A 576,716-nucleotide genomic window follows, 5' to 3' on the forward strand; every position below is an offset into this window, starting at 1 on the left:
CGGAATGGCAGAGTTATCCTCAAGTGCGAATACCCATTTACTGTCCAGTTACACCTACTAAGCCACAAGTGGATATGTGGCGTAGCTACTTGTGACTTTTAATAGCCCACAGATCAACAGAGATGTGTACGTCTGCCTCAGATGCATGAGTAGTATAAAAAATCACAGATGCAGCCATTTTGTGTGCACGTCTGAATCAGGACAATAGTCTACAGCTTAACAGCTAGAAATCAACTGTACAGCTGCTTGTAATTAAGGGGGTTATTCAGATTTGTTAGCTAACAAAAAAAATTAGCAATTGGGCAAAACCATATTGCATTGCAGGTGGGGCAGATGTAACACGTGCAGATAGATTTAGATTTGGGTGGGTTATATTGATTCTGTGCATGGTAAATGCTGGCTGCATATTTCTACACTGCAGTTTAGATTTCAGCTTGAACACACACCACCCAAATATAATTCTCTGCACATGTTACATCTGCCCCACCTGCAGTGCAGCATGCTTTTGTACAATTGCTAACTTTTTTGATTTGCTAACAAACTTGGGGGGTAATTCCAAGTTGATCGCAGCAGGATTTTTGATAGCAACTGGGCAAAACCATGTGCACTGCAGGGGAGGCAGATTTAACATGTGCAGAGAGAGTTAGATTTGGGTGTGGTGTGTTCAATCTGCAATCTAATTTACAGTGTAAAAATAAAGCAGCCAGTATTTACCCTGCACAGAAATAAAATAATCCACCCAAATCTAACTCTTTCTGCACATGTTATATCTGCCTCCCCTGCAGTGCACATGGTTTTGCCCAGTTGCTATCAAAAATCCTGCTGCGATCAACTTGGAATTACCCCCTTGAATAACACCCTAGGAACAGATATACTCAATCCAACTCCTTATATCCTCGATTAGGGGCGAATTGTCCACCAGGTCACTCACCGCTGGACCCTCTATCATCACTTTCCCGAGTGAAGAAGGGAGGGTAGGGCCAGCGGGGGTAGGGGGCCGCCACTGAGTGATCTACAAGGAGCAGAGCGCAGAGTATAAAATTAAGGGGGATTCAGTAAATCTGAAATCTTTGCAGCCCCCAAAGTAACCTATGGGGGCCATGACTGCTGTGGGAAATGGAGGCAGCATGGCAGATATGGGATATCTGTTACGGTCCCTTCTCCATACATTGGCGTGATACTTAATATTTGTGGATATTCCACAAAAATTTGTGTTTTCTGGGAATATGGCACAATTATTTAATGATAAATAGACCCCTTGATGTGTTGCTGAGCATTTGATGTACAAGGTGTGGCTAATAAATAACAAAACTGTACTTGTAAAAAATAAACCTTACTGCATGAGTTAAAAGGGAGTGGGGGAACATTGACCTTGGACTATCACAAAACAGTTTTGCTAGCTTCACCCCTCTGGCACAGACAGTTTGCTGTCACGCAACATTCAAAGAAGTTGTTTTTTCTGTGCATCGTAACAATGCTTAGTTCAAAAGTAGAGCAATGTGTTAACTTTCAATTTTTAGTTAACAAAACGCCCACTGAATTTTTTCGTATGCTAACTGAGGCTTACAGGGCAGATTGTATGTCACGTGCACATGTGTTTGAGTGACACAAAGGGGGAATTCGATTGTTTGAAAAGTCGGTTGGGTGTCTGTTTTTTACTGTCTATTAGATAGGAAAAAACAGACACCCAACTGACTTTTGAAACAATTGAATATGCCCCAAAGATTTAGGGCTACAGTAGATGCATCATCGCATGGAAAGTGATTAAATGGAGAGTGGAAAAGTGCAAGCCAATCAGGTCCTAACTGCCATTATCACAGACTGTATTTGAAAAATGGAACTTAGGAGCTGATTGGCTGGTACTTTCCAAGCGATGATGCATCTAGCCCTTATTGAGGGTCGTGAGGATGTCAAAGAATATAAACATCCCATAAGGCCTTGTATATCAAAAACAAACGGAAATGTGGTAAGAGAAATTGTTAAAATTGTTTGAACCGACCGTCACTCAACATCCGAATAATGGCACATATAGTAACTATCGACAAAAAAAACTGATAGGCAAGTTTTGCATCAGGATCTTAACATGACAGAAGTTTGTGCTTTGTTGGTTCCAAGGCTTCTCACTGTCGAGCAGAAAGAAAATCAAAAGTGACTTTGTACATTCATATTGTTTAGATAAAGTTATTACCTGTGATCAAACATGGATCTTCCAGTATAAACCTGAGGCAAAACGCCAGTCCATGCACTGCAAAACACCATCATCACCAAGAATGAAAGAAGCACATCGAAGCAAATCCAATCTGAAAGCCATGTTAAACAGGGGCGGTGCTAGGGTGTTCAGCACCCACCTGCAAAGCATAAATTTACGCCCTCCTACAAATATGTCCTCTTGACATGTTTCTTTACAATGTTTCATATTTAAAGTGGAACGTGCAGTATGTTGTAAAATAAGTGATAAGGGTATTATAATGTGTTCAAACTTAGGGGGGTAAGAGTATAGTAGTGTGTGCAGCATTAGAGGAATAATGGTACAGTAGAGTGTGCAGGGTTAGGGGGGTAAGGGTACAATAGTGTGTGCAGGGTTAGGGGGGGAGGTACAGTATTGTGTGCAAGGTTAGGTGGGTAAGGATACAGTAGTGTGTGCAGGGTTAGGGGGGTAAGGGTACAATAGTGTGTGCAAGGTTAGAGGGTAAGGGTACAGTAGTGTGTGCAAGGTTAGGGGGGTAAGGGTACAATAGTGTGTGGGGTGAGGGTACAGTAGTGTGTGCAAGGTTAGGGGTAAGTGTACAGTCGTGTGTGCAAGGTTAGGGGGTAAGGGTACAGTAGTGTGTGCTGGTTAGGGGGGTAAGTGTACAGTAGTGTGTTTAGGGTTAGGGGGGTAAGGGTACAGTAGTATGTGCAGGGTTAGGGGGTATGGATACAGTAGTGTGTGAAGGGTTAGGGGTGTAAGGATACAGTAGTGTGTGGAGGGTTAGGGGGGTAAGGGTACAGTAGTGTGTGCATGGTTAGGGGTGTAAGGGTGCAGTAGTGTGTGCAAGATTGGGGGTAAGGGTACAGTAGTGTGTGCAAGTTTAGGGGGTAAGGGTACAGTAGTGTGTGGGGTAAGGGTACAGTAGTGTGTGCAGGGTTAGAGGGGTAAGGGTACAGTAGTGTGTGCATGGTTAGGGGGTAAGTGTACAGTAGTGTGTGCAAGGTTAGGGGATAAGGGTACAGTAGTGTGTGCAGGGTTAGGGGGGTAAGGGGACAGTAGTGTGTGTAGGGTTAGGGGGGTAAGGGGACAGTAGTGTGTGCAGGGTTAGGGGCGTAAGGATACAGTAGTGAGTGCAAGGCTAGGGGGAAAGCGTACAGTAGTGTGTGCAGGGTTAGGGGGGTAAGGGTACAGTAGTGTGTGCAAGGTTAGGGGGGTAAGGGTACAGCAGTGTGTGCAGGGTTAGGGGGGTAAGGGTACAGTAGTGTGTGCAGGGTTAGGGGGGTAAGGGTACAGTAGTATGTGCAGGGTTAGGGGGTAAGGATACAGTAGTGTGTGAAGGGTTAGGGGTGTAAGGGTACAGTAGTGTGTGGAGGGTTAGGGGGGTAAGGGTACAGTAGTGTGTGCATGGTTAGGGGTGTAAGGGTACAGTAGTGTGTGCAAGATTGGGGGGTAAGGGTACAGTAGTGTGTGGGGTAAGGGTACAGTAGTGTGTGCAGGGTTAGAGGGGTAAGGGTACAGTAGTGTGTGCATGGTTGGGAGGTAAGTGTACAGTAGTGTGTGCAAGGTTAGGGGATAAGGGTACAGTAGTGTGTGTAGGGTTAGGGGGGTAAGGGGACAGTAGTGTGTGCAGGGTTAGGAGCGTAAGGATACAGTAGTGAGTGCAAGGCTAGAGGGAAAGTGTACAGTAGTGTGTGCAGGGTAAGGGGGGTAAGGGTACAGTAGTGTGTGCAAGGTTAGGGGGGTAAGGGTACAGCAGTGTGTGCAGGGTTAGGGGGGTAAGGGTACAGTAGTGTGTGCCGGGTTAGGTGGGTAAGGGTACAGTTGTGTGTGCATGGTTAGGGACGTAAGGGTACAGTAGTGTGTGCAAGGTTAGGGGGAAAGTGTTCAGTAGTGTGTGCAGGGTTAGGGGGTAAGGGTACAGTAGTGTGTGCAGGGTTAGGGGGGTAAGGGTACAGTAGTGTGTGCAAGGTTAGGGGGGGGTAAGGTTACAGTAGTGTGTGCAGGGTTAGGGGGGTAAGGGTACAGTAGTGTGTGTAAGGTTAGGTGGGTAAGGGTACAGTAGTATGTGCAAGGTTAGGAGGGTAAAGGTACAGTAGTGTGTGTAGGGTTTGGGGGGTGAGGGTACAGTAGTGTGTGCAGGGTAAGGGGGTAAGGGTACAGTAGTGTATGCAGGATTAGGGGAATAGTGGTACAGTAGTGTGTGCAAGGTTAGGGGGATAAGGGTATAGTAGTGTGTGCAAGGTTAGGGGGGTAAGGGTAAAGTAGTGTGTGCAAGGTTAGGGGGGTAAGGGTAAAGTAGTGTGTGTAGTGTTTGGGGGGTGAGGGTGCAGTAGTGTGTGCAGGGTTAGGGTGGTAAGGGTACAGTAGTATGGGTAGGGTTTGGGGGAGTGAGGGTACAGTAATGTGTGCAGGGTTAGGGGGATAAGGGTACAGTAGTGTGTTTAGGGTTTGAGGGGTGTGTGCAGGGTTAGGAGGGTAAGGGTACCGAAGCGTGTGCAAGGTTAGGGGGGTAATGGTACCGTAGTGTAGAGGAATAAAGGTGCAGTAGCATGTACGGTGGTTAGGGGGGTAAGGGTACAGTAATTTGTGCAGGTTAGGGGGTAAGGGTACAGTAGTGTGTGCAGGGTTAGGTGGCAAGGGAAAAGTATTGAGAGAATTGTTAGGAGAGGTAAGGGTACAGTATTATGTGCAGGGCTAGGGGAATAATAATACAGCAGTGTGTGCAGGGTTGGGGGGTAAGTGTTCAGTAGTATGTTCAAGGTTAGGGGGGTATGGGTACAGTAGTGTGTGCAGGGTTGGGGGAGTAAGGATACAGTAGTGTGTGCAGGGTTAGGGAGAGAAACAATATTGGGTGCAGGATTAGGGGATAAGGGTACAGTGTTGGTGTCAGGATTAGGGGATATGGGTACAGTATTGGATGCAGAGTTAGAAGGATAAGGACACAGTATTGGGTACAGAGTTAGTGGGGTAAGCATATAGAAGTGAGTTTAGGGGTAAAGGTGTAACACTCACTAAATGGTGTAAGAGAATGCAGTGAAATCCAGCCAATCCTTACCAGACCTAAATCATGCAGTCGTCTTTGTGATCCTTTTGAGATGACAGAGAGGTAAGGAGGTCTACTCTTTGTTGTAAGGAATAATTGCAAATGTCTTTAAAAAGGTTTATCTTCATTTAATAAGAAAGTACCACCGCTCAGTTTGGAGCAACTGCAATAACCACTTTACATCAATATGTATATGTGCTAACTAATCATATTTAAAAAGAATACACATTAACAAAAGAATTGCATTTGATAATTACAGATCTATTTATGCATAAATGGAAACAATACCACATAGCATTCTATGCATTTTGACACTTCATAAAACATCAAATAAATATAATAGAGGAAACAGCTCCTGTATGTCCCTGCATCCTTTTCCTCCTCTAACTAATAACAGGATTAATGTCATTAAAATATAGCAGTCCTATGTGCATGTGGTTTTAAAACTTTAAGTTACCCACTGAAAATATGCCTCAGCATCATAACTATATGCATGCATCTAAATACACTTATAAGTGAATAATCCCATGTACCCTAACTCCAGGCTATTCCTGGTAGTCCCTCCTGGCCAGGATATTGTTGGTGCACTTTCTAAAGAGTGAACGAATGAGCTGAATGTTATTTTGCCAAGTTTGTAAATCCACTAGAAAATTAGTCAGTTTTGAGGGTTCTGCAGTCTGGCTGTAAGGAAAGTTCACTGAGCCATGACCTGTTGTTTTGAGTCATGCTCTCTCCTGCTTGTTATATGAAATAGAGACAGGGCATTAACAGTAATCAGGGTTACTTTGCTGTCCCATATGTTGAGAGTCGATTTATAGCTATTCCCCTATCATTTTCCTTTTGTTTTGATGTTGCAACACAGTTTATAGGCTTTGGAGGCAGTATTATGCAGATGGAGTAAATAGGGAGAAGCCGCTCTAAGAGGCCTCTGCTAGTCCTTCCTTTTGAAGCTTTAGACAGTTTTGACTGATGCGTTAGGTTAATACTGTTCCCCTACCATATACAGTAGCCAGGTGTTATGTGAGTAAATCATTAATGGCCAGTCAGTCTCTTAACAAGCATGATGCTATTTAGCACTTGTTCAATTGAGGGCTAGCTGTCTAGCTAGGGCAGAGGGGGATATTGTTCTGCTCTACACCTGCTGCTAATAGTGTAATGCAGCATTTGCAGCCATATTGGTATCAGTACTGGGCCGCATAACTTAGGCTGTGCGAAAGTGAGGTACATCACCCACCTCACCGCTGCTCTCTCCTTCACTCAGGTCCCTGGACAGCTGCTGCTTTACTCCGTCCCTCCAGGCTGTCATTAACAGTATCCGATTGCAATGGTTGCTGGGGACTAGCCTCAAGTGTCTTTTACACCCATAATATGTGCGTCTCCCATAGCCTCCTGTACTCTGTCCCCCTGCCAGCACACCAGACCTCTTGTTAGAGGGCAGCAAGGATCCTGCTCCCTGGACCGTTACCTCAGCTCTCCCAACTGTCAGTCAGAACTTTTATTTATAACCTCTGGCCAAGTTGCCGGATCTATCTCGCCTGCAGCGTGTGCAGGTTCAAATCCTTCCTCTCACCAACTGTCCTCTGTAGTGTCCTTGCGCAGTCAGAGACACATGAGAGCTCATTTAGCCCTGTGACTGTGGCAATACTGTTACTGAAAGCTCTACCAGTAAATATGATGGCACAGCATAAATTAATATACGTTTTATATACAGCAGGACGCAACATGTAGGTACACCGAGGTCCTGAGGTACCACATACTAGCCCACTAGAAATATGCGTGTCCTCACGCATTTACCATGTTATGAATTAATACTAATTTTTGTAAGGATCAAGTACATTCATCCACTTTATATCATGACCTTCCATTAGTTGTAATCACTAGATCTGAATACCTAGTAATAATGTAACAGTGGCATTAACATTTCTGGCAGTTAAATTCCCTTATATACTATTTACAGACATTAATGCTGGCTTGATAAATATGTTACATATTCATTTAAGACAAGGTCTCTTACAAGTTAGGTACTTTTGAACACTCTAATATCAGAACCTATTGGGTCAAAATACCTTTATGTCTTTTTCCTGACTTTCTCGATGCCTGTTGTAAGATTCGGGCCACTTCACTTGAATCCATAACTATGTATTCATCTTCTGGGACTCCACAGGTCTCCAGAAGATTCATTATGGGCTTTTCAGCTCAGGAATAACATACTGTATGTCAACTCTTGCACAACAATTTCCTGGTGATTCTGTTCCGGAGATCCCAAACTCTCAGCTATGGGTGGGTTGGGGACTCTTTCAATGTCTTCCTGGCAATCATTGGTGTACTCCCCTTATTGGCTGTTATGGCTCATATTGAAATAGGTGTCATCGATTCTGGATCTACACTGAGATGGTGGCACTTGAGAAAGTTGTGACCTGACTACAACCTGCAGACTTTGCTATACTGTGTCGCTCTGTTCTTCCACAGGTCCATCTGTTAGACCTAATAATTCCCTTTGCTTTGAGACATTAGGATATTGTTGTCTGCATCTGTATGGCCTCCTTAGACAGTATGATGGGCTGCGACACCTTCGATGAGGCTGTTGTTGATTTATAATTTCTGTTACACTTTCCACTTCCTCAGACTCCTCTATGTTTTTGTGATATCGGTAATGTTGGTAATTACGTGAAGGACCTCTGCGATGTAGTGGATAGCGCCAATAACACTTGTAACCTGCTGCATATTTGCTGCCTTGCACAGGAACACCACCAGGACCAGTTACATTAGCTGCCTGCGGACCTTTTTCTCCATTCACAACATCAAACTCAACCGCTTCTCCTCTCTCCAGGCTTTGGAAATACTTCCGGGGGTTGTTCTTCTTTATGTCAGTATAATGTACAAACACATCTTTCTTGGTGTCATGACAATTTATAAAGCCATAGCCATACCACACATTAAACCAAATGACTTTCCCCATAACTTTTCTTGTGCTGACTTCAGGCTCTGGTTTTGTAGCTGGTGTAGTGACCACTTCAGTTTGATTCTGGTCTACAACATGAAGGTCCACATCTCTGGGCTGTCTTTCATCGAAGCTCCAGTTTGTCTCTACTCTGCACTTTTCATGTTGCTGCATGAAATACTGCAATTGCTGTGACATTTCAGTTATACCACGGGTCAGTTCAGTGACTTGCACTCCTATAGTACTTAATAGATCGGTCCTTAGCAGCTGATCACCCTGTACAACAACTTCTTTAGGTGTGTGTAGATCCACGAATTCCTGCTTTGTGACCTCTGAAGGGTATTTTTCTTCTTGGTTCCCCAACATCTCAGGACAGGACATTTCTTGCCTCTGTAATGTCCCTACCACTTTAATGGCAGCTTCTTTGAAGCACAAATATGAGCTATTTGTTAACTATAGCTGAAGGAGGCGTAAATATGGCTTCACAAACTCACTGTGGGACCCCTCTATAAACTGATTGATTACTATCTCATCGGTTGGTCGAACTTCTGTTGGATCAATGGCCTGTAGTTCTCGAAGAGCCTCATGTAGACTCAGTGCATAGTCACGCAGCAATTCGCCTGGCTGCTGTTTTCTTGTGTAAAAGGCCACTTTAAGCTCAGACAACGTTCTTGTATCAAAGGTGGTAGTTAGTCGGTTCAGGATAAGGCCTACTGTTCTCTTTTGATACGCTGGCCATGAAATTACCTCTCCAGGCCATGCCTTTCAACTGCCCGATCAGTATTTCCACTTCCTGTTGCTCTGATAGTGGGTAAAGGCAGAAGATAGACTCCATTTTGTTTTTAAATTCTGTCAATGTATTCCCTTCAGAATCTTCAGCGTCTCCACTATATGTTGGAAGCCATGGGGCCCCAAAGTAATAGGGCAGGGTAATCGCATTTATACTAGCCATAGCTGGATTTGTGCTTGATGAATCCCCAGCAGCTTGCTTGTCAGATGACATGTTGTGCTCGGATCCTGTTCGTGTGACGCCAAATGTAACACTCACTAAATGGTGTAAGAGAATGCAGTGAAATCCAGCCAATCCTTACCAGACCTAAATCATGCAGTCGTCTTTGTGATCCTTTTGAGATGACAGAGAGGTAAGGAGGTCTACTCTTTGTTGTAAGGAATAATTGCAAATGTCTTTAAAAAGGTTTATCTTCATTTAATAAGAAAGTACCACCGCTCAGTTTGGAGCAACCGCAATAACCACTTTACATCAATATGTATATGTGCTAACTAATCATATTTAAAAAGAATACACATTAACAAAAGAATTGCATTTGATAATTACAGATCTATTTATGCATAAATGGAAACAATACTACATAGCATTCTATGCATTTTGACACTTCATAAAACATCAAATAAATATAATAGAGGAAACAGCTCCTGTATGTCCCTGCATCCTTTTCCTCCTCTAACTAATAACAGGATTAATGTCATTAAAATATAGCAGTCCTATGTGCATGTGGTTTTAAAACTTTAAGTTACCCACTGAAAATATGCCTCAGCATCATAACTATATGCATGCATCTAAATACACTTATATGCGAATAATCCCATGTACCCTAACTCCAGGCTATTCCTGGTAGTCCCTCCTGGCCAGGATATTGTTGGTGCACTTTCTAAAGAGTGAACGAATGAGCTGAATGTTATTTTGCCAAGTTTGTAAATCCACTAGAAAATTAGTCAGTTTTGAGGGTTCTGCAGTCTGGCTGTAAGGAAAGTTCACTGAGCCATGACCTGTTGTTTTGAGTCATGCTCTCTCCTGCTTGTTATATGAAATAGAGACAGGGCATTAACAGTAATCAGGGTTACTTTGCTGTCCCATATGTTGAGAGTCGATTTATAGCTATTCCCCTATCATTTTCCTTTTGTTTTGATGTTGCAACACAGTTTATAGGCTTTGGAGGCAGTATTATGCAGATGGAGTAAATAGGGAGAAGCCGCTCTAAGAGGCCTCTGCTAGTCCTTCCTTTTGAAGCTTTAGACAGTTTTGACTGATGCGTTAGGTTAATACTGTTCCCCTACCATATACAGTAGCCAGGTGTTATGTGAGTAAATCATTAATGGCCAGTCAGTCTCTTAACAAGCATGATGCTATTTAGCACTTGTTCAATTGAGGGCTAGCTGTCTAGCTAGGGCAGAGGGGGATATTGTTCTGCTCTACACCTGCTGCTAATAGTGTAATGCAGCATTTGCAGCCATATTGGTATCAGTACTGGGCCGCATAACTTAGGCTGTGCGAAAGTGAGGTACATCACCCACCTCACCGCTGCTCTCTCCTTCACTCAGGTCCCTGGACAGCTGCTGCTTTACTCCGTCCCTCCAGGCTGTCATTAACAGTATCCGATTGCAATGGTTGCTGGGGACTAGCCTCAAGTGTCTTTTACACCCATAATATGTGCGTCTCCCATAGCCTCCTGTACTCTGTCCCCCTGCCAGCACACCAGACCTCTTGTTAGAGGGCAGCAAGGATCCTGCTCCCTGGACCGTTACCTCAGCTCTCCCAACTGTCAGTCAGAACTTTTATTTATAACCTCTGGCCAAGTTGCCGGATCTATCTCGCCTGCAGCGTGTGCAGGTTCAAATCCTTCCTCTCACCAACTGTCCTCTGTAGTGTCCTTGCGCAGTCAGAGACACATGAGAGCTCATTTAGCCCTGTGACTGTGGCAATACTGTTACTGAAAGCTCTACCAGTAAATATGATGGCACAGCATAAATTAATATACGTTTTATATACAGCAGGACGCAACATGTAGGTACACCGAGGTCCTGAGGTACCACAAAGGGTACAGTGCAGAGTGAAGGTTTAGGGGTAAGGACACAGTAGTGGGTGCAGGGTTAGTGGAATAAGGACACATAGGGTGGAATTCAATTGTTTGAAAGTCAGTTGGGTGTCTGTTTTTTCCTGTCTATTAGATAGGAAAAAACAGACACCCAACTGACTTTTCAAACAATTGAATACCCCCCATAATTGGGATATAAGGCTGCAGAGTAGCATAATGCTGTGACAATAGTATGTGGATGCAATTCTAAGGAGTTCACAGGACAGGGCAAAATATTGGGTGCCGGGGAGAGGGTCTCCATACCCCCCAATCTCCTAACCGATCTCCTGTCAATCACACCAATCACACACAAACAGCAACACACATACAGCCACACATTTATACATATGGTCACATAAAGTCATATATACACATACATACAGCCACAAACATAAATGATAGCACTCTGCAGACAAAAATCAGTGAGGTCACACTTAACTGGCATGGTCAGATTTCATGCAACTGCTTCGTCCCACCCTGTCCCCCCGTTTTTGACAAGGAAATTCGTTCAGAGGATGTGCATAATATATTGTATAAATATTTTAATAAATACTTTTTCAACTTTATAAAATAAAATTAATTTTAATAAACAATGTTGTTAACGCTTTTGAAGGGAAAAATCGTCCGTTAAGTGGTAAAGGTCAAAACAGTTCCACATATAATGGTAATTTCTCACCAACGTTTCGGTCCCCAATCTGGACCTTTCTCAAGGTCTCCAACAATCCAGCTGTGTCAAAGGGTCAGAAATGTACAGTTTACATAAAGTCAAGACTTGTCCAGTTCTACTTCATGTAAACTGCACATTTCTGACACTTTGACACAGCTGGATTGTTGGTCACCTTAAGAAAGGTCCTGATTGGGGACCGAAACGTTAGTGAGAAATTACCATTATATGTGGAACTGTTTTGACCTTTATAAGTAAAGATATTATTTTGACTTCACTGATTTTTGTCTGGAGAGTGCTATCATTTCCACGGGTAGTGGAAAACTCTGCACTGGTACTATGGGTTCTGCGGACTAGGAGAAGCCACTCTTCCTGCTGAGGATTATCCATGAAAACGAAATTGTGGCTTATACCGAACTCAGCATTATTGTATCACTGTTTGCCTTACTGAGTTGGCATATTCAACACATAACTAGCTGTGGAATCAGCGCACTCTTTATTACATCTGTTATTGCAAAGCCTGTTTTATTGATGTGGGATTAATACGATCATGAATTGGTCATCCATTCCTTTATGTTCTTCCAACTTGTTTTTGATATTGAGCCCCTGATGAAGTCCAGTTGGACGAAACGCGTTGGATTTCTGGTTCGGATATAAGAACATCGGATATGTACTAATTAAGAAAACCACATTGGACCAACTACTGTAATTATCCGCAATATACGGTGTCCATATCTGATGTCTGCTTTTTTTATTATGTCAGCCATTTGTTATTCACTTTGATTGTTGAATACTTTTATATAAATATATTAAAAAATTCTTTTTAAAGTGAATTGTGGTCAAATCCTGGAAGGTACTGTGGCACTCCGTAATCATTTAAGGCAGTTTTTAGTGAAATGACATAATAATATCACCATCCCAGGGCAACGTTTCGGTGCCACTAGAGCACCTTTTTCACAGCCGATAGTGAACATGCAATACAGAACAAGTGCATGAACTTGCCTAAATAGTAGAGGACCAGTGTCGGCAGCGGGAGCCGGGTCGAGAATGTGTCTCCCGGTACTTCCGGTGGCGGGCGTCATTTCCTGTGACGTCAAACCGCTCGTGCCGGCCTCTCCTCAGCAACGCATCATGCGTTACTAAGGTACCGCACTCAGGGGCAGATGTATTAAGCCCGGAGAACTGATAAAGCAGTTATAAGTGCAAGGTGATAACGCACCAGCCAATCAGATCCCATATGTAAATTAACAGTTAGGAGCTGATTGGCTGGTGCGTTATCACCTTGCACTGATCACTGCTTTATCACTTCTCCAGGCTTAATACATCTGCCCCTCAGACGCTGTAAAGCCTCCACGGCCCCCCTGCAGACAAGGAAACAATACAGACATATGTTAGCAATTGGCTGCACTGACATCTTACTATAAGTCACCAAACCGTTATCTTTATAAATATTTCCTGTATGCAGCCTAGACAACAATGTCACATATGGTTGGAGCCTGACATATCTGCCAGGTGGAAAATATATATATATATAGGAAAAGAAATGTAGGAAAAAAAGGAAGAAAAAAGAGAAGAAAAAAAGGAATGAAGAGAGCAAAATCACACACACATACACCACTTATTTACAAGTGCCAAATATACAATATTCTATTTACATACCTTGATCCAGGGGTGATTGCTGGACCAGAGTATGTCTAATGCCCGGTTACCAAAATACACGACAGTATAAGTATGCATTCCAGTTGTGTCGCTCATTCTTCCACGGTCACCTCCGCGTTGTGTTTTCAGTATATGATCTATTAGCATATGTCGCAGTGATGATAGGGGGCGGGAAGCCTGTAAAAAATGGCGTGCTACAGGCTGATCAGTTGTGCCTCTCGTGATGGCTTTACTGATGGAGGAGTGGTGTAGTGCCATACAGTATGTTCCCGGGCCATTCTAATGGTCTTACCTACATAATACATAGGTTACAGGGACAGATGATGATATATAGCACATGTGTGGAGAGACAAAACAGGGTGTGTTTGATGGAAAATACCTTTGATGAATGTGGATGTTTAAAGGTCGTTCCAGTGATCATGTGTGAACAGGTTGTACATCGAGGACATTAGTAGCACCCAGGGGGCTTTGCAAAGAATGAGCAGGTAGACTTGATTTAGTAAAGCCAGTTATGTCCGTATGGACAACCATGTCTTTGATGTTATTGCCCCTTGTGTAACAAGCCATCGGTCTTTTCTTTTTGAAACACTGGAGTTCCTTATCAGAGGTTACTATCGGCCAAATCGCTTTACTGGCTCACTGTAGATGTGGAAAATTCTATCTTCCACGGAATAATTGAATCTTGTTCCTTCATCTTGGTTTTAAGTAACTCCACCCTATCAATGGATAACGCCTCGGGGTATATTTACTAAAATTCGTATTTGTGTCGATTTGGAGGAAGATTAAACACGAATGACATTGAATGTGTGAATTTGCAACTTTTTGAATTTTTTACGCCAGATTTACTATGCTGTCGTATTCTGCATTTTTTCCGATGTCGATGTCATTCGTAATTTCGGCCAGTGTTTTACGGGAGTGAATAGTAAAACACTGCCGACATTAACACAATGAATCTCGGCCGAATCTGTGAGATCCATGCAGGGCTTCATTGTGCACCTTTCAAAAAAAAAAAAAAAAGTGTTAAAAATCCTCATAAAAAATGCGTGCGGTCCCCCCTCCAAAGCATAACCAGCCTCGGGCTCTTTGAGCCTGTCCTGGTTGTAAAAAATAAGAATTTACTCACCGGTAATTCTATTTCTCGTAGTCCGTAGTGGATGCTGGGGACTCCGTAAGGACCATGGGGAATAGACGGGCTCCGCAGGAGACTGGGCACTCTATAGAAAGATTTAGGACTATCTGGTGTGCACTGGCTCCTCCCCCTATGACCCTCCTCCAAGCCTCAGTTAGGAACTGTGCCCGGAAGAGCTGACACAATAAGGAAGGATTTTTGAATCCCGGGTAAGACTCATACCAGCCACACCAATCACACCATGTAACACGTGATAGGAACCCCGGTTAACAGTATGATAACAAATGGAGCCTCTGAAGAGATGGCTCACAACAAAACCCGATATTTGTAACAATAACTATGTACAGGTATTGCAGACAATCCGCACTTGGGATGGGCGCCCAGCATTCACTACGGACTACGAGAAATAGAATTACCGGTGAGTAAATTCTTATTTTCTCTGACGTCCTAGTGGATGCTGGGGACTCCGTAAGGACCATGGGGATTATACCAAAGCTCCCAAACGGGCGGGAGAGTGCGGATGACTCTGCAGCACCGAATGAGAGAATTCCAGGTCCTCCTCAGCCAGGGTATCAAATTTGTAGAATTTTGCAAACGTGTTTGCCCCCGACCAAGTAGCTGCTCGGCAAAGTTGTAAAGCCGAGACCCCTCGGGCAGAGGCCCAAGATGAGCCCACCTTCCGTGTGGAATGGGCTTTTACAGATTTAGGATGCGGTAAGCCTACCGCAGAATGCGCCAGCTGAATAGTGCTACAAATCCAGCGCGCAATAGACTGCTTAGAAGCAGGAGCACCCAGCTTGGTGGGTGCATACAGGATAAACAGCGAGTCAGTCTTTCTGACTCCAGCCGTCCTGGAAATATAAATTTTTAGGGCCCTGACTACGTCCAGCAACTTGGAATCCTCCAAGTCCCTAGTAGCCGCAGGCACCACAATAGGTTGGTTCAAGTGAAAAGCTGAGACCACCTTTGGGAGAAACTGAGGACGAGTCCTCAATTCTGCCCTATCCATATGGAAAATCAGATAAGGGCTTTTACAAGACAATGCCGCCAATTCTGAAACCCGCCTGGCCGACGCCAGGGCCAACAGCATGACCACTTTCCACGTGAGATATTTTAAATCCACAGTCTTAAGTGGTTCGAACCAATGTGATTTCAGGAATGCCAAAACCACATTGAGATCCCAAGGTGCCACTGGGGGCACAAAAGGAGGCTGAATATGCAGTACTCCTTTGACAAAAGTCTGAACTTCAGGCAGTGAAGCCAGTTCTTTTTGGAAGAAAATCGACAGAGCCGAAATCTGGACCTTTATGGACCCCAATTTGAGGCCCAACGTCACCCCTGCTTGCAGGAAGTGCAGGAATCGACCCAGTTGAAATTCCTCCGTCGGGGCCTTCATGGCCTCACACCAAGCAACATATTTTCGCCAAATGCGGTGATAATGTCTTGCGGTGACATCCTTCCTGGCTTTGATCAGGGTAGGGATGACTTCCTCCGGAATACCCTTTTCCTTCAGGATCCGGTGTTCAACCGCCATGTCGTCAAACGCAGCCGCGGTAAGTCTTGGAACAGACAGGGTCCCTGCTGCAGCAGGTCTTGTCTGAGCGGCAGAGGCCAAGGGTCCTCTGTAAGCATCTCTTGAAGTTCCGGGTACCAAGCTCTTCTTGGCCAATCCGGAACCACGAGTATGGTTTTCACTCCTCGCCTTCTTATTATTCTCAGTACCTTGGGTATGAGAGGTAGAGGAGGAAACACATAAACCGACTGGTACACCCATGGTGTCACTAGAGCGTCCAACGCTATCGCCTGAGGGTCTCTTGACCGGGCGCAATATCTTTTCAACTTCTTGTTGAGGCGGGACGCCATCATGTCTACCTGTGGTTTTTCCCACCGGTTGACCAGCATTTGGAAGACTTCTGGATGAAGTCCCCATTCTCCCGGGTGGAGGTCGTGCCTGCTGAGGAAGTCTGCTTCCCAGTTGTCCACTCCCGGAATGAACACTGCCGTCAGTGCTAACACATGATTCTCTGCCCATCTGAGAATCCTTGTGGCTTCTGCCATCGCCATCCTGCTTCTCGTGCCGCCCTGTCTGTTTACATGGGCGACCGCCGTGATGTTGTCTGACTGGATCAGTACCGGCTGGTTTTGAAGCAGGGGTCTTGCCTGGCTTAGGGCATTGTAAATGGCCCTTAGCTCCAGGATATTTATGTGAAGAGAAATCTCCTGATTTGACCACAGTCCTTGGAAATTTCTTCCCTTTGTGACTGCCCCCCAGCCCCGAAGGCTGGCATCCGTGGTCACCAGGACCCAGTCCTGTATTCCGAATCTGCGGCCCTCTAGTAGATGAGCCCTCTGCAGCCACCACAGCAGCGACACCCTGGTTCTGGCCGATAGGGTTATCCGCTGTTGCATCTGGAGATGGGACCCGGACCATTTGTCCAACAGGTCCCACTGGAACGTCCTTGCGTGGAACCTTCCGAATGGAATTGCTTCGTACGAAGCTACCATTTTTCCCAGGACTCGTGTGCATTGATGTACCGACACTTTTCCTGGTTTTAGGATGTCTCTGACCAGAGATGACAATTCCTCTGCTTTTTCCAGTGGAAGAAACACTCTTTTCTGGTCTGTGTCCAGAATCATTCCCAGGAACAGAAGACGTGTCGTCGGGACCAGCTGTGACTTTGGAATGTTTAGAATCCAGCCGTGCTGTTGTAGCACTTCCTGAGAAAGTGCCACCCCCACTATCAACTGTTCTTTGGACCTCGCCTTTATCAGGAGATCGTCCAAGTACGGGATAATTAAAACTCCCTTCTTGCGAAGGAGTATCATCATTTCGGCCATTACCTTGGTAAAGACCCTCGGTGCCGTGGATAACCCAAACGGCAGCGTCTGGAACTGATAGTGACAGTCCTGTACCACAAATCTGAGGTACTCCTGGTGCGGAGGGTAAATGGGGACATGCAGGTACGCATCCTTGATGTCCAGGGATACCATGTAATCCCCCTCCTCCAGGCTCGCAATAACCGCCCTGAGCGATTCCATCTTGAACTTGAACCTTTTGATATAAGTGTTCAAGGCTTTTAAATTTAAGATGGGTCTCACCGAACCGTCCGGTTTCGGTACCACAAACATTGTGGAGTAGTAACCCTTTCCTTGCTGAAGGAGGGGTACCTTGACAATCACTTTCTGTGAATACAGTTTTTGAATAGCCACCAACACTGCCTCCCTGGCAGAGGGAGTTGCCGGCAAGGCAGATTTATTTTAGGAAACGGCGGGGGGGGGAGACGTCTCGAATTCCAGCCTGTACCCCTGAGATACTACTTGAAGGACCCAGGGATCCACTTGTGAGAGAGCCCACTGTGTGCTGAAAAACCTGAGACGTGCCCCCACCGTTCCCGATTCCGCCTGAGCAGCCCCAGCGTCATGCTGTGGACTTACCGGACGCAGGGGAGGACTTCTGCTCCTGGGAACTAGCTGTGTGCTGCAGCTTTTTCCCCCTTCCTCTGCCCCTCGGCAGAAAGGATGAGCCTCTAGCCCGCTTATTTTTCTGGGGCCGAAAGGACTGTACCTGATAATACGGTGCTTTCTTTTGCTGTGGGGTAGCCTGTGGCAAAAAAGTCGAATTCCCAGCAGTAGCTGTGGAAACGAGGTCTGAAAGACCTTCCCCAAAAAGTTCCACCCCTTTATAGGGTAAAACTTCCATGTGCCGCTTGGAGTCGGCATCACCTGACCATTGCCTAGTCCATAACCCCCGTCTGGCGGCAATGGACATAGCGCTTATTTTTGATGCCAGCCGGCAAATATCCCTCTGTGCATCACGCATGTATAAGACCGCGTCTTTTATATGGTCAATCGTTAGCAAAATATTGTCCCTATCCATGGTATCAATGTTTTCCGACAGGGAGTCTGACCACGCAGCAGCAGCACTGCACATCCAAGCTGATGCAATAGCGGGTCTCAATATAATGCCAGTGTGTGTGTATATAGCTTTTAGGGTACTTTCCTGCTTTCTATCAGCAGGTTCTTTTAGGGCGACCGTATCCGGAGACGGTAGTGCCACCTTCTTTGATAAGCGTGTCAGCGCTTTATCTACCCTAGGGGGTGTTTCCCAGCGTGACCTATCCTCTGGCGGGAAAGGGTACGCAGCCATTAACCGTTTAGAAATGATCAATTTCTTATCTGGGGAAGTCCACGCTTCCTCACACACCTCATTTAATTCGTCAGATGCAGGAAAAACTACTGGTAGTTTTTTTCTCACCAAACATAATACCCTTTTTTGTGGTACCTGGGGTATCATCAGAAATGTGTAATACATTTTTCATAGCCTCAATCATATAACGGGTGGATCTATTGGAGGGTACACTCGTCTCATCATCGTCGACACTGGAGTCGGTATCCGTGTCGACATCTGTATCTGTCATCTGAGGTAGCGGGCGATTTATAGCCCCTGATGACATTTGAGACGCTTGGACAGGCACAAGCTGAGTAGCCGGCTGTCCTATGTCGTCAAACCTTTTATGTAAGGAGCTGACACTGTAACGTAATTCCTTCCATAAGTCCATCCACACTGGTGTCGACCCCGCAGGGGGTGACATCACATTCACAGGCATTTGCTCCGCCTCCACATCATTATCCTCATCATACATGTCGACACAGCAGTACCGACACACAGCAGACACACAGGGAATGCTCTTACAGAGGACAGGACCCCACAAAGCCCTTTGGGGAGACAGAGGGAGAGTATGCCAGCACACACCAGGGCGCTATATAACACAGGGATATCACTATACAGAGTGTTTTCCCCTATAGCTGCCTATAACATATATATACTGCGCCTAAATTGTGCCCCCCCTCTCTTTTTTTACCCTTTCTGTAGTGCAGGACTGCAGGGGAGAGCCAGGGAGCTTCCTTCCAGCGGAGCTGTGAGGGAAAAATGGCGCCAGTGTGCTGAGGGAGTTGGCTCCGCCCCTTTTTCGGCGGGCTTTCTCCCGCTATTTTATCGTTTCTGGCAGGGATTAATATACACCTATATAGCCTCTGGGGCTATATATGGTGTTAGTTTTGCCAGCCAAGGTGTTACTATTGCTGCTCAGGGCGCCCCCCCCAGCGCCCTGCACCCATCAGTGACCGCAGTGTGTGGTGTGCATGAGGAGCAATGGCGCACAGCTGCAGTGCTGTGCGCTACCTTGGAGAAGACAGAAGTCTTCAGCCGCCGATTTTCCGGACCACCTTCTTGTTTCTGGCTCTGTAAGGGGGACGACGGCGCGGCTCCGGGAACGGACGACGAGGTCGGGTCCTGTGTTCGATCCCTCTGAAGCTAATGGTGTCCAGTAGCCTAAGAAGTGCAAGCTACCACCACTTAGGTAGGTTCGCTTCTTCTCCCCTTAGTCCCTCGTTGCAGTGAGCCTGTTGCCAGCAGGTCTCACTGAAAATAAAAAACCTAAACTATACTTTCTTCTAGGAGCTCAGGAGAGCCCCTAGTGTGCATCCAGCTCAGCCGGGCACAGAAATCTAACTGAGGCTTTGAGGAGGGTCATAGGGGGAGGAGCCAGTGCACACCAGATAGTCCTAAATCTTTCTATAGAGTGCCCAGTCTCCTGCGGAGCCCGTCTATTCCCCATGGTCCTTACGGAGTCCCCAGCATCCACTAGGACGTCAGAGAAATATGGGCAAAAAATTGACAGGGGTTCCCCCATATTTGAACAACCAGCAACGGGCTCTGCGCCTGGTCCTGGTACAAAAAATAAGGGGGACAAAATGCGCAGGGGTCCCCCATATTTTTTGAACCAGCACCGGGCTCCACTAGTCAGAGAGATAATGCCACAGCCAGAGGACACTTTTATATAGGTCCCTGCGGCCCTGGCATTAAATCACTAACTAGTCACCCCTGGCCGGGGTACCCTGGAGGAGTGGGGACCCCTTAAATCAAGGGGTCCCCCCTCCAGTCACCCAAGGGCCAGGGGTGAAGCCCGAGGCTGCCCCCCCCCCCCCCCCCCCCATCCAAGGGCGGCGGATGGGGGGCTGATGGCCAAGTGAAAAAAGAAGAATATTGTTTTTTGTAGCAGTACTACAAGTCACTGCAAGTCTCCCCAGCAAGCTGGTACTTGGAGAACCACAAGTACCAGCATGCAGGGGGAAAACGGGCCCGCTGGTACCTGTAGTACTACTACAAAAAAAATACCCAACAAAATACAGAACACACACACCGTGACAGTAAAACCTTATTACATACATGCACACCTACATACATACATACTTACCCATGTTCACACGAGGGTCGGTCCACTTCTCCATGTAGAATCCACGGGTTACCTGTGAAAAAAATTATACTCACATAATCCAGTCTATTCTGAACACCTCACACCTCACAATATTATTTTTAGTCCTAAAATTTGCACCGAGGTCGCTGGATGACTAAGCTAAGCGACCCAAGTGGCCGACACAAACACCTGGCCCATCTAGGAGGGGCACTGCAGTGTCAGACAGGATGACCGATTTTAAAAATAGTCCCCAAACAGCACATGATGCAAAAAAAAAAAGAGGTGCACCAAGGTCGCTGGATGGCTAAGCTAAGCGACCCAAGTGGCCGACACAAACACCTGGCACATCTAGGAGTGGCACTGCAGTGTCAGACAGGATGGCCCTTCAAAACATTGTCCCCAAACAGCACATGATGCAAAGAAAAAAAGATGTGCACCAAGGTCGCTGCATGACTAAGCTAAGCGACCCAAGTGGCCGACACAAACACCTGGCCCATCTAGGAGTGGCACTGCAGTGTCAGACAGGATGGCCGATTTAAAAAATAGTCCCCAAACAGCACATGTTGCAAAGAAAAAAAGAGGTGCACCAAGGTAGCTGGATGGCTAAGCTAAGCGACCCAAGTGGCCGACACAAACACCTTGCCCACCTAGGACTGGCACTGCAGTTTTCTAGCAAGAGGATGAGTGCTTCCATCCTCATGTGAATCTGAACCACTAGCCATGAACATAGGCCAGGGCCTCAGCCGTTCCTTGCCACTCCGTGTCGTAAATGGCATATTGGCAAGTTTACGCTTCTCATCAGATGCTTTTAATTTTGATTTTTGGGTCATTTTACTGAACTTTTGTAGTATACTTGACGACACAGAGGTAGAGCAATGGACTACTGTACCGTACTGCTATATATATATACATAAGGTGGTCAGCAAAATTCTGCACTGTCCTCCTACTATATAATACTGAGCACAACTAAAATGCACCACAGGTATGGATGGATAGTATACTTGACGACACAGAGGTAGGTAGAGCAGTGGACTACTGTACTGTACTGCTATATATTATATACTGGTGGTCAGCAAAATTCTGCACTGTCCTCCTACTATATAATACTGCGCACAACTAAAATGCACCACAGGTATGGATGGATAGTATACTTGACGACACAGAGGTAGGTAGAGCAGTGGCCTACTGTACTGCACTGCTATATATTATATACCGGTGGTCAGCAAAATTCTGCACTGTCCTCCTACTATATAATACTGCGCACAACTAAAATGCATCACAGGTATGGGTGGATAGTATACTTGATGACACAGAGGTAGGTAGAGCAGTGGCCTACTGTACCGTACTGCTATATATTATATACTGGTGGCCAGCAAAATTCTGCACTGTCCTCCTACTATATATACTGTGCACAACTAAAATGCACCACAGGTATGGATGGATAGTATACTTGACGACACAGAGGTAGGTAGAGCAGTGGCCTTTCTGTACCGTACTGCTATATATTATATACTGGTGGTCAGCAAAATTCTGCACTGTCCTCCTACTATATATACTGCGCACAACTAAAATGCACCACAGGTATGGATGGATAGTATACTTGACGACACAGAGGTAGGTAGAGCAGTGGCCTACTGTACCGTACTGCCAGTGCCGTAACTAGACATTTTGGCGCTGTGTGCAAGAAATGGCATCGGCGCCCCCCCCGCCCCCCCTTTATGTAAAACGGGCAGTGCGTGCCACAGGCGCACATGAAAAATATAGAGACATGGCTTCATGGAGAAGGGGTGTGGCCACAAAATAATACCAATTCATATTACGGTGCATACTAGTCTCCATTATTCAAATTACGCCGCACAGTAGCACCACTACACCAAGTAGAGCCCCTTTTACACATTACGGCAGATAGCGTCCCCCTTTTTACACATTACGGCAGACAGCGTCCCCCTTTTTACACATTACGGCAAACAGCGTCCCCCTTTTTACACATTACGGCAGACAGCGTCCCCTTTTTACACATTATGGCAGCCAGTCCCGCTTTTTACACATAACGGCAGACAGCGTCCCCTTTTTACACATTACAGCAGTCAGCGTCCCCTTTTTTACACATTACAACAGACAGCGTCCCCTTTTTACACATTACGGCAGACAGCGTCCCCTTTTAACACATTATGGCAGACAGCGTCCCCTTTTTACACATTACAGCAGACAGCGTCCCCTTTTTTACACATTACAACAGACAGCGTCCCCTTTTTACACATTACGGCAGACAGCGTCCCCTTTTAACACATTATGGCAGACAGCGTCCCCTTTTTACACATTACAGCAGACAGCGTCCCCTTTTACACATTACAGCAGACAGCGTTCCCTTTTTACACATTACGGCAGACAGCGTCCCCTTTTTACACATTACGGCAGACAGCGTCCCCTTTTTACACATTACAGCAGACAGCATCCTCCTTTTTACACATTACGGCAGACAGCGTCCACTTTTTACACATTACGGCAGACAGCGTTCCCCTTTTTACACATTACGGCAGACAGCGTTCCCCTTTTTACACATTACGGCAGACAGCGTACCTCATTTTACACAGTACGGCAGACAATCCCCCTTTTTACACATTACGGCAGACAGTGTCCCCTTTTCTCATACGTCCTAGAGGATGCTGGGGACGACATCAAGACCATGGGGTATAGATGGGATCCGCAGGAGACATGGGCACTCTAAAGACTTTTCATTGGGTGTGAACTGGCTCCTCCCTCTATGCCCCTCCTCCAGACCTCAGTTTTAGAAATGTGCCCAGGTTGACTGGATGCACTCTGAGGAGCTCTACTGAGTTTCTCTGAAAAGACTTATGTTAGGTTTTTTATTTTCAGGGAGATCTGCTGGCATCAGACTCGTGGGACTGAGGGGGCAGACGCAGAACCAACTTCCTCAGAGTTTCATGGCTCTGCTTCTGGCTGACAGGACACCATTGTCTAGCCGTGTCTAGATGCTCACTCCCACAGCACGCCGTCACTCCCCTCACAGAGCCAGAAGTCAGAAGACAGGTGAGTATGAGAAGAATGATCTTCTATTAAGTAAGTGATGGCTGAGGTGCGGCGCGGCTGGCGGGAGCGCAGCGCGTCATTGCTGCCCACACACACAGGCACTGCAGGGTGCAGGGCGCGGGGGGGAAGGCGCCCTTGGCAGCAAGAAAAATACCTCAAACTGGCACAGCCCTACTCCCGCCAGTATAAATATTATGTAGTATACTGAGTGTAAGGATGCACCATTGCTGCCCACACACACAGGCACTACAGGGTGCAGGGCGCGAGGGGGGGGGGGTGCCCTGGGAAGCAAGAAAAGTACCTCAAAACTGGCTAAAAGGGGGCATAAGTTGCCGCTGGCAAAGCCCTACCCCCGCCAGTATAAATATTACAATGTTTATATGAGTGTAAGGACGCGCCATTGCGGGGGCGGAGCTTCTTCCTCAGGCAACCAGCACAATACTCAGCGCCATTTTCTCTCTCTCCTCAGGATGCAGAGAACACGCTGATCCTCTCCTCCACTTCTGACAAGTACAGGGTGCTATTAAGAGGGGGGCGCAAAGCGATTGTGGTGCATTTAATAGTGTGAATTAATGTTTAAAGGCGCTATTTGGCTGTGGACATTCTGTGTTCACAGGGAATACTGGCGCTGGGGTTGTGAACTGGCTGCTCCTATCCTGTGTCCCTCTGACAGATTTTACTGTGGGTCTGTCCCCAAAATAAGTCCCAGTGTGTCTGTTGGTGTGCTGTACACGTGTGAAGCATGTCTGAGGCAGGGAGTTCCTCCCCGGAGGAAGCCATTTTAGGGACACAGAGTTGTAATGTGGTGGCGCTACCGGCACACCAAGAGCCTGCATGGGTGAAAGAGATACGTGACAGTATGCATCTGATTAACCGTAGATTAGATAAATCTGAATCTAAGGCTGCATGCTGGAGAAAATCTGTGGAAGATGTAATTTTTCAGGATGCTGTTATTCCTTATGCGGGCGGCTCCTCTGGGTCACATAAGAGACCATTTGCAAATGTTGTAAACACTGATACCGACACGGATTGTGTCAACGATAGTGAATCCAGAGAGATAGATCATAAATTGGCAAAAAATATACAATATATGTGGCTATAAGGGACGTGTTGGAGGTTACAGAAACCACTCCTGCACCTCAGGAGAAGGCGTATTTATGTAAGGAAAAGAAGTCCAAAGTCACGTTCCCGCCTTCACACAAACTAAATGCTCTGAAGGGATGTGGGTGAATCCTGATAAAAGATTTTGTATTCCCAAAAGGATTCACATAGCTTACCCTTTCACGGCTGAGGACAGGAAAAAGTGGGAGTCACCCCCTGTGTTAGACAGTGCACTTTCCAGGTTGACAAAGAAGGTAATTCTCCCTGCTCCTGGCAAGGCTTCTCTTAAAGAGCCGGCAGATCGCAAAATGGAAACGACATTGAAATCCATTTATGTTACCAATGGTACACTGATTAGGCTCACTATTGCCTGCGCATGGGTGAGTCGCGCTATTGAAAAATGGTCAGAAAGCATGTCATCAGAAATTGACACGATTGATAAAGATGAGATACTCCTTAAGTTAGGGAATATCAAGGACGCTGCCGCCTACATGCTGGAAGCAATGAAGGATGTTGGACTCTTGAGTTCATAGCCCGCTACCATGGCAGTATCAGAAAGGCGGGCATTGTGGATTCGCCAGTGGAACGCGGATGCAGATTCCAAAAGAAACATGGAGGCTCTCCCATATAAAGGTGAGGCCTTATTTGGCGATGGCCTGGATGCATTAGTCTCGGCGGCTACCTCAGGTAAGTCGTAATTTTTGCCCTCTGCGCCTGCACCGGCAAAAAAGACCTATTACCCGCAAATGCAGTCCTTTCGGCCCAATAAATACAAAAAGACGAGAGGTTCCCCCTTCTTTGCAGGTAGGGGAAGGGGAAAGAAGCCCACAGCGGCTCCAGGTTCCCAAGAGCAGAAGTCTACCCCTACTTCTGCCAAATCCCCAGCATGACGCTGGAGCTCCCTTGCGGGAGGCCGCTCGGGTGGGGGCACGTCTCAGACTCTTCAGCCAGGATTGGATACTGTCTGGCCTGGATCCCTGGGTGTTGCAAATAATCTCCCAGGGGTACAAGCTGAAGATTCAGGACGTTCCCCCATGCCGATTTTTCAAATCGACCTTGCCAGTTTCTCCGTCAGAAAGAGAAGCAGTAACATCGGCAATCCAAAAATTATGTCAAGACCAGGTCATAGTCCTGGTACCGTTGTCACAACAAGGGAGGGGGTTTTATTCAAGCCTCTTTGTGTTTCCGAAGCCGGACGGCTCGGTCAGACCGATCCTAAATCTAAAGGATCTGAATTGTTACCTAAAAAGGTTCAAGTTCAAGATGGAATCACTTCGGGCAGTGATTGCCAGTCTGGAGGAGGGGGACTACTTGGTGTCGGTGGACATAAAGGATGCTTACCTGCATGTTCCCATTTATCCTCCTCACCGGGCTTATCTGAGATTCGCGGTTCAGGATTGCCATTACCAATTCCAGACGTTACCGTTCAGTCTCTCCACGGCGCCGAGGGTATTCACCAAGGTGATGGCGGAGATGATGGTTCTCCTGCGTCAGAAAAGAGTCAATATAATTCCTTATCTGGACGACCTCCTGATAAAGGCGAGATCCAGGGAGCAGTTGTTACAAAACATATCACTCTCTCTGTCAAAACTCCAACAACACGGGTGGATCATAAATTACCCAAAGTCACAGTTGGAACCGACGACAAGGTTGTCTTTCCTCGGGATGATTCTGGACACAGAAGTTCAGAGAGTATTTCTACCGCTGGAAAAGGCTCTGGAAATCCAGAAAATGGTAAAACAGATATTGAAACCATCAAGTGTGTCGATCCATCATTGCATTCGGTTGTTGGGGAAGATGGTGGCGGCCTACGAGGCCATACAGTTTGGCAGGTTCCATGCCAGAGTATTCCAGTGGGACCTGTTGGACAAGTGGTCGGGGTCACACCTACACATGCACAGAAAGATAATCCTGTCATCAAAAACCAGGATTTCGCTCCTGTGGTGGTTGCACAGCTCTCACCTGCTAGAGGGACGCAGGTTCGGGATTCAGGACTGGGTCCTGGTAACCACGGATGCAAGTCTCCGAGGCTGGGGAGCAGTCTCTCAGGTAGAAAACTTCCAGGGACGTTGGTGACAACAGGAAGCCTGCCTTCACATAAACGTTCTGGAGCTAAGAGCCATTTACAACGGCCTTCAACAAGCAGTACATCTTCTTCAAGACCATCCCGTGCAGATCCAGGTGGACAATGTAACAGCAGACGCATACATAAACAGGCAGGGTGGAATGAAAAGCAGAGCGGCAATGGCAGAGACGACAAAAATCCTCCGCTGGGCAGAAAAACATCTACAAGCTCTGTCGGCAATATTCATTCCGGGAGTAGACAACTGGGAAGCAGTTGCTCATAGAAGATCCTCGGCCTCTTCCTCCTCGAGAGGACCTGCTGCAGCAGGGGTTGTGCGTGTATCAAGACTTGCCGCGGCTACGTTTGACGGCATGGCTGTTGAGCGCCGTATCCTAGCCAGGAAGGGTATTCCCGAGGAGGTCATCCACACCCTTATTCAGGTCAGAAAGGGAGTAACGCCGAAACATTACCATTGTATTTGGAGAAAATATGTGTCTTGGTGTGAATCCAAGAAGGCTCCTACGGAAGAGTTTGAGTTGGGACGTTTTCTTCATTTTTTGCAGGATGGTGTGGAGGCGGGCCTCCGATTGGTATCAATCAAGGTCCAGATTTCGGCCTTGTCAGTGTTCTTCCAGAAACAGTTGGCCTCGCTTCCAGAGGTACAGACCTTTGTGAAAGGGGTTCTGCACATCCAGCCTCCATTCGTGCCTCCAGTGGCACCATGGGACCTTAACGTGGTATTGCAGTTCCTTCAATCGGATTGGTTTGAGTCTCTACAAAAGATAGAGTTGAAGTTTCTCACTTGGAAAGTGGAGATGCTTTTGGCTTTGGCATCCGCACGGCGGGTGTCTGAATTGGGGCCCTTGTCTCACAAGAGCCCTTACCTGATCTTCCATGAAGATAGGGCAGAGTTGAGGACTCGTCAACATTTTCTTCCGAAGGTAGTTTCATCTTTCCACATAAACCAACCTATTGTAGTGCCAGTAGTTACTGACACATTCACTGATTCAAAATCTCTAGATGTGGTTAGAGCTTTGAAAATCTATGTCGCTAGAACGGCTCTTATACGGAAAACAGAGGCTCTGTTTGTCCTGTATGCTCACAACAAGATTGGCTGTCCTGCTTCCAAGCAGACTATTGCACATTGGATTAGAAATACGATTCAGCAAGCTCATACTACGGCTGGTTTGCCGTTACCGACGTCGGTAAGGCCCACTCCACTAGGAAGGTGGGCTCATCCTGGGCAGCTGCCCGGGGGGTCTCGGCATTACAACTTTGCCGAGCAGCTACTTGGTCAGGGTCAAACACATTTGCTAAGTTCTACAAGTTTGACACCTTGGCCGATGAGGACCTCAAGTTTGGTCAATCGGTGCTGCAGGGTCATCCGCACTCTCCCGCCCCCGTACTGGATGTCGTCCCCAGCATCCTCTAGGACATATGAGAAAATAGGATTTTGATAACCTACCGGTAAATCCTTTTCTCCTAGTTCATAGAGGATGCTGGGCGCCCGTCCCAGTGCGTACTTTACCTGCAGTTTAGTTATTAGAGTTACACAAGTTGTGTTTTCTTGGTTTCAGCATGTTGCTGCAATTGGTTCATGCCTGTTGGCATGTGTTATGTTGAATGCCATGTGTGCGGCATGGTTGAGGGTGTGAGTTGGTAGATATCTCACCACTAGTTAAGTAATTCCTTCCCTCGAAATGTCAGTCTCCCTGGGCACAGTTCCTATAACTGAGGTCTGGAGGAGGGGCATAGAGGGAGGAGACAGTTCACACCCAATGAAAAGTCTTTAGAGTGCCCATGTCTCCTGCGGATCCTGTCTATACCCCATGGTCTTGATGTCGTCCCCAGCATCCTCTACGGACTAAGAGAAAAGGATTTACCGATAGGTTATCAAAATCCTATTTTTACACATTACGGCAGACAGCGTCCACTTTTTACACATTACGGCAGACAGCGTTCCCCATTTTACACTCCTACTCCTCAGGGATGAGCAGTGGGAGCGCAGGGGGAATATGCTCTCTAACTAGGTATGCGCTGTGGGCAATGCCCCTTCTGCACACACCTAGTTACGGCGATGCGTACTGCTATATTTTATATACTGGTGGTCAACAAAATTCTGCACTGTCCTCCTACTATATATACTGCGCACAACTAAAATGCACCACAGGTATGGATGGATAGTATACTTGACGACACAGAGGTAGGTAGAGCAGTGGACTACTGTACCGTACTGCTATATATTATATACTGGTGGTCAGCAAAATTCTGCACTGTCCTCCTACTATATATACTGCGCACAACTAAAATGCACCACAGGTATGGATGGATAGTATACTTGACGACACAGAGGTAGGTAGAGCAGTGGCCTACTGTACCGTACTGCTATATATTATATACTGGTGGTCAGCAAAATTCTGCACTGTCCTCCTACTAGATATACTGCGCAGAACTAAAATGCACCACAGGTATGGATGGATAGCATACTTGACGACACAGAGGTAGGTAGAGCAGTGGACTACTGTACCGTAATGCTATATAATACTGGTGGTCACTGGTCAGCAAAATTCTGCACTGTCCTCCTACTATAGGCAGCACAGATATGGAGCATTTTTCAGGCAGAGAACGTAGATATTTTCAGCACACTGAGCACAGATATTTGCAAGCACACTGAGCACAGATATTTGCAGCACACTGAGCACAGATATTTGCAGCACACTGAACACAGAAACTGAGAGAATGCTGCATGTTCTCTCCCTATCATCTCCAATGCACGAGTGAAAATGGCGGCGATGCGCGGCTCCTTATATAGAATATGAATCTCGCGAGAATCCGACAGCGGGATGATGACGTTCGGGCGCGCTCGGGTTAACCGAGCAAGGCGGGAGGATCCGAGTCTGCCTCGGAACCATGTAAAATGGGTGAAGTTCGGGGGGGGTTCGGATTCCGAGGAACCGAACCCGCTCATCACTAATATATATATATATTTTTTTTATAGATATATATATATATATATTTTTTTTTTTTATATATATATATATATATATATATATATAAAATAAAGCATCTCATGATATTCTTTAATTTTCTCAGCTGGTATTGCTTAGGGTTAGAATTAGTCACAGTCCTATTGAGACTAGGGTGAAGTATTAGGGATGGATTCTATATTGAATCAATCTCTATGGGTAATAAAACACAGGGTAAGGATTCCTAAATTGGGTACGTCTCAGTGGAATTTAAATAATAGTGATCTATTAATTGCTCTTAATTGAAATCAGCAGCCATTTAATTATGTCATCAAGTCCAAGTATACAAATATAATGCCAGAAACAATTCAGAGAAATATTAAACCTGTCAAGAATGTAAATAAGCCTATGCGCTCCATTGTCGCCAATGGTGGGAACTTTGCGGTCAGCGGTTGACCGAAAGTAACCTCACCGCTGACCGCAAAGTTCCCACCATTGGCTACAATGGAGCGCATAGGCGCTACATTGTATCTCTGCCGTGTGCTGCCTCACAGACACTACAGGAGCACACAGCCAATCAGGAGAGTGCCACGACGTGGCGCTCCCTGATTGGCTGAAGGGACCCTCTTTGACAGGAGTCAGGGGGGGTCCTGGCAGTCGGGGAAAGGGGTCCCATGTGTAAACATGGGACCCCTTTCAGTGCGTGGTCGGGTTTCCGTTTTTTGTTTTGCCAAGTACGTGGATTATACATTGGACACAATCTACACTGGATTATGTGAGTATAATTTTTTTCACAGGTCCCCCAAGGATTCTACATGGAGAAGAGGACCGAGCCTCGTGGGAACATAGGTAAGTATGTATGTATGGAGGTGTGCATGTATGTAATAAACTTGTACTTTCACGGTGTGTGTGTCCTGTTTTTTGGGGGGTATTTTTTTAGTAGTAGTACTACCGGTACCAGCGGGCCAGGTTTTCTACCGCATGCTGGTACTTGTGGTTCTCCAAGTACCAGCTTGCGGGGGAGGCTTGCTGGGACTTGTAGTACTGCTACTAAAAACAATATTCACATTTTTTACACATGCTATCAGCCCCCATCCGCCGCCCTTGGATGGGGGGGGGGGGACAGCCTTGGGCTTCACCCCTGGCCCTTGGGTGGCTGGAGGGGGGGACCCCTTGATTTAAAGGGTTCCCACTCCTCCAGGGTACCCCGGCCAGGGGTGACTAGTTGGGTATGTAATGCCAGGGCCGCAGGGACCAGTATAAAAGTGTCCCCCGGCTGTGGCATTATGCACCTGGCTAGTGGAGCCCGGTGCTGGTTTCAAAAATACGGGGGACCCCTACGCTTTTTGTCCCCCGTATTTTTGGAACCAGGACCAGGCGCAGAGCCTGGTGCTGGTTGATGAAATATGGGGGAACCCCTGTCATTTTTCCCCCATATTTTGTCAACCAGGACCGGCTCAAAGAGCCCGAGGCTGGTTGTGCTTAGGAGGGGGGACCCCACGCAATTTTTTTCTGCTTTTTTACGACTTTAAACACCTTTTTAAGGTACACAATGAAGCCCTGCACGGATCTCACAGATCCGGCCGGGATTCCTTGTGTTTTGTCAGGCAGTGTTTTACTCATCACTCCCGTAAAACACTGCCTAACATTACGAATCACATCGACATCGGAAAATACGAATTTGGAAAAGTCGGCAGCCTAGTGAATGATCGTATCAGGATTCAAAAAGTTGCAGTAAAATGCACCCGATACCATTCGAGCTCAAACACCCTTCAAAACGTCAAAAACACGAATCTTAGTAAATATACCCCCTGGTCTGTGCAGAGACTGCACAAACTTCTGTTTGCGCAGCTCTACTGCACATGCGATCGCACCCCTGCACAGTGATTTCCCCCTCATCCTGTAGGCGGTGACTACCTAATGGCAGGGATGAAAAAAACGCACCCTAGAGATCAGGTCTGAATTAGGCCCCTTGTACATGCACCGAAAAACACTATCGGCATCAAAAATGAAGAAAACACGTCAACACAAATCCCAATTCAAAGCAATGTTAATTGTTTTCCTTGGTATCAAGGGTGTTATTTTGACTGTTTACCATTAGGCGCAATAGTGCATCAACAATTCTACAAAGATGTTCTAGAAACTATGCAGAAAAGAATCAGAAGAAAGAGGCCAGATTTGTGGAAAAATGGTTTCATCCTGCATCAGGAAAGCACACCAGCCGACACAGCTCTCTGTGAAGCGGTTTTTGAATAAGAAACAGATTGCATTGCTAGAACACACTCCATACTCACCAGACCTAGCGCCGTGAGACATCTTTCTTTTCCCTAAAGTCAAATCTGTACTCAAGGGTAGATAAAGAAGAAATCAATGGAGCTGTTGAGACAGCTGAGAGATAATGAGCTACAGCACGGCTTTGACCAATGGAAAATAAGAATATAGTGGCGTGTGGGTGCAGAAGGGGAGTACATAGAAGGGGAACGGAGTTAAAATGAACTTAATTTAATTAAACATACATTATAACATCAGTCTCATTAAAAATGGCTCACCTCGTATATGCAGGCAGGGCAGGATGAAGGGCCACATGGGCCTGGGGCTGAAAGTGTTTTACGGGCCTATACTGAGAAGGGGAGGAGCTGTGACCAGTGCAGTGTGGGTGTGACCAGTGCTGTGTGGGTGTGGTCTGTGCCATGTGGGTGTGTACACCTTTCACTATCAATACTCCTACACTTACAAAGGACCTTATTCAGTAAGGATTGCCGTTTCTGCTAAAAAGCAGCTACTGCAATCAAATAGTTGCCGCCCAGAAATAGAGAAACAACACCCATTGCAGAAATTGCAAATGCATCGCAATATGCGGGCTGATTGCAAAACCATACGCAATTACCGGAACATCGAAGATTTTTCCTACCTGCGCCAGGCAAGGTCATCCACAATTCTTGCGACACAAGAGGCTGGAAGTGGTCATCGCTGACGTCAGTGGCCCTCCTTAAAAACACGCCTGGGCACGCCAGCGTTTTTTCAGACACTCCCAGAAAACTGCAGTTTTCCGTCCAGAAACGCCGGCTTTCTGTCAGTCAAACAGTGGCTGCATTGCAATCATGGTCTGTACGCAATTTCTGTCGCTATTATTACTCATGCATGTGCAATGCGAACGCTGCACATGCAGTTGTGCGATTCGCAAATGTTGCAATCCTTACTGAATAAGGTCCAAAATACATAAAAATACTAGAAATACAATTTTAATACTTATGATTTATGGCCGATCATGTGGCCAGCTAGGCAGCTTATCATCATACTGTCATGATGATGGGCCTATTTTTATGTGGAGACCTGGAGTTGTAGCTCCATCTGCCCCATTGTTAATCTGGACAAGGGTAGGCTTATGCTACTGTCCAAGAGGGAGTATAATAATTATAACCACAAGGAGACTTTATAAATTGTGAATTGGCAAGTCAATATATTAACTGATCCAAATTCTTTGTATTGGTGTACATGTGGCTTCACAGTATTTCACGGTGTAGGGGACAAAGGGGGACATGTACTAAGCAGTAATAAAAGTGGAGAAGTGAGCCAGTGGAGAAGTTGCTCATGGCAACCAATCAGCATAGACATAACATTTATAATTTGCATACTATAAACTTATACAGAGCAAGTTATTGGTTGCTATGAGCAGCTTCTCCACTGGCTCACTTCTACACTTTTATCACTGCTTAGTACATGTCCCCCAAACTTTTATAACTTACACTATTGTTGTGTGGGGGATATTAGAATAGCAGTGTAATTTCTACAGGATTTATTAAGCTGGGCTATGTGTAAATGGGTTCAGCATGAATGACCGGCGGCTGGGATGCTGGCTGTCAGTATACCGACAGCGGTATCCCAGCCACCAGTATGCCGACAGCGGGCAAGCGCTAGAAAGCCCCTTGTGAGCTTGCTGAGCTCGCCACACTGTGAGCACGGTGGCTCGCTGCGCTCACCACTGGTTATATTCTCCCTCTATAGTGTTATGAGCCATGGTAGTGGCTCATTCCTGTTTTGCATTTTGGTTATGTATTTTATGTTATACTTCTGTTTCTGTTCCCCGTGGGTGTCATGGGGTGTCCGGTGTCCACCCTTAAGGAGAGGGTACTGTTATGAACCACAAGCACTGGTTCATTCCTGTTCATGTATATTATGTTATAGTTCTCTTGCAGGCCAGGATTTCCCTTTGCTCTGGTTTAGAAGACTCTTGTTTGCCGTCGGTGGTGAGTCTGTGTAATTGCAGCCTGTTTCCATGTGTTTAGCCTCACCTGTCTGTTAATTGCACCTGTCAGTTTGGAGTCGTGCAGCAGGGCAGCTGCACAACATAATTAATTAGGGTCCCTGCTGTGATTGGAAGAAATCCTTGTTATATTCTGTCTCAGTGCATTACACAGACGCCGGTGATAGCTTCTGTCTAGCTGCTTCCTGCCTTGGAGCATTCCTGTCCAGGAGTCCAGTGTCTGATCCAGTGTCTGATCCAGTGTCTGATCCAGTGTCTGATCCAGTGTCCTGCCTTGAAGCATTCATGTCCAGAAGTCCTGTGGCTTTGTCTGTGCCTGATCCAGTATCCGGCTTCTTGGTGTCCACCAGTCTGTCGTTTGGGATTCTGCCTGTCCTCCAGTCCTGAGAGCCTGTGTCAGCTACTTTGGGGGTTCCTGTCCTTTTGCCAGTATTCGTACCGGTTTTGTGAGTAGCGGCTCTGCCGCATCCCTGGGCCTAGGCTGCAGCGTCTTGTTATATTTGTTTTGGAGTTTCTGCAGAGGTTCTGCGTTGGCTGTCCTCGCCAGTATATGACAGTGTCGTGTAGGCGTGTGGTCAGCAATGCCTTTGTTGTTCGTCTTGGCGGCTGAGCCGCGTATACTTTCATTTAGTTCTGTAGCGCCCCTAACTCTGTTTTTCTGTCTTTAGTTAGAGGTTCCCCTTGTCATCATCCCGTCTCAGTTTATGCCTTGTCTCCAACTAAAACCGGGGGGCATCAGAGTTGGTCACACATAATCCGCCCTTCAAACGCGGCTGCCGAGGGCCCAAGAAACCATAGTCTCGCAGGCATAAGCGGACAACGAGGGTGAGACAACGGAGTCAGGTTTCCGTAGGGGTTGCTGCTGAGCTCTCTATCTATTGAAGCATTACGTTCCTGTACTTGGGGCTCATCCGCCCAGTTCCAGGAGTACCAAGTACAGTGAACGTAACATTATCACCGGCCATACTACAAAAAAGAAACAAAGCTAAATAGTAGTTTTTTCTTTTTTGGCCCAGTCCAGTGTCCTGTCTAGAGCCCAGTCCAGTGTGCAGAGCCCAGTCCAGTGTGCAGAGCCCAGTCCAGTCCTGTCTAGTCTAGTCTTGTCTAGTTTGAAATCCTCCTATGCCAACTATGCAAGCCCTGCAGGCGTCTCTCTCAGCCCTGAACTCTGCTTTCAGTGCTTTGAAACCTGAGCGGCTGGAAGTTTTGCAGCAATCCTTAAAGCAACTGCAAAACCTTCTGACTAAAATTTTGCTTATCTTGCCAGAAGTTGTTGAGAGTACATCTATCTCTAAAGAGACTCTTGCTCACAAGATGGTGACAAGAGAATCCTCAGGTTCGGTTGGAGAGAAAAGGTTTAAAAGTTTTCTGCGGCCCAGGCTCTCAGAAGAGGAGTGTCTGCATCGCAGAAACTTAACTAAATGTATGCCTATATTGTGGGAGTTTAGGCCACTATCTGCAGACCTGTGAGTTGCGCAAGCCAAATTGTGGCGACAAGTCCTACCCTCTGGCCAAGTTGAGTCAGGATTTAAGACCTACTCCTGTCTCCACTGTGGCAGAGGTACTTGTCACAAAACCCACACTAAAAAGCACTCTGTCCTATAATTGGGGTCCTTGGGCTAGGGAGCCCCATTATAGATTCAGGAACTAAAGGAGAATGTTTCTCTCCTCTCTTGATTTTCCTGTTGAATCAGAATTGCAAACCCCGGTAGTGGAATCTCAGGGTCCTGGAGCGGTGCCCGCAGCTCGGGGTCCTGGAGCGGTGCCCGATGCTCGGGGTCCTGGAGCGGTGCCCGATGCTCGGGGTCCTGGAGCGGTGCCCGATGCTCGGGGTCCTGGAGCGGTGCCCGATGCTCAGGACCGAAGAGGGGCATCGAATATAATAGCTCAGGTGTCAATACCAGAAGGGGTCTCAGAAGCTGTTACCCCAGGTAGGGACTTGAAAAGCGCAACCCCAGAAAGGGTGTCTAAAACCATAGTTCTAGAAGGGAACTCGAGAAGCAAAACTCCAGAGAGGGAGGCCGACGGTCCGGTCCCAGAGAGGGAGGCCGACGGTCCGGTCCCAGTAAAAGAATCCGAGGTGCTGACCCCAGAGGGGGTTCCCAAAGGCCACTGCCCCAGAAGGGGTTCCCGAAGGCCACTGCCCCAGAGGGGGTTCCCGAAGGCCACTGCCCCAGAGGGGGTTCCCGAAGGCCACTGCCCCAGAGGGGTTTCCCAAAGGCCACTGCCCCAGAGGGGTTTCCCAAAGGCCACTGCCCCAGAGGGGGTTCCCGAAGGCCACAGCCTCGAGTAAGGTCAGTAGTGACCTGGTCCTAGCAATGCACTCCAGTCAGTCAGATGGGGAGGAAGCAGATCCTGACTCTTTTGATATCTCAACGTCTATAGTCTTTGATGGGGACTTAGTCCAATTTTTTGCACTAACCAAACACTACTACACCATTTTGTTGTCTAGACCATTTCTGGGCATCACTTCAGAGAACCTTGTGCTCTATCTGATATATTCCTTTAGAGGGGAGCCTTTTGAGTGGGCGTCCAACTTAATGAAAACTGGACACCCACAGAGGGAGAATAGTTTGTGTAACCGGTATTCCGGCAGCGGCATTTCACCACTAGTTGGGATTCCGTTGTCGGCATTGTGATTGACGGGATCCTGTCTAGCGGTATTTTAACCGCTTCCTGTGTAAATCCGTCTGTCTAATGTCTTGCGTGTTATTGCCATGTGTGTATGAAATTGTATGGTGTGCACAGGTAAATAAATGTTCATAATATTTTTTATATTGTGTCATAATTGTTGTTTTTACTGTTGATAACAGTGTCCCTGATATAAAATGATCAGTTATACTTTCATGTAAATCAGATATATCATGTTCAGTAACGTTACTTTAAATATAAAAGCAATAGAAATGTGTGAGGATGATGTGGGTGTTACTCAGATTTTGTTTGTATATGTTATTGTGAATTCAACTGTCTACTACCAATATTGCCAATTTGATACGCAGACTAGCGCAACCTTTCAACTTTTTAGAAGAGCAGCAGTGGGTTTTAGTGTCACACTCAGCCTCTGCATGTGGCACAGTATACAGTAATAATGTTACACTAACCTGGCAGATTCTTGTCATTAGCTTCAAAATCTAGGGAGCCTACTGTGTGGCATACTATGAATTTGGGGAGCCTGCATACTATAAAATTGTGACACTACTGTGTGTGGCATGCCATGAATTGGGGACATAGCTGCGTGGCATGCTTTGAAGTGGGGACACCGATGTGTGGCATGCTATGATGTGGGGACACCGATGTGTGGCATGCTGGGAACACCGCTGTGTGGCATGCTATGAATTGGGGACATAGCTGCGTGGCATGCTTTGAAGCGGGGGCACCGCTGTGTAGCATGCTATGAATTGGGGGCACCACTGTGTGGCATGCTATGAAGTGGGGACACCGATGTGTGGCGTGCTATGAATTGGGGACACTGCTGTGTAGCATGCTATGAAGTGGGGACACCGCTGTGTTGTAGATTGTAAACTGGCACCAGAGATGGGTAAGTGGCTGGTCCTAATATGCATTGAAAGGGCACGTGTGGTGGTCTGTTGGCGTATGTGGATGTCTGAGGGACATTGAAGAGGCATGTGTGGTGGGCTATAAAAAGTTTCATATTACTAATACCACTTTCATACCGTCTGAGGCGGGTTGCACCCGGAAGCCTGACACAGGAGCATACAGTGTGTGACCCGCCTCAATACCCCTTTTCACACCGCAGACTGCAACCCAGCAATATTCCGGGTTGGTGACGTCAGCGGTGACGCGGCGTGGGAGCGTGCTGGGAGATCACATGATCTCCAAGCGCCACCCATCCACACACTGTGAATGGGAAACGGGTCGGACTGACCCGGCTCCCGTTCACACCGCGCCTGGTTGAACATGCGTTCAACCCTGCTCGCTAGCAGGGTTGAAATACCGGGTCGCTCAACCCGGTATATTGCCCCTGGTACCTTTCACACCGCACAGGAACACGGGTTATGCGCGCTCATGTGCCAATAACCCATGTTCAAAGCTGCTGGTGTGAAAGAGGTATTAAGCAGGAATACAATGATCATGGGGTAACCCGTTCTGAACCAGTCCCACTGTGACATTTAAACCTTCAGTATTCCCCCAAGCCCCCCCCCCGACAAAAAATAAGAAGACCCACTAGTGGTGAAAATTCTATCTCCGTGTCCCCAGCTATTGTGAAATTATATGTCAAAGCAAGCCCTGCCATTGTTTTTTCTGCCTGTTCGAGCTACAAGCACCAGCATACCCAGCCCTGCCCACTCTCAGACCCAATCCCTTATTTAGGGTTGCTCACAGAAATATCCCGGGTTGGTTTTCCACCCCAAACTGCCCCTGTCCTCGATGTTTCCTTGGGTCAGTCCACTGCTTCCTCTTTATTACTCAAATCCTCATGCACTTGGCTTAGATCTAGAGAAATAAATTGGAGAGCCCAGAGTGCACTAAAAGAATATCTTAGTTGCTCCAGTAGTGCACCGATGCTTTCGGCAGCAGAATATATATTACAGATTTGTTTCTTTTTATTTAGAACACATTATAAAACATGCATAAGAGTAAGATAAAATTACTTTTATACAGCAATAAACAAAATCTATGGAATGTGGCATTACAAATAGGGAAACATTATATAAATATCCTATACATGTTGTGATCAGTTTGGTAATAAAACCTATATAATCCAAGTTCTCTACACATTTAGGGGCCTATTTATTAACATTATTTTTACTAAAATATTGTGAAAAAGGGTGTTTTCACAACCTTTTCATATTATTTTAGTATCACCTGAATGTATTAAAGAGCATTTGGAGCAGTTTTCATGAAAAACTGCTCCAACCCCTTTAATTTGCTTTTCTTTAGTAAGCCACATCGCATTCCCTATACTTATAATGGGAAATGCGATCTGACCAGATTTACTAAAAAAAAAAAAAAAGTGAAAAAATCTAGCAGTGTGCCCTGTGATATGTTCACAGGGTAGCACTGCAATAAGCACCCTTTTGCCCAGCTTTCTCTGCCCCTGGCAGAGAAAGCTGAGTGGGACATGGCTCCAGTGATCAGCTCTGTGTATCCGATGGACACACAAGCTGATCAGTGTAAAATAATTTTTAAAAAAAGCCACACTAACCTGTCCAGGGAGCCGGAAGCGCACTTTACAGCACCGGGGGTCACAGCGCAGCAGAATGACCCGGCGCCTGGCAGTCTCCAGAAGCAGCGCAGACTGGCTCTTTGCACAGGTGAGTATATTATCATGGTGGGGTGGAGTCCGCGGCGTGCGGGGGTAGTCGCGACAGGGGGGTCGACCGGGTGGCGGCGGTAGCGGCTATGTCGGCGGGGCCGGCACATGCGCAGCAGGACATTGGGGTATTTTTTACGAAAAATACCCCAATGATGCTGCGAAGAGGCATCGCAGGGACAGAGCTTGACCGCAAGCTCTGTTCCTGCATGCGATAATTGATACATCCCTGCGATGTAATCAATTATTGCAGTGCTGGTTTGGGCGATTTTATCACCTGTCATCCGCATCCTGGATGCGGATGGTGATAAATAGGCCCCTTAGAGCGGTATCCAATTGCAAGTGATAAGTTATCACCTAGCAAAAACAGGCATTTTAGCACGATAGTATTATTGGGCTTTCCAATTACAGCACATTTTCTCCGTGCGGTAAGTGACCCGTTTTCTGATGATAACACAGGGGATCTGGGACAAGCTCCGGGACCCATGCGTTATTGTGCAAAAACAGGTCTTGGAGGACTGCTTATCGGGGATTCTGCAGCACGTGAAGCCTAATCCCTGATAAATTCCGGCAATCAGGGGCTAATTGGATAGCCCCAGGGGAATCCATTGACTGCTGTAATTTACCCAGGCCTGATGGAGAGACCAAGTCCCCCCCTTCCTTACCTGGCAGTAGCAGCTGAAACTCTTCTCCTCAGCCCGGCACACACTACTGTGTGCTGGCCTGCAGTGTGGCCAGGCAGGCACTGATTTGACTGTATTTTTTTTCCAAAGCATGCAGGGCCACACGTCCCATGAGTAGGCCACGCCCCCTGAAAAGTACCTGGGCCCTGCCAGGCTCTCTACTGCCCTGAATTTACAGTGGTTAATTGGATATCACCCTTAGTATTACATTAACTATATGAAGACCTTGTATGATTTACAGACCATACTGTAGCTGTAATCAGAGGGGGTGATAGTTCCACATAAGGGCTGTTTATGGACAGAGGCTCCTGACAGAGCACATGTCTTGGAACCAACAATAGGTAATTAAACTGTAAAGTACAGTCAATGATATGGTCAGTGGTGTGCCCAGAGTTAATGATTAGTACAACTTATACTCTCTCTGTATATTATTTGCAAACCATCAATTATATTTTTAAAAGTGTTGCTTAGTGTCCTATGACCTTATGGCTTGGGACCAATTATTAATCAACTATAGTGGAAGGGTAATGCCCATTAGTGTAACTTTAGAGTCCTGTGATCCAGTGCCTAGCACTAGCTAAAGGTGGAATAGACAGAAAAGGTCATGTACACTGGGGCTGATTCAGGTTGGATCGCTATAAGCGTTCCAACAGCAAAAAGTACGATGAGAATGCGGGCGCATGCACAGGGCCCGTCCCATGCATGCGTCCACATTTGCTGCGGGCACCCGCAGAAAATGCAAACGCCTCTGCCTGTCAGAGGCGTTGATGGGGCAGAGGGGGGGAACAACACTCCGTTTCTTAGGCGGAGACTGAGCGTTGCGGGGGGCGGAGATGGAGAAACAGGAGGCATGGCGTGGGCTTGATCGCAGGGGACCGTGTGACATCACACACTGCTGCCGCGATCAGAAAGATGGCGGCGGGCCTTATGCGGGCGCAGCCAACCCTAATTTCTACAAACAAGAAGAAATTGCGATGCCATCGCAATTTCTGCTTGCTCGAGGAAGGGGGAGCAGCTGTCAGCATGCTGGATGTCCTTGCCCTGCGATGGGCGGCACACAGCATGCGTTCACAAGGATTGCAAATTCTGCTACTTAGCAGAATTTGCAATTCAACCTGAATCAGGCCCAGTATACGCGGCCTATAGAAGAAGTTTGCTGTCCTTGCATAGCCACTGCGTTATTCCTCTGTACACGTCCAAATGTTAGTTGCTCCATGCAGAGGGCAAATAGGATGAGGGTTCCGCTGACAGAAAATCGACTGTTTGTGAATATATTAGCTTGACTGTTAAATGTAATATGTATGAACCGATCCACTAAGAATGTATTAAAGTAAATAAAAATATGTCTCAGAATTAGGAAATTTTTTCTCAAAAGTAAATTGGGTTTATTCACCACCCTTAGGGTCTGTTACAGTATGTGGTGGTGCACATGGTTGTGCTTATGTCCACATATTTTATGATTGCCAGGCCACCAGCACTGATTTTGCCTATCAGATAGACCATAAATCATTTTATTTGGGCCTGGATCACCAACCTGCGGCACCCCTGCAACTGCCCTGCTGCACCCAGTTTGGGAATCCCTATGAGAAAAAGGCAATATAAAGAGTGTACATTTCAGACAGGTTAGTAATCTAACATACTGCCCTCTGCCTTCATGTCGGCTCTCTCCCCACCCTATGGGATTAGCTGGCGGCCGCACAGTGGTCATTCACTGAAGCCTGGGCAGTGCTATTGTGCTGCATCAGGCTCACACATGTAGACTATCTGGGGAGGTACCAACAGGCAGAGCCGCATTAAGTAGGAGAGCCCAGGGGATCAGTTTCCTCCCCTCCACGGCATCTTGCAAGTGGTAGACCTTGTTGGGGTGGAGGGGAGGCTAGCAGCGGGTACAGCCCGGGGGTGGTTGCTGGCGTGAAGGGGAGGGTCCCCTGTCTCCGATGTCCTGTCTCCCCCCAGCAGTGCTTAATCCGGCCCTGCCAACAGTCTGTCACAGAGGCAGCTCATAGGGGAAGGTGGTGGAGGAACGTGTGCTCTCCTGCCTTCTGTTTCTGCTCTTCCTCTGCAAAGGGTCCACCGTCCAGCAATAATAAGGTACAGTAAGTGGACGAGAGCTCAAATGGAAAAAATTCATCACACATCAGACATAATTACATTTCAATTGTACTGTATGTATATATATATATATATATATATATATAAATATTTTTTTTTATATAATTGTAACCCTGATTTAGGGTTTAAACAACACTTATACTGAGGTAGTTATGGTGATTAAAATAGAGAATAAGCATATATATTAGTCATATAAAAGTTAATGGATGTTGTAATACTGTATGCATGTTTTGAGGTAAATAATACAGTTCACATATATGTAATTGTATGTACATTGATGTAAATGTAGTGGTAAATACAATTAAGGCTTATTTTATGGTTTCACAGTGTATCTAAAGGGTTAATGTCCTTGTGCTCCTAACTGTCAATCACCTAGTGGGGTGATTGCCAGTGGGCGGGGCATCACCTCAGAGGTGGGTCATGTGACTACTAGAGAGGGGTTGAGAGGTGCTGTGAGTGTAGCTGAGGGAGAGACTGCATATCCCTTGGTGAGAGGACAGAGTTTTTTGGCTGCTCCGGCCGTCGCCCGCATTAGAGCTGAGCGGTATACATTGCGGCGGCCGGAGGGGGGCTTAGTGTGCGTAGCCAGAACAGGGCTTCCTTACTGTAAAGGTGGTGACAGCAGCATTGAGACTCAGCGCTGTTCATAGAACCCGGCATCAGCGCTAGTCAACTCACCCAGCAGTATTGGAAGGGCACATCTGTGACAGGGAGACAGAGAGGGTTCCTTCCTACCTATTACCGGCACAGACTCTGACAGCCACAACAAAGAAGCCAGCACCAGCAGCAGAGGCTCCATTCTGTGTGGCTGTAAGTGTAAGGGAGGAGTCGGGGGAGCAGCCTGCAGCAGCATCACTAGATGGTAGAAGTGTGAGTGTATAATCCAGCCATTTATATTACCCCTACACTAAGCACAGCAAGCTATAGGTGACTATTGTACATAGTCAATTTCATATTGGGACTAAGGACTCCAGGGCTAGGCCGCAATAATGGCTATTAAGCAGGAGGATAGTAATGGGTCACAGTAGTCAGAGTGACCTATAATGACAGTTCCATGTATGGCTTAATCAAAGTGATAAGGAGAAGGTAGAAAGCACTGGGTATATACCAGTGACGCCCCTGGTATATACATGTAACAGGAGGAGTGGAGTGAAACTTGAACTGTTTAACGCTTCATAAATACAGTTTTAAAGCTCCCCTCCCCCATATACCAGCATCACATCAATCAAAGGAGAGCCAGAGACATTGTTCCGCAGCGCTAAATAGAAAGTAACTCCCTAAAGCTGCCACCTAATGTGTGTATTTATGCCCCTGAATTAGCAGAATTAGAGTCAAGGACATTAAAGGTAGCCATACTACAGTGACATTGGATGAATGTTAAAGCCTCTTAGCCACAAAGGATTAGACTATCATCCCGATTCAAGGACTAGCCTGTGGCACTTTAATACAACTGTTATATGTATATTCGTGAACCCGTAAGAAGGACTGACACATTGGAGACTATTAGTTATAAAGTTAAAGGTTTTGAGCTCACTGTGACTATGAAAAGAGAAACCATCTCTTGCAGATATATTTAATATAGACTCATCCTAAGAGACAACAATAATTTGAGGCATACAGGAATCGAAAAGCTATATATGCTCTGAAATATAGAAAGCATCAGCTACTTCAAATGGACACAAGGACGCAGCATAACAAAGGTTTATCATACCAGCTTCTTAGGAGTTTAGTTTAATACTGGACAACTACGGTAACATTTTTACTGAGGAAAGGATACAGATCCCTTGGTAATCAACTGTTGATGTAACGATCTATGAGCTACAATAGATACTTTCTGTTATCTGCCAATGAGGAACTATAAGTAACTTTATAGGAGAAAGTAATCGCTACCATAAGTAGACTGAGCCAAACATCTTTCTCTTTAACTGAAGGGAGAACTGATAGTTGATACTAAAACATAGGGGGTCATTCCGAGTTGTTCGCTCGCAAGCTGCTTTTAGCAGCTTTGCACACGCTAAGCCGCCGCCTACTGGGAGTGAATCTTAGCTTATCAAAATTGCAAACGAAAGATTAGCAAAATTGCGAATAGACACTTCTTAGCAGTTTCTGAGTAGCTCCACACTTACTCGGCATCTGCGATCAGTTCAGTGCTTGTCGTTCCTGGTTTGACGTCACAAACACACCCAGCGTTCGCCCAGACACTCCTCCGTTTCTCCAGCCACTCCCGCGTTTTTCCCAGAAACGGTAGCGTTTTTTCGCACACACCCATAAAACGGCCAGTTTCCGCCCAGAAACACCCACTTCCTGTCAATCACATTACGAACACCAGAACGAAGAAAAAACCTCGTAATGCCGTGAGTAAAATACCTAACTGCATAGCAAATTTACTTGGCGCAGTCGCACTGCGGGCATTGCGCATGCGCATTAGTGACTAATCGCTCCGTTGCGAGAAAAAAATACAGAGCGAACAACTCGGAATGACCCCCATAGTGTCAGACATTCTGTAATAACTGCTGTTATTTTTAGGAAGTTTATGGGCCCTTATAGTACACTATCATATTAAGAGTACCCGAGTCACTCTAACACCTAAGGGTGTCTTGAAAAGAAAAAGGATTTCTTGTATTGCATTGCATGTAGGTACTGTGTATAGGCCTAATTGACAGGGGGTTAGCAGGGATTAATGACTTAAAGGGGAATGTGTAATTGATGAAATGTTAATGTATACTTAATCCATTTGGTACTGGTCATAAAAGTGTTATACTTGCCATGTGTGTCTGCTCCATCTGGAAGTTGATCTGAAGATCCTGGAAGAGACAGGTATATTAGTTAATATATCTATGATATAAAGGAATCATACCCTAAGGATAGAGATCAGGCTTACTCAAGCAAGCCTTAACGGTAGTTAAATAATACACATAGCTTGAGTGTAGGCACAACTATTAGGTAACCATCCCTTAATAGAATACATGAACGGCTGCCGCCAGCGATGAAGCAGGAGCGCGCATCAGCGCTCACTGCTCATCGTTTGGGCATACACACTGGGCGGATTTGAGCTGAAAGCAGCTCAAAACACCAAAAGTGAGCTGCTTTCAGCTCAAAATCGCCCAGTGTGTACAGGCCATTAGAGATATATATGTACAGGCCAGGCGGTACCCGCTCAGCAAAGGGATGCAGTGCAGGTAGGCGCCATGCAAGAGAGGCGCTCTACCTGCTGTGCATCCCCGCTGCTGTACGAGTACAACTGATGCTGCCAGCTGCCACGGCGCCTGTGTAGAAACTGCAGATTAAAGTGCGGCCCATCTTCGGCACTACAATGGAGTGATCCAGGAGGCAGCAACACCCCACCCCGGAGCGCATGGTATGCCAGTAAGCTCTGCCCCCTTATGCCCTGCAGCGCGTCATCAAACTGCTGCTGCGGCCCGCCTTGCCCCCACAGTCCCACTCCCTTGTCAGCAGCGCAGCCCCCAGCAGAAGTGTGCTCTCCTGGATCCCAGTCACAGCAGCGCCGGAGCCAGTAAGTCAGCATCCTGAGTGCGTGGACGCAGCTCTGAGCGGTGCAGCACTTCAGGTCACTGGGCAGGGGGTGGGCATGGGGGCGCAAGGATTAGCATAACCACTGAGACTCTCATCAGTGGTCATTATGTTCTGTCACTGTTACAAACACCCCCCCCCCCCCCGTATTCTGTCCTAGCCATTATGTAAAACCCACCCCATGTTCTGTACTACTCCATTCCCCCCCCCCTGTACAGTCCCAGACATTGTGTCACCCGCCCCATGTTCTGTATTATTTCATCCCCCGCTGTTCAGTCCCAGCCATTGTGTCACCCTCCCCCCCTTCCTCTCTGTGTTCTGTTTCAGCCTTGTGTCTCTCTTGCCCCCCAGTTTTCTGACAAAGTCACTGTGTCACCCCCCCTTCCGTGTCCCTTTACTGTGTCACCCCATCCCGTGTCCCGTCACTGTGTCACCCCATCCCGTGTCCCGTCACTGTGTCACCTGTGTCCCGTCACTGTGTCACCGCCCCATGTCCCGTCACTGTGTCACCGCCCCGTGTCCCGTCACTGTGTCACCGCCCCGTGTCCCTTCACTGTGTCACCGCCCCGTGTCCTGTCACTGTGTCACCGCCCCGTGTCCCGTCACTGTGTCACCCCCCTCCCGTGTTCTGTCTGTGTCACCCCCTGGGGGAATATTTACAAAGATTCGTGTTTTGTCCGTTTTGAAGGGTGTTTGAACTCGAATGGTATCAGGTGCATTTTACTGCAACTTTTTGAATCCTGATACGATCATTCACTAAGCTGCAGAGTTTTGCACAGTCGTATTTTCCGATGTCGATGTGATTCGTAATATCAGGCAGTGTTTTACGGGAGTGATGAGTAAAACACTGCCTGACAAAACACAAGGAATCCCGGCCGGATCTGTGAGATCCGTGCAGGGCTTCATTGTGTACCTTAAAAAGTTGATTAAAGTCTAAAAAAATCTGAAAAAAATTGCGTGGGGTCCCCCCTCCTAAGCACAACCAGCCTCGGGCTCTTTGAGCCGGTCCTGGTTGAAAAAATATGGGGGGGGAAATGACAGGGGTTCCCCCATATTTAATCAACCAGCACCGGGATCTGCGCCTGGTCCTGGTTCCAAAAATACGGGGGACAAAAAGCGTAGGGGTCCCCCGTATTTTTGAAACCAGCACCGGGCTCCACTAGCCAGGTACATAATGCCACAGCCGGGGGACACTTTTATACTGGTCCCTGCGGCCCTGGCATTACATACCCAACTAGTCACCCCTGGCCGGGGTACCCTGGAGGAGTGGGAACCCCTTAAATCAAGGGGTCCCCCCCTCCAGCCACCCAAGGGCCAGGGGTGAAGCCCGAGGCTGTCCCCCCCATCCAAGGGCGGCGGATGGGGGGCTGATAGCCTTGTGAAAAAATATGAATATTGTTTTTAGTAGCAGTACTACAAGTCCCAGCAAGCCTCCCCCACAAGCTGGTACTAGGAGAACCACAAGTACCAGCATGCGGTGGAAAACCGGGCCCGCTGGTACCAGTAGTACTACTACTAAAAAAATACCCCAAAAAAAACAGGACACACACACCGTGACAGTAAAAGTTTATTACATACATGCTCACCTCCATACACACATACTTACCTATGTTCCCACGAGGCACGGTCCTCTTCTCCATGTAGAATCCTTGGGGTACCTGTGAAAAAAATTATACTCACATAATCCAGTGTAGAATCCGACCTTTGAATAATCCACGTACTTGGCAAAAAAATAAAACGGAAACCCAACCACGCACTGAAAGGGGTCCCATGTTTACACATGGGACCCCTTTCCCCGACTGCCAGGACCCCCCCTGACTCCTGTCAAAGAGGGTCCCTTCAGCCAATCAGGGAGCGCCACGTCGTGGCACTCTCCTGATTGGCTGTGTGCTCCTGTAGTGTCTGTCAGGCAGCACACGGCACAGATACAATGTAGCGCCTATGCGCTCCATTGTAGCCAATGGTGGGAACTTTGCGGTCAGAGGTTGACTGAAAGTAGCCTCACCGCTGACCGCAGAGTTCCCACCATTGGCTACAATGGAGTGCATAGGCGCTACATTGTATCTGTGCCGTGTGCTGCCTGACAGACAGTACAGGAGCACACAGCCAATCAGGAGAGTGCCACGACGTGGCGCTCCCTGATTGGCTGAAGGGACCCTCTTTGACAGGAGTCAGGGGGGGTCCTGGCAGTCGGGGAAAGGGGTCCCATGTGTAAACATGGGACCCCTTTCAGTGCGTGGTCGGGTTTCCGTTTTATTTTTTTGCCAAGTACGTGGATTATTCAAAGGCCGGATTCTACACTGGATTATGTGAGTATAATTTTTTTCACAGGTACCCCAAGGATTCTACATGGAGAAGAGGACCGAGCCTCGTGGGAACATAGGTAAGTATGTGTGTATGGAGGTGTGCATGTATGTAATAAACTTTTACTGTCACGGTGTGTGTGTCCTGTTTTTTGGGGGGTATTTTTTTTAGTAGTTGTACTACTGGTACCAGCGGGCCCGGTTTTCTACCGCATGCTGGTACTTGTGGTTCTCCAAGTACCAGCTTGCGGGGGAGGCTTGCTGGGACTTGTAGTACTGCTACTAAAAACAATATTCACATTTTTTCACAAGGCTATCAGCTCCCCATCCCCGCCCTTGGATGGGGGGGACAGCCTCGGGCTTCACCCCTGGCCCTTGGGTGGCTGGAGGGGGGGGACCCCTTGATTTAAGGGGTTACCACTCCTCCAGGGTACCCCGGCCAGGGGTGACTAGTTGGGTATGTAATGCCAGGGCCGCAGGGACCAGTATAAAAGTGTCCCCCGGCTGTGGCATTATGTACCTGGCTAGTGGAGCCCGGTGCTGGTTTCAAAAATACGGGGGACCCCTATGCTTTTTGTCCCCCGTATTTTTGGAACCAGGATCAGGCGCAGAGCCCGGTGCTGGTTGATTAAATATGGGGGAACCCCTGTCATTTTTCCCCCATATTTTTTCAACCAGGACCGGCTCAAAGAGCCCGAGGCTGGTTATGCTTAGGAAGGGGGACCCCACGCAATTTTTTTTTCAGTTTTTACACTAAACAGACCCTTTCCCATAGATAACCATGCACAGATCTCACTGATCCGTGCATGGTTATCCAAACTCGACTGGAAAAAGCAGGTCTATTTTTTTTGCTGCTTTTTTTAACGAATCGAAAAAAAACAGACCCGCACTTGAGCACTCAGAAACTAACACCCAAATACGAATGAATAGTGATTGCCCGTATTGTATGAAATATCAGCCGCGTTTGACCGATGGTCTATTCATTCGTATTTCGGAACTTTGCAAATCAAACCATTACGAATAATCCAAACACTGCCGAGATTGCTGCTTAGTGAGTTCCCGGATTGGGACTTAGAAAAAAAAACACAAATTGGACAAACTCGAATTCTTCGTAAATATTGGCCCTGGTGTCCTGTCAGTCTGTCACCCCCCAAGTCTTGTCAGTCTGTCACCCCCCCAAGTCTTGTCACTGTGTCACAATCCCCCCCTCTGTGTTTTGTCCCAGCTATTGCCTCACCCCCCCATCTTCTGTCCCAGAATAATAACATGAATAAGGGGCAACATGAATAACATGAATAAGGGGCATTATTGTGTGGTGTAATGTGAATAAGGGGCACTATCATGTGGCATAACATGAATAATGGGCAACACCATGTGATGTAACGTGAATAAGGGCCACTACTGTGTGGTGTAATGTGACTAAGGGGCACTACTGTGTGGCATGATTTGAATTGGTGGTACTAATTTGTGGCCACACCCCTTTCTCGTGAGACCACACCCTTTTTTGTGTCGTGAAGTATGGGAGGGAAGGCGCAAATTTAACGTTTGCAGGGGGGCGCCAAACACCCTAGCACCAGCCCTGTATATGTATCCAGAACAGCCGGCACTCACTGCAATAGCAATAGGACCTCCATGCCTGATTCACAAATCCATTTCTAACTTCCAATAAAGAAACGGCAATGGATGATACAAAAAATCCTGTATTGTGGGCTACAGCTGTTTCAGGGCATCAACCCTTTCCTCAGGCCCCAGAACAAACAAGACTAAAAACTTTTTTTTGTCTTGTTTGTTCTGGGGCCTGAGGAAAGGGTTTATGCCCTGAAACAGCTGTAGCCCACAATACAGGATTTTTTGTATCATACAAATGCCTCCAGTGCCACTTCTTTATTGGAAGGTAGGTGTGTGTGTGTGTGTGTGTGTGTGTGTGTGTGTGTGTGTGTGTGTGTGTGTGTGTGTATAAGTATATATATATATATATATATATATATAATATTTATTAATAACAGTACAATTGATATATAATTTAGTTTTACTGTATTAGATATTATAGCCCCTAGAAGTGCATTATAGGCAGCGGTTTAGCATAGTATGGCCTATGCTCTGCTGATCACGTTCTGAACTGGTAGTCCCACAGTCATAGGCAAACGCAGGGGGGGGGGGGGGTTCTGGTTGCCCAGAAACCCCCCTCCTCTTGTCAAGTGGCTCAAATTATGACAACAATGGCATGGTGATTACTAGAACTGCAGCCACATCATGTAGTTTAAGAGACAGAGCAGAGCTGCTGCACATGTCCAGTGATAGCAGGTTCTTCTACCACATTTGCTGTATGTGTGGATATGAGGTCTCAATCAGTGCACTGGACTATAGAGTAGCTACAAGGAAGAGGAGACAGGAGCCTTACCATGAGGTGGGAGAATGTGTGCTTAGAAAGTTCAGTACTGGTTCTGTTATGTTTGTGTATTTATGTATTTATTATGGTATGTTTTAACCTTTTCCCGACCACTTATTTATATTATTTAAATATATTTGATACAGCCTATAATATAATGCCAGAGTCTACTGCACCGCCGGAGACGAGGGAGCCCAATCGGAGCCTACACATGGGCCCCTCCTCTCTAAAAGTGCCTTTGCATGGTAACTAGTCTCTACAGTACTTAGCATTTATCAGGTACATTCTACAATATTATAGGTAGGTGATGATTGGTAGCTATGGGCAACTTTTCCACTGGTCTACTTCTCCACTCTCTAGAAAGTATCATATATTTCTCCTACAATCCCCCCCCCCCCCCCCTCCACCCACCCCCGGTATTCGGTCTCTAGGTCGACAGTGTCTTGGTCGAGCACTATTGGTCAACAGTAACTAGGTCGACAGAGTCTCTAGGTCGACATGCTATAGATCGACAGGTCAAAAGGTAGACATGAGTTTCACTTTTTTTATTATTTTTATTTATTTATTTATTTTTGAACTTTTTCATACTTAACGTTCCACGTGGACTATGATTGGCGAGTGAAGCGAGCCATGCAAGGGGACATGGTGCACTAACTGTGGTTCCCAGTCACTGTACGGCAAAAATGACAACCACAAAAATAAAAAAAACTCATGTCGACTTATTGACCTGTCAACCTAGAGACCCTGTCGACCTAGAATCCCTGTCGACCTAGTTACTGTGGACCAATGCTGGTCGACCTGGACACTGTCAACCTAAGTGTGGCCGACCTTGCATACCACCCCCACCCCCCAACAAAAATAAAATTATTAAGAGGCCTGTCAGTTATTGTAGTGAATTAAAAGGCTGACTGTTGCATCAGCCCATAAAATGGCTGCCTGTACCATGTGTAGCTGAAGGGCCCAATGCAACTGCCAATCTTGGCCTTTATATTTGTGCATGCTCATGAATTTACATGAAAGTACATACTGATTTGACATATTGGGGCAGGTGCAATACTAAACATATGTTTCTCTGACGTCCTAAGTGGATGCTGGGGACTCCGTCAGGACCATGGGGAATAGCGGCTCCGCAGGAGACAGCGCACAAAAGTAAAAGCTTTAGGATCAGGTGGTGTGCACTGGCTCCTCCCCCTATGACCCTCCTCCAAGCCTCAGTTAGGTTTTTGTGCCCGGCCGAGAAGGGTGCAATCTAGGTGGCTCTCCTAAAGAGCTGCTTAGAGTAAAAGTTTTGTTAGGTTTTTTATTTTCAGTGAGTCCTGCTGGCAACAGGCTCACTGCAACGAGGGACTTAGGGGAGAAGAAGTGAACTCACCTGCGTGCAGGATGGATTGGCTTCTTAGGCTACTGGACACTAGCTCCAGAGGGACGATCACAGGTACAGCCTGGATGGGTCACCGGAGCCGCGCCGCCGACCCCCTTGCAGATGCTGAAGAGAGAAGAGGTCCAGAAATCGGCGGCTGAAGACTTCTCAGTCTTCATGAGGTAGCGCACAGCACTGCAGCTGTGCGCCATTGCTCTCAGCACACTTCACACCAACGGTCACTGAGGGTACAGGGCGCTTGGGGGGGCGCCCTGGGCAGCAATGAAAGTACCTATACTGGCTAAAAATACATCACATATAGCCCCTGGGGCTATATGGATGTATTTAACCCCTGCCAGGATGTCAGAAAAACGGGAGAAGAAGCCCGCCGAAAAGGGGGCGGGGCCTATTCTCCTCAGCACACAGCGCCATTTTCCTACACAGCTCCGCTGCTAGGAAGGCTCCCAGGCTCTCCCCTGCACTGCACTACAGAAACAGGGTTAAAACAGAGAGGGGGGGCACTTATTTGGCGATATTATTATATATTAAGATGCTATAAGGGAAAACACTTATATAAGGTTGTCCCTGTATAATATAGCGTTTTGGTGTGTGCTGGCAAACTCTCCCTCTGTCTCCCCAAAGGGCTAGTGGGGTCCTGTCCTCTATCAGAGCATTCCCTGTGTGTGTGCTGTGTGTCGGTACGTGTGTGTCGACATGTATGAGGACGATGTTGGTGAGGAGGCGGAGCAATTGCCTGTAATGGTGATGTCACTCTCTAGGGAGTCGACACCGGAATGGATGGCTTATTTAGGGAATTACGTGATAATGTCAACACGCTGCAAGGTCGGTTGACAACATGAGACGGCCGGCAAACCAATTAGTACCTGTCCAGGCGTCTCAAACACCGTCAGGGGCTTTAAAACGCCCATTTACCTCAGTCGGTCGACACAGACACAGACACGGACACTGACTCCAGTGTCGACGGTGAAGAAACAAACGTATTTTCCATTTGGGCCACACGTTACATGTTAAGGGCAATGAAGGAGGTGTTACATATTTCTGATACTACAAGTACCACAAAAGAGGGTATTATGTGGGGTGTGAAAAAACTACCTGTAGTTTTTCCTGAATCAGATAAATTAAATGAAGTGTGTGATGATGCGTGGGTTTCCCCCGATAGAAAATTATTGGCGTTATACCCTTTCCCGCCAGAAGTTAGGGCGCGTTGGGAAACACCCCTTAGGGTGGATAAGGCGCTCACATGCTTATCAAAACAAGTGGCGTTACCGTCTCCAGATACGGCCGCCCTCAAGGAGCCAGCTGATAGGAGGCTGGAAAATATCCTAAAAAGTATATACACACATACTGGTGTTATACTGCGACCAGCGATCGCCTCAGCCTGGATGGGCAGCGCTGGGGTGGCTTGGTCGGATTCCCTGACTGAAAATATTGATACCCTTGACAGGGACAGTATTTTATTGACTATAGAGCATTTAAAGGATGCATTTCTATATATGCGAGATGCACAGAGGGATATTTGCACTCTGGCATCAAGAGTAAGTGCGATGTCCATATCTGCCAGAAGATGTTTATGGACACGACAGTGGTCAGGTGATGCAGATTCCAAACGGCACATGGAAGTATTGCCGTATAAAGGGGAGGAGTTATTTGGGGTCGGTCCATCGGACCTGGTGGCCACGGCAACAGCTGGAAAATCCACCTTTTTTACCCCAAGTCACATCTCAGCAGAAAAAGACACCGTCTTTTCAGCCTCAGTCCTTTCGTCCCCATAAGGGCAAGCAGGCAAAAGGCCAGTCATATCTGCCCAGGGATAGAGGAAAGGGAAGAAGACTGCAGCAGGCAGCCCATTCCCAGGAACAGAAGCCCTCCACCGCTTTTGCCAAGTCCTCAGCATGACGCTGGGGCCGTACAAGCGGACTCAGGTGCGGTGGGGGGTCGTCTCAAGAGTTTCAGCGCGCAGTGGGCTCACGCGCAAGTGGACCCCTGGATCCTACAAGTAGTATCCCAGGGGTACAGATTGGAAATTCGAGACGTCTCCCCCTCGCAGGTTCCTGAAGTCTGCTTTACCAACGTCTCCCTCCGACAGGGAGGCAGTATTGGAAACAATTCACAAGCTGTATTCCCAGCAGGTGATAATCAAAGTACCCCTCCTACAACAAGGAAAGGGGTATTATTCCACACTATATTGTGGTACTAAAGCCAGACGGCTCGGTGAGCCCTATTCTAAATCTGAAATATTTGAACACTTACATACAAAGGTTCAAATCAAGATGGAGTCACTCAGAGCAGTGCTAGCGAACCAGGAAGAAGGGGACTATATGGTGTCTCTGGACATCAAGGATGCTTACCTCCATGTCCCAATTTGCCCTTCTCACCAAGGGTACCTCAGGTTCGTGGTACAAAACTGTCACTATCAGTTTCAGACGCTGCCGTTTGGCTTGTCCACGGCACCCCGGGTCTTAACCAAGGTAATGGCCGAAATGATGATTCTTCTTCAAAGAAAAGGCGTCTTAATTATCCCTTACTTGGACGATCTCCTGATAAGGGCAAGGTCCAGAGAACAGTTGGAGGTCGGAGTAGCACTATCTCAAGTAGTTCTACGACAGCACGGGTGGATTCTAAATACTCCAAAATCGCAGCTGTCTCCGACGACACGTCTGCTGTTCCTAGGGATGATTCTGGACACAGTCCAGAAAAAGGTGTTTCTCCCGGAGGAGAAAGCCAGGGAGTTATCCGAGCTAGTCAGGAACCTCCTAAAACCAGGAAAAGTGTCAGTGCATCATTGCACAAGGGTCCTGGGAAAAATGGTGGCTTCTTACGAAGCGATTCCATTCGGCAGATTTCACGCAAGAACTTTTCAGTGGGATCTGCTGGAAAAATGGTCCGGATCGCATCTTCAGATGCATCAGCGGATAACCCTGTCTCCAAGGACAAGGGTGTCTCTTCTGTGGTGGCTGCAGAGTGCTCATCTACTAAAGGGCCACAGATTCGGCATTCAGGACTGGGTCCTGGTGACCACGGATGCCAACCTGAAAGGCTGGGGAGCAGTCACACAAGGAAAAAATTTCCAGGGAGTGTGATCAAGTCTGGAGACTTCTCTCCACATAAATATACTGGAGCTAAGAGCAATTTACAATGCTCTAAGCTTAGCAAGACCTCTGCTTCAAGGTCAGCCGGTATTGATCCAGTGGGACAACATCACGGCAGTCGCCCACGTAAACAGACAGGGCGGCACAAGAAGCAGGAGGGCAATGGCAGAAACTGCAAGGATTCTTCGCTGGGCGGAAAATCATGTGATAGCACTGTCAGCAGTGTTCATTCCGGGAGTGGACAACTGGGAAGCAGACTTCCTCAGCACGATATCCACCCGGGAGAGTGGGGACTTCATCGGGAAGTCTTCCACATGATTGTGAACCGTTGGGAAAGACCAAAGGTGGACATGATGGCGTCCCGCCTGAACAAAAAACTGGACAGGTATTGCGCCAGGTCAAGAGACTCTCAGGCAATAGCTGTGGACATTCTGGTAACACCGTGGGTGTACCAGTCGGTGTATGTGTTCCCTCCTCTGCTTCTCATACCTAAGGTACTGAGAATTATAAGACGTAGAGGAGTAAGAACTATACTCGTGGCTCCGGATTGGCCAAGAAGGACTTGGTACCCGGAACTTCAAGAGATGCTCACAGAGGACTCATGGCCTCTGCCGCTAAGAAGGGACTTGCTTCAGCAAGTACCATGTCTGTTCCAAGACTTACCGCGGCTGCGTTTGACGGCATGGGGGTTGAACGCCGGATCCTAAGGGAAAAAGGCATTCCGGAAGAGGTCATTCCTACCCTGGTCAAAGCCAGGAAGGAGGTGACCGCACAACATTATCACCACATGTGGCGAAAATATGTTGCGTGGTGTGAGGCCAGGAAGGCCCCACGAAGAAATTTCAACTCGGTCGATTCCTGCATTTCCTGCAAACAGGAGTGTCTATGGGCCTCAAATTGGGGTCCATTAAGGTTCAAATTTCGTCCCTGTAGATTTTCTTCCAGAAAGAATTGGCTTCAGTTCCTGAAGTCCAGAAGTTTGTCAAGGGAGTACTGCATATACAACCCCCTTTTGTGCCTCCAGTGGCACTGTGGGATCTCAACGTGGTTCTGGGATTCCTCAAATCACATTGGTTTAAACCGCTCAAATCTGTGGATTTGAAATATCTCACATGGAAAGTGACCATGATGTTGGCCCTGGCCTCGGCCAGGCGAGTGTCAGAATTGGCGGCTTTGTCTCACAAAAGCCCATATCTGATTGTCCATTCGGACAGGGCAGAGCTGCGGACTCGTCCCCAGTTTCTCCCTAAGGTGGTGTCAGCGTTTCACCTGAACCAGCTTATTGTGGTACCTGCGGCTACTAGGGACTTGGAGGACTCCAAGTTGCTAGATGTTGTCAGGGCCCTGAAAATATAGGTTTCCAGGACGGCTGGAGTCAGGAAAACTGACTTGCTGTTATCCTGTATGCACCCAAAAAACTGGGTGCTCTTGCTTCTAAGCAGACGATTGCTAGTTGGATGTGTAGTACAATTCAGCTTGCACATTCTGTGGCAGGCCTGCCACAGCCAAAATATGTAAATGCCCATTCCACAAGGAAGGTGGGCTCATCTTGGGCGGCTGCCCGAGGGGTCTCGGCTTTACAGCTTTGCCGAGCTGCTACTTGGTCAGGGGCACACCCTGGCTGAGGAGGACCTGGAGTTCTCTCACTCGGTGCTGCAGAGTCATCCGCACTCTCCCGCCCGTTTGGGAGCTTTGGTATAATCCCCATGGTCCTGACGGAGTCCCCAGCATCCACTTAGGACGTCAGAGAAAATAAGAATTTACTTACCGATAATTCTATTTCTCGTAGTCCGTAGTGGATGCTGGGCGCCCATCCCAAGTGCGGATTGTCTGCAATACTTGTACATAGTTATTGTTACAAAAATCGGGTTATTATTAGAGATGAGCGCCTGAAATTTTTCGGGTTTTGTGTTTTGGTTTTGGGTTCGGTTCCGCGGCCGTGTTTTGGGTTCGAACGCGTTTTGGCAAAACCTCACCGAATTTTTTTTGTCGGATTCGGGTGTGTTTTGGATTCGGGTGTTTTTTTCAAAAAACACTAAAAAACAGCTTAAATCATAGAATTTGGGGGTCATTTTGATCCCAAAGTATTATTAACCTCAAAAACCATAATTTCCACTCATTTTCAGTCTATTCTGAATACCTCACACCTCACAATATTATTTTTAGTCCTAAAATTTGCACCGAGGTCGCTGTGTGAGTAAGATAAGCGACCCTAGTGGCCGACACAAACACCGGGCCCATCTAGGAGTGGCACTGCAGTGTCACGCAGGATGTCCCTTCCAAAAAACCCTCCCCAAACAGCACATGACGCAAAGAAAAAAAGAGGCGCAATGAGGTAGCTGTGTGAGTAAGATTAGCGACCCTAGTGGCCGACACAAACACCGGGCCCATCTAGGAGTGGCACTGCAGTGTCACGCAGGATGTCCCTTCCAAAAAACCCTCCCCAAACAGCACATGACGCAAAGAAAAAAAGAGGCGCAATGAGGTAGCTGACTGTGTGAGTAAGATTAGCGACCCTAGTGGCCGACACAAACACCGGGCCCATCTAGGAGTGGCACTGCAGTGTCACGCAGGATGTCCCTTCCAAAAAACCCTCCCCAATCAGCACATGATGCAAAGAAAAAGAAAAGAAAAAAGAGGTGCAAGATGGAATTGTCCTTGGGCCCTCCCACCCACCCTTATGTTGTATAAACAAAACAGGACATGCACACTTTAACCAACCCATCATTTCAGTGACAGGGTCTGCCACACGACTGTGACTGATATGACGGGTTGGTTTGGACCCCCCCCCCAAAAAAGAAGCAATTAATCTCTCCTTGCACAAACTGGCTCTACAGAGGCAAGATGTCCACCTCATCTTCACCCTCCGATATATCACCGTGTACATCCCCCTCCTCACAGATTATCAATTCGTCCCCACTGGAATCCACCATCTCAGCTCCCTGTGTACTTTGTGGAGGCAATTGCTGCTGGTCAATGTCTCCGCGGAGGAATTGATTATAATTCATTTTAATGAACATCATCTTCTCCACATTTTCTGGATGTAACCTCGTACGCCGATTGCTGACAAGGTGAGCGGCGGCACTAAACACTCTTTCGGAGTACACACTTGTGGGAGGGCAACTTAGGTAGAATAAAGCCAGTTTGTGCAAGGGCCTCCAAATTGCCTCTTTTTCCTGCCAGTATAAGTACGGACTGTGTGACGTGCCTACTTGGATGCGGTCACTCATATAATCCTCCACCATTCTATCAATGTTGAGAGAATCATATGCAGTGACAGTAGACGACATGTCCGTAATCGTTGTCAGGTCCTTCAGTCCGGACCAGATGTCAGCATCAGCAGTCGCTCCAGACTGCCCTGCATCACCGCCAGCGGGTGGGCTCGGAATTCTGAGCCTTTTCCTCGCACCCCCAGTTGCGGGAGAATGTGAAGGAGGAGATGTTGACAGGTCGCGTTCCGCTTGACTTGACAATTTTGTCACCAGCAGGTCTTTCAACCCCAGCAGACCTGTGTCTGCCGGAAAGAGAGATCCAAGGTAGGCTTTAAATCTAGGATCGAGCACGGTGGCCAAAATGTAGTGCTCTGATTTCAACAGATTGACCACCCGTGAATCCTTGTTAAGCGAATTAAGGGCTGCATCCACAAGTCCCACATGCCTAGCGGAATCGCTCCCTTTTAGCTCCTTCTTCAATGCCTCCAGCTTCTTCTGCAAAAGCCTGATGAGGGGAATGACCTGACTCAGGCTGGCAGTGTCTGAACTGACTTCACGTGTGGCAAGTTCAAAGGGCATCAGAACCTTGCACAACGTTGAAATCATTCTCCACTGCACTTGAGACAGGTGCATTCCACCTACTATATCGTGCTCAATTGTATAGGCTTGAATGGCCTTTTGCTGCTCCTCCAACCTCTGAAGCATATAGAGGGTTGAATTCCACCTCGTTACCACTTCTTGCTTCAGATGATGGCAGGGCAGGTTCAGTAGTTTTTGGTGGTGCTCCAGTCTTCTGTACGTGGTGCCTGTACGCCGAAAGTGTCCCGCAATTTTTCTGGCCACCGACAGCATCTCTTGCACGCCCCTGTCGTTTTTTAAAAAATTCTGCACCACCAAATTCAAGGTATGTGCAAAACATGGGACGTGCTGGAATTTGCCCATATTTAATGCACACACAATATTGCTGGCGTTGTCCGATGCCACAAATCCACAGGAGAGTCCAATTGGGGTAAGCCATTCCGCGATGATCTTCCTCAGTTGCCGTAAGAGGTTTTCAGCTGTGTGCGTATTCTGGAAAGCGGTGATACAAAGCGTAGCCTGCCTAGGAAAGAGTTGGCGTTTGCGAGATGCTGCTACTGGTGCCGCCGCTGCTGTTCTTGCGGCGGGAGTCCATACATCTACCCAGTGGGCTGTCACAGTCATATAGTCCTGACCCTGCCCTGCTCCACTTGTCCACATGTCCGTGGTTAAGTGGACATTGGGTACAACTGCATTTTTTAGGACACTGGTGAGTCTTTTTCTGACGTCCGTGTACATTCTCGGTATCGCCTGCCTAGAGAAGTGGAACCTAGATGGTATTTGGTAACGGGGGCACACTGCCTCAATAAATTGTCTAGTTCCCTGTGAACTAACGGCGGATACCGGACGCACGTCTAACACCAACATAGTTGTCAAGGACTCAGTTATCCGCTTTGCAGTAGGATGACTGCTGTGATATTTCATCTTCCTCGCAAAGGACTGTTGAACAGTCAATTGCTTACTGGAAGTAGTACAAGTGGGCTTACGACTTCCCCTCTGGGATGGCCATCGACTCCCAGCGGCAACAACAGCAGCGCCAGCAGCAGTAGGCGTTACACGCAAGGATGCATCGGAGGAATCCCAGGCAGGAGAGGACTCGTCAGAATTGCCAGTGACATGGCCTGCAGGACTATTGGCATTCCTGGGGAAGGAGGAAATTGACACTGAGGGAGTTGGTGGGGTGGTTTGCGTGAGCTTGGTTACAAGAGGAAGGGATTTACTGGTCAGTGGACTGCTTCCGCTGTCACCCAAAGTTTTTGAACTTGTCACTGACTTATTATGAATGCGCTGCAGGTGACGTATAAGGGAGGATGTTCCGAGGTTGTTAACGTCCTTACCCCTACTTATTACAGCTTGACAAAGGGAACACACGGCTTGACACCTGTTGTCCGCATTTCTGGTGAAATACCTCCACACCGAAGAGCTGATTTTTTTGGTATTTTCACCTGGCATGTCAACGGCCATATTCCTCCCACGGACAACAGGTGTCTCCCCGGGTGCCTGACTTAAACAAACCACCTCACCATCAGAATCCTCCTGGTCAATTTCCTCCCCAGCGCCAGCAACACCCATATCCTCCTCATCCTGGTGTACTTCAACACTGACATCTTCAATCTGACTATCAGGAACTGGACTGCGGGTGCTCCTTCCAGCACTTGCAGGGGGCGTGCAAATGGTGGAAGGCGCATGCTCTTCACGTCCAGTGTTGGGAAGGTCAGGCATCGCAACCGACACAATTGGACTCTCCTTGTGGATTTGGGATTTCGAAGAATGCACAGTTCTTTGCTGTGCTGCTTTTGCCAGCTTGAGTCTTTTCATTTTTCTAGCGAGAGGCTGAGTGCTTCCATCCTCATGTGAAGCTGAACCACTAGCCATGAACATAGGCCAGGGCCTCAGCCGTTCCTTGCCACTCCGTGTGGTAAATGGCATATTGGCAAGTTTACGCTTCTCCTCCGACAATTTTATTTTAGGTTTTGGAGTCCTTTTTTTACTGATATTTGGTGTTTTGGATTTGACATGCTCTGTACTATGACATTGGGCATCGGCCTTGGCAGACGACGTTGCTGGCATTTCATCGTCTCGGCCATGACTAGTGGCAGCAGCTTCAGCACGAGGTGGAAGTGGATCTTGATCTTTCCCTAATTTTGGAACCTCAACATTTTTGTTCTCCATATTTTAATAGGCACAACTAAAAGGCACCTCAGGTAAACAATGGAGATGGATGGATTGGATACTAGTATACAATTATGGACGGGCTGCCGAGTGCCGACACAGAGGTAGCCACAGCCGTGAACTACCGCACTGTACTGTGTCTGCTGCTAATATAGACTGGTTGATAAAGAGATAGTATACTCGTAACTAGTATGTATGTATAAAGAAAGAAAAAAAAACCACGGTTAGGTGGTATATACAATTATGGACGGGCTGCCGAGTGCCGACACAGAGGTAGCCACAGCCGTGAACTACCGCACTGTACTGTGTCTGCTGCTAATATATAGACTGGTTGATAAAGAGATAGTATACTCGTAACTAGTATGTATGTATAAAGAAAGAAAAAAAACCACGGTTAGGTGGTATATACAATTATGGACGGGCTGCCGAGTGCCGACACAGAGGTAGCCACAGCCGTGAACTACCGCACTGTACTGTGTCTGCTGCTAATATATAGACTGGTTGATAAAGAGATAGTATACTCGTAACTAGTATGTATGTATAAAGAAAGAAAAAAAAACCACGGTTAGGTGGTATATACAATTATGGACGGGCTGCCGAGTGCCGACACAGAGGTAGCCACAGCCGTGAACTACCGCACTGTACTGTGTCTGCTGCTAATATATAGACTGGTTGATAAAGAGATAGTATACTCGTAACTAGTATGTATGTATAAAGAAAGAAAAAAAAACCACGGTTAGGTGGTATATACAATTATGGACGGGCTGCCGAGTGCCGACACAGAGGTAGCCACAGCCGTGAACTACCGCACTGTACTGTGTCTGCTGCTAATATAGACTGGTTGATAAAGAGATAGTATACTCGTAACTAGTATGTATGTATAAAGAAAGAAAAAAAAACCACGGTTAGGTGGTATATACAATTATGGACGGGCTGCCGAGTGCCGACACAGAGGTAGCCACAGCCGTGAACTACCGCACTGTACTGTGTCTGCTGCTAATATATAGACTGGTTGATAAAGAGATAGTATACTCGTAACTAGTATGTATGTATAAAGAAAGAAAAAAAAACCACGGTTAGGTGGTATATACAATTATGGACGGGCTGCCGAGTGCCGACACAGAGGTAGCCACAGCCGTGAACTACCGCACTGTACTGTGTCTGCTGCTAATATATAGACTGGTTGATAAAGAGATAGTATACTCGTAACTAGTATGTATGTATAAAGAAAGAAAAAAAAACCACGGTTAGGTGGTATATACAATTATGGACGGGCTGCCGAGTGCCGACACAGAGGTAGCCACAGCCGTGAACTACCGCACTGTACTGTGTCTGCTGCTAATATAGACTGGTTGATAAAGAGATAGTATACTCGTAACTAGTATGTATGTATAAAGAAAGAAAAAAAAACCACGGTTAGGTGGTATATACAATTATGGACGGGCTGCCGAGTGCCGACACAGAGGTAGCCACAGCCGTGAACTACCGCACTGTACTGTGTCTGCTGCTAATATAGACTGGTTGATAAAGAGATAGTATACTCGTAACTAGTATGTATGTATAAAGAAAGAAAAAAAAACCACGGTTAGGTGGTATATACAATTATGGACGGGCTGCCGAGTGCCGACACAGAGGTAGCCACAGCCGTGAACTACCGCACTGTACTGTGTCTGCTGCTAATATAGACTGGTTGATAAAGAGATAGTATACTCGTAACTAGTATGTATGTATAAAGAAAGAAAAAAAAACCACGGTTAGGTGGTATATACAATTATGGACGGGTTGCCGAGTGCCGACACAAAGGTAGCCACAGCCGTGAACTACCGCACTGTACTGTGTCTGCTGCTAATATAGACTGGTTGATAAAGAGATAGTATACTACTAATATTATATATACTGGTGGTCAGGTCACTGGTCACTAGTCACACTGGCAGTGGCACTCCTGCAGCAAAAGTGTGCACTGTTTAATTTTAATATAATATTATGTACTCCTGGCTCCTGCTATAACCTATAACTGGCACTGCAGTAGTGCTCCCCAGTCTCCCCCACAATTATAAGCTGTGTGAGCTGAGCAGTCAGACAGATATATAATATATATAGATGATGCAGCACACTGGCCTGAGCCTGAGCAGTGCACACAGATATGGTATGTGACTGACTGAGTCACTGTGTGTATCGCTTTTTTCAGGCAGAGAACGGATATATTAAATAAACTGCACTGTGTGTCTGGTGGTCACTCACTATATAATATATTATGTACTCCTGGCTCCTGCTATAACCTATAACTGGCACTGCAGTAGTGCTCCCCAGTCTCCCCCACAATTATAAGCTGTGTGAGCTGAGCAGTCAGACAGATATATATAATATTATATATAGATAATAGATGATGCAGCACACTGGCCTGAGCCTGAGCAGTGCACACAGATATGGTATGTGACTGAGTCACTGTGTGCTGTGTATCGCTTTTTTCAGGCAGAGAACGGATTATAAATAAAACTGGTGGTCACTATCAGCAAAACTCTGCACTGTACTGAGTACTCCTAATGCTCCCCAAAATTAGTAAATCAAGTGTCTCTCTAATCTATTCTAAACGGAGAGGACGCCAGCCACGTCCTCTCCCTATCAATCTCAATGCACGTGTGAAAAATGGCGGCGACGCGCGGCTCCTTATATAGAATCCGAGTCTCGCGATAGAATCCGAGCCTCGCGAGAATCCGACAGCGTCATGATGACGTTCGGGCGCGCTCGGGTTAACCGAGCAAGGCGGGAGGATCCGAGTCGCTCGGACCCGTGAAAAAAAACATGAAGTTCTGGCGGGTTCGGATTCAGAGAAACCGAACCCGCTCATCTCTAGTTATTATTGTTGTGAGCCATCTTTTCAGAGGCTCCGCTGTTATCATGCTGTTAACTGGGTTCAGATCACAGGTTGTACAGTGTGATTGGTGTGGCTGGTATGAGTCTTACCCGGGATTCAAAATCCTTCCTTATTGTGTACGCTCGTCCGGGCACAGTATCCTAACTGAGGCTTGGAGGAGGGTCATAGGGGGAGGAGCCAGTGCACACCACCTGATCCTAAAGCTTTTACTTTTGTGCCCTGTCTCCTGCGGAGCCGCTATTCCCCATGGTCCTGACGGAGTCCCCAGCATCCACTACGGACTACGAGAAATAGAATTATCGGTAAGTAAATTCTTATTTTGTACCCCATGCAACCCAGCACACAAGTGTATATACGTCTCTGTTACGAGCATACTTACCAGCCTCGCAAAACCTCTCCTAGAGGGGGCAACCCAGTCTGATGTGTGTAGGTCATGCTAGTCACATCAATCATACTGGCCCAACCCCCGGTGTTTAAAGATGCAATTTGCAGTATTTTACAGCGGGGGATGGAGCTACACATCACTGTATCCCTACCTACTGTTCAAAGCCACAATTTGCGGCATTTCCCAGTGTAGGGGGCAGGCAGAGCCAGCCCTAGGCATAGGCAAACTAGGCAAATGCCTAGGGGCACAAGCAGCTTCTGCTGATTAATATGATATGTGGCATGACTATTTTCTGTGTGCGGCTGTATCTGCATATGAAATGCTGCATTCCAGTGTATTCCTGGAAATCCCTGTAATGTATCATTTCGTATGCAGATGCTGCTTATAATTTTAATCAGCTGAAGTTGCTTGTGCATCCTAGCCATATAGTAATGCAAATAAGATGCATTTTCATAAAAAAAAAACATTAGCAGAGCAGCCAGCTGACTCACGCCAGGCATCTCCTGCTGCATGGAGTATTGAGGCAAGCTTTATGAGGACACATCTGTATCCGAGCATAGGTCATAGAAACATAGAAACATAGAATTTGACGGGAGATAAGAACCACTTGGCCCACACAGTGTTAGCGACATATGTGTAAAGGAGATTATGTGTGTCATTATGTGTTTATGTGCACTAATAATGGGCCTAATTCCGAGTTGATCGCAGCACCAATTTTGTTAGCAGTTGGGCAAAACCATGAGCACTGCAGGGGGGACAGATATAACATGTGCAGAGAGAGTTAGATTTGGGTGGGGTTTATTCAAACTGAAATCTAAATTGCAGTGTTAAAATAAAGCAGCCAGTATTTACCCTGCACAGAAACAAAATAACCCACCCAAATTTAACTCTCTCTGCAAATGTTATATCTGCCCCCCCTGCAGTGCACATGGTTTTGCCCAATTGCTAACAAACTTGCTGCTGCTATCAACTCAGAATTACCCCCAATGTACAGCATATGTGAAAGGGACATTATGGGGTATATTTACTAACATTCGTAATTCTCCCGATTTGGTGGGAGAATAATCACGAATGACATCGAAAGTGTAAAACTGCAACTTTTTGAATTTGTTACGACGGATTTACTAAGCTGTCGTATTCGGGTTTTTCTTTTGTTCCGATGTCGATGTCATTCGTGTTTTTTTTTTTATTTTTACGGCAGTGATTAGCAAAACACTGCCGACTTTTTTACAATGAATCTCGGCCGGATCTGTGTGATCCGTGCTGGGGTTCATATTTTTTTTTTTTTAAATTAAACACTGTAAAATCCACAAAAAAAAATTGCGTGGGGTCCCCTCTCCTAAGCATAACCAGCCTCGGGCTCTTTGAGCCGATCCTGGTTGCAAAAATATGGGGAAAAAATTGACAGGGGTTCCCCCATATTTAAGCAACCAGCATCGGGCTCTGCGCCTGGTCCTGGTTCCAAAAATACGGGGGGAAAAAAGAGTAGGGGTCCCCCGTATTTTTAAAACCAGCACCGGGCTCCACTAGCTGGACAGATAATGCCACAGCCGGGGGTCACTTTGATATAGTGCCCTGCGGCCGTGGCATCAAAAATCCAACTAGTCACCCCTGGCCGGGGTACCCTGGGGGAGTGGGGACCCCTTCAATCAAGGGGTCCCCCCCCCAGCCACCCAAGGGCCAGGGGTAAAGCCCGAGGCTGTCCCCCCCCCATCCAATGGGCTGCGGATGGGGGGGCTGATAGCCTTTTGTGATAATGAAAAGATATTGTTTTTAGTAGCAGTACTACAAGGCCCAGCAAGCCTCCCCCGCATGCTGGTACTTGGAGAACCACAAGTACCAGCATGCGGCGGAAAAACGGGCCCGCTGGTACCTGTAGTACTATTACTAAAAAAATACCCCAAAAAAGACAAGACACACACACCGTGAAAGTAAAGATTTATTACATACATGCACACAAACATACATACATACTTACCTTATGTTCACACGAGGGTCTGTCCTCTTCTCCAGTAGAATCCAAGGGGTACCTGTTGAATAAATTCTACTCACCAGATCCCGGGTCCCAGGGTCCTCGGGGCAACCATTTGTAATCCAGGTACTTGCATAAAATAACAAAACGGAAAGCCGAGCCACGAACTGAAAGGGGCCCCATGTTTTCACATGGGACTCCTTTCCCCGAATGCCAGAAACCCACTCTGACTGATGTCTAAGTGGGTTTCTTCAGCCAATCAGGGAGCGCTACGTTGTAGCACCCTCCTGATCGGCTGTGTGCTCCTGTACTGAGTGACAGGCGGCACACGGCAGTGTTACAATGTAGCGCCTATGCGCTCCATTGTAACCAATGGTGGGAACTTTCTGCTCAGCGGTGACGTCACTTTAGGTCAACCGCAGGGCAGAAAGTTCCCACCATTGGTTACAATGGAGCGCATAGGCGCTACATTGTAACACTGCCGCGTGCTACCTGTCACTCAGTACAGGAGCACACAGCCGATCAGGAGGGTGCTACAACGTAGCGCTCCCTGATTGGCTGAAGAAACCCACTTAGACATCAGTCAGAGTGGGTTTCTGGCATTCGGAGAAAGGAGTCCCATGTGAAAACATGGGGCCCCTTTCAGTTTGTGGCTCGGCTTTCCGTTTTGTTATTTTATGCAAGTACCTGGATTACAAATGGTTGCCCCGAGGACCCTGGGACCCGGGATCTGGTAAGTAGAATTTATTCAACAGGTACCCCTTGGATTCTACTGGAGAAGAGGACAGACCCTCGTGTGAACATAAGGTAAGTATGTATGTATGTTTGTGTGCATGTATGTAATAAATCTTTACTTTCACGGTGTGTGTGTCTTGTCTTTTTTTGGGTATTTTTTTAGTAATAGTACTACAGGTACCAGCGGGCCCGTTTTTCCGCCGCATGCTGGTACTTGTGGTTCTCCAAGTACCAGCATGCGGGGAGGCTTGCTGGGCCTTGTAGTACTGCTACTAAAAACAATATCTTTTCATTATCACAAAAGGCTATCAGCCCCCCCATCCGCAGCCCATTGGATGGGGGGGGGACAGCCTCGGGCTTCACCCCTGGCCCTTGGGTGGCTGGGGGGAGGGGACCCCTTGATTGAAGGGGTCCCCACTCCCCCAGGGTACCCCGGCCAGGGGTGACTAGTTGGATTTTTGATGCCACGGCCGTAGGGCACTATATCAAAGTGACCCCCGGCTGTGGCATTATCTGTCCAGCTAGTGGAGCCCGGTGCTGGTTTTAAAAATACGGGGGACCCCTACTCTTTTTGTCCCCCGTATTTTTGGAACCAGGACCAGGCGCAGAGCCCGATGCTGGTTGCTTAAATATGGGGGAACCCCTGTCAATTTTTTCCCCATATTTCTGCAACCAGGATCGGCTCAAAGAGCCCGAGGCTGGTTATGCTTAGGAGGGGGGACCCCACGCAATTTTTTTTGCGAAAATAATCACTTTCCCACCCCTTCCCACTGATATACATGCACGGATCTCATGGATCCGTGCATGCCTATACAATCACGGATTAAAAAAGCAGGTCTGTTTTTTTTTAGCACTTTTTTACGAGTTGTAATTTTTCACAGCAGTGTTTGGTTTTTTTTTTGCTTTGCACTTCTTAGTAAATTACCGAGATTCATACTTAAACAGCCGCGTTTTGACCGATGGTGTATTCATTTGTATTTTTTTTGTTGGACTTCCAAAAAATTACGAATGCCCTCATCACTGCCGTGATTATTACTTAGTAAATTACCGAGATGACACTTTGATGAAAAAACGGCATCTCGGTCAAAATCGGGACCTTAGTAAATTTACCCCTATGTGTGTCATGTGTATAAGGGAATTAATAATGTGTGGAATATGTGTTAGGGACATTGTGTATAACGGCATTAATAAAGGTTGGCATAATGTGTAAGGGGCATTACTGTGTGGTATTATGTGTATAAGGTGCTCTACTGTGTGGAGTCTCGTATAGAAAGGGCACTACTGTATGGTCTAATGTGAATAAAGAGCAATATGGTGTGATGTAATGTGAATAAGGGGCACTACTGTGAGACATACCGTATATAAGGTTAAGTTTTACTACTGTGTGATGTACATAAATTAAGGACGCTATCGCATGATAAAATGTGAATACAATTGTCCTACTGTGTGGTGTAATTTGAATTGGGGGTACGATTGTGTGGCCATGCCCCTTCCTAGCAAGAACACACCCCTTTTTGGGCTGTGCTATGGCAGAGGGGTGATGGTGCTGGGAAAGGAGTGCAAGGTCAAAGGAGGAACTAGCAACGGTGATAGGGAGCACCAGCCAAAATCTTGCCTAGGGCATCATATTGGTTAGGGCCGGCTCTGGGGGCAGGGCTAGATGATGCAACAGTATGAATTACATCATACAACCCTCAGGCTGCCCATTTCAGTCAGGCAGTGGGCAGCGACAAGAGACTGGCCAACTCGGCCAGGAGGCTGTGAGAGGCCTGCTAAATTCAGGACTCTGACAGCCATTCCAGGAAGGTTAGGAGGCATACTGTATCTTTTGCACCTAGTATAGGGCAGGTGCCAGTTCACAATGATGAAGGCGATGTGAAGTACACCAGCATAGATATGAAAGCACGCTACTTTTCTAAACACTCTGCTTTTCAGCAATGTACACCCATTTTACTTCTGTCTGCATCTGCCCCATTATACAGTAGACTCACTTTATGAAACCTATTAATCAAGTAATATTTGCGACATATCCACACAGAAAACCCTGTAAATATTTGGGATCACCCAAATATATAAAGGAGGGACCCCAGCAGCCACAGCCCCCATGTTCCTGCATATGATTATTAATACATCTGGGTGAATGTCCATGCTTATCTACTTCTTTTATCTCCTCTCCGGGAGCAGCCCAGAGAGGAGACACAGCAGGCCACTTCGGTGGGCGGGGCACGTCTAACTTCATTAGTCCCAGCCCCCAAGATGGAAAAATGCCCAGGATTCGCAGGTCCATGGGTAGTGGGTGGGGCTAAATATTTAGCCCCAGCCCTTACACATAATTGCTGCGATTGCATTGATTTTATCCCCATTCTGCCCGAATCACTAGGAAGTGAGTGGAATGCATGAGAGCCACCTACCCTTCCAGGGCTCCTACATCCAAGAGTCTCCCTCATCTTCCGATAGGATAGGCAAGTATAGTGCATGTTAATTTCTTTTCTCTAACGTCCTAAGTGGATGCTGGGGACTCCGTCAGGACCATGGGGTTTAGCGGCTCCGCAGGAGACAGGGCACAATAATAAAAGCTTTAGGATCAGGTGGTGTGCACTGGCTCCTCCCCCTATGACCCTCCTCCAAGCCTCAGTTAGATTTTTGTGCCCGGCCGAGAAGGGTGCAATCTAGGTGGCTCTCCTGAGCTGCTTAGAATAAAAGTTTAAGTTAGGTTTTTTATTTTCAGTGAGTCCTGCTGGCAACAGGCTCACTGCTACGAGGGACTTAGGGGAGAGAAGTAAACTCACCTGCGTGCAGGATGGATTTGCTTCTTAGGCTACTGGACACCATTAGCTCCAGAGGGAGTCGGAACACAGGTCTCACCCTGGGGTTCGTCCCGGAGCCGTGCCGCCGACCCCCCTTGCAGATGCCGAAGTTGAAGAGGTCCAGAGGTCCAGAAACAGGCGGCAGAAGACTTTCAGTCTTCATAAGGTAGCGCACAGCACTGCAGCTGTGCGCCATTGTTGTCAGCACACTTCATACCAGCGGTCACTGAGGGTGCAGGGCGCTGGGGGGGGCGCCCTGGGCAGCAATGTATTATACCTTTTTTATGGCTAAAATACATCACATATAGCCCTTGAGGCTATATGGATGTATTTAACCCCTGCCAGATCTCACAAACTCCGGGAGAAGAGCCCGCCGTTTTAGGGGGCGGGGCCTATTCTCCTCAGCACACGGCGCCATTTTCCTGCTCAGCTCTGCTGTGAGGAAGGCTCCCAGGCTCTCCCCTGCACTGCACTACAGAAACAGGGTTAAAACAGAGAGGGGGGGCACTTATTTGGCGATATGATTACATATGTGAAAATGCTATAAGGGAAAACACTTGTATAAGGGGTTGTCCCTGTATAATTATAGCGTTTTTGGTGTGTGCTGGCAAACTCTCCCTCTGTCTCCCCAAAGGGCTAGTGGGGTCCTGTCCTCTATCAGAGCATTCCCTGTGTGTGTGCTGTGTGTCGGTACGTGTGTGTCGACATGTAGGAGGACGATGTTGGTGAGGAGGCGGAGCAAATTGCCTGTATTGGTGATGTCACTCTCTAGGGAGTCGACACCGGAATGGATGGCTTATTTAGGAATTACGTGATAATGTCAACACGATGCAAGGTCGGTTGACGACATGAGACGGCCGGCAAACAAATTAGTACCTGTCCAGGCGTCTCAGACACCGTCAGGGGCTTGTAAAAACGCCCATTTACCTCAGTTGGTCGACACAGACACAGACACGGACACTGACTTCAGTGTCGACGGTGAAGAAACAAACGTATTTTCCTTTAGAGCCACACGTTACATGTTAAGGGCAATGAAGGAGGTGTTACATATTTCTGATACTACAAGTACCACAAATAAGGGTATTATGTAGGGTGGGAATAATCTACTTGTAGTTTTTCCTGAATCAGATAAATTAAAGTGTGTGATGATACGTGGGTTTCCTCCGATAGAAAATTATTGGAGGTATACCCTTTCCCGCCAGAAGTGAGGGCGAGTTGGGAAACACACCTTAGGGTGGATAAGGCGCTCACACGCTTATAAAAACAAGTGGCGTTACCGTCTCCAGATACGGCCGCCCTCAAAGAGCCAGCTGATAGGAAGCTGAAAAATATCCTAAAAAGTATATACACACATACTGGTGTTATACTACGACCAGCAATCGCCTCAGCCTGGATGTGCAGCGCTGGGGGGGCTTGGTCGGATTTCCTGACTGAAAATATTGATACCCTTGACAGGAACAATATTTTATTGACTATAGAGCATTTTAAGGATGCATTTCTATATATGCGAGATGCGCAGAGGGATATTTGCATTCTGGCATCAAGAGTAGATGTGATGTCCATATCTGCCAGACGATGTTTATAGACACGACAGTGGTCAGGTGATGCAGATTCCAGACGGCACATGGAAGTATTGCCGTATAAAGGGGCGGTCCATCGGACCTGGTGGCCATGGCAACAGCTGGAAAATCCACTTTTGTTACCCCAAGTCACATCTCAGCAGAAAAGGACACAGTCTTTTCAGTCTCAGTCCTTTCGTACCCATAAAGGCAGGCGGGCAAAAGGCCAGTCATATCTGCCCAGGGTTAGAGGAAAGGGAAGAAGACTGCAGCAGGCAGCCCATTCCCAGGAACAGAAGTCCTCCACAGCTTCTGCCAAGTCCGCAGCATGACGCTGGGGCCATACAAGCGGACTCAGGTGCGGTGGGGGGTCATCTCAAGAGTTTCAGCATGCAGTGGGCTCACTCGCAAGTGGACTCCTGGATCCTACACGTAGTATCCCAGGTGTACATTGGAAATTCGAGACGTCTTCCCCTCACAAGTTCCTGAAGTCTGCTTTACCAACGTCTCCCTCCGACAGGGAGGCAGTATTGGGAAAAAATTCACAGGCTGTATTCCCAGCAGGTGATAATCAAAGTACCCCTCCTACAACAAGGGAAGGGGTATTATTCCACACTATATTGTGGTACTGAAGCCAAACGGCTCGGTGAGATCTAAAAGATTTGAACAATTACATACAAGGGTTCAAATCAAGATGGAGTCACTCAGAGCAGTGATAGCGAACCAGGACGATATGGTGTCACTGGATATCAGGGACGCTTACCTACATGTCCAAATTTTGCCCTTCTCACCAAGGGTATCTCAGGTTCGTGGTACAGAACTGTCACTATCAGTTCAGACGCTGCCGTTTGGATTGTCCACGGCACCCCGGGTCTTTACCATGGTAATGGCCGAAATGATGATTCTTCCTAAAAGAAATATGGACGCTTTCCTGATAAGGGCAAGGTCCAGAGAACAGTTGGCGGTCGGAGTAGCACTATCTCAAGTAGTTCTACGACAGCACGAGTGGATTCTAAATATTCCAAAATCGCAGCTTTTTCCGACGACACGTCTAATGTTCCTAGGAATGATTCTGGACACAGTCCAGAAAAGGATGTTTTCTCCCGGAGAAGAAGGCCAGGGAGTTATCCGAGCTAGTCAGGAACCTCCTAAAACCAGGAAAAGTATCAGTGCATCATTGCACAAGGGTCCTGTGAAAAATGGTGGTTTCTTACAAAGCGATCCCATTCGGTAGATTTCACGCAAGAACCTTTCAGTGGAATCTGCTGGGAAAATGGTCCGGATCGCATCTTCAGATGCATCAACGGATAACCCTGTCTCCAAGGACAAGGGTGTTTTCTTCTGCGGTGGCTGCAGAGTGCTCATCTATGAAAGGGCCGCAGATTCGACATTCAGGACTGGGTCCTGGTGACCACGGAGGCCAGCCTGAGTGGCTGGGGAGCAGTCACACAAGGAAAAAATTTCCAGAGAGTGTGATCAAGTCTGGAGACTTCTCTCCACATAAATATACTGGAGCTAAGGGCAATTTACAAGGCTCTAAGCTTAGCAAGACCTCTGCTTCAAGGTCAGCCGGTATTGATCCAGTGGGACAACATCACGGCAGTCGCCCACGTAAACAGACAGGGCGGCACATGAAGCAGGAGGGAAATGGCAGAAACTGCAAGGATTCTTCGCTGGGCGAAAAATCATGTGATAACACTCTCAGCAGTGTTAATTCCGGGAGTGGAAAACTGGGAAGCAGACTTCCTCAGCAGGCATAACCTCCACCCGGGAGAGTGGGGACTTCAGCGGGAAGTCTTCCACATGATTGTAAACCGTTGGGAAAAACCAAAGGTGGACATGATGGCGTCCCGCCTGAACAAAAAACTAGACAAATATTGCGCCAGGTCAAGGGACCCTCAGGCAGTAGCGGTGGACGCTCTGGTGACACTGTGGGTGTACCAGTCAGTGTATGTGTTCCCTCCTATGCATCTCATACCAAAAGTACTGAGAATCATAAGAAGGAGATGAGTAAGAACGATACTCGTGGTTCCGGATGGGTCAAGAAGGACTTGGTACCCGGAACTTCAAGAGATGCTCACGGAAGAACCGTGGCCTCTACCTTTAAGAAAGGACCTGCTCCAGCAGGGGCCTTGTCTGTTCCAAGACTTACCGCGGCTGCGTTTGACGGCATGGCAGTTGAACGCCGGATCTTGAAAGGGCATTCCAGATGAAGTCATCCCTACCCTGGTCGAAGCCAGGAAGGATGTAACCGCAAAACATTTTCACCGCATTTGGCGAAAATATGTTGCGTGGTGTGAGGCCAAGAAGGTCCCTACAGAGGAATTCCAACTGGGTCGTTTCCTACATTTCCTGAAAACAGGACTGTCTATGGGCCTAAAATTAGGGTCCATTAAGGTTCAAATTTCGACCCTGTCGAATTTCTTCCAGAAAGAACTGGCTTCAGTGCCTGAAGTTCAGACGTTTGTAAAAGGGGTACTGCATATACAGCCTCCTTTTGTGCCCCCAGTGGCACCTTGGGATCTCAATGTTGTTTTGAGTTTCCTAAAGTCACATTGGTTTGATCCACTCACCACTGTGGAATTAAAATATTTCACATGGAAGGTGAAGATTCTATTAGCCCTGGCTTCAGCCAGGCGTGTGTCAGAATGGGCGGCTTTATCATATAAAAGCCCTTACTTAATTTTTCATTCTGACAGGGCAGAATTGAGGACTCGTCCTCAATTTCTCCTTAAGGTGTTTTCTGTTTTTCACATGAACCAACCTATTGTGGTACCTGCGGCTACTAGGGACTTGGAGGACTCCAAGTTACTTGACGTTGTCAGGGCCCTGAAAATATATGTTTCCAGGACGACTGGAGTCAGAGAATCTGACTCGCTGTTTAGCCTGTATGCACCCAACAAGATGGGTGTTCCTGCTTCTAAGTAGACGATTGCTCGCTGGATTTGTAGTACAATTCAGCTTGCACATTCTGTGGCAGGCTTGCCACAGCCAAAATCAGTAAAAGCCCATTCCACAAGGAAGTGGGCTCATCTTGGGCGGCTGCCCGAGGGGTCTCGGCTTTACAGCTTTGCCGAGCTGCTACTTGGTCAGGGGCACACCCTGACTGAGGAGGACCTGGAGTTCTCTCATTCGGTGCTGCAGAGTCATCCGCACTCTCCCGCCCGTTTGGGAGCTTTGGTATAATCCCCATGGTCCTGACGGAGTCCCCAGCATCCACTTAGGACGTTAGAGAAAATAAGAATTTACTTACCGATAATTCTATTTCTCGTAGTCCGTAGTGGATGCTGGGCGCCCATCCCAAGTGCGGATTGTCTGCAATACTTGTACATAGTTATTGTTACAAAAATCGGGTTATTCTTGTTGTGAGCCATCTTTTCAGAGGCTCCTTCGTTGTTATCATACTGTTAACTGGGTTCAGATCACAGGTTGTACGGTGTGATTGGTGTGGCTGGTATGAGTCTTACCCGGGATTCAATATCCTTCCTTATTATGCACGCTCGTCCGGGCACAGTATCCTAACTGAGGCTTGGAGGAGGGTCATAGGGGGAGGAGCCAGTGCACACCACCTGATCCTAAAGCTTTTATTATTGTGCCCTGTCTCCTGCGGAGCCGCTAAACCCCATGGTCCTGACGGAGTCCCCAGCATCCACTACGGACTACGAGAAATAGAATTATCGGTAAGTAAATTCTTATTATTGCCGCAAATAGCACTGATAAGAAATTCTAAATATTGGGTCTAAAACCCAATAATTGGTAAGTATGCCACATGTATGATACATTTTTGTTCAGCTTTCTCATGTTTAAATAAAGAAACATTTTATATCTTACTGTGGTCTGAGCCTTCTATTCTCTGCACAACACAATGCACCATATAAATACTTCCACCAGCAAAAAGTAGTTACCAACCTGATATCTCTATCCCTGTTAATAACTTGATAATCAGTCCTACACCACAAGCTCACTGCCTAGGTGTCATCCTTGACTCTGAACTGTCCTCTGTTCCCCACATTAAATCTTTCTCAAAATCAAGTTACATGCATCTAACATCAAATATACCCAAAATAGGACCATATCTTACACAAGACTCTGCAAAAACTATAATCCATGCTCTCATTATCTCCCGTATTGATAGTACTGGTCGTACCAAAAACAGACTCTTACCACTATGTCACAAAGCAGACATTTACCGCTGTGAGTCCCGAGGTCCGTCCATTACTGGTGCGGCTGCTTGAGGTGCTGTGCTCCCGCATGGGGACGCGGCGCGATCGGCGGCGGGGATGGCGCGGCTTCTGGGAGCCAGGAGTGTGGAGACCTAGTGGCCTGCAGCGCTTCTGTGTGTCTGCAGCATAGGGAGCGGTCATGTTGGAGACCAAGTGTGCAACAATGAGCATCTAGGGTGAGTATTAGCCAATCCTGTTCCCTTGCTGCCTATAAATAGACTGAGACCGTTACATTCTCTGCCAGTGCTTTGTTGTAGATACCCTGTACTCTAGCTCTGTGCTCCTGCAGATCGTATCTGTGCGTTTCCAGTTGTTTGGGTCCTATCTCCGCTCTCAGTGGCTGCCTGCCGTCTCCCGCTGCAAGGATCTCGCCAGTCCTCCAGTGCGCGGTCACGATCAACCACTCTCCCACCGGTGCCTTCGGATTCTGTAGGATTCCCATGGTGGTTTGCCCGCTTCAACCTGTGCTCTTCATCCACGTCTTCGCATCACCCAGCAGTCAGTCTTCACAGTTCTTCATTCACGTCTTCACATCATCCAGCTACCAGTCTTCACAGTTCTTCATTCACGTCTTCACATCATCCAGCAACCAGTCTTCACAGTTCTTCATTCGCATCCCCGCATCATCCAGCAACCAGTCTTCACAGTTCTACATTCACGTATTTACATAATCCGGCACACAGTCTTCACAGTGCTTCAGCATCGCCTTCGCATCACTCAACAACTTAACTTCACAGTTCTTCAACCACGTCTTTGTACCAACTAAAGCATATTCTTCACTGTTCTACAGTCTCTGCCTCGTATCATTCAGTGACTTCCTTTCCTGCAGTTTTCCAATCCAGAACTGATTAGTCTCAGTCTCATTCCGATCTGTTATCCTTAATAAATTTATAAAAAGGAATTATGTTCGTCCTCCTTGTTTCCAGCACTCAGGGGCATCTGCTCCTTCGGTTGGTCAAAGTCCAACGGATCCACAAAAACATCCTGCCTTGACACACTACAATACATTTTGAATGCTGCTGGGAGGTTAATCTTTCTCACTAGACGTTCATCGTCTGCTGATCTGCTCTGTCAGTCCCTCCATTGGCTGCCTGTATTCTACCGTATTCAATATAAATACTTTTTCACACACACAAGGACATTAACCATACTGCACCAATGTACATCTCTTCGTTTATCTTAAAATATCTCCTAACTCGACCTCTCTGCTCTGCACAAGATCTATGTCTCTCATCCACACTCATTACTCGCTACCACTCTCTATTGCAGGACTTCCTATGGGCTACACCCACTCTGTGGAATGCCCTACCACATACAATAAGACTCTCTAGTCTCCAAACTTCAAGCGTTCCCTGAAAACTCATCTCTTCAGGCAAGCTTATCAAATTACAGAACCACCCAGAAAACCTTCATATACTTTCCTATCCAATTACATCCCCCCTGTACAATCCACACATCCTCACATATAGTATTTTCTTTCTTCAATATGACATCCTTTCAGCCTCTGGCCGCACAATGCTGTGTGACTATACTGTATGGGTGGTCTTCAGTTTGTCAGCTGTCGGGATCCCGGCACACAGTATACCGGCGCCGGAATCCCGACAGCCGGCATGCCGACACTTTTTCTCCCTCTTGGGGGTCCACGACCCCCCTGGAGGGAGAATAGATATCAGGCGCGCGTAGCAAGGGGCTCATTTGCGCTTGCCATGCTGTTGGTATGCCGGCGGTCAGGATTACGGCGCCGGTATGCTGGTCACCAGGAGCCCGGCCGCCGGCATACCCTACTGTATCATACACCCACCAAGAAACCATGCAATATGGTTGGACCATTATGCAATAGATATCTCCTATCCTTGTGTATCAATGCCTATTTCACTATAGATTGTAAGCTTGCGAGCAGGGCCTTCCTACCTCCTATGTCTGTCTATGTGTATTATTTTCCAGTTTTGTTCTATTACAGTTTTGCTCCAATTGTAAAGCGTAACGCAGTGTGCTGCGCTATATAAGAAACTGTTAATAAATACAAAAATAAATAAATAAATACAATGCGTCCCTTCAACCTTCTCAGAAGAGTGAGAAAGATGTTTATTGTTAGTTACTACCAAGATCATCATTGTCTATTTATAATACAGCATCAGACAGACCGCACAACAAATCATACACAGAAACAGAACAAGGATATAGGAGGTGGAAGACATGAGACAGAGGGGAGAGAGCGCTTACCACAAGAACGGTCACTCACTGGCGGTCAGAAAGCTCTCGTGACACTGCACATGAAGCGTGTATTTGGTTGGCATGCTGGGTGTATATACAATTAACACTTATTATACCTGCGGCCAGGGCAGGGTCAATGAAGGACAGTAGCAGTGATAACAGTGAACAGAGCAGTCAGCATCGGCTCACTACCAAGGGCACAGTCAGAATGGAGTATGGGGTCATTGGAATTTATTATTTATTACCAGTTATTTATATAGCGTACACACACATTCCGCAGCGCTGTACAGAGAATATTTGGCCATTCACATCAGTCCCTGCCCCAGTGGAGCTTACAATCCATATTCCCTACCACATGTACACGCACACACATTCAGGCTAGAGTTAATTTTGTTGGGAGCCAATTAACCTACCAGTATATTTTTGGATTGTGTGGAGGAAACCAGAGTACCTGGAGGAAGACCATGCAAGCACGGGGAGAATATATAAACTCCACACAGACAATGCCATGGTGGGAATCTGTGAGGCAGTAATGATAACCATTACTCTGCCCGTGCTGCACAGTTTTCTCTTCATTTTTTTTCAGCGGTGTTTTGATTTCACTTAAAACAAATGATGTGCGTACATTTCCTAGTGATGAGCATCCTGTATTGCTTATATTGTTTCGGCCCTTTCATGTAAGAGTCACATACAAAGAATAGAAGAAGGACGTTGATAAGTCTATTGTTTGTAAACAGAAGGAAATTAGATTATTGCCGTATATTAGAGCCCCAATGAGGTTCTGCCATTGGTAGATCTACTTACAAAATCAACATTCAATAGTCACCTTGATATCTGTATGAGCAGCTCACAATTGGCTGCACATTTACAGCTTTGTGTGACCGTCTATAACAATAAGACCTTTTGTTTTATAGAATTGTATGCTCAGTGGATGTGTAAGAGAAACTCAGTTCCCCATTGTATACTGCGGAAATCACGGTGCAGTGCCAAGTATTGGGGAACTATATGACGATGGTATCCAGTGGCCTGGGGGCCCAAGCAGCTCTTGAATAAGTCATAGACTTGGATTTAATGTTTATTCAGGCTTCCTGGGTACCATGAAATAAAATACACAGGAACAGCATAGGTGTGGGTGTGCCATAGTGTGCAGCGAGGCAGGGGCTGGCGGGTTGCAGTTAAAATACCGGCTGGCGGGATCCCGGCATTCAGGATATAAACGCCGAAATCCTTACATCTGACAATACTGACAGCCGGCGCAACAGGGCTGTTCCCACTCGTTGGTGTCCATGACATAGATTCTGTAACGAGCACAGCGAACCACCAAGCCTGCGGCATGGTGAGTACAGCGACTCCACAAGGGGACTCTTAGCGATCACCCAGCTGCAGGCATTCTGACAGACGGGATGCCACTGGTGGGATATTGACAGCCGGCATCCCGTCCGCCGGTAAATAGTATGTATTCCAGGCTGACAACTGGCTTTTGCCCTTATGGCAGCAGGGGCCGTGAGGGGAAGAGTTTTTTTTTTTTTATAGTTTCCATCCTGTAGAGCAAAGAGATTTTCAACTTGTGGATTGCAATTCAGTGCATCACTAAGGTGGTCATTCCGAGTTGATCACACGTAGCAACTTTTTGCTGCTCGTGCGATCAACTAGACGCCGCCTATGGGGGAGTGTGTTTTAGCATAGCAAGGCTGCGATCGCTTGTGCAACCCTGCTATGCTAAAAAAGTTTTGTGCAGAACAAGACCAGCCCTGCACCTACTTACCCTGTGCAATGGATACAGCGATGAAGGTCCCGGCTGTGACGTCAGACATCCACCCTCCAAACGCCTGGATATGCCTGAGTTCGCCTTACCACACCCGGGAAACGGTGAGTAGATGCCCCGATCCTCCTTCCCGCTGTCAATCTTCATGCGATCGGGCCTGTGATCGCTTTCTTCGGTCCTGGCGTCGTTGCCGGAGCAACTTCCGTCGTTGGGCAATGACGCGAGTGTGCAATGCGGGCGCCGCGCAGCCGCAGTTCTGACCCGTTCGCACTGCAGCGAATAACCGCTGCAAGCAAACGTGTCAGAATGACCCCCCTAACTGAGCTGGTAACTCTGAACTGCTGAATTATTTTTGGACAGCTCTGATAAAATCTGTGTCATTTGTCACATATTAGGGCTTGGAGGCTGTGGACTCCCATTCCCAATATAAGTTAGTACTGACAGAATAGAGGCAGAGGGGAATATTTACTAAAGGTCAATTTCAATCAATTTTATTTTTATTTCAAATGTATTTAATGTAAAACTGACCTAAATCAATTAGGGAATTCTAATCCTGGGATTTTGCATTAAAAACACTGGGTTAGAATCCCGGGATTGGTACCTCCAATCAGGGGAAGGGGGAGAGGAGGGTGGAGGTGCACTGCAGACAAAAACTTTTGCCCATATTTTCCCATATGTACCAAGCAAGCTCCATAATGCGATACTTACCGGAGCTTGGACCCAGTGGGCAACTATATTTATTGGGCAATAGAAGCCTATGGGTTCTTACCGCATTCCTACTGTATCTGAGAGGGAGGCAATCGGATCCTTCCTAGTGTCCCCTGTGGCGCATACGTCATTCTGTACATGTGCAGGACAACCGGGTCATAAACTCAGAAAGGACAGCTCTTACCGGGAGAGCTATCCCTTGCTATTTTCTAGGTACATACCAGCGTTATTAACGCCAGTATGTACCTGATAAGTGGCGGGATGTATCGCATCTACTCTGTGATGCGTGGTACATCCTGACCTCACTGTGGAATGACTTCATAAATCCCTCCGCAGTGATTGTATGCTACTGTAAGTGTGTCACAGCGGCTGTCTGACAGCAGCCTGTGTGAATATGTTCAGTGGAGTACAACAAGGGACAACACTTTCAACATGTAAAGAAATGTCGTAGTGTTGACATAACAAATTCTCTTTTGTATCAAGAAAATAAAGTGTTTAAAAAATGATTATGTTGTCATATTACGTAGCACACATCCACTGCAGAGAGACTTACTCAGCACATCCACTGCAGATAGACTTACTCAGCACATCCACTGCAGAGAGACTTACTCAGCACAGTCACTGCAGAGAGACTTACTCAGCACAGTCACTGCAGATAGACTTACTCAGCACATCCACTGCAGAGAGACTTACTCAGCACATCCACTGCAGAGAGACTTACTCAGCACAGTCACTGCAGGGAGACTTACTCAGCACAGTCACTGCAGATGGACTTTTTGGACTCGCTGTACATACATGCAGGCCCAGGCACCGTGACAAGAGCAAACAGGTACTAGATGAAACATAACAGATAAGAAAGTGGGAAATCCGGATCGGGTAGGCTATAATGACGGCAGGTTAGGTGCAGGTGGCTGGAATCTTATCTGTCCTGTTTGCCGGGTCATGTGCATTACAATGGTCAACTTTAGACACTTTAATCAGTATCAGCCCTTTATCAATGTATACAGCAATCATTCAAATCAATCTGAGCAGCAAGAAAAAAACATGCTATTTATAAAATGAAATTCTCTTACTAAGTTTGCACTTTCCCTTTCAGTTCGCCTTTGTCTCAGTTCAAGAACATTCTTTGCCTAGCACTGGGGAATGTGAATGTGAGTTTTATGCATCTTGCATGCAGGTTATGAGTAAAGAGAGTTGTGTTGTTATCTCTCTACCTGCTCTGTGATGTCTATAATCTTCTCTGGACTTGGTCACACCCCATAATGTTATACGTACCAATGGGCTATATCCCCTAATTATTTTATTGTGGGAGGATTTTCACACATTAATAAGATTAACAAAATAGCCCAAGGAATAGGGATGGGCATAACTAGATGGCTATTAAATAGTGGTGAAGATTCCACCATCGATGGTTAAACCATGAGCAGTAGGAGCCGGGATTTTGCACACCACCGCCAGGTGTTCGCAGCTGAAAGGACAGAATGAACAATCGGATAAGCTATCAAAAGCCAGCATGCAATGGTGGTAATTATTACAAACCTGATATTACATAGAAAAGCCTTGGAATCTGTTGCCTAACATTGGTTTACGATATTCATCCTTACCAAGGAAGAGGTACTGGGATTATGAGGAAAAGAAGGGAAACAATGGTACCACTAATCGCCAGTGGTCCTGATTCAGGTCCAGTCGCTATCTGTGAAAAGACTCAAGGGGCCTAATTCAGAGTTGATCGTAGCAGCAAATTTGTTAGCAGTTGGGCGAAACCATGGTGGTCATTCCGAGTTGATCGCTAACTGCATACGTTCGCTGTGCAGCGATGAAGCAAAAAACCTTCATTTCTGCGCATGCGGCTCAATGCGCACGCACATCATACTATTACAAAGAACGATGTAGTTCACACAAGGTCTAGCGAAGCTTTTCAGTCCCACTGCTGGCCGCAGAGTGATTGACAGGAAGTGGGCGTTTCTGGGTGTCAACTGACCGTTTTCAGGCAGTGTTTGGAAAAACGCAGGCGTGCCAAGAAAAACGCAGGCATGGCTGGCCGAACGCAGGGCGTGTTCGTGATGTCAAAACAGTAGCTGAACAGTCTGAAGTGATCGCAAGCGCTGAGTAGGTATTGAGCTACTCTAAAACTGCACAAAAAAAAATATGTCGCCGCTCTACGGTCCTTTCGTTCGCACTTCTGCTAAGATAAAATACACTCCCAGTGGGCGGCGGCATAGCGTTTGCACAGCTGCTAAAAACTGCTAGTGAGCGATCAACTTGGAATGACCACCCATGTGCACCTGGAGCTGCGGTGGCCAGTCTGCATAACCTCTGGGTTGCTCAGCCGGCCGATGGCGTCGCAGAGTGAGCCGGCCAGTGGATCACACATGTATGAGGGAGGGGTTGTCTACTTAAACCAGACGCAAGCATCGCTTATGCTTACTACAACCGCACCTGCCTCAGGCCCAGTGAACGCTGCAAGAAGACGTAACAGAACCATCATGGAAGCTAATGTCCCATAAGACTATTGTTATAAAGACATTTGTCGTTTCATGTTTCTGTTACACCAGTACAGAGTGATCACAATACTGACGCTACGTACTAATAACACAGTAACAAGGAGGTTTGTTTAGTAAACAAAAGACAACAGTGTAAAGAAATGTTGCAGAATACAACATTACTCTATTCTTTTGCTGCTGTAGAAGAGCAATCATGAGTAATATTCCAGAAAAACATTGTGGACAGTTCCATAAATAAACCAGAAATTATTTACACTGTACTGTACGACTTACGTCAGCTACACCCAGCAAAATGCAGTAAGCTAGATACGATGTAATCTTAGCAACCTCAACATATTCAATCCTGATAGGTTCCTGTGTCCTCTTCATACAGTGGTGCTCGAAAGTTTGTGAACCCTTCAGAATTTTCTATATTTCTGCTGAAGTTTGGCCTAAAACCATCTCAGATTTTCACACAAGTCCTAAAATCAAACAAATGAGAGAAAAATTAGACTTGCTCATTTTTTTAGTGAAGAAATTGATCCTCAAATGTATGTGAACCTTTTCTTTCAGTATCTGGTATGACCCCCTTGTGCAGCAATAACTGCATGTAAACGTTTCCGGTGATTCCTGATTAGTCCAGAACGTCGGCTTGGAGGAATGTTACCCCATTTCTCCTTACAAAACAGGATCAAGTTTATTTTGGTGGGTTTCCTCCCATGAACTGCTTACTTCAGGTCTTTGACTTGACATTCAAAAACTTTACATTTATTCTTCTTTAATCATTCCTCTTGTCGAATGACTTGTGTGATTTAGGTCGTTGTCTTGCTGCATGACCCACGTTCTCTGAAATGCAGCTCATGTACAGATGTCCTGACATTTTCATTTAGAATCTTCTGGTATAATTCAGAATTCATTGTCCCATTAATGATGGCAAGTCGTCCTGGGCAACCTGCAGCAAAACAGGCCCAAACCATGATAACACCACCACTGTGTTTCACAGATGGTATGAATTTTTATGCTGGAATGCAGTTTTGTAGTATTTTCTTCAAACAGAATACTTCTCATTTAATCTGAAAGCTCTATTGTGGACTCATCTGTCCACAAAACATTGTTCCATTAGCCTTCTAGCTTGTCTAGATTACATTCCTTCCAATTTTATAAAGTTAAGAGGAGGAACACAGGTGCTCGGCAAGTGGATTACATTAGGGGGTGTGGCCTCATGGAAAGAGGGCATGGCCTCACAGGAACTGCTGTGATCAATGGCCATTCCGCCATTGTGGGGGGATGCTCCCTTTCCCTCTCTCCAGGTGAATAGAGAGAACTCCCAACTGCCCCCCCCCCCAACCCGCAGGTGGGACGGTGGAACAGTCCCAGAAAAATGGTACCGTCCCGCCAAAATTGGGTAAGTTTGGAAGTATAAAATTATTTTTAGACAAATTGTAGATGGGCAACAATGTTGTTTTTGGAGAGCAGCGTCTTTCTTCTTGCAATCCTGCCATGCACACCATTATTGTGCAGTGTCCTCCTGATAGTGGACTCATGACATAATGTTAGAAAGGCCTTCAGTTATTAGAGGTTTCCTTGGGTTCCTTGGTGCAAATTAATAGACCCCTTGCTTTTGGCATGATCTTTGTTGCTCCTCTCCTGGGTACCACTCCTGGGGAGGGTAATAATAGTCCTCCATTTGTACACAATCTTCCTGACTGTTAATTGGCGGAATCCAAACTCTTTAGAGATGGTTTTGCAACCTTTTCTAGCTTGAAAAGCATTAACAACTCTTCAAGGGGCAAACGCAGGATTTTTTGTGGGGGGTTTCCGTATGTATATTTTTTGACAGACACAGGACTCCACACTATTCATAAACACTACAGTTGACAATAACCATCACACAACGCACACATAGGCTGCTGTACATACACACTGTACATACAGACAATACATGCATTACACAACACATCACACACATAGGCTGCTGCACATAAAAACAATGCATCATTACACAACACACATATAGGCTGCTGTACATACATACATACATACATACATACATACAATACAGTACATGCATTATACAACACACACATAGGATGCTATACATAGTTATATACATACATTACACAACACAACACAACACACAAAGGCTGCTACACATAAAAACAATAAACAGTATGCGTTATACAACACACACATACTGTAGGCTGCTGCACATACATACATACAAACATACATAACACAAATACAGTACCAGGTGCAGACTAGCGGCAGCGACGGCACTGCAGAAAAGACGTAGAGAGAGCTGCTTTGGCTGATGCTGAGTGAGCATGCGCACTTGCTCAGTAGCTCCCAGGCTCCTCCGTATGAAGAGACTCAGCTGCAGCGGCAATTGCGGTCGCGATAGCGGTTGCGATCGCGGCCCATGTTGAGGCAGAGACAAAGCTGTCTCCGTCTCTTAAAAATTAATTCTGCCCACCAGGGGGGGTTCTGGGTACTCAGACCCCCCCCCCCCCCCCCCCCCTGCGTGCGCCACTGTCTTCTTCTGAAGTCCTCATAAATCTCCTTTGTTCATGGCATGATACACTTCCATAAACATGTGTTGTGAACATCAGACTTTGATAGATCCTTGTTCTTTTAAAAAGACAAGTTGTCCACTCACACCTGATTGTGTCGAAGTCAAAAATATTTCAGTACACACATCACGTACAAACTACACACAGATGGCCTCCATGCGCGTACTTGTTCTGCCGTGCGTGCACATATTCGCAAGTTGCGCATGACCGCTCACGCGGTCCTGCGTATTAGCTCGTGGTATGGGTAATTACGGTAGTATTTGTGATCGCATGGAAAAGCCATAAAAACACATTACATATTTAATACACATAGTGCACGATTTACACATAGTCAGCATGCACCACACCAGCGAGTTACACTTGCTTAAAGGGTATAATAACAAAGGGATTCACCTTTACAGGATATGGGGGGACAGAATTAGGTTAGGAGGTGGTGTTTGGTATCCAGCTGTAGGGTATTTTTAGAGCAATATTCCGGTGTTGGTTTGCGGTAGATAGCACGCTCCTGCGAATAGATATGCGCAGGAGCAGAATATTAATATCAACTGTATTTACTGTACTCCTGATATTCGGCGGGAACCCAGTGGAGACCAACTGCAAGTGCACCTGGACCAGACATCGCCCACCTATTCAAACCGACCTATGACCTCTCCTGTACTGTAAATGACCATCCCAGTGACCAATAGACAAAGAGATTACAGTTTCCATTGTGTTAGGTTTTGGACAAATGTATAAAAAGCCAGCTACAGGCCCGGTCACACACAATCTCTGAAGGTCATCTACCTTGATGACTGAGGACCGGACCGGGAAGCGCAGGCGAACAAACGTATGTGCCATTGACTGTAGCCTTTTTCTCTTATTGTATTGTATTATTCTTGTAACCCCCTGCTAGTAAATAACTGTTGGTGGGTTGGACCCCAACATAGTTTTGAAATACAATTTGGTGTCGTGTCCCATTTCCTGCTAAGGTTTAAGGTGTATTTCTATCACACGTGTAGCTGCATTGTGCTCTCATCATGTCCGTGTGTGTGTGTGTGTGTGTGTGTGTGTGTGTGTGTGTGTGTGTGTGTATGCACTGCGTATACTTTGTACATCCGTCGTGGCGTGAGTATGCAAAGTACGTACAGGGTACGGGCCTTTGTACGCTAACTGTGTAAAAAGTACGTAGGGTAAGGATTACATACAGCGGCCACAGCGGCTCAAATTAAAGTGTATTAAGGTATTGCTTTTTGTCCTGTAAAATAATTAGCATTCACAATTGGGGGCTCGATCCGGTTTTTCACACACTCAAGGGCTTAGCAGATCATAGCAGACTTTAATCTATCAGCAAAGGGTGGAAATACATCTTTACGTTAAACCTTTTTCTGGTTTCTTGGATGTTTTAAAACCCTATTTGTGTGCTGTTAGATTGCATCTGCTCTGTCTGGTCTGCAGAGGTGCTGAAAGAACTCGGAGGTAAACAGGAAAAAAGCTATTTAAAAATCTGTAATTTTTTTGGCGCAAAAAAGCGCACACAAGGCTTACCGATACTTTGCATACCCTCTCACATATTGTTGCCACCAGGTATAGATTTTTAAATCAGTTTAGATCTGTGTGAAATCGGATACATTTGTTTGCTATATAGATAAATTTGAATTAGTGTGTTAAGGGAGTAATTATAAAAACACAAAACGCAGTTCTGGCCTGGTTGTAAAGGGTTACACAGAACAAGTGTGGGTTGTGTTTGTGAGTGATTATAGTTTGTATTGCTCACATTTATAGAGATTGTGTGATTTGTTTTATTGCGGACGTACATTTTGTACACGTGGCCTGGACAAAGTACATGACCGTGCACGCGGCATAAAAGGCACGCACGGTCGCGTATTTACGCAAGGTTATGTAAGAGTGCGGACGCTAAGTACAAATCACACGATAGTTTGTCCAATTAAAAGGTGAGATAGTAAACCTTAAATACAAATATCAAAGTACTATCCGATTTCAAAAGCAGATTAGTATAAGACTTTTGTCTAAACTGTACTGCCTCTGGGGTAAAGCTGCCAATCAGAAAGAGTGGAAATTTTTCTGTACAGAAAAACACTGTGTATTTGTGTGAGCTCGAAGTAAGAGTGAGTGTATTGAACCCCGTGAATTCGGGATACCGTCGTTGCTACACCAAGTAAGTGGAGGCTTGGCGGCGTGAGGCGGCTGACTTATGCTGAATATGGTACAGTGAAGTACGCAAATCGTGAGGAGATTTGCAGAGGAGCGTAATAGGGAATTGTGCATTGTGTAGTATTGAAGTAAAGTTTTTTGTTACGCTCCGGCTGAGGATCGCAGCTTGTGAATTCGACTCCAGTGGTCGTAGAGCGGATAGGTAACAAGTACCTATACGCTGTGCGATTGGACCACACGTTTGTGGGTGCGATACGTGATGCAACTTGATACCCTTGTGCAAACTTTTTGCGCAAAACTACGGTATCATTAGCGCCGTGTAAAGCATATGGAAAGCGTGATTTGTGTATAAGTGCATAGGGAGTTTTCACTGGTATCTCTCAGGGAAATCTCCAATGGTAGATATTCACTGGAAAAGGTAAGTCACTCCTAAAAACTTCAAGTGAATAGAAGCCAGTTAGGGGCCCTAAGTTGGGTACATTGCCTTACACTATCAACAGTGTATCGTAGTACTGGCCAACGTGGGCGAAAGCGGGTGAAGAGCGCTCGGAGAGCTTTCACCGTCTGCTTGCATTGTGTATTTTGGTGGTGTTTGTGGGAAAGGACCCACAATGGGAGCCAGTTGCTCAAGTAAGAGACGTATGGTAGCCAGGGTTCAGGCTGAAGTTATTATGCTGAAGTTATTATGTGTGGGAAATATGGTCCACACGCAGAGACTTTTTGGTTCTGAATGGGTACGTATGACTGCTGAAGATAGGGCATCATTCCCTAGGATGGGCAGCTTTGAGCCAGAGGTACTGCAGAACATAAGGATTAGGATATGTCTGATAAAATCCAGAAAACAAAGGATTAGACATACAGATTGTTTAATCTTGTGGCAGCAAGAGGGGAATGTGTAGAGGAAATTGTCTCTCACAGCAAATTCCAAACATAGCAGGAGTGTGGACACGAACACACCATTACCGACACAGGTCGAAGGGAAGAAAATGGCTACAATCAATGGTATATCTGTAAATGATAGAAAAATGCAGAATCAATGTGGCATCCATCCCACTCTCAGCCCTCATCCAGGCAGTCGCCTTACAGGAAATTCAGGTGGGCCCTGTCCAACCAGTAAGAGCAGTAACAGTATACCCCAATGAAAGGACTGGTGAGATCACAGACATTGGTAAGTGTGAGACTATTCATTACACAGAGACATTAACATCTCACAGTGAGCAGATTAGGAATGGAATGGTAGGATTACATCCCGTATTGGAAATAGTAACTCCCAATAGGAGGACCGATAGTCAGGGAATAATCCTCACCAGGAACAATGCAATGTATTGCCCGTGGTCTAGATCAGAGCTGCGGTCAATCATTTCAGAATTCCCGATCCCCGGAAGCATTTAGCCAGATGTCAGAAGTATGTAAAGGATCTGGGTAATGCCTATGAACCTGCAAACAAAGATTGGCGGATACTTTTGAAAGCGTGCCTTCCCCCTAATATTGACACCCAAAAATTTATAACAGAGTGTAAAATAGAGTCAGACGATCTTTTGACTGATGAATCCAATGTGGAACGAATTAACATGCAACTAGGATTGTATTTCCCCACTGCTGATAAGTGGAGCAAAATTTTCTACATAAAACAGAGAGAAAATGAAATGACATCTGAATATTTCCATAGGGCTTTGCAAATAATGGCTAGATACACTGGGTTATCGGATATAGGGAACAGTGCGAATTACAGGGAGGTGGCTGTCTCTGTGCTAATGGACGGGCTCAATAAGGCATTAAGGGACAGGGTGCAAACATCTTTGCCTAATTGGAGAGGGGTCACAGTAGCTTATCTTAGAGAGTGCGTTATTGAACAACACAAGAATATTGCTAGGCGCAGAGAACAACAGGTGGAGAGGTTGAGGACGGTAAGTATACAGGCGCATACAGGAAAGACTTATCAGCCCAAACCCCAGACCCCTAATGGTAAGTCAAGGTCAATAATATGTTACACTTGTAGGAAGGAACGGCATTTTGCCAGAGATTGTAGGAGTAGTAGGACACATAGTCAATATAGACCCCCTAGACAGAAAACACAAGCCACATTATTAAACACATAGATGGGACCAAGGGACATATAGTAAGGAATCACGAGCCATATAGAAAACACAGATTCGGTTAATGGGAAGAACGGAATATATGCAACATTACCCTTTGACAAAACTTGCTGGGGTTAAGATGGGGCCTCTAAACTTTTGCATCTTTCTCTAGCAGAAATGGCCCCTGATTAACTTAACAGGAGCTTTGTTAAGATATGATATACATATAATGTGCTCCCGCTCAGGAAGTACAAAGTATGTTAGACACCCACGAAGACTAATGTTACATTTTACTGTTCTGGATTCATGTCCATCACAGGTAGAGGAAATTATCTCACAGATACCGGGTTCCCTATGAACTTAGGATGGACAGGACACTGGATTGATGGCTGGGATAGTCCCAGTAGAGATACAACACACATTTTTTTTAAGGGGAGTAGACCAAGTAGAGAAGTCATTCCCCATAGCGCCCAATCCAGTTGTCAAATTCTCTTTGCCTCTACAAACTTATCTGTTACTAACCTCTTTGTGATTTTTCTTCACAGTTTCCTCTTCATCTCTTACGTTCACCGACAGGAGGGTACAATACATGGACCCGATTACAGTTCAAACGCCACATGCCTACTCGGTCCTTCAGAGTTCTGCCCAAATCCAGTATATCTCCCCAGCACAATGACACCAGTATTACTGTAGTGTGCCTGGTCATGCACAAAGGGTGGAGAATGGGAATACTGGTGAAGGGAGACTGTGTACAGACACCAATATGCATGATGGTGTGACAGCCTGTTGGTGAATGCCAAACCCGACATTTTTTTTTTTTTTATTATTATTCCCCTCTCTTCTATCATCCAGAGATGTTTTACTTCACACAACTGATAACACACGACAGTAAATTGGAATGGAAAAATTTGTGTTCCCTACAGGAAAAGGCAGTCTGGAAGGCGAAGGGGTATGGTCAAGAGTCCTCAGGACTTTGGACAAATGGACACGGTAAGCCAGTGGCCCCCAGAGCATATCTTCCAAGTCTAGCTGAGGCGGCACACGGTCTGACTCATCTGGGCAAAGAGGGTATGTGCAAGCTGGTAAGAGCCTACTGGAGTGCGATGCAGGTAAGAGAGCAATGACATGTCTTACTTGCTTGAGGAAGAATATTGGTAAGGCAATACCAATGGAGCCATCCCATATCCCTCCTACAGACGGACCTTTTCAGGTAATACAAATCAGCTTCATAAAGTTACCACCCTGTAGGAATTTGAAATATGTGTTAATAATATGTACTGATGTGTTTTCCAACTGGGTAGAAGCGTTCCCTGCTGCCACAAATACTGCCACGTTCACTGAAAAGAAAATTGTGCAGGAATTTGTGTGCAGATATGGTATCCCTAGAATGATTGAAAGTGATAGGGGTACCCATTTTACAGGTGAAGTCTTTCAGGTCATGTGCAAACTGATGGGAATTAATAGCAAGCTACATACTCCGTACCGGCCACAGGCGAGTGCAAAGGTGGAGAGAATGAACAGCACTATTAAGAACAAGCTGAGCAAAGTGATGGCTGAAACTGGATTGTTGTGGCCAGAAGCTTTGCCACTAGTGTTGTACAGCATCAGAACCACTCCCAGGTCACCGCTTAACTTATCACCCTTTGAAATTCTTTTTGGTCGACAACCCCATGTAATAATAGACCCCCAGGATGATTTGAAGTGCAATAATGAAATAACTGTGAAATATTTGGTTAGGATGAGCCAGCAGCTGAGAAATCAACAAAGAAATCTAAAGCTGGTGATTCCTGACCTACCGAACAGTAATTGTCATGACATTGAGCCTGGGGATTATGTGATGATACAAAATTTTCTACGCTCAGGTTGCCTCATAGACAGGTGGGAAGGACCGTACCAAGTCTTGTTAACCAGCACAACAGCATTAAAGGTCGCCGAAAAAGAGAGACTTGGGTCCACTCGTCCCACTGCAAGAAGGTCGCTGACCCGGAGAAAACTCGTGACAAAGAGCAAGGTGAAGAGAACCTCATATCACTAGGGAGTCTTTTCCGGGAAAGCTGAGAGACAGGACTGTTGAGCGGCACCTGAGCGCTGAGAGCAACTAGATCAAGGATGGTTGTCGCACCATTTTCTTTTTTCACCCCCCCCCCCCTGCATTTTCATTTCTTTTCTCCTCCTTATTTTCCTTCTTTCCCCTAACGAAATGGATCTATCACAAGAGAATGCGTTTTGGGTTCTGCTAGTAATACTGTTTTTGCACAGGACAATTTGTTTTGGTGAGGGTCCGAGAGAGGTCGAGCAAGGATCTGGAATGGGTTCTGATGGCAAGTACGAATTTGTAGGATCTCAGGAGCAGCACATCACTCGAGTAAAGGCTGGTATCAGTAAGTGCTCTGGTAGTCATGGAGCTTGGAGGCAATGTGAGGGGTTATTGTCTGATGAATATTGTATTTGTAGATATTGCGAGAACATAGTCGAAGATGGGTGCATCCAGAGATGTCAGTCCAACATTAATATCGACCTGGACCGACATCCGTTGAGTGATTACCACTCATTGGTGGGTAAGGTCTTAATACAGACAGAATGTTGGGTGTGCTCCCAAGTACCTCAAGGACAGAGTAAGTCGGGATTAGTGCCATATCCTTTAACGTTAGATGAGGTACTCGAATTACGGGGTGGGAGACTTGTGGACAAGAAATTCAATATATCTAGGTCCCCTAGTTTGAAGCTCCACCAGTATCATATAGAAAGATCACTTATATGCTTTAATGTCTCCAATTTCCGCAAATTGGGAAGTAACCAGGAATAACGAGACAATGACCTTCCCACACAGAACTGATAGGATACCTATTGACTCTGAACTTGTACGCAAGATAGCCAACAGTGGGAGGTATTTTCGGTATAGGTATACACGTGGGAGCAAGACCATGTGGGTTGGAAAAGTATCGCCGGGGTATTGTGCCCACATCATCCAACCTGATACTTGTACTGAGCAGATGAGAGAACTAGGGATTGGTTTCTTTACCTGGAAAATTTGCAATATGGTGTTACATTCTGTCCCCTATGTTCTCCCAGATGATGCCTATTTCATATGTGGAAGGAAAGCGTATAAGTGGCTCACTCCGAGCTCTGAGGGATTGTGTTACATTGGAAGGGTACTACCAGAGGTCATGACCTTAGAGCACGATAAAATGAAAGACATTCACCGCAACGCTCAGACTCCTTATACTCATACCCACTATGAACACATCATCAAGAGACACATCATAGATAGGGCAGGGCACGCAGCCTCTGATTTGATCCATGAATCCACCGGGATTCAAATTCTTCTTGCATTAGACATCACCCGTACTGCCAGAGGAATTATAAATTTTAGGTACATCCATGCGCTTACAAACTTGATAGATAATATCACTGAGATGTATGATGACACCTTTAGGTATACGGTCAGGGAGTTACAAGCCTACAAGACGGAGTTGGTCCAGCACAGGATGGTCCTGAATTATGTCACAGCTGTGACGGGTGGGTACTGTGTCACTCTGGCAACTCAATATGGTGTGAAGTGCTGTACGTACATTACGAACAGCACTAACGACCCCAAGGAGATCATCGATCAAAGGATGGACGAGATCTTGCAGTTGAAGTGGGAGTTTCGGAGGAGACACAATCTTACCTTGACGGCTATGGGTAATGAATTGACCGGCTGGGTCTCATGGTTAAACCCAATCAAAGGGTTTTCTGGATTAGGAGAATGGATGCAGAATGTAATTGCAAGTGTAGGGAAGTTTCTCTTGTGTATCCTGGGTGTCATCATAATTATTGGTTTGATATTTAGGTGTGTTCGAATTCTGACGCGGCGCAAGCACAGCACAAATTTGATGAGCCTAAGGAGCGAGGGTGTTGTTACAGCAGCAGATTTGATTTATGATCCATCCAATTAGACAGTGTTATTATAAGGATTGCAAATGAATTTCATGGCCTGTTTCTTTCACCATTTTTCTCTGTTTCCCCCTTTACCCAGAAACATCCAACCGGAAAAGACGTCAGCCCTACCAAATATATATGTGAATGCATTTTTATATATGTGTCTTATCTTCATCTCTGCAACCTCCAGTTAATGGCACACATAGTCGACAGGTGTTATCCACATATACTAGCACTCACATATGTTCCCCCTCCATGTATCATCAACTAAATGTGCTCCCCATTTGTTGGTATAAGAAGCCAAACAGAGCTCGGTAGTGTTTGTTTGCCCATTTACAGACCCTTAATACGGGATGAGAAGGATTTAATGTATACTTCGCAATACCTCGAAGCTTATTTAGAACATATACGGCACGATGATACATGCCCCTTAGACATTGATTCATACATTACAATAAAAAGGAAAGGGGGTATGATCAAAGGCGCCCAAAGTTAACAAAAAACGGAGGTTATGAGGAAATCAACATCAAGAAATACCAACATAAGAGGATAAGTGGTGATAAAATTTCAATGATACTTAGGAATTCTTCAAACGGATCTCATTCAGTCGTCCGTCTATGGTGAAAATCCTCAATGAATATGTAAAACAAAACAATAAAAAAATACCAATGTGTGGTAAATTAAAGGAAAGAGTCTATTTGAAATGGTGTCCAGAAAGTGAAGCCCTGGTGAATGGGGGACTTGATAGCAGAAAAGACAGATTCTCGCCACCAATTCTTTCAGGGTTAGGGACGTACCAAAACTCACATTGAGGGAAATGGGAGAAAGCACATAAAGGTATCTTTTTCTGGTCGTTAAAAGGTACAGCGTACCTCACTCACATGTCTAGCAGGTGTATTCCACATATAACGGTATCTTTAAAAATGGTCCAGCGAATTCAATTTCAATAAAAGAAATTTTTTTATTTGACAAAAAGCCAATTGAGAATAAAATAAAGCAAGCCAACACAGTGTACAAAACCTTGCTTATGTGGTAACAACGGGGGTGTGGGGAGAAGCTGTTAATAAACTCTAATACAAGAGGGTGGTCCGGAATCCCCTCTGTAAATAACCCCCCCGTGTACCTCACAAATGGTTTAAGGTGGTCAGGCTTGTTTGGATAAAAAAGAAGAAAGTCCTCTCTCAGCATGCACCAACGCCGTTTCAACCATAAGGTCTTTTTCAAGGTGTATGTGCTGAGAGAGGAAGGAGCTATTTAACCTGTGGGACAGGAAATGAGAGATTTGCAATGCATGATGGATCGAAAGTGAATATGGTGTATAAAGAATACAATTTCCACATAAGTAAAAAGATATTCAGTAAGTTTAAACAGCAAAAAATATTAGAGAATAACTTTACAGACAGAAAAGGTGGTTTGTGGTGGAATAGAATATAAATACGCTGGACCGGAAGTGACCGCGGTCTGCGATGCGTTCCACCTAAGCCAGAAGTCCGGCAATGCGTTCCACCTGACCCGGAAATGCGGCTATGTGTTCCACACATCCGGAAGAGCGTTCCATTATAAGAATAGAGTGTACCATACGTATATTCATTCTTTGAGCCACTAAATGTGTATCCAAACAAAATATACAGACAATAACAGTATTCTGATTAAGATGATGTACCTTATTAAATAATAATAATAAATATCAGAAATTTAATATTCTATATATATCAAAGGAGTGCATGTGAAGCATAATTATCGTAAAATGGAGAGCAGATATTAAACAGCAAAAACTATTATAAACCAATAGACTTTAGGGAAACAGTAATAGATAATTTAAGGAACAATGCATATAATACCATAAATCAGATGGAGTTTAACGTCACTAACAAAAATTTAAAAGAAACATTACTGCAAAACAAGGGATCAGTACTGTGGGGAGCAGAGTCAGATCACAAGAACCATTTTAATTCGAAATCAGAATTGAGACCTGCAGGGATAAGTGTATTTAATTTAAAAATCCACCGCATCTCTGCCCTGGCAAGACTCCCCTCTATATCTCTATCTTTCCAGGTGGCTTTGACATGTTGTATACCAATAAATGAAGTGATATGAGTACTTGAAGAACTGTGTTTTTTGAAAAAATGTTCAGACAGTGTGTGTGTGGTTACACCTTTTTTTAATATTTCGTAAATGTTCAGCAAGACGTGTCATGAGGGATCTTCCCGTTCTTCCTATGTAAACTAGACCACAACTACACTTAATGTAGTATACCACATTGGTAGTGTGACAAGTAATGAAATCGGTTATTTGATATTTTTTGTTGTTATGGGTAAAATCAGTATATTTTGAAGTTGTCGCTGGTATGGACCTGCAAACTAGACAGGTCCCGCATCGATGGAATCCTTTCGTCCGAATGGGGTTAATGGATTCAAATGGGAGGGAACTCTTAACCAAGAAATTTTTAAGATTATTGCTTCTTCTATATATGAACTTGGGTTCATCAGGTATTATATTCTTTAAGACGGGGTCTCTTTGTAATAAATGCCAGTGCCTTTTGATGACCTGCTCTTGCTTTCTATAATCAGAGCTGAATCCAGATATAAAGGCCAGTTCACTGTTATTATCCTTGACTTTACGATGTTGTTCCAGGATGTCATTCCTTTCTATGTTTTCTACCTCACATTCAGCTTTTTCTAATAATACTTTATTATAGCCTTTATCTAAAAACTTGTTTTTCATGATGTTTTTTTGAATTTGGTAATCACGTTTGTCACTGCAATTCCTTTTTAGTTGTAGGAACTGTCCTTTTGGAATGCCCTTTAACCAGTTGGGGTGATGTTGACTGTTATATGGGATTAAACTGTTGCAATCTTTTGGTTTTGAATACCCTTTGGTAAGTACATTGTTATCTTTAATGAAAATAGTTAGATCAAGGAAGTTGATACTTTCCTGACTAATGGTGAAGGTTAATTGAATATTCAGAGAATTGGAATTCAAAGAGGAACAGAAACTATCTAGCTCCAAACGATCTCCCCGCCAAATAAAAAGAATATCATCAATGTATCGGCACCAGGACACCAAGTTCGCACCGGCCAGAGGACTGTTCCAAATTGCGTCCTCCTCCCATCTTGCTATGAATAAATTAGCATAGCTCGGTGCGAACTTGGTGCCCATTGCGGTGCCGACCTTCTGGAGAAAATAGTCTCCTTGAAAAAAGAAGAAGTTATTCTCTAAAATAAATGAAATACTTTCTATAATGAATTCAATTCTATCGGTGGTCATGGTAGTTCTTTCCAAATGCCATTTCGTGGATTCAATGCCAGCCTTGTGCTCAATGATGGTGTATAACGAAGTCACATCGGCTGTTACTAAATAGTAATTCTCATCCCACTGTATGTCCCTAAGCTTATTGATTACATCAGTGGTATCTTTCAAATAGGATCTCCCCTTAGATACCACTGTTTGAAGAAAAAAATCGACCATCTCTGAAAGATTGGTAGTTAGGCTGCCAGTGCCAGAAATGATGGGACGTCCTGGAGGTTTTTCTGAATTCTTGTGTATTTTGGGCAAAGTGTAAATCATAGGGGTTTTGGGATGTTGGATGTTTAAAAAATCGAACTCCCTTTTACTTAAAACCCCTTTTTCGAAATACTTACTAATGAGTTTACCATAATTGTTTTTGATTTTCAAAGTCGGATCAGTTCGTAGTTTTTGATATGTGCCATTGGAGTTTAATTGTGATATTTATCTAAAGTTGCGACTTCCCACCATAATGCATTTTCTTTTATCCGTCACATATAAGAGGGTGTATGATAGACAGTTTTACCAAGTCTGTATTAGAAGATGTCCATCTTATGAAACAACACAAGACCCCTGCAAAAAATGGAAAATGTTCCAGAACCAATTTTTCAAGAAAGGAGAAATTAGCCTTAAAATCCCTTAGAGAAGACAAAGAAATCGTGATCAAACCTTGCGACAAGGGAGGAGGCATCACCATCCAAAATAAAAAAGATTATAAGGATGAAATATTATCACAATTAAACTCCAATGGCACATATCAAAAACTACGAACTGATCCGACTTTGAAAATCAAAAACAATTATGGTAAACTCATTAGTAAGTATTTCGAAAAAGGGGTTTTAAGTAAAAGGGAGTTCGATTTTTTAAACATCCAACATCCCAAAACCCCTACGATTTACACTTTGCCCAAAATACACAAGAATTCAGAAAAACCTCCAGGACGTCCCATCATTTCTGGCACTGGCAGCCTAACTACCAATCTTTCAGAGATGGTCGATTTTTTTCTTCAAACAGTGGTATCTAAGGGGAGATCCTATTTGAAAGATACCACTGATGTAATCAATAAGCTTAGGGACATACAGTGGGATGAGAATTACTATTTAGTAACAGCCGATGTGACTTCGTTATACACCATCATTGAGCACAAGGCTGGCATTGAATCCACGAAATGGCATTTGGAAAGAACTACCATGACCACCGATAGAATTGAATTCATTATAGAAAGTATTTCATTTATTTTAGAGAATAACTTCTTCTTTTTTCAAGGAGACTATTTTCTCCAGAAGGTCAGCACCGCAATGGGCACCAAGTTCGCACCGAGCTATGCTAATTTATTCATGGCAAGATGGGAGGAGGACGCAATTTGGAACAGTCCTCTGGGCGGTGCGAACTTGGTGTCCTGGTGCCGATACATTGATGATATTCTTTTTATTTGGCGGGGAGATCGTTTGGAGCTAGATAGTTTCTGTTCCTCTTTGAATTCCAATTCTCTGAATATTCAATTAACCTTCACCATTAGTCAGGAAAGTATCAACTTCCTTGATCTAACTATTTTCATTAAAGATAACAATGTACTTACCAAAGGGTATTCAAAACCAACAGATTGCAACAGTTTAATCCCATATAACAGTCAACATCACCCCAACTGGTTAAAGGGCATTCCAAAAGGACAGTTCCTACGACTAAAAAGGAATTGCAGTGACAAACGTGATTACCAAATTCAAAAAAACATCATGAAAAACAAGTTTTTAGATAAAGGCTATTATAAAGTATTATTAGAAAAAGCTGAATGCGAGGTAGAAAACATAGAAAGGAATGACATCCTGGAACAACATCGTAAAGTCAAGGATAATAACAGTGAACTGGCCTTTATATCTGGATTCAGCTCTGATTATAGAAAGCAAGAGCAGATCATCAAAAGGCACTGGCATTTATTACAAAGAGACCCCGTCTTAAAGAATATAATACCTGATAAACCCAAGTTCATATATAGAAGAAGCAATAATCTTAAAAATTTCTTGGTTAAGAGTTCCCTCCCATTTGAATCCATTAACCCCATTCGGACGAAAGGATTCCATCGATGCGGGACCTGTCTAGTTTGCAGGTCCATACCAGCGACAACTTCAAAATATACTGATTTTACCCATAACAACAAAAAATATCAAATAACCGATTTCATTACTTGTCACACTACCAATGTGGTATACTACATTAAGTGTAGTTGTGGTCTAGTTTACATAGGAAGAACGGGAAGATCCCTCATGACACGTCTTGCTGAACATTTACGAAATATTAAAAAAGGTGTAACCACACACACACTGTCCGAACATTTTTTCAAAAAACACAGTTCTTCAAGTACTCATATCACTTCATTTATTGGTATACAACATGTCAAAGCCACCTGGAAAGATAGAGATATAGAGGGGAGTCTTGCCAGGGCAGAGATGCGGTGGATTTTTAAATTAAATACACTTATCCCTGCAGGTCTCAATTCTGATTTCGAATTAAAATGGTTCTTGTGATCTGACTCTGCTCCCCACAGTACTGATCCCTTGTTTTGCAGTAATGTTTCTTTTAAATTTTTGTTAGTGACGTTAAACTCCATCTGATTTATGGTATTATATGCATTGTTCCTTAAATTATCTATTACTGTTTCCCTAATGTCTATTGGTTTATAATAGTTTTTGCTGTTTAATATCTGCTCTCCATTTTACGATAATTATGCTTCACATGCACTCCTTTGATATATATAGAATATTAAATTTCTGATATTTATTATTATTATTTAATAAGGTACATCATCTTAATCAGAATACTGTTATTGTCTGTATATTTTGTTTGGATACACATTTAGTGGCTCAAAGAATGAATATACGTACGGTACACTCTATTCTTATAATGGAACTCTCTTCCGGATGTGTGGAACACATAGCCGCATTTCCGGGTCAGGTGGAACGCATTGCCGGACTTCCGGCCTAGGTGGAACGCATCGCGGACCGCGGTCACTTCCGGTCCAGCGTATTTATATTCTATTCCACCACAAACCACCTTTTCTGTCTGTAAAGTTATTCTCTAATATTTTTTGCTGTTTAAACTTACTGAATATCTTTTTACTTATGTGGAAATTGTATTCTTTATACACCATATTCACTTTCGATCCATCATGCATTGCAAATCTCTCATTTCCTGTCCCACAGGTTAAATAGCTCCTTCCTCTCTCAGCACATACACCTTGAAAAAGACCTTATGGTTGAAACGGCGTTGGTGCATGCTGAGAGAGGACTTTCTTCTTTTTTATCCAAACAAGCCTGACCACCTTAAACCATTTGTGAGGTACACGGGGGGGTTATTTACAGAGGGGATTCCGGACCACCCTCTTGTATTGGAGTTTATTAACAGCTTCTCCCCACACCCCCGTTGTTACCACATAAGCAAGGTTTTGTACACTGTGTTGGCTTGCTTTATTTTATTCTCAATTGGCTTTTTGTCAAATAAAAATTTTTCTTTTATTGAAATTGAATTCGCTGGACCATTTTTAAAGATACCGTTATATGTGGAATATACCTGCTAGACATGTGAGTGAGGTACGCTGTACCTTTTAACGACCAGAAAAAGATACCTCAATGTGAGTTTTGGTACGTCCCTAACCCTGAAAGAATTGGTGGCGAGAATCTGTCTTTTCTGCTATCAAGTCCCCCATTCACCAGGGCTTCACTTTCTGGACACCATTTCAAATAGACTCTTTCCTTTAATTTACCACACATTGGTTTTTTTTTATTGTTTTGTTTTACATATTCATTGAGGATTTTCACCATAGACGGACGACTGAATGAGATCCGTTTGAAAAATTCCTAAGTATCATTGAAATTTTATCACCACTTATCCTCTTATGTTGGTATTTCTTGATGTTGATTTCCTCATAACCTCCGTTTTTTGTTAACTTTGGGCGCCTTTGATCATACCCCCTTTCCTTTTTATTGTATTGCATTTTTACCTGTGTTTGGGCAGGTATAGGGGTTTGATTAGGCAGACCTTTGAGCGCCAGAGTTCACTTTCCCTTTTTTTCTGCAGTATTGATTCATTCATACATGCTTTTACTATCCCACTAGGCTATACACTTCCCACCTACAACTCTTCCCCGATCATCCAAACTTGTATATATTGTGTAGATAATATTTTCTGTTTAGTAGTAAAGTGTGGCAGTTATTGATGACTGCCAAAGGGTGGACTGTCGAAGTCGGAAATATTTCAGTACACACATCACGTACAAACTACACACAGGTGGCCGCCGTGCATGTATTTGTTCTGCCGTGCATGCACATATTCGCAAGTTGCGTATGACCGCTCACGCGGTCCTGCGTATTAGCGCGTGGTATGGGTAATTACGGTAGTATTTGTGATCGCATGGAAAAGCCATAGAAACACATTACATATTTAATACACATAGTGCACGATTTACACATAGTCAGCATGCACCACACCAGCGAGTTACACTTGCTTAAAGGGTATAATAACAAAGGAATTCACCTTTATAGGATATGGGGGGACAGAATTAGGTTAGGAGGTGGTGTTTGGTATCCAGCTGTAGGGTATTTTTAGAGCAATATTCCGGTGTTGGTTTGCGGTAGATAGCACGCTCCTGCGCATAGATATACGCAGGAGCAGAATATTAATATCAACTGTATTTACTGTACTCTTGATATTCGGCGGGAACCCAGTGGAGACCAACTGCAAGTGCACCTGGACCAGACATCGCCCACCTATTCAAACCGACCTATGACCTCTCCTGTACTGTAAATGACCATCTGTCACAACTGAGGGCCTGAGCTGACGGGAGGCAGCCTCAGTTGTAGGGGCTGAGATGTAACGGAACCTGGGAGGTTGTATCAGACCCCTAGACATGTAAGTAACATGTAGAATAACTGCCCGAAGGCGTGACCACGACAACCAGGATAAAAGTCAATGATGTTTATTGTGACAAACTCCGTAACACAGCAGCAGTAAAAGGAAACATAAAAGTCAACAGAGGATAAATACAATTCCTGGGTACTACAGGGTGGCAAGGGCCACAGGCACTGGTAGTGTGAGACAGTTCTTATAATCTTCTAGTTGGAAAGTCCTTACCAGGCCTGACTGTAGCAATGGAGAGAACCCAGGATCGTACCAGCTGATGTTCCAGGAAAGGCTGGGCTGCTGAAGGTAAAACGGCTGCTGTGGATACTGGCTGGAACCAGACTGTTGTTGGTATGGAGTGGATACTGGCTGGAACCAGTTAAATAATAAACGAACTTGAGAGCGATGAAATAATAATGAAGTTTGGAGTTTGAGAGCGGTGAAATAATAATACCGGTGGAGAGTGGTAAACTGCAGAAAAGGACACCGGCCCTTTAAGAGAAGCTGTACACTGCTGGAAGCTGGGCTGGAAGCAGGTGATTGTTTGAGAGCGGTGAAATAATAATACCGGTGGAGAGTGGTAAACTGCAGAAAGGACACCGGCCCTTTAAGAGAAGCTGTACACTGCTGGAAGCTGGGCTGGAAGCAGGTGATTGTTGTAGCTGGAAACAGGTGAGTCCAGAATGGATCGGAGAGTCAGGCTACACCGCAGATGGAATGCTGGTGCGGGTCTCTATAGCAGAAGTCTGGAGACAGGAGCTGGAACCTGGAAGACAACCACAGGAGAGAGACAAACTGGAACTAGGTTAGACAACCAAAGCACTGACGCCTTCCTTGCTCAGGCACAGCTTACTTATACCTGCAGCAAGGAAGGGGTTGGCTAGGCAATTATGCAAATCAACAATACAGACAGCAGATTGGTGGAAATGATCAGATGACAAAATCCAAGATGGCTGCGCCCATGCAGACACTTGGAGGGAAGTTTGGTTTGTAATCCATGTGAGAATTGAAGCAGCAATGGCGGCGCCAGCCACAGGAGACAGGAGACGCCAGACTGATGAATGCACATCCAAACCACGCGGGCACAGCGGAGGCCGCGGCTGACGTAATCGCCACTCTGACACTTTGCATGCAGAAACTCAGGGACGGCGGCGGAGGCCGCGGGAGACGCCATGCCAGATGTAATATGGCGTTTACTGTGACCGCGTCTCAGAGAGACAGGAGAGGATGCAGGAATGTAAACATCAGGATAACAGATGGGATCCGGTCCTGGAGCGCTGAGCCAGCCTTAGGAGGCATCTGAAGGGTAAGTAATGGCGTCCAGATACCCGGATCGTGACAGCCCCCCCCCCTTTAGGATTGGCCCCAGGACACTTCTTAGGCTTTAAAGGAAACTTTGCGTGGAAATTTCGGACCAAGGCAGGAGCATGGACGTCTGAGGCATTGGTCCAAGAGCGTTCTTCAGGACCATAGCCCTTCCAGTCAATGAGGTATTGTAACTGACCGTAACGGAAACGTGAGTCCAAATTCTTGGCCACCTCGTACTCGACTCCCCGTTGAGTCTGAACTTTGGGAGCTGGAGGAAGTGCGGAATGAAACCGATTCAGGATCAGCGGTTTCAACAAAGAAACATGAAATGTCCTGGGTATTTTCAAGAAGGATGGTAACTGTAACCTGTAGGCAACAGGATTGATGACTTGTTCAATCTTGAAGGGTCCGATGTAGCGAGGTGCAAATTTCATGCTGGGAACTCTCAACCTCAAATTCTTCGTGGACATCCACACACGATCACCCACCTTGAGAGCAGGAACCGCTCTACGGCAAACTTCTTATACCTGAATGAGGCTTTAAGCAGGGCTGCGCGGACGTTCCTCCAGTTATTTGAAAACTGACGCAAGGTGACATCCACTGCTGGAACAGAAGTTGCGGGAAGCGGTTGGAATTCTGGGACTTTAGGGTGGAATCCATAATTAATGAAGAATGGTGTAGAAGAAGATGAGGAATGGTATTGATTGTTGTGGCTGAACTCGGCCCAAGGAAGGAGTTGAACCCAGTCATCTTGAGAGGAAGACACATATATACGGAGAAAGGCCTCCAAGTCCTGATTCACCCTCTCGGTTTGACCATTGGTCTGAGGATGGTAAGCCGTGGAAAACTTTAACTTGACTTGGAGGGCTTGACACAAACTTCGCCAAAATTTGGCTACAAATTGTACTCCACGATCCGAGATGATCTCTTCAGGAAGACCGTGAAGTCGGAAGATCTCTTGTATAAACACTTGAGCCAACTTGGAAGCTGACGGAAAACCGGTGAGAGGGATGAAATGTGCCATCTTGGTGAACCGGTCAACTACCACCCAGATGGTATTAAACTTGTTGCAGATAGATAGATCGGAAACAAAGTCCATCGACAAATGGGTCCAAGGTCGACGGGGAACAGATAATGGAACCAGTTGCCCCGCAGGCGACTGGCGGGAGACTTTGTGTTGGGCACACTTTGGGCAGGAGGCAATAAATTCCATAACGTCCTTCTTCAGAGTTGGCCACCAGTAGGACCTAGAAATAAATTCAAGGGTTTTCTGAATGCCTGTATGTCCAGCAAAACGGGAAGCATGGGCCCAATGCATGAGCTTCTTCCTTAGAACTGGCTTAACAAAACTTTTCCCTGGTGGAGGCGTAGAGTCCATCCCTACCGTGGAGAATGCCAACGGATTAATAATAGGATGCTTGTCTGCAGACTCGGACTCATTTTCTTGCTCCCATGAGCGGGAAAGGGCATCGGCCTTACGATTCTGAGAACCCGGACAGAACTGGAGTTTAAAGTCAAACCTAGAGAAGAAAAGTGCCCATCTGGCCTGACGAGGATTCAGACATTGTGCGCCTTTGAGATATAAAAGATTTTTGTGGTCGGTAAGTATGGTGATTGAGTGGGAAGCTCCCTCCAACAGGTATCTCCACTCCTCCAGAGCGAGCTTGATGGCTAGCAACTCCTGATCGCCAATGGCATAGTTGCGCTCAGCTGGGGAGAACTTCCGGGAGAAGAAACTGCAAGGATGTAGATGTCCATCTTTGGCCCTCTGGGATAACACTGCTCCTACTCCAACGGAGGAGGCATCTACCTCTAAGATAAAAGGAGAGTCGGTGTCGGGCTGTTTCAGAACTGGTGCAGAGATGAACCGTTGCTTCAGAAGGTGAAAGGCCTGTGTAGCTTCCTCGGACCACTTGGACGGATTAGCACCTTTCTTGGTTAATGCAGTGATAGGCGCCACAATGGTGGAAAAGTCTCGTATAAATTTTCTATAATAATTGGCGAACCCTAAGAACCTCTGGACCCCTTTGAGGCTTAAGGGTATAGGCCAATTCTGGATTGCTTGGAGTTTCTCAGGATCCATCTCTAGTCCGGAACCGGACACAATGTAACCTAGAAACGGAATGGTTTTAACTTCAAACACACACTTCTCCAATTTACAATAGAGGTGATTGACACGGAGACGGGAAAGAACCTCTTTTACCCAGAAACGATGATCTTCGAGATTATTAGCAAAGATGAGGATGTCGTCTAGATAAACCACGACATGGCGGTACAAGATGTCCCTGAAAATCTCATTCACGAAGTGCTGGAAGACTGCTGGAGCATTGCTCAATCCGAAGGGCATGACGAGGTACTCATAATGTCCGTCACGGGTGTTAAAGGCGGTCTTCCACTCGTCACCCTCACGGATTCGGATGAGATTGTAGGCACCCCTCAAGTCCAGCTTTGTGAAAATAGTTGCACCACTAACTCTATCAAATAGCTCGGTAATCAGGGGTAAAGGGTATCGGTTCTTGACGGTAATATCGTTCAGACCTCTGTAGTCGATGCACGGACGCAGACCACCGTCTTTCTTCTTAACGAAGAAGAAGCCTGCGCCGGCTGGAGAAGAAGATGGTCGGATGAAACCCCTCGCCAGGTTCTCTTTGATGTACTCTTCCATGGAGTGTGTCTCAGGCAGAGACAACGGATAAGTTCGGCCTCGCGGTGGAACCTTCCCTGGAATGAGGTCGATTGGGCAGTCCCATTCTCTATGAGGAGGAAGGATATCAGCAGAGGCTTTACTGAACACGTCCGTGAAGTCTTGATATGGAGGAGGCGGAACATCAGATGACCTGGGGAAGGAAGAACAAACAGGAAGAACTTTGGCTAAACAAGTCTCAGCACAGGAGGGACCCCATGCCAGTATTTGCGTAGTCGTCCAGTCAATTGATGGGTTGTGGAGACGGAGCCATGGAAGGCCTAAAACCACTGGATGTGTGGCTCTTGGAATCACTAAAAAAGAAATATACTCAGAATGAAGAACTTCCACTCTCAGACGAACTAGAAGAGTCCTTAAGGAAATGACTGCGTCAAAAATCTTGCTGCCATCCACGGCAGTCAAAGAGATGGACGAGGACAGTCTCTCGGTGGGTAGGGACCACCGTTTAACATAAGCTTCGGTTATGAAATTCCCAGCTGCTCCGGAATCAAGGAGGGCAATGACGTTCCTGTAACGTTGAGCAATTTGGAGCGACACTGGGAGGTTACAGTCATGAGGAGATGGAGAGGAGATCATTACTCCTAGCCGGCCCTCTCCTTGGCGAGCTAGGATCTGGAGTTTCCCGGACGTTTGGGACAGGCATTGATAGTGTGCGACGGAGCTGCACAGTAGAGACAGAGAGACTCAGAGAGACGTCTTCGGCGCTCAGCGGGAGATAGACGGGAACGACTAATTTGCATAGGCTCATCCTTGGATGGAGATGGTTGACGAGGAGGAGGAGCAGAAGATTTAGGAGTAGATGATCTTCCTCGCTCAGTTGCTCTCTCTCTGAAACGTAGATCAACCTTCGTGCAAAGAGAAATTAGCTCATCCAACTTAGAGGGCAAGTCTCTGGTAGCTAACTCATCCTTGATGCGTTCTGATAAGCCATGCCAGAATGCAGCATACAGGGCCTCGTCGTTCCATGCCAGTTCGGATGCCAGGATTTTAAACTGTATAAGATACTGTCCCACAGTACGTGTTCCCTGGCGTAAACGGAGAATCTCAGATGAAGCAGATGTTATCCGGCCTGGCTCGTCGAAGATGCGCCTGAATGTAGCTACAAAGTCAGTATAGGAGGATAGCAGGGGATCAGACTTCTCCCATAAAGGTGATGCCCAGTCAAGGGCTGAGCCACTGAGAAGGGAGATGATATAGGCAATTTTGGTACGGTCACTGAAGAAATTGCCAGGTAGAAGCTCAAAGTGGATTTCACATTGATTGAGAAATCCCCTGCAGAACCTTGGAGATCCATCAAATTTTGCTGGCGTTGGAAGATGAAGATGTGGACTGGAAATGGGTAAGGTGGGTGGGGTTACAGCTGGTGTCACTGTAGTGGACGCACCGGACGTGCCAGGTCCACGGAGGGTCGTTTGAATCCCATCCAGCCGTGTAGAGAGATCCTGGAGACAGCGGATGATGTGGCCCTGTGCAGCCTCCTGATGTTCAAGTCGGGCTGCCAGTTCTTGCATTGGCCTGGCCGCTTGATCCTGGTCTCCGGCTGGATTCATTAGGTCAGTGCTTACTGTCACAACTGAGGGCCTGAGCTGACGGGAGGCAGCCTCAGTTGTAGGGGCTGAGATGTAACGGAACCTGGGAGGTTGTATCAGACCCCTAGACATGTAAGTAACATGTAGAATAACTGCCCGAAGGCGTGACCACGACAACCAGGATAAAAGTCAATGATGTTTATTGTGACAAACTCCATAACACAGCAGCAGTAAAAGGAAACATAAAAGTCAACAGAGGATAAATACAATTCCTGGGTACTACAGGGTGGCAAGGGCCACAGGCACTGGTAGTGTGAGACAGTTCTTATAATCTTCTAGTTGGAAAGTCCTTACCAGGCCTGACTGTAGCAATGGAGAGAACCCAGGATCGTACCAGCTGATGTTCCAGGAAAGGCTGGGCTGCTGAAGGTAAAACGGCTGCTGTGGATACTGGCTGGAACCAGACTGTTGTTGGTACGGAGTGGATACTGGCTGGAACCAGTTAAATAATAAACGAACTTGAGAGCGATGAAATAATAATGAAGTTTGGAGTTTGAGAGCGGTGAAATAATAATACCGGTGGAGAGTGGTAAACTGCAGAAAAGGACACCGGCCCTTTAAGAGAAGCTGTACACTGCTGGAAGCTGGGCTGGAAGCAGGTGATTGTTTGAGAGCGGTGAAATAATAATACCGGTGGAGAGTGGTAAACTGCAGAAAGGACACCGGCCCTTTAAGAGAAGCTGTACACTGCTGGAAGCTGGGCTGGAAGCAGGTGATTGTTGTAGCTGGAAACAGGTGAGTCCAGAATGGATCGGAGAGTCAGGCTACACCGCAGATGGAATGCTGGTGCGGGTCTCTATAGCAGAAGTCTGGAGACAGGAGCTGGAACCTGGAAGACAACCACAGGAGAGAGACAAACTGGAACTAGGTTAGACAACCAAAGCACTGACGCCTTCCTTGCTCAGGCACAGCTTACTTATACCTGCAGCAAGGAAGGGGTTGGCTAGGCAATTATGCAAATCAACAATACAGACAGCAGATTGGTGGAAATGATCAGATGACAAAATCCAAGATGGCTGCGCCCATGCAGACACTTGGAGGGAAGTTTGGTTTGTAATCCATGTGAGAATTGAAGCAGCAATGGCGGCGCCGGCCACAGGAGACAGGAGACGCCAGACTGATGAATGCACATCCAAACCACGCGGGCACAGCGGAGGCCGCGGCTGACGTAATCGCCACTCTGACACTTTGCATGCAGAAACTCAGGGACGGCGGCGGAGGCCGCGGGAGACGCCATGCCAGATGTAATATGGCGTTTACTGTGACCGCGTCTCAGAGAGACAGGAGAGGATGCAGGAATGTAAACATCAGGATAACAGATGGGATCCGGTCCTGGAGCGCTGAGCCAGCCTTAGGAGGCATCTGAAGGGTAAGTAATGGCGTCCAGATACCCGGATCGTGACACCATCCCAGTGACCAATAGACAAAGAGATTACAGTTTCCATTGTGTTAGGTTTTGGACAAATGTATAAAAAGCCAGCTGCAGGCCCGGTCACACACAATCTCTGAAGGTCATCTACCTTGATGACTGAGGACCGGACCGGGAAGCGCAGGCGAACAAACGTGTGTGCCATTGACTGTAGCCTTTTTCTCTTATTGTATTGTATTATTCTTGTAACTCCCTGCTAGTAAAATAACCGTTGGTGGGTTGGACCCCAACATAGTTTTGAAATACAATTTGGTGTCTTGTCCTATTTCCTGCCAAGGTTTAAGGTGTATTTCTATCACACGTGTAGCTGCATTGTGCTCTCAGCGTGTCCGTGTGTGTGTATGCACTGCGTATACTTTGTATGTCTGTCGCGGCGCGAGTACACAAAGTGCGTACAGGGTACGGGACTTTGTACGCTAACTGTATAAAAAGTACGTAGGGTAAGGATTACATACAGCGGCCGCAGCAGCTCGAATTTAAGTGTATTAAGGTATTGCTTTTTGTCCTGTAAAATAATCAGCATTCACAATTGTCATCCCATAGATTGAAAATACCTGACTCTAATTTAACCTACAAAGTATCTGCTAAACCTAAAGGTTCACATACTTTTGCCACTCACAGACATGTGATATAGGATCAATTTCCTCAATAAAAAAATAAGCATGTCTGATTTTTGGTCTCATTTGTTTGATTTTTTTCTCTTTATTTTTAGGATTTGTGTGAAAATCTGAGGTAGTTATAGGAGAAGTTTCAGCAGAAATATAGAAAATTCTGAAGGGTTCACAAACATTCAAGCACCACTGTATATAACAAAAAGCTTTCTTTCAGATAATATATATATATTTTAAATGCAATTATGTATTTTTTTTTAAATTAATATATGATTAGGGGGGTTGGGGCTGGGAGACCCGTGCTGGGGATCCCGGTGGTCAGCATACCAACCCTGGGATCCTGGCAGCATCCCACGAGTGGGAATAGTCCCTTTCAGTCGGCATGGTAAGCGGGCGGGATCCCAGCGTTGGCATGGTGACTGCCAGGATCCCGAGCGCCAGTCACATGACGGATCCTGATTAGGGAGTGTCTTGCACAACCCCATGTCCGTAGGCTCCCATTTTAAAATTACTTCTCACCTCCATTGGCAATAGACACCCGTAGTGGCAACTGTCTCCATTAGCATTACCCGCTAGTGTTAGTAGATCCCCATTTGTGTAACCCTCCACCCCTGTGTAATAGATTCCCCGTTTTGCACACTCACTCCCCAACACCCCTCAGTGACTGATGCAATTTTTAACTATTTTTAAAACCCGCCATACCCCAGTGTCATGCCCCAACCCCCCCCCCCCTTCCTCTGAGTATAATAGGGTGTGGGTGAGGGAGGGATGACCAGTCCTCCCTGCTATTGCTGATTTCTGCACAGAGATTAGCCAAATAGTGCTCGGGAGGGAATTTACGGGGAACTAAGGGGGACATTTACTAAGCAGTGATAAGAGCAGAGAAGTGAGTCAGTGGAGAAGTGCCCATGGCGACCAATCAGCACTGAAGTAACATCTAGCATTTGCATACTATAAAATTATACAGAGCTGCTGATTGGTTGATGGGGCAACATCTCCACTGGCTCACTTCTCCGCTCTTATCACTGCTTAGTAAATGTCCTCCTAAGTTCCCTTCCTTGCAATTTTGCACCCAGTGCATTCACGCCATTCTAGGGCGGCACGGCATTCTGGGGTGTGAACCAGACAGTGATGTCGGCAATCACAGACCACCACACCACTGCAGGGGAAACGGATGAGTAGGAGAAAATCTGTTCCTCACATATGAAGAACGAATTTCCTCTTTTAAAGCTAATGGACGCAGCAGAATGGCTTGGTTGCATGGGATGAGACTATGGGGTAGATGTTCTTAGCAATGATAAAAGTGGAGAAGTGAGCCAGTGGAGAAGTTGCCCATGGCAACCAATAAGCATTGACTTTACATTTATAATTTGCATACTATAAAAGTATACAGAGCAGCTGATTGGTTGCCATGGGTAACTTCTCCACTGGTTCACTTCTCCCCTTTTATCATTGCTTAGTACATCTCCCCCTTAGTCAGCTAAAGTCCAGTTGGCTGCGGTCACATCCCAAGCACCTGTGTCAGTAAAGTGCTTAAACCAGAGGTTCTCAAACACAGTCCTCAAGGCACACCAATGGTCCAGGTTTTAAGTTTATCCATGCTGGGCCACAGGTAACTTATTCAGTCAATTTGATTTAACCATCTGTGCTGAGCCATGGATATACCTAAAAACCTGGACTGTTGGGGTGCCTTGAGGACCCTGTTAGAAACCTCTGGGTTGAACAATAATCTGTGCAGCCCCCTTCTCACTATCAGTGTGGTGCAAGGTGCGTTTGGTTGTCCAGATTTTAAGGCTACACATGCATAAGCACAGGTAATGTACACCCACATTTATCAAAGATTGGGGACAGATAAACTACCAACCGATCAGCTCCTGTTATTTTTCAAGCACAGCATGGAAAATGAGTTAGAAGCTGATTGGTTGATACTTTATTTCTCTCCAAGCTTTGATAAATCTGAGCCTAAATTTGTGCCTCAGTCAGTTTGATTTGACCATCTGTGGTCAAGCATTTATATCCTTAATACCTGGACTGTTAGGGTGCCTTGAGGACAGTGGGGCAGATGTATTAAGCCTGTAGAAGTGATAAAGCAGTGATAAGTGGAAGGTGATAATACACCAGCCAATCAGGTCCTGTCATTTTTCAAAACCATAATGATTGGCTGGTGCATTATCATCTTCCACTTATCCTTTCTTTACCACTTCTCCAGGCGTAATACATCTGCCCCAGAGTGTGTAAAACCCTGCAGTAGACGGGATCCGGTCTCTAGGTCGACAGTAACTAGGTGGACATCGTGTCAATGTCGACATGTTCTAGGTCTGCAGGTCAAAAGGTCGACATGAGTTTTTCACTTAAAAAAAAAAACTTTTTACATACTTTACGATCCACGTGGACTACAATTGAGAACAGTAACCTTGCCCGAAGCATGGCGAGCAAACACAGTGCACTAATTTGCGTTCCCGGTCACTGTACGGAGAAAACGACACCAAAAAAAACCCATTAAAAACTCATGTAGACCTTTTGATTTGTCGACCTTGCCCAAGTCGACCTAGAGATCCTGTCGACCTAGCATCCCTGTCAACCTTTAGTGGTCGACCCAAACATGGTCGACTTAGACACGGTCGACGCTATGAACCACAACCGTGTAGACTGAGGGCCTCATATTATCGACACTGGTTTAAGTATCTAGATAGAATCATTGTGTCACTAACAAACAGCAAAAAACTAAAGTGCTCTACTAAACTATTAGCACTTGAGATCTAGGTTGTAACCAGTTGCTTGCTAACGATTTTGTTGTGCTGAAATCCAATACACTGCACGATAAGTTCTTGATCTTATGTAACAGCAGTACATATAAGGTATCTAATTCTGCATGGGGCGTACTATTATTATTTGTTGTGCACAGGAAAAATACAATATTGCAAACACATCCATATGTCATGCACGGTGTTGGAAACTAATATCTACTTCAGAGCATATTTATAGTGTAGCAGAAGAAACAACACAACATTTCATGTATAGCTTTCAAATAGTGCAAAGCCCATTCGTCAGACCCATAGCTGAAAAATAACCACTTGCACATTCTGCAAGTGTGAATGTAGTAGAACAATGAATGTCGCCTTTTTGGTTGTAGGCTCCCAGGGCTGCGAGTGCTTTGGGGATCTAGTAACACCCCTAATTAATTGTAATCTACATTGTTTTTTACAGGAATGAGTCAGGCACGTGTTTCGATGTGAAAACAAATTACAGACACAATGAGTCATCTCAGGCTTCTGTAATATTATCTATTCTACCATGTAAAAATAACATAACACTACACCACAAATATAGTAATTATACAGCCAATATATAACAACACACACAGAGTTGTGTACATTGAATGTATTCGCCAGTTACTGAAAGTGATAGTGTGGGTGTATGAAAATAAATATTATTAAATCCCTTCACATAACAAATCCCTAGCATTCACATAACAGCATATTGAAGGGTGGAGTCTGGTGTTTGCGGATTGATTTTCAAAGCACAGTCATTGAAAATCACAGGTTGTGTGGAGAAATAGGATATACAGTATGTCATGTAGACTCATAAATGTAGGGATCCTGATATAGGTTGTTGAGAGATTGATTATACATCAGTGGGCTCTTTTTTTCTAGACTACTTAATTTGCTACAGATGACAACGCTAGTTCTAGTCCACGATGTGTTGATATAATGTGTTAGTATTAGGGATGTTAGAACCCATCTGATGAGGTTCACCTTGAAGTAGTAAATAGACAAGCATTTTTGGCCAAACATGTACTAAGAACCTTATTTCTCTAACGTCCTAAGTGGATGCTGGGGACTCCGTAAGGACCATGGGGAATAGCGGCTCCGCAGGAGACTGGGCACAAAAGTAAAGCTTTAGAACCACCTGGTGTGCACTGGCTCCTCCCCCTATGACCCTCCTCCAAGCCTCAGTTAAGATTTTGTGCCCGAACGAGAAGGGTGCACACTAGGTGGCTCTCCTGAGCTGCTTAGTGAAAAGTTTAGTTTTAGGTTTTTTATTTTCAGTGAGACCTGCTGGCAACAGGCTCACTGCATCGAGGGACTAAGGGGAGAAGAAGCGAACTCACCTGCGTGCTGAGTGGATTGGGCTTCTTAGGCTACTGGACATTAGCTCCAGAGGGACGATCACAGGCCCAGCCTGGATGGGTCCCAGAGCCGCGCCGCCGGCCCCCTTACAGAGCCAGAAGGCAGAAGAGGTCCGGAAAATCGACGGCAGAAGACGTCCTGTCTTCAACAAGGTAGCGCACAGCACTGCAGCTGTGCGCCATTGCTCTCAGCACACTTCACACTCCGGTCACTGAGGGTGCAGGGCGCTGGGGGGGGGGCGCCCTGAGACGCAATAAAAAACACCTTGGATGGCAAAAAATGCATCACATATAGCTCCTGGGCTATATGGATGCATTTAACCCCTGCCAGAATACATAGAAAAACGGGAGATAAGGCCGCCGATAAGGGGGCGGAGCCTATCTCCTCAGCACACTGGCGCCATTTTCCCTCACAGCTCCGTTGGAGGGAAGCTCCCTGTCTCTCCCCTGCAGTCACTACACTACAGAAAGGGTTAAAAAAGAGAGGGGGGGCACTAATTACGCGCAGTATTAAAGATACAGCAGCTATAAGGGGAAAAACACTAATATAAGGTTATCCCTGTGTATATATATATATATAGCGCTCTGGTGTGTGCTGGCAAACTCTCCCTCTGTCTCCCCAAAGGGCTAGTGGGGTCCTGTCCTCTATCAGAGCATTCCCTGTGTGTGTGCTGTATGTCGGTACGTTTGTGTCGACATGTATGAGGAGAAAAAGATGTGGAGACGGAGCAGATTGCCTGTAATAGTGATGTCACCCCCTAGGGGGTCGACACCTGAGTGGATGAACTGTTGGAAGGAATTACGTGACAGTGTCAGCTCTGTATAAAAGACAGTGGTTGACATGAGACAGCCGGCTACTCAGCTTGGGCCTGTCCAGACGTCTCATAGGCCGTCAGGGGCTCTAAAGCGCCCGTTACCTCAGATGGCAGATATAGACGCCGACACGGATACTGACTCCAGTGTCGACGGTGAAGAGACAAATGTGACTTCCAGTAGGGCCACACGTTACATGATTGAGGCAATGAAAAATGTTTTACACATTTCTGATAATACGAGTACCACCAAAAAGGGGTATTATGTTCGGTGAGGAAAAACTACCTGTAGTTTTCCTGAATCTGAGAAATTAAATGAGGTGTGTGATGATGCGTGGTTTTCCCCCGATAACAACTGATAATTTCTAAAATGTTATTGGCATTATATCCTTTCCCGCCAGAGGTTAGGGTGCGTTGGGAAACACCCCCTAGGGTGGATAAAGCGCTCACACGCTTGTAAGGGCTCTACCCTCTCCTGAGATGGCCGCCCTTAAGGATCCTGCTGATAGAAAGCAGGAGGGTATCCTAAAATGTATTTACACACATACTGGTGTTATACTGCGACCAGCAATCGCCTCAGCCTGGATGGGCAGTGCTGGGTTGGCGTGGTCGGATTCCCTGACTAAAAATATTGATACCCTAGATAGGGACAGTATATTTTTGCCTATAGAGCATTTAAAAGATGCATTTCTATATATGCGTGATGCACAGCGGAATATTTGCCGACTGGCATCAAGTCTAAGTGCGTTGTCCATTTCTACCAGTAGAAGGTTATGGACACGTCAGTGGTCAGGTGATGCGTATTCCAAACGGCATTTGGAAGTATTGCCTTATTAAAGGGAGGAGTTATTTGGGGTCGGTCTTTCAGACCTGGTGGCCACGGCAACAGCTGGGAAATCCACGTTTGTACCCCAGGTCGCCTCTCAACATGAGAAGACGCCGTATTATCAGGCGCAGTCTTTTCGTGGACAAGCGGGCAAAGGTTCCTCATTTCTGCCCCGTGACAGAGGGAGAGGAAAAAGGCTGCAGAAATCAGCCAGTTCCCAGGAACAGAAACCCTCTCCCGCCTCTGCCAAGCCCTCAGTATGACGCTGGGGCTTTACAAGCAGAATCAGGCACGGTGGGGGGCCCGTCTCAATGAATTTCAGCGCGCAGTGGGCTCACTCGCAAGTAGACCCCTGGATCCTTCAGGTGATATCTCAGGGGTACAAATTGGAATTCGAGACGTCTCCCCCTCGCCGTTTCCTAAAGTCGGCTTTACCGATGTCTCCTTCTGACAGGGAGACAGTTTTGGAAGCCATTCACAAGCTGTATTCCCAGCAGGTGATAATCAAGGTACCCCTCCTGCAACAGGGAACGGGGTATTACTCCACACTGTTGTGGTACCGAAGCCGGATGGCTCGGTGAGACAGATTCTAAATCTAAAATCTTTGAACACTTACATACAGAGGTTCAAATTCAAGATTGAGTCACTCAGAGCAGTGATTGCGAACCTGGAAGAAGGGGACTACATGATGTCTCGGGACATCGAGGATGCTTACCTTCATGTCCAAATTTACCCTTCTCACCAAGGGTACCTCAGGTTTATGGTACAGAACTGTCACTATCAGTTCAGACGCTGCCGTATGGATGGTCCACGGCACCCCGGGTCTTTACCAAGGTAATGGCCGAAATGATGATATTCCTTCGAAGGAAGGGAATTTTAGTTATCCCTTACTTGGACGATTCCCTGATAAGGGTAAGATCCAGGGAACAGTTGGAGGTCGGTGTAGCACTATCTCAGGTAGTGTTGCGGCAGCACGATTGGATTCTCAATATTCCAAAATCGCAGCTGGTTCCGACGACTCGTCTTCTGTTCCTAGGGATGATCCTGGACACAGTCCAGAAAAAGGTGTTTCTCCCGGAGAAGAAAGCCAGGGAGTTATCCGAGCTAGTCAGGAACCTCCTAAAACCGAGCCAAGTCTCAGTGCATCAATGCACAAGGGTTCTGGGTAAAATGGTGGCTTCCTACGAAGCAATCCCATTCGGCAGATTCCACGCAAGAACTTTCCAGTGGGACCTGCTGGACAAATGGTCCGGGTCGCATCTTCAGATGCATCAGCGGATAACCCTGTCACCAAGAACAAGGGTGTCCCTCCTGTGTTGGTTGCAGAGTGCTCATCTTCTAGAGGGCCGCAGATTCGGCATTCAGGACTGGGTTCTGGTGACCACTGATGCCAGCCTGCGAGGCTGGGGAGCAGTCACACAGGGAAGGAATTTCCAGGGCTTATGGTCAAGCCTGGAGACATCACTTCACATAAATATCCTGAAGCTAAGGGCCATTTACAATGCTCTAAGCTTAGCAAGACCTCTGCTTCAAGGTCAGCCGATGTTGATCCAGTCGGACAACATCACGGCAGTCACCCACGTAAACAGACAGGGTGGCACAAGAAGCAGGAGGGCAATGGCAGAAGCTGCAAGGATTCTTCGCTGGGCGGAAAATCATGTGATAGCACTGTCAGCAATTCCGGGAGTGGACAACGACCTCCACCCGGGAGAATGGGGACTTCACCCAGAAGTCTTCCACATGATTATAAACCGTTGGGAAAAACTCGACAGGTATTGCGCCAGGTCAAGGGACCCTCAGGCAATAGCTGTAGACGCTCTGGTAACACCGTGGGTGTACCAGTCAGTGTATGTGTTCCCTCATCTGCCTCTCATACCCAAGGTACTGAGATTGATAAGATGGAGAGGAGTAAGCACTATATTCGTGGCTCCGGATTGGCCAAGAAGGACTTGGTAACCGGAACTTCAAGAGATGCTCACGGAGGATCCGTGGCCTCTACCTCTAAGAAGGGACCTGCTCCAGCAAGGACCCTGTCTGTTCCAAGACTTACCGCGGCTGCGTTTGACGGCAGGGCGGTTGAACGCCGGATCCTGATGGAAAAAAGGCATTCCGGATGAAGTCATCCCTATCCTGATCAAAGCCAGGAAGGATGTAACCCCAAAACATTATCACAGCATTTGGCGAAAATATGTTGCGTGGTGCGAGGCCAGTAAGGCCCGACGGAGGAAATTCAACTGGGTCGATTCCTACATTTCCTGCAAACAGGAGTGTCTATGGGCCTGAAATTGAGGTCCATTAAGGTTCAAATTTCGGCCCTGTCAATTTTCTTCCAAAAAGAACTAGCTTCAGTCCCTGAAGTTCAGACGTTGTAAAAGGGGTACTGCATATACAGCCTCCTTTTGTGCCTCCAGTGGCACCTTGAGATCTCAATGTAGTTTTTGGGTTCCAAAAGTCACATTGGTTTGAACCACTTAAATCTGTGGAGTTAAAATATCTCACATGGAAAGTGGTCATGCTGTTGGCCCTGGCCTGGGCCAGGCGCGTGTCAGAATTGGCGGCTTTATCCTGTAAAAGCCCTTATCTGATTTTCCATTCGGACAGGGCGGAATTGAGGACTCGTCCTCAGTTTCTCCCTAAGGTGGTTTCAGCGTTTCACCTGAACCAACCTATTGTGGTGCCTGCGGCTACTAGGGACTTGGAGGACTCCAAGTTGCTAGACGTTATCAGGGCCCTGAAAATATATGTTTCCAGGACGGCTGGAGTCAGAAAATCTGACTCGCTGTTTATCCTGTATGCACCCAACAAGCTGGGTGCTCCTGCTTCTAAGCAGACTATTGCTCGTTGGATTTGTAGTACAATTCAGCTTGCACATTCTGTGGCAGGCCTGCCACAGCCAAAAATCTGTAAATGCCCACTCCACAAGGAAGATGGGCTCATCTTGGGCGGCTGCCCGAGGGGTCTCGGCTTTACAACTTTGCCGAGCAGCTACTTGGTCAGGAGCAAATACGTTTGTAAAATTCTACAAAATTGATACCCTGGCTGAGGAGGACCTGGAGTTCTCTCATTTGGTGCTGCAGAGTCATCCGCACTCTCCCGCCCGTTTGGGAGCTTTGGTATAATCCCCATGGTCCTTACGGAGTCCCCAGCATCCACTTAGGACGTTAGAGAAAATAAGAATTTACTTACCGATAATTCTATTTCTCGTAGTCCGTAGTGGATGCTGGGCGCCCATCCCAAGTGCGGATTGTCTGAAATACTGGTACATAGTTATTGTTACCAAAAAAATCGGGTTATTGCTGTAGTGAGCCATCTTTTCTAGAGGCTCCTCTGTTATCATGCTGTTAACTGGGTTTAGATCACAAGTTATATGGTGTGATTGGTGTGGCTGGTATGAGTCTTACCCGGGATTCAAAATCCTTCCTTATTGTGTACGCTCGTCCGGGCACAGTATCCTAACTGAGGCTTGGAGGAGGGTCATAGGGGGAGGAGCCAGTGCACACCAGGTGGTTCTAAAGCTTTACTTTTGTGCCCAGTCTCCTGCGGAGCCGCTATTCCCCATGGTCCTTACGGAGTCCCCAGCATCCACTACGGACTACGAGAAATAGAATTATCGGTAAGTAAATTCTTATTTTATACTCTATGAATTTTGTAGTTTATCATAATTATTTTATCAGTAGGGGTATATTTACTAAGGTACCGGCTTATAGAAGTGGAGATGTTGCCCAAAGCAACCAATCAGATTCTACTTCTCATTTATCTAGCATCTTCTAGAAAATAATAGCTGGAATCGGATTGTTTGCTAAGGGCAACATGTCCACTTCTATAAACCTGAACCTTAGTAAACATATCCCATAGTGCTTAGAGTGTGCACTTGCATGCAGGGGCATAGCATTTGTGAAGCACCTGTAGCAGGTGCTCCGCATGCTGACAGTAGTATAGGGCACTGTCCAAACTCTGTAACACTTTGGCCTATCAGCACTGCACCTGTCATACACTCACAGCGTCCAGCCCGCCTTCCCTGCAGGCTGCCGCTGTCACTCAGGCCACGTGGATGTCTTCTAAGGATGCCACACAATGTTGCCTGTCACAGAGAGCTGTGGGGGAGGTGGATTGAAGCAGTGTACTCTATGTTTGCCCAGGGGTGTATCTGCCCATGAGCCAGGATGGCACTTGCCAGGGGCGCCAGCCAAGGAGGGGGCGCCACCCCGTGGTGCTACCCCATGGCCAGGGCCGGACTGGGACTAAAAATAGGCCCTGGCATTTTTGAAGCACACAGGCCCACCTCTGTGACTCCTCCCCTTACTATTCCTGACTCCTCCCCACTTATTAGTCTATGTTCTTACAAATATAATTAATATTCTAACAACATACAGGCGTACATCATTCTCTATTAAAATATACACAACCAGTGGTTGAAGTGGAAATGTTTAAGTGGGGGTATGGAAATGTGGGGCGTGGCCACTCAAAAGGGGGCGTGGCCTTCAGTGTAGTTTACCACACCATACACCCCTTATACGCATTATGCACCACAATAGTAGGACCCCTTATACTATCTAGTACTGCTGCCCCTTTCACATTATACCACACAGTATGAGCCAAAATTCACATTACAGCACCCGGTATGAGCCGAAATTTACATTATATGCCCCCGATAGTGCAGTGCCAGGTATACAAATGCCCCCACAGTGCCAGGTATACAAATGCCCCCACAGTGCCAGGTATACAGATGCCCCCACAGTGCCAGGTATACAAATGCCCCCACAGTGCCAGGTATACAAATGCCCCCACAGTGCCAGGTAAACAATTGTCCCCACAGTGCCAGGTATACAAATGCCCCCACAGTGCCAGGTATACAAATGCCCCCACAGTGCCAGATCCACAAATGCCCCCCACAGTGCCAGGTATACAAATGCCCCCACAGTGCCAGGTATACAAATGCCCCCACAGTGCCAGGTATACAAATGCCCCCACAGTGCAAGGTATACAAATGCCCCCACAGTGCCAGGTATACAGATGCCCCCACAGTGCAAGGTATACAGATGCCCCCACAGTGCCATGTATACAGATGCCCCCACAGTGCCAGGTAAACAATTGCCCCCACAGTGCCAGGTATACAAATGCCCCACAGTGCCAGCCAATTGCCCCCACAGTGCCAGGTATACAATTGCCCCCACAGCAGCCAGTGCTGCAGCTGCTTACCGCTGCTGCACTGCTGCTGCTGCTCCTCCTCCTCCGGGCTGTGAGGGACGGGGGTGAAAGCGCCGGGCGCCCACCAGCGCGGCTGTGTCTGGCGCGGCAGCGTATAGCGTTCAAACCAGCCGCCGGTTCGTGAGCCAATCAGAGCTCGCGGACCGGCGGCTTCTGATTGGCTGCCGGTCCGCGAGCTCTGATTGGCTCACGAACCGGCGGCTGCTTTGAAGTCCGCTATACGCGCCGCGCCAGACACAGCCGTGCTGGCGGGCGCCCGGTGCTCTCACCCCCGTCCCTCACAGCTCTCCAATCTTGACAGCTGAGACGCGCTGCCGCCGGACTGAGCGGCAGCGCGTCTCAGTGACCGCTGGACCGGCCCACGTGGCCATCGGCCCTTCTGGCATTTGCAAGAAGTGCCAGATGGCCAGTCCGGCCCTGCCCATGGCTAGATGGTCAATATGACCCTGGGAGTCAGCCACTGTTACTGGTACCTGTGCCTGGCACCGCAATATACTACAGTGAAGAAACTCAAAATAAAACTACTTTTTTATGTCGTTTATTTTCTGTACTACATTTTAGTACACTGCCATGAGGGGATATTTGTTGCATAAATATTCTAACATTGCTTTTTACTTTATTTTATATTATCTGTAACTATAGGTCTTTATGCATTAGACACTTATCTAGCTTATTCACCATATAGGACGGGACTGCACCCTAAAGACAAACATTTTATATTTAGCTTCAATTATGGTGGCCACTCATATCCTATAAACAGAATCTTTGTAAGGATAAGTAAAAAAACAAAAAAGAAATAGCCACGGGGGCGACTCATTTGATGTGATTTGTATATTTGCACCTGCCGACTGTGCCGTGGGTTAAATGAGCATGGCTACATCTGTGCTATCACAGTATCACCTCTATAGTAACTGGCTTCCATTGAGGAACGCAAAACACAACATTGTACATTTTTGTCGACATGATGTGTAAGGGGCACTACTGTGGGCATAATGTGTAAGGGGCACTACTACTGTGGACATAATGTGTAGGGAGCACTACCACTGTGGGCATTATATGTAAAGGACACTACTGTGTAGCATAATGTGTATCAGGGGTATCATTGTGTAGCATAATGTTAATAAGGGGGCACTAATGTGTGGCATAATTTGAATTGGGGGTACCATTGTGTGCCATGCCCCTTCCACAGCACATGCACATCACCTATTTCAAATATGGTGGTGCCAGTCCCTTACTTTGCCAGGGGCGCTCGGACCCCTAGATACACCCCTGTGTCTGCCACACTAGTGATAGGCATAGCTTGCTTGCCAAGAACAGTCCCTAAGAGTGGACAGTGACATACTAGCCACGCTCTCTTTGGTGAAATTCATTCCGGAAGCATTGCATAGATGATGGCACTACATGTCTCGGAATGGTAGAACCTCCTATTGTGCTTAAAATGAGGGTGTGCAGTCCAGGCCCCCCAACCAGGGCCAATGCTATGGTGTTCGGTGTCCCCCTGCAAACTATAAATTTGCACCCTCCCTTACTTTACAAAGGGACAACGCTCGTCAAAAAGGGGTGTGGTATCACAAGGAGGTGGTGTGGCCACACAATAGTACCTCCATTTCAAATTACGTCAAACAGTAGCACAATCTTATTCACATTACACTGCAAGTAGTAGTGCTGATTATTCATAATGCTCCCAGTAGTGGTGCCGCCAATAGTTGCGCCACTTACACATAATACCCCCAGCAGTAGTGCTGCTTATTCATAATGTTCCCAGTAGTTGTGCCACCAATAGTAGCGCCACTTACACATAACACCCCCAGTAGTGGCGCCGCTTACACATAACGACCCCAGTAGTGGCGATGCTTACACATAATGCTCCCAGTAGTGGCGCCGCTTACACATAACACCCCCAGTAATAGCGCAGCTTACACATAATGCCCCAGTAGTAGCGCAGCTTACATATAATGCACCCAGTAGTAGTGCCACTTATACATAAAGCCCCAGTAGTAGCGCCGCTTACACATAATGGGGGTCATTCCGAGTTGATCGCTTGCTGCCGATTTTCACAGCACAGCAATCAGGTGAAAAAATTGCATTTCTATTACGTCCTTGAGGATGTTGGGGACACCAAAAGAACCATGGGATATAGACGGATCCGTAGGAGACATGGGCACTTTAAGACTTTCAAAGGGGGCGTGACCTGGCTCCTCCCTCTATATCCCTCCCCAGACTCAGTTTAGAAAATGTGCCCTGCGAGATGGAGGCACTCGGTGGAGCTCTTAGAGTTTCTCTGAAAAGACTTAATGTTAGGTTTTTTATTTTGGGGAGATCTGCTGGCTACAGACTCCCTGCTTCGTGGGAAAGAGGGGAGAGCAGTCTAGACCCACTTCAAATGAGTTTCAGGGCTCTGCTGCTGCTGACAGGATGCCTTCAGCTCCTGAGGGGAGATGAACACCGGGCTCTCCTGGATGCTCGCTCCCACAGCTTGCCGTCCCCCCTCTTCAAGCCAGAAGTCAGAAGACAGGTGAGTATGTGAGGAAAAGGGGTGTAGTATAACTGACCGGCGGTCTCCTGACCGCTGGTCAGCTTACCGACGCCAGGATCCCGGCAGCATACCGACGCCGGGATCCCGGCAGGGAGGGGCGAGTGCAGCAAGCCCCTTGCGGGCTCGCTGCGCTCGCCATGCTGCGGGCTCGGTGGCGACCTGCGGTCGTCACGGGTTCTATTCCCACTCTATGGGTGTCGTGGACACCCACAAGTGGAAATAGTCCCTGCTGGTCGGCATGCCGCCCATCGGGATACTGAGCCGGCGGGATGGTGGAGGAGGTCATGTGACTGTCGGTCAGCAGACCGCCGGTCACATGAATACTACCCGAGGAAAAGACATCTTCTCTTCAACAAAGACGGCATATACAGGTACCGCGCAGCATGATTTGCTCAGTGCGCGCCAGGCTCCCGGACTGTACACACCGCTGGGTGCAGGGCGCTGGGGGGGGCACCCTGGGGAGCTAAAAATACCTCATAAATAAGGCTGGCATATCTGTACAGTGCCCTGGCACTGCCCGCACACCCCCGCCAGGATAAACATGTAAAAATAAGCGGGGGAAAGCGCGCCATGTTGAGGGCGGGGCTTCTTCCTCCAGGCTCACTCGGCGACATTTCCCCCTCCAAGCAGCAGCGCTGGTCCTTCCTCACAGCATACAAGTACCAGGGGCTATAAAAACGAGGGGGGGCAGATTATTTCTATACAGATATATAGCGCTGCAGCTCTGTGACACTTGAGGGTTTTTTCTAGAGATGAGCGGGTTCGGTTTCTCTGAATCCGAACCCGCCCGAACTTCATGTTTTTTTACACGGGTCCGAGCGACTCGGATCTTCCCGCCTTGCTCGGTTAACCCGAGCGCGCCCGAACGTCATCATCACGCTGTCGGATTCTCGCGAGGCTCGGATTCTATCGCGAGACTCGGATTCTATATAAGGAGCCGCGCGTCGCGGCCATTTTCACACGTGCATTGAGATTGATAGGGAGAGGACGTGGCTGGCGTCCTCTCCGTTTAGAAATTAAAATAGATAGGAGAGTGAGAGTGAGACACTTCATTTACTTACTGGAGCTTAGGAGGAGTTATACTAGTGACTGATGACCAGTGACCTGACCACCAGTGCAGTTTTATAATTTATTATTATTTAATAATCCGTTCTGTTCTTGTTCTCTGCCTGAAAAAAACGATACACAGTGACTCAGTCACACTCACATACCATATCTGTGCTCAGCCCAGTGTGCTGCATCATCTATGTATAATATCTGACTGTGCTCACACAGCTTAATTGTGGGGGAGACTGGGGAGCAGTTATAGGTTATAGCAGGAGCCAGGAGTACATATTAAACAGTGCACACTTTTGCTGCCAGAGTGCCACTGCCAGTGTGACTGACCACTGACCACTGTGACCAGTGACCTGACCACACTGACCACCAGTATAGTATATTGTGATTGAATGTCTGCCTGAAAAAGTACACTCGTCGTGTGACTTGTGTGGTGTTTTTTTATTCTATAAAAATGAAAAAACTCATTCTGCTGACAGACAGTGTCCAGCAGGTCCGTCATTATATAATATATACCTGTCCGGCTGCAGTAGTGATATATATATATTTTTTATATCATTATTTATCATCCAGTCTATACTAGCAGCAGACACAGTACGGTAGTTCACGGCTGTAGCTACCTCTGTGTCGGCACTCGGCAGTCCATCCACAATTGTATACCACCTACCCGTGTTTTTTTTTTCTTTCTTCTTTATACATACTACATCTCGTTATCATCCAGTCTATATTAGCAGCAGACACAGTACAGTACGGTAGTCCACGGCTGTAGCTACCTCTGTGTCGGCACTCGGCAGTCCATCCATAATTGTATACCACCTACCCGTGTTTTTTTTTTTCTTTCTTCTTTATACATACTACATCTCATTATCAACCAGTCTATATTAGCAGCAGACACAGTACAGTACGGTAGTCCACGGCTGTAGCTACCTCTGTGTCGGCACTCGGCAGTCCATCCATAATTGTATACCACCTACCCGTGGTTTTTTTTTTCTTTCTTCTTTATACATACTACATCTCATTATCAACCAGTCTATATTAGCAGCAGACACAGTACGGTAGTTCACGGCTGTAGCTACCTCTGTGTCGGCACTCGGCAGTCCATCCATAATTGTATACCACCTACCCGTGGTTTTTTTTTTCTTTCTTCTTTATACATACTACATCTCATTATCATCCAGTCTATATTAGCAGCAGACACAGTACAGTACGGTAGTCCATGGCTGTAGCTACCTCTGTGTCGGCACTCGGCAGTCCATCCATAATTGTATACCACCTACCCGTGGTTTTTTTTCTCTTTCTTCTTTATACATACTACATCTCATTATCATCCAGTCTATATTAGCAGCAGACACAGTACAGTACGGTAGTCCACGGCTGTAGCTACCTCTGTGTCGGCACTCGGCAGTCCATCCATAATTGTATACCACCTACCCGTGGGTTTTTTTTTCTTTCTTCTTTATACATACTACATCTCATTATCATCCAGTCTATATTAGCAGCAGACACAGTACAGTACGGTAGTCCACGGCTGTAGCTACGTCTGTGTCGGCACTCGGCAGTCCATCCATAATTGTATACCACCTACCCGTGGTTTTTTTTTTCTTCTTTATACATACTACATCTCATTATCAACCAGTCTATATTAGCAGCAGACACAGTACAGTACGGTAGTCCACGGCTGTAGCTACCTCTGTGTCGGCACTCGGCAGTCCATCCATAATTGTATACTAGTATCCATCCATCTCCATTGTTTACCTGAGGTGCCTTTTAGTTGTGCCTATTAAAATATGGAGAACAAAAATGTTGAGGTTCCAATATTAGGGAAAGATCAAGATCCACTTCCACCTCGTGCTGAAGCTGCTGCCACTAGTCATGGCCGAGACGATGAAATGCCAGCAACGTCGTCTGCCAAGGCCGATGCCCAATGTCATAGTACAGAGCATGTCAAATCCAAAACACCAAATATCAGTAAAAAAAGGACTCCAAAACCTAAAATAAAATTGTCGGAGGAGAAGCGTAAACTTGCCAATATGCCATTTACCACACGGAGTGGCAAGGAACGGCTGAGGCCCTGGCCTATGTTCATGGCTAGTGGTTCAGCTTCACATGAGGATGGAAGCACTCAGCCTCTCGCTAGAAAACTGAAAAGACTCAAGCTGGCAAAAGCACCGCAAAGAACTGTGCGTTCTTCGAAATCCCAAATCCACAAGGAGAGTCCAATTGTGTCGGTTGCGATGCCTGACCTTCCCAACACTGGACGTGAAGAGCATGCGCCTTCCACCATTTGCACGCCCCCTGCAAGTGCTGGAAGGAGCACCCGCAGTCCAGTTCCTGATAGTCAGATTGAAGATGTCAGTGTTGAAGTACACCAGGATGAGGAGGATATGGGTGTTGCTGGCGCTGGGGAGGAAATTGACCAGGAGGATTCTGATGGTGAGGTGGTTTGTTTAAGTCAGGCACCCGGGGAGACACCTGTTGTCCGTGGGAGGAATATGGCCACTGACATGCCTGGTGAAAATACCAAAAAAATCAGCTCTTCGGTGTGGAAGTATTTCAACAGAAATGCGGACAACAGGTGTCAAGCCGTGTGTTGCCTTTGTCAAGCTGTAATAAGTAGGGGTAAGGACGTTAACCACCTCGGAACATCCTCCCTTATACGTCACCTGCAGCGCATTCATAATAAGTCAGTGACAAGTTCAAAAACTTTGGGCGACAGCGGAAGCAGTCCACTGACCAGTAAATCCCTTCCTCTTGTAACCAAGCTCACGCAAACCACCCCACCAACTCCCTCAGTGTCAATTTCCTCCTTCCCCAGGAATGCCAATAGTCCTGCAGGCCATGTCACTGGCAATTCTGACGAGTCCTCTCCTGCCTGGGATTCCTCCGATGCATCCTTGCGTGTAACGCCTACTGCTGCTGGCGCTGCTGTTGTTGCTGCTGGGAGTCGATGGTCATCCCAGAGGGGAAGTCGTAAGCCCACTTGTACTACTTCCAGTAAGCAATTGACTGTTCAACAGTCCTTTGCGAGGAAGATGAAATATCACAGCAGTCATCCTGCTGCAAAGCGGATAACTGAGGCCTTGACAACTATGTTGGTGTTAGACGTGCGTCCGGTATCCGCCGTTAGTTCACAGGGAACTAGACAATTTATTGAGGCAGTGTGCCCCCGTTACCAAATACCATCTAGGTTCCACTTCTCTAGGCAGGCGATACCGAGAATGTACACGGACGTCAGAAAAAGACTCACCAGTGTCCTAAAAAATGCAGTTGTACCCAATGTCCACTTAACCACGGACATGTGGACAAGTGGAGCAGGGCAGGGTCAGGACTATATGACTGTGACAGCCCACTGGGTAGATGTATGGACTCCCGCCGCAAGAACAGCAGCGGCGGCACCAGTAGCAGCATCTCGCAAACGCCAACTCTTTCCTAGGCAGGCTACGCTTTGTATCACCGGTTTCCAGAATACGCACACAGCTGAAAACCTCTTACGGCAACTGAGGAAGATCATCGCGGAATGGCTTACCCCAATTGGACTCTCCTGTGGATTTGTGGCATCGGACAACGCCAGCAATATTGTGTGTGCATTAAATATGGGCAAATTCCAGCACGTCCCATGTTTTGCACATACCTTGAATTTGGTGGTGCAGAATTTTTTAAAAAACGACAGGGGCGTGCAAGAGATGCTGTCGGTGGCCAGAAGAATTGCGGGACACTTTCGGCGTACAGGCACCACGTACAGAAGACTGGAGCACCACCAAAAACTACTGAACCTGCCCTGCCATCATCTGAAGCAAGAAGTGGTAACGAGGTGGAATTCAACCCTCTATATGCTTCAGAGGTTGGAGGAGCAGCAAAAGGCCATTCAAGCCTATACAATTGAGCACGATATAGGAGGTGGAATGCACCTGTCTCAAGCGCAGTGGAGAATGATTTCAACGTTGTGCAAGGTTCTGATGCCCTTTGAACTTGCCACACGTGAAGTCAGTTCAGACACTGCCAGCCTGAGTCAGGTCATTCCCCTCATCAGGCTTTTGCAGAAGAAGCTGGAGACATTGAAGGAGGAGCTAACACGGAGCGATTCCGCTAGGCATGTGGGACTTGTGGATGGAGCCCTTAATTCGCTTAACAAGGATTCACGGGTGGTCAATCTGTTGAAATCAGAGCACTACATTTTGGCCACCGTGCTCGATCCTAGATTTAAAGCCTACCTTGGATCTCTCTTTCCGGCAGACACAAGTCTGCTGGGGTTGAAAGACCTGCTGGTGAGAAAATTGTCAAGTCAAGCGGAACGCGACCTGTCAACATCTCCTCCTTCACATTCTCCCGCAACTGGGGGTGCGAGGAAAAGGCTCAGAATTCCGAGCCCACCCGCTGGCGGTGATGCAGGGCAGTCTGGAGCGACTGCTGATGCTGACATCTGGTCCGGACTGAAGGACCTGACAACGATTACGGACATGTCGTCTACTGTCACTGCATATGATTCTCTCAACATTGAAAGAATGGTGGAGGATTATATGAGTGACCGCATCCAAGTAGGCACGTCACACAGTCCGTACTTATACTGGCAGGAAAAAGAGGCAATTTGGAGGCCCTTGCACAAACTGGCTTTATTCTACCTAAGTTGCCCTCCCACAAGTGTGTACTCCGAAAGAGTGTTTAGTGCCGCCGCTCACCTTGTCAGCAATCGGCGTACGAGGTTACATCCAGAAAATGTGGAGAAGATGATGTTCATTAAAATGAATTATAATCAATTCCTCCGCGGAGACATTGACCAGCAGCAATTGCCTCCACAAAGTACACAGGGAGCTGAGATGGTGGATTCCAGTGGGGACGAATTGATAATCTGTGAGGAGGGGGATGTACACGGTGATATATCGGAGGATGATGATGAGGTGGACATCTTGCCTCTGTAGAGCCAGTTTGTGCAAGGAGAGATTAATTGCTTCTTTTTTGGTGGGGGTCCAAACCAACCCGTCATATCAGTCACAGTCGTATGGCAGACCCTGTCACTGAAATGATGGGTTGGTTAAAGTGTGCATGTCCTGTTTATACAACATAAGGGTGGGTGGGAGGGCCCAAGGACAATTCCATCTTGCACCTCTTTTTTCTTTAATTTTTCTTTGCGTCATGTGCTGTTTGGGGAGGGTTTTTTGGAAGGGACATCCTGCGTGACACTGCAGTGACACTCCTAGATGGGCCCGGTGTTTGTGTCGGCCACTAGGGTCGCTTATCTTACTCACACAGCTACCTCATTGCGCCTCTTTTTTTCTTTGCGTCATGTGCTGTTTGGGGAGGGTTTTTTTGGAAGGGACATCCTGCGTGACACTGCAGTGCCACTCCTAGATGGGCTCGGTGTTTGTGTCGGCCACTAGGGTCGCTTATCTTACTCACACAGCTACCTCATTGCGCCTCTTTTTTTCTTTGCGTCATGTGCTGTTTGGGGAGGGTTTTTTGGAAGGGACATCCTGCGTGACACTGCAGTGACACTCCTAGATGGGCCCGGTGTTTGTGTCGGCCACTAGGGTCGCTTATCTTACTCACACAGCTACCTCATTGCGCCTCTTTTTTTCTTTGCGTCATGTGCTGTTTGGGGAGGGTTTTTTGGAAGGGACATCCTGCGTGACACTGCAGTGACACTCCTAGATGGGCCCGGTGTTTGTGTCGGCCACTAGGGTCGCTTATCTTACTCACACAGCTACCTCATTGCGCCTCTTTTTTTCTTTGCGTCATGTGCTGTTTGGGGAGGGTTTTTTGGAAGGGACATCCTGCGTGACACTGCAGTGACACTCCTAGATGGGCCCGGTGTTTGTGTCGGCCACTAGGGTCGCTTATCTTACTCACACAGCTACCTCATTGCGCCTCTTTTTTTCTTTGCGTCATGTGCTGTTTGGGGAGGGTTTTTTGGAAGGGACATCCTGCGTGACACTGCAGTGCCACTCCTAGATGGGCCCGGTGTTTGTGTCGGCAACTAGGGTCGCTTATCTTACTCACACAGCTACCTCATTGCGCCTCTTTTTTTCTTTGCGTCATGTGCTGTTTGGGGAGGGTTTTTTGGAAGGGACATCCTGCGTGACACTGCAGTGACACTCCTAGATGGGCCCGGTGTTTGTGTCGGCCACTAGGGTCGCTTATCTTACTCACACAGCTACCTCATTGCGCCTCTTTTTTTCTTTGCATCATGTGCTGTTTGGGGAGGGTTTTTTGGAAGGGACATCCTGCGTGACACTGCAGTGCCACTCCTAGATGGGCCAGGTGTTTGTGTCGGCCACTAGGGTCGCTTAGCTTAGTCATCCAGCGACCTCGGTGCAAATTTTAGGACTAAAAATAATATTGTGAGGTGTGAGGTATTCAGAATAGACTGAAAATGAGTGGAAATGATGGTTTTTGAGGTTAATAATACTTTGGGATCAAAATGACCCCCAAATTCTATGATTTAAGCTGTTTTTTAGGTTTTTTGGAAAAAAACACCCGAATCCAAAACACACCCGAATCCGACAAAAAAAATTCGGTTAGGTTTTGCCAAAACGCGGTCGAACCCAAAACACGGCCGCGGAACCGAACCCAAAACCAAAACCCAAAACCCGAAAAATTTCCGGCGCTCATCTCTAGTTTTTTCAGACCTGCACTTTGGCGCTGGGGTGTGAGCTGGCTCCTTTCCTTTTGTTCCCTCACAGGTTTTTCTTTGGGTGCTGTTAGGGAGACAACATGTCTGAGGCAGAATTTTCCTCTCAGGGGGATAATTTATTGGGGACACCAAATGTTTTGGGGGTCCTGTCGGCACCGCCAACTGCTGATTAGTTATCTGCTTTAAATGCTAATGTTACACTGTTAAATCAAAAGTTTACTGAATCTGACTCTAAACTGCAGATTTGGAAGAAATCAGTAGATGACGCTTTATTACAAGGGTCACTGAAACGTGGTGTTGACCAATTGGATGACACAGATACCGACACGGACTTTGATACCGGTGCCGATTATGCTGATTCTAGGTTAGATCCTAAATTGGCTAAGAGTATTCAATATATGATTGTGGCTGTCAAAGACATATTACGTATTGACGAGGACCCCTTTACACCAGAAACGAGGGTCCTTATTTACAAGGAAAAGAGACGCTCGGTTTCTTTACCTCCTTGTTTTGAACTAAATGACCTTTTTGATGGCATTTGGAATACACCTGATAAGAAATTTCTCATCCCTAATAGGATCAAGGTGGCATACCCCTTTCCCGCAGCTGATAGGGATAAGTGGGAAACACCACCCACAGTAGACAAAGCCCTAGCACGCTTGTCAAAACAGGTAGCTCTCCCTGCAGCCCAGTCGATGACTCTTAAGGAGCCGGCTGATCGTAAGCAGGAGGCTACTTTAAAAGCTATATTTACTACCAAGGGGACGCAGCTTAGACCACTTATTGCGTCAGCGTGGGTTAGTAGCGCCATTGAAAAATGGGCTGAAAGTTTACCTGCTGATTTAGATACTCTGGATAGGGATAGCATCCTAGTGACGCTTGGTTATATCAGGGACGCGGCTGCGTACTTGAAAGAGGCTGCAAGAGATGCTGGCCTCCTGGGGGCTAAGGCTAATGCTATGTCTATTGCGGCTAGGTGTGCGCTATGGACTCATCAATGGAATGCTGATGCGGATTCCAAGAAAAACATGGAGTCCCTTCCCTTTAAGGGTGGGGAACTGTTTGGTGACGGCCTTACTGATTTAGTATCAGCGGCCACTGCGGGTAAGTCTACTTATTTACATAATGCTCCTGCGCAACAGACGAAACCGCACTCTCAAATGCAGTCCTTTCGGCCCAACAAATATAGAAAAGGCCGAGGTAACTTCTTCCTCGCTACCAGAGGTAGAGGAACGGGCAAGAGAACTCCTGCTTCCTCGAGTTCACAAGAGCAGAAGTCCTCTCCGGCTTCCGCCAAATCCACCGCATGACGCCGGGTCTCCCCTACAGGAGACCGCACCGGTGGGGGCACGTCTAAGGCTTTTCAATCAGGTTTGGGTTCGCTCGGACCGGGACCCTTGGGTGTTACAAATTGTGACCCAAGGGTACAAACTGGAATTTCAAAACGTCCCCCCCCCCGCCATTTTTTCAAATCACCCTTACCAGTTTTGCTTCCAGACAGACCTCTAGTCTGTGGAGCAATACAAAAATTATGTCAAAATCAGGTTGTGATCCCGGTCCCCCGGGCGCAACAAGGGGAAGGGTTTTATTCAAGCCTATTTGTAGTGCCGAAGCCGGATGGCTCGGTACGACCAATCCTCAACCTAAAATCTCTAAATTTTTTCCTGAAGAAATTCAAATTCAAAATGGAGTCTCTCCGAGCGGTGATCTCCAGCCTGGAGGAGGGGGAATTCATGGTGTCTTTGAACATAAAGGATGCCTACCTTCATGTTCCCATTTATCCCCCTCATCAGAGTTATCTCCGGTTTGCAATCCAGGATACTCATTATCAATTTCAGACGTTACCGTTTGGCCTGGCCACGGCTCCGAGGATTTTCACAAAAGTCATGGTAGAAATGATGGTTCTCCTCAGAAAAAGAGAAGCTACAATTATCCCGTACTTGGACGATCTCCTGATAAAGGCGAGGTCCAAGGAAAAACTGGTACAGGACATTGCACTGTCTCTGTCGCTTCTACAACAGCACGGCTGGCCTGCTGCCATGAACCTGCCGAAATCACACTTAATTCCAACAACCCAGTTGGCATTTTTGGGTATGATTCTGGACATGGTCCAGCTGAGTGTTCCTCCCTCCGGAGAAAGCACTGGAAATTCAGAGTTTGGTAAAACTCATTCTGAAACTACCAACTGTCTCCATTCATCAATGCATTCGATTGCTGGGGAAGATGGTGGCGGCATACGAGGCCCTGCAATTCGGGAGGTTTCATGCCAGAGTGTTTCAGTGGGACCTGTTGGACAAATGGTCCGGATCCCACCTTCATATGCACCGGAGGATAGTTCTATCCCCCAACACCAGAATCTCACTCCTGTGGTGGCTACACAGCTCTCACCTCTTAGAAAGACGCAGATTCGGGATCCAAGACTGGATCCTAGTGACCACGGATGCAAGTCTCCGGGGTTGGGGAGCAGTCACACAAAGGGTGACCTTCCAAGAAAGATGGTCAAGTCAGGAAACTCTTCTTCGCATAAACGTGCTGGAGTTGAGGGCCATTTACAACGACCTTCTACAAGCGGAGCATCTTCTTCGAAACCGGCCTGTCCTGATCCAATCGGACAATGTAACAGCAGTAGCATACATAAACCGCCAAGGCGGCACAAAGAGCAGAACAGCAATGGCAGAAGCCACATAGATTCTTCGCTGGGCAGAGACTCTGGTAAGCGCTCTGTCGGCAATTTTCCTGTCCGGGAGTGGACAACTGGGAAGCAGACACGATCTACATCCAGGAGAGTGGAGCCTCCATCAGGAGATCTTCTCCCTACTAACGAATCTATGGGGGGTTCCCCACATAGACATGATGGCGTCCCGCCACAACAAAAAACTACTAAAGTATTGTTCCCGGTCCAGGGACCCTCAGGCGGCGGCAGTGGATGCACTGACGTCACCTTGGGTTTATCCGTCGGTGTACGTTTTCCCTCCGCTTCCTCTCATTCCAAAGGTTCTGAGAATCCTAAGAAAATCACAGATTCCAGCGCTCCTTGTAGTTCCAGACTGACCAAGGAGAATTTGGTACCCGGATCTTCAGGAGTTGTTAGTCGAAGATCCATGGCCTCTTCCTCTTCGCGAGGATCTGCTGCGGCAGGGGCCGTTCGTCTATCAAGACTTACAGCGGCTACGTTTGACGGCATGGCGGTGGAACGCCAGATTTTAGCCCGTAAGGGTATTCCCGATGAAGTCATCCCCGAATCTTATCCTTGCTAGGAAGGGTGTGACGTCGAAACACTATCACCGTATTTGGAGGAAATGTTTCCTGGTGCGAGTCCAAGAAAGCTCCAGTGGAGAAGTTTGACCTTGGACGTTTTCTCCATTTTCTACAAAATTAAGTGCATGCAGGCCTTACATTAGGCTCCATAACAGTGCAGATTTTTTCTTTGTCAATTTTCTTTCAGAAACAATTGGCCTCACTTCCTGAGGTGCAGACCTTTATAAAAGGGGTCCTGCACATCCAACCTCCTTTTGTGCCACCTGTGGCACCTTGGGACCTTAATGTGGTTTTGTCATTCCTAAAATCACATTGGTTTGAACCTTTAAGTAAAGTGGAGTTGAAATTCCTCACTTGGAAGGTTGTCATTTTGTTAGCATTGGCATCCGCAAGGCGGGTGTCTGAATTGGCGGCCTTGTCTTACAAGAGCCCTTATTTGATCTTCCATGAAGATAGGGCAGAATTGAGAACTCAGCAACAATTTCTGCCAAAGGTGGTTTCCTCTTTTCATATTAACCAACCTATTGTGGTGCCAGTGGCTACTGGCACTTTGGCTGAGGAAAAGTCTCTGGATGTCGTCAGAGCTTTGAAAATTTACGTTGCCAGAACGGCTCCAGTTAGAAAAACAGAGTCTCTGTTTGTGCTATATGCTCCCAATAAACTTGGGTATCCTGCTTCCAAGCAGACCATTGCCCGCTGGATATGTCACACGATTCAGCAGGCTCATTCCACGGCAAGTTTTCCGTTACCTAAATCGGTAAAAGCACATTCCACTAGGAAGGTGGGCTCGTCCTGGGCGGCTGCCCGGGGTGTCTCGGCATTACAACTTTGCCGAGCTGCTACTTGGTCGGGGTCAAACGCGTTTGCTAAGTTTTACAAGTTTGATTCCTTGGCCGATGAAGGCCTAAAGTTTGGTCAATCAGTGCTGGAGAGTCATCCGCACTCTCCCGCCCGGTATACAGCTTTGGTATAATCCCATGGTTCTTTTGGTGTCCCCAACATCCTCAAGGACGTAATAGAAAACAGGATTTTAATACCTACCGGTAAATCCTATTCTATAAGTCCGTAGAGGATGTTGGGCGCCCGTCCCAGAGCATACTGTATCTGCAGTTTAGTTCTGGTTACACACAGGTTGTGTTTTGGTTTCTTCAGCTTGTTGCTGAATTTTGTTCATGTTTATTGGCATGTGTTCAAGTGAATGCCATGTTATTCGGCATGTTTATGGCGTGAGCTGGTATGATGCTCACCTTGTTGTTCATTCCTTTCCACAAAATGTTCATCTCTCCGGGCACAGTTCCAAAATGAGTCTGGGGAGGGATATAGAGGGAGGAGCCAGGTCACGCCCCCTTTGAAAGTCTTAAAGTGCCCATGTCTCCTGCGGATCCGTCTATATCCCATGGTTCTTTTGGTGTCCCCAACATCCTCTACGGACTTATAGAAAAGGATTTACCGGTAGGTATTAAAATCCTGTTTTCTACGCATGCGTATGCCATGCAATGCGCACTCGCGACATACGGGTACAAAGCTCTTTGTGGCTGTGCTCAGGTTTCAGCGATGTTTTCCATCGCACTGGCGGCCGCAAGAAGATTGACAGGAAGGGGGCATTACTGGGTGTCAACTGACTGTTTTTAGGGAGTGTTTGTAAAAACGCAGGCGTTTCTGAAAAAACGCAGGCATGGCTGGGCGTTCGCTGGGCGGGTGTGTGATGTCAAATCCGGACACGAATAGGCTGATGTGATCGTAAGCGCTGAGTAGGTTCGGAGCTACTCAGAAACTGCACAAACTGTTTTTGCAGAATTCGGCTGCACATACGTTCGCACTTCTGCTAAGCTAAAATACACTCCCCAGTGGGCGGCGGCATAGCGTTTGCACGGCTGCTAAAACTAGCTAGCGAGCGATCAACTCGGAATGACCCCCAATGCCCCAGTAGTAGCGCAGTTTATACATAACACCCACAGAAGTGCAGCTTACACATAACGCCCCAGTTGTAGCACTGCTTATAAATAATGCCCCAGTAGTAGCGCCGCTTACACGTAATGTCCCAGTATTAGTGCCGCTTACACATAACGCCCCAGTAGTTGCGCAGCTTACACATAAACCCCCAGTAGTAGTGCAGCTTACACATAACGCCCGAGTAGTTGTGCAGCTTACACATAAACCTCCAGTAGTAGCGCCACTTACACATAATGCCACAGTAGTAGCGCAGCTTACACATAACACCCACAGAAGTGCAATTCACACATAACGCCCCAGTAGTTGTGCAGCTTACACATAAACCCCCAGTAGTAGTGCAGCTTACACATAAACCCCCATTAGTAGCGCCGCTTACACATAATGCCCTCAGTAGTTGTGCAGCTTACATATATACCCCTAGTAGTTGCGCTGCTTACACATAACTCCCCAGTAGTAGTGCTGCTTACACATAATGCCCCAGTAGTAGTGCCGCTTACACATAATGCCCCAGTAGTAGCACAGTTTACACATAATTCCCCAGTAGTAGCACCGCTTACACATAATGCCCTAGTAGTAGCGCAGATTATACATAACACCCACAGAATTGCAGTTTACACATAACGCTCCCAGCAGTTGCGCAGCTTACACATAAACTCCTAGTAGTAGCGCTGCTTACACATAACACCCTAGTAGCGCAGCTTACGCATAATACCCCCAATAGTAGCGCCGCTTGCACATAACGCTCTAGTAGCAGCTGTAGAGCAGCTTACACATAACGCTCCCAGTAGTAGCACCGCTTATGCTTAACTCCCACAAAAGTGGAACTTATTCACATTTTGCCTCCTCCCATCCCACCCCCCACACACATATATATAAATATACAGTACACACACATACATACACACACTTACCTACTGTATTACCATCTGGCTATGCAGATCTGGAGCAGCACGTCCTCCTCTGTATCAGCCTGCTGGTCCTGTGTAGCTCTGCCCCCTTTCAATGCCAAACACTGTCGCTGTCCCCAGGGGGAGGAGAGGCTTCATGCTGCTGGCACCGCTGCCTGTCATACAGTGTGATAGGGGCAGCAGCCAGCAGCAGCAGGTACAGGGGGGTGCAGCAGTAGGTAGGGAGAGCGCCTCATCAGCCTGGCGCCTACCTGCTCTGCATCCCTTTGCTGAGCGGGTGGTGCTAGGCCTGCCCCCACACGTTCCTCTATATATTTGTGTATATAAAGTACACTTGAAGGTAGAGACACCTTCTGCTTGATATTAACAGCCCTATCTGCCCTTATGTGATTTTAATTAGTACAGCTCTTTGCAGTGCGGTCTACATATTAGAATGGGCACTACTATAGGTAAGTACTGGATACATTTATATAATAGGGACGTTAAAGACCTGTCTCACAAGTTTCACCTTGACGTGGTATATGGGTAAACATTTTTAGCCAAACGTACTAAGGGACTAAGTGGGCTATTCCAAGCTGGTCACACGCAGGCTATTTTTTTGCACTGCTGCGAACAGGCTTTCGCCGCCTACAGGGGAGGGGGTTAGGGCTGTGCAGGGCTGCAATCGCTTGTGCAGAGAACTGCACAAAAAAACTTTGTGCAGCTTCTGCACAGCTCAGGACTTACTCACCCGCTGCAATGATCCGGCTTGGAGCTGACGTCAGGAACCCTCCTCTTCAACGGCTGGGCATGCCTGCGTTTTTCCGGACATTCCTCGAAAACTGTGAGTTGCCGCCCAGGTCCGCCTTCTGCCTGTCAATCTTCTTGCGTTTGCCGCTGCTAACACCTTCTTCGTAAGGTCCGTTGCCCCGTGGCGACGCCCATCGCCAGCGACCGACGCTCCTGCGCATTGCCGCCTGCATATTCTGCGAAAAATTGCAGCGTGTGAATGGGTCAGAACGACCCCCTAATTTAGACCTGATCACTGGGCTGCTAATTTTGCCACCCTGCTTTCAGATAGTTGCTGCCGAAGGGCAGTGTAAATTAGCCCATGCAAGTGTGCAATCGCATGTGTACGTCGTGCTAAAAATGTACCTCAGTCAGTGGACAGCTGCAAATCCGTTTGCACCTCACTCACCATCGAATGTAGCACTGTCTGCAGCAGGTGTGCAGCCCAGGACTTAGTCCTACAGTGCGATGAGAATAGGCTGATTGGGTCCGGAGCGGACGTCACATACCCTCCCTGAAAATGCTTGGGAATGCCTGCGTTTTCCTGGACACTCCCAGAAAATGGTCAGTTACCACCCACAATTGGCCTCTTTCTGTCAACCAGCATGCGAAAGGCTGTGCGATTGAAATTTTCGCACCAGTCTGTTACTGTTCGGCAATGCCTGTTGCTTGGTAACGCGCGTACACATTGCAGTGCATAAGCATGCGCAGTCTATCGATTTTCACCCGCTGTGCAAAAACGCACAGCACGATCAGGTCTGAAACGGGCCCTAAGACCCTTATTTATACTCCATGCAAATTGTAGTTTATGATACTTGTTGTGATTACCAGCAGTCTTAGTGCTTTGAGGTTACTGAACACCTGCATTTTAATTTTTTGAGCATTGCACCACAAGTCTCAGTATGGTAAATTTAGAGTGTGTAGTCCAGCACCCCTCCCCTGATTTATAATTGTGCATGAAGCATATTTCCAAGATTCCTCACCCCCTTCTTGGTAAAAAGAGTAATCCTTTAAGATCCTGGGGTTCTTTGTGATGTCCGGAAATATTATGTGTCTTGGTGTGACTTCTTCGTGTAGGACGATGACACATGGAGAATAATTGAAGCTCTTAGCACACATTTTCGCAAATATGCTCTATATAGTGCCCTTTTCCTCTATATTTGTGTATACATTGTACACTGGAAGGCAAGGCTTCCTTCCTCTGGTATTGGCACTCCTCCCATTCACCCTCAGGTGTTTTCATTAGCTAGGTTCCTGCATTTCAGATCACACATTGATAAGGGCATTATTTAGAGGTAAGTCCTAGATAAATTTATACAATGTGATAGTATTAGGAATGTTAGGGACCCATGTGATGAAGTCACTTGGTCGAGGTACATGGGCCCGCATATTTGCGCAAAAGTGTGCTAAGAACTTCAATTATACTCCATGTTAATTGTGAGGGTTTATTTAAAATTACTTTTACTATCCGTGTTCTTAGTGCTAGAAGTGTGCATCTGCATCTCTCTTCCTCCAGCATAGTATTAGAAGCCTCAGCATGATAGCACCTCTTGATATCTTTAGTAATAGGGTGTGCAGTCCAGGAAGAGAGTGGTCAACAGTGTCAAAGGCAGCAGATAGATCTATAAGAATAAGAAGTGAGTAATGGCCTTAGACTTCGTAGGGATAAAATCATTAACCACTTTAGTCAGTGCTGTCTCTGTGGAGTGTTGGGAACGGAAGCCTGACTGAAGTGGATCCAATAAGTTGTGTGAGTTAAGAAAGTGTGTGAGTCGAGTGTAGGCAAGTCTCTCAAGTAGCTTAGAGAGACAAGGGAGCTGAGAGATAGGCCCTCATTCCGAGTTGTTAGCTCGCAAGCTGATTTTAGCAGCTTTGCACACGCTAAGCCGCCGCCTACTGGGAGTGAATCTTAGCATAGTAAAATTGCGAACGAAAGATTAGCAGAATTGCGAATAGACACTTCTTAGCAGTTTCTGAGTAGCTCCAGACTTACTCGGCAACTGCGATCAGTTCAGTCAGTTTCGTTCCTGGTTTGACGTCAAACACTCCCAGCGTTCGCCCAGACACTCCCCCGTTTCTTCAGACACTCCCGCGTTTTTCCCAGAAACGGCAGCGTTTTTTCATACACACCCATAAAACGGCCAGTTTCCGCCCAGAAACACCCACTTCCTGTCAATCACATTACGATCACCAGAACGAAGAAAAAACCTCGTATGCCGTGAGTAAAATTCCTAACTGCATAGCAAATTTACTTGGCGCAGTCGCAGTGCGAACATTGCGCATGCGCAATTAGCGGAAAATCGCTGCGATGCGAAGAAAATTACAGAGCGAACAACTCGGAATGACTACCATAGGGCGGTAGTTTGAGAGAGAGTTAGGGTCAGAATTTTGTTTTTTCAAAATGGGAGTAATCACTGCATGCTTGAACAGTGAAGGAAGAATACCAGTAGAGAGATAGAGGGGTAAATTTACTAAAACTTCTAAAACAGAGAATTAGTGATGTTGCCCATAGCAACCAATCAGACGCTGTCTATCATTTCTCTATTGCCTTTTAGAAAATTATAGACAGCATCTTATTGGTTGCTATGGGCAACATGACCAATTCTCTGTTCTAGAAGCTTTAGTAAATTTACCCCAGAGAGAGAGAGAGAGAGAGAGAGAGAGAGAGAGAGAGATTACAGATGTTAGTTAAGGTAGGGATGAGCACCGGAGACAGAGATTTACTTATTTGTGAGGGTAAAGGATCAAGAGGAGAGGTAGTAGAGAAGCAGGATGAGAAGAGCGATGATACTTCATCTTCATTTGTGGGATCAAATGAAGAGAGAGTGCCAGAGGGTTCAGGTAAAGAACTGAGCAGTTCACTGGCTGACGAACAGCATACCATTTCATCTCTGATCTTATCTTCTCCTTGATGTAGGAAGCAAGATCTTGTGACTTGATTAGTTGTATATGTTCACAAATGTATATGGCAGTGATTCTTAAACTCTGTACTCAAGGATTCCTAACAGTCCAGGTTTTAAAAATATCCATGCTTAAGCACAGGTTACTGAATTCTTACCTCAGTCAGTTTGAAAAGAAAGCAGGACTGTTAGGGTTCCTGGAGTTTGGGAAACCCACCTGTATGGTAAATATATACCTCTCATCTCTTTGTTATTCCCCAGTCTCTCCTTTTTTGTTCACAACTGTAAAATGCAATGGAATACATTGGCATCATATCAATAAACTAGCTGAAGTACCCGGGGTTGCCTGGGTTTAAAATTTCCAGTTATTAAGTTATGAATGAGTTGGATGTAACTGTCAACATATTAAAAATAATTAGTAGCTTAGTAGCTCTTCCAACACACTCATGAGGTGGCGGGCCAGTGTTGTTTTTGTGTTTGGGGTGTTGCCGGTAGCCCTAATCCCTAGCTTTCCTTTCTCTTCAGTTTTATAACCACTTTTCCATTGCGATATGGGTTTACAGTTTTCCTTCTGTTATCAATGTTGCTATTCCAAGGCTTTTGGGTGCACCCCATTTCTTGTCTTTGCATCTCCATTTCTGTCAGTTCTTTTAGTTCACTGATTTATGGTTATTTCTGTGAGTTATTACAGTTCATTTAAGTTTTCATCCAAATCTATCCAATGGCAGTCCCAGAACAGGCTACCTTGGTCAAAGTTCTAGCCAGCGCACATCAATGGAAGGTTCGACTGGGACCCCAACCGCCTAGTATGTCTTTTGGGATCCGATGTTACCACTCTGTGAAGTTCTCTTCCAAATCCATCCAGACCAGGCTCCCTCGGTCAAAGTTCCGGTTGGCGCATTCCGCTGTGAGGTCCACCCGGGACCCCAACCCTCCCTAAAACCTGGCCAGAATCCAACTGGACCACCTCTCATTGGTTTCATCCCAATCGGAGCAGGAGTGTTCAAATGGGTTCGGTATGGATTACCGGCGGATGGGATGCTGGCTCGGTGCGCTCACCACAGGATCTATTCCCACTCTATGGGTGTCGTGGACACCCACAAGTGGGAGTAGCTTTGTTGCACCGGGATTCCGGCTGGTAGCATTGCCAGCTGGCGGGATTCTGGCGTCTGTATCCTGACCGCCGGGATCCCAACAGCCAGTAAATTAAACATATCCCGTTCGAATGCGTTACTGGACAGACAAACAAACAGACCAATTAATTTTATATAAAAAAGATGTTATGATAGAAATGATATAGGGTGGCCAAAAAGTTACTGTGCACTGAATGTAGTGATGTAATAATGCTGCAATAATTTGAATGGAATTTGCAGGGACATGCCACGCGGAAGGTTTGATATCACTACGGGGGCCGCACTCTGTTGTCATCCGCCGAGGGGCGACACGAAAGTGCAGGCTGCTCCTCTGTGACAGAAAGCAGGTGCTGCACTGCAACATTATGTGCAGCACTCTGCTCCTCTCACAATGGGCCTATTTCAGACCTGATCATAGCCTTGCAAAATTTTGCACGGCTACGATCAGTCACCCTGACATGCGGGGTGATGTCCAGCACAGGGCTAGTCCGCCCGCATGTCTGGCTCTACCTCTACCGCACAGGTACAAAAGCATTACACGGCGGCGATGCTTTTGTACCTGAAGAGTAGCTCCCTACCAGCGCAGCTCCTGCGCGCTGGCAGGGAGCTACCCGGCGCTCTCCTGGTCGCAGCGACTGCGTGTGGAATCACGCAGCTGCCACGGCCCGCTCCCCGTATGGTCCGGGCACACCTGCGTTGCCCGGACTGCGCCCCCAAAACGGCCCACCCCCTCCCGCCCAGCGAACACAGATTGACAGACAGAGGCGATCGCTGGGCTGAGATGCTGATAGCATCTCTGGTATGCACAGTTAAGACCTGGTCGCCCACTGTGTGAAAACGCACAACAGCGACCAGGTCTGAATTAGCCCCAGTGTTGGAGCTGACACTGCAAACAGTCTCCAGAGGCATCCCAGCAATTCTGGCAGAGCCAAGTTTGATCCCATCGAAAGCCCATGCTATGATGCCTCTTCCCACGTTTTATTTTATATCACACACACACACACACACACACACATATATAGTTCTCCGGCTGGGTCCACAGGTTATCCACAGGAAAACATTGGGATATGCTGGAGCGACAGCAGAAATGGCACCAGATAGTCACAAGCTTTCTGGCCTCCCAGGATGCATCGGGCTTGTCCATATAATCCCGCCCGACTCAGTCAAATCAGTTTTTTGTTTGGTGCGGCAGGAGCCAGACCATGGTCACAGGGCTGCTGTTAAGGCAGCCCTAAGCTTTATTATTTTCTTTTTATAATCTTACTATGTTTTGAGTGATCTTTCTTAACAGCGTCTTAAATGCATGCTAGAAAGAGTCGCTCCAACAACTCTCCGCCGAGTCGCAACAACGCTTACCTTCGGGTACTAATGCTGTCTCGTCAGGCGCCTGTGTCGGATGTTCTAGCAGGTCCAGCAGACGTTACCAGGCTGTGGCCGGAGCATGGGGAGAAGGTAAGGCATTGGTTCCACTCACTAGGGGAATTCGGACACAGCCGCACTGTATTGGTGGAGACTACAAACAGTGGTTGATGCGCCGCCACCCTTAGGTGCTCCAGCGCTATGCTTTAGGGATCATAGGCGCCAGGACTAGGTTGAGGCCGCGATCCCTGGAGTTTATGTCAGCAGTGGGAGTCAGACGCTCTCCTGGTCGCCCCTCCCCCCAGTTCATGACCAGTTTCCGTGCTTCTCCCGACCATGAACTGATTGCCTCACTTTCGGATCAGACGTTACCACGAGGGAACTCAGTCGCAGCTTAGGCCGCTGCGACCATGTACACTACAGTTTACCGCCAAGACCGGGTCGCGGACAGGAGCGTCTGCATACACTAATCGTTCACTGAGCGTCTGTGTCCTTTATCAGTTACCGAAGCGGCAGTGTACACTAGTAGCGTTTGGATCCACTCAGCGTCTTTCGGGCGTATTGATCAATCCCGGAAGTGGGGTGAGTCTCCCTGTATCCCACTCTACTGAGTAAGGGTTATACAGTACTAAAATTCTATCTACTTTGTAGTACGAAGTTAATTTTGGTACACAATGCATATGAGACCTGTACAGTACTGTCATTTTCTGCATAATATGTCTGAAAAGTTTGTTGAAATAGCTGTTTAAAAACAGAATACAGTAATTGTACTCCTACATACTGGAGAACTATTTTTGTGGTTGATTATATACTCATATGACAATGGCTAATATTTAACATGTGACTGACTGCTAGTGTGATTGCTGACTTTTTGTCGGTATTGTTTCTGAACCTCAATTCGGGTGCTCGGGTTGTGGTCAGATTGATATCGCTTCTATATTTATATAAGTGATTTCAGTCACAGAGAGTGTAGTATATTGTATAAACGGATTAATTTACCATGTCTGTGAGCGGCAAAAGTGATGAGGATACTCTATCAGGGACTCCTACACCCTTAACATGCTTATTTTGTAAAGTAGGGGTGTTAGCCCAGTATCTAATTTATGATGGATTATGTGCAAACTGTTGGGGTGTGTTTGCACAGACTTTATCTACAATAGCTGACAGATTAGCACCTGCAGTTCTACTCCCAGGAGTAGGATACACTATTAACCCTTACATGCAGCTCCCTTCTTGTGGTTTAATTCCAGCAGCTTCAACAAGTAAGCAGGCTAGTAAAACCAGGGTAGATACATCTATGTTACAGACTACACAAGACGATACAACAGATGAGGATACAGTGTATTCAAATACCCCATATGACGACCAGTCGGAGGGTTTCAGCTCAGAGGATATAGCTGAGCTTATTGATGCCATGAAGGCTATTCTGTCTCTGTAACAATCAGCCAAGGCAATATCAGAATCTAAAGCACCTGTGTTTAAACGTCCAAAAACAGTTAGGATTGAGTTTCCAGCGTCAGAAGATCTGACGGAAATTATGGAAGAACCTTGGGCTACACCCAATAAGAAATATAGAATTCTGAAAAGTGGGATTCTTACTATCCTTTTCCGACTGAGGACTGTTCTAAAAGAGAAGTTCCTCCTAAAGTAGATGCACATGTTGTGCGACTTGTGCGAAAATCTATGTTACAGTACCGTTGCCCTCTACCTCACTGAATGATGTCACAGATAGAAGAGTAGATGGTTTCCTGAAAAGCATTTTTTCTCTGTCAGGGGCTGTTGTAAGGCCAGCTATGGCTTCAGCCTGGATGGCAAAAGCAATGGTAGAATGGGCTTTTGCCCATTCTAGCAATGGGTAGAGTGGCCTCTCCGCACCTACCAGGGAGCAGGAGTCTCATCTAAGCCATATAAAACAAGCTGCGCAATATTTGGAAGAAGCAGCAATTTGATATGGGTACGATTGCTTCTAAAGCATCAGCCTTAACGGTAGCCGCTCGTAGAGCAATTTGGGTACGTACTTGGAAAGCGGATGCAGAATCCAAGAAAGTTCTGGAAGCTTTGCCTTTCGCTGGTAATATTCTGTTTGGAAAACAATTGACAGATATTCTGGAATCGGAAGCTGAATCCAAAAAGGTCAGGTTTCCGGCTAGTTATAACCCTAAGCCAAGGTGTTCAAAATTTCGGCCATTTCGATGGCAAGGTAAAGCAAAAGGAAAGGATGATTCTAAGCAACCCCAGTAAAATAAATCAGCTAGCGGTAGGAAGCAATGGGCAAATAGATGGCCAGCTTCCAAGCCAGAACAGAAGCCATCAGTCTGAGGGTGCGGGCCTCCGCCTGGAGGATTCCAGGGTTGGGGCCGACTCCTTCACTTTGCACACATATGGCAGCAGTTGACGACAGATGCTTGGGTGCAAGAAGTGGTATCTCTGGGTTATGTTTTCCCTTTCAAGAAGCAGCCTCCTCAAAGGTTTTTTTGCACCAGCCCGTCTCGTATAGAGTCGAAGGCCAGAGCTCTGCAAGAAGCAGTTGAGAAATTGCTTTAGTCTGGGGTAATTATCCCAGTACCCCTGACACAACGGGGACAGGGGTTTTACTCCAACCTATTTTTGATTCAGAAGCCAAATGGATCATTCCGACCAATTCTCAATCTCAAGATATTAAACGAATACATTTGGGTTCCAAAGTTTCACATGGAGACATTATGCTTCATAGTTTTGGCCATGGAACCAGGAGATTACATGGTATCTCTGGATGTACAGGATGCTTACCTGCATGTGCCCATAGCAAGGTCCCATCAGGGTTATCTCAGGTTTGCCATCCTCCAGCAACATTTTCAGTTCCAGGCTTTGCCCTTTGGGCTAGCGACAGCCCCCAGGGTATTTACGAAAATTATGGTGGTTATGGCAGCTTATCTCCGCAAGAGGGGATAAGAATTTTTCCATACCTCGACGATCTTTTAATCCTGGTACAATCCCAGAATTACTCTTGGGCCATCTCCAACATAGCTTGTCTACAAAGACACGGATGGCTCATAAATTGGGAAAAGTCATCTCTGAGTCCATCACAACGGATGGTTCACTTGGGGGCCATATTGGATTCAAGTCTACAAAGAATAATCTTACCTGGGAAAAATATATCCAAAGTGCACAGTCAAACAGTATCAATCCATGCAGCAATGCGAGTGATGGGTCTGATGGTGTCAACATTGGACATGGTGGAATATGCACAATTCCACTCCAGACTGCTACAGCACCTCATTCTAACCAGATGGAATGGAAAACATCAGACAATAAAAAGACAGATGGTAAAGCTTCCAGTAAACGTAAAAAGGTCACTAGCCTGGTGGCTACAGACGGACCATCTAGACAAGGGGAGACCCTTTTGGATAGCAGATTGGCAAATACTGACAACGGATGCCAGTCTTCAGGACTGGGGAGCAGTGTTCGAAAATTTTTGGTTCCAGGGAAAATAGACCACAAGGGAAAGTTGCCTGCCAATAAATCTGTTGGAAATAAGGGCCATATATATGGCTCTGGTTCAGGCAAAGGACATACTGCAAGGAAGACCAGTCCAGATCCGCTCAGACAATGCAACAGCAGTAGCGTACCTCAACCATCAGGGAGGAACTCACAGCAAAAGATTGATGGAGGAAGTAACTCACATACTAAGATGGGCAGAACTCCAACTTCCGGCATTGTCCGCAGTGTTTGTTCCAGGAGTGCTGAACTGGGAAGCGGACTTTCTCAATCGACACACCATTCAGGAGACCGAATGGGCGTTACAGCTGGAAGTATTTCAGACTCTAGTAAACAGATGGGGTCTGCTAGAGATAGATCTCATGACGTCCCGTCTGAACAACAAATTTCCGGTATATGGGTCAAGAACAAAGGATCTCAGGCGATCCTTGTAGACGCACTGTCAGAGAGATGGGAATTTCATCTGGCATATCTGTTTCCTCCAATCTCCCTGTTACCCAGGGTGGTGAGGAAAATAAAGCAAGCAAAGGGAGCCATAATTCTAATAGCTCCAGCTTGGCCCAGAATGCATTGGTACATAAATCTACTAAGGATGTCTGTGGAAGCTCCAATTCTGCTTCCTCAATGTCCAGATCTACTAATGCAGGGTCCTTGTTTTCACAGCCATCTGGAACGTCTGTCTTTGACGGCGTGGCTGTTGAAACCTCTATTCTAAAATCAAGAGGATTTTCACAACAGGTAATTCAAACCATGCTTAGAGCAAGAAAGCCTTCTTCAGCTCGTATTTATCATCAAATATGGCAGGCCTATATTCATTGGTGTAGCGAAAGGTATGGATCCAAAATCTTTTCGAGTATCCAGGATTTTAGATTTCCTCCAAGCAGGAATGGATAAGGGTTTAAAGTTGGCTACCTTAAGAGTTCAAGTATCAGCATTAACTGTATGGTTTCAGAAAAAGATTGCTAACTTACAGGATGTGCATACTTTTTTTCAGGGAATGTTGCACATTCAACCACCGTTTGTTCCTCCTGCAGTACCCTGGGATTTAAATCTGGTTCTTAAAATCCTTCAAGGGCTCCATCTGAACCACTTAAGAAAGCAGATCTTAAATGGTTGACGGCTAAAGTTCTTTTTCTACTGACGATGGCGTCAGCTAGAAGAGTGTCAGATTTAGGAGCGCTGTCGTGTAAGTCTCCTTTTCTGAACTTTTATCCAGATAAAGCAGTTCTCAGAACTAGATCTGGTTATCTTCCGAAGGTGGTCTCAAAGTTTCACCTGATCGAAGAAATTGTAGTCCTGGCTTTTCAGGTATCGGGACTTTCTGCGGGAGAAGCGTCGCTGCACGTAGTCCGTGCGTTAAGAATTTACGTAGATCATACTAGTGCCATCAGAAAGACAGATTCTCTCTTCATTCTCTACGGATTTCACAAAAGAGGATGACCTGCTAGTAAACAGACGCTAGCAAGATGGCTCCGAATGATAATTTCAGAAGCATATTCTCGTGCTGATCTCCCTGCTCCGGCTAATGTCTCTGCGCACGCTACACGTAAGGTAGGTCCTTCATGGGCAGCACAACTTGGTGCTTCAGCAGAACAGATTTGTAAGGCAGCCACATGGTCTTCCATTAACACATTCATTAGACATTATGCCTTGGATACTTTTGCCTCTCATGATGCAGAATTCGGGCGAAAGGTTCTCCTGTCTAATCAGGAGCGTCCCCACCACTAAAAATGGCTTTGGGAATCCCAATGTTATCCTGTGGATAAACTGTGGACCCAGCCGGAGAAATATACGTTATGGTAAGAACTTACCGTTGATAACGGAATTTCTCCTATGTCCACAGGTATCCACAGGGATCCCACCCTGACGCACCTGATGTGAGGATCTTTACAATCACTAAACCTCTTCCCTCTTGTATGGAAGGGTGTGCTTGTGTGTTCTTATCGCCTGAATAGGGTTCTACATGATGCTCCTGCCTAAATGCTGTGAACACAACTGATTTGACTGAGTCGATGGGCGGGATTATATGGACGAGCCCGATGCATCCTGGGAGGCCAGAAAGCTTGTGACTATTTGGTGCCATTTCGGCTGTCGCTCCGGCATATCCCAATGTTATCCTGTGGATACCTGTGGACACAGGAGAAATTCCGTTATCAACGGTAAGTTCTTACCATAACGTGTATATATATATATATATATATATATATATATATATATATATATATATACATACATACAAAGAGCTGGAACACGGCACTCACAGGACATCATGAACATGCATTAAGCAGGCTTAAAGAAGCTGATTAGACAGCATCATTGTCAGTGTCAACGTTTCATTTAATGCTAAATTTCGTCAAGACAAGATCAACAGAAATAACAAAGTGCTTACTTTATATAATAATAATAATAATAATTTTATTTATATAGCGCTCTTTCTCCAATAGGACTCAAGGCGCTTAACAGATACACAGCATAATATAGTACAGAAAAATAATGAAGTACATTTTTCATAAAATACAGAAGCATGAAGATACTAAAAGAGACACTATGGAAATGCTTGAGTAAACAGGAAAGTCTTGAGTCTACTTTTGAAGGATTCTATAGTTGGGGCCTCTCGCACTGTGCTGGGAAGTGAGTTCCATAGAGTCGGAGCCGCATGACTAAAAGCTCGACCCCCAGATGAATTACGGTAGATTCTAGGTACTGCTAAAAGTCCTTCATCTACAGATCGCAGTAATCGAGTGGGGCAGTATGGGATCAGAAGCTGTTTCAGGTACCTTGGGCCTTGGTCATGTAATGCTTTGAAACTCAGTAAGCCAATCTTGAAGAGGATTCGCCATCTTACAGGCAGCCAGTGAAGGGAGTAGAGGATGGGTGTTATGTGGCTGGAACGGGGCTGTTTGGTTAACAGCCTGGCAGCTGTGTTTTGCACCAGCTGTAAGCGTTGCAATTCTTTTGCTGGTAGACCAAGGTAGAGGGCATTACAGTAGTCTAATCGAGATGATACAAATGCATGTATGACTTTTGGCATATCATCTGAGGGAATTAGGTGCTTGATTCTGGCTATGTTCCTCAGGTGAAAGAATGAGGATTTGATTGTGGCTGATATCTGATGTTTAAGTGTCAAGCCATCATCCAGGACAACGCCAAGATTCCGCACATGATCACTGGTCTGTAATTCTGAATCCCCGAGTGTAAGTCCAGTTGGTTGGCTATGCTGCAGTCTTGTCCTTTGATGTTGCGGTCGTATTATAAGGACCTCTGTTTTATCCGGGTTCAGTCGCAGCCAACTGGCGCTCATCCACTCCTGTAGTTCAGCTAGACAGCCATTCAGGGTTGCTACTGGGTTATCAGTGCCCGGAGCAAAGGACAAGTACAGTTGTGTATCATCTGCATAGCAGTGGTAGACCAGGCCATGGCGCCTGATTATTTCGCCCAATGGGAGCATGTATACTGCAAAAAGCATGGGGGATAGTATAGAACCTTGTGGGACACCACATGGCAATGGCACTGGTGGTGATGAGTATAATCCAGATGATACTCTCTGTGACCTGCCTGTGAGAAATGATTTGAACCAGTTTAGGACTGTGCCATCCAGACCACAGAAGTGTATCAGTCGCTCAATCAGAAGCCCGTGGTCCACGGTATCAAATGCTGCCGAGAGATCCAGAAGGATTAATACCCAGACAAACACAGACTGATCCCGCCGCTGCACGAGTGGGTCCCGGACGGGGGCCGATGACGTCACCCTCCAGCGACACGCGCTCCCCAGCGCCATTACCACGGCAACCCGCCGGACACAAACACTCAGTGCTGCTGATGAGAGCAAACATACCCCATTTAACTGTGAATAATCAACATAGAAATAAAGTGAATGTGTATACATGGTCAACAGGCAATTACTACTAGGTAACTGATACATACAGAGCTACAATTAGGAGACCAGGAAAGCAACAGATGGTAAATTAAAACAGAAACATTAAATAACCTTGTTCAAGGAGTACATAAGGCTGCGGATTGTAGCAAAAGGAGTTATATAATACTAAGAGGAATCTAATCACACAAGCCATAATTAATGAATATAATGCATCATAGTGAAAATAAATAATTGCATGAATAATTAAAGAAAACACCCCAAGTTATTGGATTCATTGAGCCCATACGGTGTGAGAGTGCGGAGCTCAAAAATCCAACGTGCTTCCTTACGAAAAAGAAGGGCACCCCGGTCTCCCCCCCGTATGTCAATGACCTTATGACGTAAATTGGCTAAGGAATGCTTAGCCTCCCGGAAGTGGCGAGCTACCGGCTGTTCTTGGGGGGGTTCCCTCTAAGGCAGAGCGGATGGCTTGGCGATGTAATGCCATCCTCTCTCTGAACTGACGGATGGTCTTGCCTATGTAAAGCAAGCCACAAGGGCATTTAATGTAGTAAATTACATAGGAACTTAAGAGAGAACATGTCTAATGCGAATTTTAACACCAGAGTGTGGGTGATTGAAAGTTGGACCACATTCCATGGAACGGCACGTAGTGCAGCCTAAACATTTATAGCAACCTGGCTACCGAGCCAGGAAAGTCTTGGGGGTTATAGTGTCCAAGTTGGAGATATCATTCCTAACAAGAATGTCACGAAGATTCTGATTCCGCTTATAACTGGGCATCAATTTTGAGTCCTTAAGAAATTTGAAGTCAGGGTCCGTAGTAATGATAGGTCACAGCTTTTTGCCAATCTGCATATTCCGCTGGCTAAAAGGGTGGAACTCTTGGACGAAAGGAACTTTTTTATCACCATTGGAATTAACCGGCTTAATGGCCAGAACCTCATCCCTTGATGTTCCCAGAACTTGTTTTTTAATGGTCTTGAGATAAGTGATTGCAAAGCCACGACTAACAAAGTCCTGCATCATAAGATCAATGCGTCGTTCTGCTTTCTCAAGGGTATCACAGGTACAGATTGCCCGCAGAAATTGAGATTTGGGTAGACTGTGGGAAACAAAACTGGGATGTTGACTACCTGCCCTCAAAATGGTGTTCCGGTCAGTCGGTTTCTTGAATAGGTCAGTGACCAACTTCCCATTGTGTAGGGATACTTCAACGTCCAGGTAATGAACTACTTTGTCACTGATCGTATAAGTGAACTGTATGTTGGCATCCAGAGTGTTTGTGACCTCCATCGCGGCACTGAATTCCTGGCTGGTACCAGACCAAATGATAAAAAGATCATCTATGTACCTAGTTAGGTACAAAATCTTGGTTTGCATCATGGGGTTCAACAAGAAGAGATCCTTATCTATATCGAACATGAAAATGTTGGCCAGGGAACGCCCCACACACGATCCCATGGCACAGCCTCTCAGTTGGATGTACCAATGACGATCAAATAAAAAGTAGTTCCTTGTTAAGGATAACTTGAGCAGGTCACAGAAGAAATTGATATCAGGGCCCCGATAGGCCAAATTACCTGAATGGAATCTGCGAATTGCCTGAACACCCATATCGTGGGAGATGTTAGTGTATAATGACACCACATCTATTGTGCAAAGGTGACAACCTTCTAGGAGTGTTGGTAGAGTGACCAGTTTCCTGAAGAAGGTAGAAGAATCCTTCAAATAAGTCAGTTGATCTTGAATCAATTCTTGGAGGAAACTGTCCAAATACTGTGATATGATGTAATAAATGGAGTCACGAGCACTGATGATAGGGCGCCCAGGGGGGTGAGTGACGTCGCTGGAGGGTGACGTCATCGGCCCCCGTCCGGGACCCGCTCGTGCAGCGGTGGGATCAGTCTGTGTTTGTCTGGGTACTTAAGGTAAGCACTTTGTTATTTCTGTTGATCTTGTCCTGATGAAATTTAGCATTAAATGAAACGTTGACACTGACAATGATGCTGTCTAATCAAAGTACAAATAATAAATATGCAGGTGCGCGACCAACAGCAGCAGGTAAGAGGAAGGTCAGTTCCTCAAAACTAAACAGTAGAAAGAAAATGTGTACCTGCGCTGGCTGGACCAATTAATTTTAAATTAAATAAATAAATAAGTAAATAAATAATAAGGATGGTTTGCTCTATGTAAAAAAGTAACAATTTATTGACATATCACATGTAAACAAATCTAAAAAGAAGGAATTCCTGTTGCCACAAGGTGGTAGTAAAACTTAATAATGTCTTATCTGGATGAAATTATATAACTTTCACATTCTCCTATATTGGAATTGTCCATTCCTAAAGGCTAGGATACCCTCTCCTTGTGCGTTCACTGTAATAGGTAAATAATTACCAGATCCCCACGTTGGTAAGCATCAGCATAGGAACAAGTCCATTTGTAGCTGTAGGGGTGGATTAGACCGGTTTGATGAATGGGTCCAGTGATGGGAGAGAGGTCCAAAATGTGCCGAAGGATGACAAGAGGCTTTGCAGGCCAGTTGGAGAGTGAAGTCCAGATGAATAAAACAAGCTCAACGCGTTTCACTGGTATAATCCAGCTTCCTCAGCTTCCATTCATCAAACCGGTCTAATCCACCCCTACAGCTACAAATGGACTTGTTCCTATGCTGATGCTTACCAACGTGGAGATCTGGTAATTATTTACCTATTACAGTGAACGCACAAGGAGAGGGTATCCTAGCCTTTAGGAATGGACAATTCCAATATAGGAGAATGTGAAAGTTATATAATTTCATACCACCTTGTGGCAACAGGAATTCCCTTCTTTTTAGATTTGTTTACATGTGATATGTCAATAAATTGTTACTTTTTTACATAGAGCAAACCATCCTTATTATTTATTTACTTATTTATTTATTTAATTTAAAATTAATTGGTCCAGCCAGCGCAGGTACACATTTTCTGTATGCTGTCTAATCAGCCTCTTTAAGCCTGCTTAATGCATGTTCATGACGTCCTGTGAGTGCCGTGTTCCAGCTCTTTGTATTCAACTTTCTTCACACGGGCACCTGGGCCTTAGTTCCGCTGTGGATTCTATTGGAGTGCCAGTCCTTTATTGCATTATTATATATATATATATATATATATATATATCACACACACACACACACACACACACACACACACACACACACACACACACACACACACACACACACACACACACACACACACACTGCTCAAAAAAATAAAGGGAACACTTAAACAACACAATGTAACTCAAAGTCAATCACACTTCTGTGAAATCAAACTGTCCACTTAGGAACCAACACTGATTGACAATCAATTTCACATGCTGTTGTGCAAATGGAATAGACAACAGGTGGGAATTATAGGCAATTAGCAAGACACCCCCAATAAAGGAGTTGTTCTGCAGGTGGTGACCACAGACCACTTCTCAGCTCCTATGCTTTCTGGCTGATGTTTTGGTCACTTTTGAAAGCTGGCGGTGCTTTCACTCTAGTGGTAGCATGAGATGGAGTCTACAACCCACACAAGTGGTTCAGGTAGTGCAGCTCATCCAGGATGGCACATCAATGCGAGCTGTGGCAAGAAGGTTTGCTGTGTCTGCCAGCGTAGTGTCCAGAGCATGGAGGCGCTACCAGGAGACAGGCCAGCACATCAGGAGACGTGGAGGAGGCCGTAGGAGGGAAACAACCCAGCAGCAGGACCGCTACCTCCGCCTTTGTGCAAGGAGGAACAGGAGGAGCACTGCCAGAGCCCTGCAAAATGACCTCCAGCAAGCCACAAATGTGCATGTGTCTACTCAAACGATCAGAAACAGACTCCATGAGGGTGGTATGAGGGCCCGACGTCCACAGGTGGGGGTTGTGCTTACAGCCCAACACCATGCAGGACGTTTGGCATTTGCCAGAGAACACCAAGATTGTCAAATTCACCACTGGCGCCCTGTGCTCTTCACAGATGAAAGCAGGTTCTCACTGAGCACAAGTGACCGACGTGACAGAGTCTGGAGATGCCAAGGAGAACGTTCTTCTGCCTGCAACATCCTCCAGCATGACCGGTTTGGCAGTGGGTCAGTAATGGTGTGGGGTGGCATTTCTTTTGGGGGCCGCACAGCCCTCCATGTGCTTGCCAGAGGTTGCCTGACTGCCATTAGGTACCGAGATGAGATCCTCAGACCCTTTATGAGACCATATGCTGGTGCGGTCTGCCCTGGGTTTCTCCTAATGCAAGACAATGCTAGACCTCATGTGGCTGGAGTGTGTCAGCAGTTCCTGCAAGACGAAGGCATTGATGCTATGGACTGGCCCGCCCGTTCCCCAGACCTGAATCCAATTGAGCACATCTGGGACATCATGTCTCGCTCCATCCACCAACGCCACGTTGCACCTCAGACTGTCCAGGAGTTGGCGAATGCTTTAGTCCAGGTCTGGGAGGAGATCCCTCAGGAGACCATCCGCCACCTCATCAGGAGCATACCCAGGCGTTATAGGGAGGTCATACAGGCATGTGGAGGCCACATACACTACTGAGCCTCATTTTGACTTGTTTTAAGGACATTACATCAAAGTTGGATCAGCCTGTAGTGTTTTTCCACTTTAATTTTGAGTTCGACTCCAAATCCAGACCTCCATGGGTTAATAAATTTGATTTACATTGATAACTTTTGTGTGATTTTGTTGTCAGCACATTCAACTATGTAAAGAACAAAGTATTTAATGGAATATTTCATTCATTCAGATCTAGGATTTTATTTTAGTGTTCCCTTTATTTTTTTGAGCAGTATATATATGTGTGTGTGTGTATATATATATATATATATATATATATATATATATATATATACATTCCTTGCTGCCCCGGCACTCCAGGTATCCGCTGAGGGATATGTCCTGCTCCGGTGCCCTCCTCGACAGAGGTCTTTGCTTTCACCCCCTGGAATATCCAACCAAAGAAAAGGCGGCACTCGGAGTCTGTGATGCAATCATATATTGGTGCAAAAAGCAATCATCAATGATGATTGCTTTTTGCACCAATATATGATTGCATCACAGACTCCGAGTGCCGCCTTTTCTTCGGTTGTATATATATATATATATATATAAATAAATACATATACACACACACACACACACATTTATAGACCACTGCAAGAGAGTGTATTTGGACACAACCCCTCCTTATACCACATTCATGCACTTTTGAGAGCTCGCAGTTATTCAGTTACAATACCCCTTTATTAAATAACACATTTCAATATACGGCCATACCCAGGTTTCAAACCTATAATCTGTTGAATTCTAATCAAACACCCTACTCAGAAGAAATCTCAAGTGGAGTTCATGAATGTTGTATGGGTATTAGTAACAGAAGGGGTCATGGAGACAAGGGCGGTCAGAATATTCGGGCCTTCAAAAAGGGGGTAAGCTGCAAGTGAAAGTAAATTAAAACAGATAATTGGCTAGTGCGTCAAACAGCACCCCCTACCCTGAAGTGCTGTGTTTGGTGCCCCCTCCACACACACCTAGTTACGCCCCTGAATCCCGGGACACACCCGGAGTGACGAAAATGGGGGTCGGCTTGTGATGCCACATTCCTTCCCGTGTGGCCATGCCCTTTTCCCAGACGGCATGAGCAGGAGATGTTAATCTGCACTGGATTTGACACTGCGTGACTTACTTGTGGGGAGCATTCAAGGGAAAGGTGTATGCAGGTTATCCGAATTCACAGGGCAGTGGGGCGGTATGCCATAACACCACTTTCCTCAAGACGTGCTCTGACCAATCAGCATCGCTGTCCCATCAATCATGCTCTAGTGCAGAGGAAGAGACCAATAAAAGTGTACTTTCCAGACTCCTGCCCTACAATCGTCCTTTGCTCCAGTACTTCGTAGAGGATATCAGACTTTATGCAGCCTGCTGTGTGGCTTTGAGCTGTCACAGTCGAGCAGGTTCCCGAGGCCAGCGATACACTGGGGGTAAGCTCGAAGAACTGATGGTCACTATCTGTCCAGCGGCTGGGTGCAGCGTCAGTCTTCAGCCCTCTCATCTTCCCCGTGGCCCACCTCCTCCCCTGTATTCAGGATGCGGGGTCCAGGAGGGGGCTGTCAGTGTCGGCATATGGAATGAAAGGAAAAAGGCAGTGCTGTATCAGAGTAACCAGATTGGGGGCGGGCATTTGGGGGGCAGGAAATTTAGGTAGGAAAATAATAGTACCAAATATAGGCTAAACAGCTGGAGAGAAGGCTCATAGTACAGATGTGTCCTCTTACATCCTTGCTGCAGTAACGCTAAACAGCCCTTGAAGTCACACCATGCCGTGGAGGGACTCTGTAGCGCAGAGCGTCCTTTATTGCCACTTGCCATCTATCAGACCAATCGGGTCCATGTAGAACTTAGGTAAGCAATATAGCCGGATAGAAGGGAAGCTGTCATTATGTAATCAGTCAACAGGTTGACGTCATAATACAGACACACTTGTAATGTTACAGCAGTTTAATTATGGTGGCATTGAATCATGATGCTTTACAACAGAGGTTCTCAAACTCGGTCCTCGGGACCCCACACAGTGCATGTTTTGCAGGTAACCCAGCAGGTGCACAGGTGTATTAATTACTCACTGACACATTTTAAAAGGTCCACAGGTGGAGTTAATTATTTCACTTGCGATTCTGTGAGGAGACCTGCAAAACATGCACTGTGTGGGCCCCCGAGGACCGAGTTTGAGAACCTCTGCTTTACAATAATGTTTAAGTCATAATTCCAAAAAAGTTAATGCTTTTACTATAATTTCACGTGTCCGCATTCTCCCGGTGACTTATGAATTTGGAACAGAATACTCTCTGCAAAACTCTGTACAGAAGCTACAAGGTCTGAGATTGTAACTACTGATGGTTCTTTCTACGCAGATCCAGTCGCTACCAAATCAGAGCCCTGGTCTTCCTCTGGAGCTGTGAGAAGAACTACAAAGCACTGGCTGGAGTTGCCCTTAGGAAGAGTTCATTAGCTCCAGGTGGTAATAAAGTTAAAAATTGAGGGAAGTAATTACATAAAATACCGAAACACTTGTTACAGGGTTTTACATCGAAACGTCCAACTAGTTTCTTCTCAAGTTGCCCAATTATTTATTATTTGAGGTCGATTATACCGCAACCTAAAAATAGCCACCTACACTCTCTACTCACACCAATTGCTATACTCGTAACCTTCTGTATAATGTGTTCCCCACACTTCTTACATGGGGGTCAGTCCAAGTTGATCGCTTGCTGCTGATTTTCGCAGTGCAGCAATCAGGTAAAAAAAATAGCAAAACTGCGCATGCGTATGCACCGCAATGCGCAGGCGCGTCATACAGGTACAAAGTGCATCGTTGCTGAGCGATGGATCTAGCGAAAAATCCATTCGCACAGTTGATCGCAAGGAGATTGACAGAAAGAAGACGTTTATGGGTGTCAACTTACCGTTTACTGGGAGTGTTTGGGAAAACGCAGGCGTATCCAGGCGTTTGCCTGACGTCAATAACGGGACCTTCGTTGCTGGATTCATCGCACACGATAAGTAACTGCAGGGCTAGTCTTGTTTTGCACAAACTGTTTTTGCAGCGCTCGGCTGCAAAGGCGTTCGAATACTTGCAAAGCGTAAATACACTCCCCCGTGGGCGGCAACAATGCATTTGCACGGCTGCTAAAAGTAGCTAGCGAGCGATCAACTCAGAATGACCCCCATTGTAAGCTCCTTTGGGGCCTATCTCCCCTTAATGCAAGCACTGCATTGTATATCACAGCCTTATTAACAAAGACATGACAATAATTAGAATTTTGGACCCTATTCAGTAAGGATTGCAAATTCTGCATTTTAGCGGAATTGGCAATCCTTTGTCACGCATGCTGGGGGCCGCCCATCACAGTGCAAGGCCGCCCAGCATGGTAAAAGCCCCCCCATGACCACTCACTAATTGTGTTAGTGCCACAATTAGTGCCCAGTCGCAGAAAGTGGAGAAGACTCCTGGAGCAGCAGGCGGGCTGCCATCTTTGACGTCACGCAGCTGCCCCGATTATGCCATGCCCCCTATTCGCGCCACCACACCCCTCAACACTCAGTCTCCGCCTTGGAAATGGAGCGTGGCCGCCCCCACCCGCCCCGCAAACGCCTCTGCCTTTCAATGAGGCAGAGGCTTTTGCAGTAAATGCAGGCACATGTGCAGGATGGGCCCTGTGCATGCGCCCGCCGGGGGCGAATGCAAAAAGTACGGTTGCATCGCGATTTACAATCCTACCTGAATTAGTCCCTTTGTGTGCAGAATCCAAATCTAGCATCAGAATTTTATATCACGTAAGGCTTTTGACACATTTTTGAAAAATGTAAAAAAAATTTAGGGGGTCTATGTATTAAGCCTTGTAGAGATAAAGTGGACGGAGATGAAGTACCAGCCAATCATCTCCTGTCATTTTTCAAACATACCCTGTAACATGGCAGTTAGAAGCTGATTGGCTGGTACTTTTTCTCAGTCCACTTTACCACTCTCAGATTCTTAGCACATAGACCCCTTAATCAAAGCTTGGGGCTGATATGCTGGTGGTCGGGATCCAGGTCAGTATACCGACCCTGGGATCCCGGCAACCAGAATACCGGCGCACGGGGGGGGCCTCACGAGTGGGAATAGCCCTTGTTAGCCGGCATTCCGGCTGGCGGCATTGTCAGCAGTCTGTATCCCGACCGCCGGCATATAAGCTGCATCCCACAGTAAGTGCTCGGCAAGACTTACTTCTGCGTGGGATACACACAACCTGCCCAGACTACTCATCATCTATGTCATCAGAATCTCCCTCCTGCTCTTCCTCTATGTCATCAGAATCTCCCTCCTACTCTTCCTCATTCTCCTCCATGTGCTGGTTCTGGGGCAGAACCCTAATCATAGCTCTGAATGCCCTGTTGTTTGCTGGCTCCTGTCCCACTATATCTCAAAAAAGTGGCCAGAGAAAGAAACGTCAAATAGACTCCATTGGTTGAGCCTCATAAAATGATTTTACCTCCGCTTCACATCAAGACTTTCTGACAGTGGAGCATCGCTTCCAAGGATGCTGGGACCCTGCAGTGATGGAGGACTACCTGCTGGTTCCATGTTAGAGAGAACAATGAGACACTGTACAAACGGAAAGCATCAACATCCTATTTCCCTAAAGCAAAGTGACATTACATTTTACCCGTTAACAATTCCATTACGGATAATTTGGACTGTAAAGAGTTTCTGAAGTTTAGAGTCTGCAGTTTTTTAGAGTTTCTGTAGTGTTATTAGCATTTTATAAAAGAATACGATGAGAATATTTTAATTCTCTAGAGACTAGTACAAATTTCCACTTCTTACTTTTTTCAGCTATAGCTACTACCGCTTTTGTTATCTGTGTGTCTCTAATAAACATGGCATTACTCCAATGTAACATTGCTATTTTGGAGACCTTAGCAAAATTGTTAACTTTTCAAAGAATTTATTTTTCTTTGGTACTCTTTAATTACATGGGTGGTGGAGTAATTTGAAACACAGCCACGACTCTTCTTGAACCACGTTATAAAGGGAAGGTCTAAATACCAAACACTTTAGTTTTGAGCTAATTTGACGGTCTGTTCCCATGAGCTGTGTTTTAACTCTGTTCTACGTTCCAAATCCATCAAAGCTTTTTGCTGGGAACTAGTTAAAGTGCAGTAATGACATTAAGCCATTTAAAAGTTGGAATTCTCACAAGTCAAGTTTCCATGTTCTTCACTTCTATAAATGTTCATCAATGTGTTTGATCATATCCAGGGCTGTTAAGAAGACCAAGGGACAAAGACGGTTTGGGTAAGTCTGCACAGGATCAATCTTGAGCCAAGTTGCTCTGTTGCGATTATTGATGCATATATGTATAAACAAACATGAGGCTACAATTGTCAATATATGTAAATGGCACTAGGTTGGTGGTGCTCCCAGAAAATAGTTCAGTAAACTAACTAGAAAAGGTGCTGGTTCTTGAATAGACACAAAAACCAAAAGAAAAATAAAGACTATGGGGTAAATTTACTAAGATGGGAGTTCTATTTAAGATGGAATGTTGCCCATAGCAACCAATCAGATTCCAGGTACAGGTTGAGTATCCCTTATCCAAAATGCTTGGGACCAGAGGTATTTTGGATATGGGATTTTTCTGTATTTTGGAATAATTGCATACCATAATGAGATATCATGGTGATGGGACCTAAATCTAAGCAAAGAATGTCTTTATGTTACATATACACCTTATACACACAACCTGAAGGCAATTTTAGCCAATATTTATTATAACTTTGTGCATCAAACAAAGTGTGTCTGCATTCACACAATTCATTTATGTTTCATATACACCTTATAAACACAGCCTGAAGGTCATTTAATACAATATTTTTAATAACTTTGTGTATTAAACAAAGATTGTATACAATGAGCCATCAAAAAACAAAGGTTTCACTATCTCACTCTCAGTCAAAAAAGTCCGTATTTCGGAATAGTCCGTATTTCGGAATATTTGGATATGGGATACTCAACCTGTATTATCATCTAGAAGGTAATAGGTAAATGAGAAGTAGATTCTGATTGGTTGCTATGGGCAACATCCCATCTTAAATAGAACTCCCATATTAGTAAATTTACCCCTATATGTCTATTCTAGGGCACACTTATTAATGGATATAAACAATATATCTGTTAAAATATCAAAATTGTTTAAATCACTATAACAAGAACGGTGGGAGACGACAAATAATTTTTCATTATACGTGCAGATTAGAGCACAATGGCTCAAGGAGCGAAAATATGTCTGTGGTCAGGTGTAAGATCTCTTCTTCCTGACACGTTCAGATATAACCCTCCAAAATGAAGGAGATAAATATCAGGGAAGAGAATGTACACCTGGCTCTACCTTGTATCACTTGTTGTGTGCTTTATATTACATGGAACATTTGATGTTTCAAGGAATTAGAGGTCTTATGTCACAGGTTTGGATAAAAATACCTGCAGTACCCAGTATTCTCTGGTGGTCTCCCACCAGGTACTGACCGGGCCCCACAGTGCTTGGCTTCCAAGATCAAACGAGATTGGGCATACTCAGTGTGGCTTGACTGCAGGTGGATATCTCATACCTGGTAACACTGAGAGCCCAAAGAATTCCACACTGAAATTCAAAATAGAAAATCCTATAACAATGTGTGTTGGTGAGTGAAACAGATATAAAAGTCTCTGACCATGGGCCACAGGTGGAGATGTCCTACCTGATAGAGCTACCCCTGTATAAATTCAAATTCAAACCCAGGGATCCCCAAGATGATAAATAAATGCAATCGTTCTGATGCAGCACTATTGTGTGTCTCTGAACAATTAGATGAATCAAATGACCTGTTATCAATAGAGAGTCGGGTCTGTGATTCCAATCACTTCTGCTTTTTTGTCATCTGCCAAAGGCATCAAATGAGAAAATGAGAGAGTGACTGGAAAAGGAACCGACTCTAAAGGAAGAGAGAGGAGCATTCTGCTGTCCCGCTGGATGGCAATATAGAGCCCTGTTTACATATAGCATTGCAGAGCCTGATAGTTGCTAAGCAGGATGAGAGCTCCCGAGACATAATATTGAAGAAAATCCGTGTTGTAAATGAAGCTGGATGCTTCTGAGGGGAAGCTGATGTACCTGTGTGGTGAATTCTATAGCCGGTACTGATATTGTTGTTATGTAGGTACAACTAGATTACCGTTGAGTAGACAAATGATATATAAACAGAGATTTTTTGTTAGTTTAATAAGCAGAAACATAAATTCAATGTTGCTGCTGAGTGGCTGTCAATAATCAATAAGCTGTGCTAATGCTGTAGACCTGTTATTCCCTGAAAGCAAAAAGTATGACACAAAGAATATGTTACTCTTTACAGCATGTTGGTATATTCAACCTGCTGGATTGTGAAGGTAACTGTGTAATATATATATGATACTCAAAACACCCACTCTATATCCTCCAGCAGCATAAATCGATAGCAAAAAATGAGGCACAAATATAGAAACACGGTCAACTGTGAAATCCTGCCATGTGACTCCGCACTGTTGCAGTGAAATGGCTAATCGTGTAGTGACAGAAGGGGGTACGTATTGAAAATGTTTCCAGCTGGGCTGGAGGTTATCGTACAGCCTCCTGGCTGATGTAAAGAGAAGGACCCCCTGGTGTCCGTGTGCCGCAGCTGGTGTGCGTGGTGGCGGGTTCTGAGGACCTAAGACTGAGCCTTGTGGTACCCCAACTGCAAGAGGTAGCAAAGAGGAGGTGGATTCAGAGAAGCGAACACTGAAGGAGTGATTAGATAGGTAGGATTGGAACCAAGAGAGGACTGTGTATAGAAGACCTAGGGATTGTAGTGTTTGTATGAGAGGAGAATGGTCAACAGTGTCAAAAGCAGCAGAGAGATCTAGAAGACTAAGAAGTGAGTAATGGCCTTTGGACTTTGCAGTGACCTGATCATTCACTACCTTAGTCAGTGCTGTCTCTGTGGAGTGTTGCGAATGAAAGCCTGACTGAAGTGGGTCAAATGAATTGTGTGATTTAAGAAAGTGTTTGAGGAGAGTGTAGGTAAGTCTCTCAAGTATCTTGGAGAGGCATGGGAGTCGAGACATGGGACGGTAGTTTGAGGGAGAGTTAGAGTCAGAATATTGTGTGTTCAGAATGGGAGTAATCACTGCATGCTTGAACAGTGAAGAAAAGATACCAGTAGAGAGAGAGAGATTACAGATGTTAGTTAAGGTTGGGATGAGCACTGTAGACAGAGATTTACTTACTTGTGAGGGCATAGGCTCAAGGGGAGAGGTAGTAGAGTAGCAGGATGAGAAGAGTGTTGACACTTCACCTTCATTTGTGGGATCAAATGAAGACAGTGTGCCAGAGGGTTCAGGTAGAGAAATGAGTAGGTCACTGGCTGAGGAACAGCATACCATTTCATCTCGGATCTTATTAATCTTGTCCTTGAAGTAGGAAGCAAGATCTTGCACCTTGATAGTGGCTGGTGGGTTGGGTAATGGAGGGTTCAGAAATGATTTAAATGTAATAAAAAGTAATTTGGGGTTAGAGGCTTGAGCAGAGATGACAGTTTGGAAATATGTTTGTCCGTCACCTCTAAGGTCCTGGAAGTTGTTTTAGATCCTTTTACTTGTAAGAGGTCATCCTCTGTACCTTCCAGACACAGCATTGTGTGGTAGCACATATTTAGGAATAGGTCACTAATTCATTAAAACCATATTTGCCTACTTTTTTGCAGCCAAGTCACATAGGAGGTGGGTGTGAAGGAGGTGGTACGGGGGCATGGTGACACAATCGCATCATCGTAGCCCCACGGACCACTTTACAATACCCACATTACCGGCACTGTAAAGCGGGGCGGGGCTAAGATTATGCAATTTAGCGCGAACCACGTCATAACTCCGCCCACTTCTTTTCTGCGACGGGATGCCACAGGGAGACAGCGGGAGGCTTGCCCACTTCCCCAGGGTGCCGGGAGTGCCACCTGATTTTCAGGAGCCTTCCTGCCTTTCCAAGAGAGTTGGCAAGTATGATTACAACACATGAAATACGGCAAAAGAACACACATAATAAAGACAGCTCCGAGAGCCCCTCAATCTCATGGTTCTCAGAGGTTCTGAAATTTTTGGGAATCATGGCACACTGGAGTAGTAGCAGTTTTCTTTCAAGGCACCACTAGGCCAAAAGTTCTTCATCGAGAAATTCAGAAAAAAATGATTAACTTAAAAAAAAAAAATTGTTCTTAACCATTACCCTTAGGTTCGTTTATGTGATTGTGAGCAGGGATGTGCTTCTGTTTGTTCACATTTTATGGTAAGCAAAACCAGTGCTTGTGGCTGCCAATCACATTGGCAATAAATAATTTGACATGGTCCTGGAACACCAACCCACGGCACACCGCTGGAACCACTGACTTACAATATAAAGAGACTGAACCAGTCAGTATTTTAAATGACAATAAACTGTTTCTGTAGCAGTTATGTGGCAACAGCTTCTGGGGCCACTGGAATGAACACAAGAAAGAGATAGATAAATAGATAGATAGAGTAGATATACTGCAGATCTTTTCCCGATGATGAGAAAATAAATCTTGAAACGTTGAAAGAAAGCACGTCTATGTGAAATTCGTTCGAGTGCCGCCTGACCAAAATTGCTACATTGGATCCCGGGCTAAGGGAGACCTAGGAGGGCATCAGCGTTTTACTTAAGAAGTATTGGAGTGCTGCCTGTATGCTACACACATATATATATATAGATAGATAGATAGATAGATAGATAGAGAGAGAGAGAGAGAGATATCATAAAGATGCGCAGGTTTGGATTCACTCGGATCTCAGAATGACATCTTATAGGCAATCCGTCTGTCACAAGTTTTGAATAACCAATAAGGATAATCCAGATAAAATTTAATTTGCGCTAAATTGGCGTTAACAACAGAGTAAATCCGAAACCACACATCTGTAAAATAAGATGCACTGTCAGCACACCACTTATTACAGTAATATCTGCCATGGTACCCTCCTCACTGTAACAGCATCACATAACCATCTAAACAGGCGGAACTCACAGGCATGGATGGATTAGCCTTACTTCAAAGCCTGGGAGTGCTGCTTGTTTGGATGGTTATGTATATGTATATATCTATCTTACTTGTTTAGACTGTAAAGGGTAAATCTGAAAACCACTTAGTCCATTTACCCCTTAGTATGGCTTTAAGTTTGCAATACGAGTCATTTGGATAACAGCACATCTATAGCTTAGCAAGTGGGGAACATGGCCTCATTTAATAAAAAAAAAAAAAAAAGGCAAATTCATTTTTTAAGTGCTTTATTTAAAAAAAAAAAAAAAAAAGACAGAAAAGAAAAAGCTTTTACTGAACAATTAGCTGATTTGCGTTAATGCAGCCAGGCTTTCCTCCACCTCCGACAATTTCTTCAACATTTCATTCATCTTTGCTTCATTGAATTCTATGCACACAAATTCAGATTCCTAGGAAAAGAATAGAAAAACCGGTTACATTAAAATTCATCATGGAATCAAAACAGATTTATTCTGAAATTCTTATCACTGATCAACACAGAATATTATGCAAGGTCTAATAAATAAACACACTACAGGTTGAGTATCCCATATCCAAATATTCAAAAATACGGAATATTCCGAAATACGGACTTTTTTGAGTGAGATAGTGAGATCTTTGTTTTCTGTGGCTCAATGTACACAAACTTTGTTTAATACACAAAGTTATTAAAAATATTGTATTAAATGACCTTCAGGCTGTGTGTATAAGGTGTATATGAAACATAAATGAATTGTGTGAATGTACACACGCTTTGTTAATACAGAAAGTTATTAAAAATATTGGCTAAAATGACCTTCAAGCTGTGTGTATAAGGTGTGTATGAAACATAAATGCATTCTGTGCTTAGACATGGGTCCCATCGCCATGATATCTCATTATGGTATGCAATTCCACCCGGCACCATAGCAGTGCATGCTAATGTGGACGGGATTGTCCATATTGGCCTGCATGAATAAGCGACCCGGCACCAACGATGAGCGAGCGCGGGGCCGTGCAACGTACATCGTCGGTGCCTACACACTGCATGATATGAACAATTTCTCATTCATTAACAAACGAGAACGTTCATATCGTTCAGTGTTATCGCCTAATGTGTAGGGCCCTTAACACTTAACTAACAATTTTATCCACACAAAACTACTCAATTTTTTTACATTTCTTAATAAAGTTTAAAAAGTATTTTCAAAAATATATTTAAATATTTAATAAATAAGAAATATCTAGGGAGTGTTTTGCATTCCACCATATCCGTAGGATCTCCCAATATAAAATAACTTCCCATGCCCCCATTGGCAGTGGTCTTAAATCCTAATAATAGTACTCCCACACCCAATTAGTAGAAAATAAATAAAAAAATCCATGTTTTATAAAGCAAAATCCCCCTATGTAAACAGCTAAGACGCTTTTTTGCAGCCCCACCCCCCGCCTCCTACCCTGTGACCAATGTATTTTTTATTTTTATTATTTTATCCCCCTCTTCCCTTCAGCATCATCCATCTTTATTATAACACCCCCCCGCGCTCCCGTGGATTACACCGTTTGCCCCCCACCCACCTCCAGTTACCTCCCCACACATCAATGAGCATATACTCCTCCAAGGGTGTTTTAAGAGAGGAGGGGGCCTGTGTGCAGACTCTGTGTGGGCTCCGTCCTCTCCACGGCGCCATAGGCTCCGGCATTGTGCCGGAGTCTACAGAGCACGCGCAGGTCTTTGGAAACATGGCGCCTGCCAAGGTCTGGAGACAAATTTCCTACTGCGCATGCGCAGCGGCCATTTTGAAAGTGATTTTTGCCGCGGCTGCAGCACCCGTCGTGGGACTCTGAAAAGGTAAGTATAATACAACAGGGGTGCAGTGTGGGCCCCCCTGGACCCAGGGGCCCGTGTGCACCGCACACATTGCACCCATGGTAGAAACGCCTATGTATCCCACAAAGCACCGTCAAAGACTATGGCACAACTGAAAAATGTGTCTAGAACAAGTGATCCATGTGAGAACACTTGTCAAAGAGGCCACAAGAGGCCTATAGTAATAGTCTCCTATGAAACTGGGAGAAACTGTCCCAGAGATAACAAAAGATGAGGGAATTTTACAAAGCTGGACTTTACAGGAGGGTGGCAAACAGAGAAATGTAAAAAAAAAAAAAAAATCATATTAAAGTTCTACAGTCAAGTAAAACACAGATTAAACTTCAATGAGGCACAATGTTCGGAGCAAGCCCAACATTGTGCATCATACAAACACTAACGGGAGAATCCAAATGTCGATGGGAAATGAAGAGAAAAAAAAACTGCGACAAGGGTATTTTTCCACAGCCGCTGAGTTTTGGTATTCAATTGCAGGACAGAACTGCACCAGAACTACATCTCCCAGCAGCCCTTGCAACTCCATGCATGCCCCGGGACTCCCAGAAGCCCCCTCACTCATCAGAAGATGGGAGGAAGACCACTCTGAGCCGTGGAGACCACCGGACAGGTGAGGCAAATGGATAAAGCAGGTGATAGGCAAATCTAGGAAAAAAACCTGCTACCAAACACCTACAGTAATTATAAGGCAGTCACATAAAATATGTATTATCCCCGCAATGAAAGTAGGTTGGTGGTTCTTTTTATAGATTTTCTTTATGATCTCTAATCCAAAATACAAATATGATAGACATGGTTTATCATACAGTTGCTATAAGACCATATTCATTCCACTCTATGTTTCACACTTTGTAAACCCAGATGGAATCCATTGTTTTCAGAGATCACAATTGAGAGACTGGAGGCAATGCTCATTTTACATGAAATAAAGATATGGGTGCTACTGTAAAGTTAAAACCGATATGAGACGTACAATAGCTTCCACACACTGGATGAGTCTTCAGGCACTTACAGTATTTTATTCATTTCTTAGATCATTATAGTAACATGAAATAAAAAATCTGGTATTATGTACTCCAAAGGCCACTATTTATGGCAGTGTGAACTTTCGCAGTCCGCACAAGCGCTGTCTATTGTCCATATATCCATCATGCATGTGGAGCCTCTGGGCTTTTCCAGAGATTTCTGAAGTAATGTTTGAGGTCTCAGACTCCTGAGAGAGCTGATACTGACAGAGAAATTATACTGATGTCGACATTTTCTGTTGACATTCTAACAAGTCGATATACTGAATGTCAACATTCGGTACATGTTGAAATTCTGGTATTGGCATTTTGACTGTCGACAGCTTCACTGAAACTCCCTCATAGAGCCTTGTCCAAAGAGAAACTGTAAAGGGGAGATGTACTAAGCCTTCAAAAGTTATAAACTTCACAGTGATAAAGTACCAATCAATCAGCTCCTACTTGCCATGCTACAGACTGTGTTTGAGAAATGACAGGAGCTGGTTGGCTGGTAGTTTATCACCGTGAAATGTATCACGTTTCAAGGCTTAGTACATCTGGCCCTAAGTGAGCTGAGGTGTAATCACGTCTTCACAGATGTCCATCTGACAGACACAACTTTTTGGGAACTTACCTGGGATAGCACACAGCTGTAGTGCAGTGGTTGAGGCAGTGGCCTCTATTCCCAGGATCTGCTACAGGGCAGTCCCAACATGATCGGCAAAAACGGCCTAGGGTGACAGAGAGTTGGCACTCTGCTCGCTAATGCTATTTTGTAAATTATTCAAATATCATTTTTTCATTATAGAGATTATACTATAGAGCTCAATGGGTATATATTGCAGTGTCGACCACTTTTGGTCGACATGGCAAATGTCAACATGTTGAAAAGGTCAACATGTGAAAGGTTGACGTATTGAAACGGTCGACAGGGATAAAGGTCGACACAGGAAAAGGTAGTCATGACAAATGGTTCACACAAAAAAAAGGTTGACACCATATTTGTACCCTTTTTTTGTGTTGTTTTCTTCGTAAGAATACAGGGAACCCTAGTTAGAGTACCGCTTTGCTCGCCATGCTTGGGGAAGGTGCTGAGCGCAGGTTACTATTCCCAATCATAGTCCACATGGAAACCCCAACAAAAATCTGTGTCGACCATTTCACTTGTCAACATTTTTTACCTGTCGACCTAATGCGTGTTGACCATTAGTGGTCGACCTAATTATAGTCTACCTGTCATCCGGCTAGCGAGCTCAATATAGGCCAACCACTAACAAATATTTGTTAATACAGTATACTATGTGTCCTCATATATCTAGCCTCAGTATGCCATGCAGGTCGAAATGCCTGGCGCGAGTGAGCTGCCAGGTCCTGAGCAACTCTGCTAAGGTCGGTCATCTTTTCTTGATGAAAATGCATCTTAGGCGCGACATAATGTGAATAGGACGCACGAGGAGACTGTGCTGATTGATTTGATATATGGCACTTGTATATTGTGTGTGTCTGTATGCGGAGCAGAACAGAACTTGCATTGGAAAGAAGCTGCAGCTGCTACTTTGCAGCAAATTTGTATGCAGGTCAGAGACTCAGTCGCACACACATATATCTGTCCTATATCAAACCAGCACAGTCTTGTTGTGTGCCCTAGTCACATTGCGTTACAATTTAGGGGGTAATTGAAATCTGATCGCAACAGCACATTTGTTAGCAAACGGACAAAACCATGTGCACTGCGGGGGGGGGGGGGGGGGGGGCGGATGTTTCGTGCAGAGAGAGTTAAGATTTGGGTGGGTTATATTGTTTCTGTGCAGAGAAAATACTGCCTGCTTTATTTTTACACTGCAATTAAGATTTCAGTTTGAACACACCCCACCCAAATCTAACTCTCTCTGCACATGTTATATCTCCTCCTCCTCCTCTCCCCCCCCCCCCCCCCCCCCTCCCCAAGTGGTCTAATTCAGATCTGATCGCTGCAGCAAATTTGTTAGCTAATGGGCGAAACCATGCGCAGTGCAGGTGGGGCAGATGTAACATGTGCAGAGAGAGTTAGATTTGGGTGGGGTGTGTTCAATCTGCAATCTAAAATGCAGTGTAAAAATAAAGCAGCCAGTATTTACCCTGCACAGAAACAATATAACCCACCCAAATCAGTAGGCCCTATACACTGGTCGTTTACACTGAAAGATATGAACGATCTCGTTCATTAACCACTTGCCTGGCATGGTTGCATCAGATGCGACCATGCCTGCAAGTGCTCTACCTGACCTGGTCGCACAGGATGCGACCAGTCAGATCAGAGAGTGTTCGCAACGGCAGGAAAGAGAAACATCCCTCCGCTACTGCTGTCAGAGGGACCGGAAGGTCCCTCTGCCTCCCTGCACTCTCCCCTACTGATTGCTGTGCTGCCGATCAGTCAGCACGGCAGGATCCCCCCCCCCCCCCCCCCCTTCCAGCGGCTGCAGACAATGGCAGCCGCTGGAGAGTGTAAATTAACCCTCCCAAGCCAACCCCAGACCCCCATCCCCCTCTATACCTGGAGGCTGTCCCAGCTTTCAAAATGAAAGTCGCGATGTTCCCGATGTTTCGATGGTCGCGATGTTCCGAATCGATGTTTCAATGTTTGAAAAAAATGTTTAACAAAAATTTTTTTATTTTTGTTTTTTTACACAAAATCATTTGGGATAGGGTTAAATTCATGTTCTTCACCTAATTCATTTATAAAAAACCCGACAATTTCGGAGCTGATTTTGGCTAAATAAATCGTCATTTAAGTGGTTAATGAACGAGATATCGTTCATATCTGTCAGTGTGTATGCACCAATGATTAACGATGCGCGGCCCTGCGCTCGTTCATCGTTAGTGCCAGCTCGTTTAAGCCAGCAAGCCAATACGGACAATATCGTCCATATTAGCATGCAGGGCTATGGGGCTGGGTGACGGGGGGAGTGAAGAAACTTCATTACCCCCGTCACCGGGTCGTCCATATCGGCCGTCGGGCACCTCGACTGCCAATCGGCCAGTGTGTAGGGCCCTTTACTCTCTCTGCAAATAAGTTATATCTGCCCCACCTGCAGTTCACATGGTTTTGCCCATTAGCTAACAAATTTGCTGCTGCGATCAGATCTGAATTAACCCCCTAGAACCAGTGTTAACTCCGGACCCCAAATATCCCCAACAAGTCATGTTTTCTGAATTTCTTAACTAATGCTCATGTGAGTTAATCTATTTTGATGGGTCAGTAATTATCCTTCCTGCTTCCACAAACAGAAATCCTGAAAACATAACCTGCTGGGGTACTTGATGACTGGAGTGGAGGGGTTGGGCCTGAGTGACCGGCGGTGGGGATCCTGGTGGTCAGCATACTGACCCCGGTATCCCGACCGCAGAATGCCGGTGTGCGCTCGCCATATTTTCCCTGTGGATAGCATGCAGACTGTAGGGCTTGTGATTGTTTGGGATCCCAGCGTCAGCATGGTGACCGTTGGGATCCCGAGCTCCGGTCACATGACCAGATCCCAAGTGAAGAACCACTGGCTGAGAATACAAAAAAATACAAACCTCATCGTCGCTCTTCCAATGTGCATCAGCTATGCAGATAGTTCTATCCGCTAGCCCCCACAGACCGCAAAACAGAATGTTCAATCATTCATTTATTTTTAAAAACAGCTGCTCTGTGCAAGTCTGTTTGTGGATGTATGATCTACACAGCTCATAGCAACATAGCTAAAGGGATTAAAAAAACAAGACATGCTGGGACTCATAGTTCCACAACATTATAAAAGCACAGGTTGCTGAACTGTGCTCTACTGTTTTGTTTGTGTGGTACTTACTTTATCTGTTCAATGAAAGCCCATCATCTGCTTTAAAACAAGAGAAATCCTGCTATAGCTGTACATAAACATGTAAAATGACCGCTGGCTTGTGTCTAACATAATGTAAAGCCCTGGCAGATAAAGAGATTAGCTAAAATAACAATGGGTCATGACATGAAAACTCAAGACATCATTCGTCCAACGTAAATCTTATTGGTGGCGGCAAGTGCCATTTATCATTGTCTGTTAGGAAATAATTTTATTAGTGTTTCTTGCTTCAGTGATCTCTATTCATGGAGCACAACTATATACGGGTTCACTATGGTATGCTGGCGGTCGGGCTCCCGGCGACCAGCATACCGGCGCCGGGAGCCCGACCGCCGGCTTACCGACAGTGTGGCGAGCGCAAATGAGCCCCTTGCAGGCTCGCTGCGCTCGCCACGCTACGGGCACGGTGACGCCCGGCATACTGAAGACCACCCCTATTTAGCACAGTTCAGTACAAAGCTATAAGGCTGCCATGACTGTGTATTACAATAGGGCTGAATAACTTCAGCAGGTCTTGAAGACGAGTAATAAGCCTGGCTTTATTTAGGGAGATCCGCCTCAGCACAAGTGTGTCAATCGATAAACTATCTTGCAATGACGCCTGCATGGTTATTGTTTAAATAATTAACTTTATACAAAGAAGCTACAGTGAATGCATCCTCTCTGATTCCAATGAATGGTTTCTTGTTCTGGCCTTAGGTAACTGAAAGTGAACATTTGTCAGGGAACGCGTTAATTATACTGGCGTCAAGCCAGTGACGGCATGTAAGGGTGGCAGGGGCAATGACTGCATTTGTGGGGCACATCGGACCTAATTCATATGGTACTGGGAGAGGAGGTGTCTGATATAAGTAGGTGTCTCCTGCATGCCTCTGTGATCCAGTGTTACGTGACCCATGGGGCAACCCAGGCCGGCTGCCGCAGCTCCGACCAAGGGTTGTATTTACCAAAAGTGCGGGTATTTAGAAGTGATGTTGCCTATAGCAACCAATCAGTTCTACTTATTATTTATCTAGCATATTCTAGAAGATAATAGCTAGAATCTGACTTCAAAAAACCCGCACTTTAGTAAATATACCCCCAAAAGGCCATGAAATCTCCATCTTCCGATGGAGATCCTTGCCTTGGCACTTCCGAAAAAATGAAGACGACACACACATCCGTTCTGGGAAATAGCGGGCATTGCCACGCCCTCCTTTCCCGCAAATGCAACTTATCAGTGTCTGCTAGGAAATCATTTTATTAGTGTTTCTTGCTTCCGTGATCTCTATTCATAGAGCCCAACTGTACAGCACAGTTCTATACAAGGCTATAAGGCTGCCATGACTGTGTTTTACAAGAGGGCTGAATAACGTCAGCAGGTCTTGAAGACTAGTAATAGTCCTGGTTTTAGGGATGTCAGCAGCAGTAGTGCATCCAACAACTCGCCCACACTGCACATGTGGGTGCACATTGTTAGTGTATGTAATGTGGGGGGGCACAGCGGTGGCATGTAAGGATGGGAAAGGGAGTGACTCCATTAGGCTGCACATTGATAGTGCATGTGATGTCGGGGGGTGGGGGGCACAGTGATGGCATGTAAGGATGGGAAAGGTAGTGATTGCATTAGGGTGCACAATGTTAGTGTATGCGATGGGGGTGCACAGTGATGGCATGTAAGGATGGGTAAAGGAGTGATTGCATTAGGGTGCACATTGTTAGTGTGTGTGCAATATGGAAGTTCACAATGATGGCATGTAAGTATGGGAATGGGAGTGACTGCATTAGGGTGCACAATGTTAGTGTATGTGATGTGGGGGGGGCACAGTGATGGCATGTAAGGATGGGAAAGGTAGTGACTGCATTAGGGTGCACATTGTTAGTGTATGTGAGTTTGGGGACGACGACACTGATGGCAAGTAAGGATGGGTAAGGGAGTGATTGCATTAGGGTGCACATTGTTAGTGTATGCGATGTGGGGGAGGGCACAGTGATGGCATGTAAGGATGGGTAAGGGAGTGATTGCATTAGGGTGCACATTGTTAGTGTGTGTTATGTGGGAGGGAGGGCACAGTAATAACATGTAAGGATGGGAAAGGGAGAGATTACATTAGGGACACATTGTTAGTGTGTATGTAATATGGAAGTTCACAATGATGGCATGTAAGGATGGGAAGGGGAGTGATTGCATTAGGGGGGCAAATTGATAGTTTACTTTATGTGATGGCATGTGGAGACAGTAATAAATGAGAGAATGTTGGAGCACAAAGAGGCACAGGTGGCACATTATGGATGTAGTGTTCCACATACCATCATTATCAGCGTCAGTAATGGCATATACGGGCATTATTAGGCATATATGGGGTACAATGACTGAAGTGTGTAGAAAAAGAAAAGGTGAAGAATGTCAATCTGTAAAGCAGACAAGAGACATATGTTAGGAGTTATTCTGCCAACGGTGTTACATAGCACTGACTGACATTCTACCTAAGATTTTGCACATGCCACATCCATTTATTGAAACAAATACATTCAGGAATCACTAAATGTGCAATAAAATGTCCAGAAAGATTTCATGTTTAACTTTGTACCCCGTGGAATTGGTGCAAAAATTTGTATTCTACACTTTATGATAATTACGTAAGCACGAAATACACACTGTGATTATGACTGTTGTGGTTTAAAATGGTCCGCACGGCCACAAACTGCAGAGAGTAAGTATAGAGCCAAAGAGGCAGCTAATCCCTGTCAACATCTTGTGCAGAGCTATCAGATGTGAGCCACGCTGGAAGAGGTCACGGTCTTGCTACGATTATAGGGGGTAATTCCAAGTTGATCGCAGCAGGAAATTTTTTAGCAGTTGGGCAAAACCATGTGCACTGCAGGGGGGGCAGATATAACATTTGCAGAGAGAGTTAGATTTGGGTGGGTTATTTTGTTTCTATGCAGGGTAAATACTGGCTGTTTTATTTTTACACTGCAATTAAGATTGCAGATTGAACACACCACACCCAAATCTATCTCTCTCTGCACATGTTATATCTGTCCCCCCTGCAGTGCACATGGGTGGTCATTCCGAGTTGTTCGCTCGCAAGCTGCTTTTAGCAGCTTTGCACACGCTAAGCCGCCGCCTACTGGGAGTGAATCTTAGCTTCTCAAAATTGCGAACGAAAGATTCGCAATATTGCGAAAAGACTTCTCTGTGCAGTTTCTGAGTAGCTCGAGACTTACTCTGCCAGTGCGATCAGTTCAGTGCTCGTCGTTCCTGGTTTGACGTCACAAACACACCCAGCGTTCACCCAGACACTCCTCCGTTTCTCCAGCCACTCCCGCTTTTTCCCCAGAAACGGTAGCGTTTTTTCAAATACTCCCATAAAACGGCCAGTTTCCGCCCAGAAACACCCACTTCCTGTCAATCACATTACGATCACCAGAACGAAGAAAAAACCTCGTAATGCCGTGAGTAAAATACCTAACTGCATAGCAAATTTACTTGGCGCAGTCGCAGTGCGAACACTGCGATTGCGCAATTAGCGGAAAATCGCTGCGATGCGAAGAAAATTACCGAGCGAACAACTCGGAATGAGGGCCATGGTTTTGCCCAATTGCTAACAAACTTGAAGCTGCAATCAACTCAGAATTACCCCCTTAGTGCACTCTCTGATCACAGCATCTATACATTGTCTAATCTGACAGATAGGCCCAAACTGCTACACAAGGTTACTATAAATCAGCATTAAGGAAATCTGGATTATTAGAATAAATAAATAGTTACACAAGACTTCCCAGGTATTTGTGTTGCATCTCTGCCTACCTGACATGGAACTACTACTTTATTATTAAAGTCACAAAGCAGATTTATTCCAGAGAGAAGCAACAATTTACATAGTGATGACGTCTGCAGTAAAACCAGTTTGTCTCCAAGCATATGTACACAATGATGGACTCCAAACACGTAACGGAACAGGAGAATCGCACAATAGTGTGATAAATGGTACAACCATTTCCTTTCTATTCTTACACATTAGATTTGAAAATAAATTGTTGTTCCATTTATCACACTATTGTGCGATTCGACCTTTGCGTTACAAGTTTAGTGTGCATCATTGTGTACATATGCTTGGAGACAAACTGATCGCCATCAAACAAGTATTTTACTTCGTAGGCTGCACATCTTAGGGGGTTTCCCCCCAGCTTACCATTACTATGTTGTTAGTATAGGGGGGGGGGTCATTCCGACCTGATCGCACGCTAGCTATTTTTTGCAGCACTGCGATCAGGTCAGAACTCTGCAAAACTGCGCATGCATATGTACTGAAATGTGCAGGCACGTCGTACAGGTACAAAGTGGATCGTTGCTGGGCGATGGATTTAACGAAGAATCCATTCGCACAGCCGATCGCAAGAAGATTGACAGGAAGAAGGCGTCTGTGGGTGTCAACTGACCGTTTTTAGGGAGTTTTTGGAAAAATGCAGGCGCGTCCAAGCGTTTGCAGGGCAGATGTCTGACGACAATTCTGGGACCGGACAGGCTGAAGTGATCGCAGCGGCTAAGTTCAGACGTACTCAGAAACTGCACAAAACTTTTTTGTACCGCTCGGCTGCACAAGCGTTCGCACACTTGAAAAGCAAAAAAACACTCCCCCATACGCGGTGATTATCTGATCGCAGCGCTGCAAAAAATAGCTAGCGAGTGATCAACTCGGAATAACCCCCATAGTACGGTATATCTGGATGGTATATGCATCCTTCTTTTAATGTAATAAACTATTTTCTAGCAATTCTCTTTTTTTAATCCTCGGGTAGGACCAGGTACAGGTCAGAAACGCCCCAAGGTATACTTGTTGTTGTTTAGTGTTAGGAACGGTACTGACATCACTATGGTAACACATTTACAATACTCCCCGTAGTATTAGTTAACGCTATATAGAACAACAGAGGAACAAGCATATCATTCATTATTTCAGTGAAAGAAACATGTCAAACTGATAGGCCCTTTACCTCCTCCTCGGTCTAAAATTGTTGCTAAAATTCAATTTCGCTTTGAAATGGAAACTATGGTCATGCCTTATCTTGTAGCCCCCAAATATTATGGTTACAGTGGCATGAATATATCGGATGTGGATCATGAAATCGACAGTGTCTAGGTCGACAATGTTTAGGTCGACCGCTATAGGTCGACAGTCACTAGGTCAACATGTGCTAGGTCAAAAGGTCGACATGAGGTTTTTTTTTGGGTGTCGTTTTCTGCGTACAGTGATCGGGAAGCCGAATTAGCGCACCTTGTTCGCTCGCCATGCTTCGGGCAAGGTGCCTCGCTTCGCTCAGCACAGCTTACCATTCCAATCTTAGTCCACGTGGATCGTTAAGTATGAAAAAGTTCAAAGAAAAAAATTGTGAAAACCTCATGTCGACCTTTTGACCTAGCACATGTCGACATAGAAACTCTGTCGACCTTCCAACCCTGTTGACCTAGTGACTGTCGCCCTATAGTGGTTGACCTTAACATTGTCGACCTAGACAGTGTCGATCTTCAGATATAGACTATGGAGGCGGGGATAATGGACTGCGCAATGTGGGATCTGCCAGCAGTGTGGAGAGTGCTAGAGCTCCCTGAAAGTAGCTCAAGTGGAATACATATGCAAGAGAAATGGGGGTGCACTCTCCTACTGGGGCGCTGATCCCTCTCGGATGTCTCCTCAATTAGCAGATAGGCGATACCTTGTGGTGCTGCATACCGCCGGACTTCTTTGGACACTCTCCTGCATGCCTTTGGGGAAATCAGATCTGAGGAGCCAAAAACAGGGTATTTTCCCGGGGTACTCTGCTGTTTTAACACCTGCGGCTCCTCCACCGGTAGGACTTTATTCCCATTGACAGCCATGCTCAGTCCATTTTATTTTTGATGTTAGTATTGTATTTATTGTATTAAAATAATTCATTTGATTTTAACAATACGACATCAGTGTATTTTACCGTACATTCACTTATCTGCTAATTGAGGAGACATCCGAGAGGGATTAGCGCCCCAGTAGGAGAGTGCACCCCCGTTTTTCTTGCAAGTGTCGATCTTCAGACCGGATCCCGAATATATCACAGATGGCCCTGGAGCTCCCCGTCTTTCAATAGTGTCCCCCCGTAATTGTGCTTCACTGAATTACCTTCTTTGTCACCAACCCATCCCATAGGCTTCCTCAGATACTCTTAATGAGTACTTGCTGCTTTATTCTACTTGAGGACTCTGAATTTTAGTGTACTGTGACCCCCGCCTTCCTGTTTTTGTACCCTATCCCCCCTATTTTGTTTTGTACCTTATTCATACTTGCCTACCTGACCCTCTCCATGAGGGAGAAAATGCTCTGTTCCTGGACTTTCCTGGTAATGTATGATTGCCATCACCTGTGGTGAGCTAGTTAATTGATAGGAAAGGTGTTTCACCACAGGTGATGGCAATCATACATTACCAGTAAGGTCCAGGAATCATACATTACCAGGAAGGTCCAGGAACAGAGTATTTTCTCCCTCATGGAGGGGGTCAGGTAGGCAAGTACAGTATGACCTTATTTTCTATGCCCCCTATTTTTTTTATAAATATTATTGATGTTAACAACAAAATGGATGTGCAGCCGGGAACAGCGGAGGCCTTTCTACTAGGCTGCTTAAACACTCAGTGAAGTAGGGCGGGTTTTGTTCCGGTGGTCTCATTCCTCTGAATGATTAATCATTTCTCCAAATGGTTATTCCGCACTATGTGGGGGAAACAAAGCATGACAACAGTGTGTACTGTAATGATATTCAGAGTGAGTACCTTAAATATCATCACTAGAGTATAATATATTGGTTTCAAATTGATCTGCACCATGGTAGGGGTTGGATATGGTACACCGGCAGTCAGGATGCCAGCGGTCAGAATCCCTACCCCAATATCCCGAATGGATTGAAATCCTGACAGGGAGTTTAGGTAAGGGAAACATAATCCTCAGCAGCCTAAACCTAACCCGCCCTCCCTGCAGCCTAAAACTTGCCCTCCCTCCCCACAGCCTAACGCTAACATCCCCACAAACTAACCCCCCTCCCCACAGCCTAACCCTAACATCCCCACAAACTAACCCCCCTCCCCACAGCCTAAACTTAACCCGCCCTCCCTGCAGCCTATCTCTTGCCCTCCCTCCCCTCCACCTAACCTTCCCTCCGCCTAACACCCCCCCCCCTCCGCCTAACCTCCCCACAGCCTAAACCTAACCTTCGCTCCCACAGCCTAACCCCTCCTCCCCACAGCCTAAACTTTACCTTCCCTCCCCCTAACCTCCTCTCCTCACAGCCTAACCCCAACCCTGCTCCTGCAGCCTAACCCTTGCGTTTGGGATCCCAGCTGTCAGGATGCTGGCGTCGGCATTCTGACATGTGTCGGGATTCCAGTACCGGCATTCTGACCACCAGGATCCCAGCTACATCCCCATAGTAGCCCACATTGTGTCTCTTAGTATATTGTTATGAAGTTAGAAAATGACATGACTGCAGACAGTGCAATGCTGCAGGAGCAACCACTTGTTAGGTATACTGGATCTGATCACAGCATCTATACAAGTGAATAGTCTAATCTGACAGATATGGCCAAACTGTTGCACAAGGTTTCTATAAATCAGCATTAAAGAAAATAAGAATTTACTCACCGGTAATTCTATTTCTCGTAGTCCGTAGTGGATGCTGGGAACTCCGTAAGGACCATGGGGAATAGACTGGCTCCGCAGGAGACTGGGCACTCTAAAAGAAAGATTAGGTACTATCTGGTGTGCACTGGCTCCTCCCTCTATGCCCATCCTCCAGACCTCAGTTAGGGAAACTGTGCCCGGAAGAGCTTGCACAACAAGGAAAATATTTAGAATCCAGGGTAAGACTCATACCAGCCACACCAATCACACTGTACAACTTGTGATAACCATACCCAGTTAACAGTATAAACAACAACTGAGCCTCCTTTTACGGATGGCTCATAACAATAACCCTTTAGTGAAGCAATAACTATATACATGTATTGCAGAGAGTCCGCACTTGGGACGGGCGCCCAGCATCCACTACGGACTACGAGAAATAGAATTACCGGTGAGTAAATTCTTATTTTCTCTGACGTCCTAGTGGATGCTGGGAACTCCGTAAGGACCATGGGGATTATACCAAAGCTCCCAAACGGGCGGGAGAGTGCGGATGACTCTGCAGCACCGAATGAGCAAACTCAAGGTCCTCCTCAGCCAGGGTATCAAACTTGTAGAATTTAGCAAATGTGTTTGAACCCGACCAAGTAGCAGCTCGGCAAAGCTGTAAAGCCGAGACCCCTCGGGCAGCCGCCCAAGAAGAGCCCACCTTCCTTGTGGAATGGGCTTTCACTGATTTAGGATGCGGCAGTCCAGCCGCAGAATGTGCCAGCTGAATCGTGCAACAGATCCAGCGAGCAATAGTTTGCTTTGAAGCAGGAGCACCCAGCTTGTTGGGTGCATGCAGGATAAATAGCGAGTCAGTTTTCCTGACTCCAGCCGTCCTGGAAACATAAATTTTCAAAGCCCGGACTACGTCCAGCAACTTGGAATCCTCCAAGTCCCGAGTAGCCGCAGGCACCACAATAGGTTGGTTCAAATGAAACGCTGATACCACCTTTGGGAGAAATTGGGGACGAGTCCTCAATTCTGCCCTGTCCATATGGAAGATCAGATACGGGCTTTTACATGACAAAGCCGCCAATTCTGACACACGCCTAGCTGAAGCTAAGGCCAACAGCATGACCACCTTCCACGTGAGATACTTTAGCTCCACGGTCCTAAGTGGCTCAAACCAGTGTGATTTCAGGAAATCCAACACTTTCTTGTAGTTCTGGGTACCAAGTTCTTCTTGGCCAATCCGGAACGATGAGTATAGTTCTTACTCCTCTCTTTCTTACTATCCTCAGTACCTTGGGTATGAGAGGAAGAGGAGGGAACACATAAACCGACTGGTACACGCACGGTGTCACTAGTGCGTCCACAGCTATCGCCTGAGGGTCCCTTGACCTGGCGCAATATTTTTTTAGCTTTTTGTTGAGGCGGGACGCCATCATGTCCACCCGTGGCAGTTCCCAGCGATTTACAATCTGTGTGAAGTCTTCTTGATGAAGTCCCCACTCTCCCGGGTGGAGGTCGTGCCTGCTGAGGAAGTCTGCTTCCCAGTTGTCCACTCCCAGAATGAACACTGCTGACAGTGCTAGCACGTGATTCTCCGCCCATCGAAGAATCCTTGTGGCTTCTGCCATTGCCATCCTGCTTCTCGTGCCGCCCTGGCGGTTTACATGGGTGACCGCCGTGATGTTGTCTGACTGAATCAGTACTGGGTGGTTTTGAAGCAGGGGCTCTGCTTGACTCAGGGCGTTGTAAATGGCCCTTAGTTCCAGTATATTTATGTGTAGTGAAGTCTCCAGACTTGACCACTGTCCTTGGAAGTTTCTTCCCTGAGTGACTGCCCCCCATCCTCGGAGGCTTGCATCCGTGGTCACCAGGACCCAGTCCTGTATGCCGAACCTGCGGCCCTCGAGATGATGAGCACTCTGCAGCCACCACAGCAGAGACACCCTGGCCCTTGGGGACAGGGTGATCAACCGATGCATCTGAAGATGCGATCCGGACCATTTGTCCAACAGATCCCACTGAAAGATCCTTGCATGGAACCTGCCGAAGGTAATTGCTTCGTAAGAAGCCACCATCCTTTCCCAGGACTCGCGTGCAGTGATGCACCGACACCTGTTTTGGTTTCAGGAGGTCCCTGACCAGAGATGACAATTCCTGGGCCTTCTCCACCGGGAGAAACACCTTCTTCTGTTCTGTGTCCAGAATCATGCCCAGGAAAAGCAGACGCGTCGCAGGAATCAGCTGCGACTTTGGGATATTCAGAATCCAGCCGTGCTGTTGCAACACTTCCTGAGAGAGTGCTACGCTGACCAACAACTGCTCTCTGGACCTCGCCTTTATGAGGAGATCGTCCAAGTACGGGATAATTATAACTCCCTTCTTCCGAAGGAGTATCATCATTTCGGCCATTACCTTGGTAAATATTCTCGGTGCCGTGGAGAGACCAAACGGCAACGTCTGGAATTGGTAATGACAGTCCTGTACCACAAACCTGAGGTATTCCTGGTGAGGTGGGTAAATGGGGACATGCAAGTAAGCATCCTTGATGTCCAGCGACACCATAAAATCCCCCTCTTCCAGGCTTGCAATAACCGCCCTGAGCGATTCCATTTTGAACTTGAACTTCTTTATATAAGTGTTCAAAGATTTTAAATTCAGAATGGGTCTCACCGAACCGTCCGGTTTCGGTACCACAAACATTGTTGAATAGTAACCCCGTCCTTGTTGAAGGAGGGGGACCTTGATTATCACCTGCTGGAGGTACAGCTTGTGAATTGCCGCCAGTACTACCTCCCTTTCCCTGGGAGCAGCTGGCAAGGCTGATTTGAGGTAACGGCGAGGGGGAGTCGCCTCGAACTCCAGCTTGTATCCCTGAGATACAATTTGTACAGCCCAGAGATCCACTTGTGAGCGAACCCACTGGTTGCTGAAGTTTCGGAGACGCGCCCCCACCGAACCTGGCTCCGCCTGTGGAGCCCCAACGTCATGCGGTGGACTTAGTGGAAGCAGGGGAGGATTTTTGTTCCTGGGAACTGGCTGCCTGGTGCAGCTTCTTTCCTCTACCCTTGCCTCTGGCCAGAAAGGATGCTCCTCTGACCCGCTTGCCTTTCTGAGGCCGAAAGGACTGCACTTGATAATACGGTGCTTTCTTAGGCTGTGAGGGAACCTGAGGTAAAAAAGTCGACTTCCCAGCAGTTGCTGTGGATACGAGGTCCGTGAGACCGTCCCCAAACAATTCCTCACCCTTATAAGGCAAAACCTCCATGTGTTTTTTAGAATCAGCATCACCTGTCCACTGCCGAGTCCATAATACTCTCCTGGCAGAAATGGACATTGCATTAATTCTAGATGCCAGCAGGCAAATGTCCCTCTGGGCATCCCGCATATATAAGACGACGTCTTTTATATGTTCGATGGTTAGCAAAACAGTATCCCTGTCGAGGGAATCAATGTTGTCTGACAGGGTATCAGTCCATGCTGCTGCAGCACTACACATCCAGGCTGAAGCAATAGCAGGTCTCAGTAGAGTACCAGAGTGTGTATACACAGACTTCAGGATAGCTTCCTGCTTTCTATCCGCAGGCTCCTTTAGGGCGGCCGTATCCTGAGACGGCAGTGCCACCCTTTAAGATAAGCGTGTCAGCGCCTTGTCCACCCTAGGGGATGTTTCCCAACGTAACCTATCCGTTGGCGGGAAAGGGTATGCCATCAGTAACCTCTTAGAAATCACTAGTTTCTTATCAGGGGAACTCCACACTTCTTCACACAAATCATTTAATTCATCAGATGGTGGAAAAGTCACTGGCTGCTTTTTCTCCCCAAACATAATACAGGTTGAGTATCCCTTATCCAAAATGCTTGGGACCAGAGGTATTTTGGATATGGGATTTTTCCGTATTTTGGAATAATTGCATACCATAATGAGATGTCATGGTGATGGGACCCAAGTCTAAGCACAGAATACATTTATGTTACATATACACCTTATACACATAGCCTAAAGGTAATTTTAGCCAATATTTTTTATAACTTTTTGCATTAAACAAAATGTGTCTACATTCACACAATTCATTTATGTTTCATATATACCTTATATACACAGCCTGAAGGTCATTTAATACAGTATTATTAATAACTTTGTGTATTAAACAAAGTTTGTGTACATTGAGCCATCAAAAAACAAAGGTTTCACTATCTCACTCAAAAAAGTCCGTATTTCGGAATATTCCGTATTTCGGAATATTTGGATATGGGATACTCAACCTGTACCCCTCTTGGTGGTAACCGGGTTAATATCAGAAATGTGCAATACATCTTTCATTGCAGTAATCATGCATCGGATGGCTTTTGTAGACTGTACATTTGTCTCATCCTCATCTACACTGGAGTCAGACTTCGTGTCGACATCTGTGTCTACCATCTGAGCTAGCGGGCGTTTATGAGCCCCTGACGGCTTCTGAGTCGCCTGGGCAGGCGCGGGCTGAGACCCCGGCTGCCCCAAGGCTGCTGCGTCATCGAACCTTTTATGTAAGGAGTTGACACTGTCGGTTAAGACCTTCCACATATCCATCCAATCAGGTGTCGGCCCCGTCGGGGGCGACACCACACTTATCTGCCCCTGCTCCGCCTCCACGTAACCCTCCTCATCAAACATGTCGACACAGCCGTACTGACACACCGCACACACACAGGGAATGCTCTGACTGAGGACAGGACCCCACAAAGTCCTTTGGGGAGACAGAGAGAGAGTATGCCAGCACACACCACAGCGCTATATAACACAGGGATTTACACTATAAAAAGTGATTTACCCAATAGCTGCTTAAATATCTTATTTGCGCCTAAATTTATGTGCCCCCCCTCTCTTTTTTACCCTTCTTGTATCAGGATACTGCAGGGGAGAGCCTGGGGAGCTGTGAAGGGAAAATGGCGCTGGTGTGCTGAGGAAGAAGGCCCCGCCCCCTCAGCGGCGGGCTTCTGTCCCGCGTTTTATGTAACTTAATGGCGGGGTTTTTTACACATATACACAGTTTTCAGACTGTATTATGTGTATTTTAAGTGCCAAAAGGTAATATAATTGCTGCCCAGGGCGCCACCCCAGCGCCCTGCACCCTACAGTGACCGGAGTGTGTGGTGTGCTGTGGGAGCAATGGCGCACAGCTGCGGTGCTGTGCGCTACCTTAATGAAGACCGGAGTCTTCTGCCGCCGATTTCATCGCTTCTCTTCTGTCTTCTGGCTCTGCAAGGGGGACGGCGGCGCGGCTCCGGGAACGGACGATCGAGGTCAGGCCCTATGTTCGAACCCTCTGGAGCTAATGGTGTCCAGTAGCCTAAGAAGCACAAGCTAGCTGCAAGCAGGTAGGTTTGCTTCTCTCCCCTCAGTCCCACGTAGCAGTGAGTCTGTTGCCAGCAGATCTCACTGAAAATAAAAAACCCAACAAATACTTTCTTTTCTAGCAAGCTCAGGAGAGCCCACTAGGAGCACCCAGCTCTGGCCGGGCACAGATTCTAACTGAGGTCTGGAGGAGGGGCATAGAGGGAGGAGCCAGTGCACACCAGATAGTACCTAATCTTTCTTTTAGAGTGCCCAGTCTCCTGCAGAGCCCGTCTATTTCCCATGGTCCTTACGGAGTTCCCAGCATCCACTAGGACGTCAGAGAAATCTGGATTATTAGAATAAATAAATAGTTACACAAGACTTCCCAGGTACAGTATTTGTGTTTCATCTCTGTCTACCTGACATACAACTACTACTTTATTATTACAAGTCACAAAGTAGATTTATTCCAGAGAGTAGCAACAATTTACATAGTGATGGCGTTCGGTAATACCAGTTTGTCTCCAAGCATATGTACACAATGATGGACTCCAAACACATAACACAAAGAGAGTATCGCAAAATAGTGTGATAAATGGTACAACAATTTCCTTTCTAATCTTACCCATTGGATTTGAAAAAAATTGTTGTTCCATTTATCACACTACTGTATGACTCTCCCTTTGCATTACACGTTTAGAGTCCATCATTGTGTACATATGCTTGGAGACAAACTGATCGCCATCAGACAAGTATTTTACTTCGTAGGCTGCACATATTAGGGGGTTTCCCCCACTTATTGCCATGACATGGTTATTAGTATAGTATATCTGGGTGGTTTATGCAACAGTTTTTTACTGTACCTCACTATGGGGCATATGCAATTGCGGTCGAATTGCCGCAAATGTCGCAAAACGGGGCATTTTTGACACAAAAAAATGATTCGACAATGCAATACAGTACTTTGACAAAAAAACGGCCGTTTGAAATTCGACGTTTTGCAATTCGACAGTTGTCAAATTCGACATGCCTGCAATGGTAAAAATGCGGCTTTTCGACAAAAGTATATTCAATTGAAGAATGTCGATTCGACAACAGTGCATTTCGACAGTCATTTCGTCAATTTCAGTCTGCCTCATTTTGCTGGCGGGATCTAATAAATTTTTTTTAAAAACATGTTTTTTTTTTGTGTTTTTTTTTATTGCTAATAGCATATCTATTTATATTATAAGGGATTATGTACTTGGTTTGTCTATTAGGAGCCACAAGTATTATTTATAATTTTTTTTTTTTTACTGACTAAAATATGGAGAGATCAGAGCATGTTTTTCAGTGGGAAGGGGTGGGAATGGGTTAAAAATCCTGAAAAAAAATGCGTGGGGTCCTCCCTCCTAAGCATAACCAGCCTCGGGCTCTTTGAGCCGGTCCTGGTTGAAAAAATATGGGGGGAAAAATGGCAGGGGATACCCCGTATTTTCACAACCAGTACCGGGCTCTGCGTCCGGTCCTGGTGCCAAAAATACGGGGGACAAAAAACGTAGGGTTCCCCCGTATTTTTAACACCAGCACCGGGCTCCACTAGTCAGAGAGATAATGCCACAGCCGGGGGACACTTTTATATCAGTCCCTGCGGCCGTGGCATTAAATCACTAACTAGTCACCCCTGGCCGGGGTACCCTGGAGGAGTGGGGACCCCTTAAATCAAGGGGTTCCCCCCCCCCTCCAGCCACCCAAGGGTCAAGGGTGAAGCCCGAGGCTGTCCCCCCCATCCAAGGGCTACGGATGGGAGGTTTATAGACAAGTGACAAAAATAAAGATTATTGCTTTTTGTAGCAGAACTACAAGTCCCAGCAAGCCTCCCCGCAAGCTGGTACTTGGAGAACCACAAGTACCAGCATGCGGGGGGGAAATGGGCCCGCTGGTACCTGTAGTTCTACTGCAAAAAAAATACCCAAATAAAAACAGTACACACACACCGTGAAAGTAAAACTTTATTACATACGTGCACGCCGACACACACATACTTACCTATGTTGACATGCCGACTCGGTCCACTTCTCCATGTAGAAGCCACGGGGTACCTGAAAATAAAAAAATTATACTCACAAAAATCCAGTGTAGCATCTGTCCTCTTCTGCTTGTAATCCACATACTTGGCAAAAAAACAAACCGGAAAACACGATCCACGCTGACCGCGAGTAACTTCACCACTGACCGCAAAGTTCCCACCATTGAATATAATGGAGCGGCATAGTGCTATGCGCCGTCTGACAGCTCAGACGCGCACAGCCAATCAGGAGAGTGCCACAACGTAGTGCTCCCTGATTGGCTGAAGGGACCCTCTGTGACAGGAGTCACGTGGGGTCCCGGCATTCGGGGAAAGGGGTCCCATGTGTAAACATGGGACCCCTTTCAGTGCTTGGTCCGGGTAAATGCGTTTTATTATTTTGCCAAGTACGTGGATTATAAGGAGAAGAGGACAGATGCTACACAGGATTTTTGTGAGTATAATTTTATTTTCAGGTACCCCATGGATTCTACATGGAGAAGTGGACCGAGTCGGCGTGTCAACACAGGTAAGTATGTGTGTGTCGGCATGCATGTATGTAATAAAGTTTTATTTTCACGGTGTGCGTGTACTGTTTTTATTTGGATATTTTTTTGCAGTAGAACTACAGGTACCAGCGGGCCCGTTTCCCCCCCGCATGCTGGTACTTGTGGTTCTCCAAGTACCAGCTTGCGGGGGAGGCTTGCTGGGACTTGTAGTTCTGCTACAAAAAACAAATATTCTTTATTTTGACAAAAGGCTATCAGCATCCCATCCGCAGCCCTTGGATGGGGGGGGGGGGGACAGCCTCGGGCTTCACCCCTGGCCCTTGGGTGGCTGGAGGGGGGGACCCCTTGATTTAAGTGGTCCCCACTCCTCCAGGGTACTTCGGCCAGGGGTGACTAGTTGGGGATTTAATGCTACGGCCGCAGGGACCGGTATAAAAGTGTCACCCGGCTGTGGCATCAACTCTCCACCTAGTGGAGCCCGATGCTGGTGTTAAAAATACAGGGACCCCTACGTCTTTTGTCCCCCATATTTTTTGCACCAGGCCCGGACGCAGAGCCCGGTGCTGGTTGTTAAAATACGGGGGATCCCCTGTCAATTTTTTTACCGTATTTTTACAACCAGGACCAGCTCAAAGAGCCCGAGGCTGGTTATGCTTAGGAGGGGGGACCCCACGCATTTTTTCCCCCCAGGGTTTTCTAAACAATTTTGTGCCGTCCATGAAGTCGAATCCAGGACGCACACTATCCGTCAATTGGTCCGTTTTTCGACAGCGGGACTGTCGAATCCGTTTTTTATTGAATATGTCGAATTCGGGTCCCGGCGGGAGGGTGTCTGACTGTCGAATTGTATCGAATTAAAAAACGGTCGAATTCCAGCCGGAGTTCGACTGCAATTGCATATCTCTCTCTCTCAGCAAGATAAATTTTGAAAGTTTTGAATTATCCATGGATGTTATGTTTCAGACTATTTTTTGTTTAGTGTTAGGAACGGTGTTAGCAGGTGCTCTTACATCACTATGGTAGCACCTTTACAATACACCCTATAATTTTAGTAAACGCCATACAGAACAATGGAAGAACAAGTATAACATCCATTATTCCAGTGAAAGAAACATGTCAATCTGCATAATCCCTGATGTGCCCATTATTTGATCATGCTCACAACACAAAGATGGGAATGTGAGTCACTGGTGATAGATACTTCTTAGTGAACAAGTGGACCTTCACTCCAGAATTTTGTTCTCCTACACCTATATCCTTCTCAGGTCACTAAGAGTGAAACATCTCCTGGGTCATATATTGATTGCTAGAAGTACGGTCTTGCTGAAGTTTAGAAAAGCCCTTTACCTCATCCTATCTTGTTGCTAAAATTAAATTTAGCTTTGAAATGTAAACTACGGGCATGCTACTGTATACTCGACCTTGTCACCATCACCCCTAATATTATGGTTCCAGTGGCATGAATAGGTCACCAACGGCCCTGGATCTCCAGCCCAACATCCCATCCCCCCCACCGTCCCTTTGAACTGGGCTGCTTAAACACTCAGTGAAGTAGGGGGGAATGTATTCTAGCAATCTCTTTTTCCTCTGAATGATTTAAGAATTTCTCCAAATGGGTATCCTGGACTATGTGGGAAAAAAACAGGTGTGACAATAGTGTGTTCTGTAAAAATATTCAGGGTGAGTACATTATACAGTATATCATTTGTAGAGTATAATAGGATTTTAATACCTATCGGTAAATCCTTTTCTCTTAGTCTGTAGAGGATGCTGGGGATGCTTCAAGAACCATGGGGTATAGACGGGATCCGCAGGAGACATGGGCACTTTAAGACTTTAAATGGGTGTGAACTGGCTCCTCCCTCTATGACCCTCCTCCAGACTCCAGTTATAGGAACTGTGCCCAGGGAAACGGACATTTCGAGGAAAAGGATTTATTGTTAAACTAAGGGTGAGATACACACCAGCTCACACCACAAACATGCCGTACAACATGGCATTAGCAAAAAGTCCAGTCAACGGCATGAACAAAATCAGCAACAGGCTGACCATAACCGAAACACAACCTTTGTGTAACACAAGCAATAACTATTAAACAAGTACTGCAGATAGTGCCCGCACAGGGACGGGCGCCCAGCATCCTCTACGGACTAAGAGAAAAGGATTTACCGGTAGGTATTAAAATCCTATTTTCTCATACGTCCTAGAGGATGCTTCAAGAACCATGGGGTTTATACCAAAGCTCCAGAACAGGCGGGAGAGTGCGGATGACTCTGCAGCACCGATTGACCAAACAAGAGGTCCTCCTCAGCCAGTGTATCAAACTTGTAAAACTTCGCAAAGTTGTTTGATCCCGACCAAGTAGCAGCTCGGCAAAGCTGTAATGCAGAGACCCCTCGGGCAGCCGCCCAGGATGAGCCCACCTTCTGGTAGAATGGGCCTTCACCGATTTCGGTAACGGCAATCCCGTCGTAGAATGAGCCTGCTGAATCGTATTACAGATCCAGCGTGCAATAGTCTGCTTGGAAGCAGGAGCCCCAACTCGTTGGGAGCCCACAGGACAAACAGAGCCTCTGTTTACCTAATCTGAGCCATTCTGGCGACATAGATTTTCAAAGCTCTGACCACATCAAAAGACTTTGATTCCGCCAAGGCCTCAGTAGCCACTGGCACCACAATAGGCTGGTTTACGTGAAACGATGAAACCACTTTTGGCAGAGATTGCTGACGAGTTCTCAACTCCGCTCTATCTGCATGGAAGATTAAATAGGGGCTTTTGTGAGACAAAGCCGCCAATTCAGACACCCGCCTTGCGGATGCCAAGGCCAACAGCATGACTACTTTCCAAGTAAGGAATTTCAACTCAACCTTACGTAAAGGTTCAAACCAATGAGATTGCTTAATGGAGCCTAACTTTAGGCCCGCATCCACACCTGTTTGCAAAAAATGGAGCAAACGCCCCAGCTGAAATTCTTCCGTAGGAGCCTTCTTGGATTCACACCAAGACACATTTCTTCCAAATACGGTGGTAATGCTTCGCCGTTAGTGCCTTTCTAGCCTGAAGTAGTGTGGGAATGACATCACTGGGAATACCCTTTCGGGATAGGATTTGGCGTTCAACCGCCATTCCGTCAAACGCAGCCGCGGTAACTCTTGATACACGCACGGTCCGTGCTGTAACAGGTCATCTCGTAGAGGAAGAGGCCAGGGATGTTCTATGAGTAATTCTTGAAGATCCGGATACCAGACCCTCCTTGGCCAGTCCGGAACAATGAGTATCGCCTGAACCCTTGTTCGTCTTATGATCTTTATCACTTTTGGGATGAATGGAAGCGGAGGGAACACATAGACCGACTGAAACACCCACGGTGTCACCAGGGCGTCCACCGCTATTGCTTGAGGATCCCTCGACCTGGAACAATATCTCTGAAGTTTCTTGTTGAGGCGAGACGCCATCATGTCTAGTTGAGGAATTCCCCAACGACTTGTCACTTCTGCAAAGACCTCTTGATGAAGACCCCACTCTCCTGGATGGAGATCGTGTCTGCTGAGGAAGTCTGCTTCCCAGTTGTCCACTCCTGGAATGAAGACTGCTGACAGAGCACTTGCATGTTTCTCTGCCAGCGAAGAACTTTTGTGGCCTCCGCCATCGACGCTCTGCTCTTTGTTCCTCCCTGGCGGTTTATGTACGCCACTGCTGTTATGTTGTCTGACTGAATCAAGACGGGCAGACCACGAAGATGTTCCGCTTGCAGTAGGCCGTTGTAAATGGCCCTTAATTCCAGAATGTTTATGTGCAGACAAGCTTCTTGGCTTGACCATTTTCCCTGGAAATTTTCCCCCTGTGTGACTGCTCCCCAGCCTCGGAGACTTGCATCTGTGGTCACCAGGATCCAATCCTGAATCCCGAACCTGTGTCCCTCTAGGAGGTGAGAACTGTGCAGCCACCACAGGAGAGAGATTCTGGTCCTGGAAGATAGGATTATTTTCCGGTACATGTGCAGGTGAGACCCGGACCACTTGTCCAACAGGTCCCACTGAAATACTCTGGCATGGAACCTGCCAAACTGAATAGCCTCGTAGGCCGCTACCATCTTCCCCAGCAACCGAGTGCATTGAAGAATCGACACTTGCCGGTTTCAGAATCTGTTTGACCATGTTCTGTATTTCCAGAGCCTTTTCCACTGGAATCATACCCAAGAATGACAGCCGTATTGTCGGAACCAACTGTGATTTTGGCAAGTTTAGGAGCCAACCGTGTTGTTGCAGAATTGTCAGGGAGAGCGTAACGTTTTTCAGTAATTGCTCCTTGGATCTCGCCTTTATCAGGAGATCGTCCAAGTACGGGATAATTGTGATTCCCTGCTTGCGCAGGAGAACCATCATTTCCGCTATAACCTTGGTGAAAATCCTCGGAGCCGTGGACACACCAAACGGCAACGTCTGAAATTGGTAATGACAATCCTGAACAGCAAACCTCAGATAAGCCTGATGTGGAGGATATATGGGGACGTGTAAGTAGGCATCCTTTATGTCGACCGACACCATAAAATCCCCCTCCTCCAGACTGGAGATCACTGCTCGGAGAGATTCCATCTTGAACTTGAATTTTTTTAGATAGAAATTGAGGGATATTAGGTTCAGAATCGGTCTGACTGAGCAATCCGGCTTCGGGACCACGAATAAGCTCGAATAAAAGCCTTCCCCTGTTGTGACGGGGGTACCGTGACAATGACTTGATTTTGACACAGCTTTAGTATTGCAGCGCATACTACCTCCCTTTCTGGAAGAGAAGCTGGCAAGGCCAATTTGAAAAATCGGTGAGGGGGCACGTCTTGCAACTCCAATTTGTACCCTTGGGTTACTATTTCCAATACCCAAGGATCCAGGGCCGAGCGAACCAAGACCTGACTGAAGAGTCGGAGTTGTGCCCCCACCGGTGCGGACTCCCGCAGAGAAGCCCCAGCGTCATGCGGTGGATTTGGTAGAAGCCGGGGAGGACTTCTGCTCTTGGGAACTTGCCACAGCCTGTGACCTTTTTCCCCTTCCTCTTCCTCTTGCAGCAAGAAAGGAAGAACCTCGTCCTTTTTTGCATTTATTGGGCCGAAAGGACTGCATCTGATAGTGTGGCGTTTTCTTTTGTTGTGCAGGGACATAAGGTAGAAACGATGACTTACCTGCGGTAGCCGTAGATACCAGGTCAGCGAGGCCGTCACCAAACAAGACATCACCTTTATACGGCAGAGATTCCATAGCCTTCTTAGAGTCAGCATCAGCATTCCATTGATGAATCCACAATGCTCTCCTAGCTGAGACTGCCATGGCATTGGCCCTTGATCCCAAAAGGCCAATATCCCTCGCAGCTTCCTTTAGATAGGCTGCAGCGTCCTTGATATGATCCAGTGTCAAAAGAACGCTCTCCCTGTCCAGGGAACCTATATCATATGACAAGTTATCTGCCCACTTTTCAATAGCGCTACTCACCCATGCCGATGCAACGGCAGGCCCGAGCAGCGCACCTGTAGCAACATAAATGGATTTTAGTGTATTTTCCTGCTTACGATCCGCAGGATCCTTTAGGGCTGCTGTGTCAGGAGACGGAAGCACCACCTTTTTGGACAGACGCGATAGAGCTTTGTCCACCGTGGGGGTTGACTCCCACTTTTCCCTGTCCCCAGAGGGGAACGGATATGCCACCGTAATTCTCCTGGGAACCTTTAACTTCTTGTCAGGATTTTCCCAAGATTTTTCAAAAAGAGCGTTCAGTTCATGAGAGGGAGGAAACGTCACCTCAGGTTTCTTTCCCTTAAACATACAGACCCTAGTATCAGGAACAGCAGGGTCTTCCGTGATATGTAATACGTCTTTTATCGCCACAATCATGTACTGATTGCTCTTAGCCAGTTTAGGATTCAATCTGGCATCACTATAGTCGACACTGGAATCAGAGTCCGTGTCGGTATCTGTATCCGATATCTAGGTAAATGAACGCTTCTGTGACCCCGAGGGGGTCTGAACTTGTGATAATGCATCCTCCATGGATTTTCTCCATGTCTGGTTCTGAGACTCAGATTTATCTAATCTCTTATTTAATCGAGCCACATTTGCATTCAAAACACTCAAAACATTTACCCAATCAGCCGTCGGCAGTGCCGACACGGTCACTCCCACAGTCTTTTCTGTCCCCACTCCAGCCTCCTCCTGGGAAGAGCACTCAGCCTCAGACATGTCGACACACACGCGTACCGACACCCGCGACCACACTGGGCTATAGGGGACAGACCCACAGTAAAGCCTGTCAGAGAAACACAGAGGAAGTTTGCCAGCTCACAACCCAGCGCCTATCCCGGTACTGACAGTTACACACAATGCCTCAGACCTGTTAGCGCTTTTATAATTATTAAAACAGCACCAAATTTACTGTGCCCCCCCCCCTCCCCCCGTTTTGCACCCTGTTACTTAGACAGTAGTGTAGGAGGCCAGGACCAGCATTTCTGCAGCTCTGTGAAGAGAAAATGGCGCTGATTAGAGCTGTGAGGGCTAAGCCACGCCCCCTTAATGGCGCGCTTCAGTCCCGCTAATTTTCATATTCTTTATACTGGCGGGGGTCTGGATATAGTTGCAAAGCACTGTATTCCTCTTTTGCCAGGTATTTCAAGTATTTATGAGGTATTATGCTGCCCAGGGCGCCCCCTTCCCCTGCAGTACCGCTGTATGTGTGGGAGCATGGCGCGCTGCGCGGTACCTCAAAGACACTGAAGTCTTCTGCCGTCACTGAATTCTTCTGATCTTCTTTTACTCACCCGTCTTCTGACTCTGCAAGGGGGGTGATGGCGCGGCTCCGGGAACGAGCATCTAGGCGTACCTAGCGATCAGATCCTCTGGAGCTAATGGTGTCCAGTAGCCTAAGAAGCAGGGCCTTGAAACTCACAGAAGTAGGTCTGCTTCTCTCCCCTCAGTCCCACGATGCAGGGAGCCTGTTGCCAACAGGTCTCCCTGAAAATAACAAACCTAACATAAAGTCTTTTTCTCTAACGTCCTAGTGGATGCTGGGGACTCCGTAAGGACCATGGGGAATAGACGGGCTCCGCAGGAGACTGGGCACTCTAAAGAAAGATTTAGCACTACCTGGTGTGCACTGGCTCCTCCCTCTATGCCCCTCCTCCAGACCCCAGTTAGAATCTGTGCCCGGCCAGAGCTGGGTGCTTTTAGTGAGCTCTCCTGAGCTTGCTAATAAGAAAGTATTTTAGTTAGGTTTTTTTTATTTTCAGAGAGCTTCTGCTGGCAACAGACTCTCTGCTACGTGGGACTGAGGGGAGAGAAGCAAACCTACTAACTGCGGCTAGGTTGCGCTTCTTAGGCTACTGGACACCATTAGCTCCAGAGGGATCGAACACAGGACCTGACCTTGTCGTCCGTTCCCGGAGCCGCGCCGCCGTCCCCCTCGCAGAGCCAGAAGCCGGCAGAAGCAAGAAGACATCGAAATCGGCGGCAAAACACTCCTGTCTTCACATGAGGTAGCGCACAGCACTGCAGCTGTGCGCCACTGCGCCCACACTACCCACACACTCCGGTCACTGTAGGGTGCAGGGCGCAGGGGGGGGCGCCCTGGGCAGCAATTAGGAAACCTCTTGGCAAAAAGACACATATATACAGCAGGGCACTGTATATATGTACGAGCCCCCGCCATTTTATTTCACAGACCCGGGACTGAAGCCCGCCGCTGAGGGGGCGGGGCCTTCTTCCTCAGCACTAACCAGCGCCATTTTCTCTTCACAGCTCCGCTGAGAGGAAGCTCTCCAGGCTCTCCCCTGCAGTATCAAGGTAGAAAAAGGGTAAAAAGAGAGGGGGGGGGGCACATAAATTTAGGCGCAAAATTATCATAAACAGCAGCTACTGGGTAAACACTAAATTACTGTGTAATCCCTGGGTTATATAGCGCTGGGGTGTGTGCTGGCATACTCTCTCTCTGTCTCCCCAAAAGGCCTTGTGGGGTCCTGTCCTCAATTAGAGCATTCCCTGTGTGTGTGTGCACGGTGTGTCGGTACGTTTGTGTCGACATGTTTGACGAGGACGGTTACGTGGAGGCAGAACAAGTGCAAGTGACTGTGATGACGGCGCCGACACCTGATTGGATGGATATGTGGAAGGTGTTAAATGATAATGTAAGCTCCTTGCATAAAAGGTTGGATAATCAGTCAGGGTCTCAACCCGTGTCTGATTCTGCAGCTCAGAGGCCGTCAGGGTCTCAAAAGCGCCCACTATCCCGGTTGGTTGACACAGATGTCGACACGGATTCTGACTCCAGTGTCGATGACGATGAGGCAAAGTTGCAGCCTAAAATGACTAAAGCCATCCGATACATGATTATAGCAATGAAGGATGTATTGCACATACCGGAGGAAAACCCTGTCCCTGACAAAAGGGTATATATGTATGGGGAGAAAAAGCAAGAGGTGACTTTTCCCCCTTCACATGAGTTAAACGAATTATGTGAAAAAGCATGGGATTCCCCCGATAAGAAAGTGCTGATTTCCAAAAGGTTACTTATGGCGTACCCTTTCCCGCCAACGGACAGGATGCGCTGGGAATCCTCCCCTAGGGTAGATAAAGCTCTGACACGCTTATCTAAAAAGGTGGCCCTGCCGTCACAGGATACGGCCGCCCTAAAGGATCCTGCAGATAGGAAGCAGGAAAGTATCCTGAAGTCTGTTTATGCACACTCAGGTACTATACTGAGGCCGGCTATTGCGTCGGCCTGGATGTGTAGTGCTGTAGCAGCATGGACAGATAATCTGTCTGAGGAAATGGATATCTTAGACAAGGATACCATTTTACTGACCCTGGGGCATATAAAAGACGCTGTCCTATATATGAGGGATGCCCAGAGGGACATTTGCCCACTGGGCTCTAGAATAAATGCAATGTCAATTTCTGCCAGAAGGGTCCTGTGGACTCGGCAATGGACAGGTGATGCCGGCTCCAAAAAGCACATGGAGGTGTTACCTTACAAGGGTGAGGAATTGTTTGGGGACGGTCTCTCGGACCTAGTTTCCACAGCTACGGCTGGGAAGTCAAACTTTTTGCCATATATTCCCTCACAGCCTAAGAAAGCACCGTATTACCAAATGCAGTCCTTTCGATCACAGAGAAGCAAGAAGGTCAGAGGTGCGTCCTTTCTGGCCAGAGGCAGGGGTAGAGGAAAGAAGCTGCACAACACAGCTAGTTCCCAGGAACAGAAGTCCTCCCCGGCTTCCACTAAATCCACCGCATGACTCTGGGGCTCCACAGGAGCCCAGGAGCGGTGGGGGTCGCGTCTCCGAAATTTCAGCCACCAGTGGGTTCGCTCACAGGTGGATCCCTGGGCTATACAGATTGTGTCTCAGGGATACAAGCTGGAATTCGAAGTGATGCCCCCTCACCGTTACCTCAAATCGGCCCTGCCAGCTTCCCCCATAGAAAGGGAAGTAGTGTTAGCGGCAATTCACAAGTTATATCTCCAGCAGGTGGTGGTAAAGGTTCCCCTCCTTCAACAAGGAAGAGGATACTATTCCACAATGTTTGTGGTACCGAAACCAGACGGTTCGGTCAGACCCATATTGAATTTGAAATCCCTGAACATTTATCTGAAAAGATTCAAGTTCAAAATGGAATCGCTCAGAGCGGTCATAGCAAGCCTGGAAGAGGGGGATTTTATGGTGTCTCTGGACATCAAGGATGCGTACTTGCATGTCCCCATTTATCCACCTCATCAGGAGTACCTCAGGTTTGTGGTACAATTCCAGACGTTGCCGTTTGGCCTGTCCACGGCACAGAGAATATTTAGCAAGGTGATGGCGGAAATGATGGTGCTCCTTCGGAAGCAAGGGGTTACGATTATCCCATACTTGGACGATCTCCTCATAAAGGCGAGGTCCAAGGAGCGGTTACTGATCAGCGTAGCACTCTCTCAGGAAGTGTTGCAACAGCACGGCTGGATTCTGAATATTCCAAAGTTGCAGCTGATTCCTACGACGCGTCTGCCCTTCCTGGGCATGATTCTGGACACAAACCAGAAAAGGGTGTTTCTCCCGGAGGAGAAGGCTCAGGAGCTCGTGACTCTGGTCAGAGGCCTCCTAAAACCAAAACAGGTATCGGTGCATCACTGCACGCGTGTCCTGGGAAAGATGGTGGCGTCATACGAAGCCATTCCCTTCGGCAGGTTCCATGCGAGGATCTTTCAGTGGGATCTGTTGGACAAGTGGTCCGGATCGCATCTTCAGATGCATCGGCTGATCACCCTGTCCCCCAGGGCCAGGGTGTCTCTTCTGTGGTGGCTGCAAAGTGCTTACCTCCTTGAGGGCCGCAGGTTCGGCATACAGGACTGGGTCCTGGTGACCACGGATGCAAGCTTCCGAGGATGGGGGGCAGTCACTCAAGGCAGAAACTTCCAGGGGCTGTGGTCAAGTCAGGAGACTTGTCTGCACATCAATATCCTGGAACTAAGGGCCGTATACAACGCCCTGAGTCAAGCGGAGCCTCTGCGTCGAAACCAACCAGTGCTGATTCCGTCAGACAACATCACGGCAGTGGCCCATGTAAACCGCCAGGGCGGCACAAGAAGCAGGGTGGTAATGGCAGAAGCCACCAGGATTCTTCGTTGGGCGGAGAATCACGTACTAGCACTGTCAGCAGTGTTCATTCCGGGAGTGGACAACTGGGAAGCAGACTTCCTCAGCAGGCACGACCTCCACCCGGGAGAGTGGGGACTTCATCAAGAAGTCTTCCCGCAGATTGCAAATCGATGGGAACTGCCACAGGTGGACATGATGGCGTCCCGTCTCAACAAAAAGCTAAAATGATATTGCGCCAGGTCAAGGGACCCTCAGGCGATAGCTGTGGACGCACTAGTAACACCGTGGGTGTTCCAGTTGGTCTATGTGTTTCCTCCTCTTCCTCTCATACCAAAGGTGCTGAGAATTGTAAGAAAAAGAGGAGTGAGAACAATACTCATTGTTCCGGATTGGCCAAGAAGGACTTGGTACCCGGAATTGCAAGAAATGCTCACAGAGGACCCGTGGCCTCTGCCTCTCAGACAGGACCTGTTACAACAAGGGCCCTGTCTGTTCCAAGACTTACCGTGGCTGCGTTTGACGGCATGGCGGTTGAACGCCGGATCCTAGCGGAAAAAGGCATTCCGGATGAAGTTATTCCTACGCTGATAAAGGCTAGGAAGGATGTGACAGCAAAGCATTATCACCGTATATGGCGAAAATATGTTGCTTGGTGTGAGGCCAGGAAGGCCCCTACAGAGGAATTCCAGCTGGGTCGATTCCTGCACTTCCTACAGTCAGGAGTGACTATGGGCCTGAAATTAGGGTCCATAAAGGTCCAGATTTCGGCCCTATCCATTTTCTTCCAAAAAAGAACTGGCTTCACTGCCTGAGGTTCAGACGTTTGTTAAGGGAGTGCTGCATATTAAGCCCCCTTTTGTGCCACCAGTGGCACCTTGGGATCTTAACGTGGTGTTGAGTTTCCTGAAATCCCACTGGTGTGAGCCACTTAAGACCGTGGAGCTAAAGTATCTCACGTGGAAAGTGGTCATGCTGTTGGCCTTAGCTTCAGCTAGGCGTGTGTCAGAATTGGCGGCTTTGTCATGTAAAAGCCCCTATCTGGTTTTCCATATGGATAGGGCAGAATTGCGGACTCGTCCGCAATTTCTGCCAAAGGTGGTGTCATCCTTTCATTTGAACCAACCTATTGTGGTGCCTGCGGCTACTGGTGACTTGGAGGATTCCAAGTTGCTTGACGTAGTCCGGGCTTTGAAGATTTATGTGACCAGAACGGCTGGAGTCAGGAAGACTGACTCGCTGTTTGTCCTGTATGCATCCAACAAGCTGGGTGCTCCTGCTTCAAAGCAAACTATTGCTCGCTGGATCTGTGGCACAATTCGGCAGGCTCATTCTGCGGCTGGGTTGCCGCATCCAAAATCAGTGAAAGCCCATTCCACGAGAAAGGTGGGCTCTTCTTGGGCGGCTGCCCGAGGGGTCTCGGCATTACAGCTTTGCCGAGCTGCTTCTTGGTCGGGTTCAAACACATTTGCAAAGTTCTACAAGTTTGATACCCTGGCTGAGGAGGACCTTGAGTTTGCCCATTCGGTGCTGCAGAGTCATCCGCACTCTCCCGCCCGTTTGGGAGCTTTGGTATAATCCCCATGGTCCTTACGGAGTCCCCAGCATCCACTAGGACGTTAGAGAAAATAAGATTTTACTCACCGGTAAATCTATTTCTCGTAGTCCGTAGTGGATGCTGGGCGCCCGTCCCAAGTGCGGACTTTCTGCAATACGTGTATATAGTTATTGCTTACTAAAGGGTTATGTTATGTGGCATCAGTTGAGTGATGCTTGTTTGTTGCTCATACTGTTAACTGGGTAAGTTTATCACGAGTTATACGGTGTGATTGGTGTGGCTGGTATGAGTCTTACCCTGGATTCCAAAATCCTTTCCTTGTAATGTCAAGCTCTTCCGGGCACAGTTTCCTTAACTGAGGTCTGGAGGAGGGGCATAGAGGGAGGAGCCAGTGCACACCAGGTAGTACTAAATATTTCTTTAGAGTGCCCAGTCTCCTGCGGAGCCCGTCTATTCCCCATGGTCCTTATGGAGTCCCCAGCATCCACTACGGACTACGAGAAATAGATTTACCGGTGAGTAAAACCTTATTTTTAGAGAAACTCAGTAGAGCTCCCCTGTGTGTGCCCAGTCTCCCTGGGCACAGAATCTAACTGGAGTCTGGAGGAGGGGCATAGAGGGAGGAGCCAGTTCACACCCATTTAAAGTCTTAAAGTGCCCATGTCTCCTGCGGATCCAGTCTATACCCCATGGTTCTTGAAGCATCCCCAGCATCCTTTAGGATGTATGAGATAATATATTGTTTCCAAGTTGATCTGCACCATGGTAGCACCTCATTAAGTCTCCTACTATATTTTTATGGCGTAAGAAAATGACAGGACTGCGGAGAGTGCAATGTTGCCTGAGCAACCACTGTCGGACAACGCTGTGATTCAATGCTTGTTTACCCCCAATTAAGGCAGAGTTGATATATTTATATTTACAGGTTATTTGAATATCATTATGGCACATACTACTGTCACACTTAATTTTCCTGCATGGTTCGGGATACCCAGTTGGAGAATTTTTTAATTATTCAGAGGAATGCCGGAACAAGACACCCCCCTACTTCATAACACAGGGAGAAACGTCACCCCTGCTACCAAAAATATGGGCACTTGTTAAACAGGGATTATTGGGTGTGTGCAACACGCTGGTCCTGAGTCAGATGCAAACTGAAATAAGGACGCCTCTCTTGGATACTGCAAACTGACTGAGATTGCTCGTGCCTAAGGATTGATGTGGTCACTGATGTACCACAATCTCTGTGAAATTAACATTACTGGTCGGTGACCATGCAAACGCATGGAACCATTAAGTCTCATGGGAGCATAAGCGTCTTTCATGTTCAACTGTAGTGTGCGGACGGAAAATGGGACGTTTGTTTCAGACGGATCTTTTGCAGTCAGCAAAGGGTGAGTGGAAGTACAGCTACTAATGACGACAGTGGCAGCTACGGATGTAAGTACAATGTGTAGGATTGGCATCCACATGCTGTTGCGTGGATCTTTGTAATACATGGATGGATTCTCGTATTAGCAAGTAAGAAGCCTGTTGCGGTTACACAGAAAATCAGATGCGTCCACTGTGTTCCTGGTCTATCTGGCATTTACTAAAACTACTGGGAGTACTTTAATCCATTAAGGGGCCTATTCATCAGCAATAATGGGTGATTTACACTTTTTGTTGTTGTTATAGTAAAAGGACAAATTCATTATTAAAGGGCCTAATGGGGTTTCTTAGTATTCAGCAAACTCCAAAAATAAGATTTTATTTACCGATAAATCTATTTCTCGGAGTCCGTAGTGGATGCTGGGGTTCCTGAAAGGACCATGGGGAATAGCGGCTCCGCAGGAGACAGGGCACAAAAAGTAAAGCTTTTTCAGATCAGGTGGTGTGCACTGGCTCCTCCCCCTATGACCCTCCTCCAGACTCCAGTTAGGTACTGTGCCCGGACGAGCGTACACAATAAGGGAGGATTTTGAATCCCGGGTAAGACTCATACCAGCCACACCAATCACACCGTACAACCTGTGATCTAAACCCAGTTAACAGTATGATAACAGCGGAGCCTCTGAAAGATGGCTTCCTTCAACAATAACCCGAATTAGTTAACAATAACTATGTACAATTTATGCAGATAATCCGCACTTGGGATGGGCGCCCAGCATCCACTACGGACTCCGAGAAATAGATTTATCGGTAAGTAAAATCTTATTTTATCTATCGTCCTAGTGGATGCTGGGGTTCCTGAAAGGACCATGGGGATTATACCAAAGCTCCCAAACGGGCGGGAGAGTGCGGATGACTCTGCAGCACCGAATGAGAGAACTCCAGGTCCTCCTTAGCCAGAGTATCAAATTTGTAAAATTTTACAAACGTGTTCTCCCCTGACCACGTAGCTGCTCGGCAAAGTTGTAATGCCGAGACCCCTCGGGCAGCCGCCCAAGATGAGCCCACCTTCCTTGTGGAGTGGGCCTTTACAGATTTAGGCTGTGGCAGGCCTGCCACAGAATGTGCAAGTTGGATTGTGCTACAGATCCAACGAGCAATCGTCTGCTTAGACGCAGGAGCACCCATCTTGTTGGGTGCATACAATATAAACAACGAGTCAGATTTTCTGACTCCAGCTGTCCTTGCAATATATATTTTTAATGCTCTGACAACGTCCAGTAACTTGGAGTCCTCCAAGTCACTTGTAGCCGCAGGCACTACAATAGGCTGGTTCAGATGAAATGCTGACACCACCTTAGGGAGAAAATGCGGACGAGTCCGCAGTTCTGCCCTGTCCGAATGGAAAATCAGATATGGGCTTTTGTAAGATAAAGCTGCCAATTCTGATACTCTCCTGGCAGAAGCCAGGGCTAGAAGCATGGTCACTTTCCAAGTGAGATATTTCAAATCCACCTTATTTAGTGGTTCAAACCAATGAGATTTTAGAAAGTCCAAAACCACATTGAGATCCCACGGTGCCACTGGAGGCACCACAGGAGGCTGTATATGCAGCACTCCCTTAACAAAGGTCTGGACTTCAGGGACTGAAGCCAATTCTTTTTGAAAGAAAATCGACAGGGCCGAAATTTGAACCTTAATAGATCCCAATTTGAGACCCATAGACAATCCTGATTGCAGGAAATGTAGGAATCGACCCAGTTGAAATTCCTCCGTCGGAGCACTCCGATCTTCGCACCACGCAACATATTTTCGCCAAATTCGGTGATAATGTTGCACGGTTACTTCCTTCCTTGCTTTAATCAAAGTAGGAATGACTTCTTCCGGCATGCCTTTTTCCTTTAGGATCCGGCGTTCAACCGCCATGCCGTCAAACGCAGCCGCGGTAAGTCTTGAAACAGACAGGGACCCTGCTGAAGCAAGTCCCTCCTTAGAGGTAGAGGCCACGGATCTTCCGTGATCATCTCTTGAAGTTCCGGGTACCAAGTCCTTCTTGGCCAATCCGGAACCACTAGTATCGTTCTTACGCCTCTTTGCCGTATAATTCTCAATACTTTTGGTATGAGAGGCAGAGGAGGAAACACATACACCGACTGGTACACCCAAGGCGTTACCAGCGCGTCCACAGCTATTGCCTGCGGATCTCTTGACCTGGCGCAATACCTGTCCAGTTTTTTGTTGAGGCGAGACGCCATCATGTCCACCATTGGTCTTTCCCAACAGGTTACCAGCATGTGGAAGACTTCTGGATGAAGTCCCCACTCTCCCGGGTGAAGATCGTGTCTGCTGAGGAAGTCTGCTTCCCAGTTGTCCACTCCCGGGATGAACACTGCTGACAGTGCTATCACATGATTCTCTGCCCAGCGAAGAATCCTTGCAGCTTCTGCCATTGCACTCCTGCTTCTTGTGCCGCCCTGTCTGTTCACATGGGCGACTGCCGTGATGTTGTCCGACTGGATCAACACCGGTTTTCCCTGAAGCAGAGGTTCTGCCTGGCTTAGAGCATTGTATATTGCTCTTAGTTCCAGAATGTTTATGTGAAGAGACGTTTCCAGGCTCGTCCATACTCCCTGGAAGTTTCTTCCTTGTGTGACTGCTCCCCAGCCTCTCAGGCTGGCGTCCGTGGTCACCAGGATCCAATCCTGTATGCCGAATCTGCGGCCCTCCAATAGATGAGGACTCTGCAACCACCACAGAAGAGACACCCTTGTCCTTGGAGACAGGGTTATCCGTAGGTGCATCTGAAGATGCGACCCTGACCATTTGTCCAACAGATCCCTTTGGAAAATTCTTGCGTGGAATCTGCCGAAAGGAATTGCTTCGTAAGAAGCCACCATTTTTCCAAGGACTCTTGTGCATTGATGTACAGACACCTTTCCTGGTTTTAGGAGGTTCCTGACAAGCTCGGATAACTCCTTGGCTTTTTCCTCCGGGAGAAAAACCTTTTTCTGAACCGTGTCCAGAATCATCCCTAGGAACAGCAGACGAGTTGTCGGCATTAACTGGGATTTTGGAATATTCAGAATCCACCCGTGCTGTTTTAGCACTTCTTGAGACAGTGCTAATCCCATCTCTAGCTGTTCTCTGGACCTCGCCCTTATTAGGAGATCGTCCAAGTATGGGATAATTAATATGCCTTTTCTTCGAAGAAGAATCATCATCTCGGCCATTACCTTTGTAAAGATCCGAGGTGCCGTGGACAATCCGAACGGCAGCGTCTGAAACTGATAGTGACAGTTTTGTACAACGAACCTGAGGTACCCCTGGTGTGAGGGGTAAATTGGAACGTGGAGATACGCATCCTTGATGTCCAAGGATACCATAAAGTCCCCCTCTTCCAGGTTCGCTATCACTGCTCTGAGTGACTCCATCTTGAACTTGAACTTCTTTATGTACAGGTTCAAGGACTTCAGATTTAGAATAGGCCTTACCGAGCCATCCGGCTTCGGTACCACAAAAAGAGTGGAATAATACCCCTTCCCTTGTTGTAGAAGAGGTACCTTGACTATCACCTGCTGAGAGTACAGCTTGTGAATGGCTTCCAAAACCGTCTCCCTTTCGGAGGGGGACGTTGGTAAAGCAGACTTCAGGAAACGGCGAGGTGGATCTGTCTCTAATTCCAACCTGTACCCTTGAGATATTATCTGCAGGATCCAGGGATCTACCTGCGAGTGAGCCCACTGCGCGCTGTAATTTTTGAGACGACCGCCCACCGTCCCCGAGTCCGCTTGAGAAGCCCCAGCGTCATGCTGAGGCTTTTGTAGAAGCCGGGGAGGGCTTCTGTTCCTGGGAAGGAGCTGCGTGTTGCTGTCTCTTCCCTCGACCTCTGCCTCGTGGCAGATATGAATAGCCCTTTGCTCTCTTATTTTTAAAGGAACGAAAGGGCTGCGGTTGAAAAGTCGGTGCCTTTTTCTGTTGGGGAGTGACTTGAGGTAGAAAGGTGGATTTCCCGGCTGTAGCCGTGGCCACCAAATCTGATAGACCGACTCCAAATAACTCCTCCCCTTTATACGGCAAAACTTCCATATGCCGTTTTGAATCCGCATCGCCTGTCCACTGTCGCGTCCACAAAGCTCTTCTGGCCGAAATGGACATAGCACTTACCCGTGATGCCAGTGTGCAGATATCCCTCTGTGCATCACGCATATAAAGAAATGCATCCTTTATTTGTTCTAACGACAGTAAAATATTGTCCCTGTCCAGGGTATCAATATTTTCAATCAGGGACTCTGACCAAACTACCCCAGCACTGCCCATCCAGGCAGTCGCTACAGCTGGTCGTAGTATAACACCTGCATGTGTGTATATACTTTTTTGGATATTTTCCATCCTCCTATCTGATGGATCTTTAAGTGCGGCCGTCTCAGGAGAGGGTAACGCCACTTGTTTAGATAAGCGTGTTAGCGCCTTGTCCACCCTAGGAGGTGTTTCCCAGCGCTCCCTAACCTCTGGCGGGAAAGGGTATAATGCCAATAATTTCTTTGAAATTATCAGCTTTTTATCAGGTGCAACCCACGCTTCATTACACACGTCATTTAATTCTTCTGATTCAGGAAAAACTATAGGTAGTTTTTTCATACCCCACATAATACCCTGTTTAGTGGTACCTGTAGTATCAGCTAAATGTAACGCCTCCTTCATTGCCAAAATCATATAACGTGTGGCCCTACTGGAAAATACGGTTGAATCGTCACCGTCACCACTGGAGTCAGTGCCTGCGTCTGGGTCTGTGTCGACCGACTGAGGCAAAGGGCGTTTCACAGCCCCTGACGGTGTTTGAGTCGCCTGGACAGGCACTAATTGATTGTCCGGCCGCCTCATGTCGTCAAACGACTGCTTTAGCGTGTTGACACTATCCCGTAGTTCCATAAATAAAGGCATCCATTCTGGTGTCGACTCCCTAGGGGGTGACATCCTCATATTTGGCAATTGCTCCGCCTCCACACCAATATCGTCCTCATACATGTCGACACACACGTACCGACACACAGCAGACACACAGGGAATGCTCCTAACGAAGACAGGACCCACTAGCCCTTTGGGGAGACAGAGGGAGAGTTTGCCAGCACACACCAAAAGCGCTATATATATATCAGGGATAGCCTTATAATAAGTGCTCCCTTATAGCTGCTTTGTTATATCAAAATATCGCCATAAATTTGCCCCCCCCTCTCTGTTTTACCCTGTTTCTGTAGTGCAGTGCAGGGGAGAGACTTGGGAGCCGTCCTGACCAGCGGAGCTGTGAGAGGAAATGGCGCCGTGTGCTGAGGAGATAGGCCCCGCCCCTTTTCTGGCGGGCTCGTCTCCCGCTATTTAGAAAAATCAGGCAGGGGTTAAATATCTCCATATAGCCTCTAGGGGCTATATGTGAGATATTTTTAGCCTTTATAGGTATTCATTTGCCTCCCAGGGCGCCCCCCTCCCAGCGCCCTGCACCCTCAGTGACTGCCGTGTGAAGTGTGCTGAGAGGAAAATGGCGCACAGCTGCAGTGCTGTGCGCTACCTTTAGAAGACTGCAGGAGTCTTCAGCCGCCGATTCTGGACCTCTTCTGACTTCAGCATCTGCAAGGGGGCCGGCGGCGCGGCTCCGGTGACCATCCAGGCTGTACCTGTGATCGTCCCTCTGGAGCTTGATGTCCAGTAGCCAAGAAGCCAATCCATCCTGCACGCAGGTGAGTTGACTCCTTCTCCCCTCAGTCCCTCGCTGCAGTGATCCTGTTGCCAGCAGGAATCACTGTAAAATAAAAAACCTAGCTAAACTTTTTCTAAGCAGCTCTTTAGGAGAGCCACCTAGATTGCACCCTTCTCGGCCGGGCACAAAAATCTAACTGGAGTCTGGAGGAGGGTCATAGGGGGAGGAGCCAGTGCACACCACCTGATCTGAAAAAGCTTTACTTTTTGTGCCCTGTCTCCTGCGGAGCCGCTATTCCCCACGGTCCTTTCAGGAACCCCAGCATCCACTAGGACGATAGAGAAAATGGAGTTTGCTTGCAGGAACCAACACAGACTTAAGATGCTGTTGATTCCCGGAGCCCTATGGGAAGGAGACAAAATATGGAACGATGACCTTTCTGCTGGTGCTTAGTCCCAAACCAGTATGACATTCAGCAGGATCAAACAGGGATACTCCTATCACAGGGTCCTGTAGCTGTTCTTTCCTCAGTAGAAGTTCTGATTAGATGTAAATCATATATCACTCCTTCCTCCTCTTATAACTACAGTGGAGCAGCTTGCAGAAAGAACTGGCAGAAGACGTGGTGTCCTGAGGGAATCCACTAGTGACAGACATGGGCGATTCGGCTTTGAGGCGCTGCCAGGAGATTGCCCGGGACCATGGTTATTATACCTATGTGCAGAAAAAAGGTCTTCGGACAGTTCTTTCTTCACCCCGCTCCACTGTGGTTATAACAGGAGGAGGAAGGCGTGATATATGTTTTACATCTAATCGGAACCTCTACTGAGGACAGAACAGCTTACAGAACCCTGTGATAGGAGTATCCCTGCTTGAGCCTACTGAATGTCATATTGGTTTGGGACTAAGCGCCAGTGGGAAGGTCATCGTTCAATATTTTGTCTGGTTCATGTAAGGTGTCAGGGTCACCATTTGATTTATTTTCCAGGCTGCTGGTCCATGTGCAAAGAATCGCCCCGCATTATATCCTATGGGAAGAAGGTATGGAATTGCAAAGAAGTATCCAAGGGAATCGCTCCGCAATTTGCAACGCATGACAAGTCAGTCAGGGGCATGTCCGGTAAGGAACACACCACTATTGTAGCCATATTATGGATCGCGGGACAGGTGCTTTTCGGAACAGCTGTCCTCGCACCGGAGCAATACTGAATTGCTCTGGTAACTAAGTATCCACCGCCAAAACTCGCAGTGAGTTGGATATTTAATTATCAGGTGCTGGAAGGCCCCCGATGATGAATAGGAGCCTTTATATTTTTCCGCTCATTCAAGCTTCACTCACCTGCAGATGAAAGTAACTGGCAATGTACCAGGTCAGGGTAAAACTCCTAGGAATATGCTAAATGTACATTTGTTAATGTTAAAATGCAAGTTATAGTTTAGATGCGGATGAATAAGTTCCTGCATGAGATCTGACCGGTCACCAATAAGAATGTTTGTGCTCAGATTTAAAACCAGATCATTAACATAAACCTCTAATGAAGCACAGAAAGTCTTCTAGCTGTTATGAGAGCAGCACAGCACTAACTCTGCAGCATGGTGTATGGAACACAACAGTCCAACATTGCCAAGAAAAAAAGAAGGTACTTTGTGGCCCAGTGTTACACAGGGAGCGTCCTGTTTCTTAGAACATTCAGTTACAAGTTTAAAGCAACCATCAAAACCATCGTTTCTGTTTAAACACTGCATGAAAGGGGTACATTATAGTTTGTACTTTTATCCATTTTTTGCGGATTTTCCAGATTTTGTTTTCTAAAGTTACAAATAAATGAGTTCTGTTTGTAAAGTCAAAGCGCCATCTTAATGAGAATAAATAAGTTTTATCACATTACATGCTCATGAATGGTGTCTCTTCCACATTCCCTCTTTACTCGGTTTATTCTGACTGATAACTCCTGTCCCAACCCAGATATGTAGTTATACAAAGCAGCTACATGGGTGTGCTTAGAAGGGTGGTCTTCTGTTTGCCGGCGGTCGGGCTCCCGGCGCTCAGTATACCGGCGCCGGGAGCCCGACCGCCGGCATACCGACACTTATTTTCCCTCGTGGGGACCCCGCTTAGAATAGTATCTGAATGCCTCTATCTATCCGGATTGTTCATCTTCAAGTGATATTTTACAGTACGTGGCCTACTCTACTTATCACTATGCAGCAACAATAGCTAGATGCATTATCCCTAATTGGCTAAAAAAGTCGTTAAATAGTCAGGGCAGAGTAATGCTGGCCAGCCTGTTTGGTCACTGCTGAACAAAAGAGGCCATTACTGCTATGTGTAGGGGCTGGCCTGACACTTTTAACCTGTGTATGTCTCCAGATGAGACAAGACCACGGCACAGAGCTGACACGTTAGTACAAGACCACACTCCAACCCTTTTCACCTGAATTCTCCATTCTGGGTCCCACTGGGCACACACGCATGGGGTATAGGAGTGCATAGGGTCACAAGCAGACACAGGGTATGAGGGAGGGGGCCCCAAAGTATGTAATATAAGGCACAGGGTATGAGGGATGGGGCCCCAAAGTATGTAATATAAGTTTTTTTTATCTGTGGCTATTACGGATTAGAATGCCCCAGAACTTTGATTTACTTTAAGTGTTTTGATTGTTTTCTATTTAAATATGGAAAATATAGGAATGTTATCGCTAGCCGGCTCAACTAATGAAAGAATGAGAAACACAATACTCCATTGGCCTTTCCTGCGGCTTGTCTACAATGTTGTCCCAAGTGCATTATTTTCCACTAGTAATCTGGACCAATTTATACTTGGTACAATAGCAGCGAGTCCACAGCGAGATCAGGACGCGAAGGGGACAACTTCAGCTACCACTGCTGGTGTTTTTATGCTGTTGAAACGGCAACTTGCCCCCTTGCATGTAACTGAACTGACCCCTATCAATTACAATGAACAAAATAAATATAATCTAAAAAACTAGATACTGTTTATAAGGGATACGGTCATTAGGTCGACAGCACTTAGGTCAACAGTCATTAGGTCAACCACTATTGGGCGACATGCATTTGGTCGACATGGTCAATAGGTTGACGTGGAAAAGGTCGACAAGAGTTTTTAATTTTTTTTTCTTTTTTTGAACTTTTTCATACTTTACGATCCACGTGGACTACAATTGGGAATGGTGAACTGTGCCGAGCGCAGTGGTAGTGGAGAGAGGCACCGTGCCCGAAGCATGACGAGCGAAGCGAGCTATGCGAGGGGACACGGTGCACTAACTGTGGTTCCCCGTCACTTTACGAAGAAAACGACACCAAAAACAGTCAAAAAAACTCATGTCGACCTATTGACCGTGTCGACCAATAGTGACTAATGACTGTCGACCTAAGTGTGGTTGACCTAATGACCCATACCAGTTTATAAAATTGGTTATTTTGGTAACAGTATGTTTTTTTTCCTTTCACATAGTAATAACCAATTGTTAATCTCTATATGATCAGAGAAGGGAGGGCATTCTGGTAGGTTATAAGCTCTGTTTTGAGATGGGCCCACTTACTGCTTTGGCAGTCTGGTAAAATCCATTCTTGTTTTATTACTGTATGTCCCCTCAGTTGTAAAGTGTTGTGGGGGTTATATAAATAAATCGTAATGATAAACCATAGTAAAAGTTTGGTTCAGCAATCATATAACCAAAAGCCAAGTCAATTGGTTTCTGGTCGTTGCACCAAGAATGGAGGCAGTCAAAGCCCAGTCGTACCCACCTTATGTCTACAGCTGACGGGCACAAAGATTAATTATATATATATATATATATATATATTTATATTTGTAAGGCACACACGTGGCGCTTGGTATAGTCAATATTTAGCATGTCAGCAAAAGTTCATGGAAGCAAGTTATTAGCAAAAGTTATTGGAGCAAACTACAATGCATGGGGGCCAAAAACTACAAAACAAAACAACAACAAAAAACACCTAAAAACAAACCAAAATACACTAAATAAAATAAACATTGACATAATGTTGAAATGGGCTCTGAAATATTTTTACATTCTCAAAGAAGGGTGTACTTAGAGATTACAATACAAGTATTAATGTGAACATTAAGTGCAATTTATTGGTGCTCTACACACGGGTAGGACCCACGGATAAAGACAGCATTACATACTTTCAAAGTACTAGCGTTAATACCATGAAATTGGAAATTACAGACTTTTCCCTCGAGTAATAAAAGAACTTCTCAACATAATGTACTTGAAAAATATCATTAATTTGAGTAGACATGTTTTGAAGAATATTTATGTAAATGGATGCAGAAAACATTATGCTACTAGAATTAATACTACTCAATGGTTAGTGCATTAGTCTCCAGGAGAAAATAACACCACAAAATATGCAATCAAGCTCTATAATCTTCCTTCCAGGCTTGTATTTTAAAGTGGAATTTCATCAAACTTCAGTATGAATTAAATTCCTTAAAAAACATTGTTTTGATGATTATATTATTTTGTATTATACAGGGTGTCTATAATTAAAGTTCACCTATTCAAAGCAGTCTACAGCAACACTAATTTATCGGAATGTCGCCAAATTTACACAATATACACAAAACATTTCCTCTAGAGAAGTTTCCTTCAGTGTCCCAGAATCTCCCTTGCTACACACTCAATGAATAAGAGCTAACGGAATAAGTTGCTTTATCCCTCAGCTCAAGTTCAATAACGTTCTAACACTGTATATAAACAATGCATAAGTGTCTTTGTCCCGCACCTCTACACATAATCGTGCACTCGACTTAATGGACATGCACACAGTAATTTCCCACAAATGGCATACAGCGTCAGACCGAATTTAACACCAGACCAATTTAACGTCAGACCAATTTCACTCATGCAGCAAAGTATGATCAATACTAAATAGTTACCTTTTAGAATTGAATGTATATGCAATTATATTTTCTAGAGGACACACATGTACACTGGTTAAACAGCAATTCCTCACTTTTATCATTTCCTACATGATTCCCTTTATGGAAACAAAATGGAATTATTCACAATTTCTCCACACCGATCAACATAAAACAATCTGCGATTAAAAAACAAACAAAAAACAATTGAAAAATTTCAGTGAAAAAAAATTATTAACTACTACAATATAAAAATCAATTGTTAATTGATTCCATAAGTAATCCTGCCTCTTATATTGATACTTGGTATCAGCATAGTTAGTTGCAATTACAACTGTGAGTCTACTGTGGTTATATCTGTGCAGGACAGTAACACGGTTACTCATTTCTCCATTGAAATACTGGGGCAGATGTATTAACCTTGAGAAGGCATAAGGAAGTAATAAACCAGTGATAAGTGCAAGGTGATAAACGCACCAGCCAATCGGCTCCAATATGCAAATTGACAGTTAGGAACGGACTGGCTGGTGCGCTTATCACCTTGCACTTATCACTTCTCCAGGTATTAATACATCTGCCCAACTGCTTGAGTTCCAAGGATGGAAGGGGACAGTTGGTGAACAGCACATTACAAATGATTCCACAGACTGCCAATGTGATATGTATAGAGCCAATAAATGTTAAATACAAAACTAGGTGTTTGTTGTATTTTTGCCTACTACAGTAGGCTTGACATTACTAATTATTCTGCACACAACTATGGGGTGTGAGGGAAAACTAGTGATGTTACTGGTTGTGATGTGATAAAGCTAAATATTTATCGTATATAAAACCTTTATGAGGTCTAAGAACACTGTACGCTATTTATGTATGGAGTACCGTAAGGGTACGCACTTTGCGTAACAATCGCTTAGCCGTAGTCGAGACGCTCAAGCGTCACGTTCGCTCACGGCCAAGAGATTACAGGCAGGCACGCTATTGGCTGCCGACTAACGTAATGATTCGCTATAGCGTAGCGGACGCTCGGGACCACGAGGAGATCACCAGCGGCGCTGACGCTCACAATGTTAAACCTTTATATCTAAACCATAAACGGTGTATTATGCAGTAAAACCTTAGTGTAATGATAGAGTGTAAATGCAACACAGTGTAACCTTATTAACTTCAAAGCTGTTTGAGCGTCACCGACGCTCTGAGAGTACTTAACACTATAAGAAATACACAGATACCGTGCTTAGGGTCCAACGCCTTATATATATATATTATGGATGGTATGCTTGCAAAAGAATAATACAATACAATTATACACTACCAATATAACATAGACTAACTAACCAGATAACTGCACAGGAAATACAATACAATACAATACAATTACGTTTAAGGGAAAATAAGAGAGAAAGAGGAGAAGAGAGAGAGAGAGAGAGAAATGGCTCACCATAACAATACAGACAATATGATTGCAGCGAAGCTTACACATGTGAGGAACAATCGCTGCGCAGTTATTCAATGCTGAGAATCTTTGTGGAGAAAATACTTGACCTTACCCATACTGGCAGTCCCTATATACACAACCCTACAATACCGCATGGGACAGAAGCTAGACTACATTTTATTAAAGCTCCCATGATTCCAAAGACTGCACCACATGGTTGAAAGGGGGAGGGGAAAATACCCGGCAGCAGCCATTTTAGATTTGCAGGTCCAAACACATGGCACTCTCTGCTACACCACAATCACATAGCAGAAGACACAAGACTCCATTTTATTCCAAAATGTCCAAGCCTCAGAACAATGCATATGTTCTGATTTTACAATTCCAAACCATCTAAATCACCTTTCACAATTTCAATCCAACTTCCTAGAACCATCTTATTCACTTTCACATTCCAAACAACTTCCTAGAACCATCTTATTCACTTTCACATTCCAAACAACTTCAGTATCTCAATAACCAGAGCATATTCATCACAAGACCAGATCACAATGTAACCACACATCTCAGCCTGCCATTGCTACCAGCACATGTTCAAACGTAACTGCATGGTGGTATTTATGATTAACAAGATATATTATAACTAACCAGCACAATCTATTTTAAATCACCATAGGCAAACAAATACCACAAGTACTATGCTACAGATTGTCTACTGTTCCAATTCATCACAGACTTCACAGAGTGTCAACACAAACACCCAACAATCACACAACCAAGTTACAATATCCTATTTAATCCAGCACCATTGACCTTAAAGCAATCTGTCTATATTTCCTTATCTAGCCATGTGAATTCAATACTTAGCCTTTAGTTTGTAGGTCAGTCCTGGGGATGTAGCCGCCATGCTGCTGGGTGCCAGGTAGCTGTGTGAGTGAGTGAGTGAGCCCTGTGATCTCCAGTGGGTATATCATACCCTCAATCCAGCTGTGGGGGTGTGTCAACAACAAGATGTGTGTGTGTCCCTCACAGCATGTGAGCCAGCTGCATCAGTGGCCTTGGTTATGCAAAACAATGGGTGATGACCAACACATTCCTGTCTTGTGGGAAGCTATTGTTTGGCGAATACTATCTCACTGTCCACTCTCAGTTGAGACAATGACATCTCAGCAATCATTCTTCTGGAGACAAATCCGGCCCCATTGGTAAACACAGGTGTTGGCCCTCCTCATTGAGTCTCAAAGCTCAGTGTAATTAAAGGCTATTGTACTCCGTCTGCAGGAAAGATACTGATTTGGAATACAATTAATCTTCAATTACTATTCCTGTGCTTACCTATGCATAACACCATGTGAAGCCCTCCCAACATGCAAACTATTGTTTGGGGGATCTCTAAGGTCAAAGAGCCATTTGAGACCCACTGATACCTGCTGGACTCAGGGGAATATTAACTTATAAAATACATTATTTTGATTAAATTATGTAACGATTGAGTCGCACGCTACGAACACATAGACTCTACCGTAAATGCGCACACCGTGCGCCTGCGGGTGCACGCGACTGTGAGTATGCGCACGTACGGGAGAGCGTACGCATGCGCAGCACGGACCTGTGTGAGGTGCAAATATGGTAGTGTGCATAGAGATATTTTTCTGACTTTGACAGTCCACCCTTTGGCAGTCAACAATAACTGCCACCTTCTAAAACATTTCAAAAAGAGAAAAATATATGTCAGGGGTTAATACATTTCCATGGTTGGGTAAGGGAGGAGAGAGGAGAAGGTGTGAAGAGGGTATGACCTAGTGAGATAGCAGAAGCATGTGTGTATGAGTCCATGTTTGGGGGGTCATGTATCATCGTGCCGTACGTGTGGTACATCAAGCTTCGAGGTATTGCGAAGTATACATTTGAATTCCTTCTTATCCCGTATTAAGGGTCTGTGGATGGGCTGTCAAACTCTACCGAGCTCTTTTCGGCTGTGGTTGTAACAAAATGGGGGAGCACATTTTAGTTGATGATACATGAATGGGGGAGGTATGTGGTTGCTGATATCTGTGCCTGGATTCCCTATCGACTATGTGTGTCATTACCTGAGGGTTGTAGAAATGAAGATAAAGAACACTTATGGTAAATGCTGTGGTATTCTATGTCAGGTTAATGTACATTTGTCGGTTGAAGTCTTGTTCGGTGTCTGTTGGTTGCAGTCTTCTTTGTGCTTTTGCCCATAAGGTGCGAGCAAAAGCTGTCAATGTCCATAGATTTACAAAAGTGTTGGGCTAGCGTAATTTTAAAATTTCTAGGGAAACTGGGGATCTATGGCATAGTTCATCAAAAATCTGTGTATAAGGTTGTCAAAACTTCTTCTTTAATCCATCTGTTGTCTGTATATCGGCTCATCAAAATTCCTCGTCCAAGTGGGTCTTTTTACCTTGGAGGAAAACGGAAAAAACAGGTGAAAGAAACGGACCGTATAATCGCATTTTCATTACATCATTGTTTCTACCGTTGGGTCATAAATCAAGTCCATTGGAATTACAGTTTCCTCACTCCTCAAACTCATTACCTCAGGTAGTACTTTTCCAATATAACACAATCCTTCAGAGTTTGGGGCAAGCCGCTCATACGCCTTTCTCCCGCATATGAAATATGCATCATCGGGGAGAACATATGGGACGGAATATGTCATTACCATGTTACACATTTTCCATGTGAACTCTCCTAACCCTAATTCTCCCATCTGTTTAGTACACCTATCAGTTTGTACGATCTGTGCACTGTATCCTAGTGATACCTCTCCAACTCTCGTAATCCTACTTCCTAGGGTATACCTATATCGGAAATATTTTCCACTATCGGCTATGTGGCGTATGAGCTCTGTATCTGTAGGCATTCTATCGGTTCTATATGAAAAGGTCATGGTTTGGTTACTCCATGACACTTCCCAATTTCCCGGCTTTCGGGGATTGGAGATGTTAAAACATAATAGGGACCTATCCACATGATATTGGTGGAGCTTCAAACTAGGAGGGCTGGAGATATTAAACCTCCTGTCCACCGGTCTCCCACCACTTAACTCAAGTACCTCCCCTAACGTTAAAGGAAATGGTACTAGCACTGATTTGCTATGACCTTGAGGTACTTGAGAGCATACCCAACAATCTGTCTTATTTAACACACTACCCACTAAGGAGTGATAGTCACTCAATGGATGCCGGTCCATGTGGATATTAAAACTGGATTGGCATTTCTTAATGCACCCATCCTCAACTACATTGTCACAGAGCCTACAGATACAGTTTTCTTCAGCTAACAATCCTTCACAATGTTTACAAATAACATGGCTGTTAGATTGTTTCCGGTACTCGCCTTTGTTCGGTGCTTGTGTTGCTATTGGAAATTTACACCTCCGTCTTAGTCATTGGAACCTTTCTGGTGTCAAAACTTCTTGTCACGATCCGGGTATCTGGACGCCATTTCTTACCCATCAGATGCCTCCTAAGGCTGGCTCAGCGCTCCAGGACCGGATCCCATCTGTTATCCTGATGTGTACATTCCTGTATCCTCTCCTGTCACTCTGGGACGCTGTCACAGTAAACGCCATATTACACCTGGCATGGCGTCTCTCGCGGCCTCCGCCGCCGTCCCTGAACTTCTGCATGCAGAGTGTCTGAGTGGCGATTACGTCAGCCGCGGCCTCCGCTGTGTCCGCGTGGTTGGATGTGCATCTGTCAGCCTGGCGCCTCCTGTCTCCGGTGGCCGGCGCCGCCATTACTGTTTTCATTACCACATGGATTACAAACCAAACTTCCCTCCAAGTGTCTGCATGGGCGCAGCCATCTTGGATTCTGTCAGCTGATCATTTCCAGCAATCTGTTCTCAGTATTCATAATCTGCATAATTGCCTAGCCAATCCCTTCCTTGCTGCAGGTATAAATACACTGTGCCTGAGCAAGGAAGGCGTCAGTGCTTTGGTTGTCAAACCTAGTTCCTGTTTGTCTCTCTCCTGTGATTGTCTTCCAGGTTCCAGCTCCTGTCTCAAGACTTCCACCATAGAGACCCGCACCAGCATTCCACCTGCGGTGTAGCCTGACTCTCCAATCCATTGTGGATTCATCTGTTTCCAGCTACAACATTACCTGCTTCCAGCTCAGCTTCCAGCAGAGTACAGCTTCCCTTAAAGGGCCGGTGTCCTTTCTACACTTTACCACTCTCCACCGGTATTATTATTTCTCCGCTCTCAAGTTCTACATTTCAGTTCATATTTCATCGCTCCCAAGTTCATTTATTATTTAACTGGTTCCAGCCAGTATCCACTCCGTGCTAACAACAGTCTGGTTCCAGCCAGTATTCACATCAGCTGTTTTATCTTCAGCAACCCAGCTTTTCCTGGAACACCAGCTGGTACAATCCTGGGTTATCTCCATTGCTACAGTCGGGCCTGGTAAGGACTTTCCATCTAGAAGATCATAAGAACTATCTCACACTACCAGTGCCCTGTGGCTCCTGCCATCCTGTAGTACCCAGGAACTGTATTTATTCTTTGCTGACTTTTACGTTTTCTTTTACTGCTGCTGTGTTGCGGAGTTGTCATAATAAACATCATTGACTTTTATCCAAGTTGTCGTGGTCACGCCTTCGGGCAGTTATTATTTATGTTACTTACATGTCCAGGGGTCTGATACAACCTCCCAGGTTCCGGTACATCTCAGCCCCTACAACTGAGGCTGCCTCCCGTCAGCTCAGGCCCTCAGTTGTGACAGTAAGCACTGACCTAATGAATCCAGCCGGAGACCAGGATCAAGCGGCCAGGCCGATGCAAGAACTGGCAGCCCGACTAGAACATCAGGAGGCTGCACAGGGCCACATCATCCGCTGTCTCCAGGATCTCTCTACTCGGCTGGATGGGATTCAGACAACTCTCCGTGGATCAGGCGCGTCTGGTGCGTCAACCACAGTGACTCCAGCTATAATCCCACCCACCTTACCCATTTCTGCTCCACGTCTTCATCTTCCAACGCCAGCAAAATTTGACGGATCTCCAAGATTCTGCAGGGGATTTCTCAACCAGTGTGAGATTCAGTTTGAGCTACAACCTGGCAATTTTCCCAGTGACCGTACAAAAATTGCCTACATTATTTCTCTTCTCAGTGGCTCAGCCCTTGATTGGGCATCACCGTTATGGGAGAGGTCCGACACCCTGCTATCTTCCTACACTGCCTTCGTGTCAACAGTCAGGCGCATCTTCGACGAGCCAGGCCGGGTAACCTCAGCTTCATCCGAGATTCTCCGTTTACGCCAGGGGTCACGTACTGTAGGACAATATCTGATACAGTTCCAGATCCTGGCGTCCGAACTGGCATGGAACGACGAGGCCCTGTATGCTGCATTCTGGCATGGCTTATCTGAGCGTATTAAAGATGAGTTAGCTACCAGAGACTTACCTTCTAAGTTAGATGAGCTAATCTCGCTCTGCACGAAAGTTGATTTACGTTTCAGAGAGAGAGCAACTGAGCGTGGAAGATCATCTGCTCCAAAATCTTCTGCTCCTCCTCCTCGTCAACTGTCACCATCTAAAGATGAGCCCATGCAACTTGGCCGTTCCCGTTTAACTCCTGCTGAGCGCCGAAGACGTCTCTCCGAGTTTCTCTGTCTCTATTGTGCAGCTCCGTCTCACACCATTAATGCCTGTCCCAAACGTCCGGGAAACTCCAAATCCTAGCTCGCCAAGGAGAGGGCCGGCTAGGAGTAATGATCTCCTCTCCATCTCCTCAAGATTGTAATCTCCCAGTCTCGCTTCAAGTTGCTCAACGTTATCGGAACGTCATTGCCCTCCTTGATTCCGGAGCAGCTGGGAACTTTATTACCGAAGCCTATGTTAAATGGTGGTCCCTACCCACCGAGAGACTTCCTTCGTCCATTTCTTTAACTGCCGTGGATGGCAGCAAAATTTTTGATGCAGTTATTTCTTTAAGGACTCTACCAGTTCGTCTGAGAGTGGGAGTTCTTCATTCCGAACTTATTTCTTTTTTAGTGATTCCAAGAGCCACACATCCTGTGGTCCTGGGCCTTCCATGGCTCCGTCTTCACAATCCTACAATTGATTGGACGACTACGCAAATCCTGGCATGGGGTTCCTCCTGTGCTGAGACATGTTTGTTTAAAGTATTGCCTGTCTGTTCTTCCTCCCCCAGGTCGTCTGATGTTCCACCTCCTCCATATCAAGATTTCACGGATGTGTTCAGTAAAGCTTCTGCTGATATCCTTCCTCCTCATAGAGAATGGGACTGTCCGATTGATCTCGTTCCAGGGAAGGTTCCACCTCGAGGCCGAACTTATCCGTTGTCTCTGCCTGAGACGCATTCTATGGAGGAATATATTAAAGAGAACCTAGCAAAGGGGTTCATTCGACCTTCTTCTTCTCCAGCCGGCGCAGGCTTCTTTTTTGTAAAAAAGAAAGATGGTGGTCTGCGGCCGTGCATCGACTACAGAGGTTTGAACGACATTACCATCAAGAACCGTTATCCTTTACCCCTGATTACTGAGCTCTTTGACAGAGTTAGCGGAGCTACCATCTTTACAAAGCTGGACTTGCGAGGTGCATACAATCTCATCCGGATCCGTGAGGGTGACGAGTGGAAGACCGCATTTAACACCCGTGACGGACATTATGAGTACCTCGTCATGCCCTTCGGATTGAGCAATGCTCCAGCTGTCTTCCAGCATTTCGTCAATGAGATCTTCAGAGACATTCTATACCGTCATGTCGTGGTCTATCTAGATGATATCCTCATTTTTGCCAACAATTTAGAGGAACATCGTTTTTGGGTAAAGGAGGTTCTGTCCCGTCTCCGTGTCAATCATCTCTATTGCAAATTAGAGAAATGCGTCTTTGAAGTCAAGTCCATTCCGTTTCTAGGGTACACTGTGTCCGGTTCCGGACTAGAGATGGATCCTGAGAAACTACAAGCAATTCAGAATTGGCCGGTACCCTTAACCCTCAAAGGGGTCCAGAGGTTCTTAGGGTTCGCCAATTATTACCGAAAGTTTATACGAGACTTTTCCACCATTGTGGCGCCTATTACTGCTTTCACCAAGAAGGGTGCTAACCCATCCAAGTGGTCTGAAGAAGCCATGCAAGCTTTTCATCTTTTAAAACAGAGGTTCATCTCTGCGCCTGTCCTGAAACAGCCTGACATCGACTCTCCTTTCATCCTAGAGGTGGATGCCTCCTCCGTTGGAGTAGGAGCGGTGTTATCTCAGAGGGCTAAAGATGGCCATTTACATCCTTGCAGTTTCTTCTCACGGAAGTTCTCCCCAGCGGAGCGCAACTATGCCATTGGCGACCAGGAGTTGCTAGCCATCAAGCTCGCTCTAGAGGAGTGGAGATATCTGTTGGAGGGAGCTTCTCATTCAATCACCATCCTTACAGACCACAAGAACCTTCTATATTTGAAAGGCGCACAATGTCTCAACCCTCGTCAGGCCAGATGGGCACTTTTCTTTTCCAGGTTCGACTTTAAACTCCAGTTCTGTCCGGGCTCTCAGAATCGCAAGGCCGATGCCCTTTCCCGCTCATGGGAGCAAGAAAATGAGTCAGAGTCTTCAGACAAGCATCCTATTATAAGTCCGTTGGCATTCTCCACGGTAGGGATGGACTCTACGCCCCCATCAGGGAAAAGTTTTGTGAAGCCGATGCTAAGGAAGAAGCTCATGCATTGGGCCCATGCTTCCCGTTTTGCCGGACATACAGGTATCCAAAAAACCCTGGAGTTTATCTCTAGGTCCTATTGGTGGCCAACTCTGAAAAAGGACGTCTTGGAGTTTATTGCATCTTGCCCAAAGTGTGCCCAACATAAAGTATCCCGCCAGTCGCCTGCGGGGCAACTGGTTCCACTATCCGTTCCCCGTCGACCATGGACCCACTTGTCGATGGATTTCATTACAGACTTACCCATGTGCAACAAGTTCAATACCATCTGGGTGGTAGTTGACCGGTTCACCAAGATGGCACACTTCATTCCTCTCACCGGTCTTCCGTCAGCTTCCAAGTTGGCTCAAGTATTCATACAAGAGATCTTCCGACTCCACGGTCTTCCTGAAGAAATTATCTCTGATCGAGGAGTTCAATTCACAGCCAAATTCTGGCGAAGTTTATGTCAAGTCCTCCAAGTCAAGCTAAAGTTTTCCACGGCTTACCATCCTCAGACCAATGGTCAAACCGAGAGGGTGAATCAGGACTTGGAGGCCTTCCTCCGCATCTATGTGTCCTCCTCTCAAGATGACTGGGTTCAATTACTTCCCTGGGCCGAGTTCTGTCATAACAACCAGTATCATTCTTCATCTGCTTCAACACCATTCTTCACTAACTTTGGATTCCACCCTAAAGTCCCTGAGTTCCAACCGCTTCCAGCAACTTCTGTTCCCGCAGTGGATATCACCTTGCATCAGTTTGCCAATATCTGGAAGAGCGTACGATCAGCTCTGCTCAAGGCATCGTTCAGGTACAAGAAGTTTGCGGATAAGAAGCGTCGAGCAGTTCCTGCTCTCAAGGTGGGTGATCGGGTATGGTTATCCACGAAGAATTTAAGGTTAAGAGTTCCCAGTATGAAGTTTGCACCTCGCTATATCGGTCCTTTCAAGATTGAACAAGTCATCAATCCTGTTGCTTACAGACTCCAGTTGCCTCCCTTCTTAAAAATACCCAGGACATTCCATGTTTCCCTGTTGAAACCGCTGATCTTGAATCGGTTTCATTCCTCACTTCCTCCAACTCCGAAAGTCCAAACTCAACGAGGCGTTGAGTATGAAGTGGCCAAGATCCTGGACTCACGTCACCGTTACGGTCAACTACAATATCTTATTGACTGGAAGGGTTATGGTCCTGAGGAACGTTCATGGACCAATGCTTCTGATGTCCATGCTCCTGCCTTGGTCCGGAGATTCCATTCCAAGTTTCCTCAAAAGCCAAAGAAGTGTCCTGGGGCCACTCCTAAAGGGGGGGGTGCTGTCACGATCCGGGTATCTGGACGCCATTTCTTACCCATCAGATGCCTCCTAAGGCTGGCTTAGCGCTCCAGGACCGGATCCCATCTGTTATCCTGATGTGTACATTCCTGTATCCTCTCCTGTCACTCTGGGACGCTGTCACAGTAAACGCCATATTACACCTGGCATGGCGTCTCCCGCGGCCTCCGCCGCCGTCCCTGAACTTCTGCATGCAGTGTGTCTGAGTGGCGATTACGTCAGCCGCGGCCTCCGCTGTGTCCGCGTGGTTGGATGTGCATCTGTCAGCCTGGCGCCTCCTGTCTCCGGTGGCCGGCGCCGCCATTACTGTTTTCATTACCACATGGATTACAAACCAAACTTCCCTCCAAGTGTCTGCATGGGCGCAGCCATCTTGGATTCTGTCAGCTGATCATTTCCACCAATCTGTTCTCAGTATTGATAATCTGCATAATTGCCTAGCCAATCCCTTCCTTGCTGCAGGTATAAATACACTGTGCCTGAGCAAGGAAGGCGTCAGTGCTTTGGTTGTCAAACCTAGTTCCTGTTTGTCTCTCTCCTGTGATTGTCTTCCAGGTTCCAGCTCCTGTCTCAAGACTTCCACCATAGAGACCCGCACCAGCATTCCACCTGCGGTGTAGCCTGACTCTCCAATCCATTGTGGATTCATCTGTTTCCAGCTACAACATTACCTGCTTCCAGCTCAGCTTCCAGCAGAGTACAGCTTCCCTTAAAGGGCCGGTGTCCTTTCTACACTTTACCACTCTCCACCGGTATTATTATTTCTCAGCTCTCAAGTTCTACATTTCAGTTCATATTTCATCGCTCCCAAGTTCATTTATTATTTAACTGGTTCCAGCCAGTATCCACTCCGTGCTAACAACAGTCTGGTTCCAGCCAGTATTCACAGCAGCTGTTTTATCTTCAGCAACCCAGCTTTTCCTGGAACACCAGCTGGTACAATCCTGGGTTATCTCCATTGCTACAGTCGGGCCTGGTAAGGACTTTCCATCTAGAAGATCATAAGAACTATCTCACACTACCAGTGCCCTGTGGCTCCTGCCATCCTGTAGTACCCAGGAACTGTATTTATTCTTTGCTGACTTTTACGTTTTCTTTTACTGCTGCTGTGTTGCGGAGTTGTCATAATAAACATCATTGACTTTTATCCAAGTTGTCGTGGTCACGCCTTCGGGCAGTTATTATTTATGTTACTTACATGTCCAGGGGTCTGATACAACCTCCCAGGTTCCGGTACATCTCAGCCCCTACAACTGAGGCTGCCTCCCGTCAGCTCAGGCCCTCAGTTGTGACACTTCTTTCTCGACCTCACTGGTACTCTCACCGAAACAGACTGCTCTGGTCAACATCATGGTCAACAGGAAAAATCCATATCACAGTCTCTTGGGGCAAGTCCATCTTACAAGAGGAGAAAAGAAGAAATTTGTAATGGGGTACAGAAAATCAGTTTGAGGGGGAGAGAAACTTGTTACGATAATTAGTTCTCTCGTCTTGTTGTTCTTCTTGTTCTGCTGTCTTCTCAAAGGTGCTGTCTCTCAGTCTTCCAAACGAACATTCTGGTGATGCAATATTCCCTCCAAACCAGCGATCTTTCTGTAAGGAGCAAAAATCTTGCATTACCATTTGTCTAACTGATGGGTGACATACCATCTTTAAAACATGAAAGCATGAGTGAGAAGAGAGAGAAAACAACAACAGCAAAAAAAAACAAAAGAGAGAGAGAACAATTCATATATGTATATATATAACATAACACATCAATAAACAACAGGAAAAAAAAACATTTTTCAAACAAACAGTTTTCAAACATTTTAAAACATTGTCAGATCATCAGGCTGTCATATCTACATGTCTGATGGTTTCCTTGCGCAGTCCCTCCCACCAGCACCTCTATACTCCACCCTTTGTATCTGGCCACAATACATTGATGTGGGCAAGTCATGCTGGGGTTTGGTAGACTTTTGCAAAGACCAAGTAGATATGCAATGTTTGAGTCCTACCAATAATCGTCAGAGATGGGGAGATAGAGAGAGAGAGGAAAAAAAAAAAACATTTCACAGATACATTTACAATGTTTCACCTGGTCATTCCTGTGTCTTCAGGGAATGACCTCCCAATGTATTAACCATTACCTCAGGCTTACCATCAGTCCTAATGATCACCTTTCCTGACTATATATTATGGGTGTGGCCCAAAATTCTTCCTATATGATCCCTGATTATAATTTGGTGTGTCCTAACTTTTGCTCATTTTCATGTCTAGGGGGTCTGATTTTATGTGGGCTGTTACAGTTGCTGGCATAATGCCCTTCTCTTCTACAATGATAACAAATCCTTGGCTTTCTCCATGTGCTAGGAGCCTGGGGTTCCGGTCGACTTGAAGCCTCCTCTAGTGCTTGGATGTTCAGTGCCATCAACCGCTCTCCCTGTGCTTCCCTGGTTTTTTTTATATTTTGGTCATGCTCGATAGCGGACTCTCTTAATGCAGCCACCGAGATTCCTCTCCAATGAGGTATAGAGGTTTGTACCCTAATTTTTAGTGTGTCTTTTAAGCGGTTCATTAATACGGACACAGCTACCTCTCTGTGGTGTACATTAGTTTCAATGTCATCTATACCAGTGTACCTAGCCATATCCTGCAGAGCCCGGTGAAAATACTCTGATGCGGATTCACCTTCTTTTTGTTTTATTGTAAAGATTTTATTCCACTTTACTACTGCAGGAAAATATTCTTTCAACTGTAGATTGATTCTTTTTACATTATCTTGGTTATACTTGTCTGTTAGTGGCACTTCCTCATCTAGCTTACAATCGGCGATAAATTTCAATGAATCAACATCGGGGGGTAAACATGCCCTCAAAACTGTCCTCCAATCTTTGTTATTTGGCTCTGCAGTGTTTCCTAGCACTCTAATGTATTTTTGACAAGCAACTAAGTCTTTCCTGGGATCAGGAAATTCAGACAGAATTGTTCTTAATTCTGTTCGGGAAAAGGGGCAGTACATGGCGATGTTCCTGACAGGAATGACTCCTGAAGAGTCAGTTTTCCCATTTGGTACTGCAATTACCCTGACAGGATTAAGTCCAGTAACGTCATTCTGAATTGATTCTACGATATAAGGTACATTTGTTTGTGCGTGATGAATAATACCATACGTACCTGTGGACACGACCTCACCTGACCCTCCGTTAGGGGGTTTGATTACAGTCTTTACCGATTTGGTCGCGTCCACCTGGATGTCTTGTGTGATGGCTGCTGGAAAAGGCTCCGACATTGTGCTGGGCTCACTTTCTTGTTGGTGTTCCTGAGGAAAGTTTAACATGGGGTGCGACTTGCATGGGTTAATAGTTGTACATTTAACACTTTCATTTTTATAAACCTTATTACGTTTGTTACATTCATTCTTAATATAGTTACTAAGTGCACTTTTATCGCACCCCATTGTGCCTTTCTCCGCAACCATAATCCTCTCCATTGCCATGTCTCTCTTCTCAAGATGAAAATTAGGTATGTAAGTTACATTTCTTTGCATGTCACTTTCCTGTAGCCATATCTGCAAACAATCATCATGTTTAACTCGTTGTTTCCAGGATTTTATGAGACAGATCCTTTGCCTTAAATTATGCAATACCTCTAAGTCAAAACTACCTATCCCGGGAAATGGTGCCTTATCCCCCGCAGTCATTCGTGTCCATTCATCACAAAAGGTCTCAGTGTGGGGACCATACCTCCTCCACATTACTAACCGAGCAGACCCTCGGGGTCTGCAAGCCTCTGGAGTCTGAATCCTGACTGCTGAACGTCTCTGTGTTGTGCACTTGGCTGCCATTGTGGACCTCTTTAACACAGAAAAACTTCCTTAAATGCACCAAACACAGAAATCTACGTTGGAAATCCTTAAAGCTCTTCCACTGAACTTCTTCTGCTCCGAGTATCTCCGGTCCGCCTTCTAGCAGACACGTGTAGCCGTTGCAGGCCCTATCTCTAGAGATTTTCCTGAGAAAATTCCCTTCCTTTTTCTTTACACAAATCACGCTTGCATGTGCTCCCTACAACACGTATGAGGGCAATTTACCTCGTATCACGTTGCGTTATTGGTCACACCTACAACCGTGCGGTCCAATCGTACCCCTTATAGACACTTGTTGCCCATAAATGGTAGGATCATTGGAGTCTCCCTACTGTGCTCCAAAACAGCCAGAGCGTAACTTTATCACACTCTGTTGCACGTTTTCACTCAGACCGTGCTCATCACGTTCCACCAAAGATCACACAGATCACAAAGTCCACAAAGCGGGATTCAATACACTCATACCGTTTTTCAACCCACTATCATTCTTATAGTTTTCTGATCAGAAAAATCATTTCCCGTAGTCTGATAGCTGTCCCCAGAGGCATTACAGTAAAGTAAGGTATTTAAACTAAGTTTAAGAAAAACTGAAATCAATTTGTGCTGTTATCACGTGGCTATGCTATACCGCCCCCACTAAAACAATGCTATTGTGCGATTTGAGTTTCAGTGGGCGTACCCAGACGCTCCGTTGCGTAATATACGCTGCGTGCGTCGGCCTTTGGGTTGTGTTCGCGAGTCTCAGCCTTTTGTTAGAGACACGTGTACGCTGGCCACAAAAATACAATTAGCACGTTTATCAATGTAGATGATCTTTAACTGTAATCATCTACCAAGACTCTTTAACTACCAATAGCAACAAATCTTTCTCAGCACGTTATCAATTGTGAAATGGCAACCAGGAAAATGACATGAATATACACGAAAAAGGAATGCAGATATATGCGTGTGTATGCAAAACAGAAATAAACAGTTTTAAAAGACACTAGCGTGTTGTTTCTTACCTCTGGTTCCCGGATTCCTTCAGCACCCTTTACTAAGCGAAGCAGACGCTTATCCCGTCAGCACTGCAAAGAATATGATCTCCCGCCCTTTGCTGATGGATAATGTTTGCTGAAATTACCTAGCAGAGATATGTGAAGGACTGGACGAGCAGCCAATTGATAAAGCTAAATATTTATCGTATATAAAACCCTTTATGAGGTCTAAGAACACTGTACGCTATTTATGTATGGAGTACCGTAAGGGTACGCACTTTGCGTAACAATCGCTTAGCCGTAGTCGAGACGCTCAAGCGTCACGTTCGCTCACGGCCAAGAGATTACAGGCAGGCACGCTATTGGCTGCCGACTAACGTAATGATTCGCTATAGCGTAGCGGACGCTCGGGACCACGAGGAGATCACCAGCAGCGCTGACGCTCACAATGTTAAACCTTTATATCTAAACCATAAACGGTGTATTATGCAGTAAAACCTTAGTGTAATGATAGAGTGTAAATGCAACACAGTGTAACCTTATTAACTTCAAAGCTGTTTGAGCGTCACCGACGCTCTGAGAGTACTTAACACTATAAGAAATACACAGATACCGTGCTTAGGGACCAACGCCTTATATATATATTATGGATGGTATGCTTGCAAAAGAATAATACAATACAATTATACACTACCAATATAACATAGACTAACTAACCAGATAACTGCACAGGAAATACAATACAATACAATACAATTACGTTTAAGGGAAAATAAGAGAGAAAGAGGAGAAGAGAGAGAGAGAAATGGCTCACCATAACAATACAGACAATATGATTGCAGCGAAGCTTACACATGTGAGGAACAATCGCTGCGCAGTTATTCAATGCTGAGAATCTTTGTGGAGAAAATACTTGACCTTACCCATACTGGCAGTCCCTATATACACAACCCTACAATACCGCATGGGACAGAAGCTAGACTCCATTTTATTAAAGCTCCCATGATTCCAAAGACTGCACCACATGGTTGAAAGGGGGAGGGGAAAATACCCGGCAGCAGCCATTTTAGATTTGCAGGTCCAAACACATGGCACTCTCTGCTACACCACAATCACATAGCAGAAGACACAAGACTCCATTTTATTCCAAAATGTCCAAGCCTCAGAACAATGCATATGTTCTGATTTTACAATTCCAAACCATCTAAATCACCTTTCACAATTTCAATCCAACTTCCTAGAACCATCTTATTCACTTTCACATTCCAAACAACTTCCTAGAACCATCTTATTCACTTTCACATTCCAAACAACTTCAGTATCTCAATAACCAGAGCATATTCATCACAAGACCAGATCACAATGTAACCACACATCTCAGCCTGCCATTGCTACCAGCACATGTTCAAACGTAACTGCATGGTGGTATTTATGATTAACAAGATATATTATAACTAACCAGCACAATCTATTTTAAATCACCATAGGCAAACAAATACCACAAGTACTATGCTACAGATTGTCTACTGTTCCAATTCATCACAGACTTCACAGAGTGTCAACACAAACACCCAACAATCACACAATCAAGTTACAATATCCTATTTAATCCAGCACCATTGACCTTAAAGCAATCTGTCTATATTTCCTTATCTAGCCATGTGAATTCAATACTTAGCCTTTAGTTTGTAGGTCAGTCCTGGGGATGTAGCCGCCATGCTGCTGGGTGCCAGGTAGCTGTGTGAGTGAGTGAGTGAGCCCTGTGATCTCCAGTGGGTATATCATACCCTCATTCCAGCTGTGGGGGGGTGTCAACAACAAGATGTGTGTGTGTCCCTCACAGCATGTGAGCCAGCTGCATCAGTGGCCTTGGTTATGCAAAACAATGGGTGATGACCAACACATTCCTGTCTTGTGGGAAGCTATTGTTTGGCGAATACTATCTCACTGTCCACTCTCAGTTGAGACAATGACATCTCAGCAATCATTCTTCTGGAGACAAATCCGGCCCCATTGGTAAACACAGGTGTTGGCCCTCTTCATTGAGTCTCAAAGCTCAGTGTAATTAAAGGCTATTGTACTCCGTCTGCAGGAAAGATACTGATTTGGAATACAATTAATCTTCAATTACTATTCCTGTGCTTACCTATGCATAACACCATGTGAAGCCCTCCCAACATGCAAACTATTGTTTGGGGGATCTCTAAGGTCAAAGAGCCATTTGAGACCCACTGATACCTGCTGGACTCAGGGGAATATTAACTTATAAAATACATTATTTTGATTAAATTATGTAACGATTGAGTCGCACGCTACGAACACATAAACTCTACCGTAAATGCGCACACCGTGCGCCTGCGGGTGCACGCGACTGTGAGTATGTGCACGTACGGGAGAGCGTACGCATGCGCAGCACGGACCTGTGTGAGGTGCAAATATGGTAGTGTGCATAGAGATATTTTTCTGACTTTGACAGATGTGTCGTTCCGAAACGGCACACTGCGGCTCAGACGTCCACCGAACCTCCCCGCAGATATCTGAAACCTTCTCTTACCTTTAGGTGCGTACACACTGGAGCACTGAGTACCCTAATGACATAGCAGCCAACAATCGTATCCGCGGTACACATCAGAATGACGTAATGAAGGACGGAACAATCCCTTGTTCGGTCCATGATTAAACTGCACGGCGCCGCATGCTATATTGTCCAGTTGCCCGTGCAGCACGGCCAACCAGAAGATATCATTAATGACCGTGGGACCGCGCAGATTGACCATACGCACTGAACAACTCGGTAGATATGTAATTTCAGACCAAATTGGAATGACACATCAGACTGATATTGCTCCAGTGTGTACCCAGCTTGCATCTGCATGTTAATACCCGGTCTTGTTTTAGTATTGTACAGATTTGTTCCTAATTGTAGAGTTCAACTGAATATGTTGGTGCTATATAAGTAACTGTTAATTAATAATAAATTATATATATTACCTTGATTGGTGCTTTAATTGTAAACATAAGGAATACAAACAACTCATTATGTGATCTCTGAAGACTACTGATTGTACTAGGGGGGTAATCCTTTCATAATAAGTTGTATGCTTATTGCAGGTCTTATTTAACAGAAAGCATTATATCAAACTTAGCTACTCTCCTGAAACCTCTGTGAGACTTCTGGCAGCACAGGAGACTCCCACAATATTTGGAAGAGTAGGCGGTCCTCCTGCATCCCTCCCACTTCCTAGTGAACTGGGCAGGATGGGTGGAACAATGCCAGAAACCCCAGTAGCGGAGAGGGGGCGGGATTCCATGATAGTAGCATAGTTTTGTCCCCGCCCATCTTCGCTAATGACATGGATAGCCCGCCTCAGTCCTCATAAATGCCACCTGCATCTTAAAGCTGGTAAGTATGCTTTAGATTTTCATTTGCACATTGTAAATAAAAGTGGGTTGTGTTGATCAATGGTGAATAATTCACAAATAACTTAATTCGGACTCTCCGATGTAAGAAAACAAAAAATTACGAAAAATATGGTGACTTATTTTTCTGACCACTGTGAAAATTACATTGTGGATAGTGTACAGCGAGGACGGTTTTGCTGCCCTAGCTAAGTATGACTTGCAGAAATATGGCCATCAATCTGCTAATGTACAAGAGAGGAGCTTTTCAGAGATCATCTGAATATATGCAATCTACTGAAAGCTCACATGCTGCCAAATCAGCTACCCACAATTCTAACATTCCACGGATGAGACATAATCTGCTGATAGATTGTCAGATCCAGTCAAGCGGGAAAGCTGAAGGGTGATTTTGTCAAATCTGGAGTGTTCCAACATTTGTCACACAAACATTATTGTTATTGTTCGACAGCAAGTGACCCATTTTCATTGTCTTTGAAACAGAGACAGGAAAAAAATATATCTAAAGCCAAAACGCTCTAGTAAGACATTGCTGCGGTTGGCCTGGGGCAGTGACCTGTGTATCACAGTGCTGTGCTGGTTGTGTCACAAGAATTGAGGTATGACGGGTACAATGTAGTATGGGGAAACGGGATGATGTATGAAATGTATTTTTAGCAGACCAAAATAAATCACAGATAAACCCAGTCCCCCAACCTGCTTTACAGATGTGTCCTCATACATTGTTAAAACAGCGGCACCAAACAGGCCCTCTCGGTGCGCCAGGTGCCGCGAGACTCTGCTAGCATCAGGTATCTTTTTGCATAATTTTGCCTGAAAATGCAGTTTAGTTACAACATATGAATAGCACAAACCGGGAGACTGTGCCGATTAATTTGAGATGTGACTCTTGTATATCAGTGCACAATGCAGTCTATGACACTGCATACGAAGTGCTACGATGCAGCAGCCACGGCTTTTTTCAATGCTATTGTGCTTCATAAAAAGACTCAGTAGCTACGGATAAGCAATGGATAAGTGTTCAATATCACATTAATCAGCAGTCTCACGGTTCGTCCTAGCTGCATCACAATGTGACTAAGGTACATTATCAGGCGCCTTAGTTGCCACAGCTAGTGTTCATTCCAGCACCCTGCACCTTTCAAATCCTGTGCAGTTCCTCTTTCGTGCCTGGGGTGTCGCTCTCTGCTCTGGTGCATCTCAGCACACACAGGTCTGTATCACAGCACTGAGTAACAGATCAGAGTGTGCAGAGAGCGACACCCCAGACAGGAAAGAGGAACTGCAAGGATTTTGAAAGGTGCAGGGTGCTAGAATGAACACTACACAGCCATTAGCACAGTTGCATGGGACCTGGCGGCTCACTCCTGCCAGGCACCCACGCTGCATGACATGTTGAGGCTAGATGTATAAGGACACATCTTTAACACCTGGATGCTTGTCAAAAGTGCAACCCTCTATGTAACATTGTAATGCTAAAAGGGGGTTCAAGATATAATTTTTTTTTTTAAAAATCACATTTTTCTATCAAATAAAAAGTGTAACGCAATCTTATCTACTTTTTCCTGATCACCTCTGGGAAAAACAAGAACAGAGCTCCAGATAGCAGCTTGGTGATGTGATTTGTGTCATGGCAACCCTACCCACTACTGCACAATGCCATGACTTGTGGCATCACACAGCAGGGGGATGGGCTATAAGATGTGATTTGCGGTGCATAGTTATATCACAGCATGAACATAGAGCGTGGATCCCTCCTGTAGGTGCGGACACAGTGTTTCCTCCCATGCCCCAGGAAGTGGGGACAGAGATGAGACAGACTGACATTTAACAGAGATAAAAGGGGAGGCTGCGGGACAGGGACGAAGATGATAGACAAGGAAATGGGAAAAGAAGGGGGGGGGTCCCACTATGCACCTACAACACCAGGCATAATAACTAGCGAGCCAGCGTGACAGGTAAAAAAAACTACTTTCAAATAAAGCCTCAACTCTCAGGTATTGTGTTAATTGATTTAAGATAAAATACTAACATGAAAGTATTACCCTTTATTTTCATAGAAAAACCTTTATTTTCAGCAGTGGCTATTTGGGTAAGTCTCCGCAAGTTTTATATAGCTTTTGTTGTATGCTTTGAGTCATTGACCTGCTGGAATATGAATCATCTCTCATGTCCTAGATCTCTCCAGATCTCTACAGGCATTCATTCAATACATCCATTACACCTCTACTGACACAAACATGAAGCAGAGAAGCATCCTGATCATTGTGTAATGCCCCCGGCAGCATGCTTCACAGTGGAAGGCTTTACATAAATGTGAGGGGACAGCATCACCAACCCACATATCCTGATTTGGAGTTGGCTAAGAGATATGTCCCACTAAGCAATGCCCCTTCAATGCCACGGCAGGTGCTTTTTTTAAGGGAAGAAAAGAGAAAGGGGCCAGCCCAGCACTTCCGAAGCACTGGGCACAATCGGCACGAGATGCGCCTATGCCCCTTTCTCTTGCACTAGGTCTCAAATCCAGTTAAACAGTTAAGAAAAAACACTGAACAACATCAAAAAAAGGTAACTTACTTTAACAACTTACTCTAACTCCACTTAACCCATAAAACACAAACAAGCTCAGCATGTTCATCAAACTACTGTTTTTAATTTCAATTCATGGAATTCTCACCAAATTTAACACCTTTTACACTCACCCTGAAACTCACCCCTCTGGACACATTACAGCTTCTATTCTCCACTCCCCTCTTCTAAACACTCATGAGATTTATACTTTCCTCTCTGCAAGTACTTTGACAACCGCAATTGGCCACCAGTACAAACACTTGCAAACATCCACCAATATTTATCTCACTCTTCTGCTTTTATTAGCTGGTGACATATCACCAAATCCAGGCCCCAACCACCTTTCCCTCTCACACTCAGCTGTCTCAAAACAACATAGAAATCCATCTAACCTCATAAATATCACGTGTCTCCCATCCCCCTCCAAATCACTAAAATGTGCCTTATTGAATGCACGGTCTGTTTGTAACAAATTAACATCCATCCATGACCTCTTCATATCTCACAACTTTAATCTGCTGGCTATAACAGAAACATGGCTCACACAATCAGACACTGCCTCCCCTGCAGCACTGTCACATGGTGGTTTCCACTTCTCACACACATCTAGGCCTAATAATAGTAAAGGTGGTGGGGTCGGAATCTTACTGTCACAGTTTTTCACATACACTGTTCTACCTCAGGTTCCATCACTCGCATTAACCTCATTTGAAGTTCACTCTATCAGGATTTTCACCCCCTTCTCTCTGCGTGTTGCAGCTATCTATCGCCCTCCTGGGCAACCTAAACAACAATTTCTAGAAGATTTTTCTGCCTGGCTCCCACACTTCTTATCCTCTGACATCTCCACCATCATTATGGGCGATTTCAATATAGCTCTTGACAGTCCACAATCTGTTCATGCATCCAAACTCCTCTCTCTAACCTCCTCTCTTGGCCTAACCCAATGGTCCGACTCCTCTACTCACCAGGAGGGCCACTGCCTTGATCTTGTGTTCACCAGGCTCTGCTCAGTTTCCGAATTCACTAACACTCCTTTCCCTCTCTCTGATCACAACCTGATCACCTTCACAATCTCTTCTATTACTTTAAATTCTAGGACACTAAAACCAAGCAAGCCTCCTCTAACCCGCAGAAATACTAACAATATACATTTTCAACAACTTTCCACTTCTCTGCAACAACTGCTCTCACCAATCTCTACATTTACTACACCTGACACTGCTGTATTACACCTGCACCAGACCCTAGAGAGTGCCCTTGATGAAGTGGCTCCAGCTACCCATCACACTCCACGTAGGCTTAGATGCCAACCATGGCATTCTAAATCAACAAGACACCTACAAAAACTGTCACGTAAAGTAGAACATCAGTGGCGGAAATCTCAGAATCCAAGTGATTTTCTCACATATAAAACTACCTACCACTCCTATCGTCAGGCCCTGGACACTGCCAAACAAACATATTTCCAATCTCTCATCTCTTATCATGCCAACAACCCCAAGCGACTTTTTAATACATTTAAATCACTTCTTTACCCTCCCTCACCTCCCCCACTAGCTACTATCCGTGCACAAGAACTTGCTTCCTACTTCAAGGATAAGATTGATAAAATCCGAGATGAAATGGTATGCTCTAACTCAGCCAGTGACCTGCTCAATTCCCTACCTGAACCCTCTGGCACTTTCTCTTCATTTGATCCCACAAGTGTAGATGAAGTATCAACACTCTTTTCATCCTCCTACTCCACTACCTCTCCTCTTGATCCTATACCCTCACAGGTCAGTAAAACTTTGTCTCCTGTGCTTATCCCAACCTTAACTAAAATCTGTAATCTCTCTCTCTCTACTGGTATCTTTCCCTCTCTGTTTAAACATGCAGTCATTACTCCCATTCTAAAAAAACACAACTCTGACCCAAACACACTCTCTAACTACCGTCCCATTTCTCAGCTACCCAGTCCCTCCAAGCTACTTGAGAGGCTTGCCTACACTCGCCTTACACACTTTCTTAACTCGCACAACTTATTGGACCCACTTCAGTCAGGCTTTCGTGCCCAACACTCCACAGAGACGGCACTGACCAAAGTAGTGAATGATCTAGTCACTGCTAGATCAAAACGCCATTACACACTACTTATTCTTCTAGATCTCTCTGCTGCTTTTGACACTGTTGACCACTCTCTTCTCATACAAACACTACAATCCCTAGGTCTTCAGGACACAGCCCTTTCTTGGTTCTCATCCTACCTCTCTAATCGCTCTTTCAGTGTTCACTTCTCTGATTCTACCTCCTCTTCTCTACCTCTATCAGTTGGAGTACCGCAAGGCTCAGTCTTAGGTCCTCTGCTTTTCTCAATCTATACCTCCTCTCTTGGTAAACTAATCAGCTCCTTTGGATTTCAGTATCATTTGTACGCTGATGATACTCAAATCTACCTATCCTCCCCAGATTTGTCACCACTAGTATTGGCTCGTGTCACTGGATGCCTGTCTGCCATTTCATCTTGGATGTCATCTCGCCACCTAAAACTCAACATTTCCAAAACCGAATTAATTATTTTCCCACCAGTTAAGAGTAGTTACCAACCTGATATCTCTATAACTGTTGACAATGCAACTATCCACCCCACCCCACAAGCTCGTTGCCTAGGTGTCACCCTTGACTCTGAACTGTCCTTTGTTCCACACATTCATTCTGTCTCTAAATCATGTTACATGCACCTTAAAAACATATCCAAAATACGCCCTTATCTTACACAAGACACTGCAAAAACTCTAATCCATGCACTCATCATCTCCCGCATTGATTATTGTAATAGTCTCCTTACTGGTCTTCCCAAACATAGGCTATCACCACTTCAATCCATTTTAAATGCAGCTGCGAGGCTAATCTTCTTCGCCAGACGTTCTTCATCTGCTGATCCGCTCTGTCAGTCCCTCCATTGTTTACCGGTTTTCTACCGTGTCAAATATAAAATACTTTTACTTACATACAAGGCTATTAACCAAACTGCACCATCATACATCTCCTCACTCATCTCAAAATATATCCCTACCAGACCTCTCCGCTCTGCACAAGATCTGCGTCTCTCATCCACATGTATTACCTGTTCCCACTCAAAATTACAGGACTTTACCCGGGCTTCACCCACTCTGTGGAATGCACTCCCACGCACAATAAGACTCTCCTCTAGTCTCCAAACCTTTAAACGTTCTCTGAAAACTCATCTCTTCAGACAAGCCTACCAAATTTCAGACCCACACACATAACCTTAACAGCTTCTCTATCAAGTTACATCCCCTCTGTACAGTCCACATAAACTCACATTTTGTCTTCCAACATTGCTGGGTGATCATATCATATACAACGCATTAAGAACCTAGCAACCTGGGGAACCATTATGTAACAGGTAGCATCTATCCTTGTGTATCAATGCCTATTTCCCTATAGATTGTAAGCTTGCGAGCAGGGCCTTCCTACCTGTCTGTCTGTCTGTCGGTCTTTGCCCAGTTTTGTTCTATAATTGTTGTTCTAATTGTAAAGCGCAACGGAATATGCTGCGCTATATAAGAAACTGCTAATAAATAAATCCAAAATGATAAATGTTGGGACAGTATGGTTCACTTTAGGGACATTTACTAAGCAGTGACAAGAGCGGAGAAGTGAGCCAGTGGAGAAGTGGGCCCATCAACCAATCAGAAGCTCTGTATCATTTTATAGTATGCAAATTATAGATGTTACTTCAGTGCCGATTGGTTGCCATGGGCACTTCTCCACTGGCTCACTTTTCCGCTCTTATCACTGCTTAGTAAATGTCCCCCTATATTTCTTGGAGCCTTTCATTGAATATCCGGTAGCCCTTCTGCGCTTGCATCATATGATGTACGTGCTACAGGGGATGTTGGGAGGAATCCCGCTAAGTGCAAAACGCGAAGCCCAGAGGCTTCTATTGGGTAACACTATCTAAAGATGGCGTGACTTACCAGGTCCAAGCTCTGAAATGTATCTCATTCTGGAGCTTTGTGCATATCTGAAAAACAGGCAAACCTTCAAAAATGCACTGACTGCAAAAAGGAGCTTTGATGCATCTCATCCAAAGTCTGACAAGCACTGCTATAGGGGCTAATAAAAGTCTCTGAAAAACAGCCTTCCCTTGATTGTTATTTGTCAAATACTTTCTCTCTTCCTAAACGTTGAATGTTATAAAGTATTGCCAGGTTTTTGTGCCATTTAAAAAAAAAATTGTCAACTTTTTTTTTTTTTTACATTAATACAGTGCCCATTCACTTTCGTTGATTTCATGTTGTTAAAAAAAACAAAGTGGAAAAACACTACAAAGGAGGGAATATCTTTATAGCAGCTGTAAATGATCGTAACCAGGTCTTGAATGATTTTTATGTTGATACAGAGATCGGAGAAGAGAAGGAAATCTATAAAAAGACAGCCATTAACCTACTTTCTTTGTAGGGACAATACATATTTTATGTGACTTCCCTAACACTGTACATGTACAACATCCCAGAAGCCTCGGCCTTCCTATTCATGTACCTTCTGTTGAGATTTGTTTTTGGCTTTACCAACGTTGTACTCCTAATCACAGGCTGAATGCCATCATGTCTATTTGTAAATTAAATAGGTACTTAATTAGAACAAAAAGCTGATGTGTGTAATCTGCCAGTATTCAATCATTGTTCAGAAAGCTGGCCAATCCCTTCAGTAGAATATATTGCAATTAACTGCTGAACCCCCATAGAGTGCCAGGATGCCAGATAAATGCCGCACTCATTACTTAACCAGGAAGTATCGTGCTATAAATTCAAGACGCTCCTAATATTGGAGGCAGACACCAATGCGTTATACAGCAGGCAAGGTAAGAGGAACAAAATAAAGGAAATGTTAAGGTAGGTACACACTAGGCAATGCGCTTGACGAGCATACACACAGTGACATCATGCCACGGCCGGAGCATGCAGCTTTGGACGATGAGTCCAAAATGAGCTGCATGCACAGCAAAGACTGAGGGTCATTAGCGACCCACGGGGCCACGCATTACTCGTCATTTACAGTGTACATACTAGTCCATATAGTAAACCACGTTGCTCAGGAAGGGTCAAAATTAGCCACGTTTACTTTATCGAATAGTGTGTATGGGCCTTTAGTGATAAAGGGGGTCATTCAGAGTTGATCGTAGCTGTGCTAAGTTTAGCACAGCTACGATCATTCACACTGACATGAGGGGGGACGCCAAGCACAGGGCTAGTCCGCCCCGCATGTCAGTGCCGGCCCTGCCGCAGAAGTGCAAATTCATCGCACAGCGGCGATGCCTTTACACTTCAAGAGTAGCTCCTGACCAGCGTAGCTTTAGCGTGCTGGCCGGCAGCTACTCATCGCGCCCCGACTCGCAGCGGCTGCGTGTGACGTCACGCAGCCGCTGCGGCACGCCCCCCATTCGGTCCAGCCATGCCTGCGTTGGCCAGACCGCTCCCACACAACGGCGGCCAAACGCCGCCGTTCCGCCCAGCGAACGCCTCTGCCTGTTAATCAGGCAGAGGCAATCGCAGCCCTACTACGGCCTTCGGCCGTCTGGCATGTGCCGGCGCACTATGGCGCCGGCGCATGCGCAGTAGGGACACGTTCGCTCGGCTGCGACAAAAAGCAGCGAGCGACCGGGTCAGAATGACCCCCAAAGTGGCTAAAGCTGCATAAATACTGGCGTTATTTGTAAGCATTAATACTGTAAGTGTTGATGAGGCTAAAAATAAGATTTTACTCACCGGTAAATCTATTTCTCGTAGTCCGTAGTGGATGCTGGGGACTCCGTAAGGACCATGGGGGAATAGCGGCTCCGCAGGAGACTGGGCACATCTAAGAAAGATTTAGGACTACCTGGTGTGCACTGGCTCCTCCCACTATGACCCTCCTCCAGACCTCAGCTAGGATACTGTGCCCGGAAGAGCTGACACAATAGGGAAGGATTTTGAATCCCGGGTAAGACTCATACCAGCCACACCAATCACACCGTACAACTCGTGATACTATACCCAGTTAACAGTATGAAATATAACTGAACCTCTCAACAGATGGCTCAACAATAACCCTTTTAGTTAACAATAACTATATACAAGTATTGCAGACAATCCGCACTTGGGACGGGCGCCCAGCATCCACTACGGACTACGAGAAATAGATTTACCGGTGAGTAAATTCTTATTTTCTCTGACGTCCTAGTGGATGCTGGGGACTCCGTAAGGACCATGGGGATTATATCAAAGCTCCCAAACGGGCGGGAGAGTGCGGATGACTCTGCAGCACCGAATGAGAGAACTCAAGGTCCTCCTCAGCCAGGGTATCAAATTTATAGAATTTTGCAAACGTGTTTGCCCCTGACCAAGTAGCAGCTTGGCAAAGTTGTAAAGCCGAGACCCCTCGGGCAGCCGCCCAAGAAGAGCCCACCTTCCTTGTGGAATGGGCTTTTACCGATTTAGGCTGCTGCAACCCAGCCGCAGAATGCGCAAGCTGAATTGTGCTAGAAATCCAGCGAGTAATAGTCTGCTTTGAAGCAGGAGCTCCCAGCTTGTTGGGTGCATACAGGATAAACAGCGAGTCAGTCTTCCTGACTCCAGCCGTCCTGGAAACATAAATTTTCAAGGCCCTGACCACGTCCAGTAACTTGGAATCCTCCAAGTCCCTAGTAGCCGCAGGCACCACGATAGGTTGGTTCAAGTGAAAAGCTGATACCACCTTGGGAAGAAACTGGGGACGAGTCCTCAATTCTGCCCTATCCATATGGAAAATCAAATAGGGGCTTTTATATGATAAAGCCGCCAATTCTGACACACGCCTAGCCGAAGCCAAGGCCAAAAGCATGGCCACTTTCCACGTGAGATATTTTAAATCCACGGTTTTTAGTGGCTCAAACCAATGTGACTTCAGGAAACCCAACACCACGTTGAGGTCCCATGGTGCCACTGGAGGCACAAAAGGAGGCTGAATATGCAGCACTCCCTTAACAAATGTCTGAACTTCAGGCAGTGAAGCCAGTTCTTTTTGGAAGAAAATCGACAAAGCCGAAATCTGGACCTTAATGGAACCCAGTTTTAGGCCCATAGTCACCCCTGACTGCAGGAAGTGCAGAAATCGACCCAGGTGAAATTCCTCTGTTGGGGCCTTCTTGGCCTCACACCACGCAACATATTTACGCCATATGCGGTGATAATGCTTAGCGGTTACCTCTTTCCTAGCCTTAATGAGCGTAGGAATGACTTCCTCCGGAATACCCTTTTCCTTTAGGATCCGGTGTTCAACCGCCATGCCATCAAACGCAGCCGCGGTAAGTCTTGGAACAGACAGGGCCCCTGCAGCAGCAGGTCCTGTCTGAGCGGCAGAGGCCATGGGTCCTCTGAAATTAACTCTTGAAGTTCCGGGTACCAAGACCTTCTTGGCCAATCCGGAACAATGAGTATAGTTCTTACTCCTCTTATCCTTATTATCCTCAGTACCTTGGGTATGAGAGGAAGAGGAGGGAACACATAAACCGACCGGTACACCCACGGTGTCACTAGAGCGTCCACAGCTATCGTCTGAGGGTCCCTTGACCTGGCGCAATATTTTTCTAGTTTTTTGTTTAGGCGGGACGCCATCATGTCCACCTGTGGCTTTTCCCAATGGTTTACTATCAGTTGGAAGACTTCTGGATGAAGTCCCCACTCTCCCGGGTGGAGGTCGTGTCTGCTGAGGAAGTCCGCTTCCCAGTTGTCCACTCCCAGAATGAACACTGCTGACAGTGCTAACACGTGATTTTCCGCCCATCGGAGAATCCTTGTGGCTTCTGCCATCGCCGCCCTGCTTCTTGTGCCGCCCTGTCGGTTTACATGGGCGACTGCCGTGATGTTGTCTGACTGGATCAGAACCGGCTGGTTTTGAAGCAGGGCTTTTGCCTGACTCAGGGCATTGTAAATGGCCCTCAGTTCCAGAACATTTATGTGTAGGGAAGTCTCCTGACTTGTCCAAAGTCCTTGGAAGTTTCTTCCCAGCGTGACTGCCCCCCAGCCTCGAAGGCTGGCATCCGTGGTCACCAGGACCCAGTCCTGTATTCCGAATCTGCGGCCCTCCATGAGATGAGCACTCTGCAGCCACCACAAGAGAGACACCCTGGTCCTTGGAGACAGGGTTATCAGCCGATGCATTTGAAGATGCGATCCGGACCATTGGTCCAACAGGTCCCACTGAAATATTCTGGCATGGAACCTGCCGAATGGGATTGCTTCGTAGGAAGCTACCATCTTTCCCAGGACTCGTGTGCAGTGATGCACCGACACCTGTTTTGGTTTTAGGAGGCCTCTGACGAGAGACGACAGCTCCTTGGCTTTCTCCTCTGGGAGAAACACTTTTTTCTGGACTGTGTCCAGAATCATCCCCAGGAACAGTAGACGTGTCGCAGGAACCAGCTGTGACTTTGGAATATTCAGAATCCAACCATGCTGGTGTAGCACCTCCTGAGATAGTGCTACGCCCACTAACAACTGCTCTCTGGATCTCGCTTTTATCAGGAGATCGTCCAAGTATGGGATAATTAAAACTCCCTTTTTTCGGAGGAGTATCATCATTTCGGCCATTACCTTGGTAAACACCCTCGGTGCCGTGGACAGGCCGAACGGCAACGTCTGGAATTGGTAATGACAATCCTGTACCACAAATCTGAGGTACTCCTGGTGAGGATGGTAAATGGGGACATGCAGGTAAGCATCCTTGATGTCCAGAGATACCATGTAATCCCCCTCTTCCAGGCTTGCAATAACCGCCCTGAGCGATTCCATCTTGAACTTGAATTTTTTTATATATGTGTTCAAGGATTTTAAATTTAAAATGGGTCTCACCGAACCGTCCGGTTTCGGTACCACAAACATTGTGGAATAGTAACCCCGTCCTTGTTGAAGTAGGGGCACCTTGACTATCACCTGCTGGGAATACAGCTTGTGAATTGCCTCTAACACAGCCTCCCTGTCTGAGGGAGTCGTTGGTAAAGCAGATTTGAGGAAACGGCGGGGGGGCAATGTCTCGAATTCCAGCTTGTACCCCTGAGATACCACTTGAAGGATCCAGGGATCTACTTGTGAGCGAGCCCACTGATTGCTGAAGTTTTTGAGACGGGCCCCCACCGTACCTGGCACCGCCTGTTGAGCCCCAGCGTCATGCGGCGGACTTAGCAGATGAAGCGGGGGAGGACTTTTGTTCCTGGGAAATGGCTGAATGCTGCAGCTTTTTTCCCCTACCTCTGCCTCTGGGCAGAAAGGACGCGCCTCTACCCCGCCTGCTCTTTTGGGGACGAAAGGATTGCACCTGATAATATGGTGCTTTCTTTGGTTGTGAGGGGCATGTGGTAAAAATGCTGACTTCCCAGCCGTTGCTGTGGACACTAGGTCCGAAAGACCATCCCCGAACAACTCCTCACCCTTGTAAGGCAAAAACTTCCATGTGCCTTTTAGAATCTGCATCCCCTGTCCACTGCCGGGTCCATAGCCCTCTCCTGGCAGAAATGGACAGTGCACTGATTTTAGATGCCAGCCGGCAAATATCCCTCTGTGCATCTCTTATGTAAAAGACCGCGTCTTTAATATGCTCTATGTTAAGCAATATAGTGTCCCTGTCTAGGGTGTCAATGTTTTCTGACAGGGAGTCTGACCACGCAGCTGCAGCACTGCACATCAATGCTGAAGCAATAGCTGGTCTCAGTATAATACCAGTGTGTGTATATATAGCCTTCAGGAGAGCCTCCTGCTTTCTATCAGCAGGTTCCTTTAGGGCGGCCGTATCCGGAGACGGTAGTGCCACCTTTTTTGATAGGCGTGTAAGCGCTTTATCCACCCTAGGTGGTGTTTCCCAACGTGACCTATCCTCTGGCGGGAAAGGGTACGCCATTAGTAATTTTTTTGAAATCACCAATTTTCTATCGGGGGAAGCCCACGCTACTTCACACACTTCATTTAATTCTTCAGAAGGGGGAAAAACTACTGGTAGTTTTTTCTCCCCAAACATAATACCCTTTTTTGTGGTACCTGGGGTTACATCAGAAATGTGTAAAACATTTTTCATTGCCTCAATCATATAACGAGTGGCCCTAGTGGACATTACATTTGCGTCATCGTCGTCGACACTGGTATCAGTATCCGTGTCGACATCTGTGTCTGCCATCTGAGGTAGCGGGCGTTTTAGAGCCCCTGATGGCCTTTGAGACGTCTGGGCAGGCACGGGCTGAGAAGCCGGCTGTCCCGCATTTGGCATGTCGTCAAATTTTTTATGTAAGGAGTCGACTCTTTCGCGTAATTCCTTCCACAAGTCCATCCACTCAGGTGTCTGCCCCGCAGGGGGTGACAACACATTTATAGGCACCTGCTCCTCCTCCACATAAGCCTCCTCATCAAACATGTCGACACAGCCGTACCGACACACCCCACACACACACAGGGAATGCTCTGACAGAAGACAGGACCCCACAAAGCCCTTTGGGGAGACAGAGAGAGAGTATGCCAGCACACACCAGAGCGCTATATAATACAGGGATTAACTAAATTATATCCCCTTATAGCTGCTATATGTATATTGCGCCTAAATTTAGTGCCCCCCCTCTCTTTTTTACCCTTTCTGTAGTGTAGACTGCAGGGGAGAGCCAGGGAGCTTCCTTCCAGCGGAGCTGTGAGGGAGAAATGGCGCCAGTGTGCTGAGGGAGATAGCTCCGCCCCTTTTTCGGCTGACTTTTCTCCCGCTTTTTCCTGTATTCTGGCAGGGGTAATTATCACATATATAGCCTCTGGGGCTATATATTGTGATATATTTGCCAGCCAAGGTGTATTTATTGCTGCTCAGGGCGCCCCCCCCCCAGCGCCCTGCACCCTCAGTGACCGAAGTGTGAAGTGTGTATGAGGAGCAATGGCGCACAGCTGCAGTGCTGTGCGCTACCTTGGAGAAGACTGATGTCTTCAGCCGCCGATTTTCCGGACTCTTCTTGCTTCTGGCTCTGTAAGGGGGGCGGCGGCGCGGCTCCGGGACCGAACATCAATGGCCGGTTCCATGCGGTCGATCCCTCTGGAGCTAATGGTGTCCAGTAGCCTAAGAAGCCCAAGCTACCACCAGTTAGGTAGGTTCGCTTCTTCTCCCCTTAGTCCCTCGCTGCAGTGAGCCTGTTGCCAGCAGGTCTCACTGTAAAATAAAAAACCTAAAATATACTTTCTTTCTAGGAGCTCAGGAGAGCCCCTAGTGTGCATCCAGCTCAGCCGGGCACAGGATTCTAATCGAGGTCTGGAGGAGGGTCATAGTGGGAGGAGCCAGTGCACACCAGGTAGTCTTAAATCTTTCTTAGATGTGCCCAGTCTCCTGCGGAGCCGCTATTCCCCCATGGTCCTTACGGAGTCCCCAGCATCCACTAGGACGTCAGAGAAAATATATAATATTATAGAACAACCATAGATGGGTTAATAGAGGTGTTTTTTAAGCATTCGCTTTGCATCAATTTGGATGTTGCCTGCAGAAGTGTTAACTGTAGGTAAAATTCAGTGGTCTGTTGGAATACTCATTAAGTACATTATACACTACGCGGCGGAGTCATTTGAAACATGTTAATGAAGAGGCTTCTAACACTTTGTTAAATCCTGGGCTTTAAATGTTTATCAACATATACAAACTCTAAGCGAGTTCCTTCCCGCTTTAGCGGTCAAATTAAATAAGACCCAGCTTCAAGACCCCAGGAGAAGCCCACAACACTGGACCTGGTTCTGGTGACCTGGGAAGATCCCCAGCAGGAGACTGCAAAAGGACCTGGCCCCAGGAAACAGCGGGAACACAGGGCTGTGGACATAGGCGTGCGCACCACATTTTATTAGGGGGTGCACCGTCGGAGGGGTGTGTCTAGCACCATCTATTGATGGGCAACGTAATATAAAATATCCACCCTTGTACCAATCCTAATAATGCAGATGTATTGTCAGATGTTGTGGTGTGCACCAAACAAACACCCCTGATGGCACTCACTGCAATTACACTGCTGCTCCTCAGCCTGGTCTGGCTCCCCCTCTCTTTCCCCTGCAAGCTGCAGTCACTCACTGACACTGAGTCGCAGACTAGTGCTGCTGCTGCTGGAAAAACGCGTTATGTGTCAATGCTGCTGCCGGCCGTCTGCCAGTATTGAATTTGTCTTCCTAAGAGGAACGCTGGCTGCATGCTGATCCTCATCAGTGGCTGGCGTTGGCATAGAATAGGAGAGAGGTGGGCGTGTGACGGGTGGGCGTGCGAGCAGCATGATGTCATCACGTCACATCATGCTGTTTTTGTACATTTAGGTGGAGGCGGGAGTATGAAAGCCGGTGGCAGTGGCACCCTTGATTAACCCAGGCGTCCAGTCAGTAATGCAGTCCTGACAGGGTGCAGCGCAGAGGGGACAGTAATCAGCCTGCTCGGCGATCGCTGCATCAGGCATGTGAGATCGGATTGCTGGACATTAGGGGGTGCCTGTGCGCACCAGGCACCCCCCCTGCGCACGCCTATGGCTGTGGAAGACAATCCTCAACCAGTTCCAGGATCCCAGGAAGACATTATAACAGGACCCTGCAGACCAAGGATCCCTGGGTGCACGTGCGGCACATCATCCTACAGATTGTAAGCTTGCGAGAAGGGCCTTCCTACCACTATGGGGTATATGCAATTAGCGGCGAATCGCGGCAATTTTTCGCCCATTTTTTAATTCGACACAATTCGACCGTCGAATTCCGGCAAGTGGGTGCCGAAATTCACCATATTCAATGAAAAACGGATTCGACAGCCCCGCTGTCGAAAAACGGCCACTTTGACAGATTTTGATCCGATTTTTAAAAACGTGAAAAAACGGTAAAAAACCCGAAAAAAAATTGCTAAGCATAACCAGCCTCGGGCTCTTCTAGCCGGTCCTGGTTCTAAAACTCCGGGAAAAAACGGACAGGGAATCCCTTGTATTTTAATAACCAGCACCGGGCTCTGCACCTGGTGCTGGTGCAAAAAAATACGGGGGACAAAAAGACTAGGGGTCCCCCGTATTTTTTACACCAGCATCGGGCTCCACTAACTGGACAGATAATGCCACAGCCGGGGGTCACTTTTATACAGCGCCCTGCGGCCGTGGCATTAAATATCCAACTAGTCAACCCTAGCCGGGGTACCCTGGGGGAGTGGGGGACCCCTTCAATCAAGGGGTCCCCCCCCAGCCACCCAAGGGCCAGGGGTGAAGCCCGAGGCTGTCCCCCCCCCCCATCCAAGGGCTGCGGATGGGGGGCTGATAGCCTTGAGAAAATGTAAAGAGTATTGTTTTTTTCCAGTAGTACTACAAGTCCCAGCAAGCCTCCCCCGCAAGCTGGTACTTGGAGAACCACAAGTACCAGCATGCGGGAGAAAAACGGGCCCGCTGGTACCTGTAGTTCTACTGGAAAAAAAATACCCAAATAAAAACAGGAGACACACACCTTGAGAGTAAAACTTTATTCCACACCAGCCGACACATACATACTTACCTATGTTGACCCGCCGACTGCCACGTCTCCTGATCCGACGATCCGGGGTACCTGTGAATAAAATTATACTCACCTGATCCAGTGTCCTGTGTTTTGTAATCCTCGTACTTGGCAAAAAAAAAAAAAAAAAAACGAACACCCGAACCAAACGGACTGAAAGGGGTCCCATGTTTACACATGGGACCCCTTTCCACGAATGCCGGGACCCCACGTGACTCCTGTCACAGAGGTCCCTTCAGCCAATCAGGAAGCGCTACTTCGTGGCACTCACCTGATTGGCTGTATGCGCATCTGAGCTCAGACAGCGCATCGCACAGCTCCCTCCATTACTTTCAATGGTGGGAACTTTGCCATCAGCGGTGGGGTTACCCGCGGTTAGCCGCTGACCGCGGGTGACCTCACCGCTAACCGCAAAGTTCCCACCATTGAATATAATGGAGAGGCTTTGCGATGCGCTGTCTGACAGCTCAGACGCGCTAGCCAATCAGCAGGTGCCAGGATGTTGCGCTCGCTGATTGGCTTAAGAGACCTTTCTGTGACAGCAGTCACAGGGGGGTCTCTGCATTCGGGGAAAGGGGTCCCATGTGTAAACATGGGACCCCTTTCAGTCCGTTTGGTCCGGGGGTCCTTTTTTTTCTTTTCTTTTTGCCAAGTACGAGGATTATAATCTGGACACTGGATCAGGTAAGTATCATTTTATTCAAAGGTACACGTGGATTCTACTTGGACAAGTGGACCGAACGTCGTGTGAACATAGGTAAGTATGTGTGTGTCGACATGTATGTAATAAAGTTTTACTTTCACGGTGTGCATGTCCTGTTTTTATTTGGGTATTTTTTTTTTACCAGTAGAACTACAGGTACCAGCGGGCCCGTTTTTCTCCCGCATGCTGGTACTTGTGGTTCTCCAAGTACCATCTTGCGGGGGAGGCTTGCTAAGACTTATAGTACTACTGGAAAAAACAATATTCTTTACATTTTCTCAAGGCTATCAGCCCCCCATCCGCAGCCCTTGGATGGGGGGGGGGACAGCCCCGGGCTTCACCCCTGGCCCTTGGGTGGCTGGGGGGGATGACCCCTTGATTGAAGGGGTCCCCACTCCCCCAGGGTACCCCGGCCAGGGGTGACTAGTTGGATATTTAATGCCACGGCCGCAGGGCGCTGTATAAAAGTGACCCCCGGCTGTGGCATTATCTGTCCAGCTAGTGGAGCCCGATGCTGGTGTTAAAAATACGGGGGACCCCTACTCTTTTTGTCCCCCGTATTTTTTGCACCAGCACCAGGTGCAGAGCCCGGTGCTGGTTGTTAAAATACGGGGGATCCCCTGTCCGTTTTTCCCCCGGATTTTTAGAACCAGGATCGGCTTGAAGAGCCCGAGGCTGGTTATGCTTAGGAGGGGGGACCCCACGCAATTTTTTTTCGGGTTTTTACCATTCCATGTAAAAAAAAAAAAAAAATAATAATAATAATAATATTTTAAAAAATATATAAATAATACTTGTGCCTCCAAAAAAGACAAACCAATTACCTAATCCCTTCTAATATAAATAGATATGCTATTACCAATAAAAAAACACTAAAAAAAACATGTTTGAAATTTTTTTATTAGATTCCGCCACCAAAGTGTGGCGGATTGAAAATGACGAATTTACTGTCTAAAAGCACTGTTGTCGAATTTCCAAACTTCAATTGAATATACTTTTGGCGAATTGCCGCATTTGCACCATTGCAGAAATGTCGAATTTGACAAATGTCGAATTTCAAAAAGTCGAATTTGGAAAGTCAGTTTTTTTGACGAAAAGTACTGAATTGCATTGTCGAATTTTTTTTTTTTTGGCTAAAAAGTCCAGTTTTTCGACAATTTCGGGAATTCGACCGCAATTGCATATACCCCTATGTCTGTCTGTTATTACACAGTTTTGTTCTATCACTGTTGTTTCTAATAATAATAATGCGCTGTGCTATACAAGAAACTGATATTATATTATTATTATTATCATCATTATTATTAATTATCATCGTCTAGGACAGCTTTGGTGACTGAAGGATTTGGAGGGAGCGTCTGCTGTGCAAGGAGGTCAGAGGAGCGGTCTCGAAAGGTGAGAAGCATTGGTTTAATACTATTCTTTGCTGCTGGTGGCTCAGTCAGGTGCACAAAATGAGGGGGGTTAGCTTTCCCTTTACCCTTTAGGGGAAGGAACCTTTTGGCTCTGGGCATTACTGGAAAGGGTTAAAAGAAAGATCCCTGGGGAATGTTTTTTCTCTGGTACTGGTCACCCTGATGGAAAGGCTTTGGCTGGGAGGAACATCAGTGATTATTTGGAATGTCATCCCCGCCCCTGTTGGTGAAGGAGGGTAGGGCTTTTAACCTTGCTCCCCCAGGAAGCTGTACCCATAGGGTTTGGTTATTGCCTGAATGTGTTGAACGGTTTTCATCAAAGCTGTTTTTATTGCATAGTCTGCTTGTTTTAACCTAAGCCGGGGCACCACAAGTACCAGAGTATCCTGATTGTGTTGAACTGTCAACACAGGGCTGGTTTTTTTTTTGTTTTTTTTTACAGTATTAACTGCTTGTCACAGCCTGGTTAGTGAAGAGATGGCCTCTGGTGATACTGGCTCACTCCAACTAATTACCCCTACTGCCAACTATTGTTTCACCTGCTCATATAAGGTATATAACAGTGATTGTTCTGCATTGCTAATCTGCTTGATACATATTGATTTTTCACTTTTGTATATTAATCTTATATCTATACTGCTATAGGACTGTATTGATTTGTTTGCCCACATACTGATCTTGGATCTATCATATTATCAGATTAGAAATATTTTTTCCACAACTATGGTCAGTCCTTTGGCTGTCCTACTGTGCCACAGATTCCTGCGTCCAAAATAAAACAGCATTGGACCCTTCAACTGTGTGGTCACCGGGGATCAAACCCATTAATAGGCTTGTCTCTGTGTCACTGTGTGCTGTCCCTGTGGTTTTGGCTGAAGGAAAGACAAGGCCGCTTAAGGTGCCCAAACACTACTGCGATTTTGGCCGATTTCATCCGATTCAGACGTTTAGGCCCGATAAATCGGATGAAAATGTGCAAATCGTATGTGCTTTACTTCCGATCCGATGCGCGGTCTCGTGAGCATCGGATCAGAGCCCCTAGATCGGAAGAACTGCACGAAAGATATGTCGGATCCTGCAGGCATGGCTGGGATCGCATATGAAACATTGTATGCAAAAGGACAGCATACGATGTATCGTATGCGATCCTGCCACGCGTAAGGCTGCCAGGCGGTTCAAGGGAAATTTTATGCAACTTCTCCCTCGGAGAAGTCGCATAAGTGCATGGGAACCTTTACTGCTAGTGGACTCAAGAACACACCATGGACTTGGGCCTTGTAGGTACCATAGGGGAGTCATTATGAATAGAGTTAAAATGAGGGTACTACACTAGCTTCCAAACAAAATCATTAGTGGTTTCAAGCACACAATAAGCTGTCCACTTAGCCTTGGGGTACCGCCGGCAGTCACATGACCATGTCCCTACAATAGTTACGGTATAATAAAGGCCTATTCTGAGTCTACATAAAAGGACTACAGAGTACCCCCTCGTACACCTTACTTAAGGATACAAAATTGTGACATATTTATGTACTACAATTAGTCGCTCATACAGCATCCACTTGTCACGGATAAGGATTTTAAGCACAATTATGACCAACGACCCAAAATACCTGTGTAATGCCGCGTTTAGACATATGACCAGGGAATTTGCCAGGTCTAGCAGCTATCAAATTCCCGGGTCTTAGCTCCGTGTCCCTGGTTGGGAGCAGGGTCGTGGACCCGGGACTTAGTCCTGGGTTATTTCCTTTCGCACAGGTTGAGATTCGGGGGTTGATTTGCATTCACATGCAAAACTCAGGATTTAGCTGCATGTGTGAAAGGGGTATAACACTCAACTCAGCAGACAGACATCCAACAAAGGGGGAGATTGATCAAGGCTTGGAAAAAGATAAAGTAACAACCAGTCCGCTCCTGTCATTTAACAGGCAGAGTTTAAAATAATGGCAGTGACAAGCTGATCGGTTGGGACTTTATCTCTCTCCAAGCTTTGATAAATCTCCCCCAAAGGGATATACCTAGGACATGAGCAGAAAAAAAACTATGTTGTTCTGCACTGGATGGCAAATACATCTCTGAGTGTTAAAACAATAATCATTGATCGTTATGAGGACATCATTGACAATGCTCACTGACCTATTATTAGACACAAGTGTAGAATTACTGGGCGCTGTTCTCACGCTCACCATATTCAAATCTGCTCTCAATATGGTCAAGTGGATGCACAGCAGAGCCCTGAAAACTGATACGGATCTATTTTTGGCGCCCCCCCCGCCCACACACACACATCTGGTATGGCTGCACGACTGGAAAACAGGGGGCCACAAGCTGTGTATTGGGTCAGTAATCACATACACGTCACTGTGCTCACTAGATGATCCAGACAAACCAGACAGATTGAATAAGACTTACTAGGATATTCAACCCCCCATGTTTCTTCGGGTGCTGCGGTCGGGCTTTTTAATTAGCTCGGCCGGTAACAAGTCCTTTTACACCCGTAATCACACAGGCTCAGTGAAACCTGCGTGTTTTCGGGTGAAATAGCCCCGTTTTCGGATGAAAACGGGGCTGTTATCGGGCATTGTGCTTCGCCTGCCGGAGGCAGGTGAAGCAAAACCACCGATAAGTCGTGGCACGCAGCGGCTTATCGGGGCCAATTAAATAGCCCCCGGCGGCAATACTTATCACCCGCCAGCTATTCTGATTTTAATAGATTGTTTCTGCCATAGGTGTGCGCAGGGGGGGTGCCTGGTGCGCACAGGCACCCCCTAGTGTCTGGCACCCCGATCTCACATGCCTGATGCAGCGATCGCCGAGTAGGCTGATTACTGTCCCCTCTGCGCTGCACCTTGTCAGGACCTCATTACCGACTGGACGCCTGGGTTAATCAAGGGTGCCATTTACACCGGCTTTCAAATTCCCAGCTCCACCTCCATGTACAAAAACAGTGTGATGTAACATTATTACGTCATGCTGCTTGCATACCCACCACATACAAACCTCTCTCTTTCTATGCTGTGCCAACGCCAGCCACTGATGAGGAGCAGCATGCAGCCAGCATTCCTCGTTTTCCAGCAGCAGCAGTACTAGTCTGCGACTGTCAGTGAGTGACTGACTTGTAAGTAAGCTGCTGCAGCTTGCAGGGGAAAGAGAGGGGGAGCCAGACCAGGCTGAGGAGGAGCAGTGTAATTGCAGTGAGTGCCATCAGGGGTGTTTGTTTGGTGCACACCGCAACATCTGACAATGTATCTGCTTTATTAGGATTGGTACAAAGGTGGATATTTTATATGTGTTGACCATCAATAGATGGTGCTAGACACGCCCAAAAGGCGGTGCTAGACACACCCCTCCGACGGTGCACCCCCTAATAAAATGTGCTGCGCACGCCAGTGGTTTCTGCTAAATCAGAGTTATGGTTGTAAAAAAAACAAAAAAAAAACAAACACATTTATCATAAGAGTGTTTTTAATAGCAACCACTGACCTATAGTTTCATTCTGCACACTTGACAAGAATAAACAACAGCTTGGGTTTGAAAGGTCAACACCCTTTTCTTGTACCGTTTGCATAAGTATATGATTGGGGCATATATGGGGAGTGTGGACCACCACATCTTCTCCTCAGGTTCACAAGGCCAAAAATTCAGCTGGTGAGAACCTAAAATTGGAGGCATTGCATACAAATACTAAAAAGCTTTAACACTCGGCAGAAAGGCAAAATGTACAGAACGTCTGGTAATTTCATCTCATGCATTAACCGTGGTTATTAAACATTGCAGACCTAACTGCTTGGGAGAAAATAAATCGTCCAGCAGGTATTTACTCAACCTCCCTTTCAACCTTTCACTGTAAGACCGCCAACTAGATACACAGGAAGGCTTAGGCTGTATAAACCCCTGCTCAGTACCGTGACACAATGAAGCCACACAGAACATTTCATGCTTCAGGTTAAACATGTTCACAAAGTAATACCTGATTACCAAGAAGACAAAGAAAGCCAAAATAAATATTTAAATGAATTGAATAAAGACTAACTTATCTATTATTTTTAACCTTTATAATTCAGGCCACCAGGAATATTTAAAAAAAAAAAAAATGAAGACATCCCAAAAAATGAAAGGTTCAACATTTTTGATAATACTGTAAGTCATATAAATGTATTTTCCCTAGGAACCCAAGAATTGGGGTATACTTAACCCCAAGCACAAGTTCATGACACAGCTATTGCTGACAGAAAAATACTGAATTCTAATACTATGGACTCCAGGGCAGCCCATAGGTTAGCCGAGCAGCATTTAATCAACTGCAGTGGAAGGTGAATGGATCAATACCCATGCACCCTGTATATTAACCTGACAATCAGATGATGAAGAATACACCAATCTGTGCAAAATGGGTATGCAGGCATCAGGCACTTGTGAAGCACACAGGAAAGAACAGCACAGATCAGCTTATAGCTCTTTCAGACATAATTACCCAGCACAGACCTGGTACACAGAGCACGGGTGGACGCCAGGGCTACCCTTTCACACATGGGTGACTAACTTTTGCCAGGGATACTCTGACTCCTAGATACACCCCTGAACCCGGTAAATGAATAGGTTCGGCATAAAATCAGGATAATCACACATCGTGATGCTACTTTTATAAACTATCCTCTAATTCCATGTTGGCAACAAAGTTAAGGTGCCCATACACTAGTGCAATTTTGCCCGACTTCATCCCATTCCTACGTTTTGGGCCGATAAATCGGATGAAAACGGGCAAATCGCATGTGCTTTACCTCCGATCCGATGCGCGGTCCCGTGAGCATCGGATCGGAGCCCCTAGATTGGAAGTACTGCACTATAGATATGTCAGATCCCGCAGACATAGCTGGGATTGCATACGATACATCGTATTCAAAAGGACCGCATACAATGTATTGTATGCGATCCTACCACCCAGGAAGCTGCCGGGCGGTTCAAGGGAAATCTTATGCGACTTCTCCCTCGGAGTGTATGGCCACCTTAAGTATAACTGTAAAATGTTATGTTTCCAATTTCCTTACAAAAAAGAAAGGAAGGAACAACCTTTGTTATGTAACTTTCACCAATCATATTACAGTTTTTAGGAAACATTGCACAGCAATCCCATACAATGGTCACTGTAAAGGTGGGTACACACTGGAAAGATATATCTGCAGATCAATTGATCTGCAGATATATCTATGGATGAATCGGGCAGTGCGTTGAGCATTCACACAACCCGATCTGTCGGGGACTGACTTCATGAACTGGGCGGGCGTGTACACTAGAGATGAGCGGGTTCGGTTTCTCTGAATCCGAACCCGCCAGAACTTCATGTTTTTTTTCACGGCGACTCGGATCTTCCCGCCTTGCTCGGTTAACCCGAGCGCGCCCGAACGTCATCATGACGCTGTCGGATTCTCGCGAGGCTCGGATTCTATCGCGAGACTCGGATTCTATATAAGGAGCCGCGCGTCGCCGCCATTTTCACACGTGCATTGAGATTGATAGGGAGAGGACGTGGCTGGCGTCCTCTCCGTTTAGACACTTGATTTACTAATTTTGGGGAGCATTAGGAGTACTCAGTAGTGTACAGTGCAGAGTTTTGCTGATAGTGACCAGTGACCACCACTTTTATTTATAATCCGTTCTCTGCCTGAAAAAAGCGATACACAGCACACAGTGACTCAGTCACATACCATATCTGTGTGCACTGCTCAGGCTCAGGCCAGTGTGCTGCATCATCTATATATATTATATATCTGTCTGACTGCTCAGCTCACACAGCTTATAATTGTGGGGGAGACTGGGGAGCACTACTGCAGTGCCAGTTATAGGTTATAGCAGGAGCCAGGAGTACATAATATTATATTAAAATTAAACAGTGCACACTTTTGCTGCAGGAGTGCCACTGCCAGTGTGACTAGTGACCAGTGACCTGACCACCAGTATATAATATTAGTAGTATACTATCTCTTTATCAACCAGTCTATATTAGCAGCAGACACAGTACAGTGCGGTAGTTCACGGCTGTGGCTACCTCTGTGTCGGCACTCGGCAGCCCGTCCATAATTGTATATACCAGTGACCTAACCGTGGTTTTTTTTTCTTTCTTTATACATACATACATACTAGTTACGAGTATACTATCTCTTTATCAACCAGTCTATATATTAGCAGCAGACACAGTACAGTGCGGTAGTTCACGGCTGTGGCTACCTCTGTGTCGGCACTCGGCAGCCCGTCCATAATTGTATATACCACCTAACCGTGGTTTTTTTTTCTTTCTTTATACATACATACTAGTTACGAGTATACTATCTCTTTATCAACCAGTCTATATATTAGCAGCAGACACAGTACAGTGCGGTAGTTCACGGCTGTGGCTACCTCTGTGTCGGCACTCGGCAGCCCGTCCATAATTGTATATACCACCTAACCGTGGTTTTTTTTTCTTTCTTTATACATACATACTAGTTACGAGTATACTATCTCTTTATCAACCAGTCTATATATTAGCAGCAGACACAGTACAGTGCGGTAGTTCACGGCTGTGGCTACCTCTGTGTCGGCACTCGGCAGCCCGTCCATAATTGTATATACCACCTAACCGTGGTTTTTTTTTCTTTCTTTATACATACATACTAGTTACGAGTATACTATCTCTTTATCAACCAGTCTATATATTAGCAGCAGACACAGTACAGTGCGGTAGTTCACGGCTGTGGCTACCTCTGTGTCGGCACTCGGCAGCCCGTCCATAATTGTATACTAGTATCCAATCCATCCATCTCCATTGTTTACCTGAGGTGCCTTTTAGTTGTGCCTATTAAAATATGGAGAACAAAAATGTTGAGGTTCCAAAATTAGGGAAAGATCAAGATCCACTTCCACCTCGTGCTGAAGCTGCTGCCACTAGTCATGGCCGAGACGATGAAATGCCAGCAACGTCGTCTGCCAAGGCCGATGCCCAATGGCATAGTACAGAGCATGTCAAAACCAAAACACCAAATATCAGTAAAAAAAGGACTCCAAAACCTAAAATAAAATTGTCGGAGGAGAAGCGTAAACTTGCCAATATGCCATTTACCACACGGAGTGGCAAGGAACGGCTGAGGCCCTGGCCTATGTTCATGGCTAGTGGTTCAGCTTCACATGAGGATGGAAGCACTCAGCCTCTCGCTAGAAAACTGAAAAGACTCAAGCTGGCAAAAGCACCGCAAAGAACTGTGCGTTCTTTGAAATCCCAAATCCACAAGGAGAGTCCAATTGTGTCGGTTGCGATGCCTGACCTTCCCAACACTGGACGTGAAGAGCATGCGCCTTCCACCATTTGCACGCCCCCTGCAAGTGCTGGAAGGAGCACCCGCAGTCCAGTTCCTGATAGTCAGATTGAAGATGTCAGTGTTGAAGTACACCAGGATGAGGAGGATATGGGTGTTGCTGGCGCTGGGGAGGAAATTGACCAGGAGGATTCTGATGGTGAGGTGGTTTGTTTAAGTCAGGCACCCGGGGAGACACCTGTTGTCCGTGGGAGGAATATGGCCGTTGACATGCCAGGTGAAAATACCAAAAAAATCAGCTCTTCGGTGTGGAGGTATTTCACCAGAAATGCGGACAACAGGTGTCAAGCCGTGTGTTCCCTTTGTCAAGCTGTAATAAGTAGGGGTAAGGACGTTAACCACCTCGGAACATCCTCCCTTATACGTCACCTGCAGCGCATTCATAATAAGTCAGTGACAAGTTCAAAAACTTTGGGTGACAGCGGAAGCAGTCCACTGACCAGTAAATCCCTTCCTCTTGTAACCAAGCTCACGCAAACCACCCCACCAACTCCCTCAGTGTCAATTTCCTCCTTCCCCAGGAATGCCAATAGTCCTGCAGGCCATGTCACTGGCAAGTCTGACGAGTCCTCTCCTGCCTGGGATTCCTCCGATGCATCCTTGCGTGTAACGCCTACTGCTGCTGGCGCTGCTGTTGTTGCCGCTGGGAGTCGATGGTCATCCCAGAGGGGAAGTCGTAAGCCCACTTGTACTACTTCCAGTAAGCAATTGACTGTTCAACAGTCCTTTGCGAGGAAGATGAAATATCACAGCAGTCATCCTACTGCAAAGCGGATAACTGAGTCCTTGACAACTATGTTGGTGTTAGACGTGCGTCCGGTATCCGCCGTTAGTTCACAGGGAACTAGACAATTTATTGAGGCAGTGTGCCCCCGTTACCAAATACCATCTAGGTTCCACTTCTCTAGGCAGGCGATACCGAGAATGTACACGGACGTCAGAAAAAGACTCACCAGTCTCCTAAAAAATGCAGTTGTACCCAATGTCCACTTAACCACGGACATGTGGACAAGTGGAGCAGGGCAGGGTCAGGACTATATGACTGTGACAGCCCACTGGGTAGATGTATGGACTCCCGCCGCAAGAACAGCAGCGGCGGCACCAGTAGCAGCATCTCGCAAACGCCAACTCTTTCCTAGGCAGGCTACGCTTTGTATCACCGCTTTCCAGAATACGCACACAGCTGAAAACCTCTTACGGCAACTGAGGAAGATCATCGCGGAATGGCTTACCCCAATTGGACTCTCCTGTGGATTTGTGGCATCGGACAACGCCAGCAATATTGTGTGTGCATTAAATATGGGCAAATTCCAGCACGTCCCATGTTTTGCACATACCTTGAATTTGGTGGTGCAGAATTTTTAAAAAAACGACAGGGGCGTGCAAGAGATGCTGTCGGTGGCCAGAAAAATTGCGGGACACTTTCGGCGTACAGGCACCACGTACAGAAGACTGGAGCACCACCAAAAACTACTGAACCTGCCCTGCCATCATCTGAAGCAAGAAGTGGTAACGAGGTGGAATTCAACCCTCTATATGCTTCAGAGGTTGGAGGAGCAGCAAAAGGCCATTCAAGCCTATACAATTGAGCACGATATAGGAGATGGAATGCACCTGTCTCAAGTGCAGTGGAGAATGATTTCAACGTTGTGCAAGGTTCTGATGCCCTTTGAACTTGCCACACGTGAAGTTAGTTCAGACACTGCCAGCCTGAGTCAGGTCATTCCCCTCATCAGGCTTTTGCAGAAGAAGCTGGAGGCATTGAAGAAGGAGCTAAAAGGGAGCGATTCCGCTAGGCATGTGGGACTTGTGGATGCAGCCCTTAATTCGCTTAACAAGGATTCACGGGTGGTCAATCTGTTGAAATCAGAGCACTACATTTTGGCCACCGTGCTCGATCCTACATTTAAAGCCTACCTTGGATCTCTCTTTCCGGCAGACACAGGTCTGCTGGGGTTGAAAGACCTGCTGGTGACAAAATTGTCAAGTCAAGCGGAACGCGACCTGTCAACATCTCCTCCTTCACATTCTCCCGCAACTGGGGGTGCGAGGAAAAGGCTCAGAATTCCGAGCCCACCCGCTGGCGGTGATGCAGGGCAGTCTGGAGCGACTGCTGATGCTGACATCTGGTCCGGACTGAAGGACCTGACAACGATTACGGACATGTCGTCTACTGTCACTGCATATGATTCTCTCAACATTGATAGAATGGTGGAGGATTATATGAGTGACCGCATCCAAGTAGGCACGTCACACAGTCCGTACTTATACTGGCAGGAAAAAGAGGCAATTTGGAGGCCCTTGCACAAACTGGCTTTATTCTACCTAAGTTGCCCTCCCACAAGTGTGTACTCCGAAAGAGTGTTTAGTGCCGCCGCTCACCTTGTCAGCAATCGGCGTACGAGGTTACATCCAGAAAATGTGGAGAAGATGATGTTCATTAAAATGAATTATAATCAATTCCTCCGCGGAGACATTGACCAGCAGCAATTGCCTCCACAAAGTACACAGGGAGCTGAGATGGTGGATTCCAGTGGGGACGAATTGATAATCTGTGAGGAGGGGGATGTACACGGTGATATATCGGAGGGTGAAGATGAGGTGGACATCTTGCCTCTGTAGAGCCAGTTTGTGCAAGGAGAGATTAATTGCTTCTTTTTTGGGGGGGGTCCAAACCAACCCGTCATATCAGTCACAGTCGTGTGGCAGACCCTGTCACTGAAATGATGGGTTGGTTAAAGTGTGCATGTCCTGTTTTGTTTATACAACATAAGGGTGGGTGGGAGGGCCCAAGGACAATTCCATCTTGCACCTCTTTTTTCTTTTCTTTTTCTTTGCATCATGTGCTGATTGGGGAGGGTTTTTTTGGAAGGGACATCCTGCGTGACACTGCAGTGCCACTCCTAGATGGGCCCGGTGTTTGTGACGGCCACTAGGGTCGCTAATCTTACTCACACAGTCAGCTACCTCATTGCGCCTCTTTTTTTCTTTGCGTCATGTGCTGTTTGGGGAGGGTTTTTTGGAAGGGACATCCTGCGTGACACTGCAGTGCCACTCCTAGATGGGCCCGGTGTTTGTGTCGGCCACTAGGGTCGCTAATCTTACTCACACAGCTACCTCAATGCGCCTCTTTTTTTCTTTGCGTCATGTGCTGTTTGGGGAGGGTTTTTTGGAAGGGCCATCCTGCGTGACACTGCAGTGCCACTCCTAGATGGGCCCGGTGTTTGTGTCGGCCACTAGGGTCGCTAATCTTACTCACACAGCTACCTCATTGCGCCTCTTTTTTTCTTTGCGTCATGTGCTGTTTGGGGAGGGTTTTTTGGAAGGGACATCCTGCGTGACACTGCAGTGCCACTCCTAGATGGGCCCGGTGTTTGTGTCGGCCACTAGGGTCGCTTATCTTACTCACACAGCGACCTCGGTGCAAATTTTAGGACTAAAAATAATATTGTGAGGTGTGAGGTATTCAGAATAGACTGAAAATGAGTGTAAATTATGGTTTTTGAGGTTAATAATACTTTGGGATCAAAATGACCCCCAAATTCTATGATTTAAGCTGTTTTTTAGTGTTTTTGGAAAAAAACACCCGAATCCAAAACACACCCGAATCCGACAAAAAAAATTCGGTGAGGTTTTGCAAAAACGCGTTCGAACCCAAAACACGGCCGCGGAACCGAACCCAAAACCAAAACACAAAACCCGAAAAATTTCAGGCGCTCATCTCTAGTGTACACACGCCCGCCCAGTTCAACTGTCAATCACCGCCGGCCGCCGCAGCATGTATATCGGCCAGTGTGTACGGGCCTTAACAGTACATAGACACTGTAGGGACTGATATTCACCTATAATGGCAAGCAGGGTGTGTACCAGAAGGTAAAATGCTGCTGCAGCGATTGTGGAAATAGTGGCTAATAGATTACTGTGACAAATGCTCTCTCCTAGTTGATGTCCACCTGTCACAGGTTCAAAGCAACAGCTGATTAATAGCGTTTTTCCACAAAATAAATCATTGTGCCATGGGAAATACCAGAATAATAATAGAGCCTGTTACATATTATCTCATTTTTATTACGTATTATTTCCTCCAAATTACGGTCACTGCAACTCAGGACTACGCATCACAGGAACGCATGTAACTCCAGTTTATCTATACTCTCTCAGGAGACAGCATAAAATAAATAAGGCACCCTGGGGGAGATCCATCAAAACTACTAATGAGCGGAGAAGTGGACAAGGGAAGAAGTTACCTATAGCAACAATCTTCTAGCATTTATCAAGTACCTTCTATAAAATAATAAGTAAATTGGTTGCTATGGGCAACCTCTCCACTTCTCCCCTAGTTAGATGCATCTCTCCATCTACATGGAAGTGTGGTTATTATACTCACTTGTTGTCTTCTTATGCCACAGCTTTCATGACTCTAACATGGCCAACAGTCTATGGGTGTATTACCAGAGGAGGAGGCCTGTGTGCAGCCTCCTCCGTCCGGGCCCACTCCTCTCAACCCAGGACTCAGGAGTGCAGTTGAGTGTGAGCTCTAGAGAGCACAGACTCAGTTGTGATCTCCGGGGGAATTGGCACGGTGGCCATTGTCCAGTAGATTTCCTTACTGAACATGCACAAAACACCAGGAAAATGGCTTGTCATGCCATTTTCTCTGTGATTTGTAGAGCGGTGCTGCCAGGGATGGGGAACTCTGGAGAGGTGAGTATCGTCAAAAAAAAGGTCAGGATGTGGGGTGTCGACTCAGCGGCCCGTGCGCACCGCGCACACTACACCCATTATAGATACATCACTGCCAACAATGACCTTCTGACATCTGCATGGAAGGGTGCCTTTTCTCTTTTTCCGAGAAGAGCTTTTCATGGTTACAAAGCGCACTATGGGGGGATGTATCAAGCCTTAGAGAGAGATGAAGTGAAGACGCTAAATAAGTGGCTAGCGTTCATATATATGAACAAAAATGGATGAAACATATATACATTGGATTCGATATGATATACAGTACACAGTACTAATGGATGGGATGTTGGCGGTCAGAATACGGACAGTCATCCCGTCCATCAAAATCCCGACAATCCCCCAAAAACTACCCTAACTCTCCCCTGCCCCCTACCCCAACCCCCCCTTTCTGTCCCTGCACCCTAACACTAAACCCCCTTCTAATGCCTAACACCCCCCCCCGTCAGGATGAGGACGTATCTCGCTAACAGAACGTTCAGGATTCCGGGCATCTGTATTTTGATGCTGGGATCCGAGCTCCGTCAGGATTGTGATGCCGGCATTACGCAGCCGTTCAGCATTATGCAGCCGTCTGTATTTTGACCGCCGGGTTTCCGTCTGGTGTAATTTTAACTACATCCCTATACATTTATCCAAACCATTTATACTTTATGTGCTATGTGTCTTTGTTACTTGACTAAATGGAACACATTTCTGCCTTAATCATTTATTTTTTACAAATACATTTTTACGGAACATTGATTCTAGAAATAGCAATGATCTGTACAAATGTGTGCACTGGTGCAGTGTTATGCCATTGTTATGGTTACCATGCATTTTAAAAATTAACATTGTGCATTTGTTATGACAAAAAGAGCAGTACAATCACGTATCCTAGAGATAAAAGTAAGCTAAAGGTTCTAATTCATAAATAAACTATATTGTGTGTATTAAACTAGAACACAGTATTTGTAGATACCAAATTCTTCAGATTTAATTTCTCTAATAAGAAATTCTGGGGCCTAGCCAGTGGCGGATTACAGGATACGTTAGCTCAGGAAAGGTGTTGGATTTGAGAATTCCAGATCCCGGGACTAGTGCCAGGACATGGGTGGTATTATTCACTCGTACAGGACATCAAAAGCTTATTATGGTAGACTACAGATGTTTTGCTGAATTGGGGCACCTTCTAGGTCAGCGTACATTGGCCCTCATTCCGAGTTGTTCGCTCGTTATTTTTCTTCGCATAGGTGCGATTAGTCGCAAACTGCGCATGCGCAACGTTCGCAGTGCGCCTGCACCAAGTAAATTTGCTAAAAAGTTTGGTATTTTACTCACGGCTTCACGAAGAAATTTCTTCGTTCTGGTGATCGGAGTGTGATTGACAGGAAGTGGGTGTTTCTGGGCGGAAACTGGCCGTTTTATGGGTGTGTGCGAAAAAACGCAGCCGTTTCTGGGAAAAACGCGGGAGTGTCTGGAGAAACGGGGGAGTATCTGGGCGAACGCTGGGTGTGTTTGTGATGTCAAACCAGGAACGAAACTGACTGAACTGATCGCAGTGTAGGAGTAAGTCTGGAGCTACTCAGAAACTGCAAAGAAATTTCTATTCGCAATTATGCGAATTTTTCGTTCGCAATTCTGCTATGCTAAGATTCACTCCCAGTAGGCGGCGGCTTAGCGTGTGCAATGCTGCTAAAAGCAGCTAACGAGCGAACAACTCGGAATGATGGCCCTTGGTGGAAAACCTGTTCAACCTGTGTGTTACTATTATTAGTTTAAGTCAGAGTGTGCATCTGCATTTTCTTTTTTCTTTGTGGAACCACAAGTCTCAGCACAATAGCACCTCTTATTGTGTTTGAAATTAGGGTGTGCAGTCCAAGGTGTAATTTCCCCCCTCATACATTTTCTTAAATTATGCAATAATGTTTCTGAATATTGATATAAATGTATCTGGTCATCTTAATTTCCTAAAGTAGTGGTTCCCAAACGTGATCTTCAAGGCACCCCAACAGTCTAGGTTTTAAGGATACCATGCTTAGGCACAGTCGACTTAATTAGTACCTCAGTCAGTTTGATTATACCATCTGTGCACAAACAGGGACATCCCTAAAACCTGGACTGTTGGGTTGACTTAAGGATCGTGTTTGGGAACCACTGTGCTAGAGCCCAATAATTCCTAATATTATGACTATTAAGAGGGTTATCAAATCTTTTTGTACTTGTATTAAATGAGGGCCCTTAATGCGAATATATCTTTTTGGTTTAATTTTTGTGTATTTTTCCTTCTGTAACCTTCTGTAAATTCTATGTAACTGATATTATTGGAACACAGTTTATTGATTTTTCTTAACCAAGTAGAACATTTTGTCATGCTCTGTTTTTTGTTCAGCACACATGTCAGAAGCGTACACTTGATAGTGACCGTGTGTTTCCTGTATTGATCTAGTGAGCTCACCTGGACACTGCCACACAGGCACTGTAACATTGCCCTTTAGTTCAAGCCTTACTGTATAGTCGCAGTGTCGGTTCATATTTTACAGGAAATGGTTCTGTGCGGCAAATAAACAGTGGTTTAATCAGCATTGTAGAATAAATAATGGTTCAATCAGCATCGTAGAAGCTCTGCTGCTACAGTTCTATATACTACTTTTGTTAATGTAGTCTGTGACTGACAACAAGCTTGCTGTAACAGTGTAATGGACACTTATCTATTTCACAGTGAATTAACTCTAAGCTGCTAGTGTCCAGTTTCTCACAATCTGGCTGCTGAGACTGCAAACATGGAAAACAACACAGATGCTCTGCAGATAACTTACATTAGCGAGATGTCACCAGTAAAAATACTTTCTGCTTATTTTAATGCGGGAATTTAATCTGCTTTAGCACATCAAGAGGTTTTTTTTTGTTGTTTTTTTTTTTTTTACAGATCACTTACATATTATTATCCTCTATTTACATGACGCCACAAGCGTTCCGCAGCGCCTAACAAATAAAAAATAAGAATTTACTTACCGGTAATTCTATTTCTCGTAGTCCGTAGTGGATGCTGGGAACGCCGTAAGGACCATGGGGAATAGACAGTCTCCTGCGGAGCCCGTCTATTCCCCATGGTCCTTACGGAGTTCCCAGCATCCACTAGGACGTCAGAGAAAACAAATGAGTAAAACAAGGAAACAGCAACTTAGAGCACAAGACAATATAGGAGAAGTACATGGTATTTCTCTTACGTCCTAGAGGATGCTGGGGTTCACATTAGTACCATGGGGTATAGACGGGTCCACTAGGAGCCATTGGCACTTTAAGAGTTTGAGAGTGTGGGCTGGCTCCTCCCTCTATGCCCCTCCTACCAGACCCAGTTTAGAAAATATGCCCGGAGGAGCCGGTTACAACAGTAAAAGTTTATTTTAGAGTTTATTATTTTACAGGGAGGCTGCTGGCAACAGCCTCCCTGCTTCGAGGGACTAAGGGGAGGGGGGGAGTAGTGTTCGCCCTGTGGGATCTGAGCCACCATCTCCGCTGATAGGACACTGAGCTCCTGAGGGGATCGAACATTCCCCGCCACAGGGGATTGCTCACCCCGGCAGCATGCCGCCACCCCCTTAGAGAGCCAGAAGAGGCGAGATATGGCGGCACAAGGGTAGGAGCGCAGCTCTGAGCGGCTGGCTCAGCGGCACACAGTGTTGGCGCTTTGAGAGGCGTCCTGAGCCAGCGTCTTAATACCCTACACTGGTCACAGACGCTAACCGGAGACTGGATCCCCAGGCTAGTATCACAATCCTCCGTACACAGACGCTCAACAGGGGACGGAATCTCCCGCCGTGCGACGGAGTCCTCAGGCCAGTATAAAGAATTTGTGCGGGAAGTCGTGCCATCTTTAAGGGGAGCAACTTCTCCTCAGAGCAGACCCAGCAGCGTTCAGCGTCATTTTCCTGCCTGCAGTTCCTGTACACAGACGCTGACAGAGCTGTCCCTCCAAGCAACTCCAGCTATCCTGTACGGTACCAGGGAGTTGTAGAAGGGAGGGGGGGAGTGGGGGCGTGAATTAGATCTGTGCAACTATTACAGTACACAGTAGGTGCTGATAAGGGGTGTCCTTTATATATAACAGCGCTGTGAGTGGGTTGGCTCTGATCTCTATGTCTCTCTTGCCATTCTCAGTGGGGAAACTCTGTCTAACCTACCCTGTATGTGTGTGGAGTGTTTGGGGTCTCCAGTCAGCTATGTCCAGGGACTCTGTGTCATATGCAGCTGAGGACATGTCCTCTCAGGATGATCTCATTCCATGTAATCAGGATTGCACTGTTATAGTGCAGATACCAGCAAGGGAGCCGGAGTGGTTATCCTCTATCAAAACTATGATTTCTCAGATTTCTGCTAGGGTTGCTCAGAATGAATCTGCAACTCAGGTTTTACAGAATTCTATGGCGGTGTGGTCTGGTTCTGTTACCTCAGGCCCCCCCTCTGTGGGTTCCCACAAACGTGCTCTTGCCCAGATCATGCAAGACGACACGGATACAGACTCTGACACGGCAGACGGTGAAGGGGACGTGCTCAGGAGGGCCGCATCTCTTGCAAAAGGGGTGCAGTTGATGATAGAGGCTATTAGAGATGTGTTGAATATTACCGACACAACACCTGAACAGGTTGAGGCGGCTTACTTCACTGACAATAAGAAATCCTCGCTAACCTTCCCTGCGTCCAAAGAATTAAATGCTATATTTGAAAAAGCATGGGAAAATCCAGAGAAAAAATTCCAGATCCCTAGGAGAGTTCTGGCTGCTTTCCCCTTCCCTGAGGAGGATAGAAAAAAATGGGAAAACCCACCCTTAGTGGACGCGTCTGTATCCAGACTCTCAAAAATTGTGGTTTTACCTGTCCCAGGACCAACCGCCTTAAAGGAGCTGGCTGATCGCAAGATTGATACTACGCTCAAATCCATATACACGGCTTCAGGGGCAATACTCCGTCCTACTATTGCCTGTGCATGGATTTCCAAAGCTATAGTAAAGTGGTCAGGCACGTTACTTGAGGATTTGGATACGTAAGATAAGAGTGACTGTGGCCGGAGAGCCCCAGCCACGAGGCAAATGGCCGCCCTGGCACTGAAGGGGTTAATCCCTAGTGCCCGGCGCCATTTGCAAAGACAAAGGGGCTCTTGGCGCCAAATTTGAATTGTATTGTGGGCGCTAGGCGCCGTGTTTTATTAATGTAAAAAATTGTATTTTTTTTAAACTGTGCCGTGGTCCCGGACCCCTCCGGAGACCACGGCAGTGAGGGCAGCCCCCGGCGCGCTCAGCAGAGTGTGCGCGCCGGGGGAGAGGGCAGCCGCTGGCCGCCGGAGTCCGGGAGCTCCGCTCCCGGCGGCGGTCGGTGCACCCCCGGGCGCACTGGAGTGTGCGCGCCGGGGGAGACGGGGACTGCTGCATGCCGGAGATCAGCTCCCGCTGCAGCCTTCAGATGGGCACCGCCGGAGTCCGGGAGCTCCGCTCCCGGCAGCGGTGAGCACAGCCCCCCGGCGCACTGAGCTGTGTGTGCGCCGGGGGGGGAAGAAGGGTGAGCCGCTGCGGCTGGGAGCTCAGCTCCCGCTGCAGCGCACTCTGGGTCTGCCTGTGCTGGGGACGGGAGCTCCGCTCCCGGCGCCTCAGCACACTGGAGGCGGCCAGCCACGGCAGCCGGGACGGACGTCCCGGGCTGCCGGGCAGCAAGGGGGGTGCGCAGCACACGAGGACCGAGTTAGCCGGCTTCCTGTGCGGCGAGGCCACCAGTCAGCGCCGCGCATGGGGGACCGCGCTAGCCGGCTCCCTAGCGGTGTGGGGGACATTAGGCTGCCCAGCAGGATGGTGAGCGCTGGGGTCCGGGAGCTACGCTCCCGGCGCCTCAGCGCTGAAACAAAGCCAGAGTCACGGCGGCCGGGACAAGTGTCCCGGGCCGCCGGGCTTAGGTACAGGGGGGTGCGCCGCTGCGTGCGGCGAGGCCACAAAGGTAGTGCCACACTGGGGGGACAGGGGGAGCCAGCTCCCTGGACCCCAGTGGCAGGCAGACAGGCTGGAGGGTGGGGGAAGCCAGCCCCATACCTCCAGCACACAGAGAGCCCTAGCAGCCAGGCTGCAGGGCTAGGGAAGGCACTGCAGTGCCTGAGTATGTAGAGTCTGTGCAGGGCACAGGCTCAGTGTATAGTTACAGGGAAATGTACAGTGTGATTTAAAATGTAATGTATTTAAAGAGAAATTGCACTTACTTGATTGTGTGTCCCAGGAGGGGGGAATCCATGGCTGTGCAGGCTGATGGATTCTCCCAGACCTTTTCCCTAAAAACGGAATGCTTTCCCATCCAGCCTCACAGTTCCAATGGGCACAGGGAGAAAGAGAAGCAGCTTAGCTATAAAACAAGCTGAGTGGTTTCTTGGAGCTCCATGGAGATCAGCCGTAGTGGCCAGGAAACCTGGACCGGGGAGCCAGGCTGCCCAGCTCTGGAGCCCAAATCCAGGCTGCAGGCAGTGAGAGGGGTCCCGGGCAGGTTTCTGGAAGTCAGTTTAGGAGGGAAAACCTCCCCCCAGCCAGACTGAACGGCACCGTGGGAGTACCCTGCTCTCCCAGATGGGAGAGTCCAAGGAGACCGACCACTCCCCACTGTCCATAGGGACCAATGTTGGCGGTGCATGAGACCAGAGCATGCACAGCTCATGGGTAAACATTGATTGGTTGTACACCACAGGGCGGGCTTACCCCCTGTGGTAAGGGGTCTTGGAGAGGGATAAAAGAAGGGCAGTTGGCCCATAGGATTGTGTATTGTAACATCTTCTTCTGCTGAAACATCTTAATTGTATGCTGTTGCCCCTAGCAATAGGGAGGAGCCTTTTTAAAGGTTATTTGAGCAATAAACACCTTTGCCTCAAGAAGACTGCTTCATCTTGTGACCAACAGGGTTAGGCCAATCCTAGCCCCGTCCTCCGGCTGTCCAGGGAAGCACCTGACGTCTCCAAGCTCCGCCTTCCGCCAGCTACCGGTAGAGGCCTAGCAAGTGGCTAGTGGGGATTCGTCGACACCACACAGGTGTGGTAAAGCAGTGCGTCGGCACATACAGAGCAGAACCGTGGTTCCAAACGCCACGGCAGGTTAGGAGTTTGGTGGTGGCAGCGAGAACCCGCCCACAGCGCAGTGGGTGGAGTCAGTAACAGGCGGCTACTGACGGTAAGCGGGAATCCCCTATGTGGTCAGGCCTCGTGCGGCTTGACCTTCCATTCTGTGTGCAGTCAACGGGACGCGGAAGCTGCGAGTGCTTCCGTACGGTATCGTCCTGTCACAGAAATTGGTGGCATAGTGGTGGGATAATCCCAGGCGGCTTTTCATCACCTGATTGGAGAAGCCGAGTTACTCAGGAGAGGAGTAACTGCAGCGCAGGAGGACGCACAAGATGGCGGAATTCAGCGGAATGTCCAAGGATGATCTGGAGATCGTATGCCAGGAGAAGGGTGTGGATATCCCTTTCCACGCGTCCAAGAGCGTCATGCAGGCGGCGCTCAGGAGCTGGGAGGAGTCTCAGGTGGAGGTGGAAAACACTGACGGCGTCAGCATCGCAGAGGACGACCCAACAGTGGACCTTCGCACAGAACCGGTGAGAACCACAAGCCCCGCCCTTTCTCACAACAGCCATGTTTCCCAGCAATCCCTAGCAGGGCCAGGATCCCAACGTCCCAGGGGGGGCGGCCCGGATACCCTAGCAGATCGGCTAGCGGAATTGGGGGAAAGGGCAACAGAGCAAGAGCGCTTGATCATCATCCAGATGTGGCGTGATGAGCGGGCACCACAGGCCGTGGTACCCCGGGAGCCGTTGTCAGCTGTTGTACACAGATCAGGACGAGTTCAGTTTGCCAAGTTTGCAGACAGTGATGGGGACATTGATGGACATTTGCAAGTCTTTGAGAGGACTTGTAAACTACACGATCTACTCAAGTCAGAGTGGGTGAGACACCTTGTGCCCACTCTGCATGGAGAGGCCTTGGAGGCCTATCGAGGAGTGGCGACGGAGGACTGTGGGAACTACGACGAAGTCAAGAAGGCCCTCCTCCAGCGATTCTTCATCACTCCTGAGTCTTACAGGAAGAAATTCAGAGACTTGCCCAAGAATCCTAGCAGCACCCATGAGCAGTTCGCCACCCAGCTGAGGCAGTACGTGGTGAAGTGGGTGAAGGATTCGGAAGCCACTACGTGGGACGCACTGATCGACCTGATCTGCAGGGAGCAGTTCTACCGCAGGTGCGCCCCAGAAGTGAAGGAGTGGGTGCTAGATCGGGAGCCACCCAGCTTAAAGATGGCTGCCCAGTTAGCAGACAAATATGTGGCAATTCGGCCGCAGGGGCAGAAGCGCCCAACCAGCAGCCAACCCCAAAAGACTGTACCACCAGGGGGACACCCCTCTTCAGCTCATCGCCCCCCAAAGCAAGCATCTTCCAACCCGGGTGCTTTTGGCCAGCAACCGCCCCGCAGTGCCCCTGCCAGTAATCAGAGGCCATCGGAGCCACGCCTGGACAAAAAGTGCTATGGCTGTGGGAAGATCGGACATCTGAGGATGAACTGTCCTGCATCCCAAGCACCCCAGACTCGTGCCCCAAATCCGAGTGCTGGAGCCCGGATTGCTTGCTTAACCCGGGAAGATGAGCTTCCAGAGACTGTACCCCCTCCAGTCAGTCCGATGGAGTGTGGCAAGAAACAGGTGGACTCCACGGAAAGAGTCACCTGTATGGCTAAGAAGCCCCCACCAAATATGTGGCGGCACCTGCAGCCGGTTCAAGTGGGATCCCTGCAGGGCGAAGGCTTAAGAGACTCTGGGGCCTCCATAACCGTTGTAAGCCCCCACCTGGTCGACCCTGCTGCCGTACTGCAGGGTTGCACTGCAAAAGTTACAGTGGCCGATGGGCTAGAGCGAGAAGTGCCCATGGCCAGAGTCTACCTCGACTGGGGAGCTGGACAAGAGTTAAGAGATGTTGCCGTCATGGATGGCCTCCCAACTGATGTCGTCTTGGGGAATGATCTCGGTGGAGGGATCGTTACTGCCTTCGCGAACGCCATCACCCGGAGTCAAGCGGCCAGACTACAGTCTTCATCGTCTCTGCCAGCACCGCCCAGCCCAGAGGAAAAGACCCCAGCGGCTGAACAACCGCCAACCACAGCGTCAGCCATCCCAGAGGAAAAGACCACAGCGGCCAGATCAGCACATCTGCCCCTTGCCTCTGGTGGGCCTACGTCCCCTAGCAACGCAGAGGATGTCGGTTCCAGTTTGTTGAATCCTGTGCGGGTGCCCAGTGATGCTCCTGTCCCTAGTGGTTTGCCAACTCCGGCGGTGAGTATGAGTGACTACCCCGACCCTACCATGACTGACCCCAACTTGACTGACCCCAATATTCCCCCTGTAGAGTGTCCAAACTTAGGAGAAAGTGAGGGCCGCAGGCAGGAGTTTAGGGAAGCTCAGCTCTCTGACCCATCCCTGGAAGGTATGAGGCGCCAAGCTGGCCGCGGCCTTGCTGGGATGGGGGCAGGGAGTGTGACCTGGTGGAAACGGTTACTGTACCGGGTAGCCAAGGTAGAAGGGGATAGGCCAGTGCGGGAGCAAGTTCAACTGGTGGTTCCCAGGAGCTTTCGGGAGCAACTGATGTCAGTTGCCCATGAAATTCCTTTGGCGGGACACCAGGGGAGGGACCGAACACTGAGGCGCCTGACGCAGAACTTTTTTTGGCCCGGAGTGTCGGATGACGTCCGGACCTACTGTAAGTCCTGTGATGTGTGCCAACGGCTGGGACGCCCCAGTGCTCGGGCTCCCCTGAGGTCTTTGCCAATAGTCGGGGAACCTTTCCAACGAGTGGCTGTGGACATAGTCGGTCCCCTACCTGTGCCCAGTAGATCGGGGAAGAGATACATCCTCACCGTGGTGGATTATGCTACCCGGTATCCGGAGGCTGTGGCTCTGTCCGCCATCACTGCGGAAAAGGTAGCGGACGCTCTGCTAGGCATATTTAGTAGAGTAGGGTTCCCCAGTGAGATCCTAACCGATCAAGGGACGCAGTTCATGAGTGATCTGGTCCAGTGTCTCTGGGCGAAGTGCGGGGTGCGCCAACTCCGCACTGCCCCCTATCATCCCCAGACTAACGGACTTTGCGAGAGATTCAATGGCACTCTGAAGCAGATGCTACGGGCATTTGTGACTTCGGAGGGAGGAGACTGGGAGCGATACCTGCCGCACCTCCTGTTTGCATATCGGGAAGTGCCCCAGGAGTCAACCGGATTCTCGCCCTTCGAGTTACTATATGGCCGCAGAGTCCGTGGACCTCTTGACCTGTTCCGGGAGTCTTGGGAGGGGGAGCTGATCCACCAGGACGAGTCCGTGGTGAAGTATGTGTTGAAGCTCAGAGATCGGTTAGAAAATCTCATGGGACTAGCGCAAGCGAATCTTGCGGAAGCACAGACCAAGCAGAAGACTTGGTATGACCAGGGCGCGCGTGCTCGGGTCTTTGGAGTAGGGCAGAAGGTGCTGGTTCTGGTGCCCACACGTCAGAACAAGCTCCAGGCTGCCTGGGCGGGACCGTACACGGTTGCAAAACGCCTAAGCGACATCACCTACGTGGTGTCATTTGACAGCGATGGTAGGAGGCAGCGTACCTACCATATAAACATGTTGAAGGCATACCACGAGCGTGTGGAGTCGGTAGCCGCTGTGTGCTGCCTGCCGATGGAGGAACCAGGAAAAGATCCCATTCCTGACCTCCTCGCGGATGCCAAGGGTGAGGGTGGTGTAGAGGAAGTTAGCTGGAGCAGTGAGCTTGGTAACCACAAGAGGGAGCAGCTGGAGTCGGTGCTGCTGTCCTTTGAGGCCCAGTTCAGCAGGAAGCCCGGCCTGACTTCCCTACGTGCCCATCATGTAGACACTGGGGAGCATAGGCCGATTCGGCAACCCGCGTATCGGGTCTCACCAGAGGCGCAGGCGAGTATCTACCAAGAGGTGCAGGAGATGTTAGCGCTAGGCGTAATCACGCGCTCCAACAGTCCCTGGGCCGCCTCCATTGTACTGGTTCCCAAGAAGGACCGGACAACCAGGTTCTGCGTAGACTACCGCCGGTTGAACGAAGTAACCAAATCCGACGCCTATCCCCTACCCCGCATTGACGCACTGTTAGACGAGCTGGCTGGGGCGAAGTACATCTCTACGTTCGACCTGAGCAAGGGGTATTGGCAGATACCAATGACTCCCGAGGCTCAGGAACGGTCCGCCTTCATCACCTCCTTTGGCTTGTTTGAGTTCAAAACGATGCCATTTGGGATGAAGAATGCGCCAGCCACCTTCCAGAGTGTGGTCGATGACCTGCTGAAGGGGTTCCGAGAGTTCGCCCAGGCCTACTTGGATGACATTGCTGTCTTCAGCCGAACCTGGGAAGAGCACCTGGGCCATGTGGGGTTGGTGTTAGAGAGGATTCGGTGGGCAGGTCTGACCATCAGGGCAGACAAGTGCCAAATGGGGATGACAGAGGTACAGTACCTGGGGCACCGTGTGGGGGGAGGTAAGGTGAAGCCTGAACCAGCGAAGGTGGGGGCGATCCGGGACTGGCCCCGGCCCACAACCCAGAGACAGGTCCTGGCTTTCTTAGGGATCGCAGGATACTACAGACGTTTTGTCCCTGACTTTAGTTCCGTGGCCAAACCCCTGACTGATCTGACGAAGAAGAAACTCCCCAAGATAGTTGACTGGACGACCGCATGTGAGTTGGCATTCCAGTCGTTGAAAACTGCTCTAGTACAAGCCCCAGTACTGATGGCGCCGGACTATAGTAAAAACTTTGTTGTACAAACTGATGCGTCACAGTACGGACTAGGGGCAGTACTGAGCCAGGAGGGGCCGGATGGACAGGAGCACCCTGTGGCCTATTTGAGCAGAAAGCTGCTACCGCGGGAGGTGGGGTATGCCACAATTGAAAAAGAATGTTTGGCTATTGTTTGGGCTGTGAAGAAGCTTCAGCCCTATTTGTATGGCCGCCATTTTACGGTGGTAACGGACCACAATCCATTACGGTGGCTCCAACACACCACGGGGGAAAACGGCAGACTGTTGCGGTGGAGCCTTGCTCTTCAGGTTTATGACTTCCATATTATCCACAAGCAAGGCAAGGCTCATAGCAATGCAGATGGACTGTCACGTCAGGAGGAGCCTGAACCCCCAAAGAACTCCCGGTAACCTCATTAAGGACTGCGGGACCAGGACCCAAATCGTTGGGACATGGGTCCCTGGTTGACCCGCTTGTATGGGGGGGGAGGAGTGTGGCCGGAGAGCCCCAGCCACGAGGCAAATGGCCGCCCTGGCACTGAAGGGGTTAATCCCTAGTGCCCGGCGCCATTTGCAAAGACAAAGGGGCTCTTGGCGCCAAATTTGAATTGTATTGTGGGCGCTAGGTGCCGTGTTTTATTAATGTAAAAAATTGTATTTTTTTTAAACTGTGCCGTGGTCCCGGACCCCTCCGGAGACCACGGCAGTGAGGGCAGCCCCCGGCGCGCTCAGCAGAGTGTGCGCGCCGGGGGAGAGGGCAGCCGCTGGCCGCCGGAGTCCGGGAGCTCCGCTCCCGGCGGCGGTCGGTGCACCCCCGGGCGCACTGGAGTGTGCGCGCCGGGGGAGACGGGGACTGCTGCATGCCGGAGATCAGCTCCCGCTGCAGCCTTCAGATGGGCACCGCCGGAGTCCGGGAGCTCCGCTCCCGGCAGCGGTGAGCACAGCCCCCCGGCGCACTGAGCTGTGTGTGCGCCGGGGGGGGAAGAAGGGTGAGCCGCTGCGGCTGGGAGCTCAGCTCCCGCTGCAGCGCGCTCTGGGTCTGCCTGTGCTGGGGACGGGAGCTCCGCTCCCGGCGCCTCAGCACACTGGAGGCGGCCAGCCGCGGCAGCCGGGACGGACGTCCCGGGCTGCCGGGCAGCAAGGGGGGTGCGCCGCACACGAGGACCGAGTTAGCCGGCTTCCTGTGCGGCGAGGCCACCAGTCAGCGCCGCGCATGGGGGACCGGGCTAGCCGGCTCCCTAGCGGTGTGGGGGACATTAGGCTGCCCAGCAGGATGGTGAGCGCTGGGGTCCGGGAGCTACGCTCCCGGCGCCTCAGCGCTGAAACAAAGCCAGAGTCACGGCGGCCGGGACAAGTGTCCCGGGCCGCCGGGCTTAGGTACAGGGGGGTGCGCCGCTGCGTGCGGCGAGGCCACAAAGGTAGTGCCACACTGGGGGGACAGGGGGAGCCAGCTCCCTGGACCCCAGTGGCAGGCAGACAGGCTGGAGGGTGGGGGAAGCCAGCCCCATACCTCCAGCACACAGAGAGCCCTAGCAGCCAGGCTGCAGGGCTAGGGAAGGCACTGCAGTGCCTGAGTATGTAGAGTCTGTGCAGGGCACAGGCTCAGTGTATAGTTACAGGGAAATGTACAGTGTGATTTAAAATGTAATGTATTTAAAGAGAAATTGCACTTACTTGATTGTGTGTCCCAGGAGGGGGGAATCCATGGCTGTGCAGGCTGATGGATTCTCCCAGACCTTTTCCCTAAAAACGGAATGCTTTCCCATCCAGCCTCACAGTTCCAATGGGCACAGGGAGAAAGAGAAGCAGCTTAGCTATAAAACAAGCTGAGTGGTTTCTTGGAGCTCCATGGAGATCAGCCGTAGTGGCCAGGAAACCTGGACCGGGGAGCCAGGCTGCCCAGCTCTGGAGCCCAAATCCAGGCTGCAGGCAGTGAGAGGGGTCCCGGGCAGGTTTCTGGAAGTCAGTTTAGGAGGGAAAACCTCCCCCCAGCCAGACTGAACGGCACCGTGGGAGTACCCTGCTCTCCCAGATGGGAGAGTCCAAGGAGACCGACCACTCCCCACTGTCCATAGGGACCAATGTTGGGTGTGCATGAGACCAGAGCATGCACAGCTCATGGGTAAACATTGATTGGTTGTACACCACAGGGCGGGCTTACCCCCTGTGGTAAGGGGTCTTGGAGAGGGATAAAAGAAGGGCAGTTGGCCCATAGGATTGTGTATTGTAACATCTTCTTCTGCTGAAACATCTTAATTGTATGCTGTTGCCCCTAGCAATAGGGAGGAGCCTTTTTAAAGGTTATTTGAGCAATAAACACCTTTGCCTCAAGAAGACTGCTTCATCTTGTGACCAACAGGGTTAGGCCAAACCTAGCCCCGTCCTCCGGCTGTCCAGGGAAGCACCTGACGTCTCCAAGCTCCGCCTTCCGCCAGCTACCGGTAGAGGCCTAGCAAGTGGCTAGTGGGGATTCGTCGACACCACACAGGTGTGGTAAAGCAGTGCGTCGGCACATACAGAGCAGAACCGTGGTTCCAAACGCCACGGCAGGTTAGGAGTTTGGTGGTGGCAGCGAGAACCCGCCCACAGCGCAGTGGGTGGAGTCAGTAACAGGCGGCTACTGACGGTAAGCGGGAATCCCCTATGTGGTCAGGCCTCGTGCGGCTTGACCTTCCATTCTGTGTGCAGTCAACGGGACGCGGAAGCTGCGAGTGCTTCCGTACGGTATCGTCCTGTCACAGTGACATTGAATTGTTTCTCCGTAACATTCAGTTCAGGATTCTGCAGGTTTTATGGTGTAATCCATGAAAGACCTGGGTTCAATGGCTGCAGGAATTTCTTCCATGTCCGTCTCAGCTCGTCGAGGACTGTGGCTGTACCAGTGGTCTGCCGACGCGGAATGCAGGAGAGGTGTGGAGACCCTACCCTACACAGGTCAGGCTCTCTTTGGGGAAGCTTTGAATGTGTGGATCTCCACGGCTACAGTGTGTAAGTCCCCTTTTCTTCCCTCAGCAGCTCCTGCTACGAAGAAACCTTTTTCTTCACCTGCTGCTCAGTCCTTTCAGGTTTCTAAACCAAGAAAGACCAAACTGGCCAACACCTTCTTTAGAGGGGGCCGGCCAAAATCCAAGAAACCTGCTGCGGCAGGTTCCCAAGAACAGAAGCCTACTTCAGGTACGCCAAACTTCTCTACATGACGATGGACAGCGCAGCCTGGAAGTAGGGCCAGTGGGGGAGAGACTCAGACATTTCAGTCACGTCTGGGTGTCGTCCGGCCTGGACCCCTGGGTACTAGATATTGTGTCCCAGGGGTACCTGCTGGAATTTCAAGATCTCCCTCCTTATCGGTTCTTCACATCGGGCTTACCAGCTTTGCCGGCTGACAGGGCTACCCTACAGAGAGCCATCCAGAAGTTGGTGGAGGCACAGGTCATTGTACCAGTCCCTCCTCAAATGCAGAACACAGGTTATTATTCGAACCTTTTCGTGGTACCGAAACCGGATGGTTCGATCAGCCCCATTCTGAACTTAAAATCACTAAACCCCTGTCTGAGGGAGTTCAATTTCCAAATGTAGTCTCTAAGGGCAGGGATATCCGGTCTGGAAGAGGGGGAATTCCTGGTATCCCTGGATATCAAGTATGCGTACCTCCACATTCCGATTTAGCTGCCGCATCAGGCTTATATCCGATTTGCTCTGTTTGACTGTCATTTTCAGTTCCAGGCCCTACCATTCGGCCTCTCCACAGCACCAAGGGTTTTCACCAAGGTGATGGCGGAAATGATGGTTCTCCTCCGCAGACAGGGGGTGAACATAATTCCGTATCTAGACGAAGTGCTGATAAAGGCATCGTCCAAGGAGAAGCTGTTTCAGTCAATAGCTCTCATGATCCAGCTTCTCAAGGAACATGGTTGGATCCTGAATATCCCAAAATCACATTTGGAACCAACTAGGAGGTTGTCCTTTCTGGGAATGATCCTCAACACGGATGTGCAGAGGGTGTTTATTCCAGAGGAAAAAGCGTTGGTGATACAATCAATGGTCCGGGATGTCCTGAAGCCAGCCCGGGTGTCGGTTCATCAGTGCATTTGCCTTCTGGGGAAGATCGTGGCCTCTTACGAGGCTCTGCAGTATGGGAGGTTTCACACACTGTCCTTCCAACTGGATCTCCTGGACAAGTGGTCGGGATCCCATCTACACATGCACCAGAGAATACGTCTGTCGCCAAAGGCCAGGATTTCACTTCTCTGGTGGCTGCAATTACCTCACCTTCTGGAGGGCCGCAGGTTTCAGATTCAGGACTGGATCCTTCTAACCACGGATGCAAGTTTCCGGGGCAGGGGCGCAGTCACCCAAGGGGAAACCTTCCAAGGAAGGTGGTCAAGTCTGGAAGCCGGCCTGCCGTTAAACAATCTGGAACTAAGAGCAGTCTACAACGGTCTTCTCCAGGCGGCCCATTTTCTGAGAAATCAGGCCGTCCAAGTACAGTCGGACAACGTAACGACAGTGGCTTACATAAACCGATAAGGCGAAACGAAGAGCAGAGCTGCAATGTCAGAGGTCACAAGAATCATCCTCTGGGCAGAAAAACACGCGTTGGCGCTGTCAGCAATCTTCATTCCGGGAGTAGACAACTGGGAAGCGGACTTCCTCAGCAGGCACAATCTCCATCCAGGGGAGTGGGGTCTCCACCCGGAGGTGTTCAAGGAGGTAACTGATCTTTGGGGCGTACCCCAAATCGACATGATGGCGTCTCGTCTCAACAAGAAGCTTCGGTGGTATTGTTTCAGGTCGAGGGACCAGCAAGCAGTGGCGGTGGATGCGCTAGTGACTCCGTGGGTGTTCCAGTTGGTGTACGTGTTTCCTCCACTTCCACTCATTCCAAGCGTTCTCAAACTCAAAGAGAACAGGAGTTCAGGCAATCCTCACTGCTCCGGACTAGCCAAGAAGGGCTTGGAACGCGGATCTTCTGGTTCTACGGCTAGAAGAGCCGAGGCCTCTTCCTCTTCGGGAGGATCTGCTGCAGCAGGGGCCGTTCGCCTATCAAGACTTACCACGGCTACGTTTGACGGCATGGAGGTTGAACGCCAGATACTAGCTCGAAAGGGCATTCCGAACAAGGTCATTCCTACCCTGATACAGGCTAGGAAAGGAGTAACGTCTAAACATTACCATCGTATTTGGAAAAAATGTGTGTCTTGGTATGAGTCCAAGAAGCTTCCTATGGTGGAGTTTCAACTGGGACGTTTTCTCCTCTTCCTGCAAGCAGGTGTGGATATGGGCCTGAGGTTAGAATCCGTAAAGGTCCAGATTTCGGCTCTATCCATTTTCTTCCAGAAACAGTTGGCTGCCCTCCCTGAGGTTCAGACTTTTTTGAAGGCAGTTCTGCACATCCAACCTCCCTTTGTACCGCCTACAGCGCCCTGGGATCTTAACGTGGTGTTGCAGTTCCTCCAGTCGGACTGGTTTGAACCTTTACAGGAGGTTAAGGTCAAGTTTCTCACGTGGAAGGCTGTCACTTTGTTGGCCTTAGCTTCTGCTAGACGTGTGTCGGAGTTGGGGGCTTTGTCATGTAAAAGCCCATACTTGATCTTCCATGAAGATAGAGCTGAGCTTCGGACACGTCAGCAGTTTCTTCCAAAGGTTGTGTTGGCATTTCATATCAACCAACCTATTGTGGTGCCAGTTGCAACTGACTCCTCAATTTCAGCAAAGTCCTTAGATGTTGTAAGGGCTCTAAAAATCTATGGGAGGAGGACTGCTCGTCACAGAAAATGGGACTCTCTGTTTGTCCTGTATGATCCCAAGAAAACTGGGTGTCCTGCTTCTAAGCAGACGCTCTCTCGCTGGATCAGGTTCACTATCCAGCATGCTTATTCTACGGCAAGCTTGCTGTGTCCTACGTCTGTTAAGGCCCACTCTACTCGTAAGGTGGGTTCTTCCTGGGCGGCTGCCCAGGGTGTCTCGGCATTGCAACTCTGCCAAGCAGCTACTTGGTCGAGGTCGAACATGTCGCAAAGTTCTACAAGTTCGATACTTTGGCCTCTGAGAACCTTAAGTTTGGTCAATTGGTTCTGCAGGAGCCTCCGCGCTCTCCCTCCCATTCTGGGAGCTTTGGTACATCCCCATGGTACTAATGTGGACCCCAGCATCCTCTAGGTCATAAGAGAAAATAGGATTTCAATTACCTACAGGTAAATCATTTTCTCGTAGTCCATAGAGGATGCTGGGCGCCCGCCCAGTGCATCGTTATCCTGCAGTGGTTATTTAGTTCAGTACTGCTTAGTTCTGGGTAAGTACTATCTTGTTACTTGGTAAGTAATCTTGTTCAGCCGTTGCGGATGTTTCAAGCTAGTTAGCTTGGGTTGCCTTGTGTGTGAACTGGTGTGAATCTCGCCACTATCTGTGTAATCCTTCTCTCGAAGATGTCCGTTTCCTCGAGCACATTTTCTAGACTGGATCTGGTCGGAGGGTTATAGAGAGAGGAGCCAGCCCACACTCTCAAACTCTTAAAGTGCCAATGGCTCCTGGTGGACCAGTCTATACCCCATGGTACTAATGTGGACCCCAGCATCCTCTATGGACTATGAGAAAAGGATTTTACCGGTAGGTAATTAAAATCCTATTATAAACCTTTCTGCATCAGCGGATAGGACACTGAAAATAAGCATCAGGGTGGCAGTAAGTGAAGGTTATGGGCCGTTGTAGGCAGTATGGCGTAGATTAGAAAATAGTATAAGTAAGAGAAGGAAAAGCACATGAGGGGAGAGTGCCCTGCTCATGAAAGCTTACATTCTGAAGGGGATGGGCAGACAGACAGACAGGGGTGACACAGATGGAGAAGAAGCATAATTACCTACTTTTGAGTTCTCCTCTCCGGGAGAAGCATGCTGTAGGAACCTTCAGGGGCAGGGCCGGGCTCTGGCATCATTAAGCCTCACCCCACCTCGGGAAAAACACAGCAATTTGCGGGTCTGCCGGAAAGGGGCAGGGATAAAATGGAGAGATTCTGGTCATTTTAGCCCCTTTCCACGGACATCCGAATGTCGGAAATTCTCCTCATCCTGTCCGGTTCACTAGGGTGCGGGCATGATGCTGGGGGTGCGGGGGGCTACCCCAAAAATCGTGAGCCTCCCGCAACTTCCGGGAGTGTAGGCAAGTATGGGAAGAAGTAAGCATGGAATAGTGTTAGGATGAGAGATGGCTGGGTTTGATAATGAACCTTAAGAGCCCGTCTGAAGTTTTGTAGAGAGGTGTAGAGTTTGACTGGGAGAGGTAGAGAATTTCAGAGATAGGGAGCAGCACGTGCAAAACCTTGGAAGTGGGAGGAAGTAATCAGTAGGCCGGAGAGGCGGCGTGCATTTGTGAAGTAAAGAGGGTGGGTGGGTGTGTCATAGAAGATAATGTCAGATATTAAATAGGAGATGAATGGGTTAGGAGGTTTTGTAAGTGAGTGTGAGAAGCTTGAACTGGATTCTGAAGGGGATGGGGAGCCAGTGTAGGGCTTATTAGAGAAGGGAGCCAGACGTAGTACGTTTGGAGAGCAAGATGAGCCAGGCAGCAGCACTGAGGATAGATTGGAGTGTAGAAAGACAGCCAGATAGGAGGAGATTACAGTAGTCCAATATGGAGATTACCAGTAGTAGTAGTATCCACAGAGAGAAAGGGTTTGATCCTGGAAATATTTTTGGGATGGAAACAGCAGGACTGCGAGAGTCACTGAATGTATGAGTTAAAGGAGAAGTCGAAGTCAAAGATACCTCCAAGCGTACTTGGGACCTAGGGGAGATAATTGTACCATCAATAGATAATTCAATTGTGGGTTGAGAGGTTATGCGGGAGGATGGAAAGATTATCAGTTCAGTCTTAACATGTTAAGTTTAAGAAAGCACTGGGACATCCAAGAAAAGACCAATAGAGTGAAGGATTTGCAGGAGGAAAGTGTCAAAAGCAGCAGAGAGGTCAAGGAGAATAAGCAGAGAGTAGTAGCCCTTGGACATGGCAGCAAGGAGGTCATTGCAGAATTTTGTGGGTGCAGTTTCAGTGGAGTGAAGAATTAGGCTATAATGAAGTGGGTCAAGCAAAGAGTGTGAGAGGAAAGAAAGGCAGTAAGGCGGTTGTAGACAATATGCTCAAGGAGTTTGGATGCAAAAGGGAGAAGAGAGTTGGGTCAGTAGTTAGAGAGAGCGTTAGGATCAAGAGTGTGTTTTTTTAAGAATAGGGGAGACAAGGACATGCTTGAAGACAGAGGGGACAGTGCCTGATGAGAGATAGAGATGGAGGAGGTGGGCAAGATGGGAACAGGAAGAAGGAGAGAGTTAGCAGAGGAGGCAACAGGGGATAGGATCTAGTGGGGGAGGTGGATGGGGTGGTTGAGAGCCATGACTTCATCTCCAGATACCGGGGAAAAAAAGAAGGAGTTAGAGTTGGTAAAATGGATGGAGAGGGGTGGTCAGGGAAAGAGGAAGAGGTGGGTTGCCGAGGGTCTGGTGGGATGTGTTGTCCTGACTTATGGAGTTAATTCTGGATGTGAAGTAGGTGGCAAGGTCAAGGGCAGAGAGTGAAAAGTATAGTCGAGGCAGAGATGGGCAGAGGAGGAAGTTGACAGTGGCAAAGAGATGCAAGGGGTCGGAAGACTGAGAGGAGAGGAGGTTCTTGAAATACAAAAAACACAAGGACAGCGCTGGCACATTCACATAAAAATTAATTATTTTTTTAATAACCCATATAAAAGCATTCAAATATGCAATATTCCATTAAAATATACAATTCATATCATATTTATCTATTGTTGCCAACCAGAGAATATTTAGACAATCCTAACTAGAATAATATATTGACATGCAGCTGCAATATCTAAGCAGTCTCATCCAGCCATATTGTTACAATTGTAACCTTTTTTGTCAATCTGCTACAATAGTGACTAATGTCTCAGTTATAATTTAGTGCTTATATGGCTGTTTAGCAAGCCTCCATTTATGTTTCAGGTAGCAGTTCTTTCTGTGCACAATTGATTAAAGAACAGTCTCCACACGGAGTTTCCCCGTAAGCTTATGCTGGTATTAGGTGATACTTCCAGCTTTATAATGATTCACAGTCCCCGCTCGTCGGAACCATGGGAATGTTCATCTACGTATTAGTATGCAGCTTTACACGTGCTAAAATACCTCGCCCGGCTGTCGCCTCCAAAACTAGCCTTATCCGGAGTCCACCATATGATGGATAACAGGTAAGATGTCCAATCCTTCCCGTGTAAACAGCTGCCTCTGGCCGGCTGGCACTTCATTCAAGTATCCAACTCTCCCTTGCAGTACATGTGACAGACGCGTTTCTCCGCTTAAAGTTCCGTCAGCGGCTTCATCAGTGTCTATAATTATACTGCAATTACTCGGGGCTTTTTTATATCTTGCGCCACTCGGTTCGCGCGTGCGTATAGACTATTGCAGTTCACGACTCCTTTTGATTTTATTCTCGCGTTCTCATTAACGAGATTCTATGCGTTCAATGTCAGTATATAATTAGATATATATGTATATTCCTATACAAATTGGTTTTATGTATAATGTCGATGCATATGATATATAATGGTTGTACAACCTAGAGCAGGCTTTTTCAACCAGTGTGCCATGGCACACTAGTGTGCCGCGACCAGTTGCAAGGTGTGCCGCGGAGCCAAAGCATCTTCCTGCACCTTCAGAGTGAACTGTTGGCCTGGGCTCTTCTTAGAGGATCAGTCGTGCTCCGGCCATGACCTATGCCCTGAAATCGATGTGATATCACCCGCCTGTATACACATCTTCCAGTTCCCGCCTGCATACACAGCTTTCCTTGCCCACCCACATCCACACTTGCCCGACCGCCTGCTGCTCAGTATTAGCAGAACTACACTATGAAAAACCCCCGCCACTGAGGAGGACAGCTGATAATATTTGTTATTTTATTTCTCCTGTGGGGAACAATAGGATTTCAATAGAATTTATGTGGGGAGAATAAGGATTTATGGGGGGAACAATGTGAATAATTCATGTGGGGAGCAGTAGGATTTGTGTGGGGAGAAATGTGATTGTTTTTTCTGTGTAGGCCAATGTATGTGTGGAGGTTTTTTTTTTTTTTTTTTTATTGTGAGGACCAATGTGTGTGTTTTGTTTTTTTCTGTGGGGAACTAATGGTGTGCCTTGGCAATTTTAAAATATTGTTCGGTGTGCCACGAGTAAAAAAAGGTTGAAAATCACTGACCTAGAGAATATGTATGCTGTAGCATTAGGAGGCAGCATGAAGAGTCGTATAAACCAGATGAGATATACTGACATTGAACACATTGAATGCATAGAATCTCGTTAATGAGAACACGAGAATAAAATCAAAAGGAGTCGTGAACCGCAATAGTCTATACGCACACGCGAACCGAGTGGCGCAAGATATAAAAAAGCCCAGAGTAATTGCAGTATAATTATAGACACTGATGAAGCCGCTGACGGAACTTTAAGCGGAGAAACGCGTCTGTCACATGTACTGCAAGGGAGAGTTGGATACTTGAATTAAGTGCCGGCCGGCCAGAGGCAGCTGTTTACACGGGAAGGATTGGACATCTTACCTGTTATCCATCATATGGTGGACTCCGGATAAGGCTAGTTTTGGAGGCGACAGCCGGGAGAGCTATTTTAGCACGTGTAAAGCTGCATACTAATACGTAGATGAACATTCCCATGGTTCCGACGAGCGGGGACTGTGAATCATTATAAAGCTGGAAGTATCACCTAATACCAGCATAAGCTTACGGGGAAACGCTGTGTGGAGACTGTTCTTTAATCAATTGTGCACAGAAAGAACTGCTACCTGAAACATAAATGGAGGCTTGCTAAACAGCCATATAAGCACTAAATTATAACTGAGACATTAGTCACTATTGTAGCAGATTGACAAAAAAGGTTAAAATTGTAACAATATGGCTGGATGAGACTGCTTAGATATTGCAGCTGCATGTCAATATATTATTCTAGTTAGGATTGTCTAAATATTCTCTGGTTGGCAACAATAGATAAATATGGTATGAATTGTATATTTTAATGGAATATTGCATATTTGAATGCTTTTATATGGGTTATTAAAAAATAATTAATTTTTATGTGAATGTGCCAGCGCTGTCCTTGTGTTTTTTGTATGTTGTTGTTTAAGCTGTGAACCTAGCCTTTTGGACTTCGCAGCAGGCATATTCACAACAACAACAGCGCCGGATTTTGTGTGTGTATATATCTGTTTTAAAAGCATTCTTGAAATACAACTGTTTAGAGAAGGAAAGGGCAGCACTGTAGGATGAGAGCATAAATTTGAAGTCTGCCTTACAGCGTGATTTCCTTCACTTTCTCTCGGCATTACGTGAACATTTTTGCAGACATCTGGTGAATTTGGAATGCCAGGGTTGAGGTATTGATCTGCGAGGGTAAATAGCGGTCGCTGGAGTCAAGAGTAGAAGTAAGGGAAACATTGTATAGGGACGTGGCTTGTTCAGGGAAAAAGAGAGAGAGAGAGAGAGAGAGAGAGAGAGAGAGAGAGAGAGAATAAGAGAAAGAAGCGAGTCGCGCTGGGAGTATGGAGAAACAGTTTTGATAGCCTCAATGTTACACTTAGTGATGGTAGCCTTAGGAGGTAGAGATTGAGAAGCAGAGAGGGATAACTTAAAAGAAAGCAGGTGATGGTCAGAGAGGGGTAATGGGGAGGAGGACCACTGGGAAAGAACAAGGAAAGATGTGAGGTTAAGGCGTTTAGAGACAGAGGATTCTGTGGGGATGTCGAGTTACTGTAGGATAGAAGGATCCCAACACGACCACTATGGCAACCCTTGGGCTGGGGAGTATGCGACAATGTGAGTCTCCAAGTGGAGAAAACAGCACTCATATGCCACCAGAGTATCAGAAAAATGCAATATTGAAGTAAACATATCATCAAGTAATTGGTTGGGAGTAAACAAAGAAAAACTATACAAAGAAAAACAAAAACAAAACACACACAAATGGTCACTACAAATGTCTAATTAGGCACAACGTTTGACGTTTAGTACAATTAAAAAAAAAAAAAGGGTACAGCTAATTAAGGGATGGGGATGGTCAGGGCTGCATGAATAAAAATGGCCTAAGGAGACACATGGAAAAAAATAGGATTTTGGTACCTACCGGTAAAGTGAGCCTGGGCACACTATAAAGACTTAAACTGGGTGTGAACTGGCTCCTCCCTCTATGCCCCTCCCCCAGACCCCAGCTAGAAAACCGTGCCCAGGAGAGATGGACATTTCGAGGAAAGAATTTATTGTTATAAACACGGTGAGTGTCCTACCAGCTCACACCTCAAACACACCGTAGAACGTGGCATTCAGTAGAATACCAGCCAACAGCATGAACAAAACACAGCCATATGCCGAGAGAATATGCAACACAAACCGTGTGTCCACATAAGCAATAATAAGACCCTGCATGCCATGGCATGAAAAACGGTAGCAACCGCCTGACAGAAGACACACCACCAGGGTGTAACCAAAAACACTAACTGCAGACACCGTACGCACTGGGACGGGCGCCCAGCATCCTCTACGGACAAAGAGAAAAGGATTTACCGGTAGGTACCAAAATCCTATTTTCTCATACGTCCTAGAGGATGCTGGGGACTCCAAAAGGACCATGGGGTTTATACCAAAGCTCCGAAACGGGCGGGAGAGTGCGGACGACTCTGCAGCACCGAATGAGCAAACAAAAAGGTCCCCAACAATCATGGTATCAAACTCGTAGAGCATAGCAAAAGCGTTTGATCCCGACCAATAATCCGCTAGGCAAAGTTGAACCGCCTAGACTCCTCGGGCATCCGCCCAAGAAGAGCCCATCTTTCCAGTAGAATGGGCTTCCACCGACTTCGGTCACGACAATCCAAGCATCGAACAACATGCCAAATTGTATCACAGATTCACCGTGTAACAGACAGCATACTGCAGTCACCCCAAGCATGTTGGGAGCATACCGGAGAAACAGAGCCTCTATTTCTCCCAACTGAGCCAAATTGGCAACCTAAATATTCAAATCCCGGTAACACCGAAAGACTTTGAATCAGCTAATGCCGAAGGAACCACCGGCATCAAAAATAGACTGTTTTCTGCGAAACCCAGAAACCACTCTTTGGTAGAACTACAATCCGAGTTCACAAGTCCTCTCTGTCTACCTGGAAGATCAAACAAGGCTCTTGTGAGACAAACCCACCACGTCCGACACCCACCTTACGGACGCCAAAGCCAATAGCATGACCACTTTCCGAGAGAATTTTTTTTTTTCTTTTTTTAGAAAATAATAAGGCCATACTGCCCCGAAATGGAGCCTAACTGTAGGCCTGCATCCACAATGGCTTATAAGTATGGATAAGAACGACCTAGCAGAAAGTCTTCCGTAGGAACCATCCTGGATTCACACCAAGACACAGAAATACGCCAACCACGACGGAAAGGCTTTGCCATTACTTCTGTCCTAGCCTGAAACATTGAGGAAACTGCTTCACTGAGAACATCCTTCCGGCTCAGAATATGGCATTCAACCGCCACGCCGTCAGACGCAGTCGCGGTAAGTCTTGATACACGCCCTGATCTAGTTGTAACAGTTCCTCACGTAAAGGAAGAGGGCAGGAAACTCCCATGAGCAAATCATGAAAAACTGGATAGCAAAACCTCCTTGGCTAAATCAGATCCGAGAGGATCGCCTGAACCTATGTTCTTCTTACGTTTATCACCTTCCGAAAAAATGAAATAGGAGAGGCCACATAGACCGACTAAAAACACCCACGGTGTCATGAGGGTGTACCTTGCCTGAGGCCTCACGTTGAAGCGAGACACCAACATGACCAATTGCGACCCTCCACAAAAGTTATCACGTCTGTGAAAACTTCTCGACGATGACTGAATTTTACCCCGGATGGAGATCGCGTCAGCAGAGGAAATCTATTTCTCCTTCGCCAACCACCGGAACGAATACTACCAGACTTTTTTCCCCATGGCAAAACTGTGCATCTTCTGCCATTGCCGCTTTTCTCCTTGTTCCGTCATAGCGGCTTACTCACGCCATTGCTGATAAGTGGTCTGGCAGAATTAACATGGGCCGAACACGAAGAATACGTTCGTCGAAAATATCTTTTAAATCAAGAAAGCTTATTGCAGACAAGCTTTCCAACTTAACCTTAACATCTGGAAATACGTCCCTTGCAAGGCCTGCTCCCCAGCCTCGGAAATCGTTCTGCACGGATACCAGGATCTAACCTTGGATCCCGAACCTTCATCCCTCTAGAAGGAGAAAACCGAGCAGACACCACAGGAGTGATGTCCTGGCCTTTAGGATTATATTCCGGTGCATGTGCAGGTGAAACGCGGACCACAATTTCAACTGGCCCCTTGAAAGCCACTCTGGCAGTAGACGTGCTCACCAAAACAGGCCTCGTAGGCCGCACCCATCTGTTTTAGTAACAGAACATATTGATGAAGTGTCCCAGCAAAGCTGATCCAACTATGTATCCTCAGACCTCTTTCCACAGGAAAAAACCCCGAACATTAACCGGGCAGTATCTACTCTGAAACCCACCTCCGACAACTGTGTCGGTGGGAACAACAGCCAATTCCTGTGTCGAAGAACAGTCAGAGAGAAACAACGATTTGCACCTTTATACAGGGACAACCGGACAATGTCCTGAACCTGACGCACCTCTGTATGACGTAGCGTACTACCTACCCAACCAGAGGGGAACGGCAAGATCCATTAGAAAAAACAGTAAGGGGAACAACCGTAACTCTGAATGCTCCCCCAATTGATTCTATAAATAACTCACAAGTCTTAGTCCATTCCTGGACTAACTGAAATTATTAGACTAGCGCTCACCGGAGTGGGAACTAGCCAGATAGACTCAGCGACAAGTGGTGGATGTGTTGGAAACAGAAAACGACATCCACTTCTGCGAACCTACCAAGGCTGCAGAACTCTTACCTTCCAACCTTCCACTGTCTGCACAGAAAGGAAAAAAGCACGGTATCGAACCGGTTAAAACGACTGCATCCCACAAAAGAATGCGTCACCAACCGTTGTGAAGGAGGCTAACTCACGAAGGTAGACTTACCAGGTGTATCCGCCGAGACTGACTGAACAGAGGGCTCACCAAACAGCTGTATACCTCCCCCGAGTATCTCTCGGAGACAACCTCAGCATTTTCCCGGCTACACCTCCTGCTGTCACGCGGCAGCCTGCTGCAATGTTATAAGTAGAATCAACATAAGCAAGCTTACCCACTCTGGGTAGGGTAATTCTATCGGATGCCTACCCGAATACAACCCTCGCTCATGTGCATGCAATGCAAATAAGGCCAAAGTATAGAAATAAAATATCACTTAGCTTCCTGTGTATGATCCTTTGCGACCGGCTCTGCGTCGACCAGGAGTTGACTGTCGTAATGCTCTCTCCGCGTCGGGAAGAGAATAATATTCGGACTCCTTGAGAGGATCGAAAACCAACTCGTCACGGCCAATCTAGAGCTTAATCAACAGAGCGACCAGCACATGAGAAGAATACCATTATCTTAGCATTCATGGATAAACATAATGTAATACACAATAAAACACACATATCCTAACCATGCATATATAAATATATATCTACATATATATACATATAGATAAAACCTATACGCAAGTGGATTGTCCAGACCCGTCAGGTCCCAGCAATGTGTTGTGAATGTGTATGACCATGTACTGACGTGCCCCCGATGTGGATCTACCAGGAACGTTATGGTCGACAGAAAGAGTAAATGTCGACAGCAAGGAGTAGTAAGCGGTCAAAAAATAATAATAATCTTAGAACCCCGAGGGGTCTGAGGGAAGTATACATGTACAATTTCAATAACACTCCCCCCACATATACCTATATATATATATATATATATATATATATATATATATACCAATACAGGTACAAGGCAATAACAGCCTGTTAATTTTTCTACCCCGGAAATACCGTTGATGCAGACAGGGCATCCACCAACAACTGTGTCTCCCCTAGCGCGTTGACTTGTTTTCAAGCACACAAAACCAACCTGCTAATACTTAAAAAATTTTTTTATCAAGTACCGCCAAGCGTCGGCGAAGCCGACAGTTATCCCCACAGCAGCTTGTGACAAAGCCCTAACACCTGTCGACATATGTCGACTAACCGATAGTGGGTAAAACACAGGGAAACAGTGAGTTTATGTATCAAAACAAGGATTATGCGTCCATTATTAAACATAATGCTATATGACACCCATATAGCATTAAACACTCTGTACCCCCCCTCCTTCTTACTATACAGTAAATCCTGGTGGGGACCTGAGGAAAATGGCGCTGACTCCTCTGTAAAGGCTAAGCTCCGCCCCCTCCCGGCGCGCTTAAGCCCGCTCAATTAAGTATAAATATATAACCCCCTAAAACTAGCTGGGGACCCTATATACAGGGGGTAACCCCCTGTATAACTTACTTTTTGTCCCAACGCAGCCCAGGGCGCCCCTCCTGCGCCCTGCACCCACGGAAGCTGTTGGTGTGTGGGAGCTATGGACCGCAGCGTGCACGCTGCGGTCTCCCGGCGGGACGAAGACACCCGGTGTCCGGGTATGTTCCCCCGCCCGGGATCCATTTATCAATGCCGGACAGGGCGCTCCCCCCCCAGCGCCCTGCACCCTGGAGGACGACGGGGAGCGGGAACAGAGAGCGCAGCGCTACCGCTGCCTCCCCCTCCTGTTCGCGGCGCACTGGCGGGGTGGGCGCCGAAGCATGTCCCCCCCGCCCGTCAGTGATTAAATTTTTTAAATGTTACCCAGGGCGCTCCCCCCCCAGCGCCCTGCAGGCACGGTGGAGTGCGGGAGCCGGGAGCGCAGCGCTACCGCTGCTGCTCCCTCTCGTTCACGGCGCACTGGCGGGGTGGGCACCGAAGTATGTCCCCCCGCCAGTGATATTACTGATTTTATTATATGCTGCCCAGGGCGCTCCCCCCCCCAGCGACCTGCACCCTGCAGGTGATGGAAAGCGCGGGAGCCGGGAGCGCAGCACTACCGCTGTCTCTCCCCCTTGCGACACGCTGGCGGGGTGAACATACGCTGTGCCCAGGCACCGTAATATGTCCCCCGCCAGCCTTATAGACCGTCAGCAACATGCCCCCAGGGCGCTCCCCCCCAGCGCCCTGCACGAGACGTTGGTGTGTGGGAGCATGGAGCGCAGCCCAACCGCTGCTGTTACCTCCGTTACTGAAGTCTTCTGCCGTCACTGAAGTCTTCTTTTCTTCCAATACTCACCCGGCTTCTTTCTTCTGGCTTTTGTGAGGGGATTGACGGCGTGGCTCCGGGAACAAGCAGCTAGGCGCACCAAGTGATCGAACCCTCTGGAGCTAATGGTGTCCAGTAGCCGAGAAGCAGAGCCTTTAAACTAAGAAGTAGGTCCTGCTTCTCTACCCTCAGTCCCACGATGCAGGGAGCCTGTAGCCAGCAGGTCTGCCTGAAAATAAAAAACCTAACAATAAAGTCTTTAGAGAAACTCAGGAGAGCTCCCCTAGTGTGTGACCCATCACTCCTGGGCACAAAGTCTAACTGGAGTCTGGGGGAGGGGCATAGAGGGAGGAGCCAGTTCACACCCAGTTTAAGTCTTTATAGTGTGCCCAGGATCCTGCGGATCCGTCTGTACCCCATGGTCCTTTTGGAGTCCCCAGCATCCTCTAGGACGTATGAGAAAGAAAATTCTTATGAGAATAACATACATGTTTCCAAATATTGAATTAGGGACTCTGTCACACTGTACTGTCTGTCCCCATTATCCTACACAGAGCTAATGCTTCCTTGCATTCCATGTACCAGGGCATGGGCGCTGCCATCATAGTTTCAGTCAGCTGATCTCTTTTTACCCATCCTACACTTGTTTCTCTGCACATGACTGCAGCAGCCTATCAGTGGCTAGGCCGTCTTATTTAAATCTTTTCTGGACTGGTTCCTTGCCAGAACAACTTCACCAGTTGCCTGTTTCTCTGGCTCCCACAGAGGGGTGTAGTACGAGTGGCCGGCTGTCGGGATCTCGGCGTAGGGATCCTGACCGCCGGAATGCCGGCAGCGAGTGAGCGCCAAAGAGCCCCTTGCGGGCTCACTGCCTTCACCACACTGCGGGCACAGTAGCACGCTATTTATTCTCCCTCCAGGGGTGTCGTGGACACCCCAAGAAGGAGAATAGTTGTCGGTATCCCAGCTGTCGGGATCCCAGCTGTCGGGATCCCGGCACGGGTATGCTGAGCGCCGGGATCCCGACAGCCGGTATATCGAGTGCCACCACCCACAGAGCGCTAGTTGTTTCCTATGTTGCTCTCCGCAGACTCGTTACTCACTGCTGTGCACAATCCTAGCACCAGTTACCACAGCTGGGTGCTCACCGCAGACTCTTGTATTGTTACCCACTGCTGTGCTCATTCCTAGCACCAGTTACAACAGCTAGGCGCTCACTGCAAACTCCAGTATTGTTACTTGCCGCTGTGCATATTCCTAATGCCAGTTACCACAGCTGGGTGCTCACCGCAGACTTCTGTATTACTGTTACCTGCTACAGCATACATCCTCAGCGGCAGTCATTACAGAGTGTTCACCGTCTCCAGTGTCAGTGATACCCACTACTATGAATACCCTCAGTGTCAGTTACCATAGCTGGGCATTCCCCATCGTTCTAGTTCAGTTGATACCTGCTGTTCTATTATCCTCAACTTCAGTTACCATACAGCTAGACTCCCCATTGCCACCTGCACAAGGGCTACTAACTGTGGCATTCTCACTCAGCATCAATCATCCTCCGGCGGAACAACTTGCAGTATTCTTTTCTATAGACATCAATAACAGTGGAGCCTTCAGTACCTGCATCAGTATTGGGTACTCTCCACAGTTCCCTGGCAGCCTGTGCATTCCTGACAGTTCTTGCAACAGTACATCTCCCATATCACTAGTCTACATCAGTCTTCCAGTATGAGAAGAAACCCCATGAAGCCTCCTAGTTTCCAATACTTGGCCTCCAGTCCTAGCCAACCCATGGGCCCTGCTCAAAGTCCAGAAGATTCACAAGTTCTGACTGTGGCAAATGTGGTCTGAACAACATCAACTAAATCAAGGATTAGTTGTCTTCCTTCTAGTGCAAGTTAGACATAGTTTGTATGTTTTAGTGTAAATACTAATACAATATTTATTCTTAATTTAAATAGCACCACCATAGTATGCAGTGCTTTACAGAGATTACTAAATCGTTCACATAATTCCCTGGCCCATTAGAGTTTACTGCCTCCACCACAAAGACACCAAGGTGTGCATCAGCTTTCAGTTAAGCCATATCTCCTAACTATCCTAATTTCGTCAGGGCGGTCCTACATTGAAGGCTCTGCCCAGCAGCCATTTGGGACAACGTAATGCAGCCAGACAGCTGAGAGCTTGGGCATGTGGCAGTGACATGGGGCTGGAGGTCTAGAAGGGGCAGCCTAGGACTTTTCAGTACTAGGCAAGCTCCCTCTTCCCCTCTCCTCTGTATTTATACACATCCCCTATCATGATAAAAGCTACTGATTAATTTAGGACCAAAGATGGTTGAAAGAAATACCACGTAAATGTGGCGAGGACATACAAACTCTACATAGATACTTCCCTGGTCAGTATCAAACCATGGTGCCTGCACTGCGAGACAGCAAGGCTGACCACTCTGCCACTAATACTGCACTGCTGTTCAATATCAGTAAATGAGACTTTCTAGATCACAGCCTTGCTGACTTATCTGTACTTTACCTGCGTAACAATTCTTCTAAGCCGGGGTTCTCCATGACAACACTAAGCAACTGGCACAGACTGTACGAGGTGTCATCTCTTACTGCATCATATGCCACAAAGAGAGAGACCCACTACAGGGGTGATGAATAACCAAACCCTATCCACTGGATAAGAGAGTTTAAATATGACCTTTATAAGAACAAACTAATTACATTAAAAGGCCAAGATAATTAATTAGTTGTCAGATGTGAATCTAAATCAAACCGCAGCTATAAAGTAATAAGCTGCGCACTATATTTGTATAGTACTCTTCATAATGTCTTGACCCAGAAGTTGGTAATATGTACCAATCACGTTTATCCAATCTAAACCAATATATATGTAAATAAATCTATGGAATCTGATTGCACACATCATGGGGCAGTGACATTTCTTATATTTTTCAGCTTGGGCAGTAAAATGACAGGTGGCGCTGCGGTCTTGAGTTTGAATCCAATTAGTGTATAGTTTGTTGTGCATATTCTGGTTTATTCCCACTGTCGAAAATCCTACTGAGTGGTTAACTGAAGCGCGACGGAATTTGCTGCGCTATATAAGAAACTGTTAATAAATAATAAATAAAATTCTGGCTAAAAGACAGGACTGGTATGGATAAGGGCAGAGTTACAGACCATCTTTCCTCATAGGATTCCATATAGAGGGTATCGGAAAAACCGAGCGGTAAGTTGTACTATATCGTCCACCCTTTGCAGTATTTACACTGCGTGCTTCTACATCTGTAGTTATATTTTATACGTTATACTTACAGTTGCTTTTACCAGGGCTTTTCAAAGAACATTTCTGTCCTTTAAACCAACAAAACGCTCTGGGATCCACTCGATGTTAATCAACATTATTCATACTGTTAATGAGAATATGTAATGTAATAGCCTGTTCTGGTCGGTACAAAGTTTGTACAATTATTTTATAATGTGTAATTCAATCTCAACTAAAAATCATGCACATAAGATCCGCAGTCAGTGTGCAGGTAAGGGACGACGCCCCTGTAAGAGAATACATTTTTTGACCCAGTAGTAATTACAATGTACGCCACAATCAAGGATTAGTGACCTGATTAGGGCTAGTAGTGAACTGCAGTTGACACAAAAACAAAACAAATGCTAAAAAGACAAGTAAAGCACACTTGGCAACATTACACTTTGCTACTGTGCCTGGGCATTTATGTTCATAATGCATGACACTGCCTGAGCAAATGATTTCAGTGATTACGGATAAACAGTGACCTTTCCAGGGACAAATCATTAAGATCGGACACTGAGCTGTAAATTATAGACAGTTAGCTGCTATGTGCAGGAATTCAAATAGACTGAATTGCAATACAGGTTGAGTATCCCTTATCCAAAATGCTTGGGACCAGAGGTATTTTGGATATGGGATTTTTCCGTATTTTGGAATAATTGCATACCATAATGAGATATCATGGCAATGGGACCTAAATCTAAGCACAGAATGCATTTATGTTACATATACACCTTATACACACAGCCTGAAGGTCATTTTAGCCAATATTTTTTATAACTTTGTGCATTAAACAAAGTGTATCTACATTCACACAATTCATTTATGTTTCATATACACCTTATACACACAGTCTGGATGTCATTTAATACAATATTTTTAATAACATTGTGTATTAAACAAAGTTTGTGTACACTGAGCCATGAAAAAACAAATGTTTCACTATCTCACTCTCACTCAAAATAGTCCGTAATTCGGAATATTCCGTATTTAGGAATATTTGGATATGGGATACTCAACCTGTATAAACAGACTTCAGGGGTTATTCAGACCTTATCACTCCTCTGCGAATTTGCAGAGGTCTGCGATCAGATAGCCGCCGCCCAGACAAAGTGAAAGCCCACCCCGTGCATATCCGCGTACATCTTGCGAAAATCTCGGTGTTCACTGGTCAGCTGCAAATCCGTTCGCAACTCACTCACCATCGAATGACTTTTCCAGTCTGTGCGTAGCCCAGGCCTTACTCCTACAGGGCGATAGAATCAGGCTGATCTTGGCCGGAGCGGACGTCACACACAGTCCCTGAAAATGCGCCTGCGTTTTTCCTGACACTCCCAGAAAACTGCCTGTTACCACCCACAAACGCCAGCTTCATGTCAATCAAGTTGCGTACGCTTGACGATCAAAAAAGTTGCAGGATTTTTTGTTGTTTGGCCTCGCGCATACATACTATGATCCGTATGCATGCGCAGTTGATCGATAATCGCCCGGGTTGCAAATTCGCACAACAGCAATCAGGTCTGAATAACCCACTTAGTGCTGACCGTCCGTAATGGCGCTGAGGACATACAGCTTAGGTGGTTCTATAGGCTTTTTGCATTAGGAACAAATCTGAGACTTAAGGGTCTTTCTAACAGGTGTAGAGATAGATACAACGGAAGGCTGTGTATTCATGGGGTGTGGATTATTAGAGCTACACTAAAAAGGTCTACAGTCAATAGGTCCCCCACTAATGGTCTATATGCATTAGGTCGACGGGGTCAAAAAGCCAACATGGAATAGATAAGGTAGTAGAAAAGGTCGACAAGATCAATAGGTCGACATTGAAATGGTCGACATAAAAAAGGTAGGCAAATTCTTTTGGGGGGGAGTTTTGGTATTTTTCTGCCACAAACAAGCCGCATTACTGTACCGCTTCGCTCGCCATGCTTCAGGCAAGGGGCCTGGCTCCGCTACTGCTGCGCTCAGCACAGGTTACTATTCCCAATCGTAGTCCACGTGGATGGTAAAGTATGAAAAATCTGAAAAAAAAGTAAAAATAGTTTTTAAAAAAAACTTGCGTCAACAATTGTCATGTTGACCTTTTAAACCTGTAGACCTAATGCATGTCGACCATTAGTGGTCTGCCTATTGTCTGTAGATCTTTTTAGCGTAGATCTACAGACTGGATACCGTATTCATGGACTTGGAAATCTGTGTGTGGATAATCTACTAAATTCAATTCATTTTCATACAGACTTTAAATCACACACTAGTCACTATATTCTCGGTCATAAATGTAACCAGTTAAACAAATGCCATAAATAATCACTGAGTTGGTAACCTGCAGTTAAAACCAGTGGTCACTACTGAGTGACGAGCATACGTTCTGTGGTTTTCTAGAATCAACTCTCAGTCAATAGACAACAGCTATGGAGAAGCTATGGTAGGAGCTGTGAGAAAAAGTCTACCTCTATAGTTTAAAACAGGGGTAATCCCCAGTAATTGAATCTCCCAGAGCAGCTAATTGAATAAATATGCCCCTATGAATTTTTCTGGTGGAGAGAAAAAGCAGCCATAATTAACTACATTTCACAAAAGGGCTGATATAGAGCAATAGATTCCTCCAGCTATAATCACTTATACCACTTTTACACTCGCACTCCCGGGTCACTCCCGGGATGCTTCCCGGGATGCATCCGGGGATGCATTCCCGGGACTGACCCCTTTCACACTGCATTAAGACCTGGGATCGACCCGGGACAGCCCCATTTACACTGATCCCGGGATATCCCTGCAAATGCATTAGTATGTCATTAGAAATGGCCTTGGGCTCAGAAAAGATGACATCAGCTTTTCTGAGCCCAAGAAAGCTCCAATCCAAGTCCTTTTAACAGTCCCGGGATAGTGAATCCCGGGACGGACCCTTTCACACTACACAGCTTCCCGGGACGGTCCCGGGTTCAACCCTGCTTTTGACCTGGGATGAAATCCCGGGATGCTCGTCCCGGGAAATTGTCCATGTACCCATTTACACTGAGAAGAATCCCGGGATGATGCGCGTTCACGTGCAATATCCCGTGATTTTCCTGCGAGTGTAAAAGGGGTATAACTTCCCAGCACCACTGCAACAGAGACCAGGAGGCAGACTTTGCAAATGTTGAATTTTCAAACCCACCAATCGGCGGTTTAGACCAATGTTTTTAAAACCGCAATCCATAAGCAGATTTACACCATGAAGGCATAAAGCAACCCCTCGTAGTTTTTGTAGAAAATCAGCAGAATCCCTGATATAGGTAAAAGTATTCTTCACAAAGGGCTGTTCGTAAAAATCAACATATTGTGCTAAGGACTGCAAACAGCGGCCCTGGCAGACATAACTGGTCATCCCGGAGGTCTATGTAACTATTTGTGTACATTAGGCAGGGTACACACTATGCCGACAGAGCGGAAGACATTCGGCGGGACGTAATGGCGTCCGAGATCGACGGAGATATGGGATGCCGGCCGATATTGGACTTTTTTTTAAAGGGGCAATCACTTACAAGGCAAGTTTTGCCTTGTAAGTGATTGCCTCTTTAAAAAAAACATCAAGGAAGCCCCCCAGTGGATGACTGAATTTATTTGATGGGACTGTAGGTACTATGGACATACAATAGTAACATACTGTAGTTGGAATTATTAGAGTGAGGGTATAAAGGTTTCACTACACATGTATGCAGAGGCGGATTTACTGCTGGGCAACCTAGGCAGCTGCTTAGGGTCCAGCGAGTTTCAGAGGGCCCGACACCAGGAAAAGACTCTGGTCTGTTGCTGCTGAGGGGGACATTGCAGCAAAGCTGGGGATGCAGCGCGCGGCATGCTCCTTGTCTTTGCGCACATCGCACTTTCTAGTTCCTGTCTGTCTGTCGTGTGAGTTAGTGCTCCCGGGACACCGGAGGAGCACTACAGGCGGCAGTGGACTGGTCCTGTACAACGTGTGGGATCTGACTGGGAGCCGGCCAGCTCACACATCACCCCACCCTCTCTAATTACCCCCCTGCCGCCAAGCCCGCAGACAAGGAGGACCAGAGGAGCTACTCTGGAGCTGTTAATGGAGGACGAGGAGCCAGACAGCAGAAGCAGCGTGCACATCGGTCACTCCCAGCCTCACCATCCTCTGGCTATGTGGGACCTGGACAGCCGCCCTTGTCCAGGTCACCTCACTGTGTATGTGTATGTTTATGTGTATGTGTGTGTGTATATATATATATATATATATATATATATATATATAAGAGCAGTGGAGAACAGCGCCTAGGTATATCTAATAGAGACCAGGGTCAGGAGAAGATTTTTTTCTTTTTACACAACACTCCTCATCTATAAATGAGTGGCAGCTTATGTACAGTATGTGAATAAAATGTGAAAAAAACGAAGTAAAACAAGCGCCTAATCGTGTTGGTGAAATAAAACCTGTGCAGTCAGGTGCAGTTATTAAAACAAACAACAACTTACCGTATATACTCGAGTATAAGCCGACTTTTTCAGCACTTTTTTTTGTGCTGAAAAAGCCACCTCGGCTTATACTCGAGTCAGTGCAGGCAGAGGCAGAGCAGTGTGAAGGAGGGACATGGAGCGCACAGCGCGCGGCGCTCCTGTGTCCCTCCTGCATCTCCGGCGGCAGCAGCGGCGGTTCTATTACAGGAAATACCCGTTCGTGACCTCTGATCACGAACCGGCACTTCCTATAATAGACCCGCCGCGGCCGCCGAAGATGCAGGAGGGACACAGGAGAGCCGCGCACGCTGTGTGCTTCGTGTCCCTCCAGAAGACAGCGCGGGATCGACGGAGGGGTAAGTAACAGCACTGTGGGGCATACCTGGCACTTGGGGAGGGAACGTATCTGGCAGCACTGTGGGGGCATATCTGGCAGCACTGTGGGGGCATAACTGGCAGCACTGTGGGGGCATATCTGGCAGCACTGTGGGGGCATATCTGGCAGCACTGTGGGGGCATATCTGGCAGCACTGTGGGGGCATATCTGGCAGCACTGTGGGGGCATATCTGGCAGCACTGTGGGGGCATATCTGGCAGCACTGTGGGGGCATATCTGGCAGCACTGTGGGGGCATATCTGGCAGCACTGTGGGGGCATATCTGGCAGCACTGTGGGGGCATATCTGGCAGCACTGTGGGGGCATATCTGGCAGCACTGTGGGGGCATATCTGGCAGCACTGTGGGGGCATAACTGGCAGCACTGTGGGGGCATATCTGGCAGCACTGTGGGGGCATATCTGGCAGCACTGTGGGGGCATATCTGGCACTATGAGGGCATATCTGGCACTGAGGGCTGTGTACGGCTAGAGCTGCATTTCCCACCCTAGGCTTATACTCGAGTCAATAAGTTTTCCCAGGTTTTTGTGGTAGAATTAGGTGCCTCGGCTTATATTCGGGTCGACTTATACTCGAGTATATACGGTAGCTTTAAATACTTTCAGGCTGATGACATTTGGAAGACGAACATGTAAAGAGAAAATAAAGGCAACATAGTGTGTACTGTTTTTAAGACACAATATTTTCTGGTGATATCAGAAATTAGGAGTGTGGCTCATTCCAATTATATAAGTAAGCAGGATTGATGATAAAAACTGAAATGTATATAAGATGAAAGCTAAAAAAGACAAAAATTTCATTACAGCTTAAAAGCTAGGAATGTGGCTCATTCCAATTAATGTTAGGCAAATGTAATAAAAAATAACAATTTAATGGGCACAATCCCAGGGCGAACTGTAGCAGTGGGTTATATCCAGATGGCTTGTCAGGAATAAAACCCTTTTTTTTTCACCTACTAAACGTGAGTGCTGGTCTAATTCTTTTTTCAACTGTGGAAGAAGTGAGTGTTTTTATCAATTACCAGGACCCTGCACCAGAAATCAGTGTTATAGGACATAGAGTGCTGTCATTTTGCTATATTTTATATATATATATATATATATATATATATATATATATATATATATAGGTAAATGAATAAAGGTGTGGCACTCAGGGCTCAGGATGAAGAAAAAACAACCACTAGCACGTCTGCAACGTTTCAATGTTATTCAGATTTTCATCAGGCTTCCATAATGATACAAACAACTAGAGATGAGCGCCGGAAATTTTTCGGGTTTTGTGTTTTGGTTTTGGGTTCGGTTCCGCGGCCGTGTTTTGGGTTCGACCGCGTTTTGGCAAAACCTAACCGAATTTTTTTTGTCGGATTCGGGTGTGTTTTGGATTCGGGTGTTTTTTTCCAAAAAACCTAAAAAACAGCTTAAATCATAGAATTTGGGGGTCATTTTGATCCCAAAGTATTATTAACCTCAAAAACCATCATTTCCACTCATTTTCAGTCTATTCTGAATACCTCACACCTCACAATATTATTTTTAGTCCTAAAATTTGCACCGAGGTCGCTGGATGACTAAGCTAAGCGACCCTAGTGGCCGACACAAACACCTGGCCCATCTAGGAGTGGCACTGCAGTGTCACGCAGGATATCCCTTCCAAAAAACCCTCCCCAAACAGCACATGACGCAAAGAAAAAAAGAGGCGCAATGAGGTAGCTGTGTGAGTAAGATAAGCGACCCTAGTGGCCGACACAAACACCGGGCCCATCTAGGAGTGGCACTGCAGTGTCACGCAGGATGTCCCTTCCAAAAAACCCTCCCCAAACAGCACATGACGCAAAGAAAAAAAGAGGCGCAATGAGGTAGCTGTGTGAGTAAGATAAGCGACCCTAGTGGCCGACACAAACACCGGGCCCATCTAGGAGTGGCACTGCAGTGTCACGCAGGATGTCCCTTCCAAAAAACCCTCCCCAAACAGCACATGACGCAAAGAAAAAAAGAGGCGCAATGAGGTAGCTGTGTGAGTAAGATAAGCGACCCTAGTGGCCGACACAAACACCGGGCCCATCTAGGAGTGTCACTGCAGTGTCACGCAGGATGTCCCTTCCAAAAAACCCTCCCCAAACAGCATATGACGCAAAGAAAAAAAGAGGCGCAATGAGGTAGCTGTGTGAGTAAGATAAGCGACCCTAGTGGCCGACACAAACACCGGGCCCATCTAGGAGTGTCACTGCAGTGTCACGCAGGATGTCCCTTCCAAAAAACCCTCCCCAAACAGCACATGACGCAAAGAAAAAAAGAGGTGCAATGAGGTAGCTGTGTGAGTAAGATAAGCGACCCTAGTGGCCGACACAAACACCGGGCCCATCTAGGAGTGGCACTGCAGTGTCACGCAGGATGTCCCTTCCAAAAAACCCTCCCCAAACAGCACATGACGCAAAGAAAAAAAGAGGCGCAATGAGGTAGCTGTGTGAGTAAGATAAGCGACCCTAGTGGCCGACACAAACACCGGGCCCATCTAGGAGTGGCACTGCAGTGTCACGCAGGATGTCCCTTCCAAAAAACCCTCCCCAAACAGCACATGACGCAAAGAAAAAAAGAGGCGCAATGAGGTAGCTGTGTGAGTAAGATAAGCGGCCCTAGTGGCCGACACAAACACCGGGCCCATCTAGGAGTGTCACTGCAGTGTCACGCAGGATGTCCCTTCCAAAAAACCCTCCCCAAACAGCACATGACGCAAAGAAAAAGAAAAGAAAAAAGAGGTGCAAGATGGAATTGTCCTTGGGCCCTCCCACCCACCCTTATGTTGTATAAACAGGACATGCATACTTTAACCAACCCATCATTTCAGTGACAGGGTCTGCCACACGACTGTGACTGATGTGACGGGTTGGTTTGGACCCCCACCAAAAAAGAAGCAATTAATCTCTCCTTGCACAAACTGGTTCTACAGAGGCAAGATGTCCACCTCATCATCATCCTCCGATATATCACCGTGTACATCCCCCTCCTCACAGATTATCAATTCGTCCCCACTGGAATCCACCATCTCAGCTCCCTGTGTACTTTGTGGAGGCAATTGCTGCTGGTCAATGTCTCCGCGGAGGAATTGATTATAATTCATTTTAATGAACATCATCTTCTCCACATTTTCTGGATGTAACCTCGTACGCCGATTGCTGACAAGGTGAGCGGCGGCACTAAACACTCTTTCGGAGTACACACTTGTGGGAGGGCAACTTAGGTAGAATAAAGCCAGTTTGTGCAAGGGCCTCCAAATTGCCTCTTTTTCCTGCCAGTATAAGTACGGACTGTCTGACGTGCCTACTTGGATGCGGTCACTCATATAATCCTCCACCATTCTTTCAATGTTGAGAGAATCATATGCAGTGACAGTAGACGACATGTCCGTAATCGTTGTCAGGTCCTTCAGTCCGGACCAGATGTCAGCATCAGCAGTCGCTCCAGACTGCCCTGCATCACCGCCAGCGGGTGGGCTCGGAATTCTGAGCCTTTTCCTCGCACCCCCAGTTGCGGGAGAATGTGAAGGAGGAGATGTTGACAGGTCGCGTTCCGCTTGACTTGACAATTTTGTCACCAGCAGGTCTTTCAACCCCAGCAGACTTGTGTCTGCCGGAAAGAGAGATCCAAGGTAGGCTTTAAATCTAGGATCGAGCACGGTGGCCAAAATGTAGTGCTCTGATTTCAACAGATTGACCACCCGTGAATCCTTGTTAAGCGAATTAAAGGGCTCCATCCACAAGTCCCACATGCCTAGCGGAATCGCTCCGTGTTAGCTCCTCCTTCAATGTCTCCAGCTTCTTCTGCAAAAGCCTGATGAGGGGAATGACCTGACTCAGGCTGGCAGTGTCTGAACTGACTTCACGTGTGGCAAGTTCAAAGGGCATCAGAACCTTGCACAACGTTGAAATCATTCTCCACTGCACTTGAGACAGGTGCATTCCACCTCCTATATCGTGCTCAATTGTATAGGCTTGAATGGCCTTTTGCTGCTCCTCCAACCTCTGAAGCATATAGAGGGTTGAATTCCACCTCGTTACCACTTCTTGCTTCAGATGATGGCAGGGCAGGTTCAGTAGTTTTTGGTGGTGCTCCAGTCTTCTGTACGTGGTGCCTGTACGCCGAAAGTGTCCCGCAATTCTTCTGGCCACCGACAGCATCTCTTGCACGCCCCTGTCGTTTTTAAAAAAATTCTGCACCACCAAATTCAAGGTATGTGCAAAACATGGGACGTGCTGGAATTTGCCCATATTTAATGCACACACAATATTGCTGGCGTTGTCCGATGCCACAAATCCACAGGAGAGTCCAATTGGGGTAAGCCATTCCGCGATGATCTTCCTCAGTTGCCGTAAGAGGTTTTCAGCTGTGGGCGTATTCTGGAAAGCGGTGATACAAAGCGGAGCCTGCCTAGGAAAGAGTTGGCGTTTGCGAGATGCTGCTACTGGTGCCGCCGCTGCTGTTCTTGCGGCGGGAGTCCATACATCTACCCAGTGGGCTGTCACAGTCATATAGTCCTGACCCTGCCCTGCTCCACTTGTCCACATGTCCGTGGTTAAGTGGACATTGGGTACAACTGCATTTTTTAGGACACTGGTGAGTCTTTTTCTGACGTCCGTGTACATTCTCGGTATCGCCTGCCTAGAGAAGTGGAACCTAGATGGTATTTGGTAACGGGGGCACACTGCCTCAATAAATTGTCTAGTTCCCTGTGAACTAACGGCGGATACCGGACGCACGTCTAACACCAACATAGTTGTCAAGGCCTCAGTTATCCGCTTTGCAGCAGGATGACTGCTGTGATATTTCATCTTCCTCGCAAAGGACTGTTGGACAGTCAATTGCTTACTGGAAGTAGTACAAGTGGGCTTACGACTTCCCCTCTGGGATGACCATCGACTCCCAGCAGCAACAACAGCAGCGCCAGCAGCAGTAGGCGTTACACGCAAGGATGCATCGGAGGAATCCCAGGCAGGAGAGGACTCGTCAGAATTGCCAGTGACATGGCCTGCAGGACTATTGGCATTCCTGGGGAAGGAGGAAATTGACACTGAGGGAGTTGGTGGGGTGGTTTGCGTGAGCTTGGTTACAAGAGGAAGGGATTTACTGGTCAGTGGACTGCTTCCGCTGTCGCCCAAAGTTTTTGAACTTGTCACTGACTTATTATGAATGCGCTGCAGGTGACGTATAAGGGAGGATGTTCCGAGGTGGTTAACGTCCTTACCCCTACTTATTACAGCTTGACAAAGGCAACACACGGCTTGACACCTGTTGTCCGCTTTTCTGTTGAAATACCTCCACACTGAAGAGCTGATTTTTTTGGTATTTTCACCAGGCATGTCAACGGCCATATTCCTCCCACGGACAACAGGTGTCTCCCCGGGTGCCTGACTTAAACAAACCACCTCACCATCAGAATCCTCCTGGTCAATTTCCTCCCCAGCGCCAGCAACACCCATATCCTCCTCATCCTGGTGTACTTCAACACTGACATCTTCAATCTGACTATCAGGAACTGGACTGCGGGTGCACCTTCCAGCACTTGCAGGGGGCGTGCAAATGGTGGAAGGCGCATGCTCTTCACGTCCAGTGTTGGGAAGGTCAGGCATCGCAACCGACACAATTGGACTCTCCTTGTGGATTTGGGATTTCGAAGAACGCACAGTTCTTTGCGGTGCTTTTGCCAGCTTGAGTCTTTTCAGTTTTCTAGCGAGAGGCTGAGTGCTTCCATCCTCATGTGAAGCTGAACCACTAGCCATGAACATAGGCCAGGGCCTCAGCCGTTCCTTGCCACTCCGTGTGGTAAATGGCATATTGGCAAGTTTACGCTTCTCCTCCGACAATTTTATTTTAGGTTTTGGAGTCCTTTTTTTACTGATATTTGGTGTTTTGGATTTGACATGCTCTGTACTATGACATTGGGCATCGGCCTTGGCAGACGACGTTGCTGGCATTTCATCGTCTCGGCCATGACTAGTGGCAGCAGCTTCAGCACGAGGTGGAAGTGGATCTTGATCTTTCCCTAATTTTGGAACCTCAACATTTTTGTTCTCCATATTTTAATAGGCACAACTAAAAGGCACCTCAGGTAAACAATGGAGATGGATGGATACTAGTATACAATTATGGATGGACTGCCGAGTGCCGACACAGAGGTAGCTACAGCCGTGGACTACCGTACTGTACTGTGTCTGCTGCTAATATAGACTGGATGATAATGAGATGTAGTATGTATAAAGAAGAAAGAAAAAAAAAACCACGGGTAGGTGGTATACAATTATGGATGGACTGCCGAGTGCCGACACAGAGGTAGCTACAGCCGTGGACTACCGTACTGTGTCTGCTGCTAATATAGACTGGTTGATAATGAGATGTAGTATGTATAAAGAAGAAAGAAAAAAAAAACCACGGGTAGGTGGTATACAATTATGGATGGACTGCCGAGTGCCGACACAGAGGTAGCTACAGCCGTGAACTACCGTACTGTGTCTGCTGCTAATATAGACTGGTTGATAATGAGATGTAGTATGTATAAAGAAGAAAGAAAAAAAAAACACGGGTAGGTGGTATACAATTATGGATGGACTGCCGAGTGCCGACACAGAGGTAGCTACAGCCGTGGACTACCGTACTGTACTGTGTCTGCTGCTAATATAGACTGGATGATAATGAGATGTAGTATGTATAAAGAAGAAAGAAAACAAAAACCACGGGTAGGTGGTATACAATTATGGATGGACTGCCGAGTGCCGACACAGAGGTAGCTACAGCCGTGGACTACCGTACTGTACTGTGTCTGCTGCTAATATAGACTGGTTGATAATGAGATGTAGTATGTATAAAGAAGAAAGAAAAAAAAACCACGGGTAGGTGGTATACAATTATGGATGGACTGCCGAGTGCCGACACAGAGGTAGCTACAGCCGTGGACTACCGTACTGTACTGTGTCTGCTGCTAATATAGACTGGATGATAATGAGATGTAGTATGTATAAAGAAGAAAGAAAAAAAAACCACGGGTAGGTGGTATACAATTATGGATGGACTGCCGAGTGCCGACACAGAGGTAGCTACAGCCGTGGACTACTGTACTGTACTGTGTCTGCTGCTAATATAGACTGGATGATAATGAGATGTAGTATGTATGTATAAAGAAGAAAGAAAAAAAAAACCACGGGTAGGTGGTATACAATTATGGATGGACTGCCGAGTGCCGACACAGAGGTAGCTACAGCCGTGAACTACCGTACTGTGTCTGCTGCTAATATAGACTGGTTGATAATGAGATGTAGTATGTATAAAGAAGAAAGAAAAAAAAACCACGGGTAGGTGGTATACAATTATGGATGGACTGCCGAGTGCCGACACAGAGGTAGCTACAGCCGTGGACTACCGTACTGTACTGTGTCTGCTGCTAATATAGACTGGTTGATAATGAGATGTAGTATGTATAAAGAAGAAAGAAAAAAAAAACCACGGGTAGGTGGTATACAATTATGGATGGACTGCCGAGTGCCGACACAGAAATAGCTACAGCCGTGGACTACCGTACTGTACTGTGTCTGCTGCTAATATAGACTGGATGATAATGAGATGTAGTATGTATAAAGAAGAAAGAAAAAAAAAACCACGGGTAGGTGGTATACAATTATGGATGGACTGCCGAGTGCCGACACAGAGGTAGCTACAGCCGTGAACTACCGTACTGTGTCTGCTGCTAGTATAGACTGGATGATAAATAATGATATAAAAAATATATATATATCACTACTGCAGCCGGACAGGTATATATTATATAATGACGGACCTGCTGGACACTGTCTGTCAGCAGAATGAGTTTTTTCATTTTTATAGAATAAAAAAACACCACACAAGTCACACGACGAGTGTACTTTTTCAGGCAGACATTCAATCACAATATATATACTATACTGGTGGTCAGTGTGGTCAGGTCACTGGTCACAGTGGTCAGTGGTCAGTCACACTGGCAGTGGCACTCTGGCAGCAAAAGTGTGCACTGTTTAATATGTACTCCTGGCTCCTGCTATAACCTATAACTGCTCCCCAGTCTCCCCCACAATTAAGCTGTGTGAGCACAGTCAGATATTATACATAGATGATGCAGCACACTGGGCTGAGCACAGATATGGTATGTGAGTGTGACTGAGTCACTGTGTATCGTTTTTTTCAGGCAGAGAACAAGAACAGAACGGATTATTAAATAATAATAAATTATAAAACTGCACTGGTGGTCAGGTCACTGGTCATCAGTCACTAGTATTACTCCTCCTAAGCTCCAGTAAGTAAATGAAGTGTCTCACTCTCACTCTCCTATCTATTTTAATTTCTAAACGGAGAGGACGCCAGCCACGTCCTCTCCCTATCAATCTCAATGCACGTGTGAAAATGGCCGCGACGCGCGGCTCCTTATATAGAATCCGAGTCTCGCGATAGAATCCGAGCCTCGCGAGAATCCGACAGCGTGATGATGACGTTCGGGCGCGCTCGGGTTAACCGAGCAAGGCGGGAAGATCCGAGTCGCTCGGACCCGTGTAAAAAAACATGAAGTTCGGGCGGGTTCGGATTCAGAGAAACCAAACCCGCTCATCTCTACAAACAACTCTTACCTTTTAAACATCCCTGCACCAAGTGACCGCCTCCCGACATTGGGGTCCCCCCCCCGGCGGTGGCACACCCTTATCACGTCACAGCGTATCCCACAGGTGCCTTCCAGCATGGACTTAATCCCAGCCGTGGCGCTGTTAGGTAACGCTGCAGCGCATCATATGGGCTCCATCCAGCCCTGGTGTTCCCCCAGCGGCGGCGCTATGTAATGACGTCGTCCTGCAACTGCAGGATGCACGTCCACCCCACACATCTCCATGACAACCGGAGATAACAACGTACGTGATCTATATTAAAAATAAGTGTGATATTGGTAAAAAATGATATTTCTATTTTTCGTCAGGAATCATATATATATATCATGTATATATATATATGTATATATATATATATATATATATATACATACATATATACACACACACACACACACACACACTGTATATATACTTAATCAGATACATTGCTAATAACTGGAAGATGTTTTTTTACTTAATGGCAGGACAGTGTGTATATAAATAAATAACTTGCTCCATAACTTAGGGTTCACACCTTGACAAAGTGGCTACGAGCCCCGAAAAATAGGATTTTAATACCTACCGGTAAATCCTTTTCTCATAGTCCGTAGAGGATGCTGGGGACTCCAAAAGGACCATGGGGTACAGGCGGGATCCGCAGGAGACATGGGCACACTAAAAAGACTTTGACTGGGTGTGAACTGGCTCCTCCCTCTATGCCCCTCCTCCAGACCTCAGTTATAGGAACTGTGCCCAGGGGAGACGGACATTTCGAGGAAAGGATTTTTGTTAAACTAAGGGCGAGAGACATACCAGCTCACACCACAAACAACTGGATCAGCAGGAAACCAGATAACAGTATGAATTCACCACAGCAACAAGCTGAATATAACTGATACACAAACCTCGTGTAACCGAAATTAACCAGTATCAATACAACTGCAAGGAACAGTCCGCACTGGGATGGGCGCCCAGCATCCTCTACGGACTAGGAGAAAAGGATTTACCGGTAGGTATTAAAATCCTATTTTCTCTTACGTCCTAGAGGATGCTGGGGACTCCAAAAGGACCATGGTCTACACCAAAGCTCCAGACCGGGCGGGAGAGTGCGGACGACTCTGCAGCACCGATTGAGCAAACATGAGGTCCTCCTCAGCCAGGGTATCAAACTTATAGAACTTAACAAAAGTGTTTGAACCCGACCACGTAGCTGCTCGGCAAAGTTGAAGTGCCGAGACCCCTCGGGCAGCCGCCGAAGAAGAACCCACCTTCCTGGTAGAATGGGCCTTTACTGACTTCGGCAACGGCAGCCCAGCCGAAGAATGAGCGTGCTGAATCGTATTACAAATCCAGCGTGCAATATTCTGCATGGAAGCAGGATTCCCAATCTTGTTGGAAGCATACAGGACAAACAGAGCCTCTGTTTTCCTAATAAGAGCCGTTCTGGAAACATAAACTTTCAAAGCTCTTACGACATCAAGAGATTTTGGGACTGCTACAGCATCCGTAGCCACAGGTACCACAATAGGTTGATTTATGTGAAGCGAAGAAACCACCTTCGGCAGAAATTGTTGACGAGTCCTCAATTCCGCTCTATCCACATGAAAAATCAAATATGGGCTCTTGTGAGACAAAGCCGCCAATTCACTCGTCTGGCAGACGCCAAAGCATGACCACTTTCCAAGTGAGAAACTTTAACTTTACCTTACGCAATGGTTCAAACCAGTGAGACATAAGAAACTGCAACACCACTTCAAGATCCCACGGTGCAACGGGTGGCACAAATGGAGGATGGATATGCAGCACTCCCTTCACGAAAGTCTGAACCTCAGGAAGGACGGACAATTCTTTTTGAAAGAAAATAGATAGAGCCAAAATCTGCACTTTGATGGAACCCAATTTCAGGCCTGCATCCACGCCTGCCTGCAAAAAGTGGAGGAAACGACCCAAGTGAAACTCCTCCGCAGGAGCTGCTTTGGTGTCACACCACGACACATATTTTCTCCAAATACGGTGATAATGCTTTGACGTGACCTCCTTCCTAGCCTTAAGGAGAGTGGGGATGACCTCCCCGGGAATACCCTTCCGAGCTAGGATTTGGCGTTCAACTTCCACGCCACCAAACGCAGCGGCGGTAAGTCTGGAAACACGGAGGGCCCCTGCAGTAATAGGTCCTCTCTTAGAGGAAGCGGCCAAGGATCTTCTACTAGTTATTCCTGAAGTACGGGATAATTGTGACCCCTTGCTTGCGAAGGAAACCATCATTTCCGCCATTACCTTGGTGAAAACCCTCGGGCCGTGGAAAGCCCAAACGGAAACGTCTGAAATTGGTAATGACAATCCTGCACCGCAAATCTCAGGAAGGCCTGATGTGGTGGATATATCAGGACGTGTAAGTAGGCATCCTTTATGTCGACCGACGCCACAAAATCCCCCCACCCCTTCTAGGCTGGAGATCACAGCTCGAAGAGATTCCATCTTGTACTTGAAAGCTTTCAAGTATGGATTGAGGGATTTTAGGTTCAGAATCGGTCTGACCGAGCCGTCCGGCTTCGGCACGACAAAGAGCCTCGAATAGAACCCTTCCCCCCGGGAAGGGGGAACCGGCACAATGACCCTCTGTTGACACAGCTTTTGTATCGCAGCATTTACTACTACTCTTTCTGGAAGAGAAACTGGTAGGGCCGACTTGAAAAAGCGGTGGGGGGGGGGGGGATATCTCCTGAAACTCCAGATTGTACCCTTGGGACACTATGTCTAAGACCCAAGGATCCAGGGCCGATTGAAACCAGACCTGACTGAAGAATCGGAGACGGCCCCCCCACCGCCACGGACTCCCGCAGGGGAGCCCCAGCGTCATGCGGTGGACTTGGTAGAGGCAGGGGAGGACTTTTGGTCCTAAGTGCCTGACACAGCAGGCGACCTCTTTCCCCTTCCTCTACCCTTTGAAGCGAGGAAGGACGAGCCCTTTCCTTTTTTGTATTTATTAGGCCGAAAGGACTGCATCTGATAATGGGGCGCCTTTTTCTGTTGTGTGGGAACATAAGGAAGAAAAGATGACTTACCCGCAGTAGCGGTAGACACCAGGTCAGCAAGGCCGTCACCAAACAAGACACTACCTTTAAAAAGGAGAGCTTACATATTTTTCTTGGAGTCGGCATCAGCATTCCATTGATGAATCCACAGCGCCCTCCTGACCGAGACCGCCATGGCATTGGCTCTTGATGCCAAGAGGCCAACATCCCTCGTCACATCCTTTAGGTAATCTGCAGCGTCCTTGATATAACCAAGAGTCAAAAGAATGTTATCCTTATCAAGGGCATCCATATCAGAAGCCAAATTATCAGCCCACTTAGCAATAGCACCACTCACCCATACCGACGCCACAGCAGGTCTGAGCAATGCACCAGTATTAACGAAAATGGCCTTCAATGTCGTCTCCAGCTTGCGATCCGCCGGATCCTTGAGAGCAGCCGTGCCAGGAGACGGAAGCGCCACCTTCTTGGACAATCGGGATAGAGCCTTGTCCACATTGGGAGACGACTCCCATTTCTCCCTGTTGTCAGAGGGGAAAGGATATGCCATAAAAATTCTCGTGGGAATCTGCCACCTTTTGTCAGGCGACTCCCAAGCCTTTTCACAAAGAGCGTTCAGTTCATGAGAGGTGGAAACTTCACCTCAGGCTTTTTCCCTTTAAATAAGCAAACCCTTGTGTCTGGAACAGCAGGTTCCTCAGAGATATGTAAAACATCTTTAATAGCCACAATCATGTACTGAATACTCCTAACTACCCTTGGATGTAAAGTAGCCTCATTGAAATCGACATCGGATCAGAGTCTGTGTCGGTATCTGTCATCTGGGTAAATTAACGTTTTTGTGACCCTGAAGTGGTCTGCACCCGAGACAAAGCGTCCTCCATGGACTTACTCCATGCTTGAGTCTGAGAATCAGATTTATCCAACCTCTTAGACAATAAATGCCACATTAGCATTCAGTGTACTCAACATATTCACCCAATCAGCAGTCGGCTGTGCCGACAGAGTCATTCCCAAATCTTTTTCTGCGCCCCCAGTAACCTCCTCCGGGGAGGAACACTCAGCCTCAGACATGTCGACACGCAGTACAGACATACCCACACTTACACGGGCCAAAGAAAGGGGACAGACCCACAGGGAAGCCTGCAGAAAGAACACAGAGGGAGGATGCCAGCTCACACCCCATCGCCCATATACTACAATACAAATAATATATGTCGTTTGCGCTGTACAATATAACATAAAAAAGCACCAAATTGCCTGTGCACCCGCCCCCACCCCGTTTTGCTCCCCATATACTTGTAAGGAGCTTGGAGGTCCGGGCCAGCGTCTCTGCAGCAGCTGTGAAGAGAGAAAATGGCGCTGGTGAGCTGTGCGGCTAAGCCCCGCCCCTTCCCGGCGCACTGTAGTCCCGCTCTAATTTGAAAATATTTATACTGGCGGGGGTCTCGTATATGGTGCCCGGGCACCGAATATGTCTTTGGCCAGTGTAAAAAAGACCCTCAGTAACTGCTGCCCAGGGCGCTCCCCCCCAGCGCCCTGCACCCTGTGAGTGCCGTTGGTGTGTGGGAGCATGGAGCGCAGCGCGACCGCTGCGCTGTACCTCCGTTACTGAAGTCTTCTGCCGTCACTGAAGTCTTCTGTTCTTCTAATACTCACCCGGCTTCTTTCTTCTGGCTTCTGTGAGGGGGGCGACGGCGCGGCTCCGGGAACAAGCAGCTAGGCGCACCAAGTGATCGAACCCTCTGGAGCTAATGGTGTCCAATAGCCTAAGAAGCAGAGCCTTTAACTAAGAAGAAGTAGGTCTGACTTCTCTCCCCTCAGTCCCACGATGCAGGGAGCCTGTAGCCAGCAGGTCTCCCTGAAAATAAAAAACCTAACAAAAGTCTTTCCAGAGAAACTCTGTAGCGCTCCCCTAGTGTGTGTCCAGTCACTCCTGGGCATAGAATCTAACTGAGGTCTGGAGGAGGGGCATAGAGGGAGGAGCCAGTTCACACCCAGTCAAAGTCTTTTTAGTGTGCCCATGTCTCCTGCGGATCCCGTCTATACCCCATGGTCCTTCTGGAGTCACCAGCATCCTCTAGGACGCAAGAGAAAGTTAGCTGTTTTAATGTGTGACATCTTGAAATAGATTTTTTGCACAGTTGAAGTCCCTGAGTGCCGCTGTCTATTTCCTCTTATGTACTTTATTGCTCACGGAGGGCACCAGGGCAGAGCTTCTACCAGTAAGTGGAGTGCCGGACTAGTTTTCACACACACACACACACACACACACACACACATATATTCCCATCATGGCTGTGTGTGGAGTTTGTATATTCTCCCCGTGCTTGCATGGCTGTCCTCCGAGGACTTAGGTTTCCTCCCTCATTCCAAAAATGTACTGGTAGGTTAACTGGCTCCTGACAAAAATGAACCCTAGTGTGAATGGGCCAAGTGGTTCTTATCTGCCGTTACATTTTATGATTCTTTGTGACAATTCTCGCTGTAATGTAGCTGTCTGGTTCTCGCCTACAGCCAGGGAGAGAGTGCAGACTAGAGTCACAGGAGCTCCTGCCACCTCCTTCCTCTCCAGTGTGACCTGCCACCTCCACAATTCCATGTAATTGGTCCATGCACTTTGATCTGGACTAATGCTGGGAGAGGATATCTTTTGTGATGAGCACCTACTCATGTCTCCATGCTGGGGCATATCCACACACTACTGATGCAGGGTTACCCGCTCTATAAGCTGTTACACAGATACCGGGGATCCCCTCACCTCTACCCCCATCCCCCCTTCCACATTATACATATTAAACAGTGGTGAATTTCCCATTAGGCATGTGTCTTGGGGTGGCACTTGTTTAGGGCTGGCGCTTGGATGCTTGTATTGGTACTGTTAGCCTGAAATGTACCAGTAATTGCAGAATATTTCCACCGTACTGTACCACATGCCATCTTGTATGGAGCATAAATGGGTAGGATATGCACATACTACCTCTATAGGCTGTCCTACTTAGTAAATATGTGTACATACAGAAAATTAAAAAGTCATAATTGATTTTTATTCCATTAAATTAGCTATTTTCAGATGAGGGTTTATAATATACCCAATCAATGAAAATAATAAAATTAGGCGGGGGGTGGGGGGGGGGGGGGGGGGAGAGGGGGGGGGTTGGGTCTTTACTGCTGTGCCTTGGGGCACCCGCATCCCTAAATTCACCTCTGCTACCAGTTACTGAAACAGACTTGTGTACATCCGGGGCTGCAGGCGAGTGTAGTATACGCCTGCTTTGTGCACCGAAAATACAAGTTTGTGTAAAAATAACTGGAATCTCTCTCCCCTACCTCCTGGTTTGTCCTGCTATAGACTGCCCACCTCTCCTCTTCTCTGCCTCCCTATCTACTCTCTCTGCCCCCCCCTCTCTCTGCCTCTCTATCCGCCTCTTCTATAACATCTACCGCTAGCTCCCATCTTGCACCTGTCCACGGTCTCTCTCCCCCCATTGTTGTTGAAACCCTTTGGCTTCCTTCTCACTGAAACTGCAACACAAACCTCTTACAGCAGTGGTATGTCTACTGCCAGCTCCCCCTAAAGGAAAAGTATATAGATCCATTCCAGCTGGTGCTGTTTAGCGCTGATTATGCTCGTTTCAAGCCTCTGCCGCCAGCAGCAGCGCAGTTACTGGGAGAGCTGCTACTGCTGGTCAAGCATGGAGATGACTAGAATCGGTTCCCACGCTGCCTGAGAGGAGGCTCTGGCATCTGCCTCCACTGCAGGAGTGTAGGTAGGACCTGCGCTGCTGCTGCCACCTCATGGTCATGTGAGGGCACAAGCACAGCAGGCTTAGCCAGGTGTGGTGATGACAGGATATAGTGCTATGAATTGTTTGAGGAAGTGGGGCCCCAAATCGGTGTCTTGCTTAGGGCCCCATGAGTTCTAAATCCGCCTCTGCGTGAAAGGGTATATTGTTTCTGTGCAGGGTAAATACTGGCTGCTTTATTTTGACACTGCAATTTAGATTTTAGTTTGAACACCCCCCACCCAAATCTAACTCTCTCTGCACATGTTATATCTGCCCCCCCTGCAGTGCACATGGTTTTCCCCATTAGAGAAAAAGTTTGCTGTTGCGATCAGTTCTGAATTAGGCCCCATACCCACTAATAAGGTTAGCAAAGCAATGGGGCTCACATGGGCCTTATGGCATAATGACAAAAAAAGTGTTGAAGTAAAAAATATTACAGAGTGAACATACAAACTCCACACATTATGAGTCGCTATGCTTGCGAATACGCGAAGCGAACACAGCAATATATGGTAACATATGCACTCACACAGACATGTCCCAAAGATATATTCAGCACATATTTCATACCACACATAAATTTAAACATGTCAAGCACCAGACATTATAAGGGTTTACATTATATAATGGAGTATAACGTCATGTATGTGTATTGTTGGAGCGGAGCAAGATGGACATGCCGTGCTTGGTGTCAAAGTAATCAGATTAATGTGTGGATTCATTTGATGCCTGTGGTTAGATTGTAGCACATTGCAATGAGTAGTTATGATTACATGTATGAAAGCTAAAGTCACTCTTATTAGAACAATGAATTTCCTGGAAGACAGCATGCTTGCAGAAAGGAACCAGTGGCTATCCCCTGTAATTACACCATCAAGGCTGGACGTTGCTTGCATATGAACTGACCAATGACTCATCATGAATGAGAAAGTACCCTCCCCTGGACCAATAACAGAAGACCTATACTACCCCAACATACACAGTGTATAGCTGATCCCACACACAAGGATTCCTGTTGTTTTGCTGGGTGCTGATCGAGATGCTGCTTTTGCTGTTCTGTGTAGCTGCTGTTGAGGCTGATCCAGAGATGGAGCGTAGAGTGCATTGAGGGAGATGGTAATTGTATGCTGGCCGTGTCTGTAATAGATTAGTTTGTAACAACTGCTTCCTGTGTAAATTGTACTCTGTAACTAATATATATATATATATATATATATATATATATATATATATATATATATATAGTACACGTGTTATATTGTATGCATACCCTTTTAATAACAAATATATACATCAATGAGCTTTGGAACTCAGACAAATGTGTGCGTGTACTTGTTTTCTCTTAAGGGATGTAGTGTTTGCGATGTACAGCACACTTTCATAATATATGGTAATAAGATGCGCCTGGCGTCCGCTGCATATATTAACGCTGGCATTTTAGATAATTATTAGATATAGATCTGACTTTTTCAAAAGGTTCTACTTTTCTTATAATAAATTTGACGTATTCTACATGTTTAAGCGGGATGCTCTTAGCATCCCAGTAGTCTGGATGTCATGTGACAGACATCAGAATCCCGACATCACTAAGGAGACCAGCCCTGGAACACTGACAACAGACACCTCGAAGGAGAGTATCGGGGTACCTGTTAAGGTAAGGCACAGGGTGTAGGCCGTAGCGAACACCCCCAGAATGTTAGGGTTATGGTATGGGAAGGGGGGATTAGAATACTTACCCAGTCAGGATCTTCAGTGTCGGGATTACATACCGTAGCCGTTCAAGCAAGTTAGGTTTGATTGTTGCCACTTCAAAAGGAGCACTCTCTCCTAATGCGGCTTGCAGAACAAAACAAAAGGTTGCGCACCACTGACATTTAGCATTTACAGAGAACCTTAGCTCAGAAGTACCCAGCCTATGGATGACAGAGTTTAAGGTTTATATCACACAAACATTAATGCTTTCCAAAAACTTTGATATAAAAAATGAGCAGCACATGAAATAATCCACGGAGAACTCATTGATGGATTGTGTGTGCGCGCTGTTGTTAAAGCTTACAATTTAGCTAATGTGTTTGCTGGAAAAAAAAAAGTCTGCTGCCATGGAAATCTAGTTTTACGTAACGGAACTTAATAGATGGAAAAACTTATAATAGCTTTGCAGAGTGATATTTAGACTGAAGAAGTTAAAGCAATCACTCAAATTGGACATCTGTCAGCAATTGCAGCCTTGTAGCAATGGACTCATTGGTATGACGTAGACCAGAGTTTTCCAAACACGCTCCTCAACAGTTCTGATTTTAGGGACATCCATGCTTTTGCTCAGATGGTATAATCAAATTGACGGAAGTACTAATTAAGTCACCATTGCTTAAGCATGAATATATTTAAAACCTGAACTGTTAGGGTGCTTTAAGGACAGAGGGTCTAATTCTGACCTGATGCTGATGTGCGAAATCACACAGCGGACGATTATCGAATGACTGCACATGTGTATGATCACATACTGCCAAACTGCGGAAGAATCGTGCGAAAACTTTGATTGCTAGGCGTACACAAGTGGATTGACAGGAAGCGGGCGTTTGTGGGTGGTAACTGGCCATTTTCTGGGAGTGTCAGGAAAAACGCAGGTGTTCCCAAGCGTTTTCAGGGCGGGTGTTTGTGACGTCCGCTCCGGCCCGATCAGCCTGTTTCTATCGCACTGTAGGAGTAAGTCTTGGGCTACGCACAGACCACAAAAATCATTCGATGGTGAGTGAGTTGCGAATGGATTTGCAGATGTCCGCTGTCTGGCGAATTTTTCGCAGGGCGTACGCATGCATTCGCACACTTGCACGGGGCGGGTTTTCACTCTCTATGGGCGCCGGATATCTGATCGCAGACCTCTGCAAAATCGCAGAGGAGCGATCAGGTTTGAATTAGGCCCAGAGTTTGGGTACCAGTGATGTAGCCGATAGTGACCCTGATTCAGAGACGGAAGCAGCAGTAGATCACCATTGCGACCATCAATGGCAGCATTGGCCAACTAAGTAAGCCTAAGATTACTCATAATGGCTGCCTCCTTCCTGCTTGCGAGGCCAGTAAATCTGCGACAGCAGACACCGACACTGCCAGAAAATGGGGCAGACACATCTCAATCATGCTGCAGCTTGGGGACACTTTGGGGGTCATTTAGAGTTGCACTCGCTGACGTTTTTCGCAGCGCAGCGAACAGGTTACTACTGCGCATGCGTATGCACTGCAATGCGCAGGCGCGTTGTACGGGTACAAAGCAAATTCGCTGCTGGCCGATGGATTTAACGAAGTATACATTCACACAGCCGATCGCAAGGCCTTTGTTGGTGGCAACTGACCGTTTTCTGGGAGTGTTTGGAAAAACGCAGGCGTGTCCAAGCGTTTGCAGGGCGGGTGTCTGACGTCAATTCCGGCCACAAAAACACTGAAGTGGTCGCAAGGGCTGAGTAAGGGTGTGTACACACGGTGAGATCCTTGCTATGTTCGATTTTCACTTGCGATTTCTCTTGAACTCCCCGAAGGCCAGATAGCACAGATTTTGACTAACTTTTCTTGAGATATGGACTATGTGTGCATACGATTTTGGCTTATGTGAGATTTTGGCTTATGTGAGATGTCATTGACATGTGAGATGAACTAGATAGTACACCGATCTAGCAAGGATTGACTTGCCTGCACAGTCTATCTTTTCTTGCGATGCCGATCTGGCGGGACCGCGCATCGGGATCGCAAGGTGACTTTCACCTTGCGATCTGCACTAACTTTTCTTACGATTTTGACTATATAGTCAAAATCTTAAGAAAAAATCTCACCGTGTGTACACACCCTAAGTCCAGAGCTACTCAGAAACGGCAAAAAAAAGTTTTCGTCCTGCTCGGCTGCACACGCGTTTGCACACTTGTATATCGAAATACACTCCCCTGTGCGCGGCGACTATGCTTTTGCACAGCTGTCAAAAGTAACTAGCGAGCTATCAACTCAGAATGAGGGCCTTTGGGCGAGTCTCCTGCCATGCACAGTCCCACAAACATCGGAAATGTGCATAAACCATCGGTTTTACATACATCTCTAAATCAGGCCCAGTGTCATCAGTGAGGTGTCGGCATTTGTGGTTGCATTCATTTCCAAGTTTCCTCCCAAAAGTCCAAAAACAGTCAAGTTAATCATTACTTGTTTTTTTTAAAATAACCTTGCAGAGACCTGGGAAGGTCCAAGCGGGAGTTGTGGGGAGTACCACGTCATGATCTACCCTGTCCCAGTATTGGTCGCAGTGGGTGGAGCCATGATGACTTAATTCATATTAAAATGTGCCATCACTGTCCAGCGCTGCCTCCAAATTCAAGAAGTCTCCCGGAAATTCCGCGACAGTAGGCATGCAAGAAGTGACTGGCTTCTGACTGAACCTCTACATTGGTGTGTGCGCAATTGTGCGACTGAGGTAGGAAGAAAAAACACATTGCAGATTTCGACGAAACAGAATAAGCAGTCTCTGACTGTGAAGCGCTGTGCAATAGGTTTGCCCTATAAAATCGCTTATATTCATTCTAGAGAAAACATAAAAGGTGAAAACATTTTATGAAACATTTAAAAATAGAAAAATACATGTATTTCTGCATAAAGCATAACACGGTCCTTCTCCCAATCAGTATATGACCTTTAGCTGCCTGGACATTAACTTTCATCTTGTAAGGTCACTAACACCTTTATACTCAATAGGGGTCTTATACTGTGAAGAGTAATTCCCCAAATGGGGATGTTCTTCCACTAACACAGGGGGCGAGTCAACAAGTTTCTGAAACATTTTCAAATGAATTTCTTTGGTACGTTCCCCTGATCTGGCATAAACACAGACTAGAGAAATGAATAGCCTTGCTTGTATAGTGAATGCAGAAACTGTTTTCCAGGAAAACAACTTGGCCTGTGCAGGGAAGCTGGTTCCGCGGCCAAAGCCTGCAGATTTTTCCACCCAGCATACGTACTTAAATCATGTTCGAATCCATGTGCTTGTTTGTCTTTTACTAGTGCGCTTTCATCCCTCCTGCCGACCGCACAAGAGAATTGTGACAGCTAAATTGGACGCCAGAGACTTTATCTGTCACTCTACATGAAGCAAGATGCGAACAAACAAACAAAACACTCAAGAGGAACGAATATTTCTGTGGAATCACAAAGCATTTGCATATCAGAAAATAAATGGATCTTTATGCAAATCAAATCAGTTTTTATTTTAAGACAGCCCCATCAAGTTATCTAGTGTCCCCTTTCTAACAAGTTTCAGGTGAACCCTCCTCTGGACCACTACATTGTAATCATTGACTTACCCTGACTTTTCTAAAACTAACTGAATACTGGAAGGTGCCAACTGTGCCACCAAAATGATGGCCCTTTGGGAAGGTAAGTAATAAATGTGGCACCTTATCAGTCATGTCCTGGTCAGTAACAGTCATGTGTCAGCTGTGCCAAAACTGTGGATCTGTGCTAAGTAAGACATGGGGTCGGATATAATGAAGACAGAGTAGGCCGGAGGTGCGGGTTCCCTTTTTAAGGCGGCAATCATGTACAAAACAAAACCATGCCTTGTACATGATTGTCGCTTTAAAAAAAAAAAGTTGAGTTCGGTGGGGAACCCGCACGTCCGGCCAACTCAGACTATATTACATCCGGCCCATGGAGTGGCATATGTACAAGCAAAACTGTATGCACTGTGACAACGTATTCCGATGACCACCTGTCTTTATATGGCAGGGGTGGGGAACCTTAGGCCCTCCAGCTGTTGTTTAACTACACATACCAGCATGCCCTGCTACAGTTTTGCTATTTGGTCATGCTAAAACTGTTGCAGGGCATGCTGGGATGTGTAGTTCAACAACAGCTGGAGGGCCGCAGGTTCCCCACCCCAGTTATATGGTCACAAAAGTCTAATATAATATCCTTAAGTTCTATACAGAGAGAGAGAGAGAGAGAGAGAGAGAGAGAGAGAGAGAGAGAGAGAGTGTGTGTGTGTGTGTGTGTGTGTGTGTGTGTGTGTGTGTGTGTGTGTGTGTGTGTGTGTGTGTTTTATTCTTTTTAACAATTTTTGACATTTGTTTTATAAAAAAAATTATTTTAGAGCTCTGTGGTGTTGTTCTAGTATGTTTTATTATTCCCTCATTTCTGGTCGTGTGTTCCATATCAGGTGACAGACATATGACTAGAGGTTTAAATTCCCATTTTACAATCATCGCGTCTTCAGCAGCCTCTTCCTCACAAGCCCGATGAGTCTCTTTATCAACAGCAGTCATGTGTTGGCGCAATGAATGAGCCGTGGAGAAGCAGGCAGTCTGTAAAAGGATTACTAAGAGATCTGAAACGAATGAGTTTGACAGGTTCACAATGGCCTCTATGAAGCAGGGTATAAATAACTAAAGACTGCATTTTCAGAATGAACTTCTGTTCTATTTCCCAGTCTGTGAATTAAAGCTTTATTCAGAAAGATACGTGGTTTCTATTACATGCATCTGTGAAAAAGAGAATATTAAATAAATGGACCAATTGAGAACCCCTGCAGGAAGTTTGTAGCTTTGAATTCAGGGTCCCACCTATTTACCCTACCAATATTACTATTTTATATACTGTGTATATTTCAGCATATTAAAATAGTAAACAACTAAAGAGGAACAAAACCTACAAAATGATTGCGGTGTGCTGTAGGGGATCCTGTCGGGATCCCAGCAGTCAGAATCCCGATGCCGGAATCCTGTCATGATTCAGAATACCGACACAGGCATCCCAATTATACCACTTTTACACTCGCACTCCCGGGTCACTCCCGGGATGCTTCCCGGGATGCATCCCGGGATGCATTCCCGGGACTGACCCCTTTCACACTGCATTAAGACCTGGGATCGACCCGGGACAGCCCCATTTACACTGATCCCGGGATATCCCTGCAAATGCATTAGTATGTCATTAGAAATGGCCTTGGGCTCAGAAAAGATGACATCAGCTTTTCTGAGCCCAAGAAAGCTCCAATCCAAGTCCTTTTAACAGTCCCGGGATAGTGAATCCCGGGACGGACCCTTTCACACTACACAGCTTCCCGGGACGGTCCCGGGTTCAACCCTGCTTTTGACCTGGGATGAAATCCCGGGATGCTCGTCCCGGGAAATTGTCCATGTACCCATTTACACTGAGAAGAATCCCGGGATGATGCGCGTTCACGTGCAATATCCCGGGATTTTCCTGCGAGTGTAAAAGGGGTATTGGTTCCCCATCCCGATGCCGGAAGCCCTACAGCTGGGATGCTGAATGAAAACATACTGCTGTGCTGGAGAGGTAAGCCATGTGGGGGGGTGGAAGGTTAGGTTTAGGCTGCGGGGAGGGTAGGCAAGTATACTTAACATAGAAACATAGAATTTGACGGCAGATAAGAACCACTTGGCCCATCTAGTCTGCCCTTTTTTTTTATACTTTAGGTAATCTCAACCCTTTTTGAACCTTAATTATTTGTAAGGATATTCATATGGCTATCCCAAGCATGTTTAAATTGCTCTACAGTTTTAGCCTCTACCACCTCTGATGGGAGACTATTCCACTTATCCACTACCCTTTCCGTGAAGTAATTTTTCCTTAAATTTCCCCTGAACCTCCCCCCCTCCAGTCTCAGTGTATGTCCTCGAGTTCTAATATTTCTCTTCCTTTGAAGAATGTTTCCCTCCTGAACTTTGTTAAGACCCTTGATATATTTGAAAGTTTCTATCATGTCTCCCCTTTCTCTTCTCTCCTCCAAACTATACATGTTAAGATCTTTTAGCCTTTCCGGGTATGTTTTGTGATGTAGGCCATGCACCATTTTAGTTGCCCTTCTTTGTACACTCTCTAATGTATTTATATCCTTCTGGAGATATGGTCTCCAGAACTGGACACAGTATTCCACATGGGGCCGTACCAATGACCTATACAGTGGCATTATCACTTCTTTTTTCCTACTACTGATTCCTCTCCCTATGCAACCAAGCATCTGACTTGCCTTTCTCATTGCTTTGTTGCATTGCTTTCCTGCCTTCAAGTCACTTGAAATAGTGACTCCTAAATCCCTTTCCTCCTCAGTAGTTTCCATTATAGTACCCTTGGTACTATATTTAGCCTTTGAGTTTTTGAGACCTAAGTGCATGATTTTGCATTTTTTAGCATTAAACTGTAGTTGCCACATTCATGACCATTTCTCAAGCCTACCTAGGTCATCAATCATTTGTTTTACCCCTCCCGGTGTGTCTACCCTGTTGCATATCTTTGTATCATCTGCAAAAAGGCATACCTTCCCTTCAATACCATCTGCAATGTCACCAACAAAGATATTAAAGAGAACTGGACCAAGTACAGATCCCTTGGGTACTCCACTGGTAACATTTCCCTCCATAGATTGCACTCCATTAACTACAACTGTCTGTTTCCTATCCTGCAACCAGGTTCTTATCCATTTAACTGTTTTATAATCCACCCCCACGCTTTCAAGTTTATTTAGCAGTCTGCAATGTGGGACAGTGTCAAATGCCTTACTAAAGTCTAGATATGCTACATCTACAGCTCCCCCTTGGTCTATTATTTTCGTCACAGAGTCAAAAAAGTCAATAAGATTTGTTTGGCATGATCTACCACCAGTAAATCCATGCTGTTTTGGATCCTGTAAGTCAGGGGTGGGGAACCTCCGGCTCGCGGGCCGTATAAGGCCCGCGAAGCCGTTTGCTCCGGCCCACCCGCTTCTGTCAGTGAGACACGCCGCCGCTCAGTCCGGCGGCAGCGTGTCTCAGCTGTCAGGACAGGGAGAAGAGCGCGGCGATGTTGGATGACGGCTGCGGCGTGTAGGACTTCAAACTAGCCGCCGCTTCGTGAGCCAATCAGAGCTCGCGGACCGGCAGCCAATCAGGAGCCGCGGCTGCCAGCCCGCGAGCTCTGATTGGCTCTCGCACCGGCGGCTGGTTTGAAGTCCTACACGCCGCCGCCGCCACCCGACATAGCCGCGCTCTCCTCCCCGTCAGCAAGCAGCGGTAAGCAGCACGGGGAGGGGCATCTGTATACCTGGCACTGTGGGGGCATCTGTATACCTGGCACTGTGGGGACATCTGTATAGCTGGCACTGTGGGAGCATCTGTGTACCTGGCACTGTGGGGGCATCTGTGTACCTGGCACTGTGGGGGCATCTGTACAGCTGGCACTGTGGGGGCATCTGTACAGCTGGCACTGTGGGGGCATCTGTACAGCTGGCGCTGTGGCGGGCATATGTATACCTGGCGCTGTGGCGGGCATATGTATACCTGGCACTGTGGGGGCATATGTATACCTGGCACTGTGGGGGCATATGTATACCTGGCACGGTGAGGGGCATATGTATACCTGGCACTATGAGGGGCATTTGTATACCTGGCACGGTGGGGGGCATTTGTATACCTGGCACTGTGGGGGGCATTTGTATACCTGGCACTGTGGGGGGCATTTGTATACTTGGCACTGTGGGGGCATCTGTATACCTGGCACGGTGAGGGGCATATGTATACCTGGCACGGTGAGGGACATTTGTATACCTGGCACGGTGAGGGACATTTGTATACTTGGCACTATGAGGGGCATTTGTATACCTGGCACTGTGGGGGCAATTGTGGATCTGGCACTGCACTATTGGGGGCATATGTGTATCACGTCCCATTTTAACTGGCCATACCCATTTTTTTGGGCGCGCACACAAAGTACCTCTAAGTGGCAGACCTACTGGGGGGCAGGGTAATTTTTTTAAATTGAGAATTTTTGTATGGCCCCCGAAGGATTTTATAAATATCCAAATGGCCCTCGCTAGAAAAAAGGTTCCCCACCCCTGCTGTAAGTGGTTTGATTTAAGATATTCCACAACTCTTTCTTTTAATAGTATTTCCATTACTTTCCCCAATACTGATGTAAGGCTTACTGGTCTGTAGTTACTTGCTTCTTCCTTGCTTCCACTTTTGTGCAGTGGAACTACATTTGCTCTTTTCCAGTCCTCTGGAATAGCACCTGTATTTAGTGACTGGTTAAATAATTCTGTTAATGGTGTAACCAGCACATCTTTTAGCTCTTTGAGTATCCTTGGGTGTATCCCATCTGGTCCCATTGATTTATCCACTTTTAGTTGTGAAAGTTCTGTTAGGACCTTCTCCTCTGTAAATGTACTTTCAGCTACCTTATTTTTATGAATGTCCTTGCAACTTAACTGTGGCCCCATCCCTTCTTCTGTAGTAAATACTGAGCAAAAATAATTATTTAGGTGATCTGCTATTGCCTTGTCACCCTCCACCAAATGCTCACTCTCTGTCTTAAGTCTTAGTATTCCTCCATTTGATTTATTTATTTATTAGCAGTTTCTTATATAGCGCAGCATATTCCGTTGCGCTTTACAATTAGAACAACAGTTATAGAACAAAACAGGGCAAAGACAGACATAGTGGTAGGAAGGCCCTGCTCGCAAGCTTACAATCTATAGGGAAATAGGTATTGATACACAAGGATAGATGCAACCTGTTACATAATGTTTCCCCAGATTGCTAGGTTCTTAGTGGGTTGTATGATATGATCACCCAGCAATGTTGGAAGACAAAATGTGAGGTTATGGGGACTGTGCAGAGGGAATGTAACTGGATAGGGAAGCATTGAAGGTTATGTGTGTGGGTCAGGAATTTGGTAGGCTTGTCTGAAGAGATGAGTTTTCAGGGAACGTTTAAAGGTTTGGAGACTAGTGGAGAGTCTTATTGTGCGTGGGAGGGCATTCCACAGAGTGGGTGAAGCCCGGGTAAAGTCCTGTAATTTTGAGTGGGAACAGGTAATACATCTGGCTGAGAGACGCAGATCTTGTGCAGAGCGGAGGGGTCTGGTAGGGAGATATTTTGAGATGAGTGAAGAGATGTATGATGGTGCAGTTTGGGTAATAGCCTTGTATGTAAGTAAAAGTATTTTATATTTGACACGGTAGAAAACCGGTAACCAATGGAGGGACTGACAGAGCGGATCAGCAGACGAAGAACGTCTGGCGAGGAAGATTAGCCTCGCAGCTGCATTTAAAATGGATTGAAGTGGTGAGAGCCTATGTTTGGGAAGACCAGTAAGGAGACTATTACAATAATCAATGCGGGAGATGATGAGTGCATGGATCAGAGTTTTTGCAGTGTCTTGTGTAAGATAAGGGCGTATTTTGGATATGTTTTTAAGGTGCATGTAACATGATTTAGAGACAGATTGAATGTGTGGAACAAACGACAGTTCAGAGTCAAGGATGACACCTAGGCAGCGAGCTTGTGGGGTAGGGTGGATAGTTGCATTGTCAACAGTTATGGCAATATCAGGTTGGTAACTACCCTTAGCTGGTGGGAAAATAATTAATTCTGTTTTGGAAATGTTGAGTTTGAGATGGCGAGATGACATCCAAGATGAAATGGCAGACAGGCATCCAGTGACACGAGCAAATACAGATGGTGATAAATCTGGGGAGGATAGGTAGATTTGAGTATCATCAGCGTACAAATGATACTGAAATCCGAAGGAGCTGATTAGTTTACCAAGAGAGGAGGTATAGATTGAGAAAAGCAGAGGACCTAAGACTGAGCCTTGCGGTACTCCAACTGATAGAGGTAGAGAAGAGGAGGTAGAATCAGAGAAGTGAACACTGAAAGATCGATTAGATAGGTAGGATGAGAACCAAGTAAGGGCTGTGTCCTGAAGACCTAGGGACTCTAATGTTTGTATGAGAAGACAGTGGTCAACAGTGTCAAAAGCAGCAGAGAGATCTAGAAGAATAAGTAGTGTGTAATGGCCTTTTGATCTAGCAGTGACCAGATCATTCACTACTTTGGTCAGTGCCGTCTCCGTGGAGTGTTGGGCACGAAAGCCTGACTGAAGTGGGTCCAGTAAGTTGTGGGAGTTAAGAAAGTGTGTAAGGCGAGTGTAGGCAAGTCTCTCAAGTAGCTTGGAGGGACTGGGTAGCTGAGAAATGGGACGGTAGTTAGAGAGTGTGTTTGGGTCAGAGTTGTGTTTTTTTCAGAATGGGAGTAATCACTGCATGTTTAAACAGAGATGGAAAGATGCCAGTAGAGAGAGAGAGAGATTACAGATTTTCTCCTTTCACTTATATACTTTAAAAAAAAATTGCCCCCTTTATCTACTGACTGGGCCATTTTTTCCTCAGCTTCTGCCTTTGCACGTCTAATCACTTTCCTAGCATCCTTCTGTCTGTCAAGATACACCTCTTTGTCGTTATTATTTTGAGTGTTTGTATTTCCTAAAAGCCATCTTTTTTGCTTTCACACTAGTTGATACTTCTTTTGTGAACCACACTGGCTTCCTTTTCCTGGTGCTTTTCCTAACCCTTTTGATACAAAGATCAGTTGCACTTAGTATTGCACTTTTCAGTTTTTCCCACCTCTCCTGTACTCCTTCCAAGTTCCACCAGTCCGCCAATGAATCACTTAAACATCTCCTCATTTTTGCAAAATCAGCATTTCTAAAATCCAACACCTTTGTTTTTGTGTGACAGGAGTTGGATCCTGTCTTTATACTAGACCATACTGCTTGATGATCACTGGATCCCAGGTGCTCACCCACATATATGTCAGATATCCTATCACCATTTGTAAGAATTAAATCTAATATTGAATCTTTGCGAGTGGGCTCCGTCACCAATTGCTTGAGAGATGCTCCCTGTAAGGAATGTAGAAATTTGCCACTTGTAGCTGAACTTGCAAAAGACCCCTCCCAATTTACATCAGGTAAATTAAAGTCTCCCATGATTATGACTTCTCCCTTTAAAGCCATTTTAGTGATGTCCAACAATAGGTTCCTGTCCAAATCCTGCCCCTGGCCTGGTGGTCTATAGCTCACCCCAATGCGAATAACATCCTTCTCCCCGGTTTCTATGGTGACCCAGAGGGCCTCAGTTTTGTCTTCAATATTTTGTATTAAAGTAGCATTTATGCTTTTTTCACATACATTGCTACCCCTCCTCCTATTCTTCCTATTCTATCCTTCCTAAATAAATTGTATCCTGGTATAGCTATGTCCCAGTCATGATTTTCATTGCACCATGACTCTGTAATTGCCACAAAATCCAGGTTATCCCTTGTCATTATCGCAATTAGCTCTGGAATTTGGTCTCCTAAGCTCCTAGCATTTGCACACATAGCTTTAAGATTTTTGTCTGTGCATTTGTTATTAGTAGCCATGTCCAGACTGTACAAAATAAATGACAAGTTTAAAGTTGAAATTACCTGTTTGGGGATGTTGCTCAGTGTTTGATATATATATATATATATATATATATTTACTAATCAGGAATCACACTGTGTCCTTTACACCATGAATACACCTTCCTAAATGTAAAGATATAGTACACCTGACCACAATGAGCAAATGATCAAAGGAGGTAAACACCAGAGAGCATGCAATAATAAACTATGTTTCACTGTGTAACTTCCCCACACATGCAATGCCAATTACAAGCCAATCATAACATCAAAAAACATACATGAGTTTGCATAAGAGAGAGCTGTAGTGAGCAGTTTGGGGATGTCTTTTCATAGTGTAAAAAGACAGATAACATTGGTACAGGTGAGAATGCAGATGGTTTTGGTAAGCTATAGACATAAATTTGAGTAGTTGCAGATTAAGTGGAAAGGTCTAGCAGCGTTCCTAACACAGATTTAAGTTTTAAGTATGGGTTACTCAGGCTGGAGTAGTTTGATGTGTAGAGGAACTGGACTCACATTTGTTTGAAAGCTGTCCTTTAGTGGTCCAGATTGTGGATAGGTTGTTGTTCTTCTGTTTTCCTTGGGTTTAACGTTGGTGTAACGTCGAAATTATTTTTAAACTTGTAGTTATCCTTTGAATAATGTCCTTTGAAGTAATGGCCCACAAGCCTACGGCCTACGCCTTCCTGATGTTCTTTAAGTAATGGACCAAGCATGTGAATACACTGATTGCACCCAAACTCCAATGAACCCTCCCCCAGCAATGACTAGTAATAAAACAGTTTTAAGCAAACAACCAAACCAACAAACCAATTGAGATTTATCACAGTCATGCCCTCATGCCTATACTCAGGAGATAACATTCCAATTTATCAATAGCAACCCATCATGTGCATAAGCAATCTAATATAAAAGCAGATGCCTTATGCCTATAGCAATGCTTTAATTCTTAACACCCAATTTGCTATTTACTATTTCAGTGCAATCAGTAGTGATAATCTGCAGCTCTCATTTACAATAAACCTAGACAAGTATATATTCACCAGCAGTTATTTGAGTGCAATGTTCTGCAGGAGTGTAGAAGATGGAATTACCAGCAGTTATTTGAGTGCAATGTTCTGCAGGAGTGTACTTGCCTTCCCCTCTCGAGATTCCGACCATCGGGATGCCGCGGTTGGTATTCTGGCTGCCAGCATCCCAGACGCCGGCAAATTTAACCCAACCTGTGCTCTAGAAACATGCAAAGATTCTTGTGGATAGTACTGACTATGACATTAAAAATGCAACAATATTAAGGAAGAGGCCACGGATCTTCTGTGAGCATTTCCTGAAGATCTGAATACCGGGCCCTTCGAGGCCAATCTGGAACAATGAGTATTGTCCGCACGCTTTTTCGTCTTATGATTCTCAATATCTTTGATATGAGTGGAAGAGGAGGGAGCACATAGACCGACTGAAACACCCACGTTGTCACCAGGGCGTCTACTGCTACTGCCTGAGGGTCCCTTGACCTGGCACAATACCTCCGAAGCTTCTTGTTGAGGCGTGACGCCATCATGTCTATTTGTGGAAGTCCCCAATGACTTGTTATCTCTGCAAAGACTTCTTGATGAAGTCCCCACTCTCCTGGATGGAGATCGTGTCTGCTGAGGAAGTCTGCTTCCCAGTTGTCCACTCCCGGAATGAAGACTGCTGCCAACGCGCTTATGTGATTTTCCGCCCAGCGAAGAATCCTGGTGGCTTCCGCCATTGCCGCTCTGCTCCTTGTCCCGCCTTGGCGGTTTACATGAGCCACGGCTGTGACGTTGTCTGATTGAATCAGAACCGGTAGGTCGCGAAGAAGATTCTCCGCTTGACGTAGGCCGTTGTATATGGCCCTCAATTCCAGTACGTTGATGTGTAGAAAATCCTCGGGGCCGTGGAAAGCCCAAACGGCAACGTCTGAAACTGGTAATGACAGTCCTGTACAGCGAATCTCAGGTACGCCTGATGAGGGGGATATATGGGGACATGAAGGTATGCTTCCTTAATGTCCAGTGACACCATAAAATCCCCCCCTTCCAGGCTGGAGATAACTGCGCGGAGCGATTCCATCTTGAATTTGAACTTTTTCAAGTACAGGTTTAGGGATTTCAAATTTAGAATGGGTCTGACCGAGCCATCCGGTTTCGGGACCACAAATAGGGTTGAATAGTACCCCTTCACCTGTTGAACTAGGGGAACCTCGACAACCACTTGTTGTTGACACAGTTTTTGAATTGCAGCTAAAACTATCTCCCTTTCTGGGGAAGAAGCTGGTAAAGTCGATTTGAAAAACCGGCGAGGAGGCACGTCTTCGAATTCCAGCTTGTAACCCTGGTATACAATTTTCCATTGCCCAAGGATCCACATCTGACTGAACCCAGACGTGGCTGAAGAGTCGAAGACGTGCCCCCACCGGCGCAGACTCCCTCAGTGGAACCCCAGCTTCATGCGGTGGATTTAGTAGAAGCCAGGGAGGACTTCTGCTCCTGGGAACTAGCCGTAGCAGGCAGTCTTTTCCCTCTACCCTTACCTCTGGCGAGGAAGGAAGAGCCCCGACCTCTTCTGGACTTATGCGACCGAAAGGACTGCATCTGATATTGCGGCGTTTTCTTTTGCTGTGGGGAAACATAAGGTAAAAAAGTAGATGTACCCATGGTAGCTATGGAAACCAAGTCCGCGAGACCTTCCTCAAATAAATCCTCACCTTTGTAAGGTAAAACTTCCATATGCTTCTTTGAGTCGGCATCACCCGTCCATTGGCGGGTCCACAGGGCTCGCCTAGCAGAAATCGCCATGGCGTTGGCTCTCGAACCTAGCAGACTAACGTCTCTCTGAGCGTCTCTCATATATAAGACTGCGTCTTTAATGTGACCTAAGGTCAATAAAATGGTATCCCTATCCAGGGTATCAATGTCAGCTGACAAAGTATCCATCCAAGCCGCAACAGCGCTACAAACCCAAGCCGACGCTGTGGCCGGTCTGAGCAAGGCACCCGTATGTGTATAAATTGACTTTAAGGTAGTTTCCTGTCTGCGATCAGCAGGATCCTTGAAGGCTGCCGTGTCTGGAGACGGTAGCGCCACCTTTTTGGACAAGCGCGTTAACGCCTTGTCCACCCTGGGTGAGGATTCCCACCGTAACCTGTACTGCGCAGGGAAAGGATACGCCATAAGAATTCTTTTGGGAATCTGCAGTTTCTTGTCTGGAGTTTCCCAAGCCTTTTTAAATAACGCGTTCAGCTCATGAGATGGGGGAAAGGTCACATCAGGTTTATTTTCCTTAAACATGTGTACCCTCTTGTCAGGGACCGAAGGGTTATCTGTGATATGCAAAACATCTTTTATTGCAATAATCATATAATGAATACTTTTGGCCACCCTTGGGTGTAACCTCGCATCATCGTAGTCGACACTGGAGTCAGAATCCGTGTCGGTATCAGTGTCTGCTACTTGGGACAGGGGACGTTTCTGAGACCCTGGAGGGTCCTGTGATACAACCAAAGCCATGGATTGACTCCCTGTCTTTTCTCTGGACTCTGCTTTGTCCATTCTCTTATGTAATAAAGACACATTTGCATTTAAAACATTCCACATATCCAGCCAATCAGGTGTCGGCGTCGCCGACGGAGACACCACAATAATCTGCTCCACCTCCTCCTTAGATGAGCCTTCCGCTTCAGTGATGCCGACACACGCGTACCGACACCCTCACACACTCAGGGATATATCTATATGGAGATAGTTCCCCAATAAGGCCCTTTGGAGAGACAGAGAGAGAGTATGCCAGCACACACCCCAGCGCCAACTGACACTGGAAACAAAATTCCCAGATAAAACAGCGTATATATATATATATATATATATATATATATACACACACACACATATACACACACATATACACACACATATACACACACACACTCACTTAATTTCGTATTTCCTTTATACCTATTGTGTGTGTTGTTTCAATGTAACTTATTTCCCACCTTCATTTCTCACTACTTTACCGCTCACTATTTTATTTTACTACTGTTGTTTTTCAGCAGCTTCTCCCACTAACCTATCTACACTTATTTCACTATATATTTTTTCACTAGAGTGTTGCTTTGGGGTCGCTTGGCTTTGGGGTGTTCCGTGCTCTTAACTTGTACCCCCCAATATGTTAGGGACTTTCACAATTAATGAGGTCACCTGGACATTGGTGGGCAAGCCATTATTTATGGCCATAACTATGTTAAGAACCTCACTCAAAATGCTACATTTGATCGCAATGATTATGATTAATCAATTGGTAGTGTTTGAATTGCGCACCTGCAACCTTGTATTTGTATGCAAGAGACAAGACATAAAAGGGAACCACTTGGAATATTTTTCATCCTATTATCCCCCTTCCTTGAACAGAAGGAAATAAAGAAATAAATAATACATAAAAGTTTTAGTCCAAAAAGTAATATTGCCAAAATGGAGAACGAAACATGTAGATTTGCAAAAATAGAGATGAGGTTGATAAATCAGTTAAAATCTTTAGCACCAAATGGATTACATAGTGACTCTGAACTACAGTGGTTTTTAAAGTAATATGTATTATTTATTTCTTTATGAACAATAATGCATTTTAATATTGATTATTTATCTTTGTTTCTCCGGAAGTAATATCTGTAATGGATGTTGCTTATGAACACTAAGGACTCCTTTTTACAATGGATTTTATACCAGAGGTTCCCCTGGATAAGGGATATTGTATTTGGGAACGTTGGTGACATAATGGTGTAGAATACATCACGGAAATGGATGCAGTCAGGATGCCGACGGTCGATATCCAGGTGCCAGAATCCCGACAAGTGGCCAAAATGTTGGCACCAGAACTCCGACATCACTTGGAATGCCGACGCCAGAATCCAAATGTCATGAACATAAGTATGCTGGGGTCTTCTACATTTTGCCGGTGGGGGGAGCGGGTGAAGGGGGGGGGGGGGTAGGTTTAGGGTGCTAGGCTGAGGGAAAGGGAGGGTTAGGCTGCGGAGAACGGAGGTAGGTTTAGGCACCATTAAGGAGGGTTAGTGTTAGACTGCGGGAACAGAGGATTAGGGTTGGGGGGAAGGGTGCGCGTTCCATATATGGAAAGCATATATGGATTACATATCTTCCAAATAAAATTTCATTAATATTTGGGTATGCGCAGTAGTTGGAACGCCAAGATGGAGCGCAACCAGGCACAGTAGCAGTGGACATTTTAAAGAGGACCCGGGTGACAATTTGGTGGACTTCCAGTTATGCACAATATGTTGGAACGCATGGTGCTTCCGGGAAAGCACAATTCACTGGGTGAAGTTCTGGGTGGACTTCCATGTGTAATGTACCGGAAACCGCAGCGGAGCACACAACACTTCTAGGGGCGGCTATTGTAATGAATCTGCTACACTGTAACAGCTGTAATGTATTACCTGGAATTAGGAGGGTTTATAAATCGGATTTGTGTTCATTGTAGCCATACATGCTTCTGAAGGACAGCGTTATGTCTGAAACGTATTAATCTATTTGTGTGGCTTTCATATCTTGTGTACTCTGACCAGCGGCTGCCAGGAGAGGTAACCTAGGTGTTCGGTGTTGTTGGGACACATTTTCCGGGAATGTGGAATACTTCTTTTGGAATCTGATGGGGTGAGCCTGTATGCCCTCTAAGCTGAACTGGGACTAAAAAGAGTTCTAAATGCTTATTTATGTTTTTATATTGTGAGTGCAATTTGTTATTAAAATTATCATTTGTTAAAAGATTTTGGACCAGTACTTTTGTTTTGCGGTATTCCCCTATTACCTCACCGTGAGGTTTGGGAACAAGGGGGTACCTGCAACTCTATCAGACTGAAATAAAAGTGGATTTCCTACTCATCTGAAGATTGTGGATATTTAGGATTCTGGAGAACATATTTTAAAGGGTGATCATCAATTTCATTTATGTTATCTATTATACATGTTTGTGGGAATAGCACCAGGTATACTTTATCCTTTGTTCTTTATTGTGTTTAAGGATATATAATAAGTCGTTTTTAAAGTGTACACTGGACAGCTGTCATCATTTAACTGGTGCATAATTTTAGTGACATTTTCGTTTATATTAAAATTTTAATATTGGCAAATAGATTTATTTAGTTTTGTGCACGCAATGTGGTAAATTCACTAACAATCGTGATGGAGCCAATTTCAGCCGAGATCAATCTCGGCTGACAACGGCCATTTGAGATTGCAACTTTGAGATAAAAACAAAAAACATGGTAATTTACTAAAACTACCGTGTTTTTTTCAATTCTAGTTCACTGATGTTGATGTCATTCGTACTGACGGGTAGTGTTTTACGGGGGGAGTCTACGAAGCCCGGCTAAATCAAGAGCTTAGTAAATTTCTCTTAATGTGTAATAAATTGCGGCCAACTTGTGTTCAGCCTCCATATGGTTTAATCCACTTTGCCCCATAAATTGTGATCTCCTGCCAGCGGGGAGCTTGTTAATTTCCCTGCCCTGTGATTGTGACAACTTCTTTATAATTGCTGCAACACCATGTAAATTTATATATATTTTTTTATATTGTTGTGGGCGGGGGGGGGGGGGGGGGCTTTTCAAAGATCGATTATAGATAGTAAATAATATACTAATTTCTCAAAGCGAACTTGAAGTTATGGTATAGTTAGCAGGAAAATAAATAAATCAAAATGCTATTCTTCTCAATCAGAAATGAAGGTGGACCCAGCAGCTTTCAAAAAGCACAACCAGGCCTTTAGTTCAAATCCAATTCAATGTAGGACCTCTATTCTTAGCTTCATCCTGCAACATAACCAATGCAAGTGCCTGCTGGCAAAAATAATGAGAGACATGGAATCACCAGCGGGGCCTTAAACCCTGCAGGGTAGTTTACGATGGACAGTACATGACCGACTTCATATCAAGCAGAGAATGTTATGCTGCAGAAATAAGCAATCTTCATTTCATCATCATCAGACTGCACTTTGAGACACAGGAATTATACACTAACTGTAGAACAGATGATGTGTGGAACAGTGCCCATTCACGTTGCAGAATCAGAGGTGAGGTGTTAATATAAAACATGCCTCCTTTTACTAGCCTTCGTAATGCACTGCACATCTTTCCTTAAAGTAACAATAACCACTAAACTACGTGCCTTAAACAGGGGAGTGTATATTTTAGTTTATTTTTGGAAGCCCCTGGAAATCAGGGATCTGTGCTTATGGCAGCCACCAGAGACCCGGGGTCTGCGCTTATGGCAGCCACCAGAGATCCGGGGTCTACGCTTACGGAAGCCACCAGAGATCCGGGGTCTGCGCCTAGGGCAGCCACCAGAGATCCCAGGGGTCTGCATTTATGGCAATCACCAGAGATCAGGGATCCGTGCTTATGGCAGCCACAAGAGATAGAAGCATAGAATATGATGGCAGATAAGAACCACTTGGCCCATCTAGTCTGCCCCTCTTTTTTATCCTTTAGGTAACTTCAACCTCATTTCATCTTTAGTCCTTTGTAAGGGTGGTATACAGTAGACCGGTTGTTGGGATCCCGGCGCACAGTATACCGGCGCCGGAATCCCGACAACCGGCATACCGACATTTTTTCTCCCTCTTGGGGGTACACAACCCCCCTGGAGGGAGAATAGCTAGCGTGGCGCGTGCAGCGAGCCCACAAGGGGCTCATCTGCACTCACCCAACTGTCAGCAAGCCGACGGTCGGGATCCCAGCGCCGGTATGCTGGTCGCCGGGGACGCGACTGCCGGCAACTCATACCACACCCCTTTGTAAGGATACTCATAAGCCTATACCAAGAAAGTTTAACTTGCTCTACTGTCTTATCCTCTTCCACCTCTGACAAGAGGCTACTCTACTTATCCACCACCCAGATCAATGATCTGCGCTTAGGGCAGCCACCAGAGATGCGGGGTCTGCGCACATGGCAGCCACCAGAGATGCGGCTCTGCGCACAGGGCAGCCACCAGAGATGCGGGGTCTGCGCACAGGGCAGCCACCAGAGATGCGGGGTCTGCGCACAGGGCAGCCACCAGAGATGCGGCTCTGCGCACAGGGCAGCCACCAGAGATGCGAGGTCTGCGCACAGGGCAGCCACCAGAGATGCGAGGTCTGCGCACAGGGCAGCCACCAGAGATGCGGGGTCTGCGCACAGGGCAGCCACCAGAGATGCGGGGTCTGCGCACAGGGCAGCCACCAGAGATGCGGGGTCTGCGCACAGGGCAGCCACCAGAGATGCGGGGTCTGCGCACAGGGCAGCCACCAGAGATGCGAGGTCTGCGCACAGGGCAGCCACCAGAGATGCGGGGTCTGCGCACAGGGCAGCCACCAGAGATGCGGGGTCTGTGCACAGGGCAGCCACCAGAGATGCAGGGTCTGCGCACAGGGCAGCCACCAGAGATGCAGGGTCTGCGCTTAAGGGAATCACCAGACATGCGGAGTCTGCACTTAAGCACTCACCAAAGACTAGGGTTCTGCAATTAAGGCAGTAACCTGAGTTTGGGGTCTGCATTGTATAGTGGTCAGTACTAGATAATACTCTGTTCTGTATAGTAATCACCAGAGTGATAATGTGTTTTATATGATTTACAGCTCACTCGAAAAACATTTTATATACTTTTCATTGGCTAGATGGAACACATTTTCCACCAAAGAAATCACACCACAGTTCTTTGACCACTCTGTACTTACGATAGCACAGTTCAAATTCCACTCTTGTCCATGACTTCCACCCTCTCAGAGTGTGGTCTCCACAGGCCATCAATTCACTAGGACACACTGACATATCTATGGTGTTTCTCACTCATTATTCCTTAGTCGTGACTCCTGGATGCATTTTAATTAAAACTGGGTCAAAACATAGAATGGCTTGCTCCACTGTTTGCAGGCAATGAGTGCTCTTTAAACATTTATATATATTTTTTTATTTTATTTAAACACATCTTTTGCCTCACTCATTCAACATCACATCAGGCTGACCACTATTAAAGATCAGAGTTTGTCCTGCGCTAAGTTTAATACATCAAAAATGAAATTATATTACAAACAGCAGTACCCACATGGCACAAATGTTCCTTACATGGGACGGTAATGGTTTAATTGCAATGAAAATAATTACTTCTTGTGGATAAATGAATAACTCCTTCTACGACCCCTCTGAGAAAATAGCAGGAAACGGAAAATACTAATGACAGGTCTACTGGGAAAGTAACACAGACAGGAGTTTAATAAAGACATGGGCCACATTTACTGCAGGGTAGTGGATTTTAGCATGTTTGTAGCTCTCATCCACACTGCAATGTAACATGTTTCTTCCACTGTTTCCTTATTACTTAAGCCACATACACACTATATAGTCCATATCGGTAGAAAACATAGTACATATTGCACCGTGTGTATACACCTTGCGATGCTGAAGCTCCCTCCGCAGAGTAGGTGTCGCAAGAAAAAATAGACTGTACTGGCGTGTCAATTTTGACTAGAAAGTGTGCAATCTAGTTTCTAGTATAGTCAAAATTGTACATAGCCAAAATTGCACCGTGCGCAGGGCTGGTTCTAGACCTTGTGGCACCAAGGGCGAAAGTTTCCTTTGGTCTCTCTGCACCCTAGGCGAAGCTTCAGCCTAGCGCCCCCTAACCTGCAATCCCCACCACCTTTCGAAGGGGAAATGCAGGTAACCACTATGTGGGCTGGGGTGAATTGCCTCATTATACATATACACTCTAGGACATTTAAAGTGAAAAAGTATATTGTAAACAAAGGGGTCTATTTACTAAGCCTTGGATGGAGATAAAGTGTATGGAGATAAAGTACCAGCCAACCAACTCCTAACTGCCATGTTACAGGCTATGTTTGAAAAATGACAGTTAGGAGCTGGTTGGCTGGTACTTTATCTCCATCCAAGGTTTAGTAAATAGACCCCAAAGTCACAAAATTACCCAGCGACACTGCTGGGTGCAGTCATATAGTCAGGTGCTGCTTGCTGCTGGAGAGCCAGGATCCAGGGGCCTGGAAGAGGTGCATCAGGGCTATGAGGAGCAGACATACTTACATTAGCCTCCTATGTGCCTTTACATGACTTGACGTTACACATGTCGGTACGGAGGAAGCGCTGATACACTATGGGGTAAGTTTACTAAGATGGGAGTTCTATTTAAGATGGGATGTTGCCTATAGCAACCAATCAGATTCTACTTTTCATTTATCTAGCACCTTCTAGAACATAATACTTGGAATCTGATCCCATCTTAACTAGAACTCACATCTTAGTAAATTTACCCCTATGTTGGGATAGCCTGATAGCAGCGACTGCACCCGATTAGACTCGCAGCAGCCAGCACAGTGTTAGTTTTTTGCTAGATGAATTCAGTGGCGCTCTCCAGGGGCCGGAGCCCCTAGGCAGCTGCCTAATGGTAGAGCCGGCCCCGACAGTGCAGTGTTGGACTGGCCCACAGGGGAACAGGGGAAACCCCAAGTGGGCCCCACTGCCTGTAGGCCCTCCTCCTCCTCTAGGGATCAGGTTCCAGACTCTATCCTAGTGCACTTGAATTATGCATTATACATATGTTACATTATACTTTACAAGAATATGGTTTATCATATATTTACCAAGGGAGACAGAACATGTACTCTGTAATGGTTAACCAAACCTCCACTCTTAGGTATGGGCCCCTGCAACAGCATTCCCCCAGTGGGCCCTTCATGACCCAGTCCGACACTGGCACCATGTGTTTAGTCAATATCGGTGGTTCTGGGCTCTGGGGAATTCAAGGGAAATTGCAAAGTCAAAATCGGCCTTTAGGCAGAATCGCACCGTGTGTAGGCCCCATTAAACTCACATTGCAACTTCCCAGAAGCCAAAGGTGTAAGTAAAAGCTACAGCATAACTTCTCTTCTGTCTATACTAAAACAATCAGTAAGTACATAGTAGTCTAGTAAACTATGCATAATATATGGCAGCAAAAAACAAACAAAACATAATGTAGTAAAATACCAGAGCAAAAACATATCTTCCAACATTTATAAACGGTAAACACAATAAGCTCGTCCCTGAAATAACAAAACTCCGCCCAATGAACCTGTACGGCGAGTAGTATGACTACACTGTTCTATGAAGGACACACGGCACCGTGCCCCAGAGCACTGTGGTCCGCAGATACATTTTCTGTGTGAGCAACAAATAGAGCAATTTCCCAAAGCTGCCAAACGGTGCAGAAATGTTCTAAAAAATTCAAGACTGGACACAAGAAGATGGAAATTCTAACACATGCTTTCTTTTGAAAGAAACAAATAAATCTATAAATTATATTTAAGCCTCAGTGTACCAGCATTGTAGCAGTACAGAATAATGCTCTGCAATTCTAGTCAGCCTTTGTCTTAACAACGACTGCTGTCTATTTATATTAATGAAGCCAATTAGTTCTTATATAAAAATGTAAGATGTGGTGATGAGTTATACAGGAGGAGTCTCTGAAATCCAGTATTCTAAAATCCAAATAATATGATCACCGAAATGACATGTGACCCTGATATCACATGACAGATCAGACAACCTTCCCAAGCATAAATGACTTTTTCAAGGCAATAGCGATTCACAGTAAGCACTATGCCCGGTACCAGCTCTCAACATCTCTGCCCTCTATCAGCGATCCACACTACCATTGGCCACCGGGAAACTAAAGATGGAAGAACACGGAGACTTGCAGTAGCAGCCAAACCCCCTGTCAGAGCTCCACACCATCACTGGCCACCAGGGACCAGCAGGACATGGCATATAACAGCCTAATGGCTGAAGCTGGTATCGATCACATCACAGGATGGCGCAAGGAAAGTACCTTTTTCAAGTCACCGTCGTGAAGTTACTGACAATTCACCAGGAGAGCTTCATACATTTGTCGTCTATGTTTTCCAACTTTTGCATGCATGAGCATGCATTAAGAAACGGTTTCATGTACAAAATAAAAATATACGACCTATACGGCTGTGTGCATAAAGTGTATATGAAACATAAATGTATTTTGTGTGTACACTTGGGTCCTGTCCCCAAGATATCACAAATATTCCAAAATACAGAAAAATCTGAAATAAAAAATGCTTTGGTTCCTAAGCATTCAGAATATGGGAGACACAACCTGTAAATATAAGTAGTGACTGTGTAACTGGAGTACTTCAAGGCGTGTGGAGACAATTTGCAATTTGGACTGAGTTATTTGCATTGAAAAGGTTTGCTAATACATTTGCAAATGGTAACCAAAGAAACAGGATTAAGGATTTTTTTTGCAGCATACACAGGGTAAGATTTTATGTTGGCAACAAAAGTAAAGAAAGGGGGTCATTCCGAGTTGTTCGCTCGTTGCCAATTTTCGCTATACTGCGATTAGTCGCATACTGCGCATGCGCAAGGTTCGCAGAGCGCATGCGCTTAGTTATTTTACACAAAAGTTAAGTATTTTACTCACGGCATAACAAAGCTTTTTCATCGCTGTGCTGATCGTAGCGTGATTAACAGGAAGTGGGTGTTTCTGGGCGGAAACTGGCCGTTTTATGGGAGTGTGCGGAAAAACGCAGGCGTTCAAGTTGCAAAACGCAGAAGTGGCTGGAGAAACGGGGGAGTGGCTGGGCGAACGCTGGGTGTGTTTGTGACGTCAAACCAGGAACGAAAAGGACAGAGCTGGTCGCAATGGCTGAGAAAGTCTGGAGCTACTCAGAAACTACTAAGAAATTTCTATTCGCAATTCTGCTAATCTTTCGGTCGCACTTCTGCTCAGCTAATACACTCCCAGAGGGCGGCGGCTTAGCGTGTGCAATGCTGCTAAAAGCAGCTAGCGAGCGAACAACTCGGAATGAGGGCCAAAAAGCGAATAACGCGGCACCTTGGTAAGACCATGCTGCCCTGCCACTTGCGCAGATGTAGACTGTGCAGAGAGATTTAAATGTGAGAGAAGGGATTTTCCACTGGCGTATTTATAATGGGTGTAGTGTGTGTGGTGGGGTGTGGTATGGAAGGTAGATAGTAACTAGGTCGACAGTGTCTAGGTCGACCACTAATGGTCGCAGTAACTAGGTCGACAGGTCAAAAGGTTGACATGAGTTTTTTATGGGGCGTTTTTCGTGTCGTTTTCTTCGTAGAGTGACCGGGAACCACAATTAGTGCACCGTGTCCCCTCGCTACGCTCGGCACAAGTTACCGTTCCCAATTGTAGTCCACGTGGATCGTTAAGTATGAAAAGGTTCAAAAAAAGAAAAAAAATCATGAAAACACTCATGTTGACCTTTTGACCTAGAACATGTCGACCTAGTTACTGTCGACCTAGAGATCGGGTCCCGTATAGTGTGGGCTCCCATGCGCTGTAGAAAGCACTAGGAAAATGGTGCGGTGCAATTTTCTTGGTGTTTTGTGCATGCGCAGTAGGACTATCACTGGGAAAATGGCCGCTGTGCCATTTTCCTGGACATCTGCGCATGCACCCTAATACTCAGAGTCATAGCACTGCTGCAGGCTAGAGAGGAGGGGGCACAGACTGAGCCTGGATACGGGCCTCCTCCTCTCTAAATACGCCCCTGGGAGTTTCCAAACTCAAATCTAAATTACAGTGTAAAAATGAAGCTGTCCTGCAATTGTGGGCTACATGCAAAAGCAGCCAGTATTTATCCTGAATGGAAAATAATAAATGTATTTGCACTCCATGCATTACGCCATGGTTAGTTATCTGCAGAAAGAGCCCCGTAGGTTTTATCATCAAAATATTGCATACCAGAAGTCTCGCATTTACTTTTATTTTGTGTTGGGGATATTACAACATATATATGTTCTGTTTGTTTTCAGTGTTATGTGTACAGTAGCATTTATTACACATAAAAAGTAGTACACAAGAAAATATTCAAATGTGTTCCCAATAGCAAAGGCCTGATACACCCTGATTACACCATCCATGTCCGTATGTCTCTAATATGCCTTGACCATGCCACCAAACCCCCACACACCCACCAATTTGGTGGTGGAAATTCTGATAAAGTATTTAAAAAAAAAAAAAAAGTAAAAGATGAGTTTATAAGGCCTAGTCCTATGCCTTAACTCTCAAGGGCCATTTGAATTAGCTGCAAGTTGGCCCACGGTGTAAGTGCAACTATAGGTCGCAATTATGAGAGTGTGTTCAGGGGTAGCAACAGGCCACGAGTGGGGTGAGTTGCAGGGCTGCTGCTGGTGTTCCCACGTCTCTGCAACAGATGTTCACACCCCCCCCCCCCCTTCCATACACACACCTAATAGGATTGACCCCCTAGTACTTTGCATGTGGCTAGGAATATTATAAACTACAGTGACCTATCATGTTGTGCTCTAGGGCTGCCTAGAGTACAGAAGTAGTAAAGTACAGTTGGCATATTCAGAAAGGAGTTTTAGAGATCTTTTAGCAGCAAAGAAGTTAAGAATTTGGCTGTGCAATTTTGCACTTTTCACTGACGGACTATGCCTATAAATGCTCAACATAAAATTCCCCTACCATGTTGCTCTATCCCAAATTTTCAACTACAGAGAGTGAGAAGAGAGAAAATGTAATAAGGACGAAGAGTAAGAGGGAGAAACATCAGACAAAATATTAGTGAAGGTTAAGGACTTAAAGTCTGAGAAAGAGAAAGAATTAGAAAAAGGCTCAACAAGAGAGAGGGTAAACTGTGAGAAAGAGTATGGGCATGGGTGGAAAGGAGTGACAAGAGTGAGAAGAGTGCAGGGTTCAAAGGAACGAGGTCTAGTGTGAGGAGAAAAAAAAAGGAGTTTAAGGGAGAGATGAAAAGAGGTGAGAAAGAGAAGGGCACAAGGAAGAGAAAAAGAAGAAAAAGAGGGGTACCATCGGTACTAGTTTTTACTTTTTTTATTTTTCCCACTGGGTGATTTCTTTAACACATTAATTGATAACAGTGAGAAATGCCCTGTTCTGTTAGATTCAATGTTAGAACTAATGGCACTACATTGCACTGAGGCCGGTCGCAATAAAATGGACCACAGCCAGTAGTATTATAAGTCAGACTGACTCATATGCTGCAGGCCACCAGTCTGTCCCGGCCCCAGTAACATAGAATGAGATGCTGCTGTGGATGTGGTACAGCCGAAGGAGGAGGAAGAGGAGAAGGGGCCTGTATCCCCTCTCTTTCCCTTATTTCTTCACGACCAACCTGGTTCTTCCTTTTTGAGGAAGCCCTTGCCATTGAAGCCAGGGATCTGGTGGTATGATCTCGTGAACATTCCCGGCATTAACAGGAGAAGCCTCCTCCACACTCTACAGTTCTGGGCCCATGTAAGTAAACCATAAAATATGTAGTATATTTATCACCCACTCCCCGCCACCCTCCAGCCATGCTGTGTATTATGAACTTGGGGTGGGGAGGGGCCCAATGTATATTTGTGCATCTGGGCCCACACCCCACAAGTTCAGCTACTGATTAGAATTGTGTAACAGACTTTCACAAAGGACTAGAGGAGTGACTAGTCTACTGAATCAGCAATTTGCTTGTGCACATTGAGGATAGGATGCAAGTGAAAATAGCAAGTACTTCACTGTATTTCCAAACACAGTATGTACCTTTGGGCTTAATCTATGAAATGGAGGTCTACAATTAGTTTGCAGAAGAAGTGTAATCTGAAAGGATAATTCTGCTATCATCTTCAATCTTCATATAGAAGGAGAGCTGCTGACTATCCCCCTCATTGTGTTAAGATCCTAATGAATAGCAATAGTTCAAGAATGGTTGAAAGCTGCTATATTTTGCCTTTCAGTTGGTGAAATAACGAATAACTTGCATAGAAAATCTTTGTTGTATTTTACAATGTGTTCTTTTATATGAGAACACCACACTGCAGATATAATTTTCCTTGGAAAACCAGACTCAAGGGTCATATGTAAATTTATGTTCCCAAGAAAACATCAGGCTGATTTTTGCTCTATTGGGAATTATGAGAAGGATTTGTTCCCAAAAGAGCCTTACTTGGCAACAATTTTTTTTTTTTAAACGCTATGGCTTGAATGTTAAAAATACAAACTTCTTATGATTAGGGCAAAGTTCTAATTTATTTTGCTATAAAATAGTCAAACAAATGGCTATACGTTATTTGGTACAGATTCATTTATTAAGACCACCAAATCAATGTCTTTTATATTGAAACCCTCCCACCTCCAATATGAAGAAGAGCAATGCATTTCCTGTAATTTGGAAGATATGCACCAATTAAATTCAATGATTCCAAAACACTTGGGGGGGGTGGTACTGAATTCTCGGCAATGTCTGCAAATGTTATCGGAAAGCTGGCATTTCGCCACCCCCACATCACCGGTTTTTCCTTAAACTCCTGTCAAAGTCAAAAATATTACACACACACACACGCAAACTCCAAACAGAGTGGCATCTGTTCGTGCGTGTTGCCGCCATGCGTGCGCATACACGCATGCTACGTACCCAGGCCTTGCATATTAACGCATGGCAAGAGTATATAGAGTAGCAAAGGCATTCGCACAGAAAAGCCAGACATATTCAATACTTTATTCACATAGTGCATAATTTACACACAGTCTCCACACACTTTGTCAGCAACTTACATGCACTTAAAAGGTAAAACAACAGAGCTATTCAGGTTTACATGACGTGAGGGGATGGAGCAAGGTTAGGACTTAATGTTTTGTGATCTACATTCTGGTGGCTATTTTCAGTTTATCGCATGTTTCTGCATATAGATATACGCAGAATTGCAATAATCGCAAACTGCTGTAATACTGTATTCATGATATTCGGCGGGAACCCAGTGGCAAACACCTGGACCAAGCATCGCCCATTCATTCAAACCAACCTATGACCCCCTCATGTACTGTAAATGACCTGCCCTCTGACCTACGAAAGAAGAGCTTACGCTTCCCATTGTACTGTATTTGGACACATTGTATAAAAGAGAGGTCTCCTGACCAGGCTCAGTCCCCATTCTCTGAGGTCATCTTGCCAAGACTGACTGAGTCCTGGATCCAGGAGCGCTTGCGTTTAAACGTATTATTGGTTGTAGCGCTTCTCTGTATATTGTTGTACCTTTTTATCTGTATAATCTTTGGGGTAAGGTGTACTCAGCCACTCGTGTCGCTATATTGTGTGCATAACGTGTCGGCGTGTATACGCAACATATACAGACGCATTTTAGCGGTTATATTTATGTGCAGTGGCTCAAACCAAAGTGTAATAGTGTGTTGCTTTTCCTTGTAATTTAATCGAACTTAACACTCCCATATAGGGTGGAAATCAACACTGAGTGAAATTTGTATGTCCTGAAACTGCAAATCATGTCCATGTCCTGGTTTTGCCTTGCACCACATAGAGGTGCACAGGAAAACATTGATGTAATGGTCCTAGTACCTGGTGGCAGCACATCACCTGCAATTTATTTCCCTCCAGAGGACCAGGAACATTTGCAATGTTGGGCTACCGGAATGCTCAGGGATGTGTGGAAGGCTTCTGTACACACGACTGTAACCTTCCTGATGGAAATAGGTGGCAGAATACACATCATTTCATCCAAGCTATTCCCAGACTCACTTATGCCACACAAAGCTCGGCCCAAGCAACACCCAAATTTGGGGATACCAAACCACCTCTCAGACAGTCCAAGACTGTTAGCATGTAGCATGACCGCTGTTTTCAATGGCACGCATAGGCATCTGGCTATGATATAGCACGCATAGGCATCTAGCTATGATATAGCACGCATAGGCATGTAGCAATGATATAGCACGCATAGGCATGTAGCTAGGATATAGCACGCATAGGCATGTAGCAATGATATAGCACGCATAGGCATGTAGCTATGATATAGCACGCATAGGCATGTAGCAATGATATAGCACGCATAGGCATGTAGCTAGGATATAGCACGCATAGGCATGTAGCTAGGATATAGCACGCATAGGCATGTAGCTATGATATAGCACGCATAGGCATGTAGCAATGATATAGCACGCATAGGCATGTAGCAATGATATAGCACGCATAGGCATGTAGCTAGGATATAGCACGCATAGGCATGTAGCTAGGATATAGCACGCATAGGCATGTAGCTATGATATAGCACGCATAGGCATCTAGCAATGATATAGCACGCATAGGCATGTAGCTATGATATAGCACGCATAGGCACGTAGCTATGATATAGCACGCATAGGCACGTAGCAATGATATAGCACGCATAGGCACGTAGCTATGATATAGCACGCATAGGCATGTAGCAATGATATAGCACGCATAGGCACGTAGCTATGATATAGCACGCATAGGCACGTAGCTATGATATAGCACGCACAGGCACGTAGCAATGATATAGCACGCACAGGCACGTAGCAATGATATAGCACGCACAGGCACGTAGCAATGATATAGCACGCACAGGCACGTAGCAATGATATAGCACGCATAGGCACGTAGCTATGATATAGCACGCATAGGCACGTAGCTAGGATATAGCACGCATAGGCACGTAGCTAGGATATAGCACGCATAGGCACGTAGCTAGGATATAGCACGCATAGGCATGTAGCTATGATATAGCACGCATAGGCATGTAGCTAGGATATAGCACGCATAGGCATGTAGCTATGATATAGCACGCATAGGCATGTAGCTATGATATAGCACGCATAGGCATGTAGCTATGATATAGCACGCATAGGCATGTAGCTATGATATAGCACGCACAGGCATGTAGCTAATAAATATATGCAGTTCTCTAATGTGAATGTTTGGGTAGTTTGTTTATTCTGTGTTTTCCCTACAGTGTGATTTCGTGGGTTGACTCCTTCAAATTCCTAGGGTCAAACATTTCCCGAGACCTCAAATGGGGACCCAACATAAGCACTGTCGTAAAGAAGGCCTAGCAGTGGATGTCCTTTCTGAGGCAACTCAGGAAAATCAACATCCCTCAGAAGCTGCTTCTCATCTTCTACACAGCGATCGTAGAATCGGTCCTATGTTCCTCAATCACAGTCTGGAGATGCCAATGAGAGTGACAGACGGAGGCTACAAAGGGTGGTGAGGACAGCTGAAAAGATTATTGGGGCTGACATCCCTCCCGTCCAGGAATTATACCAGTCAAAGGTCAGGAAGCGAGCAGAGAAAATCGTGGCAGATATGCGGCACCCAGGTCACAAATTGTTTGAACCGTTTTCATCAGGCAGAGGCTACAGGTCCATTCCCGCGAAGTCGACCAGATCCATTAAAAGCTTCTTCCCACTAGCTGTCCACCAGCTGAACAATATATAAAAGTCTAACATGTCTAATATGTCGAGTCTATCGTACAGTTGCAATGTGCAGTATGAACTCATACATGTAATGTTTGTAATATATGCTACGTTTTCCCCCTTCATGTTGCTGCTTGGCGATGCACTGTACCGCAAAAAATTCCTAGTGTACGCGAGTACACCTGGCCAAGAAAGCCGATTCTGATGATTTGTTCAATTCTGTTCATTCTGTCTTTAGTTTAAAGAAAAACATTGAGAAACCAACAAAGCTCATCTAAAAGCAATCACATTTTCATATAAAGACAAGTCTGAGTAGAATTGTATTATTAATGGTTTATTAATTGACTCCTTTCTTCAACAAAATATATCACCAGTACTCATGTCAACATAAATCAAAAGAATTATGTTTAACTACTGGTTTAACCCCTTTGCTGTGGAAGGTTTGATCAGCCCCTCTAACAAATGAGGGTTCCCCCATCTTTCTAGGTGGTGAGGATGGGGAGATGGTGGGACTTAAAGCCCCTCCCCCATACTCTTAATTTTTCTTCCCTCTTTTCATTACCCAAAAAAGTGACATTGGTGAGCATTTACCTGCCTGGCATCTGGATTAATTTTTTTGTTGGAAGCCAATTAACTTACTAGTATATTTTTGGCTTGTAGGAGGAAACAGGAGTATCCAGAGGACACCTACACAAGCACAGGGAGAAAAATACAAACTCCACACAGCTGGGCCCTGGTGGTAATCAAATCCATGACCTCAGTGCGGTGAGGCATTGTGACTAAGATGCAAATTTGGGCTAACCACGAAGCTTCGCGTAAGCCAAGTCACATGGGACCTGGCGGCTCACTTGTGCCAGGTTTCCCGTGCCGCATGGCATATTGGAGGCTAGGCATACGAGAACACATCTGTATTATGCGTTTTTTCTGATCGGCTCACTTTACACTTTTGCTGGGAAATGGATGGCCTATTACTGGACTGGATTTTGAGGTTTATTTCTAGTTACTATGAAATACTGGTTTAGTGTCCTATATATCACTTATAACATGTTTCCAGAGACCATCATATATTATTTAATTTACATCTATGCCCAGTGGAGGTATACAGTTGTAATGTGTATTATGTCTGATTAAACCCTGGTTATATCCATGTTATCAAGTTATCAGAGATATATTTACTTTAATTGCTAGTTACATATTCTGTGTCATTCTGCGTGGCTCTACTGTTGTTATTTCTTATTATCCAATTGTGATGACTAGGGATTTGGCAACGTCCCTTAACAACTAAGGCAGGGTGACTTAATGTTCCTGTAATTAAGAAGGTGTATTACGTTCTCAGCACCTTGTACTTGCATTTTCAAATGCAAATGACATGCTTATAATATCTGTCTGGAAACTCCTAATTATATGTCTGGCATAATGTGTTTGCAGTGTCAGATCATTAAGGTGCCAATACAGAGATACATGCAAGTCAGTTTTACATATGCTGTATTTTTTGCACTGTGCATGATGGATAGCAGAGCTCACGCAACTCTCAGCATTTACGTCAGTTCACAGTTGCAATCATCACAACCAAGGGGTTGATTCTGAGTTCGAAGCAGATTTTAAAAAAAGCAAGTAACTGTGGACCTTATTCAGAGATAGACTAAGATCGCTGCATACGTAGCCAGATATGCGTCCATCTCCATGCCGCCATATTTTTAATCGGAGCGACTGCGTGTGACATCATGCAGCCCCCCACCCCACCCCCCCCTCCACCCCCCGAAATGCCGTTGCACTGCCTCTGTCAATCATACTGCTGCCACAACCTTCCAGGATGTGGTTGCAATGTACAAAGCTGCAATGTGTAAGGTCGGGCACGTGCACTGCGGCCAGTGCATGTGCGCAGACCACTTGAATGCAGCCGCTGAATACACCCAATTTGGAATCAGAATATTTTGCTCCTTTACTGCTGCTCTAACCGTTGTCCCCCACATACGAGGGGTGTGCAACAAGTTCATTGGAATCAGCCCTAAAGTCCACAGTGAGAGAGATGATGGCTACTCCCCCAGGCGGATTGGTAGGGACAGTGCGACTGCATAGATATGGGCAACTCTGAATAAATATGCATTTACTTCTGTGCTGGAGCTCTGAAACAGGCCCTAAATGTACAACATTATCTTATAGATCTGATCTTAAATTGGAAAACGATCAGAAAAACAAAACTGCCAGCAGAACTGCAACAATGTGTCGTGATATTTTTGTTTTAAAGGTTTAAGAAAAAAATAATAATGCGTGGACTATTCAGTGTGACGTCCCTGTTCTCTCACTCTTTGCCATGTGATTTTATGAATGAAGTCCTCGGATAATCCCTAGGCTGAAGGTAATTAAACTCTGTGTACAATCTTAATAACTTCATTTCCTGTGTTTTTCATTGTTTGCGAAAGACCCTTAATGATGCGGTTAGTGATTTATATTATTTTCCTAATTATTTTCCTTTGTTTTTGTCAAATTAATTTAGATTTCCGTCTTCTGGGTCAACATTTATTGTCATCACTTAATGACCATTTCTTAAGGCCACAGCCACACAGAAACAGAGACTTCATTCAAATGGGATAATAGAAAACATTCTGTTGATCTGGTTCATGACTGCTTGATGAAAGATGGGCTTAAGGGGAGATGGCCGCACTGCAGGGATCAATTGCACAACAAAAAGGAAGGACTTGTATAAAAATGCTATGCAAGGATATAACAGATTGTATGGGATGTGGTCAGTATCCCGGCAGTCAGATCCAGACAGTCAGAATACCGACAGTGGGATCCCGCATGTAAGCACTGGCCTTGGGGTAAGGCACTAAGTGGAGGAATAGAGCTAGACTGCAGGAGACAACAATTTGGGTTAGGCTGCTAGAGGGGGGAGGTTAGGAGTTGGATGCAAGAGGGGTGGGTTAGGGTAAAAATACCATGATCGGAAAATCTGACCATCAGTATCTCACTGTCGGTATTCTGACTGTCTGGGATCCCAACTGCTGGTATTTCGTACCCAACCCAGATTGTACATAGCTATGAACATAACACAGCCGTGTACAGTATATCTAGCATAATGATAATGCTAACTCATGCAACATGGGGCAAATGTTAGCTTACTGAGGTCTACTCTATGGGAGTTGCAGCCCCATATATGGTACGAGCCGCTGGCTCGTACGATATATCTGTCACATCAGTGTGTACGGGAGATATTATATATGATACGCGCTCCCGTGGGTTATATACGACGTCAGATCTTTTGTTCTGCACTTGAGAGCAGAAGATAGATAACAGGCCTGCATGCTCCGGGATGTGGGTGGATACGGTCACAGAAGACACATCGTAAAGGGTGTATGCACTAACGATATATCAGTGCATACCGATATATCAGTGCATATCAGACATCCGACAGTGTGTTAGGTTGAATTCTGTAAAATCTCCATCTAGGCGGAGTATGTGGATTTGCTTGGCTTTCCCCCAGGTACTTTGCTTTCTCCCCACAATGCAAACACATACTGGTAGGCTACCTGGCTTCTGGCAAAAAAAAAAAGAACTGCTAACACTAGTGTGTGTTCACGTGCGATAGAGAATTTTCATAGTGTGCCGGAACCCACTGCTCACTTACTACCGGGTCCGGTGGCACTGGTCTGCTGGAGCTTCTCAGTCGCTGGCAGGTGGCACCAGTTGTAGTAAAGTTATTCGGACAGCGGTTCTCGTACTTACTGCTGACGTCTGTCACACGGCTGCTGTGGCCTGCTCCCAGCGGCTAGAACTCCCATAGAGAGGTGTGCGCCACTCTGTTCTAGATTTAAAGGGCCAGGAGCGCCAAAGGTGATGTCATTTGTGGTGCCAGTTTCAAACACTCCAACCTATAAAAGGAAGTCTCTGGACAGAACCTGTGCCAGCGTATTAGGCTCCATTCCTAGCTCCAGTATTTGTAATTGTAAACTCCCTGTGCAAGTTATAATGGATTACCTGTTTCTGAGCTTGGCTATTCTGTGTGACCTGATTCTGCTCAATCCCTGGTACTGCTCGTAGTGTATATTGGTATTGACTGTAGGCACTTCCTGGCCCGATTTTGGCTTGTCCCTTGGTTCTATATTGTCCACCTGGTTTCTTCATATCACCAGGTCGCACAGTGGAACCCAGCGTGAGGCCCGCCACCTGCTAGTCGGGTGTGAAATACACCGAAACATTAAACTCTGCACCTCAGTTCTGGGTATTGTAAGCTCCACTGGGGCAGAGACTGATGTGATGTCTCTGTAAAGGGCTGCGGAATATGTGAGCGCTACATAAATAACAGTAATAAAATATATTATGTGGGTGTGTATTCTATTCACACATATATACAGACCACACATACGGTAATGAATAATAACATAGAAAACTGGGAAGCAGGGTGCGTGGGGGCTATAAATGTTGTATTTAGGCTAAACAATATTTGGCTCAAAAAAAATGAATCAGCGGTACAGAGGGAGTCTAAATGATAACGGAGAAAAGCTTATGATGAGAAAGGAAGGGACATGGGGCCTAATTCAGACCTGATTGCAGAAGCAACATTGTTCTCTAATGGGTAAAACCATGGGGGTGATTCAGACCTAGATCGCTAGGCAGCTAAAATTGTAGCCCTGTGATCAGATAGTCGCCACTCAAGGGGAGTGTATATTCAACCAAAAAATAAAATTTAGTCTAGGCGCTGACTTAGTTATGGAGAATCCCCCAAAATAAATGTCCCACTCTATTCTGGGTGTACTGCAGCTTCAAAGCAGAGGAGATCACCGATTCTCCCAAAAAAGTACCACCAAACAAGAAATGATTGTAGCGCTGTACAGCCAGAGTATAGATTTTAAAATCTATACTCTGGCTGTACAGCGCTTCAATCATTTCTTGTTTGGAGTGTATATACGCTGTGCAAGTGTGCAATCGCATGTGTACGCCGAGCAGCTAAAACCCACTCAGTCAACGGACAGCTGCAAATCCGTTCGCACCTCACTCAAAATTTAATGACTTTTCCACTGTGTGCAGCCCAGGACTTACTCCTACAGTGCGTTAAGAACGGGCTGATCGGGGCTGCAGCTGACATCACACACCCTCCCCGAAAACGCTTGGTCACGCCTGCGTTTTCCCTGACACTCCCAGAAAACAGTCAGTTACCATCCACAAACGGCTTCCTCCTGTCAATCAGCATGCGAATGGCTGTGCGATTAGAATTTTGGCAGCAGCCTGACGCTGATCCGCAAAGCCTGTTGTTGTTGGCCAACGCGCATGCGCATTGTGGTGCATATACATGCGCCGTTGATGCCTGATCGCCTGCTGTGCGAAAACGCACAGCAGCAATCAGGTCTGAATTAGGCCCCATGAGCACTGCAGGTGGGGCAGATGTAACATGTGCAGAGAGAGTTAGATTTGGGTGGGATGTGTTCAAACTGAAATCTAAATTGCAGTGTAAAATTAAAGCAGCCAATATTTACCCTGCACAGAAACAATATAAACCACCCAAATCTAACTCTTTCTGCACGTTATATCTGCCCCACCTGCAGTGCACATGGTTCTGCCATGGTCAGCAGGTCAGCAATATGCAGCCACTGACCACAAGAATAGGAGCACTTGAAATGTTACGCATCTGTTCTATTCAGAGCTACAGTACATGTATCAAAATCCGAGTATGTATGCTGTACAGTCAATTAATGCGCAAGTAGCTTGCCGGTTTTAACTTTGCTCATCATCAATATTTGGTGACACACTGGGGTTCTCCAGTTTATCGAGGAAGAACTTGGTAAAAAATAGTGACATACAAATAAGTAACAGCGTAAATAAATGGCGCTGAAACGCATTTGGCTAGCACTCCTGATTACAGGGTACGCTATGTAAGATGATACAGCTCTAGGACCTTATTTAGATTTAGAATAAACAAACCTAAAATGCAAGCAGATAAAAGAGCCTATTCTGCAGTTGACTGTGAATGCAAGATCGGACTAACTCAGCATAGGTAGCAAATGTCTCCATGCACATAACAGGTGATGTACCAGGCACAGGCAGGTGGTGTGGCTTCACAGAGACTACAAGTATGCTACTGTATGGGAAAGTTACATACTGTAGCTATTCTCCTGTTGCTGACACAACGGTTACACATCAAATGCTTTTTCACCTACCCCATGGTACTCATTACCCCTAGTAGATGATGACTCTCCTGTATCATTATTGGGGGATTCCTAGTCCGCGCAGCACTGTTATCATGCTTAATTTAGGTTTTCTATTCTTTTTAATTTTGTGAATTTTAATTCTGGACTAGATACAGGTTTGGTACATTTTATCTTATTCTTTGCTTTGGCACTTGTTAACTATACGATATATCATATATTCGGTTCGTATCTTTATAATTTCATCAATATGGCATTATACACTGTTTGATTTTTTTTTTTGTTCAAAATGCTTATGAGTCAATAAAACTATACAGTATATTATATATATATATATATATATATATATATATATATATATATATATATATAAAAACCTCCATAACAGTACATACAGTGGGGCAAATAAGTATTTGGACAGCCACCGATTGTGCAAGTTGACCCATTTAAAAAGATGAGAGGTCTGTAATTTCCATAATAGCTACACTTCAGCTGTGAGAAACAGAATCTGAAAAAAAAAAAAAAACCAGGAAGTCACATTGTATGATTTTTAAACAATTTATTTGTATAGTCTTGTGGAAAATAAATATTTGAACAATCAAAAAGTTTAACTCAATACTTTGTAATATAACCTCGGTTGGCAATTACAGAGGTCAAACGTTTCCTGTAGTTCTTGACCAGGTTTGCACACACTGTAGCAGGTATTTTGGCCCACTCTCCCATTCAGATCTTCTCTAGATCTGTCATGTTTTGGGGCTGTCGCCGGGCAACACGGACTTTCAACTCCCTCCACAGATTTTCTATTGGGTTGAGGTCTGGAGACTGGCTAGGCCACTCCAGGACCTTGAAATGCTTCTTACAGAGCCACTCCTTAGTTGCCCGGGCAGTGTGTTTGAGGTCACTGTCATGCTGGAAGACCCAGCCACGTTCCATCTTCCATGCTCTTACTGAGGGAAGGAGGTTTTTGCCCAAAATCTCACGATACATGGCCCCATTCATCCTCTCCTTAATACGGATCAGTCGTCCTGTCCCCTTGCAGAAAAGCAGCCCCAAAGCATGATGTTTCCACCCCCATGATTCACAGTGGGTATGGTGTTCTTGGGATACCATTCATCATTCTTCTCCCTCCAAAAATAGAAGTGCTTGTAATTTGTTTAAAAAATGCTCATACCTAAAAAAAGAAAACTGTTAGTTATAATGAATACAGCTCTTTTGGGCAATATGTGGAGGTATTTTGTAGGTTTTTTAATTGCTGGGGGTTCCGTATTAGTGATCCAGGTTTTACTGTCCAGTAATTGACTGACCCTGGCTCTCCCTACCTTTTGTGAGCCGCCAATCACGGCTCACTAGTGGCGTCCCGGCTCTGGTTCCCTCCTGCAATGAGTTGCGGTATCCGTTCGTTTTGAGATCGGCGCTTGGTGATGTCAGATCCCGCTTCCGCTACTCCTGCCTCAGTCTCTCTCTCCAAAGCGTTTCGGGCCTTCCGCCCTTTGGGTCAGTCAATTACTGGACAGTAAAACCTGGATCACTAATACGGAACCCCCAGCAATTAAAAACCTACAAAATACCTCCACATATTACCCAAAAGAGCTGTATTCATTATAACTAACCGTTTTCTTTTTTTTAGGTATGAGCATTTTTTAAACAAATTACAAGCGCTTCTATTTTTTAGAGTTAGTATTGTTTATCTTTACAGAAGCTGCTAAAAATCACACAAGCGCAGTGAAAAATATATTTTAATTCTTCTCCCTCCAAACACGGCGAGTGGAGTTTATACCAAAGTTCGATTTTGCTCTCATCTGACCACATTACATTCTCCCAAATCCTCCTCTGGATCATCCAGATAGTCACTGGCAAACTTTAGACGGGCCTGGACATGTGCTGGCTTAAGCAGGGGGACCTTTCAGGCACTGCAGGATTTCAATCCATGACGATGTAGTGTGTTACTAATGGTAACCTTTGTGACTGTGGTCCCAGCTCTCTTGAGGTCATTGACCAGGTCCCCCGATGTAGCTCTGGGCCGATTCCTCCCCGTTCTCAAGATCATTGATACCCCCACGAGGTGAGATCTTGCATGGAGCCCCAGGTCGAGGGAGATTGGCAGTGATCTTGTATTTCTTCCATTTTTTAATAATTGCGCAAACAGTTGATCTCTTCTCACCAAGCTGCTTGCCTATTGTCGAGTAGCTCATCCCAGCCTTCTGCAGCTCTACAATTTTGTCCCTGGTGTCCTTAGACAGCTCTCTGGTCTTGGCCATGGTGGAGAGGTATCAGTCTGACTGTTTGAGGGGGCGGACAGGTGTCTTTTATACAGATAACCAGTTCAAACAGGTGCCATTAATACAGGTAACGAGTGGAGGATAGAAGAGCTTCTTAAAGAAGTCACAGGTGTGTGAGAGCCAGAAATCTTGCTGCTTGGTAGGTGTCCAAATATTTATTTTCCTCAAGAATATACAAGTAAATTGTTTAAAAATCATACAATGTGATTTCCTGGGGGTTTTTTTTCTGATTCGGTCTCTCACAATTGAAGTGTACCTATGATGGAAATTACAGACCTCTCTCATCTTTTTAAGTGGGTCAACTTGCACAATCGGTGGCTGTCCAAATACTTTTTTGCCCCACTGTAACTCATACTGGAATTACGAACACAACAAACAAAAAAAGGAAAAAGTTGCTGGGAACTCTGAATTAGGTCATTAGGGCAGAGAATTTCATTTTTTCACTTTTTTTTTTTTTTTTAAACCGTTATTTTAATTGAATATTTAACCAGAGTGCCTGTCTGGGTCTCGCTTACTATTTCCAGCAGTGGTAGAACCAATGCAACTTGGATAACAGCAGCAGCAGACACTGCAATCACTGTTGAGATAGGATTACACTGTATCTATCAGTTTGCTGATTTAAGGTGGCTGCTGGCGGTCTGGATATTGTGCGTTCTGTAATGTAACCTCTTATTCTCTCTTGTGCTACACTTGATTTTCTCATTTATAGTTTTACATTAAAATACTTGAAAAATGCAATATATTTTAAGTTTAGGCATACATTAGGATTGGCCATCTGATGGCCGATATTCAAATAATTCTGCCAATGGGCACAAATGCAGTGGATGCCTATTATTTATGCCATTGGAGTGTGTGCTGCCCAGTACACTGCATGGGTTTAACAGCTCTATGCGCCTAATCCAGGTGCATTTGGGTGCAACACGCTTGACAAGTAATTAGCCCCCGTTGCACTCGTGTCAATCGGCAAAACAAAAGAATAATGCCAGTCGGGCGGGCCCATTACTTACGGGGGACACAAAACCGACTGCATTCCCCTCTGTCAGGGCAATGGCAACAGTGATATATATATATATATATATATATATATATATAAATAAATATATATATAAATATATATATATATATATATATATATATATAAAAATAACTGTCCTTCCTCCCCCCACACACACCACAGTCTGTCTCTCCACAATGACTCCATGCGGCATTCCCAGCTCCCCCACTCCATAGCCCTGTATCCCCTCACAATTCACTCATACCCTGGGGAGAGACTGAGCTGAGCTGCACTCCCCGGACCTGAACAGCGCACAGCAGCGCTCACACCCCACCAGAAGAGGCCGGCACAGGGCATGGGAATCCTGGCCAGCGAGCTGCTGCTATGTCCCGTAACTGTCTGCAACAGAACTGGACCCGGAAGAGCGGGTGCACAGTCGCACTGCACAGTCAGGGTGTGTGAGAGGCTCCTGTCACTCAGAGGTTACGCCCACACCGCCTACAGCTCACTGCCTGATTTGGAGAAGACAGCTCGCATCCCTGCCAGGCACTAAGTGGCATGTCCTTGGGGCCCCTCTGAACTTTGGGTCTGGGTACAGGTGTCCCCTTGGACCCACTCTACTGTCTCTGACCCTGACAGCGCATATGCCTAATTCGCTCCGTACAATGATTTTGAGAAAGTGATCATGATAAATCTATCAGAACACTAATGAATATTGGATGCATTAAATACAGGAAAAGCTCTCTTTGACGATTATATGGAATATATTGAGGATGATTATGTGCATTGTGATGTAGCTTTAAAGTGTAAATTTCCACTTCTGACAGTAGATTAGCTCATAGGTTGAGGGGTACTCGTGGGCATAACAAAGGTTAGATTAACATTCCTTTAACAGCAGTACAGATTGCCTGCTGAAGGGAAGGTCCCAAAACACAAATGAAGAATTGGTTTAGAAAGCACTACCACAGAACACAGTCACTTCAGTCTCAAATGGGGTGAGGCGGAAATTTACATCTATGACCCACTTCAAAAAGGCTGTATGGCTCTTTATGGTTTCCAGTTTAGTTTGTGCAACATAACAATGTATGCCTCTATATACTAGTAGGAAGAACCTTGCTATACCTTTGCACTTTCATTTCTACAAACAACTGAATTCATTTGTAGACCTCATCAGGACTGTTCCCGAGTCATAATATCATGTAGTAAATGGCACAAACACTTTTAATGTGATAGGCGTGGATGATTTCCTAGCATTGAGCACAGGAAGACAGAACACTTGGTATCAATTTCCTGTTGAGCAGATATTAATTCTGCAGTGTACATTATATTTATTTTCACAGTCTGTGATTATAGTTTTCTCCAGCTACTGTGCCAAATGCACTTGATAAATTGCATCCTGGCATGAGTTTTGCACAGAAAATCTCATTCTATCAATAGAAGTTGGCGTTGCTTTATTCTATTTTTCTTTTTAAACATAGTTTTAAAAATTGACTGCAGTTTTTTCCCCAGTCAATTATTGTAAATCAGAAATTGTGTAACTAAATGAAAAGCTTTAAAATAGAGATCTTGGGAAACCTAATTCAAATAGGTGCTGAATAAAACCATATTCAGATTCTTTTATTTTGCTGTGTTTATTCTTACTTATTGCAGGGATTTATTTGTTAAAAGAGGATTGATACTGAAACAATCCAATAAGAATTTTAGGGAACCAGCATACAAGAAAATATTACTAGGTTGTGAAATTTCTAGACCAGTGATGGGCAACAGGAAGACCCCTTCTCTGTGCACCTATTCTCGACTTAATGCAGAGTATAAGACAGAACAGAGTATATGACTGGATGTGATAAGAGCAGCCAGCTTCCACGCCACTTGACCATCCCGGTACAAGGCAAGGAAGTCACAGAGGAGGGAGGGAGAGAGTGTAGAGTCACATGGATGTCCCTCTTTCCTCTGTGGGCCATGGACTAAGTGATAAGGTAAGCAATCATTTTTAAAACTAAAATGTTTAAATCAACCATTTACTTAGATTAGTATTGGGAGGTCACTGGAACACACAGAGTAAGGTAATGTGGGGAGGTCCGATTGTCATGTGGGTGTTAGTTGGGGGGGTTTGAGTGACACTTTGGGAAGTCTGAAGGGTATTTCTGCAACACATAAAACTAAGCTTTATTTTTGAGGCCCAAAAGCTAAAACTGACAAAGCTAGCAGTACTAAATGAACTGGATGACTGGAAACTATTAAAATACGGATTTACAGACACAATGCAGGTTTGAGAAGAGTCATCAGATTGTTCACCTCTTTCTTTCTTTGAAAGGTCTGTGCATTACACTGCAGAGAGACCTCCAGCAAGTAAAGACTTGTAGTAGATATTACTGTAGAACAGTGGTTCTCAAACTCTGTCCTCAGGACCCCACACGGTTCATGTTTTACATGTCACCCAGCAGGTGTACTGCGTATCACCAACTGTCACATTTTAAAAATCTACAGGTGACCTGCAAAACATGAACCGTGTGGGGTCCTGAGGACCGAGTTTGAGAACCTGTGCTGTAGAACAACGATAAACCAAAGCTGTAAAGGCATCAGTGACGTGAGGTGAGGCAGGTGAAGCACGGCCTTTCCTGTCATAATATATACGCCATAGTTTTTATTATAAAATATATGAAAAATACAAATAATATATTAGAAATATCGTCTTTGTATTACTCTAATAATTTTTAAAGTCAAAACTCTGGAGCAGTGGTTCCCAAACTTTTTTGAATGACTGCGCCCTAGAGCATCAGAATTGTTTTCACGGCACCCCGCCCCAGGCCAAAAGTTTCTTACTGAGAAATTTAAAAACAAATAATAAGATTTTACTTACCGATAAATCTATTTCTCGTAGTCCGTAGTGGATGCTGGGGACTCCGTCAGGACCATGGATGCTGGGGACTCCGTCAGGACCATGGGGATTAGCGGCTCCGCAGGAGACAGGGCACAAAAATAAAGCTTTAGGATCAGGTGGTGTGCACTGGCTCCTCCCCCCATGACCCCCCTCCAAGCCTCAGCCAGGATACTGTGCCCGGACGAGCGTACACAATAAGGAAGGATTTTGAATCCCGGGTAAGACTCATACCAGCCACACCAATCACACCGTACAACTTGTGATCTGAACCCAGTTAACAGTATGACAACGTAGGAGCCTCTGAACAGACGGCTCACAACAAGAACAACCCGATTTTTTTGTAACAATAACTATGTACAAGTATTGCAGACAATCCGCACTTGGGATGGGCGCCCAGCATCCACTACGGACTACGAGAAATAGATTTATCGGTAAGTAAAATCTTATTTTCTCTAACGTCCTAGTGGATGCTGGGGACTCCGTCAGGACCATGGGGATTATACCAAAGCTCCCAAACGGGCGGGAGTGCGCAGATGACTCTGCAGCACCGAATGAGAGAACTCCAGGTCCTCTTTAGCCAGGGTATCAAATTTGTAGAATTTTACAAACGTGTTCTCCCCCGACCACGTAGCTGCTCGGCAGAGTTGTAATGCCGAGACCCCTCGGGCAGCCGCCCAGGATGAGCCCACCTTCCTTGTGGAATGGGCCTTGACAGATTTAGGCTGTGGCAGGCCTGCCACAGAATGTGCAAGTTGAATTGTGCTACAAATCCAACGAGCAATCGTCTGCTTAGAAGCAGGAGCACCCAGCTTGTTGGGTGCATACAGTATAAACAGCGAGTCAGATTTTCTGACTCCAGCCGTCCTTGAAATATATATTTTCAATGCCCTGACAACGTCCGGCAACTTGGAATCCTCCAAATCGCTAGTAGCCGCAGGCACCACAATAGGCTGGTTCAGGTGAAAACGCTGACACCACCTTAGGCAGAAAATGAGGACGCGTCCGCAGTTCTGCCCTGTCCGAATGAAAAATCAGATATGGGCTTTTATACGATAAAGCCGCCAATTCTGACACTCTCCTGGCTGCCAGTAGCATGGTTACTTTCCATGTAAGATATTTCAAATCCGCCGATTTGAGTGACTCAAACCAATGGGATTTGAGAAAATCCAAAACTACATTAAGGTCCCACGGAGCCACTGGGGGCACAACCGGGGGCTGTATATGTAGTACTCCTTTTACAAAAGTCTGGACTTCAGGAACTGAAGCCAATTCTTTCTGGAAGAAAATCGACAGGGCCGAAATTTGAACCTTAATGGACCCCAACTTGAGGCCCATAGACAATCCTGTTTGCAGGAAATGTAGGAATCGACCCAATTGAAATTCCTCCGTCGGGGCCTTCCTGGCCTCACACCACGCAACATATTTTCTCCAAATGCGGTGATAATGTTGTGCAGTCACCTCCTTCCTGGCTTTAACCAGTGTAGGAATGACCTCTTCTGGAATGCCTTTTTCCCTTAGAATTCGGCGTTCAACCGCCACGCCGTCAAACGCAGCCGCGGTAAGTCTTGGAATAGACACGGTCCCTGCTGAATCAGGTCCCGTCTTAGAGGTAGAGGCCACGGATTTTCCGTGAGCATCTCCTGAAGTTCCGGGTACCAAGTTCTTCTTGGCCAATCCGGAGCCACGAGTATCGTTCTTACTCCCCTTTGCCGTATAATTCTCAGTACTTTGGGTATGAGAGGCAGAGGAGGAAACACATACACTGACTGGAAACACCCACGGTGTTACCAGAGCGTCCACAGCTATTGCCTGAGGGTCTCTTGACCTGGCGCAATACCTGTCCAGTTTTTTGTTGAGGCGAGACGCCATCATATCCACCTTTGGTTTTTCCCAACGGTTCACAATCATGTGGAAGACTTCTGGATGAAGTCCCCACTCTCCCGGGTGTAGATCGTGTCTGCTGAAGAAGTCTGCTTCCCAGTTGTCCACTCCCGGAATGAACACTGCTGACAGTGCTATCACATGATCTTCCGCCCAGCGAAGAATCCTTGCAGCTTCTGCCATTGCTCTCCTGCTTCTTGTGCCGCCCTGTCTGTTTACGTGGGCGACTGCCGTGATGTTGTCCGACTGGATCAACACCGGCTGACCCTGAAGCAGGGGTTTTGCCAGGCTTAGAGCATTGTAAATCGCTCTTAGCTCCAGTATATTTATGTGAAGAGACATCTCCAGGCTTGACCATACTCCCTGGAAGTTTCTTCCCTGTGTGACCGCTCCCCAGCCTCTCAGACTGGCATCCGTGGTCACCAGGACCCAGTCCTGTATGCCGAATCTGCGGCCTTCTAACAGATGAGCACTCTGCAACCACCACAGAAGAGACACCCTTGTCCGTGGCGATAAGGTTAACCGCTGATGCATCTGCAGATGCGATCCGGACCATTTGTCCAGCAGATCCCACTGAAAAGTTTGTGCGTGGAATCTGCCGAATGGGATTGCTTCGTAAGAAGCCACCATCTTTCCCAGGACTCTTGTGCATTGATGCACAGACACTTTACCTGGTTTTAGGAGGTTCCTGACAAGTTCGGATAACTCCTTGGCTTTCTCCTCCGGAAGAAACACCTTTTTCTGAACCGTGTCCAGAATCATTCCCAGGAACAGCAGACGTGTTGTCGGGGTCAACTGAGATTTTGGAAAATTCAGAATCCACCCGTGTTGTTGCAGCACTACTTGGGTTAGTGCTACTCCGTCCTCCAGCTGTTCTCTGGACCTTGCCCTTATCAGGAGATCGTCCAAGTAAGGGATAATTAATACGCCTCTTCTTCGCAGAAGAATCATCATTTCGTGCCAGCAGGACTCACTGAAAATAAAAAACCTAAAAACTTTTTCTAAGCAGCTCTTTAGGAGAGCCACCTAGATTGCACCCTGCTCGGACGGGCACAAAAACCTAACTGAGGCTTGGAGGGGGGTCATGGGGGGAGGAGCCAGTGCACACCACCTGATCCTAAAGCTTTATTTTTGTGCCCTGTCTCCTGCGGAGCCGCTAATCCCCATGGTCCTGACGGAGTCCCCAGCATCCATGGTCCTGACGGAGTCCCCAGCATCTACTAGGACGTTAGAGAAATTAAATTAAGTAAACTGTGTTGTCATTCTTAGGGTCAGTTGTGTGGTGAGGGACAGGATTTGCTTCTGTTTGTCCACATATTTTATGATTGACAGCCACCAGCACTGGTTTTGCCTATTACAATGACCATAAATAATCTGAATTTGTCCTGGACCACCAACTCAAGGCACCCCTGCAAGTGTCCCAAGGCAGCCCAGGGTGCCACGGCACACAGTTTGAGAACTACTGCTCTAGAGCAGTGTTTATCAACCTCGGTCCTCAAGGCACACTAACAGTCCTGGTTTTAGTGATATCCAGGCTTGAACACAGGTGACTTAATTAGTACCTCAGTTATTTTGATTTAACTATCTGTGCTGAAGCCTCTATATCAATCACTAAAACCTGCACTGTTGGTGTGCCTTCTGGACCGCAGTTGGGAATGCCTGCTCTAGAGTATAAAGTCTATGCCACACCTGCCTATCTTTTCCGCATATCTCTGGTCAAATTTCAACAAATTTCCAGCCGTATACTGTATACTGCTGCACCTGTGTATAATGCCCACATGAACCCTTTGGCTCATATAGTATGTGTAAATCTGGCTCTGGAGCTAGCCGGTGCCTCCTGAGCCATTTTCCTCACCGCACATCCCCGATAGGCATATATACTTACTTGAAAATCAAAATATACAGAACACTGTGTTTAAATCCCAATTTTGGGCACCTCATTGTTGATTGCGGTCAGAGCTAAACCTGAAGTCCCAGCAATAATAAATAGAAAACATTGCTGTGTATAACCTTTCCCTATCTGCAAGAGGAGCGTATTTTCCTAATTCGGTCCTCATGACTAACTAGGGAAGAAACTGTCAAGTAAGTGCCAGGTAAAATTAGTAGGCGTGGCCAGCAATGGAAAGTTAGTTCCCATATATAAGTTTATGGAAGTACAATGATCACTGACCGAGGGCATGTTGGCATTGGTATAACTACAAGTACCAGCATACTCAATGCCACTGGAGCTTGCACATCTAAAAACACCAGATTTCTCAGTACTCAGGTCCCCAGAGGTACAAAGCCAGTATTCTCCCCAGTGTGTTATTCTGTGCAAGAGCAGCCTCTTACATGGTGTCACCGGGTGTGGTATGCAAGGTCGATCACACTTGGGTTGATAGTGTCTAGATCGACCACTATTGGTCGACAGTAAGTAGGTAGACAGGGATTCTAGGTCAACAGGGTCTCTAGGTCGACATGAGTTTTAAAAAAAAAAATTGATGTCCTTTTCGTTGTACAGTGACCGGGAACCCAAATTAATGCAGTGTTCGCTCGCCATGCTTTGGGCAAGGTGCCTCACTGCACTCGGCACGGGTTACCGTTCCCAATCATAGTCCACGTGGATCGTAAAGTATGAAAAAGTTCCAAAAAAGAAAAATAAATTATAAACTCATGTCGACCGTTTGACCTGTCGACCAAGAAACCCTGTCGACCTAAGTCTTGTCAACCTAGAGCCCGGATACCTGTGTCACCACACAATCAAAAACAAAAAATGAGAGGTTTCCCGACTCCTAAGTTCCACGATGACTCAGGTGATGGCGGTAAAGGCCCTATATTAACATGGCATTCATACATCATGCAGAATAGGTTCATAAATGCAAAGCACTTTCCTTGGACACTGAATCGTTTGATAATACCATACAATCTTCTATTTATTTTAGCTATGTCACAAATTGCTTTCAGAGTAACCAGATCATGCAGTAAAGAAGTAATTACTGCTCACAGTGGGTTATTGCTGAACATTAAACTAACACCTTGTAAATCAAGCACAACAAAGCCACTGTAAGAAGGCATATTTAGTTATGTCATATAAATACAGTTTGTCATTATCGACGTATCGTCACAGGCAGAACACTGGGCAGCTGCTTAAGGTGAACCGACACAATTTATACTTTGCAGAGGATATTTCCATCCTCAAATAACATATGTCACAAAGCTGACACTTGCCCCGAAATGTAATTTTACTACTGTGAGCCATATACCTTCTGCAGCAGCTTGTGTTAATACTATTAGCAGTTTTCTAGCTCTGTATTTTTAAAAATGCATTATATTGTGGGTCGGCCTGCTTGCACTACGATTTTATTGTGACAGCAAACTACAACTACATAACCCACTGCAAATGTGCACACGGGAGCAATATATAGTATCCATCACCTGTGTCATCTTCACCATGCTGTCTTGTTACATAAGCCGGTGGTGGGATCTTACACAGCCTGTACTGAGCTAGGAGATGCATGCAAGGGAACACAACATAGACGCTACACTGGTGAATGTAAGACCAGACATTTATCAGAATCAGCTTTATTGGCCAGGTATACTTGCGTATACTAGGAAATTGTCTTCGGTTTGCTATACAACAGCCAAGTAGGTAACAGATAAGCAGGTGTGTGTGTGTGTGTGTGTGTGTGTGTGTGTGTGTGTGTGTGTGTGTGTGTGTGTGTGGTGGGGGGGGAATAAAGTCAGACAGATAGGAATAACATAGGGACACAAGTGAGTTACATGTACGTCTAGTCAGGCAATGTTCTGGAGTTCAGCAGGCGGACCGCTTGGGGAAAGAAACTTTTGAGGCTTCTGGTGGACCTGGCAGGGACAGCCCTGTAATGACTGCCTGAAGGAAGCAAGTTAAACATGCTGTCCTTTACTATCTTCGTTTCCCGCTTCTTAGCTCTGGACAGTAGAGGTCCTGGACTGAGGGAAGGTCGCCGCCGATGATCTTTTCTGTGGTTTTGACCACCTTTTGGAGCCTGCATCTGTCCCTCACGCTGGCGGAGCTGTACCATACCAGTATCGAGGAGCACAGTACTGACTCAACAATCGCGGAGTAGAAGAGGAGCAGAAGCTTCTGTGGGATGTTGAACTTCCTTAGTTGCCTGAGGAAGAACAACCTCTGCTGCGCTTTCCTGACAGTGGCGTCAGCGTTGGACCCCCATTTAAGGTCCCAGGAGTTTGTGGTCCCTAGAAACTTGAAGGAGTCCACTAGCGATAACACTGTCAGCAATCGTTAGCGGAGGTGCACTAGCTGACTTCTTCCTGAAGTCCACTATCATCTCGAGAGGTTTGAGGGGGTTGAGCTCAAGGTTGTTGTGGCTGCACCACTGGCCAACCGGTCTACTTCCAGTCCATAGGCCGATTCGTCCCCGTCCTTGATGAGGCCGATGACGGTGGTGTAGTCAGCGAATTTGATGATCTTTACTGATTGCGCCTCTGAGGTGCAGTCATTTGTGTACAGGGAGAAGAGCAGGGGTGAGAGGCCACAGCCCTGAGGGGCCCCTGGACTAATGGACCGCGCTTGAGAGGTGAAGTCACCCGCTTTCACCACCTGTGTCCTATCTGTCAGGAAGTCTACTATCCAAGAACAGGTAGCTTCTGGGACCCCTAGGCGAAGTAATTTGGGGTGGAGGATTGTGCGGACGATTGTATTGAAGGCTGAGCTGAAATCGACAAACAAGACCCTCGCGTAGGTACCGGGAATGTCTAGGTGCTGTAGAATGTAGTGCAGGCCCAGGTTGACTGCATCCTCGACACACCGATTCAATCAATAGGCAAACTGTGGGGGGTCCAGTTGGGGGCCAGTCACAGTTTTCAGGCTATTCAAAACCAGATGCTCAAACACTTTCATGACCACAGACGTCCGTGCTATTGGCCTGTAGTCGTTCAGGTTCATGATAAAAAGTTTCTTGGGAACCGGGACGATAGTAGACCTTTTGAGGGAGTAAGGGACTTTCTGTAGCTCCAGCGATTTGTTGAAGATCTTGGTGAATATGGAGGCGAGCTGACCCGCACATGCTCTTAGGGCAGATGGTGACACGCCGTCAGGATCTGGAGCTTTCCTGGGTTTGGCCCTTTTGAACAATGCCTCCACCTCTTCTTGGGAGACTTGCAGTGCCTGGAGTTGGCCGTCGGTGTTCGGGGCATCGTAGAGGTGATTGTTTGGGTCGCAGGGGACTTCTTTTATGAACCTGCAAAGTGGTTCAGCTCATCTGCTAGGTCTTGGTGCATGGTGGTGGACTTCGATGTTTCCTTGTAGTTGGTTATGGATTGCATTACTTTCCATACAGATACGGGGTCATTGGTGGAGAGATCGTTTGTCAGCTTGTCCGAGAACGGCTTTTTTGCTAGCCTGATTTCTTTAGTCAGAGAGTTCCTGGTTCAGTTGTATAGTGGTCTGTCACCACTGCTATAGGCCTCCTCTTTGGCGCGACGAAGTTGCCTGAGCTGGGCGTTGAACCAGGGCTTGTTGTTGTTGTAAATGCGGTAAGTCTTGGTAGGTACACACATGTCCTCACAGTAGCTGATGTAGGATGTGACAGTGTCTGTCAGGTCGGTTGCCGAGACTTCGAAGACCCCCCAATTCATGCAGTCAAAGAAGGCCTGGAGTTTCATCTTAGCCTCGATGGTCCATTTCTTAATAGTCTTGACGACAGGCTTAACCGCTCTCAGCTTCTGTGTATAGGTAGGGAGTAGGTGGACGAGGCATTGGTCAGATAGTATTAAAGAAAAAGGAAAAACAATGGTGCGCTTAAATTTAAACCATTTGTAATTATTTATATATATATATCAGTAGGTGTCCGCTTTCACTCACCACCGAAATAAACAACAGAGAGTCTGCCTTGATTTATATATAATTATTTTACTCAAATAAAATGACACACATACATGAATAACTAAAATTCTGTATATTCCACACACTATAATAGAAGGCAGATAGAATCCACTAATACTGAAAGAGCTTGGCAGCAACAGTATAGTTGTATTATTGGCAACAGTGTATATGAGTGACACTAAACAGACTTATCCAATCTGTTACATCCAATTGTGTCACAATGAATATAAGTACTGTAACAACTGCCAATATGTATCACATGCAAGTCTCTCACATCCTCCTGCTACTGGCGTCCCAGTGCAGAGGATTGATTGCTGAATTATTACCCGACCTGCGGGAATGTCCAGTATAAGAATGCACGCACCCGGAGGAATACAGATTCTGTATAGCTTCAAACTGTAATGCTTACCGCCGGTGAGTAGTTTGTTAATTTCAGTCCTGGCGGGCAGGTGGATCGGTATGATACCAGTACACTGTTTGCAGTGTGACCGCTGAAATATTGCACTCTCAGGTCCTGGCAAGCGGACAACGGGAGCTCCAGTCAGCGTCTCAGATGTAACCACCGCTTGTAGTATGACCGCTGGAGAGAACACACTCTCAGGTCCTGGCAGGCGGACAGCGGGTTTTTCTGATCAGCGTCTGAGATAGAGCCGCCGCTTGTACTAAGACCGCTGGAGGTAGTACACTCTCAGGTGCTGGCAGGCTGACAATCGGGAACTCCGGTCAGCGGCTCAGTGCGTGTGGATCCTTCCGTCAGTGTGTGGTCAGACAGACAGGGAGATGATGTCATATTTCAGCGGTCACACTGCAAACAGTGTACTGGTATCATACCGATCCACCTGCCCGCCAGGACTGAAATTAACAAACTACTCACCGGCGGTAAGCATTACAGTTTGAAGCTATACAGAATCTGTATTCCTCCGGGTGCGTGCATTCTTATACTGGACATTCCCGCAGGTCGGGTAATAATTCAGCAATCAATCCTCTGCACTGGGACGCCAGTAGCAGGAGGATGTGAGAGACTTGCATGTGATACATATTGGCAGTTGTTACAGTACTTATATTCATTGTGACACAATTGGATGTAACAGATTGGATAAGTCAGTTTAGTGTCACTCATATACACTGTTGCCAATAATACAACTATACTGTTGCTGCCAAGCTCTTTCAGTATTAGTGGATTCTATCTGCCTTCTATTATAGTGTGTGGAATATACAGAATTTTAGTTATTCATGTATGTGTGTCATTTTATTTGAGTAAAATAATTATATATAAATCAGGGCAGACTCTCTGTTGTTTATTTCGGTGGTGAGTGAAAGCGGACACCTACTGATATATATATATATAAATAATTACAAATGGTTTAAATTTAAGCGCACCATTGTTTTTCCTTTTTCTTTAATACAACTGTTTGAGGATTTAGCTAATCCTTTAATGTGTGCAGCTGAAGTTAAACAATTAAATTAATTAATTGCGCCGGGAGTTGGGGTGTGAATAACACCTCTCTTGTGTTTATTGGTCAGATAGGCAGAGTGCAGCATGCGGGACAGATCGGAAGGCAGACTGTAGGGTAGTATAGCAGTAATCAAGGGTGCTCCCTTCCCTAGTGGGACACGTGACTTGTTGTTTGTACTTTGGTAGCTCATTGCTCTGGTTAGTTCTGTTGAAGCTGCCCAGCACTATAAGCAGAGTCTGGGTGTCTATTTTTGTTTATGTCGGATATGCATAAGGCCAAGTGATGTAGGGCTTCATTCGCGCAGACGAGTGGGGGGGGGGGGGGGGGTGTACACTCCCACAAGGACAATTAAGGCAAATTCCCGGGGGTAATAGAAAGTGTTACAGTTGATACTTAGCACTTATAAAAGGTACACAACAGTGTTTGGTCTCCAGAGCAAACAACCCCTATAATACTACACTAGGCAATGTAATTTATTGTTGGGTCTTCCAAATGAAAGCTTACAGGTATCATGTACTAGTGTTCTAATATTACTATCTAGATTGATTAAGTTTGCAAAATAGCACATAAATAGTGGCAGAACTACCTGAGGCAGCAATCTTCTCTGGGTGCCAGCCATGCAGGGGTACTTCCTCATTATACGCGCTGTTCCTAGCACACAAACAGTGGCAGAACTACCTGAGGCAGCGACCGTTTACAGGTGCCAGCCATTAAGGGGTACTTCCTCCATTGTCTCAGCTTCCTCATTATATGCTCCGTTCCTAGCATACAAATAGTGGCAGAACTACCTGAGGCAGCAACCTTCTCTGGGTGCCAGCCATGCAGGGGTACTTCCTCATTTTATGCTCTGTTCCTAGCACACAAACAATGGCAGAACTACCTGAGGCAGCGAGCTTTTACAGGTGCCAGCCATTAAGGGGTACTTCCTCCATTGCTCAAGCTTCCTCATTATACGCCCCGTTCCTAGCACACAAACAGTGGTGTATCACGGTGCAGATGCTATGGGCACCAATGGCTGGTGGGGGGGGGGGCTGCCGCCTAAAAATTTTTCCGTGCTCATAGCAACAGATCACACAGTCAGTGGTCTATTAGTTAGGTGGTGCATAGTGACATCAGGCATGATGTTTCTTACAGTATTTGGAAAAATTTGTCAAAAACTCTTCATGAAAATGCAAATTGACACAGACAGCAGAGCGGACACAAAGAGAGAACAGACGGACACTGAGAGAAGAAACTATCTTGCCTTTGATTAGATTAAGTCCAATCTAACTTAGGCCGGGTTTCATTCATTTTAGCGCTATAAAATGTGATCTTTATTTTTATGTAAGAACATAAGATTTATTGCATATACAACATGGGACAAAAGAATTAATACAGGTTGAGTATCCCTTATCCAAAATGCTTGGGACCAGAGGTATTTTGGATATCGGATTTTTCCGTATTTTGGAATAATTGCATACCATAATGAGAAATCATCATGATGGGACCTAAGTCTAAGCACAGAATGCATTTATGTTACATATACACCTTATATACACAGCCTGAAGGTCATTTTAGCCAATATTTTTTATAACTTTGTGCATTAAACAAAGTGTGTCTACATTCACACAATTCTTTTGTTTCATTTACACCTTATACACACAGCCTGAAGGTCATTTAATACAATATTTTTAATAACTTTGCGTATTAAACAAAGTTTGTGTACACCGAGTCATCAAAAAACAAAGGTTTCACTATCTCACTCTCACTCCAAAAACTCCGTATTTTGGAATATTCCGTATTTCGGAATATTTGGATATGGGATACTCAACCTGTATATCCCAAGACAAAAAATAAATTAATGTAATTTTGTATGTTATCACCCTTCTAATGCCAAATACATTAAATTAGAACCGCATGACTAGATTTTCAATCTGCGACTGCCGACGTCACTTCTAGAATCGACTGGCATTCTTGAGCGTATGCGCCGGGAAGCACAGTTTGGCTAATCAACTGCAGCTCTGCAGGTGGAGGAAGGGTATATGCCCATGGGGTTGGGGGGTAACTCACTGGAGGGATCTATCATTAGTAGGGGAGGGGTAAAATAATGTTAAAATGATGCTGATGGGGGGGTAAAATAATGAAAATGTAAAAAAAAATTGGTCACAGGGTAGGAGAGGGATTTTTTTTTTTTACTACTAAAAGGGGGGTGGGGGGTACTATTATTAGTATTTAAGACCACTAAGGGGTCTATTGCCAATGGTGTGTGGAAAGTTATTTTATAATTGTATTATTTTATAATAAGGGCCTATGAATACAGGGGGGGCTGCAAAACATCCCCTAGCTATATTTTTCTTTAAATAAAATATAGTTTAATATATTTTTAAAAATACTTTTTACATTTTATTAAGTTCTAAGAAAAAAACATGCAAAACCGTGTTCTCAGTCTATATTCAGACAGCCTAGTGATCCCCAAACCAACACTGCTACATCACTGGGTCACATAGCCCACTAAGTACTCTCTCCCAGTGTATTTTGACTTGGCCACTAGACTATCTGTGGTATTTACCCTTATTCACTAAACTCCTATTTTCCTACAGATGTACACTTGTGAGCAGGATTATTACAGTGTATGTACCAAAAAATAGGATTTTAATTACCTACCGGTAAATCCTTTTCTCGTAGTCCGTAGAGGATACTGGGGTTCCATTTAGTACCATGGGGTATAGACAGGTCCACTAGGAGCCACGGGCACTTTAAGAATTTGATAGTGTGGGCTGGCTCCTCCCTCCATGCCCATCCTACCAGACTCAGTCTAAGAAACTGTGCCCGAGGAGACGGACATACTTTGAGAGGATAAAGATAGTGGTGAGATTCCGAACAAGCACACACAAGCAGAGGAAAGCTATACTAACCCAACTTTAAACAGGAACAGCAAACGCTGAACCAACAATAATTAACCAAGTAACCGTGCAGAAAGAACGAAGCACTGGGTGGGCTCCCAGTATCCTCTACCTGCCTGCAGAAAAAAGCAGGAAACGACCCAGGTAAAATTCCACCGCAGAATAAGTTCTGCTCTCACACCAAGAGACGTATTTCTTCCAAATACGGTGGTAATGTTTAGACGTTACCCTCTTCCTGGCTTGGATCATAGTCGGGATAACTTTATCAGGGATCCCTCTTCTGGCTAAAATCAGCCGTTCAACTTCCATGCCGTTAAACGTAGCCGCGGTAAGTCCTGATAGACGAACGGGCCCTGTTGCAGAAGATCCTCGAAGAGGCAAAGGCCATGGATCCTCGAGAAGCATCTCTAGAAGGTCCGCGTACCAGACCCTTCTTGGCCAGGAACAATGAGGATTGCTTGAACCTTTTCCCTTCTTATTCTTTTGAGAATACTTGGGATCAGAGGAAGTAGAGGAAACACGTACACCATCTGATAGACTCATGAAGTCGTCAGAGCGTCTACCGCCACTGCCTGTAGGTCTCTCAACCTGGAATAATGCCGCTTGAGCTTCTTGTTGAGACGAGAGGCCATCATGTTGATTTGTGGATATCCCCACCGACGTGTCAAGCACCTGAACACTTCCAGGTGAAGACCCCACTCTCCCGGGTGCAGGTCGTGTCTGCTGAGGAAGTCTGCTTCCCAGTTGTCTACTCCCTGAGCGAAGACCGCCGACTACGTCATAGCATTTTTTTCTGCCCAGAGGAGATTGCTGCTCTGCTTTTCGTTCAGCCCTGTCGGTTTATGTACGTCACTGCCGTCACATTGTCCGACTGGATCTGAATGGCCTGATCGTGAAGATAAGAGGCCTGCAGAAGGGCGTTGTATATGGCCCTGAGTTCCAGAATGTTGACTGGAAGGACAACTTCCTGACTTGATCATCTTCCTTGAAACTGCACCCCTGGGTGACTGCTCCCCAACCTCGGAGGCTTGCGTCCGTGGTTAACAGATCCAGTCCTGAATTCCTAACCTCCGACCCTCGACAAGGCGAGAGGTCTGTAGCCACCACAGGAGATCCTGGCTTTTAGCGACAGACGAATCCTCTGGTGCATGTGAAGATGTGATCCGGACCATTTGTCCAACAGATCGAGCTGGAAGAGTCTTGCGTGAAACCTTCCGTATTGAAGCGCCTCGTAAGAGGCCACCATTTTCCCCAGAAGGCGAATACATAGATGCACCGATATCCGGGTTGGCTTCAGGACATCCCGAACCATCGACTGGATTACCAGTGCATTTCCAATGGAAGGAACACTTTCTGCGACTCGGTGTCCAGTATCATTCCCAGGAATGGGAGCCTCCGTTTTGGCTCTAGGTGAGATTTTGGAAGGTTCAGAATCCACCTGTGATCCTGGAGAAGTTTGGTTGAAAGGCCAATGCTGTCCAGCAACCTCTCCCTGGACGGCGCCTTTATCAGAAGATCGTCCAGGTACAGAATTATGTTCACTCCTTGTATGCGGGGTAGAAACATCATCTCTGACATCACCTTAGTGAACACTCTAGGTGCCGTGGAGAGACCAAATGGCAGGGCCAGTTCCAGTCCTTCAGTGCAAACCGTAGATAAGCCTGGTGAGACGGCCAGATCGGAATGTGAAGGTACACATCATTGATATCCAGAGACACACGGAATTCCCCTTCCTCCAGACCTAAGATCACCGCTCTCAGAGACTCCATCTTGACCTTGAACACTCTTATATCATGTTCACACTGACAAGAGCGGGTTGCACCCGGGACTCGTGCACGAGACCTTCCCAGGTGCAACCCGCGTGAGACCCCGTTCAGACTGGCGTCCCCGACACGGCATATTGCCGTGTCGATGACGTCACCGGGTCACATGCTGGGGGGACGCTTGGAGATCAGATGATCTACAAGCACCGCCTGCTCCAATAGTGTTAAAGGGTCCCGGATCGCATCGACCCGGGAACTATTAACACCGTTCACACTTGCGCCTGACCCGGTATTCTTTATTCCCGGGTTGAAATACCGGGTCAGACGACCTGGGAATTTGTCCTGGATCCCGTTCACACTGCACATAAACCCGGATTACTGCGCGTTCACGTGCAATAACCCGGATTTTTCAAGGCAGTGTGAACGTGGTATGAAGAACAGGTTCAAGGACTTGAGGTTCAGAATTGGTCGTACCGAACCGTCCGGTTTCGGTACTACAAACAAGTTGGAATAGTACCCTTTGTTATGTAGATGAGGTGGAACTGGAACAATGACTCGAGTCTGTACCAGTTTTTGGATGGCCTGCTGTAAAGTTATACTTGCCTCTTGTGAAGCTGGTAAGCCTGATTTGAAGAATCTGTGAGGTGGAAGATCTTGGCACTCCAGTCTGTAGCCCTGGGAAATTAGATCTATTACCCAGCGATGCCGGCATGAACTTGACCAGATGTGACTGAAGAATTGTAGTCTGGCTCCCACCTGACAGACCTCCAGGCCTCGCGGCCCACAGTCATGCTGAAGGCTTTGCGGAAGCAGAGCCTGAGCTCTGTTCCTGAACACCTGCAGTTGCTGGTTTGCGTGGTTTACCTCTTGCGTCTCTGGAGGCTGTAGAAGCACCTCTGGATTTTCCCTTAAATTTGGCTATCCGAAACGACTGTAAATTTGAAGCTTAATAAGCTTTCCTGGCTGGGGGAGCTGCGGAAGGAAGATACGTGGACTTACCCGCAGTAGCTTTGGAGATCCATTTGTCTAGTTAGTCTCCAAATAATGCCTCTCCTGTAGGCCTTCCACGCCTTTCCTGGAGTCCGCATCAGTAGTCCACTGTTGTAGCCACAAGCCCCTGCATGCTGACACTGCCATAGCGGTGGTGCGTGCATTAAGCAAACCAATCTCTTTTATGGCTTCCACCATAAAGTTTGCAGAGTTTGCAGTAGACAAGGAATCTAACCCCTCAATTAGGTTACCTGACCATTTAGCAATGGCTTTTGTGATCCACGCACATGCAATAATGGGTCTCTGGGCCACCCCAGCAGCTGTGTACAATGATTTGAGTGTAGTCTCAATTTTACGATCAGCCGTATCTTTTAGGGAGGCTGCAGCAGGGACAGGCAATACAATTTTTCGTGACAACCTAAAGACTGATGCGTCCACTATCGGTGGATTTTCCCATTTTTCCTATCCTCCAGAGGAAAAGATGAGAGCAACCTTTTAGGGATTTGATATTTCTTATCAGGAATTACCCACGGTTCTTCAGAGTATTCAATTCCTTTGACGCAGGAAAAGTGACTGAGGACTTCTTTTTTACATTAAAATAAGATTCCTCACACTCCTCTGACACCTTATCAGGAATTTGCAGAACCTCTCTGATAGCCTCTATAAGAGCCTCAATTCCCTGTGACAGAGATCGTTTTTGCGGACAAATGGGAGGGGATAGAGATGCTGGTTTGGGGACTGTGTTGGACATTTACTAAGCAGTGATAAGACCAGAGAAGTGAGCCAGTGGAGAAGTTGCCCCATCAACCAATCAGCAGCTCTGTATAATTGTATAGTATGCAAATTATAGATGTTACTTCAGTGCTGATTGGTTGCCATGGGCAACTTCTCCACTGGCTCACTTCTCCGCTCTTATCACTGCTTAGTAAATGTCCCACGGAGTCTCTATTCATAAATTCATCCACAGTCTGTCTTAAGTATTGCGTCTCTTTCTCATTGCGGGATAGCTTTGCAGAAATATTTGAGATCATTCCCTTAATGGAATTAACCCATTCCGGTTCAGCCCCGCTATTCTGGGAAGGTGCACTGCCCTGAGTGCCCAGTAGTGAGCCCCCTGGTGAAGAGGAACACTCCGCTGTACAAGAAACACACTCTTTGCCTGACAATGTAAATGTGACAGTACACACACACACACACAGGGAAAGGTTAAGCACAATTAACCCACAAAGAGACCTTCAGGGAGATGCAGAGTAATTTGGAGCCAGCCCCCACCGCGCCCTTATCGCTAATGCCAAGCTTAGCCGGGTCGCAGACTAAGTACCCCGATAGGGAACTTAGTACAATTATAATCGCTCCCCCCCTGCTATGACCCCCTGGTACCGCCGAGGTAATCTGGAGTCACACTGGAGGAGCTGTGCGTCCCAGTCAGTCAGTGTCTGTGTCCACTGTAGAGGGAAAATGGCGCTGGTGAGCTGATGGATCCTCTCATAGTGAAGCACCGCCCCATCAATGGCGTGCGGTCTTCACACTTTCTTTTATACTGGTTGAGGTAAATCTGTTGCCTAAAATGGAGAGAAAACCTTTTTAAGGCTGTTTTTGCCAGTGTGGGTACTGTGTACAGTGTACTGAGATGCAGCCGTGTACCGTGTCTGGAGACGCATTCCGCCCCGGTTAGAAGCAGTGCGTCTCCGTACCCTCATGCCGCCATAATGGTCGGTGACCCGCTAGTCAGGACGCCGGCTTAGTACTCGCCACGCTTCTTTCTTCTGGCTCTGTTAGGGGTGGCGGCGTGCTGCGGGAATGTACGCTCGCCGTGGTGAGGCTTGCAAATAGTTCCCTCAGGAGTTCAGTGTCCTGACAGCGGGGAATAAGACCATTAACCCTTTGGGGGGTTGGGCCGTTCCCCTCCCCCCAAGTCCCACGAAGCAGGTAGGCTGGTGGCATCCAGTCCTGCCTGAAAATAATAAACATATAAAATAAATGCAGAAAACTCTTCAGAAGCTTCCATAAGTGTGACCGGCTCCTCCGGACACATTTTCTAAACTGAGTCTGGTAGGAGGGGCATAGAGGGAGGAGCCAGCCCACACTATTAAATTCTTAAAGTGCCCATGGCTCTTAGTGGACCTGTCTATATCCCATGGTACTAAATGGAACCCCAGTATCCTCTAGAGTCTAGGACATACGAGAAAGTAAAGAAACAAAATCTGCTGCTAAAAAATAAATGGTTGTACTGGTGTAGACACAGATTCCGATGGAGACCGTCCAGCTGGAGAGTATCAATACCCCTAACTCCACCTGTACAACAAAAAGACGGAACACATCCACCAATGCTGTGTCTACATATGAACGTAGAAGCACAAAACAAACCCTTGAGTACAAGCTGTATGAGATCAATACAAAGTATTTTAATCTTAAATTTAACAATAGCCAATGACCCCTGGACGTCTAGGAGGAGTTCACGTGTATTCCAGGACTGGGGTACATGTTATTAGTAAAACAGGGTCACTGTGTTTTGTCTATCAGAGCTCTAAACTACTGTAAACCAAACCAGCCTTCCAATGGTCAGTCCATGTTCCTGTTACTATAAGCAACCAACACTGTAGATCTCCCCAAGATCATGCTACCAAGTACCAATTGTACAAATAAAACCACAACCTGAAAATTATATATGTTAAAGTCTATGGGGTATATGCAATTGCGGTCGAATTCCCGAAAATGTCGAATAACGGGACATTTTCGCCCAAAAAAAAAAATTCGACAATGCAATTCAGTACTTTTCGTAAAAAAAAAACGTACTTTCCAAATTAGACTTTTTGAAATTCGACATTTGTCAAATTCGACATTTCTGCAATGGTACAAATGCGGCAATTCGACAAAAGTATATTCAATTGAAGTTTGGAAATTCGACAACAGTGCTTTTAGACAGTAAATTCGTCATTTTCAATCCGCCACACTTTGGTGGCGGAATCTAATAAAAAAAAATTTAAAAATGTTTTTTTTGGTGTTTTTTTTTATTGGTAATAGCATATCTATTTATATTAGAAGGGATTAGGTACTTGGTTTGTCTATTTTGGAGGCACAAGTATTATTTATATATTTTTTTAAATATTATTTTTTATTTTATTTTATTATTTTAAATGGAATGGTAAAAATCAGAAAAAAAATTGCGTGGGGTCCCCCCTCCTAAGCATAACCAGCCTCGGGCTCTACGAGCCGGTCCTGGTTCTAAAAATCCGGGGGAAAAACTGACAGGGGATCCCCCATATTTTTAAAACTAGCACCGGGCTCTGCGCCTGGTGCTGGTGCAAAAAATACGGGGGATAAAAAGCGTAGGGGTCCTCCGTATTTTTTACACCAGCATCGAGCTCCACTAGCTGGACAGATAATGCCACAGCCGGGGGTCACTTTTATACAGCGCCCTGCGGCCGTGGCATTAAATATCCAACTAGTCACCCCTGGCCGGGGTACCCTGGGGGAGTGGGGACCCCTTCAATCAAGGGGTCCCCCCACCCAGCCACCCAAGGGCCAGGGGTGAAGCCTGAGGCTGTCCCCCCCATCAAAGGGCTGCGGATGGGGGGCTGATAGCCTTGAGAAAATTGAAAGAATATTGTTTTTTCCAGTAATACTACAAGTCCCAGCAAGCCTCCCCCCGCAAGCTGGTACTTGGAGAACCACAAGTACCAGCATGCGGGAGAAAAACGGGCGCGCTGGTACCTGTAGTTCTACTGGAAAAAAAATACCCAAATAAAAACAGGACACGCACACCGTGAGAGTAAAACTTGATTTCACACATGTCGACACACACACATACTTACCTATGTTCACACGCCGACCTCTGTCCACTTGTCCAAGTAGAATCCACGTGTACCTGTGAATAAAATTATACTCACCTGATCCAGTGTCCAGATTATAATCCACGTACTTGGCAAAAAAAACAACAACCAACACCCGGACCAGGCGGACTGAAAGGGGTCCCATGTTTACACATGGGACCCCTTTCTCCGAATACAGAGACCCCCCCGTGACTCCTGTCACAGAAAGGTCTCTTCAGCCAATCAGGAAGCGCCACTTCGTGGCACTCTCCTGATTGGCTGTATGCGCGTCTGAGCTCAGACAGCGCATCGCACAGCTCCCTCCATTAGTTTCAATGGTGGGAACTTTGCGGTCAGCGGTGGGGTTACCCGCGGTCAGCGGCTGACCGCGGGTGACCTCACCGCTGACCGCAAAGTTCCCACCATTGAAAGTAATGGAGGGAGCTGTGCAATGCGCGTCTGAGTTTAGACGCAAAGAGCCAATCAGGTGAGTGCCACGAAGTCACGGGGGGGGTCTCTGTATTTGGGGAAAGGGGTCCCATGTGTAAACATGGGACCCCTTTCAGTCCGCCTGGTCCGGGTGTTCGTTTTTTTTTTTGGCCAAGTACGTGGATTATAATCTGGACACTGGATCAGGTGAGTATAATTTTATTCACAGGTACCCCGGATTCTTCAGTGACGAGGGGGGCGTGGCAGTCGGCGGGTCAACATAGGTAAGTATGTGTGTCGGCAGGTGTGAAATAAAGTTTTACTTTCACGGTGTGTGTATCCTGTTTTTATTTGGGTATTTTTTTCCCAGTAGAACTACAGGTACCAGCGGGCCCGTTTTTCTCCCGCATGCTGGTACTTGTGGTTCTCCAAGTACCAGCTTGCGGGGGGGGGAGGCTTGCTGGGACTTGTAGTACTACTGGAAAAACCAATATTCTTTCAATTTTCTCAAGGCTATCAGCCCCCCATCCACAGCCCTTGGATGGGGGAGGGGGGGGGGGGGGACAGCCTCGGGCTTCACCCCTGGCCCTTGGGTGGTCCCCACTCCCCCAGGGTACCCCGGCCAGGGGTGACTAGTTGGATATTTAATGCCACGGCCGCAGGGCGCTGTATAAAAGTGACCCCCAGCTGTGGCATTATCTGTCCAGCTAGTGGAGCCCGATGCTGGTGTAAAAAATACGGGGGACCCCTACTCTTTTTGTCCCCCGTATTTTTTGCACCAGCACCAGGCGCAGAGCCCGGTGCTGGTTTTAAAAATACGGGGGATCCCCTGTCAGTTTTTTCCCCGGATTTTTAGAACCAGGACCGGCTCGAAGTGCCCGAGGCTGGTTATGCTTTGGAGGGGGGACCCCACGCAAAAATTTTTCGGATTTTTTACCTTTTTTCCCGTTTTTTAAAAATCGGATCAAAATCCGTCAAATCGGCCGTTTTTCGACAGCGGGACTGTCGAATCCGTTTTTTATTGAATATGTTGAATTTCGGCACCCACTTGCCGGAATTCGACGGTCGAATTGGGTCGAATTAAAAAACGGGCGAAAAATTGCCGCGATTCGCCGGCAATTGCATATACCCCTATATTACTGAATTGAATAATACATCAAAAATAACTGAAGTGCTGACATGCAACTAAATATATTCGTTATCAGGCTACCACGATAAGAGGGAGGTGGATATCGATTGTTTTTTTTGCAGAGGGAGCCAGTGTACACTCAAACAAAAAACCTCCTTATGAATTGGTGCAATTTTTTTATTTTATTTTAACAAAGGGATGGAGAAAGTGATGTCGCAGCAGCTTAACTGCTGAAATCTCAGATCCCAATAGGACAGTGTTCTAAACAGGCAGAATATTAGTATAGTTTTCTGCAAAGGAGCAGTTAAATACTCGAATGCAGAGTTTCCAAAACTCTGCCATTACAGTCCAGGTTTTAAGGATATCCATGGTTAAATTAAATCAACTGTGGCAATTTCGGATTCACGTTCAAGAAACCCATCTAAGGATTAACTTGGTCTATAAAAATGATCATCAAAATTACAAAAGCATGGACTAGCAAACCTGAAAAATCCTAATAAAACAAAAAGGATGGCTTGCACACAAAACCAAACAGTGTGTGTATGCCTTTCAGTAAGTAACAGATCTGTCTGAGAACAGATTACATGAAAACATCACGATGTACAACATATTAATGACTCACACCATCTGCTTCCGAAGCTTTTTGTGTGTGAAAACACTGATAAGTGCAGATGTACAATACCTTGTCATTTGTTCCAATCTCCATCTCTACAATGGCAGCAGAACTGTTTACTTGATCTGTGTTCCTGGACTGGGATTTTAAATCTATCCTCCACTTCAGGCTCTTCACAGTATTTTCCCATCTGCTGTGACTAATCACACTTTCACGAATTTTCTTCTTGTGGTTCTTCCAAAACTTAGCAATGACCAGAGACTGCTCCACCGTGATTCCTCCTTGTTTTTTAGTCTGGGCTGTCAGAAAGGCATCGATCTGATTTAAATCCATATCTGCAGATGCGATTGACTGAAAAGAGAAAGCAAGGATTAACTGCATTAAATGTTCAAAGCCTTGTCAATATGTTGCGTGCATCAATATCAAATGCAGTTCAAAGATTGGTGGACCCAGAGCAAAGCTCAGCTTGTGGACATTTTTTTGTTGAAAAACAAAAGGTTTTCTAGAAACATGGAACTGTATTCCAGAAGCAGAATGTATGAAATCTGTTTGAGAATAAAAAACAAACAAAAAAAAAAACGTTTCCCCTGATACAAGACGGACAGCTACAATTATAGAATTTGCAAGCATAAGATCAGATAAAGGTGGTCATTCCGAGTTGATCGCTCGCTAGCTGTTTTTAGCAGCCGTGCAAACACTATGCCGCCTCCCACTGGGAGTGTATTTTAGCTTAGCAGAAGTGCAAATGAAAGGATCGCAGAGCGGCTACAAAAAATTTTTGTGCAGTTTCAGAGTAGTTTCAGACCTACTCAGCGCTTGCGATGACTTCAGACTATTCAGTTCCTGTTTTGACGTCACGAACACGCCCTGCGTTCGCCCAGCCACGCATGCGTTTTTCATGGCACGCCTGCGTTTTTTCGAACACTCCCTGAAAACGGTCAGTTGACACCCAGAAACGCCCTCTTCCTGTCAATCAACTCTGCGGCCAGCAGTGCGACTGAAATGCTTCACTAGACCTTGTGTGAAACTACATCGTTTGTTGTAATAGTACGACGCGCATGCGCATTGCGCCGCATACGCATGCGCAGAAGTGACTTTTTTGGCCTGGTCGTAGCGCAGCGACCGAAAACGGCTAGCGATCAACTCGGAATGACCCCCAAAAGGAATTAGGAAAGTTATTTTGGGGGCGATTCAATTGTTTTTTTTAGGTGGAGCTAATTAATGGGCAACCGATGCAGTTCAATTGTTGCCCTAATTGGGCATGAGTGCTGCACAGATGGAGGTGGTTGCCACCAGGTCAAAGCCCTGAAGGGGTCACCTCTCATCCATTGTCCCAGCTTACACCTTCCCCTAACAATAAGCACCTGAAGCAGCAGCTACCACTATGGTGCTACTTTCTAGTCTGGTCCAGGGCAAGGTGGTGGCTGGCCACAGTACTGACAGTCATATGACTGACATGTCAGGTGCTGTGTGATGCAGCCAGTGCGCCCACACCCTGTTCTCTCTCCTCCCCTTCTTTGCTTGGTGCACGGAGTCATTGGCTGCTGCAATCAGCGCAGGACTGTCTTGAGCCCTCCACTGTCTGCTCCTCACCTCTCGCTTAGACTGTCAACTGCCCCGCGGGTGCTAGGGGTACTATAATGGAAGAGGCAAGGGGTGCCAGCAGCTTGCACCTACAATACATTAAGCAAGTTGCATTCCTCTTTCTCACAAGACTGAATCCTGTTGCAGGAGCACACACAGAGCCACAGTGAATATCAGCAACTAGTAAGTGTAATTGGAGCTGGGGAAGTTGGATGGGGGTGGGGGGTGGTCTTAAATATAGTTCAGCAAACTTATAATATTGGTGTTAAGAAGTGGACCTTTTGATATTGAGCTACTTATTGAATATAAATTTAATTAATGATGTAGAAATTAATTATTGGTGGGTATGAGGGAGCTAATGATTTTTCTCTACCATCCACTAGGGGACACTGGAGAACTAGACAGCTGGGGTGTGAAGGATGCAGACCGGAGGTAGCACAATGTAATAAATAAATAAATAAATAAAATAAATATGCACAGCTAGCTCCTCCCCCATCCCATCCCATCCAGTTTGAAAAATTGTGCTGGAGGTAGCAGCACAGGAAAGGAGCTCCTGTTCCATAAGATCATTTATTCTTTTCTTCTAATACAGGTTGAGTATCCCTTATCCAAAATGCTTGGGACCAGCAGTATTTTGGATATGGGATTTTTACGTATTTTGGAATAATTGCATACCATAATGAGATATGATGGTGGATGGGACCTAAATCTAAGCACAGAATGTATTTATGTTTCATATACACCTTATACACACAGCCTGAAGGTAATTATAGCCAATACTTTTAATAACTTTGTGCATTAAACAATGTGTGTACATTCACACAATTCATTTATGTTTCATATACACCTTATACACACAGCCTGAAGGTCATTTTAGCCAATATTTCTCTGACGTCCTAGTGGATGCTGGGAACTCCGTAAGGACCATGGGGAATAGACGGGCTCCGCAGGAGACTGGGCACTCTAAAAGAAAGATTAGGTACTATCTGGTGTGCACTGGCTCCTCCCACTATGACCCGCCTCCAGACCTCAGTTAGATTTCTGTGCCCGGCCGAGCTGGATGCACACTAGGGGCTCTCCTGAGCTCCTAGAGAGAAAGTATATTTTAGGTTTTTTATTTTACAGTGAGACCTGCTGGCAACAGGCTCACTGCAACGAGGGACTAAGGGGAGAAGAAGCGAACCTACCTGCTTGCAGCTAGCTTGGGCTTCTTAGGCTACTGGACACCATTAGCTCCAGAGGGATCGATGGCAGGACCCGTCCTTGGTGTTCGTTCCCGGAGCCGCGCCGCCGTCCCCCTTACAGAGCCAGAAGCATGAAGATGGTCCGGAAAATCGGCGGCAGAAGATTTCAGTCTTCACCAAGGTAGCGCACAGCACTGCAGCTGTGCGCCATTGCTCCTCATGCACACCTCACAGTCCGGTCACTGATGGGTGCAGGGCGCTGGGGGGGGGGGGGGCGCCCTGAGGGCAATATAAACACCTAGGCTGGCAAAATAATCACAATATATAGCCCGAGAGGCTATATATGTGATAAATACCCCTGCCAGAATCCATAAAAAAGCGGAAGAAAAGTCAGCAAAAAAGGGCGGAGCTATCTCCCTCAGCACACTGGCGCCATTTTCTCTTCACAGTGCAGCTGGAAGACAGCTCCCCAGGCTCTCCCCTGTAGTTTTCAGGCTCAAAGTGTTAAAAAGAGAGGGGGGCACTAAATTTAGGCGCAATATTGTATATACAAGCAGCTATTGGGGAAAATTCACTCAATTATAGTGTTAATCCCCACATTATATAGCGCTCTGGTGTGTGCTGGCATACTCTCTCTCTGTCTCCCCAAAGGGCTTTGTGGGGTCCTGTCCTCAGTCAGAGCATTCCCTGTGTGTGTGCGGTGTCGGTACGGCTGTGTCGACATGTTTTGATGAGGAGGCTTATGTGGTGACGGAGCAGATGCCGATAAATGTGATGTCGCCCCCTGTGGGGCCGACACCAGAGTGGATGGATAGGTGGAAGGTATTAACCGACAGTGTCAACTCCTTACATAAAAGGCTGGATGACGTAACAGCTATGGGACAGCCGGCTTTTCAGCCCGCGCCTGCCCAGGCGTCTCAAAGGCCATCAGGGGCTCAAAAACGCCCGCTCCCTCAAATGGCAGACACAGATGTCGACACGGAGTCCGACTCCAGTGTCGACGAGGTTGAGACATATACACAATCCACTAGGAACATCCGTGACTTGATCCCGGCAATAAAAAATGTGTTACACATTTCTGACATTAACCCAAGTACCACTAAAAAAGGGTTTTATGTTTGGGGAGAAAAAGCAGGTAGTGTTTTGTTCCCCCATCAGATGAGTGAATGAAGTGTGTGAAAATGGGTTCCCCCGATAAGAAACTGGTAATTTCTAAAAAGTTACTGATGGCGTACCCTTTCCCGCCAGAGGATAAGTTACGCTGGGAGATATCCCCTAGGGTCGATAAGGCGCTCACACGTTTGTCAAAAAAGGTGGCACTGCCGTCTTAGGATACGGCCACTTTGAAGGTACCTGTTGATAAAAAGCAGGAGGCTATCCTGAAGTCTGTATTTACACACTCAGGTACTAGACTGAGACCTGCAGATAGGGCTGCTGCAGCGTGGTCTGTGACCCTGTCAAACAGGGATACTAGTTTGCTAACATAAGAGCATATTAAAGACGTCGTCCATTCTGTCAGGAGGGTATTAGAGACCCGACACTGGACAGGTGATTCTGATTTTAAAAGGCGCATAGAGATTCTGCCTTATAAGGGTGAGGAATTGTTTGGGGATGGTCTCTGGGACCTCGTATCCACAGCAACAGCTGGGAAGAAAAATTTTTACCTCAGGTTTCCTCACAGCCTAAGAAAGCACTGTATTATCAGGTACAGTCCTTTCGGCTTCAGAAAAGCAAGCGGGTCAAAGGCGCTTCCTTTCTGCACAGAGACAAGGGAAGAGGGAAAAAGCTGCACCAGTCAGCCAGTTCCCAGAATCAAAATTCTTCCCCCGCTTCCTCTGAGTCCATCGCATGATGGTGGGGCTCCGCAGGCGGAGCCAGGTACGGTGGGGGGCCGCCTCAAAAAAATTTCAGCGATCAGTGGGCTCGCTCACAGGTGGATCCCTGGATCCTTCAAGTAGTATCTCAGGAGTACAAGCTGGAATTCGAGGCGTCTCCCCCCCCCACCGTTTCCTCAAATCTGCCTTGCCGACAACTCCCTCGGGCAGGGAGGCTGTGCTAGAGGCAATTCACAAGCTGTATTCCCAGCAGGTGATAGTCAAGGTGCCCCTACTTCAACAAGGACGGGGTTACTATTCCACACTGTTTGGGGTACCGAGACCGGACGGTTCGGTGAGACCCATTTTAAATTTGAAATCCTTGAACACATACATAAAAAAATTCAAGTTCAAGATGGAATCGCTCAGGGCGGTTATTGCAAGCCTGGACGAGGGGGATTACATGGTATCCCTGGACATCAACGATGCTTACCTGCATGTCCCGTTACCATCCTCACCAGGTGTACCTCAGATTTGTGGTACAGGATTGCCATTACCAATTCCAGACACTGCCGTTTGGACTGTCCACGGCACCGAGGGTGTTACCAAGGTAATGGCAGAAATGATGATACTCCTTCGAAAAAAGGGAGTTTTAATTATCCCGTACTTGGACGATCTCCTTATAAAGGCGAGGTCCAAGGAGCAGTTGTTGGTCGGAGTAGCACTATCTCGGGAAGTGCTACAACAGCACGGATGGATTCTAAACATTCCAAAGTCACAGCTGGTTCCTTCCACACGCCTACTGTTTCCTGGGGATGGTTCTGGACACAGACCAGAAAAAAGTGTTTCTCCAGCAGGAGAAAGCCAAGGAGCTATCATCTCTAGTCAGAGACCTCCTGAAACCAAAACAGGTATCGGTGCATCACTGCACACGAGTCCTGGGAAAAATGGTAGCTTCATACGAAGCAATTCCATTCGGCAGGTTCCATGCAAGAACCTTCAGTGGGACCTCTTGGACAAGTGGTCGGGATCGCATCTTCAGATGCATCGGCTGATAACCCTGTCTCCAAGGACCAGGGTGTCTCTGCTGTGGTGGCTGCAGAGTGCTCATCTTCTAGAGGGCCGCAGATTCGGCATGCAGGACTGGGTCCTGGTGACCACGGATGCCAGCCTTCGAGGCTGGGGGGCAGTCACACAGGGAAGAAATTTCCAAGGACTTTGGTCAAGTCAGGAGTCGTCCCTACACATAAATATTCTGGAACTGAGGGCCATTTACAATGCCCTAAGTCAGGCAAGGCCCCTGCTTCAAAACCAGCCGATACTGATCCAATCAGACAACATCACGGCAGTCGCCCATGTAAACCAACAGGGCGGCACGAGAAGCAGGATGGCGATGGCAGAAGCCACAAGGATTCTCCGATGGGCGGAAAATCAAGTCTTAGCACTGTCAGCAGTGTTCATTCCGGGAGTGGACAACTGGGAAGCAGACTTCCTCAGCAGACACGACCTACACCCGGGAGAGTGGGGACTTCATCCAGAAGTCTTCCAACTGTTGGTAAACCGTTGGGAAAGGCCACAGGTGGACATGATGGCGTCCCGCCTCAACAAAAAGCTAAAGAGATATTGCGCCAGGTCAAGGGACCCTCAGGCAATAGCTGTGGACGCTCTAGTGACACCGTGGGTGTACCAGTCGGTTTATGTGTTCCCTCCTCTGCCTCTCATACCAAAGGTACTGAGAATAATAAGAAGGCGAGGAGTAAGAACGATACTCGTGGTTCCGGATTGACAAGAAGAGCTTGGTACCCAGAACTTCAAGAAATGATATCAGAGGACCCATGGCCTCTACCGCTCAGACAGGATCTGCTACAGCAAGGACCCTGTCTGTTCCAAGACTTACCGCGGCTGCGTTTGACGGCATGGCGGTTGAATTCCGGATCCTAAAGGAAAAGGGCATTCCGGAAGAAGTCATTCCTACGCTGATAAAAGCCAGGAAAGATGTAACCGCAAACCATTATCACCATATTTGGCGAAAATATGTTGCGTGGTGTGAGGCCAGGAAGGCCCCAACAGAGGAATTTCAGCTGGGTCGTTTTCTGCACTTCCTACATTCGGGAGTGACTATGGGCCTAAAATTGGGTTCCATTAAGGTCCAGATTTTGGCTCTGACGATTTTCTTCCAGAAAGAACTGGCTTCACTGCCTGAAGTTCAGACATTGTAAAGGGAGTGCTACATATTCAGCCCCCTTTTTGTGCCTCCTGTGGCACCTTGGGATCTCAATGTGGTGTTGAGTTTCCTAAAATCACATTGGTTTGAGCCACTTAAGACTGTGGATCTGAAATATCTCACGTGGAAAGTGGTCATGTTATTGGCCTTGGCTTCGGCCAGGCGTGTGTCAGAATTGGCGGCTTTGTCATGTAAAAGCCCTTATCTGATTTTCCATATGGATAGGGCAGAATTGAGGACTCGTCCCCAGTTTCTCCCTAAGGTGGTATCAGCTTTTCACTTGAACCAACCTATTGTAGTGCCTGCGGCTACTAGGGACTTGGAGGATTCCAAGTTACTGGACGTAGTCAGGGCCTTGAAAATTTATGTTTCCAGGACGGCTGGAGTCAGGAAAACTGACTCGCTTTTTATCCTGTATCCACCCAACAAAATAGGTGCTCCTGCTTCTAAGCAGACTATTGCTCGCTGGATTTGTAGCACAATTCAGCTGGCGCATTCTGCGGCTGTATTGCCGCATCCTAAATCAGTAAAAGCCCATTCCACGAGGAAGGTGGGCTCATCTTGCTGCCCGAGGGGTCTCGGCTTTACAACTTTGCCGAGCTGCAACTTGGTCAGGGGCAAACACGTTTGCTAAATTCTACAAATTTGATACCCTGGCTGAGGAGGACCTTGAGTTCTCTCATTCGGTGCTGCAGAGTCATCCGCACTCTCCCGCCCGTTTGGGAGCTTTGGTATAATCCCCATGGTCCTTACGGAGTTCCCAGCATCCACTAGGACGTCAGAGAAAATAAGATTTTACTCACCGGTAAATCTATTTCTCGTAGTCCGTAGTGGATGCTGGGCGCCCATCCCAAGTGCGGATTGTCTGCAATACTTGTATATAGTTATTGCCTAACTAAAGGGTTATTGTTGAGCCATCTGTTGAGAGGCTCAGTTATATTTCATACTGTTAACTGGGTATAGTATCACGAGTTATACGGTGTGATTGGTGTGGCTGGTATGAGTCTTACCCGGGATTCAAAATCCTTCCTTATTGTGTCAGCTCTTCCGGGCACAGTATCCTAACTGAGGTCTGGAGGAGGGTCATAGTGGGAGGAGCCAGTGCACACCAGTTAGTACCTAATCTTTCTTTTAGAGTGCCCAGTCTCCTGCGGAGCCCGTCTATTCCCCATGGTCCTTACGGAGTTCCCAGCATCCACTACGGACTACGAGAAATAGATTTACCGGTGAGTAAAATCTTATTTTTTAATAACTTTGTGTATTAAACAAAGTTTGTGTACATTGAGCCATTAAAAAAAACAAAGATTTCACTATCTCACTCAAAAAAGTCCGTATTTCGGAATATTCCGTATTTCGGAATATTTGGATATGGGATACTCAACCTGTATATAAGTGGGCCGATCCAGCCTGTCTGAAAGGAGGGTAAAGGCTTCCACAACTATACTTCACAGTATAAGAGCGACAAAGATCCCTAGGGAACAGATCAGCATCTCTTTCAGAAGATCAGCAGAGCAGTGAGTAACTTGCAAGCGGCGGTTAGGGGGCAGGCATAGCGGGCAGCAAGGCGGCCATATCCCTCCAGCAACTGCAGGTGTTCATCTACCCAGCGTGAGTTTAAAATAGCAGAAAGCCACTGACATCACCGCTGAAGCAGCCGGAGACCCAGCGGCAGAGCGGCGCAGGCAGCCAGGACAAGCCACAGCGGGACCGGAAGGCTCTGGAGAGGCTGTTACAGTGCACAGCGGGGGGAGAGTAGAGGCAAAAGTGTATGGCGCACGGGTACAGAGAGCCGCTGAGGAGGGCGGACATGGGGGCTCCTTGTGGGCGCGTGGGATGACAGTAGGCAGAGGAGTATAGTCTCCAAGCTGACAGACAGGCTGCGAGGTGACTATAAAAAATCAGTTGTGGCCATTTTGATTTTCTTGTCAGGCACGCAGATTGAGCGGGCTATTCCACTCTGAGGGGGGCGGACATGTTCAGAGTCCGGTCACAGAAGGGGAACTAGAGACTAGAGATTTACATTGTATGGTATTATTTTACTTTAGGTGCACTGGATAGGAGCTGATGCTTACTTCTAACATGTTAGTCATTACTGGCGCTGCTTGGAGAAAGGAGTTTTATAAAGGGCTCTGCTGCTATCTTTCTGAATCTAATTTATCTAAAACAACAGGTTTCATCTTTCAAGGGACACCTGTTGACCGTTGGTCCTGCGGAGGAGGAAAATCAGAATTCTCAACCTGGTCGTAACCATCAGGCTGGTTTAAAAATTTTTTATTTTATTTTTTACTTTTTTATATAATTACAGCTGTGTGACTCCAATTTCTTCATTGCTCCCTATATCCCTACGGTCTTTCTCCTCCTATTCTAATCGGGTAAAAGTACTGCTGATTGGTGTGTGTATGTTTTAACATGTCTAAAGCACCAACCAAGACCACAAAGACTTTCCTCAGACTCTCCAGGAGCAAATGGGAGAAGCATGGAAGCAGCCAGATAGACGCTTCCAGATTCCCAAGAAGTTCACGGTTAATTACCCACTGCTCAAGGGAGTCATGACTAAGTGGGAGGTTCCTCCGATTGTGGACGCCTCCCTGGCTAGACTGTCAAAGAAAACAATCATACCGATACCACACGTAACTACACTAAAGTATGTGTCAGATCGTAAGTTGGATACGGCATTAAAATATATCTTTGTGGCTGCAGGAGCATCACAAAGACTTACGATTATCAGTGCTTGAGTAAATAAGGCTATTGTAGCATGGGCTGGTCAAATTGTTCAGGCAGTGGCGGAAGATAACAGCCAGTAAGAAATAGTTAGACTAGTGGAGCATATCCGGGAGTCGCCCACATACATTTGCCAAGCTAGAAAAGATGCTAGCAGAATAGCGTCACACATCTCTGCTTCAGCTATATCGGCCAGAAGGATTCTGTGGCTCAGAGAATGGCAAGTGGACTCAGATTCCAAAAAGGCGGTGGAGGCGATCCCCTTTGTAGGGGAGGCTTTATTTGGTCCGGAACTAGACAAGTGGATTTCACAGGCAACAGCGGGAAAATCTACTTTTCTACCTACCACGTATCCTAGAACTACGCCACCGGTCAGAAGAAATTACTCTGGTCCAGTCTTCAACTCATTTAGGTCTCAATCCTTTCGAGCTAGAGGAAGATGTTTAAGTGGTCAAGCTCGTGGAAACAGAGGCCAAGGCCGTTCCCAATCCACAGCCCGAAAACAGGACTCTAAACCTGCTGACAAGACCGTGGCAGGACGGTCTCCCAGCTCACCTTGGGTCTCCTATGGTGTGCGCACGGTTGGAAAGGTTTCAGGACACCTGGGCCGAAACCTCACCAGACATCTGGATCAACAAAATTATTTCCCAGAGATACAAAACAGATTTTCTGAACTGACTTCATAGTCCATTCTTTACAACAGGCCTTTCTCGGTGCCCTCAAAGAGTGAGGGCATTAGACACAACTATTCAAAAGTTACTTCAGATGGAAGTAATTATGCCTGTCCCGACTTCTCAAAGAGGTACAGGATTTTATTAAAATCTTTTTGTAGAACCGAAACCGGATGGATCTGGTCAGGCCAATCCTCAATTTAAATCAATTCCCGACGGTTTACAGATTCAAGATGTAATCAATACAGTCAGTTATTTCGGGGCTGGAGCAACGGGAGTACACGGTGTCCATGGACATAAAGGACGCATACCTCCATGTCCCAATTTGGATCCCGCATCTAGCCTATTTACGGTTTGCAGTGGGCAAGACTAACTATTCAGAGCTCTACCGTTCGGCCTATCATCAACCCCGAGAGTCTTCACAAAGATCATGGCTGTCATGGTAGCGAAATTGAGATAGTTAGGGGTAACGATAATACCGTATCTCGACGACCTTCTTATCAAGGCTCCCTCTCAGGACCTGTTGATCCGGGATGCTCAGACCACTCACCAGTTTCTGATTTGTCAAGGCTGTATCGTGAATTTAAAAAAATACAATCTGCAACTGACGCAGAGGATCCAATTCCTAGGTCTCATTTTAGATACAATACAAATGAAGATCTTTCTCCCAGAAGACAAGATTCGAGACATCAAGGAAATGGTACGTCAGCTTCTACAGTACCAGACGGTCTCTCTGCTTCTTTGTGTATGGCTTCTAGGAAAGATGGTAGCATCTTTCGAAGCGATCCAATACGGCAGACTGCATTCCAGACCGTTTCAGCTGAATCTAATTGCTCAGGGGGTAGGCATGCATTTACTTCTTCACTGAAGGATTCGCTTGTCGCCCCAGGCCAGGACCTCATTAATTTGGTGGTCAGTCCACAAGAATCTAGTGGCAGGAAAGAGGTTTAGAATCTGGGATTGGAAGATTTTGACAACAGATGCCAGTCTCAGGATGGGGGCAGTACTGGACAACCATCAGTTTCAGGGAAGATGGTCACCGCAGGAGAGCAGTCTTCCAATAAATGTACTGGAGCTAAGAGCCATTTACAATGCACATCTTCTGGCAAAAGGACCTAGTATGGGCTCAGCATCTGAGAGTGCAGTCAGACAATGTGACGGCAACAGCATACATAAACCATTAGGGAGAAACAAGAAGCCACATGGCTTTAAAAGAGGCTACAAGGATTCTGTCTTGGACAGAAAAGCTAAACTTAATCCTGTCGGCAGTCTTCATTCCAGGAGTGGACAATTGGGAAGCAGACTACCTCAGTCGTCAAGATATGCATTCAGAAGAGTGGTGTCTACACCCACAAGTATTCAATGCAGTGGTAAGAAGGTGGGGGTCTACCGCAGATAGACCTAATGGCCTCTCGAAACAACCATCAGCTGCCAAGATCCAGCAGCAGAGGTGGTGGACGCGCTGACAATACCCTGGACATACGAACAGGTGTATATCTTCCCGACGTTACCCCTGTTACCAACAGTGTTGAAAAAGGTGATACAGGAAAGAGCGTGGGTGATTTTAATAGCACCAGACTGGCCTCGCAGAAGTTGGTACGCGGAGCGGAGGGGACTCCTCACGGTAGATCCTTGGAAACTACAGCAGAGGGCAGATCTTGTCACAAGGCCCATTCCGTCACCCAGACCTGAACCGTTTACATTTGACGGTGTGGTTCTTGAGCCCAGGATACTAAGAGACAGGGGTACCCTGAAATTAGCTATTCCTACCATGTTAGCAGCAAGGAAGCCAGTCACGGCAGCACATTACTATAGAATCTGGAAGAAGTACATGTACTGGTGCCAGCCTAGGGGTTGGAACCCCAGAGAGTTCCGCCTTTCTAGACAGTTGAGGTTTCTACAAAATGATTTGGATGGTGGTTTGAGATTGGGATCTTTGAAGGTACAGGTCTCGTCTCTCTCGATCCTGTTCCAGCAATGTCTGGCGTCCTTGCAGGAGGTCCAGACAGTTTTACAGGGTGTGTTGAGAATACAACCACCTTTTTGTCCTTCCACGGCCCCGTGGGATCTTAATTTGGTGCTAGAATTTTTGAGATCGTCCGTTTTCGAGCCTTTGGAAAGGGCGGATCTAAAATAAATGAGTTGGAAAGCAGGCCTGCTCCTTGATTTAGCATCAGCAAGACGGGTCTTAGAGTTAGGTGCCCTGTCATGTAAAAGTCCGTTCCTAGTTTTTCCATGAGGACAGAGCGGAGCTCAGTACAAAAGCGGAGTTTTTACCTAAGGTGGTTTCAGGTTTCCACATAAACCAGCCGATTGTGGTCCCTTCCTTCCAGGGATTATCAGAGGGGGACCTGTCCTTTGATGTAGTCAGAGCCTTACGGGTCTATGTGGTTCCGGTATGAATGGTCTACCATGTTATGGTCGACAGTCATTAGGTCGACAACGTGGTTGGCGGAAGTCGACGGACGGGACTTCCGGTTCCGGCTGGCGCAGCGGGGCAGAAACGAGTGTCATAGGAAAATACGGCACTTCCGGCTCTGGTTGGCAAGACGCGAGTAGCGTGGTTGGCGGAAGTCGACGGACGGGACTTCCGGTTCCGGTTGGCGCAGCGGGACAGAGAGGATTCAAACGGTTACAGGATACGTAGTTCCGGCCACGGCTGGCAGATGTGCCTGGGGCTGGTTGGCGGAAGTCGAGGGCGGGTGCCCCTGGATGTCACCATAGAAACCGATTGGCTCAGAATCCCGGAAGTGACACGACGCAATTACTATTGGTACTCCATATCCATGATAATTGGATTAATACATACAGCTGTGTTTATTGAATGCATCAGAACCAGGATTGGTTGAATGGGAATTTAAATTCTGGACTAACAGACTGCCCCTCATCTCACCTTGAAAAAGACCTGCAGCAAAGCAGGTGGAAACGTGTTGGTTATTGAGGGGTCTGCAGTACAGTCTCTACTATTACATCTGGATTGCTGAACGATTACCAGGAACGAGCTCCAGTCTGCTTTTTCCGGAGAGGCGATTGGGAACTTATTAAGAACTTGTTTGAGTACTTTTATTGGTACTCAGACCTGCTGGTAATTATTCTGACTCTCCTTCACAAAGGACTGTGCCAGTTTTCACATGTTTTCGGTTTTATGTCACCATTGTATGTCTGTATTAAAGATGTTGTAATTGTATTACACATGATACTTCTTTTTTATTCACATGGGAATTTATGAACGGAATAGTCCTATCTACTTAGAACTAGTGATGAGCGGATTCGGTTTTACTCGGTTCTCAAAACCGAATCTTATTGGCTCACTGATGTCACGTGTTTTGGATAGCCAATAAGATTCGGTTTTGAGAACCGAGTAAAACCGAATCCGCTCATCACTACTGAGAACGAATCGTCTGGATATCTATATAAGATAAGGAATACCCTTTATCCTATTTGTGTTTTTTCTGTGCACAATTAAGTTGTGGCTGTGATTTCACTGGCAGAAGTGTGTTTACTAGCGCCAGAAGGAACGCATTCCCAATCCTTTTTTTCTCACATACTATTGTTTGGGGTTTCTTGGAGAGAGACTCCTAGGGTTTGCGTTTTTCCTATAGGCTGCTTTTTGGGATTGCGCAAATATCAAATTGTCCAAAAGAATACCCTAGTTACACAGGTCGACAACTATTGGTCGACATGGACACATGGTCGACACATGAAAAGGTCGACATGATTTTTTTAAAACTTTTTTGGTATCGTTTTCATGTGTCGACCATGTGTCCATGTCAATGTCGACCAATAGTGGTCGACCTAATGACTGTCGACCATAACATGGTCGACCATCTGAACAGGTACCGGTCTATGTACAGGCTACAGATTCTATTTGGAAGTCTGACACTTTCTTTGTACTGTATGATGGACCCAGGAGGGGTTGGCCGGCTTCAAAACAAAGCTTGGCCAGATGGATACGATTTACCATTAAACAGGCATATATTTCTTGTGTTAAGAGTTCCATTTCAGGTAGGTGCTCATGCCACCAGATCAGTAGGGGTTTTGCGAGTTGCAGGTAGTGGAGCTTCCACTACCCAACTTTGCAGAGCTGCGACATGGTGGTCAGCACACACGTTCACTCGTTTCTACAAGTTTGATATGTTTGCATCTAGAAATGCTAATTTTGGACGTTTGGTTCTTCAGGTTTCAGACAGCACTCCCGCCCATGGGAGTATCTTTGGGACGTCCCCAGAAGTCTAGTTCTCCAGTGTCCCCTAGTGGATGATAGAGAAAAGAGGATTTTGGTACTTACTGATAAATCCATTTCTCTGAATCCACTCGGAGACACTGGACACCCACCTCGGTGCTGTCAGCCTGCATGTTCTTGTAAAATTGAGGGCAATTGTCCTATATATACCATTTTATTGAGTTTACTTGATAAATGCTATCTGGAAGCTGACATCTCTCCCAATGTTTGCAGTTATGCTTTCTAGAACAGACAGTAAGCACAACTGAAATGAGGAGATGCTTGATGTTCCAGAACCCCCTACTGTACACCCAGGTCACTTAGAAATTGGTCTGCATCTTAATCTACTATGGGATTGATGAAATTTAGGGAGGCACATTTATTAATTTCTGGTTTACAAAAAAAATGTAGGTGTTGCACATAGGAACCAATCAGATTCTGGCTACCATGTATCTGGTACAGTCTAGAAAATAACTAAACTTGTAAACCTGCACTTCAGTAAATTTATACATGGGTGTCATTAAGAGAGATGTATGTAAAAATATAGGATATTGATATTAAGAGAATTAGTAAAATATAGATAGGTTGTTGCAGAAGGAGACCAGCAAAACGATATATTGCTGATCTCGTCACATTGCTATAATGAAGAAGCCCCCTGTCTCTTGAATGCTGTTTCTTAACTAAGTGTATGAGAGATAAAGACTTGGGTTTTGAAAATACACAGCAAATGTGATTTTTATAAATAATGTTTTTGGTTTATTTAATAAATAAGTTTCTCATATCTGATATGCATCGTAATAAACTTCATTTATGACCGCTCTTTCATTGAGAGTTCAATACAGCCTTATTAACTGATGACTGGCGCACGGCTAGGACTTTTTTCCTCTGCCAGTGGAGAGACTGGCACTAGTGGCACTAGAGGTAGAGCACTGATAGAGTAAAATGAAGTTGGCAGCAGCATTAGGGATAGACTGAATAGGGGTAAGGTGGGAGTTTGGATGGCTAGAAAAGATATGAATACATTAATTATTTAACCTATATTTAACTCTGCATTTCAACATTGTAGTATATACTTTCAAAAGTTGACCAAGAAAAAAAAACACACAACAGATTCATTGTATAATTATTCACACCTATTGCTGAACTGTTAAGATACACCCAGTGGCGGAACTAGCGAGCGGTGGGCCCAGGTGCGACAAAATGCTTTGCCCCCCCCCGCATCCCATCCAAGTCCACCCCCTCACCCCTGGAGAGGATCTGGTGAGGGGGACCTGCTCAAGGCCAGAGAAATGGACACCTAGCAACAGTGCCGTAACTAGACATTTTAGCACTGTGTGCAAGAAACGGCATCGGAGCCCCACCCCTGCATGCAAAACAGGGGCAGTGCGCGCCGTAGGCGTGCGCAAAAATACATAGTGGCGTGGCTTCGTGGGGAAGGGGTGTGGCCACAAAATAATACCAATTCATAAAACGGTGCACAGTAGTCTCCATTATTCAAATTACGCCGCACAGTATCACCACTACACCAGGTAGAGACCCTTTTACACCTTACAGCGGACAGATTCCTCTTTTTACACATTACGGCAGACAGCGTCCCCTTTTTACACATTACGGCAGACAGTGTCCCCCTTTTTACACATTACGGCAGACAGTGTCCCCCTTTTTACACATTACGGCAGACAGCGTGCCCTTGTTACACATTACGGCAGACAGCGTCCCCCTTTTTATACATTGCAGAAGGCAGATTCCCCATTTTTACACATTGCGGCAGACAGTCGAAAGAAAGAAAGAAAGAAAGAAAGAAAGAAAGAAAGAAAGAAAGAATTAATTATACTTACCCTCTCCGCTGGCTCAGGCTCCTCGGTGCAGCTTCTGACGATTCCCGGGCAGTAGAGAAGGAGGAGGAGGGAGGTGGAGGAGGGAGCCGCAGCAGCGCTGTGTTATTGGTGGAGGCACTGCTGCCGCTGCCCCTCTGCTTCACTATAGGCTGTTCTCGGAAGACAGCCTATAGTGAAGCAGAGAGGCAGCAGCAGCAGCACCTCCACCAGTAACAAAGCGCTGCTGCGGCTCCCTTCTCCACCTCCCTCCTCCTCCTCCTTCCCCCGTACCACTGCTCCTCTCCTCTCCGGGCGGCTGTGCGCTGCGGGCAGCGGTTGCCCGCAGCGCACAGAGGCATGTAATGAGTCAGTTTGACTCATTACATGCTTTGGGCCCCTGGACAGAGGCGGGCCCCAGTGCAACGCACTGGCGGTAGTTCCGCCTCTGGATACACCTACATGTAACCTAGAGCAATCAGATGTGTGCAGATCACAACTGAGGAGTAGGAGATTTGTGAACCATTCAAATATTCTGCGGTCTGCATAAACGGCCTAATTCAGAGTTGATCGCAGCAGCAAATTTGTTAGTAGTTGGACAAAACTATGTGCACTGCAGGTGGGGCAGATATAACATGTGCAGAGAGAGTTAGATTTGGGTGGGGTGTGTTCAATCTGAAATCTAAATTGCAGCGTAAAAATAAAGCAGCCAGTATTTACCCTGCACAGAAACAAAATAACCCACCCAAATCTAACTCTCTCTGCACGTTATATCTGCCTCCCCTGCACTGCACATGGTTTTGCCCAACTGCTAACAAATTTTCTGCTGCGATCAACTCTGAATTACCCCCAAAGTACTGCAATTTGTTAGTGCAATTCCAAACCACATCTTGAAGACAAATAACAAGAGTGCAGCGTCCAGATGTGCAAAGCTATATAGAGTTACCCAAATACTACAGCTCAGCTGCAACACTGCAGAATACTGTACTCACAGGGCCTAATTCAGACCTGATCGCTAGCAAGCGATTTTTGCACTGCTGCGATCAGATAGTCTCCACCTACAGGGGGAGGGTATTTTAGCTGTGCGTGTGTGTGCGAATGCATGTGTAGCAGAACTGAAGAAACAGATTTTGTGCAGTCTCTGCACAGCCCAGGACTTACTCAGCCGCTGGGATCGCTTCAGCCTGTTCTGGACCGGAACGGACGTCAGACACCCGCCCTGCAAACGCTTGAACACGCCTGCGTTTTTCCAAACACTCCCAGAAAGTGGTCAGTTGCCACCCACAAATGACTTCTCCCTGTCATTCTCCTTGCAAACACCCATGTGAATGTATCCTTCGCACAAACCCATCGCTGAGTTGCGATCCACTTTGTACCCATGCGATGCGCCTGCGCATTGAGATGCATGCACAGTTTAGACTTGATCGCCCGCTGTACGAAAACACAGCCTAGCGATCAGCTCTAAATTACCCCCACTATCAAACACAACCTGTGGTCTGCATTACTGTCAGCCTGTCACTAGCAATGGTCTACTCCAGACCAATGGCTCTCAAATTCAGTCCTCGGGACTTCACACAGTTCATGTTTTCCAGGTCACCTAGCAGGTGCACAGGTGTATTCATTACTCACTGATACATTTTAAAAGGTCCGCAGGTGGAGCTAATTATTTCACTTGCAATTTTGGGAGGAGATCTGGAAAACATGAACTATTTGGGGTCCTGAGGACCAAGTTTGAGAACCTGTGGCCTAGACAGAACGGTTTATGAGGAACATAGCAAGACAGGTATGTATGTACGGGTGTGGTATTGAAAGTCGACAGTAACTAGGTCGACAATGTCTAGGTCGACCACTATTGGTCGACAGTAACTAGGTCGACAGGGTCTTTAGGTCGACAGGGTCTTTAGGTCGACAGGGTCTTTAGGTCGACAGGTCAAAAGGTCGACATGAGTTTTTAAAGTTATTTTGGTGTCGTCTTCTTCGTAGAGTGACCGGGAACCCCAATTAGTGCACCGCGTCCCCTCGCATGGCTCGCTTCGCTCGCCATGCTTCGGGCATGGTGCCTTCGCTCCGCTACCGCTTCGCTCGGAACAGATTACCGTTCCAATCGTAGTCCACGTGGATCGTTAAGTATGAAAAGGTTCAAAAAAAGAAAAAACATTGTGAAAAACTCATGTCGACCTTTTGACCTGTCGACCTAGAACATGTCGACCTAAAGACCCTGTCGACCTAGACACCCTGTCAACCTAGTTACTGTCGACCAATAGTGGTCGACCTAGACATTGTCGACCTAGTTACTGTCGACTTTCAGTCCGGATCCCGTATGTACAGAGACAATAAGCAATAGACCAGCAAGTATAAAGGTGACTGGATGCTGAATGTACTGTATATATTTTTATTCTTGACAACTTCCTTTTATTAATCAAAGTGTTTTCTCTGACGTCCTAAGTGGATGCTGGGGACTCCGTCAGGACCATGGGGATCAGCGGCTCCGCAGGAGACAGGGCACAAAACTAAAGCTTTAGGATCAGGTGGTGTGTACTGGCTCCTCCCCCTATGACCCTCCTCCAAGCCTCAGTTAGGTTTTTGTGCCCGTCCGAGCAGGGTGCAATCTAGGTGGCTCTCTTAAGGAGCTGCTTAGAAAAAGTTTTTAGGTTTCTTATTTTCAGTGAGTCCTGCTGGCAACAGGCTCACTGCATCGAGGGACTTAGGGGAGAGAAGTTCAACTCACCTGCGTGCAGGATGGATTGGCTTCTTAGGCTACTGGACACCATTAGCTCCAGAGAGAGTCGGAACACAGGTCTCACCCTGGGGTTCGTCCCGGAGCCGCGCCGCCGACCCCCCTTACAGATGCTGAAGATTGAAGGTCCGGAAACAGGCGGCAGAAGGCTCTTCAGTCTTCATGAAGGTAGCGCACAGCACTGCAGCTGTGCGCCATTGTTGTCACACACTTCACACCAACGGTCACGGAGGGTGCAGGGCGTTGCTGGGGGCGCCCTGGGCAACAATGTATAATACCTTATTCTGGCTAAAAATACATCACATATAGCCCCTGGAGGCTATATGGATGTATTTAACCCCTGCCAGGTCTCAGAAAAACGGGAGAAGAAGCCCGCCGAAAAGGGGGCGGGGCCTATTCTCCTCAGCACACAGCGCCATTTTCCCTCACAGAAATGCTGGTGGGAAGGCTCCCAGGCTCTCCCCTGCACTGCACTACAGAAACAGGGTTAAAACAGAGAGGGGGGGCACTTATTTGGCGATATGTATATATATATATTAAAATGCTATAAGGGAAAAACACTTATATAAAGGTTGTCCCTGTATAATATAGCGTTTTTGGTGTGTGCTGGCAAACTCTCCCTCTGTCTCCCCAAAGGGCTAGTGGGGTCCTGTCCTCTATCAGAGCATTCCCTGTGTGTGTGCTGTGTGTCGGTACTTGTGTGTCGACATGTATGAGGACGATGTTGGTGAGGAGGCGGAGCAATTGCCGGTAATGGTGATGTCACTCTCTAGGGAGTCGACACCGGAATGGATGGCTTATTTAAGGAATTACGTGATAATGTCAACGCTGCAAGGTCGGTTGACGACATGAGACGGCCGGCAAACCAATTAGTACCTGTCCAGGCGTCTAAAACACCGTCAGGGGCGTTAAAACGTCCTTTTACCTCAGTCGGTCGACACAGACACGGACACTGACTCCAGTGTCGACGGTGAAGAAACAAACGTATTTTCCTTTAGGGCCACACGTTACTTGTTAAGGGCAATGAAGGAGATGTTACATATTTCTGATACTACAAGTACCACAAAAAAGGGTATTATGTGGAGTGTGAAAAAACTACATGTGGTTTTTCCTGAATCAGATAAATTAAATGAAGTGTGTGATGATGCGTGGGTTTCCCCCGATAGAAAATTATTGGCGGTATACCCTTTCCCGCCAGAAATTATGGCGCGTTGGGAAACACACCTTAGGGTGGATAAGGCGCTCACACGCTTATAAAAACAAGTGGCGTTACCGTCTCCAGATACGGACGCCCTCAAGGAGCCAACTGATAGGAGGTTGGAAAATATCCTAAAAAGTATATACACACATACTGGTGTTATACTGCGACCAGCGATCGCCTCAGCCTGGATGGGCAGCGCTGGGGTGGCTTGGTCGGATTCCCTGACTGGAAATATTGATACCCTTGACAGGGACAGTATTTTATTGACTATAGAGCATTTAAAAGATGCATTTCTATATATGCGAAACTCTGGCATCAAGAGTAAGTGCGATGTCCATATCTGCCAGACGATGTTTATGGACACGACAGTGGTCAGGTGATGCAGATTCCAAACGGCACATGGAAGTATTGCCGTATAAAGGGGAGGAGTTATTTGGGGTCGGTCCATCGGACCTGGTGGCCACGGCAACAGCTAGAAAATCCACCTTTTTTACCCCAAGTCACATCTCAGCAGAAAAAGACATAGTCTTTTCAGCCTCAGTCCTTTCGTCCCCATAATATCTGCCCAGGGATAGAGGTAAGTGAAGAAGACTGCAGCAGGCAGCCCATTCCCAGGAACAGAAGCCTTCCACCGCTTCTGCCAAGTCCTCAGCATGACGCTGGGGCCGTACAAACAGGTGCGGTGGGGGGTCGTCTCAAGAGTTTCAGCACGCAGTGGGCTCACTCGCAAGTGGACCCCTGGATCCTACAAGTAGTATCCCAGGGGTACAGATTGGAAATTCGAGACGTCTCCCCCTCGCAGGTTCCTGAAGTTTGCTTTACCAACGTCTACCTCCGACAGGGAGGCAGTATTGGAAACAATTCACAAGCTGTATTCCCAGCAGGTGATAATCAAAGTACCCCTCCTACAACAAGTAAAGGGGTATTATTCCACACTATATTGTGGTACTGAAGCCAGACGGCTAGGTGAGACCTATTCTAAATGGAGTCACTCAGAGCAGTGATAGCGAACCAGGAAGAAGGGGACTATATGGTGTCCCTGGACATCAAGGATGCTTACCTCCATGTCCAAATTTGCCCTTCTCACAAAGGGTACCTCAGGTTCGTGGTACAAGACTGTCACTATCAGTTTCAGACGCTGCCGTTTGGATTGTCCACGGCACCCCGGGTCTTTACCAAGGTAATGGCCGAAATGATGATTCTTCTTCAAAGAAAAGGCGTCTTAATTATCCCTTACTTGGACGATCTCCTGATAAGGGCAAGGTCCAGAGAACAGTTGGAGGTCTGAGTAGCACTATCTCAAGTAGTTCTACGACAGCACGGGTGGATTCTAAATATTCCAAAATCGCAGCTGTCTCCGACGACACGTCTGCTGTCCCTAGGGATGATTCTGGACACAGTCCAGAAAAAGGTGTTTCTCCCGGAGGAGAAAGCCAGGGAGTTATCCGAGCTAGTCAGGAACCTCCAAAAACCAGGAAAAGCGATTCCATTCGGCAGATTTCACGCAAGAACTTTTCAGTGGGATCTGCTGGACAAATGGTCCGGATCGCATCTTCAGATGCATCAGCGGATAACCCTGTCTCCAAGGACAAGGGTGTCTCTTCTGTGGTGGCTGCAGAGTGCTCATCTACTAAAGGGCCACAGTTATGCATTCAGGACTGGGTCCTGGTGACCACGGATTCCAGCTTGAAAGGCTGGGGAGCTGTCACACAGGGAAAAAATTTCCAGGGAGTGTGATCAAGTCTGGGGACTTCTCTCCGCATAAATATACTGGAGCTAAGAGCAATTTACAATGCTCTAAGCTTAGCAAGACCTCTGCTTCAAGGTCAGCCGGTATTGATCCAGTGGGACAACATCACGGCAGTCGCCCACGTAAACAGACAGGGCGGCACAAGAAGACTCATACCAGCCACACCAATCACACTGTACAACCTGTGATCTGAACCCAGTTAACAGTATGATAACAGCGGAGCCTCTGAAAGATGGCTCACAACAATAATAACCCGATTTTTGTAACTATGTACAAGTATTGCAGATAATCCGCACTTGGGATGGGCGCCCAGCATCCACTACGGACTCCGAGAAATAGAATTATCGGTAAGTAAATTCTTATTTTCTCTATCGTCCTAGTGGATGCTGGGGTTCCTGAAAGGACCATGGGGATTATACCAAAGCTCCCAAACGGGCGGGAGAGTGCGGATGACTCTGCAGCACCGAATGAGAGAACTCCAGGTCCTCCTTAGCCAGGTTATCAAATTTGTAGGAGTTTACAAACGTGTTTGCCCCTGACTAAATAGCCGCTCGGCAAAGTTGTAAAGCCGAGACCCCTCGGGCAGCCGCCCAAGATGAGCCCACCTTCCTTGTGGAATGGGCATTTACATATTTTGGCTGTGGCAGGCCTGCCACAGAATGTGCAAGCTGAATTGTATTACACATCCAACTAGCAAAAGTCTGCTTAGAAGCAAGAGCACCCAGTTTGTTGGGTGCATACAGGATAACAGCAAGTCAGTTTTCCTGACTCCAGCCGTCCTGGAACCTATATTTTCAGGGCCCTGACCACATCTAGCAACTTGGAGTCCTCCAAGTCCCTAGTAGGCGCAAGACACCACAATAAGCTGGTTCAGGTGAAACACTGACACCACCTTAGGGAGAGAACTGGGGACGAGTCCGCAGCTCTGCCCTGTCCGAATGGACAAACAGATATGGGCTTTTTTGAGAAAAAAAAACACCAATTTTACACTCGCCTGGTCCAGGCCAGGTCCAAGAGCATGTTCACTTTTCATGTGAGATGCTTCAAATCCACAGATTTGACTGGTTTTAAACCAATGTGTTTTGAGGAATCCCAGAACTACGTTGAGATCCCACAGTGCCACTGGAGGCACAAAAGGGGGTTGTATATGCAATACTCCCTTGACAAACTTCTGGACTTCAGGAACTGAAGCCAATTCTTTCTGGAAGAAAAATCGACAGGGCCGAAATTTGAACCTTAATGGACCCCAATTTGAGGCCCATAGACACCCCTGTTTGCAGGAAATGCAGGAATCGACCGAGTTGAAATTTCTTCGTGGGGCCTTCCTGGCCTCACACCACGCAACATATTTTCGCCACATGTGGTGATAATGTTGTGCGGTCACCTCCTTTCTGGCTTTGACCAGGGTAGGAATGACCTCTTCCTGAATGCCTTTTCCCTTAGGATCCGGCGTTCCACCGCCATGCCATCAAACGCAGCTGCGGTAAGTCTTGGAACAGACATGGTACTTGCTGAAACAAGTCCCTTCTTAGCGGCAGAGGCCATAAGTCCTCTGTGAGCATCTCTTGAAGTTCCGGGTACCAAGTCCTTCTTGGTCAATCCGGAGCCATGAGTATAGTTCTTACTCCTCTACGTCTTATAATTCTCAGTACCTTAGGTATGAAAAGCAGAGGATGGAACACATACACCAACTGGTACACCCACGGTGTTACCAGAACGTCCACAGCTATTGCCTGAGGGTCTCTTAACCTGGCGCAATACCTGTCCCGTTTTTTGTTCAGACGGGACGCCATCATGTCCACCTTTGGTAATTCCCAACGGTTTACAATCATGTGGAAAACTTCCCCATGAAGTTCCCACTCTGCCGGGTGGAGGTCGTGCCTACTGAGGAAGTCTGCTTCCCAGTTTCCATTCCCGGAATGAAACACTGCTGACAGTGCTATCACATGATTTTCCGCCCAGCGAAAAGTCCTTGCAGTTTTTGCCACTGCCCTCCTGCTTCTTGTGCCGCCCTGTCTATTTACGTGGGCGACTGCCGTGATGTTTTATCCCACTGGATCAATACCGGCTGACCTTGAAGCAGAGGTCTTGCTAAGCGTAGAGCATTATAAATTTACCCTTAGCTATATTTATGTGGAGAAAAGTCTCCAGACTTGATCACACTCCCTGGAAATTTTTTCCTTGTGTGACTGCTCCCTAGCCTCTCGGGCTGGCCTCCGTGGTCACCAACATCCAAAACTGAATGCCGAATCTGCGGCCCTCTAGAAGATGAGCACTCTGTAACCACCACAGGAGAGACACCCTTGTCCTTGGATATAGGGTTATCCGCTGATGCATCTGAAGATGCGATCCGGACCATTTGTCCAGCAGATCCCACTGAAAAGTTCTTGCATGAAATCTGCCGACTGGAATTGCTTCGAAGGAAGTCACCATTTTTTTACCATGGCCCTTGTGCAATGATGCACTGATTTTAGGAGGTTCCTGACTAGCTCGGATAACTCCCTGGCTTTCTCTTCCGGGAGAAACACCTTTTTCTGGACTGTGTCCAGAATCATCCCTAAGCACAGGAGACTTGTTGTCGGGATCAGCTGCGAATTTGGAATATTTAGAATCCACCCCTGCTGTTGTAACAGTATCCGAGATAGTGCTACTCCGACCTCCAACTGTTCCCTGGACTTTGCCCTTATCAGGAGATCGTCCAAGTAAGGGATAATTAAGACGCCTTTTCTTCGAAGAAGAACCATCATTTCGGCCATTACCTTGGTAAAGACCCGGGGTGCCGTGGACAATCCAAACGGCAGCGTCTGAAACTGATAGTGACAGTTCTGTACCACGAACCTGAGGTACCCTTAGTGATAAGGGCAAATTTGGGACATGGAGGTAAGCATCCCTGATGTCTCGGGACACCATATAGTCCCCTTCTTCCCGGTTCGTTATCACTGCTCTGAGTGACTCCATCTTGATTTGAACCTTTGTAAGTGTTCAAATTTTTTTAGATTTAGAATAGGTCTCACCTAGCCTTCTGGCTTCAGTACCACAATATAGTGTGGAATAATACCCCTTTTCTTGTTGTAGGAGGGGTAATTTAATTATCACCTGCTGGGAATACAGCTCGTGAATTGTTTCCCATACTGCCTCCTTGTCGGAGGGAGACCTTGGTAAAGCAGACTTCAGGAGCCTGCGCAGGGGAAACGTCTCGACATTCCAATCTGTACCCCTGGGATACTACTTGTAGGATCCAGGGGTCCTGTACGGTCTCAGCGTCCTGCTGAGAGCTTGTCAGAAGCGGTGGAACGCTTCTGTTCCTGGGAATGGGCTGCCTGCTGCAGTCTTCTTCCCTTTCCTCTATCCCTGGGCAGATATGACTCTTATAGGGACGAAAGGACTGAAGCTGAAAAGACGGTGTCTTTTTCTGCAGAGATGTGACTTAGGGTAAAAACGGTGGATTTTCCAGCAGTTGCCGTGGCCACCAGGTCCGATGGACCGACCCCAAATAACTCCTCTTCCTTTATACGGCAATACACCTTTGTGCCGTTTGGAATCTGCATCACCTGACCACTGTCGTGTCCATAAACATCTTCTGGCAGATATGGACATCGCACTTACTCTTGATGCCAGAGTGCAAATATCCCTCTGTGCATCTCGCATATATAGAAATGCATCCTTTAAATGCTCTATAGTCAATAAAATACTGTCCCTGTCAAGGGTATCAATATTTTTAGTCAGGGAATCCGACCAAGCCACCCCAGCTCTGCACATCCAGGCTGAGGCGATCGCTGGTCGCAGTATAACACCAGTATGTGTGTATATACTTTTTATGATATTTTCCAGCCTCCTGTCAGCTGGCTCCTTGAGGACGGCCCTATCTATAGACGGTACCGCCACTTGTTCTGATAAGCGTGTGAGCGCCTTATCCACCCTAAGGGGTGTTTCCCAACGCGCCCTAACTTCTGGCGGGAAAGGGTATACCGCCCATATTTTCTATCGGGGGGAACCCACGCATCATCACACACTTCATTTAATTTATCTGATTCAGGAAAAACTACGGTAGTTTTTTCACATCCCACATAATACCCTCTTTTGTGGTACTTGTAGTATCAGAAATATGTAACACCTCCTTCATTGCCCTTAACGTGTGGCCCTAATAAGGAATACGTTTGTTTATTCACCGTCGACACTGGATTCAGTGTCCCTGTCTGTGTCTGTGTCGACCGACTAAAGTAAACGGGCGTTTTAAAACCCCTGACGGTGTTTTTGAGACGTCTGGACCGGTACTAATTGTTTGTCGGCCGTCTCATGTCGTCAACCGACCTTGCCGCGTGTTGACATTATCACGTAATTCCCTAAATAAGCCATCCATTCCGGTGTCGACTCCCTAGAGAGTGACATCACCATTACAGGCAATTTCTCCGCCTCCTCACCAACATCGTCCTCATACATGTCGACACACACGTACCGACACACAGCACACACACAGGGAATGCTCTGATAGAGGACAGGACCTACTAGCCCTTTGGAGAGACAGAGGGAGAGTTTGCCAGCACACACCAAAAACGCTATAATTATATAGGGACAACCTTATATAAGTGTTTTCCCTTATAGCATCTTTTTTATATATTTCTAACGCCAAATTAGTGCCCCCCCTCTCTGTTTTAACCCTGTTTCTGTAGTGCAGTGCAGGGGAGAGCCTGGGAGCCTTCCCTCCAGCCTTTCTGTGAGGGAAAATGGCGCTGTGTGCTGAGGAGATAGGCCCCGCCCCTTTTTCGGTGGCCTCGTCTCCCGCTCTTAACGGATTCTGGCAGGGGTTAAATATCTCCATATAGCCCCCGGAGGCTATATGTGAGGTATTTTTAGCCAAAAATAGGTTTTCATTGCCTCCCAGGGCGCCCCCCTCCCAGCGCCCTGCACCCTCAGTGACTGCCGTGTGAAGTGTGCTGAGAGGAAATGGCGCACAGCTGCAGTGCTGTGCGCTACCTTAAGAAGACTGAGGAGTCTTCATGCCGCCGATTCTGGACCTTCTTCTTGTTTCAGCATCTGCAAGGGGGCCGGCGGCGAGGCTCCGGTGACCATCCAGGCTGTACCTGTGATCGTCCCTCTGGAGCTAATGTCCAGTAGCCAAAGAAGCCAATCCATCCTGCACGCAGGTGAGTTCACTTCTTCTCCCCTAAGTCCCTCGTTGCAGTGATCCTGTTGCCAGCAGGACTCACTGTAAAATAAAAAACCTAAGCTAAACTTTTCTAAGCAGCTCTTTAGGAGAGCCACCTAGATTGCACCCTTCTCGGCCGGGCACAAAAATCTAACTGGGGCTTGGAGGAGGGTCATAGGGGGAGGAGCCAGTGCACACCACCTGATCCTAAAGCTTTACTTTTTGTGCCCTGTCTCCTGCGGAGCCGCTATTCCCCATGGTCCTTTCAGGAACCCCAGCATCCACTAGGACGATAGAGAAAAAGAGAGTTGCATGAATAAGGGAGAGTTGGTGGGGAATGAGCAAGAATACTATACTTCCTATACTTGGAAGAATAAATGGGGGGGGGGGTATTGAAAAACACATTGCACTTGAAAATCTGCATAACATAAAAAGTCACAGAAATAGCTGGGAGTAGTACTGCAGGTGTAAAGTATAAAGATGACCAGCTTCAAGAAGTGGGGGCGTATTACTTGTGCAGCTCGGAGATCAGAGTTTTTATGGGGAGCGGGGTTACACACAGATTAAGCTATTAGGATAACTTACAGTAAGTATGATGACTGCTATGCTGTGTTGATAAGGTCACGTGATGGCCCACACACTGCTTCCAGATCTAATTTCTGTCTAAGAAGCGTTTGCCTCAATTCACCTCTTCACTCTGGCTGACCGCAGGGAGCAAGGATGGAAGTTCTAGCACAAAATGTGATTGTTGTTTGGAAGGATTTTTACAATAGAGCAACTCGCCTATTAGATCTTGGTCCGACAACCTCGGAATGAAATCTTTTGTTATGCACAGTAGTGGAAATGTACTGAACCCGGCCCCATTCTTTGCCAAAGTGGACAGGATTTTCTTTAGTTACATATTTTCAGCACGTCTGCCAAATATTTTCCATCAAGGAAATTCAATTACAGCCCCACTGAAAGGAATGACAATACTAAAAGGTTTCCCAATGAACAAATCCTTTCATTTTCTAGTTCAGTTTATGTTTCAGGGTGGTGTGAAGGACATTTATTTGTCCAGCGCTTTAACTTTCACATTTTTTTATTATTATTTTTTTACTAGCTCCTCCCCCTTCCAAAAAAAGTGGCATTTTTGAAAAAAATATTTCTTGCCCGGAAAAGAAAATGAGCTTTATCTTCAGCTGAGAGCTGCACATTCCAAAATCGCTGGCTGAAAATGCCAAACATTGCGTTTCGTGATAATAGGGCTACTTTGCAAGACGTGTCTGTTGTAACACAACCCCGCTGAATGGTTCACAATTTGCCTTAAACAAAAGGCAAGAATAATTGCGTAATATGATAGCCATGCAAAAATATTTTTTTCTTACTATTCGCTCTCCATCTTGCAGCGAGACACTTCAAGTAAGATACTCTAACCACCAAATTATATACTGTACCAATTGCTTTCTATTTGCATGAATAGGAAGTATACAGGTGAGGATCATCAACACCCACTAAGCCTATTTGCAATAGACCAAGTAGGAACTGTAGAGGTGAGAGTGGCATAGAAGCACTACAGCCATGGTTGTGTCTATGTTGCCTTCGTGCAAAGGACCTGGACGTGACAAAACGAGTGGGCAGGAGACAACTTCCGCCCTTACAGCTCCTAAATGTTTCCTTCGTTCTCCGTTCGTTTAGGGTATTTTTTTTTTCTATGCAGCATTGGACCCCTCGCGGGCTCGCTTCGCTCGCCACGCATCGGGCTCGGTGTCTCGCTCCGCTCGCCACACTTTTCTATTCCAAATAGATTGTGACATGGACCCAGGGGGTTATGGGAAAGGTCCTTAGCGCGAAGAGAATCTAGACGCAACCCTACAGCCATCAGTAATGGACAGGTGTTTTCCCCTGGATGCGTTAGTCATCCCGGTGGTCATGTGACTGACGCCGGAATCCCGACACCACTCAGGAGACAGGGTACCAGAACACAGACAGTGGACATCCCTAAGGTAAGTATTGGGGTACAGGTTAGGATTAGGCACTAGGGGGGGGGGGGGGGTTAGGATCAGGCACTAAGCCATAGCCCCCCCCCCCTCCCCCCGAGGGTTACGGGAGGGTTAAAATACACTGTGACCGGTGTCGGGATCTTCAGTATAAGGATGCCGCTGTCGAGCATCCCAACCACCAGTATTACATACCGAACCCGTTTTCTCCAGACATCCCCTGTCTGCCCCCCTCACCCTCTCTCGATCTCTATCTCTCGCATTTCTGCTGGTGAGAGTCAGGGGGGGGCTCATATAGAGAGACACCTTCTGCTTGGGCTAGCATCCCACCCACCTGCCCATAGGTGCTTTTAATTAATAAGGGTTTTTGCATTTGCTGTCTACATTAGAAGGGCCACAATCATTGGAAAGACATGGATACAATAAATAAGAATTTACTTACCGATAATTCTATTTCTCGTAGTCTGTAGTGGATGCTGGGGACTCCGTCAGGACCATGGGGTTTAGCGGCTCCGCAGGAGACAGGGCACAATAATAAAAGCTTTAGGATCAGGTGGTGTGCACTGGCTCCTCCCCCTATGACCCTCCTCCAAGCCTCAGTTAGGATACTGTGCCCGGACGAGCGTGCATAATAAGAAAGGATATTGAATCCCGGGTAAGACTCATACCAGCCACACCAATCACACCGTACAACCTGTGATCTGAACCCAGTTAACAGTATGATAACAACGAAGGAGCCTCTGAAAAGATGGCTCACAACAAGAATAACCCGATTTTTGTAACAATAACTATGTACAAGTATTGCAGACAATCCGCACTTGGGATGGGCGCCCAGCATCCACTACGGACTACGAGAAAATAAGAATTTACTTACCGATAATTCTATTTCTCGGAGTCCGTAGTGGATGCTGGGGTTCCTGAAAGGACCATGGGGAATAGCGGCTCCGCAGGAGACAGGGCACAAAAGTAAAGCTTTCCGATCAGGTGGTGTGCACTGGCTCCTCCCCCTATGACCCTCCTCCAAGCCAGTTAGGTACTGTGCCCGGACGAGCGTACACAATAAGGGAGGAATTTTGAATCCCGGGTAAGACTCATACCAGCCACACCAATCACACCGTACAACTTGTGATCTAAACCCAGTTAACAGTATGATAACAGCGGAGCCTCTGAAAAGATGGCTCACAACAATAATAACCCGATTTTTGTAACTATGTACAAGTATTGCAGATAATCCGCACTTGGGATGGGCGCCCAGCATCCACTACGGACTCCGAGAAATAGAATTATCGGTAAGTAAATTCTTATTTTCTCTATCGTCCTAGTGGATGCTGGGGTTCCTGAAAGGACCATGGGGATTATACCAAAGCTCCCAAACGGGCGGGAGAGTGCGGATGACTCTGCAGCACCGAATGAGAGAACTCCAGGTCCTCCTTAGCCAGGGTATCAAATTTGTAGAATTTAGCAAACGTGTTTGCCCCTGACCAAGTAGCTGCTCGGCAAATTTGTAAAGCCGAGACCCCTCGGGCAGCCGCCCAAGATGAGCCCACCTTCCTTGTGGAATGGGCATTTACATATTTTGGCTGTGGCAGGCCTGCCACAGAATGTGCAAGCTGAATTGTATTACACATCCAACTAGCAATAGTCTGCTTAGAAGCAAGAGCACCCAGTTTTTTGGGTGCATACAGGATAACAGCAAGTCAGTTTTCCTGACTCCAGCCGTCCTGGAACATATTTTCAGGGCCCTGACAACATCTAGCAACTTGGAGTCCTCCAAGTCCCTAGTAGGTGCAAGGCACCACAATAAGCTGGTTCAGGTGAAACACTGACACCACCTTAGGGAGAGAACTGGGGACGAGTCCGCAGCTCTGCCCTGTCCGAATGGACAAACAGATATGGGCTTTTTTGAGAAAAAACCACCAATTTGACACTCGCCTGGTCCAGGCCAGGGCCAAGAGCATGGTCACTTTTCATGTGAGATGCTTCAAATCCACAGATTTGACTAGTTTTAAACCAATGTGATTTGAGGAATCCCAGAACTACGTTGAGATCCCACAGTGCCACTGGAGGCACAAAAGGGGGTTGTATATGCAATACTCCCTTGACAAACTTCTGGACTTCAGGAACTGAAGCCAATTTTTTCTGGAAGAAAATCGACAGGGCCGAAATTTGAACCTTAATGGACCCCAATTTGAGGCCCATAGACACTCCTGTTTGCAGGAAATGCAGGAAACGACCGAGTTGAAATTTCTTTGTGGGGCCTTCCTGGCCTCACACCACGCAACATATTTTCGCCACATGTGGTGATAATGTTGTGCGGTCACCTCCTTTCTGGCTTTGACCAGGGTAGGAATGACCTCTTCCGGAATGCCTTTTTCCCTTAGGATCCGGCTTTCCACCGCCATGCCGACAAACGCAGCTGCGGTAAGTCTTGGAACAGACATGGTACTTGCTGAAGCAAGTCCCTTCTTAGCGGCAGAGGCCATAAGACCTCTGTAAGCATCTCTTGAAGTTCCGGGTACCAAGTCCTTCTTGGCCAATCCGGAGCCATGAGTATAGTTCTTACTCCTCTACGTCTTATAATTCTCAGCACCTTAGGTATGAGAAGCAGAGGAGGGAACACATACACCGACTGGTACACCCACGGTGTTACCAGAACGTCCACAGCTATTGCCTGAGGGTCTCTTGACCTGGCGCAATACCTGTCCCGTTTTTTGTTCAGACGGGACGCCATCATGTCCACCTTTGGTATTTCCCAACGGTTTACAATCATGTGGAAAAAACTTCCCGATGAAGTTTCCACTCTCCCGGGTGGAGGTCGTGCCTGCTGAGGAAGTCTGCTTCCCAGTTTCCATTCCCGGGATGAAACACTGCTGACAGTGCTATCACATGATTTTCCGCCCAGCGAAAAGTCCTTGCAGTTTTTGCCATTGCCCTCCTGCTTCTTGTGTCGCCCTGTCTGTTTACGTGGGCGACTGCCGTGATGTTTTTCCCACTGGATCAATACCGGCTGACCTTGAAGCAGAGGTCTTGCTAAGCTTAGAGCATTATAAATTTACCCTTAGCTCCAGTATATTTATGTGGAGAAAAGTCTCCAGACTTGATCACACTCCCTGGAAATTTTTTCCTTGTGTGACTGCTCCCCAGCCTCTCGGGCTGGGCTCCGTGGTCACCAGCATCCAATCCTGAATGCCGAATCTGCGGCCCTCTAGAAGATGAGCACTCTATAACCACCACAGGAGAGACACCCTTGTCCTTGGATATAGGGTTATCCGCTGATGCATCTGAAGATGCGATCCGGACCATTTGTCCAGCAGATCCCACTGAAAAGTTCTTGCGTGAAATCTGCCGAATGGAATTGCTTCGTAGGAAGCCACCATTTTTACCAGGACCCTTGTGCAATGATGCACTGTTTTTAGGAGGTTCCTGACTAGCTCGGATAACTCCCTGGCTTTCTCTTCCGGGAGAAACACCTTTTTCTGGACTGTGTCCAGAATCATCCCTAGGCACAGCAGACGTTTCGTCGGGATCAGCTGCGATTTTGGAATATTTAGAATCCACCCGTGCTGTTGTAGCAGTATCCTAGATATTGCTACTCCGACCTCCAACTGTTCCCTGGACTATGCCCTTATCAGGAGATCGTCCAAGTAAGGGATAATTAAGACGCCTTTTCTTCGAAGAAGAATCATCATTTCGGCCATTACCTTGGTAAAGACCCGGGGTGCCGCGGACAATCCAAACGGCAGCGTCTGAAACTGATAGTGACAGTTCTGCACCACGAACCTGAGGTACCCTTAGTAAGAAGGGCAATTTTGGGACATAGAGGTAAGCATCCCTGATGTCCCGGGACACTATATAGTCCCCTTCTTCCTGGTTCGTTATCACTGCTCTGAGTGACTCCATCTTGATTTGAACCTTTGTAAGTGTTCAAAAAATTTTTTAGAATAAGTCTCACCTAGCCTTCTGGCTTCAGTACCACAATATAGTGTGGAATAATACCCCTTTTCTTATAGTAGGAGGGGTAATTTAATTATCACCTGCTGGGAATACAGCTTGTGAATTTTTTCCCATACTGCCTCCTTGTCGGAGGGAGACCTTGGTAAAGCAGACTTCAGGAGCCTGCGAAGGGGAAACGTCTCGACATTCCAATCTGTACCCCTGGGATACTACTTGTAGGATCCAGGGGTCCTGTATGGTCTCAGCGCCATGCTGAGAACTTGTCAGAAGCGGTGGAACGCTTCTGTTCCTGGGAATGGGCTGCCTGCTGCAGTCTTCTTCCCTTTCCTCTATCCCTGGGCAGATATGATCTTATAGGGACGAGAGGACTGAGGCTGAAAAGACGGTGTCTTTTTCTGCAGAGATGTGACTTAGGGTAAAAACGGTGGATTTTCCAGCAGTTGCCGTGGCCACCAGGTCCGATGGACCGACCCCAAATAACTCCTCTTCCTTTATACGGCAATACACCTTTGTGCCGTTTGGAATCTGCATCACCTGACCACTGTCGTGTCCATAACATCTTCTGGCAGTTATGGACATCGCATTTACTCTTGATGCCAGAGTGCAAATATCCCTCTGTGCATCTCGCATATATAGAAATGCATCCTTTAAATGCTCTATAGTCAATAAAATACTGTCCCTGTCAAGGGTATCAATATTTTTAGTCAGGGAATCCGACCAAGCCACCCCAGCTCTGCACATCCAGGCTGAGGCGATCGCTGGTCGCAGTATAACACCAGTATGTGTGTATATACTTTTTATGATATTTTCCAGCCTCCTGTCAGCTGGTCCTTGAGGACGGCCCTATCTATAGACGGTACCGCCACTTGTTTTGATAAGCGTGTGAGCGCCTTATCCACCCTAAGGGGTGTTTCCCAACGCGCCCTAACTTCTGGCGGGAAAGGGTATACCGCCCATAATTTTCTATCGGGGGGAACCCACGCAACATCACACACTTTATTTAATTTATCTGATTCAGGAAAAACTATGGTAGTTTTTTCACATCCCACATAATACCCTCTTTTGTGGTACTTGTAGTATCAGAAATATGTAACACCTCCTTCATTGCCTTTAACGTGTGGCCCTAATAAGGAATACGTTTGTTTATTCACCGTCGACACTGGATTCAGTGTCCCTGTCTGTGTCTGTGTCGACCGACTAAAGTAAACGGGCGTTTTAAAACCCTGACGGTGTTTTTGAGACGTCTGGACCGGTACTAATTGTTTGTCGGCCGTCTCATGTCGTCAACCGACCTTGCAGCGTGTTGACATTATCACGTAATTCCCTAAATAAGCCATCCATTCCGGTGTCGACTCCCTAGAGAGTGACATCACCATTACAGGCAATTGCTCCGCCTCCTCACCAACATCGTCCTCCTACATGTCGACACACACGTACCGACATACAGCACACACACAGGGAATGCTCTGATAGAGGACAGGACCCACTAGCCCTTTGGAGAGACAGAGGGAGAGTTTGCCAGCACACACCAAAAACGCTATAATTATATAGGGACAACCTTATATAAGTGTTTTCCCTTATAGCATCTTTTTTATATATTTCTAACGCCAAATTAGTGCCCCCCCTCTCTGTTTTAACCCTGTTTCTGTAGTGCAGTGCAGGGGAGAGCCTGGGAGCCTTCCCTCCAGCCTTTCTGTGAGGGAAAATGGCGCTGTGTGCTGAGGAGATAGGCCCCGCCCCTTTTTCGGCGGCCTCGTCTCCCGCTCTTAACCGATTTTGGCAGGGGTTAAATATCTCCATATAGCCTCCGGAGGCTATATGTGAGGTATTTTTAGCCAAAATAGGTATTCATTTTGCCTCCCAGGGCGCCCCCCTCCCAGCGCCCTGCACCCTCAGTGACTGCCGTGTGAAGTGTGCTGAGAGGAAAATGGCGCACAGCTGCAGTGCTGTGCGCTACCTTTAGAAGACTGAGGAGTCTTCTGCCGCCGATTCTGGACCTCTTCTTACTTCAGCATCTGCAAGGGGGCCGGCGGCAAGGCTCCGGTGACCATCCAGGCTGTACCTGTGATCGTCCCTCTGGAGCGGATGTCCAGTAGCCAAGAAGCCAATCCATCCTGCACGCAGGTGAGTTCACTTCTTCTCCCCTAAGTCCCTCGTTGCAGTGATCCTGTTGCCAGCAGGACTCACTGTAAAATAAAAAACCTAAGCTAAACTTTTCTAAGCAGCTCTTTAGGAGAGCCACCTAGATTGCACCCTTCTCGGCCGGGCACAAAAATCTAACTGGCTTGGAGGAGGGTCATAGGGGGAGGAGCCAGTGCACACCACCTGATCGGAAAGCTTTACTTTTGTGCCCTGTCTCCTGCGGAGCCGCTATTCCCCATGGTCCTTTCAGGAACCCCAGCATCCACTAGGACGATAGAGAAATAGAATTATCGGTAAGTAAATTCTTATTTTCTCTAACGTCCTAAGTGGATGCTGGGGACTCCGTCAGGACCATGGGGATTATACCAAAGCTCCCAAACGGGCGGGAGAGTGCGGATGACTCTGCAGCACCGAATGAGAGAACTCCAGGTCCTCCTCAGTCAGGGTGTGCCCCTGACCAAGTAGCAGCTCGGCAAAGTTGTAAAGCCGAGACCCCTCGGGCAGCCGCCCAAGATGAGCCCACTTCCTTGTGGAATGGGCTTTTACTGATTTTGGCTGTGGCAAGCCTGCCACAGAATGTGCAAGCTGAATTGTACTACAAATCCAGCGAGCAATCGTCTGCTTAGAAGCAGGAACACCCATCTTGTTGGGTGCATACAGGCTAAACAGCGAGTCAGATTTTCTGACTCCAGTCGTCCTGGAAACATATATTTTCAGGGCCCTGACAACGTCAAGTAACTTGGAGTCCTCCAAGTCCCTAGTAGCCGCAGGTACCACAATAGGTTGGTTCATGTGAAAAACAGAAAACACCTTAAGGAGAAAATGAGGACGAGTCCTCAATTCTGCCCTGTCAGAATGAAAAATTAAGTAAGGGCTTTTATATGATAAAGCCGCCCATTCTGACACACGCCTGGCTGAAGCCAGGGCTAATAGAATCTTCACCTTCCATGTGAAATATTTTAATTCCACAGTGGTGAGTGGATCAAACCAATGTGACTTTAGGAAACTCAAAACAACATTGAGATCCCAAGGTGCCACTGGGGGCACAAAAGGAGGCTGTATATGCAGTACCCCTTTTACAAACGTCTGAACTTCAGGCACTGAAGCCAGTTCTTTCTGGAAGAAATTCGACAGGGTCGAAATTTGAACCTTAATGGACCCTAATTTTAGGCCCATAGACAGTCCTGTTTTCAGGAAATGTAGGAACGACCCAGTTGGAATTCCTCTGTAGGGACCTTCTTGGCCTCACACCACGCAACATATTTTCGCCAAATGCGGTGAAAATGTTTTGCGGTTACATCCTTCCTGGCTTCGACCAGGGTAGGGATGACTTCATCTGGAATGCCCTTTCAGGATCCGGCGTTCAACTGCCATGCCGTCAAACGCAGCCGCGGTAAGTCTTGGAACAGACAAGGCCCCTGCTGGAGCAGGTCCTTTCTTAAAGGTAGAGGCCACGGTTCTTCCGTGAGCATCTCTTGAAGTTCCGGGTACCAAGTCCTTCTTGACCCATCCGGAACCACGAGTATCGTTCTTACTCATCTCCTTCTTATGATTCTCAGTACTTTTGGTATGAGATGCATAGGAGGGAACACATACCCTGACTGGTACACCCACAGTGTTACCAGAGCGTCCACCACTATTGCCTGAGGGTCCCTTGACCTGGCGCAATATTTGTCTAGTTTTTTGTTCAGGCGGGACGCCAACATGTCCACCTTTGGTTTTTCCCAACGGTTTACAATCATGTGGAAGACTTCCCGCTGAAGTCCCCACTCTCCCGGGTGGAAGTTATGCCTGCTGAGGAAATCTGCTTCCCAGTTTTCCACTCCCGGAATTAACACTGCTGAGAGTGTTATCACATGATTTTTCGCCCAGCGAAGAATCCTTGCAGTTTCTGCCATTTCCCTCCTGCTTCATGTGCCGCCCTGTCTGTTTACGTGGGCGACTGCCGTGATGTTGTCCCACTGGATCAATACCGGCTGACCTTGAAGCAGAGGTCTTGCTAAGCTTAGAGCCTTGTAAATTGCCCTTAGCTCCAGTATATTTATGTGGAGAGAAGTCTCCAGACTTGATCACACTCCCTGGAAATTTTTTCCTTGTGTGACTGCTCCCCAGCCACTCAGGCTGGCATCCGTGGTCACCAGGACCCAGTCCTGAATGTCGAATCTGCGGCCCTTTCATAGATGAGCACTCTGCAGCCACCGCAGAAGAAAACACCCTTGTCCTTGGAGACAGGGTTATCCGCTGATGCATCTGAAGATGTGATCCGGACCATTTTCCCAGCAGATTCCACTGAAAAGTTCTTGCGTGAAATCTACCGAATGGGATCGCTTTGTACGAAACCACCATTTTTCACAGGACCCTTGTGCAATGATGCACTGATACTTTTCCTGGTTCTAGGAGGTTCCTGACTAGCTCGGATAACTCCCTGGCCTTCTTCTCCGGGAGAAAACATCCTTTTCTGGACTGTGTCCAGAATCATTCCTAGGAACATTAGACGTGTCGTCGGAAAAAGCTGCGATTTTGGAATACAGGTTGAGTATCCCATATCCAAATATTCCGAAATACGGAATATTCCGAAATACGGACTTTTTTGAGTGAGAGTGAGATAGTGAAACCTTTGTTTTTTGATGGCTCAATGTACACAAACTTTGTTTAATACACAAAGTTATTAAAAATATTGTATTAAATGACCTTCAGGCTGCGTGTATAAGGTGTATATGAAACAAATGAATTGTGTGAATGTAGACACACTTTGTTTAATGCACAAATTTATAAAAAATATTGGCTAAAATTACCTTCAGGCTGTGTGTATAAGGTGTATATGAAACATAAATGCATTCTGTGGATATCTCATTATGGTATGCAATTATTCCAAAATACGGAAAAATCCCATATCCAAAATACCTCTGATCCCGAGCATTTTGGATAAGGGAGACTCAACCTGTATTTAGAATCCACTCGTGCTGTCGTAGAACTACTTGAGATAGTGCTACTCCGACCGCCAACTGTTCTCTGGACCTTGCCCTTATCAGGAAAGCGTCCATATTTCTTTTAGGAAGAATCATCATTTCGGCCATTACCATGGTAAAGACCCGGGGTGCCGTGGACAATCCAAACGGCAGGGTCTGAACTGATAGTGACAGTTCTGTACCACGAACCTGAGATACCCTTGGTGAGAAGGGCAAAATTTGGACATGTAGGTAAGCGTCCCTGATATCCAGGGACACCATATCGTCCTGGTTCGCTATCACTGCTCTGAGTGACTCCATCTTGATTTGAACCCTTGTATGGAATTGTTCAAATCTTTTAGATCTCACCGAGCCGTTTGGCTTCAGTACCACAATATAGTGTGGAATAATACCCCTTCCCTTGTTGTAGGAGGGGTACTTTGATTATCACCTGCTGGGAATAGAGCCTGTGAATTTTTTTCCAATACTGCCTCCCTGTCGGAGGGAGACGTTGGTAAAGCAGACTTCAGGAACTTGTGAGGGGAAGACGTCTCGAATTTCCAATGTACACCTGGGATACTACGTGTAGGATCCAGGAGTCCACTTGCGAGTGAGCCCACTGCGTGCTGAAACTCTTGAGATGACCCCCCACCGCACCTGAGTCCGCTTGTATGGCCCCAGCGTCATGCTGCGGACTTGGCAGAAGCTGTGGAGGACTTCTGTTCCTGGGAATGGGCTGCCTGCTGCAGTCTTCTTCCCTTTCCTCTAACCCTGGGCAGATATGACTGGCCTTTTGCCCGCCTGCCTTTATGGGTACGAAAGGACTGAGACTGAAAAGACTGTGTCCTTTTTTGCTGAGATGTGACTTGGGGTAACAAAAGTGGATTTTCCAGCTGTTGCCATGGCCACCAGGTCCGATGGACCGCCCCTTTATACGGCAATACTTCCATGTGCCGTCTGGAATCTGCATCACCTGACCACTGTCATGTCTATAAACATCGTCTGGCAGATATGGACATCACATCTACTCTTGATGCCAGAATGCGCATCTCGCATATATAGAAATGCATCCTTAAAATGCTCTATAGTCAATAAAATATTGTTCCTGTCAAGGGTATCAATATTTTCAGTCAGGAAATCCGACCAAGCCCCCCCAGCGCTGCACATCCAGGCTGAGGCGATTGCTGGTCGTAGTATAACACCAGTATGTGTGTATATACTTTTTAGGATATTTTTCAGCTTCCTATCAGCTGGCTCTTTGAGGGCGGCCGTATCTGGAGACGGTAACGCCACTTGTTTTTATAAGCGTGTGAGCGCCTTATCCACTCTAAGGTGTGTTTCCCAACTCGCCCTCACTTCTGGCGGGAAAGGGTATACCTCCAATAATTTTCTATCGGAGGAAACCCACGTATCATCACACACTTTAATTTATCTGATTCAGGAAAAACTACAAGTAGATTATTCCCACCCTACATAATACCCTTATTTGTGGTACTTGTAGTATCAGAAATATGTAACACCTCCTTCATTGCCCTTAACATGTAACGTGTGGCCCTAAAGGAAAATACGTTTGTTTCTTCACCGTCGACACTGAAGTCAGTGTCCGTGTCTGTGTCTGTGTCGACCAACTGAGGTAAATGGGCGTTTTTACAAGCCCCTGACGGTGTCTGAGACGCCTGGACAGGTACTAATTTGTTTGCCGGCCGTCTCATGTCGTCAACCGACCTTGCATCGTGTTGACATTATCACGTAATTCCTAAATAAGCCATCCATTCCGGTGTCGACTCCCTAGAGAGTGACATCACCAATACAGGCAATTTGCTCCGCCTCCTCACCAACATCGTCCTCCTACATGTCGACACACACGTACCGACACACAGCACACACACAGGGAATGCTCTAATAGAGGACAGGACCCCACTAGCCCTTTGGGGAGACAGAGGGAGAGTTTGCCAGCACACACCAAAAACGCTATAATTTATACAGGGACAACCCCTTATACAAGTGTTTTCCCTTATAGCATTTTCACATATGTAATCATATCGCCAAATAAGTGCCCCCCCTCTCTGTTTTAACCCTGTTTCTGTAGTGCAGTGCAGGGGAGAGCCTGGGAGCCTTCCTCACAGCAGAGCTGAGCAGGAAAATGGCGCCGTGTGCTGAGGAGAATAGGCCCCGCCCCCTAAAACGTCGGGCTCTTCTCCCGGAGTTTGTGAGATCTGGCAGGGGTTAAATACATCCATATAGCCTCAAGGGCTATATGTGATGTATTTTAGCCATAAAAAAGGTATAATACATTGCTGCCCAGGGCGCCCCCCCCCAGCGCCCTGCACCCTCAGTGACCGCTAGTATGAAGTGTGCTGACAACAATGGCGCACAGCTGCAGTTCTGTGCGCTACCTTATGAAGACTGAAAGTCTTCTGCCGCCTGTTTCTGGACCTCTGGACCTCTTCAACTTCGGCATCTGCAAGGGGGGTCGGCGGCACGGCTCCGGGACGAACCCCAGGGTGAGACCTGTGTTCAGACTCCCTCTGGAGCTAATGGTGTCCAGTAGCCTAAGAAGCAAATCCATCCTGCACGCAGGTGAGTTTACTTCTCTCCCCTAAGTCCCACGTAGCAGTGAGCCTGTTGCCAGCAGGACTCACTGAAAATAAAAAACCTAACTTAAACTTTTATTCTAAGCAGCTCAGGAGAGCCACCTAGATTGCACCCTTCTCGGCCGGGCACAAAGATCTAACTGAGGCTTGGAGGAGGGTCATAGGGGGAGGAGCCAGTGCACACCACCTGATCCTAAAGCTTTTATTATTGTGCCCCGTCTCCTGCGGAGCCGCTAAACCCCATGGTCCTGACGGAGTCCCCAGCATCCACTTAGGACGTTAGAGAAATGTTATTATTAGGGATGTTAGAGACCTACCTGATGAGGTCACCTAGTAGGTGTACCCACATATTTGGCCAACAATTGTGCCAAGTTAAATTGTAGAGTTAATTATAATTGTTCTGATTACCAGTGTACTTAGTGCATAGAGTGTGCACCTGCATTTTCTTTTTTTCAGTGTTGCATTACAAGTTTCAGCAAGATAGCACCTCTTATGTTTAAAATTAGGGTGTGTACAGACACCCTGCCCCTTCCCTATGGACTGTCAAAGTCAGAAAAATATCATGATGCACACTGCCATATTTGCACCTCATACATGTCCGCGCTGCGCATGCGTACGCTCTCCCGTGCGTGCGCATACTCGCTGTTATGTGCACCCGCAGGCGCACGGTATGCGCATTTACGGTAGAGTTTATGTGAGCCTAGCGTGCGACTCGATCGTTACATATTTTCACCATATAATGTATTTTGTAGATTATGGTCCCTTTGATAGAATCTGAAAGTTTAGTTAATGTAGCATGTTCATAGACAGAGAGATCCCTCTTTGTTTGATACGAAGGGTCAGACAAGGGTTATACAGTGGTGTTTAGTATCCATCGGAAGATTATTTAATTAGCAATATTCCGGTGTTGGTTTGAAGCGGATTAATCGCTCGTGCGAATAGTTATGGACATAAGAAGTTTATGGACTTTTACTATATTTGCACTTTATTATCCATGCGGCGGGAAACCTAGTTTCCCACCCACCTGAGCAGTTGGAAATAGTCACAGCCCACCTGTATGAATCAACCTATGACCTTTTGTTATAATGCGAAGACGAATTCCTGTGTCCAATGAACAATAAGAATATAGGGACCATTGTACAGTATTATGTGTAGGGTATAAAAGGACAAGCCGATCTGGGCCAGCTCTCTATTCTCTTCAACGGTTCTCATTGCTGATAATCGGGAGCTGGATATCCAGAGGCGCATGCGATTGTTTCCCTTTGTGCGTAAGTTTTCTCCGCAATCATATTGTCTTTCTTGTTATTGTGAGCCATATGTCTCTCTCTCTCTCTTCTCTTTCTCTCTCGTTTCTCTTATATTGTTATTGTACGGTTAATGTATTTCATGTGTAGTTATCTGGTTAGGTAGTGTCACAACTGAGGGCCTGAGCTGACGGGAGGCAGCCTCAGTTGTAGGGGCTGAGATGTACCGGAACCTGGGAGGTTGTATCAGACCCCTGGACATGTAAGTAACATGAATAATAACTGCCCGAAGGCGTGACCACGACAACTTGGATAAAAGTCAATGATGTTTATTATGACAACTCCGCAACACAGCAGCAGTAAAAGAAAACGTAAAAGTCAGCAAAGAATAAATACAGTTCCTGGGTACTACAGGATGGCAGGAGCCACAGGGCACTGGTAGTGTGAGATAGTTCTTATAATCTTCTAGATGGAAAGTCCTTACCAGGCCCGACTGTAGCAATGGAGATAACCCAGGATTGTACCAGCTGGTGTTCCAGGAAAAGCTGGGTTGCTGAAGATAAAACGGCTGCTGTGGATACTGGCTGGAACCAGACTGTTAGCACGGAGTGGATACTGGCTGGAACCAGTTAAATAATAAATGAACTTGGGAGCGATGAAATATGAGCTGAAATGTAGAACTTGAGAGCGGAGAAATAATAATACCGGTGGAGAGTGGTAAAGTGTAGAAAGGACACCGGCCCTTTAAGAGAAGCTGTACTCTGCTGGAAGCTGGGCTGGAAGCAGGTAATGTTGTAGCTGGAAACAGATGAATCCACAATGGATTGGAGAGTCAGGCTACACCGCAGGTGGAATGCTGGTGCGGGTCTCTATGGTGGAAGTCTTGAGACAGGAGCTGGAACCTGGAAGACAATCACAGGAGAGAGACAAACAGGAACTAGGTTTGACAACCAAAGCACTGACGCCTTCCTTGCTCAGGCACAGTGTATTTATACCTACAGCAAGGAAGGGATTGGCTAGGCAATTATGCAGATTAACAATACTGACAACAGATTGGAGGAAATGATCAGCTGACAGAATCCAAGATGGCTGCGCCCATGCAGACACTTGGAGGGAAGTTTGGTTTGTAATCCATGTGGTAATGAAAACAGTAATGGCGGCGCCGGCCACTGGAGACAGGAGACGCCAGGCTGACAAGTGCACATCCAACCACGCGGACACAGCGGAGGCCGCGGCTGACGTAATCGCCACTCTGACACTCTGCATGCAGAAGCTCAGGGACGGCGGCGGAGGCCGCGGGAGACGCCATGCCAGATGTAATAAGGCGTTACTGTGACAGCGTCTCAGAGAGACAGGAGAGGATGCAGGAATGTGAACATTAGAATAACAGATGGGATCCGGTCCTGGAGCGCTGAGCCAGCCTTAGGAGGCATCTGATGGGTAAGAAATGGCGTCCAGATACCCGGATCGTGACAGGTAGTCTATGTTATATTGGTAGTGTATGACTTGTATTGTATTATTCTTTTTGAACGTTCATTCATCTCCTTAAAAGGCGTTAGACCCTTAGACCGGTAGTGTGTGTGTTCATTATATTGCAGTGGGTAATAGGAGCGTCTCTATCGCTCAAACAGCTTTAGTGTAAACCAGCTTACACTGTGTTGCATTTTCACCTTATCACTACGCAAGGGTTTACAGTATAAGTACATTGTTTATGGTATAGTTATAAAGGTTTAACATTGTGAGCGTCTGCGCTGCTGGTGATCTCCTCGTGGTCCCGAGCGTCCGCTACGCTAATAGCGTATCATTACGTTAGTCGGCAGCCAATAGCGTGCCTGCCTGTGATCTCTTGGCCGTGAGCGAACGTGACGCTTGAGCGTCTCGACCACGGCTAAGCGATTGTTACGCAACGTGCGTACCCTTACGGTATTCCATACGCCAATAGCGTACTGTGTTCTTTGACCTCTTAAAGGGTTTTAAGTAAGATAAATATTAGGCTTTATCAATTGGCGGCTCGTCCGTCCTTCACATATCTGCACTAGGTAATTTCAGCAGACATTATCCATCAGCAAAGGGCGGGAGGTCATATTCCTCGTAGTGCTGTCTGGATAAGCGTCTGCTTCGCTTAGTAAAGGGTGCTGAAGGAATCCGGAACCGGAGGTAAGAACAACACGCTAGTGTCTTTTAAAACTGTTTATTTCTGTCTTGCGTACGCACGCACGCATATATCTGCATTTCTTTTCATTCGTGTATTTTCATATCACTCTCCTGTTTGCCATTTCACAGTTGTTAACGGGCTAAGAAAGATTTGTTGCTATCAGTAGTTAAAGAGTAAAGGTAATACATTTAAGGGGTAATTTGTAAAGCACGCACACAGCTTTGCCTAAGATACAAGGAGAGACTTGTGTGGTGCTCGGTAGATGATCGAGGATCACCTACATTGATAAACGTGTTAATTGTGTTACGGTGGATATCTGCCTTGCGTACACGTGTCTCTAACAAAAGGCTGAGACTCGCGTACGCAACCCAAAGGCCGACGCACGCAGCGTATATTACGCAACGGAGTGTCCGGGTACGCCCACGTAACAAATCACACGATAAGTGTTATTTTAAACAGGCGAAAAGGTGGCAACGCGATAAGTAGCGCAAGTCAATTTTAGTGTCCGAAATTTAAACTAATAGATCCTTCTCTAAATTTACGACTCATCTGGTCTAAAGGAAAGAAATTTCTGCGCAGAAATAGAAACAAAAGTAAAGTGTACATGTGGTGAGTGAGTGTTTGTATATATATGTTTTTACAATTTTTGGGATTGAACCACAGAAATCATCGAGTTCTCGTGAATTACATACGTGTAAGTGACATGCACGGTGGCTAGGGAGGCATCCCTTGTTAAATATACAAAGAGCATTAGAGTATAGCAGACCAGGAGGTCATACTGTAGCACAGACCAGGAGGTCCAGAACAGACCAGGAGGTCCAGGTACAGCAGACAAGGAAGTCCGCTATAAATAGAGACAAGTAGCCCAACACCAGGAAGGGTTGGTGTGGAACCCATATAGGCCATAAAGCTCAGGCTGAAGGAATTCGCAGCTGCTAAATTTCGATTCCACTGGTCGCTCCGCACATAAGATTAGTTGCTTATGTGCTGAACGATTGTACCGCACGTAATTGTGTGCATTAGTTAGTAATTTGACCCAGTACCATTTGCGTACGAAAGGGGTCATAAACGCTATTTGTACATTCTAACGTGATTTGTGTAATTTTTTATGTTTTTTAAGGGAAGTTCGCTGGTCACTCAGGAATTATCCAACAACCAACAGTTACTGGAAAGGGTTAATGCTCTGCGGATCACACTCGCATGTTCCAGTAAACAAAGGTTCATAGGGGCCCTAGGTCGAGTACGCCAGCGCTAAAGCAGTGTGTGGGCGTATTGGTCGGCGTGGGCGAGTGAGTGGGGTACTCGGTAAACTTCACCATCGACCTACCTTGAACATTTTGGTTTTTGTAAGGGTTCGCTGAAGACCCTGATTGAAGGTCAGAGGTAGTGAAAGCAACACCTGCAAGTTATGGGGGCCAGTTGTTCGGGTAGGGGGTGATCAACCTCGGTTCGGGTTGATTCAGTAAACCGACCAATCGGGTCGGCAAGGTATGTAATGTGTGAAAAATACGGTTCACACACAGAGGTTTTATGTGATGAATGGGAAAGAATGACTGTACATGACGGGGAGAAGTTCCCAAGAGTAGGCAGCTTTAGCCCAGATGTGTTACTAAATCTAAGGAGAAGGATATGTCTCATAAAATCAACAAAGAGACGGATCAAACATTATGATTATTTACAGTTATGGCAACAGGAGGGTGAAATACAGAGAGGACTGGCTCAGGCGGCGGGATCTAACCCTATCAGGAAACTGATAGCTACGGCACCACCGCCACCATACATAACGGGAGAGAAGTTGGTTGCGGAGAATGACGCACTAGGGTGTAATAAACAAGCACTTAGTAACTGTATAAATGTTAAGGATAATGTTAATAAGTTAACTAATGCAAATATTAACCCGTGCAAGTTGTACCCTGTTCTAAACTTTCCCCAGGAGTGTGATCAAGAGGACGAATCGACAACAATATCGGCGCTCTCTCTAGCAGCCACCATATCAGAAACAGCAGTGGGCACGGCCCAACCCGTAAGATTAGTATCAAAGGCCCCTAGCGGAGGGACAGGTGAGGTCGTATCAACGGGTAAGTACGGCACCATACACTATGCTGAAACCATTTCACCACAAGCTGTAAAATCTATTCAGAAGGATGTTAGTAGACTTAATCCCGTTAGGGTAATAGCAGTGCCAAATGGGAAAACTGACACTACAGGAATCACTCCTGTCAGGAACATTGCCATGTACAGCCCGTTTTCCCGAATGGAATTAAGAACCATAGTGTCTGAATTCCCTGATCCTAGAAAAGATCTAGTTGCTAGTCAGAAATACATCAGAGACCTAGGGAACACTGTAGAGCCCAATAACAAAGACTGGCAGATATTGCTGAGGGCATGTTTACCCTCCAATGTCGACTCAGCTCAATTTTTAGCTGACTGTGGATTGGATCAGGATGTACCCCTTACGGATGTGTACAACCAAGACAATGTAAAAAGAATAAATTTACAATTAAGAGTATTTTCCAGCTGTAGTTAAATGGAACAAAATTTTCTCCATTAAACAAAAAGAGTCAGAGACAGCTTCAGAATATTTTCACAGGGCATTACTAGAAATGGCTAAATACACAGGCATAGAAGACATTAAAACAAACATAAATCATAGAGAAGTAGCAGTATCTGTGCCAATGGATGGTTTAAAAGAAGCATTAAAGACAAGGGTACAGACCACGCAACCATGTTGGCGAGGTCTGTCGGTGGCTACTTTGAGAGAGGCAGCTGTTGATCATGATCGGAATATCACCAGACACAGGGAATTACAAGGTGATAAGTTAATGTCCGTAAGTATACAGGCCCTGACCACAAGGCAACCTTTGTATAAATCACCAAACCCTGTGGGTAGGTCAAATGTGGTAACTTGTTATTTTTGTCATAGACAGGGACACATGGCACGAGACTGTAGAGCGAAAAATTCACAAAAATCATATCAACCCCCTAGACAACGACATGACACATGAAATTGGGATCAGGGTCCGCAGAAACGGAGTTATGAGCCACATGCAGGGGAAACAAAAAGATATCCCCCAAACAGAGACTGGCAAGCCTCTGGTAGTGCCCAGTTAACCCCCTCTCAAGTAGTTGCTGCCAGCGGGATTCAGGGAGGTCACCATACCCAATAGGGGTGTGGCCACACCTGTAATCTGCAGCCAGTAAAATTGATTGCAAGTCTTGGAAGTGAACCCGAAATTGCAATTGATGTAGCTGGTAAATCATTAAACTTTCTTGTAGATACGGGGGCGGCCAAATCAGTGATAAATTCGACAGTGGGCATGAGAACCACTGGTAAGACAATTCCAGCCATGCGAGTAACGGGAGTAGTCCAGCACTACCCTGTTAGCAAACCAGCAGAGGTTACAGTAGGGCCTTTGCATACCAAGCATTCCTTCTTGCTGGCGGCATCGGCACGACTAATCTCCTGGGAAGAGATTTATTGTGTAAAATGGGGTGTGTTATTTATTGTACTCCTGAAGGTGTATTCTTAGACATACCTGAGAATCACGCTCAGGAAGTGCGAGACATGTTAGACTCCCCATCAAAATTAATGTCCCACACTGTTATGTTAAATAGGAATCCATCCCAGGTAGAAGAAATGACATCCCAAATACCAGAGTCACTGTGGACTAAAGATGGACAAGACACTGGATTAATGGCAAACGTAGCTCCAGTAGTTGTGCAAGTAAAAGATGGTAGGATAGCTCCAAAAATCCCACAATACCCTCTGAAGCCAGAGGTGGAGTTAGGAGTATATCCCATAATAGAGCGCTTGCTACAACAGGGCATTCTGGTAAGAACATCCAGCACTGCCAATAGTCCCATCTTCCCTGTGAAAAAGAGTGGGGGGAGGGGTTACAGGCTAGTGCAGGATCTAAGGGGGATTAACAAAATAGTTGAGAGTCAATTCCCCGTAGTGCCAAATCCAGCTGTCATCCTTATGCAGATCCCTCCCACTGTTATTTTTTTCACTGTTATTGACCTCTGCTCCGCTTTCTTCTCGGTACCTCTGCATCCTGACAGCCAATATTTGTTTGCATTTACATACAGAGGAGTCCAATACACATGGACTCGATTACCGCAAGGTTTCATAGACAGTCCAAGTATATTTTCCCAGGCTTTGCATGATTGTTTACAGTCTTTCCAACCAGAGAGTGGATCAATATTGATACAGTACGTAGACTATTTACTACTGTGTTCAGATTCACTGGAAGCGTCCCTGAAGGATACGAAACAGCTCCTGTTTCATCTTTCAGACACAGGACACAAGGTTTCCAAAGACAAACTACAATTATGCCAGCCTAAAGTAAAATATCTGGGACACTGTCTAACACAAGGACTGAGACACCTGACCGCTGATAGAATTCAAGCAATTAGAGACATGACTCTGCCACAAACCCAGCAACAGATACAGAACTTATACGCCACATAGCCGGTAGTGGAAAATATTTCCGATATAGGTATACCCTAGGAAGTAGGACCATGAGAGTTGGAGAGGTATCACCAGGATACTGTGCACATATCATACAAACAGATACGTGTACTAGACAGATGGGAGACTTAGGGTTAGGAAATTTCACATGGAAAATGTGTAATATGGTTATGTCCTACTCCGTCCCATATGTTCTCCCCGATGATGCATATTTCATATGCGGGAGGAAGGCGTATAAGTGGCTTGCCCCAAACTCAGAAGGGTTGTGTTATATTGGAAAAGTACTGCCTGAGGTAATGACTGTATCACATACTAAAATGAAAGATATTCACCGCAGTGCCCAAGCTCCTTATACTCACACTCATTACGAGCACATAGTTAAAAGGCACCTGATAGAGAGAACAGAGCATCCGGCCTCTGACCTGATCAGTGAATCCACCGGGATTCAATTCCTAATCGCGTTAGATATCACTCGTACCGCCAGAGGAGTGATAAATTATAAATATATATCTGCGCTTGCAAATTTATTAGACAATATCACTGAAATGTATGATGACACATTCAGGTATACTGGAAGGGAGCTCCAAGCTTATAAAACAGAACTGGTTCAGCATAGGATGATTCTCAATTATCTCACAGCTGTGACGGGTGGGTATTGTGTCACACTGGCAACGCAGTACGGCGTGAAATGCTGCACTTATATTACGAATAGTACCGAGGATCCGGTCGAGGTCATAGAACAAAAGATGGACGACATTCTCCAATTAAAGTGGGAATTTCGCAGGAGACATAATCTCACCCTTGCCGCTGTGGGTAATGAGCTGACCAGCTGGGTGTCATGGTTGAACCCGCGAAATTGGTTCTCTGGTTTAGGAGAATGGGCTCAAGGAGTCATAATGGATGTAGGGAAGTTTCTTCTAGGTATCCTGGGTGTTGTCATATCGATTGGTTTGATATTTAGATGCGTTCAGGCTTTAACGAAGTGTAAACGAAGTACTAAGGTGATGAGTTTAAGGAGTGAGGACATTATAATTCCAATGGATTTGATTTATGACCCAACGTTAGAGACACTGATGTGATGAAAATGTGATTCTACGGTCCGTTTCTTTCACCCGTTTCTCCTTTGTTTTTCTCCAAGGTAAAAAGACCCACTTGGACGAGGAATTTGACGATCCTGTATACAGACAACAGATGGATTAAAGAAGAAGTTTTGACAACCTTGTACACAGATAATTGATGAACTATGCCACAGACCCCCAGTTTCCCTAGAAATTTTAAATTTACGCTAGCCCAACACTTTTGTAAGTCTATGGACATTGACAAAGCTTTTTGCCCGCACTTTTTGGCAAAAGCCCAAAGAAGACTGCATTCAACAGACACCAGACAAGACTTCAACCGACAAATGTTCATTAACCTGACATAGAATACCACTGCATTTACCATAATTGTTTCTTATCTTCATCTCTACAACCTTCAGGTAATGACACACATAGTCGATAGGCAGTACCGGCACAGATATCAGCATTCACATATTCCCCCATTCATGTATCATCAACTAAAATGTGCTCCCCCATTTTGTTGCAATCAAAAGCCGAAGAGAGCTCTGTAAAGTTTGACAGCCCATCCACAGACCCGTACCACGGGATAAGAAGGAATTCAAATGTATACTTCGCAATACCTCGAAGCTTGATTTAAAACACGTACGGCACGATGATACATGACCCCTCCAAACATGGATTCATACACACATGCTTCTGCTATCTCACTAGGTCATACCCTTTTCCTACCTTCTCCTCTCCTCCCCTACCCAATCATAGAAATGTATTTACACATGACATATATTTTTCTCTTTTTGAAATGTTTTAGGAAGTGGCAGTTATTTGTGACTGCCAAAGGGTGGACTGTCAAAGTCAGAAAAATATCATGATGCACACTGCCATATTTGCACCTCATACATGTCCGCGCTGCGCATGCGTACGCTCTCCCGTGCGTGCGCATACTCGCTGTTATGTGCACCCGCAGGCGCACGGTATGCGCATTTACGGTAGAGTTTATGTGAGCCTAGCGTGCGACTCGATCGTTACATATTTTCACCATATAATGTATTTTGTAGATTATGGTCCCTTTGATAGAATCTGAAAGTTTAGTTAATGTAGCATGTTCATAGACAGAGAGATCCCTCTTTGTTTGATACGAAGGGTCAGACAAGGGTTATACAGTGGTGTTTAGTATCCATCGGAAGAGTATTTAATTAGCAATATTCCGGTGTTGGTTTGAAGCGGATTAATCGCTCGTGCGAATAGTTATGGACATAAGAAGTTTATGGACTTTTACTATATTTGCACTTTATTATCCATGCGGCGGGAAACCTAGTTTCCCACCCACCTGAGCAGTTGGAAATAGTCACAGCCCACCTGTATGAATCAACCTATGACCTTTTGTTATAATGCGAAGACGAATTCCTGTGTCCAATGAACAATAAGAATATAGGGACCATTGTACAGTATTATGTGTAGGGTATAAAAGGACAAGCCGATCTGGGCCAGCTCTCTATTCTCTTCAACGGTTCTCATTGCTGATAATCGGGAGCTGGATATCCAGAGGCGCATGCGATTGTTTCCCTTTGTGCGTAAGTTTTCTCCGCAATCATATTGTCTTTCTTGTTATTGTGAGCCATATGTCTCTCTCTCTCTCTTCTCTTTCTCTCTCGTTTCTCTTATATTGTTATTGTACGGTTATTGTATTTCATGTGTAGTTATCTGGTTAGGTAGTCTATGTTATATTGTAGTGTATGACTTGTATTGTATTATTCTTTTTGAACGTTCATTCATCTCCTTAAAAGGCGTTAGACCCTTAGACCGGTAGTGTGTGTGTTCATTATATTGCAGTGGGTAATAGGAACGTCTCTATCGCTCAAACAGCTTTAGTGTAAACCAGCTTACACTGTGTTGCATTTTTACCTTATCACTACGCAAGGGTTTACAGTATAAGTACATTGTTTATGGTATAGTTATAAAGGTTTAACATTGTGAGCGTCTGCGCCGCTGGTGATCTCCTCGTGGTCCCGAGCGCCCGCTACGCTAATAGCGTATCATTACGTTAGTCGGCAGCCAATAGCGTGCCTGCCTGTGATCTCTTGGCCGTGAGCGAACGTGACGCTTGAGCGTCTCGACCACGGCTAAGCGATTGTTACGCAACGTGCGTACCCTTATGGTATTCCATACGCCAATAGCGTACTGTGTTCTTTGACCTCTTAAAGGGTTTTAAGTAAGATAAATATTAGGCTTTATCAGGGCTCAAATAGTACTGAGGCTGAGCTCAGTAATGTACAATATCTATACTGTGTATACATATAAATGCGAAAGCGTTCACTCACCCACTGACCCATCACTAATCCTCTTACTTCCTGATATGTTAGGAAGATAAAATGTAACATAGGTATTCTGCAGGTGGGAAATAGGAAAACAACATAATTAGAATTTTAATAAACCTCCCCTAAGGGGATGAAAAGGGTGTTGACACTATTATGTCAATACCGATGCGTGGCTTGCGTTGCGGGAACGATATCGGCCAAACGGACAATCGGATCAAAATTTGGACTGCACCTCCAGTGTGTAGAATTTAACAAATTACAAAAATGATCCTGTCACTTTTTACGGTGTCTGCTACGGATGCTCCTCGGGTAACACGAAGAACCATGGATTAATATTTACTTACATTAAGACGTCTAAAATTTACAGCTCTGTAGATTTACCAAATTTTTTAACTCATTTATATTTACAACCGCGAAAATCAGAAACTCCCGTGCAAAGAACGGGTAGAACAGCTAGTATATATGTATTTTAAAGGTTACATAATGGAATTACTTGCTCTTTATCTTCCATTAACAGAAATCATATTGCCATTTTAGGGTTTTATAATGAACCAAGAGCTGTAGTGCCCTTACTGCATGTGACAGCATATTGCAGTTTCACTCATTCTCACTACTCGTCTTCCTATGTGCAAACTTTTGTTTCATTTCCTCATGTGTTTGCAAACCACAACTTAAACAGCCAAAGCAGACGGTTTGGGCTGAGGAAACCATTGCCAGTCCTGTTACACTGGTGTGTACCCTATACACCAGGGATGGGGAACCTTCGGCCCCCCAGCTGTTGTTGAACTACACATCCCAGCATGCCTTGCAACAGTTTTTGTATGGCTAAATAGCAAAACTGTAGCAAGGCATGCTGGCATGTGTAGTTCAACAACAGCTGGAGAGCCGAAGGTTCCCCATCCCTGCTATACACCTTCAAATCAAATGGTATAGCATCATTCACTTTTCAGTGAGCAGAAAGCTATAAGAAAACATACATATATGTAGGCTGTATGCTGGGAAACTACAGCTAGTGACCACAGAATTACGCTTTCAGTAGAGATGATAGGTTCAATCTGCAATGTTGCTCCGTTACATTTTGTAATGCTAATGTGGAGACCACCATTGCTAGAACCTTTCTAGAGCAGTTCTGTCCATCTGGTGGACACATATTGATCAGCGCTGTACTACTAGCTAAATACAGAATGCACTTGATAAATGCTTTCTCAAAGGTAATTGGCTCAAGTTAATTGGGCAACTTCTCCACTCTTTACACTGCTACAAATATGAGCCTTGTGGTCTCATAAGCTTAAACTACCTGTGACTCCACGAAAAGAAGCCCCCCCCCCCCCCACCCCCCAATGCACGGCATGACATTTTAGGTTCTCCACACTAAAAAGGAAGTCCTCACTCTAGCAAACATTACTCAGCCATTTCCCCTATATACACACCGAATGCTATTTGCATTTCAGTCACATTGTGCCCTCTGTTCAATCCGATCTGCCACAACACAGGCTCTAGAAAATAGGGACCACGGTACTCAAGAAAGCAATTAAACAAGCACCAAGCTGTCCTATAAGAACACTTCGGTGCACTGGCATTGCAATAGGATCCTGGTGCAAAATCTGACCCAGGGACCTCCATACCTGGCCACACTCAACAAATCACTCACCAGCACATTACACATCCTAAAAGACAAGCACACAACATGGCTGCTATTCTTCTGCCCAGTACAATAATGCAGCTCCCATTGCCCAGCAAAGAGTCAGATGCCTTGGATGCAACACAGTTTAGTGAAACCTTATAGTGTGAGTAAATTATAATCTAGTGTAGTACATTATAAACAGCCAGGTATATCAGTGGATTCCAGCCGTGGAATGTCCTCAATCACTGTAATGGCAAAAAGTTAAACCCAAGGTCTTACACATGCAGATCCTGCACTGCGTAATGCTCAATCTGGATCCGGTCGGGATCCCAGCATTTGAAATACTGAAATGTTAAATTATCCTTGTTATACATATTTGAGGCTAAACGTACTGCCAAATATTCACCATGAAAAAAATAATAATAAAAAGGTATAAACGGCACAAGCTGAACAGAGCAATATTGAAATATACCATGCGGGACACCGAATATAAAATAATATTTCTATTCATTGTTATTATATACAAAAAAATGGCAAAATATGTCAATTATCTCAAGATTTATACCGCATAATGCAGGAATATTTGGCCAAAGATGATTTCTGCAGTCTAATCGAGCGTGCCCAGTTCTGACAGACAAAGAGCTGGGAGAAAAGCTCTATACAGATATATACAATATATTATCAAGACGCTGCCTCATCTTATAAAGTGCTTCAGCCAGCAAGGAAGCCAAGCTCATTCCTAAAATGGCTGGCAATAATATGTGCAAGGGCGAGGGGACAAATGGCCTAGTAGCAGAAGTTACCATCGTGGCATAGGCTCAAACCTACATGTGGCTAGGGGGTTGCACAAAAAGTCTGTGTATTGGTGGAATAAAGGTGTCCACAATTCTAAGCTGTAGCAACTACTCATGTCTATCAATAAGGGGTCTATTTACTAAGCCTTGAATCATACTTACCTACTTTTCTTCTCTCCTCTCCGGGAGATACTCGGAGTCGGAGAGGAGAAGCAGGTGGGTGGCGACGGAGGCGGGCCCGGGACAATTACGTCATCAGGCCCCGCCCACTCCACAAGCAAATACCGCGATTGGGCGGTATTTGCATATGGGCGGAGCTTCAATGACACGATTAGCATATAATCGCGTCATTAAGCCCCACCCCCTTCCGCCTGGTCCCCGATTCAGCACTGTTTAGCTCCCCATTCAGCCCACTTTCCCAGTAAGTGGGCAGAATGCGGGAGGGGTGCCCACTCTTCCAGGGCTGCGGGGGACTACCCGAGAAACCGGGTGTCTCCCGCGGAATCCGGGAGAGTAGGCAAGTCTGCCTTGAATGGAGATAAAGTACCAGCCAATCAGTGTGTAACTGCAAATATCATAGGCTGGGTTTGAAAAATGACAGTTAGGAGCTGATTGGCTGCGTACTTTATCTCCATACAGGGCTTAGAAAATAGACCCCTTAGTTACTGATTTGCAGCAGAACAATATGTTGATATTGGTCCAAGCCAGGCTAAGGTATTGATACATATGCAGTAAATACAACAGCCAGTTAGACCCAGCACATCTCAGTACAGACACATCACAATGTATGTGGCTGAAAAATCACCACCAATCTCATTTAACATCTACTCATACTCCATCATAGGGGTAGGCAACCCCAGCCGCTGTGGAACTACACATCCGACCATGGGGCAGATGTATTAACCTGGAGAAGGCATAAGGAAGTGATAAACCAGTGATAAATGCAAGGTGATGAACGCACCAGTTAGTCAGCTCCAACCTGTAAATTTGCATATTGAAGCGGATTGGCTGGTGCGTTTATCACCTTGCACATATCACTGGTTTATCACTTCCTTATGCCTTCTCCAGGTTAATACATCTGCCCCCATGACTTGCTGTTAGTTCAAACTAGAATTGTAGCAGTGCATGCTGGAATGTGTAGTTCCACAGAAGCTGGAGTGCCACAGGTTTCTATCAGATGTCTATCGATAACAGACAGTGCAGAGGAATGATGACTAAGATCTCACAGTGTGTGGGGTCATCATTCGAATGCACTCTCCATATGGTCTGGTCATTAATCCAGTGCACCAAATGGCATGAAGTATCCATCTAACCACATGGTGGCTGATCTGCCTAAAGGGGGGTACACACGGAGAGATCCGTGCTTAAAATCTAAGCAATCTTGCTAGATTGCTTAGATTTTAAGCACGGATCTGCCGTGTGTATGCCCTCCAGCGATAGCGATGCGCGGCCCCGCACATCGCTATCGCCGGTGCTAGATTGAGCCTGCATGCAGGCTCAATCTAGCGGGTCGCTCACTTCACCGTTGTGTGAAGTGAGCGGCCCCCCGTCGGCATTCCTCCTCGCTCAGCACATCGCGCTGTGCTGAGCGGGGTGAGAGATGTGTGCTGAGCGGTCTGTGTTAAGATCGCTCAGCACACATCTCTCCCGTGAGTACCCCCCTTTACTGATGTCCTTGATAATTACGTTATCAAGGGAAAATAGATTATCACCAAGTTAGACCTGGCTGCCCCTACAGGGTATACTGTGGGAACCTCTACACACAGAAAGGTAGACACACAGAGGTAAGTTCTAGGTTTACTTTCTCTTCTTTCTAGAGACAGGCCTGCAAAATTTGGTGCCCTAGGCAAAGATGCTTTGTTTGGTGCCCCCTCTATGTGGGGCCTTTTGTGTGCGCCGAAGGTAAGCGCACACATAAAAAAAAGGGGCATGGCCTTGCAGAAGGGGTATGGTCTCAGAGGGCATGGCCTTGTGGTGTTATGCTCCCCATCCCAAACCACCTCATCCCCCTTTGTATCTCTCCAGCCCAGCTCTAGAACGTTGTTAAAATCAAGGCTGGATTACCCACTATGCACCCTACCTTGCTAGCTCCCGACGGCAGCGCAGTTAGTGAAGGATGAATTTTATCTTTTGAGACGGATACCGCTTTGTCTTCATCTCTACAGCGAGTTTGTGTGACTGACCGTCTAAGCCTCGACCCCTCAGACATACTGCCGCAATTTTCGGGTGTACTTGGAGGAGGTTGGACCTAATGCTGTGAAGTGCTTGCCACCATCAGAGACCTGGGGCTTAATTCAGATCTGATCGCAGCAGCAAATTTGTTAGCCAATAGGCAAAACCATGTGCACTGCAGGGGGATGCAGAGGTAACATGTGCAGAGAGAGTTAGATTTGGGTGGGTTATTTTGTTTCTGTGCAGGGTAAATACGGTCTGCTTTATTTTTACACTGCAATTTAGATTTCAGTTTAAACACACCCCACCCAAATATAACTCTCTCTGCACATGTTATATCTGCCCCCCCCCCCCTCCCCTGCAGTGCACATGGTTTTACCCATTAGCTAACAAATTTTCTGCTGCGATCAGATCAGAATTAGGCCCCTGGTGCTGTAACAGGCAGTGTCTCTCTCACTTGCAACCCCCCCCCCCCCCCCCCCATACTTTCTCTCCCTGACACACTTCCCCTGTCTCCTACTCGCTCTCCCTCCCATACTCCCCTCTCTCCAACTTGCTCCCTTTCCCACTGACACCCACATTCTCTCTCTGACACTCTCTCCCCTCTCCATCTCTCTCTCATTTCCCTAATAGGCATAGTAGTGACAGCGGTGGGGGCCCCCACAACTTAGTTGTGCCAGGGCCTTCACTAGCCTTAATCTGCCCTGGTTAAAATAGTGCACACTATATATTATCTCAAACATGAATAAATCCCTGCAGACTCCGGCCCAGCTCACACAAGTGCCTCTCCAGCCAATACACTTGCTTTCTTTGATGTCTTCTGGCTGCCCGCCGCTATCTTCTGGCTGCCCACCACTGAGTGTTCTTTGCTCTGCCTCTCTCAGCGGTGCTGTGTGATGTCATAATGTCCCTCACGCTGTGCCACAGTGAACAAAAAAAAAAAAAACTTTATTGCACCAGCCACCGCAATAAAGCAACAGTGGCTGCAATAAAGCTACAGCCAACAATTGCTAATTGGAATTTAGATGTCCAGCCTTCCCAGATGTCCCTAGGTCAGTGGTTCCCAAACGCAGTCCTCAAGGCAACCCAAAAGTCCAGGTTTTAGGGATATCCCTGCTTGTGCACAGATGGTATAATCAACCTGACTCAGGCACTAATTAAGTCCCCTATGCATGGTTATCCTTATAAACTGGATTGTTGGGATGCCTTGAGGACGGGAACCACTGCCCTAGGCTATTCAGATGCCCCTAGCAGTTGCCTAGAACCAACTCTGCTTCTTGAAATATATTTGGATGTCTTTTTGGCGACAAAAAAAAAAAAAAAAATTGTGACCACTTTGGGAACCCTTCATCTATCAGTCATTTATTACCGAATGAATGACAACATAATACATAGTGAGGCAGATTCAATTAGTCGGGAGGTTCCATTGGAACCTTGCATACAAAGGCTACGTGGGCAGGAACAATTTGCTTGTTCTATACTCATCTCCCAGAGATGTGTGAGCAAAAACACAGGGAAGATTTCCCTACCATAGTACCCAGATATGTGCTCAGACGCACGTGGTCTTGGAACCTCACACTTACCTGAATCTGCCCCTAGGCGGCATCTCATCAGATTTCCCCTGAAGAGGTCAAATTACCTACACTTCAGCGCATGTTGTTTTTCCACTCCAGTGTATACAAGTTCAACTGTTTGAAAGTGATGTTTATGAGAAGTTGCTAAGTGTTATTTCAACTAGACTTCTGTTTATTTTATTGTTAGCTAAATTAAATGCTTAACACTCTTCAATATACAACTTGGACAGCATTTTGTGGTCATTATGCAAGATATTACAGAACAGCAGATGCATAAATATTTCCATGAGTGGGTTTGTAATCGTTCTCTTTCCAAAATTCATACTAAATTAAATCAAGAACAATTAAGGGAACTGCGGCTGTATGGAAATTGTGAGGTCAACAAACAGCACATCTGCTAATTATTGTAGATGTACAACAGAGGATTAAATTGGTAGGACATCTTAGTGGCCGGGATGCCAGGTGATGTCTGATGAGCACCCCTAGTGGAGGATTAATAAACTACTTTTCACCATCATCTTCGAAGCTTCCTAACTAAATGAATACTTCCCAATGACCATTTTATATTATTTTGCCTAGCCATGTACCGAACCTAAAAGTCACACTTACATAAAAGACGCGTCTAACATAGAAGAGTACACATGAACAGTACACCAAGGGTGCTTGGCACTCAACATGGACTGTGTGACCTTTGAGGTTCAATTACAGTACAAAGGTTATGGATACTTTTTAAGGTTTCGATACAAGCTGCAATGAATAAATCAATTAACATGGCAATCACAGTTGCATAATGTAGTGTTCAAGAACCTGGAAAAGCTCAGTGGACTATATACTCCCATATATAAATATTAGAGAAAAAAAAAAAGTATTGCTCTAACACATGTATTACTTGAGCAAGAATCGGTGGCCTGTTTCAGTTATTAAAAAATATATATTTTCAATTTTAAGGAGTAAGTAAAGGCAATGCTGAACATTAATTGACGGTTGATTCTATATCGGAGTGGGAGAAGGGACCTTCTGACGTACCTAGGGGTGGAGACCCGTCACCAGGGGGAGGAGCTACGGCCGAACAAGGTACCCGAAAAGTACGCTCGCCACGCTTCGGGCACGGTGGCTCGCTTCGCTCGGCACCTAATTACTAAAGGTAATAGTTGGTGGCGTGGATACAAGAGCAACTGTCCCGCTGGCGTAGCTCCTCCCCCCTTGTGCCGTGGCTCCTCCCCCTGACGGAAAAGGTCCCTTAGGCCACTTGGATCTAGCCTCAACCATTAATTGAGGAAGCTTGTATATCCTCAGGCCGATGGTTAGGGGCTCCTCCGGATTGTAGCCAGGTTTAAACATTATTTAGGTGAGCAGGAATTCCTGTGAAGTTGAGCTTGCGATCACAGAGTCCACATATTGAAAGCTAGCAGCTGCCTCTCCTTCCAACGCACCTTACTCCAGCTACTCCTCTGACTCCTGGGCAACAACCTCAACCTTCCCCCCTTGCCTCTTCTCCCTCTCCAACCTATCCCCCCAAAAACTCTATTTTTTTTTTTCTCTACCTTTCAATACCATTTTAGATAATGTTCATAGCATACACAGATTCACTGTTGTATCTACCTCTGTGCATTTCTATATCCGATCTGAATGTTTCTGAAAATGAAAAGAAAAAAAAAGTAGTTCTTATAAAATCTTAAAAATAAACTTCATTAATACAAGTAAAAAGCAAACAAACACAACAGCAACATTATCCTATATATTATATAAAATTATGTTAATTTGTGATAAATATTTTAACTTTTGATGTAGTTTTAGTTTTGCAAGATAAACGGAAAGCCCTGGACTTTTGGTTCCATTCCAACAGGACAAAAGATTCTCTGTCTGTATGTCCTACTATTCCCAATATATAACTTTGTACATAGGGGGTCATTACGAGTAGATCGCTAGCTGAATTTGTTCGCAGCGCAGCGATCAGGCTAAAAATCGGCAGTTATGCGCATGCGGCGCAATGCGCACGTGCGACGTACGGGCACAACGAACGATGTAGTTTTGCACAGGGTCTAGCGATGCATTTCAGTCGCACTGGTGGCCGCAGTGTGATCGACATGAAGTGGGCGTTTCTGGGTGGCAACTGACTGTTTTCAGGGAGTGTGCGGAAAAACGCAGGCGTGCCTGGAAAAACACAGGCATGGCTGGGCGAACGCTGGGCGGGTTTGTGACGTCAAATCCGGAACTGAATAGTCTGAAGTGATCGCAAGCGCTGAGTAGGTTTTGAGCTACTCTGAAACTACACCAAAAAAAAATTTGTAGCCGCTCTGCGATACAACCGTTCGCACTTCTGCTAAGCTAAAATACACTCCCAGTGGGCGGCGGTATAGCGTTTGCACGGCTGCTAAAACTAGCTAGCGAGCTATCAACTCGGAATGACCCCCATAGACCGAAGGATGAGTTTGCTTTGTTAAGCGTAACCCCCCAAGACTAACAGATCTCTCTTATAGATGTGAGCAATATAAATGGACTGATCGTATATGTTCGCTGATGACCTCTATCCCCGCTACGCAACTCGAGACTCCTGTTCCAGCCAAATATCTTTATTCAGGAAACATTGGTTACTGCCTCAAGGAAATGAGTCAGACTGAGGACACAACTATATCTGTGAGCTCAACTATAAAAACACACACATGGGATATGCAATAAAAAAAATAAAAAAATAATAGTAATATTCCTGGGATGGGTAACTGTGGCTAATTAATGGCCAACAATCCTGTTTTTTTGTTTTTTTAGCGGAACAGTAACCATTTTTAACAACCAAAACAGTAGTGGGTGAAGCATCATTGTTTGGGGAGTGTGGCCTTGCATATCATTAAACTGACCAATCAGGAATGGTGGGAGGTTTGAATTTACATGCTTGAGCCATGGTGCTGGTTTCACGTCGGCTTATTTTTTCTTTGTAATAGTAAAGTATATTAGTGTTTCACATAATCGCTAAGGCTGGATACACACTTGGCGTATGCACCAGATATATTGTCCAAACCGGCAGATCAGACGATATCGTTCACATCGTCCAGGGTGTATTCAAGATATTAATGATGCGAGCTCCCACAGGTCATTAACGAGGTACAATATCTTTAGTTTTCAACTTCTAAAGACATGGTACAAGACAGCATGCACCTGGATGTGGGTGCATGCAGTCACTGATGAGAAGCAAATTATATCATTCAGTGTGTATGAATGATATTGTTTATGGGGGGAGAATCTTGCACAGTATCACATCTGATGTGACATCAGCAAGTGAGTACCCAGCCTAACAAGCGCATAGCATGTCCAGAGTGTGCTTATTATTGTGTACTGGGAGATTCATCGCGCCCTAACGGGCGCTCTTCACACCGTTGCAAGGGGCTACGCCCCTTTAACCCTTGCACACTCTTGGGGTGTGCAATATTTTTATTACATGGAGTATTACTTTCAATCATAATTTTGTGAGTGGTTAAATAATGCACAGACAAAGGGCGTGCGATGGTTAAGGAGCCGTTGCCCCTTGCGACGGCGTGAACATCGCACGCAGGGCAGGATGAATCACCTAGTAGGTGCTGTGGTTGGGAGAGTGGCGTGTGCGGCGGAGACGCGGATGGGGAAGGGGGTGGCGGACAGGTGCCGCGAGTGGGGGAGGGAGTCCTGAGCCACCGTGGGTGGGGGAGGGGCGGGTGCACAGGGGGAGCAGACGGGGGAGGGAGTCCAGAGGTGCTGCGGGGGGGGGGGGGGGGGATGTAGATGCTGCAATTGGGGGAGGGGAGGGGTTCTGGAGGTCCTGTCCGTGGGGGAGGTTCAGGTGGTTTAGGTTCAGGGGTGGAGGTTGTATGTGCTGTGTTTTGAGGGTGTTGTTGTTGTTGGATTGTGGAGGGTGGTGAAGGTACTGTGGTTGGTGGAGTGGTGGTTGCAAGGGGTACCTGGAATGGGGTCCCCAAGATGCTGTGGGTGGTGGATGACCGGGAGCTGGCAAGACCGTGGATGGGGGCCGCTAACTGTATATGCTGCGGCCTAGGGGTGAGGGATGGGGGAGGGGACTGGAGGTGTTGTGCTTGAGTGAGTTGTGGGTGCGGGGCCAGGGGGATGGGGGAGGATGTGCAAATGTGCCACGGGTAGGGGAGGTCCACATGGGGGAGGGTATTGGGGGGTGTGGTGTATGTAGGGGAGGAGGGGGGGGGGAGGCGGATGGGGAAGGTTGTCTGGAGGTGCAGGAGGAGGTGTATTTGTGGAAGGTGGGCGCCAGGTATGGGGCTACCTTGGTTGGGGGAAGGTCTTGTGATGTGCGGCGGGTGTTGCATAGGTGGATGGGTTGTCGTGGCGGGTGGGGTTCGTTGTCCGGTGGAGTTGTGGGAGTGCGAGACTTGTGTTAGTTGGTTCGATGTGAGGGTTAGGGGGTCATGATGTTTTGGGGTAGGGTGGGGGGTTTGCACAGATGGGTAAGGGGTTGTGTGTGTGCAGGGTGTGGGGGAGGGAGAAGCATGTTGGGGTTGGGGGGGAAGGGTGGGTGGAGTGTTCCTGCGTATGAAGGAGAAGAGGGTGCGGTGGTGGGGTGGTTAGTGGAGGCTCAGGTGTGCTGGTGTTGCAGATGTGGGATGTGCGGTTCACGTGTTTGTGACTGCGCGGGTACTGGTGTGCGCTAACTCCCGGGCTGCCTCTGTGAGCTAGAGTCGGCTGCAGAGGGAGGGAGCTCCGGCTCTGCAGCTATGTGCCGTGAGCATTGTCCCACCCTGTCCCCATTCCGCTGCACAGGGTCCGTCCCTTGTGAAGGGCGGCATGCCTCCACACTGTGCGCCCGTGTCAGGTGATGTTAGAGCGGTCAGACTCTCGTGTCCCCAGCACTGTGGTCTGGCTGTCATCCGCCAGCCAGAGTGATTTCCCAGGAAAGGAGCATGGTGTGACCTAAGGTTGCAGTCAGGGTATCAATGGGGCTAAGTGAGTGTGGGGTCTAGGCGCCGTCCCGCTGCACATGTTTTGCTCCGGCAGCTGGCCAGCACGACCACCCCCGCCCCCCGTCTGTAATCTGCAGGTGGTGATATAAGGTGCATGAGGGAGGGTTTGCCGGCGTAAGTCGCCCAGCATGGTGTGTACCCGTGAGAGGTGTGGCGGGCGGCCATCTGCTGCTTCCCGGCACCCTCTGCATCGCGTGTGTTCCCCTCTCTGCTGATGCTGTCAGGATGTGTGTCTGCTGCTACCGCTGGCCATGGTCTCCTCCCTACTGTAGGTAGTGTCACAGGGCATCTTGTACCTGACTCTGCTGCTGGCACAGGGCATGTTGAGTCTCCCTGCAGATGCAGTTGACTCCGCCCAGCGTTAGACACACAGGCACAGAGTCACAGATCTGGGCTAATATATAGGAGATGTGGCAAAAAATATAGACATTTTGCTGGTCTATATTGGCCTAAGAAATAAATGAACTGCTGTATAAAGTTTACTCTTAAATGCATTCCTCCCCAACAATTAGACATATAAAATCAGGGACAACAGAAGCCACTCCCCTAACCCTTCAAACCTATATCTGGACAGGAACACCCACTTTTGGTCAAGACCCACAGCTTCCAAAGTCTGGTCATCAGGACAGTTGGGAGGTGACTTAAATGCGGATTAAAGCAAAAAAACCTGAACACACTGGAGTCGCACTGGGGATGAATCAATCTTCTTGTGGCAGACTTCTAAGTAGTTAAGAGATTTCTTTTCAAATTTATGGAGAAAATCTTGGGACAGAGGCACAATTCACTGAGAATTACAGCAGCCAACCCAACCTTGCTCATTTTCCTGCGCTGGTATTAATGTCCGCACGGTACCGGCGTTTTGATAGTCCCCAGGACAACACCACCTTTCAGAGGATTTCATGTCCCTCTATCAGTAAACTTGCAGCTAGTGATATCACTGATTTATTTCATGCATTTATTTATATAGCGCACACATACACCGCAGCGCTTTATGCATCATGGGCAATTCAGTACTACAGCAAAGAAGGATCTGTTTTGTCCAATACATCAAAGCACAACACTAGGTTCTACTGCTGTGAATACAAACCAGCACTGTACTTAATTAGTACTTGAGACTCCTGGGATTAGAGCATGTTTCTCATGTACCAAGGTAACTATGCAGAAAGACAGTCTGTCCAGTCAAACTTGTACGTTCTGTTTTCTTTGTTATTCCTGTTAATTTGAATCAATAGCAAAACAAATGCAAAGCAGAAAATCAGCACGGAAAAAAAAACACCTTGCTCGTTATGGACTCAAATTAGAGAAAATAAATTATGTACTCTGTAATTGGGCGCTGCGGAACCCTTGTGGCACCATATAAATAAAGGATATTATTTACATGGCGCTGCGGAACCCTTGTGGCGCCATATAAAAGAAAAATAATAATAATTAAAAAAAAAACTTAAGCAAAAAATGTCAAGAAGAGAATAAACATTCAAAGTGAGGTATGCGTTTCAATTGCCAGCTGTCAGGATCCTGGAGTTCAGGATGCCGACGTCTGAATCCCGACAGCTGGCAATGCCGGCAGCCGGAAAACCGGCCAAACAGGACTATTCCCACTCGTGGGTGTCCACTACACCTATACAGTAGGAATAGAACCTGTGGCGAACGCAGCGACTCTTTGCGCTCGTCACGCTGCCGGTATACAGACAGCAGATATCCTAGCCGCCAGTAAATCATACCGAAGTGAACATGATTCTGGGTGCAATAATCTGATAGGTGCACAACAATCCTCCGATGAATAAACACTAATGGTGCATACACACGGATAGACTTGGCAGAAGATGTGGGTGTTCCCGATCGAGTGGAACGACCAATCTTCAAATCGTTCCATATGTATGAAAGATATATCTGCCGAAGTGCATACCCGCTGCTCGTTTTTATGGGCCCTACACACTGGGCGAGAATACTGAAAGATATGAACAATCTCGTTCATTAATGAACGAGATACCATTCATATCTTTCAGTGTGGAGGCACCAGCGATGAACAATGCGCGACCCCACGCTCGTTCATCGCTGGTGCCCCGTTGCTTGTGCATGCAGGCCAATATGGATGATCTCGTCCATATTTGCCTGCACTGCTATGGAGCCGGGAGGAATGAAGTTTCTTTCGTCTCTGCCCCCCCCCGCCGCTGGGTTGCCCGTCGGCCGTGGGTGTGGTTCATCAAATTGACAGTGTCTAGGTCGACCACTATAGGTCGACAGTCACTAGGTCGACATGGATGGAAGGTTGACAGGGTTTCTAGGTCGACATGTGCTAGGTCGACAGGTCTAATGGTCGACATGAGGATTTTTTATTTTTTTTGGTGTCGTTTTCTTCGTAGAGTGACTGGGATCCCAAATTAGTGCACCGCTTCGCTCGCCATGCTTTGGGCATGGTGCCTTCGCTCCGCTACCGCTTCGCTCGGCACACTTTACCGTTCCAATCGTAGTCCACGTGGATCGTTAAGTACGAAAAAATTCAAAAAAAGAAAAAAATTTGAAAAACTCATGTCGACCTTTAGACCTGTCGACCTTCCATCCATGTCGACCTAGTGACCGTCTACCTATAGTGGTCGATCTAAACATTGTCGACCTAGACACTGTCGATCTTCAGACCGGATTCCGTCGGCCGTATCCGCCATCGGGTAGCTCAGCGGCGGGTTGCAAAGTGTGTAGGGCCCATTAGAGGTCTATGATCTTTCATGCATGCAGAAAGATCATAGACCAATCTTTCGCATTGTATTCAAATCATTTCGTGTGTATGCACGATGAACGATTTGGGGAAAGCTGAATGACTGGTTAACCACTCCCCACCACTATTCTCTCTTTCTGTGCCAGGCTGGATGGAGAAGAGACACAGACAGCAGTTCATCACAGTTTCTACAAGCAGCATGTACGTACATGTGCTGGCCCCCAATGCATTTATAAACCTTACAGCAATGTATTTTCCACTGTCCACCAATGTGTCCCATACCTGTGTAAAGTCCCCCAGACACTGGCCAGCATTGTTTATGCAGTGACCCCTGACTCTGCACACTGTGTCCCTCATGCTGCTCCCTATATGCTTCTGCACAGTGATGAATATCCCCCAGACACTGGCCAGCATTGTGCTAAAATGGTAGGTGCTTTTTATATCCTCTACTTCAGCCACACCCTTTATTTAAATTTTACCCAAGACAAGACCAATCTTGTGTATTTTTGTGTAAACGATAATCGTTAAAGATCGATAGTTTGTCCAATCGTTCACTATTTGACACCAAATAGTTTGTCCTGGAAATCGTTAACAATATTGGATTGTTTGCCAAATCTATTTGTGTATATGCACCTTAACATTTCAGGCCCGATTTAGAGATGGACCAAAGTTCATTCACACCATGTAAACCAGCGGCCTGCACAATATTTATCACACTGGGTATATCTTACACATTTTAGGAGGGAGATGTCTTATACGTAACATGCATTTTACAAGGAGTGTTAAAGTTCACTACAGTATAGACATGGTGATACAAGACAGACATGTTCCTTACCAATTCAAAGGATTCAGCTTTAAAATACGCCTTTTAGGGAATAGATTAATCCAGTGGTTCCCAAACTGTGTGCCGTGGCTCCCTGGGGTGCCTCGGGAAACTTGCAGGGATGCCTTGGATTGGTGGTCCAGGACCAATTCAAAATATTTATGGTCAGTATAATAAGCAAAACTAGTGCTAGTAGCTGTCAGTCGTAAAATATGGGGACAAACAGAAGCAAATCTTGTCCCTCACCACACAATTGAGCCTAAAGGCCCGTACACACTGGTCGATATATCGGCCGTTCTCCTGAACGGCCGATATATCGCGGGAGCGTCGGCCAGTGTGTACGGCTGATACGTCTGTGAACTCCGTCGTTCACAGATGTATCGCGTCGACCGCGCAGCACAGCCGACGGCCAATATACCTACCGATATATTGGCGCGGCGCTGTGCGTGTACGGGGCAGTCGGCCGACCGCCCGTACACATGCTGCGGCGGCCGGCGGTGATTGACAGGTGAACTGGGCGGGCGTGTGTACACGCCCGCCCAGTACATGATGTCAGTCCCCGACGGATCGAACAGTGTGTATGCTGAACACACTGCTCGATCCGTCCATAGATATATCTGCAGATCAATTGATCTGCAGATATATCTGTTAGTTTGTACCCACCTTAAGGATGACATATAAACACAATCTACTTAATTTAATACTTCTTTCAAAATTTCTCAATAAGAAATTTTTGATCATGGGGTGCAGTGATAAAAATTCTGATACTCTAGGGCGCAGCGATTCAAAAAAGTTTGGAAACCACTGGATTAATCTCTCCTCCTTCTCTATGTCACCACGTACTAATCATACTGAAATGCATGTAACACTCCTTCAAAGACTTTATCTGACTCCTACCAAAGAACGAATTTTGCTCTTCATGCTCTAAACTCTACTGGCATTTACAGATGTGTCTTTATCTGTTGTTGTTGCTGCTCTGTATGTAACGCTATGTTGCGGTATGCAGCACTCTGTCGCACCCGTGGGTCTCCCATGTAAAGCGAATGGTACAAACGCTCCCGCTAACACATGCCGCAACAACAGAAGAGGACACATCTGTATGTTAACAGGAAAGCACAATTTTTCATATTTTCTAGGATTGCCCGGTTATACACCCTTTTTGGTTGGCAGTGTTTATCCTCATGAACGATGTGCTGAATATATTACTAATGCCTGATTCCACTTTAGCGCTGCTCCATTGGGATCCCCTTGTAGTGCCTAAAGCCGACCGTTATGCCGCTGTCAATATACTGATAGTCGGTAGCCCGTCTGTCGATATATCATACCGGATCCGTTCTCTTGCCATATATTTATAATGGGAGGAAAGGGCGCCCCTACCAATAATATGATGCCCTTCTCCAACATTTAACCTCAATGGGGGGAATTCAATTTATTTTCCCCACGGCTACCACTGGGGGGCGCAAAACGGAGCAATTTAATAGGTGCTTCGTTTAGACGCCTGGCAGCCGCAGGGATGACATTTCTTCTTGCAGCCTCCTGAGGTGCAAGCAGAAATGAGTGCTAAGTTGGCACTTTGGGCATCCGAACCCTGCCAATTCTTCTACTGGTTCCCTACCTCCTTCAAACATCACACTCTCACACTTCATCTCCCTTCTGCCCACTTCTGTCAGCTGGTGACCGCAGCCTCTCCTCCCCTCTGATCATCTTTAATACCTGTCCCCACGACTTTTGCTGTGCTGCCCTACATGTATGGAATGCTCTCCCCAGCACCCCATTCCTTCAAATGCTTTCTAGTCCCTCAAGTAATCCTAAGCACCAAGTGATCCCTACCGACCCTTTACCTACTTTGTCTCCCTAGTACCACCACTCCTCCCTCTCTTCCTTAGAATGTAAGCAGGGCCCTCCCCCTTTTATATCATCCCTCACCCTATAAGTCACGGAACTCCTGTTATTTTGTACATCTCTACCCTGTTCATATCACCACTCTGTGCGACGCTGCAGAACTTTGTGCCGGATAAACAGATAATATTAAGAACAAGAATAATTGAATGCCTGCTTACAGTGCCGTAACTAGGCATTTTGGCACTGTGTGCAAGAAACGGCAATGGTGCCCCCCCCCCCCCCCCCCCGCCCTAATGAAAGACGGGGCAGTGCGTGCCGCAGGAGCGTGAAGAAAATATATAGGGGCGTGGCTTCACGGGGAAGGGGCGTGGCCACAAAATACCACCAATTTATACTACGGTGCACAGTAGTCTCCATTATTCAAATTACGCTGCACAGTAGCGCCACTACACCAGGTAGAGCCCCTTTTTACACATTACGGCAGACAGCGTCCCTCTTTATACACATTACGGCAGACAGCGTCCCTCTTTTTACACACTGTGGCAGACAGAAGAGAGAGAGAGAGAGAGAGAGAGAGAGAGAGAGAGAGAGAGAGAGAGAGAGAGAGAGAGAGAGAGAGAGAGAGAGAGAGAGAGAGAGAGTCAGACACTTACCATCTCCCCGCTGGCAGTCAGGCTCCTCGTGCTGGCAGATCCCTCGATGCAGGCAGGTGAGAAGGAGGAGGAGGCAGGGGGACTGGAGCCGCAGCAGCGCTATGTAATTGGTAGAGGCGCCGCTGCAGCAGCCCCCTCTCCTTCCGCATTGGCTGCCCGCCGCTGTGAATGTTGGGATGAGGGAAGCGCATCCCAGCATTCACAGCAGCGCCGGGCAGCCAATGCAGAAGGAGAGGGGACTGCTGCAGCGGCGCTACCACCAATTACATAGCGCTGCTGCGGCTCCAGTCTCCCTTCCTCCGGCGCTGCTGCTCTCCTCCAGCACAGCGCACGGCACAGAACAGGCGGCTTGTAATGAGTCAATTTGACTCATAACAAGCCGCTGGCCGTGCGCCCTCAGGGCAACTGCGCTGTGTGCCAGGCACACCTGGCACACAGGTGGTTACGGCGCTGCCTGCTTATTCCGTTGCCCCTTTTCTTTACATGCATTAGAGTGGGGATATGAGGGCAAGCTATAAATCTCCATATACCGCTGAATTCGAGAACTTGTTAATAGCAGATGTCAGAATGACTTTCCTACCATGCAGTGTAAAATGTTAAAATAAAGCAAAAAGAACCAGCGATACCTTGCCTCAGAATGTTCCACATTTTTCCAAGTGTGCCTGTCTTACAATCTTACACAAGAAGAGTCGCTTACAAATACGATTTATAGCAAACCCACAGCTAACAAACCACAAGAACAGATACTTGAAGGAACTGTAAGCACTTATGCCAGATCACGGAATATTTTAGCCTTATAAGGAAACAAGGAATTATTCAAATTTGCTCTTAGCACGATGCTGTGGTACAAACATTAACAAATCTTTAGTTAAAGTTCTGACCGCACGTTCACCTACACACTGGAAAAAGGAAATCACAGCAGGCAGGAAAAAAGTTATAAGTAAATATATATGTGTATAAAATGATTAAAATATTTTGATTAGCAGAATTCAGCTATAGGTCCCTGACAGGGAACCATGTGAAAGCAAATATTTAAAAAGAAACGAAACGCCCGGTTCATACACATTGTGATTGCGGTGTGGGAATGGAAACTGTACTGCCGTGCCTTTCCTTCAATGACGGAGGAGTTCTGGTTAAGCAGAAAAGTCAACATAAGTTGCTAATACCACTTTTAAACAGAAAAGTCTGAAAGTCCCGGCAATTACCCAGGTCGTTTTGCCTGGACATGCCTGACCCCCCTCCCCTTTCACACAGACATCCAAATTACCGGGTCGAGAATTTCGACCCGGTAATTTGCAGATCAACATGGGTATTTTGTCTGTGTGAAAGGGTCAACCCCTGTCGAAATACCCGTGTCTTCGACCCTGGTAGATTCCAATTACAACACTGGTCGACCCTTTCACACAGAAAAAGGACCAGTGTGTTTCATGAAATTACCGCGTGGAACTGCTTCTACCGGTAATTTCTGTTTCTGTCTGAAAGGGGTATAAGTGGAAGCTAATGAATAGTATTTGTATGTAAGGGCTTCCTGCAATTCAAGTCACTGACTTGAACGAGCACATGTGTTCATTAGCATTTGGAGATAAATTTACATACAAAGGGGGACATTTACTAAGCAGTGATAAGAGCAGAGAAGTGAGCCAGTGGAGAAGTTGCCCATGGCAAACAATCAGCACTGAAGTAACATCTATAATTTGCATACTATAAAATTATACAGAGCTGCTGATTGGTTGATGGAGCAACTTCTCCACAGGCTCACTAATCCGCTCTTATCACTGCTTAGTAAATGTCCCCCTAAGGGGTCTATTCATGAAGCAGTGACAAAAGTGTGGAGAAGTGAGCCAGAGGAGGAGAAGTTGCCCATGGCAACCAATCAGCACTGAAGTAACATTTATAATTTGCATACTATACAATTGTACGGAGCAGCTGATTGGTTGCCATGGGCAACTTCTCCAGAGGCTCACTTCCCCACTCTTCATGAATAGACCCCTTAGAGCTGTATGCAATCTTTCAATATTTAGCACTGTCCAAGCTCTGTATCTGAGCAGGCGATTTACAGCTGTGAGCAACTCAGTTGCACCTCAACCTGCGGCTAAACGTGCGGAACTGGGAGCATCAACGGAACTGTGGCGTTATGCAGATACAGGTCTGAAACAGTATTTACACCTCATAAGGGATGTCCCTCAATGTCAATGTATACATGTGCATTTGGCTCATGGTTAATCACTAATATAAGTGAACTTGACTCAATCAACTATTCGTGTGGACTATTTAATTGTGAGATCAGTTTGACTGCCAACTGACCTAGATAAAACAATCCGCACATCGCCACTTCAAGTTTTCTTTTTACAGGGTACATTTGGGAAAGCTTCACTGCATAGTGCAATGTTCTATCTCTTGTTCTGTGACACACTGCTGCCACCTAGTGGAAATTAGACACAGCTACTAGCTAAAGGATAAAAGAAAGCAACAAGGCTCCTCATTTTTTCATGCACACAATAAACGGGCAACCATTTCTAAATTATTTTGCCCTCATAAGTATACAAAGTATTTGACTGATACATTTCCACCCAACAAATCAATTTTACTTGCTCCTAATGCGCACACTGGTAGCGTTTATTTGCACAGACCTGGTCAGAACAAACAAGTTAAGCTAAACACATGGATCCGAGCACGTAATAGCCAAAGCACTTACGACAGCACTAAGATTAAATGTTGAATAGCCGCTGTGTCCTGACTGTGGGGGTGATTCAGACCTGATCGCTGGGCTGCTAAATTTGTTGTCCTGTGTTCTGATAGTCGCCACCCAAGGGGAGTGAATATTCGCCGTGCAAGTGTGCGATTGCATGTGTATGCCGAGCTGCAAAAATCTCTAAGTCAGCAGACAGCTGCAAATCCGTTCGCACCACACTCACCATCTAATGATGTTTCCACTGTGTGCAATCTCTGCGCCCCCCAGGACTTACTCCTACAGGGTGATGAGAACAGGCTGATCGGGTCCGCAGCTGACGTCACACACCCTCTCTGAATACACTTGGTAAAATGCCTGCGTTTTTTTGACACTCCCAGAAAATGGCCAGTTAAAACCCACAAATGGCCTCTTTCTGTCAATCAACATGCGAATGGCTGAGCGATTTAAATTTTCGCACCAGCCTGTCGCTGTCTGCCGATGCCTTTTGTTATTGGGTGATGTGCATGCGCAGTCAATCGATGATCGCCAGCTGTGCGAAAACGTCCAGCAGCGATCGGGTCTGATTCGGACCCTGTATTCACCAATATGTTTGTGCAATAATGAAACTTTAGCTTTTGATTGTCTATTATTGGGAATTGAAGGTATTTTTGGTGACATCAAGCCAACTGGCCAGTATTGTCTGCATTACTGCAGCGTGCGTGGGCAGTCTAGCACGCTGATTGTCAGTGCCAGTTTCTGCACAAGTTAATAATAATAGAGCAGTTTGCAGTAGATAACCACTGTGATTGCATGTCATATTTTATGATTGCCAGCCACCAGAACTGTTTTAGCCTATCACATGGACCATAAATAATTTGCTTTGGTTCTGGATCACCTGCAAGTGTGTGTGTCAGCACCTAGTTTGGGAACCACTGGATTACCCAACTCATGGCACGATTCAGACCACAATAGCGGCAGCATATAACCAGCGTCTTGACTTGTATTGGTCCGGTGAGTTTTATATACAGTAGATCAGTTTGATAACCTGCACTGAGCACCTCACAGCATGGATTGCTTTGACTGAACTTTAGGTTTGAAGAAAGAAAAGATGTACAAGTGATAATAATGCAGCTTGTAACACGCTGTATAGAAATATTCTGGTTATCTTTTCTAATGTCTGGGTTTAAACAAACAATAGAATGTACTGCATTAAGCCATTGAATTAAGAACATCACTGACAGTAGTGGAAGGTACTGAGTATTACTTAAAGGTTGGACCCAATGCCAAATAATTCTACCTTTGGCATAAAACAAACAACTTGTGCAGCAGGTACAATCATTTCTGCAGGAACATCGCTGTGTTACGGAGATTTGACTAGCAAAAGTGTCAGAGCTGACTGGCGTATGGTTACTGATTTTGTTTTTCTAAATATACAAATGTGAACATCCTCCTTTCAAGTGGTTCTATTATTCATTAAAGAGACAGAAGGCTTTATTTACTAAGCTGCATTTCTCAAAGCCGGAACGTCTTTGGTGGTTTTCAGATGCTGGATTTAAAGGGGTATTAATATTAAATACAAAACCAGGCATCTTTTTAATATTATTGCCCCTTAATGTCCAGCAGCCAAAAACAAACTTTATGGTGATTCCAGTTCCTCTGTGCCTGCGCCCTGCTGATTATTATTATTATCAGTTATTTATATAGCGCACACAATATTCCGCAGAGCTTTACAGAGAGAATATTTGGCCATTCACATCAGTCCCTGCCCCAGTGGAGCTTACAATCTATATTCCCTATCTCATATACGGGTGTGGTATTGAAAGTTGACAGTAACTGGGTCGACCACTATTGGTCGACAATAACTGGGTCGACAGGGTGTCTAGGTCGACAGGGTCTTTAGGTCGACAGGTCAAAAGGTCGACATGAGTTTTTAATGTTATTTTGGTGTCGTTTTCTTCGTAGAGTGACCGGGAACCCCAATTAGTGCACCGCGTCCCCTCGCATGGCTCGCTTCGCTCGCCATGCTTCGGGCATGGTGCCTTCGCTTCGCTCGGAACAGATTACCGTTCCAATCGTAGTCCACGTGGATCGTTAAGTATGAAAAGGTTCAAAAAAAGAAAAAAAAATGTGAAAAACTCATGTCGACCTTTTGACCTGTCGACCTAGAACATGTTGACCTAAAGACCCTGTCGACCTAGACACCCCGTCGACCTAGTTACTGTCGACCAATAGTGGTCGACCTAGACATTGTCGACCTAGTTACTGTCGACTTTCAATCCGGATCCCCTCATATACACGGTCACCCTAGGGTTAATTTTCTTGGGAGCCAATTAACCTACCAGTATATATATTTTTGGATTGCAGGAGGAAACCGGAGTACCCGGAGGAAATCCATGCAAGTACGGGGAGAATATACAAACTCCACACAGTTAGGGCCATGGTGGGAATCGAACCCAAGACCTCAGCGCTGTGAGGCAGTAATGCTAACCATTACACCATCCGTACTGCCCAAAATAATGCTGATAAGTCCAGAGGTGCGTGCACGGAGCCCAGTCAATCACTGGATATCAGCTAAAGAGGTGTTGAAGAAGCGCCGGCTGTGGAACCCCCTGAGAGAGAGGGGGGGGGGGGGGGGGCAGGGGTACTCGCCCCTCGTACCTTTAATCTGGCACGCCAACCTCCACCATGGCATGCTTCCAATTCATCACGGGTTTCCTGTTTCAGTGCCTGGGGTAGGAGTCCCTCACCCCCCAGTTGCAGCCCTGCGCTGTTACTATTATAATTAACATTTATTTACATAGCTTCTTCTTACTTTGCAGCACTTAACAATAAAGAAGAAACACCATAATATTAAAAAAAATACCTCAGGTATCAACAAACACAGATGTAAGAAGACCCTGCATTCCATCTCACAATTTATAGTATTTACAGTAAGTACCCGTCCCAACAGAGGCAGAACTCTGGGAGGCAACGAAGTCATCTGCCGCCGGGCTCCGGCTCTGAAGGGGGCACCTCTCCTCCCATTCTGTGACACCATTGAATTAAGTTAATTGATAGCTGCCGCTGTCATTTCAGTGGCCGACTTCCTCACTGGTCCCTGCACCTTACAAAATTACACCCTCTTTATTATACTGAATATACACATTTTACAAGTGTCACACCCAGGATTAGAAAGCATACCCTATTACACTGGAAGCAGACACCTTACTGATGAAGCGGTTTGCTCCTGTAAAGGAAATATGAGAATTTTAACTATATGAAGTTACTTCTCTGACAATTACACGTAACTTCATATAGTTAGAATTCTCATGCTTCCTCTACAGGAGTAAACAGCTCCATCAGTAAAGTGTCTGCTGTTAGTGTAACAGGTCATGGGTTCTAATCCTGGGTATGACTGCTAAGAAATGTGTGATTTAAAATAAAAGACAATCAAATGTATAAATACAGTATATAATTTTTTTTCAGAACACTCCATACACACGCACACATACATACATATATTTATCTTAATATAGGAAATAGGGGGGCACCAATATTTATCTTGCCTTCGGGCAACTGTGACGAACTTACGCCACTGCGTCCCAATATCCATAATTGCTGTGTTCTGCACTAAATGTTTATTAAGGATTCACAGCCTTGGTCAACTTCTCCAAAGCTTACAAGTCGGTGACAAAGGTTAGAGATAAAAGACAGTGGGGGTTGATGTATCAAACGGTGAAAAGAGTGGACTAATGTAGAAGTTGCCCATAGCAACCAATTAGATTAGAGGTAGCATTTATCAAGTACAGTCTATAAAATGATAGGTAGGTGCTGATAAATAAATATGCAAATAACAGGTGGTTAAAAGGCTATTCAGTGAGTTTCTGAACTTGCCACTTATGTCCCTACTACATTTGCCCAGGATGAACTAATTAACAGAAGAGAAGGGTGACTTTAATCATCATTTAATTAATACCGTACAAGTTTCTACAACATGAAGAGAAGTGAGACATTGGGAGCAGAGTATTTTGTACCGGATGTTACTTTGGAGGGTCAAGCAATGTACTATCCTAAATAAGGTTAGCATCTCGTGGTCATGTGACTGGCGCCGGAATCCCGATGCCACTCGTAATCGTGCCACCAGAACACCGACATCCTGAGAGTAAGTATTGGGGTTAGTGGTGGGTGGGTAGGGTTAGGCACTAGAGGGGGAGGGGGCGTTTAACCGTAGCTGCCACCCTAGGTGGGTTAGGGTAGCAGACAGGAGAGGGATAATAGGATTTTAATACCTACCGGTAAATCCTTTTCTCTTAGTCCGTAGAGGATGCTGGGGACTCTGTAAGGACCATGGGGTATAGACGGGATCCGCAGGAGACATGGGCACACTATAAGACTTTGAATGGGTGTGAACTGGCTCCTCCCTCTGCCCCTCCTCCAGACCTCAGTTAGAAAACTGTGCCCAGGGAGACGGACATTTCGAGGAAAGAATTTATTGTTTAAACACGATGAGCGTCATATCCGCTCACACCACGAACATACCGCAGAACATGGCATTCAAAAGAATACCAGCCCACGGCATGAACAATACACAGCCACATGCTGAGAGAATATGTAACACAACCAGTTTGCCAACACAACCAATAATAAGACACTGCATGCCATGTCATGCACAACGTCAGCAACAGCCTGACAGAAAAAAAACACCACAAGAGTGTAACCACAACCAATAACTGCAGACACAGTACGCACTGGGACGGGCGCCCAGCATCCTCTACGGACTAAGAGAAAAGGATTTACCGGTAGGTATTAAAATCCTATTTTCTCATACGTCCTAGAGGATGCTGGGGACTCCATAAGGACCATGGGGTTTATACCAAAGCTCCAGACCAGGCGGGAGAGTGTGCGGACGACTCTGGAGCACCGATTGAGCAAACATGAGGTCCCCATCAGCCAGGGTATCAAACTTGTATAGCTTGGTCAAAGTGTTTGAACCCGACCAAGTACCGCTTGGCAAAGTTGAACCGGCGAGACTCCTCGGGCATCCGCCCAAGAAGAGCCCATCTACCTAGTAGAATGGGTCACCACCGATTTCGGTAACGGCAATCCAGCCGTAGAACAAGCACGCCGAATCGTATCACCGATCTAGCGTGTAACAGACTGCAGATACGCAGGCGCCCCAACCATGCTGGGGCATACCAGACAAACAGAGCCTCTGTTTCCCCAATCTAAGCCAAATTGGCGACATAAATATTCAAAGACCTGACTACATCGAGAGACCTTGAATCAGCCAATGCTTAAGCAACCCCAGGCATCAAATAGGCAGGTTTCTGAGAAACACCGAAACCACTTTCTGCAGAACTATTATCAGAGTTCTCAATTCCGCTCTATCCACCTGGAAGATCAAACAGGGGCTCTTGTGAGACCCAGCTGCTACTTCAGACATCCGCCCTGCGGGCGCCAAAGCCAAAAGCATGACCACTCTCCAAGAGAGAAACTTTAACACAACCTTTCATAAAGGTTCCAACAGCTTGACACAAGAAAACGCAACACCACGTCAAGGTCCCACGGTGCCAATGGGGGCACAAATGGAGGTTGGATGTGCAGTACTCCTTCCACGAAGGTCCGAACTTCCGGAAAGGTTGCCACTTCTTTCTCGAAAGAAATGTTACAAGGCCAAAACCGCACTGAAATGGAGCCTAACTTTAGGCCTGCACCCACACCTGTCTGCAAAGAACGGAGTAGAACGACCCAGCTGAAAACTACCATAGTAGCCTTCTTGGATGCACACCAAGACACACATTTCCTGCAAACACGGTGGTAAGGCTCTGCAGTTACTTCTTTTCTAGCCCGAAGAGGTGTGGAAACGACTTCACTGGGAATATCCTTTCTGGTGAGGATATGTCGTTCAACCGCCACGACGTCAAACGCAGCCGCGGTAAGTTTTGATACACGCCCAGACCTTGTTGTGACAGTTCCCCACGTAGAGGAAGAGGTCAGGGATCTTCTATGAGTAAATCCTGAAGAACCGGATACTAAGCCCTCCTCGGTTAGACCGGAACAATAAGGATCACCTGAAACTTTGTTCTTCTTACGTTTATCACCTTCAGAAGAGCGAAAACGGAGGGGACACATAGACCAATTGAAAACACCCAAGGTGTCCGGAGGACGTCCACTGCTATAGCTTGAGTGTCCTCTGACCTGGAACAATATCTCTGAGATCTCTCGTTGAGGCGAGACGCCAACATGTCCAATGGAGGCACTCCTCAACGACTTGTCGCTTCAGCGAAAACTTCTCGATGACGATCGTATTTCTCCCGGATGGAGATCGCGCCTGCAGAGGAATCTATTTTTCCGACGCTCCGGAACGAAGGCCGCTAATATAGGGTTTACCAGTCATTCCACCCAGCGGGAAACCTTTTTCGGCATCTGCCATTGCCGCTTTGCTCCTTGTTCTGCCCTAGCGGCTTACTTACACCACTGCTGTCAAGTCGTCCAACAGAATTAACACGGGCAGACCACGAAGCATATGTTCATTGAAAATAGCTCTTAATTCACGAAAGCTTATTGCAGACAAGCTTCCCAGCTCGACCTTTTCCTCTGGAAATACTTCCCTTGGACGGACTGCTCCCTAGTCTCGGAGATATGCATGCATGGACACCAGGATCTCATCCTTGATTCCGAACCTTCGTCCCTCTATGAGGTGAGAACCGAGCCGACACCACAGGAGCGAAAACCTGGTCATTAGGATTATATTCCGGCGCATGCGCAGGTGAGACGCGGACCACATTTCCAACTGGCCCTGTGAAAACCACTCTGGCCTTTGACCTGCTCACCGAAAACGCCTCTTAGGCCACACCGATCTTCTTCATCAACGGAACATATTGATAGATTGTCACTGCAAATCTGATCCGACTCCGGATCCTCAGACCTCTTTCCACAGGAACACACAGAAGTTCAACCGTTCCATATCTACTCTGATACCCACTTCCGACGCCTGCGTCGTTGGGAATAACAGCCTTCCCCTGTGTTGAAGAACAGTCAGAGAGAAAACAACGATTTTCACCACTTGTGTCTTGACCTCGCCTTAAACAGGACAGCATCCCAGTATAGAACAACAATGGCTCTTACTATTGAAAGAATACCATCCCACTGCCATCACTCTGGTGAAATAGCAAAGACAATCCTGGATATCCACCCAAGTAATCTGAATGCGAAGAACAACGCATTTAAACCTCTAGTTTTTTTTTTTTTTTTTTTTTTTTTTTAAAAACAGGGATAGCAGGACAATGCCCTGAACCTGACGCACCTCTGGTATGGCGTCGCGTACTACCTCCCCTTCCAGAGGGGAAACGGCAAGATCTATTAGAAAAATCAGTGAGGAGAAACATCTGTAACGCCACAACGTTCCCCTTAGGATTCTATAATTTACTCACAGGTCCTAGTCTATTCCCGGACCGACTGAAAGTAGTAGACAAGTTTCCACCGGAGTGGGCTCCAGCCAGATAGACTCAGCGACATGTGGTGGATGTGGTAGAAACAGAAAACGACATCCGCTTCTGCGAACCTTAAAAGGCTACAGAACTCTTACCTTTTCACCTTCCACCGTCTGCACAGAAAAGGAAAAAAGAACGGTATCGAACCGGTTAAAACAACTCCATCCCACAAAAGAATGCGTCATCAACCGTTGTGAGGGAACCTATCTCACGAAGGTAGACTTACCAGTGGTATTAGCCGAGAGCAACTTAACTAAGGCATCCCCAAACAGCGGTTACACCTACACAGGGAAAATACGCCATCATCTCTCGGAGTCAACCTCAGCATTCCCTTGGCCATACCTCCTGTGGTCGCACGGCAGCCTGCCGCAATGTTATAGAGAAGAACCAACATAAGGAACATCCCCTCTCTCTTAAGGGTAAATCTATCGGATGTCTTTCCGAATATAAACACTCCCTCATGTGCATGTAATGCAAATAAGCCCAAAGCATAGAAATAATATATCACTTAGCTTCCTGTATACGATCCTTTGTGACAGGGCCCCGTGTCGACCAGGAGTTGACTTTCGCAGTATTCTAATCTTGACGAGAAAAGAATAAACATTCGGACTCCTTGAGAGGATCTGAGACCAACTCGTCACGGCCGACCTAGAGCTTCATCAACAGAGCGACCAGCACATGAGAAGGAATACTATTACTTCAGCATTCATTATAAATCATAATATGAATATACATAATGTAATACACCATTACACACATATCCTAACTATATATATCTATAACATACATATAAGCGGATTGTCCGGAACCCTCGGGTCCCTAGTGACATTAATGTGTTCGGAATGTGTATGACCATGTACTGAATGCCCCAAATGTGGATCCAACAGGAAACCTAATGGTCGACAGAAAACCCAGTAGTCGTCGATAGCAGGGAGTAGTAACCGGGCAAAATAACATTCTTGCGACCCTGAGGGGACCGAGGGGAGTATACGTAAATAATTTTAATAACACTCCCCTACATATACTACCGAGCCTGTGCACGAGCTACAGGCCCATGGAACCGTAGCATACATATACAAATAAATATATATACGGTCATAAGGCAGTTGGAGCATGTTAATTTACACCCAGTAATAGCAGTTGGTGCCGACAGGGTCACCCACACACTACTGTGTTTCCCATACAGTGTTTACTTTTGATAAGCATACAACTACTGACCTGTTGACTCTGCATCTACAGCATCAAGTACCAACAGGCGTGGGCGATGCAGACAGTGATTCCCATAGCTGATGGTGTAGACTATAGGGGGTATTCTGACAGGGAACACACAGAGAAACATGCACAGCAATGATTATATGCCCTTTTCTAAAAAACAGTGCTAAATTCGTTATAACACTAAAAATCTGTTTCCCCCCTTGTTTGTACACCTTTTTGGCGGGGACAGAGAAAAAATGGCGCTGAACATTGCTGTGAGGGCTAAGCCCCGCCCCCTCTTCGGCACGCTTCAGCCCCGGTATAATATAGTTTTATATGCAGGACAGGGGACCGTATATAGTGTCTATACACTATATACCTCCTCAAATAACAAATATAATGCTGTCCAGGCACCCCCCCCCCCATGCGCCCTGCACCCATGTAACCGTTGGTGTGTGTGGGAGTAATGGCGCGCAGCGCGATCGCTGCTGTATACTGCCGGGGGTAACGTAGCCGGTGTCGGGGCCCGAATATGACTTCTTGCCAGTGAAAAAGAGAGACTCAGTAACTGCTGCCCAGGGCGCTCCCCCCCAGCGCCCTGCCCCCTGTGAGTGCCGTTGGTGTGTGGGAGCATGGAGCGCAGCGCTACCACTGCGCTTACCTCCGTTACTGAAGTCTTCTGCCGTCTGAAGTCTTCTGTTCTTCTCATACTCACCCGGCTTCTTTCTTCTGGCTTCTGTGAGGGGGGTGACGGCGCGGCTCCGGGAACAAGCAGCTAGGCGAACCAAGTGATCGAACCCTCTGGAGCTAATGGTGTCCAGTAGCCTAAGAAGCAGAGCCTTTAACTAAGAAGAAGTAGGTCTGACTTCTCTCCCCTCAGTCCCACGATGCAGGGAGCCTGTAGCCAGCAGGTCTCCCTGAAAATAAAAAACCTAACAATAAAGTCTTTAGAGAAACTCAGTAGAGCTCCCCTAGTGTGTGTCCAGTCAGTCCTGGGCACAGAGTCTAACTAAGGTCTGGAGGAGGGGCATAGAGGGAGGAGCCAGTTTACACCCAGTCAAAGTCTTTTAGTGTGCCCATGTCTCCTGCGGATCCCGTCTATACCCCATGGTCCTTACGGAGTCCCCAGCATCCTCTAGGACGTATGAGAAAAAATAATTACCCTGTCGGCACTCTCGTTGTCGGTCATGTGTCCGCCGGCATCCCAACCACCGGTAAACTGTGTCACACCCATATTATCCATTTGCTACATTAATACATGCGCAGAAGCCGCACTGCGCATGGAGTGAGATGCAACGGCATGTCACTTGTGTGAACGCCTCTGCCTGATTGACAGGCAGAGGCATTCGCAGGGCGGGAGGGGGGCTTCGAGGGGGGGGGGGGGTGCGGTCTGGACAACGCAGGCATGTCCGGACCGATTGCGGGGTGGGCCGCGGCAGCTGCGCGATGTCACACGCAGCCGCTGCAACCCAAAAGATGGCAGGTTGCAGTCTGCCTTAGCAGCTAGGCTGCGTAGGCAGAGGGCAACCCTACACAACGATTTTTCGCACTTCTACGATCCATGCGGAATTAGGCCCTTAGGGGATTATTCAGGTTTGTTAGCAAACCAAAAATGTTAGCAGTTGGGCAAAACCATGTGCACTGCAGGGAGGCCAGATATAACATGTGCAGAGAGTTAGATTTAGGAGATAGGAGTGGCTGGCCGAACGCAGGGCGTGTTTGTGACGTCAAACCAGGAACTAAACGGACTGAGGTGATCGCAATCTAGGATTAGGTCTGGAGCTACTCAGAAACTGCAGGGAAATATTTACTAGCAAAACTGCTAATCTTTCGTTCGCAATTCTGCTAAGATACACTCCCAGAGGGCGGCGGCCTAGCGTGTGCAATGCAGCTAAAAGCAGCTAGCGAGTGATCAACTCGGAATGAGGGCCCATGTGCACTGTGGGGGGGGGGGGGGGGGGGGAGGCAGATATAACGTGTGCCGAGAGAATTAGATTTGGGTGGGGTGTGTTGAAACTGAAATCTAAATTGCAGCGTAAAAATAAAGCAGCCAGTATTTACCCTGCACAGAAACAATATAACCCACCCAAATCTAACTCTCTCTGCACATGTTATATCTACCCCCCCTGCAGTGCACATGGTTTTGCCCAACTGCTAACAAATTTGCTGCTGCGATCAACTCTGAATTAGCCCCTTAGTGCGGATGTTTAACTGAATAGCAAACAATTGCACCTGCAGTAAACAGCTGAGACACATAGGGGGTCATTCAGAGTTGATCGCTCGCTAGCAGTTTTTAGCAGCCGTGCAAACGCATAGTCGCCGACCACGGGGGAGTGTATTTTCGCTTTGCAGGAGTGCAAATGCCTGTGCAGCAGTGCGCCTGCAAACACATTTTGTGCAAAACGAGACCAGCCCTGTAGTTACTTATCCTGTGTGATGATTGCTGTGACGAGTGACACGGTAATGGCGTCAGATACCTGCCCAACAAACGTCCGGCCACGCCTGCGTTTTTCCAAACACTCCCAGAAAACGGTCAGTTGACACCCAGAAACGCCCTCTTCCTGTCAATCTCCTTGCGATCGGCTGTGCGTCTGAAAGCATTGCTAGAACCTGTGGAAAACCACAATGCTCTTTGTACCCGTACGTCGCGCGTGCGCATTGTGGTGCATACACATGCGCAGATTAGCCATTTTTTTTCACTGATCGCTACGCAGCAAACAACAGCAGCCAGCGATCAACTCGGAATGACCCCCATAGTTTCTAGGTAATTTAATCTACTCCTATAAATCCATTGGCCCACTTTATTCTGACAAAGATTGCATGCACAGCTTTCTATGATGCACTTATTCCAGCAAACATGTAAGATCATCTTTGTCTGCAATAATAATACAGTGTCAGAAAGTATTATTCATACAGGGGCTGATTCAAGAGCATGCTGCACTGCAGGTGGGGCAGACAAAATGTGCAGAGAGATTTAAGGGTCAATTCAATTAGCCGCAGGACTTAAGGGCCCCATACACTAGAACGATAATGCCCGATTTCATCCAATTTCGGGCCAATATATCGGGTGAAATCGGGCATTTTGGAGGTGTATCCGATCCGATGTGCGTTCCCGTGAGGGTCGGATCGGCTCCCCTAGATCATTAGTGCTGCACTCGTGATATGTCGGTTCCCGCAGGCATGGCTGGGATCGCATACGATATAACCGCATGCAAGATGTACCAAATCGTATGGAATCGTATGGAACCACTCCCGGGAAGCTCCCGGGAGAGTTCAAGGGAAATCGCCTCCGACTTCAGCCCCAGACATATCGTTCTAGTGTATGGGGCCCTTTACCTTGGGCAGTTAGCTACTCAGTTAAGTGCCCAGAGCTATTAAATTACTGCTCGTGGTACGCCCCAGGGTGCACTTAACACCGGGAGCGAGCAGAAATCAGCATCAAGTGCACCCTCAGGGCTAGTCGCGGGCTTACTGAACAGCTCCGGGCACTTAAACTAAAATCTATGCCTTACCATGCGTTAGCTGCTGGGCTTATTGCAGGACATGGGCTTTACAGCAGGATATCATTAAATAACTCCGGGCAATTTAGCCAAGAGCTAAAAGCCTGTGGTAAATCCAGCAGCTACAGTAATTGAAGTCCCCCCTTAGACTTGGGAGAGGTATGAACAAACTCAAATTGCAGTATAAAAATAAAAGTGGAAAAAGAAACAGCTCTTGGGACAATTATATTAAAAATCGAATAAAATTTATTAGATACATATAATAAACCAATATGTATAAGAAATTATTATATCTATGACCTAAAACTTTAAGTACACATTGGATCCAGAAATTGGCAAAAGATAACAAAAGTTGCCATCAGGAATCTGTATAACATGTGTAACTAGTATAATATAACATCCCCCAACCACTGTAGATGCATAGATCGATTATTCAAAGGAAAACCTGATTCTAGGTAGTGTGAGACTATGCAATCTCCCCAATTAACAGCCTCTGTGTGGGAGAACAAACATGAATGAATGTCCCAGATATCAAGGTTCATCTACTATCCGTCAGCTCCGTGTTATTCAATTAACATCTTCAGACAATTACTTTCCACCTCAGACCACCAGACTGGAGATGTACTAATTGGAAAATTAATACTCATACGGCAACTGCTGAAGAGGCACTACACACTGGCCGATTTTCTGAAAGATATGAACGATCTCGTTCATAAATGAACGAGAACTTGTTCATATCTTTCAGTGTGGAGACTCCAGCGATGAACGATGCGCGGCCCCGCGCTCGTTCATCGCTGGTCTCCCGTCGGCTGTGCATGCAGGCCAATATGGACGATCTCGTCCATATTTGCCTGCACTTCAATGCAGCCACGTGACGGGGGGAGTGAAGAAACTTCACTCCCCCCGTCACTGCCCCCCCGCCGCCGGGTCGCTCGTCGGCCGTATCCGCCGTCGGGCAGCTCGGCCAGTGTGTAGGGCCCTTAAGATGCTGGGGATGTGGTAATGGGACAACAGGCGTTCCAACAGCAGAAGTTGAAGATGCAGACCGATATGCTGGCTCTGCTGTGTAACTTAAGCCTGCTCAGTCGTAGCCACCAGGTCCGTATCAATCTCACGTACAACGATATGCCTGGAATTTCAGGTAGAGGTGTACAGCGGGGGTAAGTAAGTGAGTCATGTCATACAGTGTCCGGAGAGCCTAAAGCCCGAGATGGAATAAGAACTGGGATGGTAGTGTTCCCAATCGCCTGTCATTAATCAGTATATCTGGGTCCAAATGGCTGTTGACGAGTTTCATTATTGCCGACTTTTTGAAAAACAAATACAGCTGCACAGCATTTGTGGGCTGCATGGGAAAGAAGCCAGTTTTTACCCTGCATACAACCACAATAAATGTATTAGCACAACTTGTATCACAACATGGTTTGTCCATGTGCAAAGTGAGACGGTATCGATATCCTGTTGGTTAAAATCCCCTATACCTTGAAAAGCTGCTTAGGCAGTGAAACGCGTCGGTGACAAGACTGGGACCTATACTCTCTGTTATCAGCCTGCTGCTTATCGATAGACCGTGGTTCCCTATTTGGGACACTATTTGGCAAGCCCCTGTGAAAGACCTTGCTCTGGGTGACTTGCAGCCCAGTATCAACATGGGAAAAGTCAACCAGTGAGAGGATCTCCATTGCCATACAGGAGTGCTAACCTATTGGGGGATCCATTCAAGTGGAACTGCATAGTACCAGCATGAGAAAACCCAACCAGTGAGAGGATCTCCAGTGCTATACAGGAGTGCTAACCTATTGGAGGACTCGTTCAAGTGGAACTGGTAATTCTGGTACACAAATTTCCCTAAGAACCAGGCTTTTTCAAAATATTTTTCCCAGCAATTCTAAACAAAAGTTTTTATATCATCTAGCAGTGTTGCTCCTTGCCCTACCACTATTAGTGTTTTTTATTCATATCTATTTTTTTTATTTTTTTCTGTTGCAACAGTATATTTATACACATAATATACTTTTCCATATATGTATGCAATATATATGACTAGGAATACCTCTGTCGAATAAATTTTGATTGTTCTTATCTTTAGCGCTGAATTTCTCTATTTCTTTGTTGTTTTACCAATGGGGTCTGACTAGCCCTTTATATTCAGCAGCTGGAAGTCTCACAGCAATTGTCAGCGCCAATTCTACCTTGGTAGTTTTTCTTCACACAAGTAAGTGAGTCATGTCATACAGTGTCCGGAGAGCCTAAAGCCCGAGAATAAGAACTGGGATGGTAGTGTTCCCAATCGCCTTTCATTAATCAGTATATCTGGGTCCAAATGGCTGTTGACGAGTTTCATTATTGCCGACTTTTTGAAAAACATAAATACAGCTGCACAGCATTTGTGGGCTGCATGGGAAAGAAGCCCGTTTTTACCCTGCATACAACCACAATAAATGTATTAGTACAACTTGTATCACAACATGGTTTGTCCATGTGCAAAGTGAGACGGTATCGATATCCTGTTGGTTGAAATCCCAACGGTCAGAACGCTCAAAATCCCTGACAGATCCCAGTGAGTATTTTAACCCTTACACTCACCCTAAACCAAACCCACCCTCCTGCAGTTTCACCCTAACCGTCCCCTCCAACAGCCTAACCATAAACACCCCCCCCCCCTCCCGATCTAATCCTATTGTCCCATGGCAGTCTAATCCTAACTGTCACGCTTCCCTGCAGTCTAACCCTAGCCAAAACCCCCACCGCCCCACACTACCCCTACCCGTCCTCCCAGGATCCTGACCATCTGGATACCGCTGTTGACATTCTGACCATCAGGATTTCAACTGCTGGGATCCTGATTGCATCCCATACAATGTTAATACCTTTATCTCATGATTTGCTCCCAACTCTCAATCAGCCCCGCAAACTATAAAATTCTGAGTGTCTCATGCTGAAAAAAAACCCAAAATAGTGTTCTGTCCTCTTAGTGCAATAGGGGAAACTAGAGAGAGAAATGTGCACACAGTCCATTTCTTTATCACAACTGAGAACGGATGTAGTAAATATCCCAGTGGTCGAGATCCCAACGGTCAGAATGGTGAAGGTATTTGCTGGGGTTAGGGCTAGGCACTAGGGGGGCGTTCCCTGAAAACTCACCTCTTCAGACAAGCCATCAAATTCCAGACCCACCCACATAACCTTCAATGCTTGGTAGATGCTAGAATCAAGTGGGCTAAGGGACCTTTTCCGTCTGCGGGAGGAGTCACAACACAAGGGGGAGGAGCAAGGCCAGCGGGATAGTTCCTCTACTATCCACGCCATGAACTATTACCTTTAGTAATCAGGTGGCGAGCGAAGCGGAGCGAGCCACTGAGCCCGCGAGGGTACTTTTCGGGTACTCTGTTCGCCCATAGCTCCTCCCCCTGGTGACGTGTCTCCTCCCCTAGATACGTCAGAAGGTCCCTTCTCCCACTCCGAAGTAGAATCAACCTTCAATGCTTCCCTATCTAATCACATCCTCTCAGTACAGAACGGTATCCGGTCTCTAGGTCGACAGTAAGTAGGTCGACATGGGTTCTAGGTCAACAGGGACTCTAGGTCGACATGACAAAAGGTCAACATGAGTTTTTCATTTTTTTCTTAATTTTTTGGACTTTTTCAAACTTTACGATCCACGTGGACCACAAGTGGGAACGGTAACCTTGCCCAAAGCATGGCGAGCGGACACGGTGCACTAATTGGGGATCCCGGTCACTGTACAGAGAAAACGACACACACAAAAAGCGCAAAAACTCATGTCGACCTAGAGTCCCTGTCGACCAACAGTGGTCGACCTAAGTGTGGTCGACCTTGCATACCACACCCGTACAGAACACATAACCCACATAATTTGTCTTTCTTTACTCTCACACCCTACTGACCCTTGGCCAACATTGCTGGGTGACCATATCATACAACCCATTAAGAACCTAGCAGTCTGGTGGACCATTATGCAATAGGTAGCATCTATCCTTGTATATGAATGCCTATTTCCCTATAGATTGTAAGCTTGCGAGCAGGGCCTTCCTACCTCTATGTCTGTCTGTTTTACCCAGTTTTGTTCTATTACTGTTGCTCTAATTGTAAAGTGCAACGGAATATGCTGCGCTATATAAGAAACTTAACAAATAAATGTTAGAATACAATATTTTCAATGCTGCACTTGGGGTTGACATACTGTAGCTCTCTCTGTCAAGAGGAAACACTATTAAACACACTCTGAAAGGGAAGAATCATCTCAAGGTTCTCTCCCAGCAGCCGGCACCGGTAATCATACAATCCTCTATTCCTAGCTTCTCACATGCATGTCTGTGCACTTTTCTAGGACGCCTGACACTCTCACACTTGGGCCTAATTTAGACATGATCGCTGCTGTGCGTTTTGCCATCTCAGCCCAGCGATCGCCTCTGCCCGATTCACAGGCAGAGGGGTTCGCTGGGCGGGCTGGCGGTGTTGAGACGCCGTTTTGGGGGGCGCAGTCCAGGCAACGCAGGCGTGACATCACACGCAAGCGATGCAACCTGGAGATCGACGGGCAGGAGCTGCACTGGTAGGGAGCTACTCTTCAGGTACAAAAGCATTGCCGCCATGCTATGCTTTTGTACCTGTCTGCAGGCGTCCCCCCGCACGTCTGTGAAAGTGATCGTAGATGTGCTAAATTTACCACATCTACGATTAAGTCTGAATTACCCCCTTGTTTCATTACACTACTTCCAGCTTCTTATCCCCTATAAGTGGTCACTGAGAACTCACCTTATCAGAATATAAACATTATCAATAAGTTACATGGACTCCGGAGTCCACCATTCTTATTTAATGCTTCCTACTCTCTTATACCCCTTTCACATCGCACTAAAAACCCGGTATCGACACGGCATATTGCCGTGTCGAAACGGGTCCGTGTGCGATGTGAAAGGTTCTTTGGTGAATTAGCGGGTCGTCTGACCCGGTAATTCAACCCGGTAAAAAAGAAGGGTTATTACCGGGTTGATTACCGGGTCAGGCGCAGTGTGAATGGGAGCCGTTCCGATGCGACACGGCTCCCATTCACAGTGTAGGCAGAGGCGGCGCAGGAGATGAGCTCATCTCCCGGCGCCGCCTCCACCCCCGCCCCTGCTGCGCCCTCCGCTGCTATGGCAACCGACCCGGTATATTGCCGGGTCGGAAAGCCAGCAACGGAGCGCAAATGCCGGATCCCACCCGGTAAGTACACGTTTTTCTTACCGGGTAGGATCCGGCATTTGCGATGTGAAAGCAGCATTATTGCGCTTGCTCTGCTCAGCCTGCCTCTTGTCTCATTAATTCTCTATCTCCCCTTAAACTGGGGACACACTGCACAATGTGTGACCCAGCCGACGGGGAGATACGATGTAATGCTTGCCATGATGCATTGTGTTCACATCGTGCATGTTTTGGGTACGATTACGACGCAATGCGCGGCCCCCTCGGGTCAAATGTCGCATCAAATGATCGTACGTGCAGCCCAAATTATCCATCGTAACTGAATGCACATCGTACCTTGTTTCATGCACATACGATGCATCGTTCAAAGGATCGTTCGACCAGAGTCATCTTGAGTGGCATTTTTTTCAAGGTGATCATGTGCTTTTTGCGAGGCATACGATCGCTCAATAGATCATATGCTTCATCGCATGCACATAGTGTGTCCAAATAAAACCAAATTGTGTGTCCAGTGCTGTCAGGAGAATTGAATGGAAATCGTGACAGGAATCGAATGGGATGCTGGTCATCCTAGTGTATGGACAGCATAACAATGCATTGCATGCGACTACACACTGCATGGTCTGGTATGCGACAGCATGCATGTAACTGCATGCAGCCGTTCATCACATCGTCCCATCTGATGTACTTATGCAATCAGGCATACACATTATATGATAAATCGTTCCAATCCGCATCAGAATACATCATTCAATATATCTCAGTGTTTTCCCAGGGTTGGATTGTAAGGAATCGTTACCCTTTTGTATCAGTTAGTCCGAATACACATTGGGAGACTGTACTCCTACGAAGGAGTTGCAATAAAGTTTAAACTTGCTTATAATGTAAAATACATATAGATGAACCTCCGGCCAGTTCTGCCATTCATTGGTTTTTTTTGTTTGTTTTTTTAAACAAAAACCCTCAGTGAAGGTCAAGCGTATGTCATAACAGATGTAACAATGCCACATAGCAGACAGTCACATCACATCAGTGCTATAGAAGGGCATCTGTGCGTAATGGACCCTGCGTCGGAATGGCTGACCGGAGAACCGCTTCCAACCCATTAATGGCCGGGACAGTGTTTAGAGGCACCCGGTTTTCTGCGTTTGCACCTGCAATCACCTGCGATGCAGGTAGCAGGTGTACAGAGCCATGTGCTTCTAAACATTGTCCTGGCATAAATGGATCAGAAGCGGTTCTCCAGTCAGACCGTCCGACCCTGAATGGGCCAGTACCCCCCATCATGACAGCACACAGAAAGCACCAGGGGAGTACTGGAAGACAGAAGTGTGGCAGACGCATCCTAAAGATGTACCCTGCACCTTTCTATGCAGTGGGGTGTCTCCTCAGGGTGCCCTGTGGGCAGTGACAGGTACCCTGGGTGGCAGCACTGGTTGCACATGCCCTGTTATGGCTATGAATACAGCATGTGGTATGCAGTTCCCTATAACACATTTGACCTCCTCACCTTTATAGCTCATTTCGTCCCTCTATTGCTACCATATAACCCCACCACCACCCCATACAATTGATCTCATATTTATATTTTTGTGTAGTGCTGCTGGCCCAAAAACACACACACACACACACACACACACACACACACACACACACACAACACAACACAATGTCCATCAAACCATGGTTCTGTTTGCTATAAGCATTGTAGTAGAACGTACAAGGTGGCTTCCGTCATTCATAAACATTACATTCCCCCAGGTTTAGAGAGATGTAAAATAGAGCTACATATAGTACATTTCACTTTCCCAATGTGATCCAGCTACACCACATGATCATAGCACACTTCAATTATACTATGTACAGACATAAGTCACAGCACCTACACAACATTATATGACAACACAGCGACCGTACAACATATACAGCGTTCTACTGTATAAATTAATGGAAAACTATGCAAAATGAAAATAAAATAACACTTAAACGTTACACTCTGTCTAAAACAATTGCTAGCTGTGCAGTGTAAGTCCCCTGCTGCTACTGCTGCAGGAACTACCATGGTGCACAGTATGTACCTTGATGATGCCCTGCATCTTGCTATATAACGGCCGGAACTCATCCAGCGGCAGCCCCGGGTACAGCTCCAACCTCAGCAGCTCCTCGGTGATCTCTGTGTTCCCATAGTACAGGCTCTGGGCTATGCCATTCAGCAGCCCGCTCAGAGCCTTGCTGCTGCTCTCCGCATCAGCCATGACAGCCCCAGGCTAGCATGTGACCCGACAGAGCCTTAGTCACGTGAACCATAGCATTTGGATGGCGGAAGTGTAGCAGTTCGTTTGTCTTTTGGCAGCCATATTGCGGTTGGTGACCAATAACTCCTCCTACCCATTCTGTAGCACCCATCACATGCGCATTACAATTTGTCTTGTGTTAACTAAATTGATGTTTATACTAACATTAAACCGATATATGAATCCACGATTTACATAGGCTCTGTGTCTGGCCAAATGTTGAGCCTGATTTTAATCAGCCACAGAACCTGTGTAAATCATAGGTGTCCCAGACAGGGACGGATCTAGACTTTTCTTTAGGGGGGGGCGGTTTACTGTTTAATCTTGACTCCTCCCTCCACAGGCCCAACTCCTCCCATCTGCAATCCTAACTCCTCCTCCTCTCAATTCTGACTGAACTTTTTGAGTGCGACTGAGATAGAGCTTTGTGATTGTTCTATGTACATGTGACTGTGCTATGGTGTAATTGTATTTATTAGCCCTAGTACCCACACACCAGCAAGTGAAGGGCAAATGCTCTGTAACCCTTGCTCTCCTGGCTCCTCTGTGCTGCTGTGGTATAAGCTGCAGCACATCGTTCTGCCTCAGGCTCTCCTCGGAGAGCTCTCTTCTGCTCAAAAGTGGGAATGGCTATGACTGTGTTAGGGGGGGGCGGTCGCCCCCTTCGCCCCACCCTAGATCCGGCCCTGGTCCCAGATTAAAAGGATAGCATATCTCCCAACATGACCCTCTCCAGGAGGGACAGAATGCTCTGCGCGTGGATTTTTCACTTAATGTATGTTTGTCTGCACCTGTGTTGAACAGGTTAATGGATAAGAAAGGTGTTTCATCACAGGTAAGGGCAATATTAATTTAAGAGGGAAGTCCAGGAGCAGAGCATTGTGGAGAGGGTCATGTTGGGAGGTATGGGAATCTATATAGATAGATAGCAATATATTTACAACTATAATCATAGTACCATATTTACCGACAAATGTCGGTAGACATGCCTACTCTTTTGGGGTGCTGGGAGAGTCACCCGATTTTCGTGAGCCTCCCAGGAGAGTAGGTAAGTGTGGTTCATTCTGCATGAGGCTATCAAAAGATAACAGATGATCCATAAGTCAACTGGAAGGCCTCATCTCATAACTACTGAATCCAAAGAGACTGGATTGGTTTGTTTTGTTTATTTCCCTATTTATTTATTTTTTTAAATTGCATTTACGTGTGTGACTATTTACAACTATTATATTCTTGTAATTTTCTTTATTCCTTAACAATAAGCTTTGAAGTTTATACTTGGATTAAAAATTCTTAATTTTAGTTCTGGCTGTCTGTGCTTTCTAACCCAAAGCCTCGAGAGGTCAGGTTACCAAATTTTTACGTATTAATAACTTTGTATGCGGGTGAGAGCAGAAGCTCACCCTGGGCATAGTCCCTAAAAGTCGCTTGGCCAGGCAGACGCAGCGATGGTACTTCTGCTGGTGGCAGTTTACTACGTGCATTTACCACACACGCTGAGGTAATCAGTACGGTGTCACGGGCCAGCGTTCTCAGATTGGCGTATCTGGAAAATCGCTGCGCCAGGATCGTGACAAACTGGTCTGGTATGAAGAGAAGGTTATTTGAAGGATTGCCGCGCCCTCGAGAGTCGCAGTGGTGATATCTACAGGGAGTCACTCAACTCCCTAGAACATGAATACACAAAAAAATTGAGAGATCACGTCTGCGCTCGTCAGGATAAACTACTAAGGGGGATGAAGTTAGGTATGTACAGTGTCTAAGAGAAAATTAATAAAGTATGGGTTACGTGGTGTTGTTACAATATGTAGAACCGTTTTCTTCCTGTCTGTGTCTTAATTTCTAGTTCTCCGAGTTGATACTGGAATGAATGAATGTTCACGATCACGTCCACTGTGGAGTAAAATTCTCCTTAGGGGTGTCCCAAACAGTTGTTCTCCGAGTTTTCTCCTGTATTCGCGTCCGGGGTATCGGGATAATTCTTATCCTCAATAATAGAAGACACAAAGACAGGAAAAAAAAGCCGCTGATAGTGTAGTAGACGTGTAAGAAATGATGGAAATGTCTTTAAATGAAGTCTTAACGAGATGGTAGCTGCTGGATGCGTACCAGTACTCACGTGAGAACGTGATGTCTCCCTCGCGTAACGGTATCTTTAGTGTTCTGATGGTTTTCTCCTCCTTCTCCAGACAGGATCCCTTATGGTTCTTGTCCTCGGGAGTGAGAAAGGAACAGTAGATAGTGTAGTATGTTTATTTAAAGGGGAGTTTGAAAGGCAATTCACTCCTCTAAATTCACGATTCACAGTAGGGAGTGCGTACCGTACTCACATCCATAAAGGGGTGTGGAAAACGTATAAAGGTATCTTTCGTTTGGTGTGTTGTCATACACGGTCACACTCATGCAAGTTTAGGTGTAGAGAAGGGAAGGAATGGGCGTACCCAACTCACACTGCACAATGGAAGAACTTGTGTGTAAAGGTATCTTTTAAGATGGTCCCACAGATTCTAGGTGCTCCTTATTCTAAGGTCTTTTCCTCTCGTTTGGTACATGAAGAGAAGCGAAGCATGGTGTCATAAAGTGACACATAAAAAATTTATTATACAAAAAGGAATAATTTAAAACAACATAGGAACTGCCAATGAACTCCAGGTAAGAGAGGGGGGTACAAACGGGTGGAAAGATGTTAATGTCCGGATTACTCTCACCTTAGTAAGTACCGTCCCAAATCAGTCCCTGGTGGTCCTGGCCCTCACACCAACGCGTTTCGACTGAAGAAGTCTTTTTCAAGGTCTTGAAAAAGACTTCTTCAGTCGAAACGCGTTGGTGTGAGGGCCAGGACCACCAGGGACTGATTTGGGACGGTACTTACTAAGGTGAGAGTAATCCGGACATTAACATCTTTCCACCCGTTTGTACCCCCCTCTCTTACCTGGAGTTCATTGGCAGTTCCTATGTTGTTTTAAATTATTCCTTTTTGTATAATAAATTTTTTATGTGTCACTTTATGACACCATGCTTCGCTTCTCTTCATGTACCAAACGAGAGGAAAAGACCTTAGAATAAGGAGCACCTAGAATCTGTGGGACCATCTTAAAAGATACCTTTACACACAAGTTCTTCCATTGTGCAGTGTGAGTTGGGTACGCCCATTCCTTCCCTTCTCTACACCTAAACTTGCATGAGTGTGACCGTGTATGACAACACACCAAACGAAAGATACCTTTATACGTTTTCCACACCCCTTTATGGATGTGAGTACGGTACGCACTCCCTACTGTGAATCGTGAATTTAGAGGAGTGAATTGCCTTTCAAACTCCCCTTTAAATAAACATACTACACTATCTACTGTTCCTTTCTCACTCCCGAGGACAAGAACCATAAGGGATCCTGTCTGGAGAAGGAGGAGAAAACCATCAGAACACTAAAGATACCGTTACGCGAGGGAGACATCACGTTCTCACGTGAGTACTGGTACGCATCCAGCAGCTACCATCTCGTTAAGACTTCATTTAAAGACATTTCCATCATTTCTTACACGTCTACTACACTATCAGCGGCTTTTTTTTCCTGTCTTTGTGTCTTCTATTATTGAGGATAAGAATTATCCCGATACCCCGGACGCGAATACAGGAGAAAACTCGGAGAACAACTGTTTGGGACACCCCTAAGGAGAATTTTACTCCACAGTGGACGTGATCGTGAACATTCATTCATTCCAGTATCAACTCGGAGAACTAGAAATTAAGACACAGACAGGAAGAAAACGGTTCTACATATTGTAACAACACCACGTAACCCATACTTTATTAATTTTCTCTTAGACACTGTACATACCTAACTTCATCCCCCTTAGTAGTTTATCCTGACGAGCGCAGACGTGATCTCTCAATTTTTTTGTGTGGTCTGGTATGAAGCTGCCAATGAGAGTGACAGACGGAGGCTGCAAAGGGTGGTGAGGACAGCTGAAAAGATTGTTGGGGCTGACCTCCCTACCGTCCAGGAATTACACCAGTCAAAGGTCAGGAAGCGAGTGAAGAAAATTGTGGCAGATATGCAGCACCTAGGTCACAAACTGTTTGAACCGCTTCCATCAGGCAGACGCTACAGGTCCATTCCCGCGAAGTCGACCAGATCCATTAAAAGCATCTTCCCACTAGCTGTCCACCAGCTGAACAATATATAAAAAGTGTCACGAACCTCGGGCAGCGGCGACCGCGCTTGTCCCTGCGGGTGGCCTGGTCTGCCCGGCGCCTCTCTTCCCCTGACGGTCTCCGGCTTCAGCGGCGGGTCGGCGCTGCTCTCCGGCGGCTTCCCGGAAGCAAGGACGCCGCCATCCCAAGCGAGGGCAAGGAGGCGGAGCAGGTCTGACGTCACCTGCCTGCTCCGCCAATCAGGCTAGGGCGGGGAATTTAAAATCAGATACCAGGCAGAGATCCGGTGCCTGAGTATCTTCGTTTCTCCTGCGGAAGCTGTGATTCCAGAGCTCCCTCGTCCCTGCAAGCATCCTGTGCTTCCAAGCATCCTGTGCCTCCAAGCATCCTGAGCCTCCAAGCATCCTGTGCCTCCAAGCATCCTGAGCCTCCAAGCACCTCCGTGCCTCCAATTACCTCCGTGCCTCCAATTATCTCCGTGCCTCCAATTATCTCCGTGCCTCCAATTATCTCCGTGCCTCCAAGCACCTCGTGTCTCCAAGCACCTCGTGCCTCCAAGCACCTCTGTGCCTCCAAGCACCTCCGTGCCTCCAAGCACCTCCGTGCCTCCAGTTACCTCCAAGCACCTCGTGCCTCCAAGTGCCTCATCCCTCCAAACACCTCCGTGCCTCCAAGCACCTCCGTGCCTCCAAGCACCTCCGTGCCTCCAGTTACCTCCAAGCACCTCGTGCCTCCAAGCACCTCATCCCTCCAAACACCTCGGTGTCTCCAAACACCTCCGTGCCTCTAAGCACCTCCGTGCCTCCAAGCACCTCCGTGCCTCCAGTTACCTCCGTGTCTCCAAGCACCTCGTGCCTCCAAGCACCTCATCCCTCCAAGCACCTCGGTGTCTCCAAACTCCTCCGTGCCTCCAAGCACCTCCGTGCCTCCAAGGGCCTCCCTGCACTCCCTGTACTCCCAGCACCTCAGTGCCTCCAATACCACAGTGTCTCCAATATCTCAGTACCCCAGCCTTCAGTATTTCTACAAGTCTTGTCTTACAGGAGACCTTCAAGAATTCCTCTGGGCCTCCCGCCTGCCGTCTTAGTCCTGCATGAGGAAGACCTACATCCAGCCATCTCTACTACGACCCAGTGGCGGTTCCTCTTCCCGGTCATCGGAAGAAGCCCCGAGTCCACAACACTCCCAAACCAGGTCAGTGACAGTATACTCAGGCCACATGGACTCGGGGAATCGGAACACGGACTCGAGTGCCATTCAGAACCTGGCTTCTCGAGTGCAAAGTCAGGAAGCAGCGCAAGGCCAGGTGATGCAGTACCTCCAGCAGTTGTCCGGGCGTCTGGATCAGATTCAGGCGTCTCTGGCCTCAGTAATTCCGGCACCTGTTCCAGTAGTCGCACCAGTTGCCGTTGCCAGCAATGTTCAACCATCGGCCGGTGTCACTCCACGCCTTCAGTTGCCTACTCCGTCCCGCTATAATGGGAATCCCAAAAATTGTCGTGGTTTCTTGAACCAATGCGAGGTACATTTCGAGCTACTTGCACACAACTTTCCTACAGACCGGTCCAAGGTAGCATATATTATTTCTCTGTTGGAAGGTTCTGCTTTGGATTGGGTGTCTCCATTATGGGAACGATCTGATCCCATGGTTTCCAACTACACCAACTTCATCTCGTCCTTTCGAAGGATTTTCGACGAGCCCGGCAGAATGACCACTGCTTCTTCCGATTTGCTCCGTGTTCGGCAGGGCGCCCGTTCCGTGGGCCAGTACGTGGTTCATTTCCAGACCATTGCTTCCGAACTACGCTGGAATAATGACGCCCTGAGAGCTGCCTTCTGGAACGGTCTTTCCGACCGGCTGAAAGATGAGCTGGTTACTAGAGATCTGCCGGATCCATTAGAAGATTTGATTTCCCTTTGCGTCAAGGTGGATCTTCGGATGCAGGAGCGTGGAAGAGAACGTAGCCGTTCGGATCGTTCCAGGTTCCGGAATCCTACTCCTAGGCCGGTGGCCTCACCCAGCTCAGATGAGCCCATGCAAATTAACCGCTCCCGACTGTCTCCGGAAGAACGACAGCGTCGTCGTGAGGGTAAACTCTGCCTTTACTGTGGAGCCGCAGATCATTTTCTTAAATCTTGTAAAGCCCGTCCGGGAAACGGGCAGGCCTAGCTTGTTCCGGAGGAGTCAAGCTGGGAGTTACGACAAAAGCTTCTCCAACTTCGGACTGCTTGCTTCCAGTAACTCTAGTCTCCAATTCAGTCTCCAGGTCTTGTGAAGCCCTATTGGATTCCGGAGCTGCAGGGAACTTCGTTTCTTCTTTCTGTGCCCAAAGTTTGGGTTTAAAGTTACGGCCTATTGAGCGGCCAATTTCACTGACGGCTATCAACGGGACTAGAATTTCCAAAGGTCTTATAATGTGGCGCACGGGGCCAGTTAAGCTGCAGGTCGGGGCTCTACATCAGGAAGATTTGGAACTCTTGGTAATCCCAGAAATGCCTCATGATCTGGTTCTTGGAATGCCTTGGCTGAAAAGTCATAATCCCCACATCGACTGGAAGTCGTCACAAATTCTGTCCTGGAGTCCCTTTTGTCACACTAATTGTCTTACTCCTGTTTGTCCGCTCCGTGTTACCTCCAAAACGGATGAAGAGCACATTCCGGAGGCATATCAAGGGTACAAGGACGTATTTTCGGAACAAGCTGCTGACCTGTTACCACCTCACAGGCCTTGGGACTGCCCTATTGACCTTGTCCCAGGGAAGACGCCACCTCGTGGTCGCACATATCCTCTGTCTCTTCCCGAGACTCAAGCCATGTCGGAGTATATTAAGTCCAATATGCTCAAGGGATTCATTCGCCCCTCTTCCTCCCCTGCCGGTGCAGGCTTCTTTTTCGTGAAGAAAAAGGACGGGGGGTTGAGACCATGCATCGACTACCGCGGCCTAAACGACATTACTATTAAGAATAAATACCCCTTGCCACTAATCACAGAGTTATTTGATAGGGTTCGTGGTGCCCGCATTTTTTCAAAACTCGACTTGAGAGGAGCTTACAATCTTATACGCATCCGAGAGGGGGATGAATGGAAGACTGCCTTTAATACCCGAGATGGGCATTACGAATACTTGGTGATGCCGTTTGGTCTTAGTAATGCTCCCGCGGTTTTCCAGGGGTTCGTCAACGAAATCTTTCGTGATATGCTGTATCAGAGCGTTGTGGTATATCTGGACGACATACTGATTTTTTCCAAGAATCTTGTCGAACACAGGACTCAAGTCAAAGAGGTGCTACACCGTTTACGAGAGAATCATCTCTACGCCAAGCTTTCCAAATGTACCTTTGAAGTAACATCTATTCCGTTCCTCGGTTATGTCATCTCGGGGACGGAGCTTCGCATGGATCCGGAAAAGTTGTCGGCCATTCGTGACTGGACTCAGCCTCTTTCCCTGAAAGCAATACAAAGGTTCCTGGGCTTTGCGAACTACTACAGGAAATTCATTAAGGGTTTCTCCACCATTGCTGCGCCCATTACTGCCCTGACGAGGAAGGGTTCTAATCCTAGTTTGTGGCCTCCGGAAGCCATTGTAGCTTTTTCTCGCTTAAAGTTAGCTTTCATGACGGCTCCAGTTCTCCAACAACCAAATTTCGAGGAACCCTTCTTCTTAGAAGTTGATGCATCTTCAGTCGGGGTTGGGGCTGTTCTCTCCCAGTATTCCTCTGATAAAAAATTACATCCGTGTGGCTTCCATTCTCGTAAATTCTCTCCAGCCGAACGAAATTACACTATTGGAGACCAGGAACTCTTGGCAATCAAATCTGCCTTGGAAGAATGGAGATATCTTCTAGAAGGGGCTAAACATGTGTTTACCATCTACACGGATCACAAGAATTTGCTGTACATCAAATCCGCACAATGCTTGAATCCTCGCCAGGCGAGATGGGCACTTTTCTTTTCCCGATTCTCGTTCATTATCAAGTACCGGGCCGGGACTCTCAATATTAAAGCAGATGCGCTTTCTCGTTCACAAGTTCCCACAGACGAGGATGAACCTCCGGAGCGGGGTTTAATTCTGAATCCAGTTTCTGTCTCTGCTGCTTTAACTACTCCAGCTCCTCCTCCTGGAAGAATGTCCGTGCCAGCTAGATTCCGCCCAGGAATACTACTGTGGGCCCATAACTCCAAGTTTTCCGGTCATCCCGGCGCTCAGAAGATGTACAAGTTTCTGCAAAGGTCTTACTGGTGGAACACCATGAGGAAGGATGTACAAGATTGCGTTAATTCGTGTCCCCAATGTACACAACATAAATCTCCTCGTCTGCCTCCTGCAGGGTTACTTCGTCCTCTGCCTATCCCTGTGAGACCCTGGACTCACATTTCCATGGACTTCATCACTGACTTGCCCTGTTCCAAGGGTTGCAACACCGTTTGGGTTATCGTTGACCGTTTTTCGAAGATGGCACACTTTGTGCCCTTGACTGGTCTCCCGACAGCACCGAAACTGGCTCTATTGTTTATCCGAGAACATTTTCGTTTGCATGGGTTGCCACAAGAGATTGTTTCTGACCGTGGAGTACAGTTCACCGCCAGGTTTTGGAAAGCCCTTTGTTCAACTCTACACATTAAACTTAAGTTTTCGTCTGCTTATCATCCCCAAACTAATGGGCAAACGGAACGAGTCAATCAAGATCTAGAGACTTTTCTTCGTTTGTATCTCTCTCCTTCACAGGACAACTGGGTGGAGTTGTTGCCTTGGGCGGAGTTTGCCCATAACCATTTGTTTCATTCTTCCACTGGGGAATCACCATTTTTCGTCAACTACGGGTTCCATCCCCGTGTTCCGGAATTTCCAAGCCTTCCGATAATAGAGGTTCCTGCTGTAGTGTCCACTCTACGACACTTTGGACAAATTTGGAGAAAGGTTCATGCTAATCTTAAGCAGGTTTCTGTTCGGTACAAGTTCTTCGCAGATAAGAAACGGCAAGCCGCACCTCAATATAAAGTTGGGGACAGGGTATGGCTGTCCACACGGAATCTCCGGTTGAAGGTGCCCACCATGAAATTCGCTCCAAGGTTCATCGGTCCTTACCCTGTGCTACAAGTCTTAAATCCTGTGGTCTGTAAACTGGGTTTGCCTGCCCATCTTCGAATACCTAACGCCTTTCATGTTTCTCTACTCCGTCCCCTCATTCTGAATCAGTTCCACTCAGCACTCCCTAGGCCAACGTCCGTAGTGGCAGAAGCTGGAGCGGAGTTTGAAATCAAAACTATTCTTGACTCTCGTTATCTTCATAAAAAATTACAGTACTTGGTGGACTGGAAGGGTTATGGTCCTGAGGAGAGAAGTTGGATTGGGGCTACTGAAGTAACGGCTCCTCGTCTGATTCGGATCTTCCACTCCAGACATCCGACTAAGCCCGGGAAGTGTCCAGGGGCCACTCCTGGAGGAGGGGGTACTGTCACGAACCTCGGGCAGCGGCGACCGCGCTTGTCCCTGCGGGTGGCCTGGTCTGCCCGGCGCCTCTCTTCCCCTGACGGTCTCCGGCTTCAGCGGCGGGTCGGCGCTGCTCTCCGGCGGCTTCCCGGAAGCAAGGACGCCGCCATCCCAAGCGAGGGCAAGGAGGCGGAGCAGGTCTGACGTCACCTGCCTGCTCCGCCAATCAGGCTAGGGCGGGGAATTTAAAATCAGATACCAGGCAGAGATCCGGTGCCTGAGTATCTTCGTTTCTCCTGCGGAAGCTGTGATTCCAGAGCTCCCTCGTCCCTGCAAGCATCCTGTGCTTCCAAGCATCCTGTGCCTCCAAGCATCCTGAGCCTCCAAGCATCCTGTGCCTCCAAGCATCCTGAGCCTCCAAGCACCTCCGTGCCTCCAATTACCTCCGTGCCTCCAATTATCTCCGTGCCTCCAATTATCTCCGTGCCTCCAATTATCTCCGTGCCTCCAAGCACCTCGTGTCTCCAAGCACCTCGTGCCTCCAAGCACCTCTGTGCCTCCAAGCACCTCCGTGCCTCCAAGCACCTCCGTGCCTCCAAGCACCTCCGTGCCTCCAGTTACCTCCAAGCACCTCGTGCCTCCAAGTGCCTCATCCCTCCAAACACCTCCGTGCCTCCAAGCACCTCCGTGCCTCCAAGCACCTCCGTGCCTCCAGTTACCTCCAAGCACCTCGTGCCTCCAAGCACCTCATCCCTCCAAACACCTCGGTGTCTCCAAACACCTCCGTGCCTCTAAGCACCTCCGTGCCTCCAAGCACCTCCGTGCCTCCAGTTACCTCCGTGTCTCCAAGCACCTCGTGCCTCCAAGCACCTCATCCCTCCAAGCACCTCGGTGTCTCCAAACTCCTCCGTGCCCCCAAGCACCTTCGTGCCTCCAAGCACCTCCGTGCCTCCAAGGGCCTCCCTGCACTCCCTGTACTCCCAGCACCTCAGTGCCTCCAATACCACAGTGTCTCCAATATCTCAGTACCCCAGCCTTCAGTATTTCTACAAGTCTTGTCTTACAGGAGACCTTCAAGAATTCCTCTGGGCCTCCCGCCTGCCGTCTTAGTCCTGCATGAGGAAGACCTACATCCGGCCATCTCTACTACGACCCAGTGGCGGTTCCTCTTCCCGGTCATCGGAAGAAGCCCCGAGTCCACAACACTCCCAAACCAGGTCAGTGACAAAAAGTCTAACATGTATAATATGTCTAATATGTCAAGTCTATCGTACAGTTGCAATGTGCAGTTTCAACTCATACGTGTAATGTTTGTAATGTATGCTACGTTTTTCCCCCTTCTAATGCTATGTATTCCCCTTCATGTTGCTGCTTGGCAATGCACCGTACCGCAAAAAAATCCTAGTATACATGAGTACACCTGGCCAATAAAGCTGATTCTGATATGCCTACCCTCCCAGAACGGGCGTGAGGCTCCCAAAAAATCGGGTGGCACTCCTGGCCCCCCTGGAAAGGAGAGGTCTCCCAGAACCTGTCCACACCAGCCAGCATCCCTCCTCAGCTGCCAATACAACCCCACAACCACCGCTTACCTAGTGCAGGTGGGCAGTGCAATGACGCAATTCACGCTAAATCGCGTTATCATAGCCCCTTTCTCCGCTCTACAATGCCGGTAAGTCTGAACATTGTAGAGCGGGGTGCGGGACTGTGATCACGTGATCAAGCCTTCACACCGCCCACATAGATTAATGCTGCGTCTCCTGTTGTGCCAACCTGGCTGCCCTCTCTTGGAGGGAGCAGCCAGAAAGTCATCAAGTGTGCTCTGCAGGCATCTCCAACTGTCTCCCCCCTACCCCAAAACTGTCTCTGTAACACCTGCCCTCTGCTCTGTTCCGCGTCATCATTCCCTGCCTCTGCGTAACTTCCTTCCTACTTGCTCCATCCCCATACAGTCCCAGCAGTGTGCTCTTCCTTCTCTCCTGCCTCCTACTAGGCCAGTCGTTTTCAAACTGTGTGCCGTGGCACCCTGGGGTGCCTCATGGCACTTGCAGGGGACCCTTGGACTGGTGTTCCAGGACCAATTAAAATTATCTATGGTCAATGTAATAGGCAAAACCAGTGCTTGTGGCTTCCAATAATAAAATAGGTGACTCTCCCGCATCCTGCCCGCTTCCTAGTGAAGTGGGCAAGATGGTGTAATAAACATTGACGATCGCGGGGCCTGATTTTTTGGCTCCACCCCTAATGACGAAACTTGTCAGACCCACCCCCCCTTCCGAAGTGATGTGCAGTGTCTTCTCCTCAGGGCTTCTCCTGGAGAGGAGACTAAAGAAGTAGGTAAGTATGGTTATTGCCCTGGTCTCTGTTCTTCCCACATTATATGCCTGTTTCCATTCCCCAGTCTGTTTGTATGTCTCCATGTCTCTCTTCCCCTTTGCCAGCAGTGTGTATGTCACTATGGGGGTCATTCCGACCTGGTCGCACGCTGCCGTTTTTCGCAGTGCAGCGATCAGGTCACTACTGCGCATGCACCGCAATGCGCAGACGCGTCATACGGGTACAAAGTGGATCGTTGCTTGGCGATGGATTTAACGAAGAATCCATTTGCACAGCCGATCGCAAGAAGATTGACAGGAAGAGGGCGTTTATGGGTGTCAACTAGTGATGAGCGGGTTCGGTTCCTCGGAATCCGAACCCGCCCGTACTTCACCTTTTTTTTACACGGGTCCGAGCGACTCGGATCCTCCCGCCTTGCTCGGTTAACCCGAGCGCGCCCGAACGTCATCATCCCGCTGTCGGATTCTTGCGAGACTCGGATTCTATATAAGGAGCCGCGCGTCGCCGCCATTTTCACACGTGCATTGAGATTGATAGGGAGAGGACGTGGCTGGCGTCCTCTCCGTAATATAAAAGACTAAGAGTGACATTGTTATAATTGTGGGGAGGATCGGGGACGGGGAGCAGCTGTTAGGGAGTACAGTGCAGGGTTTTGATTATACCACCAGTGAGTTTAATCCTTTGTTTCTCTGCCTGAAAAAAATGCTCCGACCACCAAATCTGTGCTCACTCAGTGTGCTGCACTGCTGCATGATATATCTGTGCTGAGTGCACTGCTCACACTGCCTAATTGTGGGGACTGGGGAGCAGTTATAGCAGGAGTACAGTACACAGTTTTGCTGACAGTGACCACCAGTCCAGTATACGTTTGTCTGCCTGAAAAACACTCCTGTGTATTTTTTTTTTCTTCATACTAGTTTGTTTAGCAGTCTGCTGACAGTGTCCACCAGGTCCGTTATACAGTATATTATATAAGCAGCAGTACGGTAGGCCACGGCTGTACCTACCTCTGTGTCGTCAGTGCACTCGTCGTCCATAAGTAATATAATACTATACTATCCATCCATCTACATTGTATACCTGTGGTGTTTTTTTTTTTCTTTCTTCATACTAGTTTAGCAGTCTGCTGACAGTGTCCACCAGGTCCGTTATACAGTATATTATATATATATAAGCAGCAGTACGGTAGGCCACGGCTGTACCTACCTCTGTGTCGTCAGTGCACTCGTCGTCCATAAGTAATATAATACTATACTATCCATCCATCTACATTGTATACCTGTGGTGTTTTTTTTTTCTTCATACTAGTTTAGCAGTCTGCTGACAGTGTCCACCAGGTCCGTTATACAGTTTATTATATATATATATATATATAAGCAGCAGTACGGTAGGCCACGGCTGTACCTACCTCTGTGTCGTCAGTGCACTCGTCGTCCATAAGTAATATAATACTATACTATCCATCCATCTACATTGTATACCTGTGGTGTTTTTTTTTCTTTCTTCATACTAGTTTAGCAGTCTGCTGACAGTGTCCACCAGGTCCGTTATACAGTATATTATATATATATATAAGCAGCAGTACGGTAGGCCACGGCTGTACCTACCTCTGTGTCGTCAGTGCACTCGTCGTACATAAGTAATATAATACTATACTATCCATCCATCTACATTGTATACCTGTGGTGTTTTTTCTTTCTTCATACTAGTTTAGCAGTCTGCTGACAGTGTCCACCAGGTCCGTTATACAGTATATTATATATATATATAAGCAGCAGTACGGTAGGCCACGGCTGTACCTACCTCTGTGTCGTCACTCGTCGTCCATAAGTATAAGTAATAATAGTATACTATCCACCCATCTACATTGTATACCTGTGGTGTTTTTTTTTTCTTTCTTCATACTAGTTTAGCAGTCTGCTGACAGTGTCCACCAGGTCCGTTATACAGTATATTATATAAGCAGCAGTACGGTAGGCCACGGCTGTACCTACCTCTGTGTCGTCACTCGTCGTCCATAAGTATAAGTAATAATAGTATACTATCCACCCATCTACATTGTATACCTGTGGTGTTTTTTTTTTCTTTCTTCATACTAGTTTAGCAGTCTGCTGACAGTGTCCACCAGGTCCGTTATACAGTATATTATATAAGCAGCAGTACGGTAGGCCACGGCTGTACCTACCTCTGTGTCGTCACTCGTCGTCCATAAGTATAAGTAATAATAGTATACTATCCACCCATCTACATTGTATACCTGTGGTGTTTTTTTTTCTTTCTTCATACTAGTTTAGCAGTCAGCTGACAGTGTCCACCAGGTCCGTTATACAGTATATTATATAAGCAGCAGTACGGTAGGCCAGGCTGTACCTACCTCTGTGTCGTCACTTGTCGTCCATAAGTATAAGTAATAATAGTATACTATCCACCCATCTACATTGTATACCTGTGGTGGCTTTTAGTTGTGCGCAAAATATGGAGAACAAAAATGTGGAGGTTAAAAAAATAGGGAAAGATCAAGATCCACTTCCACCTCGTGCTGAAGCTGCCGCCACTAGTCATGGCCGAGACGATGAAATGCCATCAACGTCGTCTGCCAAGGTCGATGCCCAATGTCATAGTACAGAGCATGTAAAATCCAAAACACAAAAGATCAGTAAAAAAATGACCCAAAAATCAAAATTAAAAGCGTCTGAGGAGAAGCGTAAACTTGCCAATATGCCATTTACGACACGGAGTGGCAAGGAACGGCTGAGGCCCTGGCCTATATTCATGGCTAGTGGTTCAGCTTCACATGAGGATGGAAGCACTCATCCTCTCGCTAGAAAAAAGAAAAGACTTGCGGCAAAAGCACAGCAAAGAACTGTGCGTTCTTCGAAATCACAAATCCCAAAGGAGAGTCCAATTGTGTCGGTTGCGATGCCTGACCTTCCCAACACTGGACGGGAAGAGCTTGCGCCTTCCACCATTTGCACGCCCCCTGCAAGTGTTGAAAGGAGCACCCGCAGTCCAGTTCCTGATAGTGAAATTGAAGATGTCAGTGTTGAAGTACACCAGGATGAGGATATGGGTGTTGCTTGGGCTGGGGAGGAAATTGACAAGGAGGATTCTGATGGTGAGGTGGTTTGTTTAAGTCAGGCACCCGGGGAGACACCTGTTGTCCGTGGGAGGAATATGGCCATTGACATGCCTGGTGAAAATACCAAAAAAATCAGCTCTTCAGTGTGGAAGTATTTCAACAGAAATGCGGACAACAGGTGTCAAGCCGTGTGTTGCCTTTGTCAAGCTGTAATAAGTAGGGGTAAGGACGTTAACCACCTCGGAACATCCTCCCTTATACGTCACCTGCAGCGCATTCATAATAAGTCAGTGACAAGTTCAAAAACTTTGGGCGACAGCGGAAGCAGTCCACTGACCAGTAAATCCCTTCCTCTTGTAACCAAGCTCGCGCAAACCACACCACCAACTCCCTCAGTGTCAATTTCCTCCTTACCCAGGAAAGCCAATTGTCCTGCAGGCCATGTCACTGGCAAGTCTGACGAGTCCTCTCCTGCCTGGGATTCCTCCGATGCATCCTTGAGTGTAACGCCTACTGCTGCTGGCGCTGCTGTTGTTGCTGCTGGGAGTCGATCGTCATCCCAGAGGGGAAGTCGGAAGACCACTTGTACTACTTCCAGTAAGCAATTGACTGTCCAACAGTCCTTTGCGAGGAAGATGAAATATCACAGCAGTCATCCTGTTGCAAAGCGGATAACTGAGGCCTTGACAACTATGTTGGTGTTAGACGTGCGTCCGGTATCCGCCGTTAGTTCACAGGGAACTAGACAATTTCTTGAGGTAGTGTGCCCCCGTTACCAAATACCATCTAGGTTCCACTTCTCTAGGCAGGCGATACCGAGAATGTACACGGACATCAGAAAAAGACTCACCAGTGTCCTAAAAAATGCAGTTGTACCCAATGTCCACTTAACCACGGACATGTGGACAAGTGGAGCAGGGCAGACTCAGGACTACATGACTGTGACAGCCCACTGGGTAGATGTATTGCCTCCCGCTGCAAGAACAGCAGCGGCGGCACCAGTAGCAGCATCTCGCAAACGCCAACTCGTTCCTAGGCAGGCTACGCTTTGTATCACCGCTTTCCAGAATACACACACAGCTGACAACCTCTTACGGCAACTGAGGAAGATCATTGCAGAATGGCTTACCCCAATTGGACTCTCCTGGGGATTTGTGGCATCGGACAACGCCAGCAATATTGTGCGTGCATTACATCTGGGCAAATTCCAGCACGTCCCATGTTTTGCACATACCTTGAATTTGGTGGTGCAGAATTATTTAAAAAACGACAGGGGCGTGCAAGAGATGCTGTCGGCGGCCAGAAGAATTGCGGGCCACTTTCGGCGTACAGGCACCGCGTACAGAAGACTGGAGCACCACCAAAAAAACCTGAACCTGCCCTGCCATCATCTGAAGCAAGAGGTGGTAACGAGGTGGAATTCAACCCTCTATATGCTTCAGAGGATGGAGGAGCAGCAAAAGGCCATTCAAGCCTATACATCTGCCCACGATATAGGCAAAGGAGGTGGAATGCACCTGTCTCAAGCGCAGTGGAGAATGATTTCAACGTTGTGCAAGGTTCTGCTGCCCTTTGAACTTGCCACACGTGAAGTCAGTTCAGACACTGCCAGCCTGAGTCAGGTCATTCCCCTCATCAGGCTTTTGCAGAAGAAGCTGGAGGCATTGAAGGAGGAGCTAAAACAGAGCGATTCCGCTAGGCATGTGGGACTTGTGGATGGAGCCCTTCATTTGCTTAACCAGGATTCACGTGTGGTCAGTCTGTTGAAATAAGAGCACTACATTTTGGCCACCGTGCTCGATCCTAGATTTAAAACCTACGTTGGATCTCTCTTTCCGGCAGACACAAGTCTGCAGGGGTTCAAAGAACTGCTGGTGAGAAAATTGTCAAGTCAAGCGGAATGCGACCAGTCAACATCTCCTCCTTCACATTCTCCCACAACTGGGGGTGCGAGGAAAAGGCTACGAATTCCGAGCCCACCCGCTGGCGGTGATGCAGGGCAGTCTGGAGCGACTGCTGATGCTGACATCTGGTCCGGACTGAAGGACCTGCCAACGATTACTGACATGTCGTCTACTGTCACTGCATATGATTCTCTCACCATTGAAAGAATGGTGGAGGATTATATGAGTGACCGCATCCAAGTAGGCACGTCAGACAGTCCGTATGTATACTGGCAGGAAAAAGAGGCAATTTGGAGGCCCTTGCACAAACTGGCTTTATTCTACTTAAGTTGCCCTCCCTCCAGTGTGTACTCCGAAAGAGTGTTTAGTGCCGCCGCTCACCTTGTCAGCAATCGGCGTACGAGGTTACTTCCAGATAATGTGGAGAAGATGATGTTCATTAAAATGAATTATAATCAATTCCTCCATGGAGACATTCACCAGCAGCAATTGCCTCCAGAAAGTACACGGGGATCTGAGATGGTGGATTCCAGTGGGGACGAATTAATAATCTGTGAGGAGGGGGATGTACACAGTGAAAGGGGTGATGAATCGGACGATGATGATGAGGTGGACATCTTGCCTCCGTAGAGCCAGTTTGTGCAAGGAGAGATTGATTGCTTCTTTTTTGGTGGGGGCCCAAACCAACCAGTCATTTCAGTCACAGTCGTGTGGCAGACCCTGTCACTGAAATGATGGGTTCGTTAAAGTGTGCATGTCCTGTTTATACAACATAAGGGTGGGTGGGAGGGCCCAAGGACAATTCCATCTTGCACCTCTTTTTTCTTTCATTTTTCTTTGCGTCATGTGCTGTTTGGGGAGTATTTTTTGGAAGGGCCATCCTGCGTGACACTGCAGTGCCACTCCTAGATGGGCCAGGTGTTTGTGTTGGCCACTAGGGTCGCTTAGCTTACTCACACAGCTACCTCATTGCGCCTCTTTTATTCTTTGCGTCATGTGCTGTTTGGGGAGGGGAGTATTTTTTGGAAGGGTCATCCTGCGTGACACTGCAGTGCCACTCCTAGATGGGCCAGGTGTTTGTGTCGGCCACTAGGGTCGCTTAGCTTGCTCACACAGCTACCTCATTGCGCCTCTTTTTTTCTTTGCGTCATGTGCTGTTTGGGGAGGGGAGTATTTTTTGGAAGGGCCATCCTGCGTGACACTGCAGTGCCACTCCTAGATGGGCCAGGTGTTTGTGTCGGCCACTAGGGTCGCTTAGCTTACTCACACAGCTACCTCATTGCGCCTATTTTTTTCTTTGCGTCATGTGCTGTTTGGGGAGTATTTTTTGGAAGGGCCATCCTGCCTGACACTGCAGTGCCACTCCTAGATGGGCCAGGTGTTTGTGTCGGCCACTAGGGTCGCTTAGCTTACTCACACAGCTACCTCATTGCGCCTCTTTTTTTCTTTGCGTCATGTGCTGTTTGGGGAGTATTTTTTGGAAGGGCCATCCTGCCTGACACTGCAGTGCCACTCCTAGATGGGCCAGGTGTTTGTGTCGGCCACTAGGGTCGCTTAGCTTACTCACACAGCTACCTCATTGCTCCTCTTTTTTTCTTTGCGTCATGTGCTGTTTGGGGAGGGGAGTATTTTTTGGAAGGGCCATCCTGCGTGACACTGCAGTGCCACTCCTAGATGGGCCAGGTGTTTGTGTCGGCCACTTGGGTCGCTTAGCTTAGCCATCCAGCGACCTCGGTGCAAATTTTAGGACTAAAAATAATATTGTGAGGTGTGAGGTGTTCAGAATAGACTGAAAATGAGTGTAAATTATGGTTATTGAGGTAAATAATACTATGGGATCAAAATGACCCCCAAATTCAATGATTTAAGCTGTTTTTTAGGGTTTTTTGAAAAAAACACCCGAATCCAAAACACACCCGAATCCGACAAAAAAAATTCGGTGAGGTTTTGCCAAAACGCGTTTGAACCCAAAACACGGCAGCGGAACCGAACCCAAAACCAAAACACAAAACCCGAAAAATGTCCGGTGCACATCACTAGTGTCAACTGACCGTTTTCTGGGAGTGGTTGGAAAAATGCAGGCGTGTCCAAGCGTTTACAGGGCGGGTGTCTGATGTCAATTCCGGGACCGGACAGGCTGAAGCGATCACAGCGGCTGAGTAAGTTCAGACCTACTCAGAAACTGCACAAATTGTTTTTGTACTGCTCGGCTGCACAAGCGTTTGCACACTTGCAAAGCTAAAATACACTCCCCTGTGGGCGGCGACTATGCGTTTGCATGGCTGCAAAAAGTAGCTAGCGAGCAATCAACTCGGAATGACCCCCTATGTCCCCTCCCCACCCAGCAGTTTGTATGTCTTCATATCTCCATGTCCTCCTCCCCCCCACCAGCAGTGTGTTATGTCTCCATGTACTCCTACACTCCAGTCACCAGTGTGTACATCTCCATGTCCCATTCCACCCAGTCACCAGTGTGTACATCTCCATGTCAAGCTCCCCCCTCCATCATCATCATCATCATCATCAGTGTAAACGTCTTCATATCCACCTCCCCCCACCCCCATTGCATACGTTTCCATGTCCCCCTCCTCCTTTCCCAGTCACCAACCAGTGTGTACGTCTAGATGTGTCCCCCCCTCAGTCACCAACTGTGTATGTCTACATGTCCCTCCTCCCCCAAGTCACCAGAGTGTACAGTATGTCTATTTCTGCTGCGGGGTACACTGGGCTCCACAAGGATAGACATTGGGGGTGTAGAGTAGGATCTTGATCCGAACCACCAACAGGCTCAAAAGCTTTGACCTTCTTCCCAAGATGCATAGCGCCGCCTCCTATATCACCCCGCCTCCGTGCACAGGAGCTCAGTTTGTAGTTGGTGCTTGCAGTGCAAGCATGTAACAGGAAGAGCTGCTCACAGCAGCTCTAGAAAAAGCTTTTTGTGAGGAAAAAATAAGACTACAAGGGCTGCAGCAGAGGCACAGATTGCGCTGGATGTCAGTAGACATTGCCTGCTGCAGCTCCATCTCTACCCCAGCGGCGCTGTACACTCCCGTGCCCTGGTTGCCGGGTACCTACAGCAGGAGGCTCCGGTTTTCTTCCAAGTTAGTCACACACGTCTGGGGCTCTCTGGGATAACGTGGCTGCACTTTGGGAGGAGGTAAGTGGGTCCCGCTCGCGGGACCCGCACTTTATCGCAATCCGGCACGACCGGTGGGAGGCGGGCCGTGCGCGCTGGCGGTGGACACTGTGGCAGTACAGGCGATCCCTCTAGATCACCAGGGCATGGGTGCAGGTCAGGTTTTCTCTCTAAACCTTTTTTACAATTAGCCCGCAGTACCCGGTGGTTTTGCTAGCAGAGGGGATAAGGCTTAGACCTGGAGCCCCTCCCCCAGCCCCAGGGCGCCATTTCCCGCAAATGTTCCCACCCTGGAGCTGCATATCTGTCTCTCCCTCACTCCCTGTCAGTGTCTGGGCGCCATTATCTCTCAGCTTCACTGTTCCTGGGACTGCTTGGGCAAATCCTCCTGTGTAAAGCTGCCTGGTTGTCAGTGCTATGACTTTACATGACACTTAAGTATTCTACCTGCCTTTTTAGACAGTGCTAGTTAAGAAAGAGTACATTTAGTCAGGGTTTTCTAGTACAATTACCCTGTGATATACATCCAGTTCTTACTGTGTAGTGTTATATCTATTGACTATATAGCTATATATATAAGCTAGTCCAGTGCAGTATTATTGTTAGTAATAACCTCTGCATTGTACAAACTGTGACTATCTGTGTGTGCATTAGCTAGCTGAGTGGTGTCCATTTCGTGTCTTTCACTCAACTTGCTATCCCTATATTCTATAACCTGAGGGGGCTTGGTGCGTCAGGTTTTATATTGATATAGGATTTTCACAAAGATATACTTTAATACGTATTTTTCTCTGTGATTTAGTCACCATATCTCTCCTTTATCACTGCTAGTGCTGACTACACTGCGCAGGGGTTTGGGTATGAGGTATTGTGCTGCTGCCAATTGTACTGTGTTACCTGATACTGCAAGTTATATCATGTCCGCTTCTGAGGGTAATGGTTCTGGGGCTGAACATACTGCCAGTGTTGCTGAAGCCACAGATATCTATGAGGAAAATATAGCAGCTGTGGACTCTGGTTCTGGGGGTTCCTGGCCCCCCAGTGGTATTGTAGCAACGGGGGTACATAATGACCTACTGTGGGCTACTTTCTCCACGCTTCTACATACGCTAGTTACTAAACTAACCCCCCTATGAGACCTCCTATGCCGGTGTAACCGTGTGTGGTCCCCGCTGCTAACCCGCTGTGGGCGGATAATTTGCTCAATTGAAGAAGTTGAACCAGTCCTTGACTGCTAAAAAGTCTGACCCTCGCTCCCCTAAGACCAAGGGGTCCTCTAAGTGAGCTCTTATCTCCTCACAATCCACTGCTGTCACTGACACCTCGTCTGATGAAGATGGTGCTTACACTGACCCTACAGATTCTGACACAGATACTGCTGATGGGGAGGGTAGTTCACATGTGGATGTTCCTGATCTTTTGGAGGCTATTAAGTTGATTTTCCAGATTACGGATTATCCCGAGCCATCCGTCCCTCTTAAGAAACCAGATAGGTTCAAGCATCAGAAGGTGGTTAAACAGGTTTTACCTCACTCTGACCACCTAGTGGAGATACGTCAGGAACCCTGGGGAAACCCGGGAAAGAAGTTTGTGCCTCAAAGAAGATGCTGGCTCGCTATCCCCTCGCGCCAGAGCTGTCTAAAAATTGGGAAATGCCTCCTCCAATAGACTCACATGTGGCCAGGATGGTGGTTTCCTCAGCTCTACCTGTCACTACCGGCACATCTCTAAAGGAGCCTACGGATAAACGTGTGGAGGGTTGTCTGAAAGCGATTTACACCCTCATGGGTGCTGCACAAAGGCCCTCTATTGCAGCAACACTGCAGGGGCTATTGAAGCATGGACCCTAGAGTTGGACTGAAATTTCTTCTGACCATGCTAGACAATGCTTGTCATATATTGTCACAGCTTCTCACTATATTAAAGAGGCGGCTTCTGATGCCGGTATTCTAGCAGCCAAGGCCTCTGCTACATCAGGCCTGGCTCGCCGGATATTGTGGCTGAGATCCTGATCTGTGGATCTGGACTCTAGAAAAACCCTGGAGGTACTCACTTTCAAGGGAGATATTCTGTTTGGGGAAGACTTAGATAAGATAGTGGCTGACTTGGCTACTGCCAAAACTGCCTGTCTGCCAAGTACCGCTCCTTCTGTGTCGAAGGCTAAAGGTTCTTCCTTTCGCCCCTTTCGTCCTTCAGGTAAAGTAAAAGGTCAGGCGTACAACAAGCAGGCCCACACTTCCAAACCTGGTAAGTCGAAGCCCAAGAGAGCCTGGGCTGCCCGTCAGCCAGCTGCCAAGACCGATAAGCCTGCTGCATGAAGGGGCGGGCCTCCCCCTGGGGGATCCCAGGGTGGGGGGCTGGCTTCTAGGGTATACCCAGGAATGGTTGAAGACCACTTCAGATGCCTGGGTACGGGAAGTCGTCACTCGAGGTTACGCCATAGCCTTCAAAAACCTTCCCCTTCATCGATTTTGCCTAACAGATGTCCCGTTGGACCAGACAAAGGCAAACACTCTACATTCAGTGGTACAGACCCTCCTGGATACAGGAGTCGTAGTACAGGTGCCTCTTGCTCAGAGGGGCCGGGGGTACTATTCTCCGCTGTTTCTAGTCCTGAAACCGAACGGGTCCTCTCGGCCCATTCTCAATCTCAAGGCATTGAACAGGTTTGCGAAAGTTTCCAAGTTCCGTATGGAAACCCTTTGCTCTATAGTTCTGGCCTTGGAACCTGGGGATTACATGGTCTCCCTGGATGCTTACCTGCATATTCCTATAGCAGTGTCACATCAGCAATACCTGAGGTTTGCGATTGGCAACCTCCATTACCAGTTTCGGGCGTTACCTTTTGGTTTAACTACAGCTCCGTGAGTCTTCACCAAAGTTATGGCGGTGATGACGGTGGTACTCCTCTGTCAAGGGGTCAGGATACTGCCGTATCTGGACGACTTGTTAATCCTGGCAAATTCCCCAGAAATTCTCCTACGTCATCTGGAAATGACTGTCCAGTTTCTACAAGCCCATGGGTGGCTCATCAACTGGAAGAAATCCTCCCTGGTCCCTGCTCAGAGCATGGTGCACCTGGGGGCGCTATTGGACACTCACAACCAGCAGTTGTTCTTGTCTCAGGAGAAAGTCCTGAAGCTTCAGGACAGGATTTGTTGCTTCCTTTCTCGTCCGCAAGTGTCGATACATTCGGCAATGCAGGTGCTGGGCCTCATGGTATCAGCATTCGACATGGTGGAGTATGCACAATTTCATTCTCGCCCCCTCCAGAGGCTGATTCTAGCCAAGTGGGACGGCCTGCCTCACCGGATCAGGTCTCACATGATCTCATTGACTCCGGAGGTCCGTCTGTCACTGCACTGGTGGCTCCAGGACCAACGATTGTGCAGGGGCATTCCCTTCTGGATATCCGACTGGGTCCTGTTGACGACAGATGCCAGTTTCAGAGGTTGGGGAGCGGTGCCGGAGCAACACTCCCTTCAGGGTCGGTGGACCAAAGAGGAATCTCTCCTCTCGATCAACATTCTGGAATTGCGGGAGGTCTTCAATGCGTTGACCCTGGCCCAGCATTTAATTCAGAACCGTCCTGTTCAAGTACAGTCGGACAATGCCACCACAGTGGCTTACATAAATCATCAAGGCGGCACTCGAAGCCTTTTGGCAATGAAGGAAGTATCACGGATTCTACATTGGGCGGAACGCCATCTACCGGCCATATCGGCAATATTCATTCCGGGAGTCCTGATTTGGGAAGCGGACTTTCTCAGTCGTCAGGACGTACATGCCGGCGAGTGGGGCCTCCTTCCAGAAGTGTTTCAACTCCTAGTGGAAAAGTGGGGCCTTCCAGATGTAGATCTGATGGCGTCTCAACACAATCACAAGGTTCTGGTCTTCGGAACAAGGACAAGGGATCCTTAAGCAGCATTCGTGGATGAGCTGGCGGTGCCGTGGAGGTTTCGGCTGCCGTACGTGTTCCCTTCGGTGTCACTCCTGCCCAGGGTAATTTGGAAGTTCAAGCAAGAAAGAGGAATTCTGCTTCTCATAGCTCCAGCGTGGCCCAGACGGCACTGGTTTTCAGACCTGCAGGGCCTATCGTCGGAGCACCCAATTCTACTTCCACAACGCCAAGACCTCCTCGTTCAGGGCATCTGTGTCTACCAGGACCTAGCCTGGCTGTCTTTGACGGCGTGGCTCTTGAAGCTTCCGTCTTGAGGGCTAAAGGGTTTTCTGAGGTGGTCATTCAAACTATGATACGGGCCCGGAAACCGGCTTCTGCTCGGATTTACTATAGGGTCTGGCATTCTTACTTTGTTTGGTGCGCATCTAACGATTATGACGCTTCCAAGTTTAGTATAGCCAAGTTGTTGGCCTTTCTTCAGCAGGGCCTGGACTTTGGCCTGCGTCTGGCCTCCCTCAAGGTTCAAATATCTGCCTTGTCGGTGTGGTTTCAGAGAAAAATTGCGACCTTACCTGATGTGCATACCTTTACTCAGGGTGTGTTGCGTATCCAACCTCCCTATGTCCCACCTGTGGCTCCTTGGGACTTGTAGGTGGTTTTGGAGGCGTTACAAGAGTCTCCGTTTGAACCTCTTGGTTCAGCTGATCTTAAGTGGCTTTCCCTTAAGGTGGTGTTTCTGCTGGCTCTTGCTTCAGCTAGAAGAGTGTCGGATTTGGGTGCCTTGTCTTGTAGTTCCCCATATCTGATGTTTCACCGTGACCGGGCGGTTCTTAGGACTCGTCCCGTTTATTTGCCTAAGGTGGTTTCTTCGTTCCACCTTACCCAGGAGATTGTGGTTCCGGCACTTGTTTCTCCTGATCTGTCTCCCAAAGAGCGGTCTTTGGATGTGGTACGGGCTCTCCGTATCTATGTGAAGAGAACTGCTTCTGTTAGGAAATCTGATTCTCTCTTTATTCTGTTTGGATTTCACAAATGGGGCTGGCCTGCTCACAAGCAGACTTTGGCCAGATGGATTAGAATGGTGATTGCACATGCTTATGTGAGGGCTGGTCTGTCAGCTCCTGCTCACATTACGGCCCATTCTACTCGGTCTGTTGGACCTTCTTGGGCGGCCCGCCGTGGTGCGACCCTTGAACAATTGTGCATGGCGGCTACGTGGTCCTCAGTGAACACGTTCATTAGGTTCTATGCCTTTGATACCGCCGCTTCCCATGATGCTTCCTTTGGACGCCGGGTTCTTGTGCCCGCTACAGTGCGTCCCCTCCCATAAGGAACTGCTTTAGGACATCCCCAATGTCTATCCTTGTGGAGCCTAGTGTACCCCGCAGCAGAAAACGAGTTTTGTGGTAAGAACTTACCTTTGTTAAAACTCTTTCTGCGAGGTACACTGGGCTCCACATGGCACCCACCCTGACGCCCTTAGCTTCTTTGGGTTGGTATGGCATTAGCCGCTGACACTTCTCCTGTCGGGAGAGTGTGGTGTTTGTGGCAACTGGTAGTTGTCGTCTCTTTTACTTGCTACTGCATTGGGCTGGTTAACAAAACTGAGCTCCTGTGCACGGAGGCGGGGTGATATAGGAGGCGGCGCTATGCATCTTGGGAAGAAGGTCACAGCTTTTGAGCCTGTTGATGCTTCGGATCAAGATCCTACTCTACACCCCCAATGTCTATCCTTGTGGAGCCCAGTGTACCTCGCAGAAATAGTTTTAACAAAGGTAAGTTCTTACCATAAACTCGTTATGTCCCCCAGTCACGAGTGTGTACGTCTACATGTGCCCCGCCCCAATCAGTCACCAGTGTGTAATTTTTTTAATGTCCCCACCCCCCACCCCACCCAGTCCCACGTGTGTATGTCTCCATGTCCTGCCCCCCCTCCCCCTAATCATGGTATGGTCACCACTGTGTACATCTACATGTCCCTCCCTCAGTCACCAGTGTGTATTTTTTAATATCCCCACCCAGTCATACGTGATGTCTCCATGTCCTGTCCCCTCTCCCCCAGTTATGGTGCGCATGTCTCCATGTCTCCCCAGGCCACACTGTGTCTCTGTATCATCATCTTTCTGTGTGTCTGGCCTTTATTTTATACTACTTCCTCTGCCTCTGTTTTTCATTATTCCTTTTGTATTTGTGTGTCGTCGTCCCCCACACTTAATTTTATAATTTATTCCCCCCCACACACATCTTTTCCTGTGCCCCTTCACCCATTGTTGCCCTCAAAAACTACTGTTCCTCTTACCCTGCTCCTCCTTCCAACACCCTTTCTTCTTTCACTTGTTCCTTCTTCACCCCTTATTTTCTTTCTCCTTTCCTACTGAAGGTGATGGAGTCCTGCCAGCCTATGATGAGAAGCGATGTAGAGGAACCTGAGGATGGCAGGTAAGCATGTTCTGTATTTTTTTTTCTTTATATCCTGTAGTTACTGGCAAAAACCCAGTAAAATACGCCACTTTTCGCAAATAAAGCTTCCCGTTATAAACAGCATGGATATTATTGTAATACTTTTACCGCCACAATACCTGTTCTTTCAGCAGATTCAAATAATTTAAAAATGCCATATTCCTTGCAGAATATTTTTAGTTTATGTAGAATTTTATTTAATTTATTTAGTTAATATATTTATTTTCTTGTAGGGATAGGTGGGTGGGGCCCAGACCAGTAACTTGCCTAGGACACCATGAAGTGTTAATCTGGCTCTGGTGCTAAAGTTTGAAGCGGGATTGTGTGCACATGGCCAAAAAAGGGGTGGGGGCCCTGGGAAAGAGGTGGGGCCACTGTGGGGGCATGCCCAGCACTTACAAGATGCTGGACTGCTCCCTGGCTTCCCTTACATGCTGAAGTGATGCCATGTGCGGCTCACCTGCTATACAGAGCAGGGTGTATGTTCCCCCCAACTCCCCCTCCGTGACCCCCCCCCCCCCCCACCATGGGACACTGCGGCCTGTGGGTGGGACAGTCCCAGAAAAATTGGTCCCGCAATTGGAAAGTTTGATATACTATTTTATATAATATTTTCTATTTTATATAATTTATACTATTTTAAAAGATGGTCCCTTTGATGATTGTGAAAATCATCAAAGAGAATTTTTATAAAATAGAACCAGTGAGGGACACATGTTTACAGGAGGGTCTTCATTACGATTAAGGTAATTGTTATTATGATGTCCTGGGGATGTGTGGATATTTCACTGGCTTGCTGTATCCACATGATTCTAAAATTTGTGTTGTTTTTAGAGATGAGCGGTTTCGGTTTTTCTCGGATTTACCCGAATCTTCTTATTGGCTCATGGTGTTTTGGTTAGCCAATAAGAAAAAGCCAGAAAAAAAGAACTTGTGATAATTCTGGCGTTAAGAACCAAGTAAATCCGAACCCGCTCATCTCTAGTTGTTTTCCAGTTTGTGTGGTGGGGCTGTACACAACTGGTCCCAGTCAGATAGCACCTGGGGGTCATTCAACTCCCTTGTGTCAGGATATTTACTATTATGAGTCCAGTGGCCTCTGTTGTGGTGCTTTATCCTTTCGCAAATGTACTTAGAAGAACTGAAATTTGGTTGGACTGCCTTATCCTTGCCACCTATTGGATGGTCTATTCATTGGTGGTTCTTTCCTCCTATTTCGTAGCCATTTGTTGTGTTGGTCTGTAGTGCAAATTAGAGATGAGCGCCGGAAATTTTTCGGGTTTTGTGTTTTGGTTTTGGGTTCGGTTCCGCGGCCGTGTTTTGGGTTCGACCGCGTTTTGGCAAAACCTCACCGAATTTTTTTTGTCGGATTCGGGTGTGTTTTGGATTCGGGTGTTTTTTTCCAAAAAACCTAAAAAACTGCTTAAATCATAGAATTTGGCGGTCATTTTGATCCCAAAGTATTATTAACCTCAAAAACCATAATTTCCACTCATTTTCAGTCTATTCTGAATACCTCACACCTCACAATATTATTTTTAGTCCTAAAATTTGCACCGAGGTCGCTGTGTGAGTAAGATAAGCGACCCTAGTGGCCGACACAAACACCGGGCCCATCTAGGAGTGGCACTGCAGTGTCACGCAGGATGGCCCTTCCAAAAAACCCTCCCCAAACAGCACATGACGCAAAGAAAAAAAGAGGCGCAATGAGGTAGCTGTGTGAGTAAGATTAGCGACCCTAGTGGCCGACACAAACACCGGGCCCATCTAGGAGTGGCACTGCAGTGTCACGCAGGATGTCCCTTCCAAAAAACCCTCCCCAAACAGCACATGACGCAAAGAAAAAAAGAGGCGCAATGAGGTAGCTGTGTGAGTAAGATAAGCGACCCTAGTGGCCGACACAAACACCGGGCCCATCTAGGAGTGTCACTGCAGTGTCACGCAGGATGTCCCTTCCAAAAAACCCTCCCCAAACAGCACATGACGCAAAGAAAAAAAGAGGCGCAATGAGGTAGCTGTGTGAGTAAGATAAGCGACCCTAGTGGCCGACACAAACACCGGGCCCATCTAGGAGTGGCACTGCAGTGTCACGCAGGATGTCCCTTCCAAAAAACCCTCCCCAAACAGCACATGACGCAAAGAAAAAGAAAAGAAAAAAGAGGTGCAAGATGGAATTGTCCTTGGGCCCTCCCACCCACCCTTATGTTGTATAAACAGGACATGCACACTTTAACCAACCCATAATTTCAGTGACAGGGTCTGCCACACGACTGTGACTGATATGACGGGTTGGTTTGGACCCCCACCAAAAAAGAAGCAATTAATCTCTCCTTGCACAAACTGGCTCTACAGAGGCAAGATGTCCACCTCATCATCATCCTCCGATATATCACCGTGTACATCCCCCTCCTCACAGATTATCAATTCGTCCCCACTGGAATCCACCATCTCAGCTCCCTGTGTACTTTGTGGAGGCAATTGCTGCTGGTCAATGTCTCCACGGAGGAATTGATTATAATTCATTTTAATGAACATCATCTTCTCCACATTTTCTGGATGTAACCTCGTACGCCGATTGCTGACAAGGTGAGCGGCGGCACTAAACACTCTTTCGGAGTACACACTTGTGGGAGGGCAACTTAGGTAGAATAAAGCCAGTTTGTGCAAGGGCCTCCAAATTGCCTCTTTTTCCTGCCAGTATAAGTACGGACTGTGTGACGTGCCTACTTGGATGCGGTCACTCATATAATCCTCCACCATTCTTTCAATGGGGAGAGAATCATATGCAGTGACAGTAGACGACATGTCCGTAATCGTTGTCAGGTCCTTCAGTCCGGACCAGATGTCAGCATCAGCAGTCGCTCCAGACTGCCCTGCATCACCGCCAGCGGGTGGGCTCGGAATTCTGAGCCTTTTCCTCGCACCCCCAGTTGCGGGAGAATGTGAAGGAGGAGATGTTGTTGACAGGTCGCGTTCCGCTTGACTTGACAATTTACTCACCAGCAGGTGTTTGAACCCCAGCAGACTTGTGTCTGCCGGAAAGAGAGATCCAAGGTAGGCTTTAAATCTAGGATCGAGCACGGTGGCCAAAATGTAGTGCTCTGATTTCAACAGATTGACCACCCGTGAATCCTTGCTAAGCGAATTAAGGGCTCCATCCACAAGTCCCACATGCCTAGCGGAATCGCTCCGTGTTAGCTCCTCCTTCAATGTCTCCAGCTTCTTCTGCAAAAGCCTGATGAGGGGAATGACCTGACTCAGGCTGGCAGTGTCTGAACTGACTTCACGTGTGGCAAGTTCAAAGGGCATCAGAACCTTGCACTACGTTGAAATCATTCTCCACTGCGCTTGAGACAGGTGCATCCCACCTCCTATATCGTGCTCAATTGTATAGGCTTGAATGGCCTTTTGCTGCTCCTCCAACCTCTGAAGCATATACAGGGTTGAATTCCACCTCGTTACCACTTCTTGCTTCAGATGATGGCAGGGCAGGTTCAGTAGTTTTTGGTGGTGCTCCAGTTTTCTGTACGTGGTGCCTGTACGCCGAAAGTGTCCCGCAATTCTTCTGGCCACCGACAGCATCTCTTGCACGCCCCTGTCGTTTTTTAAAAAATTCTGCACCACCAAATTCAAGGTATGTGCAAAACATGGGACGTGCTGGAATTGGCCCAGATTTAATGCACACACAATATTGCTGGCGTTGTCCGATGCCACAAATCCACAGGAGAGTCCAATTGGGGTAAGCCATTCCGCAATGATCTTCCTCAGTTGCCGTAAGAGGTTTTCAGCTGTGTGCGTATTCTGGAAACCGGTGATACAAAGCGTAGCCTGCCTAGGAAAGAGTTGGCGTTTGCGAGATGCTGCTACTGGTGCCGCCGCTGCTGTTCTTGCGGCGGGAGTCCATACATCTACCCAGTGGGCTGTCACAGTCATATAGTCCTGACCCTGCCCTGCTCCACTTGTCCACATGTCCGTGGTTAAGTGGACATTGGGTACAACTGCATTTTTTAGGACACTGGTGAGTCTTTTTCTGACGTCCGTGTACATTCTCGGTATCGCCTGCCTAGAGAAGTGGAACCTAGATGGTATTTGGTAACGGGGGCACACTACCTCAAGAAATTGTCTAGTTCCCTGTGAACTAACGGCGGATACCGGACGCACGTCTAACACCAACATAGTTGTCAAGGCCTCAGTTATCCGCTTTGCAACAGGATGACTGCTGTGATATTTCATCTTCCTCGCAAAGGACTGTTGGACAGTCAATTGCTTGGTGGAAGTAGTAAAAGTGTGCTTACGACTTCCCTTCTGGGATGACCATCGACTCCCAGCAGCAACAACAGCAGCGCCAGCAGCAGTAGGCGTTACACGCAAGGATGCATCGGAGGAATCCCAGGCAGGAGAGGACTCGTCAGAATTGCCAGTGACATTGCCTGCAGGACTATTGGCATTCCTGGGGAAGGAGGAAATTGACACTGAGGGAGTTGGTGGGGTGGTTTGCGTGAGCTTGGTTACAAGAGGAAGGGATTTACTGGTCAGTGGACTGCTTCCGCTGTCACCCAAAGTTTTTGAACTTGTCACTGACTTATTATGAATGCGCTGCAGGTGACGTATAAGGGAGGATGTTCCGAGGTGGTTAACGTCCTTACCCCTACTTATTACAGCTTGACAAAGGGAACACACGGCTTGACACCTGTTGTCCGCATTTCTGGTGAAATACTTCCACACCGAAGAGCTGATTTTTTTGGTATTTTCACCAGGCATGTCAACGGCCATATTCCTACCACGGACAACAGGTGTCTCCCCGGGTGCCTGACTTAAACAAACCACCTCACCATCAGAATCCTCCTGGTCAATTTCCTCCCCAGCGCCAGCAACACCCATATCCTCCTCATCCTGGTGTACTTCAACACTGACATCTTCAATCTGACTATCAGGAACTGGACTGCGGGTGCTCCTTCCATCACTTGCAGGGGGCGTGCAAATGGTGGAAGGCGCATGCTCTTCACGTCCAGTGTTGGGAAGGTCAGGCATCGCAACCGACACAATTGGAGTCGGACTCTCCTTGTGGATTTGGGATTTCGAAGAACGCACAGTTCTTTGCGGTGCTACTGCTTTTGCCAGCTTTAGTCTTTTCATTTTTCTAGCGAGAGGCTGAGTGCTTCCATCCTCATGTGAAGCTGAACCACTAGCCATGAACATAGGCCAGGGCCTCAGCCGTTCCTTGCCACTCCGTGTGGTAAATGGCATATTGGCAAGTTTACGCTTCTCCTCCGACAATTTTATTTTAGGTTTTGGAGTCCTTTTTTTACTGATATTTGGTGTTTTGGATTTTACATGCTCTGTACTATGACATTGGGCATCGGCCTTGGCAGACGACGTTGCTGGCATTTCATCGTCTCGGCCATGACTAGTGGCAGCAGCTTCAGCACGAGGTGGAAGTGGATCTTGATCTTTCCCTAATTTTGGAACCTCAACATTTTTGTTCTCCATATTTTAATAGGCACAACTAAAAGGCACCTCAGGTAAACAATGGAGATGGATGGATTGGATACTAGTATACAATTATGGACGGGCTGCCGAGTGCCGACACAGAGGTAGCCACAGCCGTGAACTACCGCACTGTACTGTGTCTGCTGCTAATATAGACTGGTTGATAAAGAGATAGTATACTCGTAACTAGTATGTATGTATAAAGAAAGAAAAAAAAACCACGGTTAGGTGGTATATACAATTATGGACGGGCTGCCAAGTGCCGACACAGAGGTAGCCACAGCCGTGAACTACCGCACTGTACTGTGTCTGCTGCTAATATAGACTGGTTGATAAAGAGATAGTATACTCGTAACTAGTATGACTATAAAGAAAAAAAAACCACGGTTAGGTGGTATATACAATTATGGACGGGCTGCCGAGTGCCGACACAGAGGTAGCCACAGCCGTGAACTACCGCACTGTACTGTGTCTGCTGCTAATATATAGACTGGTTGATAAAGAGATAGTATACTCGTAACTAGTATGTATGTATAAAGAAAGAAAAAAAAACCACGGTTAGGTGGTATATACAATTATGGACGGGCTGCCGAGTGCCGACACAGAGGTAGCCACAGCCGTGAACTACCGCACTGTACTGTGTCTGCTGCTAATATAGACTGGTTGATAAAGAGATAGTATACTCGTAACTAGTATGACTATAAAGAAAGAAAAAAAAACCACGGTTAAGTGGTATATACAATTATGGACGGGCTGCCGAGTGCCGACACAGAGGTAGCCACAGCCGTGAACTACCGCACTGTACTGTGTCTGCTGCTAATATATAGACTGGTTGATAAAGAGATAGTATACTCGTAACTAGTATGTATGTATAAAGAAAGAAAAAAAAACCACGGTTAGGTGGTATATACAATTATGGACGGGCTGCCGAGTGCCGACACAGAGGTAGCCACAGCCGTGAACTACCGCACTGTACTGTGTCTGCTGCTAATATAGACTGGTTGATAAAGAGATAGTATACTCGTAACTAGTATGTATGTATAAAGAAAGAAAAAAAAACCACGGTTAGGTGGTATATACAATTATGGACGGGCTGCCGAGTGCCGACACAGAGGTAGCCACAGCCGTGAACTACCGCACTGTACTGTGTCTGCTGCTAATATATAGACTGGTTGATAAAGAGATAGTATACTCGTAACTAGTATGTATGTATAAAGAAAGAAAAAAAAACCACGGTTAGGTGGTATATACAATTATGGACGGGCTGCCGAGTGCCGACACAGAGGTAGCCACAGCCGTGAACTACCGCACTGTACTGTGTCTGCTGCTAATATATAGACTGGTTGATAAAGAGATAGTATACTCGTAACTAGTATGTATGTATAAAGAAAGAAAAAAAAAAACCACGGTTAGGTGGTATATACAATTATGGACGGGTTGCCGAGTGCCGACACAGAGGTAGCCACAGCCGTGAACTACCGCACTGTACTGTGTCTGCTGCTAATATAGACTGGTTGATAAAGAGATAGTATACTCGTAACTAGTATGACTATAAAGAAAGAAAAAAAAACCACGGTTAGGTGGTATATACAATTATGGACGGGCTGCCGAGTGCCGACACAGAGGTAGCCACAGCCGTGAACTACCGCACTGTACTGTGTCTGCTGCTAATATAGACTGGTTGATAAAGAGATAGTATACTACTAATATTATATATACTGGTGGTCAGGTCACTGGTCACTAGTCACACTGGCAGTGGCACTCCTGCAGCAAAAGTGTGCACTGTTTAATTTTAATATAATATTATGTACTCCTGGCTCCTGCTATAACCTATAACTGGCACTGCAGTGCTCCCCAGTCTCCCCCACAATTATAAGCTGTGTGAGCTGAGCACAGTCAGATATATATATACATTGATGCAGCACACTGGGCTGAGCAGTGCACACAGATATGGTATGTGACTGAGTCACTGTGTGTATCGTTTTTTTCAGGCAGAGAACGGATATATTAAATAAAACAAACAACTGCACTGTCTGGTGGTCACTGTGGTCGTCAGTCACTAAACTCTGCACTCTCTTCTACAGTATCACAGCCTCAGGTCAATCTCTCTCTCTCTCTCTCAACCCTAATCTAAATGGAGAGGACGCCAGCCACGTCCTCTCCCTATCAATCTCAATGCACGTGTGAAAATGGCGGCGACGCGCGGCTCCTTATATAGAATCCGAGTCTCGCGAGAATCCGACAGCGTCATGATGACGTTCGGGCGCGCTCGGGTTAACCGAGCAAGGCGGGAGGATCCGAGTCTGCTCGGACCCGTGAAAAAAACATGAAGTTCGTGCGGGTTCGGATTCAGAGAAACCGAACCCGCTCATCTCTAGTGCAAATTATACTTGATCATTTTTCTATAACTTTCTCAGGTGTGCATCTCCTAGTGGGGACACGGTCCAGATCCCAGTAGATGAAATCTAAGGTTATGTTTAGAGCAAGATTTAGGCACAAGGGGGAGGGTTAGGGTTAGGCTGCATGGGAGAGGCGGGGGAGAGGGGGGGGGGGGGCGGTTAGGGTTGGGACTATTTTCAGAGTTAGGGTTAAAATACTCACTGGGATTGTTGGGATGCCGCTCTCAGAATTCAGATTTTCTGGATTTCAGCAGCAGGGCTATCAATTCCATCCCCTTCCGGTGTGTGATCTGCTTTTACAATATGTGACCATTTTTTCTATGACTATCATTTTTTATTATAATATAATGTACTTTTGTATTATCTTTTATTGTTTTTTTCACTGTGTGTGCTGGGTTTTTAGATGTAGCGGCCATGATCTACACGTAAATCCTGCTTAGTTTGGCCTTCTTTCTTTATCTTTGTTTTGGGTTTTTGTCATGGCTGGATTAGCAGGACCTGCAGGCTTGTGTGGGTTATATGATCCTGGATAATTAATTTGTGCTTATGTTGTCTGTGGGCCTAATTCAGAGTTGATCACAGTAGCAAATTTGTTAGCAGTTGAACAAAACCATGGCCCTCATTCCGAGCTGTTCGCTCGCTAGCTGCTTTTAGCAGCATTGCACACGCTAGGCCGCCGCCCTCTGGGAGTGTATCTTAGTTTAGCAGAATAGCGAACGAAAGATTAGCAGAATTGCTACTAACTAATTCTTTGCCGTTTCTGAGTAGCTCCAGACCTACTCACAGATTGCGATTAGCTCAGTCCGTTTAGTTCCTGGTTTGACGTCACAAACACGCCCTGCGTTCGGCCAGCCACTCCCCCCGTTTCTCCAGACACTCCCACGTTTTCCCTGACACGCCTGCGTTTTTTTGCAAACGCCGGGAAAACGCTGAGTTACCACCCAGAAACGCCCCTTTCCTGTCAATCATTCACCGATCAGCAGTGCGACTGAAAAGCGTCGCAGGATCCACAGCAAAACTGCTAAGTTTTTAGTTAAATAACTAAGCGCATGCGCCCTGCATGCCTTGCGCATGCGCAGTTTGCAACAATTCGCAGCATAGCGAAAATCATCAACAAGCGAACAACTCGGAATGACCCCCCATGTGCACAGCAGGTGGGGCAGATATAACATGTGCAGAGAGAGTTAGATTTGTGTGGGGTGTGTTCAAACTGAAATCTAAATTGCAGTGTAAAAATAAAGCAGCCAGTATTTACTCTGCACAGAAACAAAATAACCCACCCAAATCTAACTCTCTCTGCACATGTTATATCTGCCACACCTGCAGTGCACATGGTTTTGCCCAACTGCTAACAAATTTGCTGCTGCGATCAACTCTGAATTACCCCCTATGTACTAAACCATGTAGAGTGATAAAGTGGAGCTTTGTTCTAAAACTCCACAAGATAAAGTTCCCAAAAGAATATGCTGCATCATTAATAATTAGGGGACTCCCATACCCCCCCCCCCAAAAAAAAAAAAAAGACCATCGATGGTTTAATGCCAGTACTACATACTTTTGCCATCAATAGCAGAGAGACCGTGGTTCTGCATTATTGATGGCTGAGAGCCCCCAAATGTTTTTATTTTCTACCCCCTAGTTGGTGACCGGACAAGGAGCCTAGCCCTGCCTCCGTGATGAACCCGCAAACCCCTGTCCCCCGGTTCTGATTGTCCTGCGGGCCAGTCAGTGAAAGAGCAGGGTTAACCATCATGGGTAAAACCATTGATAGACCTTCATAACATAGTTTTCACCATCGATGGTAACTACACCGACGACCGTCCCTAGTGTGTTATCCTAGTGAGAACATCAATGACCATCCCTAGTGTTTTAACCCTTTATTATTTTAATCTCCTTTAAAAATGTAGCTCACATATATCTACTGATTTTGTCTAAAACTTACCCCTTTTTTATATTTGTTTACTTATAAAGGAATATCCTGATTGAGCAATATTTAAATAGCTTATGTAACACTTAAATCTGTCTATGGTAAGCTTTGGCTGGGTACACACTTGACGATATACACCCGATATATCGTCCGAACCAAGCGGATCGGGCGATACATCGTTCACATCGTTCAGTGTATATACACTATATTGTAGTGCTATCAAGGCTTGCAATTATTTAAATACAGTTAGCTATTCATTCTATCACTTTAGAGTTTCTTTTGTTAGTTCTGTCATCACAAATGGGAGATATACTAAAGTTTGTTTTTTTTATTTGCAATTTTATGTAATAACATTTTTTATTTAAACCCCCCCATATAAAACGTGAAATTCAAAAACGTCCACCGCTACATATGGCCGGCCGGTGGGTGAGGGCAGCAGAAAGTCAGGGATCCTCGTCCTCCAGGACAAATTCCAAGCACATATACACAAAGCAGAAGCAGCAGCCTGGGCACTGGGAGACATGGCTCAGGCCTGGGCATACATTAGAGACAGCAGCAGAAGCAGTGAGAGGAGGACCCAGCAGCACTGACCGCTCCTGCACACACAAAACCCACCCTCACCGCCCAAGAACAGAGTGTAGTTGCCACCACCCCTCTGCAACATGGACTGAGGACTCTGCTTCCCCAGACTGGAAGTTGCTGGCTCCTTTAGGAAACCCATTCGTCATGTTCGTGATGGAGAAATGCTCAGCAGTGCCATCAGTCGGACAGGCTCGGGAGAAGTAAGCAGGACATAGGCTAGGGATGTTGTCCCTGTTTTCCACTGTCTTCTGGCTGCACCTATTTCCCTCACACTGATCTCTGGTGGCCCCTATCTGCCTATTCCCTCTGCGCCGCCCCACCCCAATTTGGTGACTTCCTATTCCTCCCTCCAGTCCCACAGTCTTCTTAGTGTTCTCTAGTGCCTCCCCTCTCCTTCTAACTAATCTCTGGTGTCCCCCCCCCCCCCCCCCCCCTTCCCACACCTTCTCACGGATCTCTGGTGTCTTTCTATCACCCCTTCTTACTGATCTCCACTGTCTCCCTATTGCAACCCATTCTCACTGATCTATTTAAAATGTGTTGGGGGCAACACATGCACTTTCTGGCACGCACAGGGCATCAAAATCTCTACTTACTTTCTGCCACTGGTTTGGGCACAGAGAGCTTCTATTCAGTTCTTCCTAGGATGAGTCCAGCTAAGGCTGCTAGGGGAGAGGCCCACAGTTATTCAGCACTGAGGGAGTAATCCAGAGTTAATCGCAGCAGCAAATTTGTTAGCAGTTGGGCAAAACCATGGGGGTAATTCCAAGTTGATCGCAGCAGGAAATTTTTTAGCAGTTGGGCAAAACCATGTGCACTGCAGGGGAGGCAGATATAACGTGCAGAGAGAGTTAGATTTGGGTGGGTTATTTTATTTCTGTGCAGGGTAAATACTGGCTGCTTTATTTTTACACTGCAAATTAGATTGCAGATTGAACACAACCCCACCCAAATCTAACTCTCTCTGCACATGTTATATCTGCCTCCCCTGCAGTGCACATGGGAGGTCATTCCGAGTCGTTCGCTCGGAAAATTTCTTCGCATCGCAGAGTTTTTCCGCTTAGTGCGCATGCGCAATGTCCGCACTGCGACTGCGCCAAGTAAATTTGCTATGAAGTTTGGATTTTTACTCACAGCTTTTTCTTCGCTCAGGCGATCGTAGTGTGATTGACAGGAAATGGGCGTTACTGGGCGGAAACAGGCCGTTTTATGGGCGTGTGGGAAAAAACGCTACCGTTTCCGGAAAAAACGCAGGAGTGGCCGGAGAAACGGAGGAGTGTCTGGGCGAACGCTGGGTGTGTTTGTGACGTCAAACCAGGAACGACAAGCACTGAACTGATCGCAGATGCCGAGTAAGTCTGGAGCTACTCAGAAACTGCTACGAGGTGTGTAATCGCAATATTGCGAATACATCGTTCGTAATTTTAAGAAGCTAAGATTCACTCCCAGTAGGCGGCGGCTTAGCATGAGCAAATCTGCTAAAATCCGCTTGCGAGCGAACAACTCGGAATGAGGGCCATGGTTTTTCCCAACTGCTAAAAAAAATCCTGCTGCGATCAACTTGGAATTACCCCCCATGTGCACTGTAGGTGTGGGATATATAACATGTGCAGAGAGAGTTAGATTTGGGTGGGTTATTTTGTTTCTGTGCAGGGTAAATACTGGCTGCTTTATTTTTACACTGCAATTTAGATTTCAGTTTGAACACACCACACCCAAATCTCTCTCGCTGTGCATGTTATATCTGCTCCCTCTGCACTGCACATGGGGGGTCATTCCGAGTTGTTCGCTCGGTAAAAATCTTCGCATCGCAGCGATTTTCCGCTTAATGCGCATGCGCAATGTCCGCACTGCGACTGCGCCAAGTAAATTTGCTATGCACTTAGGAATTTTACTCACGGCATTTTCATCGTTCTGGCGATCGTAATGTGATTGACAGGAAATGGGTGTTACTGGGCGGAAACAGGCCATTTTATGGGCATGTGGGAAAAAACGCTACCGTTTCCGGAAAAAACGCAGGAGTGGCCGGAGAAACGGAGGAGTGTCTGGGCGAACGCTGGGTGTGTTTGTGACGTCAAACCAGGAACGACAAGCACTGAAATGATCGCAGATGCCGAGTAAGTCTGGAGCTACTCAGAAACTGCTACGAGGTGTGTAATCGCAATATTGCGAATACTTCGTTCGCAATTTTAAGATGCTAAGATTCACTCCCAGTAGGCGGCGGCTTAGCATGAGCAAATCTGCTAAAATCCGCTTGCGAGCGAACAACTCGGAATGACCCCCATGATTTTGCCCAACTGCTAACAAATTTGCTGCTGCGAATAAACTCTGAATTACGACGACACGGCTAATGCTCATATACAACCACTGACAAAACCCCGTGTGAGTAATCTAAAGATTGATTTTCAACTTGATTACTCTCTCAGTGTTTGCATACTATCTACCAGTCTGTTCATCTATGTGCAGGTAGTATACGTGATATAGAACCCGTTTGTCTGTTTAAAAAGTGCACAATTTGTTGCTTTTCTATGTTCTCTGGTACATACATAAGTTTCAGTTTTTACATTTACAAAAAAATGTTTCTCTTTCTCAAATGACATGTCAGTATTGTAAATGTTCATTATTATTATTATTATTATGGTATAATCTTAAACAAGAAATCCAGAATATTGTGAAGTTAAAGGAATATTGCCACAAAATGATTTCAGTTTTGTAGGGAACCACTGTCTAGATTGTCGTGCACACATTATAATATATATAGTATATTGTAATTCAGACTTAAGGGTAAGATGGACTCAATAGAAAGGGAGTTCGGATATCATTGCCCTAAGTGCATGCTGGAGTCAATAGAGAAGGAGCTCAGGTATGATTGCCCAGGTTGTACAGGACACATAATTTTTCAAACAAAAGGGGACCGTATTCCAAGAATAGTGGGGGGTATTCCAAGAATACCAGGGGCAACAGAATACATGGTACGGGAAGGAATTTATGAAGGACAAGGTACAGATTTCCGGAGTAATTTAACAATATTCATATGGACACACCTTAGCAGTCCAGAAGAAGTAGTCTGTTATACAGGGCTCACTTGGGGAACATTGGTGATTGGTTTTCCACCATCACAAGGAGGAACAGGCAATGCCACAACACCAGTCATCTGTCCACAGATGGATTTGAGAAACTCTTTGGCCACAAGGGTAGAGGGGTTTATTCAGAGTCGCCTCCTGGACGATATATATGTGCAATTAGAGACAGATATAAGAGATGTATGACTCAGTGGTTGAAGAAGTCTTTGTGGACTAGGTAAAGTCCAGTCAGCAATATCAAAGTTTTGTTGTGTCAGAGATTAAGATCCAAATAGTTTGCTTCATTTGACCTTTTTATTGTTGGTTTGATTAACTTTCCCATAAAGGTATATCCCATATAAAGATAAACTGACTTTTGTTTTTGAATACTATGCAGTGCAAGCAACGGTTGCAGCCCATAAAGATATCGCAAGGTGAACTGATCATTCATGCGGTGTGTGCACATGGTAGGATAACCAGGGAGAGGCCTCCCCTGGGGACTGTCAGTGATTGGGAGGGGAAAATGGCACTTAATGGTATTGGTGCGAGTTTTAAAAGGGCAAACTTCCCAGAGGAAAGGACACTGGATCCTGACCAATGGAGAAGATTTGAAGCAAATAACAAACACTGGATTAGTAAAGAGGGTTTTTCTGACACTGTAAAAATTTGGCAAACTGTCTCAGGAAATTGAGGTTCAATACATCACCTGTATACATGAGAAATAATAATGCCCCTAGAAGAAAACAGACTTTGCACATGCATTGACTTATTAGAGAAATATGTCTAACCCTATGTTATAATTTTTATATTACATGCACACCGCTGTAGATTACAGGGAAACAGCAATGTGTACATGTACTGGGAATTGCAGTTTTGCTGCCCCCTCGTTTATAAGCTGAAAGGTTTTAATGTGGCTCAGGAAAGAGTTAAAGAAACAGTATATATAAATAATGCTTCTGCGTGAAAAAGCATACTGTAATTTGTACACACATACGGATGTAAAACGTTTATGACTGCCAATTATATTAATGGGTAATCATGCATACTTATGTAGATATATATATTCCCATAGATCATTTTACATATAAGCAATGTGTATTTTAGTTTTGGTTTAAGAAAAAAGTTCTCAGCTGTTTGGTATTTGGAGACAGTAGTATAGTGACTCATTACTACTGTTCTTTGTTATTAGCTGAAATACTAGAAGTTTCTGTAATGCAGTGTTAATGCAGGGGAAAATGAATCCGACATTGCAACCCCAGACATATTGATCAGGAACATTACACAATGTGGTTTCAGTCTATGTTAAGAATTGTAAATTAATTACCAGATATATGGAAAAATCCTGGTGAATTGTTTTTTTTTTTTTTTAAGCAATTGTCACAAGTATGTGGTATATACAGACCTTGCTGGATAGATTTAGAGCAAATTATTAGAACAGCAGTAGGCTCTGTAAAATATTCCCTTATGGAACAAATGGCTGCCTGAGATGCAGCAGGCGGTAGAGAAAGAAAATTGCAGACAGGCCAGCAGCGGACAAAAAATATACTAGAGCAAGTGGAACAAATCTTTTAGCAAAAGTACAGTGGAGATGTTTCCAAATACAGGAAACCGCACCCGCGACACCAGATATTGTACAGAAAACAGACAATGTGCGCCACTACTATGATAAACTTGTGGTTAGACAAGAGGATTAAGGATATCCAGTAGGTGACGCTGCAGGAGCAAGAATATTAAAGACAAAGTTTAAAGAATGAATTAATGGTTTAAAGAATGAATTAAGATCTCAGCTTTTCCAGGTACAGGTGCTGGAAGGCATTGAGGATGTGGAAAAGAAGGACAAACGCATGTCTAAAACTCCTGCAGTGACTGTTCACCTGATACAGGGTCCTCAAAAGACATGGACCCCAAGACCCAGGAGTGGACAAGAAGAAAAGCCACACCAAACAAGGAAACAAATGGATGCACAAGGTAATGACATAACTGGCAAATGTTTTTGGTGTAAGCTCCCAGGACATCAGAAGAAGGATTGCAGAAAATATCTTAGATTCACGCAAAGACAACAGCAAACTTCTGACCAGCCATATGTAAACCAACATGCACAAGATGACAGAGCATGAAGGTGTGCAACCCCTGTGTCAGCGACAGTATCTGTGTATCTTGCGGCAACTGACATTTCAACAAAAGGTACAATTTCAGTGACTTTACCCACAGGACAAGAACTTGATTGTTTAATAGACACAGGGGCTTCAAGAACTGTTTTTGTGTACAACTAGATTCCTCCACATTTACTTACAGATCAGGCCATCGAAGCAACTGGATTGGGAGGTCAAGTCCTACCCCTGCAAGAAAGTAAGATGATGCCCTTACTCAAAAATAATGAAGCCACACCTGTCCCAGCGGGATTCCTGACCTCACCCACCTGTCCAGTCAACCTTTTGGGAGTGGATATCCTAGTCCTAATGCAAGCAACAATCCAGTACACCCCAAAAGGTATTAAGTATACCAGCAACATTCCAGCAAGGATGTAACCTAAAATACAAGCTGTTATACAAGTCTACCTCTCACAGGAAAAAGTAAGACAAAGAGGAACAACAACTCCCAGCATGAACATCATTGTGTTGAACATCAGCATGAGTGGACCTGGACTAAGGAGATTACATGCCAGCAGCAGAAGGAAAAAATATGCAAGTGAAGAAAGGACAAATTATTAATAATAATGGATGGATCATAAGAAGAGGTGATTGGAAAAAGAAAAGTTAAGAAGCAAGTTAGAATAGAAGTTCAGTATTGGCTCATTTCCACAGTACCAGGTATGGAAGAAAGTAAGCAATACTGCTGGACAAGACTGCTACAAGGAGGGGCCACCTCACCAAGTGACTTCACTGAAGCCATGTCTACAATATTACATGCATGGAGACCCCTCTATCCAGAAAACATACAGCTGATACAGTATGTAGATGACCTGCTAATTGCCACCACCACTGAAAAGAAGTACCAAGAACAGACAATGTCCTTATTTAAGTTTCTGGAAGAACAAGACTGCAGAGCCTCAGAAGGAGAAATTGCAGCTAGCCAAGCAAGAGGTAATCTTCCTAGGACACTCAAGGTACCCGACATCTAACAAAAGTGAGAAGGAAAAAAATTCATACTGCAAGCTAATATGCCAACTAGTGTCAAGCAAGTCAGATGATCATTTCTGGGCCTAGTAGGATACTGCAGAGAATGGATACCTATAGCTTCAGTCTACATGCAAGCATTGTATGACAACACTGAAAGGGAGGAGGGTCTGCATCCTACACACAGCAACAGATGGATGAAGCAATTCAACAATTGGAAACAGCAGTTGCCTCATCTGAAGCCCTAGAACTAACTGACTATTGAAGAAGGAGGCCATACATAGAAGTCCTTACGCAAAATTATGGACTGAGGCGAAGACCAGTGGCCTACCACTCAAGCAAGCTTGACAGCAGTACTCAAGGAGCACCTACTGGCATCAGAGCAGTGACAGCAGCAACAGTCCTAGAAGAGGACAAGAGCACAGACACAGTGCTGAATCAGCAGTCCTAGAAGAGGACAAGAGCACAGGCATAGTGCTGAATCATGAGCTTATCATCCAGGTACCGCATGCAGGTACAGAGAAACTTCAACAAGCAAGAACCATAACACTTGTCAGCAGCAAGGCTGACCAAGTATGAAGTAGCACTGCTAAGTGCAACAAATGTGACCATCAGAAGATGTACTACCCTCAACCCAGCAACCCTTTTACCAGCATTAAAAAATAAAGGTGTTGAATCTCAAGATTCAAAAGGAGGGAGAAACAGATTATCTTCCCTATTGATGGATCAGCAAGAAGATGATGATGAGGACCAGGAAGGTGGTCCAGAAGAAAAAGATAGAGACAGATCATCATGGACGCAGGACCAGAGGGATGGTCCAGAAGAGGAAGAGAATAATTCTAATAATTACATTTTTTCTTTCTCTCATAATTGTGTGGCTTTAATGGAACAAGAAACTCAACTTTTGCCACATGTTACAGATACAGCCCTACTCAATGCTCACCATGAGCTATATGTGGATGGTTCAAGAAACTATGAGGATGGGATTCCTTATACAGGATATGCAGTAACCACTGAACATGAAGTTGTGGACTCAGGATCCTTACCATCCCTGATTATGCTACACTGATAGAACTTCAGAACAAAGCAGGAGAGAATGAGAGAGTAGCCTGTGGATAACGAAAGCAACCAAACAACTAGTGAAGGTAGCAATCTACACTACACAGACAGAAGAAACAGAAGAAACAAAGCCTCAAATGCCTGATGTACAGGATTTAAAGAAATTTCAGGAACAAGCAGGTCCTGAAGAAAAAGCAGCATGGCAGAGAAGATGAACCAGACAAGAAGAAGAAACTGGCTTATGGAAATTAGAAGAGAAGTTATGCTTACCCAGAAGCTTATATCCACTTATATCCACTTATGTGTTAAGTCAGCCATGGACTCACATACCTGGGAAAATATCAGATGGGAAACTTAGTCACAGAAAGATGGATAGCTCCAGGATTTTATCCAGATGCAACCATGTTTGTACAAGCCTGTGGAAATGTCCAATCCAGGACAGAAGGTCAAGACAACCCTTGGAGCAATCCCCAAAAGTTATTTTCCATTTAGAAGACTGCAAATTGACTATAACTAACTGGCAAAGATGTATTGGTAGTCACAGACATTTTCAGTTATTGGCCAATGGCAAAAGTTACAGCAAGATCAATAGCTAGAAAATTAAGTTCAGAAGATATTTGCAGATAAGGAGTACCAGAAGTTACAGTATCAGATTAGTGAGTGTGTCACAGAAACCAGAAAGGCATGCTAAAGTGTTTATTTTTAGTACTGGTTAATAGTAGAACCATACTCCGTAAAACCCCAGGTTATTCACCTTATGAAATATTGTTTGATAGCATACCTAAGATAGGATGTTATTATCCACAAGAGTTACAGCATAAATATGGTAATTTGACTGCATATGTTAAAAAAAGTCTTACTGAAGAAACCGACACCTGTATTTTCTAGTTTTTGCCTCTCTCCCAGATTCAGGAGCAGATCTGAATCCCCACAAGCTTTAACCAGGAGATTGGGTGTATCTGAAAAGACACGTGAGAGTCACTTGAGCCCAGATTTGATGGTCCATATCAAGTGTGGCTGACCACACCCACTTCTGTGAAAATTAAGGAGAGACTTGGGTCCCACTGCAAACTTGCCCAAGTTAAGTTTGAACAATGAAATACACAAACATGCAGAGGCCAATTGGGCCTAAACTAGACAGGCCACTATGGGTCATTATATTGGAAACTTCAGTACTTATTGCATGACATTATATGCCCAAACAGGTAGAATGTGTTGTACATTTATCACTAATGAAACAGATAATGCACAAGAAGTGGTTCAATGGCATGTCCAAGAAATAGAAAACGAAAAACAAGCTTATGCCAATAAAAACAATATCCCTAACACTCTGGAGGGTGACTGGGGAATGGTTATCATGGCTAAATCCTACTAAGTGGTTTAGTGGAAACAAAGGATGGATTGTTGAATTTTTTTTAAGATACTGCTTTGATTTCAGTTTGCAAGAAACAAGTAAAGAAAGGTTTTGATACTTCCAAGTTTAAGGACTTACAGAAAAGTCTGGCAAGAAAGATCTGTGAACAGTCTACCTTGGTGGATATGAGTGAACGGTCATCAACCCTCCGTCAGACAGAGTGAAAGCCCCATCTTGCGGGGATATAGCCTTTCGCACCATCATAGCTAGACTGTCTGCTTAGACTCATTAGGCAGAGAAATTGTAATGCCAGATATACTGTAATGTCAGATTATTATAAAAAGGAGGGACTGACAGAAACAGCATTATGCTAAAGCAGCTATCAGCCATTTTGTATAATGGCAGCCATTCTAGATGTATTTCAAGCTATTTTTTATAGGTTTATAAGTAATGCTAACATTTATATGATATATATGCATGAGACCCTTAGCCCTAGCAACCTGTATAAGAAATATGCACTCAAACATATTGATAATGCTTGATTATTGATTAATCCTACCTACCCCTTTAAGAGTTTAAGTGAATTATTGCACTGCATAAACAAAACTTATTATATGATAAGAAGTCAGTAGCTTATTAAAAATAATGACCTGATGAGTGATAAGAATATACATACAGGAATGCTATAATTGCTTTCATTAAATCATTGTTTATCTTTGCACACGGTGTACTTTGATTGGCTAACACACTGCCATATCTTTGCACACGGTGTACTTTGATTGGCTAACACACTGCCATACCTTTATTCCTTTGTTCATTTGTGTATAAATAAAGGCTCCAAAAGCAACGAGTCAGATCAGAAATGACTTGCTGAGCTTCTACATATCTCCTGTGTGTTGTCTCATTATTTCTGGTCTCCAGCCGGCTGCTAAGTACAGAACCAATGACTGATGTTCAAGGGTATTAAACAGATGACCGAAGGACGTTGATATACGGAGTCTATCTCCAACAGGGCTATGCCCGATTCTCACTATGCGACAGGGGCTAGGTCAGCACATAGTCAGTATCGCAAGCACATAATGAGTGTGCTTGCGATACTGACTATGTGCGATTTTGGCTAAGTGTCAATTTTGACTATCTCTTCTATAGAGATAGTCAAAATTGACTTGCCTGCACAGTCTATCTATTTTTGCGATGCTGACCGCGCGGAACCGCACATTGGCATCGAATCGGGTGATCTGCACTAACTTTTCTTACGATTTTGACTATATAGTCAGAATCGTAAGAAAAAAAATCTCACCGTGTGTACACACCATAACCCTCTCTGCACGTTATATCTGTCCCCGCTGCAGTGCACATGGGGCCTAATTCAAAGTTGATCGCAGCAGAAAATTTGTTAGCAGTTGGGAAAAACCATGTGCACTGCAGGGGGGGGCAGATATAACATGTGCAGAGAGAGTTAGATTTGGGTGGGTTCTATTTTTTCTTTGCAGGGTAAATACTGGCTGCTTTATTTTTACACTGCAATTTAGATTTCAGTTTGAACACACCCCACCCAAATCTAACTCTCTCTACACATGTTATATCTGCCACCAGGGCTACCATCAGAAATTACAGGGCCCGGGACTGCCAAAATAGTCATGGCCCCTCTCCATCCCCCCAAAAAGAAAAAATAATAATAATAATTAAATAAAATTTTATATATATATATTTTATAAAAAAAAGTCTGTGTCCCCATAGTTTTGTCCCCACACCATATTATGCACAACACTATAATGCCCCACACAGTAATGCCCCAGTACCTGCTCATTGGGGTACTGCTTGTTGTCAGAGGTTCTGCTTGTCCTCCCCCTTGCAGCCGCTGCTGCCGCTGGAGTCACTGCAGACTGTTTGGCAGCCTGTTTCAAGTAAAACTATAGAAAATGTCCCTTCTAAAATGGCCACCGCCTCGAAGGAGACAGTTATTAAAGATACCAGAGCCTCCTCTAGTTTCTTTAATAACTGTCTCCTCTGAGGCAGCGTCCATCTTGAGAGAGACTTTTCAATAGCCTGCAGGACGACGGACGGCGGCAGGAGGACGGATGGCGGCGGGTGGGCAGTGGCATGGGCGGCCCGGGCCCTCCCCTCTCTGTTAGAGAGGCCAGGTCCGGGACAGCTGTGCCTGCTGCATCCCCCTGATGGCGGGCCTGTCTGCCACACCTGCTGTGCACATGGAGCCTAATTCAGACCTGAAATTTGTTAGCAGTTGGGCAAAACCATGTGCACTGCAGGGGAGGCAGATATAACATGTGCAGAGAGAGTTAGATTTGGGTAAGGTGTGTTCAATCTGCAATCTAAATTGTAGTGTAAAAATAAAGCAGACAGTATTTACCCTGCACAGAAACAAAATAACCCACCCAAATCTAACTCTCTCTGGAAATGTTATATCTGCCTCCCCTGCAGTGCACATGGTTTTGCCCAACTGCTAACAAATTTGCTGTTGCAATCAACTCTGAATTATCCCCATGGTTTTGCCCATTTGCTTCCAAATTTGCTGCTGCGATCAGATCTGAATTAGGCCCACGATTTTGACTATATAGAGTCACATGAGGGACATAGGCTGAATCCGTAAAACACCTTGAGTGAAAGTATGAACTTCAGGAAGAGAAACAATTTTCCTTTGAAACCACACCGACAAGGCAGATATATGAACCTTGAGGGAGGCCAAATAAAGGACTAAGTCTAGGCCTTGTTGTAGAAAAGCCATAAGTCTGAAAGTTCTGAAGGTATATGCATCATAGGCCCTCATTCCGAGTTGATCGCTCGCTGACGTTTTTCGCAGCGCAGCGATCAGGTGGAAAAATGGCAATTCTGCGAATGCGCATGGTACGCAGTGCGCATGCACTAAGTACTTTCACACAAAACTTTGTAGTTTTACACAAGCTCGAGCAACGCTTTTCAGTCGCTCGAGTGTTCGTTGTTTGATTGACAGGAAGTGGGTGTTTATGGGCGGCAACTCAGCATTTTCAGGGAGTGTGCTAAAAAACGCAGGCGTGCCAGGCAAAAACGCAAGAGTGGCTGGAGAAACGGTGGAGTTAATGGCCAAACGCAGGGCGTGTTTGTGACGTCAAACCAGGAACTAAACTGACTGCAGTGATCGCAAGCTAGGAGTAAGTCTTGAGCCACTCTGAAACTGCATGAAATGTTTTAGTTGTAGAACTGATAACCTTTCAATCGCACTTCTGCTAAGCTAAGATACACTCCCTGAGGGCAGCGGCTTAGCGTTTTCATTGCTGCTAAAAGCAGCTAGCGAGCGATCAACTCGGAATGAGGGCCATAGTTCTTACCAGCACACCAGGTGAAGTTAGAATTCCAGACCCTGTAATAAATCCGAGCTGAAGCCGGTTTATGGGCTTTTAACATAGTTTGAATGACCGCCTCCGAGAATCCTTTGGCTCTCAGGAATCCACGCCATCAAAGCCAGTCTGGCCAGGTCCGGGTAGACACAAGGGCCCTGAACGAGGTCTGGGCGTTGAGGAAGTAGAAGAGGATGCTCGATCGAGAGACCCTGCAGGTCTGAGAACCAATGCCGTCTGGGCCACGCTGGAGCAACTAGAAGTAGTATTCCTCCTTGCTTGAACTTCCGTAGTACCCTGGGCAGGAGTGACACTGGAGGGAACACGTATGGCAGCTGAAAGTTCCATGGGATTGCCAGTGCATCCACAAACGCTGCTCGAGGATCCCTTGTCCTTGCTCCGAAGACCGAAACCTTGTGATTGTGTCGAGATGCCATCAGGTCTACATCTGGTAGGCCCCACTTGTCCACTAGGAGTTGAAAGACTTCTGGATGAAGACTCCATTCTTTGGCGTGTACATCCTGATGACTGAGGAGTCAGCTTCCCAGTTGAGGACTCCCGGAATAAACACTGCTGATATTGAAGGAATTTTGACACTTTTATCATTGCCATGCGGCTTCGAGTGCCACCTTGATAATTTATGTATGCCACCATGGTGGCGTTATCTGATTGTACTTGAACAGGCCTGTTCTGTACCAGAGGCAGGGCAAGTGTCAATGCATTGAACACTGCCCGCAGAATGTTTATCGGGAGGAGAGATTCCTCCTTGGTCCATCGACCTTAAAGTGAGTGTTGCTCCAACACCACGCCCTAACTCCGCAGACTGGCATCCGTTGTCAGTAGGACCCAGTTGGAGATCCAGAAGGGTCGGCCCCTGCATAACTGTTGGTCCTGTAGCCACCAGCTCAATGACAGACAAACCTCCGGATTCAAGGAGATCATTTGAGACCTGATCTGATTGGGCAATCCTTCCCCCCTGGCAAGAATTAACCTTTGCAGAGGGCGGGAATGAAATTGAGCGTACTCTACCATGTTGAAAGCCGACACCATGAGGCCTAGTACTTGCATCACCGAGTGTATCAACACTCTTGGGCGAGAGAGGAAGTATCTGATCTTGTCCTGAAGTTTCAGGACCTTCTCTGGAGACTGAAACAGTCTTTGGCTTTGTGTGTCCACTAATGCCCCAGGTGCACCATACTCCGAACAGGGACCAGCGAGGACTTCTTCCAATTGATGAACCACCCGTGGGCTTGTAGGAATTGGACCATCATCTCCAGTTTACTGGGGAGGACATCTTGGGAGTTTGCCAGAATCAGCAAGTCGTCCAGATACGGCAGGATCCTGATTCCCTGACGACGGAGGAAAGCCGTCATCACGGGCATGACCTTGGTGAAAATCTGAGGTGCCGTGGCCAGTCCAAATGGCAGAGCCTGGAATTAAAAATGAAGGTTGCCAATAACAAACTGCAGATATTGCTGATGCGAAATGGCAATAGGTATGTGCAGGTAAGCATCCTGTATGTCCAGGGATACCATATAGTCCTCGGGTTCCATGGCCAGCACAATAGGGCGCAAGGTTTCCATACGGAATTTGGACACTCTCAAAAACGTGTTCAATAAGTTGAGGTTGAGTATAAGCCGGAAAGACCCATTTGGTTTCGGAACTAGAAACAGGGTCGAATAGTAGCCCCTTCCTCTCTGGGACAGAGGTACCGGCACTACCATTCCTGTTTCCAGGAGGGATTGTACAACCAAGTGTAGAGCTTGCGCTTTCAACGGATCCGAGGGGATAACCGTCGAGCAGAACTGGTGAGGGGGACGTCTCCTGAAGGAGATTGCGTACCCGTGAGAGACAACTTCCCGCACCCAGGCGTCCGAAGTGGTCTTTAACCAGGCCTGGGCAAACTGCAGAAGTCGGCCTCCCACCCTGAAGTCCCCCAGGGAGAGGCCCGCCCCATCATGCAGCAGGCTTGTCTTGTTTGGAAGCAGGCTGACAGGCGGCCCAGGATTGTTTAGATTTGGGCTTAGTGGTTTTGGAAGCATGAGCCTGTTTCGGGTACGCTTGACCTTTTACTTTCCCTGGAGGTCGAATGGAAAGAAAAGTGGTACTCTTAGCCTTCGGAGCCGAAGGATTAGTACTTGGGAGAAACGCAGTCTTGGCAGTCACCAAGTCAGTCACAATCTTGTTCAGATCCTCTCCAAAGAGGATGTCTCCCTTAAAAGGGAGCACCTTCAAGATCTTTTTGTCCAGGTCCACCTTCCAGGTCCTTAACCACAGAATTCGGTAAGCCAGAATAGACGTAGTAGATGCCTTGGCCACCATAACACCTGCCTCAGAGGCTGCCTCCTGGATATAGTGGGAGGCTGTGGTAATATAAGACAGATATTGTCTGGCAGTGTCTGAAAAATCTTGAGGCAGCTCCTCCTCAATTGCCTGAACCCATGCTTCAATTCCTTTCGCAGCCCAAGAGGCTGCCACAGTGGGTCTATGTACAGCACCGGTAAGAGTGTAAATAGACTTCAGGCAACCCTCCACACGCCTATTCCTCGGTTCCTTCAGTGGGGTGATGGTGGTGACAGGCAGAGTAGAGAACACCACAAGACGGGCGACATGAGAGTCCACCAGCGGTGGAGTTTCCCACTTGTTACTCAACTCCGCAGGGATAGGATAACGAGCTAGCATCTTTTTGGACAGGGAAAATGTATTTCCTGGGGACAACCAGGATTCCTGACGTATGTCAATCAAATGGTCAGAATGTGGTAAGATTACTTTAGTAACCTTCTGACATTTGAATATATCAGGTTTCTTAGACACAGTAGTGGGTTTGATCTCATCATCTATTTGGAGAATCAGTTTAATAGCCTCCACTAGGTGGGTTGTAGATTCCTCATCAGAAGCAACTGTATCAGTGTCTGACGGATCAGCATATTCCCCATCTTCATCAGACGAATCATCCAAAATATTAGTGGATTGTGAGGAAGAAATGTCCCGTTTAGATGACCCCTTGGCCCCAGAGGGGCGTAGGGTAGACTTTTGTCTAACCAAAGATTGATTTAGTTGTTATAACTGGGTAGACAGAGTGTCCGCACAGGGAGGATTAACTACAAGGACAATATGTGGCTGTAATGGCACAGGAGGTCCCACAGGGGGGCATAAGATGTGTCACAAGTGTATTCAGCATACTTGAGAACGTTGCCCAAGGTGGATCCTGATTGGCCACAGGTGCTGTGGGCTGACTGGAAGGTGTATGGCACCCAGTGCCTGAACCCTCATCTAAAACTTCTCCCTCAGGTAAATCAGTGGCGCCAGCACTGCATGATGCATAAGCATCCGCGGATTTCCCGCCCTGTGTGGCAGACATTATAGGGATTGTAGCCTTAGGACATAACAGTACAATATAGCCAGACAAACACAATACCTGGAAATAACACCCTGTGTTATGTGACAGTAAATATAGCGCACAAACAGAAGATTTAAGTGGTATGAGGTGACTGAAACACACAGTGAAAAATATAAAACAGTATATCCGTGTAGCACTATAAATAATATGAGATCCTGACGCACCTATCCCCCCCAGGGTACAGAAGATGGTGATAGCAATACGTGTGATACACAAGAATGAAATCCACACAGCAGCTACAGGCACACTCAGTCACAGGTACAATTCAGAAGTTATTACAGATAAATAATAAAACTGCACTGAACTAGTAAAACTACATATAGAATGTATGACTAGAGATATAACAATGCACAGTAAATACTGGATGTATATCACAGAATACTTGTACTAAATATTCAGATAGCAGTACACTTGTTCTTAACTAACACTGTCTAAAATGACATGTAGAATACTTAAGTGTCTGTAAATGCACAGCGCTGATGAGCCAGGTGGCTATATAGAGGAGACAGTGCCCTGCAGTCACGGAGATCAGCTCAGCTATGTGAAGATGGCGCCAAATCTCTGTCAGGGAGTGAGGGAGAGTGAAGTGCAGCTCCAGGTTGGGAACACCAGCAGTAGATGGCACCCAGAGCTGGGGGAGGGGCTACAGGTTAGCGCCTTCTCTCCTATGCTGGGCCTCACCACCGGGTACTGTGGAGCCTATGTCAAATGGATTTTAGTAAATCCGACCTGTGCTCCCTGACCTGGTGGATATAGTGGGGTCCCTGTGCAGTACAGTGTCCGGGCGCGATCCATCTCCTGGGGTTGTTATACTTGATGTTATCTCTGAATATCATATGAGGAAGAATAAAGATACTGCACTAAGTTGCCGATATTCCTCTACCAACTGCAATGGTGGAGTATTCGAAGAGAAATTACATCATTCTGTCTATGTAATATGATGACATGCTTCTTTACTTCTGTACATTTTAATAAAAAAACTTTTTATGAAAGAACAGTTCATGTTTATGTTTTAAAATTAATGATAATTGTGAAACCCACTGGGTTCCCTGTATTTATAGGTTGTAATCACCTCTGGGCGCCAATTTTCCTTTCTTCTTTTCATTAATATATATATATATATATATATATATATATATATATATAATAAGATTTTACTCACCGGTAAATCTATTTCTCGTAGTCCGTAGTGGATGCTGGGGACTCCGTAAGGACCATGGGGATTAGCGGCTCCGCAGGAGACTGGGCACAACTAAAGAAAGCTTTAGCACTACCTGGTGTGCACTGGCTCCTCCCACTAAGACCCTCCTCCAGACCTCAGTTAGGATACTGTGCCCGGAAGAGCTGACACTATAAGGAAGGATTTTGAATCCCGGGTAAGACTCATACCAGCCACACCAATCACACCGTATAACTCGTGATACTATACCCAGTTAACAGTATGATAACAACTGAGCCTCTCAACAGATGGCTCAACAATAACCCCTTAGTTAGGCAATAACTATATACAAGTATTGCAGACAATCCGCACTTGGGATGGGCGCCCAGCATCCACTACGGACTACGAGAAATAGATTTACCGGTGAGTAAAATCTTATTTTCTCTAACGATTATACCAAAGCTCCCAAACGGGCAGGAGAGTGCGGATGACTCTGCAGCACCGAATGAGCAAACTCTAGGTCCTCCTCAGCCAGGGTATCAAACTTGTAGACTCTTGCAAGAGTGTTTGAACCCGACCAAGTAACAGCTCGGCAAATTTGTAAAGCCGAGACCCCTCGGGCAGCCGCCCAAGAAGAGCCCACTTTCCTCGTGGAATGGGCTTTCACAGATTTAGGGTGCGGCAGTCCAGCCGCAGAATGTGCAAGTTGAATCGTGCTACAGATCCAGCGAGCAATAGTCTGCTTAGAAGCAGGAGCACCCAGCTTGTTGGGTGCATACAGGATAAATAGCGAGTCAGTTTTCCTGACTCCAGCCGTCCTGGAAACATATACTTTTCAGGGCCCTGACTACATCCAGAAACTTGGAATCCTCCAAGTCCCAAGTAGCCGCAGGCACCACAATAGGTTGGTTCACATGAAAAACTGCTACCACCTTAGGAAGGAATTGGGAACGAGTCCTCAATTCCGCCTTAACCATATAAAATACAGATAAGGGCTTTTGCATGACAAAGCCGCCAATTCTGATACACGCCTGGCCGACGCCAAGGCCCACAGCATGACCACTTTCCACGTGAGGTATTGTAGCTCCACGGATGTAAGTGGCTCAACTCAATGCGACTTCAGGAAATCCAACACTACGTTGAGATCCCACGGTGCCACTGGAGGCACAAACGGGGGCTGACTATGCAGCACTCCCTTAACAAAAGTCTGAACTTCAGGCAGTGAAGCCAGTTCTATTTTGGAAGAAAATCGATAGAGCCGAAATCTGGACCTTAATGGAACCCAATTTTAGGCCCATAGTCACCTCTGACTTGTAGGAAGTGCTGAAATTCCTCCTTTGGGGCCTTACTGGCCACACAGCACACAACATATTTCCGCCATATGCGGTGATAATGGTTTGCGTTCACTTCTTTCCTAGCTTTAAATAGCGTAGGGATAACTTCCTCCGGAATGCCCTTTTCCTTCAGGATCCGGCGTTCAACCGCCATGCCGTCAAACGCAGCCGCGGTACGTCTTGGAACAGGCAGGCCCCCTGCTGCAGCAGGTCCTGTCTGAGCGGCAGAGGCCATAGGTCCTCTGAGATCATTTCTTGGAGTTCTGGGTACCAAGCTCTTCTTGGCCACCCGGAACAATGAGTATAGTTCTTACTCCTCTCCTTCTTATTATTCTCATTACCCTGGGTATGAGAGGCAGAGAAGGGAACACATACACCGACTGGTACACCCACGGTGTTACCAGAGCGTCCACAGCTATCGCCTGAGGGTCCCTTGACCTGGCGCAATATCTTTGTAGCTTTTTGTTGAGGCGGGACGCCATCCTGTCCACCCGAGGCCTTTCCCAACGGTGTACAATCATTTGGAAGACTTCTGGATGAAGTCCCCACTCTCCCGGGTGGAGGTCGTGTCTGCTGAGAAAGTCTGCTTCTCAGTTGTCCACTCCGGGAATGACCACTGCTGACAGTGCTAACACATGATTTTCCGCCCATCGGAGAATCCTTGTGGCTTCTGTCATCGCCATCCTGCTTCTTGTGCCGCCCTGTCGGTTTACATGAGCGACCGCCGTGATGTTGTCTGACTGGATCAGCACCGGCCGGTGTTGAAGCAGGGATCTAGCCTGACTTAGGGCATTGTAAATGGCCCATAGTTCCAGAACATTTATGTGTAGGGAAGTCTCCTGACTTTTCCATAGGCCTTGGAAGTTTTTTCCCTGTGTGACTGCCCCCCAGCCTTGAAGGCTGGCATCCGTGGTCACCAGGACCCAGTCCTGTATGCCGAATCTGCGGCCCCCTAGAAGATGAGCACTCTGCAGTCACCACCACAGCGACACCCTGGCCCTTGGAGACAGGGTTATCCGCCGATGCATCTGAGGATGCGACCTGGACCACTTGTCCAACAGATCCCACTGGAAGATCCTTGCATGGGACCTGGCGAATGGAAATTCTTCGTAAGAAGCTACCATCTTTCCCAAGGCTCGCGTGCATTGATGCACCGACACCTGTATTTGTATTAGGAGGTCTCCGTCTAGAGACGTCTAGAGACGCCAACTCCTTGGACTTCTCCTCCGGGAGAAACCCTTTTTATCCTGTTCTGTGTCCAGAACCATACCCAGGAACAGTAGACGCGTCGTAGGAACCAGCTGCGACTTTGGAATATTCAGAATCCAGCTGTGCTGTTGTAGCACTTCCCGAGATAGTGCTACTCCGACGAACAACTGCTCCCTGGACCTCGCCTTTATAAGGAGATCGTCCAAGTACGGGATAAGTACTTCGGCCATTACCTTGGTAAATACCCTCAGTGCCGGGGACAGACCAACGGCAACGTCTGGAATTGGTAATGACAATCCTGTACCACAATTTTGAGGTACACCTGGTGAAGAGGGTAAATAGGGACATGCAGGTAAGCATCCTTGATGTCCAGTGATACCCTGAAATTTTCCAGGCTTGCAATAATCACCCTGAGCGATTCCATTTTGAACTTGAACCTTCGTATATAAGTGTTCAAGGATTTCAATTTTAGAATGGGTCTCACCGAACCGTCTGGTTTCGGTACCACAACAATTTGGAATAGTAACCCCGGCCTTGTTGAAGGAGGGGTACCTTGATTTCACCTGCTGGAAGTACAGCTTGTGAATTGCCGCCAGTACTACCTTTCTCTGAGGGCAGCAGGCAAGGCTGATGTGAGGCAACGGCGAGGGGGAGTCGCCTCGAACTACTACTTGCAGAACCTAGGGATCCACCTGTGGGCAAGCCCACTGGTCCCTGCAGTTCCCGAGACGCGCCCCCACCACACCTGTCTCCACCAGCGTCATGCGGTGGACTCAGAGGAAGCGAGGGAAGATATTTGATCCTGGGAACTGGCTGACTGGTGCAGCTTTTTCCTTCTTCCCTTGTCTCTGTGCAGAAAGGAAGCGCCTTTGACCCGCTTGCTTTTCTGAAGCCGAAAGGACTGTACCTGAAAATACGGTGCTTTCTTATAGGCCCTACACACATGCCGATATTCTGAAAGATATGAACGATCTCGTTCATAAATGAACGAGAACTCGTTCATATCTTTCAGTGTGGAGACTCCAGCGATGAACGATGCGCGGCCCCGCGCTCGTTCATCGCTGATCTCCCGTCGGCTGTGCATGCAGGCCAATATGGACGATCTCGTCCATATTTGCCTGCACTTCAATGCAGCCGGGTGACGGGGGGAGTGAAGAAACTTCACTCCCCCCGTCACTGCCCCCCCGCCGCCGGGTTGCTCGTCGGCCGTATCGGCCGTCGGGCACCTCGGCGGCGCATCGCCGAGTGTGTAGGGCCCCTTAGGCTTTTGTGAGGAAACCTGAGGTAAAAAAAAATTTCTTCCCAGCTGTTGCTGTGGATACGAGGTCCCAGAGACCATCCCCAAACAATTCCTCACCCTTATAAGGCAGAATCTCCATGTGCCTTATAAAGGCAGCATCACCTGTCCACTGCCGGGTTTCTAATACCCTCCTGGCAGAATGGACATTGCATTAATTCTGGATGCCAGCCAGCAAATATCCCTCTGTGCATCCTTTATATATAAGACAACGTCTTAAATATGCTCAATGTTAGCAAAATATTATCCCTGTCTTAGCGTATTAATATTATCTGACAGGGTATCAGACCACGCTGCAGCAGCACTATTTATGCTGAGGCAATTGCAGGTTTCAGTATATAACCTGAGTGTGTAAATACAGACTTCAGGATCGCCTCCTGCTTTTTATCAGCAGGGTCCTTCAAGGTGGCCGTATCCTAAGACGGCAGTGCCACCTTTTGACAAACGTGTGAGCGCCTTATCCACCCTAAGGGATATCTCCCAACGTGACCTATCCTCTGGCGGGAAAGGGTACGCCATCAGTAACTTTTTAGAAATTACCAGTTTCTTATCGGGGGAAACCACGCTTCTTTACACACTTCATTCATTCATCTGATGGGGGAACAAAACACTGGCTGCTTTTTCTCCCCAAAAATAAAACCCCTTTTATGTGGTACTTGGGTTCATGTCAGAAAATGCGTAACACATTTTTCATTGCCGAGATCATGTAACGGATGTTCCTTGTGGATTGTGTATATGTCTCAACCTCGTCGACACTGGAGTCAGACTCCGTGTCGACATCTGTGTCTGCCATCTGAGGTAACGGGCGTTTTTTGAGCCCCTGATGGCCTTTGAGACGCCTGGGCAGGCGCGGGCTGAGAAGCCGGCTGTCCCACAGCTGTTACGTCATCCAGCCTTTTATGTAAGGAGTTGACACTGTCGGTTAATACCTTCCACCTATCCATCCACTCTGGTGTCGGCCCCACAGGGGGCGACATCCCATTTATCGGCCTCTGCTTTGCCTCCACGTAACCTTCCTCATCCAACATGTCGACACAGCCGTACCGACACACCGCACACACACAGGGAATGCTCTGACTGAGGACAGGACCCCACAAAGTCCTTTGGGGAGACCGAGAGAGAGTATGCCAGCACACACCAGAGCGCTATATAATGCAGGGATTAACACTATAACTGAGTGATTTTTCCCCAAATAGCTGCTTGTATACATATATTGCGCCTAAATTTAGTGCCCCCCCTCTCTTTTTAACCCTTTGAGCCTGAAAACTACAGGGGAGAGCCTGGGGAGCTGTCTTCCAGCTGCACTGTGAAGAGAAAATGGCGCCAGTGTGCTGAGGGAGAAGCCCTGCACCTTTTTCGGCGGACTTTCTCCCGCTTTTTCTGGAATACTGGCAGGGGTAAATTTACATCTATATAGCCTCTAGGACTATATATGATGTAGATTTGCCAGCCAAGGTGTCATATATTGCCCTCAGGGCGCCCCCCCCAGCGCCCTGCAACCATCAGTGACCGGATTGTGAGGTGTACATGAGGAGCAATGGCGCACAGCTGCAGTGCTGTGCGCTACCTTGGTGAAGACAGAAGTCTTCTGCCGCCGATTTTCCGGACTCTTCATGCTTCTGGCTCTGTAAGGGGGACGGCGGCGCGGCTCCGGGAACGAACACCAAGGTCGGGTCCTGCTCGTCGATCCCTCTGGAGCTAATGGTGTCCAGTAGCCTAAGAAGCCCAAACTACCACCAGTTAGGTAGGTTCGCTTCTTCTCCCCTTAGTCCCTCGCTGCAGTGAGTCTGTTGCCAGCAGATCTCACTGTAAAATAAAAAACCTAAATATACTTTCTTTCTAGGAGCTCAGGAGAGCCCCTAGTGTGCATCCAGCTCAGCCGGGCACAAGAATCTAACTGAGGTCTGGAGGAGGGTCTTAGTGGGAGGAGCCAGTGCACACCAGGTAGTCCTAAAGCTTTCTTTAGTTGTGCCCAGTCTCCTGCGGAGCCGCTAATCCCCATGGTCCTTACGGAGTCCCCAGCATCCACTTAGGACGTTAGAGAAATATATATTGATATATATGTATATGCAAGGCAAATACCACTGACTCATCACAAAATCTCCTGAGCCATAAGGACTAGGATCTTGAAATTTGGATAGTAGCTTGCGTTTGTTACGTAGACATCCACTAAGAAGGGATTTTCAAAATTACACCCACAAAGGGGTTAAAAGTGGTGAGATGATTATTGGGAATTCAGCCCTCAGAGGAGATTTAGGACAGCCTACCCAGCCGGGGCTATAAAGAATGTAAGGTGCCGACGATACCAAGTCGCTAAGGTGGGAGGACAATATTCTCTGTTCCTGAACTTACTTACCAGTGGCAGTTGCAGAGCAGTCAATTATTCAAATAGGGAAGCCACATCAACTGCCACCCCTAAACAACGTCAAACATCGCTGGGTGTGGCTCCCCTATTTGAATAATGGACTGCTCTGCAAGGAAGTCCAGCCTTATGGTTCAGGAGATTTTGTGATGGGTCAGTGGTATTTGCCTTTTATATATATAGATTTCAGATATAAGTACTGAACCAACCTATTTCCAGTCAGGAGAGGATAGTATCTCAATAATCAGAGGTTAACCTGTCACTTGAACTAAACATTGCTGAACCTCTCAGAAAGCAATAGGAGTAAATCATACCTCCCAACTGTCCCGATTTTCGCGGGACAGTCCCGTTTTTTGGGGACTGTCCCGCTGTCCCACCCGCGGGCCGCAGTGTCCCGCGGTGGGGGGGGGGGGGGCAGTTGGGAGGCTCCTGCACGCGCTGCTCTGCTTAGCAGAGCAGCGAATGTGACACCTGCCTAGGTAGGTACGGTATCCAGGCGGTATGTCCGACCCCTTTCTACAATACTAAATTCCCAACTGGTGTCTGGGACAATCGACTTCACACTGCGAAATAATGAACTTTTTATTACACTGCACGTTATTACACAATCAGTACAATTTCAGTTACCTTTGCCCTGCACGGTACCGTGTATAACCCAACTAGTTCACCCTTAAAGTTCAGCTGATCAATGTAGCATTGGTGCACAATGGGTACCTTATCCTGACTAGTTCCACGGTCTATATCTAGAAATGTGACAAGTCACTGTGAGAGTCGGGGAGGTGAGTAGTAGACTCAGCGTGGAGGTGTTACACCACAGTTCAACAGGGGACTTAATCTGTTGGTTAACGGCTAACCTTATCAGGCAAATCCGAGTACAGAAATTAATTGTTCCCGACTGGCATGCGGTCCACCCTACGGGTTAGTGCTGATTCTGAGGGAAGATTACTCTGTGCCGGTGAGTCCGTTAGCTTGTCCTTGTACCTAGTCTGTAGCCGCTCTTGCTGACTCAAGCCTTGCAGCTGATACTTTGTATACCTCTTTCTACCGCTGTGCAACTATTCTGTCGCTTTATAACACTGTGTTAGCTGTCCGTAGAAGGGTTATCATGTTCCAATAATCGGGGATACTGAAGTAGTATGATGCAGCTCAAAAACTCTTTGCCTCTGTTACGTGGGATGAAGCTATAGCTGTCCATAGGAGAGTGCTATATGGCCAGTTCAGTACAGGGACCTGGGAGAGAGTTCCTATGCAGCGCTCTATTGCTTGACCATGCCTACTGGTTTAAACTGGTGTAGGAACAATCATGACAGGCTGTGCGACATGCGGCTTTCACTAACCTAGTCCTGCTGTCTGTGTAGCTCTTTTTAGACTTTTACTGAGTGGCTCTCACACACAGCTGCTCTCAGTGGCACCTCCATTTTCTGACTGGAATTTTCCACTGTCAGAGATGCCCTCCACTCTCACAGCTACCTCAGACTGTGTCCTGACCAACTGTCATCCCTCCAACTGTCCCTGGTCATGTGACCTGCTCCTGACCTGTTGACTAGTTGTTGGGGCTGCTTAGAAATTTGAGCATGGGGCAGTACATCTAAGACCCTATTTTAATACAAGTGTGATTCCCTTTGGTGGGTATCACATACAACCCCACTTGAATTTTGCGTGTCCTCACGCAACAGGCAATATTTAAAGTCCAATAAAGAACAATCTCACATTTTTGTACAAGGAAAACAATTTAGCTATTCAACTTTTGAACATGAGGTAAGAACAATACCTTTTCTAAACGTCTATTCTCAGACTAATATCTATGCTGAATAAATGGAGCACCTACTGTATGTTCCTCCTTGCTGATTTTCTCAAAACCTACTGCATAATTAATGCTATCTCACTGGAGCTCATGTCAGTATATTCATTGTTTGTGAATTTATGCTCTGAAGGAACAGAAATTGAGGGCTCTTTCACTACATTATATGATTCCTCTGGAAGAGTAGAATTCAACCTTTGCATGACAGAATCCAGGCAATTCTGTTCAGGGAACCCCAACCTCTCTGCTATGGCTGAGTCGGTAACTCTTTCAGTATCTTCTGGACAATCTGTAGCACACACCCTTGATTGACATTGGCGGACCGCAATTGAATGGGTGTCATCCATTCTGGGTCTACCCTGATATAGTGGCTCTTGAGGAAGTTGTGGTCTGATAACTTTTTGCAGGTTTTGATGCATCCATTTTCTTTGTTCTTCAAAATCATGATCAGCTGTTCTTTGCAATAATTCACTCTGACTTTGAACATCAGGAGATTGTTGTCTGCGTCCATATGGTCTCCTTGGACAGTATTGTGGGTAGTGATTTGTCCAATCAGGCTGTGGTTGATTTGCATTTTCTGACACATTTTCTGCTTCTTCACGCTCCTCTCCACCTTTACTGTATTGGTAGCTTTGCTGATAGTCATGGAGAGGACCTTTGCGATGTGAATAGTGCCAATAATGCTGGTGATTTGCTGCATGTTTGCTGCCTTGCACTGGAACACCACCAGGACCAGTTACATTAGCTGCCTGCAGACCTTTTTCTCCATTCACAACATCAAACTCAACTGTTTCTCCTCTATCCAGGCTTCGGAAATACTTATTGGGGTTGTTCTTCTTTATGGCAGTATAATGTACAAATAATTTTTCCTTGGTGTCATGCCGATTTATAAAGCCATAGCCATATTGCACATTAAACCAAACAACTTTCCCCATAACTTTTCTATCACTAACTTCAGACTCTGAATCTCTAGCTGGCATTGCAACAACTTCAATATCATTCTGGACAACAGGATGAAGGTTTACATCACTGGGCTGTCCTTCATCAATGCTCCAGTTTGTCTCTCCTCTATACTTTTCTTGTTGCTGCATGAAATACAACAATTGTTGTGACATTTCAGTTATTCCATGGGTCAGTTCAGCGACTTGCACCCCTATCATACTTAATAGATCAGTCCTTGACGTCTGAGCACCCTGTACAGCAGCTTCTTCCTGTGTGTGCAGATCTATGATTTCCTGCATTGTGCTCTCTGGAGGGTATTTCTTCTCTTTGTACCCCAACATATCAGGACAGGACATTTCTTGCCTCTGTAATGTCCCTACCACTTTAATGGCAGCTTCTTTGAAACATAAAAATGAACTAGTTGGTAACTGTAGCTGAAGGAGGCGTAAATACGCCTTCACTATCTCACCATGGGAACCCTCTATAAACCGATTAATCAATATTTCATCTGTTGGTCGAATTTCTGCTGGATCGATGGCCTGTAGTGCTCGAAGTGACTCCTGTAAACTGAGTGCAAAGTCACGCAGTGTTTCTCCTTTCTGCTGCTTTCTTGAGTAAAAGGCCACCTTAAGATCAGACAAAGTTCTCTTATCAAATGTGGTAGCTAATCTGTTCAGGATAAGACCTACAGTTTGTCTTTCTTCAGCTGGCCAGGAAGTCACCTCTCTCAGAGCTGTGCCTTTCAGCTGCCCTATCAGGATCTCCACTTGCTGTTGTTTACTCAGTGGGTATAAGCGGAACATTGATTTCATTTTGTTTTTAAAGTTTGTTAAGGTGTTCCCTTCAGAACCTTCGACATCTCCATTATATGTTGGAAGCCATTGGGCCCCAAAGTAATAGGGCAATGTAATTGGATTTATGCTGGACATTGTTGAATGAGTATTTGACGCCCCTGTAGCTTGTTCATCAGATGACATGTTGTGTTCGTATCCTGTTCGTGTAACGCCAAATGTGACACCTGCCTAGGTAGGTACGGTATCCAGGCGGTATGTCCGACCCCTTTCTACAATACTAAATTCCCAACTGGTGTCTGGGACAATCGACTTCACACTGCGAAATAATGAACTTTTTATTACACTGCACGTTATTACACAATCAGTACAATTTCAGTTACCTTTGCACTGCACGGTACCGTGTATAACCCAACTAGTTCACCCTTAAAGTTCAGCTGATCAATGTAGCATTGGTGCACAATGGGTACCTTATCCTGACTAGTTCCACGGTCTATATCTAGAAATGTGGCAAGTCACTGTGAGAGTCGGGGAGGTGAGTAGTAGACTCAGCGTGGAGGTGTTACACCACAGTTCAACAGGGGACTTAATCTGTTGGTTAACGGCTAACCTTATCAGGCAAATCCGAGTACAGAAATTAATTGTTCCCGACTGGCATGCGGTCCACCCTACGGGTTAGTGCTGATTCTGAGGGAAGATTACTCTGTGCCGGTGAGTCCGTTAGCTTGTCCTTGTACCTAGTCTGTAGCCGCTCTTGCTGACTCAAGCCTTGCAGCTGATACTTTGTATACCTCTTTCTACCGCTGTGCAACTATTCTGTCGCTTTATAACACTGTGTTAGCTGTCCGTAGAAGGGTTATCATTTTCCAATAATCGGGGATACTGAAGTAGTATGATGCAGCTCAAAAACTCTTTGCCTCTGTTACGTGGGATGAAGCTATAGCTGTCCATAGGAGAGTGCTATATGGCCAGTTCAGTACAGGGACCTGGGAGAGAGTTCCTATGCAGCGCTCTATTGCTTGACCATGCCTACTGGTTTAAACTGGTGTAGGAACAATCATGACAGGCTGTGCGACATGCGGCTTTCACTAACCTAGTCCTGCTGTCTGTGTAGCTCTTTTTAGACTTTTACTGAGTGGCTCTCACACACAGCTGCTCTCAGTGGCACCTCCATTTTCTGACTGGAATTTTCCACTGTCAGAGATGCCCTCCACTCTCACAGCTACCTCAGACTGTGTCCTGACCAACTGTCATCCCTCCAACTGTCCCTGGTCATGTGACCTGCTCCTGACCTGTTGACTAGTTGTTGGGGCTGCTTAGAAATTTGAGCATGGGGCAGTACATCTAAGACCCTATTTTAATACAAGTGTGATTCCCTTTGGTGGGTATCACACGATGAATAGACGCTGTGCGCATGCGCACAGCGTCTATTCAGTGCAGACAGAGGGAGAGAGGGCATGCCAGCAGCTCACGGAGCGCTGGGCATGCCCCCTCAATGACTAAATCGGGGGCGTGGCTCGCGATTGCGGGTCCTCCCGTGAGGCCACGCCCCCTTCCCATAGGCCACACCCCTTTTGGGAACGCGCGCGGCTTCGCCGCGCGTGTGTCCCTCTTTACAAGTGGCTAAAGTTGGGAGGTATGGTAAATGATAGATATTTTGACTCTTAAATGCATTAAAGGAAAGCTTGATAGTCAGCAACTGCTCATCTGCTGTGTAAAGGGTACCGACAGCTCTCCCAGTGACCTTAAGTGTTGTGCAAAAATATTTCCCTTTTTACCTCAAAAGAGAAGCCCTAAAGATAGCGAGAGCGAGAAGCTAAGCAAGGAGACCTAGGGCCCTTTGGAATAGAGTCAGCCTATCCCTGCAAACCTTACATATTTAACATACAACAGACATAGCTTGGCCGGTCGTCCCGGCATTTACAGTACTGAGCAGGGCAGCATCAGAGGCAGGACGGGGCAGAGAAGGAGGCAGATTATTCTCCTCAGAGCTAGCCTTTTGACAGCATCAATCCAGGGAAGGCCTGCCCGAAGGTGCGGCCTGACAAAGATTGGCAGCGGCGGGCGGAGCATGTCCTGTTGTAAGTCTAATTGCTGATCTTCTGTGATAAACTAACCAGTTAACTGTAGGTATATCCCGTTGTCCAGAAGATAAGACACAGAGACTACAGATTCCCGTACAATAAAATCAGTTTGTTGTGTTGGTGTGTTCTCGGGCGGTTTCATGGAGAGGCACTTTGATGCTATCAATTCTCAACAACATCCTACCACAAGTGAGCCTATTTTAAAAGTAGTATTAAATTTGCTTAAATTCCAGCACTTTTCACATAGTTACCGACATTCTGGCTGCTCTCTGCGGGAGAGAGCAGCCAGGTCGGCTCACAGGGCGGGCGGGGGAGGCTGTGATGAAGAGGAGGGGTGGGCCGGAGGCGGGATGGGGGCGGAGCAATGGCGGGTGGGGGCGGAGCAAGGGTGGGGTCATGATGACACCTCCTTTAAGCCACGCCCCCCACTCTGTAATGCCGCGATCACCGGCATTACACTGCAGGGGGCGTGGCTATGATGACGCGATTCAGCAAGAATCGCGTCATCGACTGCCCGGACCGCCCACTTTACACACTAAGTGGGCGGACGAGCAGGGGGAACCCCCACGAATCGGGAGACTTGCCTGCTCTTCCGGGGGGCCGGGAGGGTCACCCGATTTTCGGGAGCCTCCAGGCCATTCCGGGAGAGTAGGCAAGTATGACTTTTCATCTCTTTGTGATTATACTTGAAATTCTGTAGCGAAGCACGGGTATTCAGCTAGTATTGTATGTATACAGCAAATGCAAGGACCCATACTAAGACAGTCTATTAGAAGAGGCAGTTGTTTGCATAAGAGTAAAAAAAAAAAGTAAAACTAACACAACATACACAACCAGCCTGCCTACTGCTGCAGCCTTGCCCAGTCCCTCCAGTCTCACAGATTATCTCTCATTGGCCCTCATTCCGAGTTGTTCGCTCGCAAGCTGCTTTTAGCAGCTTTGCACACGCTAAGCCGCCGCCTACTGGGAGTGAATCTTAGCTTATCAAAATTGCGAACGAAAGATTCGCAATATTGCGAAAAGACTTCTCTGTGCAGTTTCTGAGTAGCTCGAGACTTACTCTGCCAGTGCGATCAGTTCAGTGCTTGTCGTTCCTGGTTTGACGTCACAAACACACCCAGCGTTCGCCCAGACACTCCTCCGTTTCTCCAGCCACTCCCGCGTTTTTCCCAGAAACGGTAGCGTTTTTTCAAACACTCCCATAAAACGGCCAGTTTCCGCCCAGAAACACCCACTTCCTGTCAATCACATTCCGATCACCAGAACGAAGAAAAAACCTCGTAATGCCGTGAGTAAAATACCTAACTGCATAGCAAATTTACTTGGCGCAGTCGCAGTGCGAACATTGCGCATGCGCAGTTAGCGGAAAATCGCTGCGATGCGAAGAAAATTACCGAGCGAACAACTCGGAATGACCACCATTGGGCCTAATTCTGACTTGATCGCAGCATTAAATTTGTTAGCAGTTGGGCAAAACCATGTGCACTGCAGGGGGAACAGATATAACATGTGCAGAGAGAGTTAGATTTGGGTGTGGCGTGTTCAACCTGAAATCTAAATTGCAGTGTAAAAATAAAGCAGCCATTATTTACCCTGCACAGAAACAAAATAACCCACCCAAATCTAACTCTCTCTGCAAATGTTATATCTGCCCCCCCTGCAGTGCACATGGTTTTGCCCAATTGCTAACAAACTTGCTGCTGCGATCAACTCAGAATTACCCCCATTGTACAGAGCCAGCTGGGATTCGGGAACCTGAGGCGCATATACTATAAACTCTAATATCAGCAACCATTGATGGAAAACACATTAGTAATGGCCATCCATACAGTGAAAAGGTATTTAACCCTTACCCTAATCCACCCCTCCCACAGCTTAATCCTAACCATCCCCTCCTGCAGCACCCTGCATACTCAACCCTAAACTACACCCTGCAGTGGCAAACGCAGGATTTTAGTGTGTGTGGGAGGGTCCGTACATGTATGTATGATGTATGCGTGTATATATATATATATATATATATATATATATATTAAGATTTTAAACATACTGGTAAATCTTTTTCTCGTAGTCCGTAGAGGATGCTGGGGAGTCTGTAAGGACCATGGGGATAGACGGGCTCCGCAGGAGACATGGGCACTTAAAGAAAGACTTTAGATCTGGTGTGCACTGGCTCCTCCCTCTATGCCCCTCCTCCAGACCTCAGTTAGAGAAACTGTGCCCAGAGGAGACGGACAGTACGAGGAAAGGATCTTTGTTAATCCAAGGGCAAGATTCATACCAGCCACACCAACCACACCGTATAACTTGTGATATACTATCCAGTTAACAGTATGAAAATGACATAGCATCAGTCCAAGACCGATGAGACTATAACATAACTGTTAGGTTCCTGGTGCTCAGAACAAGGGAGATGTTATGAAGTGAGTCCAGAGCACCAGGACGTAATACTGGATTTGGTGAAATGGAACGGGAATAGCCCCTGGCACCCTACCTCCGTTGTTTTACCCGTGTTGTCAATTCACGCTTGCAGGACTATGGTTTCTTGGGCCCATGGCAGCCGCGTTTGAAGGGCGGATTAGGTCTGCCCAACTCCGATGCCCCCTCAGGTCTTAAAGAGAGACAAAGCATGAACTGAGACAGGGTAATAACAAGGGGCCCTCTAACTGAAACAACCAAAGCCAGGGGCTACTAACTAGGCTAAAACTAAATGTATGTGCGGCTTGCCGCCAAAGGAAAAGAACAACAATGGAAATGCTGACCACACGCCGACACAATACTTTTGTGTACCGGCGGTGACAGCATAAGCAGAACCCTCTGCAAAACACCAGTGACAGATACAACCAAGGAATACAGCGGCCTAGGCCGACGGACGCGGCAAAGCCGCTACTCACGGAACCGGTACAAATACTGGCAAACGGACTGGAACCCCCAATGCTGCCGACACAGACTCTCAGAACTGGAGGACAGGCAGAATCCCAAACGACAGACCGGTGGACACCAAGAAGCCAGAAACTCGACCAGGCATAGGCAAAGCCACAGGACTTCTGGACAGGAACGCTTCATGGCAGGACACGGGATCAGACACAGGAATCGACACAGGGACTGACACAGGAATCGACACAGGAAGCAGCTAGACAGACACTGCTAGACAGGAGCTCAGGAACTGGCAGGAACAAGCTCAGAACTCAAGCACTCTGGAAGACTGGAAACCTAGAAATATCACCAGCGTCTGTGAATTGCACTCAGCCAGCATATAACAGAGAGGCCTAATTAATTATGTCGTGCAGCTGTCCTGTTGCATGACTCCAAACTGACAAGATGCAATTAGCAGACAGGTGAGACCAACCACATAGACACAGGCTGCAATTACACAGACTCACCACTGACAGCAAACAAATATCTTCTAAACCAGAGCAAAAGGAAATCCTGGCCTGCAAGAGAACTATAAACATAAAATAGGAATGAACCACTACCTGTGGTTCATAACAGTATCCTCTCCTTAAGGGTGAGCTCCGAGCACCCCATGACACCCACGGGGAACATAAACAGAAGAATAACATAAAATACATAACCAAAATGAAACATAGGAATGAGCCACAGCCGTGGCTCATGACATTACCCCCCCCCCCCTTGAGGAGGGGTCAAAGGACCCCAAAATTCAGACTTTCCAGAACAAGGGAAACCAAAAAAAACCTGACACACTGGTCTAACAGAAACAAGCTGTGGCAACAGCTTGTAACGGTGCCCCCCTCTTGACGGTGGCCGCTAGACACAAGACAAGGGGGAAAAAAAACTTTCTTTCTTTTTTTTTTTCCTTATATCAAGGCAAGAATCAATAATTATTTATTTTTCTTCTTCTTCTTCTTTTTACAAAGCTCTTTAGGTCTGACCAAGGTAATTCCCCAAACATTGTCTGAACTGATGGTACCACCCAGCAAGGCTGTGTTCAAATCAGAAATGGGTTTCTTACCCTTGGGAACTGAACTTTCAGGCAAAGTACTATTATTAGAAGAAGAGAGAAAAGCACATCCTGCAGTCAAAACAACGGGTTGAGACTCTTGTGCCAAGTCTACAGTATCCGGTGAACTCTCAGCAGACAAGTTGAGTGACCTAGAGAAACCTGAACCAATTTCTTTGGAACCATATCTTTTAATAATTGCATCACTGAATGCTGGGGGATCCTGAAGAATGGGATCTTCAGCTTTCATTAGGCTGGTCGCCCACTCAAAAGGCTCTCCTCTAAAGGAATAAATCAGATAGAGCACAAGGTTCTCTGAAGTGATGCCCAGAAATGGTCTAGATAACATAATGATGTAATAGTGTTTGTAAAGCACCAGAAATTGGACTAAGTCCCCATCAAAGATTATGGATGTTGAGATATCAACAGAGTCAGGATCTGTTTCCTTCCCATCTGACTGACTAGAGTGCTTTGCTAGGACCTGGTCACTATTGACCTTACTCGAGGCTGAGACTCTCTGAACCCCCTCGGGGCAGTGACTTTCTGAACCCCACCCGGGGCAGTGACTTTCTGAACCCCACCCGGGGCAGTGACTTTCTGAACCCCACCCGGGGCAGTGACTTTCTGAACCCCACCCGGGGCAGTGACCTTCGGGAACCACGCTGGGGTCAGCACCTCGGATTCTTTTACTGGGACCGAGCCGTCGGCCTCCCCCACTGGGACCGAGCCATCGGCCTCCCTCATTGGGACCGAGCCATCGGCTTTCCTCACTGGGACTGAGTCATTGGCCTCCCTCTCTGAGTCGATAATTATCGAAACTCCTCCCGGGACTATGACTTCCGGGACTTTTGCTGAAGCTATAACCTTCAGAACCTCCACTAATGCTATGCCTCTTAAGTTCTTTCCTGGGGAAGCGACCTCTAGACCCTTCTTTGAGGCTGCGTCTCTCGAGACCCCACTTGGGGATATTACTTTAAAGATCCCTTCTGGGGTTTTGCTTCTCGAGTTCCCTTCTAGAACTATGGTTTTAGATACCCTTTCTGGGGTTGCGCTTTTCAAGTCCCTACCTGGGGTAACAGCTTCTGAGACCCCTTCTGGTATGGAAACCTGAGCTATAATATTTGATGTCCCTCTATAAGCTAGAGCATCGGGTATCGCTCCAGCACTCTGGGCATCGGGTACCGCTCCAGCACTCTGGGCATCGGGTACCGCTCCAGCACTCTGGGCATCGGGTACCGCTCCAGCACTCTGGGCATCGGGTACCGCTCCAGCACTCTGGGCATCGGGTACCGCTCCAGCACTCTGGGCATCGGGTATCGCTCCAGCACTCTGGGCATTGGGTACCGCTCCAGCACTCTGGGCAACGGGCACCACTCCAGGACCCTGGGCATCGGGCACCACTCCAGGACCCTGGGCATCGGGCACCACTCCAGGACCCTGGGCATCGGGCACCACTCCAGGACCCTGGGCATCGGGCACCACTCCAGGTCCCTGAGCATCGGGCACCACTCCAGGACCCTGGGCATCGGGCACCACTCCAGGGGTGTGCAACTCTGCTTGAACAGGAAAATCAAGAGAGGAGAGAAACATTCTCTTTTGAGTCATTGGCCTCCCTCTCTGAGTCGATAATTATCGAAACTCCTCCCGGGACTATGACTTCCGGGACTTTTGCTGAAGCTATAACCTTCAGAACCTCCACTAATGCTATGCCTCTTAAGTTCTTTCCTGGGGAAGCGACCTCTAGACCCTTCTTTGAGGCTGCGTCTCTCGAGACCCCACTTGGGGATATTACTTTAAAGATCCCTTCTGGGGTTTTGCTTCTCGAGTTCCCTTCTAGAACTATGGTTTTAGATACCCTTTCTGGGGTTGCACTTTTCAAGTCCCTACCTGGGGTAACAGCTTCTGAGACCCCTTCTGGTATGGAAACCTGAGCTATAATATTTGATGTCCCTCTATAAGCTAGAGCATCGGGTATCGCTCCAGCACTCTGGGCATCGGGTACCGCTCCAGCACTCTGGGCATCGGGTACCGCTCCAGCACTCTGGGCATCGGGTACCGCTCCAGCACTCTGGGCATCGGGTACCGCTCCAGCACTCTGGGCTTCGGGTACCGCTCCAGCACTCTGGGCATCGGGTATCGCTCCAGCACTCTGGGCATTGGGTACCGCTCCAGCACTCTGGGCAACGGGCACCACTCCAGGACCCTGGGCATCGGGCACCACTCCAGGACCCTGGGCATCGGGCACCACTCCAGGACCCTGGGCATCGGGCACCACTCCAGGACCCTGGGCATCGGGCACCACTCCAGGTCCCTGAGCATCGGGCACCACTCCAGGACCCTGGGCATCGGGCACCACTCCAGGGGTGTGCAACTCTGCTTGAACAGGAAAATCAAGAGAGGAGAGAAACATTCTCTTTTGATTCCTGAACCTATAATGGGACTCCCTTGCCCAAGGACCCCAATTATAGGACAGAGAGCTTTTTAGTGTGGGTTGTGTGACAAGTACCTCTACCACAGTAGAGACAGGAGTAGGTCTTGTATCCTGACTCAACTTGGCCAGAGGGCAAGACTTGTCACCACACTTTGGCTTGCGCAACTCACAGGTCTGCAGATAGTGGCCTAAACCCCCACAATATAGGCATAAGTTTAAGTTTCTGCGACGCAGACGCTCCTCTTCTGAGAGCCTGGGCCGCAGAAAACTTTTAAACCTTTTCTCTTCAATTAAACCAGAGGATTCTCTTGTCACCATACTGTGAACAAGAGTCTCTTTAGAGATAGATGTACTCTCAACGACTTCTGGCAAGATGAGCAAGATGTTAGTCAGAAGGTTTTGCAGTTGCTTTAAGGATTGCTGCAAAACTTCTAGTCGCTCAGGTTTCAAAGCACTGAAAGCAGAGTTCAGGGCTGAGAGAGATGCCTGCAGGGCTTGCATAGTAGACATAGGAGGATTTAAAACTAGACAAGACAAGACAAGGCAAGACTAGACAAGGCAAGACTAGACAAGGCAAGACTAAATTTTTAAACTAGACAAAACAAAACTGGATTTTTTTTTTTTTTTAAATACCGGACTGGATTCTGCACACCGAGTTCTAGAAGGGACTGGATTTCTAAACACCGGACTGGATTCTGCACACTGAGTTCTAGACAGGACTGGATTCTAAACACCGGACTGGATTCTGCACACTGAATTCTAGACAGGACTGGATTCTAAACACCGGACTGGATTCTAGACTAGACACTGGACTGGGCCAAAAAATAAAAAAGTTTTATTTCTTTTTTGTGGTATGGCTGGTGATAATGTTAGGTTCCTGGTGCTCAGAACAAGGGAGATGTTATGAAGTGAGTCCAGAGCACCAGGACGTAATACTGGATTTGGTGAAATGGAACGGGAATAGCCCCTGGCACCCTACCTCCGTTGTTTTACCCATGTTGTCAATTCACGCTTGCAGGACTATGGTTTCTTGGGCCCATGGCAGCCGCGTTTGAAGGGCGGATTAGGTCTGCCCAACTCCGATGCCCTCTCAGGTCTTAAAGAGAGACAAAGCGTGAACTGAGACAGGGTAATAACAAGGGGCCCTCTAACTGAAACAACCAAAGCCAGGGGCTACTAACTAGGCTAAAACTAAATGTATGTGCGGCTTGCCGCCAAAGGAAAAGAACAACAAAGGAAATGCTGACCACACGCCGACACAATACTTTTGTGTACCGGCAGTGACAGCATAAGCAGAACCCTCTGCAAAACACCAGTGACAGATACAACCAAGCAATACAGCGGCATAGGCCGACGGACGCGGCAAAGCCGTTACTCACGGAACCGGTACAAATACTGGCAAACGGACTGGAACCCCCAATGCTGCCGACACAGACTCTCAGAACTGGAGGACAGGCAGAATCCCAAACGACAGACCGGTGGACACCAAGAAGCCAGAAACTCGACCAGGCATAGGCAAAGCCACAGGACTTCTGGACAGGAACGCTTCACGGCAGGACACGGGATCAGACACAGGAATCGACACAGGGACTGACACAGGAATCAACACAGGAAGCAGCTAGACAGACACTGCTAGACAGGAGCTCAGGAACTGGCAGGAACAAGCTCAGAACTCAAGCACTCTGGAAGACTGGAAACCTAGAAATATCACCAGCGTCTGTGAATTGCACTCAGCCAGCATATAACAGAGAGGCCTAATTAATTATGTCGTGCAGCTGCCCCGTTGCATGACTCCAAACTGACAAGATGCAATTAGCAGATAGGTGAGACCAACCACATGGAAACAGGCTGCAATTACACAGACTCACCACTGACAGCAAACAAATATCTTCTAAACCAGAGCAAAAGGAAATCCTGGCCTGCAAGAGAACTATAAACATAAAATAGGAATGAACCACTACCTGTGGTTCATAACAGTATCCTCTCCTTAAGGGTGAGCTCCGAGCACCCCATGACACCCACAGGGAACATAAACAGAAGAATAACATAAAATACATAACCAAAATGAAACATAGGAATGAGCCACAGCCGTGGCTCATAACAATAACCCTTATTTAAACAATAACTATATACAAGTCTTGCAGAAGTAGTCCGCACTTGGGGCGGGCGCCCAGCATCCTCTACGGACTACGAGAAAAAGATTTACCGGCAGGTTTAAAATCTTATTTTCTCTTACATCCTAGAGGATGCTGGGGACTCCGTAAGGACCATGGGGATTATACCAAAGCTCCCAAACGGGCGGGAGAGTGCGGATGACTCTGCAGCACCGATTGAGCAAACAGGAGGTCCTCCTCAGCCAGGGTATCAAACTTATAGAACTTTGCAAAGGAGTTTGAACCCGACCAAGTAATAGCTCGGCAAAGCTGTAATGCCGAGACCCCTCTGGCAGCCTCCCAAGAAGAGCCCACCTTCCTAGTGGAATGGGCCTTGACCGATTTAGGTAACGGCAATCCCGCCGTAGAATGCGCCTGCTGAATCGTGTTACAGATCCAGCGAGCAATAGTCTACTTTGAAGCAGGGACACCAATCTTGTTGGTTGCATACATGACAAACAGTGCTTCTGTTTTTCTGACTGTAGCCGATCTGGCCACGTAAATTTTCAAAGCCCTGACCACATCAAGGGACTCGGGATCCTCCAAGTCACGCGTAGCCACAGGCACCACAATAGTTCATATGAAAGGATGAAAACACTTTTGGCAGGAATTGAGGACGGGTCCGCAATTCCGCTTTATCCATATGGAAAACCAGATAGGGGCTTTTATGTGATAAAGCCGCTAATTCCGACACTCGCCTAGCCGAAGCCAAGGCTAATAACATGACCACCTTCCAAGTGAGATTTTTCAACTCCACCATTTTAAGTGGTTCAAACCAGTGTGACGTAATGAAACTTAACACCACGTTAAGGTCCCAAGGCTTCACCGGAGGTACAAAAGGAGGCTGAATATGCAGTACTCCCTTCACAAAAGTTTGTACTTAAGGGAGAGAGACCAATTTTGAAAGAAAATGGATAAGGCCGAAATCTGAACCTTGATAGATCCTAATTTTAGGCCGAAATTCACTCCAGTTTGAAGGAAGTGAAGGAAACGGCCCAGATGGAATTCTTCCATAGGAGCATTCCTGGCCTCACACCAAGAAACATATTTTTGCCATATACGGTGATAATGTTTAGATGTCATGTCCTTCCTAGCCTTTATTAGCGTAGCAATGACCTCATCCGGAATACCCTTATCCGCTAGGATCCGGCGTTCAACCGCCATGCCGTCCAACGCAGCCGCAGTAAGTCTTGGAATAGTCATGGCCCCTGTTGCAACCGGTCCTGTCTTAGAGGAAGAAGCCACTGATCTTCTGTGAGCATTTCCTGCAGATCCAGATACCAGGTCCTTCGTGGCCAATCTGGAACAATGAGGATTGTTCTCATTCCTCTCCCTCCTACCATTCTCAACACCTTGGGTATGAGAGGAAGAGGGGGAAATACATAGACCGAATGGAACACCCACGGTGTCACTAGGGCATCTACAGCTACTGCCTGAAGGTCTCTTGACCTGGTGCAATACCTCTGTAGCTTCTTGTTGAGGCGGGACGCTATCATGTCTATCTGTGGCAGTTCCCACTGACATGCAATCTGTGCGAAGGTTTCCTAAAGAAGTCCTCTTTGGGATGCAGGTCGTGTTTGCTGAGGAAGTCTGCTTCTGAGTTGTCCACTCCCGGAATGAACTGCTGAAAATGCGCTTACATGATATTCCGCCCAGCGGAGAATCCTGGTGGCTTCTGCCATTTCCACTCTGCTCTTTGTGCCGCCTTGGCGGTTTACATGAGCCACTGCGGTGATGTTGTCTGACTGGATCAGAACCGGTAGGTCGCGAAGCAATGTTTCCGCTTGCCGAAGGGCGTTGTATATGGCCCTCAGCTCCAGGATGTTGATTTGAATACAAGTTTTTTGACTTGACCCAAAGACCTTTGAAGTTTCTTCCCTGTGTGACTGCTCCCCCACCTCGGAGGCTCGCGTCCGTGGCTACCAGAATCCAGTCCTGGATGGCGAACCTGCGACCCTGCAGAAGGTGAGCACTCTGCAGCCACCGTAGGAGAGACACCCTGGCCCTAGGGGACAGGGTGATTAACTGATGCATCTATAGATGTGATCCGGACCACTTGTTCCGTAGATCCCATTGGAAAGTCCTCGCATGGAACCTGCCGAAGGGAATGGCCCCGTAAGATGCCACCATCTTTCCCAGGACCCGAGTACACTGACACCTGTTTTGGCTTTAATAGGTTTTTTACCAGAGTCATTAGTTCCTGGGCCTTCTCTATCGGAAGATAAACCCATTTCTGGTCCGTATTCAGAATCATACCCAAGAAGGGCAGACGAGTCATAGGAACCAACTGTGACTTCGGGATATTGAGAATCCAGCCGAGTTGCTGTGACACCTTCAGCGAAAGTGACACGCTGTTCAACAACTGCTCTTTTGATCTCGCCCTTATTAGGAGATCGTCCAAGTATGGGATAATTGTGACTCCTTGCTTGCGTAGGAACACCATCATTTCCGCCAATTACCCTGCAATTGGTAATGACAATACTGTACCGTAATTCTCAGGTACGCCTGATGGGGTGGATAAATGGGAACATGAAGGTATGCAGCCTTTATGTCTAGATACACCATAAAATCCCCCCCCTTCCAGGCTGGCGATGATCGCTCTGAGCGATTCCACCTTGAATTTGAACCTTTTCAAGTATAGGTTCAGAGATTTTAATTTTAAAATAGGTCTGACCGAACCGACCGGTTTCGGGACTACAGCCAAGGTTGAGTAATATCCCCTTCCTTGTTGAAGGAGGGGAACCTTGAGCACCACCTGTTGGAGATACAATGTGTGAATTGTATTTAATATTATCTCCCTTTCTTGGGGAGAAGCCGGTAGGGCCGATAAAGAAAACCGGCGAGGAGGCACCTCTTCGAATTCCAGCTTGTAATCCTGAGAAACAATTTCTATTGCCCAGGGATCCACCTGTGAGTGAACTCAGATGTGGCTGAAGAGTCGAAGACGTGCTCCCACTGGGGCGGACTCCCTTAGCGGAGCCCCAGCGTCATGCGGTGGATTTAGTAGAGGCCGGGGAGGACTTCTGTTCCTGGGAACTAGCTGTGCCCTGCACCCTCACCTCTGATAAGAAAGGACGCTCCTCGTACTTTCTTGTTTTTCTGCGACCGAAAGGACTGCATTTGATAATGTCGTGCTTTCTTAGGCTGTGAGGGAATATAAGGCAAAAGATCAGATTTACCAGCTATAGCTGTGGAGACCAGGTCCGAGAGCCCTTCTCCACACAATTCCTCACCCTTGTAAGGTAAAACCTCCATATGCCTCTTTTAGTCTGCATCACCTGTCCATTGCATGTTCCACAGGACACGTCTAGCAGAAATCGACATAGCGTTGACTCTAGAACCCAGTAGACCAATGTCTCTTTGAGCATGTCTTATATATAAGACAGCATCTTTTATATATATCCTAGGGTCAATAACATGGTATCCTTATCTAGGGTTTCAATCTCCGCTGATAAGGTATCTGTCCACACTGCTACAGCGCTATAAACCCCTGCCGACACAATCGCCGGTCTGAGTAGTGTACCAGAATGTGTGTAAATGGACTTCAAAGTACTTTTCTGCATGCTATCTGCAGGATCACTGAGGGTAGCTGTATCTTGGTAAGTCAGCGCTACCTTTTGGGTAAACATGTCAACGGCTTGTCCACCCTTGGGGAGGATTCCCATCGTATCCTGGCCCTAGCAGGGAAAGGATACGCCATGAGAATTCTTTTGGGAAACTGCAGTTTCTTGTCTGGAGATTCCCGCTCTTTTTCACACAATTCATTTGGTTCATGAGAGGGGGGAAATGTTATCTCAGCTTTCTTCCCCTTAAACATGTGTACCCTCGTGTCAGGGACAGATGGTTCATCAGTGATATGCAAAACATCTTTTATTACAATAATCATATATTGAATACTTTTCTGCCAGTTTTGGCTGTAACTTTGCATCATCGTAGTCGACACTGGAGTCAGACTCCGTGTCGGTATCAGTGTCTATTATTTTGGATAGTGGGCGTTTTGAGACTCTGAAGGTCCCTGCGACATAGGGACAGACATGGGTAGATTCCCTGTCTGTTCTCTAATCTTTTGTGCAATAAATTTACCTCAGCACTTAATTCCACATATCCAGTCAGGTGTCGGCGTTGTCGACGGAGACACCACACACACACATTTGCTCCATCTCCTCCTTAGAAGAGCCTTTTACCTCAGACATGTCGATACACACGTACCCACACACTCAGGGAATCCTCTTATCTGAAGACAGTTCCCCCACAAGGCCCTTTGGAGAGACAGAGAGAGAGTATGCCAGCACACACCCAGCGCTAATACTCCAGGAAAAACACACAATGTGTTTACCCAGTAGCACTGTAATACTATTATTTGCTGCCAATTATGTGCCCCCCCTCTTCTCTGAAACCCCCTTTCACCGTGGATAAGCGGGGGAGAGTCCGGGGAGCTTCCTCTCAGCTGTGCTGTGGAGAAAATGGCGCTGGTGAGTGCTGAGGGAGAAGCCCCGCCCCCTCGGCGGCGGGCTTCTGTCCCGCTTAAATATAATAAAAACTGGCGGGGGCTCTTTATATATACAGTGCCTAGCTGTATATATATATCTCTTTTGCCAGAAATGAGGTTTATATTGCTGCCCAGGGCGCCCCCCCTGCGCCCTGCACCCTTACAGTGACTGCCGTGTGTGAGGTGTGTGGGAGCAATGGCGCACAGCTGCACTGCTGTGCGTTACCTCAGTGAAGATCATGAAGTCTTCTGCCGCCTCTGAAGTCTTCTTTTTCTTCTCATACTCACCCGGCTTCTATTTTCCGGCTCTGTGAGGAGGACGGCGGCGCGGCTCCGGGACGAACTCCAGGGTGAGACCTGTGTTCTGACTCCCTCTGGAGCTAATGGTGTCCAGTAGCCTAAGAAGCAGAGCCTTGAAACTCACAGAAGTAGGTCTGCTTCTCTCCCCTCAGTCCCTCGATGCAGGGAGTCTGTTGCCAGCAGGCTCCCTGAAAATAAAAAACATAACAAATATACTTTCTGTCAGGAAGCTCAGGAGAGCTCCCTGAAGTGCACCCATCTCCTCTGGGCACAGTATCAAACTGAGGTCTGGAGGAGGGGCATAGAGGAAGGAACAGATCTAAAGTCTTTCTTAAAGTGCCCATGTCTCCTGCGGAGCCCGTCTATACCCATGGTCCTTACGGAGTCCCCAGCATCCTCTAGGACGTAAGGGAAATATATATATATATATATATACTTTCACACAGACAGCGGCATACATAGACATAGCATACATACACACAGAGTACAGACATACATACACGCACACACGGCAGAGACACTCACCCATCCAAATAACAGCAAGAACATACCCCACTGCGCTGCCTTCCCGCACGTAGATAGCCATTGCCGAAGACCGTCACTGTCACACCTTTTCAGTAAACAGTATTTCCCCCGCTCCGCTACCCTGCGTCTCCCCCGGCTCCAGAAGAACTGCTGTCAGGAGCTGTAAGCTGCCGCTGCAGCTCCCCCTGCATGCTGCCTGCTGCCAGGTTGTCACAGTACATACGGAGGCAGCTGGGACACAGCAGCCTACGCTCCTCCTTTCAATAAAAAAAAATTAAAGAATCGGTCAGTGGCACCAATTGATCGGCGGCCAGGGGGGGGGGGGGGGTTTCTAGGTCCTCGTAAACCCCCCCTGCGTGCGCGTATGCTCCCCCGCTCAGCCTAACCCCAACTCCAGTAATATATGTTGGGATGTGGCTGTTGGCCATCGGGATGGTGACAGCTGGTATATAAAGTAACTCCCAAAATAAATGTTGATTTTATCCTACTGTTCTTCTATTCCATCATTACGTGTCTGTAAAGACAGTCTGTGTAAACATGTTTTTTGTGCACAGTCATATGTGTGCCAAAGAACCTTAAGGATGTGTGTGGCACTTTTGGAAAGTTAAGGCCCATATACTCTGGCCGATTTTGGGCTGAAAGCAGGTCACTTTTGGTGTGTTGAGCTGCTTTCAGCTCAAAGCCGCCCAGTGTGTATGCCCAAACGATGAGCGGTGAGCGCTGATGCGCACTCCCGCTTCATCACTGGCGGCAGCCGTTCATCTACTGGTATTACCAGTAGATGAACGGCGGGGCGAGCGGCTTTCCATAGCGTCCTGCTATGGAAAGCCGCTCACCCCCGCTGACATCGCTGGGCAGGGGGGAAAAGCGCTCAGTGTGTATGCACCTTTACATCAAACCCATCCCAACTTCCCTCCTCAGAAACCAGTCTGTCACTGCAATGGTGAGAGACATATGTCAGCAGCGCCTACATGGGGGACAGTCCCTTGTACAGTGGCTTGTTGCCCATCTGTCACTTCCTAAATGTAGCCATAAAATTGATGACCACTGATTAGTGCCAGGACTACTGTGACATGTACTGACAGTATAATTACTATCTGTACACTATTCCCTCTACCCCACTGGCTGTTGTTTTCATGGGATACGGTCATTAGGTTGACCACACTTAGGTCGACAGTCATTAGGTCGACCACTATTGGTTGACATGCATTAGGTCGACATGGTCACTAGGTTGACATGTACTAGGTCCATACCTCCCAACTGTCCCGATTTTCGCGGGACAGTCCCGTTTTTTGGGGACTGTCCCGCTGTCCCACCCGTGGGCCGCAGTGTCCCGCGGTGGGGGGGGGGGGGGCAGTTGGGAGGCTCCTGCACGCGCTGCTCTGCTTAGCAGAGATGAATAGACGCTGTGCGCATGCGCACAGCGTCTATTCAGTGCAGACAGAGGGAGAGAGGCATGCCAGCAGCTCACGGAGCGCTGGGCATGCCCACTCAATGATGAAATCGGGGGCGTGGCTCGCGATCGCGGGTCCTCCAGCGAGGCCATGCCCCTTTCCCATAGGCCACGCCCCTTTTTCGGGAACGCGCGCGGCTTCGCCGCGCGTGTGTCCCTCTTTACAAGCGGCTAAAGTTGGGAGGTATGCTAGGTCGACAAGGAAAAAGGTCAACATGCGTTTTTCACTTCTTTTTTTTTTTCATTTTTGGAACTTTTTCATACTTTACGATTCACGTGGACTATGATTGGGAATAGTAACCTGCACTCGGCACTTTGCCCGAAAGGACACTGTGCACTAATTGGGGTTCCCCGTCACTTTATGAAGAAAATGACACCAAAAAAAGTAACAAAACTAATGTCAAACTTTTGTCATGTTGACCTTGTTCATGTCGACCTAATGACCATGTCGACATAGTGACCAGGTCGACCAAAATGCATGTCGACCTAATGACCCATACCCGATTACAGAGTTCACTATCAGACTTCATTGGGCACCTGTAATAAAATGGATAAATATATTATCACACACTACAGGTCACAGGTTCCCACTTATGATCATCCTAGTACAGCCTGCAGAACTGGCCGTGTGTGATGTGCACTACAGGTCCCAGGACGCCAGCAGCCCTTTGTCAGTTTTTTTTTCTGCCAGCAGTAAGTGAGGGCAGATCTGTACAGGAAGTGATTCGGGGTGCGTAGGCGTGCGCCATGTGACGCCATCACGCACGGCACAGGCTCCCGACGTGCTCCGAGCCGCACCTCCAACCGGCTTTTCCTTCTAGAAGCTTCAGGTGCTACTGGTGCCCGAATCTCGCACTATCCGCCTTCATCTTGCACCCAGCGACCATCCCCGGCCCGGAGACCCCGCCATCCTTACTCCCCGCGCATCGCCCGGCCTCAGCATGACCAACTCCGCTCCCAAACTCATGGCGATGCCGTCCGGCGGCGGTAACAGTGCGAGCAAGAATAAAGGAGCCTACCAGGACCGGGACAAGCCGGCGCAGATCCGCTACAGCAACATCTCCGCGGGCAAAGGTGAGGCCTAGTGTATCCAGCGATGGCCTGTAAGGCTCGGGCATAAGCTGCTGTGTAGTCCCTGCTGTGCGCGCCCTGGGGTGACGGGGAGTACCGACGTTATGTCCGCAGGGGGCTCAGACATTTAGGTTTTGCCCCAATTTGGTGTTGGCAGAAGAAAGGGGAGGTCCGAGCCTGACCCTGTCACAGGGATATTCTACCCCCGGGTACATGGTGATGGCACAGCAAGGAATGGATGCCCAGTCTGTGCCAGTGGCCACTGAGTAGAGTACACACTCATTGTTAGCCTATATAGTTACATAGGAGTTGCTGGCAGACAGCAGTCAGGATGAGCCATGCATTGCCCTTATGTATATATAAAATATGCATGGTAAAAGTCAGCACATTTGATGATATTTGTTTTGACACATTTTGGAGTGATATATTGGCCATTTCGTCTATAGGCCCCTATACATCAGCAATCCCAAAAGTGCAATCTGCAGATGCTGAGATTTTTTCCCAGTTTTAAAGATTCCCCAATGGGCGATTTCTCCATGATGCATGAGACAGCCACACAAATTCACACGACATCTTTAGTGGGACTTAAGTTTTAGGGTAAGGCACTGTCTAGGTGCTGATCAGTGAGGAGGACACTGTTTTGGATGTCATGTATTGCTACAGCTATTGTTGTGATACATGACGTCCAAAATTTTGCCCTTCAAAATGTAAACAAGCACCATGGGGTAAATTTACTAAGGTGGGAGTTTTTTTTTTTTTTTTTTTTTAGAACTGGTGATGTTGCTCATAGCAACCAATCAGATTCTACCTAACAGTTATCTAGCTGCTTCTAGAAAATAATAGGATATGATTGTTTGCTATGGATGACATCACCAGTTAAAAAAAAAACAAAAAACTCCCACCTTAGTAAATTTACCCCCTAGAGCAGGCATTCCCAACCACGGTCCTCAAGGCACACCAGCAGTGCAGGTTTTAATGATATCCAGGCTGCAGCACAGATGGTTAAATCAAAATAACTGAGGTGAAGCCTAGATATCACTAAAACCTGCACTGTTATGCGCCTTACACACTGGGCGATAAAACTGAAAGATATGGACGATCTCGTTCATTAATGACCGAGATATCATTCATATCTTTCAGTGTGGAGGCAGCAATGATGAATGATACGCGGCCCCGCGCTCATTCATCGTTGCTGCCCCGTCGCTTGTGCATGCAGGCCAATATGGACGATCTCGTCCATATTTGCTTGCACTGCTATGGTGCCGGGTGACAGGGGGAGTGAAGAAACTTCACTGCCCCCCGCCGCCGGGTCGCCCGTCAGCTGTATCCGCCGACGGGCAGCTCGGCGGCGGATCACAAGTGTGTAGTGCCCTTTAGTGTGCCTTGAGGACCGCGGTTGGGAATGCCGGGTGGTCTTCAGTATGCCGACTGTCGGGATCCCGGCGCACAGTATACCGGCGCCGGCATACCAACACCTTTTCTCCCTCGTGGGGGTCCATGACTCCCCTGGAGGGAGAATAAAATTGCGTGGCGCGCGCCACCGTGCCCGCAGCATGGTGAGCGCAGCGAGCCCGCAAGGGGCTCATTTGCGCTCGCCACGCTGTCGGTATGCCGGCGGTCGGGCTCCCGGCCGCCGGCATACCATACTACACCCGGAATGCCTGCCCTACAGTTACATTTGTGCAGGCTTTCTGACAAGTTTTGCAACAGTATCCTGCCCTGCTTCACCTGCCATTGATTTAAACAAAGTCCGGTTCTCTGCTCTGTTACACGGGTACAATTTACATGGTCAATAAGAATATATAAGCGGATACCTTTTTTCTCTGACGTCCTAGTGGATGCTGGGAACTCCGTAAGGACCATGGGGAATAGCGGCTCCGCAGGAGACTGGGCACATCTAAAGAAAGCTTTAGGACTATCTGGTGTGCACTGGCTCCTCCCCCTATGACCCTCCTCCAAGCCTCAGTTAGATTTTTGTGCCCGACCGAGCAGGGTGCAATCTAGGAGCTCTCCTGAGCTTCTTAGAAAAAGTTAGTTTTAGGTTTTTTATTTTCAGTGAGACCTGCTGGCAACAGGCTCACTGCATCGAGGGACTAAGGGGAGAAGAAGCGAACCTGCCTGCTTGCAGCCAGCTTGGGCTTCTTAGGCTACTGGACACCATTAGCTCCAGAGGGACCGAACACAGGCCCAGCCTCGGAGTCCGGTCCCAGAGCCGCGCCGGCGGCCCCCTTACAGAGCCAGAAGCAAGAAGAGGTCCGGAAAATCGGCGGCAGAAGACATCAGTCTTCACCAAGGTAGCGCACAGCACTGCAGCTGTGCGCCATTGCTCCTCATGCACACCACACACTCCGGTCACTGAGGGTGCAGGGCGCTGGGGGGGGGGCGCCCTGAGCAGCAATATAAACACCTTGGCTGGCAAAAATACATCACATATAACCCCCAGGGCTATATGGATGTATATTAACCCCTGCCAGATTCCATAAAAATGCGGGAGAAAAGTCCGCGAAAAAGGGGCGGAGCCTATCTCCTCAGCACACTGGCGCCATTTTTCCCTCACAGCTCCGTTGGAGGGAAGCTCCCTGGCTCTCCCCTGCAGTTAATACACTACAGAAAGGGTTAAAAAGAGAGGGGGGGGGGCACAATTTAGGCGCAGTATACAACATATAGGCAGCTATAAGGGAAAACACTTTTTTATAGGTGCTATCCCTGTGATATATAGCACCCTGGTGTGTGCTGGCATACTCTCCCTCTGTCTCCCCAAAGGGCTTTGTGGGGTCCTGTCCTCTATCAGAGCATTCCCTGTGTGTGTGCTGTGTGTCGGTACGGCTGTGTCGACAGGTATGTGGAGGATAATGAGGTGGAGGCTGAGCGAATGCCTGTAAATATGTTGTCACCCCCTGCGGGGTCGACACCGGTGTGGTTGAACTTATGGAAGGATTACGTGAAAGTGTCAACTCCTTACATAAAAGGCCGACGACACGGAACAGCCGGCTACTCAGCTTGTGCCTGTTCCAGCGTCTCAAATGTCATGGGGGGCTCTAAAATCGCCCGCTACCTCAGATAACAGACACAGATGTCGACACGGATACTGACTCCAGTGTCGACATCGATGAGACTGGTGTACCCTCCAAATAGGTCCACCCGTTACAGGATTGAGGCAATGAAAAATGTATTACACATTTATGATTATACCCCAGGTACCACATAAAAGTGTTTGGTGAGAGAAAACTATTAGTAGTTTTTCCTGCATCTGAGAAATTAAATGAGGTGTGTGAGGAAGAGTGGTCTTCCCCCGGTAAGAAATTGATTTTCTCTATCGTCCTTGTGGATGCTGGGGTTCCTGAAAGGACCATGGGGAATAGCGGCTCCGCAGGAGACAGGGCACAAAAAGTAAAGCTTTCCGATCAGGTGGTGTGCACTGGCTCCTCCCCCTATGACCCTCCTCCAGACTCCAGTTAGATTTTTGTGCCCGGCCGAGAAGGGTGCAATCTAGGTGGCTCTCCTAAAGAGCTGCTTAGAGAAAGTTTAGCTTAGGTTTTTTATTTTACAGTGAGTCCTGCTGGCAACAGGATCACTGCAACGAGGGACTTAGGGGAGAAGGAGTGAACTCACCTGCGTGCAGGATGGATTGGCTTCTTGGCTACTGGACATCAGCTCCAGAGGGACGATCACAGGTACAGCCTGGATGGTCACCGGAGCCGCGCCGCCGGCCCCCTTGCAGATGCTGAAGTAAGAAGAGGTCCAGAATCGGCGGCTGAAGACTCCTGCAGTCTTCTAAAGGTAGCGCACAGCACTGCAGCTGTGCGCCATTTTCCTCTCAGCACACTTCACACGGCAGTCACTGAGGGTGCAGGGCGCTGGGAGGGGGGCGCCCTGGGAGGCAAATGAAAACCTTTTTTGGCGAAAAATACCTCACATATAGCCCCCAGAGGCTATATGGAGATATTTAACCCCTGCCAAGATTCACTAAATAGCGGGAGACGAGCCCGCCGAAAAAGGGGCGGGGCCTATCTCCTCAGCACACAGCGCCATTTTCTCTCACAGAAAGCCTGGAGAGAAGGCTCCCAGGCTCTCCCCTGCACTGCACTACAGAAACAGGGTTAAAACAGAGAGGGGGGGCACTGATTTTGGCGATATTGAGATATATATAAAGATGCTATAAGGGAAAACACTTATATAAGGTTGTCCCTATATAATTATAGCGTTTTGGTGTGTGCTGGAAAACTCTCCCTCTGTCTCCCCAAAGGGCTAGTGTGGGTCCTGTCCTCTGTCAGAGCATTCCCGGTGTGTGTGCTGTGTGTCGGTACGTGTGTGTCGACATGTATGAGGACGATGTTGGTGAGGAGGCGGAGAAATTGCCTGTAATGGTGATGTCACTCTCTAGGGAGTCGACACCGGAATGGATGGCTTATTTAGGGAATTACGTGAGAATGTCAACACGCTGCAAGGTCGGTTGACGACGTGAGACGGCCGACAAACTATTAGTACCGGTCCAGGCGTCTCAGAAACACCGTCAGGGGCGTTAAAAACGCCCATTTACCTCAGTCGGTCGACACACACGGACACTGAATCCAGTGTCGACGGTGAATAAACAAACGTATTTCTCATTAGGGCCACACGTTAAGGGCAATGAAGGAGGTGTTGCATATTTCTGATACTACAAGTACCACAAAAAAGGGTATTATGTGGGAGTGAAAAAACTACCTGTAGTTTTTCCTGAATCAGATAAAATAAAATGAAGTGTGTGATGATGCGTGGGGTTACCCCGATAGCAAATATTGGCGTTATACCCTTTCCCGCCAGAAATTAGGGCGCGTTGGGAAACACCCCTTAGGGTGATAAGGCGCTCACACGCTTATCAAGTGGCGTTACCGTCTCCAGATACGGCCGCCCTCAAGGAGCCAGCTGATAGGAAGCTGGAAAGATATCCTAAAAAGTATATACACACATACGGTGGTTATACTGCGACCAGCGATCGCCATCAGCCTGGAGATGCAGTGCTGGGTTGGCTTGGTCGGATTCCCTGACTGAAAATATTTTATTCATATAGAGCATTTAATAGGATGCATTCTATATATATATGTACGTGAGATGCACAGAGGGATATTTGCTCTCTGGCATCAAGATAAGTACGTTGTCCATATCACCCAGAAGATGTCATGGACACGACAGTGGTCAGGTGATACAGATCCCATACGGCACATGGAAGTATTGCCGTATAAAGGGAAGGAGTTAGTTGGGGTCGGTCCATCGGAAAATCCAACCTTTTTACCCCAAGTTACATCTCAGCTGAAAAAGACACCGTCTTTTCAGCCTCAATCCTTCCTTTCCCATGAGGGCATGCAGGCAAAAGGCCAGTCATATCTGCCCAGACATAGAGGTAAGGGAAGTAGACTGCAGCAGGCAGCCCCTTCCCAGGAAAAGAAGCCCTCCACCACGTCTGCCAAGTCCTCAGCATGACGCTGGGGCCATGCAAGCGGACTCAAGGTGGGGGGGTAGTCTCAAGAGTCTCAGCGCGCAGTGGGATCACTCGCAGGTTGACCCCTAGATAGTACAAGTATTATCCCAGGGGTACAGATTGGAGAGTCGAGACATCTTCTCCTCGCAGGTTTCTGAAGTCTGCTTTACCAACGGCTCCCTCCGACAGGGAGGCAGCATTGGAAACAATTCACAAGCTGTATATCCAGCAGGTGATAATCAAAGTACCCCTCCTACAACAAGGAAAAGGGTATTATTTTTCCACACTATATTGTGGTACTGACGCCAGACGGCTTGGTGAGACATAGTCTAAACTGAAATCTTTGAACACTTACATAAAAGGTTCAAATCGAGATGGAGTCACTCAGAGCAGTGATAGCGAACCGGAAAAAAGGGGACTATATGGTGTCCCTGGACATCAAGGATTACCTCCATGTCCAAATTTGCCCTTCTCAACAAGGGTACCTCTGGTTCGTGGTACAGAACTGTCAATATCAGTTTCAGACGATGCCGTTTGAATTATCCACGGCACCCCGGGCCTTTTACCAAGGTAATGGCCGAAAAGATGTTTCTTCAAAGAAAAAAGGCATCTAAATTATCCCTTACTTGGACGATATCCTGAAAAGGGCAAGTTCCAGAGAACAGTTGGAGGTCGGAAGAGCACTATCTAAAGTAGTTCTACGACAGCACGACTGGATTCTAAATATTCCAAGAATCGCAGCGGTTTTCCGACGATACGTCTGCTGTTCCTAGGAATGATTCTGGGCATAGTCCAGAAAAAGGTGTTCCTCCGGGAGGAAAAAGCCAAGGAGTTATTCGACCTAGTCAGAAACCTCCTAAAACCAGGCCAAGTATCAGTGCATCAATGCACAGGAGTCCTGGGAAAAATGGTGGCTTCTTACGAAGCGATTCCATTCGGCAGATCTCAGGGGATTTGCTGGACGAATGGTCCGGATCGCATTTTCAGATGCATCAGCGGATAATCCTGTCTCCAAGGACAAGGGTGTCTCTTCTGTGGGGGCTGCAGAGTGCTCATCTTTTAGAGGGCAGCACACTCAGCATTCAGGACTGTGTTCTGGGGACCACGGATACCAGCCTGAGAGGCTGGGGAGTAGTCACACAGGGAAAAAATTTCCAAGGAAGTGTGGTCAAGTCTGGAGACTTCTCTCCACATGAATATACTGGAGCTAAGGGCAATTTACAATGCTCTGAGCCTAGGAAGACTCCTGCTTCAAAGTCAACCGGTGCTGATCCAGTAGGACATCATCATGGCGGTCGCCCACGTTATCAGACGGGGCGACACAAGCAGGAGGGCAATGACAGCAAGGATTCTTCGCTGGGCGGAAAATCATGTGATAACACTGTCAGCAGTGTTCATTCCGGGAGTGGGCAACTGGGAAGATTTCCTCAGCATAAATGAATTCCACCCAGAAAAGTGGAAACTTAATCTGGAAGTTTCCACATGATTGTAAACCGTTGGGAAAGACCAAAGGTGGTTATGATGGCGTCCCACCTGAAGCGCCAGGTCAAGAGACACTCAGGCAATAGCTGGGACGCTCTGGTAACACCGTCGGTGTACCAGTCGGTGTATGTGTTCCATCCTCTGCTTTTCATACCCAATGTATTGAAAATGATAGGAAGGAGAGGAGTAAGAACTATACTCGTGGCTCCGGTTTGGCCAAGAAGGACTTGGTTCCCGGAACTTCAAGAGATACTAAGAAGGGTCTTGATTCGGCAAGAACCGTGTCTGTTCCGGGACTTACCGCAGCTGCGTTGACGCCAAGGCGGGTGAACGCCGGATCCTAAGGGAAAGAGGCATTCCGGAAGAGGTCATCCCTACCCTGGTCAGAGCCAGGAAGGAGGTGACCGCACAACATTATCACCACTTAGGTGAAAATATGTGCATGGGTGTGAGTCCAGGAAGGCTCCACGGAAGAATTTCAACTAGGTTAATTTCTACATTTCCTGCAAACAGGAGTGTCTATGGGTCTCAAATTGGGTCCATTAAGGTTCAAATTTCGGCCTGTTGTTTTTCTTCCAGAAAGAAATTCGCTTCAGTTCCTGAAGTCCAGAAGTTGTTAAGGGAGTACTGCATATACAGCCCCTTTGATGTCTCCAGTGGCACTGGGCGATCTCAACGTAGTTTTGGGATTCCTAAAAAATCACATTGGTTTAAACAACTCAAATCTGTGGATTTGATATATCTCACATGGAAAATGACCATGCTGTTGGTCCTGGCCTCGGCCAGGCGAGTGTCAGAATTGGCGGCTTTTATCTCACAAAGCCATATCTGATTGTCCATTCGGACAGAGCAAAGCTGCGGACTCGTCCCCAGTTTCTCCTTAAGGTGGTGTCAGCGTTTCACCTGAACCAGCTTATTGTGGTACCTGCGGCTACTAGGGACTTGGAGGACTCCAAGTTGCTGGATGTTATCAGGGCCCTGAAAATATAGTTTCCAGGTTGGCTGGAGTCAGGAAATCTGACTTGCTGTTTATCCTGTATGCACCCAACAATGCTGGGTGCTTCTGCTTCTAAGCAGTCGATTGCTCGTGGGATTGGTAGCACAATTCAACTTGCACATTCTGTGGCAGGCCTGCCACAGTTTAAATCTGTTAAGGCCCATTCCACAAGGAAGGTGGGCTCATCTTGGGCGGCTGCCCGAGGGGTCTCGGCATTACAACTTTGCCGAGCAGCTACGTGGTCGGGGGAGAACACGTTTGTAAAATTCTACAAATTTGATACCCTGGCAAAAGAGGACCTGGAGTTCTCTCATTCGGTGCTGCAGAGTCATCCGCACTCTCCCGCCCGTTTGGGAGCTTTGGTATAATCCCCATGGTCCTTTCAGGAACCCCAGCATCCACAAGGATGATAGAGAAAATAAGAATTTACTTACCGATAATTCTATTTCTCGGAGTCCGTAGTGGATGCTGGGCGCCCATCCCAAGTGCGGATTATCTGCAATACTTGTACATAGTTATTGCTAACTAAATCGGGTTATTGTTGTTGTGAGCCATCTTTTCAGAGGCTCCGCTGTTATCATACTGTTAACTGGGTTCAGATCACAGGTTGTACAGTGTGATTGGTGTGGCTGGTATGAGTCTTACCCGGGATTCAAAATTCCTCCCTTATTGTGTACGCTCGTCCGGGCACAGTACCTAACTGGAGTCTGGAGGAGGGTCATAGGGGGAGGAGCCAGTGCACACCACCTGATCGGAAAGCTTTACTTTTTGTGCCCTGTCTCCTGCGGAGCCGCTATTCCCCATGGTCCTTTCAGGAACCCCAGCATCCACTACGGACTCCGAGAAATAGAATTATCGGTAAGTAAATTCTTATTATTTCTACAACGGTTATTGGCAGCGTACCCTTTCCCGCCAGAGGATAGGTCACGCGGGGAAACACCCCATAGGGTAGATACAGCGCTTACACGCTTATCAGAAAAGGTGGCACTACCGTCTTCGGGTACGGCCGCCCTGAAGGAACCTGCTGATAGAAAGCAGGAGGTTACCCTATAAGATATGGTCACACACTAGGGCATTATATTGCGACCAGCCGTTGCTTCGGCATGGATGGGCAGTGCTCCCGCTGCGTGGTCAGATTCCCTGTCGGAAAATAACTATGGATAGGGACAATATTTTGCTGAAAATAGAGCATATAAAAGACGTGGTCTTATACATGCGTGATGCACAGAGGGATATTTGCCGGCTGGCATCAAAAATAAGCGCTAGGTCCATTGCCGCCAGACGGGGGTTATGGACTTGGCAATGGTCAGGCGATGCCGACTCGAATCGGCACATGGAAGTTGCCCTATAAGGGGGTAAAACTGTTTGGGGATAGTTTTTCAGACCTCGTTTCCACAGCTACTGCTGGGAAATTAATTTTTTTGCCACAGGCTACCCCACAACAAAAGAAAGCACCGTATCATCAAGTACAGTCCTTTCGGCCCCAGAAAAACAAGTGGGCTAGAGGCTCATCCTTTCTGCCGAGAGGCAAAGGTAGAGGGAAAAAGCTGCAACACACAGCTAGTTCCCAAGAGCTGAAGTCCTCCCTGCGTCCGGTAGGGCCACAGCATGGTGCTGGGGCTGCTCAGGCGGACCCGGGTACGGTGGGGGCCCGTCTCAGATATTTCAGCGGACAGTGGGCTCTCTCACATAGATCCCTGGGTCCTTCAAGTAGTATCTCAGGGGTACAGGCTGGAGTTTGAGACGTTCTTCCCCCCGCCGTTTCCTAAAATCTGCCTTACCGGCTCCTCCCTCTGCCAGGGAGACGGTGTTGGTGGATATTCAACACTATAATCACAACAAGTGATTGTCAAGGTGCCCCTTCTTCAGCAAGGAAGGGGTTACTATTCCACAGTGGTTGTGGTACCGCAACGGTTCGGTGAGACCCATCTTGAAATTAAAATACTTGAACTTTTATATCAGAAGATTCAAGTTCAAGATGGAATCGCTCAGGGCGCTTATTACGAGCCTGGACGAGGGGGATTACAGGGTCTCCCTGGACATCAAGGATGCGTACCTGCATGTCCCCATTCCCCCCCCCCCCCCTCACCAGGAGTACCTCAGATATGTGGTACAGGACTGTCACTATCAGTTCCAGACGCGGCCGTTGGAGTTGTCCACGGCACCGAAGGTCTTTACCTAGGTATTGGCCGAAGTGATGATACTCCTTCACAAGAAGGAAGTTTTTATTATCCCGTACTTGGACGATCTCCTGATAAAGGCGAGGTCCAAAGAACAGTTGGTAGTGGGGGTAGCACTCTCTCGGGAAGTGCTACAACAGCACGACTGGATTCTCAATATTCCAAAGTCACAGCTGGTCCCGACGACACGTCTTCTGTTCCTGGGAATGTTTCTGAACGCAGACCAGAAAAGAGTGTTTCTTCCAGTGGAAAAAGCCGAGGAGTTGTCATCTCTAGTCAGAGACATCCTAAAACCAGGACAGGTGTCGGTACATCAATGCACACGAGTCCTGGGAAAAATGGTAGCTTCGTACGAAGCATAATTCCATTCGGAAGACTCCACGCAAGGACGTTCCAGTGGGACCTGTGGGACTAATGGTCCGGGTCCCATGTACAGATACAACAGCGGATAACCCTGTCAGCAAGAAACAGGGTGTCGCTGCTGTGGTGGCTGCAGAGGGCTCATCTACTAGTGGGCCGCAGATTCGGAATACAGGACTGGGTCCTGGTGACCACGGATGCCAGCCTTCGGGGTTGGGGTGCAGTCACACAGGGAAGAAATTTCCAAGGAGATTTCGCTTCACATAAATATTCTGCAGCTAAGGGCCATTTACAATGCCCTAAGACAAGCAAGGCCCCTGCTTCAGAACCAGCCGGTACTGATCCAATCAGACGACATCACGGCGGTCGCCCATGTACACAGACAGGGCGGCACAAGAAGCAGGATGGCGATGGCAGAAGCCACAAGGATTCTCCGATGGGCGACCTACACCCAGGAGAATGGGGACTTCATCCAGAAGTTTTCCAAATGCGGGTAAACCGTTGGGAATGACCACGGGTGGACATGATGGCGTCCCGCCTCAACAAGAAGTTGAAAAGATATTGCGCCAGGTCAAGGGACCTTCAGGCGATCGCTGGGGACGCTCTAGTGACACCGTGGGTGTACCAGTCGGTTTATGTGTCTCCTCCTCTACCTCTCATACCCAAGGTACTGAGAATAATAAGAAGGCGAGGAGTGAAAACCATACTCGGGGTTCCGGATTGGCCATGAAGAGCTTGGTACCCGGAACTTCAAGAGATGCTGGCAGAGGACCCTTGGCCTCTGCCGCTCAGACAAGACCTGCTGCAGCAGGGACCCTGTCTGTTCCAAGACTTACCGCGGCTGCGTTTGACGGCATGGCGGTAGAAGACCGGATCCTAAAGGAAAAGGGTATTCCGAAGGAAGTCATCCCTACCCTGATCATAGCCAGGAAGGATGTCACCGCAAGACATTATCGCCGCGTTTGGCGAAAATTTGTTGCTTGGTGGGAGGCCATGAAGGCCCCGACGGAGGAATTTCAACTATGTCGATTCCTGCACTTCCTGCAAGCAGGGGTGACGTTTGGGCCTCAAATTGGGGTCCATCAAGGTCCAGATTTCGGCTCTGTCGATTTTCTTCCAGAAAAAACTGGCTTCACTGCCTGAAGTTCAGACTTTGGTTAAAGGAGTACTGCATATTCAGCCTCCTTTTGTGCCTCCTGTGGCACTTTTTGGATCTCAACGTGGTGTTGGATTTCCTAATGTCGCATTGGTTGAGCCACTTAAAACCATGGAGCTAAAGTATCTCGCGTGGAAAGTGGTCATGCTGTTGGCCTTGGCCTTGGCCAGGCGTGTGTCAGAATTGGCGGCTTTGTCATGTAAAAGGCCTTATCTGATTTTCTGTATGGATAGGGCAGAGTTGAGGACTCGTCCTCAGTTTCTCCCGAAGGTGGTCTCAGGTTTTCACTTGAACCAACCTATTGTGGTGCCTGCGGCTACTGGGGACTTGGAGGATTCCAAGTTGCTGGACGTAGTCAGAGCCCTGTAAATTTTATTTTTCCAGGACGGCTGGAGTCAGGAAAACTGACTCGCTGTTTATCCTGATGGCACCCAACAAGCTGGGTGCTCCTGCTTCTAGGCAGTCTATTGCGCGCTGGTTTTGTAGCACTATTCAGCTGGCGCATTCTGCGGTAGGATTACCGCAGCCTAAATCAATAAAAGCCCATTCCACAAGGACGGTGGGCTCATCTTGGGCGGCTGCCCGAGGGGTCTCGGCTTTACAACTTTGCCGAGCAGCTACTTGGTCAGGGGCAAACACGTTTGCAAAATTCTACGAATTGATTCCCTGGCTGAGGAGGACCTGGAGTTCTCTCATTCGGTGCTGCAGAGTCATCCGCACTCTCCCGCCCGTTTGGGAGCTTTGGTATAATCCCCATGGTCCTTACGGAGTTCCCAGCATCCACTAGGACGTCAGAGAAAATAAGAATTTACTTACCGATAATTCTATTTCTCGTAGTCCGTAGTGGATGCTGGGCGCCCATCCCAAGTGCGGATTGTCTGCAATACTTGTACATAGTTATTGTTAACTAATCGGGTTCTTGTTGTGAGCCATCTATTCAGAGGCTCCTCTGTTATCATGCTGTTAACTGGGTTTCATATCACAAGTTGTACGGTGTGATTGGTGTGGCTGGTATGAGTCTTACCCGGGATTCAAAATCCTTCCTTATTGTGTACGCTCGTCCGGGCACAGTATCCTAACTGAGGCTTGGAGGAGGGTCATAGGGGGAGGAGCCAGTGCACACCAGATAGTCCTAAAGCTTTCTTTAGATGTGCCCAGTCTCCTGCGGAGCCGCTATTCCCCATGGTCCTTACGGAGTGCCCAGCATCCACTACGGACTACGAGAAATAGAATTATCGGTAAGTAAATTCTTATTTTAAAGCTGCTTACTCAGTTGACCAGAATGCATTTCTACTTGTAGTGAATGCAAGTAAATCAGGCTGTTGAAAATGCTCCTCATTGCTGGTGTGACTAGGAATTGTGGTCATTGGGACTATGGTGGCCAATCCGGATCCCTGGATTTTGTCCCATAAAATTGCCTGGGATTCAATCCCGGGATTGGGCCTTCCAATCCCGGGGATTTCGGTATTAGGAAACCCCTTTGTTGTTTTTCAATGCTGGACAGTGCTGAGCTTCCTTAGGAGGCCCAGACGCTGCCCTGCTCCCGGCTGTGCACAGCGGTGTGCGATGGTCTGCGCAGCGCGACCTCTGACTTCATATCATGCTGCGCAGACAGCCACACACTGGCTGGACCTCAGCGCTGGCACGCACCGCTGCAGTAGGCGGCCCAACCTCCCACCCAGTGAGATGGGTATGTTTTTATGTGGTCTGGGCAGGGTGGGACAGTGGCGGACATTGCAAGGGAACGAATCCCGGGATTGAAAAAATTGATCCAGTGGGCTCCATTCCCATTTGCTGGCTTTTTTTGACCATATTAAAATCCTGATTTGACAGCAGTGGGTATAAACCTTCATTGTGCTGCTTGCACACATTAGGGTACCTGAAAATATAAATGTACAAGTACTGGAATATATGTACAGAGGTCATTTTCTAACTTGTCTGTTTTAGCTGTTGCTGATGCCGTTAGAACTAGCCTTGGACCAAAGGGTATGGACAAAATGGTAAGTTAATATTTCCCATATATCTTGTTAAACAAACAAACAAAAAAAACAACCTTTTAGATGCCACTCTTGTTTCATTGTGTTTTTCTCCGCATGCTTAAGATTCAAGATGGTAAAGGGGATGTCACTATCACAAATGATGGAGCAACGATTTTGAAGCAAATGCAAGTCCTGCACCCAGCAGCTAAGATGGTGAGTTGGCTTTTATACTTCTGTGGTCATTAGTCTATGAACCTGCAGTTTGTGTATCGTTTTGTAAACAGAAGTGATTGTTACACTTGTATAGCTGTTAATGTTCTACTGTTTTGTATGAAGTCCGTAAGGGGTAAATGTGTAGGTTGATTGACCCAAACTATAGATTAAGGGTTTAGCTAATTGAAGGGTTGTCTTCTATTCTGGAGGATAAAAAATGAATTCCAAATTGTAGCAGTTTTAGTTGCTGGATATGACTAGTGGATGCCCACAGATACACAGTCCAATAATTCTCTGGTTTACATGATCTGTTGTGTGATATATTATTCTGACATGGATTGGAACTATATATCATACACATTGTATAGTGTGTGGAACTATACATCATACACATTGTATAGGGTGTACCCCCAATCCGTTGTTCATTGAATCTTCCCATAGGATGTGCTATACATCCAATGGTACAATTTCTTTTTCTCTAACGTCCTAGTGGATGCTGGGAACTCCGTAAGGACCATGGGGAATAGCGGGCTCCGAAGGGGGCTGGGCACTCTAGAAAGATTTGACTACCTGGTGTGCACTGGCTCCTCCCACTATGACCCTCCTCCAAGCCTCAGTTAGATTTCGTGCCCGGCCGAGGTTGGATGCACACTAGGGGCTCTCCTGAGCCCTTAGAAAGAAAGTATAGTTTTAGGTTTTTTATTTTCAGTGAGACCTGCTGGCAACAGGCTCACTGCAGCGAGGGACTAAGGGGAGAAGAAGCGAACTCGCCTGCTTGCAGCCGGATTGGGCTTCTTAGGCTACTGGACACCATTAGCTCCAGAGGGATCGACCGCAGGCCCAGTCCTTGGTGTTCGGTCCCGGAGCCGCGCCGCCGTCCCCCTTACAGAGCCAGAAGCAAGAAGAGGTCCGGAAAAACGGCGGCAGAAGAAATCAGTCTTCACCAAGGTAGCGCACAGCACTGCAGCTGTGCGCCATTGCTCCTCATGCACACTTCACACTCCGGTCACTGAGGGTGCAGGGCGCTTGGGGGGGGGCGCCCTGAGCAGCAATAAAAACACCTTGGCTGGCAAAAATACCACAATATATAGCCCCAGAGGCTATATATGTGGTAAATACCCCTGCCAGAATCCAGAAAAAAGCGGGAGAATAGGCCGCGGAAAAGGGGCGGAGCTATCTCCCTCAGACACACTGGCGCCATTTCTCCTTCACAGATCCGCTGGAAGAAAGCTCCCTGGCTCTCCCCTGCAGTCTACACTACAGAACAGGGTAAAAACAGAGAGGGGGGGGGCACTAAATTTGGGCGCAATATATATATATAATATAAAAAGCAGCTATAGGGGACATAACTCAGTTAGTCCCTGCATTATATAGCGCTCTGGTGTGTGCTGGCATACTCTCACTCTGTCCCCCCAAAGGGCTTTTGTGGGTCCTGTCCTCATTCGGAGCATTCCTTGTGTGTGTGCGGTGTGTCGGTACGGCTGTGTCGACATGTTTGATGAGGATAATGATGTGGAGGCAGAGCAGATGCCTTTAGAAGGGATGTCACCCCCTGCGGGGCAGACACCTGAGTGGATGGGCTTATGGAAAGTAATGAGTGCACGTATAGACTCCTTATATAAGAAAATCGACGACATGCCAAATGTGGGACAGCCGACTTCTCAGCTCGTGCCTGCCCAGGCGTCGCATGGGTCGTCAGGGGCTCTAAAACGCCCGCTACCTCAAGCAGACCCAGATGTCGACACTGATACTGACACCAGTGTCGACGACGATGAGTCAAACCTGATGCCCACTAAGGCCATTCACTGCATGATTGAGGCAATGAAAGAGGTGTTAAACATTTCTGATATAACTACAGGTACCACTAAAAAGGGTATTATGTTTGGAGAGAAAAAACTACCCGTAGTTTCTCTGACGTCCTAGTGGATGCTGGGAACTCCGAAAGGACCATGGGGAATAGCGGCTCCGCAGGATACTGGGCACAAAAGAAAAAGCTTTAGGACTACCTGGTGTGCACTGGCACCTCCCCCTATGACCCTCCTCCAAGCCTCAGTTAGATTTTTGTGCCCGAACGAGAAGGGTGCACACTAGGTGGATCTCCTGAGCTGCTTAGTGAAAAAGTTTAAGTATAGGTTTTTTATTTTCAGTGAATCCTGCTGGCAACAGGTTCACTGCACCGAGGGACTAAGGGGAGAAGAAGCGAACTCACCTGCGTGCAGAGTGGATTGGGCTTCTTAGGCTACTGGACATTAGCTCCAGAGGGACGATCACAGGCCCAGCCATGGATGGGTCCCAGAGCCGCGCCGCCGGCCCCCTTACAGAGCCAGAAGACTGAAGAGGTCCGGAAAATCGGCGGCAGAAGACGTCCTGTCTTCAATAAGGTAGCGCACAGCACCGCAGCTGTGCGCCATTGCTCTCAGCACACTTCACACTCCGGTCACTGAGGGTGCAGGGCGCTGGGGGGGGGCGCCCTGAGACGCAATAAAAACACCTTAGATGGCAAAAAATACGTCACATATAGCTCCTGGGCTATATGGATGCATTTAACCCCTGCCAATTTTTCCTTAAAAAAGCGTGAGAGGCCGCCGAGAAGGGGGCGGAGCCTATCTCCTCAGCACACTGGCGCCATTTTCCCTCAGCTCCGTTGGAGGGAAGCTCCCTGACTCTCCCCTGCAGTCCTGCACTACAGAAACAGGGTAAAACAAGAGAGGGGGGGCACTAATTTGGCAGATAAATCTATACAGCAGCTATATAAGGGAAAAACACTTATATAAGGTTACCCCTGTATATATATATATATATAGCTAGCGCTCTGGTGTGTGCTGGCAAACTCTCCCTCTGTCTCCCCAAAGGGCTAGTGGGGTCCTGTCCTCTATCAGAGCATTCCCTGTGTGTGTGCTGTGTGTCGGTACGTTGTGTCGACATGTATGAGGAGGAAAATGGTATGGAGGCGGAGCAATTGCCTGTAATAGTGATGTCACCCCCTAGGGAGTCGACACCTGACTGGATGGTCTTATGGAAGGAATTACGTGATAGTGTCAGCACTTTACAAAAGACTGTTGACGACATGAGACAGCCGGCAAATCAGTTATTACCTGTACAGGCGTCTCAAACACCGTCAGGGGCTCTAAAGCGCCCGTTACCTCAGATGGTCGACACAGACCCAGACACGGACACTGACTCCAGTGTCGACGGTGAGGAAACAAACGTATTTTCCAGTAGGGCCACACGTTACATGATCACGGCAATGAAGGAGGTTTTGAACATTTCTGATACTACAAGTACCACAAAAAAGGGTATTATGTGGGGTGTGAAAACTACCCGTAGTTTTTCCTGAATCGGATGAATTAAATGAAGTGTGTGATGAAGCGTGGGTTTCCCCCGATAAAAACCTGCTAATTTCTAAAAAATTATTGGCATTATACCCTTTCCCGCCAGAGGTTAGGGCGCGTTGGGAAACACCCCCTAGGGTAGATAAGGCGCTCACACGCTTATCAAAACAAGTGGCGTTACCGTCTCCTGATACGGCCGCCCTCAAGGAACCAGCTGATAGGAAGCTGGAAAATATCCTAAAAAGTATATACACACACATACTGGTATTATACTGCGACCAGCAATCGCCTCAGCCTGGATGTGCAGTGCTGGGGTGGCTTGGTTGGATTCCCTGACTGAAAATATTGATACCCTGGACAGGGACAGTATATTATTGACTATAGAGCATTTAAAGGATGCATTTCTATATATGCGAGATGCACAGAGGGATATTTGCACTCTGGCATCAAGAGTAAGTGCGCTGTCCATTTCTGCCAGAAGAGGGTTATGGACGCGACAGTGGTCAGGTGATGCGGATTCCAAACGGCATATGGAAGTATTGCCGTATAAAGGGGAGGAGTTATTTGGGGTCGGTCTATCGGACCTGGTGGCCACGGCAACGGCTGGGAAATCCACCTTTTTACCCCAGGTCACCTCTCAGCAGAAAAAGACACCGTCTTTTCAGGCTCAGTCCTTTCGTCCCCATAAGGGCAAGCGGGCAAAAGGCCACTCATATCTGCCCCGGGGCAGAGGAAGGGGAAAAAGACTGCAGCAGGCAGCCTCTTCCCAGGAACAGAAGCCCTCCCCCGCTTCTGCCAAGTCCTCAGCATGACGCTGGGGCCTTACAAGCGGACTCGGTCACGGTGGGGGCCCGTCTCAAGAATTTCAGCGCGCAGTGGGCTCACTCGCAAGTGGACCCCTGGATCCTGCAGGTAGTATCTCAGGGGTACAAATTGGAATTCGAGACGTCTCCCCCTCGCCGGTTCCTGAAGTCTGCTTTACCAACGTCTCCCTCCGACAGGGAGGCGGTATTGGAAGCCATTCACAAGCTGTATTCCCAGCAGGTGATAATCAAGGTACCCCTCCTACAACAGGGAAAGGGGTATTATTCCACGCTGTTTGTGGTACCGAAGCCGGACGGCTCGGTGAGACCTATTTTAAATCTGAAATCCTTGAACACTTACATACAAAGGTTCAAATTCAAGATGGAGTCACTCGGAGCAGTGATAGCGAACCTGGAAGAAGGGGACTATATGGTGTCTCTGGACATCAAGGATGCTTACCTCCATGTCCCAATTTGCCCTTCTCACCAAGGGTACCTCAGGTTTGTGGTACAGAACTGTCACTATCAGTTTCAGACGCTGCCGTTTGGATTGTCCACGGCACCCCGGGTCTTGACCAAGGTAATGGCCGAAATGATGATTCTTCTTCGAAGAAAAGGCGTCTTAATTTCTCTGACGTCCTAGTGGATGCTGGGAACTCCGTAAGGACCATGGGGAATAGCGGCTCCGCAGGAGACTGGGCACATCTAAAGAAAGCTTTAGGACTAGCTGGTGTGCACTGGCTCCTCCCCCTATGACCCTCCTCCAAGCCTCAGTTAGATTTCTGTGCCCGACGAGAAGGGTGCACACTAGGGGCTCTCCTGAGCTCTTTGTGAAAGTTTTAGTTTAGGTTTATTATTTTCAGTGAGACCTGCTGGCAACAGGCTCACTGCATCGTGGGACTAAGGGGAGAAGAAACGGACTCACCTGCGTGCAGAGTGGATCGGGTTTCTTAGGCTACTGGACATTAGCTCCAGAGGGACGATCACAGGTTCAGCCTGGGTCCCGGAGCCGCGCCGCCGGCCCCCTTACAGAGCCAGAAGAGCGAAGAGGTCCGGTGAAATCGGCGGCAGAAGACGATCCTGTCTTCAGATAAGGTAGCGCACAGCACCGCAGCTGTGCGCCATTGCTCTCAGCACACTTCACACTCCGGTCACTGAGGGTGCAGGGCGCTGGGGGGGCAGCGCCCTGAGACGCAATAAATCGATTAAAACCTTATATGGCTAAAATAAATGCATCACATATAACTCCTGGGCTATATGGATGCATTTAACCCCTGCCAAAACATATAAAAAAAACGGATGATAAGGCTGCCGAGAAGGGGGCGGAGCCTATCTCCTCAGCACACTGGCGCCATTTTCCCTCACAGCTCAGTTGGAGGGAAGCTCCCTGGCTCTCCCCTGCAGTCACTACACTACAGAAAGGGGTTAAAAAAGAGAGGGGGGCACAAATTAGGCGCAGTATAAACAATACAGCAGCTATAAAGGGAAAAACACTTATATAAGGTTATCCCTGTGTGTGTGTGTGTGTATGTATATATATATATATATATATATATATATATATATATATATATATATATATATATATAGCTATAGCGCTCTGGTGTGTGCTGGCAAACTCTCCCTCTGTCTCCCCAAAGGGCTAGTGGGTCCTGTCCTCTATCAGAGCATTCCCTGTGTGTCGGTACGTTGGTGTCGACATGTATGAGGAGAAAAATGATGTGGAGACGGAGTAGAGTGTCTGTAATAGTGTTGTCACCCCCTAGGGGGTCGACACCTGAGTGGATGTACTGTTGAAATTGCGTTACAGTGTCGGCTTTGTATAAAAGACAGTGGTTGACATGAGACAGCCGGCTACTCAGCTTGTGCATGTCCAGACGTCTCATACAGGGGCTTTAAAGCGCCCGTTACCTCAGATACAGACGCCGACACGGATACTGACTCCTGTGTCGACGGTGAAGAGACGACCGTGATTTCCAATAGGGCCACACATTGCATGATTGATGCAATGGAAAATGTTTACACTTTTCTGATAATATGAATACCACCAAAAAAGGGGTATTATGTTTGGTGAGGAAAAACTTCCTGTAGTTTTCCTGAATCTGAAAAATAAAATGAGGTGTGTGATGATGCGTGGGTTTCCCCCCGATGACAATTGATAATTCTAAAAAGTTATTGGCAGTATACCTTTTCCCGCCAGAGGTTAGGGTGCGTTGGGAAACACCCCCTACAGGGGATAAGGCGCTCACACGCTTGTAAGAACAAGGGCTCTACCCTCTCTTGAGATGGCCGCCCTTAAGGATCCTGCTGATAAAAAGCAGGAGGGTATCCTAAAATGTATTTACACACATACTGGTGTTACACTGCGACCAGCAATCGCCTCAGCCTGGATGTGCAGTGCTGGGTTGGCGTGGTCGGATTCCCTGACTGGAAATATTGATATCCTAGATAAGGACAGTATATTATTGCCTATAGAGCAATTAAAAGATGCATTTCTATATATGCATGATGCACAGCGGAATATTTGCCGACTGGCATCAAGTATAAGTGCGTTGTATTCTACCAGTAAAGTGGTCAGGGATTCCAAACGGCATTTGGAAGTATTGCCTTAAAAAAGGGGATGTACCCTAGGTCGCCTCTCAAAATAAGACGCCGTATTATCAGGCGCAGTCCTGGTTGGCAAGCGGACAAAAGGGTTCCTCTTTTCTGCTCGTGACAGAGGGAGAGAAAAATGGCTGCAGAGATCAGCCAGTTCCCAGGAACAGAAACCCTTTTCCGCCTCTGCCAAGCCCTCAGTATGACGCTAGGGCTTTACAAGTTCAGGCACGGTGGGGGCCCGTTCTCAGTGAATTTCAGTGCGCAGTGGGCTCACTCGCAAGTAGACCCCTGGATCCTTCAGGTAATATTTCAGGGGTACAAATTGGAATTCGAGACGTATTCCCCTCGCCGTTTCCAAAAGTCTGTTTTACCGACGTCTCCCGCTGACAGGGAGGCAGTTTTGGAAGCCATTCACAAGCTGTATTCCCAGCAGGTGATAATTAAGGTACCCCTCCTGCAACAGGGAACGGGGTATTATTCCACACTATTGTGGTACCGAAGCCAGACGGCTCGGTGAGACCGATTTTTAAAATCTAAAATCTTTGAACACTTACAGAGGTTCAAATTCAAAATTGAGTCACTCAGAGCAGTGATTGCAAACCTAGAAGAAGGGGACTACATGATGTCTCGGGACATCAAGGAGGCTTACCTTCATGTCAAAATTTGCCCTTCTCACCAAGGGTATCTCAGGTTATGGTACAGAACTGTCACTATCAGTTCAGACGCTGCCGTAGGGATGGTCCACGGCACCCCGGGTCTTTACTGAAGTAATGACCGAAATGATGATATTCCTTCGAAGGAAGGGAATTTTAGTTATCCCTTACTTGGACGATTCCCTGATAACGGTAAGATCCAGAGAACAGTTGGAGGTCGGTGTAGCACTATCTCAGGTAGTGTTGCGGCAGCACGAGTGGATTCTCAATATGCAAAAATCGCAGCTGGTTCCGACGACTTGTCTTCTGTTCCTAGGGATGATCCTGGACACAGTCCAGAAAGACGGTGTTTCTCCCGGAGGAGAAAGCCAGGGAGTTATCCGAGCTAGTCAGGAACCTCTGAAAACCGAACCAAGTCTCAGTGCATCAATGCACAAGGGTTCTGGGTAAAAATGGTGGCTTCCTACGAAGCAATCCCATTCGGCAGATTCCACACAAGAACTTTCCAGTGGAACCTACTGGACAAATGGTCCGGGTCGCATCTTCAGATGCATCAGCGGATAACCCTGTCACCAAGGACAAGGGTGTCCCTCCTGTGGTGGTTGCAGAGTGCTCATCTTCTAGAGGGCCGCAGATTCGGCATTCAGGACTGGGTCCTGGTGACCACGGATGCCAGCCTGCAAGGCTGGGGAGCAGTCACACAGGGAAAAAATATCCAGGGCTTATGGTCAAGCCTGGAGACATCACTTCACATAATATCCTGGAACTAAGGGCCATTTACAATGCCCTAAGTCAAGCAAAGCCTCTGCTTCAGGGTCAACCGGTATTGATCCAGTCGGACAACATCACGGCTGTCGCCCACGTAAACAGACAGGGCGGCACAAGAAGCAGGAGGGCAATGGCAGAAGCTGCAAGGATTCTCAGCTGGGCGGAAAATCATGTGATAGCACTGTTAGCAGTGTTCATTCCGGGAGTGGACAACTGGGAAGTAGACTTCCTCAGCAGACACGACCTCCACCCGGGGGAGTGGGGACTTCACCCAGAAGTCTTCCAACTGATTGTAAACCGTTGGGAAAAACCAAAGGTGGACATGATGGCGTCCCGTCTTAACAAGAAACTGGACAGATATTGCACAAGGTCAAGGGACCCTCAGGCAATAGCGGTGGACGCTCTGGTGACACCGTGGGTGTACCAGTCAGTGTATGTGTTCCCTCCTCTGCCTCTCATACCAAAAGTACTGAGAATCATAAGAAGGAGAGGAGTAAGAACGATACTCGTGGTTCCGGATTGGCCAAGAAGGACTTGGTACCCGGAACTTCAAGAGATGCTCACGGAAGACCCGTGGCCTCTACCTTTAAGAAAGGACCTGCTCCAGCAGGGGCCTTGTCTGTTCCAAGACTTACCGCGGCTGCGTGTGACGGCATGGCGGTTGAACGCCGGATCCTGAAGGAAAAAGGCATTCCAGATGAAGTCATCCCTACCCTGGTCAAAGCCAGGAAGGATGTAACCGCAAAACATTATCACCGCATTTGGCGAAAATATGTTGCGTGGTGTGAGGCCAAGAAGGCCCCTACAGAGGAATTTCAACTAGGTCGTTTCCTCCATTTCCTGCAGACAGGACTGTCTATGGGCCTAAAATTAGGGTCCATTAAGGTTCAAATTTCGGCCCTGTCGATTTTCTTCCAGAAAGAACTGGCTTCAGTACCTGAAGTTCAGACATTTGTAAAAGGGGTACTGCATATACAACCTCCTTTTGTGCCTCCAGTGGCACCTTGGGATCTCAATGTTGTTTTGAGGTTCCTTAAGTCACATTGGTTTGAACCACTCACCACTGTGGACTTAAAATATCTCACATGGAAGGTGACGATGCTGTTAGCCCTGGCTTCAGCCAGGCGTGTGTCAGAATTGGCGGCTTTATCATATAAAAGCCCTTACTTAATTTTTCATTCTGACAGGGCAGAATTGAGGACTCGTCCTCAATTTCTCCCTAAGGTGTTTTCTGCTTTTCACATGAACCAACCTATTGTGGTGCCTGCGGCTACTAGGGACTTGGAGGACTCCAAGTTACTTGACGTTGTCAGGGCCCTGAAAATATATGTTTCCAGGACGGCTGGAGTCAGAAAGTCTAACTCGCTGTTTATCCTGTATGCACCCAACAAGCTGGGTGCTCCTGCTTCTAAGCAGACTATTGCTCGTTGGATTTGTAGTACAATTCAGCTTGCACATTCTGTGGCAGGCCTGCCACAGCCAAAATCTGTAAAAGCCCATTCCACAAGGAAAGTGGGCTCATCTTGGGCGGCTGCCCGAGGAGTCTCGGCTTTACAACTTTGCCGAGCAGCTACTTGGTCAGGGGCAAACACGTTTGCTAAATTCTACAAATTTGATACCCTGGCTGAGGAGGACCTGGAGTTCTCTCATTCGGTGCTGCAGAGTCATCCGCACTCTCCCGCCCGTTTGGGAGCTTTGGTATAATCCCCATGGTCCTTTCGGAATTCCCAGCATCCACTAGGACGTCAGAGAAAATAAGAATTTACTTACCGATAATTCTATTTCTCATAGTCCGTAGTGGATGCTGGGCGCCCATCCCAAGTGCGGATTGTCTGCAATACTTGTACATAGTTATTGTTAACTAAATCGGGTTATTGTTGTTGTGAGCCATCTTTTCAGAGGCTCCTTCGTTGTTATCATACTGTTAACTGGGTTCAGATCACAAGTTGTACGGTGTGATTGGTGTGGCTGGTATGAGTCTTACCCGGGATTCAATATCCTTCCTTATTATGTACGCTCGTCCGGGCACAGTATCCTAACTGAGGCTTGGAGGAGGGTCATAGGGGGAGGAGCCAGTGCACACCAGCTAGTCCTAAAGCTTTCTTTAGATGTGCCCAGTCTCCTGCGGAGCCGCTATTCCCCATGGTCCTTACGGAGTTCCCAGCATCCACTACGGACTATGAGAAATAGAATTATCGGTAAGTAAATTCTTATTTATCCCTTACTTGGACGATCTCCTGATAAGGGCAAGGTCCAGAGAACAGTTAGAGGTCGGAGTAGCACTATCTCAAGTAGTACTACGACAGCACGGGTGGAATCTAAATATTCCAAAATCGCAGCTGATTCCGACGACATGTCTGCTGTTCCTAGGGATGATTCTGGACACAGTCCAGAAAAAGGTGTTTCTCCCGGAGGAGAAAGCCAGGGAGTTATCCGACCTAGTCAGGAACCTCCTAAAACCAGGCCAAGTGTCAGTGCATCAATGCACAAGGGTCCTGGGAAAAATGGTGGCTTCTTACGAAGCGATTCCATTCGGCAGATTCCACGCAAGAACTTTTCAGTGGGATCTGCTGGACAAATGGTCCGGATCGCATCTTCAAATGCATCAGCGGATAACCCTGTCTCCAAGGACAAGGGTGTCTCTCCTGTGGTGGTTGCAGAGTGCTCATCTTCTAGAGGGCCGCAGATTCGGCATTCAGGACTGGGTCCTGGTGACCACGGATGCCAGCCTGAGAGGCTGGGGAGCAGTCACACAGGGAAGAAATTTCCAGGGCTTGCGGTCAAGCATGGAAACGTCACTTCACATAAATATCCTAGAACTAAGGGCCATTTACAATGCCCTAAGTCAGGCAAGGCCTCTGCTGCAGGGTCAGCCGGTGTTGATCCAGTCGGACAACATCACGGCAGTCGCCCACGTAAACAGACAGGGCGGCACAAGAAGCAGGAGGGCAATGACGGAAGTTGCAAGGATTCTTCGCTGGGCGGAAAATCATGTGATAGCACTGTCAGCAGTGTTCATTCCGGGAGTGGACAACTGGGAAGCAGACTTCCTCAGCAGACACGACCTCCACCCGGGGGAGTGGGGACTTCACCAAGAAGTCTTCCACATGATTGTGAACCGTTGGGAAAAACCAAAGGTGGACATGATGGCGTCCCGCTTCAACAAAAAACTGGACAGATATTGCGCCAGGTCAAGGGACCCTCAGGCAATAGCTGTGGACGCTCTGGTAACACCGTGGGTGTACCAGTCAGTGTATGTGTTCCCTCCTCTGCCTCTCATACCCAAGGTACTGAGAATCATAAGAAGGAGAG

General features: G+C 46.8%; 3 protein-coding genes, 1 long non-coding RNA gene and 1 pseudogene across 7 annotated transcripts in view; 2 read left to right on the plus strand and 3 right to left on the minus strand.

Moving 5' to 3' along the window:
• The first annotated feature begins 41,935 nt into the window (after window positions 1–41,935).
• On the plus strand, window positions 41,936–248,546 carry LOC134910445 (uncharacterized). 2 transcript variants are annotated; one of them, XR_010176201.1, is made up of 6 exons: window positions 41,936–42,253; window positions 156,963–157,066; window positions 159,854–159,889; window positions 167,036–167,168; window positions 247,908–247,980; window positions 248,443–248,546. It is a non-coding gene; the product is annotated as an uncharacterized LOC134910445 (long non-coding RNA). The 2 variants fall into 2 exon arrangements; XR_010176202.1 differs by lacking the exons at window positions 247,908–247,980; window positions 248,443–248,546 and adding an exon at window positions 207,146–208,005.
• On the minus strand, window positions 161,072–161,189 carry LOC134912589 (5S ribosomal RNA; annotated as a pseudogene).
• Window positions 164,923–469,953, minus strand: COMMD1 (copper metabolism domain containing 1). Of its 3 annotated transcripts, none has more exons than XR_010176200.1 (4): window positions 469,719–469,953; window positions 378,584–378,865; window positions 294,405–294,513; window positions 164,923–165,101 (listed from the first exon to the last, which is right to left on the minus strand). XR_010176200.1 is itself a non-coding variant. In XM_063918484.1 (4 exons), the coding sequence occupies exons 3-4, from the start codon at window positions 378,845–378,847 to the stop codon at window positions 164,994–164,996; spliced, it is 372 nt and encodes a 123-aa protein (XP_063774554.1). In that variant the 5' UTR covers window positions 378,848–378,865; window positions 438,209–438,241; window positions 469,719–469,791; the 3' UTR covers window positions 164,923–164,993. The 3 variants fall into 3 exon arrangements, 2 of the variants coding, with proteins under 2 accessions (XP_063774554.1, XP_063774552.1); XM_063918484.1 differs by lacking the exon at window positions 294,405–294,513 and adding an exon at window positions 438,209–438,241 and having other exon boundaries at window positions 469,719–469,791; XM_063918482.1 differs by lacking the exon at window positions 294,405–294,513.
• Window positions 469,954–529,944: 59,991 nt separating this feature from the next.
• Window positions 529,945–534,344, minus strand: LOC134910446 (uncharacterized). Its single transcript, XM_063918485.1, has 2 exons — window positions 534,052–534,344; window positions 529,945–533,277 (listed from the first exon to the last, which is right to left on the minus strand). Exon 2 carries the CDS (start codon window positions 533,142–533,144, stop codon window positions 531,285–531,287), a length of 1,860 nt encoding a protein of 619 aa, XP_063774555.1. The 5' UTR covers window positions 533,145–533,277; window positions 534,052–534,344; the 3' UTR covers window positions 529,945–531,284.
• A 16,777-nt stretch (window positions 534,345–551,121) lies between these two features.
• CCT4 (chaperonin containing TCP1 subunit 4) overlaps window positions 551,122–576,716 on the plus strand; it is a 55,087-nt gene continuing 29,492 nt past the window's right edge. Inside the window, exons 1-3 of the mRNA XM_063918486.1 lie at window positions 551,122–551,428; window positions 565,006–565,058; window positions 565,161–565,250. Coding sequence (XP_063774556.1) covers window positions 551,296–551,428; window positions 565,006–565,058; window positions 565,161–565,250 — 276 coding nt within the window. The 5' untranslated portion in view covers window positions 551,122–551,295. The remainder of the gene's footprint in view (window positions 551,429–565,005; window positions 565,059–565,160; window positions 565,251–576,716) is intronic.

Source organism: Pseudophryne corroboree, chromosome 4 (assembly GCF_028390025.1).
Source record: "Pseudophryne corroboree isolate aPseCor3 chromosome 4, aPseCor3.hap2, whole genome shotgun sequence".
In the NCBI taxonomy this organism is placed as follows: Eukaryota; Metazoa; Chordata; class Amphibia; order Anura; family Myobatrachidae; genus Pseudophryne; species Pseudophryne corroboree.

Coding starts and splice junctions, on each gene's coding strand:
- COMMD1 (XM_063918482.1), bottom strand. CDS start 469,895: ATGGCTGATGCGGAGAGCAGCAGCAAGGCTCTGAGCGGGCTGCTGAAT. Junction 378,866..469,718: donor AGATGCAGGGCATCATCAAG/GTACATACTGTG, acceptor TTCTCTTTTCAG/TCAATCGCATCTGCAGATAT. Junction 165,102..378,583: donor AGATTGGAACAAATGACAAG/GTATTGTACATC, acceptor TTCTTTTCCTAG/GAATCTGAATTTGTGTGCAT.
- LOC134910446 (XM_063918485.1), bottom strand. CDS start 533,144: ATGTCATCTGATGAACAAGCTACAGGGGCGTCAAATACTCATTCAACA.